Here is a 564,834-nt window from a genome sequence, read left to right as displayed (position 1 = left end):
AAGTACAAGTTAGAAAAGCCATTTGCATTAGCTCAGGATTCTGTGGAATATAAAACTGGCAATTGAACATCATGGGATTGTAGTCATATAATAGCTTAAATTATATTTTACTTAGTTTAAAATGAATTCTGCTAACAGCAGGTGATTCAAACTGTAGTAGAGTCTCATGAGAACTAATTTTTTGAAATGCTTCTGTAGTTCACTTATCCATCAAAATCCATGGTGCTGCAGTTCTAGTGCATAGGATGCTTCCATGAATATTGCCGTGATTTACGCAGAATTGGGCCAGAGTTTTTTCCCCATCAGCTTTAAAAAAATAAAAAATAAAAAAACAACAAAAACAAGCTAATTTGTTTAATGTTTTAGCAAAAGGGAGCTACAAAATCATCTACAAATCTAAAAATTACATATTTAGGGTTACCATAAATTTAAGGCAGATTAGAACAAATCAGAAAAACAAGGTTTTTTAATAATAAAAAAAGCTTAAATTGAAAGGGACAAAGGGCCAGATTTTTAAAGGTGTTTAGGCACTTAAACATGCAGATTAGGTGCCTACTAAGATTTCCAAAATGCCTCCCCATTACGTTCAATGGATGTTAGGTACCTAGGCATTTTTGAAAATCCTGGTAGGCGCCTATCTCCATCTCTGAACCAGACTTTTGAAGGTGTTCAGTTGCCAGAAGTTAATAGGATGGAAATCGGTTTCCCTGGATGTTAAAGTAATAGTGTGATTTGCATTGGCTTATTGACATGCCTAGTTTTATTACCGTTTTCAAAGGATGTTAATCTGGAGGCTGCTACCCTTGTAGAGTAAAATCTTGACATCCTTTCTCTTGCATATGCATTTGTTCATCATAAGTACATGAATCTAACAGATGTGCTCAGACTGACCAGTTTAGAGTCTTGTCTTCTAGGGGGTCAATTCTGCAGCCTCCACTTGAACCAAGCACCCGTTGGATTCAGTGGCCATACAGCCTATGTCAGGTCTTCAGATCCATAGGGCTTGATCCAAAACCCATTGACTTTGTGTTGACTTCAGTGGGCTTTAGAGCAGGCCCATAGTGCATAAATAAGAGGGAAATGGATTAACCATCAGTATCTGAAACTTAGCCCTGGCTGATCTAGGCAGGTGCTCTGCTTGTGGCACACACATGCTGCCAACCACAAGACCAGACCAAAAGTGTCAGATTTTTCAGAATCAGCTTTTAAGTTAGAGGGAAAGGCCCCATCCTAAGTGGTGCAGCCACTTGTTTCTTCACTTCTGGAAGATTTTAAATCAAGAAGTCTTTCCCAGGTGAAAGGGTTTGGCAAGCTGTACACATCACACACCCCTTAGGCCTGGGAGACATGTAGGACAAGAATAGCAGAGGTGTCCCAGATTAGGACTGATGCATTGGCAGAGCAGTGGGCAGATGCTTGAATAGCAACTGCGTACTCTATGCTATTTTAACCTTTACAACAGCTATATTTGGCCATGCAGTCGGTCCCCACAGGCCCCCCATTCCCATCTCCTGTCCAGCTGAATAATCCTCCTGCTCTTCGCCAAGGGCTCTGAGCCCCTCTTTTCAATGGCTAAACCTGCCTACAAAAAGGTCTCTCTCCCACCAAATGTTGAGATAAGTTCCCAGTCCTGATCTCCGACCTGTCAAAGCCTAAAAGTTCAGTATTGAGGACCTGTTTTAAATAGTGAAATCGCACTAACTATTAAGGAGGGAGACTAGCTTAACAGAGCTTTATTTCAAAGGGTCACATTGTGCCATCCTTATGATATGAAGCCACTGTACCCCTTGTGGAGGGGTGCTACTCACTATGGGCAATTGGGATCAGATTCTGGCTCTGATTACAATAAAAACACCTAAAGAAGAACTCTGTGCAAGCTTGAAAGCTTGTCTTTCACCAACAGAAGTTGGCCCAATAAAAGATATTACCTCACCCACCTTGTGTCTACAATAAAAGAAGTCCCCTAGTACTTACACTTGACCCACTCGTGAAGGCTCTTCTCAGGCAAAACTGCCCTTGACTTTGGGAGTTTTGCCCATGTAAGGGCTTTAAAACTAGACCACTCAGTTCTCTTACGCATACCTTTATACAACTGAGTAAGAGACTAAAACGAATTTCAACAGGGAATCACTTGAGACTATGTGAAAACCCCTTAAAAATGGGGTAGATTTCATAATGGCCTTTAGAACAAATCTTTTTTTTACTTCTTGTGGGACAAGGCCTAAGCATAAATGCATCTCCTCATGATTACTTAAGACAGCAAAGGTTTTTTTTACCCCGTTTAAGGGGGCCTGATTCTGCTTTAACTGAAATCAGTGGGAAGTTTTGCTCCTTATTCTGATATCATTATAATGTCCTTATGGTACTGATGAATATACAAAATAATGGGCCTAACCATGCAAACACTGTTACCTGAGTCAATTTACTTGTATGAATAAAGTTACTCGCATGCTTAAGCATCGGCTGGTTAACAGGAAGGAAGTAATAAAATTAGGAGGGGAATCAATGTTTTTATTCCCTAAAATAAAATATCGTTAAATGGATAAAAATACACAGATTGTACTTCTGTATGCAGGGGAAATGTTGGCAACACTTTATTTTCCCCCAAGATCACCAGTGAGATTTCCTTACAAGATATAGGGCTTTGAGTTGCTTGGTTGCAATGGAGTAATTGTGGTATCTTGCCCATTTTATCATTCTGCAGTAGAAAGGAATAGGGGGAGCCAGCCTTTAATTTTTGAAAGCACAAACAAATTGCTGTTCGAATCTTCATTTCTGGCAGTTGTTATAAACTTCTTTAAGGCAAAGTTTTAAGAATTAATGGAGCATCAGAGACCTGTCCAGCTTTAAGGATGTAGATAAAATGGCACCAAATTCATCCAAACAAACTATCATCTACACTTTGCCATATCCAGTTTTACATTGTTTCTCTTCATGCTTAATTCATTGTCACCATGATTCAAACAGTGCCCCCCCACCAATACACAGGATAAATAAAAAAGTATTGTGTGATTTCAGGGAACAATATACTAATGCTGACAGGACAGGTACAGCCACTCAACAAACCTCCAAAAGTAGGATAAATGTTGAGATCTTGTAAACTTGGGCTCCAGTCTTGAGACTGAGAAAATACACAAAGCCACAAAATACTTTCTTGATTATGACAGAACTGGATATAAACTGTAGCTTACAAGATAGGATTTTAACTTGAAATCTGTACCCCAGTTTTTGCTGGACAGCCACATCATGAATGTATATGCTATATCTTTGTATCTGAAACACAATTCAAAAATCACACTGCTAACTACTTTTTTGGTTTTGTTCAACATTGTATTCACCTTATTTTAAGTTGAGCGGTATATGTAGCATGCTGTGAACATGTTTGATCTTTATAGTTATTCTTTAATTCAACAGTATTAACACCTTTTTCTTTTTTGTGTTCTTTGGTACTTTTATCCAATGTAATCAGAAGCTGTGATATGCCTTTGCGGGCCTGTGCTTTATTACTGTAACATTTCTATTTTTGTGAAGCACATGACTGTGGGCTAATGTGAGGCAGGCAGTGTGGTCATACAGGACTGCCACTTATCAATCTCTTGTATTATGTAAGGTTTTAAGTAGAATAAGCTTTTAACAGTTAATTGATGCAGTTTAGGATTCACACAAGTTACAATGTTCAGTATGTGAGAGTCTTTGTGTTTATAGGTTTTAATTTGTAAACTAGCAAATTTGATAAACATAGCCACTTTAAACTGCTCTTGCGAAACAGACCCTGCTGTAGATAAAATATCGCTGTAAATATGGGTAGTAGAGGAGTGAACTAATGGCAATGTCATGAGGACTCTTTATAGATTGTGGATGGGTCAAAGTCCCTTTCTATGAATGAAAGTTCAGGCAGAGACCACTATCCATTTGGTCATAAATCTTTCCAGTTAGCATGAAGAGCTGGTTTACAGCACATTGTAACCTCTCCATATCAGTGAAAATACTATTCATAAAGGTGAAATTTGTCCCTATGCAGAAGATCAATGGAAGCATCATTTATTAGGGCTGTCAAGCGACTTAAAAAAATGAATCACAATTTATCGCGTAATTAAAAAAATTAATCGCGCTGTTAATAATAGAATACCATTAATTTACATATTTTTGGATGTTTTCTATATTTTCAAATATATTGATTTCAGTTACAACACAGAATATACAAACTGTACTTTAGATTTATTTTTTATTACAAATATTTGCAGAGTAAAAAAACCAAAAGAAATAGTATTTTTTCAGTTCCCCCATTACAAGTACTGCAGTGCAATCTCTTTATCATGAAAGTTGAACTTACAAATATAGAATTATGCACAAAAAACTTTTATTTTTGAATGCAATGTAAAACTTTAGAGCCTACAAGTCCACTCAGTTCTGCTTCATGTTCAGCCAATTGCTCAGACAAACAAGTTTGTTAGCATTATCTCCTGCAAATGTAAACAAACTTGTTTGTCTGAGCGATTGGTTGAACATGAAGTAGGACTGAGTGGACTTGTAGGCTCTAAAGTTTTACCTTATTTTATTTTTGAATGCAGGTTTTTGTGCATAATTCTACATTTGTAAGTTCAGCTTTCATGATAGAGATTGCACTACAGTACTTGTAATGGGGGAATTGAAAAATATTTCTTAATTTTTACAGTGCAAATATTTGTAATAAATATAAAGTGAGCACTGTATACTTTGTATTCTGTGTTGTAATTGAAGTCAATATATTAAATGTAGAAAAACATCTAAATATTCAATTTCAATTGAGATTCTGTTGTTTTAACTGCAATCACAATTAATTTTGAGTTAATCACGTTAGTTAACAGCGATTAATCGACAGCCCTCTCATTTATATGTTCCACATGTAACCCACGCACCTCCTGGGTGTGGTGTTCTGTCCCCTCTAGTGGCACCAAGACCACTTAGAGATTAATGAATCTGCTCTACAGCCTTAGCTAAGGGTCATAGGGGTTTTAATTCATGCAGTAGAGACTCATGCATTTAGCTCCAGAGGTCACAGGTTCAATCCCACCTGCAGACGACCAGGGTCTGTCGGTGTTACACACGAACCCACTCAAAACAGGGTTATGGGGGGATTTAAGTGTTGCCTAGGCCTTGTGCTGACCTGCAAGTCAAGATTATCTTCTATAGTTAGTCCATTGAGATTCCTTTTATGTTTTATTAAACTGAAAATTGCAACATTACTTTTAATTTGATGTTCAAGAAGCCCTGCTCAGCAGGAGAAAATAATGTTCCTTTCCAGTTGACATTAGGTCTCCAAAGGTTGTTATGGGTCTAATTTAATTGGGACTAGATTGTGACTTAATCATCTGCCTGGAGTAAGGAGCAATAAGTAGTTGTGCTGCCCAGGAGGGTGATTGTGAGTTGGAGAGAAACAAATCCCCTTCCTGGGGCCTCATACTCCAGGGAGGAAGTAAACTGTGCAGGTTTATACTTTCTGCCACCTACTCTCCCCAGTGTATCGGTGCAGCTAGGCAGGCAAGCTGAAGGGGTGGAGTCAAGGACCCAGCTCTGCCCATCCATCTGTAGGGTATGAGGGAAACAGCAGTTCTGCAGAGCCTTCTTGCTGTCCTGTGCTGCAACTTATACTATGGGTAGCCAGCACAAAAGACTAAGTGTGCATCTTACCAGGGGCAGTGGGATGGTAATCACGCAAGCTGGGCCTCACTTTGATCCTGAATGCTCATGCACTTTTGCAAATGGCATGTCCATTAGATGAGTGAGTACTTTGGAGTTCATTGCAGGATTCAACAAGAGCTTTTAGCAAACTTTTTTCCTTCTGTGTTGCCGATTTTTGGATAAACTGACCTAGCTGGATCCATTTTTGTGTGACTTTTTTTTTTAAGCTTTTAGTTATCTGACTTGAATTCATCTGAATCGATGCAGAAGGAACTTTTTAGTGAATTAAGAGACAAAACACCTTTTTAAATAAAGGAATCGTGTGTGTTAACGTGTTAACAGCAATTCATAAATCTGCACTTTTTATGAGGTTTTGAAAATTCTATTTATAGGTACGGAACAATGGGGTTTGTTAAACTATTGCATTTATACTTGCTGAAATTTCTTTCATTGTTATCAGTAGGAATTTTATTGGTTCAATAAAACTGGCAAAACTGTACTGTGCTCTGTTCTGTCTTTTATTTAATGTCTGTTGGGAAAACACTTTGTTGCAGAGGTATGTTTCTGCCTGCCTTCAAAAATCTGCCTTCTGAAAGGCTGTATCAGTTGTGTAGGTTTTCTTCTGCTGCCGTGCTGTTGGCATGGTTTATCACATTGATACATGCACTAGTCCTTTGAACATAGGTCATAGAAAACATGTGGTCATTGCTTAAGTCACTATCATTAAATACTCATAATGAAAGCCCCATGATTGCCACTTCTGAGATGGCTGTCACAGTTCAGAGCAACCGCACTTGTATTCCGCTCTGATCCAGCAAAGACACCCACTCTAGGCATCCCACTCCCCCACCATTGCATCTCTTGGATGGAGAGGTGCATGTCTCCCTTCTGACCAGGATATTTCCAGGCTGCACAGTCCCCTGCCTATACTGGGAACTCTCCAGGAAAAGACAGGCTGCCTAAGCAGGCTGCTTTTGCATTCTCTTCAGAGATAGTACACAGTGTAATTGCCACAGGTATAACTTACACGCAGCTCTTTCTAAGCAAACACATTTTATTCTTAAGGTAAAAGCATTAGCGAAAACAGATGAAAAACAATCAAAGAGCGTACATGCGTGCTATCGAGCTTATTAGAGAGGGGCTTACAAAAGGATTACAAATTTGTCTAATCACTTCCTGCTGTTCTTAATTCCTGGAGGGCTGGGTCCCCATCCCCGATGGAATTACATAAATCCCTGGCCCACAAGGATTGATACACAATTCATTTAGTACCAAAGATACGCCACTTAATTCAATAAGGTTTGCAGGAAATTGCCATAATTGTCACAATGGCATTATCGTGTTCATGCCTGGTAAGCTATATAGACTTTATTTTAAAGGAATATAGTGGTTCCTAATTAAGCAAACTTTTATTTATTTATTTTTATCTGTGTTGCTGTTAACAAACAGCCTAGTATTCTTACATTCTGCATCAAAGATTCAAAGGTGCAAACAGTTAAAGATCAATGACTGTACAAAAGTAATGCTCTCTGAAGCAGGATTCCCCATCCCTAAGGATTAGGTTCCATAGTTGCACTAATTGTTTGATTAAAAGCTGAAGTGTTACAGGCCCCTTAGCAAAAATTTCCCCAGCTCAAATTCTGACAAATGACTTGGGTTAACAGTCTTCCACCATGAGAGATTTTTTTTCAGTTGGCCTTATGCAGTCACCTCCCTGTGTGATTTAGCCTCTCTCAACCTATTGGCACCATGTTAATTCTGCTGATGACCATGCCTAGCTGGTGAGCACACACCCCTGCAGCAGAATTCAGTGGAACTTTGCCTAGAGCTCGATTCTGCTACCCTTACACTGACCAGTTTGTGCTGCTGCTATCAGTGGGCCTGACGTGAGGAGTAAGGGACGACTCACTGTGAGGAAGGGTGACAGAGTAACCCTTTAAAAAGGACCTATTCCACCCTACTTTGGGGCCTGATCCAATGCCATTTGATGTCAATGAGATTTAGATTGGGCCCTCAAGCAGGATGGAGGCATTACTCGTGCAGGGATGCCGATGCTGCTGTCCTACCCCCCCCCTCCCAGCAGTCATGCTCCTCCTTATTCTATTGGTTGCTTGTTGCAATAATGGACCACAATGAAGCCAGCACCTGTTCCCAATGCCACAAATGAAGATTTGCCCACTAATTATCGCTACTAGTAACTTCAAGGAAACAGCAGATATTACATTTCAGTGTCCAGTGGTAGTGTAACCCACACACCTGGGTGTGTTGTTCTGTCCCATCTAGAGAGCGGGACAGGGATTAATGAGTTTGCTCTACTGCCTTAGCTAACAGCCAGCCGACGACCTGGGTCTGTCGGTGTTGCAAGTGGGGGCTCATCTGGGATTTCAACTGGGAAGTCTCTGAAGCTCAGGATATGCTTCCTCAGCTAGGGGAAGTCTGTAACCCACACACCTGCAGGGTGTAGTGTTCTGTCCCCTCTAGTGGCACAGAGAGGGCGGGGGGAGGGATGCTTAAGGGATGGTCACCTGGCAATGGAGAAGCAATGCTTCTGGGATGCAATCTTTGGCCCTGGTTGGGCCCCAGGTAAGTGTCACAGTCCATTTCCCTTCCACCCCCTTCCTGATAAAGCGATTGGGGGGTTACATATACATTTACACTGAGCCATGTTAAAATTCAGAATGTTTGCTTGAGCTTATCTTACCTAGTGGTCTAGCTGACAGTATCAATGATCTGCCCTCTTCATCATTTACCACACCCTCAACTTTTGTCATCTGCAAACTTCATCAGGGATGTCATCTTTTTCTTTCAGGTCATTGATAAAAATTTAAATAGCATCAGGCCAAGAACCAGTCCCTCCAGGATTCCACCCACTCTGATGGTTCACCATTTACAAGTACATTTTAAGACCTATCAGCCAGTTTTTAATCCATTTAATGTGTACCGTTCTAGTTTTGTAATAAAAATTTCATGCAGTATCAAGTCAAGCACCTTTAAAGATGTCTAAGTATATTGTATCAACACTACTTTTATCAACCAGTAATTGTAACTTCATCAAGAACAAATCCTGATCGACTAACTTGAAATTATTTGCCATAAATCCGTGTTGATTGATATTAATTATATAACCCTCCTTTAATCCTTTATTAATCAGTCCTGTATTAGTCACTCCATTATCTTGCTCAAAATCATGTCAGACTGATAGGCCTATAATTACCCAGGTCATCCTATTTACTCCTCTTAAATATTAGCGCAACAGTATCTTACTTCCAGTGGTCTTGAACTTCTCCAGTGTTCCAAGACTTATTGAAAATCAACAAGAATGGTCAAGTGAGCTCCTCGGCCAGCTCTTTTAAAACTCTTAGAATCAAGTTGTCTGGACCTGCTGATTTTAAAATGTCTAATTTTACTAACTGCTATTTAACATCCTCCTGAGATACTAGTGGAATGGAAAGTGTTATATGTGCCTACATCATCACATTCTTTTCCTCAAATACAAAACAGAAATATTTACTGAGGAATGTCTGAGGACATTGAGTACTATTTGAAATCTGTTGAAATCTGGGTTCAAATCTACTGTGACAAATTAATTTCTCTGGTTAAATGATGAATAAGAGACTCACTAATATGCTTGCAAATACACATGCTGGCTGTGCAGCTAGAGCCATACAGATCATTGTGACTATGCAGCTGGCTCAGTCTCCATAACAATGTGAAATATAGTGCCCATCACCATAGTATTAAAGCGCTTAGAACATTTTACTGATTTCAGCACAAATATTACATCTCCAAATTTCATCCTACAAGTGCCTGTCTCGTTATTCTTCTGTTCAAAAGATTTGTCATCCAACTGGGGAACAAACTCAATACCATGTGACTTAAGTGACCAATCACATACGCTGTAGTCTATTGTAAGCTATTTGGGTGTGTGTTTGAGTTGGATCAAGAACAGGAGGCCTGAGTTTGCCACACATATCAGCAATGAAGATTTTGATCTACTTCTTAGGTTGCCAGCATCACCAACCACCTCACAAATTCAGTATCTTTCAGCATGGTTTGTAGACCTTGGCCATCTTCTCCTGTGTTTGTACAGTACCTAGCACAAAGGAGGCCTGACCCATGACTGAGACTCCTAGCTGTTATGGTAATACAAATAATAAATAACTTCAAGGACTGGCATTAAATGGGGCACTGGTGCTCAGTATTGAGGTGCCGTAGCTAAATTATTTGAGCAACAGATGAAGGGAATAGCTGTAGCCCTTGAGTTTCCTTAGCAGAGGAACTAGTTTTCTCCCTAGTTTGTCATTTTTCAGGGTTTCGCTATCTTAACAAAACAGCAACATTTTACTTAATGCTCTTTCACCATTTGTTTTAGAATTCGCAGCCAGATGGGTTTCAAATCAGGTCTAATGTGTTTAAATTTCAGTAGAAAGTTCCTGGCAATGAACTTGCTGGCTCCGTACTGGCTGTATCCCTTGGACAAAAACCTCAAAGGGTTGGGCCACCAGACATCCTGGAAGGTGAAAGGTCCATATATCGTCATCTAGTCAGGAGAGGACACTCTGTGATCCTGGACAATCAGGAAAAGGAAACGCCGACTTGTCAGTACTGAGCTGAAGAGCTAGAAATGGCAGGCAGAAGCCTGGTCTGACCTGCCTATGTTGTGCCTTCCAAAAGTCTGAGGTCCGGTTTGCATAAATCTTAGTGCTAATTTGCATACATGTGCAAAGCTCACAGTCTGCGTAAGAACAGCTGGTTTTATTTTCATATCTTTAAGGGTATATGGCAGCCAACCCCCATGCAGAGTATGGATTACACCTATCCCCTCTCACAGATGCTAGCACGGTGCTCTGTGCAGCATGAGGCTTCACACGCTCTAGCCCAGGGTGGGTCCCCATTACCTCTCATGCATTTGAGTAATAGGATTGCTGGAGTAGGGTGGCCAGAAATAAAAGGCACAATTGCTTTAAATTACAACCCAACAAGCCAGCAGTTCCTACCCCAGCCTCTAGGGACTGTTCAGTTGGATGGTATAATGGTAAAAGCCTCTGTGTAACCTGTCCACACTGTCTTTCTGGCTGCTGTTCTGTAGCTCTCTGCTGCAAGCGACTACTGGCCTCTGCTGGTGAATCTCTTCCCAGCTTTCAGAATGCAAGTGCCAGCTCCCAAGTTGCTTGCTCCCTAGCCTTCCCTCCCAGCTGCTCCTGCCCTCATGCAGCCTCTGGCTCCTTCCTGAGTCGGCTCCTTCCTGAGCCGGCTCCTCTCTGACCTCAGGCTATTACTTCCCCTTCTGTGGTGGAGGGGCGATGGAGCCTTCTGCTGGGTTACGCAGTGATGACCAGTAGGTGCATTCAGTATTCACCTCCCTGGGTGTTTTGAGGAGCTGCTTCCCCTGGACAGGGTGGTCTGGGCCACTCTCTTCCTCAAGTTCCCAATCTCTGTCCCCCTAAATTCCCCCATATTTGTCTCTCCCCTTGTTTCTCTTTCTCTATGAGGCCTCATTTCTACATCCCTTCATGACAGCCCTCTGCTCCTCCAGTAGCTCTCGGTCCCCTCTGGGCCTCTCACCCCTTCAAGGACAGCTCACAGGTCTCTGACTATCCTTCTCTAGCTCTCTTCCTCCTCCTTGGGACCCACCTCAGGCTCACTGGCCCTCCTCCAGATTTCTGCCTCCTTCTTAAAACCCAACCAGGCCACCACTCATCTTGTTGCTGGCACCTCCAGGCTTGGCATAGTTTGACTTCGGTATGTGGGAGGGCAGCTCCAGTCAGGCCAGTGGGGCTGGGCATGGTGGGGAGAGAGCAAATTCCACAGCTGCCTGAGGCTTGCCATTTGGGAGCAGGAGGGATGGGGGTGATACCATCCCCATCTACTCCCCCAAATTACACCCCGGGAGAGGTAGAATGGTCTAGTGCTAGCTTGGCACTTGGGAGATCTGAGTTCGGTTCCCTGCTCTCCACAAACTTTCTTTTGCCTTGTACAAGTCCCACAGGCCAAGTTTTTTAAAGGTATTTAGGTGCCTAGTGGTATTTTCAAAGCACCTAGTTGCCTAGCTCCCCCTGATTTCAACTAGCTCTGCTAGGAATAAGGGAGGAGACGAAGCAACTTATTTTCATTCATCTCAGTGGCTTTGAAGCCAGATTTCCAAGGACCTCCCTGACTCTAATTTCAATAGGAGCTAGGCGTTTCTGAAAATCCTATGATGGATCTGCTACGCCAAGGACTACAACTTCCATCAGCCTCCTCCCCAGTGCCCTTGGTTTTCCCCTGACCAGATAAGGGGAAGGGTCCAAACCAGGAAGTGGGTGGGCTCTGTTGGGAAGCAGCAGCTGCTTGGCTAGCCAGGAGCTGCAGATAATCTGGATGCAGCAGAGAAGAACCCCCAGGAACTGTATACAAAGCCAGGTATCTGTGATTACTAGATAGTACAACTGGGTGGTGGGCTGCCAACCCTCCAGGATTGTCCTGGAGTCTTCAGGAATTAAAGATTGTCATGTGATGAAACCTCCAGGCATATATCTAACCAAAACTGGCAACCGTTCTGGGTGGGATTTATTGAGCAGCAGCCGCTGCTTGGCAGGGAGCCAGTGCAGAGGGGCCCTAATGAGATGCTGAGTCTGGCCTGGAAAACAAACATCTCCTGTTTGCTTGAGTAGAGACTGGGCTGAAGACGGCACCACAGGGTGACAGAGGCCTACAGAGCCCTGACTCTCGACTGGACAGCCCCCTACGAGGGGATAGGGCTGACCTAGGAGGGAAGACCTTGAAAGACAGAGGCTAAGTGACCAAGGGGAGCTAGCGAACAGGGGTTTGCAAACAAGAATTTGAGAGGGAGTTTGAGGGAGAGAGATGTAATATAATCGCTATGGTTAGGAAGGGCCTCATTGCCAGTGCCAACACTGCTCCTGGCTCCTCCACCTGTGCCTGTATCCAGACAACCTAACCCTGGATGCCTCTACCCAGATCCTGGTGTGGACTTGCAGAGATGGTGGCCTGCATTTCCCACACTCAGAAAGCCAGGCTGGGGGGGGATCATCCACTGTGAAAGGTGCCTGCTGGTGCAATCTCTCAGGAAGCAGGTGGGAGAGCTACAGGAGGAGGTGGCTAGGCTGATGAGCATCCGTGCCCACGAGGAATTCCTCAAGAGTATTCACATGGAGACATCCAAGGCTGAGGAAGCTATCCAGCTACAGAGGACTACTGTCACACCACCAGGGGAGAAGGATACAGCTCTGTCACAGGGAGGACACTGGCTGCTGGTTACTTCTGGCAGCAGGTAGTGCTCCACCCCTACTCCCACCCCACCCACCATGGTGATGGAAAACTTTTATGTTGCCCTGGCAACGAGCAATGAGGAATCACCCCCAAAGGTGGAGCTCCAAGGCTGGGAGGATCGCAGCCACCACTCCCAGGAAGAAATGTAGGGTAGTAGTGGTTGGGTGCCTCTGTCCCCCTCAGAAGAGAGTCACCATCTGTCACTCTGACATGGCATCCCGGGAGCTATACTGCCTGTCAGGGGCCCATATCTGAGACTTTACAGAGGGATTGGCGAGGATCATTTGGCCTTCTGACTACTACCCCATGCTACTCATCCATGTGGGCACTAATGATACTGCAAGGTATGACCCTCAGCAGATCAGATGTGACTATAGGGCTCTGGGAGTAAGGATGAAGGAGTTTGGAGCACACGTGGTGTCCTCTTCAATCCTTCTGATCAAGGGTAGGGGCCCAGGCAGAGACAGATGCATCCTGGAGATGAATGCCTGGCTGTGAGGATGGTGTTGCCAGGAGAGCTTTGGCTTTCTTGACCACAGAATGCTGTTCAAGGAAGAAGGACTGCTAAGCAGAAATTGGGTCCACCTATCGAGGCAAGGGAAGAACATATTTGGATACTGTCATAAATAGTTAGTTAAGGGTTAAGATTTTTTTTCTACCTGTAAAGGGTTAACAAGCAGTACCTGTGGACACCTGACCAGAGGACCAATCAGGGACAAGATAATTTCAAATCCCTGTGGAGGGAAGGTTTTTTTTTTCTGTTCTTTTTTTTTTTCTTAGAGTCTCTCTTGGGTTAGAAGAGAGAGATAAGTCCTCCCTCCTTTCTGGTTTCTGCAATAAATTCTTCTCTTCTGCTAGTTCAGAGTAGTGAGTATTAGATAGTATTCTTTTATTATTTTATTTTTGTTTTTGTGTTTTTTTATTTTTTTTGTTTTTTCTTTATCTGTTTACTTTTACTACTGAGAAAGAAGGAGGGGAGGAGGAGAGATGAGAAGATTAGATTATTTTGTTTTGTTTTTTAATACAGATTGCACTTTTAATTTTGTTTTTTTTTTTCTTTTTTCTTTTCTTTTTTCTTTTTTTTTCTTTTTTGGAATTTCTCTTGTGGAGAGGGAGGAGGGGGGGGAGGTGAGGAGTTCCTGATGAGTTGAGTGAGTTGAATGAATGAGGTGAGAATGTGAGAGAGGAGAGAGGAGAGGGAGAGGGAGGGGCTGTGTGTGGTGATCTGAGATTGAATTGAATTGTTCCCCAGGTCCCAGGGGGGAAGTTGGGGTCCCAATACCATTACATTATTGTGTGGGCAGCTTTTACCAGATCTAAACTAGGATTTAAGTTTAGATAAATCCATGCAGGTCCCCATATTGGAACCCAACAGCTCCGAGTGGGAGTGAGACCTATGACATGGTTGGCAGCAGTGACGAACCTGAGAGCCATACAGAGGCAAGGCTTTTCTACCAAAGGGAGTTTTAAAGTAGTTTTTCAGGGTTAGAAGGAATTTTCAGCTACGTTGGCTGGAGGGAATGAGGGTTTTCTGGCAAGGCTTTGTTAAAGGAGACCCCATACTGAGAGCTACTTAGCAAGGGTGAGAGACACTGGTTAAACCAGTTTGTCTTACTCTTGGGTGGAGGGGGAAAATTTTTTTTTCTTTCTCAGTCAAAAGCACAGTCAGTGGCTGTGAACAGTCACTCCCGCAGAACACAATTTGCAAAACAAAAGATTTGATTTCTCTTTGTTTAGTCAATGATAGACAGGGTTAGGAACTGAAGCAAGCAACACAGCACATACCCTGACTGCAGAGGGGTGTGGCCAGCACCAGAGGGCACAGACATGAGTGATACACTTGAAAAGATGGAGCTTGCTAGATTGCAATTACAATTACTTGAGGCAGAAAAGGAGAGGGAGGAAGCTACCCACCGGAGGGAGGAAGCTAACCACAAGAGGGAGCTGGAGATACTTCAAGCCCGGGAAGCTAACCACAAGAGGGAGCTGGAGATACTTCAAGCCCGGGAAGCTAACCACAAGAGGGAGATGGAGATACTACAAGCCAGAGAGGCTGACCACAAGAGACAAATGGAGTTAAAAGACAAAGACCTGGAAATAGCAAGAGCTACTCCACCTGTTCCAGCCCAACCCAACAACCCTTCTCCAGCCACTGTTCCCCATTCCAAGAAATTTCCCACCTACAGGATAGGTGATAACGTTGAGGCCTTCTTAGAAAACTTTGAAAGGGCCTGCACTGGGTACAGCATCCCTGAAGACCAGTACATGGTAGAGCTGAGGAGACTGGCTAACCTAGTGAGAAGGGCTTTAAACTAGGTTTGAGGGGGGCAGGTGACCAAAGCCCGTTAGTAAGTCAAAACCATGGAGACCTGGGAGAAGGGTCAGAATTTGGGGAGAGCATGGGCTGTGATAGCAGGGAAAAGGGAGAGACAAGACAGAACCAGGGGTGGGGGGGGGGAAGGAAAATCAAATCAGTATCTTAGATGTCTGTATACTAATGTGAGAAATATGGGAAACAAGCAGGAAGAACTCGAAATGCTAGTAAATAAACTCTGTTATGATATAGTTGGCATCACAGAGACTTGTTGGGATAATATGCATGACTGGAACATTGGTATAGAAGTGTTCAGCTTGCTCAGGAAGGATAGGCAGGGGGAAAGGGAGAAGGTGTTGCCTTATATATTAAAAATGCATACACTTGGACTGAGGTTGAGATGAAAGTAGGAGACAAACTTGTTAAAAGTCTCTGGGTAAGGAGAAAAGGGGTAAAAAAACAAAGGTGGTATCATGGTAGAGGTCTACTACAGACCACTTAACCAGGAAGAAGAGGTGAATGAGGCTTTTTTTAACACAGCAGGGCACAGATTATCCAACAAGTTATTGGAATGTATTGGAGACAATATTTTATTTCAGAAGGTGAAGAAAGCTACTGGGGGAGAGGCTGACAAATAGGGAGGAACTGGTTGAGAATTTGGAAGTGGAAGGCAGCTTGGGTGAAAGTGATCATCATTCTAAGGAATGGTAGGAGGGAGAACAGCAAAATGAAGACAATGGATTTCAAGAAGGCAGACTTTAGCAAACTAAGGGAGTTGGTAGGTAAGATCTCATGGGAAGCAAGTCTAAGGGGAAAAGCAATTGAAGACATTTGGCAGTTTTTTCAAAGAGACATAATTAAAGGCACAAGAGCAAACTATCCCATGCTTAGGAAAGATAGGAAGTATGGCAAGAGACCACGCTAGCTTAACCAGGAGAACTTCAATGGTCTAAAAATCAAAAAAGAGTCCTACAAAAAGTGGAAACTAGGTCAAATTACAAAGGATGACTATAACCAAATAACACAAATATGTAGGGACAAAATTAGAAAAATCAAAGCACAAAATGAGATTAAACTAGTTAGAGACTAGTTGGATGAACCTTCGGTCTAACCCAGTGGTTGTTCTTCTGAGACATAAGGGGTAACAAGAAAACATCCTACAAATACATTAGAAGTAAGAGGAAGACCAAGGACAGCGTAGGCCTGTTATTCAATGAAGGAGGAAAAACAATAACAGAAAATGTGGAAATGGCAGAGGTGCTTAATGACTTCTTTATTTCAGTTTTCACCAAGAAGGTTGGTGGTGAATGAACATCTAACATAGTGAATGCCAGTGAAAATGAGGTAAGATCAGAGGCTAAAATAGGGAAAGAACACATTAAAAATTATTTAGACAAGTTAGACGTTTTCAAGACACCAGGGCCTGATGAAATGCATCCTAGAATACTCAAGGAGGGGGCTGAGGAGATATCTGTGCCATTAGCGATTATCTTTAAAAAGTCATGGAAAATGGGAGAGATTCCAGAAGACTGGAAAAGGGCAAATATAGTGCCAATCTATAAAAAGGGAAATAAGGACAACCTGGGGAATTACAGACAGGTCATCTTAACTTCTGCACCTGGAAAGATAATGGAGAAAATAATTAAGCAATCAATTTGCAAACATATAGAAGATAATAAGGTGATAAGTAACAGTCACCATGGATTTGTCAAGAAAAAATTGTGTCAAACCAACTTGATAGCTTTCTTTGACAGGGTAACAAGCCTTGTGCATAGGGGACAAGTGGTGGAGGTGATATATCTTGACTTTAGTAAAGCTTTTGATACTGTCTCACATGACCTTCTCATAAACAAGCTAGGGAAATACCTTTTTGTAGCTCCATCTAGGTGTAAGTGCATAACTGGTTGGAAAACCATTCCCAGAGAGTAGTTATCAGTGGTTCACAGTCATGCTGGAAGGGCATAATGAGTGGGGTCCTGAAAGGATCAATTCTGGGTCCGGTTCCGTTCAATATCTTCATCAATGATTTAGATAATGGCATAGAAAGTACACTTGTAAAGTTTGCGGACAATAGCAATCCAGGAGGGGTTGCCAGTGCCTTGGAGGATAGGATTAAAATTCAAAATGATCTGGACAAACTGGAGAAATGGTCTGAAGTAAATAGGATGAAATTTAATAAGGACAAATGCAAAGTATTCCACTTAGGAAGGAACAATCAGTTGCACACATACAAAATGGGAAATGACTGCCTAGGAAGGAGTACTGCAGAAAGGGATCTGGGAGTCAACCACAAGTTAAATATGAGTCATCAGTGTAACACTGTTGCAAAAAAAAGTGAACATCATCTGGGATGTATTAGCAGGAGTGTTGTAAGCAAGACACGAAAAGTAATTCTTCCGCTCTACTCTGCGCTGATTAGGCCTCAACTGGAGTATTGTGTCCACTTCTGGGTGCCACATTTCAGGAAATATGTGGACAAATTGGAGAAAGTCCAGGGAAGAACAACAGAAATGATTAAAGGTCTAGAAAACATGACGTCTGAGGGAAGATTGAAAAAATTGGGTTTGTTTAGTCTGAAGAAGAGAAGACTGAGAGGGGAAATGATAACAGTTTTCAAGTACATAAAAGATTGTTACAAGGAGGAGGGAGAAAAATTGTTCTTCTTAACCGCTGAGGCTAGGACAAGAAGCAATGGGCTTAAACTGCAGCAAGCAAGTGTGATGGGTTCCCCCCTGGGGTGCCACCTGGAACTGGGATACCACTGAGCCTACCTGAGTCACCAGGCTGGGCTCCCTTTACACTGTATTGCTGTGACAGGCCCTCAAGCCCCCACCAGCACACATACAGGTAGGGACACACCCAGCTTCAGCTACACATGGATGCTGAGATCAGCTCTTCAGGAGAAGGCTCAGCTAAGGCACCTCACATTTCCTAAGGAATGCACACTTCTCTGGAGTGTAAACCCCAAATTATACTGTCTTGCGCTGCACAGGGAACTGTACAGCATAAGCACATGAAATTCACCCCCTCCCTCAATGTGGAGAGAGAGAGATGCAACAGCTCTGAGAGGGACTGAGGGACCCATCGCCGAATTGCTGCCGAAGACCCAGATGTGCTGCCCACTTCCAAGAGCCTCCCCAAGCACCAGCTTGCTGCACTGGTGCCTGGAGCCGGCCCTGGCAGGAACCCTTTATCTCCAACTTTAGTTCCCACGCTTTTCAGTGGAAAAACACTGGTATTCTATGTATACATGTATAACACTGGAGTCCAGTACCAGGTTACTTGGTCACATACCTGTGTAGAGCCACAACAGCCATGAGTCAGAGGCTGTTTGTAGCATCCTCAGGAAGGCTCCTGGTGGGAGATAAGCATCTTCTAAGACCTTTTGTTCTCCCTAATGGCCCTTCCTAGCCAGCCATTTAGACTGAGTGCATTCTGCCTTGTGGGCATTCCCCAGATGTATACGTATTTGTAATACAGATATACAGTCAATATTCCTAACTTCAGATACAAAAATGATACATGCATACAAGCAGGATAATCATATTCAATAAATCATAACCTTTTCAATGATATCTTGCATGGCTTATCTTGCATAAAGTATATCATGGTTATGCCGTAATCATATCACAATAATATCTCTATGAAGAATATGGGACGTAGTGTCACAGGGAGGTTTAGGTTGGACATTAGGAAAAACTTCCTAACTGTCAGGGTGGTTAAGCACTGGAATAAATTGCCTAGGGAGGTTGTAGAATCTCCATCATTGGAGGTTTTTAAGAGCAGGTTGGACAAACACCTGTCAGGGATGGGCTCAATAATACTTAGTCCTGCCTTGCATGCAAGGGACTGGAATAGATGACTCTCGAGGTTCTGTCCAGTCCTATGATTCTATGATTGATTCTATGTTGAACTGTAACTGTTTAAGCCTCTATACCCAAGGTATTTGCAACCTGTCCCTTCCCTGCCAGCCCTAGTAAAACACCCTTTCACTTAGCCATTGGTCTAAGTGTTTATTGGGAACCTCCAGGGCTCACATCTACAAAGCCTAGCTGCTAAAGCGCCTATGCTAGTTTGCTTGCCTCTGAGTCATGGTACACCTGGCACCCTATGGGTTTGGTGTATTCCAGCACCGAGCAGCCCCAATAATTACAATCCTACTAGGTGCCCAGCTGCACCTTTAGGTGCCTAAATACTTTTAAAAATCTGGCATTCAGTCTCTCTGTGCCTCAGAGAGATAATAGCACTGCCTTGCCTCACAGAGGTGGTGTGCAGGGAAATACATTAAAGAGTGTGAGGTGCTCCGATACTAATGTAATGGGGTCCTGAATGAGGCAGAAATTATGGTATGTGATCAGGTAACTAAAGACTGTATCATAATGCATAACCCACAACGGGGGCAAATTAAGGTGACAGAGGCTGTCTAATTGTTGGCATTTCTTGCCTGAGCTTTACTCTTTTCAGGCTTAACATTTGTTTTTTGGCACTGCTTTAATTCTGCATCTCTCTGTATCATACAGTATCTTACACACACATTGCTGCTTTTTTCACTGCAAACAGCATCTACTCTGACTCAGGACAGCAGCCTAACGTTCAGCTGCTGTCAGTTCGGGATCAGACATTTACAGTACGAGGTGGAGCTGAATGACAACTGTGTCAAAAACACCACTGTGGCAAAGCAGCTCTGCGTTATTCCTTGACGCTGAAGGTTCATGCCAGGTTCACGCTTCGCTCCCTGTTTGAAATTACGTATAGTATAGCGGGGCCTGCAGGTTGCAGTGAGGGATCAGAGGCCCATGGAGCTATGTGCTGTACAAAAGGTCCTGAAATGTGAATGTCAAATGGAATCATGAATGGTCATGTGCAGGTGAAGGAATTGATAGGAACTTTCCACCCTGTGAGGAAATGAATACTGAAAGGGGTGGGTTGGAAAGATGATAAACTTTCATCCTTCTGGGCATAAGAAAGCCTCTAATACAGGGGATTGGACAAAAACCTCCTCCGCATAATTTATATCAGGCTATCTATTTTAGGGTTTTGTACTGTGACTCCTCGCTACAGTGTCTGGGGCCTTCCATGTAAAATTTATAGCAGTAGCAAAGTCTCCAGTGGACTTCAGGGCGTGTGTGGTTCTTCTCCCTTTTCAGGGTGACATGTAGGAAGATAATTGTCCACTTCTGGATTTTTTGCACCTTTCTCTGAAGCATCTGGTACTGGCCACTGTCAGAGCCAGAAGAGTAGGCTGGACGGCCCGCTGGGCTGATCTGGTACAGTGGGTTTCAATGTTCCCTGATCATTCATATGTCTTTGGCTGAATCGGTGCATTCATGTGTCCAGTATTCAGCCAAGAGCAGATTACACCATAAAACACTAACATCTTGGCATAGTAATGTACACACTGGAAATGGGGCCAGGCTTCGGGGTCATCTTACCCTCCCCCACAATTTGTGAGTATTTGGATAGCGAGGTCCAAATTGGTTCATAGAGCGAGTCCTATTCATGAACCTTGCATCTAGAATCAGGGCAGGACATTCTGCGTGTCGTCCCCTCCTTGCTCCTGTTTCCTTTCCCCTGGGTGTTGTAGGAAAGCCCTGCGAAGGAAGCTGGGCTCGATGTTTGGCTTTTGAGAATGCTGAGATTTGTGGCCATTCCAGCTGCCTTCACAAGCCAGGTCCATTGTCTTGGGCTAGCTGCTGGGGGAGAACTGAGTCCAGTGTCTCCTTGCATGCTTGTTTGCATTTATTTTAGATTGCCTGGACCCTGGCCATACTGGCTGCTGTGACTATACTAGCGACAAGATCTGGCTTGGAAAATGACCTTCCGTACCGTTCTGTGAGATGCATGCTTGACAGCTATTTCATTGCACAGCTGTAGTTAAGGCGGTTCTGCTCTGAGGTGGCCCCAGAAATTCTTCACACAGAGCGCACAGCTGAACCACCCTCACTTAGCTTAGCAGGGTGGCTCCAGAGACACTCTTTTCTCTTCCACTAGGCAGAATGCCCTTGTGTCTGCCTCACCCCCACCCCTGGGCTTCCTGTTGCCCCTCTCTCAGTTGCGGGCCCTCACCCCAGCTCCCCATCCTTGTATCAGGTCTTGGGGCTGTCGCTGAGTGAGTCCTGCAGGCAGAGCAGAGGGGGCTGCTGGAAGTGGTGCAAGGCAGGGCACACCCCGGGGGGAGCCCTGGTGCAGGAGGCCGCCCTACGACAGCGGGGAGGAGAAGCAGCACTAGCCGCCCCACTGCCCACTCAGGTTTGGCCTCTCCATCCTGAGGGGGCATGGGGGGGCTGCAGGCTCACAAGTGACGGAGTGGCGTTGTGATATAGTGCCCGGGGGTTGCAGTGCCAGGCGGGTTTGGCCCCTCCTCTTCCCCATGGCAGTGGCCCATGGAGCCAAACCTGAGTGTCGCTGTGAACCCCATGCACCAGGATGCAGCGCCTCTCACTAATTTTGGCCATGCTGCCCCTCGCCATCGTGGCAGAGAGGACATTGGACCAAAATTGAGTGGGCAATGGGCCAGCCACTGCTGCCACTGGGCCAGCTCCTGCAGCAGTATCTGAACCAGACCAGCTGGAGCTCAGGTTATAATAATAGGAGATATTCCAATCTCCTAGAGCTGGAAGGGACCTGGAAAGGTCATTGAGTCCAGCCCCCTGCCTTCACTAGCAGGACCAATTTTTGCCCCAGATCCCTAAGTGGCCCCCTCAAGGATTGAGCTCACAACCCTGGGTTTAGCAGGTCAATGCTCAAACCACTGAGCTATCCCTCCCCCATAAGCACCTGCTTAGATTGCCCCTGCCTTTATCCAACCCTGCCAATGGCACATATGCATACAGCTGCAGGTGCCACTGGTTCTCTTCCTAATGCGGAGAGGAAGTTAAGCAGCATCTTTCTCCTGCAACTGAAGCAGCTGACTAGCTTGTCTCTGCTGCCACCTAGCAGCATTACAGAACAAATGGTCTCTCTTTAAAGCAAAGTATATTAAAAGGCCCTGTACCTTCAGCAAAATTAGAGCAGTGCTTGAAGCAGGCCTTTGGCAAGCAGTGGGAGAAGAGTTGCTGCTGGGTTAATGGAAGACTGCCAGATCTGTTAGTTTCCTCTTACAGTGAACAGATGTACCCAAGGTATTCGGTGTATGCATTGCTGCTCCTTAACCCAGCATCATGCCACAGATAGCGATAGCTGGCACGACTCTTAAAGAGACCTTTGTCGGGACCTTTGTTGGCAGGACAAAACACTGACAATTGTTCTGCACTGAATGATCGTCTTTCAATTACCATAATGTATGTGTACCGCTGCCCTCTGCTGGGTAGAATCAGAGCTGTTCAGCCATGTCATAAATTGTACCGGGCTAAAAGAGATTCTCGTTTAGCTTAAGTGCAAAGGTCTCTGATTTTCAAGCAAGAGGTTCTGAAGTCTCCCGGTTTTCATGAAGTTTAGAGTGACCATTGTAGGCAGTAGAGAATGAACACTGAAGTCCTAGATGGGCATAGATTTCTTAATGTTCCCCCCACCCTAACTGATTGTTCCTACTGTGATGAAATTAAGTAAAAAAAACATGAGCATGATACTCACAAAAGGGTTAACCAGCTCTCAGAAGTTGTCAGGTAAGTGCCCTGCCCTCAGAATGTGTCCAGCCAATGAATTTGCTCTGATGCTAGAAGCGTTGCATGAGGTAATTCTTCCACTCTACTCCGCACGAATAAGACCTCAGCTGGAGTACTGTGTCCAGTTCTGGGCGCCGCATTTCAGGACAGATGTGGACAAGTTGGAGAAAATCCAGAGAAGAGCAACAAAAATGATTAAAGGTCTGGAAAACATGACCTATGAGGGGAGATTGAAAAAAGTGAGTTTGTTTAATCTGGAGAAGAGAAGACTGGGTTGGGAGGAGGGGACATGATAATAGTTTCAAGTACATAAAAGGTACAAGGAGGAGGGTGAAGAATTGTTCTCTTTAACCTCTGAGAATAGGACAAGAAGCAATGGTCTTAATTTGCAGCAAGGGTGGTTTGGGTTTGGACATTAGGAAAAATTTCTAAGGGTCAAGGTAGTTAAGCAATGGAACAAATTGCTTAGGGAAGTTGTGGACTCTCGGTCATTGGAGGTTTTTAAGAACAGGTTAGACCCTATTGAGTTCTGGATCAGGCCAGTATAGTCAGCTCTCCTGCTTGAGCAGTTTGAATAGGTCACTCTCAATAAAGCCATTTTTTCTGAATCACTTCTGTGTTCTTAGCACTTGATGCAAAAGAGAAACTTCAACTTCAATGTCAGCAAACTCCCTACCGCAGCTTCCCCAAAGTTCTGGAAGATCAGTGATTTGGTTTGGGGCCCTCTCTGTCTCTCTCTCTCTCTCTCTGGCCAATCAACAGAATCCACAGACACAGGATTTCCTGTTAGACTGACAGTAAACAGTCATCTGGGGGGAGGGATAGCTCAGCGGTTGGAGTATTGGCCTGCTAAACCCCGGATTGTGAGCTCAATCCTTAAGGGAGCTACTTAGGGATCTGGGGCAAAAGATCAGTACTTGGTCCTGCTAGTGAAGGCAGGGGGCTAGACTCAATGGTCTTTCAGGGTCGCTTCCAGCTCTATGAGATAGGTATATCTCCATTAAAAAAAAATTGGGGGGGGGGATGTTTTATTATTCTAGGTGTGACAGATTGCCCCCCCGCAGGGTGCCACCTGATGTACTGGGGTACCACTGAGCCCACCTGTTCCACCAGCCTGGGCTCCCTTACACTGTTCTGCTGAGCCAGGCTCTCAAGCCTCCTCCACCACACACACACACAGGTAGGGACAGACGCAGCTGTAGAAAGACACAGACACTGAGATCAGCTCAGCATGGGAAGACTCAGCTAGGGAATTGCCCAGCACTCAAGTGCACACCCCCTCTGGAGTGTAAATCCAAAATTGTATGGTCTTGCACTGCACAGAGCACTGTACAGCACAAGCTCATTGAAACTGGCCCCCTCCCTCAGCGGCGAGGAAGATCTGCATGGCTTTTTGCCTCCCCAGTTACGAATTCCACAAACTGGTTTTAGAGAAAACAAAAGGAAGTTTATTAACTACAAAAGAACAGATTTTAAGTGATTATAAGGGTTAGCAAACGGATCAAAGCAGATTGCCCAACAAATAAAAACACAATATAAGCCTAAGATACTACAGAAACTGGTTACAAGTGGTAATTTCTCACCCTAAATGTTGTTTTAGGCAAATTACTCTTGCTTAAAACTCCAGGTTTTTCTTTCACAGGCCAGACACCTTTTCCAGCCTGGGCTCAGTCCTTCTCCCCCACTTTGTCTTTGTTTCTTAGATGTTCACAGCAGTCATCCTGTGCGGGGATTCAGTGAAGAACAAACACTGATTATGTCTCTCCCCTGCCTTAAATAGGTTTTACATATGACAGGAATCCTTTGTTTTCCACTGTGGTTCCCCTCCCCCACCAGTGGAAAAATACTGGTATTCTATCATGGAGTCCAGTACCAGGTTACTTAATCACATGACCACAGTGTCAAAGCAGCCATGAGTCAGAGGTTGGTTGTAGCATCCCAGGAAAGCTTCTCAGGAAGGTGGGGGATTGGCATCTTCAAAGACCTATTGTTCTCCCTAATGGTCCATTGACTGGTCCCCCACTAGCCAGGCAGACTTGATTGCATTCTGTCTGGTGGGCATTCCCCAGGTGCAAACACTTTTGCAGTACAGATGTGCAGTCAATATTCCTAACTTTAGATACAAAAATGAAACATTCATACAAATAGGATAATCATATTCAGCAAAGCATAACCTTTCCAATGATACCTCACATACCTTATCTTGCACAAAACATATCATAGTTATTCTATAATCATATTATAACAATATTTCTATGAAGAATATGGGATGCAGTGTCACACTAGGAACATAGTCATATTAGATCAGACCAACGATCCATATATTTTCCTGTCTCTGACCCCGGTCAGGACTAGCTGTTTCAGAGGACAATGCAAAAAACCCTGCAGAAAGAGCAACCTACCAACAGGGAACATTTCTTCCTAGTGCCCAGTAGGTAGTGCTTGGTTTATGCCCTGGACTTTACAGGTTTATGCCCCTTCTAAATCTCTAGGGACCTGGTTCTCATTTGCACTATGCCCTTGTCTATTGAATTGTTACTCTTATAATTCTGGATGGTCTTGCCAGCTAGGTAAATGCCTGATCCTTTTTTGAATCCTAGAAACGCTGAAGGCCTAGAGGAAGATGCAAATCTGCCTGCTTTAAGGTGAGTCCTTCAGGTAAGAATCCTGTGGCACCTTATAGACTAACAGATGTTTTGCAGCATGAGCTTTCGTGGGTGAATACCCACTTCTTTGGATGCAAGCAGTGGAAATTTCCACTGCGCATCAAAAAGCAATGGTATTCATGCAAAACATCTGCTTATCTTATAGTATGCAACACAGAGCTTGCTTTCCTTCAGGTAAGTTAATTTCAGGCCTACCTAACCTTGATAGTATTCTTCTAAAACAAAAAAAAAGTCACATACAGAATCCATTTCAAAGCCGTAGCATGGTATCATGGCAACCCAACTCTGCACTGAGCTGGCCGAGGATGACCTCTGAAAATAAACAGCCAGAACAGACACAGCAACAGTACATAGGCTAGCTGAACATTTGTCTAGGAGATAATGGATACTGTTTAATATGAATTGTCTCTATACCTGGATTAGTGCTGTAATCACTGTGTAAATCAAAGGATTATGGTCCTGTCAGATGTCTGCTCTTGTTTATACACCCATTCAAATACAAAACGGAGTGACCTCAAAATGTGTGTCATCCCCTCGCCACTGTTAGTTTTTCATTGTAGAGAAAGAATGGAATGTGTTGATTGCTCACTGAGTGAAGGATCTGAATTTAGAAGGTTCCCAGGCAAAGATGACCTGTGCCTGCTGACAGTGGAGTGGGGGACAGCCAGCTTCAGCAGAGTTACTGAGCATGCTCAATAGAATAATAGGATTGGAAGGAACCTCGAGACGCCATCTAGTCCAGTCCCCTGCACTCACAGCAGGACTAAGTATTATATAGACCAGCATTTCTCAAACTGGGGTCCATGGACCCCACTCCCTCCCTCAACTTTCCCCCCTCCCCCAACACCTCCTGCATGCTGGGGAACAGCTGATACCTGGCATGCAGGAGGCGCTGGGAGGGAGGGGAAGTAGCAGGGAGAGGGCACACTCTGGGAAGGGGTCGGAAAGAGGCGGAGAGGAGAAGGGGCGGAAAGAGGTAGGGTGGGGGAGGGGTCTGGGGGAAAGGGGTGGAGGTGGGGCAGGGCCTGTGGCTAAGAGGGGTTTTGGGGGGCCACAGAAAAAAATAAATCAAAATGGGGGTCCTTGGGTTCCTAAAGTTTGAGAGCCAGTGATCTAAACTATCTAGTACAGGGGTCTCAAACTCAATTTACCTTAGGGCCAGTGCCTGTCCTCAAATCCTCCCAGTAGGCCAGTAATGTCACTCATGCCGCCCAGAATCTGCCCCCCAAAACTCCACCCCCCCCACCTGCCTAAGGCTCTGTGAGGGAGTTTGGGTGGGGGAGGGAGTCTGGGGTGCAGGCTCTGGGATGGAGTTTCGGTGCTGGGTGCAGGCTCTGGGCTGGGGCAGGGGATGGGGGTACGGGAGGAGGGGGTGGGGTTGAAGGCTCTGAGAGGGAGTTTGGGGGAGGAAGGGGGTATGTGGGGAGGGGGTGGGGGTGCAGGCTCTGGGAGGGGGTTGGGGGGTGCAGTGCTTACCTGGGGCTCCAAGCGCTGCTTCCCCCAGGCCCCACCCCCTCAGCTTCCCATTGGCCGCAGGGGCACTCAGGGTGGGGGCAGCGGGCGGAGGCACAGCCCCGTCCTGCCCTGGGGCTGCAGGGAGGGGCTGGCAGACGTGTGGAGTGAGCGCGCAGGAAGCCACTCAGCTCCGCTGCACTGCCGGTGGTGGGCAGGGCCCTGGGCCATTTTAAATCCCCTGGGGGATGTGGGGCAGGGAGAGTGCCCGGGGCAGCAGGTAGGGCCAAGGGAGAGACACAGCCCCAAAATTGCTGGAGCCCGCGGGCCGCATCGGGGAGGTTCTCAGGCCGCAGATGGCCCGCGGGCCTGGACTTTGAGACCCCTGTTCTAGATAGATACAATGTTCCGAGCTTCTGTGTCCACCACCTGCCTGAAGTTCTCTTTCCCAGTCCTTTTGTCCATCTCTGTTGAGTTAACTCTCTGAGCTGCCCCTCATTTCTCCATCAGGCAACACAGGAGCCAAGCAGGAGGAGAAATTAAAGCCTACTGAAAGGTGAGTAGTTTAGAAGCTGCTGCGTGGTTTCACCCATCCTGATCCAGCCAGTGAAATTGAGTGGAGACACCCCTGACTCTGTCTGATATGGCTGGTGATCACTCTTGTCTTTGCTGCTGTCCTCAGTTGAAATGGATCACCCTCTTACGGCCTCCCATTCTAATCTTTTAAGGCTGGAAGGTGGGAGTGGGTCCAGGATATCTAGTGGAGGAACAAAGAAATAGAGGAGGAGGAAGAGGGTTGGAAGGCAAAAAAACCCATTCAGGCGGCATTTTCATGCATCATAAAGGCAGGCTTAGCGGCAGCTATGTGCCACTGTACTGCAGAATTAATCACATCGTACATGGGCCAGATCCTGTGGCTCTCACTGAAGTCAAGGGGAGCTGTACCATTGATGTCAACGGGGGTAGGATTTGGGCCCTAGCTATTCTTGGAACTATTCTTGGAACTGCTCTCCAGCTCTCTTCGTCTGCCGGACAGTAGATCTCTAGAGCATTAGCAGCTGATAAGAAACTGGTAACATTCCGCTTGCTTCATACTGCTGGAATGTGGGGGTCCAAGTTGGCTCTGTAGTGTGGGAAAACCTGGAGGTTGTGTGAGTTCACTGAAGAGCTTGCATAGTTCCTTATTGTTTGGAAGAGGAGGAGCCATTTTAGCTATGTACTGTATGGAGCTCTAGTTTTATGCACACTGCCTTTGAAACCATGCAGAAAGATTAGTGGTACCTGGGAGCACAAATGGTGCAGAGCATGACATGCTGGTAGCAACACTTAGATCCTAGCTAGACTAGTGCTAACACTGTTTCTAGAGACAAACATTTCTAGTATACAGGCACCCCATGAAGCATGAGATATGATTGCCCCAATTTTGGCATTTAGTAAGGACTGCTTGGTGTCTAAACCATAGGACTGAGAGTGAGACGATCTGAGTTCTAGTTCCACCTCTTCCTCATATTTCCTGTGTGAGCTTGGGAAAATCACTTACCGGATGACATTAAGATGGTTGAGACATTTAATGCCTATTTCATTTCAGTCTTCACTGAAAAGATTAACGGGGATCAAATACTCAACACAATTAATATTATTAACAAGGGGAAAGTTACGCAACCCAAAATGGAGAAGAAAAGTTTAAAGAACGTTTAGATAAATTGGGCGTATTCAAATCAGCAGGGCCTGATGAAATTCATCCTGTGGTACTTACGGAACTAGCAGACGTAATCTCGAAAGCAATTATCTTTGAGAACTTGTGGAGGACAGGTGAGGTCCCAGAGGACTGGACAAGGGAAAATATAGTACCTATCTTTAAAAAGGGGAACAAAATGGACCTGAGAAATTATAGAACAGTCAGCCTAACTTTAACACCTAAAGAGAGATTGGAACAAATTATGAAATCAATTTGTAAGACTCTAGATGATGATAGGGTTATAAGGAATAGCCAGTATGGGTTTGTCAAGAAAAAATCATGCCAAACCAGCCTAATTTCTTTCTTTGACAAGGTTACTGGTCTAGTGGATGGGGGGAAGCAGTAGATATGATATATCTCAATTTTAGTAAGGCTTTTGACACAGATCCACATGACATTCTCATAAGCAAACTAGGGAAATGTGGTCTAGATGAAATTACTACAAGGTGGGTGCACAACTGGTTGAAAGACTGCACTCAAAGAGTAGTTATCAATGGTTCATTGTTAAACTAGGAGAATGTATCTAATGGGGTCCTGCAGAAGTCAGTCCTGGGCCCAGTACTGTTTAATATTTTCATATTGACTTGGATAATGGAGTGGAGAGTATGCTTATAAAATTTTCAGATGACACCAAGCTGGGAGGGGTTGCAAGCACTTTGGAGGACAGGAGTAGAATTCCAAATGACCTTGACAAATTGGAGAATTGGTCTGAAATCAACAAGATGAAATTAATTAAAGACAAGTGCAAAGTACTTCACTTAAGAAAAATCAAATGGACAATTACAAAATGAGGAATAACTGGTTAGGTGATAGTACTTCAAGGGGGTTACAGTGGATCACAAATTGAATAGGGTAAACAGTGGGATGCAGTTGTGAAAAAAAGCCAATATTCTGGGGTGTATGAACAGGAGTGCTATATGTAAAACACAGGAAATTATTGTTCCACTCTACTCGGTGCTAGTGAGGACTCAGCTGGAGTACTGTATCCACTCTGAGTGTCACACTTTCAGAAATATGTGAATAAACTGGAGATAGTCCAGAGGAAAGAAACAAAAAAGATAAAAGGTTTAGAAAACCAGACCTGTGAGAAAAGGTTAAAAAAAACTGGGCATGAGAAAAGAAGACTGAGGGGGGACTGGATAAGTCTTCAGATATGTTAAGGGAAGTTGTAAAGAGGACTGTGATCCATAGTTCTCCATGTCCACTGAAGGTACGATAAGAAGTAATGGGCTTAATCTCCAGCAAGGGACATTTAGGTTAGATATTAGGAAAAACTGTCCAACTGTAAATGTAGTTCAGCTCTGGAATGAGCTTCCAAGGGAGGTTGTGGAATCTCCATCATTGGAGGTTTTTAAGAACAGGTTGGACAAACACCTGCCAGGGATGATGTAGGTTTACTTGGTCCTGCCTCAGTGTAGAGGGCAGGACTTGAGGACTTCTTGAGGACTCTTCCAGCCCTATATTTCAATGATTCTCCATGCCTCAGTTTAATAGGGTTAGACGACATGAACTCTGAGGAAAGAATTGGGCTTGCTTACTCGAGAGAGGAGAAGACAGAAAGGGGACATAACTGTTCAAATACGTTAAAGGTTATTATAAAGAGGTTGGTGATCAATTGCTCACAACGTCCACCAAGGATAGGACAAGAAATTATAAATTATAAATTATTGGCTTTATCTGTAGCCTGGGCAATTGAGGTTAGATATTAGGAGAAGCCTGATGACTATTAGAATAGATAAGCACTAGAACAGGTTACCTAGGAAAATTGTGGAATTCCCATCCTTTGAAGTTTTTAAAAACAAGTTAGACAAACACCTACCAGGGATGATCTAGATATACTTGGTCCTTCCTCAGCACAGGGGGATGAATTAGATGACCTCTTGAAGTTTCTTCCATCCTTACATTTCTATGATTCTGTCATAATACCTTCTGCCACGCAGGAGGATATATTCATAAATATTGGTAAATACAGTGAGATCCTTGGTATTAAAATGCAAGATGATGTTATAACTACAAATGAGATAGGTTATAAAATTAACCAGATCTTTTTAATGCTGTGGTCTTTTCTTTAGCTTTTGATATCCTACAGCTGCATATAAAAAAGAAAGGCTTCAGAGTAAGTCACTGTATTTGGATCAGATCATATTGCAGAAAAAGGTCCTATTCCACCTCGAAGGGGGAAAAAAACCCAAGAAACAAATATTAGTCCCCATGTTGTTCTTTTTTTTTATTTGGCCTTTCATGAGGCTTTTTCTGTTCTATGTGTTTGTGAATGTGAGTCTGGAATTACTGCCAGCATTCTTCCCTCCAGGCCAACGCCTGAACCTGAGTCAGCAGCTTGCATTAGTCTGCAAACACTATGGGACATGTCCATAAAATGCTTCCCACCTCCCACCCATCGTAATTGCAAAGTTATGCCAATGCATAATTGCAACTGCAAAGTTACAACTCTAGGGGCACAGAATGCAGGTCAGAACTACTGAAGGGGGACAGCACCCTAGAAAACGTTCGGGGCAGTTCAATAATCTGAAATATTTTGAGTCAGGTCAAGTCAACCTGAAATGAAATAATTTATTTCAATTTGCATGAGAGAAAAATCAATTTTTTTAACAAAATCAAAATTTTCCCAGTTTAGTAGAGACGGCACTTTCAATCAGCAAGTCATTTTGATGGAAAATTGCCAAACAGCGTTAATTACAATACCCAAAACACACCTTTCCCAGTCCCAGCAGAGTTCCCGAAACTACAATCTCCCTGGAAGGCTCAGACTGTACTGGGAAATCAATTCCAATGCACTTTACTTAGGCACTGCTCCTCCAAGCTATTTAGGTGCCTAACTCCCATTGATATCCATAGTAGCTAGATGCCTAAATACGTTTGAGGATCTGGCTTTAGCACTCAGTGAGACCAGAGATGGGCACATGCTGCAAAATTCAGATCTCCTCAGTGTTTGGGGTGATTGGATCTGAGGGTTTGGTTCAGCTAGTTATAGAAATAGAAGCCAGCTACAAAATTCAGATTCCCAAATACACGTTCCCTCCCCAAAGTTTTGGAGTGTTGGATATGGGGGGTTGGTTTCCTGCATTATGGAGGTGGGTGACCAACTGAATTAAGATCCTGATCAGAATTTCAAGTCTCTTCTCAGCACTGAGCTTTGGAGGTGTTTGGGTCAATCTCAGTACAAGACCTGTTTTGTTTTTAACCTCATTCCCGCTGTTACTAAAATAGGCACCTGCACTACTACCCTTCCTGCCCTCTCCCAATCCACTTCTGGAGATGCTGATGAGAAGAGACCATTAATATCTCACTGATGCCCTGCCACAATTTACCAGCAGGTTTACTTCCTCTCCTACAAATAACGAGAATCTATGGCACTGTCTGTCAAATTCAAGGTGGGGCAGATAGCCCTGCACTATGCGTGGAGCATAGCTAGAGAGTAGAACATCATTAGGCACATTTGTTATATAAGAAATGTCTCATTGATTTTACTTAATGTCGTTTTTTCTTTGAAGTGAAGGTTATTAAGTAGCAATAATGCATGGTGAGGCAACCAGTTATACCAGAGACTCACACACTTCTGATGCCTTGGGAGGGAAGAGTGCCCTTAGCCACATGAGAAGTGTGGGGGCGGGGATTGTCTATCAATGTGTAAAATGGTTGTAATGAAACCAAACCAGTTTGCTCAAAATGTGGGCCAGGCTCTCTAAGGTTTATTCACACTTTGAGCAAGCCTGAGCTGGTTCATCATTAGGGAGCACTTGGTGGTTTCAGCATAAGACCAAAGTCAGCTCTATCTGTCGGGATCTGAGATGTTGGATTCCTTCAAAGCAAAATTCTGGAGGCAAAAGTCCCTGTGAATCAAACCTATTGATTGGCAATCTATATAGCATGTGGCACCAGGTGGAAGCAAAAGCTTTCCAAGAGACGTAGAGAAAGATAGTGTAGTTTGTATAAGATCTATGGTGATTCCCCTGAAAACTCTTGCTGGAGAGGGGAAGGCCTCCAAGGCCCACTGATGGGAATAAGTTTCAGAAGAAAACCTGAGCAACATGAACTAAGTGTACCCTGAGACAGTGATGTCTTCCTGAGTCTATACACAGCCTGAAACAATAGCTCTGTGACCTGCTCCATTCATCTCAATGGCTTGATAACTCTGAAACCAAAAGGTGACCACTGAAATGTCAGTATTGTTAACTATTTCACTACAGACCATTTTATCAGGAATATCCAGCTCATGTGTTCATCCCACTAGCTGCATCTACTCTTTGCTAGGCACTACACATCCCATGTGCCCGCTGTGACACTGACAGACCAGCGGGTCAGAGCCACAGATTAATTCACTGATGTGCTAAATAGCATTGTCTTCACTTATCTGTAACCTGTTGCTTGCTATTACATTGCATTATGTATATCCCTGTAATTAGATAACCCTAGATTAAAGTGTGTGCTAGTGTGAACATGAGAAGAGGTTTGACATGTAAACTTCATGAAAACTAATGAAAGATTGTTGTTTGCTGGCACATTACATTTATTCCTCAAAGAAACCTTGTGAAGTGTTAATGGAGGACTTAATGGCTGTAACCGGAAATGCTAACTTCAAAGCAAGGGCCATTGTGTTCAACAATGGAAATTCACAGATTCAACCTGCATTTCCTATGCATCAAAACCCATGTGGGTGAAGACACTGTTCAGCTTGGTTTCTGGAGAAGCTATCAAATGGATTTCAAGGAATGATCCTGTATCTCTGGATGGTTTGGATGCCAACAGGGTGGAAATACTGAGTGAGTGGACAGAGATCCCTAGAGTTATTCTAGGTGCCCTAACAGATTTTTAGAACTGGCAGATTACTACATCTCGGCTATCATTTTGGACTTACAAACTTTGACTCACCTGTTAATTATTTTACCTGCTTTAACCTCTCAATAATTCTCATTTCTTTTACTTAGCTAATCTTCAGTTTGTTTACTATAAAATTAGCTACTAGCATTGCTTTTGGTGTAAGATTCAGAGTACCAGTTGACCTAGGGGTAAGCGACTGACCCTTTGGGGTTGGGAGTAACCTGAAGTGGTGTGATTTTTGGTTTATGTGACCATTATCACTAAGTCCAGTTTGTTGGGGTGCCAAGATAGGCTGGACAGACCAACAGGACTGCTTGTAACTCCAGGGTCAGACTAATATAGTGATCCAGGAGTTCACATTTGTTACTAGCTTGGTGAAATCTTATTCTAGAACATACCACAAGTTTGACATGTCTGCCCTGTTTTCTGACAGTCTGACCTGAGATTGACACTCAGTTGTTAGCCATTCCAGACTGTGTGACACCCCCCTGGCCATCTGCCAAAACTTCCAGTTTTGTCCTCTGACACCACCTATGATGCAGTTACGTGCAGTCAATATCAAACCCCTTGGCAAATAGGAAAATGAAAATGTGGGGACCACATAACATCTGTAGAATTGACTATCAAAGCAAATAACACTGGGGCCACTGATGGTTCTTCTATCGTTTCCATATTTAATTAGTTTAAACATGTACATGTATTAATTAGAAGGAAGCTACTGCAGAATCCAGGAACCTTGCTGAAGAATTTAGAACCAGCTTACCATGCTGTATAGAGGCCCTTGACTGCAGTATTAGCACAAATGTGGAAACTCCATAGGTCTGTCTGCTTGGAGATATTTGCTTAGCTGGAAATAGCTGTTTCATTGAAATGAATGACAGATGGCATCCAGTGCTGGCTAAAACTAAGACTATGCAGCTACAATATATCCTGTCATGTTGAACATACAGTACCAGTAACTGACATACCAGGCATACTACAGACACACCTTGGATGTTGTGCTGTCTGCTAACCCTTTCTGGCCAAACTAGTTACACTTGTATTTATTTTTCAGTAAGTGATTTTTTTTGGCATTGACTAGGCCAAGGTGATAACTTGTGAATAAAACCAGCCTGAATTTGAGAAGCTGGTCCTCCACGGAGGGCTGAGGTAATAGTTTGTAGCCCCATGGAGAGGTGTTTATCTGTAAAAGGGGCTCTGTCAGGGGTAGCTTCAAGAGAGGTGTGACCTGGGGAGCTGAACACAGGACTGGGGGTTCTTGGGGTCCAATACAGGCTCTGCTACTGACTGCCTCTGTGACTTAGGGCAGGTGAGTCACTTCTATGGGCCAAATTCAAAGGGAATGTAAATGTATCTGGCCGTGGTTAAAGCTGGTCCTCCCCAACAGAAGCCCGGGGAGAACAAGCAGCTTCATTGCCCAGGCTGGCATAAGAGGGTATAATTCACCTGACCTGGCACCAGAGCAAGTGAATCTGGGCCAATATTCATATCCCCCCTGGAAGACATAAACCAGCACGTAAACACTGATGATTCATTCTTTTCTGGAGCTTTGTCCAGTCTTGGTGTAGGGCTGACAAACCAGCACCTTGCACAGGCACTAAAACTAAAAAGAACTGGATACTTTTATGGACCTGTATTGGGGCACACTCACCCCGCACCGGATGGGGAAGGGTTAACTCCTCATTGTGGGCTGAAGAAGTCACGCACCCACTTCCCTACTGGGCATGCTCCAAATGCAGTACTAGTATAAAAGGGAACAGCCTAGCTCAGTCTGGGCTGACCACTGAGGAGGAAGGCCACACCTTGCAGGATGCAGCCCAGGAGCAGCAGGAACCCCTGACTGCGGAAGGCAGAGGCGCCAAGACTCAGACAGACACCCAGATACCTGTGGATGCCCAAGAGGGATCAGAGTCACCGGGAACCACACGCACTGAGAAGTCTGGAGACCAGAGCAACACCTTGACTACTGCTCCAAGAGACCTGTTAGGAACTAGCTATAGTCCTGAGGGAAGTTGGCATGTTTCGGTTGGAGTTTCACTGACTCAGTGGAGGAAAACCTCATCACTGTTAGGGCCCTGGGCCAGGACCTGGTGGAGCAGGGTGGGTCCAGGTCCCACATCTCTGGTCACCACCTACCCATTGGCTCTGGCCACGAAGCCCATTGGTTCTGGCTGCTAGGCCTTACCGCCCTGCAGATAAGGGCAACCCCACTGGCTCTGGTCACTAGGTCATTGGGAGGCAGGGCCGTCCTATTGGCTCTGGCCATTGGGCTATTCAGCCTTGAGAGGGGGCATCTGTATTGACCCTTGCCATTAGGTCTTCTAGCCCGGAGCACAAGGACAACCGAATTGGCTTTGACCACTAGGCCATACCCTCCCAGTGGCAAATTATATTGACTCTAGCCATTATACCTCACCATCCTGACGTAGAGGGCAGCTTAGAGCAGGGGGTGCACTAACCCTGCACTGGACTGGGTTCCGCCACCCTGTCACAGGGCCATTAACTCCATCCAGATCAGGCACAGTGGCACAGGTGGCAGGTAAGTGCCCAGCTGCCATGGAAGGACAGTGGGTGTTGGGTGCCCAACTGCCATTTGTGCCTGGGAAAAATCTCCCTCCCGTCTCATGCTGTGAATGCTCTCAGATCTCGTGAGCTAAGCAAGGTGGGTCAGGGTTCAGATAGCGCACTTTCCAAGAAAACACCAGTGCCGCAGGAAGTGGAACAGACGCTGCAGGAAGCGGCACTCTTCCTTCTGTGTCAGAACTGGAGTCAGTACCCCCGCATATTTTTTTTCTTTAGTTGAGACACAAAACTAAAGTCCTGACCTCCATGGTCACTAAAGATAACATGGTTTGTTTGGTTGGTTTGTTTGGTAGAACAGAGGTACTAACTACCTTGTTCTGGCCAATATCCAACTCAGGTATTTGGCTCCTGCCTCCCTACTGTCCCCACTGCAGTTTCAGCTGTTTACTATATTTTTCATCCTGTCCTAAATTATTGTGCAATGTTATGGTGCTAAAAAAATAGCTGCCACGATTCACCCCAGAGATAGCTGCATTTCATGATGAATAAAATGAACTCTCTCTCTCAATCTCCCTCTCTAGATAATATATGGGGGAAGGGGGGCATATACAGCTATATAGTCTTCATCCTTCACCTATTTTACAAGTATGTGGCGAGGCTTAAGCTTTTCAGATGAAAGGTGCTACAGAAGCACAAAATATTGCTAATAACACCACCAGATCCTGGGTAGTGCAGCAACAAATTGAAACGACAACACTGTTCTTTCCCCCAGTTAGGTATGGCCCTTTGAGTTGTCTCAGCAATCTTAAGCGTAACGATTCCCAGCAATGTAATATGAAGTCTTTCTTTTTTCAAAGTCACTTTAATTTTGTTAAAACCACATAGCTCTGAGGGTAAGGTCAAGCTCCCACACCATAAGTCATGCCCAGATAAGGCTAATCTCAAACGACAGCTAGTTTACAGCTGTGCATAGCTGTTCTGCAACATGTGTTCTGTGTTTTAGGCAGTTTCTCTATAGACTGCTTGGACGTGTAGCATAGTAAAAAATGACCAGCAGGATTTGGGACCAATATTGTGCATGTTGGATTGACAACCCTAGAGTCCTCTTTTCTCCAGGGATCAGGTGCAGCATGGGGAGTAAAGTGTAAACTTCCCCATATGACTCCACCCATATGCCTCTACCCTGACCTGGAGTGATCACCTCTAGGAGTGACAGGTGGCATTGATCTCCAAGTCCGTTCACTCCATGGCCTCTTTGCCGCTAAGATATGTTGGGCTGTTTGGAACTGGTCTGGGACACATACATTTGTTCCACACAGATCCCAAAGCCAGGGTAATAACTTTTAGTCACGATTAAGCTGGCCTGGATTTGAACCAGCTGGAGTTTCTTTATTCCACTGCTAGAATCTGAGCCATCCACTCCCCCCAAATTCAGCCTGTCATTAAATAGAAGTGGTGGGAATGCTGGCACATATTGTAATAAAGTTTTCTCAGACCCAGAACTGCTCCCAAGTAGCATGTAACAGAGCAGCCAGATTCCCCCAGCAGAGACTTTGCATACAGTTATGCACACAAATGTAAAAGCATAGATGAGCTACATGAAAATACAGCAGAATAGTCATGCATAAAAAATGGACAGTGCAGGGTGTGACGGAACTATGAGGAGGGTCAGTGCGTGTCTCTGCTACAACTTCTTACTGCATTTGTGTGCTTGCAGACTGAATCAACAGCTGATGCAGTCAGCAAAGATCACTCTCAAGGGACAAAGCGTATAGAGTAACAAGAAACCAAAACTCCTTCCCCTGATTCCCTTTCCAAGGGGAGGTGTAAGCGGAGTTGAAGTTAGGCCCTTGTTTACTGGGGAGCAGACAGAACATGCCCCTGCACCATGTCCCCTTAGTATGCAGGACCACTGAGTTTGGAGGGGGGGCTCTGTTGAGCTAAACTGTGACCTCCCCTGTAAAGCCCTTTCCTTAGGATCTCATCTGCCCGCTGCTGTATTCCAGATTCAGTGAGTCACCACTCCCCCAGACTCCAATGGCATGCCTGCTTGGGGATCTCCAGGGGGACAGAGGACAATAGGGGAGGTGTCCAGCACGGGGATGTGCACTTGTAGAGGGTCTGGGAGCTAGGGGCGAAAGTGGATGGGTATGTCCTGTCAGCAGGAGGAGGGGGCACAAGTGCTGTTGTGATAAAGTGACAGAAGCCTGGGTTCCCCTCAAGCTCTATTAGCATCAAGCAGCTTGTGCTTCACACTATGTCACTGGGGCAATTACCGTCATGCCAGCCCTTCAACCCGTCACTGATGGGCCGGGGCCTCCTCCACCCTGGGGCCTCCTGCTCCTACCAGTTTTGCCTGTACCAGCCCTGATGAGCTAACTTAGTGCAAGTGGCTGACCCCCCTGCCCCAAACCTACTGCAGGATGCTGCAGATCACCATTTCCCCAGCCCGATGGGCTTCTGCCTCATCCTGCTTTCCTAGCTCACCCCCACGGACTTTCATAATCTTCCAATCTGACTTCACTGGGAGTTTGGGGTGCATGAGGACCACAGGCTGGTTCCTTAGGTCTGCTTCCCCTCTCATTGGATGTAGGTAGGCGGGAGACAGAAAACTGACAGGTATCAGCTTGCCTTCCTAGGGCCAAATTCTGCCACCCTTGCTCATGCCGATTCATCCCTCACACTGCAGATAGCCTCCCTGAAAGTCAATGGGTATTCGTGTGGAGTGAGAGATTACTCAGCGTTGGAGTGGCAGAACCTGGCCCCTCATCATTAGTGTTCCTCCTCTGCCCTTTGTCATTGCATGCAAGGCCTTGCACTGACTGTGTTTGTTCAGACCAACCAGGATGATAGAGTAACGTATTTGTCGCCTCAGCCTGAAACACGGGTGGAGGGTTCCTTCCAGCTGAGTCAGGCTCCCAGTGCACATAAAAGAAAAAAAAAGGGCGAATGCAACTGAGTCCCAAATCTTGCCGAGATCTCCAGATGAGTTGGCATGGAAGCATGTATTTGGGAGACTGTCGTCTCTAATTGGAGGCAATGGGTGGCGGTTTGTTTGGTGTATTAGGGTGTGATCCAAAGCCAGTAGAAAGACTATTTTGGACTTCACTGAGCTCTGGATCGGGCCCACATTGAATAAAGACCTCAGGTTTTGGATAATTGTTTGGTACCAATAGTCAGTTTAAAAAGTTATGGGGAGTTAAGGAAAACGGTAAATATCCCCCACACCCCACCAAGCAACTGGTAACTGATTTACTCTCACCAAGGGCCGTTCCATCCATTTCAGCTGCCTTGAAAGGCCGAGGGATGAGAATTATCAGCTAAAACACACCAGCCCAAGTTCTGCCCTCAGTTCCTTCCACAAAACCCCACTGAAGTCAATAGTGCAACTAAAGGCAGAATTAAGCTCTATGTGGTTTCTTTCCATGCAATAATCCTAGCAGAGGGGAGGGTCAGCATAAGCCCCTTATCTACCCACACCAATGGACACATGCTTCTGTTATGCCTTTGTAGCACAGCCCATGAATAGGCATCAGCATTTTCCTATTTAGTAGTAAAGGAATAACTTTGTGCTACACTCAGCGTGTCTCAAAGCGGAAGCAGCTTGACATTGGCCTTGAAATCCACAGACAGCTTGTCACACCAGTTGAAACCCTGAACACTTTACAATAAGTGGAAGTCGATTTGTAATGGAATTCCCTTTTGAAGTGCCATAGGCCCTCCATGCGACCACCAGATTGGTTTGGTGTTATTAATGTCACTGCAATAAATACCAGCAAAAACTGTCAGCATTGGTCACATATCGGAACATATTGCCCCACTTTTCTTTCACCACGTGTCTGTGCAGTTCTGTTTGCTGTCCCTATCAGTCATCAGAAGAGAGCTTAGGGACAAACTTTTTGCCTAGGTGAGTAGCTATGTAATAAAAGCCAGACATCATGGCAGCTGTGGCATCGACAATGAGTGAGCAAGTGCCACCAACTCCAGCGGCTATGTCTTTGAGGACGATGGGAATGGCACAGAGAGTGTCCAAGGGGAAAACCATGATATGAAGGAAGAGTCCAATGGGGACGCTGATAATCCTATAGATGAGGCTCAGGGTGTTCTGGAAGATCCGGACAAAGCCCATGACGATGTTTGCTGCAACCTTGGCCACATCCCTGGGGATGTTCACCAGCACTATGCTGATTTCTTTGCCATAGGACATCACTCCATTCCATAAGCTGTAGAGTCCGCCCATTGCAGTGTTGCTGAGCTGCTTGACGATATACCACAGGAAATAACACGTGTATCTCACCACCTCCACCAACACATAGCCAACGAGTCTCAGCAGCTTGGTGAAAGGGGCCGCAACGATGCCAGCTACTCTTTTCAGCAGGCTGCCCTCTCCGGGCTTCTCCTGGGCTCTCTGTTCATCCCTGTGCCAGCCGACTCTCCCGGCCGGGGTTTGTACTATGGGCTCTTCAGACTGGATCTGGTTTATGGTTTGCAATATGGCTTCCATTTTCTCCTGGCTTTGGCTGCCTCCCCCACAATTGCTCTTAAACAAGTGAGCTCCTGAAGGAAGCTGCTTCTCCAGCTCTTCCACAGACAGGTCTTCTATACTGTTTTCACCACTCGGACGTTTCAGAAAGCCCACAGACCATACCTCCGGAGCATCACAGCAAGCTGCCAGCCAGAGAAACTCTGGTATGGACACCTTGTCTTTAACTCTGAGGCTGGATGGAACAGCACCTGCAACAAGATACAGGCGGGCCTCATTTTTGCAATGTGGGGCCAAAGCTTGTTCTACTATATCCTCGACATCCTTGTGCCAGCTTTTACTGAGAGAGGGAGTCATAGGGACAGCATTAGTAAGGGTGTATGTGGCTAGCTGGAAATCATCTTCATTGAGGGAGCTGGGGTTTAGCTGCCCTCTCTCATAACCAGAGTCCACATAGTCTGTGGTCAGGGCTTGGTTTGCTCCAAGGTTGTTCACTGAGCCAACAGCAACAGCTTCATGCACCATTTCCTCCAAGTCATTTCCAGGATCATCTATCTGAGACACAAAAGAGAACAATTACTGGCTGCGGCTTACCTTGCTGCACACTATGAAGCTGCATTCAAAATATGCATGGGAATGCACTTGTAGCTCACCCATTGCAACATCCCGGGCAACAGGTGATATGAATGCATCCATCTTTTCTATTTTTCCTGTAGCTCTTCAGATTAATAAATATATGACCGGAAGGGATTTTGATGATCTAGTCTGACCTCCTGCGTAACACAGGCCATACCATTTCACCCAGTAATTCCTGTATCAAGCCTGTTATTTGTGGTTGAGCTGGACTACAGTATATATTTTAGAAAGCATACCATCTTAATTTAAAGGCTTCAGATGATGGAGAATGGAGCACATCACTTGGGGGCAGCAGGCAGCATACAGAGCCTGTATGTCCCCAGCTATTCTATGGGATCAGTGCTATAGGTGTGGTAAACTCATTTTTGTAATTCCTGTACTAGGAAATCTTAGCTAGTAATTCCTGAGTCAGACATTCTTGCATGGAGTCTTACTTGGAGTGACAATGGAGTCATGCAAGCAAATTAACAAGCCGTCTGAGCAGGAACACAGAGTACTGAGCATAGTCGAAGCAATGTCTGCCCTGTTCTTTCCCAGGATACTACAGCTCTATCTGTTTGCCATTCATTCTTTCTTGACACGTCCTACATCCTTCTTTTGGAAAATTAAACTGTATGGTCCAAAGTCTGTCCCAAATCACACCCTAGGCAGCCCGAATGGCCAGGTGTCTTTTGTATTTAGACAGGCTTACTTGGGCAGGATGGTTCCAACAGTTTGTGATCTTAGCATCTTATACACGTGTTGCATCGTCTGTCTCTATTTCATTTCTTAATTGACTTATTTAAGCTATTAGTACATAAAACATAGGGATTGCCATAGGGATCAGATCTCTGGTCCGTTTAGACCAGTATCCAAAAGTGCCCAGCACCAGATGCTAGAAAGTGCAAGAAGCTCCATGGAAGACTGATATGGGGTAATTTGCCCACACCCCTCCCCGAGTGTCTCACCCTTACCCTTAATAGTCAGAGATTGACTTAAACTCAGAAGTATAAAGTTTTATATTCTTTCCAAAATTTGTATTAGCATTAGCTATTATAGGTAGGTGTTCCTGTTATCCATATAAATGTCCAATCCCTCTTACAGTCTTGCTAAATTCTTGCCCCTCAGTGACATCCTGTGGCAATGAGTTCCACTGTCTAATTGCAGGTTGTGTGAAAGTTCCTTTTATCATTTTCGAATGTGCCACCTTTCAACATAATTGAATGTCTCCTTGTTCTTGTGTTATGCGGCAGGCAGAAGAGAAGTTCCTGCTGTACTTCCTCTAGGCTATTCATTATTTTATATACCGTACTTTTATCATGTCCCCACTTACTCCTCGCCTCTCTAAGGTAAACAATCCTAATCTTTTCAATCTCTCTTCATATGAGCATTTTTCCAGGCCCTTGTGCCAGCTTTTACTGAGAGAGAGTCAGTAGGAGGCATTAGTAAGGGGGTGGTGGGGTATGCTAAATCATCTTCATTCAGGGAGAGGGGAGGTTGGCCCTCTCTCATAACCAGAGTCCATTGTTGCCATTGTCTGACACCTAGTAGTTCTGCAATATCCTTTTTGGAGACCAATACACACTGTTACAGATTAGGCCATATGACACATTTTGATGCATTATAATATTTTCTGTATTATTCTCATCTGTTCTTCATGCAACCTAACATCTTGTTTGCTTTTCTGATTGCTGCCTTGGTCATGGGCAGATGTCTTCACTAAGTTGTCCCCAGTATGCCCAGGCCTCTTTCCTGTGCTGAATTTTGTATGTGAATGGAATGATAGAGACAACACATAGACTTCATCATGTGTCATTACCAAACAGTGAGGGGTACTGTATACAGAACATGTGGCATAAACTTAATTTTCCAAGCACACCAGTTTGTGAATGCAAAACTTCATATTACGAATCAGGTAGCAGCTGAGTATGTAGACGGCCAGTTGTCTGCTGTGAGCAGTGCAAGATGGTATATTCCTGAGGTACAAGGCTTGGAGCTGAGGGGATTTGGCTGGTGCCTTTCTCTGTGTGATTCCTGAGTGGCTCTGGGAACATTCATGCAATCTAGCTGGATGTGGGGCTCCACATGAGGTTGTGCTGAGTGATAACAGCGCCTGGAGGGGTTTGCTGCTTGTCACTAGCAAAGCACTGTGAGAGACAGCCCAGGATGGAGAGTTAAGGGGGCACAGCAGTCCCACTGTCCCAGGCTGCACCCCGGGGATCCCGTCACACAGTTCCAAAGTGAAGTAAGGCTACTTTAATGCTGAATAACAGCATCCACACAGGGTATTTAATACAGTTTAACAAATCCACTTCAAAGTCACACGTTTAGTTAATTTGGATTATTAACTAAACATTCCTGGATGTTCCTGTGTATATAAGCCCTTAGTGACTTTCCCAGGGTCACATAGGAAGTCTGTGGCAGAGCAGGGAATTGAACCAGGGCCTGCTAGCACCCAAACCACTGGACCATCCTTCTTCTCTATAAATATATTCCATTAAAAATCCTGACTGCTGGGTCACTGCCCATTGCATGGCTAGCCAACTGTGATAAATGAAAGGGAGGGGTAGGTCCCTTCTATGGACATCCAGCCAGCCAGTAGCTATAAAATCCCCCTGAGTAGCTGTTCTCTAATTGCTCTACCTGTAAAGGGTTAAAAAGTTTCACTGCTATGCATAGGTAAAAGGAAGTGAGTGGGCACCTAGCCAAAAGAGCCAATGGGAAGGCTAGAACTTTTTAAAATTGAAACAAGACTCCCCTTTTGTTTGTCTGTGGTTGTTCTCCTGGAGAGAAGGGACAGAGCCGCTATGCTGTAAGAAGCTTTGGGACAGGTATGAAAAATCATCAATATCATACCTAGAAACTACTCATTTAAAACCCCAGATATGTAAGTAGATCAGGAAATGTCTAGGAAGATGCGATTAGGTTTATTTTATTTTTTTTATGGCTTGTGGATTCCTCTGTGCTAACCCCCGGTGCTTTTGTTTTGCCTGTAACCTTTAAGCGAGAAACTATTCTTGATGCTTAATCCTTGTAGTTGCTCTTTTGAAATCTAGGAATAGCCTGAGTTCCCAGATGTATTTTCTTCCTTTTGTTTTTTTAATAAAATTTACCTTTTTTAAGACCAGAACTGGATTTTTGTGTGCTAAGAGCTTTGTGCATATGTTGTTTAATTAGCTGGTGGCAACAGCTGAATTCTTTTGTTTTCTTTCTCAGCTCTTCTCCGGAGGAGTGTGGGTGAAAGGACTTGAGGGTACCCCACAGGAAGGAATTCCCAAGTGCGCCTTCCTGGGCTCTCAAAGGGGTTCTGCACTTGAGTGGTGGCAGCATCTACCAAGCAAAGGTCAGAGAAAAGCTGTAACCTTGGGAGTTTAATACAAGCCTGGAGTGGCCAGTATTAATTTTTAGAATCCTTGCAGGTCTGCACTCGAAGTACCAGAGTGGGGAATTAGCCTTGACATGGTTTTTTTTGTTTGTTTGTTTGTTTTGTTTTTTGTTTGTTTTTTTTCAGTGAGACTTTTTAATGCTTTACAGGCAGAGCAATCAAAGAATAGCTACTCAGAGGGATTTTATAGTTACTGGCTGGCTGTCCATAAAATACACCCCACCTCCCCCCAACCACCCCGCTTCATTTATCAACAACAGTGGAGGCTATTGACATTCCTTTTATGTCACATCAAATTATTATCTCTGTGCTACTTTTGGCAAATATTTTTCATACATCCCTGAAGAAGCAGACATAGTACACTGGAGGAGACAAGTGGCGTTCCAAGTTACATCATGATCTTTTACAAAATATCATGGGATAGCTCTTAGTTGCTTCAGAGTAAAAAAGAAGTTGCTGTGTGATACTTCACTATATCTGTGTGTGTACCTATGCACATAACTGTGTTCATGCATGTATAGCGGCAGGGCCAGCTCCAGACCCCAGCGCGCCAAGCGTGTGCTTGGGGCGGCATGCCGCGGGGGGCACTCTGCCTGTCGCCGGGAGAGCGGCAGGCGGCTCCGGTGGACCTCCTGCAGGCATGCCTGCGGATGCTCCACCAGAGCCGTGGGACCAGCGGACCCTCCGCAGGCACGTCTGCAGGAGGTCCACCAGAGCCGCGGGACCGGCGACCGCCAGAGCGCCCCCCGCGGCGTGCCGCCGTGCTTGGGGCGGCAAAATTGCTAGAGCCGCCCCTGTATAGCGGTCATGTCTGGGTGCATATGGCTGTGTACATGTCACTCATGAAATGACTTAGATGATAACTGGTTCACCACTTTTCTAGATGTGCTAGAAGGCCGTGTGCTGTGCAGATTCCCTTAGGAGCCCCAGTATGACTCAGCGTTGCACAGCACAATCTCTAATATCATCACTATTCATCTTCACTTTCTACCTGCATGACTCGTTGGCAGAGCCAGTGCAAGGCATAAGCAGCCAAAGCAATTGCTTAGGGCCCTGAGCAACTCAATGGGGCCCCTTATTTGCTTTTTACTATGTGTTTTGTGTGTGTGGAGGCCCCCAATGGGCTAGCATTGCCTCTGCTCCCTGCTGCACCTTTGTTTGCTTATTTCTGGAGAGACAGAGGTCTGATCTGCAGTGCACTGCAGCCCTATACTAGTAAAATTACGTCGCTCAGGGGTGTGAAAAATCCACCAAACTTCTCCTGCCAACATAGCTACAGCCTCTTGGGCAGGTGGATTAACTACACTGGTGGGAGAGCTCTCTCCCATCGGCATAGAGCGTCTTCATTAAAGCACTACGTGGCGCAGCTGCAGCGTTTTAAGTGTAGACTTGCCCAGACAGGGTGTAGAAAAATCCACTCACTTGCTCCTCAGTTTTTTGATTCTTAGCACTGATTTTCCAATTACAGGTCTATTTGTCAATTTGTGGAAGGTGTTTTTCTTCACTTCCTGTCCTAAACAACTGTGTAATGTTGCCACACAGTAGTAATGAGTTGCTTTCTTCCACCATGGAGGTGGCTGCATTTCAGTGATTGTTGAATGGGATGCCTGTATAGATGATAGTTGTAAAGTGAAAAACCTGGTATGTGATCATATAATTAAAGACTGTATCATGATGCATGTGTACAAAGCAGGGGGTGTGTATAAGGGTTGTATGGGCAACTTAAATTCTGGCATTTCCTAATTTTTGAGTATTTGACTTTGTACCTTTAACTAAGGTGACCAGATGTCCTGATTTTATAGGGACAGTCCCGATTTTATAGGGACAGGCTCCTATTACCCCCCACTCCCTGTCCCGATTTTTCAAACTTGCTATCTGGTCAGCCTACCTTTAACACTTTCTTAGTACATTATGTAATGTATGGCAGGGAGGAGGGATAGCTCAGTGGTTTGAGCATTGGCCTGCTAAACCCAGGGTTGTGAGTTCAATCCTTGAGGGGACCACTTAGGGATCTGGGGCAAAAAAAATCCTGCCTAGTGAGCAGGGGGGGGGGACTCAATGACCTTTCAAGGTCCCTTCCAGTTCTAGGAGATTGGTATATCTCCAATTATTACCTTTTTTTAACCACCTAGGGGACTCAACCAAGACAGGGTCCTATTGTGCTAGACACCATATAAACATAATTAATGACATCCCCAGCCCCAGAAAACATATAGTCCAAAACCCAAGACATAATAGGAGGATGAAACAAGTGAGCAAGGAGGGGAGGACAGAGGAACAAAAATAAAAGAGTGTTTTGCATTGCCTAGCTGTGTGCAGAATTCATGGCAAGATCTTGTAGTGCTTTAATGGAAAGTACCATGAGAATTGCTTCTATACTCCACTGCAATCCCTTCTCAGGCACAGCTCCCACCAGTGTTAAAGATCAGATCCTTGGGTCTATGTTAAAGCATTGCTTTTCAAGGATTTCCATAGATAAGGCTTTTTGTCTGGAAATCTCTGCTCCTTGATTAAGCTGTTGTTGGTATTAGGGAAGCTGCTTTGTCTATACTGACCTAGATCCATATTTGTGTTTAAATGGTCCAGTCTTTTAAATAGGAACAACAGTTTTGTTTTAGGGAACATTTGGAGGTTGAAAACTAAAAGCAAAACAAAACGACAAGCAAAAGTGAAGGGAATGGGCCTTTTAAATACAGGCAAATGGATCTGGTTAGACAGAGGATGCAAACTGGATTTCTCTGGTCTAGCACATTTCACAGCAGCTCAGTACAGCTAAGGAAAATCTAAAGCTCCTCCTTTATCTCACATCAACATTGATCAAAATCAAGCAGAGCTCACTGGTTGCCAGTTTCTGATCTCCAGACACTGATGTAAAGCTGGAATAACTCCATAGCAGTCAATGGTGTTACACTGTGTGAAGTCAGAGCAGCTCAGAGTATCAGAGGGGAAGCTGTGTTAGTCCGTATCCACAAAAACAATGAGGAGTCCACTGGCACCTTATAGACTAACAGATTTATTTGGGCATAAGCTTTCATGGGTAAAAAACCACTTTATTTCAAGCCCTGATTTTGGGGTATACAGTAGAACCTCGGAGTTACGAACACCAGGGATACGAATTGACCAGTCAGCCACCACGTCATTTGGAACCGGAAATATGCAATGAGGCAGCAGAGACAAAACATTTTAAAAAATAGTATAGTATAGTATAGTGCAGGACTGTGTTAAACCTAAACCACTGCAAAAATAAAGGGAAAGATTTGCCAAGGTAAAGAAACTGTTTCTGTGTTTGTTTAATTTAAATGAAGCTGGTTAAAAGCAGCATTTTTCTTCTGCATAGTAAAGTTTCAAAATTGTGTTAAGTCTATGTTCAGTTGTCAAGTTTTGGAACACCAACCATAACAATTTGTTCAGAGTTGCAAACAACCTCCATTCCCGAGGTGTTCATGACTCTGAGGTTCTACTAATTATAAAATAGTGACTGGCCAAGGTAATTCAGTGTACAATGCACAGGGGTGCAGTGGTGTCTCAAATTGCTGCACTTGCTCAGGAATGACTGGTCTATAATCGGGGCTGATGAGAAGAGTGGACCAAGGGGAAGACCCCTGTGAAAGTGACTAGATTTTTTTAAACAGGAAGCCTAAATATTGTGGCAAGGAAGTTTTAGCAGCTGGGAGTGAGGCCAGTCACTGCGTAACAGGGAGGTTTGGCTGCTGAATGGATGCATGTTTGGGGAGGGGGTGGGTGGCGGGGATAAGAGGGCTTGACAGTTGGGTGCAGGAACAAATTCAAGGTGCTTAGCGTGAGGTATGTAGGAGGCCTGGGTGCTTGGAAGAGGGGACACAGGGAGATATGGCAGCTGGAAGTAAGGATCAGGCTGGGGACGCTTGTGCCTGGCTGGGGCAGGGGGGCTTGGCAGCTGGGAAGGGCACCTTCCTTGTTGCTAAAAGAACAGGAGTACTTGTGGCACCTTAGAGACTAACAAATTTATTTCAGCATAAGCTTTTGTGAGCTACAGCTCACTTCTTCGGATGCATAGAATGGAACATACAGACCGGAGATATTTATACATACAGAGAACATGAAAAGGTGGAAGTATGCATACCAACAGGAAGAGTCTAATCAATTGAGATGAGCTATCATCAGCATGTTCTCTGTATGTATAAATATCTCCTGTCTGTGTGTTCCATTCTATGCGTCCGAAGAAGTGAGCTGTAGCTCACGAAAGCTCATGCTGAAATAAATTTGTTAGTCTCTAAGGTGCCACAAGTACTCCTGTTCTTTTTGCAGATACAGACTAACACGGCTGCTACTCTGAAACCTGTTCCTTGTTGTTGTGTTCTGCTGCCTATGTGACACAGTTGGCAGATGTTGTTCTCTTGTCTAGGACCTTTTAACCCCACAACTATTAAAGATTCCTATGCATTATTCAGCCTGGTAATTACATGGCTTTAAAGAGGCTTTTCTCTTTTTCAGGTGGCAGGTGGCCACCTTTGATAGGCGGCTGCGTAAAATGGAACAAACGCTAGATGAACGGCCAACAATGAACACCCGCTACAGTGACAGAGAGGAAGGATGAGCTTGTGGCTAAGACAGGGAGTCAGGACAGCCGGGGCGCTGGAACAGTTTTTATAGTGGGGGTGCTGAGCACCATTTAACCAACCTGCAAACCCTGTATATGATGGAAACCACTTCAAGCCAGGAGGTGTGGCAGCACCCCCAGCACCGCTAGTTCCAGCACCTATAAGGAGAGCTGGGTTCAATTCTAGAACTTTCAGTGTGACTTTGGGCAAGTCACTCAGTCTCTGTGTGCCTCAGTTCCCCACCTGGAAAATGAGGCAAATAGCAAGTCCCTTCGTATTTGGATTGTAAGCTCTTCGGGGGCAGGGACTGTCTCTTATTGTATGTTTGTACAGTGCATAGCACAAAGGAGACATGATTTTAGATGGGGCCTTTAGGTGCTACTCTACAAATAATAATTGTCAGTGCTGAGTGATCACCCTTAATATGCGCCAGTTTTGCTTTAGCTGAATAGATCAGGTTATGTGCAGTATTATCCTACACTTACTGGTGAAATACCTTGAATACTGCAAATACCAAAGTAAAGTTCTTTAGCTCTCTTAGGCCACTGGTAAGGATTTAAGGGTGAGCACTAAAACATAACAAGGAGTCAGCTAACCATGCAAAGTGTCAGTATAGACAAGAGCAACGGACACTTAGGTAACATTTTTTTAACTGAATTCTCCTGCCTTGACTGAAAACATAGGGCACTATGCTACACCTCTCTTTCCAGCTACAGTATCCACAACAGAGGGACACAAAGAACTGCCATAACGTCAGCTGTGTGAATCACAAATGTGTGTTTTATTCCAGTGCAATGAAGTTAATGAGCACTTATCAGCTACTGGATCGGTGCTGGCAACAGAACAAACATCAACTTGTCACTGAAACTTTTAACCCTATTAGCCACAGCCAGTGCGTCCCTCTGTGTTGTGTAATAGCTACTAGGGAGCTAGCTGGATAGTTTGCAGTGTTATGGTTGTGTTGGTCCCAGGATATGAGAGAGACAAGGTAGGTGAAGTAATATCTTTTATTGGACCAACTTCTGTTGAAAGAGACAAGCTTCTGAGCTTCACAGAGCTCTGACAGACCTGAAGAAGACCTTTGTGAAGCTTGAAAGCTTGTCTCTTCCATTAACAGCAGCTGGGCCAATAAAAGATATTACCTCATCCACCTTGTCTCTCTCAGATTGACAGATAGATCTGGTGGTTTAAAGGGTGAAATCCTTCCTTTCCTTCCTTTCTTCCTTTCTCATTCCATTTTGGATGCAATGCCTTTCAGTTTTCATTGTAAGCACTTTGGGACAAGAGACCATGGATTTGTCCAGGGCTGAATCCAAGAATAAATACTATTTCTAATACATTAGTGTCTAGAAGGATTTCACAACTCCCTGACTTCTTTGCAAAATTCCATCCCCAACAGCCCAGGATAACTAGATGCCTTAACTCTTGAGAAGATTTGCTTGACAGCTATTGGGGAGATTGACTTACCTGCGGTTCAACCAGCCAGCTCTCCTCCCCCATCTGAGCTGCTTTTGTGTATTTAAAAGCGGAATAAAGAGGGGTCTTGTCCTCCGTGCTGTAGAGCGTTGCGAAGCGTGGCTCTTTGTTGTACTGCTGACAGATTTTCACATGGAAAGACTCCGTAAATCCTTCTGGTGGGGTTTCTCCATAAAAGAACTCATTGCATTCGGCAAAGCCAGCTTCATCCACTCCAACAACCCTGCCCTGGGAAAAGCCAGGGAAAGCAAAGATGCAAAGTGAAAATAAAATTGACATCTTCATGGTCCACTGCCTGGAACCGAGAGAAGCCCTGTCTGTTTCTGCTGGATACGATGCAGGACCTGTGCTCTGCGTAATGCACTGCAGTGAAGCCAGAAAGCGACTGGAATCTGGGTGTAGTGTACAAGGGAAATGAAATATGAAACCGCAGCCATTCCCTGCAGGGAGTGAGAGCTTACTGCATAGAGCGCATTATGAAACTGAACACGTGCAGGGCTCTGCTGACACACGCCACACAAACAAATGACATGGGCACCAGGGAGATCGCTCCCAATGCCCAGAGCTCAGGGCTAATTCAGTGCAGGACGGAGCTCAATAACTGTTCTGGTTTCTTTGTTTCCCATCATCAGCTGACCAGGCCGGATTGCTGCTCAGAGCCACAGGGTGTGTGGAGGAGGAATTCTCTCCAGGGCTCCAAAGGGGCAGGGGCAGTTCACTGTAATGCCAACCCCAGCACCCCTGAGAGGGGGTAGGTAGCATGCCTTCTCCAGCCACATGCTGGCTAATGTGTAGAGAGTTAGCAGGGTCTTGGCACTACCTGGAGCTGACTCCTCTTTGTCACTTTCGGGGTGGCTATCCCACAAAAGCTACTGTTCTCTCAGGATTGACTTCACCTGAGTAAGGAGGGAAATAGACTTCTAGCCTGGAAGCTGGCACAATTGATTAACGGAGCTTTAAACTAGGAATTGGGGGGAGATGGTTGAGAGATGTCCAGGTAATCTCCATGCCGGATTTTAACACTGAGAGGGAAGAAAATGAAGCAAGAAAGGATACTGTCGTGGGTAGGAGACTGGACCTATGGAGGAAGGGTACTGTAGATACAATTCTAATAGGTGATACTGGCGGTTGAATGTCTGGGCCTAATCAGGTAAAGAATGTGAGTGAAGCCAAACAGCAAGAATTAAGATGTTTGTACACCAATGTGAGGAGCCTAGGTAACAAAATGGAGGAACTAGAGCTACTGGTGCAGGAAGTCAAACCGAATATTATAGGGATAACAGAAACATGGTGGAGTAGTAGTGATGACTGGAGTACAGGTATTGAAGGGTATGTGCTGTTTAGGAAAGACAGAAATAAAGGCAAAGGTGGTGGAGTAGCATTGTATATCAATGATGAGGTAGACTGTAAAGAAATAAGAAGGGATGGAATGGATAAGAGTCTGTCTGGGCAAAAATCACATTGGGGAAGAAAGCTACTAGAGCCTCCCCTAAGATAGTGCTTGGGGTGTGCTATAGACGGCCGGGATCTGATTTGGATATGGACAGAGACCTTTTTAATGTTTTTAATGAAGTACCGGTAAATACTAATGGGAATTGTGTGATCATGGCAGACTTTAACTTCCCAGATATAGACTGGAGGACAAGTGCTAGTAATAATAATAGGGCTCAGATTTTCCTAGATGCGATAGCTGGTGGATTCCTTCACCAAGTAGTTGCTGAACCAACAAGAGGGGATGCCATTTTAGATTTGGTTTTGGTGAGTAGTGAGGAGCTCATAAAAGAAATGGTTGTAGGGGACAACCTTGGTTCGAGCGATCATGAGCTAATTCAATTTAAACTAAATGGAAGGATAAACAAAAATAGATCTGTGACTAGGGTTTTTTATTTCAAAAGGGCTAACTTTAAAGAACTCAGGAAATTAGTTAGGGAAGTGGATTGGACTGAAGAATTTGGGGACCTAAAGGTGGAGGAAGCCTGGACTTCCTTCAAGTCAAAGTTGCAGAAACTATCAGAAGCCTGCATCCCAAGAAAGGGGAAAAAAGTCATAGGCAGGAGTTGTAGACCGAGTTGGATGAGCAAGCATCTCAGAGAGGTGATTAAGAAAAAGCCTACAAGGAATGGAAGATGGGAGTGATCAGCAAGGAAAGCTACCGTATTGAGGTCAGAACATGTAGGGATAAAGTTAGAAAGGCCAAAAGCCATGTAGAGTTGGACCTTGCAAAGGGAATTAAAACCAATAGTAAAAGGTTCTATAGCCATATAAATAAGAAGAAAACAAAGAAAGAAGAAGTGGGACCGCGCTAAACACTGAGGATGGTGGAGGTTAAGGATAATCTAGGCATGGCCCAATATCTAAACAAATACTTTGCCTCATTAATGAGGCTAATGAGGAGCTTAGTGATAATGGTAGGATGACAAATAGGAATGAGGATATGGAGGTAGATATTACCACATCTGAGGTAGAAGCCAAACTCAAACTGCTTCATGGGACAATATCAGCGGGCCCAGATAATCTTCATCCAAGAATATTAAAGGAACTGGCACATGAAATTGCAAGACCATTAGCACGAATTTTTAATGAATCTGTAAACTCAGGGGTTGTACCGTATGACTGGAAAATTGCTAACATTGTTCCTATCTTTAAGAAAGGGGAAAAAAGTGTTCTGGGCAACTACAGGTCTGTCAGTTTGACATCTGTAGTATGCAAGGTCTTGGAAAAAATTTTGAAGGAGAAAATAGTCAAGGACATTGAGGTCAATGGTAATTGGGACAAAATACAACATGGTTTTACAAAAGGTAGATCGTGCCAAACCAACCTGATCTCCTCCTTTGAGAAGGTAACAGATTTTTTAGACAAAGGAAACACAGTGGATCTAATTTACCTGGATTTCAGTAAGGCATTTGATATGGTTCCACCTGGGGAATTATTAGCTAAATTGGAAAAGATGGGGATGAATATGAAAATTGAAAGGTGGATAAGGAACTGGTTTAAGAGGAGACTACAATGCGTTGTACTGAAAGGTAAATTGTCAGGCTGGAAGGAGGTTGCTAGTGGAGTTCCTCAGGGATCGATTTTGGGATCAATCTTATTTAATCTTTTTATTGCTGACCTTGGCACAAAAAGTGGGAATGTGCTAATAAAGTTTGCGGATGACACAAAGCTGGGAGGTATTGCCAATACAGAGAAGGACCGGGATATCATATAGGAAGATCTGGATGACCTTGTAAACTGGAGTAATAGTAATAGGATGAAATTTAATAGTGAAAAGTGCAAGGTCATGCATTTAGGGATTAATAACAAGAATTTTAGTTATAAATTGGGGACACATCAGTTGGAAGTAACAGAGGAGGAGAAGGACCTCAGAGTATTGGTTGATCACAGGATGACTATGAGCTGCCAATGTGATATGGCTGTTAAAAAAGCTAATGCGGTTTTAGAAGGCATCAGGTGAGGTATTTCCAGTAGAGATAAGGAAGTGTTAGTACCGTTATACAAGGCACTGGTGAGACCTCATCTGAAATACTGTGTGCAGTTCTGGTCTCCCATGTTTAAGAAGGATGAATTCAAACTGGAGCAGGTTCAGAGAAGGACTACTAGGATGATCTGAGGAATGGAAAACCTGTCTTATGAAAGGAGACTCATGGAGCTTAGCTTGTTTAGCCTAACCAAAAGAAGGCTGAGGGGAGATATGATTGCTCTCTATAAATATATCAGAGGAATAAATACCAGGGAGGGAGAGGAATTATTTAAGCTCAGTACCGATGTGGACACAAGAACAAATGAATATAAACTGGCCATCAGGAAGTTTAGACTTGAAATTAGACTAAGGTTTCTAACCATCAGAGGAGTGAAGTTCTGGAACAGCCTTCCAAGGGGAATAGTGGGGGCAAAAGACATATCTGGCTTCAAGTCTAAGCTTGATAAGTTTATGGAGGGGATGGTATGATGGGATAGCCTCATTTTGGCAATTAATTTGTCTTTGACTACTAGCGGTAAATATGCCCAATGGCTTGTGATGGGATGTTAGATGGGTTGGGATCTGAGTTACTACAGAGAATTCTTTCCTGGGTGTCTGGCTGCTGAGTTTTGCCCACATGCTCAGGGTTTAGCCAATTGTCATATTTGGGGTCGGGAAGGAATTTTCCTCCAGGGCAGATTGGCAGAGGCCCTGGGGGTTTTTCACCTTCCTCTGCAGCGTGGAGCATGGGTCACTTGCTGGAAAATTCTCTGCACTTTGAAGTCTTTAAACCATGATTTGAGGACTTCAATGGCTCAGACACAGGTTTGATACAGCAGTGGGTGAGTGAGATTCTGTGGCCTCCATTGTGCAGGAGGTCAGACTAGATGATCCTAATGGTCCCTTCTGACCTTAAAGTCTATGAGTCTACTAGTGACCTGTGAATATTATGCTCCCCAGCCATGTCATGCATGACTCTGATGTTGAGGTGCAGGAAGAGGTGACCTCCCTCTCCCCTTTTGCACCTGTGCAAGGTGAACTACAGTCACTGGCCCTTAATGCTGAAAAGCCTCAGGCCCAAAGGTTTCACCTGATCTTTGCAGACCAGGACTGATTAACCAAAGGCAGAAATGCAAGAGAGTGGGAGTTGTGGGTGCTCAGCACCTCTGAAATCAGGCCCCTTTCATAGAATCATAGAATCATAGAATCTCAGGGTTGGAAGGGACCTCAGGAGGTCATCTAGTCCAACCCCCTGCTCAAAGCAGGACCAAACCCAACTAAATCATCCCAGCCAGGGCTTTGTCAAGCCTGACCTTAAAAACCTCTAAGGAAGGAGATTCCACTACCTCCCTAGGTAACCCATTCCAGTTCTTCACCACCCTACTAGTGAAAAAGTTTTTCCTAATGTCCAACCTAAACCTCCCTCTCTGCAACTTGAGACCATTACTCCTTGTTCTGTCATCTGCTACCACTGAGAACAGCCTAGATCCATCCTCTTTGGAACCCCCTTTCAGGTAGTTGAAAGCAGCTATCAAATCCCCCCTCATTCTTCTCTTCTGCAGACTAAACAATCCCAGTTCCCTCAGCCTCTCCTCATAAGTCATGTGCTCCAGCCCCCTAATCATTTTTGTTGCCCTCCGCTGGACTCTCTCCGATTTATCCACATCCTTCTTGTAGTGTGGGTCCCAAAACTGGACACAGTACTCCAAATGAGGCCTCACCAGTGCTGAGTAGAGGGGAATGATCACATCCCTTGATCTGCTGGAAATGCCCCTACTTATACAACCCAAAATGCCATTAGCCTTCTTGGCAACAAGGGCACACTGTTGACTCATATTCAGCTTTTCGTCCACCGTAACCCCTAGGTCCTTTTCTGCAGAACTGCTGCCCAGACATTCGGTCCCTAGTCTGTAACAGTGCATGGGATTCTTCCGTCCTAAGTGCAGGACTCTGCACTTGTCCTTGTTGAACCTCATCATATTTCTTTTGGCCCAATCCTCTAATTTGTTTAGGTCCCTCTGTATCCTATCCCTACCCTCCAGCGTATCAACCACTCCTCCCAGTTTAGTGTCATCTGCAAACTTGCTAAGGGTGCAGTCCACACCATCCTCCAGATCGTTAATGAAGATATTGAATAAAACCGGCCCCAGCACCGACCCTTGGGGCACTCCACTTGATACGGGCTGCCAACTAGACATGGAACCATTGATCACTACCTGTTGAGCCCGACCATCTAGCCAGTTTTCTATCCACCTTACCGTCCATTCATCCAGCCCAGACTTCTTTAACTTGCTGGCAAGAATACTGTGGGAGACTGTATCAAAAGCTTTGCTAAAGTCCAGAAATAGCACATCCACTGCTTTCCCCTCATCCACAGAGCCGGTTATCAAGGGTCTCAGGTTGGACACACCAGAATTAAGGGACCCATAATCAATGGCTACTTTTGAATATTTTGGCCAAACCTGTAGAACCAGAGAAAATGGTATTTAATGGGAAAACAAACTGGAATGAAAGCCATTCATCACTGTCTGTTGTGATTTCACCTGTTCAATGTAATGGGTGTCTGTAAATGGCACCTTGGTCAGTCCCATTTTTGCCCTGTGTGGTCAGCTATAAAGGGGGAGACTGTCCTCACAATGCTTCCATTGGTATCTTCCTGTCATTGCTCAGGAACTGAAGGGCTTACAACAGGAGAGTGATGCAAATAACTGTGGCCCCATAGCATCCATTCTGTAAGGCTGAGAGGGAGCAGGTCAAATCCATCAGCAGCTGAAGAAGTGGCTTTTGATGAGAGGGGCAATGGCTAACAGGTAGGGAAAGGAAGGGTTTGGGAGCATGACAAGAGATGCAGAGAACTGAAAGTGAAGACTAGGTGTGGCATGTTGACACAAAGTGTGACCACCGGGCTAGGGGGGATGGTGGAAATGGAGAGAAAAGTGGAAGAAGGTGAAACAGGACTGCCTGCAGGCAAGGGGGCAGAATCAGATGCAGCGACAGACTGGTCATTTTCAGAACAATGGGCATAGAGAGCATCAGGTGAGAGCCAAGACAATGCATGCTTTCCTGCTGGGGGAGATGGATGGACATGGATGGGTCTATTGGTAAGTCCCTCACCAAAACATTAGTCACATACAGATCATAATATTTTATGCTGTTATATCAACCTCCAAACAAGGATCTCAAAGCGCCTAACCCTCACAATCTCCTTTGAAGAAGAGAATGATTAGCCCATTTTTCAGAGGGGGAAACTGAGACATAGAGAGGTTAAAGTGGCTTGCTCAAGGTCCCACAGGAAATCTGTAGAAGAGCTGAGAATAGACCAGCTTTAATGACGAGCTTCACCTACAAGGCTTCCCTTACACAGGGAGATGACGTCTAGGAGCAGTACCAAAGCAGGAAAATCTATTGGCACCTTTACTGTGATATTAATCAGGCTTGACAAAGCCCTGGCTGGGATTATTTAGTTGGGAATTGGTCCTGCTCTGAGCAGGGGGTTGGACTAGATGACCTCCTGAGGTCCAATCCAACCCTGATATTCTATGATTCTATGATATTGTCCAATGGGGGAGCCAGAGGTAGGCTGAGAAAACAGTCTACAGAACAACAGGAAATGTAGTAAATGGGTTTGGTTTGTTTTCAGACATATGCCTGGTTACCCAACCCTGACAGAAAGTGTTAGTCACACTCAGGAAAGATCATGGAAAAGCGAATGCAGCTACCGCTAGCCTGAGCCCAGAAAAGCAGAGAATCAGCTTCAGCTCAAAACCTGGATAGAAAATCTGTGAAAAAGCACCTGGGAAATGAAAAACTGAAACCAGACATGAGGTGTTAAGAGTTTAATTACATTTCAGGCTTACACGTATACAGGTGGCACAGGGTAACATTTTCACAAGTGCCTAAGGAGCCTAACTCCCATTTTCACTGGGCATACAAGTGCCTAAGTCACTTTTGAAAATGGAATTTAGGCTCCTAAGTCACATGGGTGCTTCTGAAAATGTTACCCCTAATCAAGGATGAATTATATAGGCTTCAGTACAAAACCCCCAGGGGGAAGGTCCCCAGGGAGGTGATGGGATGGGATGACAAAAAGGACTAGCTGACGTGGACAGGCCTCTCAGTTGTTCTCCAGAGTCTCAGCTTTCATTTAAAAAGTCTTTAGCCAAACTGGTTGTGAAGAAAACCGTGAACATGTGACCTGAGTGTAACTGACACAGACACGACTTCTGCATGAGTTTGCAGAGAGTGTGAACTGCCCCATTCATTTCACTGGGTGCTAACTATATGCCAGTGATGATGTCAATGTTGTTAAGTAATTCACTACTCCACAAAGCATGGAAGGAAGGCAAGGAAGTATCATACAAGGAAGAGCAAAACAATCTACTCTGGGGTCTGGTCTACACTACAGAGTTAGGTTGACGTAAGCTATCTTGTGTCAATCTAACTACAGAAGTGTCTGCACTTATATTTCACACCAGCCGACAAAACAACCCCACTATGCTGACTTAATAACTCCACTCCACGAGCAGCATAGAGCCAAGGTCGATGTAGTTAGGTTGACGCAGTGTCAGTATAAACACTGCATTGTTTACCTCGACTGTTACTGGCTTTCAGGAGCCATCCCACAGTGCCCCAAATTGGCAGTACAATCAACACAAGCACTCCTGGTGAGGACACACACTGCTGACACAAGGAGCAAAGTGTAGACATGCACAAGCAATGTAATTACTGTGGCAGCTGTATGCCAACATAAGTTAGGTCGACTTAATTTTGTAGCATAGACATGGCCTAAGTAACTGCTCATTTTGAGGAGGCCCCACAGAAAGGACATAACTGGATTACTTATCAGGGAATCATAGACTATCAGGGTTGGAAGGGACTTCAGGAAGTCATCTAGTCCAACTCCCTGCTCAAAGCAGGACCAATCCCCAACTAAATCATCCCAAAGGAGAGGCTCAGCTTTCTAAAGTTTGGGGAATGCTGGTGAGCAATTTAATACCAGGATATCTGTTGTGTTCCCTGATTGCGGAGCCATATGTTTGTTTCCTGTGTGTAAGACAAATAAATTCAATTAAATAACCCACAAGGCAAGAGGATATTCCTTTTCACAGCGAATCTGATTGGCTCTATAATACCAGCCTGATCCTGCATTCTCAGGCCCCCCACACATACCTCATTAGGGCTTCAGGCTTTCAGTTTTAACTGATAAGCACTGATAACACATCCCCAAGCCAAAAATGAAATTGGTGGTTATCCAGTAAAGACTTGAAAAACATGAGAAATGGTTATTTGTATCTAAGAGCTTGTTTACAAAGACCAGTAATTCATACTATGGGGGTGTGATTTTTAAACAGCACAAACGTGCTGCCCATTAATTGGTCTGTGTGGACCCTGCTGTTGCATATTAAAGGTTCCTTAGTGTACTTTAATATAGTGCTGTTACAACTCATTGCAGTACATACAACGAGAAAGCCCCCAAGCCCTCCAATTTGGGGATATTAACATAAAACTCAAAAATTGCTTAAAAATACCCCCCCATGAAATTAATAAACCCCTGTAAAATAAAGTACTATACCCAAACTAATGTTTCTAAGAAAAAGGACATCTCACAACGTTTGTACAAAATGAAAGGGACAGGCTTAAAAAATTCAAATCCCTTGGCAACAGCAAAGCTGCCTGGCTTGCTTTCCTTCATTCCCAAAATGAGCTTCTCATCCATCTCTCTCTTTCTCTCTCCACTCCCCTCTAGACTGGCCATGAATTTGTCTCAGATAGTTTATTTTTTATTACCTGATTTTAAACCCATCTAGTCCAGCTGTTTACTGGAGCACACTCAACACTGACTGCTTTTCAGACCTGCCACTCCCTCTCCCCTTGTTGTTACTGCATGGGGCCCAGCCCTCTATATTTTTTGTTCCAACTGAGCAGAGAAAAATTGGGGGAGGAGAAGAGACCAAGGGCCAAATGCCCAGTTGGTGCATTCCATTTACTTGAGATATAGCAGCTGCAAATTTGGCCCTGCTTGTGGCTCTCCCAATGCACATGCCCCCAGAGTGCCAGAGGGCACCTGTAACTGCATGTTCATTATCTCTTGGGGGTGGGAGAAAGAAGCCTTTTTAAAAAATTAGGCTTGTAACAGAGCCTGGGAAAAAACTGTTTTTGTAAAATAACCTCAGCCCCCCCTGCTGAGCCAGTGAGCAAAACAGGAATGTAGCAGGGTGCATTCTGCTCCCACTTTCATGCACCACAGAAATCTGCTCAGACTCCACTGGTTAAGTAGTGCCATTTATTTATGTTCCCTCCACCAACACCTAAAAAGTTTTGAGTGGAAGCATTATTTACTGCAGCCCTTGTATCATCAGCCCACCCTTCCTTGTGATCTAACTGAACTGAATCTGGATTCAGCTAGGTGTGCTCCTGTCCCCCCTCAGCACTTCCTTCCTGTACCTTTTTAATCTATCCTCAATTTATAGGCTAATTAATCCTCTAGCACCCACCCCCTCAGCTTGATTGGGGATTGGGATGCAATTAGCTAATCTGATTGATCTGTGGGGTCTAATTAGTGGCAGTGTGATCAGAGGGTTGGCTCATTGGCTAGCTTCCAGCACTCATAAGGAGTAAAAGGACTTTGGGTGGTGATAGTACTAAAGGGATCTGGGAGGTGGAAGTAGCAGAGATTATAAACTCTTTGGGGGTAGAGCAGTGGTTTTTCAAACTGGGGAATGTGGATCTCTAGGAGTACACAAGCTGTCGTCAGGGGGTATGCAAGACAATGAATTCTATTCAGTAAGACTTGGCAATCTAATCATAGGTAAATTATGATCCTATTGCAGATGGAGGTATGTGGTAGACTACAATATTTAGAAAGGGCTATGCAGCCTAAAAAGCTTGAAAACCACTGGGGTAGAGGCTGTTTACTCTGTGTTTGTACAGACCCTAGCATAGTGAGGTCCCAACTGGTTGAGACCTCTAGGTGTTGCCACAATATAAATAATAATGAAAATAAAATGGGAAGGAGTAGAAATGAAATAAGCATTTCTCTGCAGGTGGGAAGAGAGCACACTTAGAGCTGGTCTACGCTATGGGGGGAGATCAATCTAAGTTATGCAATTCCAGCTATGTGAATAACGTAGCTAAAGTTGACGTACTTAGATCTATTCACCGCGGTATCTTCACTGTGGTGGGTCAACGGAGATGCTCTCCCATCGATTCCCCTTGTGCTTCTCATTGAGATGGAGTACCAGAGTTGACACTAGAGCGATCGGCAGTCAATTTATCGTGTCTATATTAGACACGGTAAATCGACCCCTGCTGGATCGTTCGCTGCCCGTCGATCCAGCCAGTAGTGTAGACATGTCCTTAGAAGTAGTGGATCATGTTGGCTGAGGCACCTGAGCAGAGGGGTAGGGCTGGGCTAGGATGTGGCTTGGGGATATAAACATCTTTTATTTTTAAGTGGAATTCAGATATATGTATCCTGGGACATTTTGCTTGTATGTTGTCTATCTCCTATTGTGGGTCTGTTTTCTTCTATGGTTAGATACTAGCTAGCCCTTTTGGGGCAGGGACAGCGTTTTCTTATGTGTTTGTACAATGACTAGCACAATCGGGCCTGATTTTGATTGGACCTTTGCTCACTATAAATCTTGAATAATGAATAAAACCCATAGGTTAGCATTATTCATGACTTGATCACAGTCTGTAAGTGCCTACCCGGCTATGTAGATTTCAGGTAGAAGAAAAATCTCCAATCTAGCAGACAAAGGTATTACAAGAGCTAGTGGCTGGGAGCTGAAGCTAGACAAAGTCAGACTGGAAGTAAGCTGCAGGCCGCTAACAGTGAGGGTAATTAGCCACTGGAACAATTTAGCTAGAGACGTGGTGGATTTCCCATCACTTAAGGCTGAGTAACTTTATAAAAAAATTGGCTGTAGCTCAACCAGAAGGTATGGGCTTACCATAGGAATCACTAGGTGAAATTCTGGGGCTTATATTACCTGGGAGACCAGACTAGATGATGTGATGGTCCATTTTGACCTTAAAATCTATTGAGGAGATTTAGACCCATAGAACGTCAGGGACCTCAGGAAGTCATCTAGTCCAACCCTTGGCTCAAAGCAGGATCAATCCCCAGACAGATTTTTGCCCCAGATCCCTAAATGGCCCCTCAAAGATTGAGCTCACATCCCTAGGTGTAGCAGGCCAATGCTCAAACCACTGAGCTATCCCTCCAGATACTCTACTTCACTATATTGCTATTATGTATTATTTGTTTGTGGTTTTAGTTTATTAGTGCCAGCCAAGACTGAGGCCCCACATAAACACATAGGAAGAGCTTTACAATGTAAATAGACAAGTGAGAAATGGTAGGAGGGGAAATAGAGGCACAGAGGTGGTATGATTATCTCATCTCAGAAGAGAGGGTGTAAGATTAGTAAAACCTGAGAAAACAAACCAGTCTGGCACTCTGCAGATGCTTTAATCAGCAGGCATAACATTAACCACACCCTGGGACTGCAGGCCTATTTGGTAATGTACCTATATTTTGGGGTAGGGAGTGGGGGGAGGGGCAAAGTGTCTGTCAAGTATTTTGTACCAGAAGATGAGGCTTGTGGGTCAGCATGTTGAGGAGCACTGCTAGATGGATTTAGTGAGTTTCAAAAGACTTCGACAGTTCTCCAACTCTTTCACAGTACAGTCCATTTTGTAAGGGCAAAATTATCACCAAGGACCCCTTCCTCTCCCGCTCCCCTGATGTATGCTTCTCACAATGGTTCATATCATGGCCTGGCAAGAAAGAGGCTGTAGGCCACTAGTAGTGATGTTACAACAGTGTGAGCACTGCTGGATTAGAGCATTCTTTTAAACCTGTGAATTTAGTACTGGATCAAATGTGCTATGGATGAGAGGATGGGTCAGTAGCCACAGTCCAGTCAGTCCTTGGCCTTGTTGCTGAGACAGACAAAGAGGATGCTGGTGCGGGTATGTATAGTGCAGTGCTTTTCAAATAGGCTACCAAGCTGATATTGATTGGCCACTACCAACCTGGGCTAGATTTAAATGTATAATCTACAGTAGAGGTGAAGGTTCTAGTAGCCCTCTACCAAGTCCCTGATCTCCATCACTTACATATTAAGCTGTCTTACATTATGAAAAACATTGCTTCTTACAAACAAATAAGTGACTTTAACATCAGTAGCTGAGAGGAAGGTGGGAAATAATATTGACTGAAAATATGGTGTTAAAATATGGTGGGCATATGGTTTTATAGGTTAGTTCACAAAATTTAGGGCTCAGTAAAGTGGACTTGGGGAAGGGTCCTCTGATTTAGAAAATGATGTAAAAGATCTGAAGGAGGAATGGGCATGACCTCAAACCCTGTATGCAAAAGCATCCCACTTTAGAACCATTGTGTTACTGTCCTGTATTATTTGAGTGACCTGGTTCACTTGCCTTGTGAAGTGACAGCAACTTATGTACTGCTCTGCAACAGGTAGTGTAAGTTGGGTTGAGGGGGCATCCTGTGAAAGACCCTAAGCCAGATCATGTCATTTTTCCCACAATTCCTTTCAAAGAAGAGATTGGCACTTTGGGAGTATGTTCTCGGCCTTTTGTTTCCTTCAAAATGGGCTTTTGTTTTACAAAGGTGTGTAAGGTGCAAGAGACACTTTTGATATTTTGAGTGACACTATGTCAGCATGAGGCAATGGCTTAGTGCTCTAAACCTCTTGTATGCATAACTGAATACCCTAGCACCACAGGTTCAAATCCTCACCATTCTAGTTTACCCCTTCTCTGTTACAGTAGAAACAACAAGTATCTTGCAGATTTACTGTATAGATGTCATTTGAAGAGACCTGAATTCTGCTGCATGGGAAGGTTACACATCCCATGGCACACCCAGCAAAGGATTGCTCTAGAGTCCGTAATCAGAACCTGCCCCCTCACCCCTAAGTGTGGTATAGTGCACTGTGAGTTCTCTGGTTGCCCGCCTCAGAGCTAAATGCATTTTACTGGTGCGGTATGTCTATACCTTCTGGGAAGAGCTTTGTGCTTTGCTGCCTGTACATCAGTGTTGAATACTATTGCTGTGTAAAGACTAGAGCGGCATGTTTTGTACAGAGCAGGCAGGATCATGCAGGACAATGAATCACAGTGAAGACAGGGAGAAGGAGGGGGTGTGAATAGTTAAAGAAGAATGTGCATTCAAGGCGTTCAAAAATTTTCTACAACAACCCCATCCCCCACTATTTCCCAGAATTCCCAGTACAAGCTCAGATAATAATGCTTCCATCCTCTGGTCTTGTCTCTGCATTGTGTATGATGCGCTGCTAACACAGTTGTGTATTGTTCTTCTCTGGCGCTGGCATGCAGCAGTAGGTCAGGGGCTAGAGACTTATTCTTACCCAAAGATCAGTATGGGGAGCTGGGGAAGTAAAATTGATCACAACACAGTGGCTGGCAGGAGAGACAAAGTCAGGCTTTCTCCTTTGTGCTTTTGCATGTGAGCAGTTCATATTAGGGGGAAGAAAGTGAAATCAAGCTGATTGTGTTGTGATCATCACAAATTACAGGCCAGAGAGAACAAGAAAGGGGTGGAGGGGGGTAGAGCACAGAATTAATTTGCAATTACTAATGTGTCTACTAATTACCAGTAGAGGGACATGCAGAGGCTTGCCAAGGCAAGTAAAGTTTACAGAAGCCTTTGTATGACACACCTTTTGCATTTACAGCAGTGAGCCAATTTATTGAGACACCCAAAAAACTGCACCTTGCACAAATAAGCTCTGTGCATATGCCTGAGCTGTGACATTAGGCATGCATCTAAAAGAGAAGCGAGCTGCATGGCAAAGCCTAAATCCCTAGCTAAATGAGGGCATAACCAGGTAAAACAACTATATGTCTCAACTCCTAGCCCAGCAAAAACTGCTTGCACCTCAACTGAAGAAATGAGGGGAAGATAGAAGGAACTGACCTTTGCAAATTTTGATTCGCCCATGGAGGTGCATCCGAATCTTTCTTGATCCCTACTCAGTGCTCTGGAGGAAGGTGATGCCCCACTGTGACCCAGGAAGCTCTTGGTATCAACTAGCAGAGGGCACAGGAGATGCTTAGAGTTTTACAGGGATCCCCTGGATCAGATATATGAATAATTCACTAAAGGGTGGCATGGGAGGTCTCTACAGTAGTCCACTGATCATCATAATCACTGTGAAATGTATGTAAGGAGGATATTTGTTTTTACTGAAAATTATGTTCTTAAAGAGGGCGACATGTCTCAGACAGGTTCCTTTTGAGCAGGAAGTAACAGACACTTATCTCTCTGTCTGGTCTTGTGTGCACTGGGCATTGAATGTCCCATTATGGATGGTTGTGGGCATACTGAGCCAAACGCTAATCAAGAGATTGCAAAATCTACAAGAGAGGAAATTTACAGGAAGAAATAAACAGCAGGATGGGATCCTGGCTGGACTAAAGTCAGTGGATTGTTGGGGTATAGCTGGGGATGGAGAGGCACACCCTGGATCCCTCACTGAGGAGGCAAGCTAGCCACATATTTATCTTATGAACAGAGGCCCACGGCCAAGCCTAGCTGTACAATGCTGGAAGGACTTTGGATGAGCATTGCTCTATAGGACATGACAATATCTACTTAAGTCTAGGTTCTGGAATGTGTGTTATGATTTTATTTAATATGTAACCATTTGTTCTGATACTGTCACTTGCTATCACTATAAACATATCTAAGTGCTGTGTGTTAAGCAGAGTGGTGATGTGAGGTGGACTGGCTAAGCTGGGGTGCACTGATTCTTTTGAAATAGTCCACCTGTGAATACTGCGAGTATCCAGCGGACCAGGGGGGTAGAAATTCCACAGAGATGCTTAGAGCATTTGGAGCATGCCAATCCCTGACAAGACACAGCAGGGCTTGTGTAGGGGTGCTTGTGTTGCCCATGAGAAGTGGAGTTGGAGTTAAACCACTGAAGGCACAGACAAGGCTTCCACACGCTAAGGGCAGGTGGTAGCAAGGTGCTTCACACCCTGGGTCCCCCCCCCAGGAAACATCACATACACACCCCAGTGTGCTGCGGGGGACGATTTCTTCTCAACCTGAAAAGTGATAATCAAGAACCAATCAATCAAAAATCAACCCAATTAAGTATCTAATCCCAGTTACGCGCCAAGATACCATTATTTTCCAAGTAACAGTCCATTTTTAAAATTTGAATTGTAGTAAACTGGATTCTGCCCATTTGTCTGCGTGCAGACAATGCCAGGTGTTTAAGACTATTACAGATATGTAATTGCACCCACTATTAGATAAATGCTTTGAACTGTCTGTTAATTCGGTAACTAAAGAGTTAATTATTCTCAAACCAAGAGGGAACACATGGTTTGGTCCTATTGGCTAGAAACCCTGGAATACGCAAACTATGATACATTCTAAGGCCTGATCCTATTCCCAGGGGAGTTGGTGGCAAATCTCTTAATAACTTCAGTAGAAACAGGACTGGACCTGTAGCTTAGCTTGTTTTTAATGAGTTCAGAGATGGCTGCACCCAGATGCTGCTAAAAAGGGAAGGGCGCAAGCTTCAATGCTGATTAGATTGGTATTTAAATCTCTTTCCCTCCTTGGAAACCCTTCTATGTGCTACGAAGTAGGGACCCAGGAGAAATGTTTTCTCAGTAATTACCCCAATAGCCAAAAGCCCATTTATCTGGAGGATTTGGATGTCACTTAGATCTCTGGAGTTCATCGATTTTAAGGCCAGAAGGGAACATTATAATCATTGTCTGAGTTCCTGCATAACACAGGGCATAGAATTGTGCTCAGTAATTGCTGCATGAAGCCCATTACTTCTGTCTGAGCTACAGAATTGCTCTTAGAAAGCCATCAAATCTAGATTTAAACTCTCCAAGTGATGGAGAATTTACCCATGGACAGGCAAAGAGGTTTGTACTATAATACACTTAGGAAAGAACCGCATGTAGCTCAGAGATTAAAGTAAGATGACTAGAAAGCAGCGATTAAAAAAAGAAATGTGCGTAATTACGTATTAGGAACAACATGGATGTGAGTTTCCAGTGCAATACCATTGCTTGCTAAAATGGATAATCCCATTCTGATACATGGGAATCTTTTACAGAAAAAAAGATCATCCATTGCCCCTTCACATTGCTTTGGTAGGACCATCAGTGAAATGCTGTGCAGGTCTCCTTTGCTTCAAGTATATACAGAAAAGCTAGAAAGACAAAGTAGGAAGTGGTGTGTTGGTGATTTGCTTTTCTTTCTGATCAGGCCAGTGTGGTACTGGGGGCACTGTGCTACTGGAACTTCTCTATGTCAGGTGGGGAGCCACGGATGAGTCATTTCTGGCTAACATTTACAAAGGGATAAATTTAGCTTAGCTCTTAGTAAAAATGTTTGGCTGGTGGGTTACGACAGTGGAATAGTTTGCCTAAAGATGGATGCAAGTGTAGACACAGCTCAGGTACAATCACTAGACTGTGTGTAAATGTGTAACTACAATTACCTGCTTTGGTCTAAGCACAGAAAAACATTTGATCCTGTACAAACAAGAGAACCTGTATTGGGATCAGATTGTCTCCTAAATGATCAAGCAAGGAAGTGAGCCCACTGTGTTTCAAAATGTCAGCTTGCTTTTCCGGAATCCTCCCACCTCGCACAGCTAAATTCCTTTTGGGTGACATTGTGTCTTGTATGTGAGCTCCTGACAGCAAGCTGCATGTGTGGTTGAATTAAGCAGCCTGAGGAAAAATCAGGAAATAAAATGCAAGTTCAAATCCTGTGTCTACCTGGAAATGCCAATATGACATGGGATACCATGTGCTATCGTACCAAATTAGAACATTGCTCCAGCACATTTAGCAAGTGGCCAATAAAGAAAGGTAACCACACCCTCACCCAGGCATGGGGACCAGATCATGTAAATCCTCCTTGCAGGGGACTCCTATTGAGTTAGATGATTTGCCTGTATTGTTTTCAAACCTTGTGATGGGATTTATGTGCAGGTGAATTACAGGATTAGGCCCTAATTGTGATGCAGAAGAGAAATCCTTCCTGACTCTGCAGTTTACATGCTGATGTATGAGAATGTTTAACTAGAAATGTTTCTGTTGGAGGCGACAAAGTAGGTGAGGTGATATCTTTTATTGGACCAATTTCTGTTGTCTCGCTCATATCCTGGGACTCACACAGCTACAATAACACTTCAAACAATGTTTGGATTGGCAAATTGACAGCTGTTTTAATCTTTCCCACTTCAGTACCCAATGCTCCAGCAGTCAAGTACTGAAAGGTTTGCTGTCTTTGTCTCATGCTTCAGAGATAGAGCACAAGATTTCTCCTATGTGCTTCTTTTGGGAGAGTTTTCCAGTCAATTGCCAATCCCCCATCCCAGCACTCTGGAATAACTGAATCTTTGTTTTGGTTTCCATGGGTCATTAATTACTAGAGTGCTGAGTAACACTCTTGGTATTTGCAAGAACGAAAGGATTAATGGACAGCGGCAGCGCAGTGGATCCCAGCAATGAAGAGGTTAACAGACGGTGTCAGTCTTGTGCAGCACCAAAAGGCTAACTGCACAATGGGGACACAGTGGGTGTGGCTAAGAGCCAGCAGTGAAAGATGTCAGAGTACTTAATACAGACAAACAGTGTAAAGCTGAGTCAGTGCCTTACCAGTCATCTGTTCTTTTTTTTAAATCAAAGAAACTGTAACTTTCTACCAACTTCTTCTACGGTTACATTTTTGATTCTGAGCTTTCTGAACCTGTGCACCAAGCCACCATTCTCTAAAATCTAGAGCTGGGCAAATAATAGATTTTTCGGTGCACCGGCAATTCCAAATAATAAATAAAATAATAATAATAAATAATTAATAATAACAAAAAGACCATACATTATCATTATGAATGGCTATGAATTGCCACTGTGAATTGTTACTGGGACAGGGAATGAGTGAGAATGACTCTGAAGTCCAGGGGCATTAGAGCAGTGGTTCTCAACCAGGAGTACATGTACCCCTGCGGGTACACAGAGGTCTTCCCGGGGGTACATCAACCCATCTAGATATTTGCTTAGTTTTACAACATGAAAAGCCCTAGTGAAGTCAGTGCAAACTAAAATTTCATAGGACTTGTTTATACTGCTCTATAGGCTACATCAGTGTTTCTCAACCTGGGGGTACTGGGGGGGTGTCACAATTTATTTTATAATTTTACAGTAAACATGAGAAAGGAAGCAATTTGTCAGTACCAGTGTGCTGTGGCATTTTGTATTTTTATGTCTGGCTTTGTAAGCAAGTACTTTTTAAGTGCAGTGAAACTGGGGGTACGCAAGACAAATCAGCCTCCTGAAAGGGGTGCAGAAGTCTGGCAAGGCTGAGAACCCCTGGATTAGGGCTCTCATCCAAGATGTGGGAGCCCCCAAATTCAATCCCCGCTCCAATGACTATTTAATTTATTTATAAAAAGTGGAACAACTTCAAGAGCAGAGACTGAAACTCACACTAGACTGTCTTGGTGATGAGGGGTGCTCTCCTGCAATGTGGGAGATCCAAGTTTAAATCCCTTCTCCCTATCAGGCATCGGGGGAACTGAAGGTTCCCCAAGGTGCCAGGGCAGATCCATACAGGTGTGAGATTCAGTAAGGTAGAAAGTCCATTAATCAGCTGTGGAGAATGTATTCTGATATCACTAAAGTGAAGGCTGTGAAAGTGCCACTAAGGCCTGCCAGTTACCTAACCTCCTACTCAATAACCTGTTTGTCTCACCTCCCCAACCCAAAAATCAATCTCCGAACCACACAATGAAGCTCACTTGAGCCGCAACCCACTGAACATGGGTTAGTAACTTTGAACCCAAAACACTTCAGCAGCTACACACACACACACACCCCACTACTGAAATGCAGACACAGCGGGGGTGAAGGACACCAGCCAACTACCACACAACATCCTCATGTTGCGAGGGATAATTTTGACCAAAGACACCAGGTAAACCCTTATTTTATTCTAAACTCTTTAATTGCCATTCAGAGCTGGGGCAACATCCATTTTTAAGATCTCACCTAAGTCACCCCTTTACAGGGGACTGCATGGCATTTAATTCCAACCTCTAGAACAAGCTACAAAAGGAAGTGATGGCTTCTCCAGCTCTTGATGTCTTCAGATCAAAACTGGATGCACTAATACTTTGATCTATCAGCATAATCCTGCTCATATTGAAATCAATGGCAAAACCCTTATTGATGTCACAGGGAGTAGAATTGGGCTGATTGCAAAAATACGAATATTTATTTACAGGTGTAACTCTTAGAAATGTACTTAATAGTTGTTATTTAATTTACTGGGTGCCTGTAGCAACTAGACATTTATAACAATTTGTTTAAAATATATTATGTAAAACTCTGGGAAGCTTCCACTAGGGAGCATTAAAGACCCTCTTCTGATGTCTTCACAAATGACAGGAAGTGGGCTGTCATTTTCCCAGGAATTAAAAGACACACACACAAAGGCATTACAACTCACATCAAATAACTGTATCTTACACCAGACCCTGGGGATCACTAGAGTTCGGCGTGGGAAGACCATCAAAAGAAGTAAATTCCACAGATAGGGTGCTTGGGTGACAATGCCCTGCCACCGCCCCTGAACAGTTCAGCCCTGAGTGATGACAATGAGAATCTCCCAGGCATTAAACACCAGGGTGGGGTGCTCAGAGATACTGCAGACAGACCTGGCCAGAGGTATTAATCTCGTCCATCATTAGGCCTTAGATCGTACAAACTTTGCGACCTGGCCACAATGATCCTGTTACTGTGGCTCAGTCTGGCACACTAGCTCTGGGGACCCCCTGGTGGATGATGCCATTAACTGCAGGCTGTTAGGAGAGGGGCCTCGGGAAGGGCTTCTGCTGCAGTAGCTATTGCAGGGCCACTCAGAGCGGGGGCCAGGAGGGCCTGGGCCTCAAGCTCAAAGTGGGCCTCAAATTTAGACACGTATCAAATGCCAAAAAATTAACAAGTTTTGCAAGTTGTTTGTATGTGAATCCCTACTGGACCCAAACATGACCCACTCTCCCAGCCGAGAGCTGCAACTAAAAGCCACAGAATGTCAGGGCTGGAAGGGAGCTCAGGTCAGCTAGTCGGCTGCTCCCCTGCTCCAAGCAGGACCGATCCCCAGACTTCTAAGTGGCCCCGCTCAAGGGCTGAACTCCCAATGCTGGGTTTAGCAGGCCAATGCTCAAAGCACTGAGCTCTCCCCCCAAGATGTGAAAAGCATTTGTTAAATAAATATTCAAATGAGGTCTCCCTCTTTTTTTGGTGCCTTCTTTTGTTTTCACGTGTCATTTTGTTATTTGTATTAGGCTGGGGTGGGGCCTCAAAAGCTGGAGTGGCCTGGGCGGCTCTGGACCGCTGAGAGTCAGGGGGTGAAGTGAACGGTGCCTCCCCCAGCGAAGCCAGACCACCCCCAGTGAAAAGCACCGGCCGCGGGGCAGAGACAGGGAGAGGCGGGGCTCGATCTCGGGCTTCTTCGGGGGCGGCTCCCTGTGCCCAGTCACGGACTCGGAGCCCCTCACAGGCTCCGGACCCTGCCCCCTTTCGGGCTGGGGCCTCAGACTCTCTGCGGCAGAAGCCGCCGCCATCGTTAGCTAGGTACAGGGCTGCGGGCGACAACGGAACCACAGCACCCACTCCCGGCGCGGAGCGAGGGAACTTCCGCCTCGGTAACCATCATGGCGGAGCAGCGCCCGCGCAGTGACGTGACGTGACTCCCTCGCAGAGACGGAGTAAGCCCCGCCTCTTCTGCCCTCTCTATGGTGCTTCCTCGGGCCGGGCCGGGCCGTGCGTTGCGGCGTGTCTATGGTTTGCGCGCGGTGGCCTGTGGGAAGGCGGAGGAGGTATGGCCTAGGCGCTGGCCGCGCGCGCGTAGCTGGCCTGGGAGCGGAGCGGGGCAGTGGCGGGGGGGACCCGCTGTGTGTAAGGTAAGTCCTGGTGTCTGGGTGCTCCTGAGGGCAAAGGGGGTGGGGGCGTGTCACGGGTGGGGGGAGGCTCTGAGGAGGTTCTTTGGAGGAGGGGTCCGAGTGTGTTGGGGTGGGGGGGGCGGCTCTGAGGTAGGGGAGCCGGGTAGGGGCCCTGCTGACGGGGCGGGGTGGGGGGGTGTCATTAACGGAAGAGCGGGAGGGGTGCTGGAGAGGAAGCGGCGGGGGTTGATTTGGGGGAGCGGTGGAGGCGGAGGGGCAGGGAAGGTTTGTGCCGCTAGTGGAGACTTTAGCTTCAGTGATGACATTTCACCCAGTTCTTTTCATGCGGACTGTGTCATAAGTGGAGGTTAAACACCATTAAACACCATTAAAATAAAACGCAATAGAAAGGTGTGAGGTTACTGCTAATATCTAGCTCTGCTAGAACATTTTCTATCAAAGCCCTTTACCAAGGCAGTCAGTATCATTATCCACATATTAGTGATTGGGAAGTTGAGGCACAGAAAAAGGCAGCGGCTGGCTTGAGGTGACCCAATAGGCCAGCTGGGCCTCCCTAGTCCCAGTGCTCTAGCCACAGGGCTATATTGCCTTCCAGGGAGAAAGAAGATGCAGTGCTCAAAAATTAATATTTACATGCACCAGGACATGTTGGACAAATAAGATAGGTCTGTGATGCATAAAAAGTTTCATACACTTTATGAAAACACTTAAACTTAATGCTCCTGCTTGTACAAATGTATAGAGAGAGATGATAAATTCTCTCTCTTTGAATGTTTGAATAAGAGTTGAAATGAGATGGGAAGGGCTAGAAAGGCAGATCTACAAAATAGGAAATGTAGACTAGAGAGCTTGCTCATGCCATTGATGATAGCTTTGTGTTGAGGGAAATGACAGAAAGCTAGTAACAAAGATTTTCATATGTTATCAGTTTGTCTCATTTGAGATAAACAGTAACTTGTCTAATTTCATTTATAGACATTAATTATAGATTAATTTGCATGTGTGATTTGACTTGAGTGATATTGACTCATATTTTTGAGAAGGAAAAAATGGAAATGTATTGACTTTTTATAATAATTTGTCCTTCTTGAAAGGAGCTTTCTATGTATGTAATAATCTCATGTCCTGTGTTTCTTTTCCCCCTCCCCTTCCTGACAGATTAATGAAAATCTGAATAGGTTATTCAGTTAAATAAAATGCTTCTGGGATGCAGCACTGTTTGCCAAGTTGTAGTTTACTGTAGTTAACTGTAGCAAGAGCTGTGGTTGCTGCTATAATTCCATGAGCAATGTACTTCTTCAATTAATGTCTTTCATTATGCTTAGTGGTAATTACCATATTTTGCATTTGATCGTGAAGTAATTAAGATGACAACAGCAGCGAGGCCAACATTTGAACCTGCAAGAGGAGGAAGAGGAAAAGGAGAAGGAGATTTAAGTCAGCTCTCCAAACAATATTCCAGCAGAGATCTTCCTTCTCATACTAAAATTAAATACAGGTAAAGGCCAGTTTCTTTTCTTGCACAACATAGTGTATAGTGAATTATTCTCAGACTTGCACTGCTACTGAAAGAGAAATATCATAGATAATATTTACATGTTAAACACTGATAATGTACTTAGCACCATACAGGCCCAAAATAAGGGCATTGCACCTGTCACAGTGAGGGTGCAGTGATGGAAGGATAGAAGAGTTTCCAGTCTAAAGAGCAGACACTGAAAATAGGATGTATTGGAAGTAATTGTAGTATTTTAATATTTATTGAATTTGCTTGTTTCTTGTGGGCACCACAACATACATTAGTCCTTAGAAGGGGCTTGAATAAGAAAAGAACTGTAATAAGAACTGTATTGACCAGAGCATTCTATGCATAAGGGAAAAGATATAGGGTCATGTGAAGGAGGGAGGAGGAGATGTCTCATTCGACATTATGATAATCATCACCAAAGCTGATATTACACTTGTCTAAGTTCCCCTGACTGCAAATTTTTGTTATTTTACAATCTCACTTCATTACATTTTGAAATGCTTTGTCCATCTCTCTTGCTGTGTGCAAGACTCATATAGGTGAGAAATGCATGCTGGAAATATAACAAAACTATATACAAAATGCTGTCAAAAGCACAGTATAAAATGGAAGTGTTTCTCTACTTTTTAGTTAAAATTTTAGGTGTTTGTAAGAATATTATAGAAGACATTTTCAGACAAATATGTTTTTTTTAAGTTAATGTTGTCCCTTGAAATAGAAGACAAGTAGGATGTGTCATACTGGTTTTCCACTTTCTCAGAGAAGTAACAGTGGGGAAAATACATGCATAAGCACATATGCTGAATATTTTAACAAAGCTTCTGGGTGCTTTTTAATAATGTCTTCATTATGTCCCTGTTCTTCTACAGCTGATCTGAAGGATGGCTTTATTAAATAGTACTGCATCATTGAACCTTGTTGCAATGTTTTAGTCTCCCTTGTTCTGTTTTGAATTACATGTAGTATTTGGGGTTCTTATGGCTGTATCAGCCACAAGCCACTCGGTTATGGGATCTGCAATTCCCGATTGTTATTTATACAGTAAGAAAATGAGCAAATTACTTCACCATAAAAACAGACTTGTGAACACAGTATATTAATAGCTGCTTGAATCTGGGTTTCGTCCAGGCACTGTGTACGCTTACTTCCAGAACAGAGGAGTGAAATGAATTATTGCTCACTTCATTCATTTTAGTTCTTTTTAAGTTTTCCACAGCAAATTCAACATTGCCTGGAAAAGGCTTGCATTAATGTGTGTCAAATATGAATGAGCTGTTGCTCTTAAATATGCATGGTGCATCTGTAATATTTTATTGAAGCTATTATTTCCATTTGCCCCCTCTTCCCACTTGCTTGTTCTTCTAGAACACAAGTTAGTGAATCATCTAATTTGCAGGTGGATAAACCATCTCTCTGCAAGGATAAACTATAGTCATCTGATACATCTATCTGTGATTAACTGAAAACACATTTTAGTCTTGATCTTGGGATGTTATAACTGTCAGAGAGAGAATGTCAGCCAGAATGTCAGATCCTGGGGAATGCTGGCTAGGACGTGATGCTTGTATAATACAATACTAGGTGTCTTAGAAGTACCTAAGATAAATGGATAGGGTCATTCCCTATTTTTACTGAAATTCTGTGATGTCTTTAAAATCCATTTGGAAGCCACTGGAAACTGGATGAAGTTTTAATGTTAGTGAAGGATGTGGGGAATGCACCTTAAGTGGTGTTTCATCCTCCTTGTATAGCTCTGCAGAATCATTCTGATTTCTGGCAACTAGCTCGTCATTCCAGAACTTTCAGGCCCACAGGGGCAAATGCTACAAAGTGGGAACTGTCTACTTCACCTTCCCTTTCTTACCTTTTTTTCTGATTGCCTGTTCTAGACAGACCACTCAGGATGCCCCTGAGGAGGTGCGTAATCGTGACTTCAGAAGAGAACTGGAGGAGAGAGAACGAGTTGCTGTAAGAGAAAAGAACAGAGACAGACCAGCAAGAGGTGAAATGAAACTTCTACTAAACAGAATCCGAGGGGTAGCCGTGTTAGTCTGGATCTGTAAAATCAGCAAAGAGTCCTGTGGCACCTTATAGACTTGCGTCCGACGAAGTGGGTATTCACCCATGAAAGCTCATGCTCCAATACGTCTTTTAATCTATAAGGTGCCACAGGACTCTTTGCTGATATTACTAAACAGAAAATTACATCCTGTAATGAATCCATGCACTTTTGTCAGGATATCATGGGAATAGAATCCACGATCTACTTGAGCTGAAGGAGAACCTTCGTCTCTAATAGTAAAACATGTACCATCTGTGGGCCAGCAACTAAAACATGACTGTTACATATATGTTGCCAGTTCATGACAGTACAAAAGGAGCTTTTATTCTTGTACTGCTGGGGGAAACACATTTTGTCGTTTTTTTGTTTTTTTTTAAAAACCTTGGCAAGACAAATAATGCATTACAAAATATGTGAGATTGTTCGTGGATAATGGAGATTTTCTCTGAAATTAATATTTCAGATAACTTTGTGTTCTGTAGTGCTGATGTTTGTGAAAATGTAGGCACTACTGATTGTGTGGATCATCTAAAATGTATCTAGATACTTAAACAACACTTGTGGTAAGAAAATGGGGACATTCAAACTCTATGGGCTGCAGAAGCTGTGCTGATAAGGTCCAAACTGCCAGTGTTTAGAAGCAGCCCATATGCAAGACTGAGGGTTCCTGTCTTCTTGGGATCTGTGGACTTGGGAGGGTGCAGTGCAGCCACCTCTAATGGCCCCCTTTCCTCTTCAAGTAATGACATGAAGAAACTCTACAAAATGAACCTCTTGAGTTTTTGGGGTGCCAGTTCCACTGCCATGGGATGTCTCTGCAGGGGAGGTCAGTTCAGACATCAAGTCATTTGATTCCAGAAGTTAGATGTTGCAGGGTGAAGTTTGGTGATTCTGCTTTACTGTCAATCTTATTGACTTGTACAAATGTTCATAAATTTTCCTTTTTTAACTTCTCAGAGCATACCACATCCTCTTCGGTGTCTAAGAAACCTCGATTAGATCAGATTCCTGCAGCAAACCTTGATGCAGATGATCCACTCACAGATGTATGTATTTTCAGTTCCTTAGGGTACTCAATAGTGGTACATATTGCATTCACAGATCTGTTAAGGACCAGACGGCCAGATAATGGTTCCAGCACATCTGGTCTCTTTCTTTAACAAGTTACTGTAACTGGAGTTTGGTGGAATGTAGAATTGTTCAAAGGACCCTGCTTTCACACCCTAACAGCAGTTTGAAGAAATCACTTTTCACACACTCCTGGCAGTAGCTAGGAAGCTAAGGGACGGGGGGGTAGAATAGAAGGTTCTGGGTGGTAGATAATGAGGATCTTCCTTCCAAAAGTTATTGGGAAAGAAGCTAGAGTTTCTGATGCTGATGTGCCACACTCTTACTCTCGTTATTTTGTAACATTATTAAAATTTTGTGCTGCTCTAGGTGCATGTGGCACATTTGATAGCACAATATTAATTTTGCTTCTAAGTAGTACTTGGAAGTTCCATTCAAGGCCACCTTGTGCTAGTCACTATACACTCTTTTAGCAAAAAGACAGTTCCTGCTCCAAACAGTTTATAATTTTAGCATACAACTAGAGACAACTGATGAATTAAAATCAAACAAAGAATGAGGGAGGTTGAGGTACACGTGAAATGATTGTTTGGAGTCAGTAATTGTATCAGCATGCCAACTGTCTAGCTGGTGGATGCAAGTAATGAATTACATAGTCAGGATAAGAACAAATGCATCCATTTGTGCCTTGCTTTTAATGTTCAAGGACAAAAGGAATAATTTATATTATTGCTGTCATTGCAACCTCCAAAACGCTTCAGGAATCCACTTCCGGCAAATTCTAGTCTGTCTTAGGCAGTCCTGGTTTTACAATGTTTGAGCAAAATATTTGGTTCTGTGTAATTTCTTTTTCCGGAGTAAATGTATACTTTTCACAATAGACAGCTGGTTTTATGAAATGGGATGAAGTAACCAACCCACCATTTCCTCCTGTTAGGAAGATGATGAAGATGAGGATTTTGATGAAGAGAGCGATGACGATACTGCAGCTCTTCTCGCCGAATTAGAAAAAATCAAAAAAGAGAGAGCTGAGGAGCAGGCTCGAAAGGTAAAATCTCACTAGTTAAATAGGTTCTTTGCTTGAAAATTAATTTTTAAAAAATGCAGTTTCACAATATACTAGAAACCACACTGAAAGTGATAGATTGTAAAACTATTAAAAACAAGTCAGAAGCACATTTTAATAGTACAGTAGCCCTTTAAAAGGACATTTACCAGGAATAAATTTCGTATTACATTTTTTTGATAGGGTGAATTTAGTACTCCATTAAAGGGAAGTGCCAGTGGCGGCAGTTAGAGCCAGGCATGGGATGGGGTACTGTGCAAACCAATGCACTTAATCCCTTAACAACCTTTCAGTTCCTATGCCAAGTGGTTCTTGACTAAAGGCTGCCAGTTTGCCAAACTATGTTATGGTTTTGATAAGTACTTCTGGAGATTTGACTAAGGCCACTCAAGGTGAGTGAGGTAATATCTTTTATTGGACCAGTAAATAGGTCAGATATAGAGTGATCGCTTTGTGGAAAGTGTTCACCCACAGGCAATGTGGTGTTTTTGTCTTACCATTTTCCTGGGTGAGTTCATTTGATAATATAGTGATTGTCTGGTTTCACCCACATAGTTGCTATTGAGGCATTTAGTGCACTGGATGAGGTATATCACATGTTGTGATAAGAATGTGCAAGACCCATGGATCTTGAAAGGTGTGCTGTTGGGGATGTTGATCATTGTAGCAGGTTTTGTATCTGTTGTTCTGGCAGGATCTGGTGCCACTTTGAGTTGGTGCAGGGGTGGCCAACCTGAGCCTGAGAAGGAGACAGAATTTACCAATGTACATTGCCAAAGAGCCACAGTAATATGTCAGTGTGCAGGAGGCTCTGGGAGCAAGGTGGGATGAGCGAGGGCATGGCAGGCTCAGGGGAGAGGACGGGAAGGGGCGGAGTGGGGGCAGGGCCTGTGGCAGAGCCAGGGGTTGAGCAGTGAGCACCCCCTGGCACTTTGGAAAGTTGGTGCCTATAGCCCCAGCCCCAGAGTCGGTGCCTATACAAGGAGCCACATGTTGGCCACCCCATGATTGGTGTATTCTGGTCTGTGGGGAGTTGCTTCTGATGAGGAGCTTGGAGAGATTGGTCAATTGAAGGCCAAAAGAAGGGGTTCAGGAAAGATTTATTTCAGGAGGGAGTGCCCCTCAAGTATGGAGGTGGTTGTTCGATGATACCTCAGTGTGGGGTGGTAGGTGACAAGGGGTGTGTTTCTGTATTGAAGCAGGTTCTCTCAGGGTGTTTGGGTGGCCCATTCCATTATGTGATCTACTTCTCTGGTGGAGTGTCTTTGTTTAGTGAAGGCAGTTTTGAGTGTATGAAGGTCTATATCCCAGACTTCCTCCTTAGAGCATATTCTATGGTATCTGCGTGCCTAGCTGTAAATAACAGATTTCAGGTCACAGAACTTGGTCAATAGAAGATATTACCTCATCCACCTTCTCTCTCTAGTTACCCTGGGACCAACACAGATGCAATACAACTCTATAAGGCCACTCAATGCAGTTTCATTTGAACTTAGAGTTGGCACAGCTGGCTTCTATGCCACCCTCATCAGCAGCCCCTGGTGTAAGGGATGGGGAGAAGGTCTGACTGGAATGCAATGTGTTCTAGTTATCTCTGGCTGCCAGACATCTTTCTAGGGGGTCATTGTCCACTGAGGTACTCTAGAACAGCCTATTATGCCACAGCCAATTTAGAATCAGCCAGAATTGGGGACCTGCCACAAAGTCCTTTGTCACCTTTCTTCTCACTGGATACAGCTGAGAATCTAGCCTCTAGTGTTGATAGCACAGGAAACTATTTTCAAGCTTATGTAGGGTATTATAAACAGGGAAATAAGAAATGCAAATCTGTTAGTTTATGGTGCCTCTCATCCCAAGAAAACCCAAATACTTTATCTGTGCTCTTGCAATGCCACCTTTCAGTTGTGTACCATTGGTCACGGTTGTCCAGAAGTTTGGAATGGTGTCCCAAATCCTCTACTTAACAGAATTTAAAGATGTGGTGTTAAAATGTTCTCCATTTTGAAGGTCTGGTATAAACAAGGCATTGTAAACTTCAGTTTGACCAGTTTTGCACATGCTAATGCCTAGGCTGTCTCCCAAGCTTTAGCTCAACTAGCTTTGCATGTTACAGTAGGGGTGCTCAACCTACAGCCCATGGGCTGTACCTGGCCCACCAGAGCATTTTATAAGGTCCACGGCAATATAAACAATATACTAATGGCCAGTTTCTTTTATCATGGGAAGTTGAAGGGGTGAATCAGCCCTGGTTGGATTTGGAGCTGTGGTTCTGCTATTGATATTCCAAATACCTGCTACTGAGCCTACCAAAGTAGTCCATTTTTAACATTAAAAATGTACTTGGAAGTGTCTTTCTCTTACCTCTGTGCCTAGGATTTGCAGCATGTACCATATGTAATAGCCAGTAATCTGAAACTATGCTCTGCAATAGTAACTTGGCCTAGCAGGATTTATTTAACAGCCTGGCAGCCTTACCTCAGAATTGTCCTGCTTTAAAATTTATTTAAACACAGTGAGTTCAGTGTATCTGTTTTCGCAGTAGTATGAAGAGACTTCTGTTTCTGTGATCCTAGAAAAAGCTCTTCTTACAAGGAAAATTTATAATTTCAGTTTGACTGAAAGTTGGAATTATAATTCTGTATCTATTAAATAGTTTAGCTTGTTACATTCACACTGATATACAGATGGCTTTGCGTTGGGAATTTAATGGTTTGGAATTGCTGTGCATAGAACTGTATTTCTAGATTTATATTAACTATACAAAAGTGGGGGTGTGGGAATAAAATTTCTGAAGGTACACTTTGTGCCACTAGAGGGCACTTGAAGCTGTGAAGTATATAACATTCATCTGGCTTTTGCTGCCCTTTTTTTTTAAACTATTCATTATCCTCACTGTAATCCTCTTTTTGAGAATAAGTCCGTGTGTAACAATTCATGCATAGACAATGACCTAAAATAAATCAGTGTTTCCTCCTAAGAAGAAATGCTAAGTAAGTATTATTGGATCTGGTGGTACATGTTGTGTCAAACTTGCTATATATTTTAGTGGGAAGGAGATGTCTGTTCTTCCCTACTGTCTCTCAGCCAGTGGCTGAAAATTATCATATATGTAGGCATAAAAGCATTTTTAAGTAAATATTGATGACTTCAAAGTACGTTGAAATTTTTTTTATAGCGCTAACCTGAAAATTAAGTTTATACTAATCAAAATTGTATATAAAAGACATGATTTGCAGAATATTACGAAATAATATAAATTGATATTATTAAATATGGCTCCCTCTTACTGTTATGGAAGGCACAGAAAGCCTGTTAGTGAGATCAAGTTAAGGAGCTTCATTATGATGGCAACAGTAAAGATAAACATCTCTGTAGATTGCTAAATTTAAAAACAAAAAGGCATGTTCCCTATCCAAGTGTTTTCCTATCCTTAGGATGGATTAAATGGAAAGCTTGCAAAAGGTCAGGAAAAGAAAAAGTAGTCATTTTAATATAAGAGGAAGCAGAAGTAAGGGATTTGGAGTCCAGAAATCTCTAGGATGGATTATCTTGTTTTGCTAAAAGAAGTGGACCAAGGGGGGGTGAAAACTCATTGGTCCATGGAGAGGGTTCACTTTCCTCTCCCACCCCGAATTAGCTGCATGCCCTCTTCACTGGCTTAGCTCCCATTGTCTTATTCCCTCATCCCTCACTTCCTGGCAGCATTTGGAGTCATTTCTGCCCTCTAGGCCACCCACTGAAACAGTGCGTTTCCTGCTATGGAAGTGAGCTTCATGAGGAGAAATTCAGCCCCAGGCTGTAGCGTACTCTTCTGTGGAAACTGTGGGGCCTATGAGTGGACAACTGTCTCCCTGCATCCAGCCCTGGCCCCACACATGGAGGGACTGCCCACTCCCATCCATAATCCACCAAGTCTCCCCTGCTTCCCAGGTGGATCCCAAGCTCAGAGATTGCTTCCAAAGGGTCTTGAGAAGATGATGACACTTCTATGGAAGTGACTGACCTGCCCACCACTTCTGCACAGGAGTAAGATTATTCTTGTGAGCTTTGATCTCGAGGGCACAGTGTAGCTGCTGCATCAATTTCCCACCTGTAAAAGGATATTTCCTTACCTCAGGGGAGCTGACATTTTGATTATAGTTGTGAAGGACTTTGCATGTCAGTAGTACCAGACATCTTCCAAGCTCTCCAAATGTTTTACAAACCATAGTTCAATGCTGCAAACTTTATGGATGTGAGTCATTCCACTGTCTTCAGTGTGATGACACATGTGAGTCGTTAGTTACTTGCATGCATGATTTACTCCTGGAGGAATTCTGCGCCAAAAATAAAAAATTCTGCGCACAATATTTTGAAATTCTGCAAAGTTCTGCATATTTTATTTGTCAAAATAATAATATAATCATACCAGTTTCAATTATTTTTGATAATTTATTTCAAAATACCTGTCAGCAAGTATGTCTAGAAGATAAGGTGATAAATAATAGTCAGCGTGGATTTGTCAAGAACAAATCGTGTCAAACCAACCTGATAGCTTCGTTTGACAGGCTAACAAGCGTTGTGGATAGGGGGGGAAGCGGTAGACATGGTATATCTTGACTTCAGTAGACCTTTTGATACTGTCTCACATGACCTTCACATACACAAACTAGGGAAATGCAATCTAGATGGAGCTACTATAAGGTGGGTGCAAAACTGGTTGGAAAACTGTTCCCAGAGAGTAGTTATCAGTGGTTCACAGTCAAGCTGGAAGAGTATAATGAGTGGAGTCTTGCAGGGATCAGTTCTGGGTCCGGATCTGTTCAATATCGTCATCGGTGATTTAGATAATGGCATAGAGAGTACATTTAAAAAGTTTGCAGATGATACCAAACTGCAAGGGGTTGCAAGTGCTTTGGAGGATATGATTAAAATTCAAAATGACCTGGACAAACTGGAGAAATGGTCTGAAGTAAATAGGATGAAATTCAATAAAGACAAATGCAAAGGACTTCACTTAGGAAGGAACAATCAGTTGCACACATACAAAATGGGAAATGACTGCTGTGGCAAATTGCCGGCACTACTATGATGGGTCTCGTGCTTTCTCTTCTTGTAGGGGTGTTCAGGTTGCCATTTCTCGCCCCTGATCTGGGTCATTAACTGTCCCACTAGTATCCCAGAGAAGGGGAGTGGAGAGGGAGGGACCTGGGCCCACCCTCTACTCTGGGTCCCAGCCCAGGGGCCCTAGGTATAGCGGCAAACCACTTGAACTAGTGATTCCCTCCTCTGGGCTACTTCCCTCTCCGGCCCTTCAGCTTGTGGGGCTTCTTGCCCTCTCTCTGCTTGGACAAGGTTTCTTCCAACTCTTTGGGAGAAACCTTTGTGTCTGTGGAGTCCCTCTGCTCTGTACAAGCCAGGTATCCCTTTACCTAGGATCTTGGTCTTCTGGCCCACCACAGCACTTTTCCAAACTCTCCTCTGCTTCCCTCCAAACTGCTCTCTGCTCCAACACCAAACCACTCTGCTTCAACTCTTCCAACTGTCTGATTGAAGCAGGGCTTTTTTATCAGGTGACTGGCTTCAGGTGCTCTAATTGGCTTCAGGTGCTCTAATTAAACTGTAGCAGCCTCTCTCCCCTCTACAGGGAATAGGCTCTCATCTTGTGGCTCACATATCTCCCATCTATCACTCTCCTGCTGCCCTCTGGTCATGCTGTTATCACACTGCCTAGGAAGGAGTACTGCGGAAAGAGATCTGGGAGTCACAGTGGACCACAAGCTAAATATGAGTCAACAGTGTAACACTGTTGCAAAAAAAGCGAACATCATTCTGGGATGTATTAGCAGGAGTATTGTAAGCAAGACACGAGAAGTAATTCCTCTGCTCTACTCCGTGCTGATTAGGCCTTAACTGGAGTATTGTGCCCAGTTCTGGGTTCCATATTTCAGGAAGGATGTGGCGAAATTGGAGAAAGTCCAGAGAAGAGCAACAAAAATGATTAAAGGTCTAGAAAACATGACCTATGAGAGAAGATTGAAAAAATTGGGTTTGTTTAATCTGGAAAAGAGAAGACTGAGAGGGGACATAACAGTTTTCAAGTACATAAAAGGTTGTTACAAGGAGGAGGGAGAAAAATTGTTGTTCTTAGCCTCTGCGGATAAATTGCAGCAAGGGCGCTTTAGGTTGGACATTAGGAAAAACTTCCTAACTGTCAGGGTGGTTAAGCACCGGAATAAATTGCCTAGGGCAGCGATGGAATCTCCATCATTGGGGATTTTTAAGAGCAGGTTGGGCAAACACCTATCTGGGATGGTCTAGATAATACTTAGTCCTGCCTTGAGTGCAGGGGACTGGACTAGATAACCTCTTGAGGTCCCTTCCAGTTCTGTGATTCTATGATTCTAATACAGACAACAAAAAAGATTCAGGAAATGTTTTTTGATAAATAGATGTCTTACTAGGCATATTAATACAGAACTCTGAGTAATAATTCATTTAAACTACAATACAGAACTGTATTTCCTGCACGCCTCAGAAGCAGTGCAAAGGCTTGGAGGAGTCAAGGGCAATGGAGGAGTTGAGGGAGAGGCAAGTAAATTGCTGGGAAGGAGCCTGGGTGTGAACTTGTAAGGTTGTTGGGCATGGGTGGGAGAAGTATGGAACAGGTTTTTTGGGGTGTTTGGGAGGGATTCTTAGGGAGCTTCCCACATGCAGAGCCTGGCTGACCTCTAGCCTCTCACATTCAGTCGGGCACATCTACCCCCATCCCCATGTGTTCCTGCTCCCCCATGTGTCCTTGCACCCCCTGTCCACATGTGTCCCTCCACCCCCACTTAGACACTCCCTCCCCCTGTCCCTATGTGGTCCTGCACCTCTCCACCTGTCCCTATGTAGCTCTGCACCCCTTCCCCCATCACCATGTGGCTCTGCACTTCCCTCCTCTCTGTGGCCCTGTGCCTCCACTCCCATTCAGCTCCTGCTCCAATCTGTGCTCCCCCACTAGCCCTTATGAGTCCGTCTGACCTCCCAGCATCCCATGCTGTCTGTCTCCCCATAGCCTCTGTCTCCTGATCTGGTCCACTGTGAAGAAGGCAGGCTCTTTCTGTTCCCTCGCTGGCCGGGAGTTGCTACTTTGTTCTATCGCCACAGTGCCCTTTGGTGGGCAAAAGGCAGAACTGCTTTTTCCTGTGCAAAAAATCAAAAATATGCAGGGCTCATTAATTATGTGCCCACTTAGTAGTGCAGAATTCCCCAAGGAGTAATGTTTGCAGGATCAGACCTTACATACACAATTAAATAGCTTCACTGCTGAAATGGAGAACTTCTGGAGTGGAGGGCATCAGACAAGCAAATGGCAAAAATCACATTGCACACTGGTGAGGAAAAGGAGGTAAATGAGTAAATGCCTGCTCACTCTTATTGTCCCCACAGAACAAACTGAGCCTCAGTTTTTAAGATATCATCCGAAAGACCCACACACAGTGGGAGAACTCAAGTTATGCATTAAGCAAGGGTGTAAGCCTTTAGTCTTGTGATTTGAACCCAACCCCTGTGCATCTGGACCCCCCCATACTGAGACCCCCTCTGCCAAGCTGAACCTCCTCTTCCCCTCCCCCCGAGCTCCCTGCATCTGAACCCCCACTCTGCTGAGCCTTACCCTCTGTATCCGGACCCCTCCCCTGCCAAGCCTCACCCTCAGCAGGTCAGGGTTGGGTGCAGCTTCACTGCCGAGTCTGTGTCCCAGGGTCGGGGGTTGTAGAGTGATCTCCCACCTCCATGGTGCCAGTGGCCTGTGCTCCCCACTGCCATGTTGAAGCCTCCGCATTTATTTTTGACAAATAAAATTTGCAGAATTTTTAATTTTTTGGCTCAATTCCCTCTGGAGTATTAGTATGAACATGGTCTACTACAAAGAGCATGCTTCTGTTTAAATGTTCTGTACAGTATGTAAGTGGAAAACATAGTGTAAGGAGAACAAATCCCAAGAAAACTCATTACACACACCGGCTGTTGTTGAGTAGCAGGGCACAGGAACATAAATTTGAAGGTCAATTTTTTGTTGGCAGTATTCCTCTCTACTAGGAACATGAAGGGCCAACAACCTTAAAGTTCTCTCTAGTTTAAAGTACAGTTCTGTTGTCCATCTTGCATTTAATATACATAAATATTGCCACAGATGTGTAACCTTTCTTAAAGCTTTGCATTTTAGAGTAAAAAGCAGTATAGTCCTAGTGGAGTTATTTTGAGGCCTCTTTAGGATAAACTGCATGTTTTTATAATTTTCATCTTTTATTATAATGTCACTAGTTAGATCCAAGTCTAGTATTTAGCTTACTATAAAATGAGAACAATTCCTTTAATGTGCATCTCCAGTAAATGTTGTTAAATACTGAAGACAGTTGCTTTCTTGACAAATGGCAGAGAAAAAGCATGTAAATGTCAGTTGGACTCGCCATAAGTGGCTTGTTTAGATTTATATTTTTAGCAGCACAAAATAAATAAAAAATAAACCAGTTTTTTGTAAACTGTTTTGTTTCTACCTGACCTTGTTATTTAATGGGATGGAAGAGGTACTGCCATAGTGTCTTCTGTCCTTGCATTTGTAAATGTACCAATTCGTGACTGCAGTTGATGACTGGAAGATGTGATCCAAAAATGTCAGCCATACCCTTCATTGTTTTGTCCAAATCTTGTGTAGAGTAATATATTTGGTTCCATTTGAGGAGGCAGGGAAATGATTTCTTTTCTTTTCTTCTCTCTTCTTTTTCTGGTTCTATCTATACATTGCCTTTACTGTTTGTGTCTTTTTGTGTGTGTTTTGTTCAAGTGTCAGCTTTTCCAAATCTTTTTTTATGGTTGCAGAATTTGAATCAATCAGTCATAATACTCAACATATTGTCACTCAGATGAACATCTAAACAGAATGAAAAAACTAATCAGAATAATCCTCCAGAATAGAAAGTCTCCCTCCCTCCCTTCCATCCTTTCAGTTTAAAGTTTTAGAGTTTTAGTTTTTCTTATTTTTCTTCTTCTCTGAAGTGACCAATCAAATTTATGAATGTATATGTTGAATGTTATTATCTTATTTTCTTATTTTTTATTCTTTCTTCTTAATTCATTCAGCATTAATTAAATGTGCAATTAAATTATATAAATTAATACCTATAATATAGTATAATTTATGGCAAATTTTTAAATGATTTTTTTGATTTTTTATTTGAAATCAATTTGATTTTTATCAAATCAAACAGCTTCTCAATCACTGTCTTAAAACCACTTAAATATTGTAAAAAATAAAATGATTAAAAAAAAAATATGAATTGTATTGAAAAATTGTCTGTAAAATAAATCATCTTAAAATCTTCTGATCATTGCACTTCTCTTCTTTTTTTTTTTTTTTTTTTTTGTTTTTTTTTCAGCCTTTATTTTATTACAATAATGTTTAGCCCATACCCAAATATGTCTTTACTAGTGCTGCTCTCTCTGCTCTCACTGTAGGTTTTTGCTCTGGCTCTAGTTTTTGAACAAAGGAACACAACTTTGGAGTTTTGGAGTGGAGTCAGTCATTAGATGTGTGATGTAAAAAAATGGCAGAGCTCTGTTTATGCTACAGTTACTGAGCAGCAGACACCAGCAGAGCACATGACAGCTGCAATATATAGTGACACAATACTGTTCAGTGTTAGAGGCCTACACTGGGGGGTTAGGTGGGGTAGGGGGGGCTATGGTGGGCTAGCAAAGCTTATTTCTTTTGTTGTTTGTTGTATGTTTTATTGTAGTTTTGTGTATGTTGTATCTATGTAACAAGAATTTGTACTAACACACATCTGCTGAGCTTTAATCATTCCTGGCAATGATCCTAGAGGCAGGGGCGGCTGCAGGGCCCAGAGGCGGCGGAGGCTCCTGGCCCCAGCACGCTGCCGCGCTGCGCAGCACGCGCGAGGCAGGGGGCAGGCAGCAGCAGGCAGGCTGCCACCGGAGCTTGCCCCTGGCGGGGGGCCCGCGGACCCGGCGCAGGCCTGCAGGAGGCGGCCCGGGGGACGAGGACCACGGACTGTCAGCAGGGAAGCAGCCTGCCCGCAAGCTGCCGTGGGCAGCAGGGTTGCCGCGCCCCCCCCCCCAGCCTGAGCGTGTGAGACAGAGCAAAGAGCTGTTTAGGTCTGTTTGATTTTGAGTCAATTGACATTGTTTGACTGTTTGGGTTCTAACCTTCACACAGAATGCCTGGAGAGATCTAATAGGGGAAAAAGTGAAAACCTTTTGAAAAATAAAAAAATGATTTTGGCTGAAATCAGAGAGGAGGCTGAAGCTTGGCAGAGGCTGTAGAATAGATTGTAGCAGATGTACTATAATAAATTTAACATTTTTAACATCATGGTAACATCATGTTAAATGTATTTTAAATATTTTGTGAATTTACAAAATGTGTGGATAAAAAAAACATGTGAAAACAAAGCAATATAAAAAAAAATAAAATCATAAAACAATTGTTTTAAAATAAAATATAAATCTATAAAACAACTTCTGAGCTGAAAAATGCCATAATTATTAAATTGAATGCCATAAATTGAGTACTGCCAGTTTAGTACTACTAGTTCTACTCTGCAAACTGACTAAAACTGGCATTGCCTTTCAGCAGATCTGCTCCCTGTTTGTATTCAAAGTCTTGACTGTCTTTTTTGAGTTACAAAAATTGTTTTTGAAGTTTTTTATTCTGATTTTTAACAAAAAAAAAAAAACTGTTGCAAAGCTAAAATGCAATGCGTGCAGTTAGCAGCATTGAACAACTGCAAACACTAGCATTGGGAGGGCCCAGTTTGTCCTGCCTGCAGAAAAGATATTTGATTTTATTTCTTAGAAAGAACCATCTTTTTATTTTATAGTTATTTAATATTTTGATATTTGGAGGTTAAGAAAAGTGATTCTTTTTTCAATAAGCATGCACCCCACAATTCTTTAATTCAATTCTGTCATTTAAGAGCTCTTGCATTTTAAAGGGTCATTTTACATTGCAAAACATGTAGGGAAAAAGTCATTGTCATCATGAAAAAACATGTCTAGATCTCCATCCTAGATCAGAGAGAAGGTCTGTCTAGTCCAGTATCCTAGAATAGAGCAAACCTGCCCAGGAGGAGAACTTGTCAAAAATCAGATCTAGGGAGAACTTCTCAAATGGCTGCTAATTGTTGTACCCTAAAGGTGGGAACTATACTTGGGCAATCTAACTGTTGTAACTATTGCACTGTGTGAAGCCAATTGTGCACTGTGTGAATTTTTGCCTTTAAATGCTGTGGAATTTGCATCCTTTTTAAATTGCAGTGAGTTGCAGAGTTAAAATATTTCTTTAATGTTTATCTATTAGAGTAGAGAGGGGATTTATTAATTTCTATAGTCCTAATAAATACAGACATTTACATACATACTTCCACTCTTATTAGTTATACTTCAGAAGAAAACCTTTCCAGTTCCTAAGATCTGAAAGACAGCAGTCTGTCTCAAGGGGAAGTATCTCTTAGAGACTTCAACCTCCTTCTTTGGAGGAAGTGGCTGGAGAGTTCAGACTTCATTTCATGAGATCTTGGATTTCTCATCTTAGGCCAGTGGATTGTGTCATTTATCACACTCCCTATGCCATCCTCCCCTTGTGTCTCTGTGGACTTTCCATTCCCTTCTTGTTGTTCCTGTGGGATTTCTTTTTTTCCTGTCAATGTGTATGTAATTGTTGTTCCATTTCCCCTGTTTCTCTCCCTTTGTTTGGTCACAGATTTTAAAGCATAATATCAGTGAGTATTCATAATTCCTTGTGTAGTGTTAATACTACATTTTACAATGATATTAATCACCATTGTCATTAGCTTTTATAAAAGACCTTACTTACTTGATACTTTTATAATACGGTAATATTGTATACAATCGGTTGATTCAGTTACTTATCATTTGAGGTTTAGACCCTCTGTTTTTATAGTCCAGAGTCCATCTCCCCAACTTGCTCAGTTGATGGCTTCATTTAATTATGTAAATGTGCCTTCATTGTCTCTGCCTGACATCTGGGCTGGTCAGACAAACACATTGGCTAAGGCAGACTGTACTTAAGCTTTCTTGCCTACTACATTATAAGAGATAAGTCTAGCTGATATTCATAATTGTGTACACCCGCCGTACATACATCATGCTAGAATATTAATCAGTGAGTTACTGATAGTTTTCCAGTGAAATTTTACATGATACCTTTCAGATGCAGATTATGACAATGTGTTAAGTACAGTAGTGAGCATGTCAGGCCTGATGAATTGCTCACAATGACTAGTGAACCATCAATGAGCCTCTACATCACACACATAACATAGGCCATAAAACTTCCCCAAAATAATTCCTAGAGCATAGTTTTTAGAAAAATATCCAAATCTTGATTTTAAAATCATCCGTGATTGATTCCACAATATTTGGTAAATTGTGCCTATGGGTAATTATCCTCTCTGTCAAATTTACCCCGTTTCTAGTCTGAATTTGTCTAGCTTCAACTTCCAGCCATGGGATTGTATTCTATCTTTCTCTGCTCGATTGAAAAGCCCATTATTATATATTGTTCCCCATGCAGAAACTTGAGTCAACTCACCCTTTTGTTAAGCTAAAATGAATTGAGCTCTTTGAGTCTGTTGCAATAAGGTATATGTATTTTCTAATCCTTTAATCATTCTTATGAGTCTTCTCTGGACCCTCTCCAATTTCTTGAATTGTGGGCACCACAACTGGATGCAGTATTCTAGCAGTGATTGCGCCAGTGTCAAATACAGAGGTAAAACAATGTCTCTACTCTTACTCAAGATTCCCCTGTTTATGCACCTGTCTTGGGGTTCCATTCACTGCTGGGTGCACCCCTCTTGTGGCTGCATCTGGGGACTAACTCTGCCCAGTCTAATGCTTTCTTCCCTCGCTCACTTTTGCTTCAGCCCCTCTTGTTCTCTAAGAATTGCAGTGCTTCCTCTTCATGGCTTGGCCCGCTGTACAGCTTTTCCCCTTCTGGGTAACTCAGTCCTTCCGGACCAGCTGTCCAGTTGGTGTCTCCAACAATCCTGTGCCACTTCTCAGTAGGTGGTAGGGGAACCTAGATCCACCCTTTACACTTGGTTCCAGCCCAGGGACCCTTGTTGCCTGATCCTTTTTAATGGCTAATAATAATAATCATATTGATGGCCACTTGTTCCTGGTTAATGAGGTGGAGTAATGGGATTCTTGTCCCAGAATCAGGTCCACAGACCTAATACCGATGAGTTCAGTGTCTTGTAGGGAACCTCGCAGTGTATGGCAAGGATGCTCACGCTGAGGGGAAAGCAGAGACATGGTGATTTTTATTAGAACATGTAATAAAGACAGAAAAGCTCCAAACCACATAAACAGATAGGAATATAGCTTTGGGGATATCTGTGGTATCATTCCTGGCACGTGCTGTTAGACTTGTATACTCACACCCTTCCTTGAGGACCTGGTGGTGAGAGACAAAGGACCAGCCCTGCCTCTGGCATGCTGAATGAGTCCGATGGTCTAGGTTCCCCAATGCCCAGAGATTGGTGGTAAATAACAATAGAGCTTAAGGGTCAAATGATAGAAAGGCAACCCACTCTATTTCATGGTTAGCCCTATTATAGGACCTGAGCACTATCATGAATATTAATTCTGATGCCCAGCCTTCCATGTCCAAATCTAACTTATCCTATAGGTCAATGACTCAACTTTTCCAGATGACTGTACCCCTTTTCAGGAGTCTGATTTGTCTTGCGTACCCCCAAGTTTCACCTCACTTAAAAACTACTTGATTACAAAATCAGACATAAAAATATTAAAAAAGTGTCACAGCACACTATTACTGAAAAATTGGTTACTTTTTCATTTTTACTATACAATTATAAAATAAATCAATTGGAATATAAATATTGTTTAAATATGTAGCCTGTTGTAAAACTGGCAAATATCTAGATAAGTTGATGTACCCTCTGGAAGACCTCTGCATACCCCCAGGGGTACACGTACCCCTGATTGAGAACCACTGCTATAGGTTAACATATTAATGCCATTTAACTTATTTGCGTATATGTCAGCTATTGCTCAAGCAAGTTTGTGGTTAGATAACTGCCAATAACTGTATCCTAAAATATCCAAAGCTAGTATCAGTTCAGTGTTCCTCCAATTGCTGGTACTGTTACATACCAACTCCTTCTATTTAGCAGGCTATTCTTAGTTCCCCAAAATCTACAGGTAACTGTTGTGCTATTTATCTATGCAGAGGGACACAGGCCTACTATGCTTAGCTATACTTATGCTAACTTGCTTAAGCTAATGTCTTACAGGATGCAGGCCTGTAGGTTCCTTGTGTTACTGCTGAACAGAATAAAAGGCTAAACTAGGTCTGTGGGTGCACCCTATAACACGCAGCCATGGTCTGCTCAGTCCTACTCCTTGCTACTGTTTCCCTGGGCTTCTTCCTACTCAGCCGTCTCAGGTTCTTTCCCCACAATTCATCTGGGGTTGACGCTTCTTCCAGGGCTGAGATACCAGCACTCATCCTCCCTCTTGGGTTTTCTCCCCACTTCTCTGCTTCCAGTGGCTGCAGACTATTTGCCTTCAGCCTCCTCTTGCTGTCCACTTCCTCATTATATAACAGCCCAACCTGCCCCTGCCCAGCTTGGCTTCATCATCAGTTAGAGTTTATCAACCCTGACTCTCCTCCAGTTGCAGCCAGATACCATAACTGGCCTCTCAGGCCCACATTAAACTCTTCGGGGCATGTGTGGGAGTGCACACCCTATCACAGCATCCCAGGATCACATTAGCAGCAGAGAGTCCTGTGGCACCTTATAGACTAACAGAAGTTTTGGAGCATGAGCTTTCGTGGGTGAATACCCACTTCGTCGGATGCATGTCACATTAGCTCCTTTGGCCACAGCGTCACATTGGGAACTCATGTTCAGCGGATTATTCACCACAAGTGCCAGATCTTTTTCAGAGTTACTGCTTCCAAGGATAAAGTCCCACATCCTGTAAGGATGGCCTGCGTTTCTTTGTTCCTAGATGTATATATTTACATTTAACTAAAATGTATATTGTACGTTTGCACCCATTTTACCAAGCAATCCAATTCACTCTGAATCAGTGACCTGGCCTCTTGTCTATTTACAACTCTCCCAATTTTTGTCTCATTTGCAAACTTCATCAGTGTTGATTTCATTTTCTTCCAGGTCATTGATAAAGATGTTAAATAGAGTAGGGCCAAGAACCCTACAAAACCCCACTGGAAACCCTCTCAGTGACAATTCCCCATTTATAGTTATACCTATCAGTTAGCCAGTTTTTAATACATGTAATGTGTGCCATGTGTTATCATTCTATATCAATAATTTTATATCGTTCTAGGTTTTTTTAGTCAAAATGTCATGTGGTGCAGAAGTCTAAGTATATTGTGTCCATGCCATTATGTTTATCCATCAAACTTGTAATTTCATCAAAAAAATAGTTTGACAGGATCTATTGTCCATAAACCCATGTTGATTTGCATTAATTATATTATCCTTCATTAATTCTTTATTAAGCGAGTCCTGTATCAACTGTTCCATTATCTTGACCAGGATTGATGTCATGCTGACAAGCTTATAATTACCTGGGTCATCCCTTTTGCCCTTTTTTAAAATTGGCACAAGATTAACTTTCTCCCTGACCTTTCTCAGTGCTCCAAGACTTTATTAAAAATTGACAATAATAGTCCAGCGAGCTCCTCAGCCCGCTCTTTTAAAACTCTTGGATGCAAGTTATCTGGACCTGCTTATTTAAAAATGTCTAACTTTATCGTCTGTTTGACATCTTCCAGAGATCCAAGTGGAATGGAAAGAGTATCATCACCATATGATGAGACTATATCCTTTATTCCCTCCCCCCAAAAAAACAGAACAGAAATACTTATTGTACACTTCTTCTGTTTCTCCATTATTATTGATAACTTTACCATTTCCATTTAGTAGTCTACCATTGTCAGGATTCTTTTTGTTCCTAATATATTTTTAAAAGCTCCTTATTGTTCTTGGCTCTGCTGGCTATGGACTTCCCTTTGTGTCCTTTTGCTTCCCTTAGCAATTTTCTACAGTTCCTAACTTCTGATTTATATTTATTACTGTTAGGTTAACCTTTCTTCTATTTGTTATACACTATTTTGTTTTTTATAGCTGCCTTCACTTCCCCTCTAAACCTGCACAGCTTTCTTCAACTCTGGGTTTGTGGGTTTTTTGACATCTAGTAAGATGTTCTTAAATGATTCCCAATTATCATTTACATTTTCTAATTAATTTTTTCCTTCCAGGTCATATTGTGAGCTCATATTTAGCTCATAATTATTTTCAGCACTGTCAAATAGGCCCTTTTGAAGCACCAAGTATATCTATTACTCATGTGTACTTTATTCTGCTTGCACATTATAAATGTGGTCATATCATCACTTGTACTTAAACCACTATTAAGATTTAGTTCTGTGATCAGTTCCTTTTTATCTGTTATGACAAGGTCTAATTACAAATTCCCTCAGGTTGGCTGCAACACTATTTGAGTTAGGAAATTGTCACCTATAATGTGTCGAAATTCCAAAGATATTTTAGTGCTGGTAGCATGGGACCTTCATCATATCTCACTCAAATTGAAGTCAGTCATGATCAAAGTTTTTCCCCCAGTACATATTATAGATAGGTACGCAAGGGGGCAGTCATCCTGTTCCCTATTGTGATTTGGTGGTTTGTAGAAGACACCAACTGATATCCCATCTTATGGTTTATCTGTTAGGACAGAGATCCATAAGCATTCAAGATCACTTTCTTCTGACTTATCAGTGACTCGGCAACAGGTAATGTGATTTTGCTGGGAGTACAATACAGCAGTGCAGACAATCCAGGAAGTTTTTGGAAAATGTAGGGAACAATTTCCTGGTGCAAGTGCTTGAGGAACCAACTAGGGGCAGAGCTCTTCTTGACCTGCTGCTTACAAACCAGGAAGAATTAGTAGGGGAAGCAAAAGTGAATGGGAACCTGGGAGGCAGTGACCATGAGGTGGTTAAGTTCAGGATCCTGACACAAGGAAGAAAGAAGAGCAGCAGAATATTGACCCTGGACTTCAGAAAAGCAGACTTTGACTCCCTCAGGGAACCGATGGGCAGGATCCCCTTGGAGAATAAGGGGAAAGGAGTCCAGGAGATCTGGCTGTATTTTAAAGAATCCTTACTGAGGTTGCAGGAACAAACCATCTCGATGTGTAGAAAGAATACTAAACATGGCAGATGACCGGCTTTCCTTAACAGTGAAATCCTTGCTGATCTTGAATGCAAAAAAGAAGCTTATAAGAAGTGGAAGATTGGACAAATGACCAGGGAGGAGTATAAAAATATTGCTCAGATATGCAGGAATGAAATCAGGAAGGCCAAATCACACTTGGAGTTGCAACTAGCAAGAGATGTTAAGAGTAACAAGAAGGGTTTCTTCAGGTGTGTTAGCAACAAGAAGAAAGTAAAGGAAAGGGTGGGCCCCTTACTGAATGAGGGAGGCAACCTAGTGACAGAGGATGTGGAAAAAGCTAATGTGCACAATGCTTTTTTTGCCTCTGTCTTCACGAACAAGGACAGCTCCTAGACTACTGCACTGGGCAGCACAGTATGGGAAGGAGATGACCAGCCCTCTGTGGAGAAATAAATGGTTCAGGACTATTTAGAAAAGCTGGATGAGCACCAAGTCTACGGGGCTGGATGTGCTGCATCCAAGGGTGCTAAAGGAGTTGGCAGATGTGACTGCAGAGCCATTGGCCATTATCTTTGAAAACTCATGGCGATGGGGGGAGATCCCGGATGACTGGGAAAAGGCTAATGTAGTGCCCATCTTTTAAAAAGGAAAGGAGGAGGATCCGGGGAACTACAGGCCAGTCAGCCTCACCTCAGTCCTTGGAAAAATCATGGAGCAGGTCCTCAAGGAATCAATTCTGAAGCACTTAGAGGAGAGGAAAGTGATTAGGAACAGTCAGCATGGATTCACCAAGGGCAAGTCATGCCTGACTAACCTAATTGCCTTCTATGATGAGATAACTGGCTCTGTGAATGAGGGGAAAGCAGTGGATGGTGTTACTCCTGGACTTCAGCAAAGTTTTTGATACGGTCTCCCACAGTATTCTTGCCAGCAAGTTCAAGAAGTATGGGCTGGATGAATGGACTATAAGGTGGATAGAAAGCTGGCTAAATCGTCGGTCTCAATGGGTGGTGATCAGTGGCTCCATGTCTAGTTGGCAGCCTCTGTCAAGTGGAGTGCCCCAAGGGTCGGTCCTGGGGCCGGTTTTGTTCAATATCTTCATTAAGGGTCTGGAGGATGGTGTGGACTGCACTCTCAACAAGTTTGCAGATGACACTAAACTGGGAGGAGTGATAGATACGCTGGAAGGTAGGGATAGGATACAGAGGGACCTAGACAAATTAGAGGATTGGGCCAAAAGAAATCTGATGAGGTTCAACAAGGACAAGTGCAGAGTCCTGCACTTAGGATGGAAGAATCCCATGCACTGCTACAGACTAGGGACCGAATGGCTAGGCAGCAGTTCTGCAGAAAAGGACCTAGGGGTCACAGTGGACGAGAACCTGGATATGAGACGAGAGTGTACCCTTGTTGCCAAGAAGGCTAATGGCATTTTGAGCTGTATCAGTAGGGGCATTGCCAGCAGATCAAGGGACTTGATCATTCCCCTCTATTTGACATTGGTGAGGCCTCATCTGGAGTACTGTGTCCAGTTTTGGGACCCACAGTACAAGAAGGATGTGGAAAAATTGGAAAGAGTCCAGCGGAGGGCAACAAAAATGATTAGGGGGCTGGAGCACATGACTTATGAGGAGAGGCTGAGGGAACTGGGATTGTTTAGTCTGCAGAAGAGAAGAATGAAGGGGGATTTGATAGCTGCTTTCAACTACCTGAAGGAGGGTTCCAAAGAGGATGAATCTAAACTGTTCTCAGTGATAGCAGATGACAGAACAAGAAATAATGGTCTCAATTTGCAGTGAGGGAGGTTTAGGTTGGATATTAGGAAAACCTTTTTCACTAGGAGGGTGGTGAAGCACTGGAATGGGTTACCTAGGGAGGTGGTGGAATCTCCTTCCTTAGAGGTTTTTAAGGTCAGGCTTGACAAAGCCCTGGCTGGGATGATTTAGTTGGGAAATGGTTCTGCTTTGAGCAGGGGGTTGGACTAGATGACCTCCTGAGGTCCCTTCTAACCCTGATATTCTATGACTCTGGGTAATGTGAATGACATTGTGGCTGGCTTTGCACAAATGGATTTCCCTAACTGCGGAGGGGCGATAGATGGGATGCCTATTCTAATTCTGGCACCAGCCCACCTAGCCTCCGAATACGTAAATTGGAAGGGGTATTTCTCTATGGTTCTCCAGGTGCTTGTGGATCACCATGGGCGTTTCATTTACATTAACGCAGGGTGGTCAGGAAAGGCGCATCTATCAGAACACAGGGCTGTTCAGGAAGCTGCAAGCTGGAACTTTCTTCCCAGACCAGAAGATCACCGTAGGGGGAGTCGAAATGCCCATTGTGATTCTTGGAGACCCCGCTTACCCTTTAATGCCATGGCTTACGAAACCCTACACAGGGAGCCTTCACAGCAGCAAGGAGCGGTTCAACAACAGGCTGAGTCGGTGCAGAATGACTATGGAGTGTGCTTTTGGCCATTTTAAGGGCCGCTGGTGCTGTCTGTATGGGAAGCTGGACCTGGCCAATGACAGCATTCCCACGGTTATAGCCGCATGCTGTACCCTCCATAACATTTGTGAAGGGAAGGGTGAAAGATTCACTCAGGCATGGAGCTCGGAGGTTCAACACTTGGAGGCTGAATTTGAACAGCCAGAGAGCAGGACTATTAGAGGGGCCCAGCGTGGGGCTGCAAGGATTAGGGATGCCTTGAGGGAGCAATTTGAGGCTGAAAGCCATCAGTAATGTTTGGTGCCCTGCATGGGAGTGAAATGCAGTGGTTCTAGTGCTAGTAGGAATCTGTGTTTGCGACATATGATGCACTGACTTGCAGTGTCTTGCTTTCCTGGGCTACAGTATCTTTTACTTAATGCAATAATAAAGAATGTTTTCAAAGCCAAAAAATTCATTTATTGAAAAGAAGCACAACTGCTTGGGAAACAGAAAGGTCATGACACATCTGTGCTGTGTGGGCTGAGGGAAGGGGGTGGAGTGAGGTGGGGAACGGGACAATCACAGATTTGCGTATGGCCTGTTATCATACTCAGCCTTCCTGTCTGGAGTGCCATGCAATGAATACTGCACTTCAGGATGGCTATACTGCATGGTGGTGGGGGTTGAGTGAAGTGAATAAGGGTCGTAGTTTGCAGGGCTGGGTGGTGAAGTCACAGCCGTTGGAGGCAGCTGGTGGCAATAAGAACCCAGGCATTGGGGAAACGGGGTTGGCGGTGACATGGGGACACAAGGGAAAGAGTTTTGGGACAAGGGTTGCGGGGCAGAGGGGTACGGAAGTGCTCCACCTGCATTGCTACGAGCGCCTGTATCGAGTCCGCTTGGCACTCCATGATGCTTAGCCGCTGCTCCGTGCTTTGGTGCCGGCGATCCACATTCTGATGACAGACCCTCCTTTCGCTCTCCCGCCACTCCTGCACTTTTTGATTTTCATTAAGGGACTGCTGCATGAATTCATGCAGCATGTCCTCTTTGCTTCTTTGTGGCCGCTTCCTGATTCTTTGGAGTCTTTCGGCCATTGATAACAAGGACGGCTGGGATCTCAAGGTTGCATCTGTAAAGCCAAAATGCAACTCTTAACAGAGGCAGCATTGTTCATACCAGACAGAGCAATGATTCGGCTGTACTTAAAGATAAGCAGTGTAAACAATGGCAGTAATTGCCCATCCCAAAACGAGCGCACATAACCCACAGGAACCCCAAAATGGTGAGTAGGCACAGGTGCAAGGGGGACTGATTGTTTCATGGCCATACTGTCCTCTGGGGTTCTGTGCCCTGGGGAGATCCAACAGCTGCAGGGGGCCCCTATACTCAACACTGTCCCCGCATTTTCCACAGGATGAGTTCGTCCTGGAAGATACCTCACTGCTGAGGGTGACCTGGGAAGCAAGGGAGGATCTTCTACTACAATGCGCTTCCGCCCTGGCCCATATGCAGCTTGCTGGTGTGCAGCAATGGTCCTCCCGCCCAGCACAGCACAGTGGTGCGGACGTGTTAGCCTTACTGGGACAAGGAGCACAGTAGCTCTGCCAAGGAACCTCCGCAAGCACATTGCCCAGTTTCTGCATGAGACTTTTGAAGAGATCACTGAGGCCGATTACCGCGATGTGAGAAAGCACATCAACATCCTATTCTGCATGTAGGCATGCATACAGTCCTAACGCTCCTCGCCCCACGAGCCCCCACCGAACAACTTCCTTCCCAAAATAAAAGCTGCTTACCGGGCACCTCCTCTGGTGTTTGTTCTTCCCCAAGCACCGTCCACTGTGACTGGCTGCCTTCCTCCTGGCTTGAGAACAGTTGCATGCATCTAGGGATGCCAGGCTGTCCCTCTCCTCCTCAGCACCCTTGCTTGTGCTTTTCCTCCTCCTGCCTTGTTGAACTGGGCTCTGAAGTGTCCATGGTGGTCTTTGGAGTGGAGGTGGGGTCACCCCCAAGTATTGCATCCAGCTCTTTGTAGAAACGGCAGATCGCGGGGGCAGCACCAGAGTGGTGGTTTACCTCGCGGGCTTTGCCCTAGGCATTCCACCGCTCCTTCGCTTTAATCCTGCACTGCAGTGCGTCCCAGTCATGGCCCCTTTCCATCATGTCCTTTTATATCTGCCCGAAGGTATCCTAATTCCTACAGCTGGAGCACAGCTGGGACTGGACAGCTTCCTCTCCCCAAACACTGATGAGGTCCAGCACCTCGCGATTGCTCCATATTGGGGATCACCTGGCGCATAGAGGCATGGTCACCTGGAAAGATGTGCTGAGAGCACTCCACACCTTGCTGGACACACAAGAAGGGGATTTTCAAAATTCCCAGAGAATTTAAAGGGCAGGTCTGACAGTTGGTCACCTGAGGGAAGAGCAGTAGAGTTCAAAGAGATGACCAGAGTGGCTAGAACAGGCCTTGTGGGACACTTCTGGAGGCCAATCAGAGGGCATTAATAGACCAGGGCGTCCACACTGGTGCCGCGGCGCTCCAGCCAGGGTGCAGCAAGCATTTATGCTTCTCAAGGAGGTGGAGCGCTCCAGCTGCAGAGTCTGGGAGCTCTACATGCCTTGCCAGTGTGGATACATTAAATCACCCCAGGCACCCTGACTCATAATGCACTCTAACTCGCAAGTGTAGCCAAGCCCTAAGAAAAATCATTTTTTTTTGTATATTCTGAACTAAAGAGGTAAAGTTTTGACCAGTGAGCTGGTCTATAAATTGTATTTGCTGATAACTTCACAGTGTCCCAAAAGCTTTCACCCACCCACCCTATTCTCTGCATGAAACAGGCTGGTGTACCTTAAGTGCATAGTAAAATTTATAGAAATCTTGCAAATTCTACATTAGATCTGCCTGATGTTTATAAGAATGACTTACTATTGTACTTATTAAGGCCTCTTGGGCCTCTTTTATAGAAATATTCCATTTATCTGTTCAATCCACAAAAGTGAAAAAGTAAAGTAGGTAGGACTTATTAATGTACTCTTTCACGGTGATTGAGTGCTTAAAGCTTGCAAACTCTGGTTAGCATCAGTATAGTTTATAGTGCTGAAAATCTTAAATTCTACTATCAAGAAAAGCATTTCCTGTTCTGGGTCTCCATAGTGCCCTGATTCATGAATTTTTTGCAGTTTCAAAAGAAACACCAGTTATGATCCATATATCATAGTAGCCCTGGTTTTAGTCCAGGTAGTAGTTCTATAGCATTGAATGCAATATTTTTTTTTAACTGGACTGATTCCAGACCATACTTTAGCATGTAGAAGGATATGCTTATATTCAGTCATCTAAGTAAGAAAGCAGTCTCTCTTCCCCCCTCCGTCCCCCCATGTTTACATCAAAGAGTGAACCTGGTAACATGTTTGAAAGCTTCTGGAAAAAATTGTTGATACAGACAGAATGTCACACATAACTTGAAGTCTGGAATAGATTAAGTGACTGGATATTAAGATAGCTCCTCAAAATGGTTAGTGAAACCAGTTTTATGCTAGATACGGTTTCTCGCTGTTTTAATCAGAAGTTTACAGTGTGCTGTTGGGGAGCAGGGTGAGGGGAGACCCTGGACAGTGAAACTCTTAAAATTTGGGTATCATGAGATTATTCAGTGTTGTACAGTATCGCAGAAGGAAATAGTAAGACGCAGTGATGGTAAAATGCTGAGAGATCACTCAAGGTAGAAGACAATAGCTTGTTTTCAACAACATATAACACCTTCCACTTTAATGAATATTGTGGAACGTTTTCTCATGTGAGGTTAAATAGAATTTAAAATGAAGAAAATCAGGTAGTTTGCTTATTAATACAAAAATACATTACCTATAACATGTGCCAGTATTTACGGTGTGCTAATTGCAAACTTTAGAACATCAAAGGCTAGGAATGCAGGGTTCAGCTTTGCTAGATGACAGTAGATTAACAATGTTAAGCTTTTCAGAGTTTCTGCCTCACCCTTTCCTCTGTTTTTCCACACAGACAACTGTTTTAAATCAGCTGGAAGGGATGACTGAGCTAGAAGTTGAAGCTGTCTGTGTGGGAGTTATCAGCAAAATGATCAGTCTTCCTTTGTAAATGAGCTTGAAAAGATGGCCAAAAACTAATAAATATGTGCATCTATTTCTCATTGTCAGGAGCAAGAGCAAAAGGCTGAAGAAGAGAGGATTCGAATGGAAAACATCCTGAGTGGCAACCCTTTACTAAATCTTACAGGCCCAGTGCAGCCTCAGGCAAACTTCAAAGTGAAGAGAAGGTACTATGCTCAATATACATTTGTCCCTTCCTGGAGCTCCAGCAGTCTGTAAAGCAGCTAAACTGGTATCACTGCCATTGATTTTATTTCTCCACTCAAGCCTCGAGTCAACAGTATGATGTGAAATTAAGGCATTGTAAAATGAGGATGGTAGTTTTGTGTTTTTTCCAAGTAGACCACTCTGGTTCTTTTTGGGCAAAGAGAATTGCTTTGACAATTTAATTGTCTTGCGTTACCATCCATAGCACAATATGATTGCAAGAGGCAATGTGGTGAGAGTTCATAGGCAGACTCATTGTTACGCTTTTCTAAACACATTTATCTACTTTGGATTGTTAATGTGAGTGACTAGTGAAATTTTTTGTGCTGGCACTTTTTTATGGTTCGTTTACTATTGATTATAGTATGGTTTCTATTATATGTATATTTCTATATAAATATTCCAGGTAGTATTCCATTTAACTAAAATAGGGAATAGATGAGGGGTTTATGAGCTTCACTCAAAAGTAGGGACCTCTGAACATTCAGAGAACTTTCTACAGTTTTGACTGGACTTTCTCTTTCCTGTGCTGATTGGCTGTTTGCTCCAGCCCTCGCCTTCCTTTGGTCTCTTCACTTCAGTTTCACTCCACATCTTTCTTACCCTCTTCTTCTGTGTCTTGTCTCCTGTCCCTTCAGTTTTCTTTCATCTAGCTGATCCCCTCTTCATTAAACACATCTTTTTAAAAAAAAATTGTAGAACTAACATGCTGTTTCCCATCACATTGTTCACTCTGCTTGTGTCTCATCCTGCGTCCATCCTATGACTGGCTTGTCTATTTCGTTTGTAAGCTTTTTGAGGCAGGGATTGACTGCTGCTCTTTGTACAATGCCTAGAACAGTGGAGCCCTGTGATAAATGAAGGGGGGTGTAGCTCCCTTTGATAGACGCCCAGCCAGCCAGTTAGCTGTAAAATCCTTCTTGGTAGCTGTTCTCTGCTTGCTTACCTGTAAAGGGTTAACAAGCCCACAGGTGAAAGAAAAGGAGTGGGCACCTGACCAAAAGAACCAATGGGAAGGCCAATGGGAAACTTTCCCTTTGTCTGCTGTTCTCCAGAGAAGCAGGGGCAGAGCAGCAATGCTATAAGCAGAATGCTGGGTAAGGTTTGAACCAGATATGAACATTTATCTCCCATACCTAGAAGATAGGGAACGTTTAGATAAATTGATCAGGTTTATTCTTTATTTTGGCTTGTAGATCTCTTCTGTGCTAATCCCAGATGCTTTCCTTTGCTTGTAACCTTTAAGCTGAACCCACAAGAAGCTAGTTTGGGTGCTCAATTTTTGGAATTGCTCTTTTAAAATCCAGCAAATGTCTAAGTTCCAGATGTATTTTCTTTCTTTTTGTTTTAATAACATTTACCTTTTTTAAGAACAGGATTGGATTTTTGGTGTCCTAAGAGGGTTGTGCATGTTGTTTGATTAGCTGATAGCCACAGCTAATCTCCTTTGTTTTCTTTTTCAGCTCTTCCTCGGAAGGGGGGGGGGCGGGCGCGAAAGGGCTTGAGGATACTCCACAGGGAGGAATTCCCAACTGCTCCTTCCTGGGATCAAAGGGGGTTTTTTTGCATTTGGATGAGGGCAGCATTTACCAAGCCAAGGTCAGAGAGAAGCTGTAACCTTGGGAGTGTAATACAAGCCTGGAGTGGCAAGTATTAATTTTTAAAATCCTTGAGGGCCCCCCACCTTCTGCACTCAGAATGACAGAGTGAAGATTCAGCCTTGACAATTCCTATTTTTTTTAGTCCTTAAGCATTCCCTAATAAATAGGATTTAATAATAATATTTTCATTTTTTACTGTTACTTAACACAATAAAGACTTAAGGGTATAAGAGAGAGAGTGTGGGTGAGGTCGGGGCGCCATTGTTGTTAATGGGGGAGGGGGGCAACTTTAACCATGATTCCAGGGGTTACGTAGGCACCTGAAGATTCTAAGTGGGGTTTTTTTTGTTTGTTTGATTTTTTTTGCAGATAACTTAGAAATTGGCTGGCAGGAACACTGCATCTAATTCCTTTATAAAGAACAAAAATTAAATACTAGAACCACTCAGCTCTAATATTAACATGTTCTGACATCTTGTGTCAAGTCACTTGTCTTAAGGGACACTGAATTTTAGTGTATATTCTTTGTTACTAACTCTTGAATACAACAATTAAAACAATTTGTAGAAAAATCTATATTACTTTCTATCACTTTTTTGCAGTTCACCAAGCTTGGAATAGATCATTTAACTTTTGGAAACATCCTACTAGGGCAAGGCCCTGTGAGTTTATACTGCATCTGCCTGGGGCTCTCCGGGTGTTACCCCACTACAAATAATAGACTAAAAACTGACTTTAAATAGGAGTGAAACTGACACTTTCAGGTCACTTTCACAGTATTGCCAACCCCAAATGTTCAAAAATCATGACTCGCTCAGCAAAAATCATGAGATTATGTAAAAATAATAGATTTGGTTTTCTTTTTATTTGTCTTCTGCTTTTTGAGCCTTTAAGGTGCACTGGGGTCACATTTTTGAAGGTTTCTCCACAGCTATGAAGGCTAGAAACTTCATTTTTGTTTAAGAATGAAGGCTGAAATCATCACCTATCCCCTTGACTCCAGGGCCTCGGGCTTTAAGGAAAACAATAATTATCATGAGACTCAAGACAAAATCATGATTGTTGGCAACACTGCTTTCACTTCTGTTTGAAGGTAGACTAGTTACTTTCCCAGGGGCGGCTCCAGGCCCCAGCACACCAAGCGCGTGCTTGGGGCGGCATGCCGCGGGGGGGCGCTCTGCCGGTTGCCGGGAGGGCGGCAGGCGGCTCCGGTGGACTTCCCGCAGGTGTGTCTGCGGAGGGTCCGCTGGTCCCGCGGCTTCGATGGAGCATCCGCAGGCACGTCTGCGGGATGTCCACCGGAGCCGCGCGACCAGCAGAGTGCCCCCCGCGGCGTGCCGTCGTGCTTGGGGGGTGCGAAATGGCTAGAGCCGCCCGTGTACTTTCCTCAAGGCTGTTAAACACAACACTACAATGATTGAGTTGCAGTTCTCACAGGAGAATATTTAAAATCAAACACCAAGAAAATTCCACATTTTAAAGTTGAGAAAAAAACTGATACTTCTGAGCCTAGGCACCAACTTTTCCCCACGCCGGTGTGTGCTTGAGACCCTCCCCCTCCGCCCCCACCCCAATTCCACCCCTACCCCACACCCATTCCAGCCCCTTCCCCAAAGGTATCTGACCCCCCCGCCCCTATTGTACCCCTTCCCCAAATCCCCACCCCGCCTCTTCCCCCCCTCCTCCCCTGAGCATGCCACATTCCCATTCCTCCCCCCTCCCTCCCAGCGCTTGCTGCGTGAAACAGCTGTTTTGTGGTGGCAAGTGCTGGGAGCGAGGGGGGAAAAGCAGGCACGCAGCGCGCTCAGGGGAGGGAGCAGAGGCAGAGGTGAGCTGGGGCGGGAAGCTGCTAGTGGCACAGAGCACCCACCAATTTTTCCCTGTGAGTGCTCCAGCCCCGGAGCACCCATGGAGTCGGCACCTATGCTTCTGAGGTATATCAAGGCCACTGCAAGCAGGAAAGGAAAATAAACAGGCATAGGAGCTCTGAGCACTCCTCCTCTTGAAAGGAAGTTGAAGGGTTAAATCTTCTGATCCTTAATCAAGTAAAACTTCTATTGCGATCAGCACCTCCACTCATAAATATTGTTATGTGCTCAATGACTATACACTTAATACTTAAATATCTGAGCCATCTTATCCAGGACTACACATCTTATATGCATTAGCTTAGGGACTACATTTTCTGGCATATTCTAACCAGTGCTGAGCGCACAGATTGTGCCCAATGAATAATACAAATCATGACCATAATCGTCAACTTTATGGGCTCTGGATGTAATTTCTCTTCTTGTGGAATTGGCCTGGATACATCTGAAACCCTAAGAATTTGAGGCATAAACACATCTGATACTCGAGTGACACTTTCTCATTCCTTCCTTTTCTCAAACTCAAAAACCAAAAATGACAAAACAAAATGATTTTCAGTTAAAATGTAAAATGGCACAGCAGTCATTGCTTAACAACCCAGCCTGGGGCAGAACCTTCCATCCGTTGGAGATTAAGTGATTTCCTTTCGTCTGACTCTCATTCTCTCTTTCTCCATTGTTCCTGACCTCTGTGCTGCTTTTCATGTTGTCAACCATGACATCTTTCCCAACTGACTGAGACTGTTTGCTGGAGTCTCATAGAACTGGTCTTGAATTTGCTCCCAGCTATCAGAGTCCCCTCTTTTTTCAGCATGCAGCAGAGAGAGAGGGTGGGCCAGTGGATAAGGAGCTAGCCCTGAGAGACGGGGGTTCTACTTCCTCCTTGGGCTTTCTGTATGACCTCAGGCCAGTGCCTTAGGGGCAGAGTTCCAAAGGTTTTTAGGCACCCAAAGATGGAGCTATACATCTAGTGGAGTTTACAAACCACCTCATCATCTAGGTGCTTTTGAAAATCCCACTAGGTGTCTAAACACTTTCGAAAATCTGGCCTTTAGTCTGTGTGTGCCTGTGCGGCCCATCTGTACAATGGGGAGAACAGCACTGCTCTGCCTCACCAAGGGGCTGTGAGGAGAAATAGGTTAGGAGTTGTGAGGCGCTCAAATACTATGGTGATGGGGCTGCATAAGTACTACAAGTAGAGTGGGAACTTCTCTATACCACTGCTATCCCTTCCTTTGTTTTTGGCCCCTTCTTGTCACCTATGCCCCTCACATCACTCTCTTTTCCGAATGTTATTTTGGGCTCAGAGGGCTTGGCAGTATTTCGAGTCCCCTGCCTTCTCTCTTCAATACCCTCCACTCCCTGCAGAGGGATTCCTGTTTTACAGACTCATTAATGACTTCCAGATCCTTAATTTAGTTACTAGCCCTTTCTTATCTTAATCACCCTGCCTCTGTAAACAAAATACTGACCGACCCAGAGGCAGAGGCTTTGAGCAGCACCTTTCCTCTGCAGAACTCATGCTGTGCTGCAGTTAAGAGCTCCACCTGACAGTACATCCACCTGTAGGAAACTGGGGGGTGGGGGGGAGTGCCCCTCTTCGCCCCAAATGGTACCCCTGGGTGAAGTAATATATTTTATTGTACCAACTGCTGTTGGTGAAAGAGACAAGCTTTTGAGCTACACAGCTCTTTAGGAGTTCAAAAGCTTGTTTGTTTCATGAACAAAAGTTGGTTCAATAAAAGATATTACCTCGTCCACTTTGTCTCTGTAATATCCTGGGACCAGTATGGCTACAAAACTGCAAACAACTTTAGGATATAGTTTGTATGAAAAACACACACAATAGTTGTATTTTGGTTTTTTAAAATAAGTTCAGATGTGTGTGTTAAGAACAGTTTTTTCTAAAAAGAAAGTGATCTTCTGAAATCTACAAAGAACTATTTAAACAAGTATTTAAGTTGCTCTGCCTTAATTTCATGTAGTAAATTTTAACTGTACAGCTCAATATTTTGTTTTTCTTTCAGATGGGATGACGATGTTGTCTTCAAGAATTGTGCCAAGGGAATAGATGAAATGAAAAAGGACAAAAGATTTGTAAATGATACTCTGCGATCTGAATTTCACAAAAAGTTCATGGAAAAATACATCAAGTAGTACAGTTTTATGTGCTCCATTGCTGAAAGACTCAAAGGGTCACGGTGACTTCCCCTCTGTGGTGTACCTCCTCCCCCCCTCCCCCAAAAAATGGCTGAAAATTGTCTCCTGCCATGAATTTCCAAATGCTTTTCCAAGGTCGTTGACAGCTTTTTAATTGTCCCCTTGTATCTGGAGTGTTTTATCTTTTTCAGCATCCTTTTTTTGTTTTAACTAAACCTGTTTCTGTTTAATTCAGTGGATATGCATTTACTTTTAATGGCCTTCATGTAAATGTTGAAAGAGAGACTGGTTTGCAATAAATACTTTAATTGTCTAAATACTATTTCTTGGGAAACAACCTGTATGTGATATGGAGAATTGTAATTTATGCAGCTTATGTAAATTTTCATATTCTTAAAGGTAAGTGAAATTCTACATGCTAGAAGAGAGACTGAAGTTGCCTTTTTATGCATGACATTTAATTATCTTCCTTCCTCTGATTGGCTAATTGAAATCCAATATGAACTCCCTATCTGATGTCTTAAATATTGAGTGTTTCCCTGATGTAGCAGTTAAGGATGTGGTCTGACTGGATAAGCCCCCAGCTGTTAAAAATTCTGTTTTCATCTATATCATGAGTTCAGCCTGATTCACTGCCTTGCCACAAGGAGCATCCAGCAGGTGGTGTGTGATGAAGTGGTGTTCTGCCTCTAGCCATGGAATTCCATTCTCTGTAATCTTGTGTTCCTAAACCCCAGTCTTGCAGTCAGAGCTACATGGATGCAAGGTTGGAAGAGCTCAATTCTGCAATCTTTAAATCTAGTTTCAATGAAGGTGGCAACCCAGTCAACACACTAAACTTTTTTTTTTAAGTCAATTTGAACAAAACTCAGAATATATGTGGGAGAACTTTTCTGTTACTTCAGAGGATATCACCGTCTGTACAATGTTCTTCAGCTATCAGAAGGATTTTATTCTCTTTTGTGCTCACTGTCACATTTGAGATGCGTATACAAAAGGAGGCCGAGTGACGCATTGGATTGAAATACCGTCCTTTTATCTCTGGATACCTGAGTTCAAATCCTGATTTAGGTCACGAGTGAAAGTGTTCAGTGGTTTCCTGCTCACCATTAGTATTCATTTCAAACCTCCATATACGATAACATGATTTGCAATCTCTACTTGAGAGATCTTAGAATGGAATAGCAGTTGTTGCAGGTCAGGAGGGATTTAAGGTGCCTTTATGTAGAGTTTTTGCCTGGTTGCCTGCCCATGCTATATCTAGCCATTTCGCCCTGTTGTTTCTATAGCACTAATGTTGCTCACAATCTCTTACTTAAAAATTAGTTGCATATTTTCAAAGTGATGGTCAGGGGTTTTGAAATTTTAAGGACAGATATTTCAGTCTTTTTGTTATACGTGGTTTTTAAATGGTATCCTGTTAAACTACTGTATTTGAAGCATATTTGTATTCCCTAGGCAATTTCATTCGTTTTTGCATTTTTCCCTTTTTTTTATGGTAAGACAAGAGGAACCAGTCAGGGCTAAACTATCTAAACAGGTAATGTCAGTACATACATAGAACGGGGAATTTTATATGCACTTTTAAAAGCCATATTGAGACAAACTTATTTCACTTGGCATTAAGGAAAGAATACTTGTTGATTTTGCTCATGTTATCTGCCTTTTGGCAATAATGATGGTTTTGGAAGCAGGAGATTAGCCATAGTTCCTAATGAGCGCACATTAAAAAGTCAAGGTTTGAGTTAAGAGCAGTTAGTTAGCAAAATGTGGCAGTGGGGAAGCCAGCTGTTGCTTAGGTCTGACCTAACAAAATGATGTTGTCATCGCAACAACAAAAATACTTAACTCTAGGCAATATTACAAGATATATAATACAGTTAAGCCAAAAGTGAGTAAGTAAATACGTTAGGGAAAGAAAATCCTTAAGATGTGGTTTTATAGCTAGTTCAGTGTCTTTGTAGGAATTTATAAGTTTATATTCTTCCCTTTATGGATCTTTGAAACACTGTAGCCCTTTTTGTGTATAGAAGAGTGATCTCTTGTACTGACTACTTTTAAGCTGCCAAAGGATCCTTGTTCCGTGAGCTTTGTAGCTACATGAGCTTATCCTATACAAATAGAAATAAAAATCAGATTAATCTCTGAAATTTTATAATTATGTATGTGTACTTATTTAGTATCTACCTTCTCAGTGACCCTCCCCATACTTCTAGAGGAACAGTTATAGAAATGGAGATGAGAATCTGCCCCTGGATGCATGTTAGTTCTTCAGCATTACTTTTAAAATAGGCTTTATTGCAGGGGTAGGCAACCTATGGCACGGGTGCCAAAGGTGGCACGCAAGCTGATTTTCAGTGGCACTCACACTGCCCAGGTCCTGGCCACTGGTCCGGGGGCTCTGCATTTTAATTTAATTGAAGCTTCGTAAACATTTTAAAAACCTTATTTACTTTACATACAACAAAAGTTTAGTTATATATTAAAGACTTATAGAAAGAGACCTTCTAAAAATGTTAAAATGGCACGCGAAACCTTAAATTAGAGTAAATGAAGACCCGGCTCACCACTTCTGAAAGGTTGCCGACCCCTGCTTTATTGTTTTGTTTGTGTCTCAACTAAACCACAAAAGCCAGGATTTGCAGATTTTTAGGCTGAAATTCCATCCCTAACACTGTTTTTCAGCCCCATGTGCTGTGTAACATGACCCACTGTTTGGAAATCCTACAACAGCCAGACACAATAAAAAGTTAAGGAGTTTGAGGCCATATTTCTAAATGGTCTTCAGTTGTTGAATATTTGGCACCTTTAACAATGCGTAGGTATCCAGTTTGTAAAGCACTTTATGTTCCTGCAGGACGAAATGCACTATATAAAATGTAAAATATTACTTCACCACTGATTCAGTGGCTTAGTTTTCTGTTATCCTTTCTAGTATTAAAATGCAAGAAGCAAAGTTGATCCAATTCATGCATTAAAAAGCTCCATTGTGGCCACGATTTAAAAAAAAAATGAAAATGGCACCTTTTTACTGTACACATCTGCTCCCTGGATATTTTTCCTAGGAACATCTGCTTAGTTTGAAAAATAACTTTACACAGAACCAGCATAGTTGGCAGCTCTGTTGCAGCTGGAGGTAGAATGGAATACAGCTTATGTTCTGCAGTTAAATGGACATTGTCAATTTAAAAAATAGCACTTCTATCTGAATTGTTTTACCTATTTTTTCTTATAAGCAACACCTAGGATGGCTGTAACTGGAAGAGGTGAATCTTTTCAGTTGATTTACCTTGTGCATTTGGCAACATTTTGTGTATAGTCAGCATCACCGTTTCTCTGTGTTTGAGTCTTTTCACAGGGCAATGGTGGAGGGAACCAGCACCTAGTACAATGGGACTATTGTGTTTATAAATAGACTTTCAAGTCATTTGTTAAAAATTGACTAGATTTCATGTTGGCTGTCTCTCTTTCAAGCTCTGATTTAGAGAATACATTTTTGGTTGTTTGGTGATATACAAAGCAGAAATAGAAGCTTAATGAAGTCTGTTATGATCTGAATATATACATTTACTGCTGAAATGTTTAATCAGCCATTTCTTTCCCTCAGAGAAAATGAGGGGGTGTCAGTGGTTGAGTTTTTCTCCTGATAAATAAGTGCTGGTTGTTTTAAGAGAATTAATTGCGCATTAAAAGTCTGATGCATACACTCCAAACTGGGAGCCTGGGTGAGGGTAGTTTTTCTTTAAAAATATGTATCACTTTTTCTGTTGACATAGCTATTTTCAGCTGTGCTTTGGGAAAAATGTTGGAGTTGAGGCAGTCTGATGTATCTAGATATTAACCTCAAATGTCTCATGGGGAACCCTCCTGGTCCATGTGCACTGGCTGCCTTTCTCTGGCTACCCTTGTACAGAAAGATCTTGGGAGTCATCAGCCAAACGCTGAACTCCTTACTCTCTTCTTTTTCTTCTCCTCTCACACCAACATACCTTCAAACTCTTACTTGTTAGTACTGCAAACTGGTTCTGAGGGCAGGGTCAAGCAGCTGCTGGGGTGTGGGACATTCCCTTGAAGCACTTAACTTTAAAGAGCTGCTGTCTGATTCAAACTTGAAGGGATGTGTTGAAGCTTAGGGTATGTCTACACTACGAATTAGGTCGATTTTATAGAAGTCGATCTTTAGAAAGCAATTTTATACAGCGCATTAAGTTGGCAGCGTGCGTACTCAATACCGTGGCTAGCATCTACTCACAGAGCGGTGCATTGTGGGTAGCTATCCCACAATCCCCGCAGTCTCCACTTGGAATTCTAGGTTAAGCACCCAGTGCCCGATGGGGCAAAAACATTGTCGCAGGTGGTTTTGGGTACATTTCGTCAGTCTCCTCTCCCTCCCTCCTTACCTCCATGAAAGCAATGGCAGACAATCATTTCGTTTCTTTTTCCTGGGTTGCCTGTGCAGACACCAGTGCATGGCAAGCATGGAGCCCACTCAGCTCACCGCTGCTGTTGCCAGCATCGTAAACACCTTGCACATTATCTTGCAGTATGTGCAGAACCTGGCTACGAGCCGCCAGTATGAGGACGATTGTGAGGAGGACATGGACACAGACATTCCTGAAAGCACAGGATGTGGCAATTGGGACATTATGGCGGCAATGGGGCAGGTTGATAAAGTGGAACGCCGATTCTGGGCCCGGCAAACAAGCACAGACCGGTGGGACCGCATAGTATTGCAGGTATGGGATGATTCCCAGTGGCTGCAAAACTTTCGCATGCGTAAGGCCACTTTCCTGGAACTTTGTGAGTTGCTTTCCCCCGCCCTGAAGTGCGGGAATACCAAGATGAGAGCTGCCCTGACAGTTGAGAAGCAAGTGGCGATAGCCCTGTGGAAGCTTGCAACGCCTGACTGCTACCGGTCAGTTGGGAATCAACTTGGAGTGGGCAAATCTACCGTGGGGGCTGCTGTGATCCAAGTAGCCAATGCAATCACTGACCTTCTGCTAACAAGGTAGTGACTCTGGGAAATGTGCAGGTCATAGTGGATGGCTTTGCTGCAATGGGGTTCCGTAACTGTGGTGGGACAATAGACGGAACGCATATCCCTATCTTGGCACCAGACCACCTTGCCAACCAGTAGTAAACCGCAAGGGGTACTTCTCAACAGTGCTGCAAGCACTGGTGGATCACAAGGGACATATCACCGACATCAACATGGGATGGCCGGGAAAGGTGCATGACACTCACATCTTTAGGAATTCCAGGCTGTTCAAGCAGCTTCAAGAAGGGACTTACTTCCCAGACCAGAAAATTATCGTTGGATATGTTGAAATGCCAATAGTTATCCTTGGGGACCCAGCCTACCCCTTGCTCCCATGGCTCATGAAGTCGTACACAGGCAGCCTGGACAGTAGTAAGAAGCAGTTCAACTATAGGCTGAGCAAGTGCAGAATGGTGGTAGAATGTGGCTTTGGACATTTAAAAGCTTGCTGACGCTGTTTGCTGACTAAGTTAGACCTCAGCGCAACCAATATTGCCATTGTTATTGCTGCTTGCTGTGTGCTCCATAATATCTGAGAGTAAGGGGGAGACATTTATGGCGGGATGGGAGGTTGAGGCAAATCGCCTGGCGGCCGATTTTGAGCAGCCAGACACCAGGGCAATTAGAAGAGCACAGCTAGGTGTGCTGCGCATCAGAGAGGCTTTGAAAACCAGTTTCATGACTGGCCAGGCTACAGTGTGACAGTTGTGTGTGTTTCTCCTTGATGCAAACCCGCCCCCTTTCTTGATTTTAATTCCTTGTAAGACAACCTCCCTTTCCCTTTTGATCACAGCTGGCAAAGGAAATAGAGTCACTATTGTTTTGAAACCATGCATTCTTTCATTATTAATTTAAAAAAAATGAGAACTGTCAAGGTAGCTGGGGGCGGGGAGGGGAGGACAAGGCCACATTGCTTATTGTAGCCACACTATAAATCAAAACTGTTTAAATGACAGCCTTCTGTTGCTTGGGCCATCCTCCGGAGTGGAGTGGCTGGGTGCATTGCCTCCTGCCTTTTCTCATCACACTCACTTAATGCTTTCCTGGCCTCTGTCACTGAATGCCTCCATGCATTCAGCTGTACCCTATCAGTGCGGGAGGACTGCATGAGCTCGGAAAACATGTTATCACGACTGCGTTTTTTTCGCCTTCTGATCTGCGATAATCTCAGACGGAGATGATAGGGGGAGCATAGAAACATTTGCACCTGTGAGGGGATAAAAAGGGAGAGTAGAATTTAAGAAGACACATTTCTGAGAACAAAAGGGAGACTCTTTCACAGTGAATCCCTGAAGAAGTAAACTCTGATTTCAAATTCACCTTTTTCCGCCTCTTGGCTTTGGTTAGCCTGTGAAATTCTGAGCTACTGAACACCTTTTTTACTTAGATGGCAAACATAGCCTTAAATCATTCTGTATACTATAAAGAATGATAAACAGAGCAAGAATCAGAAGATTTTGAAGAAAATGTATTTTCACAAGGAAAGTGTTTATTATGTACCTGGGGTTTTTTGGGGGGGAGGGGCGGGTAGATGAGTCATTTTTTAAAGCATCTGAGTCGCTCCTTTTCAAAAAATGAATGTCTGGGGCTCCTAAATACCTGCATTACTCTTGAAAATGATTACGGAGCTTTTGAAAATTGTACCCAATGACTTTTTGTTCTTGTATAACTAGGTCAAATAGGTTAGTTTTTAAACTTCAAACTTTTCATTGTCTTTGTCCTTGATGAGGATGAGTGCTTTGCATGTGCTTTAAGAAATCTGACCTGAAATAACTGTATAGTTGAAAATGAAGTAGTGGCAATGTATAGTTCTTATTTCATTGTTTCAGTTCATAGTAGTGCATGGAATATGTTTAAAAGATATGTGAGAGCAATATATATCTGTGTAAGGAGTTGGATTTTTTCTTCATGGCTTCTGCCCAGTGGTTCAAAAAATTGGGCTGGGAATTCCAAAATGTGCAGCACAGCTATATCCAAAAAGATTTATCTGAATCACCCACCGTGCAAATACTGCGCTCCCACCAAATCTAAGACATAGTCTCTAAATCAGAAGGGTAATAAGCATTACATCAATGTGGGGAAAATGAAATTGAGAACCACAGACTATCTAATGCATCTGTGGGGTATTTCCATTGGCTTCAAAACACATGAGCTGCATAGTGAGGATGCGATCGATTATTTATTTGTATTCTAGTCCTACAGGCCCCAATGAACATCAGGGATCTGTTGGGCTGGATACAAGACAAATACAGAGTAAAAGTCAGGCTATATCCTGAAGAGTCAAATTAGGCAGGACAGAGCATGGGCAGCTGGGGAGCTGAGGCACAGAAAGATTAAAAGACTTGCCCAAGGACTCACAGAAAGTGTGTTATAGAGTTGGGTACAGAACCCACATTTCCACAGTCACAGTCCAGTGCTTTACCCACAAGACCATCTTTCCTCCTAGTTCTTAATTAGCAATTATTTTCCCCTTGAAAATCAGGCTCTTGTTTATGATCTGGGTGTGATCACTTGTGACCTAATTTACCAAGTGGGCCTGAGATTAAATTCTTGTGCACTAAACCCAAAGGCCCAGATCCTCCAAGGTATTTAAGTGCCTACCTCCCATGGGACTTAGGTGCCGAAATACGTGGGAGGATCTGGGCCCAGCTCCTCAAGCTAAGGCATTTTGCAGTAATTTTTGTTTCTTAAAAAAATGTTACCACCCCGGTACAGAACTCCATTGACTTCAGCAGGACCAGAATCTGATCTGAAATTAATGGTGATCAAGAGTGCTCATCACCTTTACAGAATCAATTAGGTTGATTTACATTTCCTTTTTTCCAAGATGAGAGAAAAAATCATTGGTTCCAATTAAAGGACTATTCTAAATTGACTTTCTGCAGCAAAGTTTCTTCACAATAATACACAGAACTGTCAGTTTGTTAGACTGTTCCAGTCAGTACCGTGCGAGAGTTTAGCATTATGATTTATGGGATGGTGATGTTCCATGGAAAACATCTTTCCTAATTTAAAGCATGTTCAAATGAACTCATTTCAGCAACATGTGCTAGAGTGGAGACATATTTGAGATGTTGATGATGAATCATGTTCCGTAAGAAATAATTCACTTGCCTTGAGATCTTTTTGTACTTTTACCGACTCCAACTTTAAATCACGTTGGCTTTTCTAGACTTTGGCTTTACTATAAATGTATTGTCTTTTTAGTAGGGAAAAGAACTTTTTAGAGAATTCCAGAGCTTTGAGCTAAAGAACTCTGAATCTACAATGGGGTCAATTTTATGCATCACTTATTAATACATATTTCATGCCAATTTGTGCAAGTCATGAATAAAAGAAGCACTTTTACCTAGTGGTTAGAGCTGGAGATTATAAGTCAGGACTCCTGGGTTCTATTTCCAGCTCTACCCCTCATTGCAGGATAATGGACAAATAACTTAGAGCCAGGTTCTGATCCCTCCCCTTTTACTAATTGCTCACCGAAGGGCCTACTCAATATGGGTAAGGTGGGGAGCAGAATCTGTCCCTTCTTGGCGCCTCAGTTTATCCACCTGTAAAATAAGAACATCGTATCCCATACTACAGACATCAGCCTTAATCCATTTAAAGCTTGTAAAGTGAAGGATTTAGAAAACCTAGGTTCAATTCCCTGCTCTTCTCCTGAAATCAGTGCAGTTAGGAGCTTAAATACCTTTTGAGGATCTGGGCCTTAGTTTGTCCTTCATTTTCCCATCTATAAATGAAGATAATAGCATTGCTCTACCACATGAGGTGTTGAGGATAAATACATTAAAGATTATGAAACATTGGGATATTATGGTAATACAGGCTGGAGAAGTACCTTGAGATGCTTGGATAAAAGTTGCTGTGTACGTATAGGGAAGGAAAAAACACCCACGGTTTCAATTGGGGGAGAAAAAGACCGAACCACAGCTGACAGATGTCACATCTCACTCAAAGCACTGCTGGAAGGTGCTAAGATACTATCATGATGAGGGTAATATAAGAACCTGAGTAGAACAAGTGCAAGGAATTATTTCAAATATCTTTGTTTCCTATTATGTTCTAAACATATTTGTATTTCTTTGCTGAATTGCTTTATAGCTCATTTGTAACCACAAGGCACAAAAGCGTTTAATGGGTCTAGCATGAAAATTGTGTTTCCTTCAGCATTAATATTAGTTACCAAAATTATATGTTGTCCAAGGCACACTTTTTGGTCCCTTAAGTAGGCTCTATCCAAAAAACACTTTTTAATATTTTCCTTTTTGTAGAAGACTGTTAAAATAATAGTGCATTTGTGTTTAACTCATTTCCTTTTATCCAGCTGTAGGCTGGGTGCAGGTTTCATCTGCTGCCTTTGCTGGTTTGCAGTCGTATCATCAGCTGGCAGTTTCCTCCTGTGCCTTTTTTAACAACCACCAGGGCCCGGCTCCAGGCACCAGCGAAGGAAGCAGGTGCTTGGGGCGGCCAATGGGAAGGGGGGGCGGCACATCGTGGTCTACGCGGGTCCCTCTCTTCCTCTTTGAGCTGCCACCGAAGTACGCCAAAGAGGAAGAGAGGTAACGAAGGACCCGCCACCGAATTGCCACCGAAGAATGAAGCAGCGCGATTGAGCTCCCGCCGTAATGCTGCCAACCAGCTTTATCTTTTTTTTTTCCGCTTCACTGCTTGGGGCGGCAAAAAAGCTGGAGCTGGCCCTGACAACAACAAATCCATCTTGCCAGGAAAATCAATCTGAGAACTTGGCTGGGTGTTCTGCAAGAACAGCTGAAGATGCCATCAGGCTTCATAAAAGAAGAGGGTTTGAGGAGAGGGAGAGAGTTGAATCCCATTAAATGGGAGGCTTTTCAAGCATAAGAGGCAGAGTGGATGCAGGTGCCAAGTCACGACTGGTAGAAAGAGGCTTAGGGTAAAGTCTGGAGAAAAGATTGGGAAGAATATAACAAATGGGAAAAAAAAAACAGAGAAGGAACGTAGGCAGGGGAAAGTGCTTCCTATTATTGTGTAGCACCTAGAGGCTGTATCTGAAATAAGGAACAGTTTGTGCCAAACACTGTACATAATAAGACACAGACCCTGCCCTGGAGAGTTTTCCATAGACAGGACATAGAGGGGTGAGAAGAGATACAGAGATAAAATGATTGGCTCAAGGTGACACAGCAGGCCAATGGCAGAGCTGGGAATGGAAACCAGCTCTGGGGACATCCTACCCTAGATGATGGGCCTTAGTGCTATATAGTCATGTGGGACTGTGCTCAGCACCCAAAACTGGAGCTGGATTTTCAGCACCCAGCAGCTCCCAATGTGACACTTGCAGTCAGGCTTTCTTAAGAGCTCCACCCCAGCAATCTGAGCACTCTAGAAAATCTTGCCTCTTATTTAGAAAAGATTTGTCTCTTGCTGTGGGTGCTGAACCTCTTGAAAATCTGACCCTACAAGAGATTCTTCCCCTCTTATTGAGGTCAACGGTCATCATTTTGGTCTCATTTACACTGTTGCAATTCCATTGACTAGAGTGGAGTTACTATTGATTCACATTGCTGTAAGTGAAGGGAAAATCAGGCTCAGTTTCTAAGGCGCTTTGGGATCATTCTTTAAAAGCTGCTCTCTAAGGCCTGGTCTATACTACAAAGTTAGGTCGACATAAGCTGCCTTGTGTAAACCTAGTGCATGTCTCCCACTGATGTAAGCGCCCCATTTGCGAGATGCGGTAACACCTCCCCGAATGGTTTGAGCTGTGGTCAATTTACTGAGGTCAACACAATGTGAGTGTAGACACTCACCTAACAGTCCTCTAGCAGCTTTTCCACAATGATCAACACGGACAGCTCTGGTCACAACTGTGAACTCCATTGCCTGGAGGCTGGAAGCCTCCCCCCTCACCCTCTTTAACTCCCGCATCCTTTTAAAAAAAACCCATAAATATTTTTAATGCTTTTTCCTGATTGCCCAGCTTGGCGAGCACACCTAGCAGCTCTCCATTGTTGTGTGCAACTGACCATGCCAGCTACACACTCCAGACACACTCCTGCCTGAACTAGAATGGGAGCTATTGGATCTCCTGGGCCTGTGGAGAGAAGAGGCTGGACACAACAGACAGCTCTAACCATTGGGATGTTTTTCTCACAGAGATCCAATCTTATAAGTAAACGCCACCAGTGTTTCTTCAGTCTACCAAAGGCACATTCAACTGTAATTCTGCACCTGCAGTGCCTGTAGTTGAATCTTTCCGTGGTGCTGTTAAGGTGGCCAGTGTATGGCTTCATGAGCAAGGAGCAAACTATTTCAAAATGACCAATAATCATCTACTGGTTGGAAAAGTATCAGAGGGGTAGCTGTGTTAGTCTGGATCTGTAAAAGCAGCAAAGAGTACTGTGACATCTTATAGACTAACAGACGTATTGGAGCATGAGCTTTCGTGGGTGAATACCCACTTCATAGGATGGTTGGAAAAGAATGCCTCTCATAGACTCATAGACTTTAAGGTCAGAAGGGACCATTATGATCATCTAGTCTGACCTGCACAATGCAGGCCACAGAATCTCACCCACACACTCCTGTAACAAACCCCTAACCTATGTCTGAGTTATTGAAGTCCTCAAATTGTGGTTTGAAGACCTCAGGCTGCAGAGAATCTTCCAGCAAGTGACCCGCGACCCATGCTGCAGAGGAAGGCAAAAAACCTCCAGGGCCTCTGCCAATCTGCCCTGGAGGAAAATTCCTTCCCGACCCCAAATATGGCGATCAGTTAAACCCTGAGCATGTGGGCAAGACTCACCAGCCAGCTCTCAGGAAAGAATTCTCTGTAGTAACTCAGATCCCACCCCATCTAACATTCCATCAGAGACCACTGGGCATACTTACCTGCTGATAATCAAAGATCAATTGCCAAATTAATTGCCAAAATTAGGCTATCCCATCATACCATCCCCTCCATAAACTTATCAAGCTTAGTCTTAAAGCCAGATATGTCTTTTGCCCCCACAACTCCCCTTGGAAGGCTGTTCCGGAACTTCACTCCTCTGTTAGAAACCTTTGTCTAATTTCAAGTCTAAACTTCCTAGTGTCCAGTTTGTATCCATTTGTTCTTGTGTCCACATTGGTACTAAGCTTTAAATAATTCCTCTCCCTCCCTGATATTTATCCTTCTGATATATTTATAAAGAGCAATCATATTCCCCCTCAACCTTCTTTTGGTTAGGCTAAACAAGCCAAGCTCTTTGAGTCTCCTTTCATATGACAGGTTTTCCATTCCTCGGATCATCCTAGTAGCCCTTCTCTGAACCTGTTCCAGTTTGAATTCATCCTTCTTAAACATGGGAGAGTAGAACTGCACAAGTATTCCAGATGAGGTCTCACTAGTGCCTTGTATAATGGTACTAACACCTCCTTATCTTTGCTGGAAATACCTCACCTGATGCATCCTAAAATTGCATTAGCTTTTTTAAGGGCCATATCACATTGGCGGCTCATAGTCATCCTGTGATCAACCAATACTCTGAGGTCCTTCTCCTCTGTTACTTCCAACTGATGTGTCCCCAATTTATAACTAAAATTCTTGTTGTTAATCCCTAAATGCATGACCTTGCACTTTTCACTATTAAATTTCATTCTATTACTATTACTCCAGTTTACAAGGTCATCCAGATCTTCCTGTATGATATCCCGGTCCTTCTCTGTGTTAGCAATACCTCCCGGTTTTGTGTCATCCGCAAACTTTATTAGCACATTCCCGCTTTTTGTGCCAAGGTCAGTAATAAAAGGATTAAATAAGATTGATCCCAAAACCGATCCCTGAGGAACTCCACTAGTAACTTCCTTCCAGCCTGACAGTTCACCTTTCAGTACGACTTGTTGTAGTCTCCCCTTTAACCAGTTCCTTATCCACCTTTTCAATTTTCATATTGATCCTCATCTTTTCCAATTTAACTAATAATTCTCCATGTGGAACCATATCAAATGCCTTACTGAAATCGAGGTAAATTAGATCCACTGCATTTCCTTTGTCTAAAAAATCTGTTACAGCCTCAAAGAAGGAGATCAGGTTGGTTTGGCACGATCTGCCTTTTGTAAAACCATGTTGTATTTTGTCCCAATTACCATTGATCTCAATGTACTTAACTACTTTCTCCTTCAAAAATTTTTCCAAGACCTTACATACTACAGATGTCAAACTAACAGGCCTATAGTTACTCGGAGCACTTTTTTTCCCTTTCTTAAAAATAGGAACTATGTTAGCAATTCTCCAGTCGTACGGTACAACCCCTGAGTTTACTGATTCATTAAAAATTCTTGCTAATGGGCTTGCAATTCCATGTGCCAGTTCCTTTAATATTCTTGGATGAAGATTATCTGGGCCCTCCGATTTTGTCCCATTAAGCTCCAGAATGCCTTGCGTAACTCGAATTTTGTGTAAGTTGGAAATGTATCTCCAACCATTACGCACAAAAAATAAATAAAAACACCAAAAAAACCACAACCTCCTATTTCTAGCTTATGGAACTTTTTCCGTAAGCTCGGATTTGCGTACGTCGGGTTTACGTAACTTGGGGAGCATCTGTATGGATTGCTTGCACCATACTTTGTAGCAAAAACACACATGCTGCCTCAACTACTGTCCTGGCAACTTTGATTAAGTGCTGCTTTCAAAAAGAGTAAAGAAACAAGGAGCTTACATTTCAAAGGCCTAAACGTGCATGGGGACCTCTTGTTGATGTCTGTTTTACATAAACCAACATCAAGCTACTCTGCTACTAAAGTTTCATCAGGTTCCTTGGCCAGGCCAGACATCCCACCTTATTTTCTATTGTGTCAGCGGAGTAGAGACAGTTTTTCTGGGATTCATATGGTTATTTTACAGGGTTCAAAGGAGCTATGAAAGGAGGAGCCAATCCCTAACCCCTGCACCTTCCAGGGACAGGAAGCAATGAAGGGGGGAACGAAACAGCAGGCACAAGTTCAGGGGAAAGCACAGAGGGACAGCAGTATGAGTAGGTGCTTCTGAGGAAAGGCTACTCAGGATGGATTCATACGGTGCAGCATGGAACACAGTGCGGAGAGGACTGTGGGAGAAACGGACAAATGGGTCATCAAGGCTGGTGTTATTGGAAGAGCAGCAGGTATAGGGAACAATGAGGTAAGAGATGAGGCTGGCTAAGTAGGGAGGGGTAGAGCTGTGCAGTGATTTGAAGGCAACGACAAGAAGTTTTAACTGATGTGGTGGAAGAGGAGAGCCTGTGGAGAGTGGGATGATTTAGTGCCAAACTAAACTGTTTTTTGTGAATATCATTTATGATGGTAACCTGCACAGTGGATTAGGACCGCTATTTTGTATCTGATCATATTTGTGTCCTGTCTTGGGAGCCAGTTTGAACTGCTATATGCTTGTTTGTGGTGTATAACAAGGATGGAGAAGGATGGGTGTTTCTCACCTTGGGGAGAGCTAATACAGGAAGAACCAGCCAGCCAGCTCCTGACCCACTTTACTTCCCCCTGTGAAATAAGGGAGCTGTGAATGCGAATCCAGAATTGTCTGACATGTAGATGAACGTGCTTTGTTGGAAAAGTATCCACATGGCTTCTGTAAAGGGAAATCATGCCTCACCAATCTAGCAAAATTATTTGAGGGTGTCAACAAGCATGTCAATAAGTGATCCAGTGAGTATACTGTACTTGGACTTTCAGAAAGCCTTTGTCAAAGTTCCTCACCAAAGGCTCTTAAGCATTGGGGCATGAGTTTTCACACCGGGAGGCTCAGGTCTATGACTACTTCCTAGCCAGAGGGTTGTGTGTGCAAGGGATCAGCCACCGCCAACAGCAAGAGGGACTTGCTGTAGGAGAGCCAGAGGGTACAGACAGAACTGGGGCCCAAACAGAGGGGTGAGATCCGGGAGAGTGGTTGCACTTAGGTCTTGGTGATTTTGCCTAGATCTGTAACTGCTCTTAGGCAGCACAGGAGAACGTGTGAGTGTTTGAGAAGCCAAGCCTGGTTCCTTGTTTTCGCTGTCACATGTTCCCTGCAGGGTGTAACTAGAGAACCCAGAACTCACCCAGCCAGGTGGACCCTGGAGGGAATATATCTAAGCAACAGGGGGATGGGGAGACTCCAGTTGCAGGGCCCAGGCAGCCAGGCTGAAGGGTCCCCAGTGCGAAGAGGGGTGTCAGACACACAGAATGCACCTGAGTGGTCCAGAGCAGGAAAAGTGATCAGTTCCTCCTCAGACCCAGGGAGCTTAGCAGCAGGTCAGCTTCAGCGGCTGGATCCATCACAACAGACTGGTGTCTGGTCAAAGAGGCGGAACTGGAGATTGGGGGAGGGGAGAGGGGAAGGAAGCAGTGTGGTGTCAAGCAGGAGGTGATTAAGGTAATCAAGAGGGTAAGCGTGGAGGGCCTGGAGGAGAGAGTTGGTTTGAATAGCAAGGAAAGCACAGACATTAGAGAGCTCCTTGTGAAAGAGCAGCAGGATTGGGACAGTCTGTCTGAGGAACAAAGGAGAGGGTGAAGTTAAAGATGACACCAGATTATGGGCACGACTTAACAGAGGATGGGGGGGTGCTGTCAAGCATGACAGAATTGGGGGAGGGGAGTAGGCGATTTCAAATGGAAAAATCCAAAGCTCAATTTTGGTCAAGTTAAGTTTAAGTTGACAGCTGGAACTCCAGGAGGAGCTGTAAGAGAGACGGGCAGGTGCAGAGTCAGACAGTGGGAGACAGGTCAGGCGCGGAGAGGTAGATTTGTGAATCATTGGCATGCTGATGGCAGCCAAAGCCATGTGAGCAGATGAGGTCCCTAGGTGCAGATGGAAAAGAGGAGACAGCCAAAGATGGAGTCCTGATCTTGCAAGCGGCTAAGCACTCTGGTCTCAAGCCAGCAAAGCACTTAAGTATCTGCATAACTTGAAGCGTGTGAATAGTCACATTGGCTTCAAGGATTGAGCCCCAGGAGTGGACAGTGTCATGAATGCTAGAGGACAGGATGTCATGCAGGCGGCGGGTGCTCCACAATGTCAAAAATGACACTCAGTTGAATTCCAGTGAGCGAGAAAGGCAGAGGGAACAGTAGGCCTGAGAGTGAGGAAGGTTTCTTTAAAGGTGCTAGAGTTGTGATTGCTGCAAAGTCCCTAATGGAACAGATTCAGGGGCCCAGCTCTCTGTGCGGCAGGAAGGGTGTCAGAGCCTGACTTTTTCCTTTCTCCATCTGCTAGTAGGAGGACTTACGCCCACTGTCTGTTCTGAAGCCAAATTAGCAGGTTAAGAAATTTGTCATTTTTTGTGTGAGCAGAAACAGCAGTCTCCTGATGTCTCCATGGAGACCATTTGGACAAGGAAACTTGCATTATAGTCAGAGCTACAAGCTGCGAAGTACAGATCCTGGTCTGGATTTGGCACTCCTTAAAGTTCAGACATGTTTGGATTTGGGGTTTTGCCCATTAAAAAAGGTAGGTTTCATTTGCAAAATCTGGATCCAGCCAAAGTTCAGGTTTTCAATAGATGTAAAGTTCCTGGGTGTTTAGATAGTGAGTTTTGTTTTTGTTCAGCACCATCTGTAGGAAGATTGCTCTTGTATGAGCAGAGACAACATGGGTGGGCAGGGAAATTGTTGCTGAAACTGATGGAGTTACAAGTGACATTTTTTTTATCAGTTAGAAGTCCCCGCCTTTTTTTCATCCCATTTAAAAATGAACTCAGTAGTCAGCCAGGTCCTTTAGTGTTAGATGAGATGCTGCTTCTTTCTCCCCATATCTGCCTCATGTGGAAAGGAACATGTGATGACTGTGATACTTTCTGATAGTTCCTTGCATGTCTCACGCTTCTTTTGACATAATCTTGAAGGCTGTCACTGCAAGTAATTTACAAGCAAACTGTCTTTACCTCCACCGAAAGAAAAGGAAACAGGATAATGTTCAGTCATTCATTATTACCAATGGTAGTTCCCCAAAGCCCTATGTTATATACTGCACCTTGTCACCAACTATGTGACATAATTCCCTACCATTCATATACAAAAGGAAGAGGATTCTCTCCATTCATGCCATACATCTATTATACACAGAATGAGTCTGTTACCAGGCACTCCCATCACCTTTCCCCTCCCTCCTTCCTTCCTTTTCCTTGTTACACCCACTCACTGGATTTTGTGTTAAGCTCCTTCCACTGGATCTCTCTGAATGGGGTCCAGGCAGCCACAGAGGTCCCCCTGTACAGAGCTCATTGGGGGATCAGGACTATAGCTTGTAAGCATTTTGGGGCTGGCACATTATCTTACAATTTTATTTTAGTTGATAGGCACATTTTATGGATTTTCTAAGCGTCTTTGACCTAAATTACAATCAAATAATTGGCTGAGCCTGTGTGTCTGTACAACTTTTAGCACAGCAGGGCCCACTCCTAATGGGAGCCTTTGGGGGCTATCACAGTACCAGGAATAACTAACAATACAATAACAATGTTTCAGTGCACGTCTCGCTGATCTAGTTCTGCTAATAGCACATACTGTATAGAATGAACCCCCCCGGGGACCTGGACCGGTCTGGCTGGTGACATAGGGAGAGAGAGAGACAGGATGAAAGGAGCCTTCCTCTGCTTGTGCTCCTGCAAAGGGGCCGGGACCAATTTTAGATCTGGAACCCACTTGAATGCAAGGATTACACAGGCCTAGTGTGCTGCTGCTGGCACTAGCTTCCCCAGACCGTACATAGGGCCAAGGCCTTGCCCAGAGCTCCTCACCAGCCAGCAGAGAGCAATCAACACCACTTCTGTTCCTCGAGCCACTGTACCTCCACAATGAGTGTGATTCTCTTCTCGCTCACACTGGTATTACTTCAGTGTACCCACTACTGGTTCTCACTGGTATAAGGGTTTGATGGGAGTCTTTCCATTTACTTCAACAGGCTTTGGATCAGACCCTCAGTGAGATCAGAATCAGTTCCAAAGCCTCCAAGAGCCCTGGATGGGGGCACCATGTTTCTGTGTTGCTCCCTGCTGCGATCTCTGGATCACCGCCATAATCGAGCCCCAAGTGTGTTTGGCAAGACAAGTTGTTTATGGACATGTTATGGACAAAGTTTTCACTGGAGAATTTAAACAGGAGGAGGGAATGGAAGAAAAATGCTTCACACCCAGAGGCTTCCCCTGGGCATTTCTCCACCCACAGGCAAATGGCTAAATTACCGTAATTCATTCTTTTTAAGGACTGCAGCTACAGCTGGATGTTAAATGAAGGGGTTACTCTGAACGTCCTTTTCTATTGCAGCGACCAACCAGTGCAGTCATTATCAGCAGAGGCACTGATCAAAAACACCATCGCTTATAATGAGCACTTCTACCTACCACTTGGTAGGATGAGAAAGGGACAACTGTCAAGTTTTAGATGCAGAATGCAGGCTTGGTAAAATGCCCGGGCAAAAAAGGAGGAGGGTGCCACATACCAAAGGCAATGGAAACTGTGGTGGTGTTTTTTCCTTTCTGTAACTGTAAACATTCCCCTGCAGGGTTGGGACCCTAAAGAAAATACCCAAAATAGTAACTAGATGGAAAGAGCAAGTTTCACTGCCCAAAGTGAGGGCCTGCTCCAGCCTGCGGGGGAAGTCATTGAGGAGCCAGTGATTTCAGTGAGCTCTGGGTCAGGCCCTGAACGAGGGGCAAGGAGTTAATGAAGAGCATAGCTGCTGAGAGGAAGGATGGTCTTGTGGTTACGGCACTGGCCTGGGCCCCAACAGATGGTTCCTTGCCTTAAGCACCTTCTACCTTAGTCTTTCTCTCTAAGAATAATTTTCTTGTGTGTAGCTGCTGCCTAGATGTTACACCCAGGCAGAGGTGAAAGTGAGCCAGTACGCTGTGCCGGACCAGACCGGCTTCCTCAAGCTGGCGATTTAAAGGGCCCAGAGCTCCCTGCAGTGGCCGGAGCCCTGCTGTCGCTACCCTGGGGCTCCGGCAGCTGGGCTCGGCTGGCGATTTAAAGGGCCCGGGGCTCCTCGCTACCCAATCCTTTCAGCCTTCCTCCTTAGGTCATGTTCTCAAGACCTTTAATCATTCTTGTTGCTCTTCTCTGGACCCTCTCCAATTTTTCCACATCTTTCTTGAAATGCGGTGCCCAGAACTGGACACACTACTCCAGTTGAGGCCTAACCAGCACAGAATAGAGCAGAAATGTGTCTTGCTCACAACACACCTGTTAATGCATCCCAGAATCACGTTTGCTTTTTTTGCAACAACATCACACTGTTGACTCATATTTACGTCACCATGGGTTAGATGTCCGTTAGGCCTTCAAATGTTACAATGGGTGTAGCTGTGCTCTGAGAACATCTACCAGATCAGGTCCGAAGTGAACACCTAGTCTGTGAATCCCTCAGGGACTCAGGTGTGAGGTAAATGCCAAGCAGTTTAGTGGGGTCAGGACTTAAGTGGCCGTGTGCATGCCCAGCCATTGAAATTTAGGCTCCTCAGGGCCTTTAACAGTGGAAACATAGGTGCTGAGGGAATTTAGGTGCCTCCAGTGTTAGGTGGCAGCTGAGCAGGGATTTTGTGAATGTCAGTGGTGCCAAAGTGTTGGACTTAAGCACCTAAAGAGACAGTTGGGGCACGATTCCCTTTGTGAATCTAGCCCTTAGGTGCCTAACTCCCATTGACTTCAATAGGAGTTATTACCCAAATATCTGTGAGGATCTAGGCCCAAGGGCCTGAAATTAGGTATGGGCAGATAACTGAGAGAGAAACTGATTTTCAACATGTTGGCTTTAAACTTTGTCCTTGTTTCTAGCTGTTTAGGGAGTTTTAACAAGTTTTTATTTGTAATTTGTCCTCCCACATCCATGTGTTTATTTGTAATTTGTCCTCCCACATCTGCCAGTACCTGAGTTGTTTTCAAAGCCATTGCCCCCAAGAAGAGTAACCACGATTCCATCAACTAAAAGCTATTTCCTCCATGATTCGTGTCATAAGCATAGTCCCGGAACAGCTGAGAATGTGAAAACCTAATTGGAAATATAACATTGTCCCTCTTCTCAACTCCAGGATGAGTGGCTGGAGGCTTTAATGTAAACAGCCAAAACATTTTAGCTTCTTTGTAGCATTCCCTGTCAGAGTTCAAGTCTAAAGCCAAGACTTGGCCCTGTTCAGCTGTGGTCTTTGATGTTTCTGTATTAGGTCTTTCCCTGCGTATGTTCTCAGAAGATAGGGGGAGAGGGGAGGAGAAGACAATCTTGCATGAGGGTCACGTTTGCCTTTTACAATGGCCTCCTTTATTGTTTAGCATCAGAGGATCTCGCATATTGTGGACTATAAAAACCAGCAGTGCAACAGCTAAAAGCATAAAGCAAAGGCTAGAGATCCCAGTGAGAGAAATGAAAACAAGCTGATTTATAAACTATATGTGTTTTCTTGTCGCTGCTTTAATTTACATATTACGCTCCTAACTCTTCTCTGCGCAGCACTGTTTTATCTTGTGTGGAACAACTCCCCTTAAAAATGAACAGCATCAATTTTTTATACTTTGTTTAAACATCATTTCTGCCCATTTTTCTTTTTAAAACAGTTAAACAAATCACTCCATAAAAAAGAGACCCAAGGGAACTCTGCATCAGCCTCTTGCCCTTCTGAATTTCATACAGTTCCAGAGCTCTCTGAGCCTTTGGGTTTAATCTGTTCCTTGTCATGGAAAGTTTTCCTCTTTACTAAGGGTCTATTTGAGAGCTGGTAGAAGAATGAAGCACTGGTAAAAGTGAAAATTTCAGTAATTTCCAAGTCATATTCATTTTAGAGAGTTAGAGACCTATTTTTTGTTTTGGTTTGTTTGATTGTTTTTGTTATTTTTAAAAAAAACACCTTTTTAAAGATTTGTTTAATTGAAATATTTATGCACAAACATTATTTAAAAAGTCATTATTATTGAAATCCCAAGTTTTCATAAATGAAAGTCATTTTTAACTTGAAAAAGTCTAAATTTTTTGGTGGGAAAACAAGATATTTGTATACTGCCTACAAAATTTCAGGAAAAATCATATTTGAAAATGGCTTTTTGGGAAAAAAATTATAAATATTTTTTTCCTCTTCCCAAAAAAATTGTGACCAGTTTAGTTATTGCTTATCCTCTCCAGTGTGTGTCCTCTGCTTCCTTCAGAGCACACCATCCAACTGCCACAGATAAATGAAGCAGACCCTCTGGATCCAAGCTTTGCTCGCTAGCCAAACCCACCTCCTTCACCATTCAACGTGTGCACTGAATGAAGATGAGGCCCTGCCAAAAAAAAAACCAACAACCCTCTGTTACCATATATTAAAGAATTATAGTTCTCCTGAGTTCCAATCCAGTGCTCTATTCCAGTGGTTTTCAGCCAACGGTACATGTACCCTGGGGGTATACAGAGGTCTTCCAGGGGGTACATCAACTCATCTAGATATTTGCCTAGTTTTCAACAGGCTACATAAACAGCACAAGTAAATTCAGTACAAACTAAAACTTCATACAGACAATGACTTGTTTATACTTCTCTATATACTATACACTGAAATGTAACTACACTAATTATATTCCAATTGCTTTATTTGATAGTTATACAGTAGAAATGAGAAGGTAATTTTTCAGTAACAGTGGGCTGGGACACTTTTGTATTTTTATGTCTGATTTTGTAAGCAAATAGTTTTTAAGTGAGGTGTAACTTGGGGTACACAAGACAAATCAGATTCCTGAAAGGCGTACAGTACTCTGGAAAGGTTGAGAGCCACTGCTCTATTCAACAGGCCACACAGTCTCCTTCCTTGCATCCAGGGTATTCTCCATATGCTGCAGCTTGGATGTTAATGTTGTAAAAGCAAATAAAGCTTGGTTTAATTGGGCAGGAAATGTTTGAGACCTTGACTATATCTCAAACTATTAAACTCTTTAATGGTAAAATTCAGTATCTTGAGACTCACTCAGATTGCTAATTTGCCCTTCATTTCTAACTTCACAAGAACTGCAGTACAATGTAAGGAAGCAATCACGTCTTCCCTGCTGTTAAGGGGAAAAACCTCATGGAATATTTTCTGTAGATATTTCAAAACCATCGGTGGAATGGCCTTCAACAAAGCACTCCAATGTATAATACAGCAGCTACCTAGTGTCTGTTGCCAACTCAAGCCACGTTCTTCAGTATCTTGCTTGGCCAATGCACATGATCAGATCGCACAGTACAGCTGCTAGCCTGAATAAGCACCATGTCATGTTGCATATTGACTAGCCATCCCTTTCCTTGGCTAGCATGGTGTCTAATACCACCATTAAGGCAAACAGCCTGTTTTATCATTGGTAGGCCGTGAACTAGAGCTGCCTTGCATTAGCACACGCAAAATGGAAAATGTTAACGTATATCTCTAACTATATACTTCATGGTTTTAGCCATTCATTTTTTGGCAAGGATGATTAGGATCAATGGGTCTGATTCAAAGCCCAGTGTGGTCAATGGAAGGTGTTCTACTGATGCGGCCTAGGATGCATTTCTGAGATAACTCTGGTCTTGGAAGCTGACCTAGAAATGAAATCTGTTTAATAGGAGCCGGATGTCCAAAATACTGTTGCTAAAGTTCTGTTCCATTCCTCCTCCTCAGATCCCATCATCTCCCTGCATTATCTTCCTGCCTCTTATCCCATCCAGTTCATGCTCCTCATCCTCACCTGCGTACTTGTGCCTACTATGTCTCTGCCCTGATTTCTCCCTAGTTGACTCACTGCTTATGTTCTTCCCTTTGTTGCTTTTCCCAGTCTTATTTCATGGTGGCCCCTGCAACGAGCGAAGTGCCCAGGGCCTCAGCTGCTCCCTCTCTCTGACTTCAAATCCCTTCTTAAAACTCGACCCCCTCTAACTACCGCCTTCTCCTTTCTCCACTTCAGTAACTCCACACCCTCTCTTTCCTGAGTTGCTGTCATGTCTTGGCTTGCATTTATCTGTCTTCTCATCACTTAGATTGCAAGTTCGCGTGTATGGACTAAATCCTGAAGTCCTCCTTCAGTCTTCACTTTCTTTCTTGGCAGCTGGCCCAAGTAAAGACAGCAGTTGTTCGGCCTTGTGTTTCTAAAGCAGCGTGTAAATGTACAGCACTCAAAAAATATTTTATAGTACTCATTAGAGAAGTAGTCACAGAGGACATGAAAAAAATCCTAGCCCATTCCTATAGCATGCTAGGCTGGAAAGATGTGTGGGTGTTTCAGCTAATGCCTTGCCTGGCTGTAGTCAGGAAATAAATTAGCTCAGTAAATCAAGTGACACCTAGTAGTGCACACATTATAGTGCATATTTCAATAGCTTCTTTCTGCTCGACTTTAACATCATTTTCCATATAATTTTATACCTCCTTTTGGGAAAAAACACTTTTTAGCACCTATTGCCATTACATGGAATCCTGCTCTTCTTTATTCCATATCCTCTGCACTCTAAGCCATTCCCTTTTGTGTTGGACTAGCCTCTAATGCTGTTCCTGTCTCACCCCATGTCAGATACAGTAACCTTCCTTCATCTGCAACCCAGTTTGTAATTCTCATCTTGTTGGGTCGCACTTACTGTAATGCTCTGTCTCCTAGTGTTGAGGTATGAGCTCCCTCAGAACGTTTCTCGCAGCCCAGGCAAATGAAGTCAAGTACTGATATGCATAGACATGTAAAGATACACAAGCATGTCACTTATATAGTGACAATAGTGTTCAGACACAACCTTCTATCTCACTCTAAACTGAGGTGGTTATTCTGGGGCTCTCCTGTAGTGTGCGAAATCCTGTCACTATAGCTTAATAGACTATCACATAGTCACGTATTATTGTCCCTAAGTATGGGATTACCCACCTGCTTACAAGGAGGCATGTGTTTAGGCCCAGATCCCCAAAGATATTTAGGCCCTATGGGAGTTAGGCATCTAAATACCTTTGAGGCTCGGTGTCCAATGGATTGGATTACACCTATGGGTTGAGATATAAAGCAGCAGTGGGATCACCAAATATTGCTATGCATAAAAAGTAACATGCCTAAGAATGAACAGCAGGTTCCTAAAACGTGAACATCTCCAAATGTTTTCAACACTTTTATGATTCTGTTTTAACCTGCAAGGAAATAATCACATATTTGAAAAAAAAAAAAGATGGCCCAGGACTGAGAGGCAGAGACGTGGGTTCATGTTCCGCGCTGCCACTGATTCGTTGTATGATCTGAGGTAAGTCACTTCAGACAAACTTTCTAAACTTGCGCACTTAAATGTAGGCAACTAAATCCTCATTTTGGTAAATAAGTATGTTGCTTTTCAGAGGTGCTGAACGGCCCCCACAGGTTGGGTGGCAATGGGGGCTGTGGCTGGTTCAGCACACCTGAAAATCAGGCCATTCATCTAGGGGCCTTAATGCAGATTTCAGAGCGTAACTTCCATCATCCCAGTTGGAAAATGTTGTCCAGACGCTTTGTGCTTCCAATTACCCCATTTGTCAAATGGGGATATTCATATTTATCTGCCTCAGCAGGGTGTTGCGAGGCTAAATTAACGTTTATGAGATCCTTGATATACTGGCACTAGAAAACGTTCAGAAAAGGGCAACTAAAATTATTAGGGGTTTGGAGAGGGTCCCATATGAGGAAAGATTAAAGAGGCTAGGACTCTTCAGCTTGGAAAAGAGGAGACTAAGGGGGGATATGATAGAGGTGTATAAAATCATGAGTGGTGTGGAGAAAGTGGATAAGGAAAAGTTATTTACTTATTCCCATAATACAAGAACTAGGGGTCACCAAATGAAATTAATAGGCAGCAGGTTTAAAACAAATAAAAGGAAGTTCTTCACGCAGCGCACAGTCAACTTGTGGAACTCCTTGCCTGAGGAGGTTGTGAAGGCTAGGACTATAATAGCATTTAAAAGAGAACTGGATAAATTCATGGTGGTTAAGTCCATAAATGGCTATTAGCCAGGATGGGTAAGGAATGGTGTCCCTAGCCTCAGTTTGTTAGATGATGGAGATGGATGGCGGGAGAGAGATCTCTTATGTTCTTAGATGGACCCTGCTGTGGAAGTGCTTAATATTATGACGAATTTGCAATTCCCTTCTTAATTCAGCATTGCCAGAAGGCAGTCGTATTGCCATGTTGCCTATAGCAACATCTCCCTATTGAAAATAACAAGAGCTGAGAAAAGGAACAGCTTGCTTGTATCGAGATGATAGAATGATTTTCTTTTCTTTGTTGCCATAGATTCTAACATCCCATGCACCTGGATGGTAGCTCAGCAAGCGGAAGGAACAGCTTCTAGGTTGCTCCTAGGTGGGCAAGAGCGGGGTTGCAAAAGACTGGGGCGATGGGAGGGAGGTCATAGCAGATTTGATTTAGCTTCCATTGCTTAAGTGATTGTTTTTCTTGGCAGGGCTCTTGTGGGAAGAAGCCTTCAGCACCAATGTAGAGTCTTTACTGCTGGAGGGAGTGATGGAAAGTGTCAGGATACACTGAACATAGGAACATGAGGACGGACATACTGAGTCAGACCAATGGTCCATCTAGCCCAGTATCCTGTCTTCTGACAGTGGCCAAAGCCAGGTATTTCAGAGGGAATGAACAGAACAGGCAATCATTGAATGATCTGTCCCATCTTGTCCACTCCCATTCACGACAATCATATCGTGTAAAATGTGATGAGACTTCCAGTATATATTTTTTTGCTGTTATTCTCATGCCTTCAGTGGCACAAATTGAGTTTCATGCTCACCAGCTTGCACTATTGGTGCACAATGTGCATATCAGGGATTTTGGCACAATACACAGATTTGCCAAGCTTTTCCAAAGTGACTAGTGATTTTGGGTGCCTTTTATTTCTGAGTGACCACTTGGACATACCTTTAAGGGCCTGTTTTTCCTATAGGATGCTCCTTTCTGAAAATCAGCCCCCTTCAAGTGTCTCAAGTTGGGCACCCCAAATTTTGCAGCACTTAAAATCACTAGTCACTTCTGAAAAATCCTGGCCATCGTTTTTGCATTGTGCTATAATAATACAATTACTTTGACCTTTTATAGCACTTTCCAACTATACATCACAAAGGACTTTTTTTAGAAAAATGTAAGTATCATAAGGCCCATTTTACAGATGGGAAAACAGAGGCACAACAAAGTGACAAGATTATACAGCAGGTCAGTTGTTGAATCAGAAGAGAAGCTAGGTCTCCTGACTCCCAGTTCAATCCACTAGTAATTACACTACCCTAATAATTGTATTTCCCCATTTTACAGTAACTAGCAGGGCCTAGGCTGTATGAATAGGATGAATAGTTTTATTGTTCTTTAGGTAATGGCACAGTGGCATGTAACATAGGCATGTTACAGTGTTAATGTGACTCTTGTCAGATTTAGACGGTAAGTTCAAGACAGGGACTGTCTCTCTGTATGTTTGTACAGCACCTAGTACAGTGGGAGCCCAAACTCATTGGGGCCCTCAGGTGGTGCTATAATAATTAATAACTATTTTGTATTATTTATTATTTCCACAAGTCATTACAAAATGGAAGGGACAGTGCCACCTGAGTCAGTTCTGGTGGGGTTTCCTATATGGAGAATAATCAGCTCCGCACGCATCTTAGTACTTGTTTCAGAACTAGCTCTCTATCTAAAGCAGTGAGGTCTAGTAGTGTTATCTAGTAGTTAGAGCAATGGACTGGGCTAATGGACTCCTGGGCTCCAATTCTCACTCTGTTTCTGATGGCCATGGGACTCTAAGCCAATTCCTCAATCATCTCTTTGTATCTCAGTTTACCCATCTGTAGTATGGGTATAATGATACCTACTTTGAGACACTTTGTTTATTAGTGTTTGTACTGTGCACTGAGAGCTGCACATGAAAAAACTTATATAAGTAGAGATGAGCTTTCACTAAGAAGTTTAGATCCAAAACCACCTGCACATTTTGAGTGAATTCAGATCTTGTTTCCTGGGTTAGATCCATCTTCCAGAGATGAGGCTGAGCTGCAAGGTTCAGATCTGGATGTGACTTTTTCCAAAGATTCTGTGGTCTAGATTCAGTCACCTGCTTTGGACCATCTCTGATTCTAAGTATGAAGTCAGATAACAAATCCACTATCACCTTGAATTTCATGTTTGTCATGATGCTGTGCACCATGTGAATCTTCCCAGGAGGAGTGGGGAAAGATCTCAGTTCTCAGAAGCACAATCACATACCTCTTTAACAAAGGAGAATCTCCATTACTAGTTAGCAGTACAGGGCCTGAGCCATGCAATTGAGACATTCAGATTCCAGTAACTAGAGGGCAGAATTATGCACATACACTACCAGTGTGTTACAGTATTATTATTAATGAACTGTTTGTTCTTCAAAGGGAGGGAGAAGCCAACTTTAAACTATTAAAAAAAAACATTTTTTTTGGTAGCATTTCCTCCATAACTGCGTTTGTTGCCAATTCCTATCCTTCCATTCAGCCCTAACATCCCCTCCCATTCCCCAGTGGATTTCCCAGCCGCTTGCTGCTGGACTGTGTACTGTTTGAAATTCCACTGAAAAGCACTTTCTCAGGATAGTTCAAAAAGGGGGCTGGGTGTGTACATCTGGAAATGCTGCAGGAAAGTGCTTTCTCATGGTCTTTCCACTAAGAACAGCAAATCCCAAAGGCTCGTCCTGACCCCTGTTACTAGAGAGCAGATGAAAAGAGACACTCAGATGAAATCCCTGTTGTAACTGGAAGGAGAGGCTCATGACAGCCGCAAGTTTTTCACATTGCAGAAAGAGGTGAAGAGGGGATCTCTTGCTACCAAGATTTCACACGACTGTCCCTTTCTTTGGGGACCATTCTGTATAGTAAGAACTTGCATTGCTTGGGGGTTCTTGTATGGGGTGTGTCCCTTTAAGGCCACCATACAACTGAAACGTCAGAATCCCAGCAAAGTGGCATGGTTGTTCCTATCCTTCTATAGCCTTTGGCAGGCAAGGATTAAGACACAGCACTGAATAGTGGGCAGCCTGAACTCTGCTCTAGCTTTTGCTCTGCTCCCCAGGATAAAGGCAGAGAATAGCCATAGAAATCTAAGGTGGTTTAGGCCAGGTTCCAGTTTATCTGAACCAACAGTGTTTGTGGGGATTTTATTCCGCTCTACAATTGCATCCAACTCCTTTGCCAGCTTTCCACGGCATGTGAATTCAGAAAGGCACCTGGTATTAACCTTGTCTGTCAGGACACTGGAGCAGATACCCCTGCTCCTGTAAAAGTCACTGGGATCTCTTTAATGATGCTAAGTGCTCAGGAACCCTGCTTTACACCTCAGGCGAAAGTGAGCCCCTCCAGCATCACACAGAGGCTCCGCTCTGAATCACAGCAGCACTTCCGGTAGCAGCTGGGTGGGGGGATTCTTTGGAGCACTCCCATCTGTGCACTAAGCAGGACTCAGCCTGTTTTGTGTGTGGGATCTAGGCCTTTTCTACCAAGGGTTCTAGCCCTGGGTCACACAGCTTCAGCTGCCACCTCTATGCTGATTATCTGCCTCTCTGCACCCTGACCTCTTCTGCTCCATCCAGGCTTGTGCCTCTGGCCACTCCCACTGAGGAGAGAGGACATGGACCTTGACAGCTCCTCGCACATGTGATCTCCGGTGTCCTACTGCCAACTAAAACTTAACTTGGCTAAAACTGAGCACTTATCTTTCCTTCCAAACTGTCCCGCCTCCCTCCCTTCCTATCACTGTTGGTAGCTCTTGGTTCTCTCTGCCCAGTGGGCCCGCATCCTTGGTTTTTTCTTCTTCTTCTCCCCCAGATTGATACTATCACTAAATCTTGCCAGTCTTTCCTTCACAATCTCTTCAAAAAATCTGCCCCTTCCTTTCCTGAGACCCTTGTCCAGCCACCTGGATTGCTATGACTTCATCTTCGCTGGCCCCGCAGCACCCGCCTCATCCCCAGTTAAACCATCCAGAAAGCTGCTACCAAAATCATCTTGCTTGAATGATACACTTCCAGCTTCTTTGCAAATCCCTTCACTGGTTTCCCCTCTGCCCCACCTCTGAATCCCATTCACACGCCTCATCCTCTCCTTCAAGACCTGGTGGATCTGGATCCGGGTTGACTCTCCACTCTTGTCATCATCTGCTCTCCTCCTTGCTCACTTCATCGCTCCCTTCCTGACAGACTTAAAACTGCCCTTCGTAATTCCCATGGTCTGTCAGAACAAACACACACATGCAGAGGTGACAGAAGCTCGCTTTGGAGGGTGTGGGCTAAGGTGCATATTCAGAGAGTGGGAAGCCCTCGGGGGGAAGCAGGGGGTGGCTGTGAGAAAGATAAGGACACTGAGTGGGGAGGGCCAGAGGAGAAGGGAGTGACTGCCTAGAGAGTCTGTCCCGTCCCTGCCTCTTCCTATCTGTGCTCAGCTCCTGCTCCCCTCAGCATACTACATGGTTTGGGTGGCATCGCTACTCGGCTCCCAACATCATCCGGATCTGGCTCCAACTGGACTCCTGGCAGCTCTGCCCCCCCGCTCCCCTGCCTGGTCCCAGCTGCAGCTTTCCTGGATTCCTACATGCTAACCCACCTGGGCCTGGCACCGGTACTCACTGGAGGATGCTCCATAGAGGGAAAGGGACTGCCTGGCTGAGGACCAGCTCCCCACACTGTGCACTGGCACCAGGGGCCCACTCACTTCAACTCCTACCTGCTCCCTACCCAGCTTGATGCACAGGGGCAGAACCATGATATTTTCTTTCCGGGGGTGCTAGTCCCCACTCCCCTCTTCCTCTCCCCCTCCCCCCACATACAAGAGGCTTTGAGGTGTTAGGGTCTGTTCAGGCCAAATGTTGTGGTACCTAAATATTAATGGATATCCATCTGGTACTTCATTACTGTGTCAAATTACTCTCTGTAGGGGGCGAGGAGGAACTTTTTGTGCCGTCACCTATCTCCAGTGGGTTTTATTTCCATGGCTGCAAGCAGTTATAATTGGATCCCAAGTAGAACTATGCTGAAACTTTCATTAGCTGTTTCCTGTACAGAGGCATGTTTAACCCATTACCCTGGCAGCATCAACATGTTTTAGGGCCCAGTCCTGTGCCGTCTGTTTTGTCATTGACTTCAGGGGGACCAAGAGCAGGCCCGTACTCACTCTCCAGCCTAGGGCTTGCAAGTATAAGGCAGTTTCTTTGTTTACAGTGGGCTGAAGCAGACTCCTCTTACCTTTGTTCCAAACAGCTGGTTCTCATTACAGCTACATGACGCACAGGTCAGTTGGGGCCTAAAGAAACATTGATTTGACCCAAAAACAATTTTGCTTTTACTAAAACTCATTTTTCAGAGATTTAAATTGAGGACCAGATTGATAAAACAAATAGTTTGTATATACAGCTGTGACGAGATAGAAAGCGTAATGGCAGCATACTGTGGGGCCCACAGACATTATTGACTCCTGTTGCTTTAATGCACCATGTCGTGTCTGAAATAGCCAAAGCAGGATCTGTTCCTAAGATTGACCCATTTGTTCTGTGAGAAGAAGTTCTCTGTTGGTTGTTCCAAGTTATCAGTTATTAAATTCAGGAGGAATTACAGCAAACTGTACAGAATGACCAGGAGTTTAAAACTAGCTGTCGAGCTATTAACAAATCTGATGAGGGTAGTTAGTGTGGTGTATTGAAAACTGTGTTCAGATAGCAAGCTATCCCTTTGCAGACTGGTTTCCTGGTCCTCCTGGCAGGCTAGGGAACTCTTAGGGCAGCATGTGATCTGTTTACTCAGAAGTCACGCTAGGCTGGCTCTTTGCAGACTAAGGTTGGCGAGTTGTGCCTCTGTGCCTTAGGGCACAGCCTGCTTCGTGTCTCTCTCACTCTGTTTTTGACTCTTGTGTATTAGGGTATGTCTCCATTGCAATAAAAAATCCCATGTCACTGAGTCTCAGAGTCTGGGTCAAGTGACTTGGGCTCATGGTGCTTGCTGCGTGATGAAAAAGAGCAGCGTAGACATTCAGGCTGGACCCTGGGCTCTGAGAGCCACCTCCTTGCAGGGTTTCAGAGCCCTGGCTCCAGCCCAAGCCTGAACTTTCTATGCTACAGTTTTTAGTCCTGCAGCCGAAGCCCCACGAGCCCAAGTCAGGTGATCTGGGTCAGCTGTGGCTGTGCAGTGTAGGGTTCTGAATTCTAAGAAATAAAGTAGTGTTCTGTTGCAACCTTCTAGGGAGAGGCTTTATGTTTTTCCCTAACATCTCTGTGGGTGTGTGTGCCAGGAAACATAAGAGTGAGGTACTAAGGGTTTATCAGCATGTGTCTGGGATGACTGCCTTATTCACACGTAGCAAAGCGAGTGACTTTGCAGGTCTTCCCAGAAGAATGACATGTGTTCATCTCTCTCTCTCTCTCTAAATTCTCTCACCTTCTGTTAATCATCTTATCAATTAAATCTTTAATGCATTAACCCAGGTGTCGGTAACCTTTCAGAAGTGCTGTGCCGAGTCTTCATTTATTCACTCTAATTTAAGGTTTCTCGTGCCGGTAATACATTTTAACGTTTTTTAGAAGGTCTCTCTCTATAAGTCTATATATTATGTAACTAAACTATTGTTGTATTGTAAAATAAACAAGGTTTTCAAAATGTTTAAGAAGCTTCATTTAAAATTGAAGACTCAGACTCAGCCCGCCGCTGGTCTGGGGTTCTGTTCACCTAGGCCGGCAGTGGGCTGAGCGGGGCCTGCAGCCGGGACCCCAGACCGGCAGTGGACTGAGCTGCTCAGCCTGCTGCTGCTCAAGGGTTCCATCCACCGGCTCCTGCCAGCCGGGATCCCAGCTGCCGGACCCACTCAGCCTGCTGCCGGTCTGGGGTCCCGGCCCGGCCCTGCCCACATACAGTGGGTACCTACCTTCTCTCTGGTTCTGGCCCATTCTCTTTCTCTCTCTGCACTGAGCTGAGGGCTGGGGGTGAAGGGTCTGGCCAGGAGCTACAATGAGGGAGGGGGCTCAGGGTTGGGGCAGGAGGTTTGGGTGTGGGGCACTTATCTGGGCAGCTTCCATTTGATGCGAGGGGTACAGGTGGGAATGTGTGGGGTGGTGATGGTGCAGGAGCTCCCGTTTGGTGCTCAGGGTGGGGGTGGGGACGTGGTGGGTGCATGGGGGGTTGGGGATGTGGGGAGGTGCAAGAGTCAGGGCAGAGGGCTGGGGGCATGTGGGGGGGTGCAGATGTCAGGGCAGGGGACTGGGGATGTGGGGGTGTGTGCCAGAGTCAGGGCTGGGGTCATGGGGGTGGTGAAGGAGTCAAGCAGAGGGCTGGGTGTGTATGAGGGAGGTACAGGGCTCAGGGCAGAGGTATGTGCGGGGGTGTGGGGCTCAAGGTAGAGGGCTGTGTGTGTGTGTGGGGCGGGGTCAGGGCTCAGGGCAGAGGGCTGGGTGACTGCCCCCCTCAGAACCTCCAACACCCCCCGCTCCTTGTCCCCTGACTACCCCCTCCTGGGACCCCTGCCCCTAACTGCCCCCCAGGACCCCATCCCCTATCTGACTCCCTGCTTCTTGTCCCCTGACTGCTCCCCCAAGGACCCTACCCCCTACCTGTCCCCTGACTGCCCCGACCCTTATCCACACCCCCACATCCAGACAGACCCCCCGGGACTCCCATGCCCGGGACTCCCATGCCTATCTAACCGCTCCCCGCCCCCTGACAGGACCCCCAGAACTCCCGACTCATCCAACTCCCCCAGATCCTTGTCCCCTGCCCATCCCCTCCAGGACCCTCCTTGCTCCCTGCCCTGACCCCTATCCACCCCCTGCCCCCTGATAGATCCCGGGACTCCCATGCCCCATCCAACCCCCTGCTCCCTGACTGCCCCCTCCAGAGACTCCCCCCACCCCTAATCACCCCATCCGGGATCCCACTCTGCCCCCTGACTGCCCCCACCCCTTATCCAACTCCCTCAGCCCCGGACCCCTTATCATGAGGCTCCAAGCAGAGCCAGATATGCTGCCCTGCTGGAGCACGCAGCCCTGCCCCTCAGAGTGCTGAGCGCGCGGCGGCAGGGCTCCAGTTGAGCGAGGAGCGTGTCTGCCTCTCTGAGGAGCCAAACACTGCCCCACGGGAGCATGCAGCGCCAGCTCCCAGAGCACTGCACATGCGGCGGCAGGGTTCCAGGGGAGGGGGGAGTGTTTCTGCCTCCACGCAGAGCCAAACACTGCCCTACGGGAGCGCGCAGCCCTGACCCCCAGAGCGCTGCACGTGCGGCGACAGGGATCCAGGGGAGGGGGGAGCGTTTCTGCCTCCCCGCAGAGCCAAACACTGCCCTACGGGAGCGCGCAGCCCCGATCCCCAGAGCGCTGCGCGCGCGGCGACAGGGATCCAGGGGAGGAGGATGGCAGGCCGGCAGCTTGCTGCGCTCAGCTGGGCGCTCCAGCCCTGGAGCGCGGACCCCGTGGCTTGCTGCGCCGGGAAGAGTGGGGCTATTTGCTCACCCCGTGCACACGCCTATGCTTCTTCTCCCTGCCCCCCCGGGGGGAGCGGAGGGCAGAGGAGAGCGGGCCAGGCGGGGCAAGATTTTTAATGGCATGCTGGAGTCCCGGCAGGCAGCAACGTGCCATGAAAAATTGGCTCACGTGCTCTCTTTGGCACGTGTGCCATAGGCTGCCGATCCCTGCATTAACAATTCACTGGGGCCCGTTGTCTGGTCCCTGTCCTAGGCCCTATATACTGGTGGGTATAGGGGCTGTAAATAAATCACAAGCAGGGCCGACTCCAGACCCCAGCGCGCCAAGCGCACGCTTGGGGCGGCATTTTGCCAGGAGGGCGGCAGGCGGCTCCGGCGGACCTCCCGCAGACATGCCTGCGGAGGGGCCGCTGGTCCTGCGGCTTCGGTGGAGCATCCGCAGGCATGCCGCTAAAGCGTCCCGCACGGCGCGCCGCCTTGCTTGGGGCAGCGGAATTCCTAGAGCCGCTCCTGATCACAAGAGGCCAGAAGAAAATTTCCTTGGCACGGGAGTAAAGTAGGGCTGTTGTAAGTGACCCTGTGCTGTCCCCTACCCGTCATGCCAGTGTGTTACCCACACAAATTCTCTGTTACTCGCACACTCTAGGGGACCCACCCTTACCCAATTCCTAGGGCTCAAGGCGTAACCCTCTTAATATAGACACCCTCCCAGACCCAATTTCTAGGGTTTGGGGCATACTCTTTGCGGGTTTGCAGGAACTTTTACCAGTGAAAGAGTAATATCCTTATCTTTTATTTATTGACAATTACCAAGCAGAATACACATGCTAAACATACAATTCTATGCTCCCCAATCCTGATCAGGCAGGCGGACTTTCCCTGGTGGCCAGGCAAGGTCAGTCTCGTCTGGATTCTGTAGAAGCAGCAAAGAATCCTGTGGCACCTTATAGACTAACAGATGTTTTGCAGCATGAGCTTTCGTGGGTGAATACCCACTTCTTCGGATGCAAGCAGTGGAAATTTCCAGGGGCAGGTGTGTATATATAAGCAAGCAAGAAGCAAGCTAGAGATAACGAGGTTAGATCAATCAGGGAGGATGGGGCCCTGTTCCAGCAGCTGAGGTGTGAAAACCAAGGGAGGAGAAACTGGTTCTGTAATTGGCAAGCCATTCACAGTCTTTGTTTAGTCCTAAACTGATGGTGTTAAATTTGCAGATGAATTGGAGCTCAGCAGTTTCTCTCTGGAGTCTGGTCCTAAAGTTTTTTTGCTGGAGGATGGCCACCTTAAAATCTGCTATTGTGTGGCCAGGGAGGTTGAAGTGTTCTCCTACAGGTTTTTGTATATTGCCATTCCTAATGTCTGATTTGTGTCCATTTATCCTTTTCCTTAGAGACTGTCCAGTTTGGCCGATGTACATAGCAGAGGGGCATTGCTGGCATATGATGGCATATATTACATTGGTGGACGTGCAGGTGAATGAACCGGTGATGGTGTGGCTGATCTGGTTAGGTCCTGTGATGGTGTTGCTGGTGTAGATATGTGGGCAGAGTTGGCATCGAGGTTTGTTGCATGGGTTGGTTCCTGAGCTAGAGTTACTATGGTGCGGTGTGCAGTTGCTGGTGAGAATATGCTTCAGGTTGGCAGGTTGTCTGTGGGCGAGGACTGGCCTTCCACCCAAGGCCTGTGAAAGTGTGGGATCATTGTCCAGGATGGGTTGTAGATCCCTGATGATGCGGTGGAGGGGGTTGAGCTGGGGACTGTATGTGATGGCCAGTGGAGTCCTGTTGGTTTCTTTCTTGGGCTTGTCTTGCAGTAGGAGGCTTCTGGGTACACATCTGGCTCTGTTGATCTGTTTCCTTATTTCCTCATGTGGGTACTGTAGTCTTGAGAATGCTTGGTGGAGATTTTCTAAGTGTTGGTCTCTGTCTGCGGGGTTAGAGCAGATACGGTTGTACCTCAGTGCTTGGCTGTAGACAATGGATCTTGTGGTGTGCCCGGGATGGAAGCTGGAGGCATGAAGGTAGGCATAGCGGTCGGTAGGTTTTCGGTATAGGGTGGTGTTAATGTGACCACCACTTATTTGCACCGTGGTGTCTAGGAAGTGGACTTCCCGTGTAGATAGGTCCAGGCTGAGGTTGATGGAGGGGTGGAAGCTGTTGAAATCATGGTGGAATTTTTCCAGAGTCTCCTTCCCATGGGTCCAGATGATGAAGATGTCATCAGTGTAGCGTAGATAGAGAAGGGGCGTGAGTGGACAGGAGCTGAGGAAGCGTTGTTCCAGGTCAGCCATAAAAATATTGGCATATTGTGGGGCCATGCGGGTGCCCATAGCGGTGCCACTGATCTGGAGATATATATTGTCATTAAATTTGAAATAGTTGTGTGTGAGGATAAAGGCACAGAGCTCAGCAACCAGTTGTGCTGTGGCATCATCAGGGATACTGTTCCTGACAGCTTGTATTCCATCAGTGTGTGGGATGTTTGTGTAGAGAGCCTCTACATCCATGGTGGCTAGGATGGTGTTCTCTGGAAGGTCACCAATGCATTGTAGTTTCCTCAGGAAATCAGTGGTGTCACGGAGATAGCTGGGAGTGCTGGTAACATAGGGTCTGAGTAGGGAGTCCACATATCCAGACAGTCCTTCAGTGAGAGTTCCAATGCCAGAGATGATGGGGCGTCCAGGATTTCCAGGTTTGTGGATCTTAGGTAGTAGATAGAATAACCCTGGTCGGGGTTCTAAGGGTATGTTGATTTGTTCCGGTGTTAGTGTAGGGAGTGTCCTGAGTAGATGGTGCAGTTTCTTAGTGTATTCCTCAGTGGGATCTGAGGGAAGTAGCTTGTAAAATTTGGTATTGGAGAGTTGTCTGATGGCCTCTTTTTGGTAGTCAGACCTGTTCATGATGACAACTGCAGAGGATTCTTAGCAGCTTTGATCTTAGGCTGGGTCTTGGAGGTAAGTTTCACTGTATAAACTGGGGTCCAAGAAGGAGACCAGCAGCGAAGGAACAGAAGAATAAGAAGAGGGAAAGACCTGGAAGAAGAAGAACTCGAGTCCCGCTTAGCTATACCTTAACCAATCATTTTACTAAAATTTTACTAATCAATCCTAACATCGTGCAACAAAATTCTCTAACCAATCATACTCCATCAGCTTAATTAATTTACACCTAGCAAAATTAATTATAAAAAGAACAGGAGTACTTGTGGCACCTTAGAGACTAATAAATTTATTTCAGCATGAGCTTTCGTGGGCTACAGCTCACTCCTTCGGATGCATAGAATGGAACACACAGAAGATATTTATACATACAGAAACATGAAAAGGTGGAAGTAGCCATGACAACTGTAAGAGGCCAATCAACTGAGATGAGCTATCATCATCAGGAGAAAAAAAACCTTTAAAGTGATAATCGACTTAGAACAACGCTTCCTTAGCTCTCGTCCCCTAATGCCCCTTCTCTATTTGCACTACATTGATGACATCTTCATCATCTGGACCCATGGAAAAGAAGCCCTCGAGGAATTCCACTGTGATTTTAACAATTTCCATCCCACCATCAACCTCAGCCTAGACCAATCCACACAAGCGGTCCATTTCCTAGATACTACTGAGCTAATAAGCGATGGTCACATAAACGCCACCCTATACCAGAAACCTACTGACCGCTATGCTTACCTACATGCCGCCAGCTTCCATCCAGGACACACCATAGGATCCATTGTCTACAGCCAAGCTCTAAGATACAACTGCATTTGCTCCAATCCCTCAGACAGAGACAAACACCTACAAGATCTCTGTCAAGCATTCTTAAAACTACAATACCCACCTGCTGAAGTGAAAAAACAGATTGACAGAGCCAGAAGAGTACCCAGAAGCCACCTACTACAGGACAGGCCCAACAAAGAAAATAACAGAACGCCACTAGCCATCACCTACAGCCCCCAACTAAAACCTCTCCAGCGCATCATCAAAGATCTACAACCTATCCTGAAAGATGATCCCTCACTCTCACAGATCTTGGGATTCAGGCCAGTCCTCGCTTACAGACAGCCCCCAACCTGAAGCAAATACTCACCAGCAACTGCACACTATACAACAGAAACACTAACCCAGGAACCTATCCTTGCAACAAAGCCTGATGCCAACTCTGTCCACATATCTATTCAAATGACATCATCATAGGACCTAATCACATCAGCCATGCCATCAGGGGCTCATTCACCTGCACATCTACCAACTTGATATATGCCACCATGTGCCAGCAATGCCCCTGTGCCATATACATTGGCCAAACTGGACAATCTCTACGCAAAAGAATAAATGGACACATCTGACATCAGGAATCATAACATTCAAAAACCAGTGGGAGAACACTTCAACCTCCCTAACCACTCAGTGACAGACTTGAAGGTGGCAATTTTGCAACAAAAAAACTTCAAAAATAGACTCCAAAGAGAGATTGCTGAACTTGAATTAATATGCAAATTAGATACAATTGACTTAGGTTTAAACAGAGACTGGGAATGGTTGGGTCATTACACTAATTGAATCTATTTCCCCATGTTAAGTTCTCACACCTTCTATGGGTCATCTCGATTATCACGTCAAAGGTTTTTTGCTGATGATAGCTCATCTCAGTTGATTGGCCTCTTACAGCTGGCATGGCTACTTCCACCTTTTCATGTTCTCTGTATGTATAAATATCTTCTTTCTGGGTGTTCCATTCTATGCATCTGATGAAGTGAGCTGTAGCCAATGAAAGCTTATACTCAAATAAATTTATTAGTCTCTAAGGTGCCACAAGTACTCCTGCTCTTTTTGCGGATACAGACTAACATGGCTGCTACTCTGAAAATTAATTATGTAACAGACAGAAACAATCAAAGAACCATACAGATACCATGCAGATAAACAATAGAGAAGTGGGGACCATAATGACAAAACAATAAAGAAGTGGGAATTTCACAACCACAGCTATTGATAAGTGATTCCTTGCCAGACAGGATGCCATCAAACTAAGTTTTCATTAACCATCTTAAGATCATGCATCCGATGAAGTGAGTATTCACCCACGAAAGCTCATGCTGCAAAACGTCTGTTACTCTATAAGGTGCCACAGGACTCTTTGCTGCTTTTACAGATCCAGACTAACACGGCTACCCCTCTGATACATCTTAAGATCAGTTTCTTTATCTGGTGATAGTGGGTGCTATTAGGACAGGATCAATTTCCTAACAGCCCGATATTACATTGTTTTAATGTAATTTAGATGGAACGTGAGGACGTGACTTCCTACTTCTTAACTAATGGCTGCTGCTTGCCTAATATGGCTACAGGAAACAGCCTTATCCTTACAAGAGTAGGGAGCATCCTGAGACAGGGCTGGGAATGGGGCATGTTGGGGACTAGCTATGCAGATTCTGGGCTATAGTGCAGTCCAGGAAAGATTGCCAGAAGTTACAGCAGCCCTGGGGCTGCTGTAACTTACACCAAAGGCTCTTTTGGCCCCTAAGGCAAGCGAGAATCCAAACTGTACTGCAAAACCATCTTACCCCAGCCTCTTGCTTCTTCCTGAGCTGTGGTTTCAGTGCTGTGTCTCCAGCCCATTGTTGTTTGCACCCTGCTGTTGAAAGCACATTGTGTGTTATTGTATACACATATGGCTAATGGCTGTACATGATTTAATTCTATAGAGCATTATGGGGCACAATTTTTAGGCAGGCCATTGCACTAAAAAAGCTGCATTGTATTACATGGAATGGAATACATTTCCTCTTGCTTTTAGTTAACTTTATGTAGCAACATTTTATTTCTTGTTTGCATCCTGATAAGATGAATGAAAAAAAAAACGGTATGAAAGCAACCTCCCACAAGTGCAATCTGTTTATCTGCTTGTGCCTCTTTAGTTTAGCAGCTAATTTGGTTCCTATCAGAGCCAGTTATTCACCCAATAATGGATTATCTGAATGTCGTCTGCCAGCTGCAGTTGCAGATAACCAGTACACAATGTAGTGAGAGGAAGCCCAGAATAATCTGTGCGTCACTGAAGCACAGTACGGCCAAAAGGCTCAATTCTGCTAAGTGTCAGTCATCTTGGATGGGTCTTCTAAGCCAATGGGACGTCACAGAGGGCACTCAGCACCTTGCACGATCAGACCAAAGGGAAATTCCCAAGGGACAGTCTAGAAATGGCTAGATATTTTTTGCTAGGCTTGAGTGAGAGAGAGTCTTAAATGTGTGTGTTCAAAAATTCTCTTCTAGTTAGAACTTTTAGTATAAGGACATTTTTCACATGGGAAAATCTTGAGATTAATAACATTTCCATGAGGGAAGCTGATGGCTTTAAAAAAATAATAATAATACCTAGTTTATATATAGTGCTTTTCATCAGTAGAGCTCAAAGTGCTCCACAAAGCAGATCAGTGTCATTCTCCCCATCCTACAGAAGGGGAAACTGAGGAATTTAGAGGTGAAGCAACTTGCCCAAGGTCAGTCACTCATCAGGTTCGTTTTACAGCCAGGAATAGAACCCAGGTCTCCTGAGACCCAATCCAGTACTTTATCCACTAGAATATGCTGCTTCCAAATTGAAGAGAACATACCCCACTTCTTAGATAGGATTTGAACGTGTAACTGCACGCGTGCAAAGCACCGCACTCTCCACTACTTCACAAAGCTACTGGGAAATGATTCGGGGAATTGGTAGAAACATTGTTATATAAAAAGGTGTTTTGAATTTTTTTTAAAAAAAAAACGAAGTAAAAGGCATATACAACAGCTGTTTGGAATCCCAGCCTCTGAGCAGCTACATGGGCTGACTTAACGGACAAATGTAAGTCACAAAATCACATAAGCACGACTTTTCAATTTATATGTGGATTTTTCTGTTTTGCTCATGCAAATCCAGAGCTGCGTGTGCAAATGCAGATTTTGCCTAAACAAAATTAGTTCTTCAGGTTCCAGTGTTTCCCTAGACCATTGGCCAGCCTTGCTAACCTCTGCACTGTGAATGAGAAAGGGAATGCAGCTCCCTGAAATGCTTTGGACATTTGTAACATTCTCCACTGTAGCTGGACTTCGCTGTAACTTTAGGGAAGTATTTATTTGCCTGTCAGTCACTAGCAATCCCGGTGCTGAGGAATATCAGGTACCTATTCTGGGAAAGGAGAGTGACCATGCTGCCAGAAACATTGGAGCACAGTAGTCAGAGGTCAGCAAAAAGGCTATTAAGCCTCACCCTGGAGTCTGCAGGGAAGCTGTGGTAGGTCCCTCTAACAGAAGGTAAAATGGCCTGCGTACAAACAGTAAGCTGGGTAACGTGATCAGGCTTTCAGCATGTCCTCAGATGAAAAGCCCGCCCAGTCTAAAATAGGACCTGCTATGGTGTAGAGGCATTTTTTTATTGCCCATGTGAAATGTCTTTCTGCTCACTTGCCAGACTAAAATTCAAGGCATTTTTACAATGTCCTCTGCCTAAAGCAGGTGAGCATTGGAGCTGTGCGGGCAGGTGCTCTCAAAGGCCATACATCTCAGTTCCCTTTCTGCTATTTTAGTCATTTAGTGTATAATAGATTTAAAATTCCTTAGCACTGCTCAGGCCCACACATCTCTCTCTCTCTCCCACAAATACTAGTATGCTTTTCCTTTTTCAGTCCAGAATGAAAGCTTGCTTCTCAGACAGCAGTGGAAAGATCCTTTTTCTAGGGACAATAGCCACATCAGCTCAACCAACCAATCTCTCTCTCTGGAAATAGCTGATAGTTCTCACACTTCCTTGCCTTTTACCCTGGAGTGACTCCATTGACTTCAATGCAATTGCTGTTGATTTACAGAAGTGTGAAACTGGAGTAACACCGTGGTGGATCAGGAAAAGTACCTCTAAACTTCTCCCTAGATAGTGTTGGTAACCTGTATAGCCAATTGCTTGACCGCACTTTGGTTCATTATAACATCTATTCAAGAGGCCAAATAATCATTGTCAGTCAAGTTTATTGCTTTAAACTAATAATAATATAGTACAGGAAAAAGGTTCAACGTGCTACCAGTCTTCAGGAAGTCAGCTCACCAAGCATTGTTATGTTCCCCTTACACAGAAAGTGTGCGCCCAGAGTTACACATTTCAGCTCAGAGTATTTATAGGATGATTTTTGCAAGTTACAAAACTCTTTACAGGTCAGTTTGTCCCAGTTTCTTAACTTGTTGTTTTGGATACTAGCATACCAGGGACTGGTCCATGGACGATACCTTCCTAGCTTGTAGTAAGACACACAACAAATGTATCATTGGTGTGACACATTTCCTCTCTGCTTATGCCAAATGATGGCTTGTACGATTGCAGGGTCTTGTGGGCTATAAATTAACATGAGGGAACAGAACTCTGGGAGAAATATAGGCCAGTGCACCTCTTATAACTGGCAGGCATTTGTACTATGTGGTATGTAATAACCTACCATACGTGTGTTGCGTAACAAATCCATCTGAAAGGTCATTACTTCAGTTGATATTAGTATAATTGTTAATTGAGTTTATTATGGTAGTCCCTAGTGATCAGCTGAGAACCGGGCCCCAATGTGGTAAGTACCATACATATGGGGGGGAGGGATAGCTCAGTTGTTTGAGCATTGGCCTGCTGAACCCAGGGTTGTGAGTTCAATCCTTGAGGGGGCCACTTAGGGATCTGGGGCAAAAATTGGTCCTGCTAGTGAAGGGAGGGGGCTGGACTCAATGACCTTTCAAGGTCCCTTCCAGTTCTCAGAGAGTGGCATATCTCCAATTATTACCTTTACCTATTACCAAACATAGACTAAAAGAGAGTCTTATAACAGTCTAGCAGAGTGAACAATATGGTGATGGCAAAGGGCGCATTCGTTCCCTGAGTTTTTGGGGGTGGGGGCGTGGGGTTGAGTTTGGAGAAGCTAAGCTAAGGGACAGAGAAAGGCGAGGGGATGGGGCTACGATGGGATGAAGGAAGGAGGTCGGAGGGGAAGGTGTGGAGTGAGGCTGAGGTGACGAGCTAGTGAGGGCAGAGGTTGGTGCAACCAGCAAAGGGGAGAGACTGTCCAACCTCTATAATAGAGCAGGGTAAGATATAGTTGCATGATAAATAAATGCCACATACCCTAAACCCACATAACGTGCAATACAGTTGCCATAAGAGACAGACACATGCGTAGTGAGCCCCTTCCTATTTACACCCTCTACCCGTCTTTCCTTACACTAGGCAGTTGGGGGCTGCTCATGAGACACAAGGGCAACACTTTAGGGCAAATCGTGTTCCACAAGATGAACCTAAATTCCTTCCCTGACCCTGAGTGGAACATAAACCAACTGGCTTACGCCATAGCTGTCCTGGCTGGTTAGACCCAACAAATCCTGCATCCTGACAGGGGATTAGACTAGCTGACCTTTGTGGTCCCTTCCAAGCCTACAAGTCTAAATGCTAAAGCTCCCTGCAACTCAACCCCCTCATCATTCCCTTTTTTTTCTATTGACCCATCCAAGCTCTGCTCTTGTTACCATACAGCTTAAATGATTAGCCAAGTGCCCCATCCCATCCTGGTCTGAGGGGTACAGGATACACCACTCAGAGACAGCACTGTGTCCATGCTCCCGCTGGGAGCCTGGGGAAGTGAGAGCAGCTCCTGAGCTCCACACCGCTGCTATGGGGAAGACTAGTCATGGCCCCACTTCCGCCTGGCTCCCTTTGCAGTGATGTGCACTCTTGAGATGCTAGAATGGCGTGCGAGGAGGAACCTGTTGGGAGAGACGGGGATGGGAGCGGGGAGAAAGGCTCATTGTACCTGCCCAGCCACCCCCACACAGCTGCATGAGGGCCAGACACACTGTGGCCTTTCGCTTTCAAATCAATAGATGATACTGGGGAGTGAGCAACACAAACTAGCTAATATGGTGTGTTGGTTAATGAAGTATTATTATTATTATTGTTGTTTTCTAAAATAAATAGGTTTGTACCAGGAATCAGCCTCTGGCCTGCTATTACACGTTAGAGCAGAGACGCACCCAATTCAGAACCCTGGCTTTGAACAACCATAAACGAGATTCAGCTTTTTGCAGCTGAAGCTAATTTCAGTTGAGGGTCCAGATAGCATGTGGCTTTCCAAGCGGCCAGTCGCTCCTCCCTCCAATCTGCTTGGCCTCATGTTACACTTTCTAGCAGGATTTCACAGCATATGGTTTGGTCCTTCTTGATGGCCTGTCAGACAGGCTTCGCCATGTAAATGGCAGACCAGCTTGCTTTGACACCCAAATGCTCACCAGCCTAAATAGATACCTTAACACAAGGGACATGGGAGCCTCTTAGCATCACACATTTTCGTTGCTATAACAACATACTGTAGGTTTTATATTTTTAGCATCTAATTTTTTCAGTCTGTTTCCTTTCCATCAGCTTTTCCTCCCCCTTCAGTCAGCTTTCAGTCGGTTTATTTTTCTGCATTCAGCAGCTCTGGTTATAATGTGAATTTGCACTTGTCACCCTGTGGCTGTGCAGTCGCATTAGCTACTTAGTTTTATTGTACTTGCATCTCAAAGCCTCAGCTTATATCTGGGCCCCACTGTCCATGCCCATATTAAGAGCGTTCCTGCCCTCGAGCAGTTACAATATAGCTAAAACAGACAAAAGCCGTGTTGTGTTGTGTTGTGTTGTTGTAGCCCTGTTGGTCCCAAGATACTACAGAGACAAGGTGGGTGAGGTAATAGCTTTTATTGGACCAACTTCTGTTGGTGAGAGAGACAAGCTTTTGAGCTTATACAGAGCTCTTCTCCTCTCTGTAAGCGTGAAAGCATCTCCCTCACTCACAGAAGTTGGGCCAATAAAAGCTACTACCTCACCCACCTTGTATCTCTAAAAAGACATTATGTGACTCACCCAAAGTCACACAGGGGAGCAGGGCAGCCCAGAGGGGGCGGGCAAGTAGGGCAATTTGCTCCAGGCCCCAGGCCCCGCAGGGGCCCCCACAAGGGCCCCCACAAGAGTTTTTCAGGGCCCCTGGAGCAGGGCTCCCGGAGCTTCTTCCGCTCCTGGTCTTCGCCGGCAGGGGATCCTTCCGCTCCAGGGCGGAAGGCCCTCCCTGCCCCCGAATTACCGCCAAAGCGGGACCCGCCGCCGAAGTGCAGCCGGGTCTTGCAGTAACGCGGCAGCGGGAGGCCCTTCCATTCCAGGACCCACCGCCAAAGTGCCCCGAAGACCCACGGTGGGGGCCCCCCGCCACCGAATTACCGCTGAAGACCTGGCTGCACTTCCGCGGCAGGTCCCGCTTCGGCAGTAATTCGACGGCGGTCGGCTCCCGCCGCGGGTCTTCGGGGCACTTCGGCGGCGGGTCCCAGAGTGGAAGGAGGGGCCCCCCCACCGCCGAAGACCCCAGGCCTCCGGAATCCTCTGGGCGGCCCTGCAGGGGAGTTGTGGTAGAGGTTGGAACTGACCCCAGCTCTCTCAAGTCCCAAGCCAGAGCCTCAACTACAAGCCTATCATTAGTCAATCCAAGATGAAACAAATAGCCGGACAGAAAAGTTGGGCTGGGTTTTACAGCTCTTGGCCAGGTTCTGCACTCAGCCTGCCGTTGGATTTGCCCATTCGTGTGCAAAGGTGTAGTACCATGCAAATAAGGATGTCTACAGGGATTTACCTAAGAGCAATGAGCTTAAATTAAGAACAGGGAAATGGGCGCTGATGACCATGCCAGTTAGAAATCTGTTAGTCTGTGGTCACGCACAATGGTGGAAACTCTATCAACCGATCAATTTTAAAGTGGGTTAGCTAATGTACTGTACGGAGCAATCCTGGATTGGCAATGGGCTGGCCTAGGTAACCTAATAGGCTTGTCCCATCTGACTCTGTGTCTGCAGGAACTCAGGCCTGCAGGTTTGAGGACAGGGAGAGAATCTGGTTGAGACCTGTTCTGCTCACACCCTCATAGACGGTCAAATGGGGGGACAAGAGGAGCTGTATATGGGTAGAGAGCGATCCTCCCAGAGTGGGACCCCTCTGCTCAGCACCCATCAGGGTCAGGCTCTCAAGTTTTCTGACCAATGCTGGCCTCTCTCTCAGTGTTTAGATCCAGAAAGGCTTTGCCTGCATTGGCTGTTAACTTACAAGTTCTGTAGGAGTCGGAAGACTGATGGCGAAGCCTGCTGCTGCGTAGCCCTGCTTTTCTGCTCCAGGGTCCAGCTGTCACACAGGAAGTTCTGAATTCCTGGTGGGTCACCTGCTTCCCCCTCGATGCTCTGCAGAGACCTAATTGCATTTCCAGGCAATGCATGAGCCATGTGTGTGTATATGTAGAATTTTTCAGCCATAAATGGGGAGTCAAAAGGCGTGTTGAGTAATCAGAGAAAGTTCTTTCGTGAACAGACCCTTCAGTTCTGTTTCCCTTAAAGTGTTTAATGCAAAATAACTATAAATGCAGCTGGAACATCTGACACCTAGTGCTTATAGTTAGGGATTTTTACTTTAGATGATCTATGTGATAGGGTCATCCCCCCACCAGCCATAGCTATGCTATTTCTTCTGTCATGTGCTCATTGGCAGAGGAAGTACTGAATGGGCGGTCTCATTATTAGCAGCCACAGCTTCAATGTTGACCTATGGCAATTCTAGGAACTAGGCTGTATCCCAGCCCAGGTGGGTGGGCCTGTAACTCTGGGACTGGTAACTCTTGCTGCCTGATCCCTCCAGAACAGCAATTCTCAACCAGGACTCTGGGGCCCCCTGGGGGGGCCGTGAGCAGGTTTCGGCGGGGGGGGCCGCCAAGCAGAGCCAATGTTAGACTCGCTGTGGCCCAGGGCAGAAAGCTAAAGCCAGGGGCGGCTCTAGGAATTTGGCTGCCCCAAGCAGGGCGGCACGCCGCAGGGGGCGCGCTGCCGGTCGCCGGTCCCGCGGCTCCGGGGGACCTCCCGCAGGCATGACTGCGGAAGGTCCGCCGGAGCCGCCTGCCGCCCTGCCGGCAAAATGCCGCCCCAAGCGCGCGGTTGGCGCACTGGGGTCTGGAGCCAGCCCTGGCTAAAGCCCCACTGCATGGGGCTGAAGCCCAGGGCCCTGAGTCCTGCCATCTGGGGCTGAAGCCAAAGTCTGAGCACCTTAGCTTCGCAGAGGCCCCGTGGCATGAGGCCCCAGGCAACTGCCCTGCTTGCTACCCCCAAATGCTGGGCCTGGCTTTTATATGCCGAAAACCAGTTGTTGTGGCACAGCTGGGCCGTGGTTTTTATAGCATGTAACGGGTGCCTCAGAAAGAAAAAGGTTGGGAACCGCTGGTCTAGGTCAGTGCCCAGGTCACTTCCCCTAGGATTCATTTCCTTCTTTCCTTAAACCAGGATTAGATCACATCTGCCAGGGGCCTGAAAGGAAATGGAAAGTCCACCGCTCTGCAAACAGAAAGCAAAGAGCCAATCGACTGTGAATGAACGTGATTCTAATCAGAGATGGGCCAAAGCTGCAGAGTCCAGATCCAGCAATTCCTCCCCAACTGGTGGGTGCTGGGATCCAGATGCATTTTGGTTCAGGCCATGAGAGTGGTACGGGTCAGGGGAAAGGCTGAATCCATTAAAAACTCCCCAAAGGTTTGGGACATTGATTTGGGCTCAGCTTTCATTGTAACTGTTTATGCTCCATATCACCCAGGTTGGGAGCTGCATTAAATGTAAGCGGGAGCCACACTGCATACAGTGAAGTGATTCTGCTGCAACCCTGAGGACTGGAGCCTTGTGCTCATACACTGAACAAGCACAGCATGGGTCAGGGCAATGCAGCCTTTCCAAAAACTGTGCCTCAGTACTGGCTTAGAGAGAGACCCCCTGAAGGAGTGAGAGTTCTGGCTCTGTGTCCAGTCAGTCTTTGGTCTCTTGTTAAGGGGAGCAGCTGTAGTTATGGGGCATCTGGGGATGCTGCACAGCCCATAGGCAGCTCTGGGAAGACTGCTGAAGTTAGAGCAGCCCTGTGGCTGCTTTAACTTGCACTAGGAGCTGAGTGAAGGACCTTAGTAGCCCAGAATCCAGAGGGCACATAGGTGGCGAAAAGCCACCTTGCCCACCTTCATCCTGGGTTGTACCTCCTGGCAATGCAGCACAGAATCTAGATTGTGCTAGTTCGTTAGTCCTCATTGTACAGCAAGTGATGTATGCAAATGTGTTTCAGCCAGTTGGTTGTTCTCAAATCAATCCCTTTGCCTGTGCCTTCAGCTACTCCCAATTAGTGTGTGATTGGTCACATACATCACATGATAGGCTTTCTGTGCCCTGATTGGGTGACTGAAATGTTATCAATAGGGGAGGCTGACCTCCCCTGTTGGGCATGAACACTATTTTATTTTTTGCATGTGAACACAGTCAATTGCGTGAAGAACAGGTTTCCCCCTATTCTTGTGTGAGCGAACGTCTAGCTGCACAAATATTCTCAGAAAAGCAAGGAGGCACAAACATAGCCAAATGGACAGACTGCAAAGTAGTGAAAGCTCTCGTCAATGACTTCCCCACTGTGTGATCAGCTCTACACCCATATCTGCTGCGGGCACAAAGGGGACTGATTCTGATCTCACACCAGTTTTATAGCAAACTGTATTATTTATAGGAAATTCCATTGGACCAATTCCCCAGTACGCTCTGATTACTTTGCACTGCTCTGGTAGGCCAAACTGTAAACACAACATAACTGGGCAGCTAGAGAGCTGCTTTGTATCACCAGAGTGGCCCCAAAATCAACTAGAAACCAGCCCATTAACGTTCAGTGGAGTTACTCCTGATTTACCTTGATGCAAATGAGACTTAGGCATTAGGAACTGGACTTAGACGGAAAGCTTATTTCACAGTGATCAAATATATTTTTCTTGACCAGATTGTCTGGGAGCCCAGAGCATATGTGTTTTTTCATTGCAGCTGTAGTATAAAGACATGGGACCTGCCACAAAAAGTTTCCAGTGTGAAATCAATGGGAGTTAGGCGCTAAATACCTTTCAGGATCTGGGCCTCTATCACTATTAGCATTCCCTGATCCATTTAGCTGACATGAAGCCAGTGCTTAAGAAAGTTGCAAGATTAAAGGCCTCTCCCTAGTCATCAGTAGTGCAGGGTTGCACAGAGATTTACCGATGTGGCGAACTCAGGAAGGGACAGGCTGAGCTATATTGGAGCTGAAGACATTTTTTTCTCCCTGTCCTTTCTTTAATTTGAGAGTGAGAAGTTTGAGAAACTAGCTGAGAGGCTCCTGGTGACATTACAAGTGACGCACAGGCAGCAATTTAGCATGTGGCGTGTAATGATATTTCAGTTATGCCAGACCCCTTACTGAAATAGACGGCTGTGCCATTTGCTGAGGACTCTGCTTTGTGTAAGCTGCATGGGTCACCCTGGGAAATGTAAAACAGGCTGGTAACTAAACCCTTTCAGAAATAGTTAGGGTGCTCGAGGGACTGTTTCACAGTCAGTCTGGTTAGAAAAGGCCTGTGTCAATTATTAGTTGAGCTCTGACACTGCACAACCAGAGCAAAACTGACAGGAGCAGACTGTTTGTCAGACCTGCTTCTTTTGTAATGATAAATGTCCCTGCTCAGGGCCCTTCCCTTAGAACAGGCCTGCACAACATACGGCCCACGGGCTGCATGCGGCCCGCGGAGGCTCACTGTGAGGCCCACCACCGGGAATCAAAGGGCTCTGGGCTGCCCGCCGGGATTCAAAAGGCTCTGAGCTGCCTGCAGCCGGGAATCAAAGGGATCTGAGCTGCCCGCAGCTGCGGGGAGCCCAGAGCCCTTTAAATCTCAGCCGCGGCCGGGATTCAAAGGGCTCTGGGCTGCTGGCAGCCGCGGGGAGCCCAGAGCTCTTTAAATCTCAGCCGCGGCCGGGATTCAAAGGGCTCTGGGCTGCCGGCAGCGGTGGGGAGCCCAGAGCCCTTTAAATCCCGGCTGCGGCTGGGAATCAAAGGGCTCTGGGCTGCCCGCAGAGATTCCTGGCGGCGGTTGAGATTTAAAGGGCTCAGGGCCCTTTGAATCCTGGCCGCGACTCCAGCGGATGGGCCGGGGCTGGGATTTAAAGGGCTCGGGCTCCCCTCAGCGGCAGGAGCTCTGGGCCCTTTAAATCCCTGCCCCAGCCCCGCAAAGCTCTGGGTTCCCCCAGCTGCCGGAGCCCCAGGCCCTTTAATTTGCCCCTGAGGGCTCCCAGCCACCTCTTCATCTGGGAGCCCCTGGTTGATTTAAAATCAAGTATCACCTCCCCACCCCCAACCTTCCTTTTTGGCCCACAGCTGTTTTGGTGGGGCGGCCCTGGGGAAGGAGGGTGTGTTTCTGCAGGGCTGGGCGGTGCTGGGGCAGGGTGTTTCGGCGGGGCCAGGAGCTGGGGGGGGGGTGTTTCCACGGGGCAGGGGGGTTTCGGCCCTCAGCTGTTTTCTTTGGAGTAGTGTGGCCCTCGCCGCTTTATGAGTTGTGAAGGCCTGCCTTAGAACATCAGCTGCTGCTGCTTCCTGAATGCTAATTCTGCCAGACAAGTGGTTGTACATTGACATCTTACATTTGGGGGGACTTAGAAATCGCCTCACCTCGCAGGGCAAAATCATCATTACTAATTACATCAAATCTGTAACTGAAAATACAGCAGGAGAGGGCTGGGCAACAAGCCGGCCATTTGCTTGTAGTTTTGAAACTGGATGCCCATAGTTAGGCACCCACATCCATATTGAAGCACCTAACGAAGTGCCCTGTTTCTCATGGGGCGCTGATCTTCCTGTAGGAACGGCTGGGAACTGTTGGGCATTGTGGACTGATGTTCAGTAACTGATAATGATCTTGCATTGATACAACCCCAGTGGCTTTCCAAGCACCTTACAGAATGGCCTCAGGAAAAGTCAAGATCCTGCAAGGTGCTGAGTGCCCCTTCTCGGCTGCTTCTCAACTCCCAGCACTTTCCAGGCCTGGGCCCGAATTCGATACTCTTTGGGCCTGATTCTGATATTCTGACTTCAGTGGAGTTACTCCTGGACTTAAAGTGGTGCACTGGACTGCTGCATGGGTGGGGGGATGGGGGATTTAACCCTCTGTGCTGGAGAGCCAAGGAATCCTCCGGTGACTATGAGCTATGATATTTATTAATCTAAAGCTGAAGTAGCTGCTATGAAAGAAAATGCCCTAGGGTCTTTCAGCCTTAGTGTCATCTAATTCCTGGCCCTCTTGTAGCCTGAGAGTGTGGTGTAGTCTAAGCTAGTTTCACTTGCCTGCAAAGCCATGGCTTAAGGGACGGATTACCATTAATACAGAACAGAAATGATGCCAATTGCTCTTCTTGTACTGGGCTTACCCGTGGATGTAACACTGCTGCTCACTATTCCTCGTTTTCCCTGCTTGCTGTCTGATGGAAGTGCTTCCCGGCCTAGGAGAGCTGCAATGCAAGTCACTGCTGTAACAGCAGCTCTGCATCCTAAATAGCACGTTTTTGCAGTGAGAGCCGACTGTATGGTAAAGTGGGAAGGCTCAAGGGTTTAAGGCAAGCTCCTAGAAGGTCTATGGTCACCTAGTCTGTTCCCGCCAGTGCCAGCTTGCGTCTTACACTGGCCACTGTCTCCGTCTGCATTTGTCACACTGAGTTTTAAATATCTCAAGCCATGGTGCTTACACCATTTCCCGTGGATTCAAGGAGTGGAAATGACTCAGCACGGTACAATGGAGGCAGATTCTGAAGCTGTTTATCAATGAAACAATTTCTGACATCTGGGTGAGAGCGTGAGAACACTTTCCAGAACTAAGATCTGAATGACAGTAGATGTGATTAAATCAAAATATCGAAAGCAAATTGTTCCACCCAGGGAGGACTAGCTGGACTCTGAGCTACGGCTTTGTTTTGTAAAAGACGCCTTAATCGGTCATGTTGAGAAGGAACAAGGCAACAAGGAAGCAGCAGAACTGCCAAGCACAGTGAATGGATTGTCGCCAACACCACTTCGTCCTTCTGTGTTTCTTTTCACCTGCAGCTCTCCCAGTCAGTATCATTACTTCCATTTACCGGCTGGGGCACTGAGGCACAGAGAGGTGAAGTAATTTGCCCAATTCACACAGCAGGTCAGTGGCAAAGATGGGAACAGAGCTGGGGTCTCCTGATTCACAGTCCAATGGTGCTATTTTGGTACCTCAGTGATCCTCCTTATTTGGCTGGCAGTTTGGGAAGCTCCTGTTTGTAGGCATTCCAAAATAGGATCAAATCCATTTTGGTCTATAGCTGGACACATCTTTTATACAGCTTTTTCTACACATTTCATTCTATTTTTCCCTGGACTGGTTAGTTTCCTAACATGATCTCAAGCCACTCAGCTAAGTCCTAAATCTTGCTACAAAATCCAGGCTCCAGCTTTTTTTTTTTTTCTTCAAACAACAAACTAGATTCTTCTATGGGCCCAAGCCTGTTACCTAATTTCTTCTTGCTGTTGCTGGCAAAGCCCACCTGCACTAAAAATAGATACAGCTGCTGCATCTTGGAGAGAGTGCTAAGATAGGTGACCCAGCGTGGCACTGAAACCTGTGTTGAGTATGCGGGACATGAGACTGCTGCGATGTGTGAAGGATGACGTCCACGCTGGTATCTATGACATCCCTGTGTGTCTTCTGACACATTAATTCCAGGGTTGTTTGTTTTTTTTTAAAACAGGTGCAGGCGAGCCAGGGAGGAATGTGGCAAGCAGATGGGAAGATACACTTCATGGTTTTCATACCTTACATACACGGCGCTTCTCTGGAGTCGTTTCAGGAATTTTTTAATAGACTCATTCAAGAGCATGTGAGAGTCTGCTGAGCAGATCTCAGTTATTAAATGCAAGATACTCATGCATGTGTCACTTTTTTCCCTACTGTTTCTTTCACTTGAGTGAAAAAACTCCAACAAACTGTGCTTCCGAAGGTCTTGATCCTGGGAAGTGTTGGGCACTCTCGAAAATCCATAGAGCCATACAGAATTGCGCCTATGGTCTTTATTACTTACATAGGACATAATGCTGGAAGTGAGCTCTTCGGTCATCGAGTCTAGTCTCCAGTTAATGCAGGCAATCCCATTTTATAATCCCATTCATAAATTTACCATAGATATTGTTACTTTAATTCATAAGGGCCCAGTCCTGAGCTGGTGAAATCAGACAGAGTTTTGTCACCAACTACAATGGGAGCAGAAATCAGGCCTTATCTGTGAAATGAAGAAGTGTCTTCCAACTAGAGAAGATAAATTAATTCTATCTGATCCCATTCTTCATGCTTGCTGGGTCATGGCTAGGTTCTTTTCCTTTGTTTTTACTCTTTGCTTTGCAGGCCTATCTATAAGAGTTTGCCATGTACAAGGAGTCTGTATTGTCTTTGTCTTTCAGATGAGACACAATCAACCTCCTCTCCACCAGTATGCCACGATGTCAATAGTTTAGGGTTATGAAAAAGGGGAAATGATCTGAAGTTAACTGAGCCATCACTTTCCAGTTTTAGTAACTGGCCTGCAAAAGTACAGAGAATGGTTTAAAAATTCATGGGTTTTTTTTCATAGATCTAATATATTTCACGCTGGAAACTCAAGGAAGGAAACATTTTATACATTTATTATATACAATATTAAGGCACAAGTTTAAGCAGCAAAGAATAGGAAAATCTTTGGCTGACCAACAATATCAATATTTGCCGCGAATGACACATAATGTTCTTCATTTCCCCATGTATGTACAAACACCCCTCCAGCTGTACAACACTGTACACCAATCATTCTATACAACCAACAACAGTAGAAAATGACAATATTTTACAATCAGTTACCAACATCACCTGGAATGGCTACAGCACAATTTCACAAAGCACAATACAAATCAAGCAGTTGGGAAGAACAGTAGAAATGCAGTTACACTGGTTTGCTGGGGCTAGGTGAACTGATTTACTAACAGTAGTACTTTACACATATTGCCACTAATGCTCTAACTTTGGGTAGAGCGCCACTGCCTTCCTTTGCATGAAAAGAAAAATGTCACAAGTTCAACAAAACCAGGAAGAATTACCCTCTACGTTTATTTCAAAAGCTATCTAAATAAATAGTTTTCTGCAGATGACTACAATCCTGGGCAGCATCAATTGTAAACACACTTTTGGGTATTGAAACTGGAGGGATTGATCCTTAAAGAAATGCTGGAAATATATATAAAGAGAGAGAGGGAGAGCTCTATTCTAAGTGACCAAAAGAAGCAAGGTTATACCGCTAGCAGATATAATTGTGTGAAAACAATACCATCATGCACGTTAATAGAACACCATCTTCTCTGGATGACTAGTTGTATATATGTACAGCATTTATTAAATAGTTCTGCCTGAAAGGAAATAGTATAGCAGGCAATAAAATACTGAGCAAACAAAAGGACTACAAAGCTTTTGTGCATCCTTATTCCTTGGGAAAGGTCCAAGGTCCATTTGGTGAAATATTTATCACTAGTAGTTTTATTTTTACTCCCTTGCCTCTGCTGATCCACGCCTGATTGAGGGTGCAATCTTGCCACACCTGCTCACTTGAGCAAGGCCTACTGATGTGAATCGAGGCTGTAGGATCAAGACCGTATGGAGGACAGATAGAGGCCATATGTTGAATGCATATGCTCTTAAAACATTTAAATTAACAAAGTGAGGAAAAAGAATTATTGTTACAATGCATATTAAACTGTGTAACATCTTCCAAAGGGTTTATGCATTTGCTTTGCAAGGCAAAGCTGCTAATACTTAAAAACATACCCTATTTCTTGGTTTAACAAGTGCAAAAATGAGAGAGGGGGAGATGCTGACATATGAATATTTATATGTGTAGAGAAATATAAGTGCATAGATGTAACAACATTGTTTAGTATAAAAAAAAGTATCGCTTTGCTATGTACTACTCCATGTGTATCAGACACATGGCTGGCTTGTGGCACCTGCAGGCCTTCAGAGCACAAGTTTTCACTTGGTAAGGCAACTCCCATCTTTTCATATGCTGTGTATTTATACCTCCCTACTGTATGCTCCACTCTGTGCATCTGATGAAGTGGATTTTAGCCCATGAAAGCTTATGCCCAAATAAATTTGTTAGTCTCTAAAGTGCCACAAGGACTCCTCGTTGTTTTTGCTGAAACAGACTAACATGGCTACTACCCCTCTGAAACATGTTTTCAGTGGAAGCAGACTTGAAAGTGGTTGCAGTCTCCACAGTCTCGTGGCTGGTAGGAAGAGCTCAGTGTAAGTGTTTGCAAGAGGGTTCCCCACATCACCTGGGGCCAGCCCTGAACACATGAATGCATCTAAACAGGTGACTTTTGTGACAAAGTCAGGCTGGACAGCTGGAAGAGAGCGGTGGAAGGCAGCTAGATGAGCCCTAGAGTGATAAAAGCCCTTTTCCCTATAAGCTGAAAAGGGGTTACCTCAGGTCCACTAGGGACACCTGAAACCTTTAAAAACCCTCCACTGGTGAGAGAGGAGGGGGAGCGACTAGCTGCTGCAGGGCTAGTGGCAGCAGGGAGAAAGGACTCCCTCACGGTAGAAGGCTGCTCGCTTCCCTACAGGGCAAGCTACCTACCTGAGTGCCTGTTTAGGGGATGAACTGGCACCCCAGGGCCAACACCAAGGCCACCCAACCCCAGAAAGAGGGTAGGAAAAGGTATTTCCCCTTTTCTGTGTTGTGAATTTGTATCCTTTGGTTTGGCGGAGAACTCCTTGGGCCTCCCCTGAAGCCTAGCTGGAAAATATTGACAAGTAAGCCCCCTAGTGGGAAAATAAACCCTGTCTGGAGTGGGGCTGATTTACTCCAGCCCTGCCTCCACCAGCAGAGGAGCAAGTGCTGAGCCCTGCGAGGTGGAAGAGGTGCCTGGGCACACTTTGAATCTTTGACCACCAGTACTGCAAAAATCACCCTCACCCCCATCTCAAGGCCATATTCATTCCTAACTTCAATAGGAAAAGAGAATCCAAAGATTTGGAAAGATTTTTTTTTTTTTAAATGATGAGGAACAACATCTATCCACCAGCATTTGGAATAAAAGAAGCAAAGTTGTGTGTGAGTGTTAGGTTTCATGACGAGGTGTGTCCCCTTAATTACTGCCACACCTTACACCAATGAAAGGTACATTTTAAAATGAGGAATGTTTCATCTTGGGAGAAAACAAGTGGAGAAGAGAGATGGCAGCTCAGCAGTAAACAACCAAACGATTAACAACGATGCAGTTAAACTCTTGGAGCCAAGTTCTGCATTCCTGAAGTGCCTCAAATCCCATTAACTTGATGGAGTCTGAGGTGAACAAGAAATGTAGGATCAGGCCTGGGGAGGGGGCGGGGCGGCACGGTTTCTCCTGGGGAGATTTTTTGGGTTAATAACACTAAGCACTTATTTATATAGCGCTTTGCATCGTCGAAGCACCGCACAGACACCAACCTTCTCCACCGCCCTGGTAGGAAGGAAAGGATTCCTCTCCCCGTTTTACAGCTGGGCTCGCTCAAACACACAAGGCCTGATGCTACACTGCGCTCCTCCCATTTTAGGTCAGTGACGCTGTTTGTAAAACTGGAGTAGCACAGCGATGAATCAGGCCCAGAGAGATTGACTGACTTGCCCAAGGACACACAGCAAAACAGTGGCTGAGCCAAGATTAGTGCCTGCGGAGTTTCTAGGCTCCCAGTTATTAGACTTTGGGGGGACATTTTCAAAACCTGGGCTCTGTCCAGAAGCCATTTATTTTTAAGTTTGAACAAATCTCCAGCCAGGTTTGAGTGGAAAAAAAAAAAAGACAGAATTCTTGTGCCCTTTCTTTGAGCAGCCCCACAACCAAAGTGATGAAAAGGTGCATTCCAGCACCAATAGCCCCTGTTGAGGAACTCTGCAGACATAGTCCCTGTTCCATGAAAACGTGTTTTGATTTAACCAAATTCTGGCTGAATCATGGAGGCTGAAATTCACCCCTGTGCAAAGAGCCAGGACAGGGAACTTTTTACATAGAACAGGTACCACTTTCGTCCCATTTAAGCCTTATTGGGAGGGTTTAAGTGGGGCATAGGTCTTGTGTAGGCTCCTCTGCATGGGGGGTGAATGTAACTTCTAAGGAACGGTCATTTAGACAGCAATGGTGATGCATGTGTAAATATACAAACTCACCACCAAAATATCCCTCAGGGACCCTAACCTGGTGATATTAGAAATGTTAAATCTTCCACCTCTCAGCACACATGCACGTGTGTCATAATCAAAATTCGAGCCCAGTCCTGTAACCTCGACTCGTGTGAGGAATGGCTACTTATATAAGGGCTGGTCCCTTTAAGACAGTGGTTCTCAAACTTTTGTACTGGTGACCCCTTTCACATAGAAAGCCTCTGAGTGTGACCCCTCCCCCCTTATAAATTAAAAACACTTTAAATATATTTAACACCATTATAAATGCTGGAGGCAAAGCGGGGCTTGGGGTGGAGGCTGACAGCTCGCGACCCCCCATGTAAGAACCTTGGGACACCGAGGGGTCTCGACCCCCAGTTTGAGAACCCCTGCTTTAAGATAAGGAAAAAGGATTAGGAGAATTTCCGTGCACATTCAGAAACATCCTTTCTCATTTACACAACCAGGCTGTCTTTTAAAATGAATGTAAACATCCCAGACAGGCAGCTATGAAGTGCTGTAGAAATCTTACCAACAAACTGATCCATGCTATGCAGTTGTGTGAATTAACTCCTGCAGTGCCACGTGCAGTGGAAATCCATTTTTAAGTGAGGACGTTTATTATTTCTCATACTAAGTGTATTGACTAATTTATTGTTATTATTTAATATACACCCAAGGGCCTGATTCTGATCTCAATTGCAAGTAGTAAATCTGGATGAATTAGGCTGAAATCAGTCAATGATCTCCACATTCCTCTCAAACCTCTACAGTAATTGTGCCCAAACACTGTAGTAACCCTGGCCTGAAACTCTGCCTGCCAGTACATGCTCAAATTCACCCTCAGTTTCAACTGGAGGGTAGAATTTGCCCCACTGACAATGCTGAAGCAGTTTCGACAGATACTGCAAAATACTATACTATTATTTTAATAAGCCAGAGAATACATCTACAGTGGCACCACGTTGTTCCCTGTGAGGTGCTGAGCATCCTGAATGCCCACTGTCTCCAAGCCCTCATGAGTAAAAACTTTTAGCACTTGAATGTATGTACAATTTGCTGCTTACACAGCTTTGTGTGTGTGTTTTATGCATTAGAGCTGAGGGAATACGCTCAATATTTCCCCTTGAATAGTTACCAAAATTGTAAAAGAAATCGCTTTGACAGGGTTTATGCCCCTTTTACACGCATCTTCTATGCAAATTCTAGCAAAGAAATGCTCATGGAAAGAGTGAATTTTGAGCAAATTTAGAATTTGCAAAACATGAGTATTTGCTTTGGAAACCTGATCCCAAGAGTAGCACTCATCCAATCAGGAAAGACCTATATATCCAATCAAAACAAACCAACCTGGCTTGAAACAAATACTTAACAACAAACTGCTTTGTGCACAATCTACAGACCAAGAATTTTTCGCTAAAATAATCTGGTGAACAATTATGAATAATGATTACATTTGAGAAAAGTTTAAACTTCTCCTGGACAATTCACAAACTCCCGCTGACTTCAACAGAGCCAGGATTTCAGTCTCTGTCTTGGTTGTAGCTAGAGAGTAAAATAGAACAGCATTATAGAACACTGTTGTACATGGTAAAAAGATACCTTTTCGCTACAATAGAAAATGCAGTTCCTATTTCCTTTACCATCTCTTTGTGAATCATCACTTTCTGTTGTCAGAATATTCCGGCCATTCATGTCCACCTTCAGTATCCTTCATTTCATGTTTACATCTCTTTCTTTTCCCTATGTAATTTGAAGTCTTATTCATCTCAGCCTCTAGGCTCCTTCCAGACTCAATCTTGCTCAGACTTTCTTCAAACTCGTATATTTAGTTTTTAAGATTTGCACAACATTGCCCTCCCTGGACTTGAATGTATCTGCACAAAATCCTGAGGAAGGTCACTCTTTCCTCAGATGAGGACTTCCATCATGTCGGCATCAGGAAATTCAGGCTTGTGGACCAAACTGCTTACTCGGCCTCTGCTATCCGACAGCTTTCCATGGCTGGGGGAGTTCTCTGTGACAGTGAGGAGAGAAATCCAGATTCATCAAAAAGTCTAAAACTAATGCAAAATATTTTTTGGGGAAAATCTCTAACTATACTTTTTTTTTTTTTTTTTTTTTTTAACATTTAAGGCCAAATTCATCCCTAGAGTAGCGACATCAGAGATTGCTCCTCTGGCATTTGCCAAGATGCAACAACTCCTCAGTCACTTATGCCCTCTGAAATAGAATTCTTATTTTTATGTTTCAGTTTTGCAATTTGAAAATATAATTCTTTCCACTTGCAACATCTGAATTTCTCTGTGGCAAACTGGATTTGCACCAAGAAAGGCTGGGGTGTATTTCATAGTAGAACCTGATCCTGAATTCCTGGTGCACCAAAGGAATCCCACTGAGGTTAGTAGGTTAATTAGCATGCAAAGAATGTAGAATTGGACACAGTGTGAATTAAAGGGACACGGTAAAGATAAAAATGACATTTAACAATGTTTCTTCCCCTGTGTTGCTAATAAACACAATAAATGCCTACCTAGGTACTGAAGCTGCCATATCACCATAAGAATCCTCAGATTCTTAAAGCAGAAAGAATCTTTTAGATCATTAAAGCACAGAGAAGTTTAAAAGATTAATTCATTGTTAATTGAAAAGGGGCTTGAATTAAACCCTAGAGCTGAATTTTGGAAAACATACTGGCCAAGATTTTCAGGACACTTGTGACTGTGGACACCTTGTAGAAGCCTGATTTTTAGAAGGTGGGTGGCTCAGATTTGGCCCCTTTAAGGTGTCTCAATTTGAGCATCAAAATCCCAGTGTTCATGGTATCTGAAAAATGTCAATATGCTGTAGGCTTTACCATTACTTGGGGGAAGCTTCTCAGTGCAGCTACTCTGGATCTATAGTGATATAACTGAGTGCAGAATCCCTAAATATTTTTTACGTTGTTTTTATTCTTTTTCTTTATCTGTGATAACAGTTCTAGTCATACAGCGTTTTGAAAAATTAGTCCAAGATACTATTGTAATCCGCGTATTTGATCTGTCTATTGCCCACATCACAAGAGCATCTAAAGGCTGAAAACACAACTCTACACCCATCTTATTTCCCTTCCTGAAGCCTAAATTTAGGGTTTAAATTACGTGACTGCACCTCTTTCAATTAACAGCAATGGATTTGTTTTCAAGGGGAATAAAAGATCGTGTAGGAAACAGTCTTTTTTAAAAATAATGTTTTTAAAACAAATGTCTCCTGTAACTAGGGCTGTATAGAAACAGCCCCCATCTGTCAAAAATATTTCTAAATCAAATGTCCCTCGTTTTCGCACAAAAGTGAACCATTCTGTGGGTTTGGCTCACTTTTCCCACAGGTTTTCATAAAAATATGAAGCAAATGGCTTCTTCCCCCCAAAATAGTTTAAACTGGGAAAATTATCCAAAAAAATGTTTGTCTGAATGTGGGTACAATGCGGAATGTGTCCAAGATGAGAAATGTTGTGACCAGTTCCACGCTGGAATGTCACTTTTGGCGCCACAAATAACTGTACATGCTGAAATTTCCCCTTTCAGCAAATTAATGGAACTTGAAGAAAACTGGTAAAAAAAAAACAAATCTAAGTTCTGCATAGGAAAGTTGGCAAGGCCAAAGCAGGTGGTTTTGCACACACCTCTCTCTTAAATTAGACTTAAAGAATGCTTTTGATTTTCTTGAGATAATAACCAACAACAATTTATCTATCTATCTTAGAAGTACTTATATCTATCTAGCTGTCTCTCAATAATTATATTTGTCTCAGGCACCTATATAGTGCGAGTCACCATAATATCAATGCACTGATTGTACCATGAAGGTTGGAATCACTTACCCAGTTTATCTCTAGCGCCTTTGGCTCCTGTGTGTCTCAGGGCAGGGCTGTTCGAAGGGGTGGTGCTTAGCCTTCCCCTGCCTGGGAAAGAGGCAGTGGTTGGCCAGAAAAGCTCAGAGCTTTTGTCAGTCTGAGTGCTGCTGTCTTTGCTGCCTGTTTTAGCATGGGAGGCGCTGACTGGCCAGGAGGAGGCTGCACAGGACAAAGAGGGAGGGAGGGGAGGCAGTGCAGGGATTGATGAATGGTCGTGATGATCCTTCCCTAACAGCAACCCTAGAAACACAATAACGACCATGTTAGTAAAATCAGAGATGGCACAACCTCCTCCCAGGGCAGGATTGTTCTCCAGGGCTTTGGTGCAGGGTTATTTTAAATATATCCACTAATGAGGTGTCCACTACTCACCTGGGGAGGCTCCCCCTGAGAGAGAGCCTCCTAGATCTCACTATCAGGAAGATTTTCCTAATAGTCAGCTTAAAAGGTCCCTTCTCTTGAGTCCAGGATAAAACCCCCGAGAGGGGAAGGAGGGCTCTGGAATGCTGTGAGATTCACCTCAAGGGATGAGGAATTTGGAGACTCAACACATACTCAGTGGTGTGCTGGCCCCACTGTGGTGCCACCCAACTTCCCCTTCCTTCCATGGTTCTCAAAGGAGCACAGCTGACTGGTTAAGAGTAAAGTGCGCCTCAGACAGCAGTTGCCATGCACCCCTTCCATCGCTCCCCAGAGCCATGGAGGCCCAACCTTGCAGAGTTGGGAGAGAGGAGCTTCTGTAGGCTACCTGGGAGGGGAGGAGCATACAATGAAGATTCTATTGCCAATCTTTCACTCCCCCACTCTCAAATCCATGCATGTTTGCTTCCCGCAGCCTATATGAGCAGATAAAAGCACCAGACCCTTCCTTTGATCCCATCGCCACTCTTTATATTCGGCATTGTTCTTCTTCTTTGGTGTTTATGTCGTTCCCATGACACTCTCAGAGACTATTTCCTCAAGGTGTACAGACAGTCATTTTTACCTCTTCTGATACATCAGTCCTTTCAGAACAATTGCTCTTCTCTGAAACCCCTCTCATTTGCCTACATTGTTTTGACATTGAACACACTGAACATAGCATTCTGAAATTGCTGTCTCAGCAGTGCCATGCAGAGAGAGGCTATCGCTGGACTGTCATGCCTTTTTGCACACAGCCCAAAATGGCATGCCTTCTTTTTTTCCTGCCATATTACATTGCAAATTCCTATCCAAAGTGCTGTCTGCTCTCTAGTTTAATGCAAATTTTCCTAGCCCAGAGTAGGATTTATTCCCATGAAATGTGCATACACTGCCTGCATTCCTCTGGGTATGACTGTCAGGCGAGTACAGCTGTGCCTGAACACACAGGGTGGTGGCTCAAACTGTTTGTGGAAGGTGGCCAATCACACTTTCAAAACTGCCCCTCAGAATCTTATTCTGGCCACAGACAGATTTTACTTGTTAAGCTGTCCTCTCTCTGAAACCATTTGCACTGCCAATGCCTAGCTCAAACTGGAGCTCACCTATGCTTCCTTTCCAGGTCTTCTCCTCCTTCTTTTCCTCAGCTATCTGATTGCTGGTGAGAGAGGTCTGGCGGGAATGCGCACCCGTTGCTGCAGCGATGGACGGGACCGATCGAGCAGGCCGCAAACTTGTGCTGTCTGTTTTCCCAGCATCCTTCCGCAAACGCTGCTGAAGGACCTTGATCATGGCATCTTTCTCAATTATTTTTGCATGCAGATTCTTTATCCTGCCAAAATACAAATGTTCTGCTTACAAAGATGAAAAATAACTTCTAGATCACAGCTATTCCACTGCTGCCTTTTCGGGACTGTTCCCTGTAGTACATTCTCTGCTGCTTTACTCCTTCCAGTTTTAAGCAACTCAAACAAATTTCCATCATTTCCTTTGAGGGCAATTGCACAGCTTAACTGGGCAATATTTCCTGCTATTCTGCCAATGGCGATGCCTTTTTGTAAGATTAAATAAATAAATAGATTTAAATTAAGCTGGTCCGTTGATATTACTTCAATAAACTAGCAAGGATAATCTGAAAAATAGTCCTAAAGATGCTGTGGACTGAGATGATCACTCAGATAGGTAAAGGAGCAGTTTTCTTTGCCCCACAATACTTCTGGGCTAAATCCTGAGTTCTTTCCTGTGGCAGATTGCCCTTGGGGAGTTTTGCCTGAATCAAGGTTGACTGAATTAAAACTGAGTAAAGACCTCAGGAGCTGGCCCTATAAAAGATTGAAATAAAGATTTTAATAATTAAATTATCTTGCCCAAATCTCTGAGGGCCCATACCAACTGCCACTGAAATAAATGAAAAAAAACTTCCATTGCCTTCAGTGAGCATTGGATTGGGACCTTAGTTTCTGTTGAAACCTGTGGAAATAACTAATGGTCTGTGTTTTCCAACTTACTGGAGGCCCCAACAGCTTTCTTCTATAGACCCTGAAAGTGTTTTAAGATGAAAAAGAACCAATTATTTGAGAATAGGCTGTGGAAACATGGTGGTGGGGAATTTAAGACTGAATCAAACTGAAAAGGTTTGAACCAACTAATGAAAATGCCAGTCAAATGAAAACCATGTCTTATGAAATATAGCCAAGTACAGCAGACATTTTTTGGAGGGATTTAAAAAAGAAATGTCACATATGGTCTAAATCAGGGTTTCTCAAATGGGGGTCGCTGCTTGTGTAGGGAAAGCCCCTGGCGGGCTGGGCCAGTGTGTTTACCTGCCCCGTCCGCAGGTCCGGTCGATCGCGGCTCCCACTGGCCGCGGATTGCTTCTCCGCCAGGGGCTTTTCCCTACACAAGCGGCGACCCTTGTTTGAGAAACCCTGGTCTAAATAGACATATAAGGGAGGTGGAAACTTTAAGGCTGTCATTTTCAAAATGGAATGCCTAATTTGCACTTGCAGCATAAAATCCTGATCCATCTCTTAAAGAAGTTAATGGAAAAATTCCCACTGATTTCAAGTCCTCTGTGTGTGAGCATGCATGCATGCATGTGTATATAAGATGAAAAACATAGAACCTGTTAAATTATATTTTTATTTTCTGGAAAAAAAATGTGAAGAACATGAAATTTTTGTCAGAATTTTGTTTGGATTTTTTTTTGCTTTTCAAATATCTGTGAAAACAGAAATTTTCTCAAAAAAATTTGCTGTTTAGTCATAAAGCCATTTTTAATTAAAAAAAGTGTTGATTACAAATATTTTGAGCAGCTCTAGCAAACAAGTAATTGGACGTGCCACATACATATTTGCATTTGCATGCTCAAAATGGGAAAACTGCATGTGCAAATGGGAACTTGTGTGTGCATAAACAGGTTCTGTACCAGCTACTGCTTTCATAGATTCCATGCCAGGAGGGACCACTGTGATCCTCTAGTCTGACCTTCTATATAACACAGGCATAGAACTTCCCCAAAACAATTCTAGAGCACGACTTTTAGAAAAACATCCAATCTTAATGTTAAAAATGCTGTGGTGAAGAATCACTTGGTACATTGTTCCAATGGTTAATTATCGTCACAGTTAAAAATGTATGCCTTATTTCCAAGCTGAATGTGTCTCGTTTCAACTTCCAGCCATCGGATTACAGTATTCATTTCTCTGCTAGATTGAAGAGCCCATTATCAAATATTTGTTCTCCATGTAGCTATTTAGAAACTGTGATCAAGTTAACCCTTAACCTTCTCTTTGTTAAGGTCAATGGATTGAGTTCCTTGAATCTATCACTATAAGGCATGTTTTCTAATTCTTTAATCATTCTTGTGGCTTTTCTCTGGACCCTCTCCAGTTTATCAACATACACTGCTACCTCGATATAACGCCACCCGATAGAACACGAATTTGGATATAACATGGTAAAGCAGTGCTCGGGGGGGGGGGAGGGGGGGGGAGGGGCGGGACTTCGCACTCCGGTGGCTCAAAGCAAGTTCAATATAACACAGTTTCACCTATAACGCAGTAAGATTTTTTGGCTCCCAAGGACAGCATTATATCAAGGTAGAGGTGTACTTGTGTATGCATTTTATTTGTGGGTTCAACTTCAGGTGTTCAGTTTTGAAGGTTTGTCCCTACATGCCATGGTACATTTCATATAACTCAGAGAGAGAGCTATCAGATACATACACACACCTTTTTGGTTGGGCAGCAATGAAGTCACATAAGAACATAAGAAAAGCCGTACCGGGTCAGACCAAAGGTCCATCTAGCCCAGTATCTGTCTACCGACAGTGGCCAATGCCAGGTGCCCCAAAGAGAGTGAACCTAACAGGCAATGATCAAGTGATCTCTCTCCTGCCATCCATCTCCATCCTCTGACGAACAGAGGCTAGGGACACCATTCTTACCCATCCTGGCTAATAGCCATTTATGGACTTAGCCACCATGAATTTATCCAGTTCCCTTTTAAACATTGTTATAGTCCTAGCCTTCACAACCTCCTCAGGTAAGGAGTTCCACAAGTTGACTTGCGCTGCGTGAAGAAGAACTTCCTTTTATTTGTTTTAAACCTGCTGCCTATTAATTTCATTTGGTGACCCCTAGTTCTTGTATTATGGGAATAAGTAAATAACTTTTCCTTATCCACTTTCTCAACATCACTCATGATTTTATATACCTCTATCATGTCCCCCCTTAAGTCACAATTACAGCATTGGCTACTAGAGAGTCTTGTATTAAAAAGTCAGAATTTTGAATGAGATCATGCAAGCTCATGCCAACCTCCTTTTTCTAGTAAGCCATCCATTTTTAAGGTCTCTCTTTGATGTGAAGAAAATTTAAATCTAGGGAGGGGAAGAAGCAGAACCTAATCTGTCTTTTAATAGCCAAAGACTAGAAATCAAACTGGAACAAAATCCCTCCTTTTAGAATGGGCCTATTGGCATGCGAAGGGCTAAATGACGCGTGGGCTGGCTTATCCAAGAATCCGAGCAGCTAGGATGCTATGGATCTCATGATAAGACCTATAGCACAAATCCCGCGGTAAGTATTTAACAGTTGTCCTTTACGTGTATTCCATGTCCTGACACCTCCGGTTGGCTTGAACAATCTCCTCCTCTTCCTGCCATATTCGAACTTCCAGGGAGTTCTCGTTGTAGCTGCCATTCCGAGAGTGGTTAATGACTGAGGTATCCCTAGCAACACAAGACACAGCCACACCCGTTAGTGTTACTTGGTTCAAATAAAAGGCCTCTTTCGATACAAACAGGCATGCAACTGTTATTTTACCATTCACATTACAATGGAAATCTACAGCTGTATTTGGAGGGTGTAATAGTCCAGCAAAATGTTTCTGAAAATACAACAAAAGGTGGGAGGGAACAAATTGGAGGTGAAATCTCATATTTTAAAATGAATTAAAATTAAAGGACACTGTCAAGATAAAAATAATGGGCCAGATCCTCTGCCAGTCTAAAACAGCTCAGCTCCATTGGGTTCAATGAACCTATGTTGATCTACATCAGTTGAAGACCTGGTCCAATATATTAAATAATAAATCCTTAGCTGGTGATATTAATAATAAATAAATGAATTGTGGATTGTTTTTAGCTCCCCTCAGGTTTCTGAGCCTTTGGTGTACGCTTGAATCATGTTTCATGTTCTTTCTGTACAATCACAAGGGCTAGAAAAAAAATAAAAAAATTAATGAAAGCCGAGATTTTCATGTAATCACTTGACTCTATGTGCTGGGGCTTTGAGAAAAAAACTAAATCATGTGAGGGTTGAAAGAAAATCACAAGAGTCAGCAACACTGAATCTAATTTGCTGTTTGCTTCTGCACTTCAACACTGGATGAGAAAATGAGACTGATCAATTTAGTTTCCTGTTTCACATTCAGTTTCACTTTCTGGTTCTCATACACTAGCACAAAGCTGGTGTGTTTGGGTTTCCAAAGCCGTAGGGGAAAATTTTCAAGAAAATATTTATGCAAAGAAAATTATATAATTGATTAAAAAACATACTTTATGTGAAATTTTGCAAACCTTGGTTTTGTTGTTTTTTATTTTACATTTTTTATAAAGTCATACCTACATTTAGGATCTAAAATATTTGATAGGGTCCTTTTAATTATGATACTTTAGATGCCGGTACACACCAGCGACGATGCCTTGTAGTAACTGTGACACAGAAATATTAAAAACCCTATTCTGAAGACACAAAGGGCCTGATTTGCAAAGGTGCTGAACTCCCACAAGTCTAGCTGAAGTGAACAGGAGTTGTAGGTACTTTGCATTGTGATGGGGTGACTATCCCACAATCACCTTAATGCAGGCCAGATGGGCCAATTAACCCCTTAGGCAGCTGATTAAGGAAGCTCAGCTGGGCAGGAATAGGCAGGATCTATAAAGCCCAGGAGCTGAAGCCGGGGTGAAAGTGGGCCGGTACAGGCCAGTACGGTGTACCGGTAAGAAGTGGCCACTGGTACCGGCCCATACGCAGCCAACATTAAAGCGCTTTAATGTCGCTACCCCTTTTGCCGCCGCCGGCGGGGCTAAAAGGGGCAGCTGACCCGGGGCCCAGCGATTTAAAAGGGCCTGGGGCTACCGCGGCAGCGGCCAGAGCCCCAGGTGGTGTGGGCCAGGCAGCGCGGATGGGCTGGCTGCGGGAGGCTGACCCTCAGCCCCGCCCCTTCTGGTAAGTCGTACCAGTAAGTCGTCTGTGTTACTTTCACCCCTGGCAGAAGCAGAAAGGGGTACTGCGAAAGAGGCAGACACCCCCAGGAGAAAAGGAGGAATGAGTGGAGACTGCAAACACTACCTGGGAAGAGGGAGGAGGCTTTGGGGAACTGGAAGCCTATGAAGAAAAGGGGAACCAACAGGAAGAAGCTCAGGGATAGAGCAGCGAGGCCAGAGAGAGAAGGCCTGGATTGCTACGTTGAGGGTCCCTGGGCTGGAACCTGGAGAAGAGGGTGGGCCTGGGTTCCCCTACCAGCCACTGGGCGAGTGGCACCGAGGCAGCGAGCGAGAGAACTGCCTAGGGCTACTGAGGAGCTAAACCTCCCCTGGGGGGCGGGGAACCTGTGACATGACACAGCCACAGGGCCGAGCCACAAAGAGGATGCTGTGAGAGGAGCTCCAGGTGGACAGGGTGACGGTGTGCAAACCATAAGTGGGGGGTTGTCGGCCTCAAGCTAATCCCCAGAGTACCAGAAGAAGGCACTACCAGTCAGGCGGCGAGTGCGCCCCATGACATACATCTCTGAAAATCAAGCCCCCAGTAAATACACATGTTCTGGGTATATTAAAATGCTTGGGTCTATGTGAAATACTTGATAGTATCTGGCAGTAAAGGGAGGGAAATTCCTTTGTGACTCCTTAATACTGTGGAGAGAAATCCACCCTCCTCCCCCGCGCATGTCAAGTACATTCAACCAGGTCTGTTAAGGAAAACTTCTGCCTTCCTTTGATGCAACAGTTATAGGTAGGATCCTATGATCATGATTTCCTGGAGGGCATGGAAGTTATGAAAATGCCCCCAAACCGTGATTTTTAAATATTTTTTAAAAGGTAAAAGTCTACAGCAAAGTCTGTTTCAAGGATGGAATTAATTTTACAAGTAACAATAGTCAATTAATTAATGAAACTGATGAACATTACTTGTAAACTTCATTTTGTGCAAACTCCATGAAAATCAATACTTCGCCATTTATGCTGTCGTGACTTTTCTAAAAATCATGATTTACAGAGGGCCCTAGTTACAGAACACTGCTGGAGGCTGGTTCACTGGCCTTGATGAACCATTGGTCCTGAGCCAGAATGGTAAGGCCTCACGGCCTTGCTATGGTGAATGGTCCCATTAACTTCAATGGGACTTCATGACTGGATAAAGCAAGCCTGATTTATCCCTAAGAAAACACCCACTTCTTTTAACTACCCAAAGCCTCATTCGATTGAGTGTATTGCTGACTGCCTGGAACAACATGATCTTACCTTTCTGTTGCAGCTGTGGCTGCTGCATTCATGGCAAAGTGCCTGATAGTGCTCTCCTCTAGATACTTCTGCTCCCACTTGGTCATGTCAGCTTCCAGAGCCAGAATCCTCTCCTCCTTTTCCCGCACTAGCTCCATCAGTGCTGGGGCATTGTGTTCTGGCAGGCTTTCGGCCTGGTAGTTCCCCTGTCTCTGGAGTTAGGGAGAGGGAAACAATGGAACATATTCAGCTTGCACTAACACGAGAGCTGCAAACACCTCTTCCACAAAATCTTCTGCAAAATAAACCCAGGGGCTTTCAATCTTTTGCGTGGCCTGTTGCTGAATCAGTAGCCACCCTGGCGATCAGAGATTAAATATGGCTCCTTGTCAAAGAGTGACCCAATTGTTATTGCTAGAACCAGTGAGATGCAAGTTTGCTCTAGAAACTGGCCCTACCAACTCAACAGCACCAGGAAAGCTGGTATATTGCTTAGCAAATGAGGCAAGCTACAGATGGCGTGTGTACAACTTCCAGCTTCCTTTGTGTACAAAGGTGACTGACTGAGGGCTAAGAGATGTTAAAAGAGGCTAGACGAGCTGGTGGTCCCACCACAGCAGGCACACTCCTCATGGGGTGGAGCAATCCAGCTCTCCACCGTGGTGGTGTTAATACCTCATGGGCTGATCAAGCTGGCATTCTAGCTGCTCACCCTCGCACATGCATATACTGCATAAGCTGGTGAAACAGGCTGGCAGAGCTGACATGAGCTGCTATCCCAGGCACACACCTGCCCATATAACATACTTGATGGACTGCTGAAAAATGGAATTGTGAAATAGGCTAGCAGAGACAGCATGTCTGCTGCCTATTACAGCATGGCCACACCACTGCATGGGAGCTGAAACAGATTCCGACTTCTTGTCTCTACGTCCCTTTCCCTTCTTTCCTCAGTTCCTTCATGTAATCTCACCACCGTCTGTGCAAGAGATCAGCTTTGTCTGAGAGAGCCTGCCTGGGTCTCTCTCCCTTATTGGCCTGCTATCTCTTTTCAAATCTCTCTTCCCCCATGTCCAATCTCATTTTTCTCTCCTCCTGTTGTTTTTCAAGCTGGCATTTTCAAACCTGGCAGCCTCAAGTTAGGGCACCTACATCAGCCAGCTTTTCAGAGGTGCTGAGTACTTGCAAATCCAAATGAAGTCAGTGGGGAGTGGGGAGTTCTCAGCACCCTTGAAAATCCATCCACTTAAACAGGTACCTAAATATGGATTTGGGTCCAGATCGTCAAAGGTATTTAAGCGCCTAACCCCCATTCCTTTCAATGGGAATTAGGTCCTTCAATACCTTTGAGAATCTGGGCCTTGAGGACTAAAGGTAGAGATTAGTTAGTTAAAGTTTCAAACCTGAGTTTGAAAATGTTGGGTGGGATTTTCTCAAGAGCTCCGTGTTGGCCTAAGTCTTCTTCCATGGAAGTTAATGGGAGATTTACCAGTGATTTTTGCAGTACCTACACGGAGCGCTTTAAAAAGTCCCACCCTTTGTCTTTTATCTCTGTAATGGCTGCTGTCTTGCACTGCAAAGCAGCCGGGGGTGCAATCTGTAGGAAAGGTGCAATGCAAGCAAAGGTTGTGTTCCATTATTACATTAAAAAACTGTGCTGGCAGGACTGGCTTTCCAGATACGCACTACGGCCATCATATATTCTGTGGGATGCTGAACCAGGCTGACAGAACTAGGATTCCTGCTGCTCATCCTGGAATGCAAGGGCATCGTGTGATACTCCAAACCGAGCATTAAAATACCTGTTTTGCTGACACTTTGTCACATTTCTCTCATGCGTGGAGAGAGTGTTCAATATGTGTAGGTATTATGGGGAATCAGAAAATAGTTAAATATAACCCAGAAGCAAAGCAATACTGCATGCTAAATTAAATGGCACTTGGCCATTATTATGGGCCATGGATCTATGCCAATTTACAGCAGTTGAAGATCTGGCCCCTTGTATCTACTATGACGGCTTAAGCACCAGCTTCAGAATGTCGGTCTCCCTTAGTCATATGAGTTTAGAGAGCATTCTTAATACCAGCTACAGTACCTCTACTGCACTTAGCACATTAACGGTATTTCAATCATCATAGCCAGGATGGGTAAGAAATGGTGTCCCTAGCCTCTGTTTGTCAGAGGATGGAGATGGATGGCAGGAGAGAGATCACTTGATCACTGCCTGTTAGGTTCACTCCCTCTGGGGCACCTGGCATTGGCCACTGTCAGTAGACAGGATACTGGGCTAGATGGACCTTTGGTCTGACCCAGTATGGCCATTCTTATGTTCTTATAAGATATAGAAATCAATCCATGAGTATGGATAAAGCTTTTTTATGTTACGGATAACACTGATGTTTGTTTACGCATTATCTCATTTGGCATCATCTTTTGAAATGTCAGAGTTATGGGATAAGCAAAACGGCCACAGTGGATGAAAGAACCCGATAGAATAGAAAATTGTTTATCCAAAGCAGGGAAGCTAATGCAGAGGATGGGGAGTTAAAAGACTTTGGCTCTATTCCTGGCTTTCCCACATGATCTTAGGAGGTGATTTCTGTAGTGTAGAGAGGTTCGTGTGTTTATCTAGCATGCAAAAAGTCCCTAGTTTGAAACTGAGCAGAGATGCTGATTTTCAGTTTCCACAGGAACTCTCTATGGAACAGTGAAAGTAGGACCGTAGGCAAATTACTTAACCTTTCTGTACCTAAAATGGGGATAACGTTAGTTATCTAATCCATAGGGGATTGTGTGAGAATTAAGGGTTGTAAAGTTCTCTGAGACCTTCAGAGAGAAGACATTATTGAAGTGTTTTATAAAGTATAAGAGTTGCTGCATTTAGTGGCACATAAGATTGTGTCAGAGACAAGGAAACTATGTTGTGCACACCCCTGTTTGTCAACTGTGCCACATCACAAGCTGTCCAGGGCAAGGCAGGCCCTATATGATGTATCAAAACCATGAAATCAGGGGTGACCGTGTAACCTACACTTCCATTCTCTGGAATTTGTGCCACAAAATACTACAGCCTCTAGTTCTTCGTTTTGGAACCTTTCCTCTTGATGACAGAAAACATGACTTGGGAATGCAGGAGAAGACTTAAGTAAACTTTAGCTTTAGGGTAATACTGACTTTTTTGGAAGACGTTTTCTGTAATAATCCATTATGGAACAATCCTTTGGGGGCAATTGTTGTGATGCTTCACCAGCAAAAACATCAGTTATGCTTCAGATAATGTCAGTCCTGGAAGGTATGATGATATTTTTACAGAGCAATTCCACTCTGTAAAAATTGTGCCCTGAAACTCCATGTATAGAGTGTCTTACTAGTTTCAGATCAAAATAAATGCCAACCCTGTAAACTCAACCTGGAATACAAAGTTAAGAGGTTCTTTTTTCCCTGGCACATGCATCACCAACAATAAAGATTGGCCATTTGGAACTTAGTTAATAATTCTGTTGATGATACCTGAGCCAGAACAGAATCTAGCTCATTCTCTCCTAGGTGGACTGGGTCTATAAAGCTAACTGGGGTAAAAAGTAGTAAAAGTCTATTTTATTTGGCATGACTCAATATTCCGTAGATATGACTGTGATGCACGGATAGCAGGTGTCATTTTATGGAATGATGGGACTCACCCCACAGTTACAATTAGAGCTAGGTGTTCATCATAAGCCCAGTTTTGGCCCTCTCTCAAATTAAAAAATAAACCAAACATTCATACCAGCATCCCCTCAAACCTGGCAGGGAAATCTGAAGGGAAAAGGTGTTCCAGAGTTACGACAAAGCCAGAGATTGACCCTATATCCCCTGAACCCAAGTCCAGTGCCTGATCCAGAAGCCCATTCTGATTACACCATAGACTGATGTGGCTCTCTGATATTCAAACACTGAAAACAAGTTTTTTTTTGTAATGTTACTTCACTGCAACTATCTTCTCTTTTGGGGCCATGATCCACCTTTCACAGTGGTTCTACGCTGTTATAACCCCATTTAAGTCAATGGAGTTACTCCTGATTTACCCATGTAGCTAGGAGCAGAATCAGGTCCTTTCCTTTTAAGCAAAACACTGTGTAGCAGTGGGTCCATTTGCCACAAGTCTTAGTAATAACAAGCCCTGATTACAGTAGGGCTCTGGCAGCAGCAGTGTTTCTTGACAGTGGGAAATGTGTGAACTTTCTAAGTTAAAATTACATGTCATGCCTCAGTTATGTTCTCTTTTACACCCTTCAGCTGTTTTTCTCAAATGGTGGCTTACTGCACTAGTATATCCATTCGCTGACCCTCAGCAGCCAGTAGTCACATGTTCTGATCTCAGTGCTGGCTGCCAGCTGGGAATTCTCGCTGCAAACTCTTCAATACTTTTTCTTTGTCATGAACTAATCTACTCCCCAAAATAACATTACGATTTGTTTTGAGAAGGAGGTGATAAGTGAAGGCGAGAGAGGCGGTTACTTACCTAGATGAGTAACTGTCAGACAGTTGAACTAAGCATAAAAGTACACACTCAAACACATAGGCGCAGCGCTCCCAAAAGAACCATGAGATCCCAGGGAACATTCATAGAATCAGGTCTCTGCACATCCATCCAATTCTGTTTTTAACCCATATATACATAATTTACTGGAGTAGCAGAAGAAATGGTCCTTTGTAATTATGTAAATTATTCTGAATTTGTGCGCATGTATGTCCATACACCAAATCAATGTCATGTTACATCAGAAAATGCTATTAAATGCTGTTTGAGTGTTTGGTTCTATAGGATCCGATTTGATAGTAACTTGCATTTTCAGTTTCAGAGTAGCAGCCGTGTTAGTCTGTATCCGCAAAAAGAACAGGAGTACTTGTGGCATTCTATGTGTTCCATTCTATGCATCTGAAGAAGTGAGCTGTAGCTCACACTAAAATAAATTTGTTAGTCTTTAAGGTGCCTCAAGTACTCCTGTTCTTTTTGCATTTTCAGTAAAAGTCCATCAGAAAAACTTTGGGCCAGATCCTTAGCAGGTGTAAATCCTAAAGCTTTATAAATGGTGTGGTTGAATTGTGAAGTGTTTAAGTGTCTAGAATTGCCAAAGTTAAGGCTGGAAAGTGTATGACATTACATTGGCCCCAGTTCAGGACCTTAACTCTGCTCTGTAGTGACACTGTGCAATAACCATATGATGACAGCTAAGGAATTTTAGTGCTTAGTCCCAAATTAGACTGATTTTTGAAGCACATTTGATTTTTTTTGCTTTCCTTCCCCACCCCACCCCACTCACTGTTTCACCACCAGGCGGAGTCAAGGTTGTTTGAGTACTCCACTTCTGCATTTCCATAGCATATTTTGATTATGGTAAGTTTAGCCTGAAATCTGAATGTCCTGGGTTTATAATGCTTGTCTGGGGGATAACTGCAACATTCCTGTAATGAGTTTTACCCTACATGACTGATATATGTACTCTCAAACCGAACTTCAACTTAACATTGTTTTTGTCGAGGAATTTCCTTGTTGTTGTTTTTTTAATTACAATTTTCAGACATTAAACCCTAAATAGGAAACAAAAGAGAATGTTGCCTTGTGATATTTCTAATGACATGAAGAAGTGTAATATCAACCTGAAAACATCTTATTTATGTATTTATTTTATTTTAAGTCTTTTATAGCCAGATTCACCAGTGTGCTCTGGTTGCTTTACACCTCCCTGGAGCAGCACAAATCAGCCAGAACATACTAGCCAGTACAGATGGGTTTACAGCTGCTCTGCACTGCCACAGCTATGCAACAAAGTGGAGTATATTCCCCACTTTTCCTCTACATCCTGTCCCCCGCGTTCTCCTGCATCCCTCCCCCCAGCTTCCCCACTCCCTCCATCTTACCCTGCACACACAGACACACACACACCGGTTTCCCACTCACTCCTTCAACCCCTACATTCCTCTGCATGCACCTGTACACACATACAGAGTTTTCCCCATCTACCCTCCCTGTTGAACAGATCTGGTGCAAAGGGTAGTTTTTGAAGAGTAATTTTGGGGAGGATACACTGTATTCTCCACAGATATGAAAGCAGTTGAATCCCTACTTTCAGTGCAAAACTACACTCAACCTTAACTATGAAGCTGTAACTAGTGTCTCCCCAGCATCTGGAGAGAGCCAAGCGCCATCAAGCAAAAGTGGTGGAGAAAAAATAAATAATCCTCTATTTAAAATCAGCAATGAAAACGGCTTTTGTAAGTGAAGGATTCATCTAAAATCCAGAAATTTCCACCAGGGTGACCTTTGATATAGTTAAAAATGACTGTCCTGAGTAAAAACCGGAAAAAGTATGTGGTATGTGTCCACTCATGAGTATTAAGCATCCAATTTTCTTCTTCAGTGAGCTTTAAAACTCAACCAGGCACTCACACAGCTCTAATGCAGGAGCCCTGACAACACCGCATGGAGTCAAGGAACTCTTGAATCTCTCTAGAGGGACTGGTTTAAAAAAAATAAAAATCCTAAGAATATGAGAATTGTCCAAATTGCTCCTGTATTTGTTTAGCTTGTCATTGAGCTGGTTTGCTTTTTGGTATATTTAGCAACCAATGGAGAGTCTTTGCAGGTTTTACATCAAGGCAAGCACATGTAGGGTCAGGACTATAGGAGTTTAGTGAGTGCTATATGAATAGTCACACGGCGCAGGCCTGATCAGCAGTCTGTCATCATGTACTTTGCAATCTAACCTCAGCACCTGCCTTAAGGACTCTCAGTAGGGACACAACAAAGGGCCCCTCCCTGAAAACAGTCAACCCCCAGATACTCAGATCTGTAAGTGAGAGCACGTCAGCTGAACTCAGCTGTCACAATGCTGCAGAGGGAGAGACGTGGTCCCTCTTATAACTAGGACTCAGCCAGGCAGGGCTTTAAGGATCATAATAAATTTTGCCTAGAATCAAATAAAGAGGCAGGGCAGCCGTTGAAGCACTGGTGTAACATGCACTTTGCCTAACGCTACTAAGCAAGCTAGCTGTTACATGCTGAATGAGCTGTAGCTTCCAAATGGCTTTCATGGGTAGCCTCACAGAGAGAGCACCGCATCGTTAATCCAATGTGGAGCTCACAAAAAGGCTTAGCTAACTGTGGCAAACATCAGAGAGAAACTCTTGCAGCTCAGTGGTTTGAGCATTGGCCTGCTAAATCCAGGGTTCTGGGTTCAATCCCGGGGGGGCATTTAGGGATCCAGGGCAAAAATCTGCCTGGGGATTAGTCCTGCTTTGAGCGGGGGGGTTGGACTAGATGACCTCCTGAGGTCCCTTCCAACCCTGATATTCTATGATATAATGTGTTTTTTATAGCTAACGAAGAACTGCAGAAACAATCAAGGATTTGGAAGCTCCCCCTAACTCAGCCTCACAAAACTGCACTCTCCCACTCACTGAGAGGGGGGAAGGAAATTGTTTTCAATGGTCAAATAAAATACCATTCTTGTTTCTATTATCAACAGGGTGGCAAAGGGTGAGAGGGCATCATTCTTCCTGTTCTCATTGCCAAGACACATCCTGGAGGTAATGCCAGGGGGACAGGGCATGAAATATTCCATCCTTGTTTACCCTTGTGGCCCACAACCAATCAGCCTCTCACCTGCTGCATCCTCAGCGAATCCAGCTCCCGCTCCAGCCGTGTGCGCAATCGCCGTTCCATCTGCTCCCGTTTCTCACATGCTGCCTGGAGCTGGGTCAGAGCCTGCTGCAGCTTCTCCACTTTCTCAACATAGGCCTGCTTCTTACGCAACTGGGGGGAGAGCGCAAGCGGAGGGCACAGTGTCATTAACAGAAGAGCAGAAGCCAAACAAATATGACATGAACATTTATGTCTATGAATCAGGTTGTGATATGATCTCATAAATCACTGGCATGTGCATGCTGCATGTAAATGTAGCTTTCATGGAAGCTAAAACTTCACAGGGAGAAAATTCTAGGTACCAGAGGGCTCTTTAATCTAGTGCAGAAAGGCATGATGAGAACCAGTGGCTGGAAGCTGATTAGAATTTAGCCCACATCTTAGCAGTGAGGTGATTAATCACCTGGATAAAGTACCAAGGGAAGTGGCGGATTCTCCATCTACTGATGTTTTCAAAACAAGATCTATGCTTTAGTCAAACAAAAGTTATCAGGCTCAATAAGGGGATAACTTGGTGAAATTTAATTGACCTGTGATATACAGGAGTTCAGACTAGATGATCGAATGGTCCCTTTTAGCCTTCAACTCTATGACTCTAGAAATAAATCTTAACCCTGTATATCTGCATGTTCCAGTCCCTGATGGTGGGAAAGGCATCTGCAGACCCTTAGCTGAAGGTGTACATCTGCTGGACGGTTTCCAGATGTTTTCTTGCCTTCCAAGGGATAGGTAATACAGATGTATATGGGTGACTGTTAGTATCACATGCACTGAGTGATTTATAGGCCCACTGTTACATGAGGATTCTGCAACCTGGCATTTTATAGTCTGAGATTAATCCTGATTTGCTCAAGTACATACCCTAAGAGGAGTTTGTGGGAGTGGACCGCAGACTTTTTTTGTGGCCTTTTAGGCAAGCAAGTGGATGCAGACATTAGGTGTATCGCTATCTAAGCCATTATTCTTGCTGCCTCCCACTGTGTTACAGAAGTGGTAATTGCAGGACAACAAGGTAAAATGATATTAATCCATGGCAGGGATTAACATGCCTCAGAACCTTTGGGGAAGAGTTCAGATAGGCCACAGACAGCCCAAGGCACATGTTAGTGAGAAGGGCATCAAAGCCTTTTGTGAAAACTGATCCTAGGGAAGCAACTAGGACAAAAAATGGGCCTGATCCTGAGGTGTAGTGAAGTCAATTGGAGTTGCAATTGCTCAGTGCCTCTCAGGATCAGTCCCAGTGTAATCCAAAATGAAAACTGTTTCTATGAAGAGTGACTAAGATACAATCCTCTTTGCCCTGGAGCTAGGATGCTAACCCCAAACTTGCATGCATATCACTTTGACTGCTGCAGTCAAGACTTTACCCTGCAGCTGAAATGCCTCTCTCTGGTGAGACATCGTGTCCTTGTTCTTCCATCCCAACAACGTAAACATTTAATCCCCTTCAAAACATACCTGCTTTGTTGTACAGAAAAAATCAATTCGCATAAAGCAAGGCTGCAAATCCAAACCAATTAAAAACATTCCTAGCCTGACTGAAAAGTTCACTCGGCCCAGGAGTTGGAGTTGGAGTTAGATAGTTTGCATTTTGTTAAATATGGACTTTACAGAGATCAGTGTGATTATTGCCACTTGATAGATATGAAACTGAGGCAGAGAGGTTAATATGACTTTAGTTACAATATGACAATATGAGGTTAATATGACTATCCAAAGTCACAGCTAATTCCTAGCATACGCAGGATTCCTGGCTTCTAGTCTAGATACACAGGCACTCCCACTCTTCCTCATTTATTTGTGCTCATGTGGCTTTGGTTCTTTGCACAGTTTACAGTCCAAATAGGAGGTTGAAAGACTAATGTTTAACACAGTTCTTGTTAGAGGAGTGCTCTATAAAGAGACATGTCTGTATACTTGTAAATAGAAAACCGTAGTTTTCCAGTTTCATAAATATTTTCAAGAGTTCAATATTTTTGCCCCTCTCAAATCAGGACAAAGTCAAAATCTTAAACTTTTGCAAACTGGAAAACCAATTTGTTTTCCATTTCAGGTCAACGGAATTGTTTCTGTATGATAATTTCAACATATTTCATTTTGATTTTGACCTTTTCACATGTAGATGTGGATATCTGCACATTTGCAGGGCTCTACAAGTCACCTCTTAACATTCTCTTGAATAAACTAAATAGATTGAGCTCTTTAGTCTCTCACTGTAGGCTATGTTTTCTAGACCTCAAATAATTTTTGTAGCTCTTTTCTGAACCCTTTCCAATTTTTCAACATCTTTTGTGAAGTGCAGACACTAGACTGGACACTATTCCAGTAATGTTCTCACTATTGCCATATACAGAGTTAATACTAACTTCATATTTTAAAATAAAATCTTTCTATTAACAGCCATTCCATATAATGTAGATTTACACAGCAGGTTTTTTACATTTTTTAAACGTTTCATTAATAGTTTTGAGTCATGCTTGCCCTGGTTTACTACAAAAAGCTTTTTAACTTAACTATGATGGTTGGCAATACAAGAAATCCATTGAGATTTACAAAGATCTGCAGGTGGTAAAACCTTAATAAAAGTGTAGATTTTCCCTAAAGTATTTTTTCTTTCATTCCATATATTCCAAATTTCTTAAACAAGAAGTTTTTTATGTATGTGGTCCAAAACTTCAGAAATGGTTATCTTAACATGTCTTGTGTCAGGCAACCAAAAAGTGAGACACACAAGATCAGTGCGCTCTTTTGAAAGTGTCATTTAATTTTGTGACTAGAAACAAACAAAAGGTGGAAGAATGGAAGTATTTAATAGCTCATCGTACAAATGGATGGTAGAGCAACAGAAAGGCTCAGTGATTTGCCCACAGGAAGCCTACTGCCTTCATTGACCATCCCTTCTCCATTTGTTTTGCCATCCAGATTGTTCCTTTATTTGTTCATTTTGTAACTAAGACGTCAATGGCAAAACTCCCATTGATTTCAAGGGGAACAGTACTGAGAATATAATTTACATATTCCATGTTACTTTAATATTGTGAGTTCAAAAATAGATGGCTTAGTATTCTAAAATAAAGTAATAATAATACTTAGCAGTTGCACATAGCACTTTACATCGTCAAGAGTATGTACAATGCTGATTAATGTAATCATTAGGTTTGAAATACCTAGATTATTTGGCACCATTGCTTCCAACTGAATTGCATGCACTTTGCTGCTTCTGAATCTTACAGATGAGACCTCAGAAAGTACTTAGAAGACCCTTATCACAGCAGTATCTGAGCATGTCACAATCTGTAGTGTATTCACCCTCACAACACACCTACAAGATCTTTATCAAGCATTCTTAGAACTATAATACTCACCTGGGGAAGTGAGGAAACAGATTGACAGAGTGAGACGGGTACCCAGAAGTCACTTACTACAGGACAGGCCAAACAAGGAAAACAGAACACCACTGGCCATCACGTACAGCCCCCAGCTAAAACCTCTCCAGCATATCATCAACAATCTACAACATATCCTGAAAAATGATCCCTCACTCTCACAGACCTTGGGAGGCAGGCCAGTCCTTGCTTACAGACAGCCCCCCAACCTAAAGCAAATACTCACCGGCAACTACACACCACACCGCAGAAACACCAACCCAGGAACCAATCCCTGTAACAAACCCCGTTGCCTTCTCTGTCCCCATATCTACTCTAGCGACACCACCAGAGGACCCAACCACATCAGTCACACCATCAGGTCTTGGTTCTCATGAGAGACTTCAATCACCCTGATATCTGCTGGGAGAGCAATATAGTGGTGCAAAGACAATCCAGGAAGTTTTTGGAAAATGTAGGGGACAATTTCCTGGTGCAAGTGCTGGAGGAACCAACTAGGGGCAGAGCTCTTCTTGACCTGCTGCTCACAAACTGGGAAAAATTAGTAGGAAAAGCAAAAGTGGAAGGGAACCTGGGAGGCAGTGACCATGAGATGGTCGAGTTCAGGATCCTGACACAAGGAAGAAAGGAGAGCAGCAGAATATGGACTCTGGACGTCAGAAAAGCAGACTTTGACTCCCTCAGGGAACTGATGGGCAGGATCCCCTGGGAGAATAACATGATGGGGAAAGGAGTCCAGGAGAGCTGGCTGTATATTAAAGAATCCTTATTGAGGTTGTAGGAACAAACCATCCCAATGTGTAGAAAGAATAGTAAATATGGCAGGCGACCAGCTTGGCTTAACAGTGAAATCCTTGCTGATCTTAAATACAAAAAAGAAGCTTAAAGAAGTGGAAGATTGGACAAATGACCAGGGAGTATAAAAATATTGCTCAGGAGTGAAATGAGGAAGGCCAAATCACACTTGGAGTTGCAGCTAGCAAGAGATGTTAAGAGTAACAAGAAGGGTTTCTTCAGCTATGTTAGCAACAAGAAGAAAGTCAAGGAAAGTGTGGGCCCCTTACTGAATGAGGGAGGCAACCTAGTGACAGAGAATGTGGAAAAAGCTTATGTACTCAATGCTTTTTTTGCCTCTGTCTTCATGAACAAGGGCAGCTCCCAGACTGCTGCACTGGGCAGCACAGCATAGGGAAGAGGTTACCAGCCCTCTGTGGAGAAAGAAGTAATTTGGGACTATTTAGAAAAGTTGAACGAGCACAAGTCCATGGGGCCGGATGCGCTGCATCCGAGGGTGCTAAAGGAGTTGGCAGATGTGATTGCAGAGCCATTGGCCATTATCTTTGAAAACTCAAGGTGATTGGGGGAGGTCCCAGATGACTGGGAAAAGGCTAATGTAGTGCCCATCTTTAAAAAAGGGAAGAAGGAGGATCTGGGGAACTACAGGCCAGTCAGCCTCACCTCAGTCCCTGGAAAAATCATGGAGCAGGTCCTCTAGAAATCAAGTCTGAAGCACTTAGAGGAGAGGAAAGTGATCAGAAACAGTCAGCATGGATTCACCAAGGGCAAGTCATGCTTGACTAACCTAACTGCCTTCTATGACGAGTTAACTGGTTCTGTGCATGAGGGGAAAGCAGTGGATTTGTTATTCCTTGACTTTAGCAAAGCTTTTAATACGGTCTCCCACAGTATTCTTGCCAGCAAGTTCAAGAAGTATGGGCTGGATGAATGGACTATAAGGTAGATAGAAAGCTGGCTAGATGATCGGGCTCAACAAGTAGTGATCAATGGCTCCATGTCTAGTTGGCAGCCGGTATCAAGCAGAGTGCTCCAAGGGTCGGTCCTGGGGCTGGTTCTGTTCAATATCTTCATTAATGATCTGCAGGATGGCATGGACTGCACCCTCAGCAAGTTTGCAGATGACACTAAACTGGAAGGAGTGGTAGATATGCTGGAGGGTAGGGATAGGATACAGAGAGACCTAGACAAATTAGAGGATTGGGCCAAAAGAAATCTGATGAGGTTCAACAAGGACAAGTGCAGAGTCCTGCACTTAGGATGGAAGAATCCCATGCACTGTTACAGACTAGGGACTGAATGGCTAGGCAGCAGTTCTGAAGAAAAACACCTAAGGGTTACAGTGGATGAGAAGCTGGATATGAGTCAACAGTGTGTCCTTGTCGCCAAGAAGGCTAATGGCATTTTGGGCTGTATAAGTAGGGGCATTGCCAGCAGATCGAGGGATGTGATCATTCCCCTCTATTCGACATTGGTGAGGCCTCATCTGGAGTACTGTGTCCAGTTTTGGGCCCCATGCTATAAGAAGGATGTGGAAAAATTGGAAAGAGTCCAGTGGAGGGCAACAAAAATGATTAGGGGGCTGGAGCACATGACTTATGAGAAGAGGCTGAGGGAACTGGGATTGTTTAGTCTGCAGAAGAGAAGAATGGGGGGGGGGGGTTGATAGCTGCTTTCAACTACCTGAAAGGGGGTTCCAAAAAGTTCTCACTGGTAGCAGATGACAGAACAAGGAGTAGTGGTCTCAAGTTGCAGTGGGGGAGGTTTAGGTTGGATATTAGGAAAAACTTTTTCACTAGGAGGATGGTGAAGCACTGGAATGGGTTACCTAGGGAGGTGGTGGAATCTCCTTCCTTAGAGGTTTTTAAGGTCAGGCTTGACAAAGCCCTGACTGGGATGATTTAGTTGGGGATTGGTCCTGCTTTGAGCAGGGGGTTGGACTAGATGACCTCCTGAGGTCCCTTCCAACCCTGATATTCTATGGTTCTGGGATCAGGGGCTCATTCACCTGCATATCTACTAATGTGATATATGCCATCATTTGACAGCAAATGCCCCTCTGCCATGTACATTGACCAAACCGGACAGTCTCTATGTAAAAGAATAAATGGACACAAATCAGACATCAACATGGTAACATATAAAAGCCAGTAGGAGAACACTTCAATCTCCCTGGACATTAAATGACAGATTTAAAAGTAGCCATCCTGCAACAAAAAAACTTCAAAAACAGACTTCAAAGAGAAACTGCAGTTTGCAAACTTAACATCATTAATTTGGGCTTGAATAGGGACTGGGAGTGGCTGGCTCACTACAAAAGCAATTTTCCCTCTCTTGGTATTGACACCTCCTCATCAATTATTGGGAGTAGACCAAATTCAACCTGATTGAATTGGCCTTGTCATCACTGGTTCTCCACTTGTAAGGTAACTCCCTTCTCTTCATGTGCCAGTATATTTATGCCTGTTTTTACCCACGAAAGCTTATGCCCAATAAATGTTAGTTTTTAAGGTGCCACCGGACTCCTTGTTGTTTTTGAGGATACAGACTAACCTGGCTACCCCTGTGATACTTTAAAAATATGGGCCAGCCAGACTAAGTGACTTGCCTAAAGTCACACAGGAACTCTGTGGCAGAGCAGTGAATTGTGCCTGGATCTCCCAAGTCCTAGCTAGTGCCCAAACCACTGGACACCTCTCACCAAGGTCTGATCTGCTCTGCTCTGTATAGACATTCAAAATCCCATAGTCTTTTTATCCTTATTCAGAATTTCTCTCTTTCCACTGTTCTTAGGTAAGACCTGAAAGGCCAATTATGATAATCTAGTCTGATCTCCTGCATAACACAGGCCATAAAATTTCACCAAGTGATTCCTGCATCAAGCTCAAAAATTCTGATTGGGCTATAGCAGATCTTTTAGAAAGACATCCAATCTTGATTTAAACACTTCAAATGATGGAGAAGCTAGAACCCCCGTAGGTAAATTGCTCCAATGGTTAATTACCTTCACTGTTAAAAATGTGCACCTTAATTCTAGTCTGAATTTGTCTAGTTTCATCTTCAGCTACTGGATCCTGTTATGCTTTTGTCTGTCTGCTAGATTAAAGAGCCCTCTGTTATCAGAAATGTTCTCCCTATGTAATTACATCTACATGATGATGTAAGTATTCTGACACTGTGGCCAAATCGCTTCTTAAACAATGCTTGGGTAATCTAAATAGATTGATCTTCTTTAGTCTCATTGTAAGGTAGGTTTTCCAGACCTCATATAATTCTTGTAGCTCTTTTCAGAACCCTGCAAACTTTATCAGCAATGTTTTTATGTTCTCATCCAAATCATTGACAAAGATATTGAATAGCACTGGACCAAGAACAGATCAACTAGAAACATCCTCATTGGATGACTAATCCCCATGTACAATGATTTTTTGTGATCCATCAGTTAACCACTTTTTAATCCATTTAATAAGGGCTACACTGATTTTGTATGCTAATTTTTTAATCAGAATGTTGTGCAATACTAAGTCAAATGTCTTACACAAGTCTGAATACATGATTTTAAACTCAACTAATCTCGTAATCTCATCAAATAATATGTTTGTTTGACAATCTGTATTCCATAAAATCATATTGATTTGCATTAATTATGCAACCATTCTTTAATTCTTTACTGATTGCACCCAATTAGTCTTTCCAAGATTTTGCCCATGACTGATGTCAAGCTAACCAGCCTATACTTACCAATGTTAATCCTGTATAAATGTTGGGACATTAGCTTTTTTCAGTCCTTTGGAACTTCACCAGTATTCAAAGATTTGTTAAATACCAGAGCGCCTCAGCAATTTCTTTTATCCTGAATGCAAGTTATCTGGTTCTGTTGTACGGAGTTCTGTGAACTGATTAACTGGCTAACTGCCACCCTTCATTCCAGAGATGACTGTATTTCTGTGGTACAGCGTGTGTGTGTTTATATACACAGACACACACTATATGTATGCACTTTGGGATTCTTTGAGAAGAAATGGACTATACCCATATAAGATATTTTCTCATGAATTACACAAGTCCTAAATTAGTAGATAGGGTATCCTAAAGAGAAAGACGCCTATGTCCTAACATTACATTAGCCATCAGCTGGTGAAATATGGTCAAGCTTTTGGTTATACAGAAAGCATCTATGATTGTCCTGCCATATCCTGCCTGGCTCAGTGTTTTATAATTGTTTTCTGTTTGGAAGGGTCTGGGGAAGAGGGGGGCTGCCACCCTTGTGCTGGAAAGGGTTAAGGAGCTGGACTGAATTACAGCTGTAAAATGAATACTAAATACAAGCAATCATTTGCAGCAAAGCAGAGGGAATGATGCCCTCATCTCACCTCCTCTTCCAGTTTGATGACCTTGGCTTGAGCATTGTTCAGTGCCTGGTCCAGGATTTCGATGTGTCTCCGCTGATCCTCACTGGCAGAGCGCACGGCTGCCAATTCCATTTCCAGCTTCTCCCTCTCCTTCAAGTGCTCTTTGTCTGGAAGAGAGACAAGAACAAGAGCAGCTCTATCAGAACAGTGCATAGACTCTGGGCCCGGTGCCAGAGGTAAGTTGGCACCATGTTAAAAAACCAAAAACTATGCAAAGCAACAGTGGGTTGGGCTACTCCAGAACAGTGCCTGAGATTCAACTGTGCAGTGGGCAGTCTCTCATATGCCAGAACTCACTAGCCCACAGCCTGGCTTTACGTTACTGCTGATGTTAGAGGTAAATGACTGATCAGGTCCCTTTGAAATCACTGAATGGAAGATGCTACATACAGAAAGTGCAAAGGTGTCATAGAGTAAATGCAAATGATACTGTATTCAGTCCATGGCAAAACAAATGAGTGGATAGCTGAAGAGCCCCAGAGAGGGCACCTGACAATCCCTAAATGTATCTGTTTTGATGGCTGCTGTATATAGACTCCAGCCTGCCATTGGTGTGCCACAGCGTTGCACAAAATGAAAGGGCAAAGGTGACCAAATTAAACAGGGGCGAGGCTTCCTTTTCTCGAAAACTAGCCAAAAGAACAGAATCACTTCTCACTACATTGCCAGCACAAAGCTACTTCTCTGCCTCTGCCAAGGGATAATAAGCAAAGACCTTTTACTTTCTAGGAAATAATCCAAACTTGCCCAAACACAAAGTCAGGATGCATCAGCAGAAAGGATCTCAGTGTTTCATTAGCCGGACAGGGGAGCTGATCAAAGTGCCTCACTGACCTGAGCTCAGAATCCTCACCTTCTAATGAACCCTACTGAACCTGTGATTTTATTATTTAAAGGGAAAGGAAGGTAACCTCCAGGAACCGGCATTCTCTTGACCTATAGCCCCTGCATAGCCATAGGACCCGCAATAGGGATTTGTAGAAGCAGTTCCAGGAAAGAGAATTTAATCTTTAGTCCCACTTGGGCTCTAGTTGATCCTCTAGTCCAGCATGACCTCTGTGCCCTTTCATCCCTGCTGTGACTGCCAGTGAACTGGCTCTTCTCCTACTACGTGACTGTTTAGATGCCAGTAGTGAGTGATCCCTTCCTTCACAACAAACGTACCAGAAACCACCCATGCAGGCAGCCCTGATGGCAGAGCAAACAAAGCAGTGTCAGACCTTTGGCATGGGCGTGACCCTCTCTATTGCCAGATCTAATTTCACCATTAGAGCCAGCCGAAAAGTAGAGACATTTTCTGCAAAAATTTCCTCCTCCCTATTTTTTTTTTTTACAAAATTTCAAATTTTCAAAATTAAAAATGACTTTTAAAAAAAATCAAATTTCACAACCAGCTGTGCCCATGATCTTTCCTTTAACAAGATGGCAACACGATCTAAGCAACAATTCATAGGCCTACGTAGCATCTTTGTTGGCTAGCTGCCTATTGAGAGTATAATGTCAATTAATTACAGCCCAGACTCACCTAAGAAACCCTTCCTGTGAATGTAAGTGGAGCTACCCGTGCATAAAGTTGGCCGCTGGATTGTCTCTTACCTGGGGGGGGGGCAGTTAATTTTTAAAGCTGCGTGGAAAACGGAAGTTCTGTTCTACAAAGAATTTCAAAATCTGGCTTCATTCTGAATCTGAATGAAAATCAATAATTTTGAAATTCTCTGCCAAGGAAAATATGCAAAAAGTTAATTTCAGATCAATTGAAGCATTTTGTTCAGTTTGATTTTGACCCTTTTTCTTTTGTATTATAACATATCACATCACACAACACAAAATTAAAAAACTCAAACAGGCATGTTTAAAAAAATTCAAAATGTTTTGTTCTGAAAATATCAAAACAGACTGGTAATTACAGTTAATCATCAGACTATCAGACAACACTTGACAGGGCTCTCGGGCTTCAAGTGCCAAAACCTTTTAATATATAGTAGGGCTGTTGATTAATTGCAGTTAACTCATGCAATTAACTCAAAAAAATTAACTGCGGTTAAAAAAATTAATCGTGATTAATCGCACCATTAAAAAATTGGAATACCAATTGAAATTTATTCAATATTTTTGGATTTTTTCTACATTTTCAAATACATTGATTCCTATTACAAGACAGAATACAAAATGTACAGTGCTTATTTTATGTTTTTTATTACAAATATTTGCACTTTAAAAATGATAAAAGAAATAGTACTTTTCAATTCACCTCATACAAGTACTGTACTGCAATCTCTATCGTGAAAGTGTAACTTACAAACGTAGATTTTTTGTTACATAACTGAACTCAAAAACAAAACGATGTAAAACTTTAGAGCCTACAAGTCCACTCAGTCCTACTTGTTCAGCCAATCGTTAAGACATGCAAGTTTGTTTACATTTACGAGAGATACTGCTGCCTGCTTCTTATTTACAATGTCACCTGAAAGTAAGAACAGACATTTGCATGGCACTTTTGTAGCCGACGTTGCAAGGTATTTATGTGCCAGATATGCTAAACATTCTGGAGGAAATACTTCCATGCTGATGATGTTTGTTAAAAAAATAGTGCATTAATTAAATTTGTCACTGAACTCCTTGGGGGAGAACTGTATGTCCCCTGCTGTGTTTTACCCGCATTCTGCCATATATTTCATGTTATAGCAGTCTCAGCTGATGACCCAGCACATGTTGTTTGAGTTACGAACACTGTCACTGCAGATTTGACAAAACGTAAAGAAGGTACCAATGTGAGATTTCTAAAAATAGCTACAGCACTCGACCCAACATATTGTGTTCACCTATGCGTCTGATAATTCTGTTCTTTAGTATAATTTCAACCAATTTACCTGGTAGTAATGTCTGATTTACTGGCCTGTAATTGCCAGGATCACCTCTAGAGGCGCCATTAAAAATTAGCATCATATTAGCTATTCTCCAGTCATCTGGTACAGAGGTTGATTAAAGTGATAGATTACATACCAATTAATAGTTCTGCAGTTTCATATCTGAGTTCCTTCAGAACTCCTGGGTGAATCTAATCCTGGTGATTTATTACTGCTTAATTTATCAACTTGTTTCAAAACCTCCTCTACTGACACCTCAATCTCGGACAATTCCTCAGATTTATCACCAAAAAGAATGGCTCAAGTATGGGAATCGATGCAAAGAATTCATTTAGCTTCTTCGCAACTGCCTGGTCTTTCTTGAGTGCTACTTTAGCACCTTAATTGTCCAGTGGCCCACTGATTGTTTGGCACACTTCCTGCTTCTAATGTACTTTAAATTTTTTTGCTGTTAGTTTTTGTGTCTTTTGCTAGCTGCTCTTCAAATTCTTTTTTGGCCTGCCTAATTATACTTTTACACTTGACTTGCCAATGTTTATGCTCCTTCCTATTTTCCTCACTAGGATTTGACTTCCAATTTTTAAAGGATGCCTTTTTGCCTCTAACTGCCTCTTTTATTCTGCTATTTAGCCATGGTGGCAATTTTTTGGTCATCTTACTGGTTTTTTATTAGGGGTATACATATAGTTTGAGCCTCTATTACGGTGTTTTTAAAAGGTTTCCATGAAGCTTGGAGGTATTTCAATTTTGTGACTGTTCCTTCTAATATCCATTTAACTTACTTCCTCATTGTTGCATAGATTCCCTTTTTGAAGTTAAATGCTACTGGGGTGTTCTTCTTTGGTATTTTCCTCTCTACAAGGATGATAAATTGAATTACATTACGGTAGCTATTACAAAGCAATTCAGCTATATTCACTTCTTAAAGCAGATCCTGTGCTCCACTTAGGCCTAATCAAGAATCGCCTCTCCCCTTGTGGGTTCTAGGACTAGCTGCTCCAAGAAGTAGTCATTAATAGTGACTAGAAATTTTATCTCTGCATTTCATCCTGAGGTGACATGTAGCTAGTCACTATGGGGAGTAACTAGCTCTCATTATTACTGGGTTTTCTGTTTTTGTAGCCTCTCTCATCTCCCTGACCATTTCCTAATCCCCATCACCATCCTGGTCGGGTGGGCGGTAGTATATTTCTACTTCTACACTCTCGTTGTTCAAGCATGGAATTTCTATCTGTAGAGATTCTGTGATACAGTTTGATTCATGTAAGATTTTTACTGTATTTGATTCTATGTTTTCTTTCAGATATAGTGCCACTCCCCCACCAGCTCAACCTATGCTGTCATTCCTATATATTTTGTACCCTAGTATTACTATCTCCCATTGATTATCATTGTTCCACCAAGTTTCTGTGAAGCTGAAATATGAATGCTATCTAGGCCCCCTGGCATTAAACTGTCATGTGCTAGGAGCTAGCTGGATCAACTCTGGCTTTAAAAGCAATACAGTACATTGGCAACACATATAAAAACAAGTCTTGGACCCGCTCTACCATCTTGCACCTGAAGAACTCAAAACATTTTACCCACTGTGACAGACCCAGACCAGTGGGGTACAGGAGTCTGGTAGAGGGCAAATATACTGGTCACTGGATGAGTAGTTTTCTGTTCCCTGAGTGACCAGAGCAGGGGCTGAACTAGAGTAATCAGGAACCTGCTAGAACCAATTAAGGCAGACAGGCTGATTAGATCACCTGCAGCCAATCAAGGCAGGCTAATCAGGGCACCTGGGTTTAAAAAGGAGCTCACTCCAGTCAGGCGAGGGGGAGCCAGAGGAGAGGAAGTGCGTGTGAGGAGCTGGGAGCACGAGGCACAAGGAGCTGAGAGTGAGAGGCTGTGCTGCTGGAGGACTAAGGAGGACAAGCGTTATCAGACACCAGGAGGAAGGTCCTGTGGTGAGGATAAAGAAGGTGTTTGGAGGAGGCCATGGGGAAGTAGCCCAGGGAGTTGTAGCTGTCATGCAGCTGTTACAGGAGGCACTATAGACAGTTGCAATCCACAGGGCCCTGGGCTGGAACCCGGAGTAGAGGGCGGGCCCGGGTTCCCCCCAAACCTCCCAACTCCTGATCAGACACAGGAGAAGTTGACCCAGACTGTGGGGAAGATCACTGAGGTGAGCAAATCTGCCAATAAGCGCAGGACCCACCAAGGTAGAGGAGGAACTTTGTCACACCACATTGATTCATTAAGCCGTACTTCATCCCATCAGGCAGGGAAGGGATATGCAATATACAAGAGTGATCATCCATTACTAGGCTGGAAAGCACAAGTTATTTAACAGCTCACAAGGATGTTTCACAGCAGATTAGGCCGTCATTTAACTTTTGCTTGAAAAATGGTGGCTGCACCTTCTATATTTATAAGCACTTTCTTTATTTGGTTAGTTCTGGGTAAAAAAGGACTACTTTTAGTTCTTGTCAAGTGCACCTGAAATATCAAAATTATGCTTTAATGAGCTACAACACATGCATCTTCCATAAAAGAAATTGCTTCTGCACCTGCATGTTTACTATGCACTTAATAAACTAATATTTCTGTTGTTCTAATTCAGGGGTGGGCAAACTTTTTGGCCTGAGGGCCACATCCGGGTATGGAAATTGTATGGCGGGCCATGAATGCTCATGAAATTGGGGTTGGGATGTGGGAGGGGTTGAGGGCTCTGGCTGGGGATGTGGGCTCTGGGATGGGGCCAGAAATTAGGAGTTCAGGGTGCAAGAGGGTGCTCTGGCCTGGGGCACGGGTGCGGGCTCCGGCTGGGGGTGCGGGCTCTGGAGTGGGTCTGGGGATGAGGGGCTTGGGGTGCAGGAGGGTGTTCCAGGCTGGGCCGAGGGGTTCAGAGGCCAGGAGGGGGATCAGGGTTGAGATATGGAGTGTGTGTGTGAGGGCTATGGCTGGGGGTGTGGGCTCTGGGGTGGTGCTGGGGATGAGGGGTTTGGGGTGCAGGAAGGAGCTCTGGGCTTGGACCGAGGGGTTCGGAGGGCGGGAGGGGGATCAGGGCTGGGGAAGGGGATGGAGGCGCAGGGGGGTGACTCAGGGGTGTAGGCTTACCTCAAGCAGTTCCCGGAAGTAGCAGCAGCATGTCCCCCCTCTGGCTCCTGCGCAGGCAGGCGGCTCTGCTGCGTGCTGCCCCATCCACAGGCACCACCCCTGCAGCTCCCATTGGTTGCAGTTCCTGGCCAAAGGGAGCTGCGGGAGTGGCACTTGGGGAGGGGGCAACTTGTGGAGAGGAGCCCTCCGCTGCCCCTACACATAGGAGCTGGAGAGGGAACATGCCGCTGCTTCCGGGAGCCACACAGAGCGGTCCCCGACCCTGCTCTCCGGTGCTCAAGACTCAGACTCCACTCCCCAGTGAGAGCTCGAAGGCCAGATTAAAATGGCTGGCAGGCCGGATGCGGCTCGCAGGCCATAGTTTGCCCACCCCTGTTGTAATTGGTCAGTATGCTCAGACTGTTAAGGGATGCTTCCAAAATGGCTTCTCTTTTATTGTTATGGTTGGAATTATCTAGAGTTCCATCCCCTTCCTGTGATAGTCAACCTTCAACGTGCTGAGAATGAGTAGAGCTATTCGGTGTGTTTGGACAGATCAAATGGGGAATACAGTGCGGAGGGCGGGTTAAAGTTCTCTCCAACCACACGTCTTGGGTTATATATATTTGTAAATATGGTAACGGGACACAGTCCTGCATGGGGATATATGATTTAGGATGTATTCAGGGTGAATGCACTGTCATTATTCTACGGAAAGGAGACAGCCCCTCCTCTGGGAAAGTGGGAGGAGGTGGCCCCTCCCCTCCGGGGGGAGGGGAAGTGACAGTGGGTGAAGAAGAGGAGAAACAGAGCACCTGGGAGTAAGCAGAGAGAAAGAGGGCAAGGGGAGAGGGCAGACAGATGGATGGCGGGAAACTGAGAACAAGTGGAGAGGCTGAGATTGGGCAGGACAGAGAGGGTCCTATCAGGTTAAAGATGGCTGGTCAAGTCAGTCTGTGTTTAATGGCATGTTCCTGAGTATCCGTTCCTGTTTGTTCCTGATCATCAGATCTGGTCATCTGGTCTGATTCATGCTGTCCCAGGGACCCAGAACAGGAGAACCAAAGGTCCTTCAAATCCAGTGGGTCTGATCTAATGTGCACCCCTACAAGCAAGCACCACTGGAGACAAGTCCAGCTCTTCAGGAAATCCTGAGAGGCACTTGAGCTCAAAGACTGACTTGGGCGTCAGACAGAACCCAGTGAGAGATCTTGGGAAAGGGGAACCTTGAACTAAAAATAATATAATAAAATTATTATTAATAATTAACATAAATTAATAGCCCGTGCAGACAGAGATAGACACATTTTTTTTTATTTAGAGGGTTATATGTCACTAAATGCACTTAATAGTAAGTACAGTATGTGTGTAAATCATTATTATTTTTATTATATATATATATTATTCATATATTTAGTGTTATTGAAGGTAGGTGGAATGCAGTTTGTTCCAGTTTAAATAAAATCCCTGATATGTTATCTTTTTTATCTTGACAACCAGTTGTATTATCTTGTCTAGTATTACACAATCTTTTATCACGGTGCAACACCCTCCCCCTACAGCTCTCACATGCCAATAGTATTGTACCACCACTGTGACGGACAATTATTAAATTTTGGTCAGTGGTTTTGGGGCAGGGTGACCCTCAATAAATTTCAGATTATAAACACAGTAACTCTACTTGGAAAGGTCAGGTTACAGATACATCTTTTTCTTATGTGTTTGTACAGTGCCTGGCACCATGGAGTCCTGGTCCAGGACTGAGACTGCTAGGTGCTACCACAACACAAATAATAAAATAACTCCACCAGAAACAGACAGTTGTTGACTGTGCTCTGGAACAGAAACATTATACAGAAAGAAGCATTTGCTCGGTGCCACCCTAACCCCAAAGGCAAGAAAAAAGTGGACTTGTTTTCAATGTTAATTTTTAAGACCTTAGGGAGAAGCTCTGCCCTTGATTTGCACCCAGGTCATAAATCACGGGAAAGTTTGCACCCATACTTTTACCCAGATCGCACATTTAACAAATGTTACTGATCTGGACGAGTTGGGAACAAAAATGGGTCACACTTTTTATTAAGGTTTTATTTATAAAAAGTTGTTAAATGATTAATCAACGTTTTAATCAATTGTTATAAAGTTCAATAGGTTGCTTATTTATACTGATGTGCTTATAACCATTAATATATACTACTCATGTCTGGAACATGCTTGTAAGAGCTACTGATCATTTATTAGGTTTATCTGAATATTAATGAAACGAATAATCTGGAGATTCCATCAGTGCACCCAGAACTGTTGTCCTCTCTTCGAAACAAGCAGACCCAAAGTCTTGCAAAATGAAGCCTTTAAAACAAATATTTTTGATTCCTCTAGAATTATCATCATCAGTGGGGCTATCAAAATTGACTGGTAGAAGAGAGGGCAGAATTTGGCTCCAAGAGTTTTGCTAAAAATATTAATCTCCCTCATTTTGAATCAGAATTTCTCCATGTTTTCACAATTATCTGTTTTTTAACTAATGTGGTTTTTAGTTCTGGTTTATTGCTCTTTACTTATAGCTGTTATTTCCAAAGACACCACAGAGGGACCGTGCCTTTCTTGAGTGAGACCTATCGTAGTTATTTAGCTTTTCATCAGTCTTACAGCCCTGACACGGCAAGCTTTCTGATGAGATTTGTCATGAGCCATTTACAAATGCAGGAATCCATTGCTCCAGTTGTTGCCAGTCCTATCATGGAGTGACTGATTCACTAGAATGCAGGCTGGGTAACAAGATATGCCTTTTCTGCTCATTCAGCTCCAGCCTTGATCTGGCTGATTCACAGAACCTGACCTTAACAAATTGGTAGGGACATAGGGACACAGGGGTGAAAAGGGATACAGGCCACTTGGATTCTGAGCCCCTACCAAAAATGCCAGTATTTGAAGATGGCGCAGAAGGTGGCAGGATGGATGCAGAATTGATGAGCACAAGCTTCCAGAAAAATACTGAAATTCAGACATGGTCATTTCACATGCTGCAAAGACCTTTAGCTGTAAGTTCTCAAAGTACCGGGCTGGGCTTGCACTCCACAAATCCTGCTAATTCAATGGGGGTTGCACTGCTGAGACACAGAATGAGGCTTTAAATATTTTTTTTTCTAACTGAAAGGGGCCAAGTTGCCAGGCCTGAAGACCTGATTACCCATCAAAGACATTCAGCATGGAGAGCAGTAGGACAAGCTTTCACCTTGCTGTCCAGACTGCATGCCTCACTCTGAACTTGTAGCCACTGATCCCAATAGGATAAGATTAAAGCAGGGTCTCTGGATCCAGAAGTCCAGCAATCTGAGTGGTCTGATGTGCAAAGTGTCATGGAGGAACAAAGTGTTTATTTCTGCCTTCACTGACACAGATGTGACTCCCCATGGGAGGGCAAGTGAGGACCAAACTGGGTACCAAGAGTTTATCTAGGGTGGCTGAGAGGGTAATATCAGGGAGCCCACTAGGGCAGAGCAAGAGCAGGAGTCTATGCAGCAAAAGGATGATTCTTTGAGGTGGGGCAGCAAAGTTTTGGTGAGTCTGGCCCCATTTTCTGTTAATCCACCCCTGTTTCTATGGCTCAACTTCTATTAACATTCATCCCTTCACCTCACAGCTGGGAAGGGCTGAGTGAAATTCCCACACTTGCACGTGAACTGGTCAAACCTAGGACCCGAGGGCCTCTGCTTCTGGGAGCTATGACCCTCTCTGGGGTAGTCTTGTTGCCTCGAGGGAGGAAGGATTGCCCAAAGGAGTGTTGCAAGTGGTACAGTTGATACTGCCACTGACTGTCAAAATGACGTTTCCATGCTGCCTGAGTATATACCCCAAGAGAGCATAGGGTGGTCCTTGAGTCTTTAAACGAGAGCAAGGTTTCAGCTGTCTTTTCCAGAAAAAGCACACAACTTTTATAAGGCACATCCTCAATAGTCTGCAGCACATCAGAAGCAATGCCTGAATTTTTCAGTCAAGACACCTTCTCCTCGTTACCGCTGAGGCCATAACTCTGGCCAATGTACCTGCCATGTACAAAGCTGACGGCAAGGAGATCTTGGCCACCAAATAGAAATCAGCTCCCAATGCTCAAAATTCCTCCCTGGAGGTTTCAGGGAACTGGTGTACAAATTTAGACACAGCTGTCCAATTAATAAAATTGTACTTGGATAGCAATGCTGGTTCGCAATACACATTTGCAGGGAAGAGGAGTTATAAGATTTTTTTACCAATTAAGTCCATCCTCTTGGATTCCTTGTCCTTGGGTGCAGACTTACACCTGCCCTGCCAAGCACCATCATTCACCGCAGTCACAACCAGGGAATTAGAGAACAGAAGCCCTCAAAACCCTGCATAGGTACAAAATAGTGTTTCTCTGAATGCTTCGCTGCAGGTGGCACTGAAGCCGGCACTGAACTCCAAAGGATGTTTTCTGGCTCCAGGAGTTCATTGTTAATAGGGAGGGCTACCCTCCCCAGGGAAGACAGCTGAAGAATATCCAGTAGTTTGTGAGTATTCTCCTGCAGGTATGCTGCCTGGATGTCCAAGATAGCAGCCACACATTGCAGAAGGTCCTGGTCGGCCTTCAAGTCCTCAGGCGCTGAGGGAGAAGAGGAGCCTGGTACCCTCAAATCATCAAGGGATAATGATGAAGCCGCAGTTCCACTAGGGATGGGTCCTGCCCTGAACTGTCAAATCTGGACAGGACAACTCTGAGAAGAGAAGCTCAACTGATGTCTGAACTCGCAGTGGAACACCACCACCACCACCGACCTATCCCATGATATTGCTCTGGAACAGGGTGAGGAATGTGACTTCTGAGATTGAGGACCATCCCACAGATTCCAAAGAGGTCATTGGGAATACAGGTAGGGCACTGGTGGCCAGGAGACTCTGGGCGAGGGGCCCCTGTCTCTCTACCAGTGCTCTTCAGAGAACTGTTCTCGGCATCGGTCGGGTGAGGGACAGCAGGAGAAAGACCCCAACCTGAATCCTCAGGAGCCCTGGGTCTCTGGGGACAGTGATTAAGCTAGCCTTGATGGTGCAAGGAGCTGGTCTGATTCACCTGCTACCTAGTAAGAAAGAGGTACCAGTGCTGCTGATGGAATTGGCACAGCCAACACCAAATACATCACAGTTACATCCGGTGCCGGGAGCGGTGTCGGTACTGATGTCAGCAGCAGTGCTGATGCAGCACATGGTGCTGAGATGGAAGATAGGATCTGCTGTCAAGATGACATCGGCGCTAAGGAGTGCACCAGAGAGAGGAGGTTCTCAGTGCCAGGCCCAGCACCAGCCTCAACTCTGCAGTCTGTGGCAGGTGGAAATCAGGCTGTGTTGTCCATGGACCCCAAGATTCTGAGACAAGCCCAGACAGTGCCAACAAGGTCATGGATATCATAACCCCAGCAAAGTCCTGGATGAGTGGGAAACCCAGAACTGACAGGCAGAGTAGATTACTGCTGCCTGGTATACTGTCAGCATGTAAACACCTGGTGCTGGCATCACTGTTGTCGGTACCAGACTCCACGGATGCTCCAGAGCTGGAACCAGAGTCACCGGTAAGGTTGCCAGCCCTCCAGGATTGTCCTGGAGCCTCCAGGGATTAAAGATTAATCTTTAATTAAAGATTATGACATCTGCTGAAACCTCCATGAATATATCCAACCAAAGTTCGCAATCCTAGTCACCAGTATGGGCTTCCTCATGCCTCTACACGGTACTGGGGAGCAGTGTGAAGGGCCTGCTCCATCTCGCGTGCCGGCAGTTGCACGGCGCCAGGCCATACTCCTCTTAGACAAAGAAGAAGAGTCTCCATGAGACCTGGAGCGGTCCCAATTGGTCCTATGAGACCTTTTCCTCAGCACACTCCAGGAGGCTGAACAGCTTATTCATTTCTTGGGAGAGACGCCAGCCCTGCAACACAGAGCAGCGTCACTCACTGAAAACCACACAGAGCTCCAACTCCAGCAATAGGCAGTGAGAAGAAACCGTACCTCATATAGCCAGGGGAAGGGCTACAACCACGAGGAGTGAGTGCTGCCCTCCTACGAGTACTATGAGGCAAAATTCTCGGGTTCCGGTGCACTGGGAGCACACACACATGAGTGGAATACACGGCTGCATCTACTTGAAGAACACGACTTCTGAAACCTCTAGAACTATTTTGTATTTATTAAGCACTGTACAAGAAAGAAAAAGTCAACACATTATAGATAGGTGGGCACGGAATAAGGCTCCTGCCTTATAGATTGCACACACTGTGCAATGCAGAGCATTCTAGTGTTGCCAGCAAATAGCAGCACGTGGTAGAATTTCTTTGTTTTCCTATTTCTCTTTTTTTTTAAAATGTAGGAAATTTCATATTAAAAAAACAATGTTAGAAGAAAATGACAGTTGCAAAGTGAATCATCCACTGACTAAATTAAGGCTGTCTGTGCAACTTGAACTCTGCCCTCCTGCATACATTGTACTGTATAGCTCTGCAGTCAATGCTATACAGTCTGCAGTCAATGCTATACAGCTCTGCAGTCAATGCTATACAGTCACATGCTATCATCCAAGGAAACCATCCACACACACAAAAAATGAAGACTAAGTCATATACAGGACATTTGCTTCATTTGGATCAAATCTGACAAGGTGCTGTATAACACCAGGGAGGTTTTCAACACCCTGAGTTTCCACTGAAGCTCGTTTGATACAGCTGGTTGGAAATTTTTCATCAAAATGGGTTTTGACACAAAACTCTGGTTTTGTAGAAATCGAAACATTTCAGAAAACGTGTTGAGTTTGACAACATTTTGTTCAGAAATAAAAGAAAAAATATTTTTATAACATCAAAACATCCCGTTTCAAAATTTTCAGAATGGAATGTTTTCATTTTCCATTTCAATATGACTTTTTTAAAAAACAAAATTAGTTGTTCTTAGATTAATTTTAAAAAAAGATTTAAAAGGTCAAAATCAGAATGAAATGTTGTGATTTTAGTGAAACAAAACATTTTGATTGACCCAAAACTATTTTTTTTCCAGAATTTTGTTTTGTGGCAAATTTCTCATTTGTTTTTGTTCTGTATCAGAACAGCACAGCATTCCACCCATATAGAAACCTAAAACGGTGGGGAAATGCATGCCCGGGATGTCACAAGAAGTTGTACGACCACTGTCCCTCCCGTTCCCTTCTGCAAAGAAGGGGCCAAATTCTGCTCTCATTCACATTGGTATCTATCCTGAGTCATTCCAATGAAGTCAATGGAGGTTACTCTGAACCTAACCCAACTGAGAGAAGAATTTGGCCTCTCTGAGATGTGTGTGTTCTGGGACTATCCCTCCAAGCAACATTTTACATTTTAAAGTAAATATTTAATAAAAATGAGCTAATTTTGTGTGTACCATTAACTCCTGTTGCATGGCTTTGGTGCACAGAGAAATAACAGGCTACAGAACCTAGTCTGGTAGCTGAAATAAGGTTACACAACGAATTAGCTAAGTAAAACCCAACCACAAAGGCAATCAAAAATGATGACTAAGCTCGCTCCGCCACTCCAGTTAAAAACTGTATCTTCAGAAGAGATGAATGCAGTACTCACTCTGAGAGGCATAAAAGCCCTCTGTTGCCTTATCTTCATGCCCATCAAATTCTCTGCTGGCTAGCTGCCTATTGGCAGTCTCCAGTCGGTCTGCACATAAACAGGAAATACTTTAAGTATAAATATATGTATATAAAATTATAGGCCAACAACCAAGAAAACACATGCTAGCAGCATGGTATAAATAGAAGCTCAAAAAGGAGATACTAAAATGAAAGAGGCTGAGGTATATATCAGTGAGGGATGAGCCCTGGACTGCTACAGAAGAGCAATCTTTTAGTTTCTGGTTGGTAAGAAGATGTTTATTGGCTGGCAGAGTTCAGGCCTTCATAGATTTGAAAGCCAGAAGCAACATTAGATCATCGAGTTAGACTGCCTGCATAACACAGGCCACAGAGTTTCACCCAGTGATTCCTGTCTCAAGCCCAATGACTTGTGGCTGAGCTAGAGCAGTCTCTCTCAACCTTTTTGATACCTGGGACCAGTTTGTTGCCTTCCTAAACTGTGTCAGGGAGATCTCAGGGACTGGCGCCTGTGCACGGACCAGTCATTGAGGAACACTGAGCTAGAGCATCTCTTTGAGAAAGACTCGATTTAAAGCTGTCAAGTGAAAAAGAATCCACTACATCCCTGAGTAATGTGTTCCAGTGGTTAACTGACTTCCCTGTTAAAGAGTGCCCCTTATTTCCTGTTTGAATTTGTCGAGCTTCAGGAGCTGAAAGGCTGAATTTAACAGTACAGGAAATAGGATACCTGAATGCCTGCAGCACTGTGGATCACGGTACGAAGTACTCTAATGTGGATGCTTGTGGTCTCCAGGTGAAATTCAGCTCCAGGCTGAGGGCCAGCACAAGGCCTATGCTTTAGCCCCAATTAAGAGGACGACAGGGCAATGAAATGGTGCCTAAGCATTGTGCCAGCCTCTGTAGAAGGGTGAACCTCACCCTGTAAGTGCAAGGGCAATCCTGCTGTGGCTGGTAGTGCTGTACTCCACAAAGGGGACAGCCTCACTCCCAACCAGCAGCTAGTACCAGAGTAGCAACAGTGCTGCTTTGAACTGTGAGTCCCCTTAAAGAGACATGTGACACCCTCCTCCACCACCACTCAGACACTACTCATTCTACCTCCCTGCACTCCACTGTTCCATCGGCTCTAACCTTACTGCCTCTTCACTTCCATTTCTCCATCTGTAAAATGGTGACAGTCAAACTTACCAACCTCCAGCTGTGCTGTGTAAATCAGGACTCCATTTTTAAAGGGCCTCCATTGGACAAGTGCACAAAGAGGAATCTGTGCACACTCAGTGGATAGTTAGGCACACAATTATATAACGTGCACATCCATTTGCACTCACAAAAGGGTGTCTACAAATGTTGCCTATTCAATGGGAAGCACTTTGAAAATTTGGCTTTTACATGCCTGTAATGCATTTGAGACTAGGGCTGTCAAGTGATAAAAAAAAATTAATCGCGATTAATCGTGGATTAACTGTTAAACAATAGAATACCATTTATTTAAATACTTTTGAATGTTTTCTACATTTTCAAATATATTGATTTCAATGACAACACAGAATACAAAGTGTACAGTGTTCACTTTATATTTATTTTTTATTACAAACATTTGTGCTGTAAAAAACAAAACCAATAGTATTTTTCAATTCACCTCATACAAGTACTGTAGTGCAATCTCTTTATCATGAAAGTTGAACTTACAAATGTAGAATTATGTACAAAAAACCTGCATTCAAAAATAAAACAATGTAAAACTTTAGAGCCTACAAGTCCACTCAGTCTTACTTCTTGTTCAGCCAGTCACTCAGACAAACAAGTTTGTTTACATTTGCAGGAGATAATGCTACCCACTTCTTGTTTACAATGACACCTGAAAGTGAGAACAGGGGTTCACATGGCACTATTGTAGCCGGCATCACAAGATATTACGTGCCAAATGCACTAAAAATTCATATGTTCCTTCATGCTTCAACCACCACTCCAGATGACATGCCTCCATGCTAATGAAGGGTTCTGCTCGATAACAATCCAAAGCAGAGCGGACTGACACATGTTCACTTTCATCATCTGAGTCAGATGCCACAAGCAGAAGGTTGATTTTTTTTTTTGGCGGTTCGGGTTCTGTAGTTTCTGCATCAGACTGTTGCTCTTTTAAGACTTCTGAAAGCATGCTCCTCACCTCATCCCTCTCAGATTTTGGAAGGCACTTTAGATTCTTAAACCTTGGGTCCACTGCTGTAGCTATCTTTAGAAATCTCACATTGGGACCTATTTGCGTTTTGTCAAATCTGCAGTGAAAGTGTTCTTAAAACGAACAACATGTGCTGGGTCATCATCCGAGACTGCTATTGTACGAAATACATGGCAGAATGCGGGTAAAACAGAGCAGGAGACATACTATTCTCCCCCAAAGAGTTGAGTCACAAATTTAATGCATTACTTTTTTAATGAGCATCATCAGCATGGAAGCATGCCTTCAGGAATGGTGGCCGAAGCATGAAAGGGCATACGAATGTTTAGGATATCTGGCAATATCTTGCAATGCCGGCTACAAAAGTGCCATGCGAACACCTGTTCTCAATTTCAGGTGACACTGTAAATAAGAAGCCAGCAGCATTATCTCCCATAAATGTAAAAAAACTTGTTTGTCTTAGCGATTGGCTGGACAAGAAGTAAGACTGTATGAATTTGTAGGCTCTAAAGTTTTACATTGTTCTGGTTTTGAGTGCAGTTATGTAACAAAAAAAGTCTACATTTGTAAGTTGCACTTTCATGATAAAGAGGTTGCATTATGGTACTTTTATGAGGTGAACTGAAAAATATTATTTCTTATGTTTATCATTTTTACAATGCAAATATATTTGTAATAAAAATAATAATATAAAGTAAGCACTGTATTTGTATTCTGTGTTGTAGTTGAAATCAATATATTTGAAAATGTAGAAAAACATCCAAAAATATTTAATAAATATTCTGTTGTTTAACAGTGCAATTAAAACTGTGATTAATCATTATTAATTTTTTTAATCATGATTAATTTTTTGAGTTAATCACGTGAGTTAACTGCAATTAATAAACAGTCCTATTTGAGACTTATATTTTATATTATATATTACATTATATTATATACCTTGCTGTTGAGCTCATTATACACAGATTAGATTTGTAGACTGGGTAGAATAACCTTTAGATGTTTACTGCAGAGTTTATAATTTTGGTCTTCGGGTTAAATTGGTGTTTTAAGAATTAGAACAACAATCCAGTGCTTAAAGTTGTCTCATGTAGTTTGCTGGGGGACTCGTTTGTAACTTGGAAAATAAGAGCATTTTTATCCTTTACCAACAAATAGAACTTGATTTCTAAAGCAGTTTATCTAAAACACATGAAAATCAGTTGGTCTAAAGCCTGAGGCTGGCGATTAGGAGCTTGACAATTGAGGAATGATACAGCTTGTCACTTAGGGCGAAAAAATTTGTAAAGAACTTAACATACCACGGAGATCCCTGTTGAAATCATGAAGTCTCCTAATTTCTCCTTCAAGCTTGTTTCTCATAGCCTTGTCCAGAGACTCTCTCTTAGTGGTGGTCTTGACCAGGCCCTCATAGGCTTCTGAAATCCTCTGAATTTCTATTTCAAACTGAAAGGAGAGAGACCTCCCATTAAAGCAGGGCAGGAATGTATGTTATTCTGACACTCGCTTGGAGCATTTCCCAGGAGGCTTTGTGTGCCGGGGTGATGCACGTTCCAAGTTTCACACAAGCATGATTCTATAATAAGAATTCGTATAGACAGATGACAAAGCTGATCCCTGTGCTTTTTGAACATCCTTATTGCACTGAGCAATCAACTTCCCACCTACCCCAAAAACATTCTGCTACAATAGCACATGCCAATGCTCAGATAAATGCTTCCAAGCAAACTCAAGGGGTGGGGTTATGTAACAGTGGTTTGATTTTTTTTCATAGAATATCAGGGTTGGAAGGGATCTGAGGAGGTCATCTCATCCAACCCCCTGCTCAAAGCAGGACCAATCCCTGGGCAGATTTTTGCCCCAAATGGCCCCTCTCAAGGACTGAACTCACAACCCTGGGTTTAACAAGCCAATGCTCAAACCACTGAGCTAACCCTCCCCCCATAAAACATCTAATTACAAGGTGAAATTCAATGCTATTTATATTGTTTTGTTACTTGCATGTTTTTATTAGCCAAATTGTGGCTCAAGTTGTTAACGAATATATTCCTAATTTAACTAATCGACTGTACATTATTATTCCAAAAATAGGTATCAAGTTAGTTGCAGTTCTGAACTTACCCAGCAAGGTAACGAAAGCCAGGAAGTATAATCTTTCTGCCTTACACAGAAATTATTCTTTTAAGGAAGCAATGAAGCCTCTAACAATCAAAATGTAGCAGACTGCTACCCACAATATAAACCATGGTTGTTATTATAGATCCTAACTCATCAAAGTAAAATGTTCAACTTTTCCAATTGCAATTTTCCCTTTATATTTCCTAAATAAATAAAACATATATTTATATTTTTTTCTTTTTAACCCACTTGTGTTTTAATCTAGGATTTAAAGACTGAAGAAAAACACCTTTGGGTCCTGACTAAATTGTTAAACTTGTTTTATAGGCTAACCAAGGTGTAAACCCAGAACAATTAATGATGTCAAACTTCAGCTACAGAGGCCTCCTCCACTTGAAAGCTGTCCTCAGGGGGTGCTTAGGAAATATGCACATTAGAATGGGCTGAATTTTTTCTTAAAAACGGGATTTGGGAGGCATGATTTATCACTTCCCCTCTAGGGATGAATTCCAAATGCAAAACTTCGCTCTGAACACCAGATCCCAAATGTAAATGTCTTGGGTCACATTCAGACCTCAGATCAGTTTGAAGCTACTGTAATCCACTGATTTCAGTGGAGTAACTCCTGATTTATACCAGTGTAAGTGAGATCAGAATCTGGCCCCTTATCTTTCTAACGCACTGTTTCCAAACACCAGTAGGTCACAGGAGAGCTCTAGGTGGTTTGCGATGGCCAGGGCTGATTAATCCATTACTAGATACTGACCTAGGCAAACATATACTTCTCCTGCTCTGGTGCCAAGGGGAGGGCCTGGGTAGGTGAGGAGGAGGGGGGTGAGCACGAGCCCACCCCAACTTAACCCACAGTGTAAGCTCCTACCCAGCATGGCTGGGTCCGGATCCTGTTCCAGGCATTGCAGCATGGGACATGCGCTCGCAGTGCCACTCAGGTTTGGCCCTGAGGGGCAGGGGAGGCTCTATGTATTTTGCCGCCCCAAGCACGGCAGTCAGGCTGCCTTCGGCGGCACACCTGCAGGAGGTCTGCTGCTAACGCGGATCCAGCGGCTTGCCTGTGGGAGGTCCGCCGGTCCCACGCCTTCGGCGTACCCACCACCAAATTGCCACCGACGCCGCGGGATCGGCGGACCTCCCGCAGGCAAGCCGCCGAAGGCAGCCTGACTGCCACCCTCACGGCAACCAGCAGGCCACTCCCCACGGCTTGCCGCCCCAGGCACGTGCTTGGAACGCTGGAGGCTGGAGCTGCCCCTGCTGAGGAGCTGCAGCTGCGAGGTGAGTGGGGTCGGGCTCGCACTCCAACCCCCGACCCTCCTGCACCCAGGGCTTCCCCTCTGCACCAGGCCAGGATTAGGATTATGGTCCTGGGACAGAGGGTGCATATATATAATGACAGGTTGCAAAAAAAGACAAAATGTAGTTGGTGGGTCATCTCAGTCAGAAGGTTGGGAACTTCTGCTTTAACGGACTGAAGCAAAAGGCAGGATTTGAACACTCTTGCACTTGGACTGTTGAAATCTAGATCCCAATCCAAACTTAGGCAAATTGCAGAGGCCTGAATGCACAAAAGGAATTTGGCATGGGGACACGGAGCAGATTCACAAAGCCTGAGGTAGGCATCCAAGCTCCTATACAATAAATGGGGAAAGACAGGCACCTTGGACTGCAACTCACAAAAACCAGCACACTAGGTGAGGCGCAGCCTAAGCTAGTCAATGGGAGATGCCAATGAGATGGGGTGTGCTAAATCCCACCCAGTCGCAGAGGTAGGTGCCTAAATCCAGGCTGCAGGGAGGCACTTCGCTCTGCTTCGGATTCTCAACTGTAAATCCTCTCTTGGTGGTAGGCACCTATGTTGTTAGTAAGGAGGAGGAGAGTGGTTAGGGTACTCACCTAGGATGTGGGAGACCCCTGGCTAAAGACCACCTCCACCCAAAGGAGAAAGGGGATGTGAACAAGGAACTACCATCTCTTAGGTGAGCGCTCTAACCACTGGGCTATGGGATATTCTGAATGTGGGGCTTCCTCAGTCTCTCCAGTGGAAGCTGGTGCACTGTGGCTAAATAATTAGCATCACTGAAGCAGGGAGACTGGACCCTGAGATACAGGTCTGCCTGTCTCTCATTATTTGTTCCAGAAAGCGAGCACAAGCATAAAAATGACTCTATACCCTGGTGGTTAGGGCACCCAGACACCTAGAGGGAGGCAACATGCACTAGCTCAGAGGCAAAGACATAGGTGCCTTGGCAATTTCTACTGCCAAAACTTAGGTGCTGAATAAGTTTAGGTGCCTACAGGATTCAGCAGGAGTTTAGTACATCGCAGTGGCCCCAAAACGGGGGACTTAGGGGTCTAAAACAGGATTTTAGGTACTTAACTCCTTTTGTGCATTCAGGCCAGGACAGATTTGGTATTCAAGCCATTACAGAGATAGGCTTAAGCTGTGTACTCAGATCCCTACCTGGTCCAAGGGTGCTAGGAAGGGAGTCAAAAGCAGGGTTTGGTTTGCAGTGTCGCTGAATCTCATGATAACTAGCTCCTGGAGTGCTGGGATCATGACAGGCTCTCAGCTTTCATTTTAAAATATATATATATATAATTAAGGACCGAATCCTCAGCTGGTGCAAACCATCATCGCTCCAGTGAAGTAAATGGTGCTATGCTGATTTACACCAATTGAGTGTCTGGCTCTATATTTATAGACCTCATGGCTGTGGAGAAAAGCAGGAAAACAAGAACCCTAATGGCTCAAAAATCGGGAGGCAAATTAAAAGAACCCACATTTATCATTTGTTACAATCTCAACATATTCAGGGCCTGACTCAGGATTTTTGGACACTTGAGGTTGGCAATTTTGGGTCTGGACCCATCTCTCCTTATAATAGAGCCTATCTGGCATGAAAACTCTAGAGTTAGGGCTCTCTCTGATGCTGCTTGGACTTGATGCTGCTAGTTGCAGCAATGGCAAAGAAGAGGCCCAGCTACAGTAATGTACTGGCGTTGTACAAAATGTTTGCAGTGGAACTCGAAACTAGTGAAACTGGCCAGGCTTCGCATTTTGTCACAAACTCGAACTTTCATCCAGATTCCCCAAAAGGTCTGCGATTGTTTAGAGCCCCCGAGTCCTGTGATGTGTCACTTTGCAGGGCTGGGATGTGGAACGAGCTAGGAGAAACTCAGCCATTTTGACTGACTTTTGATTTCAGTTTATTTAGACCTGAAAGTGAAGGTAAAACTCTGGGGTATAAATCTATGTTAATGGAAACTAACCTGGACCTAATCCAATGCCTAATGAAATCAATGGAAAATCTCCTATTGTCTTCAAGGGCTTTGGATCAGGCCCCAACTCATCAAACATTTAGCTTTCATGGTCATTTAACAATTACCAGGCACTGCTCATCTCTACTCAACATTTTTAAAAGGTCATTAACAAAGCTACCTAATGTCCTTTGCTTCCCAAGTGACGCCCAATTCCGCACAACACAGAGATTCCAATGGGCTTGTTGTAATGTGAGGAGCTCGCTATGATCTGAAACACTGTCTTAGTGCTACCACAGATTAGTATCCTGACTTTTTATTTTGTTTTTAAAAAGTAAGAACTCCAGGAAGCAGCATTATTTTTCAGCTATCATCATCTTTAAAAAGTGGCCTCTCTCTTTAGCACAACTGAGACACACCAAAATAACAGGAGCATTTCGAGCACAAGAGACCGCATGCTCAAAATAACTCTGAATAAACCTTGCCACATTACTTTGTTGCTGTAAGAAAACCACCTTGTACATGAAGAGAGTTTATTTTTTACTCTTTCCTGCACTAAAACTGGAGAATTTATCAGCAATCATTTACTTTCCAACTGGCAATGGGCAAACATGCTTGGATAAAATAAGACACCCCAAAGAATCTTTGTCCAAAATTCAACCCGAATCTTTACTGCGGTTCAAAAACATCTGGACAACTTTTTTTCCCCATCTTCTGTAACCCAAATTTGGACCAAAATCTCACAAGAAAGGCTGTTTTGGACGGGATGACAATTACTAGAAATCTCAAGAGAAAGCCTGTTCTTGCAAGTTTTGCAGAATCAAACCAATGCTTCGATTAGTTGGTTTTTACTCAATACATAACACCCCAACAGTGCCTTCCCTCTGAAGATAACATAGTGCCTTACAAAGCAGGCATAGATTTCAAAGCTAGAAGGGCCCATTATGATCATCCAGCCTGACTTCTGCCATAACACAAGCTACAGAACTTCAGTCAGCAGCTCCTGAGCCACCCCATCACTTCTGGCTGGATTAGAGCAGATCTTTTAGACAGACATCCTGTCTTAATGTAAAGACTCCAAGTGATGAAGAGTCCAGCACACCCTGATTAATTACACTTAGTGTAAAAATCAGTGCTTATTTCTAGTTTGAATTTATCTAGCTTCAGCTCCCAGCCACTGGAGCTTGTTATGTCTTTGTTGCCAGATTAATGAGCCCTCTGCTATCAGAAATTGTCTCCCCAGGTAAGTACATATAGACCATGTTGAAACCACCTCTTAGCCTTCTATTTACCAAGCTAAACAGATTGAGCTTCTCCAAGTCTCTCGCAGGAAGGCAGGTTTTCCAGACCTCAAATCATTCCTGTGTCTATTTTCTGAACCTTCTCTAATTATTCAACATCCTTTTTAAAGTACAGACACCAGAACTGGACACAGCATTCTAGTAGTGGTCGCAGCAATGCCATATACAGAGGTAATATCACTTCCATGCTCCTTCTCAACATTTCCCTGGATCACATTACGGCACTCCCCCTTAGACACCTCATCACCTTGGGACCTCATGTTATCCTGGTTATCTCCATTTTCCAGACGAGGCCCCAGGAGATGAAGTGACTTACCCACGATTACACAGGAAGTCTGTGGCAGAGGTGGAAAGAGAACCTACCTCTCCAGATTCCCAGGGCTTAGGCTTTATCCTCACAACCATTCTCCCATGTTAGTCTTTCCTGCCTAAAGGCCACCTGCTACATAATGTTCCTGTTGCAATGAAATTAATTTACTAACAAAACCAGGTCGTTTAACAACTTATTAGTGCTGATCAATATTGTTAAGTCATATAAGTGAAGCCTTGTTTAATGCCCTTTATCTCTTTTGATATCTTTTTTCCCCCCAAAACACACTCCACCATGCAAGTCCCTCCACATGGTCATGCAGCTACGACCAGAGGCAGGCTTGAGGCAGGATAAAAAGAGAGCTTCCATCAAAGCCGCTTTTGTTTAAAGTGATAAAGGGGAACACCAGTAAATCATGCTCATGTTTCTCAGCAGCTCTTTAATTTCCTTTTCAACTCCCACCCCCTCCCCAGTCCTTTCTATCCCCAGATAGCTTCTGATACCAACCCACTCAAACAACCTACATGATTAGACATTGATTGAAACCATGCCAACCTGATCATTAAGCTTCAAAGAGGTAACGTCATCGTCAACAACAACAAAGAAAGAAAGAAAAAATGAAAGCAACGAACAAGTGAGCTAAAAATGAAATATCAAAAAGATAACAGCTCTTTTAGACGTCAGAATGAGACAATGTTTCAAACAATGCCAGAATTAATCACCACTTTGTAACTCATTGCAAAATGTCTATTCAAACATGGTCTAGAATTTGACAGCACTTAGGGACAATCTGTTCATACAAACTACTAGCTGTGCTATACACATCAGGAACACAGTCTGCTTTTCAGTCCCCAGTATTTTTATTCTGTTCTGAATGTTGGTGGAGGAAAGACTGTCCCTCATATTGCAAACATCTTTTCCCTGCTCCACCACAGACTTCCTGTGTGAACTTGGGCAAGCCACTTAGCCTCTCTGTGCTTCAGTTCCCCATCTGTAGAATGGGGATAATTACACTTCCATACCTCACCGGGGTCTTGTCAGGATAAATACACTAAGGATTGTGAAGAGCTTTGAGATCAACTGATGAAAAGCATTATAAAAGCTAGATATTGTTATTATTAATTATTATTAATTATTTTGCAGTGACACATTACGTACAGCCTTATTTCAATAATATGGAGCAATTTCCAAGTCCAAAATGCATTATTTAACTAATCACAACCCTCAGGAGAAACAGGTAAACATTATTAGTATTTTACAGGTGAGGAAACTAAGACATAGAAGTTAAGGCAAAAATTTTCAGATTTAGGTGCCTAAGTTAGGCACCCAAATGAGTGGCTTTATTTTTAAGAGGCTCTGAACACTCACAATTCCTATCAAAGTCCAACAGGAATCTCAGGAGCCTCTGAGAGAAGGATTTGGCTCCTCTTGTCTGTCCATCACATCAAAGCAGGTAAGAAAATGGAGCCCTTTTAAATGACTGGCCAATGAAGGCCTTGATTCAGGGAAGCATCCCTATTCAGGAAAGCATTTATTCATGTGTTTAACTTTAAGCACGTAATTAAGTTCCATGGGACTTAAGCATGTGCTTTCCTGTGTCAGGGCCTAATGCCACAAACTTCCAGAGCACCAAAAAGAGAAAGAGAATGCAATTACTAACCAGTGTAGGGTGGTAAGACTCTTCAATTAATACATTTTTTGTGTATCATACTCAAATATATTTTATAAAAGAAAGCAGCCTTTGTAAAACCAACATCTGGAATCCAACCCATTCAAAGAATATTTTTTGTCTGGGGAGGCCATACGGAGGATACCATTAAAATCTTTACACAAAATTCAGTATGGGGCTGGAACTCTGGCCTCAACTCTGAAAATCTGGCCCATGAAGTTCAAAGTGGATATACAAAAGTCCTGTCGATTGTTCAGTGGTGTAAAATCTTCACAGCATTTTCCTTTGCACGTAGGTAACATTACTATTATATTTGCAGTATTTCCTATACTTAGGGTATGTCTATACTGCAAAAAAAGGTGTGTTCTTAACTTGGGCTTGCTAATCCACATTAGATAACTCAGGTTAAAACACCAGTGAACACACGGCAACGTGGCTTTTAATTTGGGTTAGCAGCTTGAGAGGTGATCCTGGGGTTGAACACAAGGTAGGTAGGTACGTAATTGTTTATGCCCTAATATTTACAGACCATAAGAATTCTAGCACTGAGTTAAGCAATCCACTGTTAGCCTGGACAGGAGACAGACTCCAGTGCCCACTCTTTGGCAGTGGGTCTCTTTTTTATGTATTATCTTCTTGCTCGATTTTCTTTTTCTCCATTTTCTTCTACTGTTGCTTTAGACAGTTAGCTAGACGAACAGGCACAGTGGCGGAAATATGAACAAAATCTTTAAATAATTATTTTACACAGTCTGGGTGCCATTAGATTGGGTATGTAATGAGGTCAAAGGAAGCAACTCTGAAAATCAGGCCACCTATGTAGAGGCCTTAAAAATGGATTTAGGCACCTAACTTTAGGTGCCCATGTTTTAAAACTGGGCTCTGAAGTGGTTTTTTTAATTATTATTATTTAATTTAAAAACAACTCCTCAGAAAAGATTTATTATCAAACTCCCAAACATCAGTCAACTCACAGTACTGGTGTGTTTGTTTCTTCTGATAAAAGAAGGACTACTGCAAATCTATTAAAACGCGCAAGACCACACAGGACAGGTTTTGTTGTGATCACTAAACATATTTTGCTCTTCAGTTATGTACACAATGTTGCTGATTATGCTACACCTGTAAAAAGGTGCTAGCTGTAAAATGCCATGTATTCAGACGCTGCACTCCAGAAGGGAGACTACCGAAGGAAGTTTCCCTAAGGCAGGCATAAAAAAGTTGAAGTAGATGCTCCCAAGAAAAGAAAACACAGCATGCCTTCTGAGTAACATCTTCATGGCAAAGGAGTCTGCATAGCCTACTGTATTGGAATCACAGTCCATCCAATGACTGGCAAGGACTTACAGAGGGCCCACTTGGCAACAACAGGAACCACAAACCGTGTTAGGCAATTTGAGTGCCTCATGTTAAGAAGGGTTACTTAGATCACCACCCGTGCCCAGGAGGGCAATAGACACACTTCAGACACACTATAATAGGGGCTTGCCTCTTTTATACCCTGTGAGAACATTCTACGTACCTTCTGAAGTTTGTCTGCCTTCTCATAGTATCCCTCCAGCTCCTGCCGCAGAACATGATTCTCCTCCGACAGCATCTCCACCATTTGCTGCGCTCGCTCCACAATGGCATATGCATCAGGCGTGAGCTGCTGGCTCGGTGGAGTCGCAGGTGGAGGCTGGGCAGTTACAGCTGATGGGAGCGGTGGCAAGGTTGCTGAGTGCAGTGGGCCAGTAATGGAGGAGGCCTGGGAGGACATTGGACTGTGCTGCTGTACCGGCATCGATGGAAAAGCAGGTTGACATTGTCGGCTAAATAAAAGCAAATATGGGAAAAGAATTATACCAGCCCAGAGAAACTGCCCTGAAAACATACCAGCCATCTAGATTGTAAGGGCTTTGGGATAAGGAATGTATTTTTACTACAAGTTTGTTCAGCACCTAGCAATGGGACCCTGATTTCTAAGCAATACCATAATATAAATCACAACAACTGTGCTCCTTGTAAAACATCTACTCACATGTGATTGACAATGATTTATATATTTATCTGGATCTCTCAAATGATAAAAAGGCATCCATCCAAAAGCACTGGGTATCCTGCTTTTGCCTAGATGCACAAATAGTGTCACAGACTTCAGACACCAACGTAATTCAGGAGTACTGGCTGATGGATGCTAATTTAAAAATAAACAATATATTCCTTCATCCTTCAACCATTACCTGCCTGGAGCAAGTCGGTGAGTAGAAGATGAGAGGAAATGAGGTGAGCAATGTGATGTTCCTGAATAGCTTTAGCCTAGCAAAGGACAGACTGCTGCAAAATGGCTGGCTGGACAACCCTGATCAATTCTTTCAAATCATCAAAGTCGTTTTACAATGAGAGACCTCATAATGATTGTATGAATAGGCGAGTTATATTCAGATGCATTAATCTATCCATTGATCTTACTGAAAACAAAGAGGTGACTTAATCATGGTCTAGATATATCTACATGGGGATATGTTTTCTGACAATAGAGGTCTCTTTAATTTGGCAGATAAAGGTATAACAAGAGCCAACGGCTGGAAGTTGAATCTAGACAAATTCAGCCTGGAAATAAGGTGCAGTTCTTTAACAGTGAGGGTAATTCTATCTTAGCTACTTATATGTCCCCATCTCCATAGTATCTGGCTGTCTCACAATCTTAAATGTATTTATCCTCAACACACCCCTGAGCCAAAAACTCCAAAGGTAATAACAAAATGTTGTTTAAGTACATCAGAAGCAGGAAGCCTGCTAAACAACCAGTGGGGCCCCTGGATGATCGAAATACAAAAGGAGCGCTTAAAGACGATAAAGTCATTGCGGAGAAACTAAATGAATTCTTTGCTTCAGTCTTAACAGCTGAGGATGTTAGGGAGATTCCCAAACCTGAGCCAGCTTTTGTAGGTGACAAATCTGAGGATCTGTCACAGATTGAAGTGTCATTAGAGGAGGTTTTGGAATTAATTGATAAACTTAACAGTAACAAGTCACCGGGACCAGATGGCATTCACCCAAGAGTTCTGAAAGAACTCAAATGTGAAGTTGTGAAACTATTAACTAAGGTTTGTAACCTGTCCTTTAAATCAGCTACTGTACCCAATGACTGGAAGATAGCTAATGTAACGCCAATATTTAAAAAGGGCTCTAGAGGTGATCCTGGCAATTACAGACAGGTAAGTCTAACATCAGTACTGGGAAAATTAGTTGAAACAATAGTAAAGAATAAAATTGTCAGACACATGATAGAACATAACTTGTTGGGCAAAAAGCAACATGGTTTCTGTAAAGAGAAATCATGTCTTACTAATCTATTAGAGTTCTTTGAAGAGCTCAACAAACATGTGGACAAGGGGGATCCAATGGACGTAGTGTACTTAGATTTCCAGAAAGCCTTTGACAAAGTCCCTCACCAAAGGTTGTTACGTAAATTAAGCTGTCATAGGATAAAAGGAAAGGTCCTTTCATGGATTGAGAACTGGTTAAAAGACAGGGAACAAAGGGTAAATTCTCAGAATGGAGAGGGGTAACTAGTGGTGTTCCCCAAGGGTCTGTCCTAGGACCAATCCTATTCGATTTATTCATAAATGATCTGGAAAAAGGGGTAAACAGTAAGTTGGCAAAGTTTGCAGATGATACTAAACTGCTCAAGATAGTTAGGACCAAAGCAGACTGTGAAGAACTTCAAAAAGATCTCACAAAACTAAGTGATTGGGCAACAAAATGGCAAATGAAATTTAATGTGGATAAATGTAAAGTAATGCACGTGGGAGAAAATAACCCCAACTACACATACAATATGATAGGGTCTAATTTAGCTACAACTAATCAGGAAAGAGATCTTGGAGTCATCGTGGATAGTTCTATGAAGACGTCTGCGCAGTGGCAGCGGCAGCCAAAAAAGCAAACAGGATGTTAGGAATCATTAAAAAAGGGCTAGAGAATAAGACGGAGAATATCTTATTGCCCTTATATAAATCCATGGTACGCCCACATCTTGAATACTGCATACAGATATGGTCTCCTCATCTCAAAAAAGATATACTGGCATTAGAAAAGGTTCAGAGAAGGGCAACTAAAATGATTAGGGGTATGGAATGGTTCCCATATGAGGAGAGATTAAAGAGGCTAGGACTTTTCAGCTTGGAAAAGAGGAGACTAAGGGGACATATGATAGAGGTATATAAAATCATGAGTGGTGTGGAGAAAGTAAATAAGGAAAAGTTATTTACTTGTTCCCATAATATCAGAACTAGGGGCCACCAAATGAAATTAATGGGCAGCAGGTTTAAAACAAATAAAAGGAAGTTCTTCACACAGTGCACAGTCAACCTGTGGAACTCCTTGCCTGAGGAGTTTGTGAAGGCTAGGACTATAACAGGGTCTAAGAGAGAACTAGATAAATTCATGGAGGTTCAGTCCATTAATGGCTATTAGCCAGGATGGGTAAGGAATGGTGTCCCTAGCTTCTGTTTGTCAGAGAGTGGAGATGGATGGCAGGAGAGAGATCACTTGATCATTACCTGTTAGGTTCACTCCCTCTGAGGCACCTGGCATTGGCTACTGTCGGCAGACAGGAAACTGGGCTGAATGGACCTTTGGTCTGACCCAGTATGGCCATTCTTACGTTCTTATGTATTATCCCCATTTTACAGATAGGGAACTGAGGCATAGAGATGCTAAGAGACTTGCCCAGTATCACACAGGAAGTCTGCGACAGAACAGAGAATCAAACATGGGTTTCCAAAGTCCCAGGTTAGCATCCTCCAATTACCCAGTCTCCATCATCTGCAGCCGTATCCAGGCTACTTTTGCTGAAAGATAAGTTCTCAGATAACTACAAGTTATTGGAGTCGATGCAGGAATCACTGGATGAATTTCTGCATCCTGTGTTATGCAGGAGGTAATAATTATCCCTTTTGGTCTTAAAATCTACGAATACTGTTATGTGTACACCATATTTTTTGCTAAATACACAATACCTGTGATCGACGTTGTTTTCACAGTGTATGGTGCTTCACAAGGAGGGAAAGATGGGATTCTCAAAAGCACTTAGCATTGGCTACTTCTGCTCCCACTGGAATCAGCATACCATTGACCTCAGTGGGTGCAGAGTTAGACCAACACTGAATGCTTTTGAAAATCCTACCTAAAAGCAAAGGTCCAAATAGTAAAGCGCTCACCACAGCCTAATAACAATGCCTAGGCAGGTGGCCTGTTGGCAGTTCATAAGTATCTTAGCTTATGCCTTGATGGACAGAACCTGGTTGAAATAGGAAATGTCCTGAAGCAGCAAAGGTGCCATTACACAAGCAGGATGGGAATGGGCGGCAGGGCAGACTTAACCAGTAAACACTCATGAGGCTACTTTGTGTGCTGAGTACATCATCGCATTAGTGAATTTTTTAAAACTTATTTGCTAGTTCGCTAATGATTAAGTTGGCACAAGAAAGCAGGTCAGTGCCAGGAAAGTAGAATTCTGAATTCACCAAATTCATCAGGAAATAGATTTGCTGCCATTGTTATACTATAGTTTTGCTTCAGTGTTGCTGGCAGAACCCCTCTCCTCCTGGCCTCCTCACACTACATGCCACATCCCACATATGCCACATAATGTTTGATGCTAAAGCGAGGTCACACAGCATCCAAGGGAAAAGAAATAAGGGAAGCTGTAACAAGCAGAGCCATTGTTAACTGAATGGAACACTGTCTGGAACTGGAAATTCTCCTGCACTGCTATATCAGTGATGATATCATAGGGGCTGGGAAGTTACAGTAACACTGTTCTCAGTATTGATTATACAGTAATGGGAAGTAAACATGATGTATTCTGCTTGGGCTGAAGGGTGCGCAGTGCTCCCTTATGTGGAAGGGTCACAGGTGATACTGCTTGGAATGTTATGTTGCTCTGCCACTGCTGTCTCCTTATCACCAGCAAAATCAGAGAAAGGAAAGGACTGTGCATGCAGGCCCACGTGTTGTGGGGGAGCCTTTCATTCCTTTGCAATAGTGTTTGAGGTTGGACCTATACCTGGTCAACCAGTTATTGTGAACTGATCAGTGTGGCCTTCAGACGTTAGACTGTATGCCCCTGAGACAGGGACCAGGGGTCAAGTTTTGACCTCAGTTATTGTTCACTGGTTTACATCTAGATTGGGAACAATTTATTTTGATCCCTGAGACTTCCTTATAAACTCAAATATCTTAGCACATAGAAAGGTGGGATATCACTGAATTAGAGGTCATCAACAGAATTTAATCCTCCTCTAGAGTGATAATCTATGGGCCCAAGTAGTTACATGGGTACAATTTTCACTATAGCCCGCAATTCCACAACCATGACATTTGCAGCATTTTACCTCTATTTTTGTGAAGATAACCTAGAAAATGTGAACCAAGTTTAAATTGTATTGTCTTCCAGAGTTTGCAAACAGCCTGAAACAACAGCTCTGAGAGGTTTGAGCTGCTTTGTTCATCTCAATGGGTCATTAACTGTGACACTGAAAGGTGACAGTGTAAATGTAAACATCGTTAACTATCTTATTACTGATCACTTCAGCAGAAGCATTTAGTGTGCTTATTTACAGCCCCAAATTACTATCCAGCCCTTCCCAGGTGTATACCACTTTACACCAGCAGAAAATCTGTCCCTTCGTTTTATCCACGCTCTTTCCCTTTCCTGAAAGCTTCCCCTTAACACCATTAAGTAAGTCTCAGACTGTACTCCAAACAAGAACTACCACATTTCCTAAAGATCGCCTGCTGAGGCCATTTTGTTACTGCCCTTTTCATCATCACACTCTGTTTTGTAAAACCTCATAGGAAACCACCAGTATCCCGTCCTCGTCAGGGAACTGAAATTTCTTCTTATTTAAAAAAATTAACAATATAAAAATAGTATGACCAATATTATAAACTGGGCTGAGCAATAAAATGTCACATACAATATTATGAACATCACAGATATTTCCAAATGCAACCTAGTAAATGGAACGTTACTAGTTTATGTGAGGCCTAGTCTAACACTTAACAGTTTTATCAATATAATTATTTCAATTAGTGTTTATTTTACCAAAATAGTTATCCTGGAAAAAGCCTTAGTGTGGACACAGTTATACCAGCATAAAGAAGACTTCTACCAGTATAGTTAATTCTCCTTCCTGTATCGGAATAGCTACACTGGTATAAAGCACCTATATATTGATATACCTGCATCCAAACTAGGCGAGCTGTACCTACTTTAACTATACTGGTTAAGCCCTGATTGTCCTATTTGGGGATTTCTAACCTCATATTGGTTTTGCACTTTTCGGTTGCCTTCAGCCTGTCTAGGTTTACATTGAGAAGTGAGGGGAGAAGCAGGCCCAGTTAATTCAGTCATTCCTGATTTTCGAGTTATTCACCCCAAGTTACTCCTGATTTACATCCATGTGAGAGCAGAATCAGGCCATAGATTCTGCACAGGCCAGAGTGTATTGGACGTTGTCATAAGTATTTTCCATCTTGAACTTGTACAATTTAGGTCACTTCTTTTGTTGTATGGCTGGTAAACATAATGAATTACTGATGAATAGTTTGTTCTTTACTGTTTACAAGTTTCATTTATCCTAGGTTTCCTTTGAAGTTTTTTAAAACTGAACCCACTGTTAAACTTCTGGGTGCATGTACAATACATATAACACAACAATCCAAAAAGCAAACTGGCAGTTAGAAAAAATAAGATTCCCTGATGAGGTTAAATACAGTCCATATCCAACCCCTCTAGTTAATGCCTGAATGAATAAAGAAATGAACCAAGCTTGCCCTGTGGCCAGAAAGTCAACAGAGTAGTCCCTTGGACTAATAGTGCACACAAATACCAACAATTTTCCTTTATTTTTTTAGATGATGATTTTACTCTGTACTAGAGCTGGCTGAAATTTCCTGTGTAAAAGGTTTTTCATGACAAAATTGCCTATTTTTTAAAATGACTCTTCAAGAAAAATCATCAAAATTATAGATGTTTTGCAAAATTTCCAGTGATGTTTTTATCAATTTTTTTAAACGCTTTTGTCAAAATTGTTTTAGAACTCGATGACTTTTTTTGTTTACTGAAAACCTGGTTTTTTGGTAAATGAAAATTTTTGATATGAAATAATGCAACACTACTTTGGGGAATGAAAAATTTCAATAATGATTCTGATAATTTTATTAATTTTTCAGTTTAAAACATTATGAAAAATAGGTCCACTTGGAACACTTGGTAATTTTGAAATCATTTTTCAACCAGCTTTGCTCTCATTTTTTTTCCTTATAACTCTTTTACTAGTGATTGCACTTTGTTAGTGTTGTCAGGATAGTTTTGTTTGTTTGTTTGTCCTTTTTGACAGGCATTTAGGAGGGAAGGCTATGACAGCTACAGAGGCAGCAGCAGTAGTGACCCACAGAATGAAGATGACTAGATGTGGAAGCTGCAGGATGTACAATCTTCTGGAGAGGGTACTTGAAAGGTGCTTCGTTTATATGAAGTGCTGCCTGATAGACCTAAAGGAAAAGAAGGCCAGAGGTTTGGAGATGCAGCTAGAAACTATAGTTGAGTTTCTAAGGGGATTTGAACAGATGATAGAGAGAAGAAGAGAGAAGGATGAAGGGAAACCTCAAGACTTGCAGATCAGAGAACTGTGGATGAGAAAAGTGGCCAGTGAAAGCATGTGACTATGAGACCAAGGCAGAGGAAAAGACCGGCTAGCGAAGGCGAAATAGAACTGATTAATAGGTTTGCTGAGTTGGAAAATGGAAGGAGGCAGGCAGGCAGTAACGGAAGATGGAAGAGCAAGGAAGAAAAGAAAAGTGGCTAGTCCTACAAGAAGAGGGGAAGAGGCATGGATGGAGGTTATCATGGGCTGGAGGAGGCTGAGCCTCCCCAAACACCAGGAAGAGGCAGGTCTATGTGACTGGGGACTTCCTACTAAGTCGAACAGAAAGGCCTGTCACCAGAGCTGATCTGGAGAATACAAGTGTATGCTGTCTGCCCGGAGCCAATATATGGAATGTGGACCTAAGGCTGAAGAGGAGCCTAATGGGAGCAGGCAAGAATCCACTGATTGTTCTTCACATGGGGACAAAGAATACTGCTAGGTTCTCGTTAGGGTGCATTAAGGAAGACTACACCAAGCCGAGGAAAATGCTTAAAGAAATGAAAGCTAAGGTGATCTTCAGTAAAAACAACTAGGAGTCCGGTGGCACCCTAAAGACTAACAGATTTATTTGGGCATAAGCTTTCACCCAAATAAATCTGTTAGTCTTTAAGGTGCCACTGGACTCCTCGTTGTTTTTGTGGATACAGACTAACACAGCTACCCCTCTGATACCTGATCTTCAGTGGGATTCTACCCATACCTGGAGGAGGAGAGCAGAGGCAAGACAAGATTATGATGATCAACGGATGACTCGCACAACAGTGCTATGAGGAGGGCTTCGAGGTGTTAGATCACTGGAAGGCGTTCACCAACATAGGACTGTTCTCATGGGATGGATTCAACCTGAGCAGGAAGGGAAACAGACTTCTGTGATTGAGGTTGGCACAACTGATGAAAAGAGCTTTAAACTAGGAATTCAGGAGAGACAGTTGGGAGGTGCTCATGTAATCTCAATGCTTCATTCCAATATTTGAGCAGCAGGAAAATCACGTGAAAGAGGATACAGCAATGGAGAAAGGAACAACAGAGAGTAGGAAAATGGACATCAAGAGGAAAGATAGTGCCAATACCACTGACAATAACAGGTATGTGATACTGGCAGTAAAGTGACTGTACCTAATTGGGCAAGAAATCTGAATGAAGCCAAGCAGAAACAACTAAGATGTCCGTACACCAATGCAAGGAGCCTGGGTAACAAAACAGAAGAACTAGAACTACTGGTGCAGAAAGTGAAACCAGATATTATAGGGATAATGGAAACATGGTGGAATAGCCGTCATGTCTGGAATACAGGTATTGAAGGGTATGTGCTGTTCAGGAAAGACAGAAATAAAGGTAAAGGTGGTGGAGTAGCATTGTATATTAATGATGAGATAGACTGTGCAGAAACTGGAAGTGATGGAATGGATAAAATAGAATTTGGGTCAAAATCAATTGGGGAAGAAAGGTAACAGAGGTTCCACTTGGATAATGGTTGGGATCTGCTACAGACCCCCAGGATCTGATCTGGATATGGATATTTTAAATGAAATAAATACTAAGGCTGTCAATCGATTAAAAAAATTAATTGTGCTGTTAAACAATAATAAAATACCATTTATTTAAATATTTTTAGATGTTTTCTACATTTTCAAATATATTGATTTCAATGACAACACAGAATACAAAGTGTACAGTGCTCATTTTTATTACAAATATTTGCACTATAAAAAACAAGATATAGTATTTTTCAATTCACCTAGTACAAGTACTGTAGAACAATCTCTTTAGCATGAAAGTTGAACTTACAAATGTAGAATTATGTACAAAAAAAAACTGCATTCAAAAATAAAACAGTGTGAAACCTACAAGTCCACTCAGTCCTAATTCTTGTTCAGCCAATCACCCATAGAAATAAATTTCTTTACATTTGCAGGGGATAATGCTGCCCGCTTCTCGTTTACAATGTCACCTGAAAGTGACAACAGGTGTTCACATGGCACTGTTGTAGCTGGCATCAAAAGATATTTACGTGCCAGATGCACTAAAGATTCATATGTCCCTTCATGCTTCAACCACCATTCCAGGGGACATGCATCCATGCTGATGACGGGTTCTGCTCGATAACAATCCAAAGCAGAGCGGACTGACACATGTTCACTTTCATCATCCGAGTCAGATGCCCCCAGCAAAAGGTTGATTTTTATTTATTTATTTATTTTGGTGTTTCGGGTTCTGTAGTTTCTGCATCAGAGTGTTGCTCTTTTAAGACTTCTGAAAGCATGCTCCACATTTTATCCCTCTCAGATTTTGGAAGGCACTTCAGATTCCTAAACCTTGGGTCGAGTGCTATAGCTATCTTTAGAAATCTCACATTAGTACATTCTTTGTGTTTTGTCAAATCTGCAGTGAAAGTGTTCTTAAAATGAACAACATGTGCTGGGTCATCATCCAAGACTGCCATAACATGAAATATATGGCAGAATGCAGGTAAAACAGAGCAGGAGACATATAATTCTCCCCCAAAGAGTTGAGTCACAAATTTAACTGACACGTTATTTTTTTCTAAGCATCATCAGCATGGAAGCATGTCCTGTGGAATGGTGGCCAAAACATGAAGGGGCATACGAATGCTTAGCATATCTGGCACGTAAATACCTTGCAACGCCGGCTACAAAAGTGCCATGTGAACACCTGTTCTCACTTTCAGGTGACATTGTAAATAAGAAGTGGGCAGCATTATCTCCTGTAAATGTAAACAAACTTGTTTGTCTGAGCAATTGGCTGTACAAGTAGTAGGACTAGGTGGATTGTAGGCGCTAAAGTTTTACATTGTTTTGAGTGCAGCTATGTAACAAAAAAAGAAAAAAAAAATCTATATTTGTAAGTTGCATTGATTTCAATTACAACAGAATATAAAGTGTACAGTGCTATTATTATTTTAATAATTATACTATTAAATAATTATACTATTAAAATTTATTAATAATTATACTATTATTTTTATTACAAAATTTGCACTGTAAAATGATAAACAAAAGAAACAGTATTTTTCAATTAACCTCATATAAGTACTATAGTGAAAACTCTATCATGGAAGTATTTAATAAATTTCAATTGGTATTCTATTGTTTAACAGTGCGATTAAAACTGTGATTAATAGTGATTGATTTTTTTAATCGTGATTTTTTTTAATTGATCATGTGAGTTAGCTGCGATTAATCGACAGCCCTAGTTTAGATGTAACAAGTTCGAGGACACTTTTCTGTATTTATTTATTGCTGTTAATCTAGTTTGTTCATGATTGTCCTCCACTGGATCTTCTGATGCCACACATTAGTGACATGGATGGGATATCTAGATAATTAATCTACACTAACACTCTCTGAACAACGAACAAATTGGGATGAGGAGCAATTGTCTGATGCTTTATTTTAATCAGGATCATTGTGGGCCTAGAAATAAAACGATTTTCTATGACGAATCCTGTGAGGATTGATAGTCATGCATTGAAAGACTACAGCAGTTTGTTGATGCTTATGGTGCAGCATAACAAAAAGGTAGCATTCCCTTCTGAGACCTGTGGGAAGTAAAACCTATGCACATAGATTCATAAGTGGAATCAGCAGCCTGCCAAGCTGACAAGTGTGCATGTGGCACAACTGAAGAAGCCAAGCCAATTTGGAACAAATCTGGATGATGGTTTGAGGAACTATTTGGTGTGTGGTTAGAGATGCCAGCCATTTGCTCACAGATGCTGATTTTACATAATCCTGAGCTGTGGGATATCACTGTGTCAGTGAAGACTGTGGCAAAAGACATGGAAGATAAAATGGCCCAAAGTCAGAGTGACGTTTACCAAATCAGTGCCACAATAGCCCACGGCTGAATCCTCATTTTGAACATTTCTCCTGTTGCCAAACAGACCATAAATTGTCATTTCAAAGGGGAGCTGTATCAGAAGTACCAGAAAGAATGACATACACAGTCTATGTGCAAAAGCAAATAAACTGTAACAAATCCAGATGCAAGAATAAAGTAGTTCAAACTGTTCCTGAACAATTATCTGCCAGTGACAGAGATGGTGACTGTTTAAACACTGCCAGTAGGAATATACACACAGAAAATAAACCCCAGAAAAGCTCAGCTATCATATAGATGGGACCAGAAAACATCTGCTCAATGTGCAATGGCAGTCAAAAAAGCTAACAGCATTTTAAGAACCATTGGAAAAAGGACAGATAATAAGACAGAAAATATCATAATTCCACTATATATACACTGATGGCATGCTCACCCCTTAAATATTGAGTGCCGTTCTGGTTTCCCCATCTTCAAAAAAATATATTAGAATTGGAAAAGGTACAGAGAAGGGCAACAATTAATGATCAGGGGTATGGAACAGCTTTCATCCGAGGTGAGGTTAAAAAGACTGGGACTTGTTCAGCTTAGAAAAGAGATGACTAAGAGGGGATATGATAGAGGTCTATAAAATGAATCGTATGGAGAAAGTGAATAGAGAAGTGTTATTTATTTACCCCTTCACATAACACAAGAACCAGGGGTCACCCAATGAAATTAATAGACAGCAGGTTTAAAACAAACATATGGAAGTATTTCTTCACAAAACGCACCATCAACCAGTGAAACTTGTTAGCAAGGCATGTTATGAAGGCCAAAAGTATAACTGGGTTCAAAAAAGAATTATATAAGTTAATGAGGATAGGTCCATAGCTATTAGCCAAGATGGTCAGGGATACAACCCCAGCCTCTGGGTGTCCCTAAGTCTCTGACTGCCAGATGCTGGGACTGGATGACAGGGGACGATGGATCATTGACAATTGCCCTATTCTATTCATTCCATCTGAAGTATGTGGCATTTGCCACTGTTGGAAGACTGGTCTAGATGGACCATTGGTCTGACCCAGTATGGCCGTTATTATGTTACCCAAATAAGCAGTCTCACTGAAATCAGTGGGACTACTTGTAAGAGTACCTGCTCACTGGTAAGCAATAAGGAGTTCACAAACTGAGCCCAAACAATTTCACAATCAATTAACCTCACTGTATCATTCCCACTTTGACACAGAATTCAATGAAGCTCTGCCACATACACTGGAGTAAGCTCTGAGGCTTAGTATACAGGGTTTTGCCCAAAAAATATTTAAAGAGACTCAGCAGAACAAGCTCTTTGGTTATTGAATCAGCATTTTTCATGAGCTATAAAAATCAAGCCATCACCCTTTTATGTGGAGATTAATCCCTTTGGTGTCTGCAATGTTTGTTAACATAATGAATCACAGCTGGAATCCTGTTACGCTTCCTGAGAATATAACCTGAACGTGACCCCATTATCTTGCATTTCCCATTCTCATATAGCTGTTTCTTATCAGCAACAGGGATTTTCACTTGGCTGTTATAAGCATAATTTTCAGCTGAAAAATTACACAAACTCTGGAGAGCTAATGCTGGTATTCAAAACAAATGTTTAGCTGGTGGAATTCAAATAATGTTCCCAAGTCTAAACATGTGTAAGGGAAGACGGCAGGCCACCAAGTGCAGGCTCGTGCTTGCAAATAAAGCGGCATGGTCCTGATCCTGAACATCCCCACCTGGCAGGATCAGATTTTATTTAATCAATTTCTATGACCATTGTACTATTTGAATGAGCAATCATCTTTACCAGCCCTCATTTTGCAAACAAACAAGTTACCTACAGTATTTCAAACACTCACAATAATGAAATCTTCATGTTCTGATTTCTGCTTTCCAAAAAAAAAAAAATCAGAAATACAGAGGTGGGCCTGGGAATTCAGACCATACTCCAGCTTTACCGTGGGCCAATGCTGAGGAAAGAGGAGGAACTCTGCATTGGGAGTTAAAGTCAAAGGAGCTTCAAGGATTTATGGGTCAATAAATACCTAATTAGAGCACTTTTAACATGGAAAATATTAACACATCATCAAATATGTGGATTTTTAAAGTCCTCCAGATCCAAGGAGGATGGAGAGATGTTGTTCGGGAGACCAAGGAGGAATTGCTAAGAATCATGGGGTGAAACAGAGGTTATACATATCAGGAAAAATGTCTTAACAGTGCAGTCCATGGACTATGGGATAATTCCCCAAGGAATGGTGGAAGCCTCATTGTTTAAGGCATACTCAAGGCCAAGCTCCACCTTCAGACATGAGAATTCAGTAGGCGCTGTGATGCTTAACTGGTTTCCACTAACTCTCAGGAGTCAGTCCACAGAAGGTAACATTTTAAGATGACTTTTTATGCACTTTGAGGGAAACTCACCCCTGTGCAGAAGGTCAGCACGAGGGACTATGCGCCACATTAGCCCACTTGTGAGGATTTCAGTGGAACATAAGAGGCACACAGGGCCCTTTGCACAAGACAGCATTTTACCCTCTGAGTGAAATTCATACCCAATGAGAACATCCTGAAATAAGCAGGTAACTCGTTACCTCACAGAGTTTGGGTTTAGGTTTTTTGTTGTTTTTTTTGGGGGGGGGAGGGAGGGTTCACACTCTCATTTAAAAAGAACCAACACACTATTCCATTTTTTTTTAATACTCCTTGACTACATTTTTTTAGGCCAAATCTCAGCCCAAAGCATTTTTTTTCTTACTTGTGAACTACAAACAATTGACAAATAGGCTTTTACAAAGGTAGCACTGTGCCCTTTAATTTAGAAGCTGAACCATAGTAAGTGTTAGAAAGTTTATGGCACCTCTAACTACCTATGGTGGTGACCTATAGCTTTGTTGCTTCAAATAACCTACATTAAAATGGGGACATCTGTACAGCTTGGTATTAGATTAACGATGAAGAATTGCATACCTAATTGATGTTTTTTCTACTATAATTCAATTGTATAAATATATCCAGATACTTTTACATTTATGCGTAAAGTGAAATTAATAGGAATTAAGATACTGAAGAACTTCTAAATACAATATTAGTTTTTGAAGAACTTTAGAGCTCAGAGATGATCAGAATATTGGACCTAATTCTGCTCTCAGTTACAGCAGTGCAAATCCAGAGTAACTCCATTGACTTCAGTGGAGTTAATCCAGATTTATGCCACTGTAACTGAGAGCAGAATATAGTCCACTGTATCTAAATATATCATCAGTGTTATAATCATGGGGCCTGATTCCCACTTACACTAAGGCCTTTACACCATTCTTCCAGTGTAAAGGGCCTTGAAATAGGAGTAAATTATATTTACATCCATTTTACGGCTCTTTTGCACTGCTAGTTGTATAAAATGGCCCTAGTGTAATGGGAATCAGACCCATTTTTGTTTATATAGGACCAGAACCCACACAAGCCAACTGGAGTTATTCCATTGATGTCAATGGGCACAGGATCAGGGCTTGTACAACTGCACTTTCACTTATCCCTTCAGAAAAGAGTTATTTATGACCTACACAGCATATTTCTAGGTCTGTGGGAAAGTCTGGTGCAATTTGATTCCTTAGCTCAAGTTGTTTAACGGGAAAAAATGCCCACAGATGAACTCATTCGGTTTTCTAGCGTTACGGAGCTGATGGAGTTCACCTTCAAAGCTAAGAAGCCGGGTTAAGAGCGTAGGTCTGTTTGCTTAAAAGTATCAACAAAGTCAATTTAAAAAAAAGTTCACAGCCAAAGAGTATTTACACAAGCAAGGACATCAAAGGCCAGGAGCTAGAATTACCTTGTCACACCATATTCTGGGGGAGGCTGGTATCTGACAACTGCTCCTTCCGTTCTTGCTGGCAGCGGAGCAGGGTAGGAGGGTTTGAGAATCTGCATCATCCCCGAGTGCTGATCATTATAAAACAACCCGTGTTCCTGAGTCTTGCTGACTGGTGACACCACCTGCTTGGCTTTGAAGGGGTACTCAGGCGGGGGACCTCTGGGATCCATTCCTTTGCCAGAAGGCTGAGTGGGTGGGGGTCCTCCAGTTTTGAAGCCTTTGTTACTCCCTGAGGTAGGAGGGTGTTGCTTAGCACCATTTCTCTCCAAGGACAGCTGCATTATCCTCTCGCTTAGAGATCGGACATGACCCTGCTTAAGTTCTTTAAGTGCTTCATCTTTATGAGCCTGCCCACTGTTGGCCCGATTCACAGTTGCTCTCCCTTCCGTTCTCGATTTCTGATTGGACACTCCAGCAATGTAAAAACTTGGGCCAATAGCACCTGGCTGCTGGCCCCTAAAAAACTGGGACTGGGCCTTCGCCTCCTCATAAGTTGGTAGTTCTTCATTGTTCTGATGAGGCTGTGTGGCCCTGGACTGTTTCTCCATCACAGTATTGTCCACCTGATGTTCTTGCCCCTGAGGTTCCTGGCGTGCTGACTGCTGGAGCATTTGTGGGTCTTCTTGTGTGAGGTTTTCTGTGGAAGAAAGTGTGCTTGTAGTGCTGTTGGATGGTCCTGCGCTCCCTGTGGCCTGGTGCTGAATTGCCAGCAGATTCATGTTCTCATTTGGATTGCCATACCTCAGCTGCTCCTGGATCAATCGCTGTAATACTGTTCCAGCTGCAACATCCTCTGAACCTCTCATTTCCACCTCTGAGATCCCAAGGAAGTTTGGAGGGTGGAAGTTGCAAAGAGGGTCCTCAACTAAACATAGAACAGAAGAAAGTCAGGATTTATATTTTCTGATGACACCATTATTTAAGGCTGGCAACTGCTGAGAAATCATCTAATCCTTTTACACTATAGTACCCTGCTTCCTCTCCTCCTTACCAAACAATGCAGGATAACCTTGGGAAAAACTCTGAAATGCTATTAAAAATAATGAGGTTGTACTGGTGTAATTAAGAGCAGAATCTGGCCATGAATCTACTATCTTAGTCTAGTAATTTGATTTATTTCTAACTATCTATGCTATCTCTACATGATTAACAGTAATTTTGACGTCAGTTCTAACAAGATGATAGGGTGACAGATGCACTGCTACGTAAATCAGATCTGCTTATACAGTACCTTGGCTGCTCTATTCCCAGGTGTCAGGCACCTTAGAAATATCACAGCTAGGCCGATTAGATAAAATATATTCCATAAATGACACAGAAAATAAAAAGGATAGTGCAATATCCTGAGCCACAGGAGGACGAGAGCTAAGGAAAAGTCACAAATCTCCAAGTACTGTATTTGAGTGGGCCAAATCCACATTAATTTGTACGCTGTGAAACTCATTGACTTCAATAAGGTTGCACAGATTGTGCAAAATATTGACTATTGTCTGAATTGATTCCAATCCACTTTTCCAGCACTTGAACCCACTCACCTAGTTTTCTACTGGAAACAAGTTGCACCTAATGAATTGCAAAAAGTGAAATACGTAGCTGGGGTCTTCCCTGAATTTCCTAGACTGTAGCAAAGCAGTAATTCTATCTACACAATCTCACCAGGACTTGCTGCCCCCTCACTTACCATGCACCAGTTCCACAGGGGTGTAACTCCATCGAGACCAATGAAGTTACTCCTTAGAGACATGGGTGTAAACGAGTTTAGAATCAAGTCCTCAGGAGTTGGATATAATCATCACAAATTGTTAGGCAACGAGGAAGCACCATTCTGTGTTCATTTTTTGAGGTCACTCTTGGAAATGTTATTTCTGAAGCCTGCTGTTCTCAGTTCTCATAGCAGTTTTTAATAAGTATTTAAAAAAAATTCATGTGAAAGTAATTAAAAAACAAATGTTCTCTCAAGGTTTGGTACCTCCCTGAGGTTTCATCTGTTGTTGCTCACACTGTGTGATCACTTACATACAAATTGGATACTGGATAGAAAAGAAAAACCCTCAGCTCTCCACTATGAAAATAGGTCACTTCTATTAACATTTTTGTGGCAAAGACTTAAAGATGACTGTAGGGTTTCCAGGGGAGAGTGGATACCATGCAGTTTCACTACAGTCATGTCACACACTCTGCAAAGTCTTTCAGAGGACATTATCTGCCTATGCAGGGTCTAAGCACTGCCAGGAAGTGCTTCGATCACACAATGTCCATTTAGTTGAAGTCAATGGAACTACTTAACCTGATAAAAGTTACACACTTGCTTAAGTGCTTCGCTGGATCAGGGCTTGAGTGCAGAGAACACATATGTAAAAATCACTAAAATGTAAACATTTTCACACTTTGCAAAGAGATAAATTCCATCTAAATCTGCAAAATAACGAAGGGCCAATTTTTTTTAAAAAATAGGCCCGTAAGGTGAGCTTGCAAAATGTACAGATTCAAAAACATCCATTTATGTGCTCAGTTGGATACGTGCATGTGCATTTACCTAACCTGTACCTGCAGTTGCCTATTTTTCATTTACAGCTGTTATTACCATTGATTTATATTACTGTAGCATCTAGAAACCACTGCCAATAATCAGGGCCCCATCGTGCTGACACACTAAAAATATTCTTTCCCCTAAGAGTTCTCAATCAAGGTTATGACAATACACAACATGTGGATGAGATAAACACATAGGAGGTGGCAAATGACAAGATTACAGTAAAGAAAGCAAGTTATAATACATAAGCAGAAAACATAACATAAGAATGGCTGTATTCGGTCAGACCAAAAGTCCATCTAGCCCAGTATCCTGTCTTCCGACAGTGGCCAACGCCAGGTGCCCCAGAGGGAATGAACAGAACAGGTAAACATCAAGTGATCCATCCCCTGTTGCCCATTCCCAGCTTCTGGCAAATAGAGGCTAAGGACACCATCCCTATGATGGAGGTCTCTCTACAGCACCTGCCTAGCCAGTCATCCATTTGCATCCTAAGTTCTATATTTTGGGGACAAAAAATAGTTGCCTATTTTTGAAAACTTGACCCAAAAGGACTGATCTGTGCTTATTTTTCATAGGATTCTTGCAGTCCTATTCCCTAAGCAGAGTCTCATCCACCTTGGTCTAACTGTCCAGTGAAGAGCAATTGAGTACTGCAGTGTAACATGATATGTTGTATTGGGTGAAAAATGACACAGGATCAAATCCAGATCTCTCACTGATGTAAATGGCAACATTTCTCTTGACTTCAATGGAAATCAAGATTTGGCCCATGATTTTCTTACGTTTTTACAGATCATTCTGAAGAAACTCTAAACTTCTCTTCAAGGAGTTGATAACAGAAAAAGGAACTAGAGTTAATTTTACAGGCAGGTGTATAAGGGTCATTGCTTTCTTACCAGCTTTATTTTTAGCACCACTGACTGCCTCTGCTGTTAACGGGGAAACATCAAGCCTGCTGGCAAACAGCTGATGGTCCTGATAAAGAAAGCCAATGTCTTCCAGTATCTGAACAGGGCTACCGGGGTTGTAACAAGCAGATAGGGGGCCTATAAGAAACAAAAATGGGATGTCAATGCCAATAAACCAGTCAGTGAAAAGTCTTGCTGCCATGACTCATGTTGGCCGTATGTTGGAATAACGATTTGCATCTTGCTGAATGATCTGAGTGGCTCTACTGAAGTATCCATACTTCTTTTTTTATTCACATCATTTCTGATTTAGGGCCCATTCCTGCCAGGTCTGAGTGCTTTCTGGTGAGCTGCTGAACATATTCAACTCCCAGTGATTTAATTGAGAGTTGAGGGCACTCAATCTCTCAAGAGGTGCTCTGCACCTTGCAGGATTGGTCCTTTACTATGGAAAATATATCCAAGGTCAGCCACCCAGGTAAGGGCTGTAGACAAATTTTCAATACAATGCAACACTGCTTTTTCTAGCATACCAGGAAGGTTTATACTACACCATAATTTCAAACACAACTATTCTGCTCAGTTATACAAGCCACAGAAAAAAATATGCCTTAAACCTAACCATAAATGAAAAGAAAGCACAGCTGTGCTTTGAACCAAACACAGGCGGCAATTCCAGCTGTCAGAGGCTCAGTAGGTTCAAAACTAGGCACTGAAAGCTTCAAAGCTCTGAGGTTCAGGATTTACTATATTCAGTTCTCGTTCAATGCCACAAAAGTACTGTTAGACCGAGGGACCAGTGATTGTTGAAGGCCTGCCATGCTGTGAACCCTCAGGAATCTAGACTATTGCTCTATATCACTGAAAAGCTGGGAAACCTTCACCCATAAAGACATAAAGAATTAATTTCTAGCCCTGACAGGGTATGTAACATAAGCTCATAAAATCACATTATTTTGATTACAAATTTATTTCCATCATCACTGCATCAATCCCCTTTTTAATCTGACATGATTTTAATCTCTAGAGTTAGGAATGAATATTTATATCATCTCAAACAGCCGGGGAATCTCTGATTTCACAGGATATATAAAGCATTAATGTTCAACTCGAGTGAGGTATCAGTCCCTAAAAGGCCTTGCCTAGACAATACCTTGACCTGCTAAAATCAAGCTAAAGCACTTAAACTGTGTCTATATTGGTATTTAATGGAGTTTTCAACTGAGTTAAGATAGGTTGATTGAGCTAATACCATTGAGCAAAGCAACTTTTTTTCTTAGTCTGGACAGGGCTCAAATTGGAATTTGGCTATAATCCCAAGGCTAACACCATGGCTCTTAAGAAACACACTGGGATCTTGAATGGTCATAAGTGGTCTGAACCTTGGGCTTACATGTCATTTGAAAGGCAGTCATTCAAACAGCACAAGGCCAACAACACCAAGATAGGAACAAGTACCACCTACTGAATCATCAATACCATTTCTTGCACCAGTTTAGCCTTTGAGGTCTCCCATCCAAATACTGAGCAGGCCTGACCCTGCTTAGCTTATAAAATTTGGCAAGAGCATAAATCAAGGTATAGCCACAAAATAGTAATGGGAAGTAAATGTGGAGATTGTATTATTGAAAGAAAGGGCTGAGAAATCCAAATATCTGTAACAATCCAAACGGCAGCATTCAATTCAATCTGAAGTCCGTGAAGCCTTTTACGTGGAAGTTCACTGAACCCATGAATAACAGTCATCTAATGCAGAATATAATTGTTTCATAGAGTACCATCACTACCACATAGGTAGAGAGAACATGACTCAATATGTACAGATGTTCTTAATATGGTAAAAGGAAGATCTAGCTAGAGCATGACCAGGGTAGATAAAAATCAATGATTTTTTTTAAAAAATCAAATAAATCGGATTTCTTTTATTTAAATCGGATTTTGATAAAATGCTTTTTGAGGAAAAAACTATCTAAAGATAGTTTTAATTAAGATACATTATAGCTCAAAGATATCTCATCATGGAATAGGGATTATACATTCTAATTCTATGGTATGAGACAATATTCATGTAATGTTTAAGAAAAGTTTTGTAAATGAGTTCCAATAGTTCATGCATTAGGGACCCAATCTTATGGGGTTCCACGGGCTTCTGTATAGATTATTTAGGCTAATCTTTCTATCTACCCAATGGGACTCAGTACTCAGTCTAGAAGATACCATCAGAGAAGCTTAGTTTTTAAATTCTCAAACTGTGGATTTGTGTCTCCAAAGGTACATGCTTGTTAACAGCAAAAATGTTTTTAAATAAATAAATAAATATATAGAGGTGAGAAATAACAAACCTCAACTCTACTGTCCCTCTGCAAATTTGTGTACACAGAGTCAATCCCTTACCTCTCTCTAAACGTGCAAAGTTTTTAAAAGTTCAATGAATAGAAGATCTGGAATAGATCTGGACAAGGAGAAGAAGTCTGGAGATAAATGTGAGAAGCGAGGGACATATATAATATTTTAACAAAACAAGCATGTTTGCTGTTGGAGAAAAAAATCCAGAATACTTAATGTTGTTGTTTTACTTAAATAAAACAATTTACATATCTGTCTTGTGAAGTTCTCCTCCTAGTACAACATGGCAAGAAAATCCTCCAAATATTAATGATTAACCTGTTGAATTAGAGATAGTTCAACTCCCAATGACTTCATAAATATCTGCTTCAATTACCTTTGGTAAATGAAATAACCAAACAATCATTCAGTTTCTGATACAGCTATACAACTAATCTGAAAAGTTTTCAAACTAAATCACTGTTTAAAAATGTGTAGTGTGTACTTTCTAAAAAATGAAACCTACAACTATCTCTGAGTTGTGAGGAATGTGCATTAAGGTTATAACAACCAACAAGAATGCACTTGTATGTAGAAACCCATGATTAAATCGAGTCTTCCTGACTAGTGATTTAAATCATGATTTTAATCAATTTGATTTAAATCAAATCTACCCTGGCATGAACAGAACCACATCAAGGGTAACTATGCTTACATTTCTTACGGCTGCCATAATGCTAACAAAACTTAGAAGCATGTCTTCTACTCTCTTCTGCTCACTACACCACCTACTACCTTGACTACATTCCACCTGATTCATGAGTTTCCTTGCAACCTATGTCTCCCACATCCTTAAGCACTCTCTGTCACCTAACTCCTTTCCCCTGCCATCAAGCACACCACTGTGGACGCTTGTCTCGAAGTTTCCATCCAACTACCCCTCTCCCTCTTTCCCTTCATTGCTGAACTCCTTGAATTTACTGTCTAATCCTTCTGCCCAGGCTTCTCTTCGCTAGCTCCCTCTCCAGTCCTCTTCAATCAGCATCTGCCTGCTGTGAAAAAGCCCTTTTCAATGTCATCAGTGAACTTTCCTGGCCAAATTGCCTGGCCTCCTCTCTATCCTGATGCTCCTTGGTCTATGGCCTTTGAAATGGTCCATCACTTCCCCATCCTCCTCAAAACTCTTTCTCTCTCTCCCTTCTAGGATTCAGAGAGCCTGACTTCTCCTGTTTCTCTGCTTATCTTTGATTCTGCAGGGTCTCTCTCAGCCGCTCCACTTCCTGTTCCCAACTCTTTCTGTCAGAGTATCTCAGGGATCTGTCCATGAGCCTTTCCTTTTCTCCCTCTGCACCTTTCCCCTGAGAATCCTCATCCAGTTACACAACTTAAATCAGCACCATGCTGATAGATCTGGAAGCTACTTCTCCACACTTAAATTATCCCCTGCAGCCAAATATGCATCCCTGGCTGCCTTTTTGATATCTCTTTCTCCCTTCATCAGTCTACTGTTGTCAGCTCCAGTCTCTTCCAGCTATTCTTGGCAACATCCACGACTCCTCCTTCTCCACCATAAACATTGTTACTGACATTAATCCTGCCAGTTTTTCCTCTATCACCACTCCCAAGTCCACCTGCTTCTCTCAATTTCCCATGTCCAGGCCTTGATTGCCTCTTGCATCAGTTGCTGCTGTCTCCTCCTTTCCGGCTTCTTAAATTATCACCTCAGCCCTCCTTTCAATCAGTCCAAAATGCAACCATAAAATTCATGCCCACTACTCAGACCGTGTCCAGCCTCTGTTCAAATTCCATCACCACCAGCTTCTCATCACCATCTGCATCAAACTAAATTCCTTGTCCCTGCTTCTAAGCCCTGCACAACCTGTCTTAGGCTTACCATCTGCTCCTAGCTTTTTCCACTCCATCTCCTGTCCCCAGACTCTACTCATACTGCATGACAAACCTTCCCCTTTGTGTCCTTCTCCTTCTCTTGATTCTGAGCACGCTTCCATGCTGCCGAATAAACCTTCCCTCCTTGCCTCAGCCAAAAATATCTCCATTCTCCTTAAGGGTATGGCTACACTTACGGTTTGCAGCGCTGGTAGTTTGCAGCGCTGGTCATCCAGCTGTGCAGGGCCAGCGCTGGTGTGTGGCCACACTCACAGCTACCAGCACTGGTGTGTGGTGCCACATTTGCAGCGCTGTTGGGAGTGATGCATTATGGGCAGCTATCCCAGCGTTCAAGTGGCCGCAACGTGCTTTTCAAAAGAGGGGGGTGGAGTGGGGTCTAGTGTGACAGGGAGCGGGGGGAGAGAGAGAGGGGATTTTTGGAGCCAACACTGTGTTTAGCTTCCTGCCTTGAAAAATCAGAACATGTTTCTGACCCTTTAGTCTTAACTCTTAATTGCAAACAGCCTGCAGCCAACACGACTCCCCGCTGTTTCATTCACTCCCTGCCTGCCTCTCATTTGATTGTTTACAGCCAGGTACAGATGATCACAGCAAACAGGAGCTCTGTTTGTTTTTTAGATAAGCAGCAGCGGCAACGGAGCTCCGCGCGGAGCTCATTCATAACAAAACAAAGAGAGGCTGCATAACAAAACAAAGAGAGTAATTTATAAAAGCATTCTGGGATACATCCTTATACCCTGGAGGCCAATCACAGCGCTGGTGTGTGGCCACACTTGATGACCACCAGCGCTGGAATCCTTATTCCCCATGCTGAGTGAGGTGTACGGCCAGCGCTGCAGCCAGGGAGTTGCAGCGCTGGAAGTGCCCTGCAGGTGTGGCCACTTACTAATTGCAGCGCTGGTGGAGGCTCTCCAGCGCAGCAACTCGCCAGTGTAGCCATACCCTAAGACTCGCTCCTTCAAGGAGGCCTATCCTCATTAGTCATCTCCTCAGACTGGTGTTTACCAACTAGATGAGCATTTAGTAATTAAATGAGTAAAAATATTTATTTTACTTTATAAAAAATCCATCCAAAAAAGTCAGAGAACTGCTAAAACATCAGCTAAACTGCATGTCTCATTCACTCTGCCTTATCTAGTTTCCATTACTCCCTCCTGTGTCTGAATACTCCCCATCTATATTGTCTTTCTAGGCTGAAAAGTTCTTTAGAGCAGTGCTCTTGAACCTGATTCTCTACTCCCACTGGTTTCACACTGATGCAGACTAGACACCAGCGGATGTCCTTTTGACTTACACCAGTTTAAGCTAGTGGAGAATCAGATCCTTCATCTTCACATCTGTCTGTAGCACATGGTTGTCATCAAATAAATAATAAATGACAACTGCGTACAGCATGTTGGCGAGTCTGTACAGTCTTCGCAGGAGAGACAAGCAGCCAAGGATGAGACAAAGTCATTTACCCTGATTACTCAGAGTAAGATAAAGATAACTGAATATTCGACAGCACACACCACACACATTTTAAATGACATTTGCTTTCAACAAGCCAAGCTCTGCTCTCAGTTTCATTAGTGACTCTTCCCTGAATCAGTTCCACTGCCCTCAGTAGGGCTAAATGAGTGCAACTCAGGACAGAATTCAACCCAATGTCTTCATAGGCATTGATATGCAAACTCTCTCTCTCTTTTTTTTTTTTTGGTACCCAGAGGAGAGAAAAGCAGAGTTGCCATGAAATGTTAATGAATTCACCATTTGATCGTTCAGAGTAGGCATGATCTGCTGTACAGAATATCTATATTTAGAGAGCAACATGGAAAGATTACTCAACTGAGTGAATTTAAGGCAAAAAAAGACTGTCAGATTAGCAAGGTAAATTGTTCTGGAATTTGTGTTGATACCGATATAGACCAAATATATCTATATTGAACAGAATTTTCATTTCTAACATGATAATATCGCATTCTGCTACAAAATAACACGGTAGCAGCCTAACCCTGTCTACCTCACACACACAAAATTTCCTATGCATTAATCAGTGGGAGCTTTGCATAAAACAAGCCTAGATTTGCTTTATGATTATAAGCTGTATACTGCAGCACGTCAGAAAAATCTAAGCAAGGAAAACAAACTAAACCATCCAGTACTGCCAACCTCAAACATTCAAAAATCATGAATCAGGCTTCCAAAATGATGAGACTGTCTTAAAATCATGAGTTTTTTAACAATAAAAATAATTTGGGGTTCTTTTTACTTGCCTTCTGGTTGTTGAGTCTTTAGTACTCGGGCATGTTTTCAACCTTTTCTCTGCAGCCACTATTCTCACCTAATCACTTGTCTCCAGAAGCCACGAGTTTAAATAAAACATCAATACCACAAGACTCGTGATAACAATCATAAAAGTCTGACAATCAGGATGATCTTCCAAAGTGTTTACATGCAGAGCCAGATTCTGACCTCAGTTACACTAGTCCCAATCCCAAGTAACTCCAGCCCAGGCAGAAATCATCCCTCTCTGCTTTGTCTCTGTTACTGTAGTGGTGTTTTATGTTCAGTGTCCATGGGTTTGAATAAAATGTCAGATTTAATTGGCACAGGAAACATACACCAGTTTGCGTGTAAAACAGATAACGGTTGCTGAAAGATCCGTGTTTTGCAGAGTGCCTTAACCCAGACCATAGACAATAAAATAAAACTTGAAAGGTATTTAAGCTTAATAAGCCATTTCAGTCCGAGGCAGATGTCTCTTTCTTCTTTGAATATGATGCTATTAAAGGACTTTCAACAACTGAGTTTTCTTCTCTGGAGGAGAAAGGACTGCTCCCAACAAAGACAATGGCAAAACTTCCATTTATGTCAATGGGAGCAGGCCCTAAAACAGTTCCAAAATGTCTTCAGGGCTGGGCCAACAGAATTCACCCCAAGGTCACTTCACCATACACAGCCTTTGTTCCCATGTACAAACTCTTAGGGCATGGTTACACTTGCAGATGTAGAGCGCTTTGAGTTAAACCAGCCTTCCTAGAGCGCAGTAGGGAAAGCTCTGTAGTCTGTCCACACTGACAGCTGACAGTGCACTGGCGTGGCCACATTAGCAGCGCTTGCAATGGCCACAGAGAGCAGTGCATTGTGGTAGCTATCCCAGCATGCAAGTGGCTGCAAAGTGCTTTTCAAATGGGAGGAGTGGGGTGGAGTGTGACAGGGAGTGTGATGTGTGTATGTGTGGGGAGAGACAGTGGGTTTTTGGGGCTGACAGCATGTCAGCATGCGCTCTTGTAAGTTCAGACAGCAGCAGACCCCCCGCCCAGCCCACCTGCCTCTCTCTCTCACACACACACAGCATTCCACAGTAACGGCTTGCATGCCAGCTGTCAGAAATGGAGCTTTGAAAGGGCATTTCTGCATTCCTACAAGAGTTCAAAACAATGACAAGGGTGACCACTTGACTTAAGGGGATTATGGGATGTTTCCGGAAGCCAATCAGAGTGCAATAACGCAACACCTGGTTCACACTGATGCCCGGGCGTTGTAGCCAAGGCGCAGCAAACGTTATTCCTCTCGCAAAGGTAGAGTACCAGCAGCGCTTTAGCCCTGGAGTCAGAGCGCTCTACTTGCCTTGCCAGTGTAGACGGGTAGTGAGCTAGTGCGCCCGGAACTCCTTTAATGAACTGTAACTCGCAAGTGTAGCCAAGATCCCAGCCCACTCTGTCCCAATCACCCTGCATTCTCTGCATTCAAGCCCCTTTTAAAAAAAAAAACATCTCCCACAATGCCCAACAGAAGTGAACTTGGACAGGAGAAAATGCCTAAACACTAAGGGCTTGGCTACACTTGCGAGTTATAGAACATTAAAGGAGCCCCGTGCGCACTAGCTCACTACCCGTCCACACTGGCAAGGCACGTAGAGCGCTCTGACCCAACAGCTAGAGCGCTCCTGGTATTCCAACTTAGCGAATAGAATAACGTTTGATGCGCCCCCACTGGAGCACCCGAGTGTCAATGTGAACAAGGTGTTGCATTACTGCGCTCTGATCAGCCTCTGGAAACGTCCCATAATCTCCTTAAGTCAAGTGGCCACTCTTGTCATTGTTTTGGATATGACCTTTGAAAGCTCCGTTTGACAGCTGGCAAGCTTATCTGCTCTGAGACAAAAGCAACCATTACTGTGGAATGCTGTGTGTGAGAGAGAGGCTGGGAGGGAAGGGGAGGTCTGCTGCTGTCTGAACTTACAAGAGCGCATGCTGACATGCTCTTAGCCCCCCAAAAACCCACCCTCTCTCCCCCCACATACACACAACACACTCCCTGTCACACTCCACCACACCCCCATTTGAAAAGCACGTTGCAGCCACTTGCATGCTGGGATAGCTACCACAATGCACTGCTCTCTGTGGCCACTGCAAGAGCTGCTAACGTGGCCACGCCAGTGCACTGTCAGCTGTCAGTGTGGACAGACTACAGCGCTTTCCCTACTGTGCTCTACGAAGGCTGGTTTAACTCAAAACGCTCTACATCTGCAAGTGTAGCCATGCCCAGAGGGTAAGACTGACAACCAGACAAGGAAGATTTCTCCTACAGCAGGCAATGCATAAGGCCATCCTAAGCAGCCCTTTCAGAGAGCCTCTCACAAGCTCCAATCTAGGGTGGGGCCTGGGGCTGGTAGGAACAGCACTAGTGGGAATCTGAGCAATGCTTCTTCCCCAAGGCAGTTTAGGGTGGGCTGCCCAAGTGATACCAGGAAGAGTTTTGGCCCCTGGAGCAGCCCAAACTCAAGGTGCAAAGGTGGCTTAAAGCATAAGAGACACATCACTGAATTTCACCCTGCATCCTCTGAGTCTGGATTTCCTAGTGCGACCCATCTTCCACATGTCTGTCTTACAAAGTGAGCTCTTTGGGGCAGGCAATGTCTTCATTTTTGTATATCGTACAATGTCATAGTCCATATCGCACAACAGCACTGGCACTAAATCAACTAAATAGTAACACGAAACCCAAGTTCTCACCCTTTCCTTCTCCTCATGACAATGCAATGAAGGAAATCTCTTTGAGAGTCTTTAATGGCCCTGCAAACTAGGCTGGCAGGACTCTGGGCCAGCCTACTGGGAGCATCAGGCCAAGTGGCAGCCCTCAACAGAACACACATGCTGCTGGCCCAGTTACAGAAAGCCTGCGAGCACCAGGCCACACTGAAACTGCCAGGAAGAGATTTAGAGGGCCAGTGCGCCATGCAGAAGCAGTGGTACTGAAAACCAGTGCTGACAGCAAATGGGAGGGCAGGAAGGGAAAGTGGATTGGCAGCAAGAGAATGGCAGGCAGCACATGTGACCCTATGAAGGCTGATTCTGAGAGAGACTGAGACAAGGAGCTGGCTCCTTAGAAAGCTACTATTTGTGTCTCAAACAAATTAAAGCAGCAGGTTATCTCCCACGCTGAAAAATAAACTGAATTTGACAGCATTGCTGGGAAGTAAAGTAGAACAGGAAAACCAGAGGGACGGATGTGGCAGGCGTTTATTTTCTAGCTCTTTGGCTCACAGTGGGTCTTTTGCTTTACCCTATCTTGAAAGGGGCCTTTTCAGTCTTGCATGAATTACATAATCAACTGTTTGTTCTTTAATCATCTGAAGAAAGGGATGGAAGGTGCTTGCTTTACTACAACATTATTTTTAATTTGGAAGTTACGGAGAGAAGGGAAGTGGTTAGGATGTGGGAAGACAAGAGGGAGACAAAGATGTGTGGGGGTGTATGCAAGAGAACTCAGACTAGGAGAAGTAAGGTGGGTGTATTAGTAGACCATTATTATTTATATTACAGTAGCACTTAGGCTCTAACCAGATCAACCCCCCATTGTGCTAGATGCTGGACAGACATATGGCAAGAGAGAGTCCCTCCCAACCCCAAAGAGTTTACAGTCTGAGGTCCTGATTCAACACAGCACCAGTGCAGCTTCACAGCACCAGGAATTGGGGCCTATGTATCTAAAGCCAGGCATGTGAAGGACTGCTGCCAGTCCAACCACCTGTGGTCCCAATGCAAACCATGTATTTGCTTCTAGTTCAGGGGACTGGTAATGGAGTCCATTACTTTGAGCTCTTTCAATTCCTTCCTCCGGTGGTAGTAACCCAAATCTGTGACCATCTGACTGCTGTTGACTGATCTATGTGAAATGGGTTGCTGATCTCAGTCTATTTCCTAAGAGACATGTATCCACATGATCAAAAACACTATCCTAAAACTGGGAGCCTAGCAATCTCAGCAGAGGAACTAAGGTCTACTGACTATCTCTGTGGTAACAAGGGGAACAGGTGCCAGCTTCCTCCTTGCCCCTGGGGGTGCTCAACCCCCTCTCCGCCCCAGGTCCCCTCCCCACTCCAACCCTTTCCACCAAGCCCCTGCCCTGCCTCTGCCCCGTTTCTTCCTGCCCATTCCCTGTCCCCAGCAAGCCTCCCCTCCACCCCACTGCTTCCTGCATGCCATGGAACAGCCGATTGCGGTGGGCGGGAGGCGCTGGGAGGGAGAGGAAGGAGTTGATCAGTGGGGCCACTGATGGGCAAGAGGTGCAGAGGGGGGGAGAAGGAGGAGCTGGCTGCCAATGAGTGCTAAGTACCCACTAATTTTTTCTGTGAGTGCTCCAAGGCCTATGACACAGGGAATTCAGCCACCACCGCTGCTAATTCATCCCCAACATTCACCAGCACTGATTCCACTTTAAAAACAAATATTGCTTAGCTCAGTCAGCTCCTGTGAGCCACATCCTTCTAGACACGATTCAGATGGGCCAGCTGATCCCACCCCTTTCCTTTCTTCATAGCACTTTCGTTTTCTTCTAATTCTATTATCCAACATGTGGATGTAACTGAGCAAACGTAGCAGCATTGAGCAACATTTCTTTACCTGGGCAATTAAAGATATAGTTCCTGCTGTTCCCCTCTGCTTCACTGTATACTGGCCAAGAAAGGAGAGTTTGGAGCTGACGCCCACAGCCAATGAGACCAGAAGACAGATTCCTCCCACCATCCCAGACCCTTTAAAAGGATCACTCTTGAAAGCAGAACTTCTTGGAGCTTTGGTAGGGAGTAGCTAAGACGAACACCTCCACCTCCATATCCACAAGGCTCAGGACTGGAAGTGTAGCAGGCCGCACAGTCCAGAATGGCTGATCTGGTCAGGCCAGAGGACCTCAGATTCAGATAGCTGACCTTGTTCCCATGAGGAGGAGGAGGAGGAGTAAGATTCCCTCTGTTTCTTTCCTCCTGGGAAAGCCCCTCTGCCTATAGTGCCTGGGCACACGGGACTCTCAAGAAGAGATGGGGCATCTTAGCCTCGTTGAGGATGTTTTCTTTGAGACCAAGATCTTTGGAAGGGAACATGAATCCCCTAGTCCCACAGGGTCAGACCCTGGCAGAATAGTTCTTAGGTAGTTTGTGCCTGGGAGGCCCTTCCTTTGGCTCTCATGTGTACAACTCTCTCTGACAGGGAGAGGTTTGCTGTGCCTCACCAGAGGATTTAGCGCTTAACCCATTAGGACTCCTTCTGCCACAAGTCTTGTCCTTCATGTGGGACTTCTTTTCTGTTGATCCCCCGCAGGAAGCCTTTGGATTGCGGCTGAGAAGGGGAACTGATCCCAGGATTGCCTGGCTCAGGAAGATAGGCCCCAAGGGGAAGAAATACAAGCCTGAGAAAACTAGCTTGCATCCTAGGGGATCTTGGTTAAAGTCACTTGCCCGCTGATGCAGTAGGAATCGCAGCTCAGGAGTATCTAATGATAGGACTGGATCGGAAAGCCCCTGATACAGATTCAGGAATCATGACCTAAGGGTCCCTGCAACAATCTAATGGCTCTATAGTCACCAGTGGCTGGCGATGTGGGCTCAAGAACCTTGGAAGTGTATTTGGGTCCTTTTCCTGGACTTCCCTTTGGATGCTGATCCCTGAAGGGGTATCCTCCACTAGCTACTTGCCCTGGGCTAGGGTCACCTGATCCCTAGCCATGGCACAATAGCCTGGGCTATACCTCCCTGGCGGATGCCACACCGGAGAGGCCTAATTGCTCGTTACAGAATAGACACAGATGCCCATTCAAACACTCAATGACAGGCAAGTGCAGGATGTGTAGTTCTGCCTTTATGTTCTGTCTCAAAAGCTGCAAGCAGGCCAAGGTTCTGTAGACCGTGCTTCGATGAAGAAACAGCTATTCAGAGTACTGACCTGCTAGGGCCCTGTGGTGGGCCTGTTGGGGTGAAGCCTCAGTCATGTTTCAAGAGGCAAAAGCCACTTGACCCTTGAACTTAGGGAGTACTATAACTATGGGAATGACTTCAGAAAAAGGGGGGATAGAGGCAAGTACTTGGCCCACAGTTGGGGACAGAAAAGTTTATCTTGGCAGTAATCATGCCCATGAATACCAGGCATGGTCTACTAACTTGAGACTGGTATGGGCATGGCACCAACGTATTGACCTATTGAAATCGATGGCAGCTGCAGATGCTCAGCATCTCTTCAAATCAGGCTCAAGGAGCCAGGTTTTCAGAAATGCACAGCTCTCATATAGGCACCTAAACAAAGTGCCCAGCACCCTGCAGCTCCCACTGAGAACAGAAGGTGCTGAGCCACTTTGAAAATCCACCCACTACCTGTGGTGCCTAAATAGGAGCTGGTCTGAGCTGAGCACTTTTAAAAATTTTGTTCAGCTCCGCTCCCTCTCCTGCACCACACACACAAAATGGAGGAACCCAGAATCACTAGCCACTTTCAAACATGTTAGCCTAGATTTCCACTCATAGATGAGAGGTAATAAGGCACAGCTCATTGACAGATTGCTCAGAACTATGCTAACCAGATGCTTACAGCTGAGTGGATTTTTAATGAGATGAAACTTCCAGCAGAGAAATGCACCCAGCACAGATTTCAACAAAACTTTGATAAGCAAATCAAATCAAGAATTTTTAAAAAGCCTTTGGGGTTCTGTCGAAGTTGTTTCCCTCTAGATGCCAGAGGCTGCAGCCTGAAGTGCCTTTGTAAAGGAACAGCAAGATGAGGCATTTTAATGGGAGGGTTTTTATTTGTTCCAACACATATCACTCCAATAAATAAATAAGAGTCAGCCATTTGATTGGGGAGGGGGGATTATGGCGTTTATTGTTTATGAAAGGTGCTGGATTTACAGCCTGGGAGATTAACATTCTCTACCTGCAGAACAGGTACAGCACAGGCAATGGCACTGGTAATACAAGCTTAACCACACTGTCCTGTCAACAGGTTCCTCCTCAGCCTATGGGGACAGTGCAGTTTAGCCTGAGCCCTCCGATTAGGGCTAGGATCTGTAGGGAAAGTCGCACTGCAGTGGCTGTACTGTTCTGCTGATACAGTAATTTCAGTCTTGCTAATGCTCTCACTCTGATTTATTTCACTGGCACTAAATTCACTTAAGTAAGATCTCATTGCATTTTTTAAAAATGGCAGGGAATCACCCTGGTGCTTCAAACAAGTCAGTGAAACAAGTTATTGTGCAAACCCATTTGCTTACACTGTTATATAAACCCTCTGCTCCAGTTAACTGCCAAATAATGCAAATGCATGCCATGAGCTCGCAATTAGGGGGGAAAAAAACTATAAACGGAATCCACACTGAATTTGTTTTGTCTGAATATGTATATTATAGCAACTGGTTTATGGATTTTTAACCTGTTCACAAGGCCATTTGGGGTAGAAACCTGCCCCCATTGCCCTCTTCTCCTTGTCTATCCTTTTTCTGGGGGTGCCAGGCACAGACTCCATATGCCAAGCAAAAGGATGGGGGATCTTTTTTCCAGGAACATCAGTATCTAGTTCCCTGGCAGATTCCCCTTCCAGCAATTGAGCTGGTAGCTCTGGAGCTGCCTCTGGGTCTATCACATGCATGGACTGCAGACAGGTTTTCTGGGTGTACTTGTTTGGCTGAGCACTGTTTCATTTTGATTTTAATGAATTTAGGGGCTCGTTATTCATTTGTGAAGGACTCATCATCAGAATTTCCTTGGTAAATGGAATACTTTTTCCCCACCATACAAATAAATAGCTAAATCCTGCAGTCCAACTGCGTGCTGCAGAAGGCCCTGAACACAGTAGAAATTTGCATAACCTCTTCCCCTTCCTATGCACTAAGGAATACATCTCCATGACTTCCACACTGGGCCGGCCTGATGAAGATGGATCTGGGGATGGGATGATAGCAAATGTTCTGGCATCAGGGAAGTGTAGCAGGCAACGGATGCTACTGCAGCCCTGTCCCCAGGCTGGAGAGAAAGATATGGATGCACGCAACCCCATGTATCTTTCCCCTGTCCACAGACTTTGCTCACAAGCTGTGCCAGGGACCAGGACTGAGCGCACTACACTGTTTTAGCTATGAGAATAATCACACAGACAATATCCTGGCCTCCTGTATGTCTCATGTGTCATCTGAGTTTTCTTAGTTACTCAAAAGACAAGGATGCAGTCGCTGGCCTGTACACAAATATATTATTTATGTGAATAAAACACTTCTTCTAAAGAGAAAGTCATTGCCGATGTTGAATGTACCAAGATTTGACATTTGAACACACAGAGATATGACATTAAAATACATGCAGGGAGATCCAATAGTGAATACTGTCACCAATCTAGCTAGCTATTTCTAATATGTCTCTTCCTGTATCTAGGCACCAAGTTGTGGCGAACACTATGCCATAGCCAAGATCTCAGCACACACATAACAGCAGCACATAGAGATATGCCAGTTTATACCAGCTGGAAGTGGTAGGAGCCTAAATACCTTTGAGGACCTGGGCCTTAGTCCTTATAAATCACACCATCAGCTGGTGTAAATTGGCTAACCTCCATGAACTGATTTATATATCTTGAGGATCCGGCCCTGCAGCAGGTGTTTAGATAATAACATAGGCCAAAATTCTGCTATCTGTAGAGACACTGAGCAGTGCCTTACTCTGCAAGTAGTCCCACTGATCAGCAGGATTATATAAGAAGTACTACTAAGTGTGAGTAAGGGTGGCAGAATCTGGCCCATAGGTTGTGCCCATTATACCACCTCCAGTTGAGACCCTTTCAGAGCTCATAAGCCAAGCAAACTCTGGCCTAGTTACTACACAGACAGGAGAGCTGTGTGGTGTGGTAGAGAGTTAGCGTGATCATATTTTCCTAAACTGAAAACGGGACACCGGGAGTAGAAACAGATGCCCCAGTCCTTCTCCCTGACCAACTCTGCTCCTATTGCCCTCCTCCCCTGCCCTCTCTGCATTGAGACAATATGAGCTGCCCGGCATCGCCACTGACCCAAGCCCGGTTGTGCTGGCAGTGCTTCATTTGTGCTGGGGCTTGCCAGGGCTGAGCCCCAGCACCATTAGGCTTGGCAGTTCATAGGCCCAGCACCTCTGGGCTCCTGGCCAGCAGCCGCCGCTCCCCGACCACCCAGCTCTGGAGGCAGCACCACCGCCAGCAGCAGCTCAGAAGTAAGGGTGGCAATACCATACCATGTCACCCTTACTTCTGCGCTTCTGCTAGAGGTGGTGCTGCCTTCAGAGCTGAGCACTCAACCAGCAGCTGCCACTCTCCAGCTGCCCAGCAGAGCTGGCCCAAGCCCCGCCATGCAGGGCTGGCCCGAGCCACCTGGCATCGCCGCACACCCAAGACGATATCATGGAGGTCACTACTTTTTTGGCAAAACTGGGCATTTGCCTGAACATTCCTCTGTGCTCCTCCCCTCCCCCCCGGGCAAGAGCAAATAGAACAACCAAAAAAGTCATGATGTCCAGGACAGAGATTAAAAAGGGGACTGTCTCATCCAAAACAAGATGTATGGCACCCTACAGAGAGTGGATTTGGTGATTCAGTGGGTGGTACTCCCCGGAGTCAGTAGATCACTAGTGTGTGCATGGTGCCCAGGAGCACTTTTTGAATGACAGTGCCATCTTTTGGTCCTGACCACTCATTGTCTAGCCCATGGGCACTTTTTGCAAGAATAAAGTTAACTCGTATGTCAGACCACATTCCAATTTGAGTAATTCCATTCAGCCTACCTACATTTCCTATGCACCCTCAATTCTATACAACAGTCCTCTGTAACTCCTCTCCAAACTGCTGTGCCATGTTGCCATGCTTTGTTAAACAAGTGCTATCTTCCACCCTGTGTGCATTTCAGTCAGTGGTGAACTGTGCTTGTGCACACACATGGCTAAGGCGGACATCACAATGTATTGATTTAGGAGGTAAACATTGTCTGAAGCAAAGCCAAGGTCAATATTTACCTCCAGCAACAATAAACCCTGATGTCCACTGAAACAAGAAGCCAATGTGTGTGTTGTTATATGCATTCATTTTTGCAATCATTCAAACTGCTAAGCTGGAATTCAATCTAGTTGCATAAATGGCCAGTACATATTTTCCTTTTAAATTGACATTTATCCAGTGTTTCCTGCATCAAGTCCAATAACTTGTAGTTGACATGGATCCTAAACATATTTAGGGCCTGATCCAACTCTCATTGAAGTCAATACAAGAATGATTGAGCCCATGTTTTGCACTATGCTAATTTTCAGCATCACCGCTACTCTCTAAACGGTAACCAGTTGCACCCATTTTATATGTATTATTTTTGTATTGTGGTATTTTTCATATCATATAAAAGGAGATATTGTATTCAAAGGGTAATTATACCACATTTTATAACACCTTTACAGGTTCATTACCATTCTAATGACTCACATATTAAAACTAATGGAGGTGAGTAACTGGCCTACCCAGAGGCAGAAGAGCAATACCCAAACATTTCCTGTGTCTGATGTGAGTTTAGTCTGGTATCCCGGAAGGATCCAATACAAAAATCTCAGGTATTGCTCATTCCTACCAACACAAAGGAGAAATAGATTTCTTGAAACTCTAATGGTACGTCTAGGAAACAGACTTCTTCCCCGAAGCAGATGTAGAGAGGGTCTTCATTTGACTGATTGGAATAAATGGTTATTAAAAGTCAAAGTGGAACCTTATATAGAAGTAGGAGACACAGAAACTTTCAAAGTAAGCGAAGGGCACAAGCAGCTCCAGCTCAGAAATATAGAGTCCCAACCATTAACCTCCTGAGTGCTGAGTAACACATTAGACATGAGGCAAAATGCTCCTCCAGTGCTGCTCCATGCACCAGATCCACAAACAATGAGCTGCAAAAGTTCCAACAGAATGTTGCTAATTTCACTAATACTGCACTCTATGGCTGTGTTAGAGAATAGCAATGGAAGGGTTACAGCAGATTCTTCTATACCTGGACCTGAAACAGGATTCTTTCCAAACAATGGGGGACTTATTTGAAGGGTTAAAAAAAGGTGTGTTTATATTGTGAGCACACGTGTCCACAATTATTTATTTATCCATACGTGTGGATAAATAATATAGCTCCTTCTACAAGGCACAGAAAATACTTGTCTTACAAAGATAATACATATAAAACAGCCGCAAGTGGCTACCATTTAGACACATATCGAGTGATATATTGCAGAATCATGTGATAAATTCATGTATCTTGCATCTCTCACCACCTCCCCTTGATCTCGTCTCAGTCAACTGGATTTCTGTGGCATATTCTGCATTAGTTGCACATATGGCACTTCCTCTGACATTCATCACTGTGGAACGCGAGAAGAGTGTTCAATAGAAAGTCATGGTGCAGTGTGGAGGGAAATATTTCCTATGAGAAATTATTTTCTAAATTTTTCTAAATGGATCAAACGATCCTAAAGGAGATTGAGGCCTCTGAAATCACATTTGAAGTAATCACTTGAAATTGAAAAGGGAATAAGTGGATTTTACACCTTCCTGGATTCTGTGGTTTATAAAGCATTTCCAGAAATAATACAGAGAATGTAAATTATTTGAAATAGTTTAAGACTCTACACCAGCCCCTCAGTCCCACAGCCAATTTGGGGAGGATTATAACCATGCTACCCTATTTGCAAAGTACTTTTCTCTCCCCTGTTGTTCCATGAGATTATTTTTTGAAACAAACAATGGAAACTGACTATGACCAATGTGCTGCCAAATACACAAAAGAAACTGGAAAAACAGAGGGCTAGATTCTGTACTGTGCACAGCACAGAAGGCAAGCCCACAGCAGCGCTTTAGCGTGGCTTGTGTAGTTCCCTCCAGGTAGTACCCTCCACCAGGGGCATCGCTACCAGCGCTGGTGCACTGTCTATCCTGGCACGTTACAGCGCTGAAACTAGCAGCACTCAGGGGGATGTTTTTTCACACACCTGAGCAAGAAAGCTGCAGCGCTGTAAAGTGCCAATGTAGACAAGCCCTAAGTAAGAGCAGCCCCACCAACTGCTCTATCTTACTGTATAAAATTTTCTCAGAGGTTCCCTAGAACTCTCCCCTGATGCCTTGAAGCTCCAGATTGGCCCCTATAGGCTGCTGCAGTTGTACATATGGGCCAGAGCAAGGGAGGTGATTTTTTTTTCTTCTCTAATCTCTTTCAGTTACAGTCATCTCAAGCATTACCTGTAACAGTAGGTAAAACAACTTTGGACAGAGTCGTTTTTTTAAGCTGTTGGTGTCCCTTTCAAGTGACAAGTTGCAACACTAATTATGACAAGCTGCTAAAAGAGTCTCAATGTACAGCATCCAGGCACAGATGGTTCATTCGCACAAGTATTGCAACACATTTAAAATGATCTCACACTTAGCTTCTTGTTTTATCTTCTTCCCAAGGCCTTTCAAGCTGGAATACTCCTAGACGTGGTGGTGCCATTTTCAAGATACTAGCACGATCCTTAGATAATGCTCATCCTCACACCAGCTAAGTTCAACAAGAACTAACATGCTTGCTCGGAAATGAAAGACATTAAGGAAGAACACACTCCCCACCATACCTGAGCATCTGATTTTCACATCGGTGAGTTATATGATCTGAAGTGCTTCTTATAAATACAGAAGAAATACATATTGTTTTCTTCCCCTGCTATACAGCGTTGCCAGAACTGAACAGAATTGAATTCTCATTGCTAATTTTTTTTAAGTATAATAGAAAAATCCACCACCGTAGAATCCACCAAGCAAGAGATTCATGTGGAAAACCACAGGCAATATTCATCCAAATAGACTACTGGATCTATTGGTGCATTCTAAATCTTTAAGCATTATATACGTCACACCCTCCTCACCAGCCAGGGTTCACCTGACTGAAGCAATCTTATTTAACTGACTGCACCATGGGAGGAAGGGTGGTCTTGTTATGAAGATGCTAACCCCGGACTCTCGAGATCTAAGTTCACAGCCCATGTTCTCCAGGAGTATCCTTCATAAGACAACCTGGTTAGAGACTCCTACAATGCACCACCTCCCTTTCCAAGAGAGAAGACGGTGGTGCATTATGGGAGATGTAGCCTGACCAGAGAGCCCAGCATATACAGGAGAATAGGAACCTGAGGCAACTAAACAACAACTCCCATGAGGCACTGTAGCAGCACATGCAAATCAAACTTTGTTTTTGTTATTCAGATTTCCACCAAATACACATTTCCAGTGGAAAATTTAGATGAAAATGGAAAAAAAATGTTTTCATCAAAATTTTCAATGAGGAAAAATCCCATTTTTTGACCTCTGGCCATGGTGCCTCTGAAAGACAGCCCTACCCATAGCGGCTTCAGCACAAGACCAACCTTCATCCCATCCCATCTGAAAAGACAAGGGGTTCTACCGTCTGGGAGTCCCACTAATAGATCCCTAATCTTTTCATGCTCTAATTTCAAAAGGCGCCCATGTGTTTGTATACATTTTAAACCACTTATATGATGGTAATATTCATGTGCCAATTTGCTTCTATCTTACACCTTTTCCTGTTCCCACCTCGACTCTGCCCAATACTCCATATCTGCTACGTTGCAGCATTTAAACAGCTGCCATTTAAAAATAATGCTTCCAAAATTTCTCTCTTCACAACTCTCAGCCCACCCCCTCTCCACTCCCAAAAGTAAATAAAAATTACACTGTTCTGAGGATAGCAAGAATCAGTCCTTCACCTAGATCAGTGACGAGATGACAGTATAACACAGGCCTGCACAACTCGTAAAGCAGCGAGGGCCACATTACTCCAAAGAAAACAGCTGAGGGCCGAAACCCCCCGGCCCCGCGGAAATAACCCCCCCAGCACCTCCCGGCCCTGCAGAAACACCCCGCCCCAGCACCACCCAGCCCTGCAGAAACAAACCCTCCTTCCCCAGCGCCGCCCCACCAAAACAGCTGTGGGCCAAAAAGGAAGGTTGGGGGTGGGGAGGTGATACTTGATTTTAAATCAACATGGGGCTCCCAGCTGAAGAGGTGGCTGGGAGCCCTCAGGGGCAAATTAAAGGGCCCGGGGCTCTGGCGGCTGGGGGAACCCAGAGCTTTGCGGGGCTGGGGAAGGGATTTAAAGGGCCCAGAGCTCCTGCCGCTGAGGGGAGCCCAAGCCTTTTAAATCCCAGCTCCGGCCCATCCGCTGGAGCTGCGGCTGAGATTTAAAGGGCTCTGGGCTGCCTGCAGCCGCGGGGCGCCCTGAGCCCTTTAAATCTCAGCCGCGGCCGGGAATCTGTGCAGGCAGCCCAGAGCCCTTTGGATCCCGGCCACGGCTGAGATTTAAAGGGCTCTGGGCTCCCCGCGGCTGCAGGCAGCCCAGAGCCCTTTGATTCCCAGCCGTGGGCCGCACAGTGAGCCTCCGCGGGCCGCATGTTGTGCAGGCCTGGTATAACATCTTGGGCCAACTAAAAACAAAGGGCCAGATTCTCCATTGCCTTGCATGTGAGTTAGTCACTAACAAACGTGCCCAGGGAGTGCAAAGTGGATGTAAAATCCTACCATATCGAAATGGCTACATTTTACATTCATTTTGCATTTTTTCTGCACAGATTTAAGGAACTACACAAGGTGCACAGCCAAATAGAATCAGGCCCATGTGCTTTATCTGGTTGGACAGGCAGGAAACTCTCCTTGAAACATTGAAATATAGAAGATGACATAGAGCCTACAATTCAAGGAATGGGCAGCGCCCGTTTTGTCAATACAGTTAAGGGGCAATTGGCATTTTCATTACATTATCTACTCTGATCTTCAGGCCATAAAAAACTTTGCTCCAAGCTAAACTTGCCATGCAAGGTGTTCAAGCAGGAAAAATATTTTTAATTGAAATGAAACTATCCATATATCAAACTGCTTCAATTTACAGGACAAATATTTGTAGAATTCCAATCCAAGGTATGATTCACTGTGTTAGTCCCTTCAAAAAATTATATTTTCAGGTGTCAGAAATTACCCAGCACAATTAATTTCACTTAGGGGTTGCCAAAGGGAAAAATAAATTTAAAAATAAGTTCAAATATTACACAACCTGATATTTACAGTGCAAATATTTGTAATGAAAAATAATAATATAAAGTGACCACTGTACACTTTATATTCTGCTCTGTAATTGAAATCAATGATCGAAAATGTAGAAAAATTTCCAAAAATATTTATAATAAATTTTAATTGGTTTAAATTGTTTAACAGTACAATTAAAACTGCAATTAATTGCAATTAATTTTTTTTAATCGAGTTAATTTGTTTTGAGTTAATCGCTTGAGTTAACTGAGATTAATTGACATCCCTAGTCACAACGGCTAATCCAAAGGATCTTTCCATGGAAGATTATCCTAAACAATGTATTTCTAAAATGCTGCATTGTAAAAAGATCAAAGATCCTAGGCAGCCCGTGAACTGCTGGCTTGGGGAAGCTGGCCCCTGGCCCCACATCTTCTGCCCAAGACCCCACCCCCACCAAAGCCCAGAGGCCCCCCCATCCCATGGCCACCAGCCCCTCCACCCCAGCTCCGGGCCTCCTGAGCACCCCAGCCCTGGAGCACCAGACGGGCAGTGTGGCCCCTAGCTCCCCCAGCCAGAGTGCCAAGTGGGCGGTGTGGCCCCCAGCTCCCGAGAAGATCACATAACTCCTGTGAAAGACACTGCACAGAGTCATGCTACCTGTCTTCAGGAGACTTAGTTAATAAGAAAGTGGTAGGGATTTCAAGATATGACATGCATGTCCATGCAGGGAAAGGCATGGCAACTGCATTGCAGTGATGATACACAGCCAGAGTGCTCCCACTGGCGCGGTGCTGGCCCAGGCCATTGGGAGCTGCTGGAAGTGCAATGTACTGGCTGCCGCTTCCAGCAGCTCCCAATGGCCTGGAGCAGCGAACCATGGCCAGTGGGAGCCGCGATCACCCGGACCTGCGGACGCGGCAGGTAAACACACTGGCCCAGGCCGCCAGGGGCTTACCCTACACAAACAGCATCCCAAGTTTGGGAAACACTGTTTTAAATGAAGCAATTGCCCATTTGCTGCATTCTTTCTGATGTGGGGAAAAAATCTTTTCCCGGCTCATCAGTGTAAATCTGACATCACTCCCCTGCCTTAAGTGGATTTATTCCAGATTTATGCCTAGGAAACGAAAAGCAGAATTTGATGTTATAAAAAAATATTAAAAAGAAACCGTGCTCATTTGCTCCTCGCAAATTTCTGACATTTCAAAAGATGATGTCCAACGAATTTCCATGTAGATTTATTCTTGGGGAGAGGTGATTTTTTGTTTCTTCAATTTAACTCTGCTGCTCTGAGTGGATTGAGGACTGTTCCCCTTTAATATTCAGGAAACAAATGGAAACCAGATTATATCTGTCCCAAAGCTGCCAAATAAAATGTTTTATTAAAACAAAATCTTCCTGGGATTTTCCCAAATCCACAAAATATTCCTGAGTGCAAAAGTTTCCACTGGGAATATTACATTAGCAGATAGGCTACATCTACACTGCAAAAAAACCAACAAAAAACCGCATGGCAGTGAGTCCCAGAGCCCGGGTCAACTAACTTGGGCTTCCAGGACATGTGCTGCAGGGCAAACAATAGCAGTGTAAACATTCCCTCCCAGACTTGAGCCCGGGCTCAGAAACCCAGCAAGAGGAATGGATCTCAGAGCCCAGGCTGCAGCCCGAGTGGGAACACCTACACTGCTATTTTTAGCCCTGTAGCATGAATCCCATAAGCCTGAGTCAGTTGACACGGGATCTGAGACTCACTGCGTGGCAGGGAAGGGGGAATTTGCAGTGCAGACATATCCATATATGTATCTAGCCATCTCCCTAATTCCTCTAGCTGTAAGGATGCTGCAAAGTGCAAGCTATTTCCACCTGAAAGCTGGAGTAACATTTTACCAGCTCAGGCCTTTAAAATGCAGGACTACTCTGAAAAGTGGCTATATAAGAAATGGCATTGTGGGGCACTAGACTTTTGTTTAATGGATTCCTGATCAAATCTGCAGAGTTCATATATTAAAAAAAAAAAAAATAGACTCTTCCCTGCCTGCCAGCCCCGCAAACTCAGCCGGTGCTCTGAGAGTCCAGTGGAGCTCTTTCTGTCTTATACATCATCACTTAATAAATACTCTGCCTTCAGCTACGCCTGCCTGTTCAATCCCGCGAGCCTTCAAGCACATGCACCCACACATCCCCAACTACATTTGAAGACAATGAGATTATAAATGGTTTAAATAAGGGCCTGCAGCTATGGATGAGACATGAGATTCAAAGCCTTTCAGAGAGCTGGTTGGGATTGGCAGGGTGGCAGCTAGGAAATAAATACAACTTTTTACATATAAACTGACCACATTTTGTTAGGAATCATTGTAAAACAACAAAATATAGAACCCCATGATGCCATTTTTATGGCAACTTTTCAGAACTGCACTTTAAGTCATACGTCGCTCAGGCTCCGCAACAATCAATCATGAAAAAGCCAGGGAATGTTAGAATTGTTTTGCTTCCTGCCCCATCTATTGTTTACTGTTGGGCAGATTCTGACTCTTTATTCCTCCAAGTAACACTTGACTCCTCTGTAGTTCAACTGAAGTCAAAGGAATTATGCGTGGAGTACGGAGATCACATTCCAGCTTTATGCTAGCTGGATATAGTTATAGCAGAAGTCACCAGTTGGCACTATTACAGTCTTAGGGCAGGTCTACACTATGGGGGAAAATCGATATAAGATACGCAACTTCAGCTACGTGAATAACGTAGCTGAAGTCGAAGTATCTGATATCGAATTACTTACCGTCCTCACGGCGCGGGATCGACGTCCGCGGCTCCCCATGTCGACTCCGCTACCGCCGTTCGCATTGGTGGAGTTACGGAGTCGACATGAGCGCGTTCGGGGATCGATATATCACGTCTAGATGAGACGCGATATATCGATCCCCGAGAAATCGATTGCTACCCGCCGATACGGCGGGTAGTGAAGACGTACCCTTACAAGTTGGGGGGGGGGGTTCCCCTTAGAGTGCTAGTAGTGTACATTCTGTGCAGTATGCTACATTGTTAGTTTCGAGATGAAGATTTCTTTCAGGGGGAACTAGTGCAAGCCACAAGGGAGTTTGCTCTCTGCCATAATCCCTAATTAGAGTCAGTTCTTGAGGCGCAGTTGCTTCCTGGGAACTGGGTAGTGATGTGGGGCTGATTCCTGAAAGAGACAATTGCCTGCATATTGTTTGACCACCTCTGTTTCAGGTTTGCTGTATATGAGCAACTAAAGCAAATTGTACTAAGAAAATACCCAGACTCCATGTCACTGATTTCTCCTACAACAGGAAACTGATTTGCAAGGCCCCCAAATCTGCTACCTATTTAGTTGGGGTCACACCCATAGTGCACTAGTCACTTTGCAAACACAGAAGAAAGCAGACACACTGCTCCAAAGAGCTTACAGTCTAAAAAAGACAAAGATAGAAAAGGATGGTGGAAAATGATGCAACACACAAGCAAAAGGCCTGATTTTTCCACCTCACGCAGTGAGCATATACACTGAAATCAATGCACAACAAGGTACTAATCAGAGTGAGCAGAGGGTGGCAGAATGTGGCCCTAAAAGATCAGAGTAATAGCAGGTGCATGGCCTATTTTTTTTTACAAGTTTGGCCGTTCGCTAAGTTAAACAAAATTCTCCCCCTCTGTCATGCAACTCCCCCATCTTCCCCTCACAGCAACCCTAGCTTCAGTCTCAGCCATCTGGCTGATCGCTAAACCAATCATTGCCCTGGTTTTTATATTATATAACGTTTGCACATAGGAGGCTGAGCTCTCCCTTGTTAAAGGGCGGGCAGCAGAACACTCTAGTTACACTTCTGTCCCCTTTACTGTTTTCTCCCTACCTCTTCCCTTTCATGGTATTTTCTGTGCCAATAATGACGTCCCAGCTCCTTACACTATAATAGCTCTGCCCTGCCCCGAGTTCCACCTTATTCCTCATTCTTCCCCAGGTTGCTCTGTGGGAGCTCTGTCCTCCTCTCTGGGACTTCTGTTCTTCTCCATTTTCTATGCTTTCATCATCTCTCCCTCTAGTCCTCACAGGCCTCCGCTCGTTCCTGCTCTCCCTTCTCCAACCTACACCTCTTTTCCTCCCCATCTCTCTCCTTCCTATATATTCCACACTCCTTGTCAGCTTTCTCCCTCCAATCTTACTCTCTCTCTTCCACTCCCTCTCTCATACATGCACGCACATGCACACGCTCACTCCTACTTCTGACTTTCCTACCATACATCACCCTCTCTCCCCATACCAATAAGTCAGTATTCAGTCTCACTGGCCTCCTTCTCTCTTTGCAGGCCCATGCATGAAGATGACTTCCTCCATTATGGGATCCCCGCCCAGAACAGCTGCCTCCTCTCCCTCTTGTTGCTCAGTGGTTGCCCCTTAAGCCCCATATCCTCTCTTCTCTTCCACAGAACCTCTCACAACCTCTGCAGGGCCCTGCTTTCACACCATGAGAACAATCTCCCGTTAAGCAGTTACAGCAAAGCCCTCAAAATAGGTCTGGCTGGTATCTAGCTGCCAAGTACTAGTAGGCTATACATAGGCTATTCCGGCTCAGTTCTAGCCCCGAAGGCAAGTTTGTCTGGGGCTCTAAACCCATGCATAAGCCACTTATGATTTAAGTCAGTCTCCAACATCATCAAAACACATTTCAGGAATGGAAGAATCTGACTTGGTCATGGATTGTGCTACAGATTATCCTTTCTGAGAGTTAGTTAGTCCCGAGCTGGTAGATGTGGTGTGCTGGAGAATCTTCACCAACCCCACCCAAACAATCCGGTTAAGCCACAAATCCAAGATCTCTAGATCCACTGATTTTGGTGAAGTTACACCATCATATTTGGGTCTTCAGCGTGTGCTACACAAAATGAGCTATAGGTATTCTATGTAGGACTTTCCCGATTTTGAGGAGTTTGTCCTGCATCCCGACCAGAGTACAGTCGGGACGCAATTTGTCCCGATATTTTGTTTCCTGGTCTTTGGCGGCAATTTGGCGGAGAGTCCTTCAGTCACAGATGGTCTTCGGTGGTATTTCAGCGGCAGGTGCTTCTGTCTTTGGCAGCAAGGTTTATTACCCACCACTGAAATACCACCAAAGACCATCCGCGACTGAAGGGCTCTCCGCCGAATTGCCGAACTCCCAGATAGGTGAGTGAAAAAAAAAAAAAAGAAGAAGAAAACAAAACACCCCCCTCACGTCGGTCCCAATATTTTCCCCTTAACATCTGGTCACCCTAATTCGATGTGCTGAATGCCACAAACAGATTCACAGGAGTCTTCAACATATTGGGCCAAGTCTTCATATGACACAAGCAGAGAATTTGACCCATTCATTTTAACATTTCATTCGAGGTCCTCCAAAGCTTGGCTGGATGGCTCCTATTTGGCTGCAAATGCTCCAGCATTCACCACGTTGTGACATCACATCCAGTGCCAATACTCACAACCCCTTGTGAGTACTGGCACTGACCCACGTAGGATCAGAGAAGTCATTTTTTGGTATGTGATATGGTATTGAAATGGGGTTTTGCATTTCCATTATTTCTCTTTTTGGGATAGAAGATAAAAAAATATTACTATATATTATAATATTACCTCTAATTAGAGCAAGAGCACCTAGTTTAGAGTTTTTATCTGAAGATCACAAAGGGGATAAATACCAACATTGGCCTTTCACAGAAGGGGAAACTGAGGTAAAGATGACTCGACTTGTCCAATGTCGCCTAGCAGGCCAGTGGCACAGCCAAGCATAGAACCCTGAGCACCTCTCCAGTGCCCTATCCACTGGACCACACTGCCTCCCAAAACATCACTGACCTGACCCTGCTACTACTATTTATTATTTGTATTACAGTAGTGCCCAGAGGCCCAGACTACGATCAGGGCCCCAGTGTGCCAGGTGCTGTACAACCCCTATAGGTCGATTCCATGCACAGTGGGTTTCCCTGGGAACTTGGCCAATTATGTTCTGCCTATTTACATTCCCTCAGCAATTTCAGATGGATCAGTGTACTTCACCTCCTATACTAAAATGTTATGCAAGACTGCTGTGCTCTGTTATACAGCTACTATTTTTCCACGTCAGAAATACACCTCTACCTCAATATAATGCGACCTGATATAACATGAATTCGGATATAACGCGGTAAAGCAGTGCTCTGGGGGAGTGGGGCTGCGCACTCCGGCGGATCAAAGCAAGTTCGATATAACACAGTTTCACCTATAACACAGTAAGATTTTTTGGCTCCCGAGGACAGCGTAATATCGAGGTAGAGATGTATCTGCATTTTTAGTGACACGATCACTATAAAGTTACCTCATAGAGGTATTGTGAGGCTTAATCTGCTAATGATTGTAAAGTGCTTTGAGGTTTTTGGATTAAAGTTGCTGTAGAATTATTATTAGCTATGACATCACAATAGGGTACATGCTGGGGCATCACAGATGGGCAGGAGCATGGTACTGCAATTTAAGTAGGACTGAAAAGAAAAAAGAGGAGACTTTAATGTAACTAGAGGGTGAAAACCCCCTTTACCTTTGCTATTTGGAGCACTCAACACACAATCACTTTTTTTGATAAAGTATTTACAGGGCACCTTTAAAATAAAGAACTTTTCAAATAATTAACTCTTTTTGTTAATTGCAACATAGCTGTCATAAATAAACCCCTCAAATTTCCATACAATGTAAAAGGACCTCATTTAATTTAAAATCACTCTCTCTCTCTCTGAAAGGATTCTTGGTGGGTTTTTTTTTACCTGCTATTGTAAAACACCTAAGATTATTATAAAGTATATTATATACTTATATATTATAAATACACTATAAAGTATTACTATAAATACTACCATGATCAGGGCCATACAAATGCATCGATAGAGAGATTAGATATAACTGAGAATTTGCTCTGTGCATTTGACAGCACTTACTGAATAATCATTTGCACTGTTTCTACTGTATAGCCACTAAGTCAATTTCCACTATTGTTCTTGTGGGTCTTTCATACAGCAATGGGAAAGATGTTTTAAAATAGGAAAATGTAAAACCACAATAACTGGCAGCGGGACTTGTAATTTCAGATTCTAAACCTGCCTCAATGTAATTGTTTTCTTCTTTAAACTGACTAGGTTTCCCATCTATGCATCCTTTATATACAGTTTTATCTTCATTCTCTCCTGTGGTGCATTAGTATGTTTCACCATTCTCTAATAAAGTGTAACCTAAATACAAAAGCTTCTTTAGACCAGCTCCTTCTTCTCCCCCAGCCCACCACCCCCATGCAATGCCTGCAAAAGAAGAAAATACCCTACTTATGTATCTCCTCTGACTTCAAAAATCCCTTACATGCATATTCCCCTTCTCTGATAATGTACCTTAAACTCTCATTAAAATTGCTAAATACAAGCATCCAGAAAAACAAATTCTAATCTACATGTGCTCTAAAGGCTCCTATCTCTTTGGCTTAACCAACTGCTAAATGATTGCTGAGTGTTTTCAAACACACATTTTCACTTCTAGTGCAGGATGCTCGATTGAATAATTATTAATGTTACTTTAATCACAACCTCAGTCATTAAAGTGTTTCAAAGAAAGGAGTCGGTTAACACTTCTTGCACTGATGACCTAAACCACTTTAAACTACAATGGATAGTGCACATTTCTGATGTATATTGAGAAGAGTATTACAAGTGGCATAGGGTTCTTTTTAATAAGGGACTTTTAAGGGACACATTGCTACCCACAGATATTTAATTCCTTAGCCTTAAAGTTCAGATGGAAATAGTTTCAGTGTTCACTAATAAAGTTTAACCAAAACACCCATCAAACGCTTGACATATTCCACCTTAAAAGAAAACTGGAAACATAATGATAGGACTTGATGGAATCGCCATCACTGGGGATTTTTAAGAGCAGATTGGACAAACACCTGTCAGAGATGGTCCACTCTAGATAATACTTAGTCCTGCCTTGAATGCAGGGGACTGGACTAGATGACCCCTCGAGGTCCCTTCCAGTTCTATGATTCTGTGACTTAGGCTAGATCTACACTGGGGAGGTGGAGGGGGTGACTGAAGTCGGCATATCTTAGGTCGATTTACCTGGCCGTGAGGATGGCGGCAAGTCAACCGCAGCTGCTCCCCCATCAACTCCGCTTCCGCCTCTCGCCGCGGTGGAGTTCCGGAGTCTATGGCAGAGCAATCGGGGATCGATTTTATCACGTCTACACTAGACGTGATAAATCGATCCCAGATAGATCGATCACTACCCGCCAATCCAGTGGGTAGTGTAGATGTACCCCCACAGTTATTTCTTTACTGACCCTAAACTATTTTTAGCATGGTAAACACACAGAAATCATGTGTGTTGCTTTGGAAGGTTTTAAAAATGATTGTTTCATAAGAACAGCCATACTGTGTCAGACCAATGGTCCATCTAGCCCAGTATCCTGTCTTCTGACAGTGGCCAATGCCAGGTGACCCAGAGGGAATGAACACAACAGGTAATCATCAAGTGATCCATCCCGTGTTGCCCATTCCCAGTTTCTGGCAAACAAAGACTAGGGACGCTTCAGAGCATGGTTTTGCATCCCTGCCCATTCTGGCTAATAGCCATAGATGGACCTATCCTCCATGAACTTATCTAGTTCTTTTTTGAACCATAGTCTTGGCCTTCACAACATCCTCTGGCAAAGAGTTCAGCAGGTTGACTGTGTGTTGTGTAAAGAAATGTGTTTTAAACCTGCTGCCTATTAATTTCATTTGGTAAGCCCTAGTTCTTGTGTTATGAAGAGTGCATAACACTTCCCTATTCACTTTCTCCATACCAGCATGATTTTATAGACCTCTATCATCTACCTTAATCACCTCTTTTCCAAGTTGAAAAGTCCCAGTCTTATTAATCTCTCTTCATATGGAAGCTGCTTCATACCCCTAATCATTTTTGTTGCCCTTTTCTGTACCTTTTCCAATTCCAATATATCTTTTTTCAGATGGGGCAACTACATCTGCACGCAGTATTCAAGATGTGGGCATACCATGGATTTATATAGAGGCAATATGATATTCAATAAACATGGAGTCTCTCTCTGTAGAATTTAGGATTACCTAGCTCTAACACTGCATTAAACCTGAAGAAAACATATAAATCAGCTGAAAAATAAACAGTGTTGCTGCGTCTTCATGTTAAGTACCACCCCTATCCCAGGCAGCATGCGCATGTGATGGGACTCCCAGCTCCCTGACAGCAGCCCCTATGAATTAATGTCCCCGTGTCACTTCCCCTACACTGCCACATTCCAGGGAAAGCTCATGGGGCAGATCCTGAGCTGGTGTCTGTCCGTCCAGAGTTCCAGCATTGAGCCAGCTGAGGATCAGGCCCCATCTTCTAGAGTGTTGTTTGCCCAGAACCTTCAAAGATTCTTTTTTTCAATGCAACTCTTTCAAATTATCACCCAACTCATTAAAAGTATTTTCTGGAGGGTTTATCTAACTGCCCTATTTCTGACAGTACCATGGAACAAAGCCAGAATTGCAGAACCAGGCTGCTGAAGTACAGTACATCTGTATCGACTGATTGCAGAACCGATATCAGAGCATGCACGGTATGCCCCGAATTCTGGTTACTCAGCACAGCCTTCATAAAAGCATGTGGCTTATAAGCTTTTCTCTGTTTGAAAGCCCACTAAGGCAGCGAGTCTCAAACTGTGGGACAGGACCCCAAAGTGGGCCGCGGGGTCGCCAGGGCTGGCTTAGACTTGCTGGTGCCCAGAGCCAAAGCTCAAGCCCAAATCCAAGGGCTTCAGCCCTGGGCAGCACGGCTAAAGTTAGAGGCCCCCTGCCTGGGGCTGAAGCCCTTGGGCTTTGGCCTATCAGCCTAGGGCAGTGAGACTTTTGCTTTGCCCCCTCCACCTGGGGTGTCGGGGCTTAGGCGGGCTCAGGCTTCAGTCTCCTCTCCTGGGGTCGCGGTGCAATGAAGTTTGAGAACCCCTGCACTAAGGCACCCTCTCAATCTCTCTCTCTTCCAGCCTTTTCTCCCCTTCCCCAGTCTGCTCCACAATCAAGCACTGAGCGAGGCAGCAGGCACTTCCACGGTCAGGCAGCTCTGACTTAAGGAATCTCAGACACTGCAACCATATGTCAGCCTCTTTCAGGGAAAAGCGAACTCACTTGACTTCCCAGTCGCTGTTTACATCCAAAATACAGCCCCAAAGCTGCAATCAAAGGCTTCAAGCCTTCCGCGGTGCCCCCCCCCCAAAAGTCTCCCCTGCTCTGTTAAAGGAGATCACATGGAGCAAGTAGCTTTTGCAATGTCCCCCCACCCCCACCAAAAATAAGTTTGTGTTTATTACCTTTCACTTCTTGCTCAGAAGTTCCCGGCGGAAACTTTGCAATCCACATGAGGCTACCATGGCTAGTTTTGTCCCCACCAAAAAAAAAAAAAACAACCCAGCATAAAGCGGCTACCGTGCAAACGTGCTGCTTGACATGATGTGTAGAAAACGAATCGAGATGCAGAGGAAAAACTCAGATCCACGACACAACAATCAGCCCCATTCACACTGGAATGAAAGGAATGTCAGAGCTTTACCTACTGCCCAAATCATGGTAGTCTCTGCTGGGTCCTAATGTTGCACCATGTATTCAGCGAGAGTTCAGTCCCACGCAGACTGTGCTGAGCGGGATAGGGGGCTGGCATCAAAACGGTAACACTACACTGTCGTCCAACACAGACACACACACACACGCCGATGGGCTGCCAGGTCCTAGTGCCCCCGGAGTAAGGCAGTAAGCGAAGTCTCTGGCAGCGAATGCAGTGCTGGCACAGCAGGGCCTGCTGGTGGTCGAAAAGCAGCATATTCCCCTGTAGCAGGAGTTTGGAGATTTTAACTGTGGTTTCATCTAAAGCTCTTTAGGATTTTATTCTAGGCAGGGCCACCCAGAGGATTCAGGGGGCCCCTTCCATAAAAAAAAGTTGCAATACTATAGAATACTATATTCTCGTGGGGGCCCCTGCAGGGCCCAGGGAAAATTGCCCCCCTCCCCCCCGGTGGCCCTGATTCTAGGGCATAAAAACGCATTGAAACAGCTTTAAGCAACCGCTTAAGGGAGTGACAAAATACTTGGTGGTCTTCTAGTGAAGATGGAGCGGTCATGCTCAACACACAGGGGGGCGGTCTGGTAATTTCTAATTAGAATGGTCTCTTGTGCAAGTTTCTTCTGCCAATATTTGCGCTGGAACGGATCAAACTGAATCTATCCCTGAAGGTAATTTAAGATTATTTTGAATATAAAATAAATAAAATCAAATTTCATTCAATTTTTGTTGGTTTGGAGGGTTGGTGATTGTTTATTTTTAAATCTCACCTTCCCACTACCCTGCCCCCTCTCTTCTCTGGAAGCCATTCTGCAGTTCCATTTCTCAAAAAAGTCACTTGCCAAACAGGAACCTTAAGAGATCCTTACACTAAAATATGCCTTCAATGCCTAACAGATTTCTGCAAACTTCAGGGCCTGCTGCACTGAGTATCTCCTTTTGAAGGAGGCAAAGGGTATGTCTACACTACCCACCGGATCGAGGGGTAGTAATCGATTTATCGGGAGACGTGATATATCGATCCCCAAACGTGCTCCCATCGACTCCAGATCTCCACCAGGGCAAGTGGCGGTAGCGGAGTCGACACGGGGAGCCGCGGCTGTCAATCCCGCGCTGTGAGGATTGGAGGTAAGTCAAAATAAGATACGTCGACTTCAGCTATGCTATTCCCGTAGCTGAAGTTGCGTATCTTACATTGACCCCGCCCCCTAGTGTAGACCAAAGCAAAGAGTAGGATTCCCTGCAGCATGTGAGCCCCATTTTCCTCTCCCTACCAATTCAAAGGAATGGCATAATCAATAAAATATTGCTTGATAAGGTGATGCTGGTTTATTAATACCCCAATCCTGCAAACACTTATTCAACTTTAGGATAATAAAAGTAAACTGCTACATAAGTGTTTGCAGGATGAGGGCTCAATAGTGTACATGATGGCTATGTTCAGGCTTTGAGATGGTCATAGAGTAATCACAAATAATTTGTGTCAATGAGTTTTTAATCTCATCAGGAGCTGAAGAAGGCTCTTATCCAAAGCCTGTTAAAAATCAATGGAAATGCTCCCATTCACTTCAATGAGCCCTAAAGGACTCTCAAATACATTTTCCCGCTATTTAACCAGCTGCATAGATGGCCCAGCAATATTCAACAAATTATTTTTTTTATCAATCAGCAAGTAATTCAATAATTATATCTATATAAGTATTTTATACATTCATAATTCAGTAATAATTTTCTCCAGTAGTCATCTGTCCTTACTTGAGACCCCCTTTCATGAACCTCATCCTCAGAGTTACCACACTTCTTTCAATTCAATAGTATTATATTGGCATGACAACTTAGACAATTGTTGCCAAAGTATAAAAAGACAGAACACGCCAATCTCTGGTAAAGGCAGACATGGTGAGCCTGATTCTCCTCCCAGAATCAGGAGTACCTCCATTCAAATCAATATTGTGACACAGGTGTAAACCACTGACAGCAGAATCAGGCCCAGGATAGAGTTGTTTCACCTGGCTGCATTTGTCATTGCCCATAGCTGAACTGGTGTCAGGCTGCTATGTAGCACAGCCCTTTCTCTTCCATTTTTTGCCTTTGGTCTAGGATTATGCACAGTTTTTCCTCATTGCTTTTCATAATGGAAAGTCTTCTCATGTTTGATAATTTGAGGTGGTAACATTCTTGCATTCCTTCCTCTTTTAGATAGTGGAGTATAAACAGTCCTTCCGTTTCTCTTTTTACCCTTTGCTTGAACAGAAGCACCTCTCCAGATGTATATTTTCTATTATCTCCACCTTATCATCACCACCGACTCTGTATTTAGTAAGAGTCTGCCTTAGTTTTGCATGTTATATTGTGAGAAAATAGTCACTAGTTCTGTACATGCATCAGTTACAATCTACCATATTGGTTTTGGTCTATTCTTCTTAGTAACTTCTAAATATTGGTGTTTCAGAGTTTTTGCTTGAGCAGTGAACATGGTTCATATTGGGATAAGTTTTTTTCTTCTCTTGATTTTATTACTTTGTTGGACGCCAGGGCGTGGAGCTCACTTGCCTTAGGCACCCATGTTAATTAATTTTTCCTCACACCTTAAAGTGTGGTAATACTCTGCAAAAGATTGTGTAAAGATGGTGCAATGCTTCCTGTTTAATTGAAGGCCTGTGAGTTGGAAGTCAAGCTACTAGTAATAAAGATTCTGCAGGCCAAATTCTATGGCGCTCTCGCTCGTTTAATATCATCTTTTCAAGTGAATGAGGCAGAGACTAGAGCTCACACATCTGTGTAACTGGTGGTTGTACTGTGGGATTGCACTGGTGATGGCACACAACTGGGTTGCACAGGTGTAACTGAGGGAAAAATCTAGTCCTGCAAACGGCATGAAGCTACCATTCTCTTGGTGATACATAAGTCAAGACAGAGTCATGCTCATTCTCACTTAGCTGTGTTGACTGACATCCCAATAGAAGTAAAAAGCTTAATCACCAAAGTCACAGATCCCAGGGAACAGATCTGTTGAGCAAGAATGTCTCATTTTTACGTGGTCACTTTTTCAACCATAATCACCATCACTTTAAGATTTTTGTTTTAAGTGGTTAGGGTACCAACATGGGACGTGGGAGACCTGGGATTCCTTGCTCCAGCACAGTCTTCCTGTGTGACTTTGGGCAAGTCACTTAGTGTGTCAACAATGCAAAAATAGAATAAAAAATAATAAAATAACCAAAACCCTGCAGCAGCAAGTCTCAGAGCCTGGGTTTACAGACTGGGGCTTGTGGTGATAAAAATAGCTGTGTAGACATTCCTGCTTGTGCTGGAGTTGGGCTCTGAAATCAGGCAAGGGGGGTGGGAACATGGCTATTTTTAGTGCCCTAGTGCAAACCCTCCGAGCCCGAACCTATAGACCTGGACTCTGAGACTTGCTGCTACAGGAGTTTTTTTGCCAGTGTAGACATAACATTTGTCTCTCTGTGCTTCGGTTCCCATCTATAAAATGGGGCTAATAGCACTGCCCTACCTCACAGAGATTGTTGTGAGGATAAATACTTTCAAGATTATGAGGTGCTCCCCTACTGATAGAATGGGGGCCATATAAGTACCCAAGATGGATAGATAAAAAAAAAATGTTTTTAGCATGAAATCCGGGGGCCTCAGGCATTGGTGGTACCTCAGTCTCTCATTCACTGCCTATGCACATAAATTTAATCTCCTGAGGACCAAAGGGCTTTAGTCTAACCCAAGTTACCACTCAGCGTAGATGGTTTAATGGTCCATTCTGGCCTCAAATTCCATGAAACTATGAATACAGTTCTGGCCATGTCCATTACCTTCCACTCCTTCCCCCATCTCAGTGTTCCCCTTTGGCAGTATTCCTATCGTTTACTTGTATTTCAGCAGGGTCTGTGCCCCAAAGAGCTAAGACGGACAAAGGGTGGGAGAAAAAGTGTATCATCAACATCCCACTTTACAAATAAGGAATGGTGGCGCCAAGAAATTAAGTGACTTGCCCAAGGTCACATAGACAGTCTGTGGGAGAGTTAGGCATTGAATCCAGACCTTCAAAGCCCCAGTCCCATGCCCTAAGCAAGATCATTCTTGCTCTCTGTTAGGAAATCCTCTCACACCGCTTAGAATTTGAGTGAACGATTTGCATTTTGTTAGTATATTTGCACTTTCAGTGTCTTGTTGAGCAGCATCCCGAGTGTGCAGATGTGGGGGAGTAGTATAAATAACATTACTGTTATTAAATCCAGGCCCTTCTCCCTGCTGCACAGCTGCCTCCCTACTCGTTTTCCCATAAATCGCTTACTGTACATATTCCTTCATGTCAAGCAGTGGATTTATTGACTGTGCTGGACAGCAGTACTGTAGAAACAGGAAAACAGGAAATTTGTCAGCACACAGTGGTTCTTTGCCATTCAGCACACCAGTTCCACAGGATGCATTCTCATTATGGCTGGAATTATTCATGATTTAACCTCACCAACCCTACCTAAGCAAGCCATTCTGCTGTGGAGTCTGATTGTGAAGTGGGAGAACTACCGGTATGTGGGTAGCGTGCGTGCGAGAAATTATTTTGTGCTTAGTGCCTTTCATCAGAGGATCTCTAAGCACTGCACAAAGGGGTGCACGCACTCAGCTTTCTGAGGCATGGGGTCAGGCAGGCATACCCCCTTCATGGCATGTACCTGTACTTAGTGCTGTACCTTTGCTTTATTTCCTGGTGCCAACATTTCCTATGGTGACTGGATAGTTCCTTCTTTCATCTCTCATCAGGAGAGACAACACAATGCTAAGGCATGTCTATACTTTGAGCTGGGGGTGCACGTTCCAGCTTGAGGAGACATACCCATGCTGCCTCTGATCATGCTAGCCTGATAAAAATAGAGTGTAGCTGTCACATCAAGAGGAGTTAGCTATCCCAAGTATGTACCCATATGCCAGCACGGGTCCATACTCGGGTAGCTAGCCCCTCCCACCACTCACATGGCTACGTTGTATGTTTAGCACGCTAGCTCTGATCAGAGCTAGCGTGAGTATGTCTCCTCAAGCTGGGAATCACAGCGCAGAAATACCTTTAGATTTCTCTATTTCATTGCTCTGGCTACCTTTACTCAAGCAAACCCTTCAGTGACTGCAGGATTAGCCCTATCCTAGTAGTTACTTCTACAGTGCCTAGAATTTGCAAGGTGCTTTACAAACCCACATAGAAGACAAAGGGGCTGATCCTGGGCTCAGCCCTTGTTCCTATGTGCTACTCTGATGGTGTAGAGGGGCCACAGAGGCACTGCAACAGGCTGGAGGAGAATGGGGTGTGTGCTAGGGATGGGGCTGAGAGGGGAGAATCTCTATAGTGATAAATACTATGGGAATTCTGGGCTCCTCTAGGCTGTAGTGCATTCCATAGGCTGCCTGGGCAAGGCTGCTGGAAATTACAGGAGTCCTAGGTGCTGCTCTAATTTACACATAATCTGTCCTGGAGTCCCTGCCCTGTAACTTGGACATGACACAGACAGTAACAAACCAGTAGGGTTGGCGGGGACAATGAGGAAGGAAGAAGGCAACAATAATAAAATCATTGGATTACTCAGCTCTGGCCTATGCCTATATTCTATGGTACCATTTAGTATAGAATTGTTTTCTGTATTTGCATATCTCGTAGGTGGCATGGCAGGAGGGATCCTTCCTATTCCTTGTACAGCATCTAATAGAATAGGGCTGCTATCTGGATTGCGGCCTTTGGGTGCTATCTAAATACATGTGGGCCAAGATTTTCAAAAATGAGTGTCTGAAGTTAGCGTCCTATATCCCTATTGAGGCATTTAGGTAAGCAGCATGATTTTTAAAAGAGCTGAGCACTCAGCAGTTCCCACTAATCTCAAAGATGCAGGATCAGCCTTGTAGTTAGAGTGGCATAAATTCAGAATGATTCCACCGAAGTCAAGAGCTACACTCAGGCTACACACCAGTTTAAATGAGAGCTCAAGAGATAAAGTGGTGGGGCGCAATGGCTCATGTCCCATATACACATTTGTAAGGAGAGGAAGGATGGTTCAGTGGTTAGGCATGAACCTGGGATTTGGAAAGTATGCAATACCCTGCTCTGCTACAGAATTCCTGTGTGATCTTGGGCGAGTCACTTAATCTCTCTGGAGAAATAAACTACCCACCCCACAGAGGCAAATGCTTCTTTCATTTATAATTCTATGAGCCCACTGCAATCAGCGAGCTACTTGCCTGTAAATGAGGGCAGAATTTGGCCTTGGCTTGTAATGTGCCTATTCATAATCTCTGTAGATCAAAGGGAGGGTCTCTCTCAAAGCCAATTTAAAAATGGTAATATAAGTGCTGTCCTTTGTCATTTAATTTGGTTTGATGAAATAGAATGAATTTTTCTTTAGTTACCTTGAGCCTGTATTGAATTTTATACAAGCTGAATAAAACTAGATTTGTGGGATTTAACTGAGTCTGGTTACATTAGCCAGAGACTCCTCCAAGCCAGTGTTTAGAAGGGTTTGGTTTGGTGTTTTAGCCTATCCTTACAGGTGCCTGCAAAGAGGATTATTTCCTAATTAGGGTGACCAGATGTTCTGATTTTATAGGAACGGTCCCGATTTTGGGGGCTTTTTCTTATATAGGCACCTATTACCCCCCACCACCGTCCCGATTTTTCACACTTGCTATCTGGTCACCCTACTCCTTTTCCATCGTCCTATAGCCCCTTCAACCCACAGTGCACGATCAGGATTGTGCTGAATTTCAGAGGATGATGATCTCTTTCTGCCTATGTAACTTTGTTTCTCTTTTCCCCCCAGACCCTGTATTTTTGGAGACACATTTGCCAGTGCTTTTCAAAGTCCTTCTCTTGTTCAATTCTGTTTTGACTTCACAATGAATTTAGTGGTCGTGAAGGGTGCAAGATTGGAGACTGAAGTTCTCTAGTAGGTAACGGGTCTGGTACAGGCCAGCAGTAGCTCAAGCTTCCTCACACCACTTGTCTAATGGAGTTAGAACTTAACCCTTAATGAGGCAAGAGGGTATTTCAGTTCCCATGCCCACTCAGTCTTTGGCCTCTCTGCTGAGGATGCCTATTATGGTCATGTAGACAACAGTCCACTGTGAACTGGACTGACGATATCATCTCCTCATTTCCCATAGGCCCGTGCCCAGCCCAGCCACCTATTGCTAACAAGGGCCCTGGACATATTTAAGACCAGCGATCTAAAAATGGAAGGCTCTCTACTCTATGAGAGAGAGAGAGGAAAAAAACCTTCCCCAAATTTCCCATGCATTTCTGCTTTAGCTGGGGGGGAGGGGGGAAGCAGAGCAAACATTCCCCAAAACATGACAAATTTTTCCACCCATTTCTAGTGACTCTACTGCACTGAGTTACCAATCTCCTGGGTCATCTGGAGCCCCCAGTCAGCTCTCTGTTAGTGACTCCCTTTTACTATACAGGTCTGTGATGTTTATTACACCCAGGCTGCAGGCAAGATCACTGAACTCCCGCGGACTCGGCCGTTCTGAACAGTAAGTTCAGTCTGGTATTGATGCTCGTTACATTTGAAACCACCCATGCATGTAACCACATAGACTCCAAATGCAAACAAACAAATAATTATCCCATTCCAGCTGACAGTTTGGCAACCCCAGATGCCTGCACCCCATTTTATTTCTTGATTGTGACTGCCACTTCTGATGTTAGGCCAGGCAGCCCACGACTTACAGCATAGCGGGGGGTAATGCTAGCGGGGCTGTATGTACAGCCAGCCTAAGATAGGAACAACCAAAATAGTCGTGGTAAGATGCTTGGACAACAGCATGAACCAAAACGTGGAATTAAAATACCGTCTATAAAGAAGTTTCATTAGAGTAAGTAATACAGATCCATTAAAAAAAAAAAAAAGCCTCCTTACCATGTCTCCTGCCCCATCAGATGGAAAGAATGCTATCTGTTCTGATTAGTCACTAACTTCATTTATCCCAGATACACGGCTTGTTTCAGCAGATATTATTTTAGCAGTCATCAGCTTCTCTGGAATGTTTTAAATTATGAACGGAGGCACATCCACTTCTGCCCTTCAAGCAGTAGTTCCATAATTCCATCAGCAAGAGGTGTTTAAACAATCTAGCTACCAGATGGCCAGTTAACTCAAAAACTTGATGAGCATTAAAAGAAATATATTATTTTATTGCACTTAATTAATAGCCACTGCAAGGTTTTCACTATGGTGACGGCTGTACATATTTATCAGCTCCCCTCCACTGTGCATTTAATACGCGGCATTGCAGCTACAGACAGCAAAGTCATCTCTGCACATCTGGTTTTCCAATTTTGCCAAAGAGCTTTCATTTTTCTTTCCTCTAATAATTTGACCTGTTTCATTTCTGACAGAGGACTCCGTTAAATGGAGCACTAGCTTCCTGGATTCATTCCAGCCAGAGATGAGGTCAGAACAACAAGAAAAAAGAAGCAGCTGGTGGCTAATAAGCAATGGGAACAAACAGGCTAGGGATTTTTTAAAAAATCCAATGGGATTGGATTCCTAGTTGTAATGGTTGCACAGGAACAATGTGCCACCGAAACTGTATTTCCTGCAATCACAGTAGTTGTAGCATGCCTCCCCTAGTACAGCTAGATAATCACACATGTGTTCAGCTATCAGGAAATCTGATGCACAGCCTCTAAGAATTTCCACAGATGTATTAGGTCTTTTACAAAAGCATTCGGAGCTGGATTCAGGGAGAGTTGGTTTCATCTCAAACCCCATTTTTTTTTTTTTTTTCACATCAATTTTTTTTTTTTTTCTCTCACATTCTGATCTGATCCCCTGGGAGAGAGAGACTTCTTTCCTTTTTTTTTTTTTTTTCTGGCCTCTCTCTGCTCCCTGATATTCATTATCTCTATCTAAAAAAAGCGAACAGACCAAATTTCTAGTGCGCTTTTGGGGGGGGGGGGAAGAAGCTGTGGATGTGGCTGCAAAGCATCATGCCCCTGCCTGCTTTACTCTCTCCCTTCTCTCTCCTTTCCTTCCTTTCTCCAAAAACCACACTCTCACCTCACAAGGAGACAATTTCTTCTGCTAGGCTGCAGAGCAAGTGTGAAATGTTCTGTTTTCATCATTTACAGAACAAAAGGAACACAACAGTCACAGGCGGAATCAGAAATGCAGAAATCCTGAATTTTGGGAGAGGAGACAGAATGAATGAGGAGGAGAGAGAAGAGTTCATTTTTGGCTAATCATTATGGATCCCTGACAAAATGATGCTTCCAGTACTTGCTTATCACAATCGTTTTAACTTGGGAATGAGAACGGGACACCTCATCTAGCAGCTACATAAGGGCACAATTGTGTCAGATGATGAACACCTCCTGAGGCTTCTCATCACCCTCAGTTCCTATACTCTTGTGAAAATTGAACGTGCAAAACTCGTCTCAAGAGATGCCCTTCGTCATGCAGAATCAGACTCATTGATGACTGCTAGGGACAACAGAACTAGTCATTCAAACCAAACCTTTTATGAAGTGTGGGGGGAAAAAATTGGTTAAAAACTTTCTTCCCCCTTATTATGTTTCATGCTGGAAGCCAAAAGAACCAAAATACCATAATAAAGACCGTTCTCATGATATTTCAAGCTATATAGAAAGCAGGAAGGATGAGAATCTCATGAAAGTGCTTGGAGCACTTCTGTACTGTCTCCCACTACCTGACCATGAGGCGCGCATGTGCGCGCTCTCTCTCTCTCACACACACACACCTTGCTAAAAACTCTTTTCCTTCTTCTAAGCTCTAATCTTTCCTTGTTCTTTCATTTTTGCACAGTTGTCTCATATTCTGTTTTGGTCTTATCTAGTTTAGATGGGAGAACCTTGACAGCATGACACACACCACCACCACTACACACACGTGCACGCACACACACACACTCTTGTAGCTCCATGCCCTCTCCCCATTCCTCAGGGGAACAGGTGGTCAATATCTTCAGCGGGCTCTACAGGGTGCTGATGGTATGGGCCACCTGTTGAGGATCTTCTGATGAACAACATGTTGTCCATCTCATCCTCTCTCTCCTGCCTCAGTACAGCACTTCTAGCTAGGGCTACAAAACAGACTACTTCTGCCACAGCCCTGCTGAGCTGGGGCCAAGAGAAGACTCATGATTTTTATTGCCTAGGGCTGTCCTAATGAACCTGCTAGAGATTATGGATCATCTCTCCTAGAAAGCAAGTGCTGGAGAACCCCAAGCAAAGAATTAGGGGGTGTCTCTCAGCCTCAGCTCAGTAGACCCAACAGCAGCAGTCTGTTTGCTGCTCCCTGTTGCATTATTTGGGTGTATGGTCACTCAGTCTCCAGAAATGCCTTTATGCCCATTTGAGCCAGTCACCTACACTGGGTAGAAGCTACCTAGTGCCCCCTGCAGGGCAAACAGGGGAACTTCTAGCTATAAGACTGAACAGGGATAGGGCAGGCCATCAGCACCCAGCTCCCCACTTGAACGTAAAGTGGGTGGGATACTGAGCCCAAGCAAGGGGCTGACTGTATGTTCCCCGAGTTTGTCGAAAACCAACCCATATGAAGTGAACTATTGATTTCAGTCTGGGAGCTGGACTCTTCACTCCTCAGACTTCACACATTTCTAGTCGTGATTCCCCGCTCTCTGCTCTAATCACTAGGAACAGAGCATACTGGAGGACAAAGATTTTGGAGCTCATCATAGCACTAACCATCAGAGCAGAAGGTCACAGAAGTGCTGGTGCCAGGCATGGGTTAAACTTTAACTGCACTTCCAAAAAGCTGGAGCATTTACACTTTCTGCAACAGAAAGATGCAAGCTCTTGGCACAAAATAAAATAACCAAGCAAATGTGATTCAGAAACGTACTAAATACATCTTTTAGTATCCAGCAGTGTCCTACTCTCTGGTCTGTGCATTCAAAAGCAACGCAGAAAGGAGCCACTGGTAATGATGCATTTATGCGGCAGACTGCACTCAGCAGCCTCCCTATTTTTTAACTAAATCTTCTCATCCAAATTACAGTATAGGATGCAGAGAAGAAAAAGACATAGGAATATATGCTCTGCATGGGACTTACCCAGCTGATCCAGTCTGAATGGAGCTGGTGCGCCTTCGGAAATCTCATTGTCTGCAGGAAGAAGAACAAATGCCTGGAAAGAGCAGCCTGATTCATAGGTGTATATTGTTAGAGAAATAAAACTGCTTCTAGTAACACTGCAGCGAGGCCGTTGCTTAGCTTGCCCCTAGTTCTGCCAGGTGGTGCTTTCTCTCAGCATGTCTGTTTGGAAATTAGCAATTGTCAAAGAAACTTTGGGTCAATTCAGCCCCAAAACCAAAGCGTATTCTTGCTGCAAAATGAAACCTCGTCGTCCCTCCAGCACCCATACACTTTGCATTGGCAGAGTCCTAGGGGGCTGCACTGCACCATCCTGATCCTTGGTGGGACACCCAGGCTGCACATGCAAAATAAGAACCTCATTTTCTGACGTGTCCTCCAGACTTTTCAGAAACCCCGCCACTCCCATCTCCTGTTCCTTTTAGTGTCCAAAGATTGGCCAGAAGCATCATTAACCAGAACAGAGGCTCCAGAAGTGAGTGCGCCGATCCTGTGCCCACCTGAATGGACACAAACACCTCCCTTCGCTACTGCAGGCCCCTCTTTGCCATCTGGCCTGCCTGCCCACTGGTTGCTAGGCAACCACAGCAGGCAAACGTATTCGGCATTAACTCTCCCACCCTCTATGAGATTTTTGTTTGTTTTTCAATTATTTAAAAAGAAAAAAACCCTGAAAAAGGCCAGATCCTCAAAGACAAATAAAATAATAAACAAACCAAAGAGACTCTTTCCCTTTCAGTCACTGGATTTGATCTCCCTGATACCGAAATCTCTTGTCTATCAAACGAGGATGTTGTGTAGCCAGAATACATTTCAACCTATGGAGAGGAGGGGAAGTGCTATAGCCCAGTTTTCTTCCTCCTCCTGAATAGCAGACCAAGCGAGCCCTTTAACTCTGTGAATTTTCATCTGTAACACTCACAGGAGAAACTCTCGCAAGGCACTAGTAGAAAATAAATCACTAAGGACTATCCTACACTGAGGATAAGACATGGGGACTTGAAATCTAGCAAGTCAACCTCACCAAAGGATCTTGACACTTGACACACATCAGTGAATCTATCCCCACAGTACCCCGGTGAGGTAAGGAAGTACTATTATACTATACTGTCTTCAGGCTAGCAGACAAACCTGTAAGTAGATCCAATGACTGGAGGCTGAAACCAAACATTCAGATTGGAAATAAGGTGCAAATTTTTAACAGTAGTGAGGTTAATTAACCAATGGAACAACTTACAAAAGTTGTGGTGGAAACTCCATCATTGGCAATTTTAAAATCATTACTGGATGTTTGTCTAAAAGATATGCTCCAATTCGGTGATCTCCAACCTTTTTACGCACAAGATCACTTTTTGGATTTAAGGGCAACCCAGGATCTACCCTCCCTTTCCCCAAAGCCTCACTCTGCTCACTCCACCTCCTCCCTTCATTGCTTGCTCTCCCCCACCCTCACTCACTTTCACCAGGCTGGGGTAGGGGGTTGGGGCCAACGGGTTCGCAGTGTGGGAGAGGGCTCTGGGCTGAGCCTGGAGCAGGGGGCTGGGATGCAGGAGGGGGTGAGGGGTGCAAGCTCTGGGAGGGAGTTTAGGAGCAGGAGTGTGCTCCGGGCTGGAGCAGAGTGTTGGGGTGCAGGCGGGGGTGTGCGGTGCTGGCTCCAGGAGGGGGCTCAGGGCTGGGGGTTGGGGTACCAGAGGGGGTTTGGGGTGCTGACTCAGGACTGGGGCTTGGGGTGCAGGAGGGGGTTCGGCATGCAGGGAGGGGTATGGGTTGCTGGTTCTGGGAGGGGGCTCAGGGCTGGGGGTTGGGGTGCGGCCTCCCGCCGGGCAGCACTTACCTCCGGTGGTTGACAGTGCAGCGTGGCTGCCACTAAGGCAGGCTCCCTGCTTGCCCTGGCCCCATGCCACTCCCAGAAGGGGCCAACGCGCCCCCTAGGGGGGGCAGAGGGCACGTGGCTCTGCGCACTACCCCTCTCTGCCAACACCGCCCCTGCAATTGGCCACAGCTCCCTGTTCCTGGCCAATGAGAGCTGTGGGGACAGTGCTTGCAGGCAGGAGCAGCACGCAGAGGGAAACCCCTGCCTCCTCACTCCCCTGCCCCCAGGGCTGTGGGGCTGCGCTGGCCACTTCCGGGAGCGGCGTGGGCCCAGGGCAGGCAGGGAAACTGCCTTAGCAGCAGCCCCACTGCACCACCAGAGATCGCAATCGACTGGGAGATCCTCTAGGATCAATCAATTGATCACAGTTGACCCGTTGGTGACAACTGCTGCTCTAATTCAAACAGGAAAGTCCTATGGCCTGTGTTTTACAGGAGGTCAGACTAGAGGATCACAGTGGTACCTTCTGGCCTTATTATCTATGAATCATCTCGACTTAACAGATGGGGAACTGAAGAACAAAGCAGCAAAGTGACTTGCCCAGAGTCACACAGGAAGTTTATGGCAGAGCTGAGAAACGAATCCACATCTCCTGAGTCCCAGGCCAACCTCAGCCACAAGCCCATCCTTCCTTTCCTGACCTTAGCTGAGGCAAGCCTATGCTGTGGTGCCTATAAGAAATCAGCCAACATTTAATGGTTAGGTGGAGGGACAATGGTGGGAGGTGTCTGAGGGTTTGCTAAGACAATGCTTGTTTCAGAGCAGGTGTTTAAATTCTCAAAGATTATTTCCTGGAGTCCCCTCCCCACATTCAGGGCTCTGGACTTAAGTCCCCCAGGGGGTAGGGGAGTGCTGGGAGGCACCGGCACCTCCAGCGGAGCTCCTACAGGTTTGAAAATATTTTCCAAAGCTCTTCTCCAGTGGGCTCCTGCTGAATTTAAGCCCTAGCGCCAGTGCAGGTGAAGTGCTATCCAAGTTTGGTAAGCAGTGAAATGACAATTTTATCAGCTTATTAGTAGTACAGCCTTATTCACTTCAATACAAACACACACTATACCCCATATCTAGAGATGGCTGAATAGCATCAGAGAATCTCTAATGTTAACAGGACATGTTCTGGTGGTTGTGGTCATTGTCTGCGGGGACTGAACCAAGGATCTATGGATCTAAAATGGGCATACTGGATAAGACCAATGGTCCATCTAGCCCGTATCCTGTCTTCTGATAGTAGCTAATGCCAGATGCTTCAAAGTGAATGAACAGAACAGGGTAATTATCGAGTGATCAGTCCCATGTTGTCCAGTCCCAGCATCTGGCAATCAGAGGCTAGGGACATCCAGAGCATGAGGTTGCATCCCTGACCATCTTGGTTAATAGTCATTGATGGAGCTATCCTCCATGAACTTATCTAATTCTTTTTTAAACCCAGTTACAGTTTTGACCTTCACAACATTCCCCAGCAACAAGTTCCGCAGGTTGGCTGTGCATTGTGTGGCATAAGCCCCTGCTGCCTAAGCCAAAGGACAAGGTCCAATAGTTTGAAAGCATTTGTAGGGACAGAGGCCATGCAATACCTTGGACAATTCCCAACATCTGTAACAGGTGCAAGATTGGCCATCACCAGCACTAAAGGGAAATAAATAGAGTTGGGTGGTACATTTTTGCTGAAGCAAAACACTTTGGTTTCCACAAAACTGTTGGGAACTTTTTTGGGTCTGGGGCACAGAGAGTGAGACACACACTAAATGGTTAGGTGGATTAAATGCTGCACAGCTACCGTACCTCCTCTGTCACTAGCAAAGTGAAAAATACCACTGTGAGTCAGCCAGTTGATTTCATCCAGCTTCCAGTTGTCACCAAGGTCCATGCTTCCCATACAGTGTCAGAGTTGCTGGTAACGCCTCCCAGAGTTCTTTCTGAGGAATAATCAAAACCTACTGTGAATTATTGCAATTGCCAGGCTTCAAAATCTGCCAACAGCTAACCACTGAAACAGAGTGAAACTAGTATTTCTGTGTCTATCCCTATTGGCCAAATTGTGCCCACACCACACACGGGGGTGCAAGAGATGGAAAGGCTGTACAGTTTCCAGATTACGTTTAGGTGTTGGTTTAACTAGGGTTAAGTGGGAATTTATTTTCCTGTCCCGTGAAAATTTTTGACATTTAAAATTTTTTTCCCCAGCCCTTCGCACATCGGGATGAAGTTGAAGTCTCAAAAATTGTGATTAACTAAAAGGAAAAAAAATCAGTTCAGATCAATTGAAATGTTTTGTCTCAGTTTTAACTTTTTTCCTTTTTTAACATTTTTAGTGTAAATTTACTAAAACTTCAGGACAACTTGAAACACCAAAACTTTCTGGTTCAACAGAGTTAAAACCTTTTTTAACCAAATTTTTTTAAATCAGGTGTCTCGAACCTGACGCTGTTTCATGAACAGTTTGGTTATTGACAAATAGGCATTTTTCAGACAAAAAAAAATGTTAAAAAGGTGGCAACCAGCTCTGTAGCTGTATAACCTGTATCTTAGAGACTGCCATAACAGTAGCAACTAGCCAGGGTGCTTCAACTTGTGGTCCCTGGTTTAAATGAGAGGGAGCTACTGGCAGGATTGCTAGATAGGCTTTTTGAGCTGACATCAGGAAGAGTGTTTTATCAGCATTGAGCCAAATTATACCAAAACATTTACAATTACTTGCTTTAAGTTTTGCCACGTGCATAAGAATTATCCGCACATCTTTAAAAATTCTACATGTGTATATTATATCACAATAACACAGTCTGATTCTTTGCCCCCATAGGGGCTAAGCCACATAACAGGTTTTTGAGTCTGTTACTGCTTTCAAGCTAAGCAAGCTAATCCTTTAGCCAAGGCAGCAGCTCCTGCTTTTAGATCCAGAGCACCTGCGTTCAGCCCCTGTAGACCCACCTGACCATGACCTTTGAACATTAGAAATTCTCCGATGCTACTCAGCAGTCTCTAGCTATGGATTATAGTGTGGTTTAGAGCTGAACCCTAATGATTTGCTATCTACTCTAGTATTAATTATAATATATTACTATTATTATTATTTTAATGGCCACTAGAGTTTGAATGATCAATTTCCAGATTACCTGGAGATTTGCATTGTGTGAGGTATTAATAGCACGTGGAGGCAGATACTTCTTTCCTCCCATCTTGTCCATGTGGAAAGGAGCATGGGAATCATTCCTAGTCCTTCCTGTATGGCCAGCTGCCAGTCTATCCATAGGTAATTAGCAGTGTTGGGTTATGACACAGCTTTATTCCAGATGAGATTTGAAAATAGATGAAGAGTCAGTGAGGCAAACAGAGTTATCAGATGACTGTTCTAGTTAGCAGAAACCACAGAGGAAGACAAGTTTGTTTTGACAAGATTGGGCAGAGAGATAAAGAGGAAGCCACTGCTAGGTGAGCTGAGGAAGAAGGGATGGGAGAAGGAGAACATCCATGCATTTGTTTGAGGCAAGTCCAGACAAGGAGAATGGTTTTGAACTGGATTCAGTGCTAAGGCTGGGGCTGGCTGTGCTGGTTTTACTGCTGCGCCTGCTTTGCATTCATGCAGTCTTAATGCAGGGGAGATTCTGGGCCACCATTATTACCCGATTAACATAACCTTAGCAGAACAATAGCCAGACATCAGGAGAAAAACCACTGGATACTAGGTATTAGATGTTTTTCACACAAACTAGGGGCCTTTTATCCTGGTATCTGGGGCATAGTGTGTTTTTGAGTGGAAGCTCAAGTCAGTGCTTGTCTACATGGAGAAATAGCCCGAAACCGCTATTGTGGAATAGCTCTCCATATGGACACCTTTATTCTGCACTTTGAAAGTGGACTAAGCTAAACTGCAGAAAGACACTCAGTGCAGAATAAGAGTGTCCACATAGAGAGTTTGTGCTGAATAGGTATGACCTTGCCATTACTTCCAGATGCAGTTTAGACATGTAGATGCTATGGCTGTGGGCACCATATGTGCTTCTATCGATAGCTGGAAGTGTGTATGTGTGCGTGTGTGTGTGCGCGTGCGCCCGCACCAATAGTTCAAGTTTCCAAATGAATGCATAACCTATGTCCTCAGTATTTACATGATAAAGCATAGCCCAGCACATACCTCTAAGACTAGACCAGAAGGAACCTAATGGGATGGACCCGATTCTCCCCTCACGTCCACGAAGGTAATTCAGAGCCAACAGAGTTACCCTAATGTAAAAGGGAGAGGGGAGAATCAGGCCCAGCTGGTCTAATGTTGCTAAATAGCAGTGCTGAAAGTTGCATCCTCATCCCATGGAGCCTGAAAACTGTTGCACTGAATCACTAAGAGTCCTCCTGCCTGGTGCTCACTCTCTCCGAGCGCCTTCCTGGAGCTAGTTGTGCCAACGCTGGCAGAAAGCCTGGGGGCCCCATTTCCTCCTACAACCACTTAGAGGAAGACTTCTTTCCCTCAGCCCTCACCAAGCAGCTACTACTTCCGTGACCCAGAAACAGGGGAGACCTGGTTCCCCCTCCTGAACCCTTCTTCCCTGACACATAGGCAGAGCCATCCTTAGGATTTATGGGGCCCTACGCTGTATTATTAAACTGGTGCCCCTACCCCGGCACGTTCAGCTCTGTGAATAGTGGTGCCCCTATACTGGTGCCCTATGCCGGTGCATTCGGCTCTGTGAATATGGCCCCTGCCTTCTGCCTGGTAAGGAGACTGCAGCGCGCGCTGGGTGTGCAGGAGCTGACCTGTTCTTACCTGCTCTTCCCATCATAGGCGTGGACTCTGTGGGTGAGTGCTCTGGGGCTGGAGCACCCATGGGGAAAATTCAGTGGGTGCAGAGCACTCACCGGCGCCAAGCTCCTCCCCTCTACCTCTTTCCCCCCCGCACTTACCAGCTCTTCCCCCTGCCTCCCAGTGCTTCCAGAGTGCTGCGAACAGCTGAATCGTGGCGTTCAAGCTCCGGGAGGGAGGGATGGGGAGGAAGCAGGGCAGGGGCAGGAAGAGGTGGGGTAGGGGCTTGGGGGAAGGGGTGGAGTGGGGGCAGGGCCTGGAGTGGAGGTGTGGGGAGGTCGAGGACCCCCCCGGCAAATCAAAAGTCGGCTCCTATGGTCCCGGTAATGCCTCACATTTTCGGGTGCCCTATGCAGCCACATATGCTGCATATGCCTAAGGATGGCCCTGCACATAGGCTATGGGAAGCTGCCAGCACTTCCATACATCGTGGAAGACTCTGTGGGTAAATAAGAAGTAGCTGGTTTACAGCATCACAGATATGATGCAAGTGAAACCGACTGATTGAGATGGGACATGATTTTCAGACAGACTGTTTAGAACTCTGAGATTTTCAGCATGGTGGTGAACACCCCATTAGCTCAAATGCCTTACGCAGTTATAACAGATCAGAGCTGAGGGAGATTTTCAAAAATCACCTCAGGTATTTAGGAGCACATGTTAAAGAGCAAGTGATGGCTGCCATTGTGACCAACACACAGGGATTGATTGAAGCAGGGACCTCCAAGCAGGGGTGAAAGTAACTTAAAGGACTTGCCGGTACTGTGGAATCCTGAGGAGGGGCGTGGCCTCCACCAGAAGAGGCGGAGCCTTTAAATCCCCAGGCCCTTTAAATCCTGATTTAAAGGGCCCGGAGCTAGGGCTGTGGTAGCAGCAGCTGGGAGCCCCAAGCCCTTTAAATCACCCCCTGAGCTCCCAGCTGCAGAGGTGGCTGGGAGCCCTGGGGTTCAGAGGCAATTTAAATGGGGTGATTTAAAGGGCCCAAGGCTCTAGCTGCTGCTACCACAGCAGAGCCCCGGGCCCTTTAAATTGCTGACGGAGCCCCAGGGCTCCAGCAGCAGGGCCCAGGACTCCTGATGCCGCTACCCTCCAAGGCCCTTTAAATCGCCTCCGGAGCCCTGCTGCTGGAGCCCTGGGGTAGCGGTGGCAGGGCTCTGGTGGCTATTTAAAGGGCCCGGGGTGGTGAAAGGGTTCGGGGCTCCTGCTGCCTCTACCATCCCGGGCCCTTTAAATAGCCACCGGAGCCCTGCCACTGCTACTCCAGGGGCTCCGGGGGCTATTTAAAGGGCCCAGGGTGGTAGAGGCAGCAGGAGCCCCGAACCCTTTCAATAGCCACCAGAGCCCTGCCGCTGCTACCCCAGGGCTCCGGCAGGCTCCGGGGGCTAATTAAAGGGCCCGGGCCCTTTAAATTGTCCTCGGACCCCTGGGGTAGTGGCAGTGGGGCTCCAGTGGTGATTTAAAGGGCCCGGGGTGGTAGCAGTGGCAGGAGTCCTGGGCCCTTTAAATCGAGCCCTGCAGCCACTACCCAGGACTCTGGCAGCGGGGCTCTGGCAGCAATTTAAAGGGCTCTGGGCTCCAGCCCTTTAAATTGCTGCCTCAGGAAGCCGGTCCACCCCGGTATAGCACACCAGCTCTTGCCGGTAGGGGTGGCAGGTTTGCAGAAGTTTTGGAAGTTCCCAGAACCTGCCCCTGCCCAAACTCTGCCCCCCCAAACTCTACCCCCCACCTGCCCAAGACTCTGGGAGGGAGTTTGGGTTGGGGAGAAGGTTTGGAGTGCAGGAGGGGTGCAGGGTGCAGGTTCTGGGAGGGAGTTTGGGGATGGGAAGGGATGTGGAGGAAGGGAGAGCAGGGATGAGGGCTGTGGGGTGAGGCTGGGGGTGGATTTGGGATGTGGGGTTTGGAGTGTGAGAGTGGACTCAGGGCTAGGACAGAGGGTTGGAGTGTGGGGGGATGAGGGCTCTGGCTGGGGGTGTGGGCTCTGGGGTGGGTCAGGGCTGGGGATGAGTTTGGGGTGCAGGCAGGCTGCTCTGGGACTGGAGTGTGGGGATGAGGACTCCCCAGCCATCTCCTGCTGGCAGCAGCAAGCTCTGGGGTGGACCCCTTTCTGCCCGTCTAGGGCCCCTCTCAGGTCCAGGAATCCCTCTTGCCTCCCCTGTGGTGGGTGCCATGCCGGGGGGGGGGGGCAGCTGCCATCACATGTGCGCCTCCTCCCCACTGCTGCCCCTCACCGTAGCCTCACTGGGGCTGCCCCTTGCCCAGCATGGGGGCAAGAGCAGTGACTGCGGGGGGGGGGCTGTACTGGTGGAGTGTCCCACTGGAAAATGAAAGGGTCCAAGGGGGAAGGGCAGCCTGCCCTGGCAGTAGTGGAGGGGGGGCACTAGGACCCTGTGGTGGCAGTTAATGCAGGCAGGCAGCATGGAGCTGCAGGGGACAGGGAGAGACAAATGCTCTGCTCTGGGACCCAGGGAGGTGCATGGGGGCAGCAAAGGGGGGCCAGCGCACACTCAGAGGAGGCGTGGGGGGGCAGCAGGTGGGGCCAGGGGGGAGACCCGGCCCCGAATATTCGTGGAGCTGGGCTCCCAGACCCTCAATTTTGCTGGAGCCAGGAGGCAGAGTCAGAGAGGGAGAGAATGCTCCATTTTCTTGCCAGTAGCTACTGCACTTTTTCTTACCGGTCCTCCATACCAGACCGTACTGTACCAGCTTACTTTCACTTCTGCCTCCAAGCGTAAAGTATGCAGTGCTACATCTTGTGCTAACGAATGCAGGCTCTGTAGTTGGGGGCCATAACAACTCATATCCTCTGTGAATTGGCACAGAGGGGGACTTGTAACTCACGCACCAGGGGTTACATAAGCATTTCCTCAGCCCTTCGACTTAGGGCTGAGAAATTACAATATACACCCAAGACCTTCCACTTCGTCCTCTAACAAAAACAAGGAGGACAAGACTGAACATTCCTGATATTTCTAAGGTGGGGGGTGTGTGTGTGTGTGGAACACACACACCTCAATCTTTCGCATCACTACACATCAAAAAAGGAACAAAAAAAGGGGCACAAATCCAATTCTTTTTCCTTTTTGTCCTCATCGTTAAAGTCCTCCCTAACTGCATAATAAATACTGCAATATGTGAATTATTATTTCAGTAACATTTTTTCAACCTCTAATCTGTAAGAACTGGATGTCAGAGGACAAAGGTCAGTTAAGCTTCTGGTTTGGAATTTTTCCAGTTTAAAACAATCTGTTGCATGTATTCTCTGGACAGTAACAGCTGCACTAGAGTTTTTTAAAGACTAAACTGTGCAGAATTCAACTAGCCAGAACAACAGGAAAATAAATTGTAACAACTTGACACTAATACACACAAGCAAATGATTCATGGGATTAAATCCCCAATACTGCACCATGCAACCGTTAGATTTTGGAGGATGTGGTAGAACTCTTCCAAGGCTTTTCAGAAAGCCTTTGACAAGGTCACTCACCACAGGCTCTTAAGCAAGGTAAGCTGTCATGGGATACGAGGGAAAGTCCTGTCATGGACTGGTAACTGGTTAAAAGATAGGAAACAAAGGGTAGGAATAAATGGTCAGTTTTCAGAACTGAGAGAGGAAAATAATGGTGTCCCCCAGGGGTCTGTACTGGGACCAGTACTATTGGACATGGAGAACAATTCATCACCATCTTCTTTTTACCAGGTCCTCCCCACAGTCTTATTTTCTCAAGACTAACCACACTCAGGTTTTTTTTTTAAACCTTTCCTCATAGTTCAGGTTTTCTAAATCTTTTATCATTTTTGTTTCTCTGCTCTGAACTGTCTCTGGTTTGCCCATATATTTCTTAAAGTGTGGTACCCACAACTAGCCAGTACTCCAGCTGAGGCCTCACCAGTGCCGAGTTGAGTAAGACAATTACCTCCCATGTCTTACAAATTTCACTACACCCCAGAATATCAGCCTTTTTCACAGCTGCATCACATTGTTGGTGCATATTCAATTTGTGATTCCCTGTGACTGCAAGAGCCTTTTCAGCTGTACTATCACCTAGCCAGTTATTCCCCATTTTGTAGTTGTACATTTGATTTTTAATTTCTAAGTGAAGTACTTTGCACATATCTTTATTGAAATTCATCGTGCGGTTTTCAGATCAATTCTCCAATTTGTCACGATCATTTTGAATTCTAATCTCGTCCTCCAAAGTGCTTGCAAGTTGCAACCTCTCCCTTGGAGTCACCTGCAAATTTTAGAAGCATACTCTACACTCCATTATCCAAGTCATTCATGAAAATACTGACTAGTATCAGACCCAGTACAGACCCCTGCAGGGCCCCACTAGATATGCCCTCCCAGTTTGACAGTGAACCATTGATAACTTCTCCATGAGTATGGTTTTTCAGATAGTTGTCCACCCATCCTATAGTAATTTCATCTAGACCAATGGTTCTCAAAGCCGGTCCGCTGCTTTTTCAGGGAAAGCCCCTGGGGGGCCGGGCCAGTTTGTTTACCTGCTGCCAGGGCTGGCTCCAGCTTTTTTGCTGCCCCAAGTGGCAAAGCAGGGGGAGGGGGGGGAAATTAAGCTGATCAGCGGCATTTCGATGGCAGGTCAATTGCGCTGCTTCATTCTTCTGTGGCAATTCAGTGGCGGGTCCTTCACTCCCTTTCTTCCTCTTCGGCAGCAGCTCAAAGAGGAAGAGGGACTGAGGGACCTGCTGCCAACTTGCTGCCCCTTTCTATTGGCCGCCCAAGCGCCCACTTCCTTTGCTGGTGCCTGGAGCCGGCTCTGCCTGCCATTTCTGCAGGTTCGGACGATCGCGGCTCCCACTGGCCACGGTTCGCTGCTCCAGGCCAATGGGGGCTGCGAGAAGCCTTGTGGGCCAAGGGATGTGCTGACCACCCTTTCCACAGCCCCCATTGGCCTGGAGCGGGTGAACCGCGTCCAGTGGGAGCCGCGATCGGCCGAACCCGTGGATGAGGCAGGTAAACAAACCAGCCCAGCCCACCAGGGGCTTTCCCTGAACAAGGGGCAGACCGGCTTTGAGAACCACTGATCTAGACCGCATTTCCCTCAGTTCAGCACTTGGACACTGAAGATACCCAAATACCCATCTAAATAAGTGCTGAATTTAGGGTGTAGATGTACAACTGGCTTTGGCCTGGTTTACATTGTATAAAAGTTTTACCAGCATGGCTATATCGGTTGAGAGTGGGTGACTTTTGGTTGACACAGCTCTGTCAGTGAAAGCCTTGCTGCAGATGCAGTTATACCAGTATAAATGCACTTATAATGGTAGAAATTACTTCACTGAACCTGAATAAATTATACTGGCATAAGTACTTTATACTGACATAACTGTGGGAGTGTTGCCACTTTAACTATTATGGGGTAGTTAAAGCAGAAAAAAAAAACTTTTAAAGTGTAAAGAAGGCCTTAGATGTCCAAATTTGAAATGTTCACAGCAGTGCAGTCACTTCATTCTGCTTCTGCACAGCCTGCTCTCAAGTCCTCGTTCAGCCTTTGGAAAAGAGTCATCGTTTTGAACCTGCCTTTGAACAGTTACACACCTGCTCTCAAGAGCAACATGAGTGAAAACTTCTTCCAGCCACCAGCACAGCCAATGAGATTTGGATCAGGCCCCTAGAACGCAGTGACACGGAATCACTCAGACCCTCATGAGGCCAGAAAAAACAGTGTGGATGTGTGCGCGCACACTCATATAATAGGAGTGATGTCCATTGTGCTGGAATGTACAAGGTAGGAAGCTGCCTTTGTGGTTATCAAACGCCGTGGCGTGGCTTCTTCATTTAATCATCCTCAAAGGCCCTTTATTGCCTCACATATCCCTTCCCCATGAACATTCTCCTTTAATTAACCAGAGAGCTAATGAGCTGTTCGTTAATGCAATCATTCAAAAAAAAATCCATATAGCTGCTCTTAAAGTTTCTTAAACCGTGAAGTTTGAGCCAACTGGCATGGAATATGGTCACAATGTTAATTACATGATCTCATGATAGTTATCTTGAACTACTACATTATTAATCTGACTTTATTATAGCTAAAGGAGAAGCCAAGAGCACTGTGGGGTTTTGGGCATTGCAATCCACAGGAGAGAAATCTTCTAAAAAGCTGTTATGACTTGAGACAAGGCACTAGTTTAGACATGGTATATGCATGTTGGGACAGGGTTTAGATTTCTGTGTTGAAATGTACATTCCAACCACGTCCCACGCCTGCCCATGGAGTAAGCATTCAGTGCAGAAACATGGGAATCGTGAAATGAATGATCTCCTGGGAAGAGCTGTTTATTTAAAATAGCAGCAACTGTCCTACCCCCTATTTTAAGAGCTGTCTCCAAACAATCTTTTGAAAGATTTTTAGATGGGGAAAGATATATATAAGCTACAATGTAAATTACCTTACTGAGAACACATGGTGATCATTAACATGGTTCAGATAAATTCTAACACCCTTATTTAAGCTAAAAAGTAGTATTTTAGGGCCAGATTGTCTAACAGAGCTTGGTGACCAAAGGGTGCTAAGTGTGTTTGAAAAATCTAGAAATAACTATGACGATGGGAATGGCTGAGTGCTTTTCAGAAATCTGGTCCAATGTGAAATCAGTAGGACTATTTGCAGAGTCAGGAAACATTAAATCACCTTTAATATTACGAAGGGTGCTGGAATCTGGCCTATTGTAAGACAGCTATGGAAGAAATGTAAAAGATTAGATAGATGGATTTTGATTGAATTTGTAGTCACCTGTCTATAGTCCTAGGCACCTATGCATTAGGTAACTTACGCAAAAAATAATCATTTAAATCCATTTCAGACTCCCCACCACCTCTGTCCATAAAAATCAACTCCACCAAAGCCCTCTATAGGTTATTGCACTAACCAAATCTCTCCTCAAATTACTTGGGGGGGGGGGAATTCCCTCACAAGCCACCCCAGAGACCCTCCCAAACTAAGGCTGTACAATGCCACAGAAATGCAGCCACCTCTGGGGTGGAGGGAAGCCACAACATTGGTGGGACTGGAAATATTGGCCAGGAAAGTGGTGTAATCTCCTATTCTTGTAAAAAAGTCTTATGAGATCAATATGTCCACATGGAGCTGGTAGGACCCTTCATTATTATTATTACTTTAAAGCTCCAAAAGATCCTTTCACAGTAAATTGCATGGAATAGTTAAGCAGATGGTTTTTATTTCTTCTTTTGCCTTTTATTTCAACATCAGTCGTGATATATTTTAAAATTAGACTGTAAGAGACCTATTCTGATGTTAAAATCCTCAGGGCAAGGGCTGTGTCTTACTTTGTGTCTCATACAGAGCTAACCATACTGTCTCTACTAAACAGATAACCACCAAATAAAAAAAAGTCTTAGCCCATTATCACTAATTCAGTCAGGGGCATGCATAGACTGATTAGATGCCAGTCCATTTTATACACGGTATTTGCTTATCTAGTCAACAGTTAATTACTTCTCTGTGGCTTTCCTGTGAACTAAGAAGAGGTATCATGCATCTGATGAAGTGGGTATTCACCCACGAAAGCTTATGCTCCAATACGTCTGCTAGTCTATAAGGTGCCACAGGACTCTTTGCTGCTTTTACAGATCCAGACTAACACTGCTACCCCTCTGATACTTATCTCCCAGAAAGTACATGGCTCTTTTCTATACGCACGATGGAAAATGTTCCAGCTACATCTGGATAAGGCCTTTCAAAAAGTCTGAATTACAAACAGTAAAATCTTACCTGACAAAGTATCCGTAGTGTGACTCCTCTGGCACGAAAACTTTTCACCCTGATACTGCAAGACCAAAGATTGTTCTCCCAGTGAGCTATTTGTACTTCTTCCGTTGATGACACTGTGAAAACTATGCAGCCATTGCCTGGGCTTGCTTAGGTTTGTATAGGTAAAGCCCTGGAATTCAACTGTTCTTGTGCATTCAAAGAGCTTCAAAACACTCTAAACCACCTATCAGCATTACCAGTACTGGGAGTATATAAAATATGCATTCATTTTCTTGAGTCATATAATTATCTTTGGGATATTAAGCCACTGGACATGCAACAGGAAAAAACATATGCAAACACTTATTTTCATTCCTAGAAGGTAGAAAGTATTATTGTGAGCAGTTCCCATTTAGAAGCTGCCAAATGACTGCATCGCCATAGGGGCATTTCTAATTCACATATTCCCAAGCACTGAAAGCTAACACAGCCATTGGTTTATCTTTAGTTCCTGCATCTTCCAAAGGTTTAACCAGCGTGTAATCTGTTTGAAAGAAAAAGCAGATAAGGATTCTCTAAACCTACCTGAAGCACAAGAGAGTCTGATCCAAAGCCCACTGACTTTGGTGGGCCATGAATTAGATCCTTACTAGGGAAGAAAGTAAAGGCAAGTAATCCTGACTGGTGACTTTGCAGTGAAAAACTTAGGCTGAGTCATCTACGGCCCAGATAAAGAAAATAGGACATTATACTATATCTAGGGTGACTGGGCTATTCAGATCTTAAAAGGGATACTGAATATCTTGAAAAACTCTGGGTATTTTCCATTGATTCCAGACCACCTCAGAACAAATGGCTCCAATGAAGGGACATTTGCAATACTCAAAAACCACTTTAGGCAGCCTGGGAAGCGAACTGAGGATGGATGACATGCAGGTGACCTTCTCAGAGAATCTCCTTGGTCCAAGCACAGGTGAAGAAAGGAGAAGATGGATCCTGGAGACGAATTGATGGATGTACTACTGTGATAAAGAGGAGGGGGATTTGAGTCACAGAGTGCTAGGAAGACATCTGTGATTACAGCCTGTTTGATTGAGCCTGGCTGGTTTTTGGGTCATGAATATGATTTCCTATGTGCTGAAGGAAGTGGTGGAGACAATTCATCAGGTGGTACTTTAGCCTCTGAATCAGTACAGAATCAGTGCTACTGTACGGTGCAATGAGGCACTGTGCAGCTGGAAATGCCATCTTTTGGCAGATTAAGGACTTGACATCTTTTTCATATATCTATAAAGGCCACATATCCCTTTTTGTAGGAGTTTAGGTGTTAACCCTGGTGCCCTGACCAAATTCTAACAAGAAATTACCTTCTACCTATCTACACGATAGCCTAGACAACCCCACTATAAAGGTGGGTGCACAACTGGTTGGAAAATCATATTCAAACAGTTGTTATCAATGATTCAATGTCAAGCTGGAAAGCCATATCAAGTGAGGTCCCACATTAAGTTGTCGTGGGTCCAGTTCTAGACAATATTTTCATAAATTATTTGGATAAGGACATAGAGAGTAGAGTTATAAAGTCTGTGGGCTATACCAAGCTGGAAAGGGTTGCAAGTGCTTTGGCCGACAGGATTAGAATTCAAAATCATCTTGACAAACTGGAGAAATGGTCTGAAATAAATAGGATGAAATTCAAGAAAGACAAATGCAAAATACCACGTTTAGGAATAATCAATTGCACAACCACAAAATGGGAAATGACTGCCTATGAAGTACTTCAGAAAAAGATCTGGGGATTATATGAGTCAATATTGTTGCAGAAAAAGCAAACATTCTGAGATGTATTAGCAGGAGTGTTGTAAGCAAGACGCAAGAAGTAATTCTTGACTACTCAGCGATAAGGTGTCATCTGGAATATTGTGTCCAGTTGTGGGCACCACACTTTGGGAAAGATGTGGACAAATTGAGAAAGTCCAGAGGAGAGCAACAAAAAGTGTTCGAAGGTCTAAATAAATAAATAAATAAATAAATAAACAAACTTATGAAGAAAGATTGAAACAATTGGGTTTGTTTAGGCTGGAGAAGACTGAGGCAACCTAATAACAGTCTTCAAGTATATAAAAAAAGGTTATAAAGAGGAGAGTGATCAATTGTTCTCCTTATCCACGGAGGACAGGACAAGTAGTAATGGGCTTAATTGCAGCAAGGGAGATTTAGGTTTAGACATTAGCAAAAACTTCCTAACTGTAAGGATAGTTAATCATTGAAACAAATTACCTAGGGAGGTTATGGAATCCTCCATCTCCATGGAGGTGTTAAAGAACGGGTTAGACAAACACCTGTCTGGAATGGTCTACAGATAATACTTAGTCCAGTCCCATGCACTGAGGAAGGGCTAGATGACCTATCGAGGTCCTGTCTAGTCCTATATTCCTATGATTCTATCTGAATTCTCCCTGCAGTTTCTAATAGATAGAATATTCTTTGTCCCTGCTTACCCTAAATTGTTCTATAATGTTAAACAGCTGCTATTTCCCACCTCAGAGGTGACTGCGCTTTATTTGTGGGTAAAATTATTACTCCTACGTACCCCATACCTACCTCATATGCATATTGGGAGGTGTAATACAGTTAATAGGCCTGCCCCTGTTCCCATTGACTTAAATGGGAGCACAATTGTGCCCACAGACTTGTCTAATAAGATTTCCAGAAGGGCTAACATGGTGCTTAGATGTATTGACAGGCGAATATCAAGTAGGAGTGGGCACCTTATTATCTCTGTATACAGCACTGATGAGACTACTACTGGAATACTGTGTCCTGTTCTGGTGGCTCCACTTTAAAAGAGCTGTTGAAAAACTGAAAAGGGTTCAGAAAACTGGTACAAGACTGATGTGTGCTTTGAAAAACACACCTTACAGTGAGAGACTACAGGAGCTCAATTTGTTTATCTGATCAAAGAGAAGTTATGAAGCAACCTGACCACAAATCTGTAATGCAGCTGCTAGAATGATCTTGGAACAATTTCAATTTACCAAGGTATGTGGTGGATTCTCCCTCACTTGAAGTCTTTAAATCAAGATTTGATGTTGTAACATATTGAAATTGGGTTAGTATTCCTTTAAATAGCACTTGAGTGGCCTTCACTGTCTTCTGTGTTTCAGAAGTCACAGTAACCCTGATGAAGTAGCAATGTATATAAGTAGCTAGGCCTTGCCTGTTGTATATAATTAATAAACAGTTATTTGTGCACCCCTGTGCTCATATGATTCCTTACTGTTACACAACAGCTGTCTTTCTGAAAGAGATGTTCTAACTCAACCAGAAGACATGGGCTCGATGCAGGAATTACTGGGTGAAACTTTGTGGCCTGCGTTATACAGGAGATCAGACTAGATGATCACCCTGGCTCCTTCTGGTTCTAAAAAAATCTGTGTGATTCTTCCTTGCCTGACCATGTTCTGACCATGTCACTGTCATCCTTGAGTTCCTCTGCTGGATTTCACACCACATGGGATTCAAGCTTCGTGTCTTCACTTTCAGGGCCTCTCCAATCCTTGCTTAAGGCTCACTCCTGCTGCGATACCCCCAAGAAGTCAGACAACCCCTGACACCCAGGCTGTGCAGCAGTCAGCGGGAGACAATTTTAGTGATCTATTAAAACCTATGTGAGCACATGGTCTTATCATCATTGCTTAGGATATGATTTAGTCACAGAGGTCACGGATTCCATGACTTTAATGAACCACCATCACTTTTTTGGCTTCAGCCCCTCCCCTGCCACCCCCAGGCTCTGACTTCAGCCCTCACCCCCAGCAGTCAGCCCTTCCCCCCTGGTTATTTTTAATAAAAGTCATGGACAGCTCACCAGGTTTCATGAATTTTTGTTTATTGCCTACAACCTGTCTGTGACTTTTACTAAAAATAACCATGACAAAAATCTTAACCTTAATCATTACCGTCAGCTTCTTTCCCTTCTGTGGTAACCCTCTCTTGTCATGCCTTCTATCAAATTACGTTCGTGGTTCTCAAACTGTGGGTCGGGACCCCAAAGTGGGTCGGAATCCCATTTTAATGGGGTCGCCAGGGCTGGCGTTAGACTTGCTGGGACCTGAAGCTGAAGCCTATGCCCCACCTCCCAGGGCTGAAGTCTGAACCCCATCACCCGGGGCCGAAGCCTGAGCTCCACTGTCTGGAGCCGAAGTCCAAAGGCTACAGCCTTGGGTGGCAGGGCTCAGGTTACAGGCCCCAACCTGGGGCTGAAGCACTTTGGGTTTGCATACCCCCCTCCCCTGCCTGGGGCGGAGGGGCTCGGGCAGGCTTAGACTTTGGTCCCCCGTTGTGGGGTCGTGTAGTAATTTTTGTTGTCAGAAGGGAGTCACGGTGCAATGAAGTTTGAGAACCTCTGAATTAGATAATAGCATCATAGAGTTTAAGGCTAGAGGGGACCACCAGATCAACTCCTGGATACCACAGTCCACCAACACAAACAGCCCACAACCAAATGAGACCAGAGTATTACAGCTCTGAGGAGACTAGATTATTATATGCCACAGGCTGAGAATAGGAGGGATTGAGGTGCACCAGTGCTCAAGGCCCTCCCAATGGCAAATAAACAAGTAAGTGAGATAGACCCAGTTAATCCGGGCGAGTGACCTGCACCCCATGTTACAGAGGAAGATTGGAAGTGACCTTAGTGGCTTTTAATCTGACCTGGGGGAAAAATTTTCCCAACTCCACATATGGTGATCAGTTAGACCCTGAATGTGAACAAGAACCAGCCAGCCAAGCACCTGAGAGAGAGAATTCTTAATACTAGGGCTGCATCTCCTTGTGTGTTTGTACAATGGGGCCCTGATTCTCAGTGAGTCCTGGGGATGCTCCTGCAATACAAATACTAATGGATAGATAAAGGAGGAGAGAGTGTGAACTTTTAGGACAATATTGTAGTAAAAAATATGATTTTTTGAATCAGAAACAGATCATTTGCAATTTGTACTATTTAGCATATGGCAGAGCAGCAAGCAGCTCAGCACCACAACCAGCATCTTTCTCCAACTTCTACTTGTTCAGGTAGGATATGGTTCCACCATCACGTTTGGTCATTGGACACCGTACCCTACAGGGGACAGGCTGGTGTTGTGGTTAAAGGCCAGGACCATGTGCCATGAGAGCAAGGTTCTACTCCTTGCTCTAGAATGGACTTCCTCAATGACTTTACTCTCAGTGTTGCCTCTGTTTGCCATCTTTAAAGTGCTTTGAGACCCATGAATGGAAAGCACTATGTAAAGAAACACACCTTTGTCTAACTCGCACTGCAAGTTCAATATCTATCCCTGCAGCAGCCTCACTTACCTGACATGCACTCATGACTGAAATGGAAATAGTTCAGCAGGAGCCATGACCTCTTGCCTGGACAGATCTCTTGGTGATGGATCCCAGAAGAATGATCCTTGGTCCAGGCAGGCAGCAGTACTGATTATTTTCCCTACATCTGTGTATTTCTGAAGGTCTTCTCTGCCTTCCCCAGGTCTTTATGGAGTCTTTTGAGGAGGTAACACTAACGATGGAGAGTGATAAGTTTGATCACAGCCAGATCTTACCTCTATTTGCTTGCTTATGATGTCTTCAGGAGCACTTTGGTAGCTGGCTATGTGAGGCAAGGTTGTTCAAGTGCAAGTAGAGGACAGCACACTAAATAGCAATGAAAGGACCCTCCCATAAATGTCATTGCTAGGCTGGAAAAAGATGTCCTCCTTGCAGCCTTCCACCCCAAAGACACTTCATTTATTCCCAGACACGAGGAGGCCCACAGAAACTTCTCCCACAGTAAGTTGCCATCTGCATGCCCATATTTTTTATATACACACACACACACTAGGTCAGATCCTCAGCTGGTATAAATAGGTATTGATTGTGATGGAGCTGCACTGATTTACAGCAGTTGAGGGTCTGGCCTTCTATTGCTCAAGGGGATACTCAATAAAACAGTGACTAGATAAGAACACAGTGATTAAAGAGATGCCAGAAGAGACAAAAGACACCAAACACCAAAAAGTCTTCATTATTAATACAATTAGGGGAAATTAGACACAGGAGTAACTGGATGAAAATCTATGGCCTGTGTTAAACAGCAGGTCAGAGTGGATGAGCTAATGGTCCCATCTGGCTTTGAAGTGCATGAAATTACATGAAGGGGAAGGGTTGACTGCTGGGAGCCAGGGGTATAGAGATAATGGACCTGAAGCTGGGACTGCTGTGGAGGGCAAGGCCAGGGGACAGAGTGGTGGAGGGACCAGGAGGCCTTAGTGTGGACATGACTAAAAATTAATTCAGCAAATTTGTGACTAATAAGCTACTTGCTTGTGATCATCTTGATCCATTTTTTTTTGGATGCTGCATCTCCTTCCCTGACCTTTCGACTGTCTGTGTCTCCTTAGACTGTATGTTCCTTCAGGGCAGGGACTGTCTACTTTACATCAGTACATGCCAGGTCAGAATCAGGCACCACCAGATCGGAATGAGAGTTTCATCAGTCACCATGTGGGATTGCCCTGTTGTCATTGTCTCCATCAAGGGCTGTTTTCAGGTATGGTAGCTTGTTTCAAATCATAGTCCTTAGAAGCTCCAAGAAATACATATGCCATTAGTGAACTCTTACATAAGACAGAGAAGGTTCAGATCTAGATATAGACCCGCCTGCAAAGTTCCAGACTGGGATTTTGGCTTAGCCATTTGGAGAGATTGGGACAAAACACTGTGTTTGGATCAGAGTTCAGCTCCAAATGTCACTGAAGTTCAGGGGTGCTTGCTACTGGGGTTTTGGTTTGGGCTCATTTAAAAAAAAAAAAAAAAAAAGCAAAACTCCCACAGCTGTAATTACATAGACGATAGAATCCTGATAATCATCCAATACCTACTTGCACAGGGCATGCAGTAACTCTTCTTTAGTTCACATGTCTGTGCTTAGATGCTATCAGTCAGCACAGGGTCTAGTCACATTCATTCCTACATAAACAACCTGGCAAGCCAGACTCATTTTTCAGAAAGTGATCAGCAGATATTGTGCAATTCCTGGGAGCTTTAAAACAAGTAGTGAGTCATTAACTACATGACAGATTTATGGCATACTATGTAAATCTGCCTTTAAGAAGAATGAGGCAAAAGATAAAATTCAATCCAAATCTTTTCCCTCCTGCTTTGGATTTCAGTATTGGAAAGAATGGGGTGCTGACGAAATGCCATGCAGCACATAGCATGTTTAGAACTACAGCGGCAAATAGTGTTATTGTAGAGGGGAATGTCTCCCTCTTATATACACCCCATAGATTTGTCCGGGTGGGAGAATCCCATGGAATGTGGCCAAACCCCTGAGTTCCTTCCCCAGCCATGATATCTGAACTGTGCAATACCCCACTGGATGGATTTTTCCAAAGTCAGGTGGAAGCAGGCTATGGAGCCTAAACTCCAGTTCTGCACCCATAGGTGAGAGCCACATGTACAGGGTCTCCTCAGCTCAGAGTGGAGAGAAGCCTTTAGTCCAAAGGTAAAGCAGCTAACAAAGCAGGGACTTATTTTCCACTGCTCTGCCCCTTGGATTGGTATGTACTACTCTGGGAAGGATGGGTATGAAATACACCACAACAATGTGAAAGGTTCCTGCTGCCCACAGCTGACTGGGCGGCCAAAGTGTTTCAAGCTCTGCTATGCCACAAAACATTGGACTTTCAGCGATTCTAAGACCAGAGAGGACCATTGTGATCATCTAGTCTGACTTTCCGGATAGCACACGCCGTAGAACTTCCCCAGAATAATTCCTAGAGCAGAGCTTTTACAAAAACAGCCAGTCTTGATTTTAAAATTGTCAGTGATGGAGAATCCACTGTGATCCTTTGTACGTTAATTACTCTCACTGTTAAAAATGTGCTTTATTTCCAGTCTGAATTTGATTAGCTTCAAGTTCCAGGCATTGGATCGAGTTCTACCTTTCTCTGCTAGACTGAAGATGCCATTATTAAACATTTGTTCCCCATGTAGGCAGTGGCGGATTAGCCACTAGGCCAATAGGGCCCCTGCCCTGGGGCCCCAGTCAATTGAGAGCCCCCAGAAAAATGGGCACCCCCATGTCCCGACCCGTTTGGCCCAGCTGCTCCTGCTGCAGAGCAGGGTCGGGGCACGTTGCTTGTCCTGCTCCACCCGCCTGGCGCTCCTGCCAGGGAATGGGGCGGGCGGAGTGGGGCCAGCCCCTGCATCATGACCCCATTTCCCTGGCAGGAGCACCGGGGAAGGGGGTTGGGGAGGACTGCAGGCGGAAGGGGTGGGGGCCCCCCACTTGCTCTGGCCCAGGGCCCCACAAAACCATAATCTACTTCTGCATGGAGGTACTTCTAGATTGTAATCAAGTTATCCCTTAACCTTCTCTTTGCTAAGCTAAATAGACTCAAGGAGTTCAATCTATCACTATATGGCAGGCCTGACACCGCACTGCCCCGTCGTGGCAGGGGTGGGATGGGGTGTCAGAACCTCGCCACTCCCGAGTTCACGTGCTCGCCTCTCTGTGGGCAGCCTGATGTGGCCGAATGGCCTCTCTCCACGCAATCACCCCTTGGGTGGGGTAGTGTGACCTAACGGCCAGAGTCCATATAACTTGCCCCAAGTGTCAGGGCAGTGCAGCCCAATGGCCAGAGCCCATATAATTCCTCCCTCGCAGGCGGGGTAGTACAGCCTAGCCTAGCGGCCAGAGTCTCCAGTTGGGGCATGCCCAGCAGCACTCTCGGGGGGTGGCTTCCTCTGCTAGGAAGGAAGAGTTAACCACTGCGGTACCAGTGCAGGGCCACTCTGCCCAGTCACACACTATAAGGCATGTTTTCTAATCCTTTAATCATTCTCGTGGCTCTTCTCTGAACCCGGTCCAATTTATCAACCTCCTTCTTGAATTGTGGGCACTAGAATTGGACACAGAATTCCAGCAGCATGGACACCAGTGCCAGACACAGAGGTAAAATAACCTCTCTGCTCCTACTTGAGAGTCTCCTGCTTAGGCATTATGACCACATCATCGCCCTGGGAGTTCAGACTCAGTGGAGAACCAGCTACAACCCCCACATCTTTCACGGAGTCACTGCTTCCCAGGACGGAGTCCCCTATCCTGTAAGTAGGGCCTACATTCCTTGTTCCTAGATGTACACACATTTATCCATATTAAAACACATTGGTAAACTTGGTGCAAGCAAGCAAACAATTTAGATCACTGTGAATCAGTGACCTGGCTTCTTCATCATTTACCATTCTCCCAATTTGTGTCCTCTGCAAACTTCATCAGTGTGTTCTTCCAGGTCATTGAGAAAGATGTTAAGTAGAGTAGAGCCAAGAACCAGTCCCTGCAGGACACCAGTGGAAACACTCTCACTTGATGACTAGTCCCTTTTTACAGTTCCATTTAATAATTGATATGTCTCAAAATGTATTAAAAATTGGCTATGTGCCATGTTAATTTGTTAGCATTCTAGATTTTTTAATCAAAATGTCATGCAAACACTTTACAGAAGTTTGCATATATTACAATCAATATTACTTTGATCAACCAAACTTGTAAACTCATCAAAAAATGGTATTGGGTTAGTTTGACAGGATCTATTTTCCATACACTCAGGTTGATTTGCATTAATTATATACCATCCTTTAATTCTCTATTATCAAGTCAGCCACTCCATTATCTTGCCTGGAATCAATGTCAGGCTGACAGGCCTATAAGTACCCAGGTCATCCGGCTGAACCTTTTTAAAGAAGTGAAACAACATTAGCTTTTTTCCAGTCTTATAGAACTTCCCTAGTGCTCCAAGACTTATTGTAAATCAGCATTAACTGTCCAGCAAGCTCCTCAGACAGCTCTTTTAAAACTCTTGGATGCAAATTATCCAGACCTACTAATTTTAAAATGTCTAACTTTAGTAGCTTCTGTTTAACAGCCTCTACAGATACCAGTGGAATGGAAAGAGTGTTATGACCGTATGATGAAACTATACCATCTGTTTTTCCTCCCAAATATAGAACAGAACAATTCTGTCTTTTCTGCATTATTATTGAAAAATCTATCATTTCCATCTAGTAATGTTAGGATTCATTTTGTCCCTAATATATTTAAAAAATCCTCCTTTTTGTCCTTAACTCTGCTGGCCATAGACTTATCCTTGTGTTCCTTGGCCTCCCTTATCAACTTTCTACAATTGCTGACGTATTTATATTCATTAGTCTCAACTTCCCCTTTCTTCTATTTGTATTTATTTTTTTTATAGCTGCCTTTGCTTCCTCTCTCAACCAGGTTGGTTTCTTAACCATCACAGCCTTTTCCCTTAATTGTGACTTTTTGGGCATCTACAAAGTTGTTCTTAAATGATTCCCCAATTAATATTCACATTTTTCTGATTAAATTCTTCCTCCCAAATGATTTGTCTCAATTGTTTTCAACTTTATGAACTTTTTGCCCTTTTAAAGCACCAAGTGTGTGTGTGTGTAAATATAAATAAATAAATAAAATTGGTCTTGACTTTATTCTGCTTGCACATTATAAATATGATCAAGTCATGATTACTTGTACCTAAGCTACTGTTAACTTTTAGTTTTGTGATCAGTTCCTTTTTATCTGTTAGGACAAGGGCTAATATAGAATCCCCCCCCCCCATGTTGGCTGCAACACTTCTTGAATTAGGAAATTGTCATCTGTACTATTTAGAAATTCCAAGGATGTTTTAGGGGGCAGCATGAGACTTCCAGAATGTCACTCAAATTGAAGTCCCCCGTGATCACAGTCCCCCTGTCCCCCACACACTGTAGATAGGTGCGTAAGGAGGCAATGATCCTGTTCCCTGGTGTGATTTGGAGGCATGCAGCAGACACCAATACCCCCATCTTGTGCTTTATCTGTTAGGACATGAACGCTTATGGATCATAGATCGTTTTCTTCTGAGTTATCAATGACTCAAACAGCTAATGCCATTTTTGACAGATTGCCACTTCCTTTCCTCTTTTGCCCACTCAATCCTTCTTAAATAGGTTATAATCATGGATTTTAATATCCCTGTGGTGCAAATCATCCCACCAGCTTTCAGTAACACCAGCTAGATTGAATTTATGCCTATAAATGAGCAATTAGAATTTGTCTTGTCTGTTCCCCAGACTCATAGCATTAGTGTATAGGCAATTCAAGAGTATCTTCTCTTCATGTCCTTTTGTTTCTTGATTAATTTTGTTCTCAACATCTTGACTTCGCACTGCATCCATGTATCTTCCCTCTTTTTATTCTTCTCTACTGCCATTAGTTTAAGCCCCTCCTGTCCCCCAGGAGACTGGTCTCCCTTCTACTGAGCTGGAGGCCATCCAAACTATACAGCTCCCTCTTTCCATAGAAGGTGGGCTAAAGTTCCACAAAACCAAAGCTCGCCTCCCTACACCACTTACCTCACCAGCCATTCACTTCCAGAATCTTCTGCCTTTTGTCTTCCTTTGCTCATGAGATAGGAAAGAGTTCAGAGAAGATTGCTAGGACATTCTTCAGCATGCTCCCAAGTTCCCTGAAGTCATCTACTAGCTGAGCTAAGCAGGCAAGTCTTGATATAAGAAGTCACTTGCAAGACAAAATCAAGAGCCACAAAGAAAAGCAGCTAATGGGAGTTTGAGAGGGAGTAGTTCCAGCTACAGATGCTGTGCTTGGAGGTAGCACAGGACTTGGTGAGTGGTGCATTTGAGCCAGCTGTGGGCTGTTCGTCTCAGTCTACAGGCTACAAAGCTGCACTGCAGACCTGTGAGTAAGCCTTTGGAGCTTTGATCAGTGTCTTGCTAAAGACCATGAGTCCCTAGCCCTTGGACCTTCTATCAGCTGTTTGAAGTCTGAGTAGTTAATCGCTCCCTGGTGGTGAGGCTGAGCTAAGCAGGGAAGACAAACAGAGGCAGCTATTTGAAGAGAGGCAAGGGAAACCTTAGAGAAACGTGTGCAGGTTAACTCCATTCTGGGCTATAAATCTCATTGCTTCTCTGGCTGGTCTCACTCTCACAGCACCTGGTCTACAGTTATAGATGCTCAGGTCCCCTGTATGCACCTATGGTAGCATTTCTGTGTATTCTATTCGATCCTATTCCTCACTGTCAAGACTTTTGTATCTAAAAGGTTTAGTCACAGAGATGTTGCACTTTGCTCCAACTCCAGAGCAGATTTATGAAGCTCCTTTGCTCAAGTTACAGGAAAAAACTCACTTGCCCAGCTCTTAAGCAGGGACAGAAGAGAGCCTGTAGAACAGATGAAAATCAATGGGAAAACTCAAGCCCTAGGCCAGGCCAGCACTGTTTCTCGAAGGAGAGAGTTGTTAAGAAAACAGATGCAGACTTCTAAGGAAAACATTTAGTGGGGGGAATTAGACTGAGCAGCAACTCTGATTGGTTGGAGCACTCGTGCTCCTTGGGAAACACAGTCAACGTTCCTCAGACAGAGAAAAGGAACGGAAACTTTCAGTGCCAAATAGGGCCTGGTTGTAGTCTCCACAGGGACAGAGTGCAGTAATGTCTAAGGGTCAGGCTGGGGGTTATAAGGCAATGGCTGTAACTAGGAGTTGTGAGAAGGGTCATGCAACAGCAGAAAGCCCCAAAAGGAAGCTCATGGGAAGAGGAGTTCCGTTGTCCTATGAAAGGAAACAGTGCACAGCCCCACTCTCCTCCCCTCTGCCCTGCCCCACTCCAGGCCACCTCAGCTGGCTGCTGCAGAAGGAAGGAGGGGACCATGGCTCCACCTTTGCCTCAGTTCTCTTCCTCAGAGCTGGCGCTAGCTACACGATACCATCACTCCCTAGACTGACTGGGACTCCCCTTTTGCATACGCCTGCACAGCTTAGCCATCCTATTGGTGAAGTATGCTGCAGTTCAAGTGCAAGGCTGTGCTGAGCCAGGCCAGCAACTCCTCTTCCACCCAACCTGCTTTCCTTCCGTTTCACTGACAGATGTTCCGGGTGCTTTCGTCAGCCCAACCCTTATCTTGTTTCTGTCAGCAGGAACATGTCCGATGCAGCCTTCTTTTGCTCTTGGGATTAGCTCAGATCAAATGCAAACTACCTTCTACCATCTGGGATACCTCACACACTGTGCCATTCTCAGATGCTAGAATACATACGGCATGTAAAATATACTGCATGCCCCACCAGCCAGTTGCAGCTAGAAACACAAATGACTGCCCTCTGACTCATTTTGATTGGTAAGTGTGTAAAGCTGCCTGTAAAAAGGAGGACACGGCAAAAGGCTACAATGCTCTGCTCCAGAAGCAAGACATTGGCATTCTTTTCTTTCCAGCTTTGAAGGGAATCTGTGGTTTTAAAGAACGGGCCAACCGGTAGGTTAAAATAAAAGTGAAGGGTAGCTTTACTTGACTCTGTAGCAGTGTGGGTTTTACATACATGGGGATCTGTACTCCCCTTTCTCAAAAATCTACAGAAGGGGAAGCTTGGTGCAAAGACTCCACTTGCTAGTGCGAAGAACCACCACACACTCCCTTAGCAAAGGCAAAGTCACTCGCGATGCAAAACGAGCTTCAAAACTTGGCATAAGCCGAAGAAGTACAGTAAGCGACATTGCAGCCCACACACATCTGGGTCCACACACAGGGATCATTGCACAACTCCCCAGCACGGCTTTCTCCTGTGCCTGCTGTGGTGATTGCCCTACAGTTGGAGATGTCTACGTAACCACTCTGGTGTGCAGAAACTTTTCTTGAGGCCGTTTACTTCCCAAGGGGGACACCTCCTCCAGCTTTCTTCCAGCTCACGCTCTCTACTCTTCCTCAGAGGGGCTCTGCTGTGCAAAGCATGTAGCAGGATTGGTGGTGTCTATGTAACCCACTGAGGAGTGTGTCACAAGTCCTCCTCTGTGCTGATCCACAGTGAGTCTGAGGTATCAAATTAACTTGCATGTTTAACATAAAGCTGTCTCCACCATGGATAGATTAATGAGGCAGCAATATGAGTGCCCGTTAAATTGTGGTGTGCCCCAATTCTTTCGTTTTCCATTCTTGGTTGCCCACTTTCTAAATGGGCATTCTGAAGCAATGCCAGTTCTCAACTTGGGGCATGTTATTTAAAATTTTCACTCAGGGAACTGAAGTAACAATTATCCACAAAAGGCTCTAATGATGTACAAGACTCCAACAGGCACGACAACACCATGCAAATGGCATGATTGATCAGCAAAGAATGACCATAAACAAAGTCTACCCTAGGACAATTATACAAGAACTATTAATAACAGAACATGTTCAGCTGTAGCCTAGATGCTAAGGAAGCGGGAAGACTTAATTATTCCATTATGTAACATGCAGTAGATCTTATTACTTTTGCATATATACTGCAGAAGAGTCCTCCAGGAGTCCATCACAAATACACTCCAGAGTCTCTACAGCCTCGCAAAGAGAAAGGACTCTGATCTTCAATTTAAAACCTATTATTGGCCTGATCCGAAGCCTGCTGAAGCCAATGGGTGTCTGTCTATGGATTGGAACACGTTTTGGATCAGGAACCGAGGTGCAGAAGGAGGCAGGGAGAATCTATCTTTTTACTGTGTATGATGCATAGCAACTGACCTAAATTCCATAATAGTTTAAAAAAACCACCTAAAGTAACACGGACCCATTTGAGAAACTGCTGATAAGGTGAAATACTTTCCTGTAGCTTTTTAACATGCTCTCCATTTTAATGGGCTATGTCTCTGCTGAGCTGAGTCTGGGGGATTATGTAATCAGAGGTTTCATCCTGAACTCAGAGTGAGTTTTGCTGCTGCTCATGAATAAAGAGTCAAAAGTGTTAAATATGTTAAATTTGCCTGCCCCCATCCCAAGAATTCTGTTCTATGAACATGTTATTGCCCTTCAGCCTTTATTTGTTCTTAATACATTACTGTATTTATGGGTGAGCCCAGCAGGCACGGGGACAGAGAGGAGGCCTTCTCCTCCTAGGTCATTGGGCAGCACCACAACTCCTGCCCAGGAGCTGCTATAGCCCAGAGATGCCCCTGTGATCTTTTATACTCCCCCCCCTCAATAATAATGCCTAGCTCCTATATAGCACTAATGAGTAGATGTCAACAGACTCTATAAAAGGAGTTAGTATCATTATCCCCATTTTACTGACAGGGAAACTGAGGCACAGAGAGGTGACATGACTTGACCAAGGTCATCCTGCAGGCCAGGGGCAGAGTGGGCAGTGGCACCTGCAGCCATGCACACATTACACCCAGTGCTTACCGTGACAGGGCACCCAGGGCTGAGGTTGCTAGAAGCGGAACAAGGCCAGGTAGGCCCTCGGGGAAGCCCTGGTGCAGCCGCTGAGTGGTCAGTGGGGCAGCTAGCACTGCTCCTCCTCACTGCTGCCACGGGGCCTCTCCTGCAACTTGGCCTCGCCCTGCTTCCAGCAGCCCGTGTTCCCTGCTCTGCCCCCAGGACTCACTCAGCGACAGCCTCAAGAGCTGTTACACATCTAGGGAGCTGCAGTGAGTGCCCATGCAGGGGAACTGGCTAGGAGAGAGGCAGCAGGGATCCTGGGGGACAGACACAAAGGGGTGAGTTGTGTGTTCCATGTGAAAAATTTCTGAGGGTGCCCCTGAGAGCTGGAACTAGAGCCCAGGGGGGGTCCCAAGTCCAAGTTCAGTGCTCTGCTCACTAGCCCACACGGGGGAGAATCCATACACCATAGCAGCAGGTGCTCCAACTGTCCCGGGCATGCTGCCCTGCTAGGAACCCCCAGGCAGAAATCTTCAGACAGCACAGGAAGGGAGCCCCCCTTGCATGGTCACTTCAAAATCCAGCTTCTCCTACCACCCCCATGCAGTGGAACTGCACTGGGTCCACAATGTCCTACCGAGGCAGGATTTGCTCCTAAAGTGAAATGACAGACTCTTTCATATAGCTTGAGTAACTGGGATTATGTGGAGCTCTGCATGGAAACTGGGGAAGGTGAAATGCACTCCTCTCCAGCCCGGGGGCAAGCAGTGGAGCACCCACAGCCCTCGGGGTATGTCTACCCTGCAACTCAGGCTCAAGCCTAACCCCTCTTCCATCCACACACAAGTCACGCTAACCCAAGGCTTGAAACCCAGCTACCAGGACCCCACAGGGCTGGAGTGTCTGAGCCAAGCCAGAACCCAAGGTTCAAGCCCTATTGCTTTGCAAGGTAGATGCAGCCCCACTGGACTGCTGCTCCGAGAGTTGGCCAAAAGTATCCCACAATCCCACAGGCCGACTTTCTTTGTCCTCGGGACAGTCAGGTTTTCCCACACTGCAACACGACCATGTTTTGGGAGGGTGCTAGGAAATCTGGCATATGGGTGGTGGGACTCAGGCCCACTGAATGCAGTGTAGGTGCTGGAGCCTGAGGTTGGGACCCAGGGTTCAACAATTCCTAACCTGGGGTTACAAACGAGCACAGGCGCTCAAGCCCCAGGTTAACAAAACCAGGCTCTGCTAGCTTGAGTTCTAACCCTGAGCTTACAGTGCAGTGTGGACATACCTTCGGGGTCCCCTCTGGGGATTTCCTCCAAGCACTGGATCCCTATTGTTCAACCCACGGCTCTCCTTTGTGCCAGCAACACCTGGAGCATGGGCTTTTACTCCTCCCCTCACTCCAAGGAGTGGGGAACCTACCTGAGCAGCTGCTCTGCCTATGGCTTCTCCCACAGGTGGCACAGACCTTCTCGTGTGTGGGGGGCCTTGCCTGGCCCAGCACCACCCTAAGGGGCTTTTCAAATCTAAAAAGTAGCTGGGCTTGTGTTAAAGCAAGTTTCTGCCTTTGCTCTGTTACTATCTCCCTTCTGGGGAACCATTGCTTTTTCATGTAGTCACTTGTATGTCACCAGCTGTGACCTAGCCAGCCATGGGGTTAGCAAGTTGCACAGTGCGGGGAAGAGCTATAGAGATGTCAGATATTATTACTTTGACAATCCAGAGCTAGACTGCAGTAGAGGTGTCCTCCAGCCCCTCCCCTGCTCCATCCGTGCCTCCGGCCCCACCTTGCATGCAGCTATGCAGGGAACCTCCCCCCCCCCGCAGAGTCTCCATGCTGCACAGTGAAAGAGCACCTCAAACTACACCCACTCCCATTCTTTGGCTGTAGACCCAGCTCACCACCTGCCAGTCTCAAGCCTCCAAGTGCTCTAGCTGTCTCCACAAACAAGTAAACAAAAATACCCTCTGCCTACAAATTGTGCCCTCTCCTAGCCTGGGCATCATCTTCCTGTTAGCCTCTTCTTCTCCACCCCTCTCCTGACTCGTTCCAGTAACTGCTTACATCTTGCCTGGAACTGGACTTGAAAGTTCTGTGGGGCAAGGATCATCTTTCACTATATGTCTGTATAGCACCGAGCACAGGGGTTCTCAAACTTGGGGTCGTGACCCCTTACATGGGGGCTGAGGGCTGTCAGCCTCCACCCGCAAATCCCACTTCACCTCCAGCATTTCTAATAGTGTTGAATATAAAAAATGTTTTACACAGAGGCCTGCTGTGTGAGTCACCAATACAAAAGTCTGAGAACCACTGACTAGCATAACAGGATCCTGATCTTGTCTGTGGTCCCCGTGCATTATTGTAATATCAATAAACAATAACGTGGTGTTGCCATCTTGAGAGTTCTCTCCCATAGCAAAATGCTGTCAACTGTATCCCACTCTTTTGGTTCAGTCAGTGCCAAATTGCCCTTCCACAGAGAAACATGATAGGAAAGCCATCTGAGCAACAAAGTCCTGGCTTCTTCTGCTATAGAAATGGGCCCAAGCTGCATTGTTCGGATCTGGATTTGGACTTACACGCTAGTGGAGTAACCTCTATCTTACATCAGTGTAAATGGGAGCAGGATTTGAGCCAGAGAGCAGATCTACTGAGCAAGGAGGTGCCATTCCTACAGTCATGTTTCACAGTAATATTAGCCACAATGTAATGCTAAGATCTGACTGGCTACATTTAGGGCATTAACTACCACAAAGCAGCCTTGATGAGAGCTACAGCCTCAGGGGTTGAAGAGGCAGAGAACTCCTGCAGCTACCGCTCAACCAAAGCCCAATGTTTATCCAGAGCTTCTGAGTCAGCCCCAGTGTTCCCTATGCCACATTATACTCTCAAAAATAAACCCATAGGAAATTGAGTCAGATATCAAATACTTTTCAACTAAATTACAAAGATAAACCACCTCTCTCAAGGCTGGTGCAGAGCCAGAGTGTGACTGGCCTGCTACACTTACACACAAACACTGCATGCAATTTGTGAGTGGCCCAGGTGGGAGCTACAGCATGAGACACCCAGGTTTGCAGGGCAGGAGTGACACAGCCCCTCACTGGTCTGGCTTGCACCCCAGAATGCCATACTCCCCTAGACTGGTCCTTAGGGCAGCAAATCCTTCCCAGGGTCAAGCAGCCTTAGGTGCTGCTTCCAGTAGCTCAGCTGATCAGGAAGTTGCGGGGGAGGGGGAGGGGAAATGAAGCTGATGCTACTGCCTGAAAACCAAGAGCTGAAGTGATGTGGGGAAGGCAGGTGATGTGAAGCCGCTCCAGGCCATCCACCTCCCACTAAGTCTCATACAGGAGTTCCCCAAGCAGCTCTGAGCAGCTGCCACTTCCCCAGGGCTGCCCAGAGTGGGGGGCAAGTGGGGCAATTTGCCCCAGGCCCCGCAAGCCCTGGCCCAACGGTGGTCCGGGTCTTTGGTGGCATTTCAGCGGCGGGGGGCCCTTCAGTGCTGCTGAAGACGCGGAGCGACTGAAGGGCTCCCCACCGCCGAAATGCTGTCGAAGACCCAGACCACCGCCGGGTGAGTACAAGCGCTGCAGCTCCCCTGCTTTGCTCCAGGCCCCCTGAATCCTCTGGGTGGCCCTGCACTTCCCCAGTCCCAGCTGCAGTGGCTGCCAAGCTGGGAAGCAGCAGGTGTGTCTGACGTGCAGGGCCAGCTCCAGGCACCAGCGCAGCAAGCAGGTTCTTGGAGTGGCCAATGGAGACGGGCGGCATGTCTGGGTCTTTGGTGGCAATTCAGCGGTGGGGCCCTCGGTCCCTCTTGGAGGAAAGGACCTGCCGCCGAATTGCCGCTGAAGAGTGAAGCAACAGCAGTAGAGCTGCCGCCGGAGTGCCGCCGATTGCGACCTTTATTTTGTTTTTTTGCCGCTTGGGGCAGCAAAAATGCTGGAGCAGGCCCTGCTGACGTGACTCCCACCCACTTCTCCAGCTGCTCCTGCTAAGGAGGTAAATGGAAAGGAGAGTGAGTAGGGGCATTCCAAACTCAAGCAGTGACACTCCCAAGGGAAGAGAGACACCCAAAGGGAACTTTAAAGAGACAAGTGTCTCTCTTTTGGAGAGTCCATCGTGCCCCCTGCACTGGACCTAAAGGCAAAGAGGCTCCCTGCCCCCGCTCCCTCAGCTTGCATTCCCACTTGAGGGCATGTAGAGCCCGCCCCCCAATATCGGTACAGTGGGTACCCCTAGGAGCCCAGGTACAGTGGTAGTGGTGCGATACACCTGGAAGTCACTCCTGTGCAGAGGGCCAACACAAGGCTTAATTCATCACTTATGACCCAGGCACATACATGGGTGCCTGGCCTTTCTGCACAGTGGTAACTTTCCGCCAATGGCGCTAGCCTCAGTAAAGGAGTCTGGGGGTGAATGTGGCATTTTTAATGGCACCTGCTATAAGCGTTACAGTTATGATCATTTTGTTCTCTGCTCTCATGCAGCATTACCAAGTTATACAGTTTTATGATAATCCTGACATTTCCCCCCTGCACAGCATAAAAGTCTCATTCATCTTCAAAAACCATCTCACAATGTATTGAAGGGCTGCACTTTAAATACCTTCTAAATATTGATGATATGGCCTACAATAATAAGATATATTGCTGGGAAGTTAATCTCAAACCCATTCTGCATAGTCTTCAGGGGAGTGTGAGACATAGCTCTGTGATTGTAATGGTGGATGTTTTCAAGTGAGGTGATTTATGATGATGGTTGTTCCAGCATGAGCCCCACACTCTGTGCTCTCTCATGGAGACTTTACATTTGTTCTCTTCATTCCCTGTTATTTCCTTTAAAAGTCCTCTAGCTTTTCTCTTTGTGGAAGAAATTAAAGGTGCTAATATTGTGTTTCATTTTCAGAAAGATTTCTGAATTGAAGTCCGGAGAGACAAGCCTTCCACATGGCCAGAGATAGAAGCAGAAATCTGCTTGTTAGTATAACTTTACACAAATAACCATCTTGTTTAATTCCAAGTGGTTGTCACTTAACCAGTGGAGACCAAGTCTTGCTACCTTTAGGGCACAAAGTAAGACTCATCTGTTTGCACAAGCTTTCTTCAAGTAATGACAGTCACAGAATAGGCAATCTAACAGCAGCCACTGGAGTCCATGGACACTGACCTAATCATGTGACCAGGATAAAAATCTTTGGAACCCTGTCTCGGGTCACACAGTATTTCCCAGCACTCCTCTGTTGCCTACTCTTATAGAAACACAGGAATTGCTGTACTGGATCAGACCAATGGTCCATCTAGTCCAGGATCTGTCTCTGACAGTGGCCAGTACCAGCTGCTTCAGAGAAAGGTGTCAGAATCTAGCAGTAGGCAAATGTGAGATAATCTGCCTCTACATCAGGTCTCATCCTGGTGTCTACTAGTTAGAGATTTGCTTAAGACCTGAAGCATGAGATTTAACATCCCTAATTTTTTCTTATAATGAATTATAACTATGGCTATTCTTAATGTCTAATCCCTACATGATAGCAGAAGGAATCTGTAATTTTCACAAATATGGAGCAAATGATGCCATCTGAATGTTTCATTCTGGAAAGGAGTCTGTGTCTTCTGGATTTACAAATTTCCCTGGAAGCAAAGGGAATTGCAGAGAAATCAGTAGGTGGAATCCTTTGCCTGATCAGTATGTTTCCTGTAGAACGGTGCCCAGAACTGAGTGCAGCAACCCAACTGCAACATCATCAGTGCTCAATAGAGAAGAATTACAAGCCCCTTACTGGAAAGCACTGAGTTTTGCTTGCTTATGCAGTTGGAATGAGCTCTCCCCTGACATCTAGTGGTGAGCTGTGGAAAAAGACTTCAGAAGCTGATCTCGTTTGCATGGACACACCCACCCTGCCTAGGTGCTCAGCATGATGGGATTGCCTGCCCAAATGATCACTTGTCGCTGGTGTTGGATCCCCAGTCTCCTTGTTATTGGGGCAGAAGTAATAAAGAGTTGTTATCCTTGTTGTATGAACTGAGGGCAGCAGAACTGTACCTGGCATACCCCAATGGAGGGACTCACCCTCAACTCAACAGCATTCGCTAAGCATGTCATGTGGGTTCCAAAATCCAATGATTTGAGAATAGATAAGTATAGGTATGTGTACCTGGTTTTGTGTAAGGGTCTTAGATGTGATTTGATCCTTTTTCTCTATAATAAAATAGATAATTTAGGCTTAATTGAGAGTCTTGTTACATGCTGTAGAGGTGAAATCATTGAGTATTAGACCTATTTTGAGACACTGTCTCTATCACAAGAGATTATCCAGTGTGCACCAGCAGTGAAGCTCTTCCACTAACAGCTGAAATAACTAAGAGCTGTGTTAAGTGTGGGGGGGCTCTGCAAACATCTTGGCAAGCAGCCGGCAGGGTGACTAGTGGAGAAGTGTGGCAAGTGGCTAGCAGAGAAGCTGGTGAAGAGCGCCAGAGCAGAGCCCTGCAGAGGCATGGCAGTCAGCTGTTGGGGCGATGAGCAAATGCCTGAGCAGTGCAGCATGTAAGGTGCCTCCTTATCCCCCACCTGCCTTCTACACAGGGTGGTGAACTCTGTGGATTAACCTCTGAACTCTGGGGCTGCACTGGCCAAGAACAGCAACTGTGAGTGGGATGCAGAGAAGGGATGGGCACATTAAAGGGACTTTTGGGTTGCTGGACTTAAGATCCTGAGGGGAAAAGGCTACTGCTCAACTTACTTGGGGGTGGGGCTTTTGCTCATGGTTTGTGTTTATGAACCCTAGTTGCAGTGTTTTCCCAAATTAATGCTGAGATAATTCCCTCCTTTGATTAAAAGTTTTTGCTACACAGACTCTGTGCTTGTGAGAGGGGAAGTATTGCCTCTTAGAGGCGCCCAGGGGTTGGTGTGTAATTGTCCCAGCTCACTGGGTTGGGGCTCAAGCCGGTTTTGTGTTGTATTGTTGAAAAGGAACCCCTAGATACTGAACCTGGCCCTTGTTGCTGCTGGCTTCACCTGGCAGAAGGATTACACTTGAGCATCTTCAGTGGAAATTGAATGGAGGAAACTTTCCACGAAGAACATGTGTTGTATTTTAACCGGATGATAAGAGGGACAATTTTATTGTAAAAATTTGCACAAAAAAATTCTGCATTTTTAACTAGTTGATGGCAGAATCAGGCTCTATCTCCCTAGATTTACTTGTAATGTCACTAATTATACAACCAGTACTGAATTTACTTTTTCTGCCTCAATATATACCCTCCTCCAGTTTTTCCATCTGCTATAAGACCAAAGGTCTTTTGCTGCAACTCTACTTTCAAGCCCGTGAGCCAACTGTAATGTTATTTGGATCATCAGCCATTCTATTATCTTGTTTCCTTATAGATTTTATTAACTTGAACAGTTTGATCTTGCCTGTGTTCCCATACAGGGACAAATTTTGCAGCCATGCACCCTGTTGAATGCTATGAGGTTCATCCATTGCATCCACTAAACTAATTAGTTGCAGTATCGTTGCAGAACAGAATTTGATATTAACTATTGCCTTTCATGTTAAAGGTATCCAAAAGTAATTGAGAATAATGATCTAAAGACTGACTAGTGCGGATCCAACTATTTGTTATGAATAAAGTGTCTTTGAAAGTCATTTTATATGTAAAGTATTCATTAACTCATCCTTACCCAACACACAGCATTAAGTATACAACACTGAGCAATTTGCTGGCATATATTGGTGTGATAGTCTACAGTATTATAGTCACCACTTTTAAAAAATTATGATCAATCTTGTGCAAAGTATGCCTTGTGAAGTATCATTGAAGAAGTCAATATGTTGACCATTACTGTCCTGTTGAAATGTCTGTATCGTCATTGTATCAGAGGGGTAGCCGTGTTAGTCTGGATCTGTAAAAGCAAGGTGCCACAGGACTCTTTGCTGCTTGTATCGTCATTGTATATGAAGTTTTGAGATTTTGCTATGTTTGTTACTGAAACATGTTGTGAGTCCAGGAAACACCCAGGGACTAGGGCTGCAGTGGCAACAAAGGGGTGATCAACACCCAGCCAGGTGTTAAGCCATTCAGCAGCAGGAGAGTTGTAAGAAAGAGATTTACAGTGCACAATAAAAGACAGTTGCTCCACACCATAGGGCTGCCTAACCCCCATGACACAGCAAGGATATTTCCAGCATCTGGAGGCAGGGCTGGCTCCAGGGTTTTTGCCGCCCCAAGCAGCAAAAAAAAAAAAAAAAGCCGCGATCGCAATCTGCAGCTCTACCGCCGCCGTTTCAGTCCTCGGCAGCAATTCAGGGGCTGGTCCTTCACTCTGAGAGGGAGTGAGGGACCTGCCACCAAATTGCCACCGAAGACCCGGATGTGCCACCCCGCACCGTTGGCCACCCCAAGCAGCTGCTTGCTGGGCTAGTTCCTGGAGCTGGCCCTGCCTGGAGGAGAGTATAAAATAAGGGACAATGACATCACCATTTCACCACTCCTCTCCCAGCTGCACCGAAGTCAACAAGATCTTTGGAAGACAAAGAAACATTTGACCAGGGGAGGGGAGTAGTGGTCCTAACTGGCAAAGCTTGCCAGTTACCCAAAACCCTACAGCAGTCTGTGCTAAGAGACACCTTATTACTTTAAATTTGACTTAGTTTGATAAAGTTCAGGAATTAGACTGCAATTTTATCTTTTATTTCTTTTTGTAACCAGTTCTGAACTTCTATGCCTATATCATTTATACATCACTTAAAATGGATCTTTCTGTAGTTAAACTTATTTTAATGTTTTATCTAAGCCAGAGTGTTTTTTGTTTGAAATGTGGGAAGTCTATGTGGGTTACAAAGGCTGGTGCATACTTGTACCCTTTGATGGTATCACAAACTAATTAATGAGCTTACTCTGATCAAGGGGGTCTTGAGCAGTGTAAGATGCACACTTCTGAGGTGCAAGGGGGGGCTTGCTGGTATCTCCCTGTATACAGTTCATGAATGGCTGGAGCATTTTGCTGTCCTGGGAGCACAGTATGTGAATCATGTAATTAATGACTGAGGGCCAGATCTTCCGTTCTATGGGCCACTAAACTATAGGCTGTTAACCATTAAAATTAACAGCCAATCTACATCAGCTATGGATCTGGCAATAAATCATAATGCAGATGCACAAGAAGGCGGAATTAAAGTTATACAGCCTTAATTGTGGCACTGCCTGGTCATTAACTTTCAACATTCTCCATGTTGATTTTTGCATGTAAGTTTATAAGATTTCAGGCAACTGGAAACCACAAGTTAATCCATAATTTTAACTGTGCACTGTTAAAGTACAGGCCTATGTGCTCTAAGCCAGAATGCAACTATTCAGAGTAACACTGCAGTTAGCAACTGTCATTGCAGGCTAGTCAACGTGGTAGCTGGAACCGAAATAACTGAGTTGCAGTTTAAATGTTTTGTTAGTTTGGTGCAAGTCTCTGCGTGGATATTCTTTTTTCAATAGAACTTTCACTGACTTTTTTTTTGAAACCGTCAATTCTATCAAAATAGAGAACTCTGTAGCTGTATATGGAATAATGTGATAGTCACATCAGATACCCATCAAGATACTTCATATCACCAGTTTGGCTAGGGACTCACTGGCTTCCAGGTGGCAAACTACCTGCATGAGGGACTCAATAATGCTAAGAGTGCTTATTTTGATAAGTGACCTGCGGTAACAATGATACAACTATTAATAGATTCCACTAGTTTCAGAGAACTAGGTCACTGACTGGAACTATGTGAAAAAGGTGCAAGATGCAGAACTCTTTGGGGAGCAATCTAATCTAGGACATTTTTGGGCAGCAATCTCTCCACCGTTATTCTTTGCTATCAGTATCAATCCTGATTCTTTGAACTCTACTTTGCCCAAAGTGGAAACAGCTCACCCCAGCAATGTGTAGACTCCACTTTCATTACTTCCTTAGATATGGCTTGTGGGTAGCTTTTCTCTTTGAATCCCACTCATTTATTTTACTGATTTGACTGTATCTCTATGTGAAACCCCCCTTTTAAAACTGTGAAACTTTTCATATGTTTGTGAAGTATCTGAACATAGAATATAGGTATTTCTGTGGCACTAATACATAAAAATCAGATAGAGTTAAGGATCCTAGGTTGTATTCTTGCTCTTCACTCAAAATTTTGCTATGACCAAGACACTTAACTTCAGTCTACCCATCTATTAAGCATATATGGTAACATTTACCAACCATCCAGGGTTGCTGAGACACAATTTGGCTGTTGAACCCAGATCCTTGAATGAAAAACTCACAAAGTAGGGCTATTATCTAACTAGTGCAGTGAGGCACCTACACTATTTAAAAATCAAACTACAATAGATGTAATTTAACACTTAAAAAACCAGACTCCTCCAAACCAATTTTTTCAATTAACTGAATTCTAAACCATTTAGTAATACCTCCCAGCTAATACGTATGTATAACAAGGTGTCTGTTCCTACATTTTGTTTACTGTGATTTGTGTTAATTTGCAAAACATCCGTGCAACACTGGGCCTTTTTTTTTTTTTTTTTTTTTTAAGTATTGTCTATCAATAGAGTGAGCTTAAAAGAAAGTTTGGTATATATTCTAACTAATTATCAAAAATAATTTTAAAATGCAAACAGAATAAAACTTTATTTGTTAAAAAAATTTCAACCTTATCCAAACAGTTTTCTAAAAGAGTCTTTGAAGGAAAAAGTAATCGTCAAACAATCTGGAAATTAAACGGCAACGATATGCTTACAGAATAATCAGCTGTACAGTGTATCTATATCAACAAAATGTCTATCATATACCCCTACATTTTCCAATGTTACTAGGGAGTATGCTCCAAGTCTCCTATTGGGGCTAACTGAAGTAAAGTACCTTAATCTGTTCAGGATGCTCTGTTCTCTTAATTCAGAGAATAGATATTTCTCTTTAAGTCTAAAACTAGATGTTTTCCTTCAAATACAAGACTGAGTTTGAGCTACACTATACTGGCAGCCGTGAGACCATATCCAGATTTGGCCATGTTAGTATTTCTTAAAGTTGTCTTCATGATATATTATTGTTATTCTCCTCACAAATAGAAAAGCTTGTCAGCTAGTTCCAGGCTTGGCTCTCTGTGAATGCTCTGACCCACCAGGAAGGTCAGCTTGTGGGCATACTGACAGGGCGCTGGCACTCTGATTAGACCCTATGAAACAAACATCAGATGAAAGTAAGACAGACATTCCCAGCCTGTATTGCTGCTTTCTGCTGAGAAAAGCAAACTATTTTTAAGATCCCAACTGCCATTTCCAAACATAATATAATCCGAGAATTCCTTTCCCAGCCAATGGTAGGCAGGAATTGCCCAAGTTTGTATCAATGAAATTCAGCCGATAGAGGGCACTCCTGCACAATGAAAACACCATCCCCTTTATTCAAAGGTTATGTTGTATACACCAAGTGGAGAGGTAGGCCACTCCCCCTCCCCCCGGTCTTAAGAAACTGAATGCAGATGCAGTCTAAAATACCTGGACCCAGGATCCCGAGTACATACTCGGGGGGCGAGCTTGGGCTGCTGTGGCTACACTGCTATTTTTAGTGAGTTACCTCAATTAAAGCCAGCTCTGGTACACCAACATGTGCTGCAATTGCATATCTTGAGTGCAGTGTAGACATACCCAAAATGTCTCAACCTTGAAATGGAGTGACCACTTCTACAGCTGAATGGGTAATGCAGGCTGTCTGCCTATTCAATCATTGGCCTCTCTATTAAAGTACGCCAAGGGTGCCAATTAGTATTAATAATTGTGACATGGATACATGTCTACTAGAAAGTGAATTAATATCAAACACATTTTCCAGGGAGGTTTCAGCAAATACAGGCCTTTCAAAATAGCTTTTTGGCTACTAAGAAACAATCCTCTAGCCCTTGTAAATATGTCCAACCAGCTTGCAGCTGGAGAAGCTGCTCCTCCCACCATAGATGACATGGCGGAGGCATGTGGGATCAAGATTTCTGCTTGGCCTGCTTGGGGGGTAGAGAGAGGAGGAAGGGCTCTGTCCTTCTCCTGCTGCACCTGCCTCCTTGCATGTTCAGTCCCTGTCCCTGGCAGCTGGGCCTGGGCAGGGAGCAGACCGGGTGGGGCGGGCCACTGCCCCAGCCAGGCTCGCTCTCAGGCAGCTGCTGCACCACACAGAATCAGTGACCCAGAGCGGCCAGCTTCAGTCACATGAGAAGTGGCTCCATACCACTCCCTGTCTGGGCCCGGCTGTCAGTGAGAGCGGTCTAACATGGGGCAGGGGGCGCACAGCAGGAGAAAAACAAAGCCCTCCCCGCAGGTAACTGTGGTGGGGTGGGGAGAGGGCGGCAGCCCCAGGCTGGGCGCAGTACAAAAGGGTTGCTGGGTAGAAGAGACATGTGGGCAGTCACATGTCCTCCCCTATATATTGTGCCCCCTACCCCAGCATCTGGAGGCACAAGTCACCTATGCCTCCCACCATAACAGCAGCAGGCTGGCTATGATTGGGAGTTGCAGTCCTACCCTTTTTATAACAGCAGTACTGCGATAGCTGCATTGAATCATCGTATGTGAAACTATGTGTGATTTCTTTCCAGTTTTATTTAAAACCAGCTAGAAAAATTACACTACTTTTAATGATGATTGTATGCGACTATTTACTCACTGGCCAGTTGTAGTACAGGTGGCACATTTTGTACGTGAGGCGCTGCATGTGATCTGGTTTTAATCCACTGTTATCATACACAACATTGTAGTATGTGGGATTGACAGTTCCCTGACGTGCTAGTTGGCTGATTAGGTAAAAGTCATACCTAAAGAATTTGGAGGGGAAAAAAAAAAGCATTAGCTTATGTGCACTTGACAGTTTACCCTCACTAATATTGCCTATTAGTTAAAATGTGAGGTGGTTCTTTATCATTTAAGGGCCTGTGATCTCACTTTCGCTGTTGTAAATCAGGAGTAACTCTACTGAAACTAGTGGATTTACTATGCTGCAATCAGATTAAGGTTCTCTGGGCTAGATTCATATTTCCGCTAAGGCCCCTTTACAGCAGTCTTGCAATGTAAAGAGGCTTTAGTGTAAATGAGAATCTGATCCTCCTCTGTTTATATTCTAGACAAATCCAGGGCCCTGTCTACACTAGAGTTTTACCAAAAAAAGGCAGCTTTTGTCTACAAAAAAGTGGAGGCATAACCACTATAATGCAACTTTTGGTGGCAAAAATGCCTTGTTTTATCGACAATATAAAACCATCTGATGAGAGACATAAGGCTTTTTGCGCAAAAGTTTTGCTGACGAAGTGCCACTGTAGACACCGCACTTGATTTTTATTGCTTTAATTGGCCTCCAGGAGGTGTCCCACAATGCCCATCCTGACTACTCTGGTCAGCAGTTTGAAATCTGCTGCCCTCCAGCCAGGTAAACAACCATCCCCACCCCTCCCCTTTATAGCCAGGGAATTTTTGAAAATCCATTTCCTGTTTGCTCCCTGTGGAGAGGTCTCATCACATCTTCCCAGGTGACCATGGCAACCCCATGTGTCAAAAGCTCTCCTGCTGGACTACTAAGGAGCAGTGTTCCCTCTGATTTTTTACATCCATGTATAACACATCACCTTCATATTGGTGCACATAAAGTTCATTTGGTGGGAGTGGGGCCGAGGGGTTCGGAGGGGGCTCAGGGGTGTGGGCTCCAGGGTGGGGCCAGGGATGAGGACTCAGAGTACGGGAGGGGGCTCAGGACTGGGACAGAGGGTTTGGGTGTAGGGGCTTGAGGGCTCAGGGTAGGGTGCAGGCTCTGGGGATGAGGGGTGCAGAAGGGGGCTCAGGGCTGGGGGTAGGGTGCAGGGAGGGTGAAGGCTCCAGCTACAGGGTGAAGGCTCTGGGGATAAGGGTTTCAGAGTGTGGGAGGGGGCTCAGGACTGGGACAGATGGCTGGAGTGTGGGCTCTGGGGTGGGGTTGGGGATGAGGGGTTTGGGGTGCAGGCTGCCCCGCAGCTGCGGGGAGGGGGGAGAGGACTCCCCCCAGCCCTCTCTCGCCACAGCAGCTTGAGACCAGGGGAGAGGTGCCTCTTGCTAGCCACAGCAGCTCTGGCGGGGCTGGCCCGGGGCTCCTCTCCCCAGTAGCTCTGACTGGCCTGGGCTGGGCCAAGGGAGGTTCTCCTCTCCCCACACCCCAGCAGGCCTGTGCTGGGGCCCTGGGAAGGGGTGCCTCTCCTCACTGCAGCAGGCCTGTGCCGGGGCCCTGGGAAGGGGTGCCTCTCCTCGCTGCAGCAGGCCTGTGCCGGGGCCCTGGGAAGGGGTGCCTCTCCTCGATGCAGCAGGCCTGTGCCGGGGCCCGGGGGGAGAAGCTCCTCATCTTTCCCTGCTGCTGCAGGTCCATGCTGGGGCCAGCAGGGAAGGGCACCTCTCCCTGCCACCACAGGTCCGTGGTGGGACCCGGCGGGGAGAGGCTCCTCTCCTTGCCACCGCAGGTTCATGCTGGAGGAGAAGCATCTCTCCCTGCTGCAGCCTCAAGCCCTTGTGCGGGGCTTAACAGGCAGCTGCACAGCCACACAGCTAATAGGGAACTTAGCTGAGGAGCTGCTGGATCTGCTCAGTATTTGGGGAGAGGAGGCTGTACAGTCCCAGCTGCACTTCAGCCATAGGAATTTCGATACCCATGAGTAGATTTCTTGAGGCTTGTACGAAAAGGGGTATGACCAGGACATGGTGCAGTGCAGAGCAAAGACAAGAAAGCTGAGGCAGGCGAACCAGAAGGCGAGGGAAGCAAACCGTCGTTCTAGTGCTGCACCCAAGACCTGTTGGTTCCATAAGGAGCTGAACACTATCCTCAGAGGCAACCCCCACCTCCACCGCCAAGACGTCCATGGATACTTGGACAGGCCTGGAGGCGGCAGGACCACCTAACCTGGAGGACGAAGTCATTGATGAAGAGGTGGAGATAGACAATGATTTGGAGCCCATAGGGGGGTTGCCCAGTGGGGCAGGCAGCCAGAAACTGTTCACCACTCTGGAGGTGTCTAGCCAGTCTCAGCAGTTGCTCTCCAGCAAGCAAGAAGCAGGAGAGCACATGCCTGCTAAGCGGCTGTGCTTTGTGTAGTTGAAATTATAGCGACCAAAGATCACTTGCTAGTTGCAATGCGAAGCTGAGCCCTCCAGTAGAATAAACCTTTCTATCAAAGAGGTCCAGCTTCTTCACATCCTTTCCTTTGGGTGTTGGACCTTGCTGCCCCTGCTTCTCCCATTCATTTGGGGCCGCTACCACCATTGACCCAGGCTGAGTGGGGGTAAAGAGGTATTTGTACCCTTTTGATGGCACAAAGTACTTTCTCTCTATCCCTTTAGTTGCGGGAAGTAGAGAGGCGGGTGTCAGCCACAATGTCATGGTAGTGGTCTGAATGGTCTTTATGAGCAGTAAGGCCACCCTCGAAGGGCCCTTGTATCAAAATATCCACCACAGGGTTCGTTGCCTCCTCCACTTGGAGTCCCAGATTCTGGGCCACTCTCCTCAACAGCTCCTGGTGAGCCCTGTTGTCCATTGGAGTTGGTGTCACCACTTCATCAGGGGTGAAGATGACGTGGGCTGGTACATGGCCCTTCTGTCCCTCCAGCTTGCAGGGTCTAGCCTATGCTGATTCCTCAGTTTTGGTGCCAAGCTCGGCACCAGCCCTGATCTCGGTGCTGGCCTCAGTGCTGTGCTCCTGTGTAGAACACTTACCCCTATCCCCCAGCCAACACTCACCATGCTTGGGGTGTTTGCCAAGGGTCAGCAAGAAAGTGATTGTTGTTACCACAGGTGCATTTTACTGAAATGTTTCAATGCTGTGTGTGAACTTAACAATCACGCTTCTCTATATTGTTTCTTATGCTTCTACAGATGTGGCTTCAGGGGCACCCCCTACACTCTAGCAGAGCATGTCGGCCAGATGATAAAGCACGCAAGACAGAGCAAAGACGACATGTTCGGGGAGGTACTGCAATTCTCCAATGCAGAGAAAAGGGAATGCCAGGAATGGAGGGAAGCCAAAAGGCGGGACAGAAAATAAAATCAGAAGTTCATTAAGGATGTTACTGTGCAGATGATTAAAGTCATGGAGGAGCAAACGCAGATGCTGAAGTCCTTAATAATGCTGCATACTGAGCAGATGCTTGCCCACCCTCCCTTGCAGCACATTCAAAACGCTTTTCCATGTCCCCCAACTCCACACTCACATTCCTTTCCATTTTCCAAGACTTCTCTATTTCCCATTCACTCCACCCCCTTGGACAACTTTCAGAGTGATAGCTAGACTTATGCACAACTCTGAAAGTCTGCCCTTCCCTGGTACCTTCTTTCCCACCAAGTGTGTTTGTGTTGTTTTTTGTGTAATAAAAGCAAAGTTTTTGAATAAGTAATCTTTGTGTCCTACAAATTGAGACAGCAGGCACTACCAAGACATACACAGGCAGTTTAATCATCTGGAATTTAAGGCCTCAAAATTCACAATTCCTTCCTAGGAAAACTAGATGTAATGTAACACTGCTGTACCGGGCACAGGGATATACCTTACTGGTTCTAATTTTCAAAGTGTTGCCTCAAAGCCTCCCTAATTCGAATTGCCCCCCTCTGAGCCCCTGATAGCCCTGGTATCTGGCTGCTCAAAATCAGCAGCCAGGCAGTCTGCCTCGGCACTCCACCTCTGAGCAAACCTTTCACCCTTAGCTTCACAAATATTACACAACATACAACACGCAGCTGTGACCATGGGATTATTATCCACATTGAGGTCTAATCTGCCATAAAGGCATCACCAGTGCGCCTTTAATCTGCCAAAGGCACATTCCATGGTCATCCGGCACCTACTCAGCCTGTTGTTGAACCGCTCCTTACTGATATCCAAGTTTCCTGTGTACGGTTTCCTGAGCCATGGCTGTAAGAGGTACGCTAGGTCTCCTAGGATCACTTCAACATCCCCCACAGTAATCTTCTGGTCCGGAAAGAAAGTCCCCACTTGCAGCTTTCTGTAAAGGCTGGTGTTCCTGAAGATGCATGAAGTGGGTTCAGGGTACATAAATATACAAGGCATGCTGTGTTTGTGTGCTCAACATTTCCCTGTACAGCTAATCTGTATATCAGAAAAAACGGTTACTTACCTTTTTGTAACTATTGTTCTTCAAGATGTGTTGCTCATGTCCAATCCAAGTAGGTGTGTGCGTGCCACGGACACAGTTGCAGGAAGGTTTTCCCCCTAGCGGCAGCCTTCGGGTTGGTCGAAGTGCCCCCTGGAATCGCACCTTCATGGTGCCACAAATAGGGCCCTGCCGAACCGCCGCTTCTTCAGCTCCTTCTTGCCAGCTGGCTCCAACAGAAGGGTAGGCGAATGGGTCATGGAGTGGACATGCACCTTCCTGGACCACTCCACATTTATGTCAGTGAAACACCCACAGTGATTCACAAGCACCTGCAACACCATGGAGAAGTACCCCTTCCTATTAATGTACTCTGTTGCAAGGTGGTCTGGTGTCAAAATTGGCACCCTCCACAAAATATCGCCCCTCCAGAGTTAGGGAAATCCATTTCTGCCAAGCTGTCCACTATTTCACACACATTTCCCTGAGTCAGGGTCCTTCATAGAAGGATGCAATTAATGGCCCTGCACACTTGCGTTAACACAGCCCCAACGGTCAACTTTCTGACTCCAAACTGATTCACGACTGACCGGTAGCAGGCTGGAGTCACCAGCTTCCACACTGCGATTGCCATATGCTTCTCTACCAATAGGGCAACTCTGGGTCCGATGTTCTAGTGCCGTTGTGCTGGGGTGAGCACACAGTTCCAAGAAGGTGGTTTTCTGCATCTGAAAGTTCTGTAGCCACTGTTAGTCATCCCAGACCGGCATGACAATATGATCCCACCACTCCCTGCTTGTTTCCTGAGCCCAAAAACGATGGTCCACCATGTGCAGCTGTTCCGTGAATGCCAACAGAAATCTAAGTTGCTTCTATCCATATCACAGAGCAGATGAGGCGACCGGGAGTCCTGTTTGGTTAGGAACTTCATGATTAACTGCACTGCCATCCGTGATGTCTTAATGACAGTTATCAGAGCATAGGAGAGCAGTGCGGGATCCAACCCTTCACACACAGATGCTGGGGTGCACAGCGAACCAGGGCTGTTGAAAAATGCCATGAAAGAAAGCTGGAAGACCACTGAACGCTGGGATGGAAAACAATGCATCATGGGATGTTGAGCCCAGTCCCAAGATGCACTGTGATCCACTCCGCTTTCCCACAAGACTTAGTGGCAGAAGGTGTTGAGCTGAACTGTGGCATAGATACTCTCAATGCACTGCTCACACTGTCAATGCTAGTGCCCGATGACAGAGGGAGAGTAGTGTGAACATGCAATACCAATTTTTATTATCGCGCTTTTTGAGTGTCAACATAACTTTTGTCGACAAAACTCTGTAGTGTACACAAGGCCGAGTTTAAAATCTTGGCTGAAATGGGTTTGAAAAGGACATCAAAATGCAGACTTTTTTCTTTGTTAGGTTTCTGAGTCTGTCATCTCTGTATCGACGTCCATTAATGTAGCATCTTTGGTTAGTTACATTAATATTAATACCTATAACCAGTATAACAGAGAAAATAAACTTTAGGATTCTCATATGCGTCCGATTCGCCCACGTATTACTCTAACTTCATGCCAGTGAAATAAATGGAATTGCATCAACTTAAACCTGGAGTAATGCACGGGCAAATCAGACCCACATGAGAATCTTAAAGTTGTATTTTCTCTGGGGGGGGTTTGGGGTTTTTTTTTTGAAGGATTTATCTTTTAAAATACAATGTAAAGATGAATGGATTATATTGGTACGTACATTTTGTATACTATAACTGTCATTTAAAAAAATTAATGCAGTTTATGTACTTTTTCAATTTGGTTAGTGTAATTCAGTGCAGAACACTGTATATTTCACTTTTAATAGGAGTTTCAAAATCAGAATTTTTGTACATGGATTAAACGTAAAATGAATTGTTTGCTGAAGAAATTCTACAAGCATATCTGAAAACAGATACATTTGCTCCTTCAAACAAATTATACTGTATGGTTGTTGAATTAGGAGAGCTGAAAAAATTTCATGGTGCCTTTCTAACCTGAAGTTTTAGAAGACTCCTACTTAATAACATTATACTCCCTTAATTTGATATTCAAATTGTACTTTATGAAGGAGACAGCAGGTTCTTTCCGTTTGACGCAAGTATACTTGCCATTCAGGACGAGTAGCCTCTGTGTCAACAATAGTGCCAACAGGTGGGTTTTGCAGGCTTCTGTTTGCCTCTGCAAAGAATCGAGGAATGCATTTCTTCCTGACCACAATCACTGACACTTTGGGACTTGAAACAAAGGACAAATATAAAGTAGCTATAATAAAAGATTTCATATTACCTCTTTCCTAGTTATAAAAGGACTAAGAATAGAAACAGGCAGATGGCTTGAATTATGTTGCTATATCTCATTCAGAATGTTCTATATAGAACAGATTTATATGTCTTTTTATAAAGCATATAAACAATGCTTTCAGCTTTGAGAGCTGAAAGAACACATTAAGTTACATGATAGTGTCTGTAAGTCCTCAGTCTCTTTGGATGTCAGCCAGAATTTTATGTTTTCAGATATATTCTACAGGAAATGACATAATAGATACAAGTACATTGAATTTGCTTTGATTTCTCCAACATGGAAGGGGGGGGGGGCAGGGAGAAGAAATTCTAGTTACCTGTAATTAGTAGTTAATTCTGTGAGGACACTAAGTAATTGTGGGACCTCATAATCCACCACCATCTTCAGCTGGCCATCTGCAACACCATCACGGTATACTATGATGCGCGCAGGCAACTCACAATTATACTTGTGCCACTTGCTGATAGCGCCTATATTACATACCGCATCAGTAAGGAGAGAGTGATCAGGGTTTATTTCTTTGCAACCTAATTTAATATTAATATTCTTGTTTTCTTTTGTAACAATATTCCATCATTTTGTTTTGATTTTCAGAGAATATTGTGTCAAAAATAGTACTGGAGATAAAAACGTATATCATCTAGCCCTGGCTCTAGAGGTAATAAATCTCCCTCTCTGCTAAAATGTGTACTGTACTGTATGCACTGTTAATAGTAACAGCAAGTTCTCTGATGCATTTTTGTTTCACTTGAATATTTTTGATGCATGAATATACAGCATATTATTTTATGAAACTTATAGTACAAATTCATTCCTGGTGTTAATGACTCAAATAAATTGATTATATCTTTTTATTGTGGTTTCCTGTATTTTATATATAGTTGGCTCCATCAAACGTTCATGATTTACCAAAAGCTAAACACAGTTTTTATCTATTCCTAGTACCAAAGAAAACTACAAATGCTTGTATTTAAGATTCTGTAAATACAGACTACCTAATGCAGAACACTATATATTTCTGTGTATATAATAAACATATATTACAAACACACATCCATCTTAGATCTATTTAAAGCTGGGCACAATTTATAATTAAGGCTGTCAATTAATTGCAGTTAATTACGCAATTAACGCAAAAAATGAATCGTGGTTAATCAGGTTAATCGCACTGTTAAATACCAATTGAAATTTATTAAATATTCTGGATGTTTTTATACATTTTCAAATATATTTATTTCAATTACAATGCAGACTACAAAGTGTACAGTAAAAAGAACAGGAGTACTTGTGGCACCTTAGAGACTAACAAATTTATTTGAGCATAAACTTTCGTGGGCTACAGCCCACTTCATCGGATGCACAGACTGGAACATACAGCAAGAAGATATTTATACATACAGAGAACATGAAAAGGTGGAAGTAGCCATACCAACTGTAAGAGGCCACTCAAAGTGTACAGTGCTTATTTTATATTATTTATTTTTATTACAAACATTTGCACTGTAAAAAAGAAACAAAAGCATAAGTGCCAACTCCATGGGTGCTCCAGGGCTGGAGTACCCATGGGGAAAATGTTGTGGGTTCTTACGACCCACCGGTAGCCCCCCTATCAGCTCTTCCTCATCCACCAGTGCCTCCTGTCTGCTGGTGGGTCCCATGGTTCAGCACCTCCCTCTCCCTGCCCGCTGTTTCGTGGTGTGCATAAGGCTGGGGGTGGAGGAGGGAGTAGCGAGGACATGGCGCACTTGGGGGAAGGAAGAGGCAGAGCGGGGCCAGGAGAGGTGGGGCAGGGATGGGGCCTTGGGGGAAGAGGTAGAGTGGGGGCGGGGACTTGAGCAGAGCCAGGAGTCAAGCATCCCCCAGCAATTTGGAAAGTCGGCACCTGTGAGCAAAAGAAAATAGTATTTTTCAATTCACCTCAGACAAGTACTGTAGTGCAATCTCTTTGTCGTGAAAGTACAACTTACAAAATGTAGATTTTTGTTATTTAACTGCATTCAAAAACTAAACAATGTAAAACTTCAGAGCCTACAAGTCCACATAGTACTACTACTTATTCAGCTGATTGCTAAGACAAACAAGTTTGTTTACATTTACGGGAGATAATACTGCCCGCTTCTTATTCACAGTGTAACCTGAAAGTGAGAACAGGTGTTCGCTTGGCACTTTTGTAGCCAGAACTGCAAGGTTTTTGTACCAGATATGCTAAATATTCGTATGCTCCCTTCATGCTTCGACCACTGTTCCAGAGGACATGATTCCATGCTGATGACACTCCTTAGAAAAATAATACATTGATTAAATTTGTGACTGAATTACTTGAGTGAGAATTGTATGTCTCCTGATCTGTGGTTTTACCCATATTCTGCCATATAGTTCATATTATGGCAGTCTCAGATGATGACCCAGCACATGTTGTTCATTTTAAGATCACTTTCACTGCTTTGACAAAATGCAAAAGTACCAATGTGAGATTTCTAACGACAGCTACATCACTCAACCCAAGGTTTAATCTCAAGTGCCTTCCAAAATCTGAGAGGGATGAAGTGTGGAACATGCTTTGAGAAGTCTTAAAAGAGCAGCACTCCCATGTGGAAACTATAGAAACTGAACCACCAAAAAGAAAATAAACTTTCTGCTGGTGGCATCTGACTCAGATGATGAAAATGAACATGCAACAGTATGCACTGCTTTGGATCGTTATTGAGCAGAACCCGTCATCAGTATGGATGCATATCCTCTGGAATGGTGGTTGGATCATGAAGGGACATATAAATCTTTAGCGCATCTAGCACGTAAATATCTTGCAACACCAGCTATAACAGTGCAATGCGAATGCCTGTTCTCTTTCAGGTAACACTGAAAACAAGAAGCAGGTAGCATTATCTCCTGCAAATGTAAACACACTTGTTTGTCTGAGTGATTGGTTGAACAAGAAGTAGGACTGAGTGGACTTGTAGGCTCTAAAGTTTTACATAGTTTTTATTTTTGAATACAGTTTTTTTTGTACATAATTCTATATTTGTAAGTTCAACTTTCATGATAGAGATTGCACTACAGTACTTGTATTAGGTGAATTGAAAAGAACTGTTTTTAGCAGTGCAAATATTTGTATTTTGTGTTGTAACTGAAATCAATATATTTGAAAATGTAGAAAACATCCAAAAATATTTAAATAAATGGTATTCTATTATTATTAACAGCACAATTAATCAAGATTATTTTTTTAATCACTGGATAGCCCTATTTATAATATACTTGAAATATGCAAATTATGGGGCAAAGCCTACCACAGTAAATGGAAACATTCCCACTGATGTTAATGCACTTTGGATCAGGATATAAGTCTCCAGAGGCCAAAATCAAAGATGCAAGTTACACACTGGAAATGGGTGTATATAGTGTAAATAAACTGATGTAACTTGCATGATGAAGAGTTGGACAAAAGCCACATTTCTGAATTTGGATCTTTTTCTTTGCATCTGCTAGGCACCAATTCCTTAACTCAAAATAAAGCAGAGTACTGTGCTGGAATGGCAGAGAGTGAGATTTCCCTCTTCCTGTACCTGACCCCAGCCATCCCAAAAATAGAGCAGCAGCATCAGAACAAGGAGCAGGGTGATCCAAGCCATCCTGAAGACCAATAGCACTGGGCTCCTTGCCTGTTACTGCCACAGAGGGCTCTTCTACGGGGAGGAAGAGGGGAAACGTGAGGAGCAAAGATTCTGCTAGACATTCTCCCACTGAGCACGTGTGGGCCTCTGCTTTTGGTGGGGAAGCCCCACCAAGGCCCATCACTCCTAGGAGTGATGGCTGGACTCTGGCAGCCTTAGCACTGGTGACAGGCAGACTGCCCCTCTTGAAGTGACAGCAACATTGGAACCACCTCTCTGAAGAGTTATACTACATCTGCACTGCAGGCTTCTTTCAGCAGTGTGTAGTGTAAATACTCAGACCCCCAGCATAGATATAAACAGCACTGTTGATGGTGAGACATGGCTTAGGCAAGTAAATATACATCGGGGGGGGAGGGGGCTATATAACCAAGTACATACCCTACATGGTTCTGCTCGCCCAAGACGTGCCTCCCTATCTACACTGCTATTTTTAGCCATCTACTGTCCCAGTGCCTGAGCCTTTCCCAGCTGCAGGAAAAGAGTCTGGTGGGGAAGCTACTGACACCTTTTGGAAATGCCAGAGCATTTTATTGAGTTGACACATACTGCAGCGTGAAGCTACATGTACCCTGCATGCTACCAAAAGTGGTGTATAGTGTAGACGTAAGCCTTTGGAAGACCACATTTGGTTCTTGGGAGGTTTTCTTCACAACCACAAGAGCTAGAAATGGGGTTGAGGTGTTTTGTTTTGTTTTTTGGTAGAGCTTAGATTCTACAGATGTTGACGAAGAAGAGTTCTAATCATGCTGGATGAGTGACATTTTCAAGGTCTCTTACTATATATTACCATGTAATTTTGATTATGTATTTATCTAGCACACCTGGTGAGCCTTACTCTTTACAAATACATAATAAGTCAAGGTTCCTGCCCCAAGGAGCTTACAAAGTGAGAACATGGGAGTAGTACTCTGGATAGTGAATAAGGACTATTCCTGTGACTAAGGATTTACAAGTTAAACCCCTAACTTATTATTAGAAGAACCAATAAAAGAATATTAGAACTTACAAAATACAGAGTAATTGGTGTAATAATGTTGTGCATCTGGTTTTAAAACTAGTTTGGGTAGCCAATTTCTGTAATAATAATAGTTTCTATAATACTACAGGTTCTGATGCACTGTGAAATTCATTTACACAAGAGATTAGAATGTAATGCAAACAATACATTGAGAAATAGCCAATAATCAACCTATAAACTGTATTGCTCTAACTTTAAAAGATACATGACAGTATACCTTTCATGCAGACTTTTAAACAATCTGCGATATCAGTCCCTGTATTCTGAAGGATGCAGCGAGAGACCCACCTAAAAATAAGTAGTAAGTTACTAGGCAACCACTACAATTGTGTTCTGAGTTTTGCATTACTTTAACACCAAGTTTCCTTTACTATTGGCTGCGCTTCTCGTAAATCATGCAGCCATCACCTGAAACTACTAATAAAGGGAGGACTCTTCAAAGTAGGGATAGCTTAGGAGAATATGAAATTCAGATTCTGAGCAATGCAGTAGAACAGGTTAGACCTGCCTTATTCCCCAGGATTTATGAGCTACAGTTTTCAAACTTGATGTCTAGTTAGCTCACACTGATTCCATTGGTAGATTAAATGTTCAACAGCTCTGAAAATGAGCTAGTTGGTGTCTAAAGTTGGCCACCCAAAACACTGAGGACTCTGAAGTTAGAGGCCACTTTTGAAAACTTGAGCTTCAACCTCTTGTTTTTCTTTCTTCTCTGTAAAATGCCTACATCTGTCACTGGGGTGTTGTAAGATGAATAGACTATATTTGTGAGGCACTTTCAGATTCTCTGATGGAAGGCTCTATGTAAATGCTAATTATTATTATTATATGCAGAAGCAGGGGGTACACCAATGAACTGGACTGAACATATATGAAGGGAACATTAACATCCATTCAGCACTGAGAAATTGACCAATCCTATCATGTCAGTTTATAATGAACCCCATCAGGGCTGCCAACAAGTCTTTCCAGGTCCAGGATTATGAAGACACTATCATGCACTAATAAAATAGCTGACTTTGGTTACAATGTTTAATTCTAGAGTTCTTCATAAATAATGCTGTGTGGTTTCAATGGTTTAAAAATACACCCTTACTGGATTACTGTAAAAAAAAATAGCTTTGAAAAAATTAAGTTTGTGTTGGTTGCTGATTATATCCCCAAACACGTAAACCATCACAATATTTAACTTTATACAGACCTCTGAATGCAAAGAAATTTCTTTTTCTAACATTGAATCTATATCATAACAGTGAAATTAAATTGCCACCATTCTATCTTCTGAAGGGTCTACAGACTGAATATTGTATTAACAAACACTTGCCCTGACACTGTATGAATTAAGGATTTGCAATGAATTCACTATCATTATACCAGGTCCAAACTCCAAAAAGTTCTGAACTCATAAATAATAAATATTATTTTATATTTATATAGCACCTTTTATCCTAAAGCACTCCATTAACTACTATTAAAGTCATATACATGAGTCACTTAATCTATCTTTGGGGCAAAAAAAGGCAGCTGTTTAATACTAAGACAGAAAGTGAAAAGAATACTATATCCAATTTAGAAGGCAGAATGTAATTACCTAATTCAGCAAAGACAACAGGGTTAACACCCATATTCTTGCAAAAAATGCCCTTGCCTTTCAATAATACATGCAGATGAATTTTACATCCTATCCAAAAAACAACCACGGACTTTGTGGATGCTCCAGCCCTAGAGCACCCATGGAAAAAAAATTAGTGGGTGCTTAGTACCCACTGGCAGCCAGCACCCCCATCCCTCCCAGTGCCTCCCGCCCGCAGCAATCAGCTGTTCCACGGTGTGCAAAAGGTGCTGGGGGAGAGAAGGGGCGGAGCGGGGCTGGGACGCACTCGGGGCATGGGGTGGGACTGAGTGGGAAGAGGCAGGGTGGGGCCTTTGCGGAAGGAGTGGATTGGAGGCCGGACCTGGGGCAAAGCAGGGGTAGGAAGAAGTGGGGCAAGGGCTTGGGTGGAGGGGTGAAGTGGAGGCGGAGCCTGGGGCTGAGCAGGGGTTGAGCACCCTGAGGGAAAGGAGGAAGCCAGCACCAGTGAGCACATCCAATGTGGGAGTAGAACCCAAGAGTCCCCTTGCTCACCACATTAAACACTGCCTTCCTTAATATTTATGAATAAACATTAAAGACCTACATGGTACTCTTGATCCACATATACAACTACAATCAGTATCAACTGGAAGTGATGCCTAGTGACCAAGGGTGTGATATTGTCTTTAACATGGAAAACACCTCATACGGCTCATAATAGCTGATCTTAAAGAGTATTATATATTCTGTAATACTTAGGAACTGTTTGAGTGATGGATGGAATAAGGGCACAAACTTACTGCTGTTGAAATTGATAGTAAAACATTTATGGCTGATGAGCATAGGCTCATGTCTTAATGGCCATTTTTAAGACTTCTACAGTCTTTATGGATTTAAGAGTCATTTGAAGTTATTTCACATTTGTTTTAAACTCTCGTTTTCTTTGGTGTACTTAAGGGACTGCAAAGAAAAACACAAAATTATTGACTTTTAAAATAAATTATATTTAACTATACTGGTTTGAAATGGCTGTGGTGATTTACTAAGTCTGACTCAGTATGATGGCAGATATTAAGTATGTATATATGTACAGAAATTAATGAATAATGACTCCATTCTGATTATACACCATAATCCCCAAATCTTTTTCAGCCACTGCTTCCCAAGATATAGTCTCACACCTTATAAATATGGTCTATGTTCTTTGTTGCTAGATATATGACCTTACATTTGGTTTTACTGTTTTCTTCCAGGTCTGTGATAGTGCCTTCTGTCCAAAGAATCAAAACAGAAAGTAAGCCCCCAGACACCCTTCTGAGATAAGTAGGCATAATTATAGGACCCTTAGGAGTAGTAGTATAAAAGGCTTACCTAGTAATTTTTGAATTAGTGCTAGCCACAAATCCAACTACTGAACTTCCTTTGTTAAGGGCATCTTTATTGACATCAATACCTATCACCATGAGTGATTTTAGCTGTGAAATAAATGTAAATTGACAATAATTTGGTGATGCACTGAATTATATACAGTACTTCAAATATACTGATTTTCAAAGCTTTACCAAATCACTTTTTGAAACAGTTAAAGAGCCACACAGAGCAAAGCTAGAGTATTGTCAGATGAGACTACGCTATTTTCAATAAAACCCTCAAATCCTCAAATTTAATTTTGTTAAATAAAGACATTTTAAACTCTGTTTAGATGAAACATTCCCACCAATGCTAATGAATCACTTCAGACCTTATTTGCTATATCTGTAAGGTCCTGACCTTGTACCCACATTCTACATAGATCATTTTACCATGCCATCACAATGATATGCCAATGAGCATCAACATGACTAGAGTCTGTAAAACGTGATCCTTTCTTTCTCCCTTTTGCTCACTGGGGGAAAACTGTTAAAAATATTTTATGTATGCTGCTATGCGTATTTATTATTGAAGGCCAGGTCATAGTGTGCTTTCCACTTGGGGGAAAAAAAGTGGTAAAAGGTGATTCTGAGAAGGAACAGATTGCTAAAAGACACTATCAACTTGGAATAATTGAATCAAATCTTTTGAATTAAATTAAAGTGTCAGAAATAACCACTATTTAGGACATCTGTAGATGGGACTCAGGCTCTCTGTAATAGGTAGGAGCAAATATTTCATACAGTACTACTGGTGAAATTTAACTGTGCATTATGAAAATAAGATTGTGTTACTTAATCTGTTTCTACCTATGCAAACTATGAAAGTGAAGAATGTTTCATTCTAAAGAGGGATGGAAATCTCATCCTCATCCCCACAAAATGTTTGTAGTCTGATGCCTCTCTGACCTAATTAAATTACAAGAGGATTCAAATACAGGACTGCAAAAGTACTGCAGATACTTGGGTTAGTGTGCCTATTTTTACTGTTATTTATAATTATAGCAGGACCTCATTACGAGGCTCAGACTCTCATACAACACAAGGAGAAGTAGAGATACAGGGTGAAATTCACATATAGAGCACATCAGACATGGACTTTTAGTGGGGTTGAAAAAGCGTAACTGCAGAGGAGTAACTCAGGGCAAAATTTGGTACATAGTTTACATTTTTATATCTTACTAAATAAACCATAGAAGGGAAGGGGAGTGATAGCAGAGAGGCATAAAGAATGAGCAGAGTTCTCTGGTTCATGAAAAAAGATAAAAGAGAACAGTCATTGTAAGGATATTGTCTAGCACTAATAGAGTTAAGCCCTGCTCATTCAGTAAGGAATCTTGACACCTTTTATGAAGGGAAATCAGATGAAATGGAAGAATTTCAAAAGGAGCATAGGTGTCTCATGATGAAAGATCATACTAAATAAAACAAAGTAGTCCATTTCCTCCACTTAGTTCTGGCAACTGAATTTCAGCATGCTGTCAAGCTGTTTTTATAATGACAAAGAAAATCAATGAATTAAGTAAATTTTCTTGTTAAAGTCAGTGCTAAAGATTAAAGATGAAACAGAATTACCCGTTTCCCATTAAACATTAGATTGATAAAATATATATGAAATAAAGCAGAGTTCTGAATACTTTAAGAAATACAGAAAAACTCCATTTATCTGAACCTCCATGTGGTATGGCGCCCTGGGCAACTGCAACAAAAAGGTTGAGAAACACTGTTGTAGACAGTCCCTATAATGTTCAGGGTTAAAAGGAAAGTGTAAAAATGATCAATACCTGTACTTGTTAAAAAATGAACAAAACATTCTTTGAAAGAACTAGGGGTTTGCATATTCTGTTAAGTAGATAAGAAGAGGTGTGTGTGTTTTAATGCTTTTCCGGGAGTGGTCAGCTAGTTTTAAAGCAATTTCACATCTTAAAATAACAGACAGAAAGCTCTTTGCCCATTCTCCTGATTATCCAAATTTGATTATCCAATCTGGTCCCAGTCCCAATTAGATGAAATAAACGGGGTTCCACTGTATTTTTAAAATGTGCAGGAGGCATCCCAAAATGATCAATTAAAAATCAGGGGGAGATGACAGAACTTGATATGGAATGAATTGCTTACTGAATCTCCTACTGATGAATGAAAACATTCTGTAGTGTGATCATTTATTTTACTTTTTACCAGGTTTCTAAGAAATCACTATTCAATCTCACTTTTGGCCTTAAGTCTGAAGCCACAAGGTATTGAAGGACATGCAAATACCATAAGTAACAATCAAATAACTGGCATTTTAACACTAGAATTTATGATTTCCAGACAGGGCTTGCTTGATATAAACTGTGGCCCTAATCCTGTCCTTTTTTCAGTCAGTGGAAATTTGGCCACTGATTTCAATGGAAGCAAGTTTAGACCTCAAGAGTGATTGTACAGCCCTTACATCAGGGAGCTATTACTCACACAAGTAGATCCACAAAGGTCAAAAATATTATTAAGCCTCACTGCACTTCTGTGAAATACATAAAGATTATTATACCAGTGTTAAATATGGCTAATATGAGACACATGCGTTAAAACTGTTTGGGGGCAGAGCTGTCTCTTACTATGTTTGTACAGTGCCTTGCACAATGGGACCCAGACCCTACTTGGGGGTCTTCAGGTATTATTTGTAATACCACTGCTACATCTAATGATCCCCTGTTCTAACCAATAGACCATACATCTTCCCAGAACACGTCCTTTTTTGTTGGAAAGCTTTACATTTCTTTAAATTCTATTCTTTTAAATCTCATCACCACTGCAAAAATACTGTCAAACTAAACAGCCTATTGATATGATCACATGAAAATAAAGCTTATTTAAAGAATTGTAGAGGTTTTTTCCCCACATTGGTTGGGTCATTAGGGTCACAAATGCTTGATTTCCTGCCCAGAAATGTGGATCAAAGAAATGCTGAAGTTGGACATCTGTTTGTACACCTTCATAAAACATGGATATTTCACAATACTGTACCTTGTAACAATTTTTATTGTAAACAAGAAGTGCTCAGAGTTTTGAGTATGCACAGAGACATATTTTAATGTAAAAATGATTTTGATGGGATTATATACACCAACATTTTGTGAAGTCATCAGATCAAGAGTAAGGATCCTGCATCATTAACACAGGGCCCAAACTGGGGCAATCATTCCTCATGCTGAGGAGTGGTTTCTCATATGAATTATTGTTGCTGAAGTATTCTGAGATCCACAGATGAAAAATGTCAACAAAGCACAATTTATACCATGCTAAATCAATTTCAGCTAGAGCTAAGCATTTTTGACATACCAAAGACTAGTTAATATAAATGGTTGAAGAAGTTTTGCTGTGATAAAAACAAATATTTTAAACAAATTACTTACAGGGATGTCTACTGCCCACAGCTCCCCTCCAAGTTTACAGATAATCTGCATTGCGATTTTCGTGGCGACACTCATCATCATGCCCTGCTTGTTCAGAGTGCGTGCTAGTACACATTGGCTTGGGACCGGTTGGTCCAAGCTCAGGAACTTTTTAATCGAATCATAACAGTCCTTCTGATTGGAAGACAGTACACACATTACCTAAGTGGAAGAAGGGGAGAACAGTGGTCAGTGCTCTACTTCTACAGATCTCTCCTTACACTTAATACATTTCACCCTCTTAAAAGACATACAATTTCCCCAACAAATCTGAAAAATTTATAAAGCCAGACTAACTTGTTTTTCCTGCAAATCTCTTGTCTTGTGAGTCCATGATTGGAAAACTGACACTGACAGATAAAGATGTGTATAATTTTTTTTAATGGACCACATTACACTTACTGGTTGATTAACTATAGGCCAAATCCAGCCACAACCAGTGTAAACTGAGGGAGCAGAGATATTGGCAGATGTATTCCCCTCTCTAGGAATTCTGACAAATGGGGGAGGGTGCTTGTGAGAGGAGTACTGGTTGCAGAATGCTGGTCACAAGGTTGCTGCAGTGCAGAGAAAGTGGCAGACTTAACTGGAATCAACCTGTTACTGGTGAGGATTACTGACACTTGGTGGCAATTAGTGGGCTAATAAAGTAATTGGCTTAGTAATGGAAGGATATATAATCAGGAGGAACAGGAAGTGGGGGGGGGGAATCTGAGAGGGTGAGCTGGATGAAAGAGAAAGCTGTTTGGAAGGCTCTACATGCTGTATACCTGTGCTACATCCTGCTCTGTTAGGAAACAAAGGATTAAAGGTATATGAGGTGGAAAAAGTAACCTTGTGTGTTTGTGACTGAAAGACCACAAAAACAGGCTAGAAGTGCTGCTCACTTGGTAGCTAAAAAAGCATCCTCTGACAGTGCTGTTCTGGAAAGAAGTAGTGCACGTCCTGAGCTAGACATGCTTCCTACTGGAAAGTCATCCTTTGGGGTTATGGTATATTATCTGCTGCTGTAGCCAGGCTGCTGATAGTGTTCTCAGAGATATTCTGCTCTGCTGATTCTACAGGGAGAATAGGCTCTCTATGCTTTCTCTCCTCTCCCCCCACTTTCCTTGTATATCAGAAGACTGGACTTAGCCCTATCAAAAGCATCACTTAATGAACATAAATCTGTACACACCAGCTGTACTTCAGGATTTACATGCTGTTGCACTGCTCGCAGGAATGCCATTGGGCTTTCTTGTACTTGTACTCTGAACAAAAACATATAAAGACATTTAAACATGCACTATCTTTGCAAATGTCAGTTCACTGCACATCTTTAGAAGCATTATGAACAGATTTTCCACAAAGACTAAAATGTTATTCATATTAAAACATACTCAAAATTCCATCCATTGCCTGAAAGAGGCCGCATCTGTGTGGAGACTAGAGTTGGGCAAATCACTGATTTTTGGGAGAGGGGGGTTGCTGATGGTTCATTATCCTACTCCACAGAATCTGACATGGAGGAGAAGAAAGTAAAAAGAGAGGCAATGCATATTTGTGGGATATAGGAGAACACAGATTTTAGGACTAGCATCACAGTCAGCTCACTGAGAACATATGAAAGTAGCATGGTTGCAGCAGTCTATGTTGCAGTCAAGGTGAAGGAAAAATGTGAATTAGTTACTTCCTTGTAAAAACAGGGGGTCTCACAGCCGCTTAAAGTGCACTTAACACCCTATAGAATCACTCATCATATCACAGGATCAGCTTCCTGAAGGAATAACCCTGACAATGCCGTATGAAGTCTAACCGCCCTTCAGTTTCACTCAAGAGATGCTCATTTCTTGCATATGTAACTCCCACTATCCATAGAAGTTAAATGTGTATATATCAAAATAACAAGATAAGTGAATACAAAATCATCAAGGAAACAGATCTGAACACATTACACATTACCATCCACAGGAAAGACGTTGGAATCTGTCCATAGCTGGCCAGCTAAGAATTTTCCCAGTGGCATGGGACCTCATAACTAGAAACAAACTGACATGGCCAGCCTTTATGCTACCTTCCTGGCCTAGGAGGCTACACCAAGAAGTGGGAGAGGGCCAGTTTAGGGGCACGGCCAGAGCATGGGTGTACTCAGGCCATTCTCAACTGCTGAATGATCCCCTGGAGACTCCTGCCAGCTGGATTAGGTTAAAATAGTCCCTACACTGCTCTAATCTAAGGTGGGTGACAGCTGCACAAGGCAGAAGATCAGGGAGCTGTACATGGCTCCAACAGACCCATACTCTCGAGCCAAGCAGACATAGGAGAGAATCTGGCCCAAAGTTACTACAGAATATAAAGTATTAATATTTAATTTATCAGGATGGTAGTTTCATGAGAATCCGAAAAGGTTACTTTCCTTCAAAATGCAGATTCAGAAAATTAAGCAATAACCTGATATATAGTGTAAGATATATCTATTGAAAGCTGCTTACATTAAAACGCAACTTTTTGTAAAACTAAGTTTGCATTAGATACCTTAAAATATATAGAAAAACAGTAAAAGAACTAAAAAAGAGCCACCGTGGCTTAACAACCATGTAAAAGAAGCAGTGAGAGATAAAAAGACTTCCTTTAAAAAGTGGAAGTCAAATCCTAGTGAGGCAAATAGAAAGGAGCACAAACACTGCCAACTTAAGTGCAAGAGTGTAATAAGAAAAGCCAAAGAGGAGTTTGAAGAACGGCTAGCCAAAAACTCCAAAGGTAATAACAAAATGTTTTTTAAGTACATCAGAAGCAGGAAGCCTGCTAAACAACCAGTGGGGCCCCTTGACGATGAAAATACAAAAGGAGCGCTTAAAGATGATAAAGTCATTGCGGAGAAACTAAATGGATTCTTTGCTTCAGTCTTCACGGCTGAGGATGTTAGGGAGATTCCCAAACCTGAGCTGGCTTTTGTAGGTGACAAATCTGAGGAACTGTCACAGATTGAAGTGTCACTAGAGGAGGTTTTGGAATTAATTGATAAACTCAACATTAACAAGTCACCGGGACCAGATGGCATTCACCCAAGAGTTCTGAAAGAACTCAAATGTGAAGTTGCGGAACTATTAACTAAGGTTTGTAACCTGTCCTTTAAATCGGCTTCGGTACCCAATGACTGGAAGTTAGCTAATGTTACGCCAATTTTTTTAAAAGGGCTCTAGGGGTGATCCCGGCAATTACAGACCGGTAAGTCTAACGTCGGTACCGGGCAAATTAGTTGAAACAATAGTAAAGAATAAAATTGTCAGACACATAGAAAAACAAACTCGAGCAATAGTCAACATGGTTTCTGTAAAGGGAAATCGTGTCTTACTAATCTATTAGAGTTCTTTGAAGGGGTCAACAAACATGTGGACAAGGGGGATCCGGTGGACATAGTGTACTTAGATTTCCAGAAAGCCTTTGACAAGGTCCCTCACCAAAGGCTCTTACGTAAATTAAGCTGTCATGGGATAAAAGGAAAGGTCCTTTCATGGACTGAGAACTGGTTAAAGGACAGGGAACAAAGGGTAGGAATTAATGGTAAATTCTCAGAATGGAGAGGGGTAACTAGTGGTGTTCCCCAAGGGTCAGTCCTGGGACCAATCCTATTCAATTTATTCATAAATGATCTGGAGAAAGGGGTAAACAGTGAGGTGGCAAAGTTTGCAGATGATACTAAACTACTTAAGATAGTTAAGACCAAAGCAGATTGTGAAGAACTTCAAAAAGATCTCACAAAACTAAGTGATTGGGCAACAAAATGGCAAATGAAATTTAATGTGGATAAATGTAAAGTAATGCACATTGGAAAAAATAACCCCAACTATACATACTACATGATGGGGGCTAATTTAGCTACAACGAGTCAGGAAAAAGATCTTGGAGTTATCGTGGATAGTTCTCTGAAGATGTCCACGCAGTGTGCAGAGGCGGTCAAAAAAGCAAACAGGATGTTAGGAATCATTAGAAAGGGGATAGAGAATAAGACTGAGAATATATTATTGCCCTTATATAAATCCATGGTACGCCCACATCTCGAATACTGTGTACAGATGTGGTCTCCTCACTTCAAAAAGATATTCTAGCACTAGAAAAGGTTCAGAAAAGAGCAACTAAAATGATTAGGGGTTTAGAGAGGGTCCCATATGAGGAAAGATTAAAGAGGCTAGGACTCTTCAGTTTGGAAAAGAGAAGACTAAGGGGGGACATGATAGAGGTATATAAAATCATGAGTGATGTTGAGAAAGTGGATAAGGAAAAGTTATTTACTTATTCCCATAATACAAGAACTAGGGGTCACCAAATGAAATTAATAGGCAGCAGGTTTAAAACAAATAAAAGGAAGTTCTTCTTCACGCAGCGCACAGTCAACTTGTGGAACTCCTTACCTGAGGAGGTTGTGAAGGCTAGGACTATAACAATGTTTAAAAGGGGACTGGATAAATTCATGGTGGCTAAGTCCATAAATGGCTATTAGCCAGGATGGGTAAGAATGGTGTCCCTAGCCTCTGTTCGCCAGAGGATGGAGATGGATGGCAGGAGAGAGATCACTTGATCATTGCCTGTTAGGTTCACTCCCTCAGGGGCACCTGGCATTGGCCACTGTTGGTAGACAGATACTGGGCTAGATGGACCTTTGGTCTGACCCGGTACGGCCTTTCTTATGTTCTTATAGGAAAGGCTTCTATGGCGTAAGTCAAGTCTTGCAGTTTATTGTCCTTCAATACTTATATTCTGCTTCCCTAAATCACTTCTGTAGTTTCAAATGGATATACGGTATTCCTCTACCCTAAGGCTCCGTTACATAATGTTGCTGCAAGTTATTAAATACCTGGTCTACTATATGTCCCAGAAGTGATTGTTTCTAGTAGTGGCTGAGATATTCCATCCTCTTTTTAAAAAAAATTCGTTTCACCTATTAGAATCCATATTTCATTGTGCCAACTTGCATACATAATTATTTATACATAATACTTATTTATTATTGTTGAATAATAACATTTATATTGTGGTAGTGCCAAGAGACCAATCAGATTGTAGCTAGACAGTGTGCAAACATACAGAAAATGAAAATACCTGCCTCAAAGAGCTAAAAATCAAAACACAGTAAGTGGATGAGACACAAGCAAGCTTGGATGGGAAAGAAAGAGCAACAAATTTAACAGGATGTGTCTCAATCCTAGCCAATCAGGTGCAGTAACCACAACTCACTATATGTCTAGCCATGATATGGTTGCAGTTTAGTGTACGCATAATGGCAGAAGTGAGTTTGAAGAAGGATTTGGAGGATGAGGTGGTGGCTTTACAGATTTTGACTAGGAACTCTTATGTGCATGGGGGACAGCATAAGAGAGAGCAGTGGTTCTTGAGAGAGAAGTGGGTAAGCAGGTGATTGAGGCTGCCATAATTCATTTGTTAATTTTGTGAAGGACTTCGGAATATTGCCAGTTGAAAGAGCTACGTAAATGCAAGTTACACCTTTACCCCCATATAATACGACCAGATATAACACAGGTTCGCATACAACGTGGTAAAGCTCTGACACGCTGCTCTGAGCAGCATGTTAAGGGTGCTGGGCCAGGGCCGAGGGGTTGGATAAGGGACAGAGGGTCTCGGGGGCGGTCAGGGGCTCCCCCCCCCAGGGTCTAGGAGGCAGGAGCTGTGGTGGGGGGGCAATTTTGGGAGCCCCGCAGTCCCAGAGTGGCCCAGGGGATTAGCGGGGGGCCGGGAACAGCCCGCTCTGCTTCCCTTGCCCCGGCCCTAGCCGTGTCGCTCAGGAGAGGAGACTTGGGGGAAGGGATCCCCCCCACACTCACCGGCAGCAGCAGAAGCGGAGCAGCCCGGCCCCAGCCTGCTCCACTCCGCCAGCTCCCAGCCACGGCGCTCCGCTTCCCGCCGCAGGTGAGTGAGGGACCTTTCCCCAACCCCCTGTCAGCAACAAGTCTGGGGCCGGGGCAAGGAAAGCGGAGTGGGCTGGGGCTGCAGCGCTCCGCTTCCTGACGCTGGTGAATGTGGGGCCTTTCCCCAAACCTCCCCCACCCATCCCCTGGGGTCACAGCTGGGGCTGGGGCCAGGAAAGCAGAGCGGGTTGAGGCTGCGGGGCTCCGCTTCCCGCCGCAGGTGAGAGCAGGGGGCCTCCTTTCCCCAACCTCCCCACACTCACCGGCAACAGGAGACGGAGCAGCCTGGCCCCAGCCTGCCCAACTTCACCAGCTCCCAGCTGCGGTGCTCCACTTCCTTCTGCAGGTGAGTACGGGGGGCATCCTTTCCCCAACCTCCCCACACTCACTGGCGACAGGAAGCGGAGCGCCGTGGCTGAGAGGTGGCGAAGTGGGGCGGGCTGGGGCCACGTTGCTCCGCTTCCCGCCGCTGCCGGTGAGTGCCTGTCAGGGCATGGGGGGTGTGGATAGGGGTCGGAGCAGTCAGGGGATAGGGGGTTGCATAGGGAATGGGGTCCTGGGGGTGATTGGGGACAGGGGTCTCTGGAGGGGGCGGTCAGGGAACAAGGAACAGGGGGCGCCAAAGCAAGTTTGATATAATGTGGTCTCACCTATAACGTGGTGAGATTTTTTGTCTCCCGAGGACCGCGTTATATTGGGGTAGAGGTGTATTATTATTGGTAGTAATAATGCACAGGACTGATAGATGAAAGAAAAGCAAATATAGTTTAGTCCTCTGAGAAATCTCACATTCTGGGATATTCAATGTGAAATCCCATGGGACCGCCCACTCTTTTCAGACAATTCAGAAGGTTCTCAGCTAGTTCTCCGTTTCTGTTACTGCACAACATTAACCAGTTGTCCAGAGGCTGCACTCCAATTATCTTCATATTACGCATATCCTTTGACCAGTCACCAGCACTCATTGGCAGACACTGCCAAAGGAAAAACAACAATAAATTAACAATTAAAGAAAAATATCGTGTCAGAAGACGATTCTTCATAGACAAACAGTCTTCAGCAGAAAATATTAAGTGTCATTTTTGTTGACCATTCTTACATTGTTATACCTAGCTCAAGGGGTAATTCAGTAGCCCTCTTTAAAGACAGGCTGTAGTAATTTACAGTGGGAACAGAATACTTTTAAGGGTCTGATCTGGCACTTGGAGCAAATGTCAGGACTTATTTCTATGCACTGAGAAAATCTTACTAAATGAAGTATTGATCATACCTAAAAACAACTGCTAAATATGTTTGAGTATCTGGCTGTGAGATGGTTCTGCAAGCAAGTGAGCTGATACAAAAAGTACTATATGCAGGTATTAAGTTAACAAACACCACCATCCGGGATCCCAAGAGGCTGTCGACTTGAGCCTGTCTCAACAGGGGGGAGGGATAGCTCAGCGGTTTGAGCATTGGCCTGCCAAACCCAGGGTTGAAAGTTCAATCCTTGAGAGAGCCACTTAGGGACCTGGGGCAAAAATCAGTACTTGGTCCTGCTAGTGAAGGCAGGGGGTTGGACTCGATGACCTTTCGAGGTCCCTTCCAGTTCTAGGAGATAGGTATATTTCCAATTATTATTTTATATTAACTTGCTTTGGTGCTTGATCATGCAAGCTTCTGAGCATCTTTAACTCCTACTGATTTCAGAGGGAGTTCAGGGCATTCTGCATCCACTGGATCAAGCCACAAAGCTGTTTTTTAAAATCATTTCTTACAAAACAGATGTCCCATATTTGGCTCAGCACCCTCATATTAAAGCAGCAAAGAATCCTGTGGCACCTTATAGACTAACAGACGTTTTGCAGCATGAGCTTTCGTGGGTGAATACCCACTTCTTCGGATGCAAGACTTCACCCACGAAAGCTCATGCTGCAAAACGTCTGTTAGTCTATAAGGTGCCACAGGATTCTTTGCTGCTTCTACAGAACCAGACTAACACGGCTACCCCTCTGATACTCATATTAAAGGTGCTGGTGGTTACCGAACATGGCAATGATGGCTAACTGATCTATGCAGACATTTTTTTTTCTATAGCTAAGAAAATTATTCACACAAGGGTGAATTGTGGTAAATTCTCAGCTACAAAGTGTAAAGTAGCAAATACCAATTTCCTAGACTCAATCCAGGCTGCTGGGATGAATTTCTGTATTCCAAAGGTGGGGTGCATAGAGTATGGCCTGAGGGCTCAATGTGGACTACAGCCACCTAAATTACAGCCCCAACCTGACTCTTATAAGTATTCGTAATGATAAAATCGAGTTTTCTAACTAGCAGGCTTTCCCTCAGTAAGTTTCCCAGCCTTAGCTATATTGGCACCTTTAAACAACAGTTACTGGGCACACTGGGAGTGCCTAGAGAGACATTCACATATGGAAATTAAAGTGAAAGTTTCTGTACTCACTGTCTGCTCCCGCATTAGGATTTTTTCAGTTGGGACAACACGGCCTGTCAGGGAAACTTGGCACCCAAGCTGCAGCCCCCACATCTCCAACTCTAAACGAGCCTCTTTGATTCTGTAAGAAGATTTTTGTTGATCTTATGGACAAGAATAAAAGAAAGGAAGAAAAAACCCACCAGCACCAAAAATCCCAGTGAAGAGTCAGTCAGTAAAGTAGCAAACAAATTTTCAAAGGATCGGTTTCTATTTCCATTTTAATTTCTATCTCACAGGAAAAAATACATTTATTTTATTCTAATGGAATAGCTGGTAATATGGGTGCTCTATACATGATCATTTCTAAAGGTTTCAGAACTTCTGAATAAAAGGAAAAAACTAAACACCACCAGTAATCAATATCAGCTAAACTAGTGAGCCCGAGTACTACATTATGTTTAAGTACTGTATGTAGAATCTAGCCTAGTGCACTGTAAATATAAAACCATCAACACCTAACTAAGAGTTATGATACTTTAACTCCATCTAGGGGATCTACTCATATCATAAACCATAAGAGTAAATGTATGTAGTTGCTAAAACTCTAATACTGAATTCAAAGCTTGTTGTTGATTGTAAATAAAGTAATGCATTATTTCAAGTACAAGACCTGCACTTTTCTCTCCTTAACTCTCTCCCTCACAACTGTCAAGCCCTCCTATTCTTATGTCCCATTACAGCTCTCTCATCCTCTTTTCTTCAATGTATCACTCCAGCACATCTCCCCCAATTGTCCACACTAGTCAATATATTACCTTGATACTATACAGTTTAAGTATATAAATACAGTGGAGCCCATTTAAACAAATACCTTTTAAAGGATTAGACTGGCTAAAAGGCAGTCAAAACCAAGTAATACACTATTTTTAAAAAACAGCCGGTGAAGCAATAAAACTGATTAAAATAATTTCCACTGCATAAAAAAGGTAAAATAAGCTAGTAAAATAAGAGTGGTTATATATATGGTCAGGTATACAGAAATAATTATAGTATTAAATATCAGAGCCCATCTGTTCTACCAGCATCAGTCCACCCCAGTGATTACTATACAAACCTTGTAAAAGTATTCATAGAATCATAGACTTTAAGGTCAGAAGGGACCATTACAATCATCTAGTCTGACCTGCTGCACAATGCAGGCCACAGAATCTCACCCACTCACTCCTGTATCAGACCTGTGTCTGAGCCACTGAAGTCCTCAAATCATGATTTAAAGACTTCAAGGTGCAGAGAATCTTCCAGCAAGTGACCCATGCCCCACGCTGCAGAGGAAGGCAAAAAAACTCCCAGGGCTTCTGCCAATCTACCCTGGAGGAAAATTCCTTCCCGACCCCAAATATGGCGATTCACTGATGTAAGTAGAACGTTCACTCTTCCATCCTATTCCATTATTTCCGAATAGAATATTTATAGGGGTGTGTGTGTGTGTGTATGACTTACACCTTAATTTAATGGCCAAACATTTTTAAAATGGGTGTTTAGAGTACACCCCAACATATCTATGCACTGATGCAAGTATCTGATTGCACACAGAGTATTTTAAAGGTCTGGTGCTGCACCGATGGAAGTCAATGGCAACGCTCCCAATGACTTTCATGGGTGCAGGATTGAGCCCTAAATGAAGAAACTACCAGTGATGTAAACTGAGCTAATATCCTCCAAATAATTAATAGTCATTATAGCTACTCAGCTATTAACCTTACTTTCCCAGAAGGCTAAACTAGTGATGCATTCTCTTATTTTTGATCCCATCTACACTACAGAAAAATCAACCATGCTGGGGGCCCATTTACAACATAGTTGTCCCTGACACAGTTAAAATAATAGAATATCAGGGTTGGAAGGGACCTCAGGAGGCCATCTAGTCCAACCCCTGCTCAAAGTAGGACCAATCCCCAATTAAATCATCCTAGCCAGGGCTCTGTCAAGCCTGACCTTAAAAACCTCTAAGGAAGGAGATTCCACCACCTCCCTAGGTAACCCATTCCAGTGCTCCACCACCCCTAGTGAAAACATTTTTCCTAATATCCAGCTTCAACCTCCATCACTGCAACTTGAGACCATTACTCCTTGTTCTGTCATCTGCTACCACTGAGAACAGTCTAGATCCTTCCTCTACGGAACCCCTTTTCAGGTAGTTGAAAGCAGCTATCAAATCCCCCCTCATTCTTCTCTTCTGCAGCCTAAACAATCCTAATTCCCTCAGCCTTGCCTCATAAATCATGTACTCCAGCCCCCTGATCATTTTTGTTGCTCTCTACTGGACTCTTTCCAATTTTTCCACATCCTTCTTGTAGTGTGGGACTCAAAACTGGACACAGTACTCCAGATGAGGTCTCACCAATGTCAAATGGAGGGGAATGATCACATCCCTTGATCTGCTGGCAATGTCCCTTCTTATACAGCCCAAAATGCCATTAGCCTTCTTGGCAACAAGGGCACACTGTTGACTCATATCCAGCTTCTCATCCACTGTAACCCTAGATCCTTTTCTGCAGAACTGCTGCCTAGCCATTCGGTCCCTAGTCTGTAGCAGTGCATGGGATTCTTCCATCCTAAGTTCAGGACTCTGCACTTGTCCTTGTTGAACCACATCAGATTTCTTTTGGCCCAATCTTCTAATTTGTCTAGGTCCCTCTGTATCCTATCCCTACCCTCCAGCGTATCTACCACTCCTCTCAGTTTAGTGTCATCTGCAAACTTGCTGAGGGTGACAGCAATGTGCTCCAAATTATAGTGTAAAGAACAGCAAATCATATTTTAACTGTGTCCCAAAATCTTTCTACAGTCCTTACAAGCTTGAAACCCAGGCTGTCACATGATTTTATGTACACAGCTTTTTTTTGTAGTAGTAGCAGCAAGTGTTTTGGTAAGCCATTCCTCCTCTTCTACATCTGTGCTATGACGACGAATCATAGAATGAGATTGCATGGCATTTTAGCAGAACAGGTAACTACAGACTGTCAAAAGATCACACAACTCATTTCACTTAACATCTCAGGCAGAAGTCTAATTTTGGTCCTAAAGGCGGGTTTTGTTATATTAAATTACCTCTGAATGTTGTCAGCAAGCCGAGACAGCCTTTGCTGTCTTTGCTCAGGATTCAGATGCATTTCTTGAGCCAGATCCTTCATCAGACGGAAGTCAGAAATTGCCTGGCTGGTCAAACCTAATAATGATAATGAATATGTCAGAAAGCATTCCTCCCTCCCTCACCCCCAAAACAAACAAACAAACAAAAAAAACCACAACAAATACAGAAAAAGGATATCATCAGCACTGATCTTGAGTATCTGTGTGTTCATACCAGGCCTATCCATCATGGTATCTGATGCTATATTATTACTTAACAGATATATTGTGGTGTCCCCTACTGGCTTCAACCTGGTTGCGATTCTTTATGCTAGGTACTGTATAAACACAGAAAATTGACAATCCCTGCCCCAAAAAAGTACGATGTAAAACAAGAAGGTTGGGATAAGGGAAGGGAAAGTGAGATAAAAACAGAAGGATGTGTGCAATTCTTATTAGTTGGGAGCTTCCCTAGCTATTAATATTGAATTCCTCAAAAAAAAAAAAGCCTTCTTTGGTTTAGCAGACAGCCATTCTGCCACTGTGCAAACTACCCACTAGCAGGGAATTGGATGCAAGACTGAGGACTGGTTTTCACTATGGGGAGATCGAAGCTGTTGCAATCGATGCAGCAGAGGTCGATTTAGGACCCGCTAAATCGATGGCAGAGCACTCTCCAGTCGACTCTAGTACTCCAGCTCCCAGAGAAGATTAAGGTAAGTCGACCAGACAGTGTCTCCCATCGACACAGTGCAGCGAAGACACCAGGGTAAGTTGACCTAAGCTACTTTGACTCCAGCTACATTATTCACGTAGCTGGAGTAGTGCAACTTAGGTCAACTTACCCCGGTAGTGAACACAAGCCCAAAGTTAAATGGTTCAAATTCCTGGTTGCACGGATGCCACCTATGGAGATCTTATCTTATGAGTTAAAAGATGACATCTGCTATCAATCTTGAAAGAACGCAGGTTATTCTTTTGGCATGCGTGATGTTGAAGTTATTGCCAAAAAAAGATGACATAAAAGTGGTTGCCCAATAAAGGGGAAAGCAGTAGATGAAGTGTCCAAATTGATAATAGCTGTAACCCCTTCACCAAAAAACTGTACATCTCGGGTCACTGCTGTAGTTTTTCTTTTAGATTTACATCAACATTTTGGTACATGTATTATGCAGCCTTGACTGTTTTCACAAGTTGTCACTGAGATGGTGTAATCTATTTGAGGCATCCTTAATTTACACAAATATACACGCTTCAAAAAGTATTACCTGGTCTTCACAACCCTGGCCAGTGTCTTAGTATGGCTTCTTGTCAGTTTCACATTGCATTCAATGGAGTTCCTCCAGATTTAAAGTGGTGTAATTGAAAGCAAAATTGACCTGCTGTATATAGGGCTTTTGATTTGTTTCAAAGTGAGTATCAATCTAAAAAGCATATAATTTGCTGCTATGTTTCATACTGCTGTCAATTTGTGAACCTTAAATTGTGCCAGACCCATGCTCTTCTCTAGTCTGAAACTGACAAGGAGCAATGCTCAATATGTATTTAGTGTAGTTACTCCAGATTAAATCAGTGAGAGATGCCCATCTCCTAATAGAAATAGCTGAGAAGTGAGAGGTTGCTTATTTCTGATCATTGCCTCATATGCAACATAAACAGAACTTTCTTTAGCAAAGAGGCTTATGCTGTTTTTTTCCATCTTCATAGCAGCTCTGGATGCCAGCTCTAGGTGCAATTTACAAATATCTTGTTTTAAGTGTATAATAGTTTGTAAGTAGACTGCAGGTAAAAGATGGTTACTAACTTTGCATAACTGTTGTTCTTCAAGATGTGTTGTTCATGTCCATTCCATTTTAGGTGTTCGCGCGCCGATGCACACCGCTGCTGGAGATTTTTGCCTTAGTGGTATCTGTAGGGCCAGCTCTGGTGCCCCCAGGAGCCCTGTGCTCATGAGCTAGTATATGAGGAGCTGCCTGCCCTGCACTCTCTCAGTTCTTGCTTGCTGTCAACTGCGACAGCAGGAAAGGAGGGTGAGTCATGGAATGGACATGCGCAACACATCTCAAAGAACAACATTTACAAAAGGTTAGTAACCGTCTTTTCTTTTTCGAGTGCTTGCTCATGTCGATTCCATGTTAGGTGACTCGCAAGCAGTATCCCTGGAGGTGGGCTCTGAGTTCACGGATGTGCTGTTTGCCACACTGCTCTGCCAAAGCTGACATCGTCCTGAGCCTGATGGGTGATATCATAATGGGATGCCAAGGCATGGACAGAAGACCAAGTAGCGGCTCTCCAGATGTCTTGAATCAGCACCTGTGTAAGGAAGGCTGATGATGAGGCTTGCGCTTTGGTGGAGTGAGCAGTTACAATCGCTGGTGGTGACACCTTTTCTTGTTCATAACAGAACTTGATCCAGGTGGTTATCTACGAGGAAATTCTCTGAGAAGACCAGCAGACCTTTCATACTGTCTGCCACTGCGACAAAGAGCTGTGTCGACGTACAGAAGGGTCTAGTTCTTTCAGTGTAGAAGGCCAACGCCCATCTAACATCCAGAGTATGCAAGATGCGCTCCTTGATGGATTTGTGAGGTTTCGGAAAGAACACCAATAGATATGTGTCCTGATTATTGTGGAACTGTGACACCACCTTTGTTAAAAAGGCTGGGTGGAACACCAGCTGGACCTTGTCCTCATAACACTGTATACGGGGGTTCCAATGTCAGCGCTCTAATCTTGGAGACTCTCTGGATTAACGTAATTGCCACCAGGAAGACCTTCCACAACAAGGAGCAGCAGAGAACAAGAAGCTAATGGCTCGACCGGGGGGCCCATGGCCTTTGACAGCACCACGTTCAGATCCCAAGGTAGGATAGGGTCACAAACTTGAGGGTAAAGCCTTTCTAGTCCCTTTAGGAACTTGATTGCCATGTATCAAGGCTGATTCCCCACTCTGGCACTTCGAGTGCAGAAGATGGGGGCCCACAAGGATTTTAAAAATTAATACTTGCCACTCCAGGCTTGTAGTAGGTTACAGCTTCTCCCTGACCTTGGCTTGGTAAATGCTGCCGCCACCACCCAAATGCAAACCCCTTTTTTGGATCACAGGAAGGCGCACTTAGGAATTCCTTCCTGTGGGGTACCCTCAAGCCCTTTCACCCTACCCCCCTCCAGGGAAGAGCTGAGAAAGAAAACAAAGGAAATTAGCTGCCACCAGCTAATTTAACAACATATGCACAAACCTCTTAGGACACCAAAAATCCAATCCTGTTCTTAAAAAAGGTAAATTTTATTAAAAACAAAAAGAAAGAAAATACATTTGGAACTTGGGCTTTTGCTAGATTTTAAAAGAGCAATTACAAAAATTAAGCAACCAAAATAGCTTTCTTGGGGGTTCAGCTTAAAGGTTACGCACAAACAAAAGCATCTGGGGTTAGCACAGAAAAGAAATAAACCTAACCGCGTCTTTCTAGACATTTCCTAATCTACTTACATGTTTGGGTAGTCCTAGGTATAATCTGATGATTTCCATACCTGGCAAAAAGTTTTTTTTGTTTTTTTTTTACAGCATAGCCATAAGCCCTAGCTTTGCTCTGTTCCCCTGTCTCCGGAGAACAACCACAGGACATAAAGGGAAAGCTTTTCCCCCCTATTTTAAAAAGTTTTAGCCTTCCTGCTGGCTCTTTCGGTCAGGTGCCCACTCCCTTTTCTTTACCTGGGGGACTTTTTTAACCCTTTACAGGTAAAGCAAGCAGCCACCAAGAGGGACTTTATAGCTAACTGGCTGGGTGGGTGTCCATAAAAGGGAGCTACCCTCCCACTTATCACACCATGTCATTACAGAAAACTGATTTCCCTTGGATCAGAGGGTAGAAGGCTGAGATGGCTGCCAGGTGAACTTTAATTGATTAGAGGGCCAGGCCTTGGTGCTTGAGATATAGCAGGTAGTCCAAGATGGATTGTAATGAGGCCCAGGAAGGACAAAGGTTCCGGTCTGAGGCCCACTCTGTAAAGCGCTTACATTTGGCTAGGTAGGTCACCCTGGTGGAGGGCTTTGTGCTACCCATCAGAACTTGCTAAACTTGCACTGAGCATGCTTGTTTCTCTGCATTCAGCCACGCTGTCAGGCACAGGGACACTAGCTTTGGGTGCAACAGACAGCCATGGCTCTGTGAGAGGAAGCCCGGCCAGATAGATCTCCTAGATCAGCACTTGCACCAGGAAGGCAACCAAGGCCACCTGCGCCCTAATCAAGTGGGCCATCACGATCGCCAGCAGGCCACCTTCGCCAGCTCATAACAGTAACGGATGCAGGCCATGATCCAAGACAAAATTCTTTGGGTAGACACTGGACAACCCTTCAGCCTGTCTGCGACAGCAACCAACAGCTGCGTTGACTTAGGGAATGGCTTGGTCCTATCTACGTAGAAGGTCAGCACCTATCAGACATCCAGGGTGTGTAGCCTGTGTTCCTCATCCAACACATGAGGCTTTGGACAGAAGACAAGTAAGTACATTTTCTGACCTGTACGATACTGGGAGATGACCTTGGGCAGGAAGGCCGGGTGCGGATGCAGCTGGACTTAGTCCTTGTACAAGACTGTATAGGGGGACTCCAAAGCGAGCGTCCTGATCTTGGACACCCTTCAGGCCGAAGTTATGGCGACCAAAAGAGAAGCAGGAGGGCGCACGAAGCCAGGGACTCAAAGGGAGGGCCCATGAGCCTTGACAGCACAAGAGCCAGGTCCCAAGGGGGGACCAGGTCCTCGACATGCAGGTAAAGGTGCTCCAGATCTTTTAAGAACCGCGCAGTCATAGGATGGGCGAAGATCGACCAGCCTTGAAACGGAGGGTGGAATGCCGAGATGGCTAACCGAAGAGAGTGACAGGTCCTGGGTCTTGAGGTGCAGTAAGTAGTCCAGGACGTGTTGCAGCAGGGCCTCCTCTGACCAAAGTTGTCAATCCGAGGCCCAACACATGAACCGTTTCCACTTTGCCAGATAGGAAGCCCTGGTGGAAAGCTTCCTGCTGCCCAACAAGACCCGTTGGACACCAACAGAGCATGCTCACTCGTCCAAATTCAGCCATGCAGTAGCCATGCTATCAGGTACACCACTGCCAGGTTCAGATGCAGCAGGATGCCGTGGTTCTGGGCCAACAGATGCATCCAAAGAGGTAGCTGCAGTGGGGCGGCTGTCGAAAGACTGAGCAACATGCTGAACCAATGTTCGCAAGGCCATGTCGGGGCTATGAGGATGATGCTCGCCCTTTCCTGCTTCACTTTTATCAGGACCTTGTGAATTAGGGGCACTAGCAAGAGGGCATACATCAGCACTCCTGACCACAGAATCAAGACGACGTCCGACAGGGATCCCTTGTCCCTGCCCTGCAGGGAATAGAACATGTGGCACTTTCTGTTCTGCCTGGAAGTAAGGCCCATCTGTGGACTCACCCACCTGCCAGGTCCACCTGGGGACTCCCCAAGCTGCAGAAGATTAGGCTGATCACCTCTGAATGGAGCAACCATTTGTGACGAGATGAGAAGGCTCTGCTGAGGCGATCTGCCACGATGTTCTTGACACCAGGCAGGTGGGCAGCCACCAGATGAATATCATCCCGCACACAGAAGTTCCAAAGGCTGAGAGCCTCCTGACAAAGGGCCGAAGACCTGGCCTCGCCCTGCCTGTTGATGTAATACATTGAAGTTTTATTGTCCGTCAGGACCTGCACTACCCTGCCTTTTAGGTGGGGCAAGAAGGCCTGGCAGGCCAGGTAAACTGCTCTGAGCTCCCTGATGTTGATATGGAGGGGTTAGGTCATCCCGCAGCCAGTGGGCCTGGGTGCTGAGCTCGCCCAGATGGGCTCCGCATCCCAGAGCTGAGGTATCAGATACTAGAGTCAGCGACGGGAACTCCCTGCAGCACTGCTCAGGGATGAAAGGACGTGGTCCGGTACCCTGACTACCCAGTCCAGGGTGTTTCTGTTGGGAACTTAGACCAAGGCGAGCCACACCTGTAGGGGTTGTAGGTGGAGCCAAGCATGGCTGAACGCGTTCATGCATGTGTCCATATGACCCACCAGCCATAAGCAGATGTGGGCCATAGAGAGAAGGTAGTTCTTTAGATGGGAGATCAGGTCTGCCGTGGCTGAAAGTGTGCTTCCGGTAGGAAGGCCCTGGATGGCATATAGCCTAAAATGGCTCCGATGAACTCTATGTGCTGGACTGGCACTAATGTGGACTTTTCTATGTTTTTTAACAGGCGCAGGTCATGGCAGGTGGAACGCACCAGATTGAGGCTGCTCCACACTCGATCCGGAGACCTGCCCTTGATGAGCCAGTCATTGAGGTACAGAAACAGATGGACTCCACGATGCCTGAAGTAAGCTGCTACTACCAACGCCATGCACTTTGTGAACACCGTGGTGGCCAAAGGGAAGCACCATGAACTGGAAATGGCGCACTCCCACCACAAAACAGAGGAAGCACCTGTGCCCCAGGAATATAGAAATATGGAAGTAAGCATCCTTTAAGTCAAGAGCGGCATACCAGTCTCCCAGATCCAGGGATGGGATCGAGGCCAGGGAGACCGTAGGAAACTTCAACTTCTGGAGGGACTTGTTGAGGCAGCGCAGGTCCAGGATGGGTCTGGCACCCCCTCTGGCTTTTGGGATTAGGAAGTACTGGGAGTAGAACCCCTTTCCTTTCATGTCCCAAGGAACTTCCTCCACAGCCCCCAGATGCAGAAGGTTGTCAACCTCCTGAACGAGGAATTGCTCATGAGAAGGGTCCCTGAAGAGAGACGGGGCGGGAAGGAGAGATAACCAAAAAACTTGCAGGGTATAGCCCTGAGCGATTATGTCCAGGACCCAACAGTACGACATAATCCTCAACCAGGCTGAGTGGTAAGGAAAAAGGTGACTGAAGAAAGGTAGCAGATCCGGGGAATCCGCTGGGGTTTCGCTCTTGACCATGCCATCAAAACAGGAACTTCTGCCCTGCCGAAAGTTTAGCCTGGCTAGGCTGCGCAGGAGGCAGAAGGGCGGTGACAACTAAAGGCAGTGTCACTATCCCTTCTCCTGGCAGGTCTGGAATGCAGATGCCATGACCTTGGCGGCGAGGGCAGCCGGAATGGATTACGCGCTGACTGTGGCGTGTGGATGCCCAGGGAACAAGGGTTGCTTTAGTGTCCTTCACTTCATGCAGCCTCGCATCCGTTTGGTCAGAAAACAAACCGTTCCCATCACAGGGAAGGTCCTGAATGGAGGTCTGCATCTCCTGGGAAAGTCCAGCTGTTTGAAGCCAGAAGCTGCACCTCATCACCACCGCAGACGCCACCACTCTTCCTGCCGAGTCCGCTGCATCTCACATTATTTGCAGGGCACTGCAGGCCACCGACATGCCCTCCTGCACAAGAGTGCCAAACTCCTGGGCCTGCTCCTGCAGGAGGAACTCCTTAAATTTAAGGAGAGTGTCCCATTAAGTTACAGTAGCCCAGGAGGGCCTGGTGATTTGCCACCCAAAACTATAGACTAGCTATTGAATAAATTTTTCTTCCAAACAAGTCCAGCCGCTTGGCCTCCTTGTTTTTTTGGGTGGAACTAGAGTGCACCTGCTTCTCCTTTTCATTGGTCACTAAAACCACCAGTGAGCCATGGGGCGGGTATAAAGATATTCAGATTTTTGGCTGGAACAAAGTACTTTTTCTCGGTTCGTTTTGAGGTGGGAGGGATGGAAGAGGGTATCTGCCAAATGGCCTCGGCAATATTGAGTACCCCTTCATGCACCAGCAGCGCTATACGGGCAGGGGTTGAAGCTGACAGGATGTTAAACAGAGTTCCTCCTGTTCAGCCATCTCCTCCACTTCCAAGCCCAGGTTGTCAGCTATGTGCCAGAGCAGGGCCTGGTGGTCCTTAAAGTTATCAGGCAGGCTGGTGCTGGATGGGCCTGCAATCACCTCATTGGGGTAGGACGAGGAAGACTGTATGGGCGGAGGGGGGGCCTGTTCCTCCTCCTCCTCCGCTGGGGAGGATGGCTTCGGGTTAGGCACAGCCCTCTTGAGGGTCGGCCTCCAGGTGCTCCTCCGGTGCCGGGCCTGATGCTAGCAGCCGCTGTTCCATGGTGGTGGCTGACAAATGGACCGAGGGGGGCATCGCCATGACTGGAACCCTCCAGACATTCCAGCACTATCAGTGAGCAGGCCACTGCCCTGGCTGCCACCACTATCAGCTCTGATGCCCAGTCCCGCTGCTGAGGCCAGGGTGACCGGCTGAAGCGGCCCTCGGTACTGGAGGAGCCCCTTCTGGACACCACAGAGGGGCTGTCAAGGCCTGGGTCTGCCTAGAGACCACTGATACTGGAGATAAGTGCCCCGCCCGAGGGGACCGGCACTGATGGTATGGTGAGTGGGTGCAATGCCAAGGAGATTGCAGGCAGGAAAGAGATCTTTCCCACGGTGCTGGTGACCAAGAATGGCACCGTAACGATGGTCTTGGGGACGGTAACTGGCGTCAGTAATATGGAGACAACAGCGACTGACTGCAGAGCCAGTGACCAGGGGTAAGTCCTTGTCAATCTTAACATAGGCATTGGCAACTGGCAGTGCTTAGGTAGAGAGCGCACCACTGTCTCCAGGGATTGGCGGCGCTCCACAACTCCCTGAGGAGCCTTGTCAGCTGGGTTGCTCTCTTGGGGAGCCTTAACCAAAGCCTGCGGCACTGGTCGCTCTGGTTGCATGGGCGGAGGCCTGTGCTCCTTCACACCTAGGCCTTCAAAGGCATCGGTGCCGGCAGGGGAGTAGGTCCATTCCTGCTCACAGGAGTCAAAGGAGGAGCTTTTGTCAGGCTGACGGCCCTGAGCAGGAAGGGCCGACCACAGGGCTCTGGTATAGGCAGGCGGCTCAGGGCCCACTCCTTGCTCCCAGCTGACTGGTCCTTCTTTGTCGATGCTGGGGAATCGTGCTTCTTGGCCCTTTTCTTCAGCACCAGCGACATGGAGCAGTGCTGGGTGGGCCCCGGTGGCGCACTTTGCGCTGATGCTGAGGTGCTGGGAGACTCATGCCGAGATGGCTCGGACGCCAGGCAGAGGGTGGACTCCATAAGCAGGGCTCTAAGCCTGATGTGTGTCTCCTTCTGCATGTGAGGCCTAAAGTTCTTGCAAACGTGCGCTTCCCCCAGGCACCTGAGACAGCCACCGTGGGGGTCACTAACAGGCATAGGCCTATTACAGGAATCGCAGAAGGCAAAGTCCCGCTGGGACCTAACTACTAACACTAACTACTACAATTAACAGGTATTTAACGCTCAAGATAACTATACACAAAGCCAAAGGCACAAAGCCCAAAGGAAGTAACCACAAGTCCTTGACAAGCAAGATGGCGCTCTGACTGACCACCATGAGCAGTAGGAAGGAACTGAGAGGGCATAGGGCTGGTGGCACCTGATATACCGTGCCATGAGCACAGCACTCCAGAGGGCACAACAGCCGACACTACAGGTACCACTAAGGCAAAAATCTCACATGGGCGTGTATATACCTAAAATGGAATGGACATAAGCAAGCACTCGGAGAAGAACCAGAGGTACCAGCGGAAAGGTGTATAGTAGTAAGAAGGCATCGGAGAGGGAACCTCTGGTGAACCTGCAGATCAAGCAGAACTGGTGACACTTTCTGTTCTTCCTGGATGCGAACAGGTCCACCTGGGAAGTCCCCCACCTCTGGGGGATCACACTGACTGCCTCTGGGTGTAGTGACCACTCATAGCGAGATGAGAAGACCTCCTGAAGAGATTTGCCAGCACATTCCTGGCACCCAGAAGGTGTGACGCCAGGAGATGAATGGCACACTGTACACAGAAATCCCATAACTGGAGAGCCTCCTGGCATACGGCTGACAAGTGAGCTCCACCTTGCTTGTTGATATAGAACATCACGGCACTACTGTCCACCAGGATTTGAACCACTCTGCCCCTCACGTAGGGAAGAAACACCTGGCAGGCCAAGCATATAGCCCTGAATTCCCTAACATTTATGTGGAGGGCACGATCCTCCTGTGACCAGAGGCCTTGCATGCTGAGGTCATCGAGTTGGGCTCCCCACCCCAGATCCGAAGCATCAGAGACCAATGTCATCGATGGAAATTGGGCCACGAAGGGAATTTCTTCCAACACTGATCGGAGATCTGTCCAACAGGTTAGGGATGACAGGATGTGGGATGGGACTGTGACCATTAGATCCAAATCATGTCTGCCAGGAGCATAAACCAACGTCAGCCACGTCTGCAGGGTCCAGAGGCACAGACGTGTATGCTGGACTACTTAAGCACATGCTGCCATATGGCCCAGCACCTTGAGGCATACCCGAGTGGTCAGGCTCTTACGTGTGTGATGAGGTCCAACATGGCTCAGAACTGGGACTCTGGCAGAAAGGCCCTGGCCTGAGTAGAATTGAGTACTGCCCCTATAAACTATCTCCTGAACTGGGGTCAGGGTTGATTTCCACTTGTTTATAAGCAGGCCCAGATCCTGACAGGTGGCCCACACCAAATTGAGGCTGTGCAGAACCTGGGCTTGTGACCTGCCTCTGACAAGTCAGTCATCGAAGTATGTGTAGATCTATACCCCGACATCTCACGTAAGCGGCCACTACCGCTATATACTTTGTGAACACCCTCAGAGCAGACAAAAAGTCAAAGGGAAGCACCATGAATTGTAAATGGCATTGACCCACTACAAATGGGAGGAATCTCCTTTGTCCATGGAGAATAGAAATGTGGAAACAGGAAATGGATCCAGAAAGGGGATGATGGAGGCCAGGGAGACCATGCGGAACTTCAACTTCTTGAGATATTTGTTGCGGCGACGCAGGTCTAGGATAGGTCTGAAGCTGCCTCTGGCGTTCCGGATTAGGAAATATTGGAAATAAACTCCTTTCCCCTCATATCTTGAGGAGCTTCCTCTATGGCTCCAATCTGTAGGAGTTTCCACCTCCTGGACAAGGTGTTGCTCGTGAGAAGGGTCCCTGAAAAGGCACAGGGAAGGAGGGATGGAGGAAAACTGCAGGGTGTAGCCAGTTGCAATGGTGTTGAGCACCCAACAGTCTGAGGTAACCTGAGCCTGCACAGTGATGAAAGGAGACAAGCAGTTCAGAAACAGAATGGGGGATGGATCCTGGGGCCAGACTGAAATACTGTCCTCAGGTGCACCCTCAAAATGCCGGCCCTGGGCCACCTGGGTGTTGTGCGGGCCCCAACTAGGCAGCTGGAGCATGACAGGGTGGGACGACAACGACATTTAAAACCTTTGTGTCTGTCCCTTCTCTTGTAGAAGCTCTGCCATGGCGGACCCGAAAATCTATGCGGTGGAGGCGGCCGGAAATGTCAGCCTGAGGCATGTACAGTCCCAAGGAGCAAAGCGTGGCACAGGAATCTTTCAGTTCGTGCAGCCCGGTATCCATTTGCTCTTGAAACAGAACTTTGCCCTCAAATGGAAGGTTCTGAATGGACTGCTGCACTTCTTGGTACAGCCATAAGTTGCGTCTCATGGATACAGTGGAGGCCATTGACCTGGTCACCAAATCAGCCGCATCCAATGCCATCTGGAGAGAGGCTCTGGCTACCTTCTACTCTCCTTCAGGATGTACGCGAACTCCTGTCCAAGTTCTTGTGGCAGGGAGTCTTTAAATTTACTCAAAGGATCCTAGATATTGTAATTATATCTCCCCAAGAATGGCTGCGGGTTAGATATCCTAGGTTGGAGACTGACAGTAGAATACATTTTTCTCCCAAAGAGGTCCAGTTTTCTAGCATCCTCGGTTTTAGGTGTGGCACTTGCCTGTCCCACTCATTTGCAGCAAACACTACCAGAGATGCTGGAAGTGGGTGTGAATATAAATATTCACAGTGCTTGGCAAGCACATAAATTTCTTTTCTGCCCTCTTAGACACTGGTGGCAAAGGGGATGGGGTCTGCCAAAGGGCCTTAACCACTTTCAGAACCCCTTCATGCACTTTGCCATACTGGTGGCTGCAGCATTCTCTAAGAGGCTATGTGTTGGCTCTGAGCTCCTCCTGGTGGGCCAAAAGTCATCTGGTGGGAGTGGGTGGAAGGAACCTGCAACTGCCTCGTCCAGGGATGAGGAGGATGATGACAATACCAAGGGAGGGGCTGTGGCACCTTCTACCAGGAAGTCTCCCTTGGAACTGATACTTGCCCTTCAGTACTAGCATCAAAGACCAAGTCTGGCTCCTTCACCAGTGCAGGCAGTGCCACGGACTGCTTCTCGGATGTGGCTGCAGATGACCAGTGAGAGTACGGGTCTGGTGTCATGGGTAACTGCGGGTCCAGCTCTAAAGTCCAGTGCCCAGGCTGACCGATGTTTCTGAGGCTGTGAACTGAATTCCCCCTCCGACTCCGAGGAGGACTCCTCCCTCGGGGACCATGGCGGGGCTGTCAGTGCCTCCCTATGTCAGCCCTGACAGGAGGCCGGAACGCAGTGCTAAGAGGAAGGTGACTGGCAGTGTTCTGGAGAACGGTACCGTGTAGGCAGGGACCAGAGTCAAGATGGTGGAGAGTGGCACCGAGCTGGAGACCACGTCGAGGACCTTCAAGGAGTCGGCGATTGGTGCCGCAGCATCACAACTATTGCCGAGAGGAGGGCAGCTGGTACCGGGAGGTTGGTGACTGACATTGCAAGGTCAGTGAGCCACATAATGAAGCTAAAGAGTGTGAACATGGAGCCAGCGACCTGGGCCGCAGGATTGGAGACCATAGTTATGGTACAGGAGATCAGGGCCATGATGTGACAGACTGGTGCCATGACTCCAGGACCGGCAACGACCAAGTGCCCATTGTGGTAGTCCCATGGAGAGCTTCCATTTGGAAGGAAGAGCCTTCATTGACTCTGTAGCTGACTAGGGATCCCGTTGCGTAAGTGGTACTGGGAGGGCCATGAGGTCCCTGGCCACCTGAAATGCCTCTGGCATTGAAGTAACCGTTATATGTAGGGGTCCCCTACCGCTCCCAGGAGTCTGAGGTAGTTCCCTGGGTGGGCTTGGGGCCCTTGGTGAAGAAACTGCCCCTTGCCACTCCACAGAAGGCAGGTGGCCCGACACGGGTCATTTACCTGCCCTCCCATTCCTTTCTCAGCGCCAGGGAACACTCCGTTGTTTTTTGCACCCCTTTCTTGGCATCAGCGATGGTGAATGGTGCCAAGGTGAACCCAGTGCCAGTGGAGCATTCCGTACCAATGCGAACATGCCCAGTGCAGAGTCAGAATGGGATGACTCCGAGGCCGGTCTCAGAGCCGCCTCCATCAGGGGGACTTTCAAACAGATATCTCTGTCCTTTTGAGTCCTTGGTCTAAAGTTCTTACGAATTCTGCACTTATCTTAAACGTGTGTCTCCCTCAAACGCTTCAGATAGCTTCTATAGGAGTCACTGACCAGCATAAGCTTACAGCAAACGGAACACAGTTTGAGGTCTGGGGACCGGAACATGCTCCATGCCTCGGATGATGTCCCTAATGGGACCATTAACTAACTCTAACTTCCTAACTACAAAATACTAACTCTATTGAACAACTATATACAAGAAACTATGAAAGAGAACCACTGTAAGTTCTTGCAGTCGCAAGAGGAAAGGCGTTCCAGCAACTGTCATAGGCGATAAGAAGGAACTGAGAGAGCACAGGGCCGCTGGCACCTCATATACCGGCGCATGAGTGCCAGGCTCCAGAAGGCACCAGATTCGGCCCTACAGATACCACTAAAGCAAAAATCTCCAGCAGCCACATGGGCACGCACACCTAACATAGCATCAACATGAGCAATCACTTGAAGAACTCCTCCATTTTCTGCAAAGCAAACTTTCTCCCACTTCCTGAATATCTAAAATATGAGCCTAGTTCTCACCAGTGCAGCATGTACACAGCACTTCACTCATGAATATTTAAAGCAGCTGTTTGGTGACAGGGAAAATAACTGCTAAATTCTGGCAGAATAAAATAGTCAATTAAAAACACACACAACTCTTGTAAAGAAACTAACTGTGACCCACCATATGAGAACCCACTATAACAACCTAATTTTTCTCTTCCCTTAGATAACGTAACTGCACACAGCATATAAAGTACTGAAAAGACTGTCTTGAAACGTAAGAAAATGAATCTGAGTCTGTGTCATGCAGATCACTGTTGATCCTGTTGGCTAAAGTGAATTCCTGTAAACAAAATAATAATTAGAATTTATGTAGCATTTTACATTTTCAAAGCACTATATGATCACCAGGGTCCTAATTCTGATCTTGCACTGGTGTAAACCTATCAACTTCAACTGAATTGCTCCTGATTTACAACTGTTTTAAATTAAAATAAGATCTAGCCAATTAAGCCTCTCAAAACACCTGTATGACAGATATTATTTATCCGTATTTTACAAATTAGGAAACAAACAGTGAGGGTAAGCAAATTGCCCAAGCACACACATACCTAGACATAGCTCATATAGGCTCCTGTTTCTAGTTTAAGTTAAATAACTGTTTAGGGTTGTTGATTAATCACAGTTAATTCATGCGATTAACTAAAAAAAAGTAATCGTGATTAAAAAAATTAATCGTGATTAATCACAGTTTTAAATCGCACTGCTAAACAATAGAATACCAATTGAAATGGATTATATATGTTGGATGTTTTTCTACATTTTCATATATATTGTATTCTGTGTTGTAATTGAAATCAAATTGTATATTTTTTTATTAAAAATATTTGCACTTAAAAATGATAAAATAAATAGTATTTTTCAATTAACCTCATTCAAGAACTGACTGTAGTGCAATTTTGTCATGAAAGTGCAACTTAAAATGTATTTTTTGTTACATAACTGCACTCAAAAACAAAACAATGTAAAACTTCAGAGCCTACAAGTCCACTCAGTCCTACTTCTTGTTCAGCCAATCGCTAAGACAAATAAGTTTGTTTACATTTACAAGAGATAATGGTGCCCTCTTCTTATTTACAATGTCACCAGAAAGTGAGACCAGGCATTTGCATGGCACTTTTGTAGCCGACATTGCCAGATATGATAAACATTTGTATCCCCCTTCACTCTTTGGCCATCATTCCAGAGGACATACTTCCATGCTGATGATACTCTTTAAAAAAATAATGCATTAATTAAATTTGTGACTGAACTCCTTGGGGGAGAACTGTATGTCCCCTGCTCTGTTTTACCCACATTCTGCCATATATTTCATGTTATAGCAGTCTCGGATGATGACCCTGCACATGTTGTTCATTTTAAGAACACTTTCACAGCAGATTCAACAAAACGCAAAGAAGGTACCAATGTGAGATTTCTAAAGATAACTACAGCACTTGACCCAAGATTTAAGAATTGGAAGTGCCTTCCAAAATCTGAGAGGGACAAGGTGTGAAGCTTGCTTTCAAAAGTCTTAAAAGAGCAACACTCCAATGCGGAAACTACAGAACCTGAATTACCAAAAAAGAAAATCAACCTTCTGCTGGTGGCATCTGACTCAGATAATGAAAATGAACATGCGTCGGTCCACACGGTCTGCTTTGGATCGTTATCAAGCAGAACCAGTCATCAGCATGGATGCATGTCCCCTGGAATGGGGGTTGAAGCATGAAGGGACGTATGAATCTTTAGTTCATCTGGCACGTAAATATCTTGCAACTATGGCTACTACATTGCCACGAGAACGCCTGTTCTCACTTTCAGGTGACATTGTAATCAAGAAGCGGGCAGCATTATCTCCTGCAAATGTAAACAAACTTATTTGTTTGAGTGATTGGCTGAACAAGAAGTAGGACTGAGTGGACTAGCAGGCTCTAAAATTTTACATTGTTTTATTTGTGAATGCAGTTTTTTTGTACATAATTCTACATTTGTAAGTTCAATTTTCATGCTAAAGAGATTGCACTACAGTACTTGTATGAGGTGAACTGAAAAATACTTTTTTTTTACTATGCAAATACTTGTAATAAAAATAAATATAAAGTGAACACTGTACACTGTGTATTCTGTGTTGTAATTGATGTAGACAACATCCAAAATATTTCAATAAATGGTATTCTATTATTGTTTAATCGTGGGAGGGTTACTTGTCTCTATCACCTCATTAGGTCCTCACTGCCCCCCACCCCAATATAGGGACCCTGAATGGCGAATGATGATGATGAAATGGCGTAAAGAAAACCTCTTATGTTGGGGGAAGTGGGGTGATACTGGTGTCTGTCATATTCCTCTCCCTAATTAACCCAGGACTTTGCGGTATTAGGAGTGCTTGGTTCTCTCCAACCCCATCCCAAGTTGAATCTACACAGCCCACAGCAGCAAGTCTCCAAGCATGCCTCCTCTCTAGGCTTCAGAACCAGAGCTCCAGCCCAAGCTGCAACTTCAAACAGCCATTTTTACAGAACTACCACAAGTCTGAGTCTATCAACCAGGCTGGGAGGCTCGCTCCCAAATGCTGTGAAGACATACCCTCAGAGGCCCTAGTGCAGTTTCCATATGACACATAAGCTAAGGAGCTGTTCTATTCAGCAGCCAGGTCTGGTTCTGCCCCATGCTTCCCCATCATACTGAGTCAGAGTAAGTTTAATATACTGTCATTTTGCTAAGTAAATACCATTCCAAATGCTCCTTGCCCTCTTTTGCTGTCAGACTACATTACTTGGCTGCTGGATCAGACAAGAATTATAAATTAAGTGTGGTTTACCTGTTAGATAGCACAGCTCAGGGATCAGGTGGACAACACGTGGTTCAACAGTGCTATTCTGCTTACTTTTCAATCTGCTAACCAGCATAGGCTGATTTAGGTCAGTCAGGACTATATCATACTGCTGTAAGGTGAAATATTATTGAGGAAAAGGTTAATCAGGAGACACTGCACCACATTCCAGATAATTAGTCAAATCCGCTCATAAGATGCAAGCTATTCCAGTGACTGTGTGCTGGGCTGTACAATAAAGACCAAATTAAGCTTGTCCACATATAGAGATACATGCACTCCCCGACTCCGGAGGTACAAATGGGAAGGAAAGCACACTTTCCCAACCACATGAGATTCCTCTTGTGTAGAAGCAGCAAAGAATCCTGTGGCACCTTATAGACTAACAGACGTTTTGCAGCATGAGCTTTTGTGGGTGAATACCCACTTCTTCGGATGCAAGCAGTGTAGAGGAATTCCTGTGTGGTAAAACTGGCATAGATACCTCTAAACCAGTTATTCCTTACTCTCCCGATGTATAGGGCATATAGTGCAAGAGCCGAAGCAGGCAGTGCTTCAGCTATCCCCAGCTCAGGGGATGGATCCTCAGGAACCACTCCTAACTCAACATAGCTCACAACAGGCCTGAGACTGTTCTAAATTGTACCAGTTGTCAAAAACAGCCCCCAGGATTAGGGGGAAGGGTGGAGTGTGGGGTCCAGTACACTGAGAATCTAGCCCTACATTTTTATCCTGTGCTGCTAACATCACTCAAAACTACTCTCTAGAAAGATATTGGGCCTGATTCCACTGAGTGTTAATTGCTACCAAATAGGAATGGCTAATATTTTACACAGGTCTAAATACCTACACAAGGTACAAGGCAGTACAGAATCTTAAGTTTTCTTGTATGACATTTTCTGCTGCTGTTCTCATGCTGCCGCCACCATCATCAGCTACTATATTCCTTTTCTGGTTTCCACATGTATGTAGAATAATCTTTTGCTTGCACTGAAAGTGATTCCTGGCCAACCAAAAGGGGTAAGAATGAAGTATTGTCTTCTCTGCATATCAACATGCCAATCCCTACCTTTCAGTATTTTCTTGTATTTGTAAAGAACCAGTTCATATTATAAAGACAAGTATCAGAGGGGTAGCCGTGTTAGTCTGGATCTGTAAAAGCAACAAAGAATCCTGTGGCACCTTATAGACTAACAGACGTTTTGCAGCATGAGTTGCAGTGAATACCCACTCTTCTTCGGATGGCATCCGAAGAAGTGGGTATTCACCCACGAAAGCTCATGCTGCAAAACGTCTGTTAGTCTATAAGGTGCCACAGGATTCTTTGTTGCTATTATAAAGACAGAGGTTCTAATTCACCATCACCTCCAATACAACTCAGACACTAACAAAGGAGAAAAAGGAACCAAAATGCATAAAAGGACTTTATACCTGTAGACATAAAGGTAGGTATCTGACCAGCTAGCTACTTTATACATCTGCATCAATAATTACAATGGAAGGCCAGATTCTGGTATCAGTTATACCAGTATAAATCAGGAGCAACTCCACAGAAATCAGTGGAGTTACTAGATTTACTCTGGCACTAACAATAAGAGCGTTCAGGAAGAGTATATCTGAAGCTGCAAGGCCAAATGCACCCAACAAGTGTAACAGTCCCAATTTTATCTTTGGGCCTAATTAAACCTTTAAATGAAAAGCAGCAATACTTTACCCCAATCTAATGTCTCAAAATAGGATTAGGATACGATGCCTGCGATAAGACCAAATGTAAGCCAGCCCTTAAACATATGAACAAGGGCAAAGATGGATAACAATGGCATTCTAACTACTGTACAGTAGTTCCAGTGCTGGAAACACAAATGAAATATAACACCTTTTAATGTGTATTGTACACGCAGCATCTTAAGAGTATGAGCAGATTTTTTTTCCATATTAGCACGTTCATGTACTATGAAGCATATTAAACACAAAAAGGGACTATTGTACATTGGTAATATGGATTTTTAGATATTTAAATATTTTTAGATATTTTAAATTACTTTTACTAATACACTGTGCAGTACAGTAGCGATGAGTGTGAAAATGCTTTTTGCCACACTAAGTATACTCATGATTTTATTAATGTTCATAAAGTGCTTCAAATATGTAAGTACCATGTAAATGTGAAACATCATTCTTCTTAGGATTTCACTGTAACTTATTTTTTACGCATGTATGTTTATGGATGGAGCAATGTTTGCTCTTACTTGCCAAGAGCATTCTGTCCTGAGAATACTTTAAGACAATGGAACAAGTTAAAGTTCTGTTACTTTTCATAAGAGGTTAAGCCAAATGCTCTAATATACAGAATGCTGTTAATAATATTTCACACTTAAAGAATTATTTCATCTTCAAAACACTTTACAAACAGTTCCTCATCCTAGAACCTGGCAAAGAGTTACCAGAGTCTATTAATAAAAGTAATTTTAAACATCCAACTGTAACAGTACTGTATTTCCAATGTACATCATACCACTAAAAATGGTTCCTTTTTTGTGTTTAATATAGAAAACCTTGGTCATATTTGCCACAATTACAGCGCCAGTACATTCAGAAGTGACCATACAAAATAATATAAAAAAATTTTTTGATTGTAACAGCTTCCTAGTTTTTAACCTACCTGCTTATAATAATCAACATAAGAGATTTCAGTGCTATCACGTTTTGGAAATGTGTCAGTTGGCTTCACACACCAGTCGATATCATCAATACGGTAGGTTTTATTGTTATATCTGTGAAAATGCAGAATAAGTGAGGGGATTTAATTGCTTGGCCTGTTTAAGTGTGGTATAAATGACTGTAGTCATACGTCTTCTCCAGTACAGAGACTTGTCCATTTGGAAATATTGGGGGCGGGTGGGAGCTTAGAATGACACAACAAATATTATCAGTATATCGCCTAACAGTAGTATGTGATGTTGTCTTCTATATTTTCTCAAAGGATACAGCTTGCACCTTTAATGAATTTTCAGTAGTACAATAAAAACTTTTTTAAAAACTTATCAAATATTACTGTAAAGCAGACTGATTAATTTACAAAAGACAGTTTTAACATAGATGTGCCAGTAGATACATATTTACTCGAATAACTTAGTGATAATTTTAACTACACTGAATTAAGTTTAAAAAAAAATCTAAGGCTCCAAACCAGCAAAGACATATGGATGCATTAATTTTATCGACTGCAAGTACACCTCTACCCTGATATAACACTGTCCCCAGGAGCCAAAAAATCTTACCGTGTTATAGGTGAAACCGTGTTATATCAAACTTGCTTTGATTCGCCAGAGTGTGCAGCCCCACCCCCCTGGAGCACTGCTTTACCGCATTATATCCGAATTCATGTTATATCGGGTCGCGTTATATCGGGGTAGAGGTGTATGCCCTTTGAGGCCACTGGAATTACTCACAGAACCCTAAAAATAATGACATGCATATGTCTTTGCAGGATCAGTGTGCAAGCTTTGAAGTCATCAAATTCAAGGAGTACATATCCATCACTCCTTCCAGGCCAGAAGGAAGAGGTGCTGCAAGAGCAATCCAAAAAGAGAGAGAAAACAGACTAAAATGGTGTACTACCTAGCCCCAAGATGGGTTGAACAGTGGCCGAACATCAGACCCCAGAAGGCTCTGATTTTTAAACAGATGTGGTACATGGTCAATCCAATTCCCACAGAACAGGAGGATTATGCAGGGGGAAGGGTCAATAATGGCCAACTCAACCTTCTCGAGACAGTAAGGACACAGTGAGGGGAGAAAACTGATGGCCCACTGCCCCTTCAAGGGGCAGCAATACTGTGATAGAGAGGCTCCCTCTTAAAGACACTTCCCATAGGAGTTTCTTTTTCTGGCGGAGACACTCAGTGCACTCCCACGTGAGGTACATATCCTTGTGACCTGGATGTGTCTACAATATCCTCCCAATCCAGGCTAATAGCCACAAAAACTAGCAACTCTCCCCCACATACATTATCCACCTCCACATTTGTCCTCTTCATGGGACACCCAGCTTTCTTTCATGCTCTCCTGCTTTTGCAGATCTTTCTACTCCAAGACACACCTATAATCCTTAACAGACAGCCACCTACTGCCTCATGAACACTTAGTTTATGAATGACACAAAAAACCACTACAACTTTTAACATGGACTACAACTTTTTAAGTAGAAAGATGTGCAAAAAGCCACTATTTTTCAAATAGTTCTAGTTGACAGGACACCCAAGTCAACAGAACAGCAAAATAAATAATAATGTCTTTACCTTGTAAGCACAATAAGCCCTACCAGCTCCTTTTCACATGTTTGTATGAAGCATGCGTTGTCAATCCTGGTATATAGACTTGTCATGAATTCCAGAACAGTCTCACTGCGAAGGACTTTATGGCTCACGTCAGCACTTAACATCACTCTGTTCTCAAACTGTGTAATGGAAACAGCAAATCCTGGCCAAAGAGTCAGTCTTACGGAATGCAAAGAAAAATATTTAAAATAACTTTTTGAATTAACACATTTAACAATGTAGGTCCACTTCCACCATCTTAGTTGCCATGTGTTTAAGGTTAAGTTTTGCATATTTATTGCTACACAAACATGCAAGATGTATAACCTCTCTCTCTTCTCACACTGGTAATACAAAGAGTATCATCACTGGTTTGCCTAGCTCCTGCTGCTCTGCCTTATGGTAGCGATTCTGTACCCAAGTTCCTGCTGCAATTTGTATTAATAATTCAGCACATCCTAAGAATTAAAATAATAAATCCTGTGTGTGATGGCAGGGATTCTGTTCAAACACAAGACTCAGACAGTAAAACTATTCTCCAGCATGATGTACTGGAAAGGATTTACATGTTACCATAAACTGTTATCAGAAAATTCTAGAATTAAAGGGAGGAAAAAACCCAAAAACCTTACTTGTGCTGGGGAATTTCCACTGGGTCTGATGGACTGTAGAAGTTCCGTCCAACTTGGTACATGGATAGCTTTTTCAAAACCCTATGTATTAATGCATATTTTTCAAACATCACATAACAAGTATAATTCTTAGAACACACTGAAAATAGATTTCAGACTAGATTTAACTCATTATTAGATCATTACATTTTAAGTTAACGAAATTCACAACAGAAGCTGAACTCACAACGCAAGTCTCAAATCTAGCTATAGTCTTTACTCCTGGGGGAATTCTGCGCCAAAAACATTAAAAATTCTGCTCACAATATTTTAAAATTCTGCAAAATTCTGCATATTTCATTTGTTAAACTAACACAATATAATCATGCTAGTTTCAATTATTTTGGTAATTTATTTAATACAATGGATGGAGAATGGGAGTGGGGAGCATGGGAGGAAATCCCCAAACCTCCTTTCTCTAATAGTAATGTAGTTAGGTTTGACCCTTTACTTTGAATTATTAGTCAACACAAATATATGCAGCCATATGCTCACTGTTACATCATAGGCAACTGAAGAGCAAGTGAGGGTTGGGGAATCAAACTCACAATTTATATTGGCTACTGACCATCTCCAGAAAGGTCAGTAGCAAACAGTTCATGGAGCACATTTTGACAGGACATTTTTTCAGTACAAAAATTTAGAACAGTTCTAATCACCAAAGCACCATAAGCCTTTATAAGGCCACACTGTCCTTTATAATAAGGCTCCTTTAGACCACTCTGGCAATGTAAAGGAGTCTTAAAACTTTTACACCTGTTTTATACTCCTGGGGGAAATTCACTAAGAACAATGGGTACAATTCACTAAGCAGGCAAGCTGCTACATTCTGCTCTGCCTGAGGGGACAGAGCCTGCTCCATGTCTACCCCTCCACGCTGAGCGTGCCACAATAACAAGCGAGAGGGACAGAATGTCTGTCTCTCTCTCTTACACACACACACACACACACACACACACACACACACACACACACACGACTGCCCAGCCTCCTCCTCATCTCCATCTCTACAAGCTGCTCTGGGCGCCTGAACCAACATGTCTGCACTGCCAGGGAAGGGCACATGACTACTCTTGCGGCCTCCCTTTGCTTCCCCATCAGAAGTCACTTTTCTGCAGGGAAGCAAAGAAATCTGTGAAGGTCATGAATTCTGTGTGCGCAGTGGCACAGAATTCCCCCTGGAATAATTCTTCAAACAAAGCAATCTTCTAGAAATTGCTCAGGTTTCAAGACAGCAATTTGGACCTGAAAATTAAACTATATCTAGTAAATCTCACAATCTGCTGTGCAAGAAAAAAATTAAAAAGAAAAAGACCACATCCAGATCAGTGAAACATAGTCACAAGGAAAAAAAGGGGCAGTTCAGAAACCAATATCAGCTATAATATCTTAGTACAAATTGGAAATACTGCAAGAGTTCAGGACAACAGTAGCTAGTACTACCCCATTCTATTGAAAGGTCTAATGCACAATTGATAAGTGAAGTCAAAAAGTCTGTGTGGTGGCAATTTACAAACACTTGGTATGGGGGCAATGAGGCCACACAGGTGTGAGATTTGATTAAGACAGAGTTGAGTTATACCTGCATTATGGAATGCAAGAAATGAATTCATTCCAATGGTTCTTATAAAAGAAAAAACATGTCCTTTAACAAAATGTACACAATTCCATATATTGAGCTATTCATGTGTTAAGGAAGTGTAGAATCTCAAAAAAGTTGATCATCTTCAAAATTCAAGTGGAAATCACTACTGCTGCCCAAAACGCTGGACATAAATAAAGTTTTAATAATAGGTAATACTATTAAATAATGACAGTATCACATTTATGTTAACACTTTCATCAGAAGTACCGTAATTTTCCGTGTATAAGACGCCCCCCACTTTTCTAACCCAAAATTCAGAAATCAATATTTTAAACATAGAACACATTTTTATTTAGTAATTAGGCAACATTTACATACCAGTACTATGATATTATGCATCACACTTAGAATGGTTGGGTCATTACACTAATTGAATCTATTTCCCTATGTTAAGTTCTCCTCACACCTTCTATGGGCCATCTTAATTATCACTTCAAAAAGTTTTTTTCCCTCCTGCTGATGATAGCTCATCTCAATTGATTAGACTCTTCCTGTTGGTATGCATACTTCCACCTTTTCATGTTCTCTGTATGTATAAATATCTCCTGTCTGTGCAGTGATGAGCTGCCAAAATCTTAGGAACCGGTTCCCTACTGGGTCTTCGGCAGCACGGCTCCGGCGGCTGAAGGACCCAGCACCGAAGACCCGGTAGGGAACCGCCCAGTGAGTACACCCCCCACCCACGTCCTGCCCCCCCCTCAGAAACCACAACCCATAACCCCCCCTGCCCTGCTCCTTGTCCCCTGACCACTCCTTCCCAAGACCCCCAACCCTAACTCCCCCCCCAGGACCCCACCCCCTGCCAAACTTGCCCTGCTCCCTGTCCCCTGACTGCCCCGACTCCATCCACCGCCATCCCAACAGACCCCAGGAACTCCCACGCGGCGCCTACCCAACCCCCTTCCCATCCCCTGTCTGCCCCCAGAACCTCTGCCCGATCCAACGCCTCCCCCCCCGCCCCAGTCCCGGCCCTGGCCTCTTACCCCTGCTGGGTCGACCGGCCGGGCCGACCCGCGACCAGCGCCACGGGCCAGACTCCCGGCCGGGCCGACACCGACCGGCGCCACGGGCCCGACTCGGCCGGGCCGACACCGACCGGGCGCCACGGGCCCGACCGGCCGGGCCGACACCGACCGGGCGCCGGCCGACACCCAGGCCGGGCCGACACCGACCGGCGCCGGCGCCAAGGCCCGACTCCCAGGCCGACACCGGGACCGGCGCCACGGGGCCCGACTCCCTGGGCCGGGCCGACACCGGGACTGGCGCCGCAGCCGCGGGGCCCGACTCCCCGGGCCGGGCCGGAGCCGCGGGGCCCAAGCTGGGCCAGGTCCAAGCCGCGCAGGTGGGACCAGCCCGAGCCGGGGGTGCTTGGCTGGGACCGGGCTGGGGCACTCAGCCAGGGCCAGGAGGAGCCGGCCCGCCCCCTCCCCCACACGCCTGGCTTACCTGCCTGCTCCTTTTTTCAGGCTTCCCGCGAACATTTGATTCACGAGAAGCAGGGGAAGGGGAGGAGAAGGAGGGCGGAGCGTTCAGGGGAGAGGGGGAGGTGAGCTGGGGCCGGGGCCGGGCAGACAGCTGCCCGAGCCTTTGTTAAATTTAAAAGCTTTTTAGAATCGGTTGTCCTGGAACAACCGGTTCTAAAAAGGCTTCTAAATTTAACAACCGGTTCGTGCGAACCGGCTGGAGCTCACCACTGTGTCTGTGTGTTCCATTCTATGCATCCGAAGATATGAGATGTAACTCACGAAAGCTCATGCTAAAATAAATTTGTTAGTCTTTAAGGTGCCACAAGTACTCCTGTTCTTTTTGCGGATACAGACTAACACGGCTGCTACTCTGAAACTTAGCTTTGAGCAAATCACTTTATTCAGCCTCTATTGCATCACTGCTTCTTCTTCATCACTATTAGTTTTGAACATATCAGTTTCTTCAACTTCTATTGCATCACTGCTGTCTACTGAGTCACTGTCTATATATATATATATATATATATATATATATATATATATATATATAATGAGATCATCCTCAGTTCCGTCCATGGCATTGCTGATTCCACATTTCTTGAAGGACTTCACAATCACCTTTTGTTTGACGCCATACCATGAGTTTAGAACCCAATTGCTAACCTCAGTAATGGTTGGTTTTTTCACTCTTCCTGTCGGTGTCAAGTTACCACCTGCTTTTTGAATCCATCTACTCCATTCTTCTCTCATCAGGGCTTTAAATGGCTTGTTGATTGAAACATCTAGTGGCTGTAGCTGACCTGTAAGTCCACCAGGAATAACTGCTAGGTGTGTTCGCAAATCCGATGCAACCCTTTTTGTCTTTTCTGTTAAATGTGCTCGGAACTGATCAAAGACAAGTAGAGCTGGCTTCTTTAAGAGCCCTCCAGGTCTTCTGGACCAAATCTTTGCAAACCAAATGGCCATAATGTTTTCATTCATCCATCCCTTCTCATGAACTTGCACAATAATGCCAGGTGGTATGGTCTCTTTAGGATATGTTTTCCTCTTAAAAATAAGCATAGGAGGCAGTTTAGTACCATCTGCACAGCATGAAAGCACAGCAGTATAGTGTGTCTTTTCATGGCCACTTGTTTTGATTGCCACTGTTTTGATTCCTTTCACATCAACAGTTCTGTTGGAAGGCACATCAAAATTGAGAGGCACCTCATCCATGTTTGCAATCTGACTTGGTTCAAAATCATATTTTTTCCGAAGTTGTATGACATAGGAGTGAAACTGTTGGATTTTATTCTCAAACTGGTGGCATTTTCTGTGCTAACTTTGTTCGTGCTCTCATGGCCAACCCTTCTCTCCTCATGAAATTGAAGCACCATTTTGCCTTTCCTGTAAAATCAACAATCTTCATTTCGCTTGCAAACATTCTTGCCTGATATTGAATAAGCTTGGTTGACACACATAAGCCACTCTGGCGCTGCTCCATAATCCAAGTCTTAAGCCTCTGCTCCAAGTTTGGCCATTTTGCTGGTTTTCCTCTTAAGGCCTTCTTCTTTTTTGGCATCTTAAGGAGTTGTTCTTCCTGTTTTCTCCACTGTCTGATCATACACTCAGTGGGAGGAGGTCCAAACTGTCTCTCTGCAGCTCTATTTCCATGATCTTTTGCATAACTGATTACATTCAGTTTGAATTTTGTAGACTAAGACATTCGCTTATTTATTTTTTATTTTCCAACATCTTTATGGGCTCAGAACGCTCCGACATTACCGGTCCCTGTCGCATCTGCGCACTGCCTACGCGCTCTCCACCTCCAACGGGATGTGTTCCAATTGGTTTGTTCAGCATCAGATGACCTCAGTTACATAAGGCTCCTGATTGGAGGAAGCCTGTTTGCAGAGACAAGCTACCAGTTTCCCTCCTGATTGGAGGTTAGTGATTGGCAGGGCCAGCTCCAGGCACCAGCTGAGCAAGCTGGTGCTTGGGGCAGCATATTCTATGGGGTGGCATTCCACCCAATCCTAGGGCAGCACGACCATTTTTTTGTTTTTGGTTTGCCGCTCGGGCCGTGCTACAGGTGTCCCCCCCTGACTTTGCCGCTCAGGCCCAGGAAGAGGACACCGAGGTAGGGGTAGAGGGAATGAGGAGGGCCGGGCGCCCGGGCTGGTCTCCGGCCCCGGCCCTGCCCGGCTCCTGCCGCGTCCCTCCCCGGCCACCCAGGTCCGGCCTCCCGGCCCCGCGTCCCCGGCCGCCTGACTCCTGCCCCGGACGCCGGGCCCGGCCCCGCGACTCCTGCCCCGCGTCCTGGCCTCCCAGCTCCGGCCCCGGGTCCCCGGCCGCCCGGCCCCGGGTCCCCGGCCGCCTGGCCCCGGGTCCCCGGCCGCCCGGCTCCAGCCCCGGCCCCGCGTCCCCGGCCGCCCGGCTCCAGCCCCGGCCCCGCTGCCCCGCGTCCCCGGCAGTGCGGGTCCGGGCACTGCGGCGGCTGCGACCCCACCTACCCGGATGCCCGGCTCCGGACACTGCCTGGCCCCGTGGCTCCAGCCGCCCGGCTCCTGCTCTTTTGCCATGTGGCCGGGCTCCGGCAGCGCGAGTCTGGGCGCAGCGGCAGCCCCGGCTGCCCGGCTCCAGCTCCGGCTGCGTGGCTCTGGCCACGACCCTCCCCGGCTCCGGCCGCCCGGCTCCCGCCACATCCTCCGACTCCTGCCCCGGCCCCGCGTTCCGGGCTCCCAGCTCCAGCCGCGGCCGGACTGTAGCGCCGCCAGCCACGTCCAGGCAGCGCAGTAAGGGGGCAGGAAGGGGGTGTTGGAGAGAGGGCAGGGCAGTTCGGGGGTGGGGGGGTGGATAGCGGTTGGGATTTTGGCAGCTCATCACTGGGTATGGGCAGTTTCACATCCCCGCGGGTCTCCTCGGCTTACTTCCGTGTATAAGACGACCCTCAATTTTTAGTCTAACTATTTTAGGAAAAAGTATAGTCTTATACATGGAAAAATACGGTACTTATATTTTCTATAACTACTTCTGACAATTAATATTTTATAACAATTTCTTTTTTTTACTATGTACAATACACCGAGAGATTTTCAACCTGCATTTTTACAACCTGAACAATTGAAAAAGTCAGATGCTACTAGATATGCAACTTTTTAGAAGTTTAATTTTCACACCATTTTTATAAGGCCATGTTTTTATGCTCCATCTTTAACAGTTAATCTAAAACAAACACTTTCAAAACCACTTACTTTTTTAGGATGATATTGAAAAACTGAATGCACACAGGGGAACTTGATACTAACTGATTTGTTAGTGTAATGGTGATATTTACAGTCTCACCTCTTTTTGTTACACTCACTAATTCTGTAACCTAAGAAAAAATTCAAAACACATACATATAATATCCAATCCGCATCTTGCCTTGAATACAGAATAGTAGTTGTAAAAGTTTAACTGACCAAAAATGTATCCTATATTACTGTTCAGATAATTTGTCTTTTCATCGATTTTCTGGGATCAGGAAGTTAATGTTCACAACAAGGACTGTAACTAATGCAAAAATTAACTGGGCACGTAGGCCTTCAACCAACATATCCAGAGCACTGTGTTTATTGGCACAATCTTTACTCTCCCAAAGACAGAGCTTTCCTTACAATACAAAAGTCACTGATAATTTAAAATTTATTTCTGGGCCAAAAAACTACTGCTACAGCATAACCCAGAAGAAGCTAAAGGTTTGTGGCATTTTCTTCCATAAACCCATTTAAACAGCTCCTTGGTTTACAAGGCTTTTTCCCCCCGCTTACTCACCTTTTGTTCCAGTAATATGTTTCAAACTGCAGACTACTGGAACACTAGCAATATTACTAAAAACTTGAGACTGAGCAATGCTTGTAAGGCCACCAAACACTGGGAAATACAACTAAAGTGCAATAGCAATTTTAACATGGTAAAGTGAAGACACTTCAGTGTGCTATGTGAAGCCCCAGAAAATAAAGAACTGTATACCATAGTTCTGTCTTTTTCTACTTTTTAAAAACATATTGTATTTTCAAGCTTTGAAAAGTGTTAGATTGACAGACCTGGAAACTGATGTAGTAGTGAAACAAACTCTTGTGTCAAAGGCCCAGTCTGAGGCCTGAAGCCTGAACAAAAGTACTTCCACGCATTGCTAAGCAAAAGCTTGGCTGTGAGCCAGAGGCAGGCCTAACTCACAGAAGATGGCTGTTGGAAGCAGGTGCATTCACATACAAGTGCTAATAAGAGGAACTTGTGCCAAGATGACACCTGGACAGCCCGATACAAGGACACTCCATAGACATAACAAGGAACAGGCAGGTGCATCTTAGAGACAGGACAGCATGATGGATAGATCTGTTTGTCTGAAACAACATGATCAAAGGGGAGACAGCACTCTAATGAGCCAAGGGGCTGTACTTCAATACGTCAGTAGGGATGAGTAAACTGTATAAAAGAAGGTCCCGGAGTACACATCTTTGTCTGACCTAGGGGCAGAGGTGAAAGTAAGCCGGTACGGTCCGGTATGGCGTACCGGCAAGAGCCAGTTCGCCGTGCTGGACCGCACCGGCTTCAGCAGCAGGGATTTAAAGGGCTCTGGGTTTCCCACCACAGCGGGGAGCCCAGAGCCCTTTGAATCCCGCCCGCAGCTCCGGCGGCCGGGCTGGGGCCAGGATTTAAAAGGCTCAGAGCTCCCATGACTGCGGGGAACCCAGAGCCCTTTAAATCCCGCCCACGGCTCCGGCGGCCGGGCTGAGGCCGGATTTAAAGGGCTCAGAGCTCCCCCGGCTGTGGGGAGCCCAGAGCCCTTTAAATCGAGTCCGCGGCTCTGGCAGCCAGAGCTTCGGTGGGGATTTAAAAGGCTCGGAGCTCCATGGCGGCCCGAGCCCCGAGCCCTTTAATTTGCCCCTGAGCCCTGGGGGCTCCCAGCCACCTCTGCAGCTGGGAGCCCCAGGCTGATTTAAAGGCCCTGGGGCTCCCAGCCACAGCCGGTGCCCCAGGAGCTTTAAATCTTGAGAGGCCCCATCCCTTCTGGTTGAGGCCCCGCCCCCTCAGGACTCCAGCGGTACCGGTAAGTCCTGTAAGTTACTTTCACCCCTGCCTAGGGGGCAGTGGAAAGTCCCGCCACTGACTGAGCCAGTCCATTGCCATAGTATGTCTTGTAGAGTCTACGGGAAACTATTACTGTGCTTTGTTTGACAATAAATCTGGCTCGGGTTCCTTTGTACCTTACTAGAGTCTGTCATCTTTGGGGGTTCTCTCGGGGTTTGCTGTGTCAGCTATCTCGCAGAGCTGGGACAGCACACAGAGGGAACATGCACGCAGCCGACTTATTATCATCGAACAAGAGCAAAGCACCACACCAGTAGCTACTGACAACAACCTCTATTAGCTTAACAGACAACCAGTTAAAATGGGAGCTATGCTCAATTAAAGATTGCCAAAATGTATGCATACATGCAGCACTAATGAAATGCAGGCACCTCTGAGTAGAAGGACAGAAGTCAGATAAGACAACCAGCATGTAAAACTCTACACATCAGAAGATGGTGGCCAGGGGAATTTTGGCCAAGGACATCATTACAGTGCCATCTTTAGTGTCCTCACAAAGTGGACAAGCCTCATTTTTTAAAGATCCACATACAATAAAATGCAAGGAATTCAATATATCTACCTTGGAGGATGATGAACTGAATTGATCCTGCTATTTCAATCTTAGTGTTTAGCTCACTAAACCATCCCCTCCGGCAGTAGATGTTGCCAACACCAATCTTCAGATAAGAGGAGATGGCTTGCTCACAAAATTATTTGAACTCTTTTAAACAAATAAAAGAGAAGGTTTTGGGGAGGGGATAGTTTCAGCCTGCCAACACAAAGGTCATAATTAAAATGACTTTGGCTTTGTGGTAATGCAAAAGTGCAGAAGAGGCTTATCTTCACCTGATTTTCCAGCTTTTGAGAAAGAAAAAGGATAGCTCCATCAAATGCTTTGGCTTTTCCAAGAAGTTCGGTATGGCTGTAAAGCAAAGCAATGCGCAGGCGCTTTGATTCCAACTCTGGATTAAATGTTACATGGTATTGGTAAAGCTGCCATTCCCTGGGCAAGCCTAAGCTATATAGATTTGTGACCACTTTCACTGGAATTCCACTGAAGCCTGAAACAGAGAAGTAAGTTTATTTCTTTTAAGACAAATATTACTACCAAAAATATTTAAATCATATTACGTAATTACAGGCAATACTTTATTGCCCAGTAAACTTAAGAAACAACATTAAGATCTGTGTGTAACCAGCCTTTGATTTCTTATTTTGAGGGATCATGAAGACCAGACTTATGACCAATCACCAGGTTATACACAGAGAGATGCCCTAATGTGTACTGTTCTGGAGACATAACTAAGGAACCCTGCTTATGTCAGCTTGTAAGGGTTAAGTCAGACTTTTCTCTCTCTCTCTCCCCCAAAAAAGCAGTTTCATAAAATACTTATTACTACCATATTTTATATTCCAGACAAAGCATGACACATATAAATGCGGTCACTGTACTTAGGCCGAGCAAGTCTGCTTTTAACTGTAAACCCAACCTGCTTTGCAGTATAATAAAACAGTACACCACAATGATGTAACTGATTTTTTCTAAAAATGTTCACTGATCCCAGTTATACTTGCCCCTTTGAAATGCATGCTAACGTCTGACTAAGAAATAATACTGTTTAATTCTGTATCATGTTCCATCCAAGGATCTCAAAGCACTTTAATATTAATGGATTAAGCCAGACAATACCCCTGTGAAGTAGAGTGCTGTTAACTCCATTTCATAGATGGGGAGACTTAGGGCTTGGCTACACTTGCAAGTTGCAGCGCTGGTAGAGGCTTTCCAGCGCTGCAATTAGTAACCGTCCACACCTGCAAGGCACATCCAGCGCTGCAACTCCCTGGCTGCAGCGCTGGCTGTACACCTGGTCAGGTTGGGGTGTAGCGATTGCAGCGCTGGTGATCCAGCGCTGCTCATCAAGTGTGGACACACACCAGCGCTTTTATTGGCCTCCAGGGAATAAGGAGATATCCCAGAATGCTTTTCACTAAATTACTCTCTTTGTTTTGTTATGCAGCCTCTCTTTGTTTTGTTGTGAACTCCGATCGGAGCTCTGTTGAACTGCTTATCTAAAAAAACAAACACTGATCACAGCAAACAGGAGCTATCTGTACCTGGCTGTGAACGATCAAATGAGAGGCAGGGAGTGAATGTTTGCTTGACAGAGAAACAGCATTGGATGCAGGCTGTTTGCAATTAAGACTAAGGGTTCGCGAACATTTTGTGATTTTTTCAATCCAGGAAGCTAACACACAGTGTTGGCTCCAAAAATCCACTCTCTCTATCTTCCCCGCTCCCTGTCACAGTACACCACCCTCCACCCCCCTCTTTTGAAAAGCACGTTGTTGCCACTTGAATGCTGGGATAGCTGCCCATAATGCAGCACTCCCAACAGCGCTGGAAATGCTGTAAATGTGGCCACACACCAGCGCTGTTCCTGCACAGCTGCATGACCAGCGCTGTAACTCCCAGCGCTGCAACTTTCAAGTGTAGCCAAGCCCTTAGGCATAGAAGGCTTTATAAGTAGTTTACTTAAAGTCACCACAAAAAGTAAGTGGCAGATTCAGTAACAGAACACAGATCTGACTCCTGGTCCTTTGCTACACCCATAAGATCACATTTCCATTCTAGTAGAATTTTTTGTTTAGCAGAGACTATATTTTTCTATGAAAAAATAAAATCAAAATGCCCTCGTTTGATAGACAACATTCTTGATTCTGAACAATGTTCAAAGTCAATCTTTGAATCAGTTTCTTAATACTTCATTTAACAAATACAAGAGACATTTATTCCACATCTTACTACAGAAGCCATGTTTATTCTATGCTTTTTTTTTTTAAACTAAGAAAGATTTTCTCGTGTGCCATAGGTTGCCTACCCCTGTATTAACCAAATACTGTGGGCTTGCTGCTGAAGATATGGAGCTCTTGCAACTCACTGAAATCAATGGACTACTAGTACTTAGCACCTCCCCAAAGCAGACCCTTAGAAGGCAAGGCTAACCTGAAGGAAATGGAGTTACTCTACCTGTTTTACAGTCTTTCACGTGTGCCATTGTCTCTCTAGTATTTACTCCCAAATCTTGAAAGTTACATCGGGTCTTTCCCCCTCTCTCCAGCAGTGTGCATCCAGAAACCCCAGCAGAAAGGCCATCTTGAACAGAAACATAGAAAGAACTGTAAAATGTATTCATTCCCTGTAAATCCAGCAAAATAACCTAAGAATTCATAAATTTGGACACAGGTAGTTTTATAGCCTTCAGTCTATTACACTTCAATTTTTGTCATCCTAGTAGCAAGAATTAGGCTATATAATTGGAATATATTTAACTGGATTTTATTTGGACAGCAGCACATAAAATATGTAATAATGAGATGCAAAATCACTTTAATAACCATAGCCTGAGCTACCACATGATTGTCACAGCAGTATTAACAGCACCTTATTCTTAAAGTGGTTTAAAAATAAATTATTTTTAAAGACAATATCAAGATGTTTTCATATTTTTATACAAGACTTGCAACTCATTTATGTCTTTATACTTCATCCTGTCTATAATTTCCTAATACATGTTAATACATTCACTTAGAAAACAAGCTACAGTGGTTAATAATAAAATACATTACCCATTATTAATATGTATTCTACTAGCACCTGGAGCCTCAGACATGGACCAAGACTATTGTGCTATGCCCTGTACAAACAGAGAACAACCTCCCTGCTGCATTCCTTTTTTGTTTTCCTCTCTGTGTGGCTGCCCCTCCCGGCCATGGGGCTAGCAAAAGTCATAGCCTGGCCCTGCTCAATGGAATGGTCTTTGCTGACTAACCGGAGCCATTGCTCTGCTCAGGTGGGGGTGGGCCTCTGCCTCCTTTGTTCAGACCTGGGCTCGGTGTAGGGGGCGCTGCCCAAGAATGCAAGATCTTATATGGCCACATAGCTCAGCATGTAAGTCATGCCTGTGACTTAGAACTAGCCCAGACATGTCTGTGCACACCTGAAGTCTTTTCCCTGCTTTCTCTCCTCCCCTCTAAGAAGGGGAACCAATCCCAAAGTTACTGGCGGGAAACTGCCTAAGTCTGCCTATATAACCAGACATTTTCTAATCAGACCTCGGAGAAGGTCCTTGCTTTGCCACCTGGTCTGATCAGCTAGGGGCCTTTGGGAGGCCCTCTCCCCGCTCTCGTTTGTTTTTGAGCGTACCCCCGTTTTTAAACTCCCCTCCCACGAACAACAAATTTTGCCTGGAGATCTCCTGATTATTGTGAGCAAATTGAGTCCTCTCTGCGTCCTCTGCTGCTGCTGCTGCTGTGCCTGCTTCTGCCTCTGCTGTTGTCCTGGGGATTGGTAAGAACTCTCTCTTGCAGACCCCCCCTGTTCTAGCTGCTGGCTTTCTTTCCCCAACAGACAGACCCAAGTTAACTCCTTGGTCTGCATCTGTAATCTGTTTCTGGCTCTGCAGCTCCTTTGCTGCTAGAAATAAACCTGTGCCGCCCTGGATTCTATCCTGGGCAGCTCACTTGCAGTTGCTCCACTGCTGCAGCCACACTCTTGGAGAACCACCCCTAGTATAAGGTCCACTCATTAGGTTAAGTTAGTTTTAGCATTATACTCTGTAAGTTAGGCTTAGAGAATTGTTGCATTGTGTTTTGTTACTTGCTAATTTGTGTAGTCTTGGTTAAGTTAGATCATAGATAAGATTTTGCTGTGTTTTGTATAATTGTGGTTAAGTCTGTCTTTCCACTGCAACCCCCACCCCACCCCACCCCAGCTTCTCTGTGTCCCTCTGACTCCTTACAGTCTCTCTGTTCTCTGTGTCTCTCTAAGTTTAAATCTCCCTCTGCTCCACCACGTGCTTCTCTTCCCCCATCCCAATCTAGCATAAAACCCCATTGGTTACCTTTTTCTCTCTGATACACCACACATTCTACATTTACCCCACTGTGACACATTTTTACCTAAAATTGTTTGTTATTTAACATATTTTTCCATAACTGTTAGTTGGTTATATGCTGCTGTGACACACCTTTTTACAAAGAAATTGTTAGCTACCTGTTGCTTTTATACTTCAGTGTTAATTGTTTACCAAGTGTATTGTACCCCACTATTGAAACCCCCTATACTGTTCACCAAAAGAAACCCCTCCCCAATTGTCTACCTTAACAAACCCCATACCCCTCACTATTGAATTTTCCCTGTTTTTGCATTTTCTTAATAAAGTTTATTTTGCACCCCACCCATGTGGTAATTGCTCCCCAAGATCCCATATACCTGCTGGCAGGAACAAACAGCACCTTATTCTTAAAGTGGTTTAAAAAATAAATTCTTTTTAAAGACAATATCAAGATGTTTTCATATTTTTATACAAGGCTTGCAACTCATTTATGTCTTTATACTTCATCCTGTCTATAATTTCCTAATACATGTTAATACATTCACTTAGAAAACAAGCTACAGTGGTTAATAATAAAATACATTACCCATTATTAATATGTATTCTACTAGCACCTGGAGCCTCAGCCATGGACCAAGACTATTGTGCTATGCCCTGTACAAACAGAGAACAAATAGATAGTCTCTGCCTTCAAGAGCTTTCAAAATAAAGTAAATAATGCAGTTGCCCTCTTACATCGCTGAGTAAGTTTTGTTGTTTCCCTGTGGCCACAGGAAGTTGAGGCTTCTTTCTCAGATTGCGGAGTCCTAACAGCCATGGGCTCATCACTTCTAGAACAATCCTATGAGATATAGATAAGAGATGTCCGTAAGATGGAAAATGGCTTAGTTACCAAAATAGTTACTCTGTAGATAGCCTGTTGTCCTAATAATATGATACATGTTCTCATGGAAGAGATGAAATTTCACTGCTGAAAGTCACCACGTACAGCACAGGTGATACTGTAAAGAAATTTCAATACTGCATAGAACAGACAGAGGCAGCTATTACAGAATAGAAATAACATTATCCCCAGCACATATTTAACTTTAAGCCTGTGCAGAAGTCCCCCATGCTTAAACACTTTCCTGATTAAGATAGATAGCTGAATCACAGCCTTAGTGAACTGAGATCATTTCATGCAGAGACCTGCTCAAACAGAAGCAACAGAGAGGTGTACCAAACACTAGAAACAAATACAACCGGTCTACTACTTAAAAATCTTCAATTCACGAACACTAATAGAATTCACTCTAAAAAACAGCATGATTCAGGTTTTTCAAGGGATGTTAATAATAAGAGTTCTTTTTCTTTAGTATTTTATCCACGTCACAAAAATATTGAGTCAAAAGAAAACAATTTTGGTGCTTTTTGAATGGTAGATGTCACCCCTTCTTGGTAAGGCAGGCCTTTTTCACTCATTCTCTATTATAAAATAGAGACACAGAGTGGCGGGGACAGAAGGGGCACATGGACAAATTGTCCTGAAAGACTATTAATTCCACCTTAAACGCAGGCCAGTTTTGCAATGTCAGTTAAAACCAGGCAATATTCATGGTACAATTTTGTAGTTTGTGTCTTTCAAGAAGGAAAGATAAGCTGCTCAAAAGTGTGAATATTTTTGTATTTCTTGCCATTAAAGGAAGTTATATTAGACTTCATTTCAGTGATTAATCCAAAAAGATAAATTCAGTTATATGAAGGAATGAAATGGTGCTGGCCCTTGATTCGCACTCAGCATCAACAGCTACAAGAACCAGTTTCCACTCTCTGGCTCAGATACTTATACCTCACACCAGGGTGATTGGGGGCCACTGGGGAAGTGACAGATTTTACCCCCCAATGGGGGGGAGGAAGGGGGTGACTGCTGTCACTGATGAGCAAGGCAGTGTTCAGCTACCTCCCTGGCGGTCAGGGACAGGCATGAACCTGGGCAGACAGCACAGAACAGGAAGCCCCCCGGGATCTGTCCCGGCCCCGGGTGTCACGCACACACAAGACCGGGCCCCACGGGGAGGACACGGGCGAAGGACACACTGGAGGCCGGGGCAGAGGACACGGAGCGCGTCACGGACACGAAGTACGCACCGGTCGCCGTGGGGAGCCCGGCTGCCCCCCGCTGCCGGGGGAGCCGGTGAGGGCCTGTCCCCGCGCTCGGACCCGCGCTCGCCCGGTCATTTCCCTCGCAGAGGCACCGCGCGCCGCCCTGTGAGCAGGAAACGCACAGACACGAGGGTGTGAAACACGCTGCCTGGGGCGGGGCCGTTACAACCGCGCGTTATCCCAGCCCGCTGCCAGCGGCCGGGTCACCGCGAGGCGGGGCGGGGCGAGGACGGGGGCGGAACCGGCTCCGGGCGGGTTCTAGCGCGGGCCGGGGGCCATGGCGAGCCGCAAGGGCCGCGGCAGACGGGGAGACACCGGGTCCGCCCCCCTGGGTGTCCGGAGGCGCCTCAGGGCCTCGCTCCGCGCGCTCACCAACCCCGCCCGCAGCTGCCCACGCGCTTCCCACGCTCCTCCGCACACACGTGGCACGGCGGAAAAGCCACGCCCCCTCCAGCGGCAATACCGCGCCCGCTCTGGACTAGGCGCGCGAGCCCCTGCCAGCCACGCCCCCCTCAGTGACACGACAGCGTTCGGCCCGGGGGAGTGTTGCATCCGCGTGACGCCTCCAGGGGCAGGCTGGTCCCAGGGTTGAGCAGCCCCGTGGGACAGGGCAGTGGGGCCTTCTCCATGTGGAGCCAGCCCCAGGGTGGGGATGGGGAGAGCCCTGGCCAGGTGGCAGCCACACAGAGCCACACCAGGAAAGGCAGAGAGAGATGGGGAAACTATACTGCAGGCAATAGGAGGGCACTGCATGACATCACAGCTGCAACACCTGGTGCAATGTCATGGTCACCAGAAAATCACCTTGGAACTGACATGTAATGTCATGACAAAGTTGCTTCCTGAGTCAGATGTTACATTGTGACAAAGCCACCTCACATTGCCATAACAACAGTCGCCTTGCGTTGCAGTGCAATGTCATGGCACCCAGACACGAACAATTCATGCTGTCAGAAAAAACGAAGCAGATAGATCCCAATACCTATGATGTATTTTCATAAATATTTAGTATGCTAAGCAATTCAGCATATTTTTCCAGGCTCTTGTCAGTTTAACTTACAAGGCATATACATACACATGCAGGTATACATGTATCCTCCTGGTCTTCCCAGTTACAGTGGGAAGGGGCATGTGCTTCCTCTGGACATTTTTGCTCAGATCTTTTCATCAGCCAATAAGGAGATGGTTTTTGTGGGCTCTGAATATAGAATAGATCTACCAAATTAAGGTGCAAGGAAGCGAAGTGCCACGGCTGGGAGCTGGCAGAGTAGAGCGGGTTTGGGCCAGGCTGCTCCGCTTCCTGCGGCTGCCACTTCCCTTCCCCCAAGTCCCCGCCCCCGAGCAACATGTCTGGGGACGAGGCGAGGGAAGCGGAGCAGGCTGCTCCTGGCCCCCCGCTAATCGCCCCGGCCACTCTGGGCCTCTAAGGCCCCCAAAATTGGCCCCTCCACAGCTCCTGCCTCCCAGACCCCAGCGGGGGGCTGTGTAGGGCACCCAAATGGCTAGGGATGGTCCTGCATATCATGGCTACACCTACCTTTTTGGGAGATCACCTTTCTTCCTGTTCCATCCTGGCACAACTAGTCAGAGGAGATACCTAAACTGGAGCCCCTTTAGTTTGCAGAGTATTTTTTGTGAAGGGCTCTAGACTTTTAAATTCATTTTTCTCCATCTCCATGCAAAATAGCCCAAATCTGTTGACATTCAAGGTTCATCTATTTTTCCTAGCCCTTTTGGGAGCAAGGGGTGAGCTAAATTCTGGGACAAGTGCACTGGGTGTAAGCAACTGGTATGATGTTTTTCTTTTCTTCCTAGTTTCCAGCATCAGAACATAAAAATGGCCAGACTGGGTCAGACCAAAGGTCCACCTAGCCCAGTATCCTGTCTTCCAACAGTGGCCAATGCCAGGTGCCCCAGAGGGAATGAACAGAACAGGTAATCACCAAATGATCCATCTCCTGTTGCCCATTCCCACCTTCTGGCAAACAGAGGCTAGGGACCCTGTAAATCCTGGCTAATAGCCATTGATGGACCTATTCTCCATGAACTTATCTAGTTCTTTTTTGCACCCCATTATAGTCTTGACCTTCACAACATTCTCTGGCAAGGAGTTCCACAGGTTGACTGTGCATTGTATGAAAAAATACTTCCTTTTGTTTCTTTTAAACCTATTGCTTACTAATTTCATTTGGTGACCCCTACTTCTTGTCTGCAGGGTTTATATTATTTCTGCATTCATTTACTATATTTTAATATATGTTAAAGGCACATACAGCCCTGGACAGTTGCTTTTATGCTTGTATAGATTTAAATAAATAATTAACCATAGCAATTACAAAGTGCAAGATGCCAACTATCGCCATCAGAGAGTTAGTTAGCAAACAGTGTATTTATAGAGCTCAGCAGAGAAAATGAACAGTGTTCTTTGGCCTTTTAATAGTGACCATACAGTTTTTAAGAGTTATGCACACTCCAGTCTGTCATCACTAACGGGACAGTGAAAAACAAAGAAGTCAGCCACTTCTGCTGCTGGTGTACAAGCAAAATAAAATGTCTTCCAAGTAGAGGAAGTCAATATTTATGTGTATTCATGTAACTAAATTACATTATAATTTATGCAATTAATTGCACCTACAGTTGCCTCCATTTAGAAGCTTAACTACTTAATTGCACCTACAAATATTGGAGGTTGGATTGAGATTTGGCTAAAAATCAGAGCACTCAGGATGTTTGATTTCAGTCTCTTTAGCAGCATTTTCTAATAACTTTTAGGAACACAAGTTGTCAGTGAACAGGGTTTTTTGTTTGCTTCATGTCTGACCTGGGTGGTACATTGGAACAAATAACCGTGTTTAGATGAGCTTGAGACTTGGACAAGGGCCACCTGTCTGTGACTGAATGTGGAAAAAACTGAGATTTAATGTGTGGTTTTCAAGAAGTAGCCAGAAGTGGTGGTGACGTTGAACCTGACTGAGGGAAGGCGACTACTGTTTGTAACAAAAGTGCATAGCATAGGTGTATTACTAAATCCCAGGCTGCTTCTAGAGGCCCAGGGAGCAGCTATGGCTAAGAGGTTTTTTTCCATCTGCGTCTAGTAGGAAATGTTTGTCTGTTCCTTTCCTGTATGAACCTTTCCACAATTATCTATGCTTTCTCACCGTGAGATTGGAATACTGTAATGCATTCTACATACTCACAAAGACACCTTAGATTAGAAACTGAAGCTAGTGCAGAATGTGATGACCTGCACAAAAAGCTAAGTTTCAGGCTGAGCGCGTGTTACACCACAATGCTAGTGGTCCCAGCCAAAGCCGTAACATCTACAGTGCAATTTTATAGTGCCGCAGCCTCAGCACCACGAGCCTGAGCCACTGACACATGCCGGCTGTGGGAGCTTTATTGCAGTGCAGATGTAGTCTGAGAGTCTGCCTCTCTCCTTGTGCAATACAGCCCCAGTTACAATCCAGGGAAGTACTTGAACTAGAGCCCTTCAATATAAAAGGGAGGGGATTGCTAGCAACGTATTCTCTTTGATTTGCCAGATGTGTTACGCTTCAGGACATTTTTTTTCCTCAGGCATTTGACAGCTGGGTTGAGGGTTTGAGAGGTCTGTTGCTTTCTGTGTAGTTAGGGTGACCAGATAGCAAAGGTGAAAAATCAGGACGGGGGTGGAGGTGTGGGGACAGGGGCGGCTCTAGAGCCCAGCGGGGCAAGCACCCGCCTGGGGCGGCCCTTTCCCAGGGGGGCGGCAGGCTGGGCCGGTGGACCTGCCGCAGTCATGCCTGCGGGAGGTCCACCGGAGCCCCGGGACGACCGGACCTGCCGCAGCCATGACTGCGGACGGTTCGCTGGTCCCGCGGCTCGGTTCGCTGGTCCCGCGGCTCGGCTGGACCTCCCGCAGGCATGACTGCGGCAGCTCAACCGGAGCCGCCGGACCGCGAACCGTCCGCAGCTGCGGGAGGTCCAGCTGAGCCGCGCGACCAGCGGACCCTCCGCAGTCATGCCCGCTGCAGGTCCGCTGCTCCCGCGGCTCGGGGGCGCCTCCCGGGCATGATTGCTTGGGGCGGCCAAATTTGTAGAGCCGCCCCTGTGTGGGGGTAATAGGAGCCTATATAAAAAAAAGACCCAAAAAGCAGGACTGTCCCTATAAAATCGGGACAGCTGGTCACCCTATGTGTAGTTCATGTTATCTTCTGGGACCCCGTTTATTTTAGGTTGGAAAGAGCAGTTAACTGCTTTGAGATTTTACCGTGAAATTAAATTATATTAGGATACCCAGGACATGGGATGGGCAGCTACTTATGTTTATACGAATTAGAACAGTGGTGGGCAACCACCCATGGCCCGTGAGGGTAATCGCTGGTGGACCGCTAGACAGTTTGTTTACATTGACTGTCTGCAGGCACAGCCGCCCGCAGCTCCCAGTGGCCACGGTTCACTGTTCCCAGCCAATGGGAGCTTTGGGAAGCGGCAGACAGCCCTCACCACTGGCCTCACCTAACTGTTTTCCTTTAGCTCGGGGTCACCACAAGGTAGCCTGATGGAGCCAAGTTCAGCTCACAGTGTCTTTAATGTGGTACTTGCGACTGAAAAAAAAAAACCTATGCATCCCAAATGAACTGGGAGAAACATGGCGGATGATGAGGTGATATTTGTTGCACAGGCCACACCTATGCAGTAAAGAAACAGGAGACTGTGCTCTGATTTATTCAAAGCAAATTAGATGTGACTCTTGGGCTCTTGGCAAGTTGCCAAAGCCAATGTGGCAAAGTTTGAATTTCCTTGTTCCAGAGTTTGGAGGAAAAGTCCCTATACACATTGCAAAAACTTCATACAGAATCATATAGTTCCTGTGAGAGTGGCCATTTACACATCAAGCTTATTTTTAAGGTCTAAAACCCCGCAATATTTTTTTCATAATACAAAATTATATATTCAAATGATTATACAGTAGAACCTCAGAATTATGAACACCAGTGTTACGAACTGACTGGTCAACTGCACACCTCATTTGGAACTGCAAGTATGCAATCAGGCTAGGAGCAGAGACCAGAAAAAAAAAAAAAGCAAATACAATACAGTACTGTGGTAAACACACACTACTAAAAACAAAGGGAAAGTTTAAAAAAAAGATTTGACAAGGTAAGAAAAGGTGTTTGTTTAATTTAAATTAAGATGGTTTAAAAAAAAGTAATGTTTTTTTCTGCAATAGTAAAGTTTCAAAGCTGTATTAAGTCAATGTTCAGTTGTAAACTTTCAAAAGAACAACCAGAATGTTTTGTTCAGAGTTACAAACAACCTCCATTCCTGAGGTGTTCGTAACTCTGAGGTTCATCTGCAGCTTGAAAACTTATTTTTATATGATTAAAGCCTTCTTAAAGAGTCCTTGTTGGATAAGAGTTGTGGGACATTGTACCCAAAATAAGGGATTTCCCTTAAAATACAGGATAAGTGGTCTTATTAGTTCTTGCCCATAGTACCAGGTTCTTGATGCAGTACCGTTTGCTGTCATTGAACCACAGGCGCTGTTTTCCAGTGTGCATGGGGGTGCTCAATCCCCGGCTCTGTCCTAGGCCCCACCCTCACTCCACTCCTTCCTCCAAAGCCCCATCCCTGCCCTGCCTCTTCCTGCCCCCACCCTGCCTCCACACCACCTCTTCCCATCCCCGCTCCACTCCCACCCCACCTCTTCCTGACCCATTCCACCCCCTCCCTCAAGCGCCACACCCTCACTCCTCCCCAGCGCCCCCTGCATGCCACAAAATAGCTGATCGCAGCTGGTGGGAGGCGCAGGGAGGGAGGAGGAGGTGCTGATTGGCAGGGCCCACCGGCAGGCAGGAGGCACTGAGGGGGAGGGGTGAAGATGATAGGGGGGCTGCCGGTGAATGCTCAGCACCCACCATTTTTTCCCCATGGGTGCTCCAGCCCAAGAGCACCCACGGAGTCAGCACTAGTGTAGGGACCACTGCAAAGTGAAATCTACGCAGAGGAGACTTTGTGAGGTTCTGCATGAAGCACATGAATACATATGGAGCCATAATATTATTGCTTGCAGTTTCCTGCACTGTATATTCTGTAATCTCCATGTCTGCAAAGATCAAAGCAATTAAATTGTACTTTATCTCAGTGCAAAGTACATAAATCTGAGTGTAAATATCTCCTACACAAAGGCTGTATGTGAAAAAGAACAGTATGACCTTATTCCAGCGTTCCCTGTCAAACCAAACACGTCAGCTGGTTCACTGTATTTAGTACTGTATCCATTTTGAAAAAATCTGAATGAACTGGATCATTCGTGATCACGACTGTACTGTGGATTAGACAAATATAGTGCCACCTATAATTATGATGATATGGAGAAACTGGTTGGGGATTTTCCCCATGGTTTTTGGTTAGTCAGAAATGAATAGATGCTTTTAACTGAACCAAATCAAGCTTAATTCTAGAATGTTGGCAGCAAGGAAAAGCTCCTGACCTCAGCGAAGAGGCTTAGTTCAAGCATCACAGCACAGAGAATTCTCTCTCTCAGACAAAATCCAGGGGATTATAAACCACAAAAGCTGTACTGTCACATGTTTATCTGAAGGATAAGTGAGAGCTCCAGCAAGTACTTCAGATTAATAGAGTTGTCACACAGTTTATCCAGGCAAAAGTCACAAGAGTCAGACAGTTTTAAAGGAGCACGCCTTTCCTCTTCTTTTATTTGTATGTACTACTGTGGTCTCTTCTCAATGCTTCTGTAGAGTTTGTTATCTGCAGTTCTCAGAATACTTTATGGACATTAAACTAGGGCTGTCAATTAATCACAGTTAATTTACACAAGTAACTCAAAACAATCGTGATTAAAAAAATTAATCATGATTAATCGCAGTTTTAATCACACTGTTAAACAATAGAATACCAATTGAAATGTATTAAATATTTTGGATGTTTTTCTACATTTTCAAATATAGTGATTTAAATTACAATACAAAATACAAAGTGTACAGTGCTCACTTTATATTATTTATTACAAATATTTGCACTGTAAAAATGATAAACGAAAATAGTATTTTTCAGTTCACCTCATACAATTACCGTAATGCAATCCCTTTTTTGTGAAAGTACAATTTACAAATGTAGATTTTTTTTTTGTACATAACTGCACTCAAACACAAAACAATGTAAAACTTTGGAGCCTACGAGTCCACTCAGTCCTACCTCTTGTTCAGCCAATCACTAAGACAAACATTTAAGGGAGATAATGCTGCCCGCTTCTTATTTACAATGTCACCAGAAAATGAAAACAGGCATTTGCATGGCACTTTTGTAGCAGACACTGCAAAGTATTTACATGCCAGATATGGTATACATTCATGCTTCAGACACCATTCCAGAGGACTTGTATTAGGTGAACTGAAAAATACTATTTTTGTTTTTTACAGTGCAAATATTTGTAATAAAACATAGATATAAAGTGAGCACTGTACACTTTGTATTCTGTGTTGTAATTGAAAACAATATATTTGAAAATGTAGAAAACTTCCAAAAATATTTAAAGATATTCTATTATTGTTTAACAGCACCATTAATCATGCAATTAATAGTGATTAATTTTTTAAATCGCTTTACAGCCCTACATTAAACCGTTATTTCTCACTCTAGGAAATAGATAAATATAATTGGGCTTATTTCTCGTTTTACAAACTGAGGACTCAACTGTGGCTTTGCCATGAGCCCTGCATTAGTGACAGTAAATCATTGCACTGCCCGGGAGCTGCCCAAGAGGGAGACTCTGATTCAGGAAGTCAATCTCCCTCCCAGTCCCCACGCTGCTCCAGAGAAGGGATATGCAGCACTAGGCCTATACCTGGTGCAGCATAGAGGTAGCAGCGGAGCTACACTGCCAGGTACATTGGAGAAAGGTGCAGGGTGGGGCACAGTGCTCACCTGCACAGGGAAGGGATGTAATGGCTCTGTGGAGTCTGTGTCCCCTCCCATGCTGCTATACCCACCCCTGCTCTGCCACATAGTTTGGGCCATGATTAGGCCTGGAGAAACTAAGGGAAAGAAAGATTTAGCGCCCTACTCAAGGTCACCCAGCAGAACAGTGGTAATCCCCAATCCCCTGCTCCAGTTGCCACACCTTTATTCATAGAATCATATAAATGTAGGGGTAGAAGGGACCTCAAGAGGTCATCTAGTCCACCCGCCCCCACATGCCAAGGCAGGACCAAGTAAACCTAGATCATCCCTAAGAGATATTTGTGTAACCTGTTCTTAAAAACTTCCAGCGATGGGGATTCCACAGCCTTCCTTGGTAACCTATTCCCAGGGCCGCCCAGAGGATTCAGGGGACCTGGGGCAAAGCAATTTCAGGGGCCCCTTCCATAAAAAAAAGTTGCAATACTATAGAATACTATATTCTCGTGGGGGCCCCTGTGGGGCCCGGGGCAAATTACCCCACTTGCGCCCCCCCCCCCCGCTTCCCCGGTGGCCCTAGGAAAAATAAACATTTAAAAACCTTCTGCATCTCGGCACAAACCCAGTTTTGAGAAAACTTCTTTTCAAGTCACCTTTACAAAGTATCACTGGTTCTCAGCATCAGCTAGTGCTAAAAGGGACTAAAGCTCATTAAAAGCATTGGACAAATATTTTCCATCAAAACTTTTTTTGGATCGAAAACTAGGGGTTTTTAAAAAGCAGAAAAAAATCACGGACAATGTCTGCTTTCCTTCAAAATTTGTTGTGGTTTTTTTAATTGAAAAGCTGAAATTAATCTGCCAAAACCGGAACATGGTTTGGGGTTTCAGAAGTGTGTGGCCAAATATTTGCTGCTTGCTGTGTTTGATTGTTTAAAGAAACAATAAAAAAATTCTGCTTAAAAAAACCCCAAAACTTTTGAACCACCTCAGCTTGTGACCAAACACCTGAGCCCATCCAGTCAGAGATTTTTCCAAGTTTCTGATACTCTGCTGGCTTCCTTGACTCATATCTGTCTCCATAACTTTGGGTTCATTTAGCTTAGAACATAAGAATGGCCATACTGAGTCAGACCAAAGGTCCATCCAGCCCAGTATCCTGTCTACCGACAGTGGCCAATGCCAGGTGCCCCAGAGGAAGTGAACCTAAGAGGCAATGACCAAGTGATCTCTCTTCTGCCATCCATCTCCACCCTCTGACAAACAGAGACTAGGGACACCATTCCTTACCTATCCTAATAGCCACTAATGGACTTAACCTGCATGAATGTATCTGTTTCCTAGAGCCTGGCTCCACAGGGTCCCTCACAAAGTGGAGATGGTTACTGTGGGTTTGTCTTTAGTATAGCTTATGTACATACTCCATGAACTGAGCATTTGAGCTTGTTCAAGAATCTGGGATGAGCCTATGTTGTGAAAACTGAAATGCTAAAAATAGCACATGCATGTGAATGGACACACGGTGCTAACATTAAATTAACCCAGGGGGTCACAAGGTTATTACTGGGGGTCGCGAGCTGTCAGCCTCCACCTCAAACCCTGCCTTGCCTCCAGCATTTATAATAGTGTTAAATATATTAAAAACACTTTTTAATATATAAAGGTGGGGTCACACTCAGAAGTTTGCTATGTGAAAGGGGTCACCAATACAAAAGTTTGAGAACCACTGAATTAACCCCTCTGGAGCCTCGGGGAATGCAGGGGAAGGGGGTCTCCCTTGGTAGGGTTGGGAAGGAGGTAGGTGGTGTAGGATATTGCTCTTATATGATCCCTCTCCCATGGCTCTATCACTGTTAATCTAAAGTGGCTAATTTTAAATGAAGCTACCTTCCCCTGACATGAATCTCCCTATGGCACTGAAATTAAATGTGGACTATAATTTGGCATTTGAGAAGTGAAAGGGATGGTAGCCCTAAGGGAAAAGATAACAGCTTGGCTCTTTGTGTTAAATAGCTGTCTTCAAGCCTCAAACTGCTGAATGAGCTTTAGGGTAGGGAAGGCTGTGCCTCCCCAAACAGCCTGGCCCTGCCACCTATCTGACCCCCACCCACTTCCTGCCGCCCGACTGCCCCCCTCAGAATCCCCAACCCATCCTGCTCCTTATCCCCTGACTGCCGCCCTGAGATCCCCCCAACCACCACCCTGGGACCCCACCCCTCACAAACCCCCCCGCTTCCTGTCCCATGACTGCCCCAAACCCTATCCACCCCCCTGCCGAGTCCTGACAGACCCCCAGAATGCCCACGATCCAACCCCCCATTCCCCATCCCCTGACCACCCGCCCAGAACCGCTGCCCCCTCCCTGTCCCCTGACTGCCCTTTATCCAAACCCCCTGGCCCTGGCCCCGGCCCCCTTACCATGCCACTTACCCCCGCCTCTCCCCTCTCCCGGAGCCTCAGCACGCCGCGTCCAGGAGCGGCCCTGGACAGCGCTGCAGTGGCCTGGCTCCGGCGGGACCTGAGCTCGCAGCCCTGCCCCCTTACCATGTGGCTCTGAATGGAAGGAGCTCAGGCCCCACCCGAGCCACACTGCTTTAGCTCTGTCCAGGGCTGCTCCTGGATGCGGCGCGCTGAGGTGCCGGGGAATGGGGGAAGGTGGAGGCGGGGCCAGAGGGAGCCTCTGACATTCTCGTAGGAGCCCCTGAGGGGCCCGGGGCCTGGAGAAAATTGCCCCACTTGCCCCCCTCCCCCGGGCAGCCCTGCCTATTCCAGTGCTTAACTATCCTTATAGTTAGAAAGCTTTTCCTAATATCTAACTTTAATCTCCCTTGCTGCAGACTAAACTGATTAAATAGTATCTATGGGGACATGGGAAAAAATTGATCACCATCCTTTTTATAATAACCCTTAACGTGTTTGAAGACTTGTCAGGTTCCCTCTCAGTCTTCTTTTCTCAAGACCAAATATGCCCAGTTTTTTTAAACCTTCTGTCATAGGTCAGGTCTACTAAACATTTTATCATTTTTATTGCACTCTACAGTTGTCCATCTCTTTCCTAAGTGTGGCACTCAAAACTCAGCAGTGCTGAGTAGTGCAGAACAATTACTTCCAGTGTCTTACATATGACAGTCCTGTTAATTCACCCCAGAATTACATTTGCCTTTTTCACAATTGCATCACATTTTGGCTCATATTGAATTTGTGATCTGCTATAACCCGCAGATCCTTTTCTGCAGTATTACTGCCTAGCCAGTTATTCACCATTTTTATTTATGCATTTGCTTGTTCCTTTCTAAGTGTTCTACCCTGCACTTGTCTTTACTGATATTGATTTCAGGCCAATTCTCCAGTTTCAGTGGTTTGAGCATTGGCCTGCTAAACCCCGGGTTGTGAGTTCAATCCTTGAGGGGGCCATTTAGGGATCTGGTGCAAAAATCTGTCTGGGGATTGGTCCTGCTCTGAGCAAGGGGTTGGACTAGATGACCTCCTGAGGTCCCTTCCAACCCTGATATTCTATGATTCTGTGACTGTCAACTTCCAGGGGCACCAGATCAACATTTGGGGGGTAGGGGAGCAGGAGTGCCAAATTGTTTTGTTTGCTCGGCTGCTTCGGGAGCACCAAAAATGTTTTCTGTCCCTGGCAGCAAAACACATAGGGTTGGCCCTTCTTGGGCTCCTAGGTGAATTAATACTAGAACTAATACATATCTTAAGTATACTTTTAAAAGCAGAGAATGAAATGGCCATAATCTGCTAAGAGGATTTGAAGTTCTATGATTATTTTGATCAGGAAAGATCCCCTCTTTTTTCCTGACTAGGACTTTGGAACAGCTCAAATAAAAATACCCTATCAGATCTCCATCCCATGTTTTAACAAAGACCCTATGCAGGCTGAGCTAGGACATCCAACCATTTTAGTTAAGTTTCCTATAGTGGCCCCAGCCAGATGCGACAGCAAGATGGCGGTGGCCATGGCCCTAGTGGAGCTGAAGAGGCGGCCAGGCGGCATGTAGGGCACAGGAGCTCAGCGGCTGCTGCAAAGCCAGTCCTGGGACAAACCTGAGACCTGCGACCCTCATTATCCCTGGACTGTGGAATCCACTGAAGAATACTTGTGGAGAGATTCGTTCCACCCACCAGAAATCCTGCTTCCCTCAAACATGACTGGTACCCCAACCTGTCTGACTGGAGAGCGCCATCAGATACTCCACCTGCCCTTCCTTACTTTGTGAGATGTCCCCACATGCACAACATTCCAGGCTATAAGGACATTACCAGTGGCAAAAGGAGGATGACATTCATCAGGAAAATCGAAGGAGATATTTGGGCCCTGGAGGAGGAAGTTCTTCACTCAGCTTGCTAGGAAACCACCACCTATTCAAGTCAAAGTCACTGGCAGCATCCATATCAGGGGCTATTTTGACAATGAATTGAAAGAGTGGTTGTTGAACAAGGGGTTTTAAATAAACCAGCTACCCCGTTTTCTTTGTGCTGATTTATGCTATTTGTCCCCTTCTGAGGAGGATGTGTTTTCTTGCTCATAGCTATTATAGACCCAGTTGAACCAGTCTTACTTTTTATGCAACAGCAGCAAGGAACCACAGGGGCACAACAAGGTTCCAGGAATATCCATAGTACACCCCATCCAAAGAAAGAGGAAGTGTCCACGTAATGTCCTATTAGCACAATGCTTTTTGCCAAGAGAGGGAGCTGCACTATGACACCCATGTGAAAGTGAACAAAACTCCATCCTCTGCTGCGCTGAAGGACAAGGTCTGCTTAAATGCACTTTTATTTACACCACATGAAATGTGCAGGAAAAGTTTACAAAATGACCCTTCCCTGGGTGACTGTTGCAATAAAGTTAATTTAAAAGACAAAACAAAACACCACTACACGCTATACCAAAGCTGGGTACATTCATTAAAGTCACTAGATCTTTCCCTTCATTCTGAGTGTCAGTTAAATGCTCCAAATAGGATATATCTGGATTTGTTCTCCTTTTTCGGAGTGGATTACTATTTGTGAAGCCAGACAATTGACAGCCTGGGAAACTAAAGTTCTCTGTATCCCCACAGAACAGATATAGCACAGGCTGCAAGTTTCACCAAATTGTCTCATCCATCTGGTAACACCAGGGTGGGAGGGCTGGGACAAATGACAACACATCATCATCATGTTCCTATTATGCCTCTGACATTTAGGGCAGCAACGAAGCTCCTCCACTCCTGTTTGTTTCTGGCAAGTCTTTCAATGGTTCCCCAGCTGTGCCCCAGGTTTTTCAGCTCGGCTTCCACAGCTCTTCGCCATGTTGTTTTCGTGCGGCCTTGTTTTCATTTGCCTTCAGATGTCCATTGTGATCAACACTGCATGTAAAGTTGAAATAGAAGCTTTTGATGACATTGATTATATGGAAAGGAATTCCATATGCCCACAGAATGCGCCATAGGCTGGTCCTGTGAATGCTATCAAAAGCCTTCTCAAAATCTATGAAATTTATGTAGAGTTGCCATTGCCATTCTAAGTACTGTTCTATTATGTTTTGTAGAGCGAAGATCTGGTCTGTGCATCCATGCCCTTTCCGAAAACCAGCTTGCTCTTTTCTGAGAACGCTATCAACTGCTTGGCACAGATAAAAGTGTGATACCATGCCAGTTATTACAATCACTGAGAGTTCCTTTCTTTGGTATCTTCTCTATAACCCCATTGGTCCAGCCATCTGGCACTTTTCCCTTTCCCAGACTCATGTAAATAGAGGGGCCAGGATAGATGCTGCTAATTTAGGATTTACCTTGAGCAATTCTGCATTCAAGTTATCCTTGCCAGGAGCTTTCCCATTTTTTAAGGATTTGATGGCTTGAATGATCTCTTCCTTAGTTAGGGTTGATATCAAGGTCTTCTGCCTCCTGGATGTTTGCTTCCTCTTTAGGTGGCTCCCTGTTCTGCAATTCTTTGAAATGCTCTGTCCAGCGCATTTCTTGTTCTTTTTTGGTTTTTAGTAGGTGTCCTTGTTTGTTCCTGATGAGAGTGTTCTTTGGTGTCTACCATTTACCACTGATAAGCCGCATCATTTTGTAGACAGTTCCTTGTTCACCACGAGCAGCTACATACTCTGCTTCTGTTGCCAGATTATCAATATAATGCCATTTGTCCGCTCTCACAAGGTGTTTGACCACCCAGTGTGCCTTGCTATACTGCTTGTGGTATTTGTCCTTTAGCTTCTGGGATTTTGTGTCTAAAACCTTTTTCTTCAGGGCTCGTCTGGTTTCTATGGCGTTCCATGTGCTGGGTGTAATCCACTACTTCCTTATCTTCTGCCTGTAGCCTAGACAAGCGTCACCGCTCTGTTTATAAATTGCTGTTTGTAGTGGTGCCTCCTCCTGGCCCCTTCACAAACTCAGTCAGAGACCGCTCCAGAGTAAATGCACCAGTGCTCTTTTATTGTTCGTGTCTGTCCCCACCACCTACTATTTACTTTTAAGCAGAGCTGGGCTAACGGGGGCCTGGCTTGGATCTCCTAGCCAGCACCCTGTTACACCCGTCCCCCCTTAAGAGCCACAAGGCCCAGCCGCCCTCAGCCCGCCTGCCCTTTGGCCTTTTTGCCGTCAACCCAGGGTGGGGCCTTCCAGGGGGATGCCTCCACCTGTGGCCGGGCGGACCCCTCTACCGGTGGTTGCTCCATCCCCCACCCGCAGAAGGTACACTGCGGCAGTAGTGGCTGTCCCCATAACTCTGCCAACCCCTGCTCGTCCTGTACTTCAGGTACAGGGTCGGAACCTATCCCCTCTTCTAGCGGGAGCTTCCCTGTCTCCTCCCATACCTCAAGTATGGGGTCGGAACCTATCCCCTCTTCTGCTGGGAGCTTCCCTGCCTCAGTTTTCCCCCACATTCTCCTGTGGGTTTGGGGTCTTATCCATGGGTACCATGTCCACATGGTCTCCGTGGGGGCAGGGCCTTCCTCTGAGGGGCCTGGGCCCACCAGCTCCCCCAGGCAGATCTCCTGCAGGTTCGGCCACTCTATGCTCTGTTGTCTAGGAGTTTTGTTGGTCTTGACGGACCCTTAAGTAGCATGTGGCTTACAAATAGCCTGAGGGCCCAGATATACCCTTGGCAGCCTATAAGTGCTTTGGGAGTTACGGATTAGAGTAAAAGCAAACAAGGGATCCTTGATGTGAGAAACTCACTTTCTCCTGGGTGGGATAACACTCTCTGCCTTCCTTCCTCAGCACAGATATAATTAGAGAGCAGTGTCGAATCTGGTTGCCCAGGAAGGGACTAAGGTATGTAGGATTTCCAGTATCAGAGGACAGGGAAAAATATATAATGACTACAGAAGATACACCTCCTATAAATGCCACTCGGTATTGAATTTCAAAAAGTCCTACAAAGAATCCAAAAAGTAGCTTTACAAATAGTACATTGGGTCACCTTCCCTCATTGATTCTCCCTTGCTCCTTGTGAGATGCTCAGTCTTGTGTCATGGGCAGCATGATTAATTCAGAACATAACAGAGCTACACTAGGATATGTTGCAAGATGACAACTACACTAAGATGACACTATGCCAAATCTTGCCCAGTTTACGCAAGTAGTGTCAGTGAAGTGAAAGATTACTCCATGAGTAAGGCAAACAGAACACGGCCTACAGTCATACAATGGTACAATCTGATGCTGCCTTCAAAGGTAGTTACCACCTCAGGCATATCTTTGATAACCATTATGTTGATATAGCATATACTTTCTGTATTATAATCATTTCACTATTAGTTATTATTTATTCATATTGTGGTAGCACCCCCACTGTGCTAGGCATTGTCTAAACACACAGGTAAACACAAGCCTTGCCAGAAAAAGCTGAAAATCTAAGGATGTATCTTATCCTTTGCACTCCTGTAGTTTTTTCTATGCAAGGGTCTCAACATACACTTTACAGTCATGAATGAATTAAACCTCTCATCACCTGTGGGATAAATAGGGTACATTTCCTTACCCTCCCCCATGTGCTTTAATCAGGAGACTATGCTTCCTCTTCTAAAGACATGTGCATAAAACTAAGATATTTAAGAATTCATCAGTGCCTGCTGCTTATTCTTCACATCACATCATAATCTTTAATTTAAATATAATTCTGATTAGCTGCTGTGGAGGTAATTAAAGTGTCACAACAAATTATAACAGCTGCAATCAAGGAATCTTTGGGAAAAATGTATGTCAGAATCTAAGAAATGGAGTGTTAACGCTAAAGAAAATCTAATTTTTGCTAGCATCCTTAATATTCTGGAGGAAGAAATAGCTTGGAATAATATTCCAAGAAAGAAAGGAGGAGGCAAATTCTCAGTCGTTGAAGTCAGTTATGTTGATTTACACCAGCTGAGGAGCTGTATCTGTATTTCAGGTAATTTTGGAGACTCAAGTGGAAAGAGACCTCTCAAAGGAGGGGTTGCTCTATGAGCTCCTTAAAGCTAATCCTAGAACCAAGGAAAATGTCAATAAACATTTTAGGAAATTCTATTCTTAACCTCTCTGCAGACCTATGGCAGAATTTGATAGATCGATTTGCAGACAATTGCCTGTGGCTCCATGATAAAGTTCAATAAGAACTTTAGTCTAATTTCTAGCTGTCCACATTCTAAAATAGAGTAAGATGAGTATATTAAGAGCCTCATTTTTAGAGGTGGACAGCAACCCCAGGTCCCATTCAAGTCAATGGGAGCTGCAGTAGTGCTTTCAATAACCTGAACTAGGTGGTGTAAATAACCCTCATTTGGAAAAGGAGAGGGAACTGAGAAAACAGATAATTCTAAGACTCCGCTTTTTCACATTAAAGTGCCATGAGTGAACATTTTTGTAACTGTCTCTGCATTGGCCAAGGCTCACTCTACTGATTTTGTCAATGTGAATTCTTTCCTTCTGTCTTAAGTCTTGCAGATTTTGCCCTTTCATAGGCATGCAGATTTTGCCCAAAGCCCACACCCAAACCTGCTACCCAACACATTGATATATTTTTTCTTATTCTCTGCCTGCCTTATTGCAGAACTTTACAAAAGACTGAAAGCAAAATATTTCACACTTGGGTCCAGAAAGGAGAAGAGTTTGACATGAACAGAACATTAGGTATGATGTCATCTCAAGAACTTTACATGGGCAAAGGGCTTTCTCATTCATGCATGGTCTGTTAAAACAAGCTCCTGAGCAGGGGCGGCTCCAGACATTTTGCCGCCCCAAGCACGGAGGGTCCGCTGGTCCTGCGGCTTTGGCGGACCCTCGCGGCGACCGGCAGAGTGCCCCCCGCGGCTTGCTGCCCCAGGCACGCGCTTGGAGCCTGGCACTTTTCACATGTTTTCAGTGGGAGTTAAACTGATGAGAGCAGAAATAAATATATTGGGTGAAATCCTGGCCCTATTGAAGTCAATTGCAAAACTCCCATTGACTTATAGGGCCATGATTTTACCCATCTTGGAAAAGCCTCTTTCCTTCTACTCCCTAAAGCAAGCAGCCTGTTTCAGGATGGGTTGTAGTGTTCTGCAACATTCTTTGAAGGACTTACATTCCATGGGCATAACAGTATTTCAGTCGGGATAAACCAGAGACATTGGAGTGCAGGAGGGTAGCATTAGAAATGTGTTTTGCCCTATGTACCAGGTACGCTGGCAACACTCAAATGGATCAAAAAAGAGGGTTGATGGCCTCAACTTTTCAAAACAAAAGGGGAAATATAACCTATGATAATAGGCCAGGTGTTTATCTTAGCATGAAAATCCAAAAAGTGGCTTTAGTAATTCCATACATGCACCTAGGGAATGAGAGACACTTCTTGTACAGTAATATTTTTTTTGCTTTTCTATAGCACTTTCTGTTCAGTGATCACTAAGCATGTTGCAAATATTAGTTAAGTCTCATACTACACTTGTGAGGTAAGTATTATTAACCCCACTTTACAGATGCAAAAGATTTAGGTACACAGAGCCTAATCCAAAGTCTAATGAAATCAAAATTCCCAGGGTACATCTACACTGGATTAAAACAGCTGTAGCTGGCCCAGGTCAGCTGACTTGGGCTCACAGTGCTTGGGCAGCAGGACTAAAAATTTCAGTGTAGACATTTGAGCTTGGGCTAGAGCCCAGGCTCTGGGACCCTACCCCCATAGGCATGGGAAATAGAGGTGCAGGGGGTGCTGCAGCACCCCCAGTTTTTAATTCAAGGTCCTGCCCACCACCCTGCACCCAGGGTCCCAATGCTGCCATCCCAATGCCTGGGGCTGTAGTCCTGGCCCTGCACCAGGGTCCCGATTCCCAGCTGCAGGACCTGCACCTGGGGCTCTGTTCCTGGCCCTGCATGCGGGGTCCCAGCCTTGGCCCCCTTACCCCATCCATGTTCCCCCTCCCCCACAGTCCCACTCTTGGCCCCAACTCTGGGGGGGGGCACAGACAGGGGTTGGGGGGTGAGGTAAAAAGTTTGGGGTGAGAACCACTGGCTTTCAGCACCCCCACTGTAAATTGTTCCAGTGCCACTGCCTACCCGCTTGCAGGGTTCCAAACACTAGGCTCCAGACCAGGCCGGAATGTCTACACAGCAATTTTATAGACTGTAACTCCTGGCACCTCTACTGACTTCAGTTAAAATCAAACTCAGAGAACTTAAGTAACACCCCCACAATCACACAGGATCTCTGTAGCAAAACCAGGAATTGAACTCACATCTCCTGGCCATGTGCTTAAAATTAAAGACCATCTTTCCTCCCTCAGTTACATTAAGTAAAAGTACTGTGCTTATTATTTATGTTTTTAAGTAATTTGTCAGATAAGACATATTATATATATTTATAAATTACTCAAACACTATACAGTGAATATATCAATTTTATAGGTATCTATACTTAATTATAGATATGTCTTGATTTGTTATAGTAGCAGTAATTTTTACATTTGAAAAATAAAACACTTCTGGATTGCAAGTCAAGGAAGTGGTTTCTATGCATTAACCAGGTTTCAGTTTCCTGCACATGATTCTGTGTCAAAAGACTTACCTAATGGTAATGGGGAAAGAACGTCTGTTATTCCATTAACATACTTGCTGGCAACTTGCCAGAACCTCATCTTAGCACATTCCTAGCTCTGGTTAACGGAACTTACTTGTGCATGAGCATAAGCAATTGATTGACTTGGGAGTCCATGTTAGCATCCAGTCTGAAATAATAGGGACTGAAAACAATCATGGATGCTCTACAAAATAATCATAGCTAAATAGAAAACCCATTAAGATCTGATGGAGTTTATCACTCAGTGGAAATGAAGATTGAGGTCCCAAAAAAAACCTCTTGCATAAACTGAACTCATTGGACCTGGTTCTCCTTTCACTGATACTTAGGGTTGGAAGGATTCGATTTTTAATCAATAAATGTCAGTACATCACTTTCACCATACACATACTTACTGACAAAATATATTTCCATCAATAATAATAAAAATTTACAGATAGGCAAAGTAAGAAAAATGCTGTTTGAGAAATTAAAGTCAAAATCCAGTGATTTAGATTTGAATTAGGCTGGTTACAAATGGACTGGCAAATGAATAGTAAAAACACATATAATTTGTTGATTTAAGGATATTTACTTTGTATATTTTGACATGTGATGTTGACAATTTGTGTTAACTTTTTGAATCTCAGCATCTACTGTCATAAAACTATCTGACACCCTGTAGCGAAGTGACAACTCACCAACCGGACCTGCTAGAGAAGCAGAACCAGAACCCACTGACCCCAGCAATTTCCATCACTCCAAAAATCCACAAATGGGAACACTTATGTCCTGCATACAGTGAGGACAATGATATTGCTGAATATCTGACTACCTTTGAAAGACTTTGTATAATACATGAAATTCCTGATAAGACAGTTCCCACTCTGATTGTGAAATTAACTGGTAAAGCTCGAAATGTATTCAATGGAGTGCCTATTGAAGACGCTTTAGACAACTGTAAATTTAAATATACTGTATTGCGAAGATTTCAGATTACCCCTGAAACATATAGAGTTAAATTTAGGAATCTTAAGAGGGATATTGGTATGAGTAATGGGGAATATGTAAACAAAATGAAAGTTTTGTTGGGAAAATGGGTGAGGGGTAAAGAGGTGGCAAGTTTTGAAGGAATGCTAGATCTTGTTGCTCACAAGTATTTCCTAAGCATATGTAAAGCAGTGTCTATGGGACAAAGATGTAAAGACTGTGGATAAGATGGCTTTTTTAGCAGATGCCATTGAACAGACTCAGGTGTCTATTGAGGGCAGGCCACAGAGAGGGGTTTAAAACTTCAAAGAGAAACTGCAGAGCAACAATTCATTTGCAAACTTAACACCATTAATTTGGGCTTGAATAGGGACTGGGAGTGGCTGGCTCACTACAAAAGTAATTTTCCCTCTCTTGGTATTGACACCTCCTCATCAATTATTGGGAGTGGACCACATCCATCCTGACTGAATTGGCCTTGTCAACACTAGTTCTCTACTTGTAAGGTAACTCGCTTCTCTTCATGTGCCAATATATTTATGCTTGTAGCTGTAATTTTCACTCCATGCATCTGAAGAAGTGGGTTTTTTACCCATGAAAGCTTATGCCCAAATAAATATGTTAGTCTTTAAGGTGCTACCGGACTCCTTGTTGTTTTTACTTAGACTTAGTCCATCCCATGCTTTGCTGCACATTGGGCTACCCACCAAGCAGTGGAGGAAATACTTGCTACCCTTCAGAGCTGGCTATTGTTCTACTCACACCCACATCCTTCCACGCACTTCTTCCTCACTGGGACTTTTAAGATGCCTAGTAAAGGACTTTTCCATTTTTATTTTTGGTTATAGCTATTTAAAACACTGCCAAAAACTGCCTGTGTATTGTTATACTATTACATTAAAGGCACAAGGCTCAGAATTTGTATGCAAAAGAGTTTTCATCTTCCCAATGATCACTGTTAATACATTTGCCTTTGTGCAGCAGAAATATATTACCAGAAGGGAATAAAAATACAGTCAGAACTGTATGAGGAAGTCTCACAATCCCGGAAACTGTCACAGCTGACAAAATTGGCTGAGTGACAGAAATTGGATTTGACAGCAGCCTTCAGTTACCTGAAGGAGGGTTCCAAAGAGGATGGATCTAGGCTGTTCTCAGTGGTAGCAGATGACAGAACAAGGAGTAATGGTCTCAAGTTGCAGTGGGGGAGGTCTAGGTTGGATATTAGGAAACATTATTTCACTAGTTGGGTGGTGAAGCACTGGAATGGGTTACCTAGGGAGGTGGTGGAATCACCATCCTTAGAGGTTTTTAAGGTCAGGCTTGACAAAGCCCTGGCTGGGATGATTTAGTTGGTGTTGGTCCTGCTTTGAGCAGGGGATTGGACTAGATGACCTCCTGAGGTCCCTTCCAACCCTAATATTCTATGATTCTAACACCATGCTGCGTTTATGGTTTCAGCTCTGGATCACCGGATAATGAAGTTCTTGAGAAAGTGCTGGGTCTGTCATAGCCCAAAGATGGAATTGCATAAGTTCATAACAAACATATAGCGGTCTGATGGTCTGTTCACCCACATTTTTAAACCTGCCTCTCAAGCGACAGGTCAGACACACTTCTGAAATCTTCTGGGTTTTTTGATGACCCCATGAAAACTAGTGCTTTTTAAGCCTTGGTTTGGCTGTACTGCATCCTCAGGAGAAGCCAACAAAGAAAACCTCCCCAACCAACACTATTAGCTTTCAAACCAGCTGGCCAAATTTTGTATGATCTTGAGTTGATCCCCAGCTGTCCTGACAGCCTCACAAACCTTGCAATATTGCTCATCCCAGAAGGAAGTCATATGAACATCATATTTGTCCCTCCAGGCGAAGTACCGCCTGTAGAGGGGTTTGTTTTGGTCGAGGAATTTCAGATAGATGGCTAACTTCCTAGGGCTGGGGAAGTCATCGATGTGGATGAAGGAGTTGGGCGGGATAAAAAGCTCGTAGTTGGACCTGGGAGGGCCCAGCACGATGGGCACAGCGCTGGATTTGAAGGCGTTCCGCCACAGCTTCTCAGTGATGTAGTCGGTGTGCTGGGAGTTTTCAAAGGCCAGGTAGAACTTGTACTGGGAGATGGTCCTGACCATGCTGCCCTCCTCCAGCGCCAGGCCTTGTGCCCCATACACATCGATGGGGACATACTTCCTCAGCTGGTGGTAGTAGCGCACCCTGGCATGCGCCTCGTTCCAGTTGCTGATGACCCAGGCCACCAGCTTGGTCTTGCGGGGCAAGCTGAAGCGTGGGGATGCCTGCCTGGCACGGAGGTACCCGTAGGGCACGAAGATGTCCGAGTCCACCCGGTAGGACATGGTCCAGTTGAAGATGCCACCCAGGTCCCTGAGCCCGGGCGAGTGCGAGGGGGACTCGAAGTTCATCCACACCCACCGCTGGGCCGGGGGGCGCTGCGGGGGGCCGGCGGGCAGCTGGCCCAGGCCGTGGAGGAGGAAGTCCCGGTGGTGGAAGATCACAGCCTGCGCCTCCTGGTAGCGGCTGCGGTTGGCGCTGGGCCGGCAGCCGCTGATGTTGAAGCGCCGCTGGCAGTCGGCCATGTGGCGGCGGTGGCCGAAGGGCTCCCACCAGAGCAGCACGGTCACCTCCGGCGGGGGCCGCGTCCGGCCGGGCCCCAGGTCCAGCGGGGGCAGCTCCTGCAGGCAAGTGTACAGGGTCAGCGCGGTGCAGCTCAGCCCGGCCGCCAGCAGCAGCCGCCGCCGCCGCCACCGCCCGCGGCGCAGTCCCCGGCCCGGGGGCCCAGCGGGGCCCGGCTCCATCGGGGGCAGCCGCCCGCGCTGCCTCTGCTCTGGCCGGCGCCGCCGCTGCTGCTGGGGAGCCGGGGATCGAAGCGACGGAGCGAGCATCCGGCAGCCGCCGCGATTCCTCCAGCCCCCAGCTGCGGGATGCGGGGGAGGCCCCGCCGGTCACGTTGGCCTCTCTGGTGCCGGCCCGGCGCTATCAGCCCTGCCCACCCGGGCCCCGGCCCTTGAATAGCCGAGCAGCCCCGGCCAACAGCCCCGTGCCAGCGCATCGGCCACTCCCCAGGGACCCGCCCCCCAGCAAGGAACAAACCCCTCCCCAGGGACCCACCCCCTACCTGGGCACAAACCCCGCCCCAGGGCCCTTCACCCCGTTCCAGGGCCCCAGTCGCTCCCTTAGGGGGACACCCCTCCCTGTGTAGGTACCGCTCCCTGCAGCCCATGTATCTCTTCTTGTCTCTTCCCTCCTCCCTCGCCTACCCCCCCCCCCGTTATTTCTCATCCCTTAGCCCCTCCTTGCCTTAAAGATACCACATCTCTTCCCTTACTTCCATCCCTCCTCCTTCCCTTGTATGGTTCCCCTAGCAGCCCCACCATCCCTCCCCAAGGTGTATTCCACTCCTGGCTGCTCATCCTTTCTGGGCTGATTTATCTGCAGCATCATCTTACTGATGTGGCACGCCATGGCTGAAGGCAGCATAAACACCATGAACGTCCTTGTTCACTCAGAAAATAAGGAAACCCACTTCCCTTCCACCAGCTGCATCGGGGGTTGCACTTCAGGAAGGAGGCACACTCCCTACTCCACCCCACCCCACCCGCCTCCAAGCATAGGCGTGAGGAGAGCACACAGGGAACAGAATATGAGGACACAGAGTACAGACTGAGCAGACACAGGGCAGGATGGGGACGGGAGAGGCCACAATAAGCACAGTGAGGAAAGGGCCCAGTGAACACTCAGCGTGAGGATGGAGGACTCTTGCTTCTTCATACACTTTCACTCATTCCTTTACTTCTGACTAGGCTCTCTCCTTCCAAGAGATTTGGAACAGCCTCCATTCTCCAAATACTTTCCCTCCATCTTCTCCTTCAGATCACTCCTTCCAACGCACTTTGTTCCCAGAGCCACAGGCCTTGACCCATCTAAATCCCCTTCTCACATTGCCTCTATGTCCCCTTGTGTTTGAATCAGGTTGTGTATTTTCTGCATTTGTCTGTAAACCCCGGGGGGCAGGCAGGGACTGCCCTGTTTTAACAAAGTGCTGTGTACAGCTTTGGTGCTTTGTAAACCTGAGAGCTATTTTATGGAAAGGTGAAGTTTCCAAATTGGACACTCTATCCAATAGATGTGTAGGGCCAAGTTCATCTCTCATGTAAATCTACCCGCAGTCCACAGTGACCCATGATTGAGAACCTAGATTTTATTATAAATAATAACAATAATAATAGTAAATAATTTTATAACAGTAGCCTCTAGATGCCACCCAGATCAGGGCCCCATATGTGCTAGGCACGGTGCAAATATAGAAAATGACAGTCCGTGCCACAAAGAGCTTAGGAGGATTTATGTCAGGATTATGTTGATCCTGAAAAAGGAAGAAGAGTTTATGTGTGGAAGTGTTCAAAGCTTAGTTGGCATCATAGACAGCCTTCCAATTCCCTGTTCACAGCACTTACAAAAATCTAAGCAACAGTAGCCCTGATAGTCACTGTATATTTATAGAAGCAGCAAAGAATCCTGTGGCACCTTATAGACTAACAGACGTTTTGCAGCATGAGCTTTCGTGGGTGAATACCCACTTCTTCTGTGCTGGATCCTTATTTGCAAAGATTTACACATTCTGCATAATATTTTCCTAATGTAAAAACAACACACATCTCACCAGACAAATATAAGATCATGTTTATTTTGCTAAATTTGTCACTACTGTGGAAGTGGCTGGGGATTATTATTTTTGAAGTCTGATGCTTTAGATAGTTATTTCCTTCAGTTGTGGGTATCCAGGTTTTGCTAGTAACTGGAACATGTTAAAAGCAAACGTAGATCCCAATCCTGCAGTGAGTTTTGCATTCAATCAATGAGGCTTTGGGCAGGCTCCCTGGAGGATCAGCACCATAGTTATAAACACTCAGCACAGTTCTCTTATCTAATGTAAATTGCACTTTACCCCTATTCTAATGCAATTGCCCTTCTGCCAGGTGGTTAATAGCAGCAAAATGAGATGGGTTCAATACATCTAGGGCCCCACTTGAGAAACTGGCTTGAGCCCCCACCCAGAAATCCGGGAAAACCAGACTCCCTGCTTGGATTACCCACTGGCAAGTACTCCAAAACTGTGTACAAACAGGAAAAATCTTTATTATAGGAAAAGAAACATAGTCATAAACTTGGGAAAACCCAGCAACAGAGTATGTATGTTGTAAGGGTCCGGTAAGGGGCTCGTCCTTCTCAGGCACGGCGGGAAGCCGGGGCACCTCACTATAGGCAGCAATCCGTCTCGGGCTCAGTCCCTCAGCAGGGCTGAGCAAACCAATACCCTCTAAACAAGGCAGAGCCCCGGCCCTTTAGCAGGGCCCGAGCAAACCCAGAGTCTATAAACCCGGCCCTAGAGCAGGGCGGGGCAGTGGGAGTTCAGGCTCAGGCCTTTCAGCAGGGCTGAGCAAAACACAGTATCTAAGGCCTCCTCAGGCCAGTGGGGAGGGGGAGTCTGCCACCCTTGGAAGGGTGGCACTGGCAGGGGGAACACAGGCCCTCCCACTCCACTGCATTCCAGCCCGGGGCCCTAGCAGCGGCAAAGATCCGCTGCAGTCAGTGGGGATCCTGGCTGCAACACACTGACATTGGCTTGGGGTCCCCTGGAGCCAGACTGGGGTCGGCTACCCCCGGGCCGCTTCCAATCTCCCCCTCCCTAGGTACCTGACTCTCGCCAGTATCATCCGGTGGGTCCCAGACCATGGGTTCCTCAGGATACCGGGCAGAGGGGAGCTCAGGCGACTCCTCTGGATACCGGGCGTAGGGGAGCTCAGGCGACTCCTCTGGGTACCAGGCACAGGGCAGCTCAGGCCAGCGCTCCTCTGGGTACTGGGCACGGGGGAGCTCAGGCCAGCACTCCTCTGGGTACGGGGCAGGCTGGGCCTGGCAGAAGCTCAAGCACCAGCATCTGTCCTCTCCAGCAGCCTCCACCCAACTGAGTGCTGGGGCCGGGCTTTTATACTTCTTGTCCCGCCCCTTGACTTCCGGGGGGCGGGACAGGCGGCAGTGGCTCCGCCCACTCCGGCACCTGGTCTGGCTCGTCCTTCTCAGGCGCGGTGGGGAGCCAGGGTGCCTCACTACATATGTGAATAAAGAGTAAAATATCTCAGCCCTGGCCTTCCAGTAACTTTGCCTATATTCTAACTCCTTTCCCATCAACCGGTGAGAATGTTGGATGGGTGGTTATCCCTTGACCGCACCATCTCACCCATCCACCAAACCCTCCTCACAGTTTGGACTACATAGGTAACCAGCACCATGACTGGTATGCAGAAGTCAGTGCAGAGAATTGAACGCATGTATTATGTGTTCACTTTGGCCTAACTGGCTTAAAGAGAGGATGACCATCTCCTGCTCTAACAGAAGAGTCCAATTGATATAAAAGGGCCACTTTATTGCTGCCGATTCTTTAGTTGAGCCATTTTTGCTTGATAATTAATGAAAACCTGGCCCCATTGAAGTGAGAAAACGCCATTGATGTCAATGGGGCTAGGATGTTGTCCATTATATTTATCATTCATAATGGCTATGATCATAATTCTTATGGCTTTCAGTAGTATAATTTCTAGCAGTGATGTCAGATGCTATTGAAAGTTCAGCTACATAATTTTTTATTCATGTGGTTCCACTTGGCACATCAAGTTTTTATTTTGGTAGCTTGCAGAGGTGGTTCTGTGTTAAGCATATTATGATTTGATCATACAAAGCCCAATCCTACACACAGTGAACTCAATCAGTATTTTGTCATTGCTTTAGAATTTATAAAGTACTTTGGGACCCCTCAAAGTGTAAGTTGCTATATGTTAAATATTATTAAGAAATATGAAAATAAATATAATGTAAATTCCAACTCTTCTGTCTGTGTTCCATTGATATAGGGCAGGGGTCAGCAACCTTTCAGAAGTGCTGTGCCGAGTCTTCATTTATTCACTCTAATTTAAGGTTTCGCGTGCCAGTGATACACTTTAACGTTTTTAGAAAGTCTCTTTCTATAAGTCTATAATATCTAACTAAAGTATTGTTGTATGTAAAGTAAATAAGGTTTTTAAAATGTTTAAGAAGCTTCATTTAAAATTAAAATTTAAATTAAAATACAGAGCCCCTCGGACCAGTGGCCAGGACCCGGGCAGTGTGAGTGCCACTGAAAATCAGCTCGCGTGCCGCCTTTGGTGTGCACTCCATAGGTTGCCTACCGCGATATAGGATATTGTTTCTGTCACTGATTGTGCAAGGCTTCCCCTTTTCATAGCCTTATCTGTTTTAAAGGTAAAACAAAAGGTTTGTTTTCTCTTTGGGGATTAGTAGTAACATTTGGCTAATTACTTTTGATTTCTGGCAGTTTCACATTGAGTCTCCAGTCAAAAATCTGAAATCTTACCTAAAAAGCCAAATAAGCAAGTAGGAAAAACAGCTGCAATACACTTTGAGCCTGATTCTGTCCTTACATCGATGTAAAGGAAGTGCAACGCTATCCAAATGTGTGGAGTTATTCTGGTTTAAACAAGGTCAAAATCAGGCCTCTTGTATTCACGTACACCAACGAAAGCTCTATATCTTGTATACCGGAGCAAGCTATTATAAATATTTACATCAAGGTTTTACGGCAGCTAGAGATTTGAACATATAACATGGATATCACCTTATTATTTGTCTTCCTATTATGGCAAATAAAAATAAGACCAATCTGAAGTAGAAGACGGGATCTTAAATTGTGTTTTAGTATTATTGAAGTGTAGTAAGAGCACTTCCACAATAATGTCCTGCTGTTACAAAGACTTACATGTGCTTAGCTTTACATATTGTACATAGTCCATTAGAAATTATATTTCTAATAACAAAGTTAGTACAGATGGGGATACGTGTAGCATTAGCTTGGATCCTGGCACATATCAAGATAACAGGGAATTAAATCATGGAAAAAGTAACTAAAAATGCTGTATGAAATGGAAGAATTGACACAGAAATACCCTTGAGTAAATGAGAATTCAAAAGCTTAGTACAGAAAAAATTAAAAGAGGAATGTCAAGAATTAATAAGAAAAAGAAGGAAAAGATTTTTTGAAGTGAGGATAAAGATACATTTCAGAGCCTGGATAGGAAAAATGAAGTGCTTTTTTTTTAGAATACTAACTGGCCATTGTAGCTTAAACAAAAAAACCTGTTGAAATAAATAGACACAAAGATGGACTATGTGTGCACTCACTGTAAGGTGGAAGAAACAGTTGATCACCTTTTCTGGGTATGTTAGGGCTTTGATGAAGAAAACGGAAAGCTTTCTGAGGAATTCAAACATCTTAAGGTAACAAAAAATTACATTATGTTATTTAATGAAAAATATTGGGGAAACGGGGTAGTATTAGAAAGTGGTTGTTGCATTCTCTGAAAGACACAGGGTAGACTGAGAAAATATAAACTAAAGTACAGTATTTAGGAATTATAGCTGATGGTGGCTATTGACTATTCAGACAAATCTGCTTCCCCATTAAAAAAAGAAAAAGAAAGAAAAGTTGTCTGAGCAATGGATTGCTCCTGCTCCAGCATCAGATCCTGGTCTTTCTCCAGCACCAGACCCTGCTTGTGCCTGCTGTACTAACCCCTGTTCCTTAGTTCCTACTCTTCTCTGGACTTGCTTCTGGATCCTGCTTCACCCCCTTTGCTCCCAGTTCCTACTGTGCTCCTGCTCCGTGCTCATCCTTGCCTAGCCTCCCATTCCTGCCCTTAGGCCTCACTTCAGACCATAGATTACCAGTCTTGGCTCTGACCCCCAGCTTGGACTTCTGACTCCAACTCTGGCTTGACTCTTGACTCTGGCATTTAGTATCTGACCCCCGCTCTGACTCTCAGCTTCGATTCCTGACTCTGGCTCAACCCCTGGCTCTGGTGGTCAGCAATTGATTCTGGTGCTATCCTTCAACTCTATTCCCTGACCTGGATGTGTGATTCCTGCACTAGACTGCCTATGTCTCAGACCCTAACAACTGCTACCTCTTCCGCAAACACCAGAAATTTGAGAGACAGCATAATAATCTCTTTTAAGCACACTTCATAATTATCATAATAATTAATAATAGTACATTGCACTTTTAAAGTGCCTGCCTTTGACAGTCTAACAGCATGTTGTAAATGTGGACTAGTTAAGCCTGGGAGATAGGCATTATAATTCCCACTTTACAGGTTGGGAAACTGAAGCTCAAGAAAATTGAGTGACTTGCCATAGAAAGAATCAATGTCATTGCCGGGGTTAGAAGTCAGGAGTTTTTGTCTCTCGCTCCTGTGCTCATGCCACTGGGTCACCTTTTTTTTTTTTAATTCTTCACTTCCTTTATAGAGAAGGAGTACAAAATTTGGACAAATTTCTGCATGTGAGCTCCCCTATACCTGATCCTCTCCTGGTATAAGGGATTTTATTCCAGGAGTGTCACTTGGGCCTGCTTCCCTGCTGCTTGAGTAGGAGGAATGAGGTTATTTTACCTCCGTATCTGGCACTGGAGCCGCTGCTGCTGGAACACTGTGTACATTTCTGGTGCCCACAATTTAAGCAGGCTGTTGATAAATTGGAGAGGGTTCAGAGAAGAGCCACAAGGATGATTAAAGGATTAGAAAACATACCTTATAGTAACTGACTCAACAAGCTCAATCTATTTAGCTTAACCAAGAGAAGGTTAAGGGGTGACTTTATTACAGTCTATAAGTACCTCCATGGGGAACAAATATTTGATAATGGGCTTGTTGGTGGCACCAGGCATGACCCAGTGTTGACAGAGGGGTGGAAAATGACAGTGCCAATGAAGGCTCCCTGTATTAGGCCTCTGCTTGTCTGAACCGCTTCCATGTTTAAACTTTAATTAACTCCACAGGCTAGATGGAAAGAATGGAATGTGTGGCAACTAGTTATCAGTACCAGGAGGCAATTATACAGCCTGCTTGCACCTGGCTAAAGGGAGTGAAACAGAATGACCGGTCAAGAAAAGTTACTAACGAGATAATATGTTTTTTGCCAAGTATGATCTAACCTGTTTAGAGTAATTGCTGCTTCATAATGTATTTGCTGTATGGGAACTGAAAAGGAGGGCGAAGAGGGGGGGGAGGGGGGAGCTGGGCATTGGGGGTAATAGACATGCTTAGCTAAGATCATGTATAAAGACAGAGAGCTGCTTGTATGAGGTGTGCTTGATCTGAGGTGTGTACCTCCAAGCATCCTGCGCTTTGAGATCTCAAATAAACCTTTTTTGCTTCTCCACCCTGGTGTGTCTAATTGGAGCGAGGCACTCCGGGCAACGAATCACTGTTTGCTGTAGCCTCAGGCCTTGTGCCGGCAACAGTTTTGGTGTCCCTGGGTGGGCTTGAGGCTAAATTTAGCCTTGCCCGGACCCCTCCTGGAGGTCGATGGATTGCGGCGACGACCGATGCCCAGCGCGCACCGGTGACTTCATCGGGGGCCTCGGCGGAGACGCGGTGTGGTCGACCCCGGAGGGCACTACGGTGCAACGCGCTCAGATAGTGGAGAAGCAGCTGCGGGCGACGGTGGGGAACCGGTCTCGTGAATAAGGTAGGAACAGTCCAGTGCTGTTAACCTTTTGTTTGCCTGTTAAGACCTGGGGACGCCCAGTGTCTTCCCATAGGTATGGGGCAGGGACAGAGTACAGGCAGGGTACGGTGTACACCCTTAGAATGCATTCTGATGAATTGGAAAGTGTTTGAAAAGATCCATTGACTAAAAGTAAACTGAAAAGATTCTGTACAGTAAACTGGCCTCAGTATCAGCTAGAGGGCCAGGAAAGGTGGCCACCGGAGGGATCACTTAATTACAACACGATCCTTCAATTAGCTTTGTTTTGTCAGCGAATGAATAAGTGGAATGAATTTATGTATGCACAGTTGTTTATGTTGTTGAGAGATAGGTCAGATCTGTTGCAAGAGTGTAATCTGACTCCGACAGGCTCGGCAGTCACTGTTGTTAGTTCCCCGAACCCCTCCCCGGTTGTAATGGCAGAGTCGGTGTCCCCTTCGGCTCCTACACCCCCACCGTATAAAGACCAGGTGCCTCAGGTTTCAGAGATTGCTCCTTCAGTGGGATTTTATCCGTTGATTACTGAGACTGTGGTGGCTCGCCCGGGAGCAGAGGGGCGCCGGGCCACTACTATGCTAGTTTACTCACATGTGCCTTTTAACCCAGTGGACCTAGCAGCCTTTAAGGCACAGGCAGGGGAATTCTCCACGAATCCCAGCAAGTTTATTTCGGTTTTTGAGGGATGTTTTGCCAGTCACAAGCCTGACTGGGATGACTGTAATATCCTTATGAGGACCCTGTTGTCTGAAGTGGAGAGGAATCAGGTTATAGCTAAGGCAAGAGAAGAAGCACAACTAAGGCATGATCGGGATCCAGCTAATGTTGCCACTCCTGCCAATATGGTCCCCCTAGCAGATCCTAGGTGGAATCCTAATGAGCCTAATGGTCAGACCCGCCTCACTGTGTACAAGGAGCTGCTCTTGCTAGGACTCCGACGCTCAGCTGTTCGCCATAACAATTGGGCCAAACCTTATGAGCTCATACAGGAGCCTAAGGAAAGTCCGGTCGCTTTTCTGCAGCGCATCCGGGATGCCATTCGGCAAAACACTAACGCAGACCCTGATAATGCAGCAACTGAGGCAATTATAAAAGGTATCTTTACCAGCCGTGCTGCCCCTGACATTAAAAGGAAATTGCAGAAAAAGGAGGATTTGATGGGCATGTCTGTGGCACAGATTTTGGAAACTGCAAACAAGGTTTACAGCCTTAGAGAGGGAGAGAAGGAAAAAAGGCAAGTGAAGATGATGGTTGCAGCAGTACAGGCCAGTGGCAAGAGGAAGTTTCAGGAAAGTGGTGGAAGGGGCCGGGGAATGAGAGGTCGTAAACGTGGGCGCCCTGGCTCACAGGAAAGGCGTTTGGGTCGCAATCAGTGTGCCATATGCCGGAAGGAGGGACACTGGAAAAATGAGTGCCCCGAGAGGGAAGATACCCCTATGATGGCAGCAGAGAATCAAGACTAGGGGTGTCAGGGGAGACGGACTATCCTGCCCCCGGAACCCCGAGTAAAAATGCGGGTGGGAAATTCTGAAATAGACTTTTTAGTAGACTCTGGAGCAGCTCGAACTGCTGTAAATCAACCCCTCCAGCTGCCTGTGGCAGATTCCCTCACTGTGGTCGGTGCTACAGGAAAAGGAATCAAATGTCCAGTGTATGCCCCAGCAGAATGTGCTTTGGGAGACAGAACTCTCTCCCACAAGCTGGTTTACCTCCCCGACTGCCCAACGCCTCTACTGGGACGGGATCTGCTTTGTCGCTTAGGTGCCACCCTGCACTTCACCCAAGATGAAATCACCCTCACCTTGCCCCCAGAGAATGCCTGGATAATGACTCTTGCAGTTGAGCCCTCAGCCATGCAAGCCCCAGAGTGGAGCCAGTGGGAGGACCAGGTTTTTCCTCTAGTATGGGCATCGGGGGTCCCAGGAAAGGCAGTACATCACACCCCCATTAAAGTTCAGCTCCTGCCAGGAAAAGGTCCGGTGCGAATCAAGCAGTATCCGATCAAGAGGGAGGCCAGAGAAGGGCTGCAGGAAACTATAAATCAGTTTCTGAAGTACGGGGTACTGCGAGAATGTCAGTCAGCCTGGAACACCCCCATCCTGCCTGTTCGAAAGCCCAATGGCACCTATCGGCTGGTCCAGGACCTGAGGGCAGTTAATGAACGGGTTAAGACTCTGCACCCCCTTGTTCCAAACCCCTATACACTGTTGGCATCTATAGGAGGGCAGTACACCCACTTTTCAGTCCTAGACCTGAAAGATGCTTTCTTCACAATTCTGGTCGACACACAATCTCAGGAGATTTTCTCCTTCGAGTGGGAAGACAACCGAAGGGTTAAAAAGCAGCTTTGCTGAACTGTGTTAGCACAGGGATTTGAGAACTCCCCTACGCTTTTCGGCCAGGCTCTGGCCAAAGACCTGGAGGAGTGGAATACTCGGACGGGATTCTCCTCCTGCAGTATGTTGACGACCTGTTAATAGGGGCGGTGGGATTAACCCCTTGCCTCCACGCCACTGTGAGCCTCCTGAACTTTGTTGGACTCAGAGGATACCGGGTAGCTCAGAGCAAGGCTCAAATTGCCCTCTCAGAAGTACAGTACTTAGGATTTCACATAAGACAGGGGGAGAGACAGCTTTCAAACGAAAGGAAGGAAGCAATCTGTCAAATTTCTGTCCCAAGCAATCGTAAACAGCTCAGGGCTTTTCTGGGCATGGCAGGCTTTTGCAGAATATGGATCCCAGAGTTTGGACTGTGGGCTAAGCCCTTGTATGAATGTGTTAAGGGAATGGATCACGACCCCTTTCACTGGTCCTCAGAAGCTGACAAGGCATTTAAAGTGTTAAAGCGAAAGCTAATGAAAGCCCCAGCACTCGGCCTGCCTGACCTTTCTAAGCCGTTTCAACTGTATGTGCATGAAAGAAAAGGAGTAGCCCTGGGAGTGCTTACTCAATTATTAGGCACTTGGAAACGTCCTGTGGCATATTTCTCTAAACAACTGGATCAAGTTGCCAAGGGGTGGCCAGCTTGCCTGCGAGCTGTCGCGGCAACTGCCCTAGTGCTTGGTGAAGCAGAGAAACTGACTTTGGGGGGGACTGTGCAGGTGTATACCCCTCATATGGTTCAAGCCCTGCTGGACACTAAGGGTGGTCTCTGGCTCACGCAGGCTCGGGTAGCTCGGTACCAGGCTAAACTCCTAGAAAATCCTGCAGTTACCCTGCAGACCTGCCCCTCCCTCAACCCAGCCACTATGTTACCAGAAACAGAGGAGCAGGAACATGACTGTTTAAAAATCATAAATGCTAAGTACAGGCTGAGTGTTTAGTCTGTCAAAAGAACAACCCTCGACCAGGAGTGTCAGTGCCACCAGCCACTCTGGAACCTACCCCAGGGCCAGGATTGGTGTGGCAAGTAGACTTCACTGAGTTCCCCCGGACCCAAGGGTTCAGGTACCTCCTTGTCATGGTGGATCGATTCAGCGGATGGCCTGAAGCCTTCCCATGCCGAAACAACACTGCCAGAACAGTGGCTCTCAAGTTTGTCAAGGAGATCATTCCTCGCTTTGGACTCCCCCAGTGGATGGAATCTGACAATGGAACACACTTCACATCGCAAGTCATTCAGGGGATTTCGGATGTTCTACAAATCACCTGGAAGCTCCACACTCCATGGCGACCACAGGCCAGTGGAGTAGTGGAACGTACTAATCAAACACTCAAGCGGCATCTCTCAAAGGTCTGCCAAGAGGCTTCTCTTCGGTGGCCTGATGCCTTACCCCTTGTTTTGCTCCGAGTTCGTGCTCTCCCAAAGGGCAGGTTAGGGCTTAGTCACTTCAAGATTATGTTTGGAAAGGCATGGCCTATGAATGGTACACCGGTTCTGTTAGGGGAGTGGGAGGTAGGCTGCGGTTTCTTATCTCAGTACATGTGCTCTCTGTCTGCTGTTCTCTGTTCTCTCCACAGGTACACCAAAGATTTGCAGCCTCTCCCGCTGGATGCCCCTGTCCACTCCCTGCAGCCTGGTGACTCCGTTCTCGTTCGTACCTGGAAGGACGAGCCTCTCCAAGAGAAGTGGAAGGGACCTCACACCGTCCTGCTGATCACCCACACAGCAGCAAAGGTCGAGGGATACAAGAACTGGATCCACTACTCCCGTCTGAAAGCAGTGCCAGCTCCTGAACGGTGGACTGTCCAACCTGCGGAGAAGACTGCCAACGACGATCTGGGACTTAAGCTGTTATTCAGGCAACAGTAAGGCCTGCTGGGAATGCCCTGTGACCCCTTTGGACAGTTACAGCGCACTCCCCGTGAACACTCTGAGCGTTGGCTGTGTTTATTTTCACAGGGCCAGCCTAACCTGTGGGCCTGGTCCCTTTTGTTTTTAATCTGCTTGTTGTTAGTGGTAGTAATTTTGTGGGTATTTGGGGAATTGTAATTGTTAGGCCTTAGGATCACTGGCCCAGTATGGATCCAGGCCTAGGGTGTGCCACAATGTTACTCTTTGCTATGGGAACACTCCTCTCATTGACTCCCGTTTCTCCCCAGGCACATGCGGGATGGAGGGGAATCCCTAACAAATTAGAGTCAAATATGTATGAGAACCTGAAGATTTGCTTTGCCCAAGAGTTTAATCTCTCTAACTGCTCCTCCGTAAACTTTGTACCCCCCGTGCCCCGAAGGTCCCTATGTACCCTCTCATTGACAGCCCCAGCTCCATAGAACTCAATTATGTTTTGTCCACAGTATATGAGAACACTCAGCCAAAGGTTTGTTGAGTATTCTCAAAGGAGGGAATTGTTGGTGGCACCAGGCATGACCCAGTGTTGACAGAGGGGTGGAAAATGACAGTGCCAATGAAGGCTCCCTGTATTAGGCCTCTGCTTGTCTGAACCGCTTCCATGTTTAAACTTTAATTAACTCCACAGGCTAGATGGAAAGAATGGAATGTGTGGCAACTAGTTATCAGTACCAGGAGGCAATTATACAGCCTGCTTGCACCTGGCTAAAGGGAGTGAAACAGAATGACCGGTCAAGAAAAGTTACTAACGAGATAATATGTTTTTTGCCAAGTATGATCTAACCTGTTTAGAGTAATTGCTGCTTCATAATGTATTTGCTGTATGGGAACTGAAAAGGAGGGCGAAGAGGGGGGGGAGGGGGGAGCTGGGCATTGGGGGTAATAGACATGCTTAGCTAAGATCATGTATAAAGACAGAGAGCTGCTTGTATGAGGTGTGCTTGATCTGAGGTGTGTACCTCCAAGCATCCTGCGCTTTGAGATCTCAAATAAACCTTTTTTTGCTTCTCCACCCTGGTGTGTCTAATTGGAGCACTCCGGGCAACGAATCACTGTTTGCTGTAGCCTCAGGCCTTGTGCCGGCAACAGGCTCTTCAGTCTAGCAGACAAAGCTATAACATGATCCAATGGCTGGAAGCTGAAACTAGACAAATTCTGACTTGAAATAAGGTGCACATTTTTAACAGTGAGGGTAATTACCCACTGGAACAATTTACCAAGGGTTATGGTGGATTCTCTATCACTGGCAACTTTTACATCACGATTGGATGTTTTTGTGAAAGCTATGCTGTAGTTCCAACAGGCACTAATTCAGGGACGTCTTATGGCCTGAGTAACACAGGAGGTCAGACTAGATGATCACAGTGGTCCCTGCTGTCTTTATAATGTATAAATTCGGGGCAGGTGGCTCAGACGCTAAGAGCTGTAACCAGCTCCCTGCACTGCCCCTCCCCCCACACCTGAGCAGAGCTCAGACAGGGTGAGGAATCTGTCTCTGAGGGTATGTCTACACTGCAATTAAAAACCCACCTCTGGCTGGTGCCAGCTGACTTGGGCTTGTAGGACTCCAACAAAAGGGCTGTTTAATTGCAGTGAAGACCTTGAATTCGGGCTCCAGCTGGGGCTCAAGGACCCTGTGAGTGGGGGCAGGTGTGCAGAGCTCGGTCTGCAGCCCAAGTCGAATGTTTACAGTGCAATTAACAGCCCTGTAGCCCAAGCTCCACAAGCCTGAGTCAGCTGGCACAGGCCAGCCCTGGGTTTCTAATTGCAGTGTAGACATACCCTTAATTTCTCTGGGTGGGGAGACTGGAAACTGCAACGTTTTCCTTAGCCATGGTTCTTCTAAACAAACATAGGGTCTTAGCTGGCAGTCCTGCTCTCTCTTTACTTGGGCAAAACTCCCACTGATGTCAATGGCAAATATGCCCTAATAAGAACTGAGTAATATTCCAGGATTGGGCCCTTAAGCCCTAAAGGCATTGCAAAGCAAAACACATTTGCTTGTTTTGTATTCCAAATGTTTGCAGTTTCTAACAGCAGCAAATGTTTTTGCCCAAGAGCTGCCCAGCTGGCCTCTTCATCCTCTCTGACTCACTGTCTTCTTTAGCACCTGATGTTTATTTAGGTCTGAATTCTTTCTAAATTCATCAACTGTCTCAAAACTCCAGTTTAAAAAGGCACCGGAAGATGGTGATGTATTTCTAGTCCCAAACTATTGAGCCAGATACTGTAGTGCAATGGGAGACCTGGCAGAGTTTGTTTTAAAAACAGAAATGATTATTTTCACAGAATGGCAGGATACTATTTTCCTGCATATAAATATTTCTGGGTCAGATTTTCAAATCCTTTCTCCGCAAATAGTATTCAAGGGAGTGTTTGCAGAGTATGGCATTACTCAGTGTGAAAAAACAGGTCAAATCCAGCACAAAATGAATTATATGCTATTTTCTGGTGTAATGTTTAAACACATATGTAATTTGATTACATACAGTGTATTATTTGGACAATGTAATCTATTTGGTTGAAGGATTAAACAATTCTGAAAAGTAACTGTATATAAAAGATTAAATCCATGGTCTTTATATGCAGCAAAGGGAGTGTCAGTGTGCACCAGTATTCTAGTAGGTAATAGCCCCATGTGCAGGACCAAGTCTAGGCACCAGCAAACCAAGCACGTGCTTGGGGCAGCACAATTTGAGAGGTGGCATTCCAGGAGGCTTTTTTTTCTTTCTCTTTGGCAGTTGCGCTCTTGGAGGGTTTTTTTTGCTTGGGGTGGCAAAAAACCTAGAGCTGGCCCTGCCCAGGTGCATCTGAGTAGCATAGGCACCAACTTTCCCCGGTGCCAGTGGGTGCTTGGGCCCCCCCGCCCTGGCCCTGCCGTGATTTCACCCTTTCCCCAACCCCTTTCCCAAAGTCCCTACCCCAACTCTGCCCCCTCCCTGTCCTTATTGGACCCCTTCCCCAGATCCCCGCCACGTTCCCCCTCCTCTCCCCTCCCTCCAAGCGCTTGCCGCGTGAAACAGCTGTTTCACGGCACAAGTGCTGGGAGCTAGTGGGGAAAAGCAGGCACATGGCGCACTCAGGGGAGGAGGCGGAGGCGGAGGTGATTTGGGCCGGGGGGCGGGGAGTTGCCGGTGGGTGCAGAGCACCCACCAATTTTCCCCCGTGGGTGCTTCAGCCCCAGAGCACCCATGGAGTTGGTGCCTATGCTGAGTAGGGTAGAATTAATCTATGCAGAGGGCTGTGTAAAGTTAATATTGCCAGATCAGGGTGCAGAGATGCACAGATGTGTTGACCACACCCTGATCTGCAAACCCTGTCCCAGAATGCCTCTGTGCTTTCTGTTGCAGAAGATGTTCTCAAATGGCCACTCCATGTGTTAAGGTCAGAGCCAAAACTGGAGCAAAAAACTTTCATCTCAAGATTCCAAACTGCTCTCAGGTTTTGTGACACACACACACAGAGGCAGCAGACAACCACAGTATGACTCTGTGGATGTCTGTTAGTTCTTTTATGACAGTATTCCATTGTGAATCTTTAGTTAGAAGCAGTTCTTGAATAACTTGGCTATGAGACTTGGGTTTATAAATCCAGAGAGAAAGAATAATTCTGCACAACCAAGATTTCTCCCCTACTCTAAGGTCCCATATGTGATGAAACTATTAACTAAGGAACAAGTGTTAAAAGACTAAGGCCTGGTCTACACTAGGCGTTTCACTGAGGCACCTTATCGATTTTAATGGCTCTTTAAATCGGTTTCTGTACTACTTCTGGTCTGGTAAGTCCCTTGCAGCCGTTTAAACAGATGAACCCTCCTGGCCATCCTGGATGTTTGTGGATCCACCAGTGCTTGCAGCAGTGCCCTGGTGCTGCGGTGCCAAGATAGGGATATGGGTTCCATCTATCGCCCCACAGTTAGGGATCCCATTGCAGCAAAGCCATCCACTATGGCCTGCTTCCCAAGTCACAACCTTCGTGATTGCTTTGGCTACTTGCACCACAGTAGATTTCCAACTCCAAATTGATTCCCGACTGACCGGTAGCTGTGGGCTATCGCCACTCGCTCTCTACTGTGACTCATCTTATGGCGTTTCAGGGCAGGTCAATGGATAGAATCTGCCCCATTACCATCAGGATCCACTCATCACTGTTCCGCCTCTTACTGTCCTGGTTCAGCATATTTAATGAATTCGAATAGTCCCCTAAGACCTGCAATTCTACAACTGGCTCCACTCAGATGGATCCTTGCATTGGCACCACTGAAGTCAGTGAGTTTCCGTACAAGTGCAAGGATCCACCCTTACAGAACTGCAGGATGGGACTATAGCTGCAAGTATTATATGAAACTTACTCATAGACGATCCCAACTGCTAAAACCAGACTATGCATAACTCTACTTCTACTCATGACAAGATGCAGGAGGAAATACTTGGAGGAAAAACAAAAAGACAATGACTTTTATGCCTTTAGTTATGTAATTCAACACTCTTAATCAGCAACAACCATTTCATAGGGAGGTGTTTCCCTTATTATTTTGTCTTTGATTTCTTGATATGTTGATTTTGGATCTCTTTTGTGTTAGTAGTTAAAATATATTGCATGACTTTGAAAGACAAAAGTCAATATATGAGCATTTGTAAATCTTATCAACACTTACAAAAAATAAGAAGGGTTCTTTGCGTTTTTTAATGGTAGGAATGTTTAGTTTGGAAATGGAGGGAGAGATACAGGAATGCTGTATAACAGAGAAGGCCAGTTGGACAATCCTTTTAACCCTGTCCCAGAATAAAAGATCAAATCAACAGTTGATAAAATTAAAAGACAAACACAGTCAATGCCGATAAAGGGAAATATTTTTATGTGCAAGTACTTTGAACTCACAGCTGTGGAATATTATTGAAGCAAACTGTTTAATAAGATTCAAATGAATGATTAGACATATGAATAAGAATAGTGCCTGTGTGTATATTAGCCTAGATAACAGTTCAAGAGAAATCAATCGTCAAGCTTCTAGGGAAAAAATGTTCAGTGGATAGGATCAAGAAGAAATGTGCTCCATGGTTGTACAGTTGTGCAGGTGCAGTATGAGGCTTTTCATCCTCCTCTGAAACTCCTGGTACAAACTACTTTCACAGCTAGGACACCAGACTAGATGGACAAAACTAGACAGAGGGTGAAAGGAAATTGCTGTGCTCCTGGTAGTCAATTTTACACCATCTTCATTGCAGCAAGGTGAGACTTAGGCTTCATAGAGTATGTCTACACTGCGATAAAAGACCCGCAGCACGGCTGACTTGGGCTTCAATGGCTCAGTCTGCAGGGCTATAAAACTGCAGTGTAGACATTCAGCCTCAGGCTGGAGCCTGGGAGCGGGAGAGTCTCAGAGCCTGGGCTCCACCATGAGCCCAAATGCCTACACTGCAGTTTTATAGCCCCACGGCCTGAGTCAACTGACCTGGGCTCTGAGACTCAGTGCCACAGGTTTTTTATTGCAGTGTAGTCATTCATAATGCCTAAAGTGACTCCCAGGTCAGGTAGACAGATGTGCTTGAGCTAGCACGCTAAAAATAGCAGTGTGGATGTTGTGGCATGGGTGACTGCATGGGCTAGCTTCCTGAATGCAAGCCTGGCAGCTCCCCTGGGTCCATACTCAGGTGGCTAGCTCATGCCACCACCCATGCTGCAAGTCCACACTGCTATTTGCTAGTGTGTGTCTCTCTGTCTGGGCTAGGAAGCTTTTGTCCAGCTTCAGTGTAAATGCACCCTGTAGCAAAGCAGTGGGATTCCCCCACAGCCCCGTGGAGGGATGTGCCTCTCCTAGCACCAATGTGGGCAGAGCCAGCATGTCCTGCACCTGTCCCGCCAGAGGGCAGGGCACAGGACAGGAAGTAGAAAAGAGCAACTGCAGTGCTCACTTGGAAGCCAGCCGCTGGAGAGGCCAGATGCCTATGGCCTAGCTTCGGGCTGGGACACGCCAGCAGGCTGTGGCCGACATGAGGACTGACCAGGCCAGCCCCGCCTACCCATGGCCACCTACCCTGAGGAGCAGCCGAGCCTACCCCTCGACGCTACCTGGAGGAACTGATGGTGCTGGAAACCTCTGAGGACACCACCCTAACCGAGGTACCCTATGAGGGGGAGTCTGGAAGTAACCCGGAGGCAGTCGGCCCTGGTCTGGCTGCAGCTCAGCCAGAACCCACGTCAGTGTGTTGCGGTCAGGATCCCCACTGACACAACAGCGAGCCTCTTGCCGCTGCTGGGGCCCTCACACCAGACGCTCAGAAGCCTGAGCCCCAACTGTGTGTTTGCTGCCCCGCCCTGACCTAGGGCCTGGGCCCATATTGAACTATTGGCTCAGCCCTGGCCTAAGGGCCTGAGCTTCTGATTGTGTGTTTGCTGCCATGCCCTAACCCAGGGCCTGGACTCACATTGAACTATTGCGAGGCGGTGGGATCCCCCACAGCCCCGTGGAGGGATGAGCCTTGGCTGAACCCTTCTACACACCCTTAGACTTAGGGTGACCATATTTCCCAAAGGGAAAACAGGACACTGCATGGGACTAGCCTGAGGGCTTCCTTCCTCTCTTCATGTCAGTGGCCATTACAAACACAGGGGAAGGTTTATTCTGTGTGCAGCTCAGCACTCAAAACAAAATGGAAGGGTTAAATGCTGAACAGCTGTACTTGAATCATGAGGTTGCTTCGGTTTCCGGGGAGTCGATTGGCCAGTCTTGGGATAGAAAGGACATTATCCCATGGGATTGTGGGATAGCATTGGTGGACACTCAGGACTAAAGACAGGGGGCCCAGGCTGAGCTGTGTTCATACTGCAAAATGATGGAGTTTGGGCCTGTGCGTCCATGGGACTCTGTCTCAAACCCTCCACCCCTCAGGGTCCTGGGCCCAAGTTAGATCCATCAACGGCTATTAGCCAGGATAGGCAGGGATGCTGTCCCTAGCCTCTGTTTGCCAGAAGCTGGGAATGGATTGTGACAGATTTATGTTACCAATCTGCCTGGGGCATCAGGTGATCAGGCTGAGGCCACAGGATCTTTAGTGGAGGAGATGAAGAGCACACCAAGTGCTGAATTTTAAAGCTTTATTAATAAACTAACAGCAGAGAGTGCTGGGGATCCCCCACGTCACTCAGAGAAAGGAAAAAGCAAAGCGTTAGTGTTCCAAGCTCTAGCCCACTTTCATACTCACACCCGCACTACCTGAGTCTGGCCAAGCCTGGGTGTAACATAAGAAGAGCAGGGAAGGGTAGACGGGAGTTCTTGTCCTGTGAACGGGTTGTCCAGAGTCTGCTGTGATCTCCAACTTGCTTTGGCTCTCAGGATGCTTATTAAGTCCTGGGTTCTTTTGGGGGTGTTTTCGTTCAGAGCCCTCAGTGCCTGGTGCTCTACTGTTCTTTGTGCCAGTCCAAACCAGCTCACTGTGGCCTTGGCTTTCCCAAAACACACCGGCTTCAGAGACTTTGTTTTCCACCCCCATTGGCCTTCGCCATCTCCTTCACTCTCACTGTTCTCACTGCAATCTCTGCAACCCTACTCAACTTAATTCTCCTCTTCTCACGGCTGGGCAGCTGCAGATTTCTCGTCGAGCCGATGACCTTAGACCGGGGTCAGCGTCTTATCTTCAGACGGAGCTAGCTGAAGTGTCGAGTTAACCCGTTCTCTGCTCTCTTCCTCCCTCCCCCCTTGGTCTTTCCCAACCTGCAAAGGAATCTTCCACTTTACACTCACACACCTTTGACCCTCCCCCGAAATGCTTTGCAATGCTTGCAACCGCATTAGCAACATACAATGCTAATTTGCCTCTCCATGGGACCCCCTGAGGGAGTCATTGGGCCTGTGACAGGATCACTTGATGATTACCTGTTCTGTTCATTCCCTCTGGGGCACCTGGCATTGGACACTGTCGTAAGACAGAATACTGGGCTAGATGGACCTTTGGTCTGACCCAGTATGGCCGTTCTTATGTTAGATAGAGTGAGAGTAGACGGAAGAGGGTTTTAGGGTTGAGCCTGGTCTTACAGTGCAGTGTAGCTACACCCTTTTATGCTTTTGAAAATGTTACGCTAGGTAAATAACCATGCTCTAGGTCAGCGGTTCTCAAACTTTAGCAACCTGAGGACCCCCATTTTGATTTAAAATTTTTGGGGGACCCCCCCAAGTCCCCCACTCAGCTCTGGGCCCCGTCCCCACTCCACTCTTTCCCCCAAGGCCCCACCACACCTCTTCCCGCTCCCCGTTCACTCCATCCCCGTCCCTCCATCACTCACTCTCTCCCACCCTCACTCACTTTCACCAGACTGGGGCAGGAGGTTGGGGTGCAGGAGGGGGTGCAGGGTGCAGGCTCTGGGAGGGAGTTTGGGTGCGGGAGGGGTGCAGGCTCTGGGAGGGAGTTCGGGTGCAGGAGGCAGTGTGGGGTGCAGGCTCTGGGAGACAGCTTTGGTGTGGGGTATGGGCTCTGGGCTGGGACGCGGGAGGGGGTGAGCTGTGCGGATTCTGGGAGGAAGTTTGAGTGCAGGAGGGGTGCAAGAGGCTTTAGAGGGGAGTTTGGGTGTGGGAGGGGGTACGGGCACTGGGAGCAGGGCCAGCTCCAGACCCCAGCGCGCCAAGCAGGCGCGTGGGGCAGCATTGTCCTGGCAGGGCGGCATTTGGCTTCGGCGGTCCTTCCGCAGTCATGCCTGCGGGAGGTCCACCGGAGCCCTGGGACGAGCGGACCTGCCACAGGCATGACTGCGGAGGGTCCCCTCTTCCCGCGGCTCCGCTTGAGCTCCTGCAGGCATGACTGTGGCGGGTGCACTGGTCCCGCGGCTCGGACGGAGCTCCCGCAGGCATGCCTGCAGATGCTCCACCAGAGCCGCGGGACCACGGGACGGTCCGCAGGCACTTCTGCCCCAGCCGCGGGACCGGGGAAGGGTGGCGCGAGCGGTGCGGCGCGCCGCCCTGCTTGGGGCGGCGGAATTTCTAGAGCCGCCCCTGACTGGGAGGGAGTTTGGGTGCAAGGAGGGTGTGAAGGGTGCAGGCTCTCAGCTGGGGCAGAGGGTTGGGGAGGGGGTGAGGGGAGGCACATACCTCAGGTGGCTCCCGAAAGCAACTGGCACATCCCTCTGGCAGCGGCTTCTAGATGGGGAGGGCAGGCGGTCTCCGCGCACTGCCCCTGCCTGCAGGCACCGCCCCTGTAGCTTCTATTGGCCTCAGTTCCTGGCCAATGGGAGCTGCGGAGTTGGCCCTGGGGCAGTGTGCAGAGACCCCCTGCCTCCCCACGCCCAGGGGCCGCAGGGACATAGCGGCTACTCCTGGGAAAGGTGTGGAGCCGGAGCAGGTAGGGAGCTTGCCTTAGCCCTGCTGCAGTGCTGGAGTTTTAGTGGCTAAAATCTCCCAGTTTGGCTTCAGTAGCCTCTGGAAGATAGAGGGAGGGAGAGGAGTTGATCAGTGGGGCCCACGAGGCCCCTGGAGTTCCCTCGGGGACCCCCAAGGGTCCACAGACCCCAGTTTGAGAAATACTGCTCTAGGTTGATTTCTTTCCCATCTGTACCATACCAGTGAGTACCATACATAGAATCATAGAACTGGAAGGGACCTCAAGAGGTCATCTAGTCCAGTCCCCTGCACTCATGGCAGGACTAAGTATTATCTAGACCAGTGCTCTTCACTATTAAGTGGGGGCCACTTTGGCAAAAAACCTTCAATGTGAGAGCCACATGGGGCGGGGCCGAAGCGAGGTCTCTGGCTGTGGGTGAAGGCTCTAGGGTGGAGCTGGGGGTGAGGAGTTCAGGGAGCAGGAGGGGGCTCAGGGCTGGGGCAGAGGGTTGGGATGCAGGGGTGCTGCCTCTGAGGTGGGGCCGGGGATGAGGAGTTTGGGATGCAGGCAAGCTGCCCCAGGGCTGGGGCCAGAGGACTCCCCAAGCCCTCTCTCTGCAGGCAGGCAGCATGGGAGCTCCGGGGGAAGGGGCCTTTTTCTCCCCTCGCTGGCAGGCAGCACGGGAGCTACGGGGGAAGGGGTCCTTTTTCCCTCCCCCACCCCAAGCCGGCAGCAGGGAGCTCCAGGGTCAGGGGAGAGGCCCATAGCAGCCCTGCAAGCCCCAACTTGCTCCCCTCCCCAGTTCCTGCCCACCCCCTACCTCTCTCATCTTCAGCTATTTATAGCCTGCTACACAGCCGTGCAGCTTAGCGGCAACTTAGGGAGCCACACTTAGGGTCGATGGGCGCTGCTACTGGCTCATGGGCCTAGCACTGAAGAACACTGACCTAGACCACCCCTGACAGATGTTTGTCTAAGCTGCTCTTTAAAAAGCCTCCAGTGATGGAGATTTCACAACCTCCTTAGGCAATTTATTCCAGTGCTTAACCACCCTAACAGGAAGTTTTTCCTAATGTCCAACCTAGTGGTTTGAGCATTGGCCTGCTAAATCCAGGGTTGTGAGTTCAATCCTTGAGGGGGCCATTTAGGGAACTGAGGTAAAAATCCGTCTGGGGATTGGTCCTGCTTTGAGCAGCGGGTTGGACTAGATGACCTCCTGAGGTCCCTTCCAACCCTGATATTCTATGATAAACCACCCTTGCTGGAATTTAAGCCCATTTCTTCTAGTCCTGTCCTCAGAGGTTAAGGAGAACAAGTTTTCTCCCTCCTCCTTGTAACAAACTTTTAGGTACTTACAAACTGTTATCATGGCCCCTTCTCAGTCTTCTCTTCTTCAGACTAAACAAACCCTCATAGGTCATGTTTTCTAGACCTTTAATCATTTTTTTTGCTCTTTTCTGGACTCTCTCCAATTTGTCCAAACTTTCCTGAAATGTGGCACCTAGAACTGGACACAATATTCTAGTAGAGGCCTAATCAGTGTGGAGTAGAGCAGAAGAATTACTTCTCATCTTCTTACAACACTCCTGCTACTACATCCCAGAATGATATTTGCAACAGAGTTACACTGTTGACTCATATTTAGCTTGTGGTCCACTATGACCCCCAGATTGCTTTCTGCAGTACTCCTTCCTAGGCAGTCATTACCCATTTTGTATGTGTGCAACTGATTTGTTACTTGCTAAGTGGAGTACTTTGCAGTTGCCCTTAACAAATTTCATCCCATTTACAGTACTTCAGACCAAAGACAGGAGTTGCAGAGGGAGCAAAGTAACAGGAATGGAAGATGATTTTGTCAGAAGTTTTTTGGCTGGATTAAGGGTGGGCCAGGTTAGTATGGAAAAGACCCAAGGTGATGTGGACATGGATGAGTAATATGTCTGTTAGGGTAAAAAGGAAGACTGTTCATATGGAATTTAGCACTGGTCACTGAAAAACTGAAGACAACAACAACTCTGTTCTTAGAAAAGAGGCAAATTCTCATGTGTGGTTCATTATTATGTTAATTGATGGTTAACAAGAGCAAGAGCATGGCAGCTGCACATGCCCAGCACCGCTCAGGATCAGGCCACATGAAAGGTGTGGACTAGCAGTCTGCACAGAGTATGAGGAGCCAGGAACTCCTGAGCTCCAGCTCCCTCATCGACCTCAGGCAAGTCACTTAACCCCTGCATGCCTCAGTCTCCCCCTCTGTAAAATGAAAATAATGTTCACTTCACAAGTGTGTTGTGAGAATACTTGTGAAGTTCTCTGAAGATGAAAACTCTGGGATAAGGGCTAAACCTGGAGTAAAACGTGACACAAGTAGTTGGGAATATGCTGTAACTGTTTCTATTAAAAAGTAATGGATTTCTCATTAACATTTCTTTGTCTCTTACTGTAATAATGCCTAAAGGCTGCAGTTAATTTATTAATTATTTCTGGGTTCCCTGGTGCCCATTTCTAGTCTCTTTAACACATGAGGATAGATATTAATTCACAATCTTTTAACGTTGGGCCTACAAGATGCTGCCATCAATAAATGAGCCCAGACAAAGGAGGTTAAAACAATTTATAATCTTGCTGTAGGGATTGGTATCACTTTACAGTAAAATTGCCAAAAAGAGGGCCAAAAATACCAGCATTAACTACACTTTACCTTCAAATACATTTCACTATTCACGTGTGGCAAATGCACCTTGTATTGTGGAGTTCCTAACTGATGTGCTGGCCAAGATACATGCAGATTTCCTTTTGCTCAGACATGGATGTTACGGTAATATCAGCTGACTACGAAATACAACGGTAAGTAACAATTGAGCAGAACAGTGAGCCCATTACTTTCCCCAACACTTTAGATGGACAGGCCTACATTTTCAGAAGTGACTAGTGATTTGGAGCGGTCAACTGGAGACACCAAAAAGGGCCCAGATTTTGACAGGGCAGGTGCTCAGCATTTTGTGAAAACCAGGCCCCTCTAAGGTGTCTCAAGTTGGGCACCCAAAACCTAGTTGCTTTTGAAAATTCAGGCCACAAGACAAATGTCAAGGAAAGACAATAAAATATAGCAGCAGAAATAAATACAGGAAATTCTCTAACGTCCACATTGTAGGCATCTGTTCTTGATTCTCCCTCTTCTCTCTTTTTATCCATTTTATTGCTTTCCCCTCATTTCTATTTAATTTTCTTATTTGAATCTTTCCTTCCCCTGAAAAGCAGCATCTCCCTCCCCCTCCTTCTTTGCCTCTCTCTTATTTACCCCTTGTTCTGTTATCTACCCTGCTTGTTCTCCCTAGGTTGCCTGTGTCCCCTTATTCCTCCTCTTCTGCTTTTTCCTACTTTGGCCTCCCTTGTCTCTCTGTTCCTTCTTGCCACTCCCCTATATTGCATGGTCTCTGGATGGTCCTCCTCTCTCTCCTTCCCCTCGCCCCCCTCTTTCCTGTGAATTTTCCCTGTCTCTCTAGCACCAGGATATTTGCCTCTTCCCTCACACCTCTGGTTTCCATTCTTTTGCCCCTTCCCTCTTTTTCCTGGGGATCCCCTTATTCCTCCATTAAACTTTGCAGGCTTCTTGTCTATGCAATACCCCTTATTTTTCATCCTTGCCCCATTACCCTAGTCTGTGTCCAGTTCCTCTCTTCTCTACCCTAGGATCTCACCAGCTTTTCTTTCCCCCGCACTCTAGCATTCCTCCAGTCCCTCTCAGGTGAGAGACAGTGTACAGCTGATGCTGTCATTGCTGTATGTATGTGTGAAGGGGGATGTGTTGGTGAGCATGGGAGCTGAAGCCGGATCACATAGTATTGGGATAACTATGTCAGCTATGGGTGTGATATTAAAATAGCTATACCAGTATAACCTATAGTGTGGACATAGTTATACCAGTATAAAGGTGTCTTATATCACTATTGCTTATTCCCCAGGCCCCTTCCCATATAGGAAAAAGCTCTACTGGGATAAGCATGTTATATGGCTATAATTGCATCCACACTAGGGGAAATGTGCCACTTTAACTATACTTCTACAATTTTTCTATGTAGACAAGGCCTTAGTACAAGATTGTTTGCCCAATTTGTTAATTTGAGGTCAAAAAACATCAATAAACCTGAGTGGCTGATCTGTACCTGCCAATGCCTGCAAATAGACAGGTTTGGCAATCAAGCCTTTACACATTCAACACCTTCTAGCTGGAGCGCTCTGTCGTTAGAGCTGATCAGATGCCAGTACAGATGGCTTTATAATTTTATTATACAAAATATAATACACGATCTATATTGTGGTACTTTGAGTTTGCTGGAACAAAATAATCGTAGGCTTGGTAACACATGGAGGTGCCTGCCCTGACCCACATCCTCCAGAAAGGGAGATGTTGCTTTTCATTGGGGCTATCCTAGAGGAAAAAATATATGGAAACAGAAATTAGTACAGATTTTATTTGGCAGGGGATATTTTTAAACAGCCTTTGCCTCAGAATTCTAGCACATTTTATATTTGTAATGAAGCAGGACAAGAAATCCACGGTGGAGCACTGCACACAGCACAACATGTGATCTTTGAGGGAAGGAGAGTAACAGTGGAGGCTGAGGAGGAAATAAGGTGTAGATATTGTGTATATCTGTGTGTAAGCCAACAATGTATGGGCCCCCCAAAAATGAGTTCTTAGGGTACTGCTAATAGGTTAATCACAGAATCACGTGCCCAGGCAGGAGGAGAGAGCTGCTACAGAAGAGCTGAAGCAAGTCCTGCCTGGAGTACCCACTCCCCAGCCTGGTGAAGAGGAGCCCCACTTAACCACACAGTATGCAGAGAGTATGAACTCTGCATGCTCCCCCTGGCCCTAACAGCACTGCCCTGCCACAGCTTATAAACTCTGTATGCCCCTGAACTTGGCAGCTTTCTCCCTACTACAGAGTCTACAAATTCCTTAGGAAGAGAGCTGCTGGTCACAGTGAGCGTGCTGTGCTGATAGCTGGGAGAGGACAGGCCCATTGGACTGAAGAGGCCCCTCGTTAGAGCTGATCAGATGCCAGTACAGATGGCTTTATTATTTTATTAAATTGTAAGGAGAAACCTCCCCAAGCTGCCCACTACCCCCTCTCAGATACAAAGAGGGAAATGACTGAGACCTCACCCCAACCTCGTATCTCCCCAATGGGAGATGGGCAGAGGAAGGGGATCACTGCAGTCCAAGACCTGAAGAAAACTCTAATCCCATGAAGAGAGGAGAGCAAGTGAGACTCAGGATCCACATAGAGCTATTGAGATCCACCCACCAACATGAATAAAAAGTAAGTATTCTGCATCTTCAAGCAGGGTCCTTAGCACATGAGCTTAAGGTGGCTCAACAAAGCAGCACTAAGCAGCTTTCCTATGTAAGGTCTGCAACCTAGTGTCCTGCTACTTGCTGAAGGAAAAGAAGGGGTTGGTTGAAATGTTAAAAAATATTATAAAACAGTGTCATCCTAATGTTGCAAAATGAGGTGTTACAGTTGAAATCTACTGATTACTGTCTCTTACTTCTTATTCCTCCGTGCCTGGAATAGTACTTGGGCTGTGAAAGTAAACTGTTTCTGTTCTGTGATGCTGGCTTCAAGCCTCCCACGGAGAAATTTCTTTTCACGCTCCATATTCCTTCCAGAGCCACTGTTAATAATTTATTAGAATAATACCATTAAAACTGATCATTCTAGCTTGGGTTGTTTTACTTTTCAGCTAGGCTGCTGTAAAATAATTAATATAAGCCATTTTTAAAACAAATATCTTTGGTCAACATAATGAACAGAAACAACATAGTATACTACAGACGAGCACTACACAAAAGATATAGCACACAATTAACTTAAAATACTTTATTTTTCTATAATTTGGATCAACAGTTATTGAATTGAAGGTTTTCGTTAACTCCTTCCCCAAATAACACCAAGAGAAGCTCTACAAACTCATCCTCCAAGAACCCACACCAGGGACCTTCTACCAGCCACAACACTCTTACTAAGGAATTTAGGGACTCATAGAAACCATCCTCAAACCACTCACCACACAAAGGCCCAGCTTTCCCCAGGACATAACAAACTTCCTTCACAAACACTGCAGGATTAATAACTTCCGTCAGTACACCATCCTTGCCACCATGGTTGTCACTTCCCTTTATGTCAACATCCCTCACAATGACAGCATAGCTGTTTGCCTCAAATATTTACAAGACAATGGATGACTCTGGGCTATCCACCCCAAGCACATCACAAAACTCACCAATTTCATCCTCATCCATAACAATTTTACATTCAACAACAAACACTTTGTCCAAACCCTGGGACCAGCCATGAGGACAGCTCCCTAATATGCCAACCTCTTCATGGGCCACCCTGAAGAAGAATTTCTGGACAAATGCACTACAAACCAATGATACACCTGAGATGCACTGAGGATATTTTCATCCTCTGAAGAGATGACTTAAACTCCCTCATAGATTTCCACTACAATTTCAACAGCCATCACCAGTCCATTAAACTCTCTAAAACACTCCCTACCAGCATCAACTTCCTAGACACCACAATCAGCTTCTACAATGGAACCCTACAGATAACTATATACAAGAAACCCACAGATTACCACACCTACCTTCATAGATCCAGTAACCACCCCAAACACACCATGAAATCTGTTATCTACAGCCAGGCATTCAGATACCACAGAATATATTCTGAGGAGAAAGTCCGGGATATACTCCTTAAAACACTCAAAACTACCTTCACCAATCAAGGACACTCCACCAGAGAAGTAGATTGCATCAGGGAATGGGCCTCCCAAATACCCCAAGAGAATCTGCTTCAATACAAAAGTAAAATCCCTTCTGACCACATACCACTAGTTGTCACCTACCACCCCACACTGGAATCTACATCGGGTATAATAAGGCTAAGTTTTTGTCATGGGTATTTTTAATAAAAGTCACAGACAGGATGCAGACAAACAATAAATCACGGAAACCCGAGCCCCCCAACCTGGCGCTGACAGCCTGAGCCCTGCTGTGCAGGGCTGAAGTTATGGAGGTCATGCAAAATCACGGAATTTGTGACCTCCATAACCAACTCATAGTTTTAGTGTATCATCAAACAACTCTCAACCCATACTTGATGCGGATCCCATTGTGAAAGACACAGCAACTCAAAACAGCACCAGACTCTGCCAGAACAACAGATGCAAAACCTGCAGACATGTCTCTACTGCTACAATGATCAACACCCCCTACAAAATACCTTTAAAGATCCATGGTTCTACACATGCCTATCACAACATGTCGTGTCACAACACGTCGCTAGAAAAAATTGTATAGTGGGGGTGCTGAGAGCCATTGAACCAAACTGTAAATGATGGAAACCACTTCAAGCCAAGGGGTGCAGCAGCACCCCAAGTTCCAGCACTTATGTGTGGTATACCTCATCCAGTGCACTAAATGCCAAAATAGCAACTATGTGGGTGAAACCAATCATTGTGCTCTGGAATGAATTTACACAGGAAAATGTTAAGACAACATACCTTTTGTTAAAACACAAAAACGCCCTGTGGGTGAACTCTATATCTGACCTATCAGCCCTCATCCTCAAAAGAACCCTGCACAACACTTTCAAAAGACGAAGCTGGGAGCTTAAATTCATTACTCAACTAGGCACCAAAAATCATGGATTGAACAGAGCCGCTGGATTTATAGCTTATTACAACAATCTGTAACCCACTAACCCCCTCTTTCTGTCCTATATATGCAGAGGTGTTAGTGGGCCACTCTAGCTTGAATGGTCCCTTATACCAGTGGTCCCCAACCTTTTCGTCTGGCACCCGCCAGATGAAGAACCGTGGCAGCGGTCGAGCATCTGCCGAAATGCCGCCGAATTTCAGTGGCAACGCTTCTCGATGACGTCACTTGTCGGCGGCAAGTGGCATCATCCAGAGGCGTCGCTGCTGAAATGCCGCTGAATTTCGGTGGCATTTCGGCAGATGCTTGACCGCCGGCCAGGACACGGGCGCATTTAGATGCCCCCGTGGGCACCATGGCGCCCGCGGGCACTGCGTTGGGGACTCATGCCTTATATTATGGCCTAACTACCTATGCTAAACACTCTATTCCATTCTATTCTATGCATCCAACGAAGTGGGCTGTAGCCCACAAAAGCTTATGCTCAAATAAATTTGTTAGTCTCTAAGGTGCCACAAGTACTCCTGTTCTATTCCACCTGGCATTTTGCTGTGATTCTGGGAGTTCCTTTTCCAGACCTGAAGAAGAATTCTGTGCAGCTTGATAGCTTGTCTCCCAGGACAAGTCTACACTTAAAACAGCGCATCTGCACTGATGCAGCTGCACCATGTAGCACTTTAATTAAGATTCTCTACACCGACAGGAAAGAGTTCTCCTGTCAGCATAGTTAATCCACCACCCTGAGAGGCAGTAGCTATGTCAGCAGAAGCTCTTCCACCAACATAGTGCTGTCTACACGGAGGGTTAAATCAGTATAACTACGTCGCTTGGGGAGTGAATTTTTCATACCCCTGGGCGATACAGTTATACCGATATAGGTCTGTAGTGCAGACCAGACCTCACCAGCAGAAGTTGGTTCAATATTAGATATTACCTCTCCCACCTTGTATCCCTATTAAGGGTACCTTTCAATTCCAAGTGTGCTGGTGATATGTTACAATAGAAACAGCCTTTCTATATCTTCTCCCATCTAAGGATAAAGTATTTTTATCAAAGATGATTGCCCATCCAGCCCCCTGAAAAATCAAGAGCTTCTGCAGGAAATATCAGGATGAGAGTGTGCAGACAGGAACAAGGTTTTTAGACTGACATTAACTCGGGTGCAAGCATATTTTAAAATAACAGAAAATTCAACTCTCCTTAAGATTGGAGAGATTTTTAAAAAGGAATAACTCATGTAGAAAGAGTAGCAGCTGTGTTAGTCTGTATCCGCAAAAAGAACAGGAGTACTTGTGCACCTTAGAGACTAACAAATTTATTTCAGCATGAGCTTTCGTGAGCTACAGCAAGTGAGCTGTAGCTCACGAAAGCTCATGCTGAAATTAATTTGTTAGTCTCTAAGGTGCCACAAGTACTCCTGTTCTTCATGTAGAAAGAGTTTTATTAATAGGAATTCAGACTGATTTTACCCTAGTACTGTGATGATATTAAAGAGCATGTTGTAATGATTAAAGAAAAAGCCCTTTGTGATACTATGTATGAGGAGCAGGACACTATTACAATTAACTGTATAAGCCTATTAAAATCTAAGGACCCAGCCCCATGTTATACTGTGCATTCTCAACCCACAGTGAAGGCAGTGGTAGTTGAGAACTCTCAGTACTTTCCTGGATCAGATCCTCTAATGATCTTGGGGGGAGGGCTAGCTCAGTGGTTTGAGCATTGGCCTGCTAAACCTAGGATTGTGAGCTCAATCCTTGAGGAGGCCACTTAGGGATCTGGGGCAAAAATTGGTCCTGCTAGTAAAGGCAGGGGGTTGGACTTGATGACCTTTCAAGGTCCCTTCTAGTTCTAGGAGATTGGTATATCTCCAATTATACCTTTTTATCTTGTGAGGATTTAAATGCATTTTACTAGCCCCTGACTGTTGCGGAATCAGACAGATACCTCATTAATATGTTTGTTCAAACAACCATTTACATAAGGGAAGCGAATGTGTCATATACACTTTATATATGGATTCCATTACAGAATGGATGGATGGACCTGGTAGATATGCTATAATGAACTATGCTGGATGAACTAAGTAGGTATGATAGCTTCATCAAATTATTTTAAAACTAAGATTTAAAACAAACAAAAATAACACATTGGTTCTAATGTTTGTGCAAACGTTTGATTAAAATGTACTGTAGGTACAATCTTGCACCTGCAGGGAGATGGGCTGAATGACCTAGATGGTCTTTTCCATCTCTAACATCAATGATTTTATGCTACCTAACATTTCACAGCTAGACAGCAATATTGCTAAATTACAGTGTGATTCTCGCAGTCAGATGGAAAACATTCAAAATCTCACTAATGTATAAAAGGCAGGTTAAATGAGGCATTGAAAAGGATTAAGTAAAAATGTGGAAGAACAATAAAGAGGTTTATATTTATAATGTGGTGGTGACTCAAAGTCCTGTAGGTGCAGATTCATTCACCTTCTAGAAACTGCTCTTGCATTCATTGGGAGTTTGGCCAAATCTGCAATTGCCCATTGGGCAGGAAAAAAACAGCCTGAGAGAACAGATTGCAAAAAGGAACTGTTTTAAGCTTCATTTACCAATAATCCTTCACATCAGCTACCAGTCAGATCTGCTGGGCTTAGCTGTAGGAATACATAGTCATGAAACAACTGTAATATAAAGGTTAAACAATAATTAAACAAGCAACAAAAAATATGCTGAGATGCCTTTCAGTGTAGTCAATGGAGATTTCAAAAGCAATTTAATAATGAAAAGCCAGTTAGTGACATCAGCTAACAAAATGTTCCAAGAATGTTTCAGTGATTTCTGCCAAACACCCTCCTTTCTTATTTCCAATCTGGTATATTAGTACGGATCTTTTTAAACTGCAATGCGATCCTCTCATGCCTGGAGGGCAAAATCTTGCCCTCCTAGCCCACTCGAAACTCACTCTGACTTTAATAGGAACATTGGGTATGTAGGCAAGGAATGCAAGATTGGATCTTGAGTCTGCAAATTAGTGGTCTCATTCTCTTTGTCCACAGACCATTGCAACTGTTGCATAATAATAAGGACTTGGTAGGAGTCAGGAACTCTTGTCCCAAAGCCTCCATTCAGGGTGGAGGAAGTATGGTTGTTCTTCACAGAAAGGGAATTTAGGGTATATTGGGAACACACAAGATTAATGTTTAGCAACCAAACTGTATGGTAGGAGAGTTGAAAACATAGCCTCCCATGTCTTCACTGGAAAAAAGGTTGTGTTTTTATGCTGCGATAGCCATCTGAGTGTAAAATCCTAGTGGAGACAAAGCACCGTAGTTTTTAACTCAATATAGCTAGTTCCCAAGGGGAGTATTGACCTTGAGTAGCTACGTTGGTATAGCTATAGGTAAAACTACCTATGTCATGTCTCATAGCTTTCTCGGTGTAAAAACCACACCTTTTTTGCAGTGAAGATAAAACCTGAGTTACAGTGACTCTAGAGGAGTGAGAAGATGGAGAATACTTCTTAGATTCACCTCTGAATTTAGCTTTTGGTCACATACAGGCTAGGCAGAATTAGATTTTTTTTTAAATAATTTTGATGGATAATATCAATCTTTGTTTTTAAACATGTTTTTATTTTTACTGATTTGAATTTTTACAGTTGCAGGAAATCCTGGGCCCCAAATTTCCTGGTGCCCTATGCAGCTGCGTAGTTTGCATATGGGTAAGGATGGCCCTGACTGTACACTTTGTATTCTGTGTTATAATTGAAAACAATATTATTTGAAAATGAAGAAAAACATCCAAATATATTTATAATAAATTTAAATTGATATTCTATTATTGTTTAACAGTGTGATTAAAACTGCAATTAATTGTAACTATTTTTTAATCTTGTGATTAATTGCAATTTTTTTTAATCGTTTGACAGCCCTACTTTATAGGTGTTAAAAGCAGGGCCACCCAGAGGATTCCGGGGGCCCGGGGTCTTCGGCGGCGGGGGGGCCCTTCCATTCCGGGACCTGCCGCCGAAGTGCCCCGAAGACCCGCGGCGGGCCCCCCCCGCCGCCGAATTACCGCCGAAGCCGGACCCGCCGCCGAAGCGCAGCCCGGTCTTCGGCGGTAATTCGGAGGAGGGGGGCCCCCGCCGCGGGTCTTCGGGGCACTTCGGCGGTGGGTCCCGGAAGGGAAGGGCCCCCCGCCGCCGAATTACCGCCGAAGACCGGGCTGCACTTCGGCAGCGGGTCCCGCTCCTTCGGCGCTAATTCGCCAGCGGGGGGTCCTTCCGCCCCGGAGCGGAAGGACCCCCGCCGGCGAAGACCGGGAGCAGAAGAAGCTCCTGCGCCCGGCCCCGCAAGAGTTTTCCGGGCCCCCCGGAGCGAGTGAAGGACCCCGCTCCAGGGGCCCCGAAAAACTCTGGTGGGGGCCCCTGTGGGGCTCGGGGCAAATTGCCCCTCTTGCCCCCCCTCTGGGCGGCCCTGGTTAAAAGACAAACTGTTAACATCGTATATCAAAATATTCAAAGTACATATTCTTAAATCAAACTCTAAGAAGTTCTTTAACACCATTATCTTACTTTTCCTATAGGTAAATTTTGCTTATTATTAATGGAAATATTTTTATCAGTTTCTGTATATAGAGTGCAATCAACATTTAGGGATAAAAATCTAATCCTTCAAAACCAAGTCATATATGCAAAGGAAAAGCACATTATAACAGTAGCATAAGTGAAACCTATCCAGAAAATGACTGTTACAGAAGCACCCTCTTTATGGGATATACAATCATTAGCAGAGCTAAGACGGTGCTGGCTGGTGAGTCTTGCCCACATGCTCAGGGTTTAACTGATCGCCATATTTGGGGTCAGGAAGGAATTTTCCTCCAGGGCAGATTGGCAGAGGCCCTGGAGGTTTTTCGCCTTCCTCTGCAGCATGGGGCACGGGTCACTTGCTGGAGAATTCTCTGCAGCTTGAGGTCTTCAAACCGCAATTTGGGGACTTCAATAACTCAGACATAGGCTAGGGGTTTGTTATAGAAGTGGATGGGTGAGATTCTGTGGCCTGCGTTGTGCAGGAGGTCAGACTAGATGATCAAAATGGTCCCTTCTGACCTTAAAGTCTATGAGTCTATGAGTCTAGGATACTACAGAAGAAACAGTAGCCTTGTTTGTGCAGGACAATTTTAGTTTCAAATGATGGGATTTGGCAAACTCTGTGAATAGATTCAGGCAGACACAAATCAAGACTGGAGAGATCTTAAAGAATAAAATAGCCACAAGGATATATTTTTGAACATGTGACTTAAAAACAGACGGATCATATGTTCTTAAAATGATTTTAACTAGGTATAGACCGGAGCATATTCATTGGGGAAAAAAAAAAAAAAAGATACTCCAGGTATATTTTGAGACCTGGTACAGGATTTATTTAAACTCACTCTGGGTCTTATCCAGAAAGTACCTTTGGGGCCATGCAAGCCCTAAAAAGTTGGTGCAGATCCTGGTTCTGTAGCAGTCTGATTTGCTCAATGGAAAGACTGAAATGTCCTGGAAACCGATACATTAAAAATAACATTTATATCCCAAGTGGCAAGTTGCAGAGCTGACGGGGAAGCAGAGATCTCTTTGCCTCTTGTAGTCTAGGTGTCATATTTTAAAAAACTCTTCTGTCCCTTGCCATTACACTTCAAATGGGAATTCAAAAGTAGCATAAACCTCTTGCATGACCACAAGCAAATCAGACAAGTTCCTAAATCCATGGTCTGAGTGGCTGCAATTTAATTTAATAAAATATGGAGTTAGAAATATGCTGAACTCAGTGTTTAAGAAATAAAGGTAAAGAGCTATTTTCTCTGTCCAATGGTGTCAAGAAGGTAACGGGTATATTTGCCATAAGAAAATTTGATAAATATCAGATTACTGAACCATATGGTCTTTTCCAGGTTCTACGTTGCTATAATGTTAAGCTGATGAATTCTTGGACTTCTCTGTGCTCTGTATGTTCCCCAAGTTTTAGAATGATGGAACAAATAATGGGCCATAAGGATTTCTCCAAGTTCTGTACATTCCCATAAGGATATCATCAACATCATGGTTTTGCTTTAATAAACTGACCCGGTTTTCAACATACTCTCTCATCAGCATTTTAGATTCCATTTCCCAAACAAATACTTCTTATTTTCTGACTATAGAGATTACCTGCAGCGGGATGTTTAACTTGGCATCCATCTCTCCGAAAATAAAGCTCTTCTTCAAGTACTTCCTTAACTCTCTTAGGTGGCTCAACATATACAAATTTCTTCCCTGTTTGCAAAACATATTGCAAAAAATTGGTTACTTTAAAGCCCAAAACTGTTAATGTACTTCTTGTTTGATCCTGCTCTATTGGTGTTTTTAATACCCCTTCCCACTTCTCATCATGTAGAGATATCCAGTGGTATGCAGTCAGGCCCAGATATTCCAAGCTTGGGTGGCACTGTGGCTCCCAATATTATGGCCACAGGAGAACTGTTTGGAAACCTTTGCAGGGGTCAGAAAGTGCAAGACTGTGCTTGGTTTCACTGAACAACCGTGACATGGCACAGCAACTTTTGAGACTATGGTACATCTACACTGCAAGCAGCAGCCTGTGACAGTGAGTCTTGGAGTCCGGGATCTACAGACTCAGGCTCGTGGGGCTCATACTACAGCGCTAAAAACAGCTGTGTAGACCAGGGGTAGGCAACCTATGGCCCACGTGCCAAAGGCGGCACGCAAGCTGATTTTCAGTGGCACTCACACTGTCCAGGTCCTGGCCACCGGTCCGGGGGCGATTTGCATTTTAATTTAATTTTAAATTAAGCTTCTTAAACATTTTAAAAACCTTATTTACTTTCCATACAACAATAGTTTAGTTATATATTATACACTTACAGAAAGAGACCTTCTAAAAACGTTAAAATGTATTACTGGCACACGAAACCTTAAATTAGAGTGAATAAATGAAGACTTGGCACACCACTTCTGAAAGGCTGCTGATCCCTGGTGTAGACATTACAGCTTGTGCTAGAGCCCCTACCCCGTTCGCTGCCTAGGGCCTCCGTGAGCTGCAATTATTTTTAGCACTAGACAAACCAGTCTGTAGACCTGGGCCCTGAGACATGCTGTCATGGGCTGCCATTTGCAGCATACATGTACCATGACCCCATGATGTTGTTCTAGCACATGAAGATCCCAGGGGAATGGCAGTGCAGGGGGGTGGAGCCCACTGAGACACCCAGGGTAAATGGACAGGTCACACCGCTGCCCAAGGAAAAGACAGTGTCCTCGTCAGGGTGGGGATGTCTGAGACTCCCTGGGGAAGGCTACTGTTCACTACAGGGTGGGGATGGGGTAGGAAAAGAACTGTAGGAGGAAGGGTGAAGGGGCAAGAGAGACTACACAGGCATAGTGTGGTGACCTTCAGGGAGATGTGGGGAGACTCCCCCAAGGAAAGGCACTGCAGGAAAGGATGAGTTGGGAACGGGGGAGACCACTAGGGCAATGGTCTCCTATTTTTTCTCATGTGCAGACCTCTAAAAAATTTCAAATTGAGGTGCAGACCCCTTTGAAAATTTGTCTGTATATACAGGTGAACAGATTCAGTCACTTTTCAGCCTAAGTCTTTCATGGAATCCTTAAACATAGTCTGTGGACCATCAGGGGTTCATGGACCAAAGGTTGAGAACTACTACACTAGGGAAAGGATAGTGATTCCTGGAGGTTGCTGGGGTGTTTGGGACCCCATGGTGAAGCAGTGTCACCCACAAGGAGGACTGGAGAAGATGGGGTGAGACCCCCCCATAGGCAAGGGCTGGGGTGACACCACCAGGGCCAAGTCTGTGCCAACTACTGGGGAATAGATGCAGGAGATGGGACCTCATGGCAGGACAGTCCCACTTGAAGGGAGGTGGATAGTGAGATGGGATTCCAGGGCAGGACAGTGCCCTTTGCAGGGGGGATGAATGAGGCATGTGACCACAGCGGTGGGGCAGGGCAGCAGCCCTGCTGGGGGATGGATGGGGAGATGAGACAGGACAGCAGGGCAGTGCCCCTGCAGGGGGGTGGATGGGAGCTGGGACGGCAGGGCAGGGCAGTGCCCCTGCAGGGGAATGGATGGGGAGATGAGACAGGACAGCAGGACAGTGCCCCTGCAGGGGGGGTGGATGGGAGCTGGGACCCCAGGGCAGGGCAGTGCCCCTGCAGGGGGATGGATGGCAGCCGGACGGGACACCCCAGGGCTGGGGGGAATGGCAGCTGGGAACCCAGGGCAGGGCAGGGCAGTGCCCTTGCAGGGGGACGGTGGGGACACCCCAGGGCTGGGGGTGGCGGGGCCATGGGACCCCAAGGCCGGGGGTGGCGGGGCGGCCCCACCACTCACAGGGCTGGCCGCAGTGGCCGCTCCCCGCCGGCTCCGCACAAACGCTGCTTCCCGCTTCCCTGGCCGCCGGCTCCTGCTGCTGCTCCCCGGCCGCCTCCCTCATGCCGCCGCCTCTGCCGGCAGCGCCCAGCCCGGCTGCGGGACGCGCCGGCCCGTTGCCATAGGAGCTCAGGGGCGGGGGAGGGAGGAGCGGCAGCCCTGGGGGCGAGGCTCGGTCTCCGCTGGGCCGTGGGCAGAGGCGCGGGGAGACGGGCCCAGCAGCCCGGGGCTGGGGCCACAGGACACGGCCCCCGGCGGGCCCGCAGGGCGCTGCCCGGTGACTGGGGGAGCGGGTGGGGAGGCGAAGGCCCCGGGCATTCCTGGCGCCGCTCTCCGTGAACCAGCCTGGCTCCTCTAGCGCGCACTTTTCGCCCCCAGGGGCTCTCAGAGCGAGGCGGCTGCAAGCCAGAGTCACCTCCCCGACCCGGGCCCTGCCCGAGGTAGGTGGGGAAGGGAGGCGGAGCGCGTGGCTCAAGTTCACCCAGTGGTAAACCTAGCAACGTAACATGAGTCCTGACTCCTGAGCCCCTGCTTCGCCCGCCCCATGACCGCCTGAACTAGTGACAGGGGCAGCAGGAGCTATGGAAAACTCCAGTTCCCTCCTCTTCCTTTGGCTGTTTAAACCAGTGGTTCTCAAATGTTTGCACTGGTGACCCCTTTCACATAGGAAGCCTCTGAGTGTGACCCCCCCTTATAAATTAAAAACACTTTTAGATATATCTAATACCGTTATAAATGCTGGAGGCAAAGCAGGGTTTGGGGTAGAGGCTGACAACTGGCAACCCCCCATGTAATAACCTCGTGACCCCTGAGGGTTGCAACCCCCAGTTTGAGAACCCCTGTTTTAGACTGTACATTCTTCGTGGCAGGGATTGGGTCTTCCCCTGCCTTTGGAAAGTCCTTAGCACATGTGAGGCACTATCACAGTCTAAAGAAATAATAAGTTGGGTAAAATAAATTAAATAAACACACACCTCCTCCTGGCTACAGCATAGGAACAAATCTACATGGACACACCCCCAGAGCACCAACCAGGGGTATTCTATCTGCTACCCAAGATCCATAAACCTGGAAACCTGGATGCCCCATCATCTCAGGCATCAGCACTCTTACAGCAGGATTATCTGGCTATTTGGACTCTCTCCTCACACCCTACGCTACCAGCACTCCCAGCTATCTTCAAGACACCACCAACTTCCTGAGGAAACTACAATGCATTGGTGATCTTCCTGAAAACACCATCCTGGCCACCATGGCTGTAGAAGTGCTTTACATGAATATTCCACAGGAGGATGGACTACAAGCTGTCAGGAACAGTATCCCTGATGAGGCTACAGCACACCTGGTGGCTGAGCTCTGTGACTTTGTCCTAACCCACAACCATTTCAGATTTGGGGACAACTTATACCTTCAAGTCAGCGGCACTGCTATGGGTACCCGCATGATCCCACGGTATTCCAACATTTTTATGGCTGACTTGGAAAATGTTTCCTCAGCTCTCGTCCCCTAGCGCCCCTTCTCTATTTGTGCTACATTGATGACATCTTCATCATATGGCCCCACGGAAAGGAGGCCCTTGAAGAATTCCACCTGGATTTCAACAATTTGCACCCCACCATCAACCTCAGCCTGGACCAGTCCACATAAGAGATCCACTTCCTGGACACTACAGTGCAAATAAGTGATGGTCACATAAACACCACCCTATACCGGAAACCTACTGTCCACTATACTTATCTACATGCCTCCAGCTTCCATCCAGGACACATCACACGATCCATTGTCTATAGCCAAGCCCTAATTTGTTCCAATCCCTCAGGCAGAGACAAACACCTACAAGATCTTTATCAAGCATTCTTAAAGCTACCCACCTGGGGAAGTGAGGAAACAGATTGACAGAGCGAGACGGGTATCCAGAAATCACCTACTACAGGACAGGCCCAACAAGGAAAATAACAGAACGCCACTAGCCATCATGTACAGCCCCCAGCTAAAACCTCTCCAGCGCATTATCAACGATCTACAACCCATCCTGGAAAATGATCCCTCACTCTCACAGACCTTGAGAGGCTTACAGACAGCCCACCAAACTGAAGCAAATACTCACCAGCAACTACACACCACACCACAGAAACACCAACCCAGGAACCAATCTCTATAGCAAACGTCATTGCCTACTCTGTCCCCATATCTACTCTAGTGACACCATCAGAGGACTCAACCACATCAGCCACACCATCAAGGGCTCACTCACCTGCACATCTACTAATGTGATATATGCCATCATGTGCCAGCAATGCCCCTCTGCCATGTACATTGGCCAAACTGGACAATCCCTAAGCAAAAGAATAAATGGACACAAATCGGACATCAGGAATGGTAACATACAAAAGCCAGTAGGTGAACACTTCAATCTCCCTGGACATTCTATAACAGATTTAAAAGTAACTATTCTTGAGCAAAAAAACTTCAGAAACAGACTTCAAAGAGAAACAGCAGAACTAAAATTCATTTGCAGATTTAACACCATTAATTTGGGCTTGAATAGGGACTGGGAGTGGCTGGCTCATTACAAAAGCAGCTTTGCCTTTCCTGGAATTGACACCTCCTCATCTATTATTGGGAGTGGACTACATCCACCCTGATCGAATTGGCCCTGTCAACACTGGTTCTTCACTTGTGAGGTACTCCCTTCTCTTCATGTTTCATTATATAATGCCTGCAGCTGTAACTTTCACTCCATGCGTCTGAAGAAGTGAGGTTTTTTACCCACGAAAGCTTATGCCCAAATAAATCTGTTAGTTTTTAAGGTGCCACTGGACTCCTTGTTGTTTTTGTGGATACAGACTAACACGGCTCCCCCTGATACTCCTCCTTTGCTGTCCCACTTTTTAGGTCTTCCACACGTTTTATAGGCCAGGTAAAGATAGTTGGGTAAACTATCTTTTTTACCAGATTGCACTGTTTGTCCTATGGCTAGGATTGGTTCTAGCTCAAGGTTAGGAACATCCAGTTTCTATGACTTATGGCAAACTATGTAATAATTCTTTGCAGCCTTATAAACTGGCTGTGGATGGACACTATAATTAAAAGTGGGTGTGGTTTTTTAGCTGTTATTGTATCTGAAAGGTTTGTGCAAGTCAGTATATTGGACATGGGGTTTGCACATTGCACTAATTAACCTTTTCTTTGCCACATCTCTACATGGTGCCAGTGTTATGCCTTTTAGAAGCACAGCTATTTAAAGGAGAGAACCTACAGAAAATACATCACAGTAACAAAATAAAATAAATGCTGCTATGTAGGTTGGCTGTTGTAGATTTATAGTGTAGGAAGAATGTCTGATTTTAATAATAATTAATTTTGCAAACTGTATAAGATTAAACATCTTGAAATGTATTCCATTCATAAAAATAAAGCACAGAGCTTTGCCTCTTCTTGTTTAGCAGATGTTTTATTTTTTCTAGAGTTGAGGAAAAAAATGTTGGTATTTATTGTAGTACATAGAGAATGCCACTAGATGGAGGTAGGATTGCAAAGATTGATGATCTGATGCTGGTCTGGTAGAAAATTGTGAGTTTTGCTAGTCACCTCAATTGGAGCAGCCTCAAGGAGACCCAGACTTTGAATTTTGAAGAAGATGAAATTAAAGCTTGTTTTATGGGTACAGTACCTAGTTGTATGGTGCAGAGTTTGTAATCAGTAAGGAGTCATATATAAGGAATGATGATTTTGAAAACCTGGGCTTGTCTATGCTTATCGTTTTTAGTTGTGTTTTCACGTTAACCTGTGCTAACACATTTGTAACTTCTAGTGTAAACCCTAGCCTAGGCTTTGAGTTAAGCTTGATTAGCAGTATATGTCTGTGTCCTGGAACAAATGTTCATTCAGCATCTAGCATTTACAATCATATTAATAAAAGTGTTAAAACACCACTAAAAATGAAAATATAGACAAGACCTATGTTACTATCATGTTTGCATCTCTGTTACTCTGTGTGATACTGGTGTAGTTTGGACTCAAGGGTTTCATTCACTTTCTGCAGACATGCTACAAATAGAATTTCCAAACAATGTGATGATTAAAAACCAGGATTGTACTTTGAAATTTCACTTTTCAATTGCAGTTCTGTACATTATAATAGAAGTGCTGAGTAATACTACTTTTGTAATACTTTTCATCTCAAACTACTTTACAAAGGAAGGCAAGTCTCCAAAGTACAGAGAGGTGAAGCGTCTGCACCAGAGATCGGCAACCTTTGGTACGCAGCCCGCCAGGGTAAGTACCGGGCCGGGTCGGTTTGTTTACCTGCAGTTTCGGCCAATCGCGGCTCCCACTGACCGCGGTTCACCACTCCAGGCCAATGGGGTGGTGGGAAGCGGCGGCCAGCACATCCCTCGGCCTGCACCGCTTCCCGCTGCCCCCATTCCACCTAACGAAGAGAGGGAAGAGCATCTTCGCAAGTAGGCTGGCTAACCTAGTGAGGAGGGCTTTAAACTAGAGGACTCCTGCCTCATACTGAGAAAGCAGGACCATCAGCGAGTTATCTTAAGTGCCTATACACAAATGCAAGAAGCCTGGGAAACAAGCAGGGAGAACTGGAAGTCCTGGCACAGTCAAGGAATTATGATGTGATGAGAATAACAGAGACTTGGTGGGATAACTCACATGACTGGAGTACGGTCATGGATGGATATAAACTGTTCAGGAAGGACAGGCAGGGCAGAAAAGGTGGGGGAGTTGCATTGTATGTAAGAGAGCAGTATGACTGCTCAGAGCTCCGGTATGAAACTGCAGAAAAACCTGAGAGTCTCTGGATTAAGTTTAGAAGTGTGAGCAACAAGGGTGATGTCGTGGTGGGAGTCTGCTATAGACCACCAGACCAGGGGGATGAGGTGGACGAGGCTTTCTTCTGGCAACTAACAGAAGTTACTAGATCGCAGCCCCTGGTTCTCATGGGAGACTTCAATCACCCTGATATCTGCTGGGAGAGCAATAAAGCGGTGCAAAGACAATCCAGGAAGTTTTTGGAAACTGTAGGGGACAATTTCCTGGTGCAAATGCCAGAGGAACCAACTTGGGGCAGAGCTCTTCTTGACCTGCTGCTCACAAACAGGGAAGAATTAGTAGGAAAAGCAAAAGTGGAAGGGAACCTGGGAGGCAGTGACCATGAGATGGTCGAGTTCAGGATCCTGACACAAGGAAGAAAGGAGAGCAGCAGAATATGGACCGTGGACTTCAGAAAAGCAGACTTTGACTCCCTTAAGGAACTGATGGGCAGGATCCCCTGGGAGAATAACATGAGGGAGAAAGGAGTCCAGGAGAGTTGGCTGTATTTTAAAGAATCCTTATTGAGGTTGCAAGAACAAACCATCCTGATGTGTAGAAAGAATAGTAAATATGGCAGGCGACCAGCTTGGCTTAACAGGGAAATCCTTGCTGATCTTAAACACAAAAAAGAAGCTTACAAGAAGTGGAAGATTGGACAAATGACCAGGGAGGAGTATAAAAATATTGCTCAGGCATGCGGGAGTGAAATCAGGAAGGCCAAATCACACTTGGAGTTGCAGCTAGAAAGAGATGTTAAGAGTAACAAGAAGGGTTTCTTCAGGTATGTTAGCAACAAGAAAGTGGTCAAGAAAAGTGTGGGCCCCTTACTGAATGAGGGAGGCAACCTAGTGACAGAGGATGTGGAAAAAGCTAATGTACTCAATGCTTTTTTTGCCTCTGTTTTCACGAACAAGGTCAGCTCTCAGACTGCTGCACTGGGCAGCACATGGGGAGGAAGTGACCAGCTCTCTGTGGAGAAAGAAGTGGTTCAGGACTATTTAGAAAAGCTGGACGGGCACAAATCCATGGGGCCAATGGCTCTGCAATCACATCTGCCAACTTCTTTAGCACCCCGGATGCTAACGGAGTTGGCAGATGTGATTGCAGAGCCATTGGCCATTATCTTTGAAAACTCATGGCAATCGGGGGTGGTGCTGAATGACTAGAAAAAGGCTAATGTAGTGCCCATCTTTGAAAAAGGGAAGGAGGAGGATCCGGGGAACTACAGGCTAGTCAGCCTCACCTCAGTCCCTGGAAAAATCATGGAGCAGGTCCTCAAGAAATCAATTCTGAAGCACTTAGAGGAGAGGAAAGTGATCAGGAACAGTCAGCATGGATTCACCAAGGGCAAGTCATGCCTGACTAACCTAATTTCCTTCTATGACGAGATAACTGGCTCTGTGGATGAGGGGAAAGCAGTGGACATGTTATTTCTTGACTTTAGCAAAGCTTTTAATACGGTCTCCCACAATATTCTTGCCGGCAAGTTAAAGAAGTATGGGCTGGATGAATGGACTATAAGGTGGATCGAAAGCTGGCTATATCGTCGGGCTCAACGGGTAGTGATCAATGGCTCCATGTCTAGTTGGCAGCCGGTATCAAGCGGAGTGCCCCAAGGGTTGGTCCTGGGGCCGGTTTTGTTCAATATCTTCATTAAGGATCTGGAGGACTGCGCCCTCAGCAAGTTTGCAGATGACACTAAACTGGGAGGAGTGGTAGATATGCTGGTAGGAATAGGATAGAGAGGGACTTAGACAAATTAGAGGATTGGGCCAAAAGAAATCTGATGAGGTTCAACAAGGACAAAGTAAAGAGTACTGCACTTAGGACGGAAGAATCCCATGTACTGCTACAGACTAGGGACCAATGGCTAGGCAGCGGTTCTGCAGAAAAGGACCTAGGGGTTACAGTGGATGAGAAGCTGGATATGAGTCAACAGTGTGCCCTTGTTGCCAAGAAGGCTAACGGCATTTTGGGATGTATAAGTAGGGGCATTGCCAGCCGATCGAGAGACCTGATCATTCCCTTATATTTGACATTGGTGAGGCCTCATCTGGAGTACTGTGTCCAGTTTTGGGCCCCACACTACAAGAAGGATATGGAAAAATTGGAAAGAGTCCAGCGGAGGGCAACAAAAATGATTAGGGGGCTGGAGCACATGACTTATGAGGAGAGGCTGAGGAAACTGGGATTGTTTAGTCTGCAGAAGAGAAGAATGAGGGGAGATTTGATAGCTGCTTTCAACTACCTGAAAGGGGGTTCCAAAGAGGATGGATCTAGACTGTTCTCAGTGGTAGCAGATGACAGAACAAGGAGTAATGGTCTCAAGTTGCAGTGGGAGAAGTTTAGGTTGGATATTAGGAAAAACTTTTTCACTAGGAGGGTGATGAAGCACTGGAAGGGTTACCTAGGGAGGTGGTGGAATCTCCTTCCTTAGAGGTTTTTAAGGTCAGGCTTGACAAAGCCCTGACTGGGATGATTTAGTTGGGGATTGGTCCTGCTTTGAGCAGGGGGTTGGACTAGATGACTTCCTGAGGTCCCTTCCAACCCTGATATTCTATGATTCCTTGAAAAGTCATAAATTTACACAGATAGCAATGATTTTTGCTTCAAACAATGTACTTTTTTTAACACCTGCTATTGATAAATCGAAGTGGCACACACCCTTCTTTCCACACTCCAGGAAAAATAACTCAGGTTTGAAAAAGTACACTATTGTAGCTAGTTAATAATCCAGATATGTTCATTTTTCAAAGTAAATAACAACATTGACTAGTTCTATAGGTGCATCTATCCCAGTGTAAGCACTGGGGACAGGAAGTGCAACTCTACTTCAGTCATAAAACTTTTGCTTGCTTTCAGAAGGGCTGAATCTATTGTTGAAAGGGAGCAGGCTTAAGACAGGGAGCTGTTCAAACAGCAGACTAAAATTTCCTGCTGAGCAAAACAAGGATGAGTATTCTATATAATGCCAAGACTACAGCACACACTAATGCCATCCGGTAGCAAGAGTCACATAGTCAACAAGGCAGTGATCTTAGCTATGTACTGTAGACGTGCAATTGGTCTAGGTTGGAAGTAACCAAAGTGCAGCACATGAAACAAATGTGGTGCAAGAGTCCTGTGACAAGCATTCCACCACTAAGATAAAAAGAGAACATTGCACACAGGGCCTGAACATCTACCCCACAATTAAACAGTGTTACCAGATTTGTCCATTACTTTGGGGTATGCTAATTTGGGGTATGCTCATCTGGGGGAGTGGGGAGAAAAGGTTCTGTAATTCTATCAATGTACTGCTTGTGTCACTTGTGTTTTCATACAGAGCTCTACTTCTCCCTTCTGCAAGTTCTCTCCCAATGGAGCTATCCTGCAGGACTTAGGTTCCCCAGGGCTGGGTTCCTCCAGCCCCAGAATCAGATGAACACACACACACACACACACACAATTAACAAAATGCATCTGAGTGGACCAGGTTAATCAGCACTCCCAAATTGACCCCTTATATGTCCCTGGACTCAGCAAGCTGGGTCGAGCAGAACTTCCAAGCTGTCACCCTTATATGCCCTTGGACTCAGCAGGCTGGGTCAAACAGCACTTCCACTCTGCCACCCTTATATGCCATGGGCACCACACCTGAATAGAGTACGCCTGAGCAGGCTGGGTCGAGTAGCACTTTCAAGCTGCCATCCTCCTATGCCACAGGTTCAGCATGTCTCTATCCCCACTTTCACATTACAATTGTTCTGGTAGTAACCTTTTGATGAGAAAAGACCACAGGATTTTTGGGCGCTAAAAGGATCCTTAGCTTAGGTAAGAGGAGTGTTGCTGTAGAGCAAATGGGGAAGCCAAAAACACAAAGAGGGAGGGAGGGAAGCAACCAGCTTAACCATAAAAGTTATTTATTGCCAGGTAATAACCATACAAGCAGACCCACACAAACAAAACAGTTCAAATTTAAGCTAGATGTAATATTGTATTACAAAAGTCAGGTTTAGAAAACTGTATCTGATCACACAAGTTAGGGTTAGAAAGCTATACGTAGAGTAGAAAAGAGAGAGAGTTGGGTTCTCACCACTCCATGAAGCTTGAACTGGTCAGGGTTCCCAGGTGTGGTAGCTGAGGGTCTGGAGTGCTGGAGACAGGCAGAGCCCCCAGCACAATCAGTCAGGAGAAGATGAAGTCCCAGTGGAACAGATGCAGAGTTTGGATCCAGGCATCAGAACACTTACTTGAGTGTGGGTAGGGTATTTTTGTTGGGAAACAACAATGGTTCAAGGGAGAACACTTGATTTGTTTATGGGTAAACTGAAGGCTCAACGGAGTATACCAAAGTTATTTTGTTCAGGCTAGACAATAGGAACTGATCATTCCTCGCTCTTGGTGGTATTCCTTCGAGGGAGTTCACAATGCAATTAGGCAGCTTCAGTATTTTGGATACCAATAAAGGATTTATTACAAGAATTGGTCAGATAACTACTGAGCTGGGTGTGTGCAGGTGTGGATTCATTAACCTCTGGAGTAGAGATCCCCCATGATGCAGTGCTTCCCTGCTTTTCTGGTCCCAGAGTTCAGTGTGGTTCTTGGCTTGGAATCTCTGTTCTCCATCCTGTATGCTAATGGAGTTGCCTCCCTGTCCCATCTTTGATGCAAATGAGGGTAAGGGAGTTGCCTTAATCCTGTCACCCTTGTCAGGAGGGGTTTAGGTGTGTCTCTCACTGCCTTTTCCTTGCTTTTTGTAAGTCTTCTGAGCAGTTTTGGCTTGAGCAGAGGGGGCGGGGATGGGGTGGGAGGGGGGAATGGGTCCTTTGTGAGTCAGACAGCCTGAATACTGTGCCCTGGTTCCCCAAGAGCACAGAGCTGACAGATAAAAACAGTCCCTTAGCCCATGCACCATGACCCTGAGTCAGCTGGCATGGGCCAGCTGCAGGTTTTTAATTGCAGTATAGATATAACTTCAGACACTAAATTTTTAGAATAAAACTTCCCTATGTGCCTAGGCTTCTGCCTCTGGGCATTTGCAGTACTGCTTCACTGTCAACATCCAGATGCTTCTGCCTAAACTCCAGAGCAATTCATGAAGCAGGACATGCCTGGGGGGAACCTGATCCAGTAGGTGTGCTCAGCTCCAATATGGATAGAAGAGGTGGTATTTTTCCCACTTTGTAACATTTAGCCTAACATTAGAGCACTCCTTCAGATGAGAGAGACCCAGGTTCAGTTCCTCTCCTCTGCCTGACTGGGGGAGAAGATTTGAACACTGTCTCAGGAGAGTGCTTTAACCACTGAGATACAGAATGTTGTGAGGTGGGGCTCCCTTAATCTTTCTTGTTGAAGCTCTTCTGGTGTGTATAAATATTTAAAGAATCATTGGCCCAGAAAGAGAAAGACTCTCTATCCTAGTGCTTAGAAGACCCAAGGTCCTGTCCCCCTTCTCCCATGACCCTCCTGCATCCCAGATGCATGCTCTAATCACTGAACTAGCCTCCTGCGCTGGCCATTTTGTGTAGAGTGAGACAGACACCTTACTCATTCTCACAATAAATGAGTTAGGCACCTAAGCCACCTGATTGCAGGAGACAGGTTCCTAGCTGTGGGCCTTGTGTCCCTGCAGCCCAAAGTTATGTGCCTATTTCTGTGAAGAGGTGGGGCTTAGGACACACCCCTCTCATCAGTGTCTCCCCTTGGCTAGCTTACCTGGCTCGCCAGCCAGTACACTGACTTTTTGTGGATCACATGTTAAGGAGTCTGTCCTGTCCCATTCATTATTTAGGCACCTATCTTAGTCTTTGTAGATCACAGTGTTGTTCCTGTGATTTTTCTAGGCACCTAAAAGGCAAAGCTGAGCATTGCAATTCCCTTTGTGGTTCTGGTCCTGAGCTACTTGGAGAGGAAGGTGTTGGCAAAAGGAGAAACTGCTGGAGTCAAGGACTACTCAGTGTTGCCAATGCTTGCGAGTTCATTACGAGTCTCATCATGTTTGGTGTATGTCTTAAAGCTCTAGCTCCTGGGCATACATGAGAATCTACTTTAAACTGAAAGTAAGTTTCTAGCTCTCATGGTTGCAGAGAAAAGCTTGCCAACGTCACTCAAGTGCACCCCACAAGGTTCAAAAAACAGTGAGAACCCAAGATGCATGATTTTTAATCCAATCCCATGTTTTTTGTGCCTGCCTCATGATATTTGAGTGCTCCAGGTTGACAATACTGGCCCCTCGTCAGTTAAAAAGGGGATCAAATACAGAACTGAACTCGGGGAACTGTTCAAAAGTTAGAGAGAATTTCTGAGAAAACACACAAAATGAAATGTATGAGACTAAAATGGTGTCCTGACTCCTGTGTTAGAATGAACCGTACAAGACTTCAGCATGGATCAGACACACTACTAAAGTCCCTTCTGCCCTGTAAAATGTTCCAATCAAGTCAGACACAACAGTGTTTTGTTTATCTTGACATGCTTCAACTTGACTACAAGTGTGTATTTGGATGCATCTAAACATTATTTCTTAACTAATTTTGAAGGAGAATGTAAACAGGACCCTTAATGATAGTCATCTCCATACAAAAGTACCAATAAAACTAAACTGGAACTGCTTTTAACACTACAGGAATACTGCTCTTGGTCTATGACCAGACAATTTCATTATTAGGCCTTCAACAAAGATCCACAACACAAAACAATATTTAGTGTTAAGTATTTTATTTTAAAATAAAGAGACTATATATTTTGAGTGTCCCCTGTATAAGTTAGTTATATTCAGTTGACATTTTTGTACACTTTAAGTTAAAACAAGTGTCTCAAAAGTTTAAAACAAACAGTAACTACCAATTTGTGCATACCTGCTAGCTTACTTAATGTTCCAGCTTCCTCCTTGACTTGATATTAGTGTTTCGGACTTTAATTACAGTAAATCCTTGCTAACTTGTACTGATTAAGTGGAGACCCACTGCAAATTACTAAATTTACCAAAGCTTTATCCTGCAGAACACTTCAAATCCCATTCTATACAAGTCAGTAACGTAGCCAGGTGGAGGGAAGAGAGGGAGTGGGGAAAAAAGGTGCCACCCACTGCGGTGCTTTTACTGGCGGGGCAGCGCTCCAGGTCTTCAGCGGCAGGACCTTCACTCGCTCCGCAGATCTTCGGTGGCATTTCGGTGATGAAGTTTCAGTGCCACCGAAGACACCTGAAGTGAGTGAAGGTCCTGCTGCCGAAGTGCCACCGAAGACCTGGAGCGCCGCCCCGTCAGTAAAAGCGCTGCAGTGGGTGATGCCTTTTTTTTTTTCGCTCCCGGGTGAGTAAAATTAAAAAGGCGCCACTTGTGCTCGGTGTGGGAGCGAGCACTCCCCCCCAGGTACGCTACTAATATAAGTGATATATGTCAGAGTTGAATAAGTATATGGTCATTTATTTTGCAAAAATAATGAAACCTTAATCATGAGACCTCCCTCTACAATATCACCCATTAAATCTTTTCTGAGAAGTGGGGAGAAACCACTTGTTTTGGGTGCAAGTATAAAGAATGCCATGTTACAAAGAGGAAGCAAGTGAAATTCACATTCTGAAGTTTAAATAATGAGAATTTCTAAGAATCTGGCACAGAATTTGTGCAATTTTCTACAATTTCAAAAAGGTAGTGATATATGTCAGTTCTTCTAGCAATATCAAATGCAGTTTCATCCAAGTTATTTTTTAGGTTTGGTTTCACGTAACGATTCATCAGCAGAAGTTCTAGTGTTTCTTTACTCCCTCGGTTTCCTGCAGCAAGATGCAATGGTGTCAGCAATCCATTTGTTTGAGCGTTGATATCTGCACCATGCTGAAGTAAAAACGAAGCCACCTTTGTATTGTTCCACTTACATGCACTATGTAGAGGCGTCCAGCCGTCCACTGTCAGTGCATGGACATCTGCACCTTGGGCAATTAATTCACGCACAACATCTAAATGTCCACTGTAGGCAGCTCGATGGAGGGGTGTGTATTGATCTTCGTCTTGGACGTTAACGGGAGCTAGCTTTTGAGAAAGGAGCCTGCGCACTGTGCTAAGCTATGTAAGAAAGACAGACAGCTTAATATAAACCTCACTCAATGAGATGCACTGCTTTTATTTCTACAATCTAGAGACAGCCTGGTATGCAGTCAAAGCAAGTTTATAATATTGATCTCAGAAAGAAGCTTGTACACATCAAACAATTGTAAAATGATTCCAATTATTTTACTGCTGCTATTTCTTTTGGAGAACAGACATGAACACACTGGTACATGAATGTGTGTGCGCAAACTCTGTACTTTTAGACAGCAGTTTATGTAACAAGTGTAATTAAATAAGGTCAATTTATAGTCTGCTGATTTTAGTGCATATAGGATAAAGTACTATTTAATGGGAATGTTTTCGTCAAGAGTAACTATCTTCCCCTTCAGTCAAAACACAATTCAATTAATCTGCTGTATATACACAGCATAGTTTTGAAGAGAAAAAAAAAAAAGACCATGTTTGAGGTAAGAATTTTTTGGTTTGTTTTATCTTAGCATGCAGGAATTATCCCATTGGATCAGACCAGTAGTCTACTTAGTACAGCATCCTGTTTCTAGCCCCAGTTCAGGCAAGCATGTGCTTAAAGGTACTTGCTTCAATCCCACTGACTTCAAGCAACCCCATTTCCAATTATGGAATAACTTGCCCAAGGTTATTCCTAACTCCCTTTATGTAGTGCTTAGTTTATGCCCTAAAGCACGAGATGTTATATTCCTTATTTTAAAAAGTTATCTTCTACAGCAGAACTGTTGATGGTCTTATCTATATAACTGGATTCAAATCAAACTTTCATTGAATCTTACTCAACTCTTGGCCACAATCATAACCTGTAGAACTCTGCCACATGATAACTATATGCACAAAGTTACTTCTGGCAGTATTTCTACCAACTTTACAGTTGGTAGAATACTGTTTATTAATGCACACATACCACATACAAAGGCAAAATCTCTCAAAAAATTATTCTCCAATTTATTGGAAGTAGTTAACCGGCTTCGGTTGACACACTGCAAACAGATCGTTTGCAAGAGATGGACCACATTTCGGCATTCAAAATTAGTGTACTTTGTTTTAATATGACATGCATTAAAGCAATACAATAGGATTAAGAGTGTACCTGTTGGGCTCATAATTTGTATTAAAATACCCAGAATGCTCTTTCAGTTCACAGTATTTTCAAATCAGTGTCAGTATTTGAGCTCTTGGTACAAATCATGGCCTTGATCCTGCAAGCTGAGCTGCATGGAGAGACACCTGAACTTATTTGGAGCCTTGCTGACTCAAAAGGGAGGCCACCTCTGTGGATTTGCTGGCAGGACTTGGCCCCAAATGTTCTAGGTCCAATTAGCTGGGCTCCCAGTATGCTTTGCAAAAATGCAACCATTATGGCTAGATTTTTGGTTTTTTAAGTATAATCTGGGTAGTTACCAATTTAAAGTAATACAGTCAAAAATTATATATATATATATAGTGGATGAACTCCTTCTTACCCGATTTTTTTCAGCTGCCCAAAGCAGAAGTTTTTCTGGATCGTTCTCCATTTTCTTTTCTTGCAGTTGGTACCACTCCTCACTTTTTTCCTCCTCTTCATCTTCCTCATCAGACTCTCCTGACCAAAGACTCTGAGTTCCTATAGGAATTAGATGTCTGTGTGTTTCCAACAATTCAAGTTGGTTAAAGTTCTCAGAAAATTCCAGTAGCTCTTCTTTATCATCTTTTCTATTGTCAGTATTTTTCTCATCTGATTTTCTGCTTTCATTCATTTTTAGTTAGCATCTGTAAGTGTCAAATGCACAGAGTTAAATATTTTTTCTTCTTGTACTGTCTTGCTTCTTTTCTGAGTCATTCAGCATTACCTCCTGCCAAACACACATACATAAATCAACAAAAGCTAAAACAAGGGTTGTGCCAATAGCAGCAACACAATGAAACACTTTTCAAGAACCAATTTTAAGAATGCCAGTTTTATGTACATTTTACCAAACTGGCTATGTAAACAGGAACTGTGTTAGCTGCAGTTAACATATTTACTATGAACCACCCCTCCAGAAATAGAGAGCTTGTACGCAGTAATTATGATATCTGCAAAAGTATATGGCGCAGCACTGAATGTGCATTCTGCGTAATGTGCTTGGAATACCCTGCAGCAGCCAAATGGTTAACAGCGTTTAGAAATTTTACATCTATTTTCAACATTAGTTTTTGCTTCTGTTTTACTTTTGAGTTGTAACAATAATGACTTATCTATACATTTCATCCAAAACCCTGGGATAGCTTCAGGGTGCAGATGAGGTGAAAAAGAAGGAGAACACTGGGCATTTCCTCTGTAAAGCACCACAGCTAGGAGAGAATCCCAAGACAGGGGCAGAATGGCAGCCCTGTGCTCAGCAGGACAGGATTTTTCTCTATCAGTGATACTGTGGGAACTGCCTGAGCATGCAGTCCTCAAAAGCATGCACTCAATTTAATCCATAAACTCCCTTGCCCCCACCCAAGAATTAGTTTATCCATCTTTAAAATTCAAAGAGAAGGGATGGAAGCCAAGGTCAGCCTCCTGCCCACTGTTGCCAGCTTCCTGTTGTCCCTTTCCTCTATCTATTCCCTGAGTCCTTTCTGGCTCCTGCTCCCAGGATGCAGCTGGTGCACAGCAGACGGGCTAGTTAGCATTGTACTCAGCAGGGTAGCTCGTCAAACAACGTACTCTTGTTACACATCCCAGTTTGTTCTGATGATGCAAAACATGTCTCAGGTGACTGGTAACCTGAGTTGGACTCCAGCCAGGTCACTGTGGCATTCACAGTACCATGGGATTTGTAATGACTTAGAGTAGCCAAGAGCTCAGGTTCACGTGCCACCTACCCAAAGACCCCCCCCCCAGCACTCTCCTGGGGCAGCAGGTGCAATACTGATGCCAGGGAACGAGTGCCACTTACTAAACCACCTGCGCCACTTCTGGCAGCACTGAGCGCTCCTGCTAAGGGACGGCGCCCAGCCAGGCACGGGCACCGACCCACGCGGACGCCGCTGAGCTTCCGAGCTGCGACTGGCTCCCGCCCTGAGCTGCTTACGGGGGCAAAAATACCTGCCCAGCCTCGCGCATTTCAGGGGCGGGGCCGGCGACAGGGACCCGGGCCTCGGCGGCGCTTCCCCTCCACATGGAAACACACGGACGGAGCCCAACACGACACTTCCGCCCCGCAGCTCCTCCCGGAAGTGGCCGTGTCGCTGCCTGTGATTGGTTCCAGTGTGGCCAATTGCGTCCCTCCTGTCTTGCCCCGGTCTGGGGGAGGAATGGGTAAGGCGGGAGCTGGTGGGCAGTTATCGCGAGAGGACACCGCTCAGTCTATCCCCGCCCCTTTAGCGCTATGGAAACTGAAAGCGCGGCAAGGCCCGGGCTGCTGACGCCGTAGGGCTGCCGGGTGAGGGCCGCGCCGCGCGGCGAGCCGGGGCTCAGGGGAGCCGGGCCGGGCGGGCCCCGTGCAGCCCGCCGCGCCCTGAGCCGCTCTGCGCAGCGGGTGGGCGGTTGATCCCTCCCAGGCTGCCTGGCAGCGTTGCCCCGCCCGTGCCGTGCTCCGGTGCCCGGAGGGGAAGCGGCGCGGCGTGTACATGGCAGGACTGGTGCCGCGTTGTTTGGACGCAGGCTCTGGCCTGCCGGGCAGGTGGGAGAGCCGCCCACTTGGGTCACGGGGCGGGATTGAATGGGAACCGCCGGCGCTCAAGAGCCCCGTTGCTGGGGCTGTAACCGCTGATCTCCGTGGGTCGGCACAGGGGGGCTGTAACGCCCGGCAGCGGGTTACACACAAGCACCTGGGTCCCTGCATCGCTGGTCCATTGGGCCTATCTCTGCCCCTAAGAGCAAGATACAGCATCGCATGCGTCCCTGCTTGCTGCGGGCTGTGCTTCTGTCCGCTCCAATGCGTGTTTGCTCGCAGGCAGCCTGCCAGCATGGCCCCCTCCGGTGGAGAAGTTTGGGTGCCAGCTGATTAAGGGAGTTCTGTCTCATTGCAATTCAGGAGCCGCATCGTTACTTAAATTGCGAAGGATAGCTCTTCCAAAGCCCTGTTTCTGGGACCGCTTCTGTGCTCTATACCTTTGAAATGCCACTTTAGTGTGCAAGGGGCAGAAATAGATATCCGTTTTGCCCCATATACTTGATTACATTGTGCAGCAGTGAAATGGATAAACAAAAATGTGTCATTTTCTTATATACATCTGACTTTTTGTATTTTTAAAAAAGGAGCAGTACAGCTATCAGTGCAAAACTTGGTAGGTGGCATGAACTCAGTTTATTACGCGCTTAATTGTAATCCATTTGTATTCGTGTCTTTTAGACACTATTCTGTGTATTCGAAGCTAGAACTGAACTTTCTGCCTTGTACTGACCCATCAAGCTCAGTTCAGAACTGCTCAGTGAGGAGTCCTAGCCACCTGGAGCCATTGTGAGCGCAGAGATGAGTCGCATCAACTCAGGGTAAGCTCCTGTTTTTTTCAGGCCCATAACCTCCCTATGCAAACATTGCACATGTTTCTGTTCCATCTGAAAGGACAGTCAACTGGCAAGCTATTCAGTTTTTTAAAAAATGAATTAAATACAGTTTCAAGTACTTGATCTTCCCATTTCTCTCAGCCAATATTTGTGGTTTTATGAATAATTTTTTTTGATCCATTTGCAGGATCTAGCCTATAACCTCTTCCATTTACCATAATTTTAGGTGGTGTTTGAAACAGAAGTAGGTTAAACATTTTGAGACAGACTTGATTTTTAAGTTGATGATGTTCTGTTAACTCAACAAAATACAATGTTTTCTGTGCCAGGCTGTTTGTGCATTTGGTGATTTTTGGAAAAGACTGTTGAAATAGCTGAATTCATAGTACAGTTTTCTATTTTTATTTTTTTAATTCGATTTAGGGATGAAGAAGATACCTTCAAAATCTTGGTTGCCACTGACATTCACCTTGGGTACTTGGAGAAGGATCCTGTGCGTGGAAATGATACATTTGTAACTTTTGATGAAATTTTGAGACATGCTCAACAAAAAGAAGTAAGCAGCCTTTTGGAAAATAAGGTTATGAGACTGGACTTTGGATGCTTTTCAGAAAGTATTAGGAAGGTTGTCTCCAATCCTGTATCTGGATCTTGTGGAGCCCTTTGAAGATTGTGGCCCTTGTTCCGAAGTGATTATAAGAAAGTTGCTCAATCTAAAGAGGGGTTTGAGCAAGAGTAGAAATGTAGCTGATGTTCAGTTCTTAGCAGCTAATATGGTACCTTAAATGTAATAATGGAAGTACTGGACAGTTTTATTTTCAGGGACTCTGGTAGGAGTGAGCCATTTATTTTGGAAATTGAGTACCTGATATTGGAATGAGCTCCATGAAAACAGACCCACATTGGTTTCAGTGGAGGTTGTTTCAGGGGAGCTCATTGCAGGTTTAAATGGAATTTAGGCTCTGGTATCTTTTAAAATGGGAGTTAGGCTTACCTTCTATTCTTAGGAGTGTAATAATTCCCAGATAGATCCAAATGTATATTCGTAATCCTGACGGAGCTGTTTTGTTGAATATCCAGTCATTTAACATGTATTCAGAAATTCAGATTGGTTGGGCATCCTTTTCAAAATAATGCAAAGTGAATTAATAATGATTTCCTAGGGCTAGAGACAATAAATTTCCAGCTTCTCCCCTGTGAAATACTTAAACATTTAAAAAAAAAAAAAAAAACCTGGGTGGAACACCTGTAAAATATTGTTGGCACTTTCCTTGTAATTAATTTTAAGAATTCTGTAGTGCTGCTTTGTCAAGTGTTGTATGCTTTTATTGTTGTGGTTTTGGGTTTTGTAAATTCAGATTCTTTTAATTTTTCTGAATATTGTTAGATAATTTAACTATAAGCATTTTAGGTTTTATTTGTTTTACAATCTATAAATATGATATCAACTTGGATGACCTGGTAAGAAATTCCATACACTTCAACATAAAATCAGTGTTTTACAAGAGCATATAGAGAATTGCTTTTAAGATAATACAGAATACCATTTGACTATAACAAAGCTCTTGATCTCTGCAGGTGGATTTTATTTTATTAGGTGGGGATCTTTTTCATGAAAATAAACCATCCAGAAAAACATTACACAACTGCATTGAATTATTAAGAAAATACTGCATGGGTGATCATCCTGTCCAATTTGAAATTTTGAGTGACCAGTCCGTCAATTTTGGTTTTAGCAAGTAAGTATATTTTACTGTGATGAAATAACTACAGTATGCTGTGCAATTTGCTGCTTAGGTACAGTAAGCTGCCACTGCAGTAAATTTAAGAGTCTGATCCTGTAAGCAGCTTATGGGCAGACCTCTGCAAGTCAGTGGATTTCTGTGAATTTTCAGTAGTCCGCTGTGTGGAGCAGGTTGCAGGATCAATTCCTTGGTCTATTTTCTGAGAAAATATTCTTATGAACTTTGTCACCATCTTTGGATGACTTTTCTAGATATATTGCATATCATATACATTCTGATATACGTAAGCCCAGTATTGGAAATATTTCAGTATGCTCATTTGAATAGTCATTGAATACAATAGCATTGGTTGTATGAACTAAAATTATTTGTAGTATTGGGTCCCCATAATCCTATCTAGGCTTTTGAGCTTTTAGAACTGAAAGATTTTAACATACATTAAACAGCTCAAACTTTTGAAAACAAAATTCAGCTTTGGACAAAGACAAGGAATGAATGTTGAAAAGGAGGGGGTTTTTTTTGTTTTTGTTTTTGTTTTTTTTAATGGAGACTGTATGAAACAATTTTTCAGCCTTAAATATAACAAAGTGTGTACCAGGTGAACACAGTGATGCAGTACAGTGCAAACTCCCATCTGTATCCAAAGTCTTGTTTATCCAAAATTATGTAATGACTTTCCTCCCCCACACTCCTGCCTGCTGTCTGTCTGTCTTAGCTATGTCTATGTTCTCCATCTGAAGAATTTGAGCACCTCACAGTTATTAATGTATTTATCCTCACAACACTCTTGTGAAGTAAAGCAGTGCTATTATCCCCATTTCACAGGTAGGAAACTGGCACAGAGCCTAAATCCTCAAAGGCATTTAGGCTCTGCAATTTCAATGGAAGTTAAGGACCTGAATACCTTTTGAGGATCTGGGCCTAAGTGACATGTCAACATCACCCAGGAAGTCTGTGGTGGAGCAGGAACTTGAACTCAGGTCTCCTAAGTCCTAAACTGGTGCCTTTAACCACTGCCCTTCCTCTTAGTCCCATTTAATTTAGATAAAGTGAGATCTCATTTAATAATCACCTGCTTCAGAGTGTTGCTGAATGTTTCTTTATTAATGTTCATATAAAATGCTTTAATATACAATTGAAGTTTCTGTATAAGTTGTTGTTTTGATAAGAAAAATTGTATCATGTATGTTGTGTATGCTTGTAAGCAAATGTAAACTTTTTTCCTATTCAGATTTCCATGGGTGAACTATCAGGATGGGAATCTCAACATTTCTATTCCAGTTTTTAGTATTCATGGCAATCATGATGATCCCACAGGGGTAATTATTATGATGATGACAAAAATTATACCATTGCACAAATACAAATATTTTTTTTCCCTTTGGGAACAGGTTACTAATATCAGTCACCCCATTTCACTTTTAAATTTCCTTTTTAATGAACTGAGTGCATTTTCCTTTGTTTTGCTCATGTTAGGCTCTACATTCAATTATTAGGAGGGGTGGGAAGAGAGGATATAGGACCATATGATCTGCCTATCTAATACCTTATTTTAGGGATTTCTAGCTAGAGATAGGATAAGGACTTATTGCCCCTCAAAATACAAGAGAAGTTGAAAGGATTTTCAAAAATTAGGTGTAGAAAAGTTCAACATTTTTTTTTTTATGTAAGAAAATGTCTTTAATAACTTGAGTTTTAATGTCAGTCCTTTTCCATGCATTTAGATTATTTGTTAGCTGTATGTTTTAAATTGATTTACAGCTTTAGTTACTACTTCTGGTCTGTATGAAGGAAGCCATCATAATGTTGGTCAAATATTTTTAATTGTTGCTTAAAATATTAAAAAAACCAGCCAAGTTATTAAAGTTTTTAAAAGCGCATAAGGCTCTTGTTTTCAAACTATTGTTCATAAAGGTTTTCGTTATGCATTTGACATGGTGGATCTGTAATATAGGATTATTACTATTATTCACAACCTACAAAAAAATGAGCTATTTAATAACAGCAAAAATGTCACTTAGTAGTTCATACTGAGCAATCAATTTAGCCAAGCCAGGTCTCATTCAGGCTTCCTTTTTACAATACTTAATAAACTATTACTATTTGTCTTGCATTGTTGAACAAACTTAGAAGTTGAATTTAAGTACAAATCCATTATCTTTCTGTTCCTTAATATTTTCAATAGGCAGATGCATTGAGTGCATTGGATATTTTAAGCAGTGCAGGATTCCTGAATCATTTTGGACGCTCATCATCTGTAGAGAAGATAGACATTAGTCCCATTTTACTCCACAAGGGAAGCACAAAAATTGCTCTATATGGATTAGGTAAGCTTCCTTTCTGTTCAGCTAGATATTTCAGAAGCATGTCTAGACCCTTCTTTATATCACAGAGTTCTATTTCCTTCCTTACTGAGGTTTATATCAGGGGTCAGCAACCTTTCAGAAGTGCTGTGCCGAGTCTTCATTTATTCACTCTAATTTAAGGTTTCGCATGCCAGTCATACATTTTAACGTTTTTAGAAGGTCTCTTTCTATAAGTCTATAACATATAACTAAACTATTGTTGTATGTAAAGTAGATAAGATTTTAAAAATGTTTAAGAAGCTTCATTTAAAATTAAATTAAAATGCAGAGTGCCCCCCACCCCCACCCCGCGCGACCGGTGGCCAGGACCCGGGCAGTGTGAGTGCCACTGAAAATCAGCTCATGTGCCGCCTTCAGCACGCGTGCCATAGGTTGCCTACCCCTGGTTTATATTCTAACTTCATATAGAAGTAGTGAGCCAGGTAAAGAATCTTAGAATCAATATTTCTAGGGAAAGGTGTTAGACATTGCTCAAAAGCATGTGTGCACATGCTGTATCTCTTATCCTGAGATGAACTTGCAAAAGTAGTATGAGACCTCCTGACCATGAGGTTCTATTTTTTTGAAATTCTCTCTTAACAGGTTTTATCATTGGCTTGTAGTTTGTTCACAGTACAGCATGTTTACTCACTGAGTGGAGCAGGCATGATCACTTTATCTTACCCTACATTATTTTCACAGGCTGCTTGTAAAGAGGCAAATTTGATTTTAGTTTGTCGTGTTGTATAAAACCCTTAATGGTGCATATTCCATATATACTTTTATGACTTCCTGTGAGACCTGTTGAGGTTTGTATCTGTGTTCTTGATAGCAGCTTTTAGGGATTCCACTATTGTGTCAGGAGTCAGCAAGTTTAATATGGTGGTATGTAGGATATACTTGTTTATTAACTGGAATCTCTTGTTGTTGAATGAAACCCATTCCTCTCCATTTTTACCCCAACAACTCAACATTGTTTAGGATTTTTTAATAGTGCTTGTTGTGCTTGTCTGAAATAGTGTTTTTTGGCACAGACGGCTCTCTTGTCCTGTCCAGCTGCATAAATAGCATCTGTCTCCATCAGTTCCTCACCACTTTTGAGAAACACCTGAAAGTTTTTCTCTTTCAGAGGTGTTTTATGATAGATTTCAGCCTCAATATGTAGGACCCTTTTTCCTTCCTCTCATGTAGTGCTCTCTCTTTATTTCCTGGGTTTTTGTTTAGGTGGTAGCTTTCTTCACGTTTTAAAAATAATTGTATTGCACTGTGATACCATTGTGTAGTATCCATAACATGTTGGTATAAGACTCTCTTTTTTAAAAAAATTTGCACATCCTTCCACTTGTACTTCTTGTTTAATATTATAAGAGTTGATTATTTTTTTCCAAGTTATGATAGTGGAAAATGGAAATTTGATTATTTTGCTGGCAAAATAAGGTCCTAATTATAAGCAGAATTCACTGCGGGTCAGGGTCTTCATGTAGAGAAGTATTTAATAAGTGTGGTGCTGCTTGAAATCTAGTGAAGCTAATGCTTCATATCACACGTATAAAGGTGTTAACAAATATTTTTAACTTTTAAGTAGATGTGTTTGCCAATAGTGTTATTGATTAGCAATAATCTTTTTCTTATGTGCAAGTTAAAAGAAAAAAACAACAGCAACTTTTCTTCCTTGGTGAAGAAGTACTTGAGTTCCTCGTAGAAATGATTATTACTTTTAAGGATTTTATTGAAGTGCCTTACTTGGTTTTTGGGGAGGAGATTTAGATGCAAAAATTTTAATTATTTTGTACCCCCTCCCCAGGCGGGGGGGGGGAATTCTGCACCACTGTGCGATGAAGAACTTAATGTTTTTTTGCGCGGAATTTCCTTTCCCCCACAGAAATAAGCTGCAGTGCTGCTGGCTGCCACTAGGGGCCACTGGACCCAGTGGAGCCCAGCTTTGCACATAGAAGACACGCCCTGGGGGAGTGGGAGGGAGCTAGAGGGTTCCCAGCAGCTGCAGTTCCCAACATGCCCTGAGGGAAGAAGATGGCAGCACACAGTAAACTTCACACAAGCCAGCATCAGGCTGTTTCTCCCTCTGGATCCCTGGGTTTCTGAGGAGTAGGGGGGTGGGTGTCAGGGTGAGGGGGCCCCACAGCTGGGCTCTGATGGGGAGGGGTGTGGGGGTTTGGGCTGGGAGAACCCACACCTGGGCTCTGGGGGGGCGGGTTGTGGGTGTCTGGCCCCCAGCTGGGCTCTGCAGGGGGTGGCGAGGGGCCAGAGAAACAGGAACTGGGTTGTCATAGGGGTTTCTTTCAATTCTGTTACTCTTGGGAGAATTTGTGTGTGTGTCTTTATTGTTACAGACATACTTGCTGACAAGTGTTTTGAAATAAATTACCAAAATAACTGAAACTGGCATGATTACATATTTGTCAAAATACCACTACAGTTTGCAGAATTTTAAAATACTGAGTGCAGAGTTTTTAATTTTTTGCTGAAGAATTCCCCCAGGAGTAAATTCCAAGCAGCCCTCAAGTACTGTACGTTGCTTATTGTTTCCATGATGTAAGGTAGGGGTAGGCAACCTATGGCATCCATGCCAAAGGCGGCACACGAGCTGATTTTCAGTGGCACTCACACTGCCTGGGTCCTGGCTACCCATCCGGGTGGCTCTGCATTTTAATTTAATTTTAGATGAAGTTTCTTAAACATTTTAAAAACCTTACTTACTTTACATACAACAGTAGTTTAGTTCTATATTATAGACTTATAGAAAGAGACCTAAAAACGTTAAAATGTATGACTGGCACGCAAAACCTTAAATTAGAGTGAATAAATGAAGACTCGGCACACCACTTCTGAAAGGTTGACGACCCCTGATGTAAGGCATAATCTTTAAAATAAACACATCAAATGAAAAACATAAAAGCTTTACCAAAATAAATTATTTTAGGGCTTGATTCTGCTAGGTGTTGAGTGCCTCCAGCACCTATTCAGGTCAGCTGGAACTGAGGTTACTCACTCCTGGCTACATTTGGCATTGAGAGCACTGCACCTTTCAGGATCAGACCCATGAAGAAAATAGGTTGGTTTAATAGATGGCCATTGTTTGCAAGTCTGCTTTACTGGTTCCCTGTATGTAGTCTAGTCAATTTTTGTTTAGCCTTTTCACATACAACCAAAAGGGAGAGAGAAGTGTGTGTGTGTGTGTGTATATATATATAAAATAAAAAATAGGGCTGTCACGCAATGAAACAGATTAGTCGTGTGATGAAACAATAATAGAATACCATTTATTTAAATATTTTTCGATGTTTTCTACATTTTCAAATATATTGATTTAAATTACAACACTGTATACAAAGTGTACAGTGCTCACTTTATATTTATTTTTGATTACAAATATTTGCACACTGTAAAAAACAAAAGAAATGGTATTTTTCAATTCACCTGATACAAGTACTGTAGTGCAATCTCTTTATAATGAAAGTTGTACATAATTCTACATTTGTAAGTTCAAAAAATAGCTGCATTCAAAAACAAAACAATGTAAAACTTTAGAACCTACAAGTCCACTCAGTCTTACTTCAGCCAATCACTCAGACAAACAAGTTTGGTTACAGTTTGCAGGAGATAATGCTGCCCATGTCTTGTTTACAATGTCACCTGAAAGTGAGAACAGGCGTTCGCATGGTACTGTTGTAGCTGGCATCGCAAGATATATATGTGCCAGATGCGCTAAAGATTCATATGTCCCTTCATGCTTCAACCACCATTCCAGAGGACATGCGTCCATGTTGATGACAGGCTCTGTTTGATAACAATCCAAAGCCAGAGTGGACCAATGCACGTTCATTTTCATCATCTGAGTCAGCTACCACCAGCAGAAGGTTGATTTTTTTTTCTATTTTGGTGGTTCGGGTTCTGTAGTTTGCACATCAGAGTGTTGCTCTTTTTAGACATGTGGAGAATGCCTACACACCTCGTCCCTCTCAGATTTTGGACGGCACTTGAGATTCTTAAATCTTGGGTCGAGTGCTGTATCTATCCTTAGAAATCTCACATTGGTACCTTCTTTGCGTTTTGTCAAAGCTGCTGTGAAATGTTCAGTTTTAAGAATACTGTGCTGGGTCATCATCCGAGACTGCTATAACATGAAATATGTGGCAGAATGTGGGTAAAATAGAGCAGGGGACATACTGTTCTCCTCCAAGGAATTCAATCACAAATTTAATTAACACATTATTTTTTTAACAAGTGTCATCAGTATGGAAGCATGTCTTCTGGAATGGTGGCTGAAGCATGAAGAGGCATACAAATGTTTAGCATATCTGGCACGTAAATACCTTGCAATGCTGTCTACAAAAGTGCCATGCAAATGCCTGTTCTCACTTTCTGGTGACATTGTAAATAAGAGGGCATCATTATTTCCTGTAAATGTAAGCAAACTTGTTTGTCTTAGCAATTGTCTGAACAATAAGTAAGACTGAGTGGACTTGTAGGCTCTGAAGTTTTACATTGTTTTGTTTTTGAGTGCAGTTATGTAACCAAAAAAAATCTACATTGGTAAATTGCACTTTCATGACAAAAAGATTGCACTACAGTACTATATGAGGTGAATTGAAAAATACTATTTCTTTTGTTTTTACAATGCAAATATTTGTAATAAAAAAATAATATACACTTTGATTTCAGTTACAACGCAGAATACAATATACATGAAAATGTAGAAAAACATCCAAAATATTTAATAAATTTCAATTGGTATTCTATTATTTAACAGTATGATTAATCGTGATCAATTTTTTTTAATCCAGTTACCAGTAATCGCGTGAGTTAACTGTGATTAATCAAAAACCCATATATATATATATATAATATAAAAAATTGTAAAACCTGATAATTGGCAGGGGGACTCAAGGGCAGGTGTAATGCCTGCTGGAATTAATTTCAACTTTTTTTTTAGGGACTAGATTTCAGGTTGATGAGTTTTTCCATTTTAGAGACAGAGTATGTTAAATAATAAAATTACCTTGATCAAATCCGTGCTGGTGCCTCAAGGTTCTTTAACAATCAAAAGATAAGGTGTAGTCTTGCCACACAACTTCACTTTCCATGCTTTTGCTGATAAAATATAATTTATTGTACAGTAACATTGATTAACATTTTGCCATGGACATTCCAGGATCTATACCAGACGAGAGGCTATATCGAATGTTTGTCAATAAGCAGGTAACCATGCTGAGACCAAAGGAAGATGAAGATAATTGGTTTAATTTGTTTGTAATTCATCAGAACAGGTAACAGTATTGACTGATTATGATTTTTGTTTTTCTAAGTAGATGTATGGTTTTGTGCAACAAAAATATTTAAAATGCTATGTAGGAAAATTAGGTTCATGACCTGACACCTGCTACCTTGGGGCTTGTCTACCCTGGCAGTTTACAGCGCTGCCACTTTCTCGCTCAGGGGTATGAAAAAACACCCCACTGAGCGCTGCAAGTTTCAGCGCTGTAAATCACCAGTTTAGACAGTGCACCAGCGCTGGGAGCCGCACACCTCGTGGAGGTGGGTTTTTTAGAATGCTGGGAGAGCTTTCTCCCAGCGCTCTGCTATGACCACACAAGCCATGCAAAAGTATGCCACTGTAGACTAGCCCTAAGACTGTTGGATATTAGTTGCATCAAGAAAGTGGAATATGTCTCATCTTTCTGTATCAACCTCGTCCAGCTGATCTGATTACAGAAAAGACATATGGAAAGAAGGGTGGCGTAAAGGAGTTCACACTTGGCGGAAAGGGTGACCTCTGAATAAGGAGGTTGAAAACAGCACAGCTTCATCAACTGGGTTTCCGGGGAGGGTGCAGTTTGTCACAAAACAACTGTGAATTGTCTACTCTGAACTACTTCTGTGTGTGTGAGGAGAAATGAGAGTCTATAAATTTGCATGTTATAACTAGATTGATTATAGTACAGAACGGCACAAAAGCTATAAGTAAGTTGGGTTTGCAAGTCCCACATTTTCATTTGCACTTTCCAACATTTTAAAAATCTACCATGGCAAGAGTATTGTACATGGTTGTACTGTTTCGCATATGTTATTTTCCCAGAAGTGTTAGCAGGCAAAGAGTGAAAATCACAATATTGTCATCCGTTTTGCTCTGCATCTGTTCAGGAAAGAGTATGTGAAAGTGTCACAGATACTTCCATGAAAAAGTTGGGGAAGCAAAAGTCTGGGAATGTTGTAGAGGGAGCACCATCAGATAGTGCTCATTACTGACCCCATCCAGCTGGCTGAAGGAGCAGCAATAACTGGATAGAAGGGGTCTGTTGTGGGTCCCCATTTTAGAGGAAAAAACAAAAGTAAAGGGGAGTGGGAAGTGAGGATTAAATATTTAGGATTAACACTAAAAAGAGAGAAGTGGAGGAATTTTTTCCTTTAAATAGAGGCTGTAACAAAAAGGCTTGAGAGATGGGAAAGAGGTTCATGTGGAGGAAAAGTGAAGAGCACGCAAGCCAAGTGAAAGGAGAAAGGGATAGGGGGAATAGAACTAAATAAGCTTAATGTTAGAACAGAAATGGCATTTGAGTTTTTTTAGCTACCTTCTTACTTGTGAGGAAAAATAACTATTAAAAATCAAGCGAAATAGTATTTTTCTTAACTCAGCATTTGAATAACTCATATCTGTGCAAGGAATAAAAAGGAGGAATATTTATGTCCATGTGCATGTGAAATATATACATTGCCAAATATTGGAAAAATCCAAACCAAATTTAACTGTAATATTGGTTATTATATAAATTTAGTGCTTTACAACTGTTCTTTCTCCCTACTCTCCGCTCCCCCAAAACAGCCAAAACTGTACTTTGTTCTAATTCTCTTCCTTTTCTTTGAAACAGGAGTAAACATGGAGCCACCAATTACATTCCAGAGCAGTTTTTAGATGACTTTATTGACCTTGTTATTTGGGGTCACGAACATGAATGTAAAATAGCTCCAACCAGAAACGAACAGCAACTTTTCTATGTATCTCAGCCTGGAAGTTCAGTGGTTACTTCTCTGTCACCAGGGGAAGCTATAAAAAAGTACGTGTTTTCTTGAGTTTTGTTCTAATATTTTTCTCGCATGCTGTTTTAAGCAGGACATCTCCTACACCAGGGGTGCGGACCTTGGGGTGGGGCCAGAAATGAGGAGTTCAGGGTGCAGGAGGGGGCTCCGGGCTGGGGCAGGGGGTTGGGGTGTGGGAGAGGGATTGGGGGTTGGGGCATGGGAGGGAGTGGGCCAGGGGTGCAGGCTCCAGGCGGCGCCTACCTGAAGCAGCCCCTGGAAGCAGTGGCATGTCCCTGCTCCGGCTCCTATGCAGAGGTGAGGCCGGGCTGTTCTGTGCGCTGCCCTGTCCGCAGGTGCCTCCCCTGCAGCTCCCATTAGCCACAGTTCCCAGCCAATGGGAGATGCGGGGGTGGTGCTTGGGGAGGAGGCAGCTCATGCAGCCCCCTGGCTGTTCCTAAGTATAGGAGCCGGAAGGGGGATATGCCGCTGCTTCTGGGAGCCTCGTCGCGTGTGTGTGTGTAGCAGCAGCAGCAGCAGCCTCTGACTCCGCGCCCGGGCTGGAGCGTGGGAGCAGGGCAAGCCCCAGACCCCGCTCCCCAGCAGGAGCTCGAGGGCTAGATGTGGCCCGTGGGCCGTAGTTTGCCCACCCCTGTCCTACACAGAAGATACATTTATTGAAATATGAGGGAATGGATTGGGATATAGTGTTGTTCTGTCTGACAGTTTATTACGTAGCGTAATTAGCCAAAGGGTTAAAATCAGTATTTTATGATAACTTAGCCCTGGCTTCTTTAAGCTAAATTCAGCCTTGTAAGTAGATACAACTCTGTTCACTTAGGTGGAGTTAGCCTGGAAAAATGAAGGGGCTCTTGCATCCTGTCTACTTCCACACATGCACATGCTTTCATGTAATGACTAGGTGCAATCTGGCCCTTACAGCTGTAATGTCCTGAGGGCACGACCTGAAGTACTGCTCTGAGCAGATTGTTACTGCTTTACGGATTTTCAGTGAGGTTGATGTAAGAGTGAAGGAGAGTTTTGATCTGAATTCTGATTTATCTGTCTTCATTTCCAAAATTATTTAATTCCAGGCACATTGGTTTGCTGCACATTAAAGGCAAAAAAATGAATATGGAGAAGATTCCCCTTGAAACAGTACGAAGTTTCTACATAGAGGACATTGTTCTTGCTGATCATCCAGACATTTTTAACCCAGACAATCCAAAAGTAACACAAGCAGTACAAGCATTCTGTATAGAAAAGGTAACTGCCTTGTATTTGAACTGTAGGAAGGGAATGTGATCTTGTGGTTAGCATAGGACTGGAAATTGGAACGCCTTCATTTTCTCCCCATGTATGCCGCCAACATGCTGATGCCTGGGGGGAGGATAGCTCAGTGGTTTGAGCATTGGCCTGCTGAACCCAGGGTTGTGAGTTCAATCCTTGAGGGGGCCATCTGGGGCAAAAACCAGTACTTGATCCTGCTAGTGGAGGCAGGGGGCTGGACTCAATGACCTTTCAAGGTCCCTTCCAGTTCTAGGAGGTAGGATATCTCCATTTATTTAATGTCTCTCTCTTCATTACTCTATCAATACTGGCCACCCCCTCCCTTTCTTAGAATCACCCATCAAGTGAAGGATCACAGTTGTGTCTAATACAGAAGTATTCACATATTCTAGAACTTCATAATATTTAATATGACACTGAACTACCTAATGAAAACCTGAGAAGGCTTGTTAGCTACTAGCAGGAAACTTAATTCTAATACCGCAGTCTTTTTGCTGAGATCGAGTCTTTGTGTTTCACACATTTTTGGCCAAATTCTGCCATCTCTTATGCATATGTGCATAAGCTCTTTATTACTTAGACACTTTTTCCCCCCAACACAGTTAGTTTTAGACAATGGCTGGAAAGGTCCAAGTAGCTATAACCAGAGAAAGTAATACATGCTGAAGAGTAACTTGTATATCTACCCCTTCATTGCTTGTGCTGCTCAGGTTGAAACACTGCTGGATAATGCAGAAAGAGAGCGTCTGGGAAATCCACGCCAGCCAGAAAAACCTCTCATAAGATTACGTGTAAGACTTCGTTGCTTTATTCTAAAACTCTTGTTGACTTGATTGCTTTATGCTACAAGTTTTATATTTAATAATTTACCTGCTCATACACAATTTAAATTGTGTTGTTTTGTTTTAAATCCCACCCTCACTGTACATGTACCTGGAGCCTTTGTGGCATGACCAGTACTTTCCAGCAGGCGTTTGTATGGGATTCCCTTCAGTGCATGCCACTGATCCTCCTTTATTGGTTGGTGAGATAGAACGTGTTATCAGATATTAAGGAATGTGATGTTGCTCTTTACAGAGGCATACATGCCACCTTTGCAGCACTCCTAGACGTAAGAGTCAGAGACTGGATTGGTAATTAAGTGTATGGTGTTAACATGAGCATCTGACTGGCTCATTGTTCAGACTTCTATTTAAAAAAATAATAAAAGAGAGCGAGAAAGAAACTGATGCATCTTAGACTATTCGAAGTGCTTGGTTTCCTTGCCTCTATCCCAAATTTCATCTTGTGACATTTTCATTTTAGGTTGATTACAGTGGAGGTTTTGAACCATTCAGTATTCACCGTTTCAGTCAGAAATTCATGGAAAGGACAGCTAACCCAAAGGACATTATACACTTTTTCAGACATCGTGAACAAAAAGAGAAAAATGGTAAAAACAAAATTTGTCAGTTAAAAGTAACATGGAAATTTTATTTAACTTTTAAAACCAATATTTTTAGGGGTTCGCTATCTGTGTAAAATATGTAATTAACAGAGACCGTATTATTATTTTGTTTTACCATAGCACCTAGAACCTTAGTCAAGGACCAAGATCCTAACAATAGAAGTCTGCAAGGACCCCTCCAAATCCATACAATTTTTGCAGGAGTATGTGTTCTTTTTGTTATTGTTTTAAATCTTGGTGTTCAGAGGAGCACCCTCTCTCAACAGTTTATAGAGAGTGACTTTATGGCCTCAGAGTACCTTTCTGAACTGTGTGTTTAATACTGTACATAAAACTGCATCACAGTTGGGTTCTCAATAAGTGAACAAATTAAGAGGTAGAGTAGCAGTTCTTATATGATTTAAAAGCATCCATGGGGCTGTGAAAACTTCGGAGAGTTGGGTTTTTCTGTGATTTCTTTCTTTGAGACATGTCAAAACATTTACCCATTTGACAAGGAGTTTGTCCTGACTTCAGAACATCTGAGCACCATTGGGGGTAGGAAATAGCCTTATTATCCACATACAAACTACCCTTACCCTTACCCTTTATAAGTCAGTGCTCACGTGGAGGATATCAGAGGTTTTTCTCTCTTCCCTTCCTGGCTGCATCCTTTTACTTAGTACATTCATGCTTAGGACATATTCATCTAAAAGTTGTAGGAAAAAATTGCTGAGGTATATTTGACTTCTCTGAAAACCCAGTAGCTAAATCTTTGCCTAAAATCCCAATCTGAAATGGTGCCATGTTTTTCTTTTTGGATTTAGTAAGAATCAGAGTGCTTGATGTGGAATAGTGTGATCTATTTGCCTTGATCCATTACCAGATTATCCTATTCCAGATGCCTTCTATCAGGGTGTTCCTGTCATTAAAATAACAGCCACTTGTCACAATGTAAATCCTACTATGCCCAGAATTTTAATAACTGGTTAATGGTTGTTGACAATTTTGTCCTAATAATGAATCCCTAATAATCACTAATGAAGATGTGGTTTGCATAAGAACATGCTGTGCTGATCTAATGGACTTCTAATGTACATTAGTGCTTTATAAGTAATCTAATTCCATTGACAGGTGTGTATACAGCGGCACTTGAATTAAGTTGAAAACATTATGCTTCACAGTTAGTAAACACACTTAAAAAGCTCTTAACTAATTTTGAATTAGGTTGCTGTTCTTCTGGGTGGGATTGTTTGATTTAATTGAGCACATAATTTATTTAGAAATCCTTACCTTATTAGTCCTTTGAAACTACAAAGTGGCTACTGTAAGTTTGATCACTTTGGACTTTTCACTTGTCTGCTTAATAAGCAGCTCTGCTTTGAAAAGTGAACGTAAAAATGGCATTATGGGGTTCTGTGTTTGTGTCTCAGTGGCTTCTTTGCTTAATGCCTTTTAACACAAGGTTGGTGACTAGTAAAATTAATACAATTCATGACTCAGTACAGAATGAGGCTCTTGACTTTGCATGTATAACAGATCTGATTGGAAGACACTACAGGTTCACTGTTGTCTCTAGGTGGTTATGTGGTTCAGCAGAAGGTGAAGGGATACAGCTGGAGTTTTTACATCTGACCTCAAATGTAGATGAGTGTATTCACATTGTGTGTGAGTGCCAGAATGGGGATAGGATTAGACTAGTGTTGTAGTCTTTTCCAATGGAAAAGACCTGTTTGGGCTTATCAGATTACTCAGCTATACTGGTGCTGAAGTAAGTGAGGTTGGTTTAGTCCATGGTGTCTGTAGATGTTGATTCTTCTAGATCAGCTCAGAATTTTAGATTATAACTTCTGTGGGATGTTGATATAGCTGACTATATTTTTGCACAGAGCTTAGCACAATGAGGTTCTCGACCTGGGGGTAATTTTTGGGCATTACTGCTGTAATAAGATGTTGGTAAGTTCCACTAGTAAAACTGAGCACACTCTCGGGATCTTGTGTTTGGCTTGGAATTGGAAGTTGGACAGATGGATATTACGGATTTGTTGAGTGACCATTGTCCTTCTGGTTTGAAGTTAGTATGAACCTATCCTTCAGGGACCTGTTTTTGAAGATCTTCCCCGAGTCTGATGGAACAAGTGAACTTCCAGGGCAGCTTTGATAGAGAATATTGATTAGCCAGCTGATTTCTCTATCAGTGCTTTGGTGGGACCTGATAATGTTTATTGTTCCACTATTGATCAGGTGGCCCCGAATGACCTCTTGGAGAAGAAAGGCAACACAGGTCACCATAGTTTACAGGTGATGTCTTGTGTAGAATGTTCATATTGCTTTGTGGATGAAATTGCTATCTGGTGAAGGCCATCAGAGAGATACTGGCTCTACTGTTGGTGAAATTTGCCAGTACTGTATTTTTCTATGCAGGAGTTGTGTACCCTCTGCTCAAGAAAACAAGTCTTGACTTTGGGCATGGATGAATGCTAGCCGGCTGCCACTTGATCGGGGTAAGACAGAGATAATATACATGACTTGTGGGAAGTAGTCTAAAGAGTTTGCAAAGAATAATTTGGCACCTTTCACTGAAGGATTGTAACCACCATTTGGAATACGGGTGCATATTTAAATATATTACTAGGTCCTGGACTTCTGGATCCTCGGAGTGATTGTGGCCAAGGTTACTTTTTCCTTCTATGCCTCGCAGGAAACATGTGACCTTTTCTCTTTGATATGGACCTTGCCAATTGTCCTTTCATTGAATCATAGAAATTAGGATTGGAAGAGACCTCAGGAGGTCATCTAGTCCAACCCCCTGGTCAAAGCAGACCAACACCAACTAAATCATCCCAGCCAGGGCTTTGTCAAGCCGGGCCTTAAAAACCTCTAAGGAAGGAGATCCCACCACTTCCCTAGAAAACCCATTCCAGTGCTTCACCACCTTCCTAGTGAATAGTGTTTCCTAATATCCAACCTAGACCTCCCCCACTGCAACTTAAGACCATTACTCCCTGTTCTGTCATCTGCCACCACTGAGAACAGCCGAGCTCCATCCTCTTTGGAACCCCTCTTCAGGTAGTTAAAGGCTGCTATCAAATCCCCCCTCACTCTTCTCTTCTGCAGACTAAATAACCCCAGTTCCCTCAGCCTCGCCTCGTAAGTCATATGCACCCCCCCCAATCATTTTTGTTGCCCTCTGCTGGATTCGCTCCAATTTGTCCACATCCTTTCTACAGTGGGGGGCCCAAAAACTGGACACAATACTCCAGATGTGGCCTCACCGGTGCCGAATAGAGGGGAATAATCACTTTCCTTGATCTGCTGACAATGCTCCTACTAATGCAGGAGCGTTAGCCTTCTTGGCAACAAGACTCATTTCCAGCTTCTCATCCACTGTGATCCCGAGGTCCTTTTCTGCAGAACTGTCACTTAGCCAGTCAGTCCTCAGCCTGTAGCGGTGCATGAGATTCTTCCATCCTCATTGCAGGACTCTGCACTTGTCCTTGTTGAACCACATCAGATTTCTTTTGGCCCAATCCTCAAATTTGTCTAGGTCGCTCTGGACCCTATCTCAGCCTCAAGGGCACTCTGCTTAATACCGGCAGCCAACTAGACATTGAGTCGTTGATCACTACCCGTTGAGCCCAACAATCTAGCCAGCTTTCTATCTACCTTATAATCCATTCATCCAATCCATACTTTTTTAACTTGCTTGGAAGAATACTGTGGGAGACTGTATCAAAAGCTTTGCTAAAGTCAAGGTATATCACGTCCACTGCCTTCCCCATATACACGGAGCCAGTTATCTCATCATAGAAGGCAATCAGGTTGGTCAGGTATGACTTGCCCTTCGTGAATCCATGTTGACTATTCATGATCACCTTCCTCTCTGCCAAGTGCCTCAAAATGGTTTCCTTGAGGGCTTGCTCCATGATTTTTCCAGGGACTGAGGTGAGGTGAGGTCTGTAGTTCCCTGGGTTCTCCTTCTTCCCTTTTTTAAATATGGGCACTATATTGGTGTTTTTCCAATTGTCCAGGACCTCCCCTGATCGCCATGAGGTTTCAAAGATAATGGCCATTGGCTCTGCAATCACATCAGCCAATTTCCTCAGCACCTTTGGATGCATTAGATCTGGACCCATGGACTTGTGCATGTTCAGCTTTTCTAAATAGTCCTTAACCCAGGGGTGGGCAAACTTTTTGGGCCGAGGGCCACATCTGGGTATGGAAATTTTATGGTGGGCCACGAATGCTCATGGTTCCCGGCCAATGGGAGCTGTGGGGGTGGCGCTTGAGGTAGGAGCAGTGTGCAGAGCCCTCTGGCTGCTGCTGTGCATAAGAGCTGGAGGAAGGACATGCCGCTGCTTCTGGGAGCCGTGCAGAGCCCCAGCACATGCGGAGCAGGGCAAGCCCCGGACCCTGCTCCCCGTCAGGAACTAGAGGGCCAGATTAAAACATCTGAAGGGCCGGCTGCAGCCCCCAGGCTGTAGTTTGCCCACCCCTACCTTAACCTGTTCTTTCACCACTGAGGGCTGCTCACCTCCTCCCCATACTGTGCTGCCCAGTGCAGCAGTGTGGGAGCTGTCCTCGTTCGTGAAGACCAAGGCAAAAAAAGCATTGAGTACTTCAGCTTTTTCCACATCATCACTAGGTTGCCTCCCCATTCATTAAGGGACACACACATTTCCTGATCTTTTTTCTTATTTCTAACATACTGTAGAAACTCTTCTTGTTACCCTTCACATCCCTTGCTAGCTGCAACTCCTGTTGTTTTTTGGCTTTCCTGATTACACCCATCCATGCATGAGCAATATTTTTATACTCCTCCCTAGTCATCTGTCCAAGTTTCCACTTCTTGTAAATTTCCTTTGTGTTTAAGCTCAATGAAAATTTCACTGTTATGCCAAGCTGGTCACCTGCCATATTTGCTATTCTTTCTGCACATCAGGATGGTTTATTCCTGTGCCCTCAATAAGTCTTCTTTAAAATACAGCTAGCGTTCCTTGATTCCTTTCTCCCTCATATTAGCCTCCCAGGGGATCCTGCCCATCAGATCCCCAATGGAGTCAAAGTCTGCTTTTCTGAAGTCCAGGGTCCATATTTCTTTCATATTTTCATCGGATTACTGTAATGTGTTCTAACCTTCAGAAACTCAAGCTAATGAAGAATGTGGTGACCCATTTATTATGCAGAGCTTCACATTGGGAGCATGTTACACCAGTGCTCTGGTGTCTGACTGGCTGTCAATAAGTTTCTAAGTGCAGTACAAAGCATTGTTTTTAACCTGTAGGGCCTTAAATGCAAGCTTAGGACCTGCCTGCTTGAGACACCATCTCTCTCTCTCCATGTCCTCCTGCTGCATTTGAAATTGACAAAGACGTTTGAGCGTTAGCTCCTTCAGTGTAAGAGAGGGTGCTGCTGACATGGCGTTCTCCATGAGGGGCCTTTGATTTTGAAATTTGCTCTCCTTTTGATCTGTCAGAGCCCAGTTTTTGTTGCTCAGTCCTTGTCTCCTTTCAGGCATTTAGAAGGGTTGGAGGGATTTTATTATTCTGCCTTCTACAGATGGAATTCTATTTGGGCATATTTGTATATTCATTATTGGAGTAGAATGAGCAGTCAGGGTATTTATTGTGGAAAATTTAAGTTATAGAAGAACTCCTAGACTGGTGGCCAGTGCTGTTGCAAGAGTCTTATTTTCAACAATTTGCAATTTTTATTACCTTTTGTATTATAATAAATCAGGGTTATGTTAGTAGCTTTTAACACCTAAATTGATGTGTGAAGACAACTCTATTAAAATAAGAACCTATTTATCTCTTTTCTAGAAGATGATATTAATTTTGGAAAGCTCATTAGAAGACCTGCTTCGGAGGGGACAACCCTGAGAGTGGAAGACCTTGTGAAGGAATATTTCCAGACTGCAGAGAAGGTAACTTTATTGTTGTGTTTTTAAGTCCTTGGTGTATTTATGAAATCACATGTTTGATTGCTATGGTGGTAGTTTTTTTCCTATGGAGGTTTGACAAATCTCTGTCCTTGGTGCCCCTTCTTGTGTCTCTCTACATCTCATCTTTGGGTAATCTCATCTGCAAACACAAATTCAGTTTCCTTCTCTGTACCGACAACCCTCTTGTCTCTTTCTGTCCAAACTGAAATGTGTGCTCTTCCTCCTCCTCCTCCTCCTCCTCCTCATGGATGTCTGGCTATCAGCTCAAGCTCAGTGTGGCTTAAACTGAGCTCCTAAGCACTGTGGACAGTGCCAGCGTCCTGCATGTCACTCAAGGCCATAACCTGGGTGTCCTGTTTGACTTGGCTCTCACCCTCTATGTGCTCACATACAGGCTTAGCATCTCTGCAGATATAAGCTTTCTAATCCATCCACGCAGCTAAAATTCTTGTCCAGGCTGTCATCATCAATATCTGTCTCTTTGGTCATGACAAATGCAGTCTCCCTCATTCAGAATGATGCTATTGAGGTCATTTCCCAAGCCCGTTGCTTTGACCATGTCGTCCTCTTTTTGCATCCCTCCATTGTCCCCTCCCCCCCTTCTCTGTTGCATCAAGCATAAACTGCTTGTTTTAATTTTCAAGGCCCTTCATGGTCTATCCTCATCCTGCCTATCATCTCTTATTGGCTATTGAGATGTTAATTCTGTCGCTTCAGATCAGCCCGTGACGCCAACCTCCATCTCCCACTTCGTGCTTTTTCTCATGCTGCCTCTCACGCTTTGGAGGAGCTCTCAATAAACATCCACAAAACTAACAACTTCTCCTCCTTCAGAAACCTCATCAAAATTCTCCTTTCCCAGAATGCCAACAAAAAACTTGACTGACCAGTGCTGTGACCCTGTGCTGAGCCTATCATGCTGACCAGTATTGGCTCATTGTTTCTTTATATTCTGTCTATATCCATTTCTTGTCTTGTACTTAGATTGTAAGCTCTTTAGGGCAGGGACTGTATTTTTTTGTTAGTTGGTTTGTAGGTTGCTAATATATTCTTTTTTTTCTCTCTCTCCCCCCCCCCCCCCCCGTCTGTCTGTCTGTCTCTATCTCTGTCACCTAAGCCACCTGAAATGAGTATAAATAGTAGGACTGTCACATGGTTTAACAAAATTAATTACGTGATTAAACAATAATAGAATACCATTTATTTAAATATTTTTGGATGTTTTCTACATTTTAAAATATATTGATTTAAATTACAACACAGAATACAAAGTCTGCAGTGCTCACTTTATATTTAGTTTTGTTTACAAGTATTTGCACTGTTAAAAAAAAAAAAAAGAAATAATATTTTTCAGTTAACCTAATACAAGTACTGCAGTGAAATCTCTTTATCATGAAAGTTGCACTTACAAATGTAGAATTGTGTAAAAAAAAAAAACAAACAAACAAACCCCAAACCTGCATTCAAAAATAAAACTGTGTAAAATTTTAGAGCCTACAAGTCCACTCAGTCCTACTTCTTGTTCAGCCAGTCGCTCAGACAAACAAGTTTGTTTATATTTGCAGGAGATAATGCTGCCTGCTTCTTGTTTACACTGTCACCTGAAAGTGAGAATAGGCATTCGCATGGCATGGTTGTAGCCATCGTTGCAAGATATTTACATACCACATGTGCTGAAGATTCATATGTCCCTTCATGCTTCAACCACCATTCCAGGGGACATGCGTCCATGCTGATGACAGGTTCTGCTCGATAACAATCCAAAGCAGTGCAGATCGACGCTTGTTCATTTTCTTTATCTGAGTCAGATGCCACAAGCAGATGGTTGATTTTTTTTTGATTTTTTTTTTTTGTTGGTTCTGTAGTTTCCGCATCAGAGTGTTGCTCTTTTAAGACTTCTAAAAGCATGCTCCACACCTCGTCCCTCTCAGATTTTGGATGGCACTTCAGATTCTTAAACCTTGGGGTGAGTGCTGTAGCTATCTTTAGAAATCTCACATTGGTACCTTCTTTGCATTCTGTGAAATCTGTAGTGAAAGTGTTCATAAAATGAACAACATGTGTTGGGTCACCATCCGAGACTGCTATAACATGAAATATATGACAGAATGTGGGTAAAACAGAGCAGGGGACATACAGTTCTCCCCCAAGGAGTTCAGTCACAAATTTAATTAACACTTTTTTTTTTTTTTTTAACAAGCGTCATCAGCATGGAAGCATGTCCTCTGGAATGGTGGCCAAAGGGGCATGTGAATGTTTAGCATATCTGGCACATAAATACCTTGCAATACCATCTACAAAAGTGCCATGCAAATGTTCTCACTTTCTGGTGACATTGTAAATAAGAAGAGGGCAGCATTATCTCCTGTAAATGTAAACAAACTTGTTTGACTTAGCAATTGTCTGAACAAGAAGTAGGACTGAGTGGACTTGTAGGCTCTGAAGTTGTATATTTTGTTTTTGAGTGCAGTTATGTAACAAAAAGAATCGATATTTGTAAGTTGCACTTTCGTGACAGAGATTGCACTATGGTACTTGTATGAGGTGAATTGAAAAAATTCTATTATCTTTTTTACAGTGCAAATATTTGTAATAAAAAATAATATACCCTTTGATTTCAGTTACAACACAGAATACAATATATATGAATATGTAGAAAAAAATCCAAAATATTTAATAAATTTAAATTGGTATTCTGTTTAACAGTGTGATTAAAACCATGATTAATTTTTTAAATTGCAATTAATTTTTTTGAGTTAATCGCATGTTAACTGCGATTAATCGACAGCCCTAATAATATCCATTTCGTATTGAACATTTTTTTAACTAAGTAAATGTTGATAATGTACTTTAAATTAAGCACAATCAAGTTAATCACCAGATTTTGAGGAAATATAATGTGGTTAATAAAGCAGCTTTTATTCCCCCTCACTCAAGTCTAAACTATAAGTTGCATTAGGTCATAAACTCTTACTAAGATGCTAATGCTTTACATTTTCTTTTTCTAGATGACATTCATGCGTATAAAACTTAGGAAAATAGTTCCACTGACGTGAATAAGAGTAAGAGTTGGTAGGATTAGACCCATATGTCCTGATTCTATGAAATGCTGAGGAGTTTGAAGGACTTGGGTCTTTAGAGACTCCCAGTGGTGTTAATTTAAGTAGCCAAAGGGTGCTCTCACAGAACTTTGAGATGAAAGGGAAAGAAAAAAGATTCAGTGTTCTGCATTTATCACAGTGTTGGAAGTTTTTAATGTCCTGTTATAACAGCTTGCTATTGCATTCGTTTTCTTTAATTATAGTAATAGCTTTTCCATTTTGTGACAGAATTCCTGTTAATACATTTATATAAGAATTTACTGACTGTCAAAAATAATACTTCCTTAAAAAAAGACCGCTCTAAGTGTAATGCTGATGCATTTGCTTCATGGGGAATAAAGCGAACAGTTAATTTTAATAGCTATGTAGGATTTTTTTTCAAGTGTATTTAATTTAACTGTTTCTCAGTAGAAAAGACTCCGCTGCTTCTGACAGAATTCTTTTTATAAAATAGCACCTTAAGGGACAGCTGGAAGATTTGAAAATTAAATTATGCCTACATAATGTTCCTGAGTAAGAGTGTTAGTGCTGCATTATCACAGACTAAAGAGAGCATGCTACTCAAATGTCAGTATCCTTGCTTAGTTGAATAACAGCTTCCGGTTAATGGAAACATATTGCCAGGAACCAATCTGTCCTATTAATATTAATGGGATTTGGATATTAACCATAGGTATGCCACTTAGCAACGTTTTTAGAGAAGAGATCCATCCTATAATGAACTTCCAGGCTTTGAGCATGTGCAGCTAAGCACTTCTGCTGTGTGCCATGGCTTCCAGAGGCATGGACCTATCTCTCATTAATAAAGTTTGTGTGCTGGAGGCCCTATACAAGCACTGTGCTAAGCAAGTAAGAGTGGCTGAAAGGTTTGATGTCTCCAAAGTCCATTGATTCTTGCATTCAGAACAGCCATAACATTTTACAGGGGAACAACACATCCCGAGGCTGCAAGTGTCAATGCGATGGAAAGGAGGCAGAGGTTGGTGAAGCCCTGGTTTCAGCATAAGCTTGGACAAGATGCTCGGCGCTCCAGGCTGATGCTGAAACAGAAAGTGAGTCAACTGGCGGCAGAGAAGGAGTTCAACCCTTCAGATAGCTCAGTTGGTGGAAAGCCCAGCACGACATGGTTTAGTGTAAGGAGCATGGTGGGAAACACGATGATTACCTTCTGGCAGCTACTGAATGGTGGACAAACACCTTACCCAGCATTCTCGAGCAGTTTCAGACACATGGCATCTTGAATGTTGACGAGTCTGGTCTCTTTTACCAGGGCATTCCTGACAGAGGCCTTGGCCTTCTGAAAGAAGGGTTTGCAGGAGGGGAAATAAGCTGTAGATCATATCATATTGCTGTGTTATACAAACATGGATGGGACAGAGAAACGGCCTCTAATGGTGGTCAGAAAAAGCAAGTGCCCCTATGGTTTCTCTAAGGACCGCTCAGAGCTGCCTGTGATCTACAGGAACTCAGCCAATGCATGGATGGATGACAAGTTTGCTCTTTGAAGAGTGGTTTAAGAACTGGAACAGGGAGCTGTGGCTACAAGATAGACACACGTACCTCTTGATTGACATTGCCCAGCTCATTCAGCTAACGTAGAGCTATTGCACTTTGTGTTAAAATTCTTGCTCCAGTGCAGCCTCAGTCATACAGCCAATGGATTGTGCACATCATTGCTTCTCTAATGTTGACCTAAACATACAAGTGGTGGATGTTGTCAAACTGATGAATGAATGCACTTCATCTTGCTAAGGAGTCCTGGGCTGCTGCTCTCCCATAGACTGTTCTAAAGTGCTTCAGAAAGGGAGTTTGCAGTAACACAAAATGATGGCTTGTGTATATCGATGTGCTGGTCAGTGTTTCTCTTCCTGAAAATTCTAACAGCAGAGGAGTTTGAGGCCATTGTTGAGTATGACAGTTGTTTAGAGATGGAAGGTGAGCTTTCTGGTGCTGAACTTCTGGAAGCTGTAGTGGTTGTAAAATGTCAACAGACCGATAAGGCACAAGAGACTAGTGAGTTATATGATGAATCTGAAGAGCCTTCCCTCACAGAGCAGCTAGATGCAGTGAATGTTTTTCACAGGCTATGCCAGAGTTGTGGCCTTGAGAACAGTTATGAGGCTGCGTGCAACATGGAGAAGGATTTATGGGTGGAGATGGTAAACTAGGATGGGACAACTTTTGTTCTTAAAACCTTTTTTGGTAAAAATCTTGTGCTACTTTAATTTGTGACACAGAGCACTCACTGTAGGAACAGTACTGTTCAGCATACAGAGACATTATCATAATGGTCCCTTCTGACCTTTAAAGTCTGTGATTCTTTGATTCTATAAGTGTTTCATACGTTTTCATTTTAAAAAAATGCTTTTTCTTTATAATTGTGACTCTTAGCAAGTGGAGATTTCGTAAGTTTTCTGTGTGTGGTTTTGGTACACTATGCAGTGTTCTCCTTTACTGAGTATCAATGTTTGGCTTTCTCTTTTTAGTACTGAAAGTTAATAAATGGTTTCACAATTACTGGTCTGTACAATGTATTACTGTTCTTTGCTTGTTTTTCTGTGTATACCCCCTGAAAACAGTGCCTTCCGCATATTGGCAACTTCTGGATAATAGCAACTTTTTTCGGGGAGCCAAGAGGTTGCTGTGAAGTGAAATCTACTGTGCCTATAATATACAAAATAAATCAGTTTCTTTCTGATTTCCCAGCACCTAGTCTAATGTTTCAGTGGTTAAATTTTTTCTTTTCATGTTATACAGACACAAGAGTGCTGCTAAAATATTGTTTTGGTAACAGACAGTACTTCACACATTTGAGGTACAAAAACAAATGTAAATTTAGTTTAGTTCATTTTAGTCCTGAAAGAAATCCAGTAAGATTAGAATTATCACTTCCTCCATTTAAATGATTCACGTGTGAGATGTATTTTACTCTTTTCTTCCATTACTAATCATAATGCTTTTTAGCCTAATTGATCCTTCATTTGTTTTACATAACACATTAATCCTTTAATGCTAAAAGGTTCTTGACTAGAAAGAATCATCTGTTAGCTTTTCCTGATGTTATCCAATTCTTTGACTAATAGCTTAAAATATTTTGTATATTTCTCTTTTCTGAAAAATAATATGACTGTAATACTCTGGGATAAATATTGCTGTTCGAGGGAAGTTTTTTGTTTGTTTTTTTTTAACCTTCTCCCCCCTCCCTCCCTTTCTGTCTCTTAAAGAAAGTACAGCTTTCACTCTTGACTGAAAGAGGAATGGGTGAAGCAGTGCAGGAATTTGTTGACAAAGAAGAGAAAGATGCTATCGAAGAGTTGGTGAAATTTCAATTAGAGAAAACTCAGAGGTTTCTTAAGGAACGTCACACCGATGCAGAGGAGGCAAAAATAGATGAGGAGGTTAGTACTGAATTACGCTCAGTCCTTCTGGTTAGGAGCAGCCTAGTTTGTAGCTCAAGATTGTCGTTTATTGACAGCTTTGTGGGTGTTTTGAAGCTTGCACAACACCTGCCTCTAGCCAGTCCCCTCAGTGCTTCACATTCATGAACACACACAAAAATTAAATATATATCTTAGAAGCTGCTTAATCTCTTTTTAAAATTGTATCTTGTAGTTTGATATGTTGCTTCCTACTCCATCTTAGTGGAATATTTTAATTGTTCGTAATAGGCTCTTATGTGTACACAATCTGTCAGTTTTTAAGGATATGTGGCCTACAACTTAAGCTCTGCGCAAACTCTGACTGAGATAACATACATACTGGCAAGTATTGGTAGATGCAAATGTTTAGTTTGCCTTTAAGACTTGGGACCAAATTGACCACTGTTGTTTATCAATAGTCTTTGGATTGCACTTGCTCATGCCATTGGTTAAAACAGTAGCAGCTTGATGCCTAATTTGAATTTAAACTTTTTACTGTAAACAGAGCAGTGGGTCTAGATGCATATTCTGTGATGCCAGTTTTTTCTTTCCATTTCTTCCTTTCTCTCTTTCACCTCCTACTTACCTTCACTTTTATTTTTCCTCTTTATTCCTGACCTCTACCCATGCTTTCTCTGGGGTCTATTGTATTTCTTCATATCCCACTACCTCTCGTTGCTCTATTGCCCATTCTCTGTCACTTTTACACTTTGCACCTCTTGTGACAGTTGAGCTTACAGACTTACTTCTTACAGTTGAGTTCACAATTCAAATATGTAAAAGTTCATAAGATGTGACAATAACATATAAGAATAAATGTTGCTAGGAAAAGGTAGGAAAGGAAGACAGAATAACTGAATTAGCCTTAACAAAAAAGGCTAAGTTGATATGATTTAAAGACTGTCTTAAAATTATGCTTGCTAACAACAGGAGATGTGGAGCCAGAAGTTAATGAGCCAAAACTGGTATGCCACATATTAGCCCTAATTAGTAAATAGAATAACAAGTGGGTGGGCAGTTCTACCCTTTTTGGATCCTTAAACGAAAGAGATTTTGTGGGGAACAAAAAAAGAAAAACATGAGGGAAAAACAAACAGAAGCTACTGCAACTGAGTTTCACCAGCATCGCTGCTACCGCCTCCGTTTTCTGGAACCCCACGCTTTCGTTATCATGGTCCTGAAAGGTGTCCTGACCAAAACAGGACAAAGAAAGAGGGACTTAGATGACGACATCACCCCTGCCAGCTCCAGCTGAAAGCTAAACACCGTGTGGAATAACAATTATTACTATCTTTAACATTCTAAAAGACTGTCAAACAATAGGGCTTTTTTCTTTCTAAAAACAGCCTACAGCTAAAGGGAACTAGAACAAGAGATGCTTTTAAAATGGAAGCCTTATTGAATACTTTAAATTTCAGTTACTTTAACTGCTTTCCCTTCTTTGTTGTGTCTTTAATAAAAAGGTAAAGGGATTTTTAATAGTGTGATTTCCATGGTGCTAAACAAGCTGAGGTCTCTCTATAATTAAGCCCCAGACCTTGTTTAACATTGTTTAATGTTAGATAGTGACTGTTATGTTAAACCTTTTGCCGGTATATTCCATCTAAAGTAACGCATCTCCTTTCCTTTGTACCCCATATCAAGCACATTTTCAGCCAGTGCTGAGCTTTACTGCATTGACTCACATCCCATGAAATGTGAGATTCATGGGCTGCAGTGTTGGCCTCCCTTCCTCCCAGGGCCGTTGAACATGTTGTTAGCCATCCTTTGTTCTCCTGCTAGTTTAGATCTAATGTGAGAATAGCACCAGCCCCATGATTTTTTCTGCAGATGCATGTTGCTGGTATGCTCTAATATCTAATGATGCCAGTAAGCAGTAGTGGTGCTGCAGACCTACTTCAGCCCTGAATCTCTGGTGGTGATTTCTTTTTACTAGGAGTGGACTAGATCAAATTATTCTACATTACTTAATGATTTTTTACTTTGCTTCTAAAAAGAGGTCTCTCTATATCTCTTGTGTATTCTGGACTCATCCTTTTACAAACATATCTCAAATGTATTGTTTGTACCTGCTAATGTAGTTGTTGCTCTTTACAGTCAGCAAAGCCTTCCTGGCAAAGTGTTGAATAGTGATGCCATTCTATTTCTGTTCAAAACCAATCCGGTAAAAGAACAGACATTCAATTGATGTCTCTAAAAATCTAAGTTCACCTCACCTCTAAGCTATTAAAACAGGAACACTGTTCTTGGAATTTTTGTGTCTTCAGCTATTGTACAGTCCAGACTATTAATTTGGTTTTATATTTTATATTACTGTGATCTAGGTGCGAAAATTTAGGGAGGCCAGAAAAGAGAATATTGAAGAGGAGGAAGAAGAAGTTCGTGAGGTAATTCCCTTAAAACACAAATGTAGGGCGTAGAATGTGTGTCGGTATTGATGTTGCATAAGTGGAGCACTGTCTTCTTCTATTAGTGCATAATAGAATAAATAATAGATACATTCTGTATCACCCAGGCCTAATTGTTCAAGAAGAATGAGAGAATCCTATGGCAAATTTTATTGATTTCTGTGAAAGAGAGAGATTCCACAAGGAATCTTGTGTTGGATGCAGAATTGCAAATCACCTGAAAATATCCTTATATGTGATACGCCCTCAAAGTCATAGCATGCTTCTGGTTTAAAACTCAAACAAAAAACATTCTGAATCTGGATGTCCAGTTTACAGTTCACATTAGATTACAAATAACAAATTTTGTTGTTTTTCTCTACATTATAAAGTTACTACAGTTTATTTTAAAAAGGTAAAAATCCCAGATTATATCACTGTTCAGCTGGGTAAAAACAAACCATTTCTTTGTAGAAGAGACAAGAATGCGTCAGTAAATTGTATAATAACTAAGCAACTATCAATAATTATGCAAATTGTAAAGACATTCAAACATAAATATCTACTTTGCTATGTATAATTTGCTTATGTGGACTCTCTTCCTGGTATATAATTGTGGGATATAATCCCATGCATAAAACCTATATTAAGACTCCTCATAAGTGAAGTCCCAGAATCTATTAAATCAGTGGTTCTCGAACTTTTGTACTAGTGACCCCTTTCACATAGCAAGCCTCTGAGTGAGATCCCCTTCCCCCTTATAAATTAAAAACATTTTATATATTTAACACCATTATAAATGCTGGAGGCAACGTGGGGTTTGGGGTGGAGGCTGACAGCTTGCGACTCCCCCGGAATAACCGTGTGACCCCCTGAGGGGTCCCGACCTCCAGTTTGAGAACCCCTATATTAAATTGACCTTTATTTAAGTGGTTTTGCAATTATTAGGGATTTTTTGTTTGACAAAAGGATATCAGGTTTCTGTTCTGTTTTTTGGCTGCACTTTAGTGCTGTATATCTAGGGAGACACATTGAAGCACAGAATGTACAGTATTCAAAAGTCTAGAGTGAAGTATTTAACAGTCTGTTTATGCAGGGTATATCTATGAGACAGAGCACAAAAGGAATGGCCTAACTGGAGCCACTGCCCAGTCATCCATATGTCTGGTATCATTTGGGAGACAGCACACCAAAAAAACAACAACCTTGGATCCATACGATTTAGACAAGCAATTGCAAATTTCCAACCCAAAGTTAGCAGTGCCTGAGCAGTCCCAGCAGCAGTGAATTAATGTCCCTGTTGATGAACTACATGTCAGAGAGACATCTGAATCTAATGTTCACAGTGTTGGTAGCCAGGTTGGTCCCAGAATATTAATAATTTAAAAAAAAAAAACAGGTAGATTTCCTGATTATTATTTTTTCTTTCAGCGTGTGAGAGCATGTGATGGGTTTGGGTTGGGTTTTTCTGAGGTGGTCCATTCTGGAGTATGGGAAGTGAAGGGGAGAGTTTCTCAATTTTTCTTCAGTCCTTCTGCAGAGATGTTCAGAATCTAATGTCCATTTATCTATAAGAAGGAAAATAATGTCTACTTGAGCAATATATATTCAGGTTCACCACCGTAGAATTAGATGTGATTGGCAACCTCTGGGCTTGTCAAAATCAGCACTTGGTTTGCAGCAAGCTGGGGTGTAAATCTCCACACTAGGCTGTCATGCGCAAAAAGTTCCCTAGTGTGTGCTTTGATCTATCCTGCTTTGAAACAGGAGTGAAGGGCACTAAAAGTTCCCCAGTGCAAGGCGATAGCGTCCACACAGATACTTTAGTGTGTGGCAGGCTAGCGTGGGGTAGATTTATACCCCAGCTTGCCGTGAACTAAAGCTTTCGTGTAGACAAGTCCTTTCAATGAGCAGTGCTGAACTCTAGCTGTAAAGGTGTGTTACAGTTAGTGAGGTGAAAACTACAAATACTGCCTAGTCAGGATGCCCCTTTTACCTCATATGGTTCAAATTAATAGCGTAGATGGGAAGTTAGCTATGTCCTTACGCCCTGGACTATCTCTGGATCAAATTTTCAAAACTGCCTAAATGATTTAGGGTCCTAAGTCCCATTGAAAGTCATAAGGGACTTAAAGTCCGTTAATTATAAGAACAATAATAATAGCACCTATGTTTTCTGTATGGTTAAACTGTGATTTTAAGTTCATGTCTAATCTACAAATGGGAATATGGACAGGATCTAGTGGAAATCTAGAAATGCCAAATTCACTTCCAGCCTGGTTCTTCTCATTTAATGACTTCAGTGGATTTACGTTGGTGAAAAGAGAATTGAACCCTTAATCTTTTTAAGAAAAAGAAAATGTTAAGTCTGCTTATTCATAAAGCCCATTAATCTTTATACCAGATGGAAGTTCCCTTTCTTTGTATCTTTACCTCACTTCTCCTCCCAACAGTTTTTTCTCTTATTTGTTTTTTAAATCACAGTCCTTGGGTTGTAGAAACTGCTCAGTTGTTTAGATACTTCCCCCTTTTCTTTTATTAAGCCTTAATGACCCATCTTTCAGAAGCAGTTTTTGCTAAGTTAATGGAAAAATGTGCATATTGCCTCTTGGAGAAAGCTGTTTTCTCTATTGTAGGTTGGCTGCCTTTTTAGTCCATTTCACAATTTGTTATAACACAGTCGTTTTTTCAGACTTCTTTGAATGGGAGTGAAGCATTTTATAAACAATCTTGACTTAGTATACAAATTGGGTCTGCATCAAAATGACTAGAAGAGACAATCTGTTTTCTGACTGACTTACATTACCATTGAAGTTGGCCCTAAATCTGAGTTCTTATAAACACGTCACCCTATGGTTTCAACTGTGGTGCATTTTACTGTTAAAATTAAATATTCTGTATCATTTCTTTCAGGCTATGACCAGGGCTAGAGCTCACAGATCTCATGAGGCTGCTCTTGCCTCTGGTTCTAGTGATGATGATCTTATGGATATGGGAACGTCAGAACAAAAAACCAATGATGATTCAGATGCTGGCACCTCTGCATCATTCAGCAGAGGAAGAGGTCGAGGAAGGGGTCAGGCAAGAGGTGGAAGAGGGCAAATCTCAACATCAAGAGGAGCCTCTCGAAGAGGAAGAGGTCCGTAGTTTCTTACATTCCTTGTGTTGCAATTATTAGCAATTTCCCCCTTTTTTTTTTTTTTTTTTAAACAAGGCCTTTTCTGTGATGCTCCCATGAAATGCCCTGTTGGCTTGTTGTTTAATCAGATTCCCGATGTTGTAATCTTTTTATTGCCAGCATTTTTGGCACCAGTAGCTGCAGTAACTTGCCACCTTACAAAGATTATGTTGAAATACCATGTTCCTATGCTGCAGTAGTTATAGCATTGTCTCCTGGGGAAGCCCTATGCACAGAGGTATATATCTATTCTTATGTACTAATATTAGGCAATACCTCTGCTGGCTAGTGTTTGTATTATGATAGCTTCCAATGTGGGCTAGGTGCTGTCCATGTGTAGAAGGTAGTCTCTTCCCACAAGGGCTTATGAAACAAGTAGTCCTTCCTAAGGCTTGTCTTAATCGGGGAAATGGGGAGGACTTTTTTTAAACCAAAAATATCAAACCACCTCCTGGTCTGGTTGTAATTGATTGCACCCTTTTAATGAATTACACTCCTTGTTAAGGCCTTCAGTTTTTTTTTTTTTTTTTTAAAGTATCCAATTCTGCAGATGGATCAGCTAGCCAAGACTCCCATTGACTTCAATGGGTTCAGCATGTTTGTAGGGGGACTAGCAGATCTGACAGCACGATCAGGGCCTATGAATTCAAATTAAAACTGGGTACTTCAAAAATAAATTGGTTATGGAAACCACTGATGGGGAAAATGTGCCCAATGTACTGTCAAGAAAGGGAATACGTTTTTGGCCATGTGATAGACACTATGTCAGAAGCTAAATCATGCTCCCATTTTTATCCACTTTCTAGTCTGAAGAGTATGAACTGTGATAAAGATTAGTGTTTTTTATTAAATTTCTTACTCAGCCCTCAAATATTCTTGTTGTTTATTGGTATCAATCACTGTAGTGTGTTCTGTAGGCTCTTCCTTATAAACCATTAAAGAAGAAATGAAAATGGGCTATAAATATTACTGAATTGGTATTCCACTGAAAAAAAGCAGTGTAGCTGGGGGTAGCATTGATGTGGCTCAGGCTAGCCACCTGAGTACATACACAGAGTTTCTGGGGGTGGGGGTTGTAGCCTAAGCCGCCCCCAATGCTGTCCCCTCAGTACAAACCCGCCTGGACACCCTGGGTATGTATTCAGGTAGCTAGCCAGAGCTGCTACCTGTGCTATCGCCAGCTACACTGATATTTTCTGCTCTCTAGTTCATGCAGAGCTAGTAAGCGTCTGTCTTCCTGATCTGGGAAGCACTTTCTTGGCTACAATGTAGACATACCCTTAGTTGTGGATCTTTTGATGCTTGTTTTTTAGAATTTCATAATTAACAGAAAAAATGCAAAGAGGGCTAAATATTGATTTTTGTGTATGTATTATCCCTACAGGAAACACTACCCAAGAACAGTCTAATAGCAGTAGAAGTTACAAGCCTGTGTCTACTCCTACCAAGAATATGTCCATCGTAGATGGTATGTTCAGAATAGTGTGTTGTTTTCACATGCCCTCTAAAATTGCTGTCACTTTGCAGAATGATGTAGAGCAGTGTTTCTCAAAGTCGGGCCGCCGCTTGTTCAGGGAAAGCCCCTGGCAGTCCAGGCCGGTTTGTTTACCTGCCGCATCTGCAGGTTCGGCCGATCATGACTCCCACTGGCTGTGGTTTGCCGCCCCAAGCCAATGGGGGCTGCGGGAAGCGATGCAGGCCGAGGGATGTGCTGGCCACCACTTCCTCCCACCCCCATTGGCCTGGAGCGGTGAACTGTGGCAAGTGGGAGCCACGATCAGCCAAACTCACAGAAGCGGCAGGTAAACAAACCGGCCCAGACCGCCAGGGGCTTTCCCTGAACAAGTGGCGGACCAGCTTTGAGAAGCACTGATGTAGAGCATGTGATGGGTTTGGGTTGGGTTTGCAGAATGATGCCATAATGCAGTTAAGAAGTTTATGATGCAACCTTTATTTCCAGTAGATAACTCAACCATCACTTGGAGCTTCATTTGGCTGTTATTAAGTAGGGAGGTAAACTGTTAGCGAGGTTTAGTCCAGCTGACTTCTTTTCCTACCGCATCTCTTACCTATCATTTTAAGAAGATTAATTAATGGGGTTAATTGGTCTGCCTCTCTCTACTTTAACAGCTCGTGAGTTCAGGTTGTTTCAAGAACTTCCGCCTCCAGATGCAAAATGCATCCAGAAGAGTGTCTTTGTTGAAGCTCACAAATTGTGTGGCCCAAACTGATTGACTAGTTCTGGATTTGTGATGAAGCCTTCTCTTAGAGAAGGGGACAAGGCTGGCATGGGGTGAGAGGTGTTTATTCAGGTCATAGTGAGTGAAACAAAAGACTGAGAGAGTGAGCATAACACAAGTAATTTTGGAATCCAGAAATACAATTGCCACTAGTACCAGTGAGTGCAAATAAGTAACACAGTTAAGCACTAACACTAAGCAACAACTTTTGCACCATAAGAATTTTTTGTAGAGCTCATGATAGATAAAATGGTATGTTTAGAGACCTTGAGCCAGATCCTGCTCTCTGTTGCATCAGTGTAAATCTGGAGTGACTCGATTTAAGAAAATATTAAACTTAGATTTACTCAGTGTCATTCAGATCATCACTGGGACACTTAGAAATGAAGTGCTATAAAATACATTTTTCAATTGCAGTTTTAAAAAATTTCTGTCTCAGGATCTCTGAAATTATTACACTGGGTTAGTAATCTTCAAAATCTCATTAAAAAGTTTGGGTTCCTATAAAAAGATCAATTTAAAATTGCAGACTGTCTGGCTTCTTTATGCAGATGTTAGTTTTTAAAGTCATCTTTTAAAATACACCGGACCTTCACTAATGCGGGATTTGGGATCCATGCGCGGTACCACGTTAACGCAGGCACCCTGTTACAGCAGGGACTGCATTAAAATGATTTGCAATTAAAGTAATTAAATTTGGGATCCATGGCCACGATCGCGTTATATGCGAATTCGCGCTATATAGAAGGTTCATTAGCGCCTGTCCTTATAAAACTTGTTGCACAACCTCTGCATTTTGGAAGTATATTGGATTTATATTGGATTTTTTACATATATTAATAAAAACATTATTTTCAGTTTTCCCTTGTACTGCCCCTCTTGTGCTCACTTTATTATAAGTATTCAGTTGGAGTATATCATGTGGAACAGAAAAATTAATACCAGACATTCTGGCCTATTATTACCTTTGTGCACACGAATGCAAATGAACCACTGTAGTCTCCAAAATTCCCACTTTCAAAGTCTCTCTTAATTCAAGAATGTTTAATTCAATGATATTTGAAGATTAGCTGTGAAAAGAAGCGGCTGATAATTCATTAAAATATCTAAGTAACCTTTGTCTCATCAGTATCACTGCCCAAATAAAGGCTCATTTCATTGTTTGAGCATCACTCAGAAATGAACTGCATTTTATAGGCTTAGCTTAGCACAAAGTGAACCTATTTGTTTTATTTGAAATTACTACGGATTTCCATTTTTAATTTAAAACAGGACCACAGCACAAGTGGGGTTTTTTATGAAATCCTTTAGAATTTGCACAGTCTTCAGTATTGTATTGCATTATATTCAATAACAGCTGTGCCCCCAATCCTGCAAGCTGATCCATAGGACTGGGTCCTAATAGCTACACAGTCCTAACGAAGTCAGTGGGGCTCTCCATTATCATGGGCTTGCATGAGTGCATCACACTGTAGGATCAAGGCCTATATTTCTTCTGAATCGCTGTCACAACTTGTGCATGTTTGAGTAATTTAGTCTAAAACTAATGTTTTTCGGAAATATTTTTTTAAAACTCCTATTTTGCAGACACATTAGACTACTTTTTATTGGCCAAGCAGTGCATGCTGAAAATCTTTTAATAAACATCTAAATTTCTTGTGAAAGTTATACATGCTCTTGAGTAAAACGTATGACTGATTTTCGAAGTTGGTCATGTCAAAAATGGAAAATTTTAATTCTTTGCAGACTTGAAGTGATCTGTGCAAACCTACAAAATGCTCTTCATATTTATAAAACTATTTTAAATGGTTTTTTTTTTCTATTGTGATTTTAATGTGGACCTTTAATTAGTGAATTAATGCTCATTGGCGCCTCACCAGACTAAGTGCTGAAAATGTAATTTCTCTTGAAGTAACTGTACAACAGTGATAAAAAACTCTAACTTTTAGTAACAAGACATTTTCATGACTGTCTGATTTTTACTTTAGATAATTGGAACACCTGTAGAGGTCTGGCTCTGAGGAGGTCAAATTAAATTGTTAAATTAGAAATACAGTAGGAGAACAGCTGATGATAAAATGTCCTGCTGGCATGCATCGCATAAGTACAGGCTATTTTAATTCTGGTGTATCTCACTGTGGCAAATGGTTTTCAGGGAGCCACTGGAATACCGGGCCTTACTGGAGATTTAGCTTATCAACATTGCACAGAAATTAAGAAACTTGCTTTTGCCACAGAGCCAAAGCGTTGTCCAAAATCACACATGACTTTTCTTGATGGAGCCAGTGTATTCAAATCCAGTTTAAAAGGCTGATTTGTGGCAACTTTTGAGAATTTAAAACTGTAATGGATGCACTTAAAGACAGTTGTTTCTTGATTTGAAAATGAATCTGCCTATGAGTTGGGAATCCAAGCATGCACTTTGGCTAATAAGTTTTTCAGAACAAAGCATTATTCATGTAGCAGTGCCGAATCCCTTCAAAACCTGACAACTGTACCAGTGAGGCACTGCTCGCAGATATCTGTAAAAGAACACAGCTGTGTTTTCTATTTGCAGTTTAAACAAGGCCAGGTTTATCATATCCAATGTAAAAGGTAGCAAGGCAAATTAACCACAGTTCAGTGAAAGTGACTAAGAAGTAATAATTTGTTTTATGAGGTAGGTTTTGCATTTGTTTGATAAATAGAAAAATGTTTCTCTTCTTTACAGAAAAGAAACCTCATACAATAAGTACCATTAAGAAATCAACATTTTTTCGCAATTAACACATCACAGTATCAGAGAGAACAGACAAGACCTGCAGTATAAGTACTGTATAGGAAGACACTGCAGCATCTGTTTATCTAGGCTCTTTCCGCATGAGCACCTTGTTGTCTCAGATACCACACTGGGTGGGGCAGAGGGAAACCAATGATTATTTCAGTTTTGTTGATTTGTGCTACAAGAATTAGAATAAAACTCTTAATTACTGAAAACATGACTTAAAATGAAGCAAAAATGTATTATCCAGAAAAATTGGATTTCTCAAATTGTAATGTTAATATTAAGCGACATGAACTAAATGTTAAAGTTTGTATTTGTGAATGTTTTATGTAACCAGTAGGATTATACTTTCCCCAGCTAGAATAGGAAACTATCGGTTTTGCCTCCACTAACTATCTTGGCAAAGGCACAGCTCTATTTTATCTGGAATGTTGTGGGAGAAATCATAAAAAGTAAACTATAGTAAGTCTGTGTACCATGCCTTTTTATTTATACTTTGTAGTAAAATACATTTCAGCCAAGATGTGAAGGTGAGACCCTTGTGTGATATGATGTGATCAGATAATGAAATGTGGTTATTTCAAGTACGTTCCATATGATATGTTCTCATCTGTTTTATTTTAGCCTTTAAAGCTGCCCGACAACAGCCCTCTCGGAATTCATCTGCTAAGAATTACTCAGAGGTGAGAAGCTATTTTGCATATGTGTAAAGTTGTAATACTACTGTGTTGTGTCTAGCACTCTGAGGCCATGTCTACGTTACAAGCTTATGTCGTCTCAAGTTACATCGGCATACAGCCACTGCAGTTAGTACATCACTTGTGTGCATGCTTACTTGGCTCCTTGTGTCGGCGGTACACGTACTGACCAGGAGTGCTTGTATCGATGCAGTGCACCATGGGTAGGTATCCCACTGTGCAACGTAGCAGTGCACTGTCTTTTAGGAAGTTTTGGCAAGGCATGATGGAGCTGAAACAAGTCACGCATGGGTAACTGGGAGCATGGAATCAACTTCCTAGTTTGGAACTCTCTCTATCCCATAATGTCATTGTGGGACAGCTGCTGCAGGACATTTGGTTGACATAAATAACCCAGAGTCTACACGCATTGATCTAAGTACATCGACTGTGACTCTATGCCACTCGGGGAGGTGGTATTAAGTTGGCGTAATGGAGCACTTGCATTGTTAGGAGCCAAACTTAAGGGTACACATATACAAAGCTACGTCGACCTGTGTAGTGTAGACCAGCTCTGATTAACTGCCCTTTTCAAAATAAAGGCAAAATATACTAATTAAGGCACAAATATATTTCTTTACTACGCCATGTATAGCCAATGTGTGAGATTCATGGAAGGCCAGCGGACAAATATTGTGGCTGAACTGATTTGAGAACTTGAAAAGGAAAAGAAAATGGGTCAATTTGCAAGTCAATAATTTGGACACCTTGATAACAGTTGTAAGCCTAGAGAGAGTCTCAGTCTGCCAGTCACCTAGCAGACTATACGATTCAAGCCAGTAAAGCACTTAAGTACATAGTTAAGGTTAAGGATGTGAGTAGTCCCTATGAAGTTTTTTTTGTTTTATCCAGGTTAAATTGTTTGAAGTGTAGACACTTCAGAAAACACTAAACAAAGAGCGAAAAAACTAGGGCACTGTAGCTGTCACTACATGTTTCATCCCAAAAGAGTACGTAATGTGCTGCCTTCTGTAAAATATTATTGTTTTTTCCAGGACATTATAGATGATGACTCTGATGTGGAAGAAGTTTCTTTTACTGCTGCTTCCAAAGTTACTCAAAGGTTGGTACAGTTATTTCAAAAAGGGCAGAGAGCCGTTTGAGGGTTTGTAAGCCCCTCTGGAATGGTATACATGAGTTGGGCCATAGCACTATATTCCTCTGATTGTCAGTAAAGAGTTACAATAGCTGAAACTCACTTTTAAAAATTCAAAATTTAATATATGATTTGCTCAACTGTTTTAAATAGAAAAATTAGCTTCTATGATGTAAGAGAATTTCATAGTGGTTGAGTGAGGTTCCCCGCCCCCAACCCTCTTTTTTTCTTTTTGAGACATTCAGCAGTTAGTATGAGAAAATGCAGTTGGAGGACTTGAAAGTGCATGTTGCCATGATGAGAACAGACCATGTGTATGTTTTACCATCTTTTAAAGTATATTAATTACTAGCCAGATGTTCAGAAGTATTCAGTTCCCCCACCCCACCCCACCCCACCCTTGCTCACATATAGGCATCTGGCCAGACTTTTGTAAAAGGCCTTGGTACACAGTAGTTCCTGTTGTTTTCATTGGGAGTTGCTGAATACTTTTGAAAATCTGGGCACTTTGTTTAGGGATGCACCTTGGAGTGTGTCTTCTGAAAATATAACCCCCATTGCTAATAGTCAGCAGACAACTGATTTCCATGTAAAGAACATCACTTCTGAATTCCTTCACTAAAACCTCATTTGTTACATGTTTTCAGAACTAATGCATACACTTAGCAGCAACCTGAGAACTCCGTGTGAACTGGATTAATAGGATAATGGGATCTACAAACAATATTTTTATTTAGGTTTGGTCCAGCCAAACAGAGAGAACTTAGAATGTCTGGTTCTGATGCCATGCTCTGTGATCATTAAGTTTTTCCTGTTGTAACACTTAAGGTTGTCAAGCACGTCTACATCCAGCAAAAGGAGCTCACAAAGCCAAATAACTAGAGGGGTTGACTTTGAATCAGATGAGGTACAGTATGGTCTTCTCTTGTCATAATTCTCACAACTTCATATTATCACTTTTCAAAATATTAAACTGATTAAAGGTATATCATAATTTCAAAAAAGGAGGGACCCAAATGAGGGAGCTAGTTAAACAGAAATTGAAAGGAAAGTTACAAGGGTAAAATGCCTGCAAACTGCATGGAAACTAGTTAAAGGTACATAATGGAGCTCAAACTACATGTATGCCCCAAATAAAAAAAAGATACAGAAAAAAACAAATAAATATCACCACAACTAAACAGCAGAGTAAAAAAACATGGTTAGAAGCAAAAAGGCAGCCTTTAAAAATTCATAAAAGTCATATCCTGCAGAAAGGTATCTAGGGGGGGTATGGTGGATCACAAGCTAAATATGAGTAAACAATATAATACTATTGCAAAAAAATCAAACACAGTTCTGGGATGTAGCAGTAGGAGTGTGGTAAGCAAAACACATGAAGTAATTCTTCCACTCTACTCCACACTGATAAGGCCTCAGCTGGAGTATTGTGTCCAGTTCTGGGTGCCACATTTCAGGAAAGATGTGAACAAATTGGAGAAAGGCAGAGGAGAGCAACAAAAATGATTGAGGTCTAGAAAACATGACCTATGAGGGAAGATTGGAAAAATTGGGTTTGTTTAGTCTGGAGAAGAGAAGACTGAGAGGGAACGCAATAACATAAAATGTTATTACAAGGAAGAGGGTGAAAAATTGTTCTCCTTATCCTCTGATGATAGGGCAAGAAGCAATGGGCTTAAACTGCATTACCTAACTGTCAAGGTAGTTAAGCGCTGGAACAAATTGCCTAGGGAGGTTGTGGAATCTCCATTACTGGAGGTTTTTAAGAACAGGTTAGATAAACACCTGTCAGGAATTGTCTAGTTATTACTGAGTTGTGCCTTGAGTGCAGTGGACTGGACTAGATGACCTACTGAGGTCCCTTCCCGTCCTGCACTTATGATTCTATGAAATATGAAATTGCACACCTATTAAGTAGGGTATGTAATCTATCACTTAAATCAGCCTCTGTGTCAGAAGGCTGGAGAATAGCTGATGTAATGGTGATTTAAAAAAAAAAAGGCTTACTGGCTTACTTATTGCCAAGATTGCCTCTGCAGCCTTACTTCAGTACCATCAAACTGGTTGAGACTGTGGTAAAGAACAAAATTATTAGATACATAGATAAACATGATATGGCGGCGAAGAGTCAAGGTGGCTTTTGTAAAGAGAAATCATACCTTCTGTTAGAATTCTTTGAAGGTGTCAACAAGCATGTGGCCAAGAGTGATCCAGTGGATATAGTATATTTGGACTTTCAGAAAGCCTTTTTGACAAGGTGCTTCACCAAAGGCTCTTAAACAAAGCAAGCAATCATGGGATAATATGGCTGCTCTTCTCATAGATCAGCAACTGGTTAAAGAATAGGAAACAAAGAGTAGGAATAAGTAGTCAGTCTTTACAATGGAGAGAGGTTAATAGTGCGCCCTCCCCCCCCCCACCACCACCACCACCAAGGTGAGTTGGCAAAATTTACAAACAGTGCAAATTACTCAAGATAGTTAAGTCCAAACTGACAGTGAAGAGTTACAAAGGGATTTCACGAAACTGAGTGGCTTGGCAACAAAATAGTGTGTTAAGTGCAGAGTGTACTGCACATCGGAAAAAATAATCCCAACTATATATACAAAATGATGGTATCTAAATGAGCTGTTACCACTCAAGAAAGAAATCTTGGAGTCCTTGTGGATAGTTGTCTGAAAACATCTGTGCAGCAGCAATCAAAAAAGCTTACAGAACATTAGGAACCATTAGGAAAGGGATAGTAATATAACAGAAAATACACCTCTACCTCAATATAACGCTGTCCTCGGGAGTCAAAAAATCTTACTGCGTTATAGGTGAAACTGCATTATATGGAACTTGACTTGATCCGCCGAAGCACGCGGCGCCCCCTTCCCCCCCAGAGAGCTGCTTTACCGCATTATATCTGAATTCGTGTTATATCGGGTGGCATTATAACGGGGTAGAGGTGTATCATAATGCCACTATATAAATCCATGATACAACTGCACTTTGAATACTGTGTGCAGTTCTGGTCACCCCAGCTCAAAAAAAAAAAAAAAAAAAAATTGGAAAAAGTACAGAGAAGGCAACAAAAATGATGAAGGGTGTAGAACAGCTTTCATTTGAGTAAAAGACTTGGACTGTTCGGCTTAGAAGAGAGATGACTGTTAGCCAAGATGGTCAGGGATGCCACCCCATACACCAGGTGTACTTAAACCTCCAACTGCCTGAAGCAGAGACTGGACGTTGGGATAAGTTACTTAAAATTGAGCTTTTCTTTTCATTCCCTCCAAAGCATGTTGCACTGGCCACTTTCAGGAGGCAGGATACTGGTCTAGATGAACCATTGGTCTGACCCAGTATGACTGTTCTGTTGTTCTAACTAATATTTATTTATAAGGATTTTTTTACACTTCTCTCTAATAGCACTGTACTGCACTGTATATTAAAATCAATAAAACTAATAGTTGCAGTTCACTCAGTAAGGACAAGAAAACAAGTTGTCACATTCACTCTTCTTGTCCTTATGCACAAGAAAAAAATGGGGGTTTTTTTGGGTTCCCAGCCCTTCATGATAATGTTTGAACTACCACAACCACCCCCTGTCCATGTCCAATGTTACAAGTACACAGCTGTTCCTTTTTACGTTGTGGTACTACAAGATGGGTTAACTCTGTGTTGTTACAGTATGTCTAATGCGTTTATGCTGCTACACGTTACTGTAGTATATGAACACCTGATTCTGTTGTATTTTCCAGAGCGCTCTGACTGTAAGATGCTTAGTACAAAATAAATGTAAATAAGCTAATGCGGTGTAATGACGTTTAGCTAACAAAATGCAAATATAGTAAAAACGAATTCCAGATACCATACTACTTGCTTTTCAAATTCTTGATATTCTGTGGATCTAAAATATTTTTCTAGTTTGTTAAAATTATTGTACATCTTTGTGTGCATTTCAAAATAATGCTGCAGAAATTGTCCCTATTCAGGACAACATTTATTCATGTGTTTTCCTGAATCAAAACCAGCATAACTACAGCATGAATGAGATGTTTCCAACATACCCAAGCAATAGAAACTTTACTTTTGTATTTAAAAACTTGTTTTCCATAGTCTGCAGTTTGGAAATGAATGGGACAGAGCTCCCTATCTGCACTACTGTTACAAATTATGAAAAATATATAAGAAAGGGTAAAAAATAATTTGTGTGTTTAAAATTGAAAGATGAACTTCATATTACCTGCCCTTACCTGCTAAGACCAGTCCTCTAATCCCAGTAATAATACCTGGATCCTATATTGCACTTTTCATCAACAGATGTCAAAGTGCTTCACGCTTCATTCTCAATGTCACATCAGGTTTTATTCATATTAAACTACTTTTATGGACATCTAACTTATAGAGATACATAGGATTTGACAAACCATATTGGATTGTTGGTTCATTGAGTCTGGTATCCTAACTGGCAGTGGCCAATATCTGACATCCAGAGGAAATGTTAACGACCCTTTCTGTCTCTTTTCTTCAGACCCTGTCCTCCCTCCAGCTCCTGATACACAAACAGTTGTGCAGTGCTCTATGATAAGGGGGACAGAATTCTACCCTGACCCCTGCAGATATATTGTATCTATGTTCTCTTTTACAGATATCAGGAATATATACAGTGTGGGGGAGAGAGAGCTTTCCTGTTTTACTAGGGCATATTTGGAAATGACTGATTCTGATCTCAGAATAATCTATTGCAATCAGATTAAAAACTAGCCTGATTACTGCTCTCTTTATGATGTCGTATTTACAGTTTATATCAATAAATAATATCCTCCTTCATATTGAAAATAATAGAACAAAAAGAAAGAAACTAACAGAAAGAGGCAGAGTAGAAAATATGGAGTAAGATGGCAGGCCGCCTGATTTAGCCAACTCTCGTGTTAATTCTGCCTTTTTAATTCAAAATGCCTTGAAAGCTTTTAAAATGAACTTCTACATTGCAGGATGAATTTGACCCCTTCAAGAGGACTGCTACTTCCAGAAGAAAGCACAGATGATTCTGGATTCATTATATAAAATCACACTGCACAAATGCCCAGGTCTTGTGATGGAATCAGAAAACAATATGCAAGGTTTTAGATAGTGTTTTACTCTAAACTCTTTTTTGCCTTAATGTTTCAATTCTTTTGTGAAAGATTAACTCTCAGTGGTACTGTGTATGCAATATAACTTGACGTATATGTTGGGTTACTAGATGTAAATACCAGTGCCTAATAGTAAAAACTTTGAGAAATATTCCGTAGGATAATTTGAAAATTTTTCCTTCTGTAAAACTTCTAAAAGGTTCTTTTAATCTCTGGGGACATATATAAAAGAATTCTTCCTTCTATAAAATTTCTCACTGGGTTTTAAATTTTATAGAGGAATAAATTAAAGCAATATGCATGGATGGATAAGTTAACGTATTTTTCAGGCCTAACGAACATTGCATTTATCTGCAGTTTGGTATGGTTAGCAGAAAAATTCAAGGACCCAAAGATGCAACTTTCAGTATTAAAACTATTAATGCCCAGAAAGGGTCTGCTGTTACTGTCTTTTATAAAAATGTACAGAAGTGTACAGAAATGTACAGCAGTGGCATTTTGCCTGCAATTCTAGAAAATGGCTTTAGGTTAAGTTGGTTTGCATATTTCTATCACTCAAGTGAGACTTCTAGGATAGAACCCTGCAGCTATGCAAGTAAAACTTTCAGAAGTTGGCATGAGTCTTACCTACATAAAAAATATGGAATTGGGCCAGTAATGGATGAGACACTGCCTCTGTTTATTTGTGCAAATGACACGTTTCATGGTTTTTTGGGTTTTTTTTTTTCTGTTTTCAGTATTCCCACTGAAACAACACTAATTCAGTAATGCATTCAGTAATGCTTGAATGATTTGTGTCCAAAGTGAGAACAGAAAAACATAATCAAAATAGGAATTACAGCAGTTGTTATTTTAAAAAGTCAAGATTTCCCCACGCTTGGTGCCAGCTGAGACCACAGCTATACCCTTCAGTAGGTTCATCCGGAGAGCTAGGACAGTTTGGGGCTTAACTGCAAGATCTCTCGGTGGGCTGTGTGGCCTGTTTGGTCTCCCTGACTGACTGCCTCTGGGATGTTGAAGAAGCACTACGCTACATACAACAGTTGGGTCGGAAAGTGCAGAAGTATGAACTATTCCTGGAGCAAGATGGAGTTTGGCAGCTGTGCGGCCATGGTTCTGGCCTATCATGGCCACGCAGGGGTCTGCATTCACTTTTGCTGTTGTGAACCCAAACGAGCCATAGAGGCTCTAAGAACTCTGTGGAAGTTGTCAGATCCAGGACTTGTCCCTCAAGGTATTTAATAATTAGTGGTAGTTTTGAAAGCAATCTGTTCCCTTATGGTGTCAGAACATGCTTATTCTGGCAATGTTGGCAATGGACTGACTCTTCTCCTGCCTCTTCACCAACGGCTATTTTTGCTATGCATAGACTTGCTGCTATAAGCTTCTCTGTAAAGGGGGGACTATTTATGTTTTGTGCTAGAAGCCAAAAATATGCCAGACTGCCATCAATCTCACTAGTAAGAAAAGTTACCTTATGTAGTTCCTGTCATAAAAACCCCATATAATGTTATGTGAACAATGGATGTAAGTTATATGGCACTGTGTATTTTGCATTGAATCTGAAGGATTTAAATGTAAAATCATAGCTCTTTTTTATATGTTGCTAGCTAAATAAAATTTTGTACTGAAAATAAATTGTCTCCTAATTATTAAAAAAAAAAATCATTATAGTGCTTGTTTGAGGGGAGTTTTTTTAATGTCCCAGTCACACAGGTTACAAGGAGCCAATCCTGCATTTTCTTTTTAGATATTTTTTCCATTTTCTGTGTGAAATCCAATGTTTCCCATGTCTTTTCCTGTTATCCCTTTTACATGGTCTCCCATTTAGCTCTCAGATTTATAGTACGGTTGTATTCACTATTTCTAGATTAATTGCCACAGTTCTCAAATATCACTATAAAACTCAAAGGTATTACATTTTTTACACTACAGAGAAGTAAAATAACCGCCTTATATATAAACATAACTAGCTTTATATTTAAACGTTACTTCTAGAACTGTTAATGTTGAGGATGGTACACTGGCCTGGTAATAATAGAATCATAGAACTGGATGGGACCTCGAGAGGTCATCTAGTCTAGTCCCCTGCACTCAAGGCAGGACTAAGTATTATCTAGACCATCTCTGACAGGTGTTTGTCCAACCTGCTCTTAAAAGTCCCCAATGATGGAGATTCCACAACCTCCCTAGGCAATTTCTTTCGGTGCTTAACCACTCTGATAGGAAGATTGTCCTAATGTCCAACCCAAACCGCCTTTGCTGCACTTTAAGCCCATTGCTTCTTGTCCTCTCCTCAGAGGTTAAGAAGAACAATTCTTCTCCTGCTTCCTTGGAACACAGTTTTATATACTTGAAAACTGTTATCATGTCCCCTCTTGGTCTTCTCTTCTCCAGACTAAACAAACCCAGTTTTTTTCAATCTTCCCTCATAGGTCTTGTTTTCTAGACCTTTAATCATTTTTGTTGCTCTTCTCTGGACTTTCTCCAATTTGTCCACATTTCCTGAAATGTGGTGCCCAGGACTGGACACAATACTCCAGTTGAGGCCTAATCAGTGAAGAGTAGAATGGAAGAATTACTTCTTGTGGTTTGCTTACAACACTCCTGCTAATACATCCAAAGTTATGTTCGTTTTTTTGCAACAGTGTTACACTGTTGACTCATATTTAGCTTGTGAGCCACTCTGACTCCCAGATTCCTTTCTGCAGTTCTCCTTCGTAGGCAGACATTTCACATTTTGTATGTGTGCAGCTGATTATTCCTTCCTGAGTGGAGTACTTTTGTATTTGTCCTTATTGAATTTCATCCTATTTACTTCAGACCGTTTCTCCAGATCATTTTGAATTTTAATCCTATTCTCCAGTGCACTTGCAACCCCTCCCAGCCTGATATCATCCATAAATTTTGTAAGTGTACTCTCTCTGTCATTATCTAAATTATTGATGAAGATATTGAACAGAACCAAAACCCAGAACTGATGCTTGTGGGACAACACTTATGTCCTTCCTGCTTGACTATGAACTTCTGACAACTACTGTCTGGGAACGGTTTTCCAACCTGTTATGCACGCACTGTATAATGGACTAAAGGTAAAAAATCCACTGCTATCTACATACTACACAGACCACAGTGAGAGATTATGCCGTACTCTATCTAAGAAACTGAGGAACCACCTGATCAGCATCCTATACAGCAAACAGGAAAACATCAAAAAAGAGCTCTCCAACCTAGAGACTCTCATCAATAACCAAACTTCCATACATACGGACTTCACTAAAATAAGACAGGAGATCTACATTACCCACTTCACCTCTCTAAAAAGGAAAAAGGACTGTAAGCTGTCTAAACTCCTACCTGCCACATGAGGCCACAACCGTGATATCCCTAACCCACCCAGCAATATCGTCAATCTATCCAGCCACGCACTCAGCCCAGAAGAACAGTCTGTCCTATCTCGGGGACTCTCTTTCTGCCCTGCCACCCCCACCAACATGATACAGTTCTGCGGCGATCTGGAAGCCTACTTTCGCCATCTCCGACTCAAAGAATACTTCCAGGACAACACTGAACAGCGCACTGATACACAGGCTATGGCTACATTAGCGCTTCAAAGCGCTGCCGCGGCAGCGCTCCCGCGGCAGCGCTTTGAAGCGCTAAGTGTAGTCAAAGCCCCAGCGCTGGGAGAAAGCTCTCCCAGCGCTGTCCGTACTCCACCTCCCTGTGGGGAATAACGGACAGCGCTGGGAGCGCGGCTCCCAGCGCTGGGGCTTTGACTACACTGGCGCTTTGTAGCGCCGCAATTTGCAGCGCTGCAGAGGGTGTTTTTTCACACCCTGCTGCAGCGCTGCAAATTTGCAAGTGTAGCCATACCCACAGTTACCCTCCCACCAACAGCACAAGAAGAAGAACTCCACATGGACTCCTCCTGAGGGTCGAAATGACAGTCTGGACCTATACATTGAATGCTTCCGCCGACGTGCACAGGCAGAAATTGTGGAAAAACAACATCGCTTGCCTCACAACCTAAGTCGTGCAGAACGCAATGCCATCCACAGCCTCAGAAACCATCCTGACATTATAATCAAAGAGGCTGATAAAGGAGGTGCTGTTGTCATCATGAACAGGTCTGACTACCAAAAGGAGGCCGCCAGACAACTCTCCAATACCAAATTTTACAGGCTACTTCCCTCAGATCCCACTGAGGAATACACTAAGAAACTGCACCATCTGCTCAGGACACTCCCTACACTAACACCGGAACAAATCAACATACCCTTAGAACCCCGACCAGGGTTATTCTATCTACTACCCAAGATCCACAAACCCGGAAATCCTGGACGCCCCATCATCTCTGGCATTGGAACTCTCACTGAAGGACTGTCTGGATATGTGGACTCTCTACTCAGACCCTATGTTACCAGCACTCCCAGCTATCTCCGTGACACCACTGATTTCCTGAGGAAACTACAATGCATTGGTGACCTTCCAGAAAACACCATCCTAGCCACCATGGATGTAGAGGCTCTCTACACAAACATCCCACACACTGATGGAATACAAGCTGTCAGGAACAGTATCCCTGATGATGCCACAGCACAACTGGTTGCTGAGCTCTGTGCCTTTATCCTCACACACAACTATTTCAAATTTAATGACAATATATATCTCCAAATCAGTGGCACCGCTATGGGCACCCGCATGGCCCCACAATATGCCAATATTTTTATGGCCGACCTGGAACAACGCTTCCTCATTTCCTGTCCACTCACGCCCCTTCTCTACCTACGCTACATTGATGACATCTTCATCATCTGGACCCATGGGAAGGAGACTCTGGAAAAATTCCACCATGATTTCAACAGCTTCCACCCCTCCATCAATCTCAGTCTGGACCTATCTACACGGGAGGTCCACTTCCTAGACACCACGGTGCAAATAAGTGGTGGTCACATTAACACCACCCTATACCGAAAACCTACCGACCGCTATGCCTACCTTCATGCCTCCAGCTTCCATCCCGGGCACACCACAAGATCCATTGTCTACAGCCAAGCACTGAGGTACAACCGTATCTGCTCTAACCCCGCAGACAGAGACCAACACTTAGAAAATCTCCACCAAGCATTCTCAAGACTACAGTACCCACACGAGGAAATAAGGAAACAGATCAACAGAGCCAGATGTGTACCCAGAAGCCTCCTACTGCAAGACAAGCCCAAGAAAGAAACCAACAGGACTCCACTGGCCATCACATACAGTCCCCAGCTCAAACCCCTCCAACGCATCATCAGGGATCTACAACCCATCCTGGAGAATGATCCCACACTTTCACAGGCCTTGGGTGGCAGGCCAGTCCTCGCCCACAGACAACCTGCCAACCTGAAGCATATTCTCACCAGCAACTGCACACCGCACCATAGTAACTCTAGCTCAGGAACCAACCCATGCAACAAACCTCGATGCCAACTCTGCCCACATATCTACACCAGCAACACCATCACAGGACCTAACCAGATCAGCCACATCATCACCGGTTCATTCACCTGCACGTCCACCAATGTAATATATGCCAGCAATGCCCCTCTGCTATGTACATCGGCCAAACTGGACAGTCTCTAAGGAAAAGGATAAATGGACACAAATCAGACATTAGGAATGGCAATATACAAAAACCTGTAGGAGAACACTTCAACCTCCCTGGCCACACAATAGCAGATTTTAAGGTGGCTATCCTACAGCAAAAAAACTTTAGGACCAGACTCCAAAGAGAAACTGCTGAGCTCCCGTTCATCTGCAAATTTAACACCATCAGTTTAGGACTAAACAAAAACTGTGAATGGCTTGCCAATTACAGAACCAGTTTCTCCTCCCTTGGTTTTCACACCTCAGCTGCTGGAACAGGGCCCCATCCTCCCTGATTGATCTAACCTCGTTATCTCTAGCTTGCTTCTTGCTTGCTTATATATACACACCTGCCCCTGGAAATTTCCACTGCTTGCATCCGAAGAAGTGGGTATTCACCCACAAAAGCTCATGCTGCAAAACATCTGTTAGTCTATAAGGTGCCACACGATTCTTTGCTGCTTCTACAGAACCAGACTAACACGGCTACCCCTCTGATACTGTATAGTAGTCTCTCTGTATTTCCCTAGTTTGTTTATGAGAAGGTCATGTGAGACTGTATCAAAAACCTTACTAAAGACAAGATATATCACATCTACAGCTTCCCCCCATCTACAAGGCTTGTTACCCTGTCAAAGCTATTAGGTTGTTTTATCACAATTTGTTTTTGACAAATCCATGCTGACTGTTATTTATCTTATTATCTTCTAGGTGTTTGCAAATTGATAGCTTAATTATTTGCTCCATTATCTTTCTGGGTACTGAAGTTAAGCTGACTGGTCTTTAATTCCATGGGTTCTCCTTTTTTTTTTTTAATAGATTGGCACTATATTTTCCCTTTTCCAGTCATAGACTCATAGACTTAAGGTCAGATGGGACCATTATGATCATCTAGTCTGACCTCCTGCACAATGCAGGCCACAGAATCTCACCCACCCACTCCTGTAACAAACCCCTAACCTATGTCTGAGTTACTGAAGTCCTCAAATCAGGGTTTAAAGACCTCAAAGTGCAGAGAATCCTCCTGCAAGTGACCCATGCCCCACGCTGCAGAGGAAGGCGAAAAGCCTCCAGGGCCTCTACCAATCTTTCCTGGAGAAAAATTCCTTCCCGACCCCAAATATGGCGGTCAGTTAAACCCTGAGCATGTGGGCAGTCCTCTGGAATCACACCTGTTTTCCATGACTTCTCAAAGATAATCGCTAATGGCTCAGATATCTCCTCAGTCAGCTCCTTGAGTATTTAGGATGTATTTGTGATGGGTTGGGTCACAGAAACTCCCTCAAGACTGTCAATAGATGTGCTGGGATACCACTGAGAACAAACCCCCTGCCAGAAAAGGCTTTCCTCCACTCCTGCTGACACACTAGTCGCCTCCAGCACAGACCCAGAGGTTGGGCCATGCCCCCCTGCACTTCACAGAAACTAAGATTCACTTAGCCCAGGGGCTTCTCAGTTAACAGGGACTTTCCCAGCACCCAGTATTCAGTCTTTCTGGGAGCCTAAACCCCAGTAAATCTGTTTTACTCTGTATAAAGCTTATACAGGATAAACTCATAAATTGTTCACCCTCTATAACACTGATAGAGAGATATGCCCAGCTGTTTGCTCCCCTAGGTATCAGTCACTTACTCTGGGTTAATTAATAAACAAAATTGATTTTATTAAGTATAAAAAGTAGGATTTAAGTGGTTCCAAATAATAGACCGAACAAACAAAGTAAATTACCAAGCAAAATAAAACAAAACACACAAGTCTAAGCCTAATACAGTAAGAAACTGATTACAGATGAAATCTCACCCTCAGAGACGTTCGAATAAGCTTCTTTCACAGACTGGACTCTTTCCGAGTCTGGGCCCAATCCTTTCCCCCGCTACAGTCCTTGTTAGTTCCAGCTCAGGTGGTAACTAGAGGATTTCTTAATGACTGGTCCCCTTTGTTCTTTTCCACCCCCTTTTATAGCTTTGGCACAAGGCAGGAATCCTTTGTCTCTCTCTAGGTTCCCACCCCTCTGTCTAAATGGAAAAGCACCAGATTAAAGTTGGATTCCAGTTCTGGTGACATGATTGCATGTCCTGTGAGCCCCCCTCCATTCCTCCAGGTCTGGCCCACATGTATGTACTGGAGACTTGCAGGTAAAAAGAGCCATCTACAGTCAATTGCCCTAGATAATGGGAGCCATCAAGAGTCTAAACCACCATTAATGGCCCACACTTCGTATAATTACAATAGGACCTCAGAGTTATGCTACATATTCCTAGTTTCAGAATGATGCATTCATACAAATAGGATGAACACACTCAGTAGATTATAAGTTTTGTAATGATACCTTACAAGAGACCTTTTGCATAAAGCATATTCCACTTACATGATATTCACACTTATAAACATATTTTTATAAAGCATTACAGAGTGCAACATCACTGTATTTCCTCAGGCTCTGGTGACTTGAAGACATCTAACTTGTCTAAATAATTTTTAACTTGTTCTTTCCCCATTTTAGCCTCTGATTTTATCTCATTTTCGCTGATGTTCACTATGTTAGACATCTGATCACTACTCACCTTTTTGGTGAAAACTGAAACCAAAAAAAGAGGCATTTAGCACTTCTGCCATTTCTACATTTTCTGGTTTTGCTCTCCCTCTCCCACTGAGTTATGGGCTTACTCTGTCCTTGTTCCTCTTGTTTCTAATGTATTCGTAGAATGTTTTCTTGTTACCCTTTATGTCTATAGCTAGTTTAATCTCATTCTGAGCCTTGGCCTTTCTAATTTTGTCCCTACATACATGTTATTTGTTTATATTCATCCTTTGTAATTTGTCCTTCTTTCCACTTTTTGTAGGACTCTCTTTCATCTTTAGATCACTGAAGATCTCCTGGTTAAGCCAAGGTGATCTCTTGCCATACCTCCTATCTTTCCTAGGCAGTGGGATAGTTTGCTCGTCCCCTTAATAATGTCTGAAAAACTGCCAACTCTCGTGAACTGTTTTCCCCCTTAGACTTGCTTCCCATGGGAACTGATCTACCAACTCCCTGAGGGCTTGTCTACACTACAGGACTATTTCGAATCTACTTAAGTCGAATTTGTGATTCGACTCTTAAAAAGTTTGTTTGTGTATCCATACTACATACACAACAAAAACTTGAGTCCACATTCACGGCACGGGCCAGCTTGGAATTTTGTGCGGTGCACTGTGGGATCCCACAGTTCCCGCACTCCCGCTGCCCATTGGAATTGTGATTTCACCCCAATGCATGCTGGGGAAAATGTGTGTATTGAACCGCTCAATCCGCCCCTCTCTTCCTCTCCCTCGCCGGCGGAAAATCTGTTCGCCTCTCCTTCTGGTCGGGTTACAGCGGACGCCGCAGCACTGCGAGAGCATGGAGCCCGCCGATCATGCTCGCTGCTTATGGCCGTTGTCAACTCAACTCCTCTCGCGTCCACACTTTCACAGTCCACAGCTGAGAAAACCGGCGAGAGGGGAGCAGGGGCGAGGAGGGAGGAGGGCGAGCAGATCTCTCAGAAAGCAGAGTGGAGGCAATGGTGGCAATGGTGGGTGGGGGGGTGTGGGGGTCAGGGATGGGGAGCAACAAGGGCGGACAAACAGAGCACAGGACCGTGGGACACAGCAGGGGGCTGGTGGAGATGAGGAGGCTGGATCATGCGATGCGAACTTTGCGGCTTGCGTCTTTGTCTTGTGACTTCCCCAGCCCCTGCCCCCCCCGCCAAGCGCCAAGGCAGAAGGGCAGGCAGCCCTGACTGTGCCAGCCCCCCTCTGAAGCCAGCCAGACAGCCACCGCCAGCCAGCGGCAAGCACTGGCGAACCGGCGCACGCCGCGGGGCTGGGATTGCTGGGCCCACTGTATTCACTGAGCATAAGCAGCAAAACTGCTCTGCTGTCGGTCGACTAGTGAAAGTCTCAGGTCATCATAGGTGCGATGTGATGGGATGATGGAACTGCGGCAGGGGGGGCCCTAGGGCCCCTCTCTGCCACCAGCCACCTGGCCCAGCACACCCAGCCCCCCACCAAAGGGCTACTTTCACAAGCCATGGGTGGTGGTTGCTGCTGCCTGCTTCAACGCCCCAGCGGGGTGGGCCATCAACAAGGGGTGTGGCGGGTGGGGTTTTCAGGTTCTCTCGTGTGGAGGCAGAGGCTCTGGCACTTTCTTCCCGGCAGGCAAAATGCAGGTCAGATGTGTGAATAACGGTTGGGGATGTCGGGGGGAGCCGCCTGGCTATGCTCCCTCCTATCCCGCCGCTATCCCTGCGCCAAAAGGAACTCCTATCACGGAACTTCTACACAAAAGGAATGGAACAACTGCCGTGCAAGCAAGTGCAGAAGACGGGTGGTGGGGGATCTGGTCGGACGTCTCCGGACCTTACTGACTGACTGAAAGACTATCCAGAGAAAGCTGAAAGAATATGTGTGCTGCTTTGTGTGTTGCTCACAATCTCTGTGAGAGCAAGGGCGAGAGGGAGGCGGCTTTTGGGCCTGCTGAGAGGAGCAGAGCTGTACCCTGCTGCAGCTGCCCACCCGAAGAAGAAGCCCAGATAGAAGCCTTTTGAAAGCGAAAGCTTAGAGCAGGAGGAGGAAAGAGTCCTTGTAACCTGTGACTGTCCATGATGTGACACTTGATTTTAAGCTTTATTTCCTGATCATTTAAAGTTTTTCCCCTTTTTTTAATTATTTTAAAATGTTTTAGTATATTTTATAAATCTTTATATTCGCTTTCATTTTGTTTTTGTTTTTCTTTAAGGTGGGTTACATGCTGTGGGGCCTGTGGTGTGATGGGTGGGTTGGGGGGGGGGAAGTTGGGTGGGGGGGTTGGGGTGGGTTTGGGGGGGTTGGGTGGGAGGGGGTGGGGGGGGGGGGGAGGTGGTGAGGGGGGTGGTGGAAGGTGTGGGGGGGGTGTCTGGATGGGGAGGGGGGACGGGGGGGGGAGATGCATGTGAAGGATCGCCTGCCTCCTGCATGCCTGCCCCTTTACAGCCCCTACAAGCATACACACCAAGGAAGGACTGCAAGCAAACACCCCACACAGACCCACAGCTGCACCACCAGAGACTGTCTGTGTGTCTGTGTGCTGCCAGTGTGCAGTCTGTGCAGCCCCTGCAGTTGCATGGCAGCAGCCAAGACACTAGCACATTACACATAGCCCCACAGTGACACAGAAATACACACCAAAGTCAGAAACAGAGAAACAGTCAGTAACAAACAAACCGCTTTTAAATCAGTAACACACAGTGGGTAATAAACTGGAGTTGGGGGGGTTGATGCTGTAAAGAAAAGGCTGGTACAAAAAGAAAACACATTGATAGTTGTCTCAGCAGGATTTGGTGTGCGGGGACAGTTGTGCTGCGGTGCAGCCCTCCGTCTTCCGTGCTACTACACCCGGGGACGGGACTTGGACTTTGGGGGGGAGGGGAGGGGGCAGGGACAGGCGGTTGCAGATGCACTGCAGCGGCTCTGCAGATCGCTTGCTCCGCGCTGCATCTACAAGTGCTCTAGCGCGACTGGCAGCGCCCTGAGTCGCCCCTGCTCCTTCTCTCCGCTCCCTGTCTGCCCTCCCCTGCCTGCTGATCCTCCCTGCACAGGCTCCTGCTCTGCTGTGCCTGCTCTCCTCCTCTCTCCTGCTCTGGAGCTGCCCCCTGCTCTCTTTGTCTTTCCCTTTCTCTTTTTCTCTGCTCCCCCTGTCTTTTTCTCTGCGCGTCCGGGGCCAGCCAGGAGCCATGTGAGCAGTGGGTGAAAGGATGAAAAAAGAACTGATGTGATTGATACAATGTTGCAAAACAGTAACACATCATACAACAGTTTCAGTGAACACCAAAGAGACAAGTCTAGTTCAGACAGAGTCAGAGAAGTCGAAGGAATGCAGAATCGCCTCTCACGCCATTGCGAACTCTCACCACTGAGCGGCGCCGCACGCATGGAGCGCACACTGGTAAGCCTTAAGCCTCACAGTACAGGCTTAGTAGTGTTAGTGCTTAGCTGTGCTCTCCTGCTTGGCAATGTGCAGTGCAAGCTGCGTGGCTCTGCTGGAGTGCCCTGCTGAGCATCTGAAAGATGAACTGAATGCTGCCTGTTGGCTTTGAGCCCTGGGCTTTTCCTGAGTGGCTGTTTGGTGAATCTTGCCTAAGTAAAAGTTCTGCGTCGAGTCATTCTAATGCAAGTAAGCGAGGGTTTAGCGATAAAACTTAAAAAGTAAAAGCTGTTAAGAAAAAAAATTAAAGTAAAAAAGTAAAAAATGCAAAAACTCATCTCCAGTACAATAGTACACTTAATAATATGTAATTATGCACAGCAGCACTACAACAACGACATCACCCTGACAGAGAGAGAGAGACTTCCACACAGAGAGCACCGGAGGGGGCACACTGCATGAGAGATGATGGAGATGCTGCTGAGCCTCTGAGGCAGGGTCCTGCCCTACTGCAAGAGGCATGGCAGTCCCGATGCTGGACCGATGGATGGCATAAAATGAAGAGCAGGCTTCTCACACTCTCTCTGAGAGCTTTCTCTGCTCTCAAGAAGAGCTTTTGTTTCCTTTTGCTTGCTTGCTGTTTTTGCTTGAAATATAGAGTTGTGTTTTATATAGTTTTGTTTTTTTTTTATTTTTTATTTTTTTTTTTAAATTTAAAAAAAAATGTTTTTATAATATTTCTATTTTTTTATATCCTTCCCTTTTTCCCAAAAACTGACTGATCCTGTGTGATTCTTAGGGGGCTCTCTGAGGGTGATGAAGAGATGGTGGGATGTCAGGGGAGTTATGTGGGGGAGGGATGTCGGTGGATGAAGAGACATGTCGCCTCGCCGGGATCTTCCCATCTTCCTCATCTTCCCCATCACTTCTCACTCTCAGGACCTCCCTCCTCCTCCCATCGGGGTCCTGGGCAGGGAGGGGGTTCCGGCACCCACTGGTGGCCGACCACTCGGGAATGGCAGCAGTGTGCTCTGGCGGGGCTCATGGCATGCTTGCCGCCTTGTCTTTCTGCCTTGTCCTTCGTGCATTCGGCCTCACTTCTCTTTTTTGCATCGCTGCCTCCTTGTTCCTTCCTTCTCTTAGTCGCTTTATCTTTCGTTTCGCCTGCACGCGCTCCCGGCTGGCACAGCCCTTTTTGTGGACTTCTTCTCGAGAAGCCGGCTGATCCGCCCCTTCAGCGATCTGGGGACCGACCTCTGACTCAGCCCCCTGACTCGCCTGCTGGAGACTTCGGGCCAGCCATGCTGGGGACAGGCTCTGCATCTGGGCAGGAGCTGCACAGAGAAGAACCAAATCAGACAGCGAAATGAATCAAAATTTTTCAAGGAGGCCGCAAAAAATTCGTGTCAGATTCCAGAGAATCCATGCTGAAAGTGCAGAGCCGTTTCTGGCTCCTGCATCGCCTCGAGTGGAGCTCTGTGGCTGGCAAGCCCAGCTTCCAGCGGAAGCATCATTTTGGCCGCCACGACTTCCAGAATGGCTAAGCCCCACAATCCCGGACACCAAGTTCAACTTCGCAGGCTTAGTCTCCGATTCTTTGTGCAAATCTGGTTGGGGGTGGAGTACAGGAATTAACGCTGAAGTATTAGTAATTAAATCTATATGGTAGGTCTGGCCTGAGTTTGCTAAAGTCTGCCTTGAAATCCATTGTCTTTATTTTGTTGTTCTCCCTCCTACCATTCCTTAGAATCACAAACTCTGTCATTTCATGATCACTTCCACCCAAGCTGCCTTCCACTTTCTAATTCTCAACCAGTTCCTCCTTATTTGTCAAAATCAAATCTAGAACAGCCTCTCCCTGGTAGCTGTCTCCACCTCTGAAATAAAAAATGGTCTCCAATACATCCCAAGAACTTACTGGGTAATCTGTGCTTTTCTGTGTTATTTTCCCAACAGATGTCTGGGTAGTTGAAGTCCCCTATCACCACCAGGTCCTGTGCTTTGGATGATTTTGTTAGCTGTTTAAAAAAAGCCTCATCCATCTCTTCTTCCTGGTTAGGTGGTCTGTAGTAGACCCTTACCATGATATCACCCTTGTTTTTTGCCCCTTTTATCCTTACCCAGAGACTTTCAACAAGTCTGTCTCCTATTTCCATCTCAATCTCAGTCCAAGTGTATGCATTTTTAATATATAAGGCAACACCCAGGGCCGGTGCAAGGATGTTTCGCACCCTAAGCAAAACTTCCACCTTGTGCCCCTGCACCCCTGCCCAGAGGCTCCCCCACTCCGCCCTGTGGCAGCTCCCCACCCTCTGCCCTGAGGCACCCCCCCCCCCCAGCTCATCCCTGCTCCGTGCACGACCCCGAGCACGCCGTGGCTGCTTCACTTCTCCCGCCTCCCAGGCTTGCAGTGCCTAAGCTGATTGGCACCGCAAGCCTGGGAGACGGGAGAAGTGAAGCAGCCACGGCGTGCTCGGGGAGGAGGCGGGGCAGGGGTGAGCTGGGGTGGGGAGTTCCCCTGCGTGACGCGCCACCCCCCCCCCCGTTCCTTGCTGCAGGCGGCCCTTCCCATGCTCCTCTGCCCCAGCTCCCTCTGCCTAAATGCCGGCGGCAACCGGGGCAGCCAAAGATCTGGCCGCTGTGATCGCTGCCAAAGAAAATGGCGCCCCCCAAATCCCAGTGCCCTAGGCGACTGCCTAGGTTGCCTAAATGGTTGCACCGGCCCTGGCAACACCCACCCACTGGCTGTATGATATGAAGGTGCACATCAATTCTCCCAGCAGCTAGACATTCATGACATACCGTGTATTCATAAAATATGAAATACACAATGTAAGATCTAGCTTTTAAAAACATTTTTATTCTTTTGGCCAGGAGGGGAAAGTAGCTGCCGATAGGAAGATTAGCTTTGACTTGCCTGCGAGAAAAACATCTCTAGAAAAACACTAACATAATGAAAGTGACCTTTAATACATAGACTGTTGGGTATTTTTAATGAGAGGCTGAACAATAGCCAGTTATAAGCCACATAACCTTTTAGCTTACAAGGGGAAAAAAAAAATCATTACTACTAGCTATAGTCAATGTAGCGGTGCTGTAAACAAGGCTGAAACGAGCCCAAAATACATTTAAAATTGTATTTTTAAATTGGAATCTCTCTTAGACTGCAGCACAGCTACCAGATGTGTTTATAAACAGAACAGAATTTACAAGAAGCTGCTGCTGCAGGTCAGGATGCTGATAGGGAAGAAAAGGATGCTCAGGTGAAACCAGATAGATTTTATTTTTCTTATATATTACAGATGTAATTATCTCTGAGGAGAAGTGGGAGGCATGGAGTAAAACCCAGTAGGAGTGCAATCTTGGACAAAGCGAGTACATCAGAGTAGCAGTAATATTAAGCATCCAATGAGTGGAGATTCTTGCTAGCAGCCTGCCTGAGACGGGAGATATAAAAGTGCTGAAAGAGAAGTCCACACTGACTGAGTGTCAGAGCTGCATAACCACAGCACTTGTCTGGATCACCTGCTGTTGTTTTGGCTGATAATTTCTGCATTTTGTTCACAGTTATGAAGATTGCGCTACGGAAAGCAAATGACAGCTCATTAAGCCTCCCATTGACTGGACACACAGTATTGTTTCATAGATGAGCTATTTCTGAATCTGAAGAAAGAAGCAGCGTTTCAGAAATGGTTACTCATTATATATGGCTCTCTCTCCCATACTTAGCTACTGCCTTTGAGAGATCAGCAAAGCTTCCCATCAACAGAAGTTTTGAAGGATCTTTTGAAATACCCAACAGCTCCAGTTTTTTTTCCTGGAATAACTACACACTTGCTGACTGGCAGAGCTTTGTGGGCAGGAGAAGATATGGGGCAGAGTCTCAAAATCTTACAGTGAAAGCCCTGCTCATTGTGGCATACTCCTTCATCATAGTGTTCTCGCTCTTTGGGAATGTCCTGGTCTGTCACGTCATCATCAAAACCAAAAGGATGCACTCCGCTACCAGCCTGTTTATTGTGAATCTAGCTATAGCAGACATAATGATAACGCTGCTCAATACTCCCTTTACGTTGGTAAGAAACTGACAGAAGTCTGTTCCCTCTCGCTCTGCTTCTTTTCTCTAAATTATGAGCATCTGTAATAGAAAACGTATCATTTGTCTTTTCTTCCCGTAACAGAGAGAGCTTAGTGTGTGGAGTTTGCCTCTGATTGTTGTTACTTGCACTTGCTGGAATGACAAATGACACTGTAGTAAATTTGAGGCTGCAATTTGGGCTTCCAGTCATGTTAAAGCATTAGAGTTAATTTAATGACTTTTTTTCTTTATCCTGTCATATGGAGTTATATTCTCAGTTTATCCTCTGCTAATGCAAGTTAGTTCTATGATACACTTGCTAGTAATCTTTCCGGACTAGTTTTAAATGTCTGTAGGGATGGAGTCATTACTTTTTGGAAGATTTAACAGGTCTTTTCCTTTTCTAATTTCTATGATCCAGTTAGAAATGTAATAATTAAAATTGCACCTCTGGTTTATGCCCAAGGACATTGTTGGCACTAAACTAGTAAGCATAAGAGGGTTGTAGTTTTACAGTATTTAGTTATGTTCCCTCTCCTTAGGAGCTTCCAATATAATACCATGAATCTTCCTTATTTAAAAAAATGGTTAATGATCAGCAGCATGTTACATGGTCTGGTGAAAAGAGATACTTGCACTGTACCCAGATCAGGAATGCAGGAGTATCCATGTATCCAGCAGGGATGGTTGGGTGAGGGGAACTGACTTGTTGGCAGTTCTTTGGGTATGGAGGAAAATATTCTGAAGGAAGTCAAATGCCTTAGAAGTTGCTCCACCATACTAGCTGGGTGCACATTGCCAGGTCAGTAAAGAGGCACTAACATCATTGTATTTCTGGATCACCTCCCCAAAAGTCTTGACTCTATTTAATGTCCTGTTGCAGGCTTCAGTAATCAGCCAATAAATATAAGGTGACAGAGATTAGATAAAATCTCCTTTCGTGGGGAGGGATAGCTTAGTGGTTTGAGCATTGGCCTGCTAAACCCAGGGTTGTGAGTTCAATCCTTGAGGGGGCCATTTGGGGATTGGTCCTGCTTTGAGCAGGGGGTCGGACTAGATGATCTCCTGAGGTCCCTTCCAACCCTAATAATCTATGATTCTATGAAAGAAAGGAGTGATGTGTTAGCCTGTTCGTGACCTGCAGATTTTTAATAATCCTTTTGGGATGGAAGTCAAAATAATGACCACAAGTGCAGCTAGTAGAGTGCTGACAATGCACAATGAGTCAAATGTCAGGCATGTGAAAAGTACCCAAATGATGCATGTAGAAAGCTAAATATATTCCCCGCTGGACTGTTCCTAGGCTCGGTTTGTGAACAGCACATGGATATTCGGGAAGGGGATGTGTCACATCAGTAGATTTGCACAATACTGCTCCCTCCATGTCTCTGCTTTGACTCTCACAGCAATCGCAGTGGACAGACACCAGGTGAGAGTTCTCTTAAGCTACATGGCCATGAATTGAAAATGCTGGCGCATTCCTTTATTTTAAAATAAGAAATTAAAAACCATTTTCTGAACACCTCAGACCCTAAGGAGTTTAGCACAGGGCACTCTGTGTAAGAATTGCCAGGGTGGTGGTGTATATTTTTTCTGATCAGCTCTCTGGTATCATTTAAGGAGGAGGAATACGTACAATTTAGGGGCTAGAGCAAGGGTTCTCAAACTGGGGGTCGAGACCCCTCAGGGGGTTGCAAGGTTATTCTGGGGGAGGAGGGGTCACAAGCTGTTATCCTCCACCCCAAACCCCAGGTTGCCTCCAGCACTTATAGTGGTGTTAAATATATATAAAGTGTTAAGGGGGGGGGTCACACTCAGAGGCTTGCTATGTGAAAGGGGTCACCAGTAAAAAAGTTTGAGAACCACCGGGCTAGGGGGTGTGCCGGCAGTCTGGATTCCTGGGTTCTGTTTCCAGGTCAGCCATTGGCTTTTGCACAAACCTCTCTGTATCTCTAATATGTTGGTAGTAATACTTGCCTCAGAGAGGGAGCGTGAAGCTGAATGAACTGCTTGTACTCCTTCAGCCAATGATCTCAAAGCACTTCACAAAATATTATGTATTATTCTAAATGCAGGTACATGCTGCATCTTCAGACCCTAACTTAATATGCTAAATTCACACAAGGAGCAGAGCTGTCAAATAAATGATTTACGAGGGACACTAATTTAAATAGTATATTTTGCTCTGGGCAGGAACTGGAATTTCTATCCCAGGGAAAATTTTGCATTTCCAAAAAAATGTGTGTTCTGAACTGGCACACAAGGCAGGCTATGCAAAATGTGCTGGGAGAGGAGCATTCTCCATGCATTCCATTGCAGAATCACCCACATGGAATTTTTCAGTAATGTCCAATCCAGCCCCAGCAGCCTGCCTAGCACGCCGAAAGCCCCCAGAGCCTGGGCGATCAGGGAGCCAGGTCGCAAGCTCCATACCAGAGGGGCTGCTGAGGAGCCAAGGACTTGGGATCCTGAGGCAGCAGCCTGGGAGTGGGGAACCTGGGATCTTGAGAGCTTTCATTTCAATTTTCCCAACAGGAAATTTCAGAAAATGCATTTTCTGTCAGAAAACCATTCGTCTGTAATTATACTGGAAACCCACCTTTCTTTGTGTCACTGATGCTGTTGAATACAAACACTGAAAGCATTTTAAAAGCCTCCATCCCTGCCTTTTTTTATATTGTTGAATTAGGCCCAACCTGCAAACTGATATGACAGGGCAGAACTTCGTGCCCGCCCTGTAGCCCACTGAAGTCAACCCATCTCCATGTGGGTGCAGAAGTTCACTTTCGCAGCTGCAGTAGTAGGATCAAGGCCTTACTTTATCCATGTCTCTCAGCTTGGACTGTGAAAGTTAATTACTTCAGTTCAGCTTTCATTCAGAGTCAAGTTCACTTTCTGGTTCTGTAACCTGAAATCAGTGGAAGTTGAATGCAGGGATCTCCCATGAAACGTTTGCTCATTAAACTGCTGTGATTACTGCTGTATTTAAGAGTGGGAGATAATGTGAGGAAAATTGCATAATTATTAAAATGTCATCAGGCCACGTGTTTGTTTATTCCAAACAGGTTATAATGCATCCTCTGAAACCTCGTGTATCCACCGCAAAAGGCATTGTCTACATCTCTGTTATCTGGATTATGGCAACGTGTTTCTCCCTCCCACATGCTATTTATCAAAAACTATTCACTTTTGAATACAGGTAAGGCTGATCGCTGCTTTTGATCTGCAGAAACATATGGGGCCAGATCCCCAGTAGGGACAAGGAAGCCATGTCAATTTACACCAGCTGAGGATCTGGTCCATAGTGCACATCGATACCTTTCACAATGGCTACCCTTCTAGTATTATTCATCAACAACACAGCGTGTCAGATGCATCAGGCCAGATACGTAGTTGGCATAAATTGGCAGTTTACACCAGCTAGAGATCTGGCCCATTGATTGAGGCCAGGACTGGAAATGAGGCCCTAATTGGTTCTTATCTAACCCCAGCTCTAACACTGACTCCCTGGGCAAGTGACTTAATCTCTCTGTCTTAGTTTCCTCTTCTGTAGAATAAAGATAATAATACCTACCTGTCACCCTCTGTTGTGAGGGTTAATTAATGTTTGTGAAGTGTTTTGCTGATGGAACGGGTCATAAAGGTGATAGATTTTGTATTACCGTTTACATACAGAAGTTCATTGAAAGGCATAGAGTGTTTCACTCCACTCCTAAGAACTTAATTTTGTGCAGCTGGTAATTAGAGGTTGCAATTAATTAGTTTCGTAAGAAGATCATAATCTCATGCATGTGGTGATCAATTATTCTGATCACATTTCTTGTAAGCTACGTTATGCGCCACTTCCTCAATTGGTGTAAATTAGCACAGCTCTGCTGAAGTCAATGGAATGATGTGAATTTGCACCAGTTGAGGATCTGGCTCTTTGGTTTTATGACAGGAGTCTTGTCTTTCTCTCCCTTACTGTGATACCCAGCCATGTTTGTTCATTCATTGTGATCAATCCTTTTATCTGCAGTGAAGACGTCACCCGATGCCTGTGTCTCCCAGATTTCCCTGAACCAGCTGACCTCTTCTGGAAGTACCTAGACTTAACAACCTTCATTTTGCTCTACGTTCTGCCCCTTTTAATCATCTCTGCTGCCTACCTGAGAGTGGCCAAGAAACTCTGGCTGCGCAGTGCCATTGGGGATGTGACCACGGAGCAGTACTTTGCCCTTCGGAGGACGAAGAAAAAGACCATTAAGATGCTGATGGTGGTGGTTGTCCTCTTTGCTGTTTGCTGGTTTCCTTTAAACTGCTACGTCGTCCTCCTTTCCAGCCAAACTATTCGTACCAACAATGCCCTGTACTTTGCTTTTCACTGGTTTGCAATGAGCAGCACCTGTTATAACCCCTTCATTTACTGCTGGCTCAATGAACATTTCAGACTGGAACTGAAGTCTTTGCTCAACATGTGCAAAAAACCACCTAGCCCGAAAGAGCACAGGCTTCCATCTACAGTTCCATCCTACAGAGTAGCCTGGCCAGAAAACAGCAACTTCAAGAGGTCTCAGGTCTCCCATGTCCTTCCATCAACCTCCAATCTCCAGTCAGGGAAGACAGACATCACTTCAGTTGAACCTATAGTAGCTGTGAGTTGAATGATGCAATAAAATGGGAGCACGTGGGGTATGCGCCAGGATTGCAGATGGATTGGGTGAAAGCTGACGAGTGTGATGAAGAGAGACAGGAATTCTTGACTACTTCACTAGAGTGCACACACCAATGTGCATGCTGTTTGTGCTGAGAACCCAGAACCATAGGAGTCAATGCATTCCTATCAGCAAGAGAGTTATCTCTTTAATGCAGACTGGTAGTATATCTATACAGCCTCCAAATAGAAGACAGACAGCATAGCCCTTGAGAAGGGGGAAAAAACCCTTTTAATTGTCAGACTGATTTTGAACTGGCAGCTAGCTGAAGGACACTTCAGTGCAGCCTTAGAGGGACAGAAGAATTATTATTTGGGTGTTTAGCCTGGACCTTTCATTACTCCTGAAGGGGACTGAACTTAGGTGACTGGGCCGGAGGGCCAAGCCATGGAAGACCTGGTGAGAAGGAGAGGGTGAAGCAGAGGTGCTGGGGATGAGGATCCCTTGCAGTGTTGCACTCTGACACAAGGGAGCGCTACATGTGGTTAGTACACTACCTTACACCTTGTAATGGCTCTTCATTGGCCAGTGTGATATGGTTTGGTCTCAGTCCATTTCCAAGTGAATTAGTGTCTGCATCACAAGCGCCATCACCCAAATTATCAGCAGAGATGCCCTAGGTTGGATGGATATGGAAAAATGGAGCTGTCCTATTATCCAGATAGATGCTTTCTGTAAGGCAGGGTTGAGGCACACTGATGGAAGAAACTGTACTTTTTAAAATACATAAACAAACAAACAAAGGATGACTTTGGACTTCTGGCTGACAGTTCAGCAAATTTTGCCTGGAATTTTTTTAAGGAAATCTAGTTACAGTCCCATCAAATCAATTAAATGAAAGAATATTTAGGAAGTTCTTATGGTCAGAGAATTAAAATCAGGAAATAATTTCTTCGTGCATTGAAAGTACTGCACAAGCTCATTTAGAACAGTAGTGTTTACAAACCAATTTGTATTTGATTTAGAATCTTATTTAACAGAGTATCTCTGCATCATCATCACGTAACAGCTAAAGAATCCTGCAGCTTCCCTCTAGAATTTAGCATTGCTCCCTTGCTCTGTAATGCAATTGTATAGCTGTTCTCAGTTCAGAGACCGAGGGACTATATCTGTTCTCTTCTAAAATGCTGTATATTACCTCTTTGGAATCGTGGACACACAAACTATCTGCTTTAAAATAGCAGGACAGATGGTGTATGATACCAAGCAAGGAAACTCCAGAGCCTCCAGAAGCCGTATTGTGGACGGTGATGTTTATCTATGTGTTCATGATGCGGAAATCAGCTGGCTATCCAGAGGTGCCCCGCTCTACATGAAACACTCAGCAGCTAACAGTAAAAGGAGAGAGAATGAAAATAACATGAATGGAAAGAGAAACCAGTTGTAACTGATGTCCTGTACTGGTTTCTAGCACCTGTGACTTGTGCGAGTTTTTCATGGCTGTATACTTACAGAAAATAAAATGTATGCAACATTTGTCAGTTAGCCTATCACTGTATACACAGAGGGAATGTCACACACCCTGGTCTCTTAGGGCTTCCCTTCTCAAGGCATTATCCAGCTCTCTCTCAGAATCAGGCTTTACTCTGTTACTCTCTTGTTAAGGTCCTAAGAGTCAGCATGTCACTGATCTGTAGAATCAGCTGCTTCTACACCCCTCCCACAAATATGTGAGCAATCCTCTCTACCACTTCTACTCTAGTTTTTGAATGCACGAGTAATAAAATGTTGTCTTTATTGCACAAGTAAAAGGCAGCAGAACATGCTCTGATTTGAGGGGGTCATTCTAAATTGATCCTCACTTGCAAAGCAGGGGATAGGAATGCCAAATCAGAGCAAAGGTGAGAGTGGGTGAGGGAAGAGGTTCTTATCTGGCAGTGTGTATGCTGCCTAGAGAGTCCTAGCTACCGTTTAACTCCCCTCCCCGCCCAATATTTAATGATAGAGCTGATTAGACTCTATTCAGAATTCTTGTTTCAAGTTAGTGGTTCCTAGAGCTGACATCAGTGCTGCATGGATTGAGGAGCTAAGCCTTAGACCAGGGGTCTCAAACTCAAATGACCCCGAGGGCCGCATGAGGACTAGTGCATTGGCCCGAGGGCCGCATCACTGACACGCCCCCTTGCTCCCCCTGGCCCCACCCCCAATCCACCCCTTCCATGAGGCCCCGCCCCTGCCCTGTCTCTTCTCCACCTCCTCCCCTAAGCGCACGGCTCCCCGCTCCTCCCCCCTCCCTCCTGGAAAGTGCTAAGCGCCACCAACAGCTGTTTGGTGGCTTGGCGGTGGGGCACTTAGGCGGCGGGTCCCGGAACAGAAGGGGCCCCCCACCGCCGAAGACCGGGCTGCGCTTCGGCGGCGGCGGGTCCCTCTTTTCCCCACCCCGGCCGGTCCCGCTTCCCTCCCCCACCCCCCGGCCCGGCCCCGGCGGGTCTCGCTTCCCTTCCCCACCCCCAGCCCGGCCCGGCGGGTCTCGCTTCCCTTCCCCCCCCCCGGCTCGGCCCGGCCCCGGGGGGTCTCGCTTCCTTCCCACCCCGGCCCGGCCCGGTGGGTCTCGCTTCCTCCCCACCCCGGCCCGGCCCGCCCCGGCGGGTCTCGCTTCCCTTCCCCCCCCTGGCCCGGCCCGGCCCCGGCGGGTCTCGCTTCCCCCCCCCCTTACCCGAGCGCGTCTCCGGCGAGGCCTGAGCTTCATCCCGCTCAGAGCCGCGTGGTGAGGGGGCGGGGCTGGGAGCTCCACGCCGAGCGCAGCGCTCAGCCCAGAGCTCCCAGCCCCGCCCCCTCCCCACGCGGATCGGATCGGGGCGGGGCTCAGGCGCTCGGACGGAGACTCGGCGCTCTATGCGCCGAGGCTCCAGGAGAGGGGCGGAGGCGGGAGCCTCCGCTTTTCTCTTGGGGGGCCCCTGCGGAGCCCGGGGCCCGGGGCAAATTGCCCCCTTTGCCCCCCCCTCTGGGCGGCCCTGGGGAGCTCCGCGGGCCTCAGGGAAGAGCTCCGCGGGCCGCATGTTTGAGACCCCTGGGCTAGGTATTTGAGACCTGGAGTCACCCGCTGGCCTACAGCTGCAGTTTCTCCGTCTTGAATTGATGTTGTCAAACTTGGTCCTGCTGGTGCAATTTCTACATCTTGAGCTGATATTGACAATCCTTCTCTTCTCTTCTTGCTCGTGCTGGCCTTTCTTGTCTGCTAGCTGCTGGATTTCCAGATGCAGTCAATTGCTCTCCAGCTGTATCCTCTCTTGATCCACCTGTGGACTTGTCCACAATCCCAGTTGCAGTGATGCATTTGGTTTGGGCAGAACATGGTTGCTGTCTCTGTCAACCTCTTCCCTGCTTTCCTCTATGGTGCTGGTTCCAAGATTTCCCCTGACTGCTGGACCCTCTGCCAGTGGGCTGGACATTCCCTCTGAACCTGGGCCATCATTCCTCTTCTGGCCATTATAATACAGCAATCCTGCTAGCTGTGCCTTTGTCTGCTCCTCAGTGTTGAGCTGCTTTCCTTTGTGTAGCTCAGCCACTCATTTTTCCTTCAGCTGTTCATAATTCATTTCCCTCATCTCTCTTTTTGCTATGCCTTTCCCGAAAGGGCAATGAGACTTATTTATGTGCTTTCCCCTTCTATAGTACTTGTTTTCACTGCTATTGGCACTCATTAACAATGCCATAAATCTCATAGACTGCCACCATATAGCTCATAGTTCATGGCAACTGGACCTGTATTCCCCCGTCATGGTCCACCAAGGGCACCCGCTCTCAGGCTTCCCCACCCATCACATCTCTTGGGTGGAGACCCACATCTCTCTCCCTCCTGATGAGACTTTTCCCAGGCTGCGTAGTTCCCTGCCTATACTGTGTTATTCCCAGGAAGTCAGATGGTCTAAACAACCAGTGTGTGCTTTGCTCTTCAGAGACTATAAACAGTGTAATTGTACACTAGTAAGTTACAACACGGGCCTTGCTAAGCAAGCACATTTATTCTTAAAGTGAAACCAATACAGAGAAAACATGAAAAAGAACAAAGAACCTACACTCATGCTAATAAGCTTAACAGAGATCACCCCTAACATCAACAAGGGCTCTGGTAGGTGATCAGTCCTCTAAACCCCGCAAAGGGGGTTTTCTGTGGCTACAAGTTCATAACACCTTTAGCTCAGAACAAGCACCCCCATGAATAAGTCACTTTCTCCTTTATATTCCTTGGACCTTTGGCCATCAGATTCCAGGAACAGGTAATGAGCAGACAATGGTTCTCTCCTCAGGGTGTAGTTTCAAAAGGTTGGGGCCAGAGGTGGGAGTGTGCATTCATTTCCCCCCAGGTTTAACATGGTCCTTTGAAGCTCACAGTTCTTCCCAGGGTTTACATGGGTCACAATTATACAAACATTTTTCATTTTTAATGCAATTGACTCTAAAGCTACTTAAACTTAAATCAATAAGGTTTTTCAAGGATTTTGCATGAAATTGCCATATTTATCTCAGCTTGATCCTGCACAGATGGGTATGGCTGTAAACTGCATCCCTCAGACAAGTTAACGCAGCTCAGCTGTGGGGGAGAGGAGAAGTTGGCAGCCCTTCCTTATAATTTTCAGCGTAGTGAATAGGATGTGGGAGACTGCTGGTTCAAGTCCTACTTCCTCCTGAGTCAGAGAAGGGGTTTGAACAGGGATCTGCAATTGCAGCAAAAGAGGGATTTGGTTTTGCTAACCTGTGTGACAGCTCCCTGTCAGCCAAATGGACTCTGCCAGTGCTAACTTCGTCTTGCAGGTTAACCCTGGGTGTATTTCAGTTCCCAAACTTTCCAGGAGTATCTCCCTGCAACATATGGCCCCTGTCACGGGACACACACAGCAATTACCAAGTCTGCTGTCTCCAAAGAGACAGTGTACTCACCAGCCTGTTGGCTCAGCTGTGTAGCCACACTTTATTTTAATATGACAGCCCTGAGATGAATTTATAATAAAGCAAGAATAAGTTTATTAAGAAAGAACAGAGTTGTAAATGACAGAAATGGTTACCAATAAAACAAAAGATTAATATATGTCTAAGAGACTACATATAACCTTAGCGTACTCCAAGCTTTGTCTACAGCCTACAACCACTTCTCTGCATCACCAACCCACGCAGTTCGGGATCCACCATTCATAGATCCAAAAAGTGCTGACCTCTTTATTCCCTCGGCCATGGATAACAAAGGGATTCTCTCCCCTTCTTCATATAGTCCAGTAACCCTTTGACATGTATTCTTTTGAAGTGTGTCTCCAGATACAGCTTTTTCCCTCTGTTGTTTGTGCTCCAGTGTGCTGGCACCATGCTGTTTTCACATTCTCCTGAAAACTTGCTTTTCCTGTTGACTTAAAATGCAAATGATGCATCCTTTGCATTGGTTTTACAGTAGTTGATTCACAACGGGTACCTAGGAAGACCAGTAACTCAACATTGCTTTGTCTGGGGCAGACTTGTTTGTCACCCCAGTTTGGTTACATGGTTTTAAACATTTCCAGTATACACCTACCACTTTTTAATTAACATACATACACACATCATACAATGCCTATGATGACCAGTACAACATAAATTTTCATTTGACACCTTGCATGACATTCTTTATAAATACCCTGACAGCAATATGTTAGGTGCGGTGAGTTTGTCAGGCTTAACAGGAGTTGCTGAGACGTGGCAGAGAACCCTTTGTCAGTGGGCATTGAGGGCTGCTTAGGGTTACAACCACCACTCAGCTGAGTGCCCTAATCACTAGGCTATAGAGTCTTTCTAACTCTTTGTCTGGCCCAAGTAACATTTAAGTATTCGATTGTTTAATTCAAGTGGAACAACTTCAACTGAGGGAGCCCCAAATCAGAATATTCCCTAGCCTAGTGGTTAGGGCGCTTACCTGAGAGATGGCAGAGCCCTTTTCAAATCCCTTCTTTCCCCCTCAGGAGGCGGGGGGTACTTGATCTGGGGGAGGGTCTCGCACATCCTGGGTGAGTATCCTGCCCAGTAGGATAAGTGTTATATGGCATCTCCCCTCCCCCTGTTTTTTTTTTGGGGGGGGGGGTCCTGCACACAACTTTGGCAGCTAACCACCTACCTTCCCTCAATCTGTGGATGACTATCAGAGCTAGAGACCTCTGTGCAGCTTGGACTTAGATGCCTGTCTCCAACAGAGGGGCGGGGCTTAGCACACCCTCCTCTGGTTAGTGTCTCTCATTGGCTAGTTTAGGTGGCTGCCCGCCTAGTGTGCTGGCTTTGTGGATTGCAATCTAAAAGGTGCTCTTCTCTTCCCATTCATTGGGTAGGGAGTCTTGGCGCCTAATTCAGGCTTCGTGGATTGCTGTGGTGTTCCTGTGATTTTCTAAGTGCCTAAAAATTACCTGCTGTGATGCTCAGTGTTGCAATGCTGAAGTCCCTTTGCTGATCCCACTGTTTGTCCCAAAGGTTGACAGCTCAAATGAAATGAGACCTGGATATAAAAAAACTCTGGATTTAGTTTCACTGGCTCATCTCCATTTATATTAAAATAACGCTTTGCACTTCTATTGCTCATTTCATCTGAGGATCCAAGGGCTTTAATAAAATTAATACTTAATACCTGTGAAAAGTGCCAGGAGACCTTTAACAACACTGCTCAAGACTTATGGTTTGTCTCATTCAAATGATGTCTGCACAGTCGCTGGAGCATTATAGCTGTATCTAATGGAGACTGGGATATCTAATAGTGTAGACAAAACAGACAATGCATACTATGTAATGATCATACTATAATAATACTGAGGACAGACAAAATCTATGCGGGCCACCCTGAGAAACATCCTCTAATTGAAGGGGGATATAATTCACTAGACAGACCAAAGAAAGAAATCACATTTTTTTACATTCAGTTTGACTGAGATTAAATTCACGCTGAATACATTTCTTGCCCAGCCCAGATTCCCAGATTTAAAATATATGAAATTTCACATCATTTTTCAGTGGAACGTAAGTGTTCTGGATATTTACTATGTAGGAATCACAGAGGGCCAGATTGTGATTCCCTGACTTTCTAAGGGCTTCATACTGCTGCCTATCACCACCATATCTGTGCACTTTCAACATAAAAATCAATAACAATAGCAAATCCCTAGAGTACTTCATGGAATTTCCAACATTTCTCCCTTAGTGACACCAAGTAGCAGCTTTCTTCTCAAGTAGTTCCATTGAAGATTGGCCCTAAAAACAGTAAAAAGAAGCAAGCAGGTGCTGAAAACTGGCAGGTGTAGAAATGAGATGCAAGAAGCAGGAAATCTTCTCAAACAACATGGATCCATTTCCTTATACTCAACAGCTCGCCTACATTCTGAGTTCAGGGCATTCTCTCATCAAGAAATTCTAGATGCCCAAAGGGAATCTCGACCCAAGCCATACCATTCCTGACTTGTTGAAAGGTCATGAGCAGTTGGTGCCACTCCTGATCTGAAATAGCCAATGCTTCAGTCAGAGAGAGACTCTTCCTTTTCCACCTTCAAAACACACAATAGTCCAACAACACTGAAGAAACCTATCCTGGATAAATTGGTTCTAGCCAGCCCTGTATCAAACCTCCCATCCATGAGAAAATCCAAAGGCCAACTGCAAGGTCATCTAGTTGAAGCTAATATCCTTGAGCTGGCACAATCTGGATTCAGGCCAAGACATGGAACCAAAACTACTTTAGGGGCATTGATGAATATCTCCTCCTGTCAAAGGAAAGAGGACAGCCATCTATTCTCATCCCGTTGGATCGCTCTGCAGCATTCAACACTGACCATAAGATACTGTTGCCTCACCTGAGAGAGGTACCAGAGGTCCAGAATAATGAGTGAAAACTCTTTGCATCCTTCCTAGAGAGACACACTCAATGAGCCATGATGCAAAACTGAACCACTAGGCACCTCACCTGTGAAGTCTCACATGGATCAATTATCTCTCTTGTCCTTTTAACATCTACAAGCAGCCACTACAAGAACTGGTCAGACAACATGGATTCAAGTGCCAGCAATATGCAGATGGCACGCACCTCTACCTATTGTTTATCACATACATCCACACCACTACCATGAAGATGATCCAGTGCTTGGATGAGCTCAGCCCAGGGTTGAAGCTGAACCCAAGCAAAAAAGCGGTGATGCTGGTGAGCAAAGGATAATATTTTGAAGAGTTTGTAGCCTATGGTGCAGTATCCTTTGATTGAAGGTACGCAGTCACAATTAGTCAACTCTGTCTGTAACCTAGGAGTTCTCTTGGATTCCTCATGGACATTAAGTTCTCACATATCAGCATCTGCAAGTAGTACTTTCTACTGTCCCCTGTTGTCTAGGAGATTCCACCCATCCAGGTTGATGACCTGGCCTCAGTTATTCACACTACAGCAACTTGATATACCTGGGTAAGAAGTTTTCAATACTCAGGAAACTCTAATTAGTACAGAAGACTGCAGCACAACTCAGCACCACAGGGTATTGCGAGCACATCAGATTTGACCTATGCTTTCTGATTTCTCATAGAATGAGTCAAGTTCAGAGTCTTAGACCTTATTTTCAAGGCACTCCATGACCTGGGCTTTGGATATCTAAAATATCGCCTAAAACTCTGGAATGAAGACTGTGCTTGACAATTTTTCTCCTCAGGACCAATGGAACTCCTCTATAATAAGGATAAAGTTCACCTGTGGTGGAGACATTACTTTCTGGGGGCCAGTAAGAGTGTGAAATGAACACTCACATGATGTAAGGACCATCACAAACCTCACTGCCTTCTTCTCCAAGTACAAGGCGCAGTTCTTCGACCAGCCTTCTCCAGCATAACTACATAGCAACAAGTACAACAAAACCCAACTGTGACAAAGTGGGACTGTTCTTAATGTTTCCTCTGAATACTGCATGGGTGCCTCAGTTTCCGCTATGCAGTTCTTAAGTCTCCAGTGTGCATAAATGGCCGACACTCTGTCTCCTGGCAACAAATGGCTGGGGCCCTTCCCCCCTGCAAGGGGATGGCTAAAGGTGAACAAAGAGATCAGGTGACCTCCTGGCCTGGGAAAGAGACAAAGGCCAGAAAGGAGGGGTTGGATGGGGTTTCAGTTGGGAGCTGGCTGGGGACGGGAAGTGAGGGCAGACAGGGTTTTATGGCTGAGGGGTCCCGTTCTCTGTACCTACAAGCTCTGTTTTAGACCATGTTCCTGTCATCTAATAAACCTCTGTTTTACTGGCTGGCTAAGAGTCACATCTGACTGCGAAGTGGGGGTGTGTGCAGGACCCTCTGGCTTCCCCAGGACCCCGCCTGGGCAGACTTGCTGTGGGAAGCACACAGAAGGGTAAAGGATGCTGAATGCTCCAAGGTCGGACCCAGGAAGGTGAAGCCGTGTGAGCTTCTTGCCCTGAAGACAGTCTGCTCCAAGGGAGAGGAGGCTCACCAAAGTCCTGACTGGCTTTGTGGGGAGTAGTTCCAGAGCATCGCCCGGGGACTCCGTGGCACCAACACACCCATTGAGACAAGACACTCCAGTGCATGTGCTTCCCCCTGAGAAGAGGATGAGAGAACAAACACCGCATGGCAGATGTTAGTCATGTTGCTTAATGCGCTACAGGCAGGTGCTCAGATACTACAGCAATGAGCACAATATAAGAAACTATATAGAGCAGAAAGAGCTGCGAGGACATTTTACTCTTCCAAATAGGTTGTCCTGTAACCAGTAACCTGATAGAGCACTAGCACAATTGTCCTAGTCTTCTGAAAAAGATGGAAACTACATCCTTATTCAGCAACCCCCAGAACCTGGCTAAAATGGGAATTTTTATGCCAAATCCTCTGCTGGTGTAAACTGGTAGCATTCCACAGAAGTCAATGAAACTCTGACAGATTTCACCAGCTGAGGATCTGGCACAATTCAGTAGGACTCAAAGGTCTGGCTGAAGGAACCACAGTCACAATCCAGCACACTTGGTACCATTTTCAAAGCCACATTTAATTGGCATGTGTTTTTTTTTAGCTGCTCCTTTCCCTTTACGAAGGGCTAGATTCTGCCTTGCCCTTATGCAGGTGGCTAGTTGGAGACAGGTAGGGGAGTAAGACTTCTCCCCCTGCTTGCACACTGCATGTAAGAGCCAAGCAAAACGGTAGTCCTTGCCCTCAGAAGAGTTCAGGGATTGCTCCCTCACTACTTCTGTGGGAGTGCAGGGGTCCCAAGGAGGCTGAGAGGGGTGGAAAGAAGCTGGCGCCATGGCTGTGTGCCCCCTGAAGCCAGTGCTGGCTGGCCGCACTGGAACATATTTACTCATGGGCTGTATCCTGTGAAGGGGTGTAACACTGTGTGTGCTCCTCCAGGTACTGTCCCTCTGAGACCGAATGACTTTGGTGCCTCACCTTAGGCAGTGCAGCTGCACATTTTCCCAACACGGCAGAGTCTATCTTAGTGTTTTTCAACCTTTTTCCATTTGCTAACCCCTAAAAAATGTTTAATGCAGGTGCGGACCCCTTTGGAAATCTTAGACATAGTTTGCAGACCCCCATTAAAAATCACTGTTCTATGGTAACAACAATCTTTAGTGGACCCATTAGCAGGGCTTAAATTCAGTCAGAGCTGTCCGGAGCGGAGACCTAAATCTTCTGACTCTCTGTCCTGTGGCCTGCATCGCTTGGACCACAGCTGATTAGTTTAGAAAATAGAATAGTTCTTTGTAAATAGGAATGTTCAAGTAATCCTGCCTGCGTTTTGCTTTGAGTTTTTCAGACAGCGCCAATGGTCCTTTAAACTGACCATGGCCAAGATATTTAAACTTAGGGGTAGACTGCTCACTGACCCCAACCTATGTGCTATTGCCTCACTTGGTTTAAACAGCAAAAGGACACAGAGGACAGGGTGTGGCTGGAAAAAGAACAGCTGTACACAGAGTCTACAGAGGCTCCAGTGACCCCAAAGTGACCCCAGCACCATGGAAACACTTGGAGTTTGCTCTGTACATTTGTGTAGCTACAGTAGGTGTGACAATTTGGCCTTTGGGGTTGTAGAAGTGTTGATGCGAAAAATCAATAGTCAGCACAGCGAGGAGGGGGCTGATAGGCAGGGATCGATTTATACAGTTCACGTGGTTAGAACTTAGGAAAAGGTTGATTAATTTAACCCATCAGCCAAAGTAGCAAAATAATCACAATTTTGAGTCTGTTGTGTGCAAAGCGGTGGGCAATCCCAGGGATCAGAGAGCTCTTAACACGCCCTCTTAACACTTTCACTCCCTTTAAGAAAGCACAGCTCCCCCCCCCCGCCAAAAGAGGGGGAGCTCCCCCCACAGCTCCTCCTCTTCCAGTTGGCACAGTGAGAGCTCCCTCTACTGTTTTAATCTGCTTTAGCCATTGCTATTTACTGTGACTTTGGGCCCAATCCTCATTCCTGCTCTGGCTCCTTTGTCCCAGCCTGTTGACTCTCAGCGGGCAAAAGACAGAGCAGCCCCCACACTGCTCTATGCCAAGACCCAACAGATAAATCAGCCCACAGAATCAGGCGGCCATAACCAGCTCCTGACAGCTTTCCCTGCCCCCTCAATCCATTCTCCTGTGCACAGGCGCCGGCTTCTAATTTTCCCCAAGGGTGTTCAACCCCTGTTCAGCCCCAGGCCCCCTGCCACTCTACCTGTTCCCCCAACCTCCCGCCCCTGCCCTGCCTCTTCCTCACCTCTTTCCGCCTCCTCCCGCAAGTGCACCCCATCCCTGCTCCTCTCCCTCCCTCCCTCCCAGCGCCTCCTGCACGCCAGAAGAGCTGATTGCAGAGGGTGGAAGGTGATGGGCGAGGGGGGTGTTGATTGGCAGGACTGCTGACAGCCAGGAGTGGGGGAGCAGGGCCGGAAGGGGAGCTTGGCTGCTGATGGGTGCTATCCCGCTAATAAGCCTATGCTCCTGTGCTAATCCAACTTCTACCACTATTTCATTGACAGCAATTCGTCACTCCATACCCTATCACTCTACTTAATATAGCTCCAGGAACTAAGTGTAAAGATTTCCAGCAAAACCACTTTGTGAAGTTTGACAAGCAGACGGAGTAGGGAAGGGACTGCTCTAAACAGCACTGTTAGATTAGACCCTGAAGCCCCAGTGTAGGGGACATGGGAACACAACAGTAAAGTCACCTTCGCCACTTCATTCAGTCTGTGCAGAGTTCAACTCTGGTACAGGGATGACTATGACGCCCAGTGCCTAATCCTGCTGTGACAGAATGTACCCCTGTGTCCACCCCCTCCCCCCACCCCACACTATTGTACACAGTATGCCGTGTGAGGTACATTTGAATACTCATAATTTGCTGGTCACTATTATCCTGATAAAATGTGTGTGGCAACATTGTATGTAAAGTAATAAGATTCCACTATATAGTGTTATTAACACATGTTGCAAACTGAGGTTGGCAAACAAATCTGACTCAAGCCATGGAAAGTATGCTCTGCTTACTTTGCATTGAAGCAGTTAACGGAGTCTTCAAGCAGGAAGGGAAACAAAAGATGCTCAAACAGGTGAAGAAAAAGCAGCAGGGAACATCCTTTCACATAGACAGTATCCTGAATATCAGCTGGAAATGCATTCAAGAGTGGGCGACTGACAAAGGAGGGACAAACACGCCAAGGCCAGGGACAAACACCCTCTCTCCCTCCCTGCCCATTGCATTCATGGCACCAAAAGCAACAAAGGAAGCATTTGTTGAACTCTGGGAGAAGGGGTCCTGACTCAAGAAGTTTGGTCAGCAAGGCTGCTGAGAGCATATGGTGAGAACTTTGCTTTCAATTTAACATAGTTTAAATTAGGTATCAGCTTTGTCTTATCTTTATCTTGTAACCATTTCTGACTTTCATGCCTCATTACTTGTACTCGCTTAAAATCTCTTTGTCATTAATAAACTTGTTTATTATTGTTTATCTAATGCAGTGTGTTTAAATCGAAGTATTTGGGAAACTCCAGTTGGGGTGGCAAGTTGTGTGCATATTGTTTCTGTTACTGAAATAACAGGCTTTATATAAAGCTATTGTCCAGGAGAGGGCTGGGCAGTACAGGACATACATTTCTGGGGGAAAATCTGGGACTAGGAGTGTGTGGAGGTCACCCTGAATATAACCAAGGCCAGTAAGAACCAAGGTGTGGCTGGCTGACTGCAGCCCGTACGCAGGCTGAGCTGGGAGTGACCTACATGCTGAAGGATGTTTGTGAGCAGTGCAGGCTGGAGGCTACAGCAGCAAAGCATTGTAAAGGGCATGCCATGCTAGAGGGCAGGGGCAACACAGCTACTCATCAGTCTGGATTGTACCCTGGTATGTCACACCTGCTCTCAATGAAATCAATGGTAATAACCTTCCATTTATTCCAATAAGGATAACTCCCATTGAAATCCATGGAGCAAGATGAGTGTCCAAAACTATCCTCAACAAAAATAATTAATTCCAATCTATGTAAAGATATTATCTCCTGCAAATACATCTGGTGCACTATATGGAAAGTTTCATGGTGAAGTGACAAGTCATTTGTGAGATAAAGGGAGACAAAATGTATAATGTTTATAGATCTGTAAAAGAACAGTTTAAAGAAAATGAAACTTAGAAACTTTCTATAAAAGGATCAAATCAAAAGCCTGGATCTGAACCGTGAAATTTTGGGACAACAAACGTGTTTCACAATTTGGATCCAAGTTTTGCCAATTGGATCCATCTTTATTTTTAATGCTTTTCATACATACATAATTTGGATGAGATCCTCAGCCGATGTAAGACATAACTCCACTGAAAATCTGGCCCTTCTACTGTCATATTATTTGTAATTGTGGATTGTTTTATTTCTACATTCGTAACATTGTCAATAGGTTTTAAACATTAAGAAAAAAAAGCAAAAACCTGAAAGAAAATCCTTCCAGATATGCCCTCCTCTGCAGGCTAAGCATATAATGTAATAGCTACTTATATGAAACAAAGTTGGAACCTGATAGAAATTATGAACCCTAAGGATTAAACCTCTGGTCTCTCCTGTACAGTAAGGTGCAGGGAACTCAATGATATTCTGAAAGAACTAAATTGCCCACTGGTATTAAGAAGCTAAGCATTACCTTGTCTCAACTGAGAGTTTTTGCAAAGAACAAAAGACCCTTTTTACACAGAAATGGAATAACTTACCCTTCATTAAGGTTCCTTCCGTTAATACTGAATTCTCCACGGAATAATCATAATACATACCTGATCTAATTTATTTTTAAAAATCCTACAGAAAATTCTCAGTCTCTCCCCTAATTCAGTTTTTGGTCTGTCCTTTTTGTTGCTCGTACTTTAAATTCCATTATGTCGACCAGAGCCTCCTCAGTGGGCACGGTGAGTCATGCTGCACTTCTGCTGAGTACAATTAAATTCCCATCCGTCAATCTGAAAGACAGACAAACACAAAAGATGTTTTCTGATTAAAATTCCCCACCTTGAGTCACTAGTGAATGCAAAAAGGAAGTAGAGCAGCTTTCTTGTTTTCCCACAGTGTCTCCTGCCCTCATACAATTTTGAATACCACTGGCACATCTGCTGAGAAGTTGCAGTAGATTTTCTTTCACTGAAGTTGCATTCAGGGAGTTACTTTAATGAGGGACAGTAACATCTTGGAATTGCCACATTACTGTGCTGCAGGTGGTAAAGCCTTATGCTACCTGTTTTCCTTTAAGGAGTGATGTTCATTTTGGGGAGAAACCTTTAGGCCAGGGGTGGCCAACCTGTGGCTCCAGAGCCACATGCGGCTCTTCAGAAGTTAATATGCGGCTCCTTGTATCGGCGCCAATTCCGGGGCTGGAGCTACAGGTGCCAACTTTCCAATGTGCCGGGGGGGGGGGTGCTCACTGCTCCACCCTGGCTCTGCCACAGGCTCTGCCCTGACTCCACCCCTTCCCGCCCGCTCCCCTGAGCTTGCTATGCTCTCGCTCCTCCCCCTCTCCCCCCAAGCCTCCTGCATGCCATGAAACAGCTGATCAGGAGATGTGGGGAGGCATAGGCACCAACTCCATGGAAAAATTGGTGGGTGCCAAGCTCCCCACTCCGCTCCCCCGCCCCAGCTCACCTCTGCCTCCATTCTGCCTTCTCCCCTGAGCGCACCGCATCCCCACTTCTCCTCCCAGCGCTTGCCGCTGCGGAACAGCTGTTTCATGGAGTAACAAGCTGTGGGACGGAGAGGGAAGGAGCGGGAATGCACCGCATTCAGGGGAGGAGGCGGGGAAGAGGCAGGACCAGGGTGGGAATTTGGGGAAGGAGTCCAATAGGGGCAGGGAGGGGGTGGAGTTGGGGCGGGGATTTTGGGGCAGGGGTTGGAATGGGGGCGGGGCAGGGGCAGAGTGGGGGTGGGGCCAGGAGCAGGGGGATTGAGCATCCACCAGCACCAGGAGAAGTTGGCGCCTATTTTGGGAGGGAAGGGAGGTGCGGATCAGCAGGGCTGCCGGTCGGTGGGAGGCGCTGGGAGCTGCGTTGGTGGGGGGTAAGCTGATGGGAGGCTGCTGACATAATACTGTGGCTCTTTGGCAATGTACATTGGTAAATTCTGGCTCCTTCTCAGGCTCAGGTTGACCACCCCTGCTTTAGGCAATAGCAGTTCGAGCAAAATAAAAAGAATGGCTTTAAAATCCAGTTTGTTTTAAAGAACCTGGTCACAGTTCAGGGCAGCTACACCTGCATTTCCGCTCAGTAGTCCAGCAAGGGCAGCCACTCATTGACTCCCAGTTTCCCAGCCGTTGCCCCTGCTCGGGGGAGAACTATGTCTCTCTCCCTCCTGACTGGGGTATTTCCAGGCTCCACAGCTCACAAACAGTGACCTCCCCAGCAAGTAAAGCTGTCTCAGCCAGCCTGCTTTACTTTCTCTTCACAGATGGTGCAGGGTGTAGTTGCCCCAGTTAAGTTACCACCCAGTTCTTTCTAAGCACATTTATTCTTAACGTAAACGCGCTACAGAGAACACATATAAAACACAACAAAAGAACCTACATGCATGTTAATAAGCTTACCAGAGAGAACCCCCACCTCCAGCATGGGCTCTGGCTGGCGAAAAGTCCTTCATATCCCACCCAGGGGTTTTCCAGTGGCCACAAGTCTACCACAGCTTCAGCTCCAAACAAGCACCCTCAGTCTTACTGGGCCTCAGTAGGCCACACTCTCTCCAACCCTTCCCTAAGGATGGTGCCTCCCTCTTTGGACCTGAGGTGCTGTCCATTTGCTGGATCATTAAGAAGGCTTTAATGTGCTGTGCAGGACTGTGCTCTGGACCTGACGGTTTGGGGGCTGCTAAGAATTGTGTACTGCTTGGTGTATGTTTATAATAATTTCCCTGTCCCTGTGTTTTACTGAACCTGTGAATTCTGTGCTGCTTGCGCTACATTTACACGCACAACTGGGTGTTTTCTTGAACCTATGAGTTCCAGGGTGCTGTACATGGACAGGTATTGGATGCTTTGCGTACCGCTAGGCATGCTGCAGTATGTGTGGTGAACTACTAAAGATACTGACTCATTGGATTTACAGTCACAATGGAAAGGGAAAGAGACGTGTCAAAACTCCCTTCCCTTATTCCCAGAAATTGTTTAGTAAGACATGCTTAGTGATATTTCAGCCTTGGAGTGTGTCTACACAGTACGGCTCTTGAGCCCCAACCCTGGTGAGTATGGTCCACCAGGGTATGTGGTAGGGTGGTGGCAGGAAGGCAGTAAGACTTTTGGTTGCATAAAACAAAAATTTGGTCCCTATTTCCATGGGTATAAGCATAGGGCAGTGGCACTAAATACTGGCGCCATTTTCCATAGGTGGTGGTGCTATTAGCTGATATCTCACTCCTGAGGGTAACAGACACAAAGAGCACAGCTGCTGCTCCCTGGCCTCCTGGTATGCCTGCCGCAATTCCTTCGCTTTCGCGTGGCACTGCTGCTAATCCCTGTCTTCCCTCCATGCAACTTTTTCTGAGATGTCCACATTTCTACAGCTGGTCCAGAGCTGTGTTTGCACAGCCTCTGCTCCCCATAGGCCCAGCACAGCCGGGTCTGTCTACTCCAGGCAGGAGTGCATCTAGAGCATGTTGTCAGTGGCGTGCAAGTGTAGTCTCGCCATATGCTGTACCAGCCCTTGCAGATAGCCGACCTAGCAGACCTCAACAGTACTACCCAGAAAGACCACAGCTTTGGTTCGGTGACAAAGGCCCTTGGCTAGGTATTGCCGATGAAGCACAGTCCTAGCGCCCCATAGGAGCTACAGGTAACTAACCCATGTATTCCCGTGACAATGGCTTCAGCTCAGTCAGCAGCAGGACTTTCTGCTGCCCCCTAGGCTGGACAAAGGTGCTCCTCCTCTGAGCTCTCTTTTATACAGTGATTAAAAACAAGTTACGCATTACACTCCTGACATAATTCCCAAACCTATGTACCTACTGGTTCAAACAAAACATCTCCATCCATCATCATGTCTTCCCCTCCTTGTCTTACTTGGTGTCGGTGTGTTCCTGTACCATCTCCCCTGGTTGTGTTTATGCCATAACTCTATGCAGGGGTGCACCTGGAGTAGCCTTCTGGAGTGTGTTTATATGAATACCCAATACCTAGTACTTCTTAGAGTACTTGTGTTTTAGCAACACTAGCCATGCTTTTGCCAAGTTCATGCACCAGACAGTGAAGTTGTAAGCAAGCATCTGCTTCATGACAGGGCCTGACTTTTCCTCATAGCACGGCTTTTGCTGACTTTGGTTCAAGCCTTGCACCAGGCCCCGTGTTCCGGGCTCTCTCTCTACTACAGAGCATGCAGCCAGAACAGTGAGTTGGGCAGCTGCAGAGAACACGTGAGCTCTTAGGTGCGCTCACCAAGCTGAGCAGTCAGAGTAAGGCATTGCAAAAAAATACACAGTGTTTTTTAAGGGTGGGATGGCTTCCACTTTCCATGACTCCTGGGCAGGGAACTTCATAACAATGTGACCAGAGCGGTCACTGTTGCCAGGAATGGGACATTGTAGGACAGCAGTTGGAGGACTGAGTCAACATAGGTCACACATGCACTGTGTAAACCTCAGTAGCTTGACAATGCCTCCATGCCATTCAAGAAGATGACGTTGCTGTAACGGGATGCTCCCATTGGCTAGAGACAAATTTGAGTGTAGACACATGCACGCGTAGGTCAATGCAAGGTGACTAAAATCAACATAATTTTACATAGTAGACCAGGTCAAAGTCACAGGAGTAGCTTTACTGACTTAATTGGGACACCTTCTCTGAGTAAATGCTCACAGTGTGAGTAAGGCGTTTATAATCTAGCATTCTAGCCCTTACTGAATATACAAAGAGTAAGAATCTATACCTTTTGCATGTACCCTTTGCAAGACTGGCCAGAGAATCGGATCATTAATCCAATAACCTGCCTCTGGGAGCAACCTGTGACTGATTCTTCATGAAAAGGTAAGATTCCCCCCATTCTTAATGCACTAAGACAAGTGTGCACAGCTAACTAAACACAGGACAGATTTCCATATGTATTTAGGAGCTTAAAGATGCTGATAGGTTCCAAAAGCATCTAAATGTTTATCTGCATCATTAGGCTCCTAAATACCTTTGAAATCCTGGCCCAAAGCTCATTTGTAGTCTATTGACGTACTTTATGTAATGTCATGCTGAAAGAGCAATGATCAAAATGATCTAAACTAAAATTACACTTATTAGAAGGAACATGCCTTTCAAACTCTATTCCCAGAACATAAGGCTAGCTAGATAATTAAAATATGCACTCTGATCCTAATATTGAAGTTCTTCTCTTTTAAAATGTCCTGATTTGTTTTATATTCTTTGAAATCTGTATGGTCATTTTCCCTATGTATGAATTAAGATGAAGCCTGTCTTACAGGTTTTATTTGTTATGCCTGCAGGGGAAATATAGCACTTTTCATTCATTATGCAGCTGATAAACCATGATTTCACTGTAATTTATGTTATTTTCTTCAGCGTTTTTGTTTAATCAAGAGATGCCAGAGGGGCACACACACACGCACACAAAAATCTAAGAAAGTGCATGTGTATGAATAATGAGCTGCAAATATCCTGCCGCTATAATTAATTTTGTTTTGGAACACAAATGTCAGAAGCACTTTAAATTCACACTGTTCATACCCACCCTCCTACATCATCCATACAGCTCTCTCCCTTTGCCATGCAATCTCTCCCAGACTTCCAGCCAGCTCCCACTCTGTGCTCTTTCCAGTCCCAATAACCCCATGCCTGCCCCCTCCACCCCACAGATTTTCAGGGAACTCTCCTCAAGCTTCTGGAAATACCTTTTTGTGACCTGGTTTCCCCTCTTCTTCTGCTGCCATCCTAGCCTTGTCACTTCACTGGGAGATTAGGATACTCAGCACCACTCAACACCCTCCAGAGTCAGGGCTATAGGGAGTGGCATTTAAAAAGAAAGAAAGAAAGAAAGAAAGATGGGTTGAAATCCTGGCTCCAGTGAAGCCAGTGGCAAAACTCCCATTGACTTCAATGGTGCCAGGATTTCACTCATGACATCACAAATAGGATATTCACTTTGGTGTCCTAAATTTCACAAAGTCCTATAAGGAAACAATACTTGGATTACACAATGTAAAATTGCTCCCTCCCCCCCGCTCCAATTTAATTTAATTTAATACCAAAATTGCACTGCATAATCCAGTAAAAAGAAAACATTTGGAAAGTCTCTTTTTGTAACCTTAAGATGTAGCTCACAAGTTCCTCTTGTTCTGAAATCTCTGTTACCAGGCAATTGCATGAAATTACTTCTCATCTCTTCAAGAACAGGCTAAAGGAAGACAAATGTGCCCTCAGAGCTATACAGACTGTTCAGTCCAGTCCATGAGTCTAAAGTAATCTGAAAGTTTCCCTGTAAGTATTTCATCACTGCACTGTACTTCGGCTATGCAGTAAGATTTAGGTAAGCTTCTACAATTGCTGGATGCAGACTCTTCCCAAACAATTTCAATTTCCCTCTCACAAAGCCAAAAAATAAAAGCTTAGTACATACTAAGGCCCACGTTTTCAGAAGTGATCTTTAATTTTTGCTGCCTCAAATTTTACATGGTTTTATGGCCTGATTTTCAGAGGTGTTGAGCCCCCCGGATGTTGAATGAGACAACTGGAAGGAAGGGAGGTGAGATTGAGGTGGAGTAGCAAGGCTGGCTCCAGGCACCAGCTTACCAAAGCAGGTGCTTGGGGCGGCCACTCCGGAGAGGGGCCGCATGTCCAGCTATTTGGCGGCAATTCGGCGAATGGTTACTCGCTCCCGCTTGGAGTAAAGGACTTCCTGCCAAAGTGCCACAGATCGTGCTTGCCTTAACCCCCCTTTTTTTTTTCTTTGCTGCTTGGGGTGGCAAAATCCTTGGAGCCGGCCCTGTGGAGTAGAGAAGAAATTAAAAGAACATGGGGAAGATTGGAGTGAACACAACTAAGAGAAAGAACGAGGGAGTGGGTGGGGGGTGGAGATGAGGAACACAGCAAAACAATCAAATTTTGTCAAAAGTAGTAACCTATTCTATATCAATTTTTAATAATCCCAGATTTGGGGTTGGAAGGAGTTTCAGGAGATTAACACCTATGAAAATGAAATTATAGGGCCCATGTCCAGGAAGGTATTTAGGTTTCTAACTTCCCTTGATTTCCATGGAAGGTAGGAGCCTAAATACTTTTGTGGATCTGGATCTATGTGTCTAAAGTTGGGCACCCAAAAAATAAAAAAAATCTGCAAATTAGAGGCCACCTTTGAACAGTGAGCCCTAATGTCTAGTGTTTTTTTTAAATGTGGCATTTCTATAATGTTTCCCATCCAGTTATCTTAAAATGCTTTCTGAACATTCATTTGAGGCTGTGACACAGGAAAGTAAGGCACCATGAGGTTAATGCCTAAAGTTTTGAAAGCATCCATTAATTTTCCGTGCCCAACTTGGCACTTCAATGTCTAAAATTTGGCATCTAAAATTTCAGCTATCAAAAATTAACAATCACTCTGGACAAATATAGCCCTAAGTAATTCGCCAAGAGTCTCAAAGGAATCCCATAGTAGAACTAGATATCAGACCCCGAGTCTACTGACTCCAAGTTATGTACCTTAACCAAAAGGATTCCCTTTCCTTCCTTCCTTCCTTCCTTCCTTCCTTCCCCCAAAATATCCTTATCCATTTCAAAACTACATAGGCAGAAAAACTCAGTCACTGTCCACAATCTATCAGCCTGGATTTTCTGCTTTAATTTCAAATGACCTGGTCTTTAATCCCTTCATTGAAGGACAACTAAATGGTGATGTTTTTGGTGAACTAGCTTGTTTCAGATAGATATTTTTAAAAAGTACTTGGGATCAACATTTTCAAAGCCTTCCTAATAGTTTATGGAATATTCTGTCAACAAAGATGGATGATTTTCTTGCTACTCTACAATAGCTTCTACACAGAGAAAAAATAGTGAGAACAGCATGCACATTAACATGTTCCTTTTTGAAAGGGTGTTAAATGTCAGGCTTCTAGCTGAGACCTCAGATGTCAGGTAAGTACTCTTGAGATAACAATGGGCACTTTTGCATGCTGTTCATCTGACAAATTATATGCCAGTGTTATCCAGGAGGTCAGACTGGGTGATCACAATGGCCCCTTCTAACCCTGAGATCTTTTTGGTGGGTTTTTTTTTTAAACATCCTAAATAATTTGATAGCAGGTATATAATTTTCTATCAAAGTCTATAGGATGGCTTAAAAATCCATTTCAAAGGGTATCATTCTGTATTAAATTCTGCAGGACTCTTCCATAAGGGTAAAATCTTATTTAGCCTTTGAGGCGGAAGGAACTGAGTACTTGTTTGCTTTATAATCAAATCTGGTTTATATAATTAAATAATCTATGTACTCTACTCCTTTGCACTGTTCATTGAAAGTGTGGATGCCATATAATGTGTACTAATGTCTGTTTTCTCATTTGGGAATCTGTGCTCTTTGAGACTAACTTGCTATTTCCCACTGTCTGATGTTGCAGCTGAGGAGAGAGGCCAACTTCCTGACCCTGAAAAAACCTTTCCAAATTCCTCTCTCTTCAGGGAAGCGCTCATCTTTCAGTTGAGACCTCAAATATGAGGTAATGGCCAGTAAAGATCCCATGACTGCAGTTGGTGAGTGTTTCAATTTTCCATGGTATTATTGTTCCAAATTTCCTCCCTTTTACTCTCATATTCCTGGCTACAGTCCTGTCACTCCAGAGGCAGCTGCTAGATGCTGGGGAGGAGCGGGGGAGAAGGAAGGGAGAGGGCGACGGGGACAGGAGAAATTACAATGGGGTCATAGAAGTGACAAAAGGGAAATTAGTGGGGGAATCAGCTCAACCTCTTAGATGGATATACACAAATGCAAGTACCACGGGGAATAAATAGGGAGAACTGGAAATATTAGTACACAAGCTAAATTGTGAGTTAATTGGCAACGCAGAGTCTTGGTGGGATAAGGCTCATGGCTGGAATATTGGTATAGAGAGATATAGCTTGTTCTGGAAGGGCAGATAGGATGAAAAGGAGGTGGTGTTGCATGATACTTCAAGAATATATACCAGGGGTAGGCAACCTATGGCACATGTACTGAAGGCGGCACGCAAGCTGATTTCACACTGCCTGGGTACTGGCCACCAGTCTGGGGGGCTCTGCATTTTAATTTAATTTTAAATGAAGCTTCTTAAACATTTTAAAAACCTTATTTACTTTACATACAATAATAGTTTAGTTATATATTATAGACTTATAGAGAGAGACTTTCTAAAAACATTCAAATGTATTACTGGCACGCGAACCCTTAAATTAGAATGAATAAATGAAGACTCGGCACACCACTTCTGAAAGGTTGCCAACCCCTGATATATATTCTTGTTCTGAGGTCCAGAAGGAGGCGGGAGGCAGACCAATTGAAAGTCTCTGGGTGAAGATAACTGGGGTAAAAAAATAGGGATGATGTCATGGTAGAGGTCTTCCATAGACCACTAAATCAGGAAGAGAAGGTAGATGAGACATTTCTAGAACAAATAACAGAAATACCCAAAATATGAGATCTGGTAGTAATGGGGGATTTTAACCACCCAGACATGCGTTGGAAAAGTAATACCGCAGAGCACAAAACTTCCAATAAGTTCTTGGAATGTACTGGGGACAACTTTTGTTTCAGAAAGTGGAACGTAACCGCAGGGAGCGGGGGGAGGAGGAGGAGCGATTTTAGACTTAATTCTTTCCAAGAGGGAGGAATGAGTAGTGAATGTGAAGGTAATTTTGGTGAAAGTGATCATGAGATGGTAGGTTTCATGATTCTAAAGGAAGGAAAGAAGGGGACCAGCAGAATAAGAACCGTGCACTTCAAAAAAACCAGACTTCAATACACTCAGTAACTGTAGGGAAGAAAATGGGGTGGGAGGAAATCTAAGAGACGTAGGAGTTCAGGAGAGCTGAAGGTTTCTCAAGGAGACAGTTTTAAAGGCACAATGGCAAACTATCCTGACGCACACAATGCATAGTCAACCTGTGGAACTCCTTGCCAGAGGATGTTGTGATGGCCAAGACGATAACAGGGTTCAAAAAAGAAATAGATAAGTTCATGGAGGATAGGTCCATCAATGGCTATTAGCCAGGATGGGCAGGGATGGTGTTCCTAGCCTGTTTGCCAGAAGCTGGGAATGGGCGACAGGGGATGGATCACTTGATGATTACCAGTTCTGTTCATTCCCTCTGGGGCACCTGGCATTGGTCACTGTTGGAAGACGTGATACTGGGCGAGATGGACCTTTGGTCTGATTCAGTATGGCCGTTCTTATGTTCTTATGATACTAAAACACTGTGTGATTTAATTATTAACCAATCAGGATGCCTTTACTATGTTGTTAAGTAACTGTAGAATACTTGGTCAGCCATTTTGCTGTGATGATAATATATGTATAAATAGTAAACATGGAGGTTTGATCATTAGAAGCCTGTCCCTTCTTCCCATGGGAGTCAATGGGAATTTTGTCATTTCCTGACTTCTGTAGGAGCAGGATCTGGCCCATGAGTGTAACCTCCTTTTTATGTCTATTGCCAGTACTAAAGAACGAGACTGTTTCTGAAAGATTGATTGCCTAGCAACCATCAGCTAATCAGCCCCCACCACAGGCACTATAAATATCTTCTCTGACAAGAGTCCAGATAAGACAGTCAGGGTATGTCTACACTGAAGCTGACGTGGGCCAGCCACGGGTGTTTAATTACAATGTAAACATTCCCTCGGGGCCTGATTCAGTCTTCCTTTCTCATCCTGAGGGGCTTACTCCATAGACTTCAGTGGGGACTGCTGACAGAGTAAGGAGTTACTCAGCATGAGTAACAGTGGCAGAATCAGACCCTTACTGAGCAAGAAGTGTCCAGGAGTCAAAGTATCCTGCTGTACTTATTGACAAAACCGATCTGCTGATCAAGGGAAACTCTGTTGGTTTGACATGGCAGAGCAGCATCTGAGCCATATTACAGAGGATAAGTTGGGCTGGTTACAGCCCATTGTCGGAGACACCTGAAAGAGAGCACTAGGAGGCTTTCTGCTGCTACTCCCTAATAGTGGGTGCTCCATCCCTCCACAGCATAAACACACTTCCCTTCCCCAACCTCATCTGCTGGGCTAGGCTGGCGCAGCCCACCTACTCCTTGCCTCATTTTCAGCAGTTTGCTTCCAAGGTAGAGAAACTTGGTAGCAGCCGCACGTGTAGGGTTGTCAGGCATCTGGTTTTCAAATGGAACACCCAGTCGAAGAGGGCCCCAGGCGGCTCTGGTCAGCACTGCTGACTGGGCCACTAAAAGTCCGCTAAAAGCTCCCAGCCTGCCCTGGCTCTGCACAGCTCCAGGAAGCGGCTGGCATGTCTGGCTCCTAGGCACAGTGATGGCCACAGGAGCTCTGTGCGCTGCCCCCACCCCAACGGCCGGCTCTGCAGCTCCCATTGGCTGGGATTTTCCTGTTGCTATAGATGAGGTTGACATGACATTTCTTTTCCACAGTTTTATTTTCAGTTATCGATCACTTTGGATACAAATCCCCCCTGGACTGACCTTTTGACAATCATAGCCTAGCCCAGGAATGGAATATTGCCACCAAAATGGGAAACAAGTAATACAGCCATCTATAAAGTATAGGAACTGAGAGGTGTGATCTAGTGGCCTAAGCAAAGGAGTGGGAGGTGAGTTCTAATTCTGACGCTCACACAGTCTCCCCATGAAGCCTTGGGCACGTCACATAGGCCAACATTTTCAAAAGTGGCCACTGGTTTGGGGCACCTTAATTTGTGGGTGCCTGGGGATAATAATACTGCCCACCTACCAACTTTAGAGACAGTCCTTTGAAGCTCTTTATCCATGTAGATGGCACTATCAGCAGGTATATAGGTTCTGTACAAAACCCACCACTGAATCCATTACTTAGCCTCTAAAGTGTTTTGAAGCTGGAAAACGCTATCTGAGTGCTGCTAAGTGCTATTAAAATACATTTTGAAGTGTGCTGATATTTTAATGTGCTTCTGTAATTCAAATTCAGCTTTCAATGGTGAAAATAGAACTGGCAAGTGATTAATCCTTAATGAGAGCAAGTTGTTTTTTCTACTTTGAAAATGCTCATGATAATTAAGGTACCATTATTTCAAATGCAGCTCTTGGATGGTGCAGTCTGACATTTTCTGTCTAGATTTTAATTGGTCTCAGACATTCAAAATGGCAGCTGTTCACAGAGAGTCTCATTATCATCTTTTTGGGTAATTCTTGCCGACAGCAGGAAAAATACCATTTGCTTTTTAATTGGAATATCATTATTATTTGCATGTCAGTAGCATCTTGATGCTCCACCTGAGAATGGAGCCCCACTGTGGTTGTACAGCACAGAGTAAGTGGTAGTCTCAAATGAACGAGGCAAAGACAGGCTAGAGGAAGGGAAGTATTATTTCCCTTCCTTTTATGTATGAGGAAATCAAGGCATGGCACAGTCCCTGCTCCACCAAGGGACTTAGGCGTTGCAAATGTCAGGTTCCTAGAAAATCACAGGAACAACACCAAGATCCACAAAGCCTGCGCTAGGCGTCTTACACGACGGACGGGGAGAGAGACAGGGACCTTAGAATGTGAGCCACAGAGCCAGTACACTAGATGGGGAGCCACCTAAGTTAGCCGATGGGAGATACCAATGACAGGGGTTTATCCCAAGCGCCACTCTTTTACGGCACCTAAGTATGGGCTGCAGGGAGGTGCCTATTTCTGCTTGTAATCCATAACCAGGAACCAGCTTCCTGGAGTCCCCAAAACTCCTGCTGAACCCTGGAGGTGCCTAAGTAGGTTCTTGCAGGAATGAGTTGGGCATCTGCCTGACTCCACACACAACAGCTGGAGAGTAGCTACTTTATATATGTAACCCAAAGACTGGACCACTCACCTGGGATGTGGGAGACCTAAATTCAATTCCCTCCTCTGCTTGAGAAGGACACACAATTTGAACAGAAGGTCTCTATGGGCCAGTGGTTAAGGCACCCATCTAGGAGGTAAGAGAGCCAGGATCCAGTCTGCCTGGTCCATCTTTCATTATTTGTCCATGGGGAAGCAGTTTCACCAGGAGAGAGGGAGGGAATATCCCATAGATCAGTGGATAAAGCATGCTCCAGAGAGGTGGGAGATCCCTGCTCAAATCCTTTCTTCCCCTCTGGCAGAGAGGGGGGATTTGAGCTGGAGTGTCCCACATTCCAGGTGCGCGCACTTACCATGGAGCTAAAAGTTATGAAGTGGGCACCACCACCACCTCCTCTGGCTGGAGTTTGAATGGGATCTGAACTGGTGGGTGGCCTATGAGCACGCCTACCAGATTAGGGCCCTGCATGTGAGATAGGCAAGCAAATGCCTCTCTTCACCCACTTCATGGATCATTTGGGGGCTTAGATGCCCAGGGAACTTTTACTCTGGAAACTTAGGTGCCAAGTGAAGTTAGGTGCCTACAGGGTCAATGGGAGTTTTGTAGATCACAGTGGAGCCTAAAAGTGGGATGTAGGGGCCTAATCCTGAGAATAACTTTCAGAGTGGCAGACGTGTTAGTCTGTGTCAGCAAAAAGCATGAGGAGTACTTGTGGCACCTTAGAGACTAACAAATTTATTTGGGCATAAGCTTTTGTGGCCTAAAAACCATGCCTCAGAGGAAGTGGGTTTTATCCCATGAAAGCTTATGCCCAAATAAATTTGGGTGCCACAAGTACTCCTCATTCTTTTTGAATAACTTTGTGGCTCAGGACCACAGAGATTAAGGGACTTGCCCAAGGTCAACCAGACTCTATGTCAGAGCTGAGATTTGAACCCAGGTTTCTTGAGTACCAATAAAGTATCTTAATAACAGAGATACTATTCTTCCTCTCCTATGACCCGATTACCTTAAGCTGTGACTTCACCAGGTCTTGGAAGAGCAGAATTTGGCTGGATGAAATACTTGCATTGGAGACTTCTAAGGCAAAGTTACAGACAGTAGGAAGCAGTGTTGGTGGTTTGGAATACAGTACCTTGTATTTCTGCTGGGTAAGTAGTGAACTAATCCCCTCCACGTGGGCTTGGGGGCATTGTACTGCATTAATAGCCATCACTCTTCCATAGTCAAAGCCACACTGGGGAAACCCTTTTTTAAAAGGACTCCTGAGGCAGTGACAGCAGGGAATTGTGATTGCAATGGAGCTGTGCTGTTGGGGAGCTGGGTTGAGTTTCAGGGGCCCCTGGGGTTGGTAGAAAGGTACAAACCTCAATGAGACGAGCTTTTTGTGCACATGCCCCAGGAGATGTGTGGTGAGCAGTGGAACTGTTACCCTTTTGGGGACGGGGAAGGTGGGGGCAAAGCCTGTCCCATTGACAGCAGAATGATTCGGAAGGAAATACAGTGAGACGATCCCAGCGGTATTTCTGCTTCTGCTGGTGAGTGTTTCCTCTTCTCTCAGGCAACAGAACAGTGTGGAGAAACAGCACAAAAGCTGGAGTGGAGAGAAAGCACACACAGTGCGATAGCAGGAGGGGGCAGTAAACGCACAAGCATGCATGGAAAAGAAGAGACGCAACATGGGTGAAGAGATTTGACACAAGGGCGGGGGGAGATTCCTACCTATGCTGGAGCTCTCCCTGCCTATACCCTCTGATTCACATGATAAAATGCCAGAGTAACACTATGCAGCAGCAGGTCTGGCATATGGCCTTAGCGTGAAGGTACAATAGGTGAGTACAAAACATCTAGAAACGGGGCTGAAAAGCCAGTGATGCCAGGCAATGTAATGGCTATGAGCAGTCATGATTCGAACCCAGCACAGGATGTGATAGCGGCATATCACTGAGTTTCTGTGCTTGGCAGCCTGGCTTGCTCAGGGCCAAGTATACTGATGGCACTTATTAATAGTAAAGGACCAAATCTGGACATCCTTACTCAGGTAAAATTCCCACTGACGCTAATGAGAGGTTAGCCCTGGTAAAGATGGTTATGTCCAAATGTGACTTCACAAGGATCTGAACAGAAAAAACCAAGAGATCAATCATGAAACATTATAACCATCCATATCCTTATACTAGTGCCACTTGATTTGGCTTTCTGACCATGGCCCAGGTTGCCCCCGCCCCCACGCGCTTGTGCTAAAACCCATTAGAGGAAGCTCTGGGGTAGAAGTCTTTTGTGAGAATCTTTTGTAGAGTTCCTCCCTGATCAGTCTGTGGGGGAAGGTGTGAGGGTTGGTTTTGCTGCCTGTGCATAATAAGCTATGATGCTTGCGGGATCCTGGTTTTATTACATCTTTTTTCAATGGCCTTCTCCATTTTCTTGTGTGTCTGCTGGTTGCAAATTGCTCTTTGTCTGCTCCCATATGATTGCTTTTAGTTGAATTTCTCATGTGGAATGGCTTGTTCAATTAGCTAATGTCCCCAGGACTCTAATTTCACTCTCATTTTGGTGATTTCTCATTTCTATACTCTCAGCCCTAAGTAATACTCCATGTGCACATTTCTTAGTAGGTGAGATACAGGAGGTTGCCAATTACACAGAAAGGCTTTTCTTCAATTTCAGCCTGCGTTTATTGTAATAAAAAGAGGAGAAAAAGAGAATTAAGTTGGCTAAAGGCTATTCTACGTTGGAGGGAAGGGAAGAGTGAATTACTGATGTTGTCAAAGGCATCCTGAGAATTACATGGTCTGATACCCTCCCCGAGTTAAATCTTTGTTCTGTGCCTAAGAAAAAACACCTGTAATCCTGGCGATATTGCATATAGTGACACATTTAAGGCAGGTCTGCATTTAAAAAGCTGCAGCTGTGCTGTTGAAGCCCTTTAAAGAAGATGCTACTACCCAGCTGGGAGAGCTTCTCTTACCGGGGTAGTTACTCCATCTCCACAAGAGGGTTTTGCTACGTTGACAGGAGAAGCCCTCCTGCTGACATAGTGCTGTCCATTCTGGGGGTTAGGTCGGTATAACTGTGTTGCTCAGGGGCGTGGATTTTTCATACCCGAGTGACGTAGTTACCGATGTAAGTTTATAGTGTAGACCTTGCCTCTGGCTTCACCTGCACTTAAAACTTATACTGGCATAGGCACGTTGGTCAGGGTATGGGAAACACTCTCACCCCAGTGACACAGCTATGCTGACAAAACCCCACTGTAGAGGCAGCTATGCTGACAGAAGAGTGCCTCTATCAATGTAACTAATGTGATTCGGGGAGGTGATATTCCTTACCCGATCCGAACTCCTGCTGTTGGCATAGCACCATAGTATAGATGCAGTGTATGCCAGCCCAGACTCTGTAGCGTAGACATAGCCTTAGATTGTGGATGGATTTCTCATAAAAAAAATATCTTTTTTTCCCCACCAGTTTCTATACATTCATAGATCTTAAGGCCAAAAAAGGACTATTATAATCATCTATGCTAAGTCGACACTACAGACCTCTACCAGAATATCTACGTCACTTAGGGATGTGAAAAATCCACACCCTTCTGCGTCGTAGTAATACCGAGCTAACTCCCCCACATAGACAGCACTGTGTTGCTGGGAGAGCTTCTACCACCTCTTGGAGAGTTGGATTAACTATGCTGAAGGGAGAAGCTCACCTGCCAGCATAGTAGCGTCTACACTGAAGTACTACAGCCGTATGTAGCTGCACCTCTGTTGCACTATAAGTAAAGCCAAGTCCCTACTCTGATCTCCTGCAAATAGGGTGATCAGATAGAAAGTGTTAAAAAATGGGGATGGGATGGGTGGGTAATAGGCACCTATGTAAAAAAAAAATCCCAAATATCAGGACTGTCCCTATAAAATTGGGAAGTCTGGGCTCCCTACCTGTAAACCATAGTTTTTGCAGTACTGAATGCTGGGATTAAGGCTACATCTGGAGTTCAGTTATTATATTATGTTTTGAGTGGAAATTATATTTTGTTTTTAAAAGACTGACAGCGACAGATGGCGCAGAGTGCAAATATGCAATAGTTATTTTTGTTCTGAGCCCATGAAGTTTGTCATTCCCCAATTTTTGTGTTTACAGTTGTAATCTTATTTTCGCACTAACATAGTTCTAGGCATTTTGAATTTTCTTTCTTTCTTAAATTTTCTTTGTTTGACAGAAAGAGGCCAACACTCTCCAAGCTTTGGTGTAAAGCTAGGCTCCTAAATCCAGAGTTACGTTCTTGACTAAAAATGGCCTGGTTTTGATTCAATTACATGGCCACTGAAAGTTGGATTGTGCCACACTTATTCATGTTGTATAAATCCTTCCTCTGTGAGCAGCCCCACCCATTTCAGGAGGAGCACTATGCAGCATAAGATACTAACCAACTTGAATAGGGTGGCAGACTACAGCTCTAAATAGCCTTTTAAGCATTAATGGCCATTCTCATTGGGGTACCGGAAGGATGCTGAATTCACACCTCTGCTCTTGCTATTGTTTGAATTAAGGGAGTTTTCTGTAAAACCAGTTTAAGAGCATGATAGCAAATTTATGCTGGGCAGCAATAGTGTCACGAGAAAAAAACTAAATGTACTTAGAACAAAATTACAGCTGTTCTCAGGCCTCGTCTACACTAGCAAATTAGGTCGTCTTAACTATATCGTTCAGAAGTGTGAAAAATCCACACACCTGCCTGATACGTTTAAGATGATCTAAGTCCCTGTGCAGACTATGCTAGGTTGACAGAAGAATTCTTCCATAGGGTAGAATAGTTCTGTTTACAGATAGTCTCATACATGTCATAACCCTGGTATGTTTTGGCCCACAGGTCAAAACCGAGACTGCAATCTTAACTGGGGAGACAGTTGTTCCTGTCAAGACTAGGCTTGTGTCACAGGATCTCTTTCCAGCTGCACAAAGGAAATTGAATTGTTGATGGCCGACTCGCTTTACGTACAAGCTCAAGCTGCCACTAGACCATCTCTAATCTACCTTTAGAATTGACTATGTTCCGCTGGCAGCAGCAGTGTAATAGGGGTACTTATTGTTTATGCACAGCGCACAAGGTTATTTTTTATTTGGAACAGTTTCTCTGGTATATATCTCCTATAGTTTGATCCAACTTATTAGTGGAAAGACTCCAATTCTGTTTCAATGAAATTTGGCTCAGGTCCTTGCTAATGGCTCCATCCACCCAGAGATATCCTTGGTGTTGTGGCTGAGTAACTGATTATCCTTTCCAGGAAAGGATCATCCCACTGCTCAAGGCCAATATGGGTGTAAGTTTCATGCTGAGGCACTTACACAGGTTGGTCAGGTAGGAGAGATCATGTAAATAAAATTTCCCAGTTCCTCGTAGTGGCTCTGAACCTTGCCCTGAGTCCTCCTCCTCCATCTTTAACTGAACAACCAGGTATGTAGTGACTGATTGCTCTAAAAAGGACATATCGGTTATAAATTGTTGCCATATTTTGGTGGTGTTTTGGGTTTCCAGAAAGGCTTTACACCATATTCATCTGAAGAACTGAAAAGAAGATCACTGCCTGTGACTGAAACAAGTCTGGTTGATCCAGTAGAGCTCAGCTAACAAAAGCAGCTTGTGTGTCGGAGGTATTGTGGGGAACGTGTCTTTGAAGACTGCAGTCAAGTAAGTCTGACAGCATTGTAATTGAGTTGGCTTCAATTAATCTCTCTGTGCATTCCAGTATATAATGCATTTACCCAGGCCTATCCTGCCATGAAAATAAATCACATAAAAACGGTAATATTCATGCAATTATAATAACAAAGACCAAAGAGTTCCCTTTTTCCAGACAGCAAATTTTAATTTGGACTGACATTGAAAGCGTGCAATAAATATCACTACTTTATCTTGCTGTTTGTACATATAGCAACTGTTAATTTCCAGCCTCCATGTGCTAGTGATGGTTTAATGGCAGCCGATATGACTGCAATACACAGACTAGCCAATTGGTTTAGGGCCCAGTCCTGAAGTCAATGTTTACATGCTTACATGTAAACGGATGAACAGGTCTGGGTTCCTAATTTAGAAATCAATTGAGAAACTACATCAGTAACATCAAAATATGGGGCATTTGTTGTTTTAGAAGGACATTTTCAAGTATTGTTACATGTTTGGGGACCTTTATTGTTTACACTTCTGTGTAGGCGGGTATTTTTTTTTTAGTTAAAATTTGGAAGGTAAACTGAGTGCTCATAGAGGCTTAAACAAGGCATAGCGCATGGAGTGGAGCTAGTTCTCCTTAAACCTATCAGTGGTATCTCTACTGAAATTGATGGAACTACACTAGTGTCATACCAAGCTAAGTGAAAAGAGAATCAGGCCCAGAGACTGCATGTTTTTCTTCAGTCCTGCAGGTGTATATCAGTTCTGACTCACTACACCTGGCATCCCGCTGCTAGACCTATCTGGAACAAAGACTAGCAATTGTACCATATCTTGTAGTAGTTTTAATGGGGAGTGTAGGATGAACTATCAAACTCGCTTTCATTTCTGATCTAAGTCAGAATGTTTAATCCAGATCTCTAAAGAACAAAGTGTACTAATCTAATTGACCACTTAATGCTACTTATTTTTAGTTAGGCAGCTGGCACAACTAACTTTAAAACAGCAGAGAAAAATATTGTACAATTAAATGCCAAACGTGGACATTTTAAAATGTGTTGAGTGATTTTTTTTAAATCAACTTATCAATGACATTTTCCATAAAATATAACGCTTTAAGAGGTATAAGAAATTTGCAACAGAAATTGTCAGGGAAAAGTGAACTAAAATGTCCAATATTTTGAACTGAGCATCTGTCATTAAATTGTCTGTTATAATGAAGCATGCTGGTATGAGGATGCAGGGTGACTGTCCCCTGAACCTTCACCAAAATAGCTCCTGAAGCTATTCCAGTCTGCAAAATTGTGTTTAAATCAACCTGGAAGTGTCCCTTTAAACAACCAATGCATTGTATTGTTCAGTATAAAAACAAACATCCACAAGCATCTCTCTAATCATGCTTTCACAAACAAAGACTTTTACTACAGTGCACTAATACTCATGCTGCTAAAGTAATAGACACAATGTAATACACCACAAAAATACTCGACTTTTGTGAGTTTCAAGTTTTAAGGAATAAAAACCTACTAACTATTCCATCCACTGCTAATACATTACAAGATATTAAATTTCATTACTTTGGAAGTAAATATGCAACACACAACTTTAACAACATTTGACAGGTTTCATTTAAATACACTATTCATAGATTCTAAGGCCAAGACTATGATCATCTAGTCTGACTTCTTGTAGAACACAAATAATTCCTACAGCAGAGCTTTTAGAAAAAACATCCAATCTTGATTTAAAAATGGTCAATGATGGATTGTCCACCATGAACCTTGGTAAATTGTTGCAATGGCTAATTACTCTCTGTTAAACATTTACATCCTATTTCCTGTGTGAATTTGCCTAGCTTCAGCTTCCACCCACTGGGTCATGTTCTACACTTCTTTGCTAGATTGAAGAGCCCGTTATTAAATATTTGTTCCCCATGTAGGTACTTATAGACTGTAATCAAGTCATCCCTTGACCTTCTCTTTGTTAAGCTAAATAGAAAGACTCAAGGAGCTCAGTCACTACCAGGCATATTTTCTAATTCTTTAATCATTCTTGTGGCTTTTCTCTGAACTCTCTCCAATTTATCAACATCCTTCTTGAACTGTGGGTACCAGAACTGGACACAGTATTCCAGCAGTGGTTGCGTCAGTGCCAAATACGGAGGTGAAATAACCTCTCTACTCCTACTTGAGATTTGCGTTTATATGTCCCAGTATTGCCTTAGCTCTTATGGACACAGTGTCACACTGGGAGCTCAGCTGATTATCCATCATGAGCCCCCAATCTTTTTTTAGTCACTGCTTCCTAGTATAAGCAGTAAGATCCGGATCCTGTAAGTATTGCCTACATTCTGTTCCTAGATCGATATCTACATTTAGCTGTATTAAGTGCACATTGTTTGCTTGTGCCCAGTTTACCAAGTGACCCTGATCACTCTGAATCATGGACCTGTCCTCTTCATTATTTACCACTTCATAATTTTTGTGTCATCTGCAAACTGTATCAGTGATGATTTTGTGTTTCTTTATAGGTTCTTGATAAAAATGTTAAATAGCATAGTGCCATGAACCATCCCTGTGGGACCCCACTGGAAACAGACCCACTC

The 564,834-nt window shown here is 44.3% G+C and overlaps 9 protein-coding genes and 1 pseudogene across 29 annotated transcripts; 4 read left to right on the top strand and 6 right to left on the bottom strand.

The window, feature by feature from the left end:
• Positions 1–36,921: 36,921 nt before the first annotated feature.
• On the bottom strand, positions 36,922–51,115 carry ENDOD1 (endonuclease domain containing 1). The gene is made up of 2 exons (XM_039501216.1): positions 50,600–51,115; positions 36,922–41,107 (listed from the first exon to the last, which is right to left on the bottom strand). The coding sequence occupies exons 1-2, from the start codon at positions 50,891–50,893 to the stop codon at positions 39,935–39,937; spliced, it is 1,467 nt and encodes a 488-aa protein (XP_039357150.1). The 5' UTR covers positions 50,894–51,115; the 3' UTR covers positions 36,922–39,934.
• CWC15 (CWC15 spliceosome associated protein homolog) lies at positions 43,981–107,765 on the top strand. Of its 2 annotated transcripts, XM_039501237.1 has the most exons (8): positions 43,981–43,998; positions 44,384–44,510; positions 73,433–73,571; positions 75,491–75,603; positions 76,621–76,709; positions 77,669–77,779; positions 101,656–101,774; positions 107,311–107,765. In XM_039501237.1, exons 3-8 carry the CDS (start codon positions 73,441–73,443, stop codon positions 107,438–107,440), a joined length of 693 nt encoding a protein of 230 aa, XP_039357171.1. In that variant the 5' UTR covers positions 43,981–43,998; positions 44,384–44,510; positions 73,433–73,440; the 3' UTR covers positions 107,441–107,765. The 2 variants fall into 2 exon arrangements, with proteins under 2 accessions (XP_039357171.1, XP_039357161.1); XM_039501227.1 differs by lacking the exons at positions 43,981–43,998; positions 44,384–44,510 and adding an exon at positions 71,919–72,073.
• A 56,489-nt stretch (positions 107,766–164,254) lies between these two features.
• AMOTL1 (angiomotin like 1) lies at positions 164,255–305,988 on the bottom strand. 7 transcript variants are annotated; one of them, XM_039538643.1, is made up of 16 exons: positions 305,575–305,988; positions 285,719–285,807; positions 283,369–283,502; positions 279,675–279,725; positions 236,352–236,501; positions 232,878–233,784; positions 218,014–218,302; positions 209,122–209,266; positions 205,616–205,705; positions 192,014–192,159; positions 183,421–183,570; positions 175,797–175,987; positions 172,875–173,000; positions 169,372–169,598; positions 167,834–168,106; positions 164,255–165,988 (listed from the first exon to the last, which is right to left on the bottom strand). In XM_039538643.1, the coding sequence occupies exons 3-16, from the start codon at positions 283,460–283,462 to the stop codon at positions 165,882–165,884; spliced, it is 2,946 nt and encodes a 981-aa protein (XP_039394577.1). In that variant the 5' UTR covers positions 283,463–283,502; positions 285,719–285,807; positions 305,575–305,988; the 3' UTR covers positions 164,255–165,881. The 7 variants fall into 7 exon arrangements, with proteins under 7 accessions (XP_039394577.1, XP_039394570.1, XP_039394582.1 ...); XM_039538636.1 differs by lacking the exon at positions 285,719–285,807; XM_039538648.1 differs by lacking the exon at positions 285,719–285,807 and having other exon boundaries at positions 283,369–283,498.
• A 14,069-nt stretch (positions 305,989–320,057) lies between these two features.
• On the bottom strand, positions 320,058–389,090 carry PIWIL4 (piwi like RNA-mediated gene silencing 4). Of its 7 annotated transcripts, none has more exons than XM_039538714.1 (21): positions 388,746–389,090; positions 388,359–388,476; positions 386,967–387,072; positions 384,365–384,490; positions 382,183–382,397; positions 379,473–379,594; positions 373,090–373,170; positions 372,440–372,637; positions 370,801–370,912; positions 368,127–368,250; positions 351,377–351,494; positions 348,293–348,404; positions 346,639–346,823; positions 341,124–341,196; positions 339,908–340,108; positions 336,475–336,578; positions 333,748–333,818; positions 329,152–329,305; positions 328,643–328,768; positions 322,053–322,200; positions 320,058–320,574 (listed from the first exon to the last, which is right to left on the bottom strand). In XM_039538714.1, the coding sequence occupies exons 2-21, from the start codon at positions 388,446–388,448 to the stop codon at positions 320,458–320,460; spliced, it is 2,583 nt and encodes an 860-aa protein (XP_039394648.1). In that variant the 5' UTR covers positions 388,449–388,476; positions 388,746–389,090; the 3' UTR covers positions 320,058–320,457. The 7 variants fall into 7 exon arrangements, 6 of the variants coding, with proteins under 6 accessions (XP_039394648.1, XP_039394628.1, XP_039394658.1 ...); XM_039538694.1 differs by having other exon boundaries at positions 388,750–389,090; XM_039538724.1 differs by having other exon boundaries at positions 388,796–389,090.
• An 11,143-nt stretch (positions 389,091–400,233) lies between these two features.
• On the top strand, positions 400,234–400,737 carry LOC120384027 (annotated as a pseudogene).
• An 8,906-nt stretch (positions 400,738–409,643) lies between these two features.
• Positions 409,644–411,110, bottom strand: FUT4 (fucosyltransferase 4). The gene has a single exon (XM_039499029.1). The coding sequence runs from the start codon at positions 411,090–411,092 to the stop codon at positions 410,016–410,018; it is 1,077 nt and encodes a 358-aa protein (XP_039354963.1). The 5' UTR covers positions 411,093–411,110; the 3' UTR covers positions 409,644–410,015.
• A 23,984-nt stretch (positions 411,111–435,094) lies between these two features.
• On the bottom strand, positions 435,095–449,063 carry C1H11orf97 (chromosome 1 C11orf97 homolog). Its single transcript, XM_039520910.1, has 4 exons — positions 448,622–449,063; positions 446,422–446,526; positions 438,054–438,179; positions 435,095–436,926 (listed from the first exon to the last, which is right to left on the bottom strand). Exons 1-4 carry the CDS (start codon positions 448,722–448,724, stop codon positions 436,922–436,924), a joined length of 339 nt encoding a protein of 112 aa, XP_039376844.1. The 5' UTR covers positions 448,725–449,063; the 3' UTR covers positions 435,095–436,921.
• Positions 449,064–460,689: 11,626 nt separating this feature from the next.
• On the bottom strand, positions 460,690–464,804 carry ANKRD49 (ankyrin repeat domain 49). 2 transcript variants are annotated; one of them, XM_039544793.1, is made up of 3 exons: positions 464,457–464,591; positions 463,014–463,299; positions 460,690–461,535 (listed from the first exon to the last, which is right to left on the bottom strand). In XM_039544793.1, exons 2-3 carry the CDS (start codon positions 463,284–463,286, stop codon positions 461,074–461,076), a joined length of 735 nt encoding a protein of 244 aa, XP_039400727.1. In that variant the 5' UTR covers positions 463,287–463,299; positions 464,457–464,591; the 3' UTR covers positions 460,690–461,073. The 2 variants fall into 2 exon arrangements, with proteins under 2 accessions (XP_039400727.1, XP_039400724.1); XM_039544790.1 differs by lacking the exon at positions 464,457–464,591 and adding an exon at positions 464,606–464,804 and having other exon boundaries at positions 460,691–461,535.
• Positions 464,805–464,811: 7 nt separating this feature from the next.
• Positions 464,812–526,841, top strand: MRE11 (MRE11 homolog, double strand break repair nuclease). 5 transcript variants are annotated; one of them, XR_005600451.1, is made up of 21 exons: positions 464,812–464,942; positions 465,855–465,994; positions 466,433–466,565; positions 467,588–467,748; positions 468,986–469,073; positions 469,940–470,081; positions 475,273–475,387; positions 476,987–477,172; positions 478,229–478,400; positions 479,135–479,215; positions 479,730–479,856; positions 485,673–485,776; positions 492,120–492,293; positions 494,639–494,701; positions 497,615–497,840; positions 499,264–499,347; positions 503,508–503,566; positions 504,616–504,683; positions 505,545–505,623; positions 509,696–509,824; positions 526,766–526,841. XR_005600451.1 is itself a non-coding variant. In XM_039544765.1 (21 exons), exons 2-20 carry the CDS (start codon positions 465,975–465,977, stop codon positions 509,747–509,749), a joined length of 2,136 nt encoding a protein of 711 aa, XP_039400699.1. In that variant the 5' UTR covers positions 464,812–464,942; positions 465,855–465,974; the 3' UTR covers positions 509,750–509,791; positions 524,687–524,922. The 5 variants fall into 5 exon arrangements, 3 of the variants coding, with proteins under 3 accessions (XP_039400699.1, XP_039400678.1, XP_039400684.1); XR_005600450.1 differs by lacking the exon at positions 526,766–526,841 and adding an exon at positions 524,687–524,922; XM_039544765.1 differs by lacking the exon at positions 526,766–526,841 and adding an exon at positions 524,687–524,922 and having other exon boundaries at positions 509,696–509,791.
• GPR83 (G protein-coupled receptor 83) lies at positions 505,609–531,637 on the top strand. 3 transcript variants are annotated; one of them, XM_039544778.1, is made up of 6 exons: positions 505,609–505,623; positions 509,696–509,791; positions 525,114–525,460; positions 526,766–526,891; positions 528,528–528,661; positions 529,481–531,637. In XM_039544778.1, the coding sequence occupies exons 2-6, from the start codon at positions 509,746–509,748 to the stop codon at positions 530,103–530,105; spliced, it is 1,278 nt and encodes a 425-aa protein (XP_039400712.1). In that variant the 5' UTR covers positions 505,609–505,623; positions 509,696–509,745; the 3' UTR covers positions 530,106–531,637. The 3 variants fall into 3 exon arrangements, with proteins under 3 accessions (XP_039400712.1, XP_039400704.1, XP_039400713.1); XM_039544770.1 differs by lacking the exon at positions 505,609–505,623 and having other exon boundaries at positions 509,746–509,824; XM_039544779.1 differs by lacking the exons at positions 505,609–505,623; positions 509,696–509,791 and adding an exon at positions 524,470–524,647 and having other exon boundaries at positions 524,952–525,460.
• Positions 531,638–564,834: the final 33,197 nt, after the last annotated feature.

Source organism: Mauremys reevesii, linkage group 1 (assembly GCF_016161935.1).
Source record: "Mauremys reevesii isolate NIE-2019 linkage group 1, ASM1616193v1, whole genome shotgun sequence".
Classification (NCBI taxonomy): domain Eukaryota; kingdom Metazoa; phylum Chordata; order Testudines; family Geoemydidae; genus Mauremys; species Mauremys reevesii.
Note: the sequence above shows the minus strand (reverse complement) of the source record. Positions and strands in the feature narration are given on the sequence as shown.

What these genes read in the sequence shown, in the direction of transcription:
- CWC15 (XM_039501237.1), top strand. Translation starts at nt 73,441, where the DNA reads ATGACAACAGCAGCGAGGCCAACATTTGAACCTGCAAGAGGAGGAAGA. An exon ending in CTGAGGAGCAGGCTCGAAAG is followed by an intron (nt 77,780 to 101,655) that starts GTAAAATCTCAC and finishes TCTCATTGTCAG; the next exon opens with GAGCAAGAGCAAAAGGCTGA. An exon ending in AACTTCAAAGTGAAGAGAAG is followed by an intron (nt 101,775 to 107,310) that starts GTACTATGCTCA and finishes TTTTTCTTTCAG; the next exon opens with ATGGGATGACGATGTTGTCT.
- ENDOD1 (XM_039501216.1), bottom strand. Translation starts at nt 50,893, where the DNA reads ATGAAGATGTCAATTTTATTTTCACTTTGCATCTTTGCTTTCCCTGGC. An exon ending in GCTGGCTGGTTGAACCGCAG is followed by an intron (nt 41,108 to 50,599) that starts GTAAGTCAATCT and finishes TTTGTGTCTCAG; the next exon opens with ATAGATGATCCTGGAAATGA.
- FUT4 (XM_039499029.1), bottom strand. Translation starts at nt 411,092, where the DNA reads ATGGAGCCGGGCCCCGCTGGGCCCCCGGGCCGGGGACTGCGCCGCGGG.
- C1H11orf97 (XM_039520910.1), bottom strand. Translation starts at nt 448,724, where the DNA reads ATGAGGGAGGCGGCCGGGGAGCAGCAGCAGGAGCCGGCGGCCAGGGAA. An exon ending in CGGCCACTGCGGCCAGCCCT is followed by an intron (nt 446,527 to 448,621) that starts GTGAGTGGTGGG and finishes TTTTGCAAACAG; the next exon opens with GGAAGAAATTTGTATATGTT. An exon ending in AGTTAAACATCCCGCTGCAG is followed by an intron (nt 438,180 to 446,421) that starts GTAATCTCTATA and finishes AATTATTAACAG; the next exon opens with TGGCTCTGGAAGGAATATGG.
- AMOTL1 (XM_039538643.1), bottom strand. Translation starts at nt 283,462, where the DNA reads ATGGGAAGCATGGACCTTGGTGACAACTGGAAGCTGGATGAAATCAAC. An exon ending in AGGCAGACAAACTTCAGAAG is followed by an intron (nt 209,267 to 218,013) that starts GTACGTAGAATG and finishes CTCTCCTTTCAG; the next exon opens with TTTGAAATAGAAATTCAGAG. An exon ending in ATTCGCTGAGGATGCAGCAG is followed by an intron (nt 175,988 to 183,420) that starts GTGAGAGGCTGA and finishes CCCTAACTCCAG; the next exon opens with AGACAGGGGAACTACCAGGC.
- ANKRD49 (XM_039544790.1), bottom strand. Translation starts at nt 463,286, where the DNA reads ATGAATGAAAGCAGAAAATCAGATGAGAAAAATACTGACAATAGAAAA. An exon ending in GGGCAGCTGAAAAAAATCGG is followed by an intron (nt 461,536 to 463,013) that starts GTAAGAAGGAGT and finishes TTTCTTACATAG; the next exon opens with CTTAGCACAGTGCGCAGGCT.
- MRE11 (XM_039544765.1), top strand. Translation starts at nt 465,975, where the DNA reads ATGAGTCGCATCAACTCAGG. An exon ending in AGGCAAAAATAGATGAGGAG is followed by an intron (nt 492,294 to 494,638) that starts GTTAGTACTGAA and finishes ACTGTGATCTAG; the next exon opens with GTGCGAAAATTTAGGGAGGC. An exon ending in AGCCTCTCGAAGAGGAAGAG is followed by an intron (nt 497,841 to 499,263) that starts GTCCGTAGTTTC and finishes TTATCCCTACAG; the next exon opens with GAAACACTACCCAAGAACAG.
- GPR83 (XM_039544770.1), top strand. Translation starts at nt 509,746, where the DNA reads ATGATTCTGGATTCATTATATAAAATCACACTGCACAAATGCCCAGGT. An exon ending in TCAATACTCCCTTTACGTTG is followed by an intron (nt 525,461 to 526,765) that starts GTAAGAAACTGA and finishes GACTGTTCCTAG; the next exon opens with GCTCGGTTTGTGAACAGCAC. An exon ending in TCGCAGTGGACAGACACCAG is followed by an intron (nt 526,892 to 528,527) that starts GTGAGAGTTCTC and finishes TATTCCAAACAG; the next exon opens with GTTATAATGCATCCTCTGAA.
- PIWIL4 (XM_039538694.1), bottom strand. Translation starts at nt 388,925, where the DNA reads ATGCAACACTCCCCCGGGCCGAACGCTGTCGTGTCACTGAGGGGGGCG. An exon ending in TTCAATATCATCCTAAAAAA is followed by an intron (nt 373,171 to 379,472) that starts GTAAGTGGTTTT and finishes ATTAATACATAG; the next exon opens with GGTTTTGAAAAAGCTATCCA. An exon ending in GTGGAAATTCCCCAGCACAA is followed by an intron (nt 372,638 to 373,089) that starts GTAAGGTTTTTG and finishes GCATTCCGTAAG; the next exon opens with ACTGACTCTTTGGCCAGGAT.